Source organism: Bufo gargarizans, chromosome 2 (genome assembly GCF_014858855.1).
Source record: "Bufo gargarizans isolate SCDJY-AF-19 chromosome 2, ASM1485885v1, whole genome shotgun sequence".
NCBI lineage: Eukaryota > Metazoa > Chordata > Amphibia > Anura > Bufonidae > Bufo > Bufo gargarizans.
Genome location: NC_058081.1, coordinates 193,157,143 through 193,702,296, shown reverse-complemented (window position 1 = coordinate 193,702,296; position 545,154 = coordinate 193,157,143). Strand labels below are relative to the sequence as shown.

General features: G+C 44.8%; 2 protein-coding genes across 3 annotated transcripts; one reads left to right on the top strand and one right to left on the bottom strand.

The window, feature by feature from the left end:
* Window positions 1–74,709: 74,709 nt before the first annotated feature.
* NPTN (neuroplastin) lies at window positions 74,710–156,291 on the top strand. Of its 2 annotated transcripts, none has more exons than XM_044279842.1 (9): window positions 74,710–74,989; window positions 100,189–100,536; window positions 113,813–113,993; window positions 137,902–137,996; window positions 139,037–139,170; window positions 142,510–142,783; window positions 148,761–148,770; window positions 151,897–151,966; window positions 154,616–156,291. In XM_044279842.1, exons 1-8 carry the CDS (start codon window positions 74,887–74,889, stop codon window positions 151,955–151,957), a joined length of 1,206 nt encoding a protein of 401 aa, XP_044135777.1. In that variant the 5' UTR covers window positions 74,710–74,886; the 3' UTR covers window positions 151,958–151,966; window positions 154,616–156,291. The 2 variants fall into 2 exon arrangements, with proteins under 2 accessions (XP_044135777.1, XP_044135775.1); XM_044279840.1 differs by having other exon boundaries at window positions 74,714–74,989; window positions 148,749–148,770.
* REC114 (REC114 meiotic recombination protein) lies at window positions 154,887–440,385 on the bottom strand. The gene is made up of 7 exons (XM_044277110.1): window positions 440,233–440,385; window positions 430,625–430,714; window positions 237,922–238,005; window positions 175,456–175,464; window positions 160,012–160,113; window positions 159,851–159,919; window positions 154,887–156,683 (listed from the first exon to the last, which is right to left on the bottom strand). The coding sequence occupies exons 1-7, from the start codon at window positions 440,383–440,385 to the stop codon at window positions 156,339–156,341; spliced, it is 852 nt and encodes a 283-aa protein (XP_044133045.1). The 3' UTR covers window positions 154,887–156,338.
* Between the last annotated feature and the right edge of the window lie 104,769 nt (window positions 440,386–545,154).

Genomic DNA, 545,154 nt, shown 5'->3' with positions numbered 1-545,154 from the left:
CCTTTTACACCTTAGGACCAGGCCATTTTTTGAAAATCTGACCAGTGTCACTTTAAGTGCTGATAACTTTAAAACGCTTTGACTTATCCAGGCCATTCTGAGATAGTTTTTTCGTCACATATTGTACTTCATGACACTGGTAAAATAAAGTTAAAAAAAATATTTTTTTTTGCATAAAAAAAGTCAAATTTACCAAAAATTGGGAAAAATTAGCAAATTTCAAAGTTTCAGTTTCTCTACTTCTGTAATACATAGTAATACCCCCAAAAATTGTGATGACTTAACATTCCCCATATGTCTACTTCATGTTTGAATTATTTTGGGAATGATATTTTATTTTTTGGGGATGTTACAAGGCTTAGAAGTTTAGAAGCAAATCTTGAAATTTTTCAGAAATTTACAAAAACCCAATTTTTAAGGACCACTACAGCTCTGAAGTCACTTTGCGAGGCTTACATAATAGAAACCACCCAAAAATGACCCCATTCTATAAACTACACCCCTCAAGGTATTCAAAACTGATTTTACAAACTTTGTTAACCCTTTAGGTGTTGCACAAGAGTTATTGGCAAATGGGGATGAAATTTGAGAATTTCATTTTATTGCCTAATTTTCCATTTAACCCATTTTTTCCACTAACAAAGCAAGGGTTAACAGCCAAACAAGACTGTATCTTTATTGCCCTGACTCTGCCGTTTACAGAAACACCCCATATGTGGCCGTAAACTACTGTACGGCCACACAGCGGGGCGTAGAGTGAAAGGTGCGCCGTATGGTTTTTGGAAGCCAGATTTTGCTGGACTGGTTTTTTGACACCATGTCCCATTTGAAGCCCCCTGATGCACCCCTAGAGTAGAAACTCCATAAAAGTGACCCCATCTAAGAAACTACACCCCTCAAGGTATTCAAAACTGATTTTACAAACTTTGTTAACCCTTTAGGTGTTGCACAAGAGTTATTGGCAAATGGGGATGAAATTTGAGAATTTCATTTTATTGCCTAATTTTCCATTTTAACCCATTTTTTCCACTAACAAAGCAAGGGTTAACAGCCAAACAAGACTGTATCTTTATTGCCCTGACTGCCGTTTACAGAAACACCCCATATGTGGCCGTAAACTACTGTACGGCCACACAGCGGGGCGTAGAGTGAAAGGTGCGCCGTATGGTTTTTGGAAGCCAGATTTTGCTGGACTGGTTTTTTTGACACCATGTCCCATTTGAAGCCCCCTGATGCACCCCTAGAGTAGAAACTCCATAAAAGTGACCCCATCTAAGAAACTACACCCCTCAAGGTATTCAAAACTGATTTTACAAACTTTGTTAACCCTTTAGGTGTTGCACAAGAGTTATTGGCAAATGGGGATGAAATTTGAGAATTTCATTTTTTTGCCTAATTTTCCATTTTAACCCATTTTTTCCACTAACAAAGCAAGGGTTAACAGCCAAACAAGACTGTATCTTTATTGCCCTGACTCTGCCGTTTACAGAAACACGCCATATGTGGCCGTAAACTACTGTACGGCCACACAGCGGGGCGTAGAGTGAAAGGTGCGCCGTTTGTTTTTTGGAAGGCATGTTTTGCTGGACAGTTTTTTTGACACCATGTCCCATTTGAAGCCCCCTGATGCACCCCTAGAGTAGAAACTCCATAAAAGTGACCCCATCTAAGAAACTACACCCCTCAAGGTATTCAAAACTGATTTTACAAACTTTGTTAACCCTTTAGGTGTTGCACAAGATTTAATAGAAAATAGAGATACAATTTCAAAATTTCACTTTTTTGGCAGATTTTCCATTTTAATATTTTTTTTCCAGTTACAAAGCAAGGGTTAACAGCCAAACAAAACTCATTATTTCTGGCCCTGATTCTGTAGTTTACAGAAACACCTCATATGTGGTCGTAAACCGCTGTACGGTCACACGGCAGGGCGCAGAAGGAAAGGAATGCCATACGGTTTTTGGAAGGCAGATTTTGCTGGACTGGTTTTTTTGACACCATGTCCCATTTGAAGCCCCCCTGATGCACCCCTAGAGTAGAAACTCCATAAAAGTGACCCCATCTAAGAAACTACACCCCTCAAGGTATTCAAAACTGATTTTACAAACTTTGTTAACCCTTTAGGTGTTGCACAAGATTTAATAGAAAATAGAGATACAATTTCAAAATTTCACTTTTTTGGCAGATTTTCCATTTTAATATTTTTTTTCCAGTTACAAAGCAAGGGTTAACAGCCAAACAAAACTCATTATTTCTGGCCCTGATTCTGTAGTTTACAGAAACACCTCATATGTGGTCGTAAACCGCTGTACGGGCACACGGCAGGGCGCAGAAGGAAAGGAATGCCATACGGTTTTTGGAAGGCAGATTTTGCTGGACTGGTTTTTTTGACACCATGTCCCATTTGAAGCCCCCCTGATGCACCCCTAGAGTAGAAACTCCAAAAAAGTGACCACATTTTAGAAACTACGGGATAGGGTGGCAGTTTTGTTGGTACAAGTTTAGGGTACATATGATTTTTGGTTGCTCTATATTACACTTTTTGTGCGGCAAGGTAACAAGAAATTGCTTTTTTGGCACCGTTTTTTTTTTTTGTTATTTACACCATTCATCTGACAGGTTAGATCATGTGGTAATTTTATAGAGCAGGTTGTCACGGACGCAGTGATACCCAATATGTATACAATTCTTTTTATTTATGTACGTTTTACACAATAATTTCATTTTTAAAACAAAAAAAATGTTTTAGTGTCTCCATAGTCTAAGAGCCATAGTTTTTTAAATTTTTGGGCGATTATCTTAAGTAGGGTCTCATTTTTTGTGGGATGAGATGACGGTTTGATTGGCACTATTTTGGGGTGCACATGACTTTTTGATTGCTTGCTATTACACTTTTTGTGACGGAAGATGACAAAAAATGGCTTTTTTTACACCGTTTTTATTTTTATTTTTTTACGGTGGTCATCTGAGGGGTTAGGTCATGTGATATTTTTATAGAGCCGGTGAATACGGACGCGGCGATACCTAATATGTATACTTTTTTTTTATTTATGTAAGTTTTACACAATGATTTCATTTTTGAAACAAAAGAAATCATGTTTTAGTGTTTCCATAGTGTAAGAGCCATAACTTTTTCAGTTTTTGGGCGATTATCTTGGGTAGGGTATGATTTTTGCGGGATGAGATAACGGTTTTATTGTTACAATTTTGGCATAGATGCGACTTTTTTGATCACTTTTATTACCTTTTTTGGGAAGTAAGGTGGGCAAAATTCCAATTTCATCATAGTTTTTAATTTTTAATTTTTATGGCGTTCACCGTTCGGGTAAAGTAACATTACCGTTTTATAGATCAGGTCGTTACGGACGCGGCGATACCAAACATGTGTAGGGAATTTTATTTTTTTCATTTTTAATCAGTGATAAATGTGTTTTTTGATTTTTACTTTATTTTTCACTTTTTTCACTTTTTTTTGACCCAGACCCACTTGGTTCTTGAAGATCCAGTGGGTCTGATGTCTGCATAATACAGTACAGTACAATATATAGTACTATACTGTATTTTACACTTTGAACAGATCTATGCCTTTCAGCACAGATCTGTTCAGCACCATGGACAGCAGGACGCCTGAGAAGGCGTCCTGTTGCCATGGGAACCTTCCCCGTCTGCTCAGTAGTGGCCAGAACTGCGCAGACGGGGAAGGGTAAGGACGGGGCTTGGGGGGGCTGCCTGGAAGCTCTCTCCCTCTCCATTCGGGGGACTGCAAAGGCACAGCAGCCCCCCGATGGGAGAGGGAGGGAGCTCCCTCTTACTGTTAACCTTTTCCATACAGCGGTCCGTACGGACCGCTGTATGGAAAGGGTTAAACGGCTGACATCGCATCACCGATGTCAGCCGTTTATACCAGGGTGCCAGCAATGTGCTGGCACCCTGGTATACCCACTAGAAGCCAACGATTATTCGGCGGGAGGCGGGCGGGGGATCGCGATCCCGCCTGCCGCACCGCCCGCCTCCCGCACCGCCCCCACCGCCCACAACTCCCCCCCCTGCACCACCCGCCGGCCAAAAATCATGCAGGGGTGCAGGGGGGAGGTAAAATCTATATTTGAGGTACACTAAAGTTTCTGATCCCCGCGGTCAGGGACCGCAGGGGTCAGAAACTGCAAAAAGCGCAGCAAACCGCAGGTCTGAATTGACCTGCGGTTTGCCGCGATCGCCGACATGGGGGGGTCACGGGACCCCCCCGCGCATTTAGCCTAGGTGCCTGCTCAATGATTTGAGCAGGCACCGGGTTCCGATCACTGCCAGCCGCACGGCAGTGATCGAAAATGCACAGGGCGTACATGTACGCCCTGTGTCCTTAAGTACCAGGGCACAAGGGCGTACCTGTACGCCCTGTGTCCTTAAGGGGTTAAAGGGGTTCTGCAGTTTTTTTTTAAACTGATCTATCCTCTGGATAGATCATCAGCATCTGATCGGCGGGGGTCCGACACCCGGGACCCCTTCCAATCAGCTGTTAGAGAAGGCAGCAGCGCTGGCAGTAGCGCCGCGGCCTTCTCACTGTTTACCGCAGGCCCAGTGACATCACGACTAGTATCAATGGCCTGGGTCTAAGCCCAGGTGATTGCTCTTCCTCACACAGAATCATTGTTTCTGGGCAGCAGATCATTATTTAGACAGCACGATCTGCTGCCCAGAAACTATGATCGGTGATGCCTGCGTTTCCCTAGTTTATCGGGTGATTGGCAGCACATTTAGATGGGCAGATTGGAGGCAACGAGCGTTTGCAGGAAAGGTCGTTCCCCATAATCTAAGAGGATGAGGGAAGTTAATTATTATTATTATATATATTTTTTTAACCCCTCAAGCCACATTTTACCAAGCATTCTGTATTAAGAATGCTATTATTTTCCCTTATAACCATGGTATAAGGGAAAATAATACAGTGATTAGACTTTAATGGGGTTGCTCATCCCTATCATCTCCTAGCAACCATGCGTGAAAATCACACCGCATCTGCAAGTGCTTGCGGATGCTTGCGATTTTCACCCAGACCCATTCATTTCTGTGTGGCCTGCGTTGCATTAAAAACACAGTATAAAGAACATGCTGCGATTTTCATGCAACACACAAGTAATGCGTGAAAATTATTGCTCATCTGAACAGCCCTATTGAAGTGAATGGGTCCAGATTCAGTGCGGGTGCAATATGTTCACCTCACGCATTGCACCCGTGCAGAATTCTCGCCCGTGTGAAAGGGGCCTTAGGCCTCATGCACACGGCCGTTGTTTTGGTCTGCATCCAAGCCGCAGTTTTGGCGGCTCGGATGCGGACCCATTCACTTCAATGGGGCCGCAAAAGATGTGGATAGCACTCCGTGTGCTGTCCGCATCCGTTGCTCTGTTCTGTGGCCCGCAAAAAAAATATAACCTGTCCTATTCTTGTCCGCGTTTTGCAGACAAGAATAGGCAGTTATATCAATGGCTGTCCGTGCCGTTCCGCAAATTGCAAAATGCACACGGACGCCATCCGTGTTTTGCGGACCGCAAAACACACAACAGTGCCTTACTGTCACTAAATGAATTCTGTCCTTAGCAGCAGAGCTTAGGGCTGGAAGGCTGCCAACTCCTAATTATCTCAGACACTGGAGAGAAGAAATGAACCGATCACTGACATTTAACCCCTTCACGATGTCTGCCGTACTTTAAATATGGTGCCCGATCACGAGGGGGCACCATAGCTGCCAGGTTTCTGCTGTTTTACCCAGCAGAGGTCCTGTGGATAATGTCTTCGAATGCCATTATCGACAATCCCTCATATGTAATTAAAGGCAACCTGTCATCACTTTCTAAGCCTATTTATCCACTCGCTTTTCTAAAAATACTTTTTAATACATTAATAATGATATTAAAATCAATTCTGAACATATCAGTTAAGAGAAAAACCTAAAATAAATGTTCCCGCCATATATGTAAATGAACCTTAGATGAGTCCTGTCTCCTCCATGCTTCAGAGATGAGTTCAGCGTTCTCAGACTCTCTGAGCCCAGCAATGCCCACTGTGAAGGAGCCCAGCACCGCCCGCATCCTCCGAATCTCCTTCCCGCTCCCCCACGTCACAAATCTAGAGCGCTGTAATCTCGCGATGCGCGAGCTAGCACATGCGCAGTTCGTTCCCTGAGTCTGATGCCAGCACAGGGAAGGAACACTATTCCGACACTGCACATGTGCTAGCTTGCGCGATTACGGCGCTCTAGCTTTGTGACGTCGGGGAGCAAGGAGGAGACGATCAGTATGGAGCCTAGCACGGTTGCTAGGAGACGATCGGGATGGAGCCCCGATCATTATTAAATAATACAGAATGCATAGTACAATAGGGCTGGAGGGGTTAAAAAAATAAATAATAATAATAATTTAACTCCCCTTAATCGCGCAGCCCAGCTTCTCTTCTGCCTTCATCTTTGCTGTGCACAGGAATAGGACCATGTGATGAGCGCAGTGAAGTCATCAAAGGTCCTATTCCTGTGCACAGCAAAGATGAAGACAGAAGAGATGCCGGCTGCGCGATCAAGTGGATTAAGGTGAGTTAAATTATTTTGTATTTTATTTTTTAACCCCTCCAGCCCTATTGTACTATGCATTCTGTATTAAGAATGCTATTATTTTCTCTTATAACCATGTTATAAGGTTTTATCTCCGGCAAAAAAACCTGACGACTTCCCTGAATGTCGGATATAAAACTGCATGCTACGGTTTTATATTTTGCCTGATTAGTCAAAATGACTGAACTGAAGACATCCTGATGCATCCTGAACGGATTACTCTCCATTCAGAATGCATGGGGATATGCCTGATCAGTTCTTTTCCGGTATAGAGCCCCTGTGACGGAACTCGGTGCCGGAAAAGAAAAACGCTAGTGTGAAAGTACCCTTAGAGCTTTCATTCCAGAAAAAAGTGAAGTCTAGAGATAGTCATAAGAGGAAAATAAAAGAAGAGTAGTAGAAAGGGGTCGAGATAAAGGGTGATCCTTTCAGTTAGGAAAAAGAAAAGGAAAAATGTTATTGTGTATGTTTTTGTTGTTGCATTTGTTTGTAGGTTCTACAACCGAACATCTACTTCCCTGCTGTAGGTATTTGATTACTAACTCAAAGGAATATAGAGCTAGAGAGGAAGTGCCTTTTAGGGACAACATAAGGGGGCATTATAGTATGTGGGTGGATTACACGCGTATATATGTCTTTATCTCTGCACCTAATAATGCGTATAGTTACTTGGAACATTAAGGGTCTCCTCTCTCCAAAGAAGCGGATGATGGTGTCATGACTGTGACTGATCCAGACAGGTCTGGGAGGAGAAGGTCGCAGCGACTTGCTACTCGCGATAGCTTGTGAGTTTGCTCTGTGGTTCAGGGTATGTCATCAGGGTTTTGCCTTGTGAACCTTTTTGTCCTGACTGGGAGTTTGTAGGCATCCTTCTCAGGTGAGTCCTGTCTGCCACTCCCAGCTACTATATTAGTTTCAGTTTCACTTGCAGTCATTGCCAGATATAGTCCTTATTTCCAGTGCTATTCTGACCTTTGAAGGAGATCGTTTGATGGTATTGCTGTGGAGCTCTCGTCTGGTGTGGACTGTCGTTATTGGGATCACCTTCTCTGCTCGTGACTGGATAAGTCTATCTATGTTTGATTGTTTGTTTGTTGCTGTCTTCCCCTGTTGTTCTCCTAGACGTGAGTGATGGTGACTAGTGCTCCCATCTGCCTTTCCCCAGTCTAGTCTTGTTAGGGTGACTGAGGGTTTAGGCATCCTGCTCGCCGCACGGGTTCACACCCCGTCTAGGGTATCAGGGCAGACAGGTGCCAGCTTAGGGTTAGTCAGGGGTGACCGTTCTATTTCCCATCCGTAGATAAGGGTCCCCCTTCCCCTCCGTCTGGTGCGACACGACTGCTGCTGGGATAGCGGTCGTGACAGATGGTCCTTCGCCATTTAAAAAGATTAAGGGCAGACGTAGCATTTTTGCGGGAAACTCACCTAGGGGAAGGAGAATGGAAATATATGCGTAAACTCTGGGTGGAATCGGTATATGGCTCACCAGCCCAGGGTAGATCTGCTGAAGTGATCACCTTAATTCACAAATCTCTGCCACATAAGATTTTATTTGTAGCACCAGATGATGAAGGCCGTATGCTACACATGACCATTGACACGCCATGCAGCCTACTAGAGGTGTTTAATGTCTACTGCCCGAACAGCGACAATAGAGATTTCTTTCTCAACTTAGAAACTCGAGTGGTCAGTCAGATGACTGGGGTAAAGTTGGTTGGAGGGGATTTTAATTCGGTAATTGATCCTGACATTGACCGGAGCAGAGACCACTGTCATAAAACAGCTGCTAGTCAATTTTTACAGGTGCACCATAGAATCTGTTATCACATACTGCATTACAGTGTGGTACTCTGGCTGCTCTTCTGAGGACAAGAAGACCCTCAAGCGCATCATCAGAATGGCTGGCAGAATTACTGGTGCTCAGTTACCATCACTGGATGACATCTTCACTCCTTGCTGCAGCAACAGACCAAAAATTATCTGCAGGGATCCAACTCACCCCGGCCACAGCCTTTTCATTCCCCTACCCTCTGGTAGGCGTCTTAGAGGCCTACATGCCCGCACCACTAGGCTGAAGAACAGCTTTTACCCAAAAACAATCAGTCTCCTAAATGCTTGGAGATTATTGCCCCTTCCTAGAATAGAAATTACCACAGACTGAAAGTGACTGCTGCATTCATGAACCCATGATGATCTCTTGTCTGCAGTGGTGTCTGAATCTGTGTATATACAGTACAGACCAAAAGTTTGGACACACATTCTCATTCAAAGAGTTTTCGTTATTTTCATGACTATGAAAATTGTAGATTCACACTGAAGGCATCAAAACTATGAATTAACACATGTGGAATTATATACATAACAAAAAAGTGTGAAACAACTGAAAATATGTCATATTCTAGGTTCTTGAAAGTAGCCAGCTTTTGCTTTGATTACTGCTTTGCACACTCTTGGCATTCTCTTGATGAGCTTCAAGAGGTAGTCACCTGAAATGGTCTTCCAACAGTCTTGAAGGAGTTCCCAGAGATGCTTAGCACTTGTTGGCCCTTTTGCCTTCACTCTGCGGTCCAGCTCACCCCAAACCATCTCGATTGGGTTCAGGTCTGGTGACTGTGGAGGCCAGGTCATCTGGCGCAGCATCCCATCACTCTCCTTCATGGTAAAATAGCCCTTACACAGCCTGGAGGTGTGTTTGGGGTCATTGTCCCGTTGAAAAATAAATGATGGTCCAACAAAACGCAAACCGGATGGAATAGCATGCCGCTGCAAGATGCTGTGGTAGCCATGCTGGTTCTGTATGCCTTCAATTTTCAATAAATCCCCAACAGTGTCACCAGCAAAGCACCCCCACACCATCACACCTCCTCCTCCATGCTTCACGGTGGGAACCAGGCATGTAGAGTCCATCCGTTCACCTTTTCTGCGTCGCACAAAGACACGGTGGTTGGAACCAAAGATCTCAAATTTGGATTCATCAGACCAAAGCACAGATTTCCACTGGTCTAATGTCCATTCCTTGTGTTCTTTAGCCCAAACAAGTCTCTTCTGCTTGTTGCCTGTCCTTAGCAGTAGTTTCCTAGCAGATATTCTACCATGAAGGCCTGATTCACACAGTCTCCTCTTAACAGTTGTTCTAGAGATGTGTCTGCTGCTAGAACTCTGTGTGGCATTGACCTGGTCTCTAATCTGAGCTGCTGTTAATCTGCGATTTCTGAGGCTGGTGACTCGGATGAACTTATCCTCCGCAGCAGAGGTGACTCTTGGTCTTCCTTTCCTGGGGCGGTCCGCATGTGAGACAGTTTCTTTGTAGCGCTTGATGGTTTTTGTGACTGCACTTGGGGACACTTTCAAAGTTTTCCCAATTTTTCGGGCTGACTGACCTTCATTTCTTAAAGTAATGATGGCCACTCGTTTTTCTTTACTTAGCTGCTTTTTTCTTGCCATAATACAAATTCTAACAGTCTATTCAGTAGGACTATCAGCTGTGTATCCACCTGACTTCTCCACAACGCAACTGATGGTCCCAACCCCATTTATAAGGCAAGAAATCCTACTTAATAAACCTGACAGGGTTGAGCGAACACCTGGATGTTCGGGTTCGAGAAGTTCGGCCGAACTTCCCGGAAATGTTCGGGTTCGGGATCCGAACCCGACCTGAACTTCGTCCCGAACCCGAACCACATTGAAGTCAATGGGGACCCGAACTTTTCGGCACTAAAAAGGCTGTAAAACCCAGGAAAGAGCTAGAGGGCTGCAAAAGGCAGCAACATGTAGGTAAATCCCCTGCAAACAAATGTGGATAGGGAAATGAATAAAAATAAAATAAATAAAAATTAACCAATATCAATTGGAGAGAGGTCCCATAGCAGAGAATCTGGCTTCACGTCACCCACCACTGTAACAGTCCATTGTCAGATATTTAGGCCCAGGCAGAGGAGAGAGGTCCCGTAACAGAGAATCTGGCTTCATGTCAGCAGAGAATCAGTCTTCATGTCATAGCAGAGAATCAGGCTTCACGTCACCCACCACTGTAACAGTCCATTGTCAGATATTTAGGCCCAGGCACCCAGGCAGAGGAGAGAGGTCCCATAACAGAGAATCTGGCTTCATGTCAGCAGAGAATCAGTCTTCATGTCATAGCAGAGAATCATGCTTCACGTCACCCAACACTGGAACAGTCCATTGTCAGATATTTAGGCCCAGGCACCCAGGCAGAGGAGAGAGGTCCCGTAACAGAGAATCTGGCTTCATGTCAGCAGAGAATCAGTCTTCATGTCATAGCAGAGAATCATGCTTCACGTCACCCAACACTGGAACAGTCCATTGTCAGATATTTAGGCCCAGGCACCCAGGCAGAGGAGAGAGGTCCCTTAACAGACAATCTGGCTTCATGTCAGCAGAGAATCAGTCTTCATGTCATAGCAGAGAATCATGCTTCACGTCACCCAACACTGGAACAGTCCATTGTCAGATATTTAGGCCCAGGCACCAAGGCAGAGGAGAGAGGTCCCATAACAGAGAATCTGGCTTCATGTCAGCAGAGAATCAGTCTTCATGTCATAGCAGAGAATCATGCTTCACGTCACCCAACACTGGAACAGTCCATTGTCAGATATTTAGGCCCAGGCACCAAGGCAAAGGAGAGAGGTCCCATAACAGAGAATCTGGCTTCATGTCAACAGAGAATCTGGCTTCATGTCAGCAGAGAATCAGTCTTCATGTCATAGCAGAGAATCATGCTTCACATCACGTAACATTGGAACAGTCCATTGTCATATATTTAGGCCCTGGCACCCAGACAGAGGAGAGGTTCATTCAACTTTGGGTTGCCCCGCAATATAATGGTAAAATGAAAATAAAAATAGGATTGAATGAGGAAGTGCCCTGGTGTACAATAATATATGGTTAAGGGGAGGTAGTTAATGTCTAATCTGCAGAAGGGATGGACAGGTCCTGTGGGATCCATGCCTGGTTCATTTTTATGAACGTCAGCTTGTCCACATTGGCTGTAGACAGGCGGCTGCGTTTGTCTGTAATGACGCCCCCTGCCGTGCTGAATACACGTTCAGACAAAACGCTGGCCGCCGGGCAGGCCAGCACCTCCAAGGCATAAAAGGCTAGCTCTGGCCACGTGGACAATTTAGAGACCCAGAAGTTGAATGGGGCCGAACCATCAGTCAGTACGTGGAGGGGTGTGCAGACGTACTGTTCCACCATGTTAGTAAAATGTTGCCTCCTGCTAACACGTTCCGTATCAGCTGTGGCGTGTTGACAAAAGTTTTCCACATCTCTGCCATGCTAACCCTGCCCTCAGAGGAGCTGGCCGTGACACAGCTGCCTTGGCGACCTCTTGCTCCTCCTCTGCCTTGGCCTTGGGCTTCCACTTGTTCCCCTGTGACATTTGGGAATGCTCTCAGTAGCGAGTCTACCAACGTGCGCTTGTACTCGCGCATCTTCCTATCACGCTCCAGTGCAGGAAGTAAGGTGGGCACATTGTCTTTGTAGCGTGGATCCAGCAGGGTGGCAACCCAGTAGTCCGCACACGGTTAAAATGTGGGCAACTCTGCTGTCGTTGCGCAGGCACTGCAGCATGTAGTCGCTCATGTGTGCCAGGCTGCCCAGGGGTAAGGACAAGCTGTCCTCTGTGGGAGGCGTATCGTCATCGTCCTGCGTTTCCCCCCAGCCACGCACCAGTGATGGGCCCGAGCTGCGTTGGGTGCCACCCCGCTGTGACCATGCTTCATCCTCATCCTCCTCCACCTCCTCCTCATCCTCCAGTAGTAGTAGGCCCTGGCTGGCCACATTTGTACCTGGCCTCTGCTGTTGCAAAAAACCTCCCTCTGAGTCACTTCGAAGAGACTGGCCTGAAAGTGCTAAAAATGACCCCTCTTCCTCCTCCTCCTGGGCCACCTCCTCTTCCATCATCGCCCTAAGTGTTTTCTCAAGGAGACATAGAAGTGGTATTGTAACGCTGAGAACGGCGTCATCACCACTGGCCATGTTGGTGGAGTACTCGAAACAGCGCAACAGGGCACACAGGTCTCGCATGGAGGCCCAGTCATTGGTGGTGAAGTGGTGCTGTTCCGCAGTGCGACTGACCCGTGCGTGCTGCAGCTGAAACTCCACTATGGCCTGCTGCTGCTCGCACAGTCTGTCCAGCATGTGCAAGGTGGAGTTCCACCTGGTGGGCACATCGCATATGAGGCGGTGAGCGGGAAGGCCGAAGTTACGCTGTAGCGCAGACAGGCGAGCAGCAGCAGGATGTGAACGCCGGAAGCGCGAACAGACGGCCCGCACTTTATGCAGCAGCTCTGACATGTCGGGGTAGTTGTGAATGAACTTCTGCACCACCAAATTCAGCACATGCGCCAAGCAAGGGATGTGCGTCAAACCGGCAGAGCTGCAACGAGATTTCGCCCATTATCGCACACCACCAGGCCGGGCTTGAGGCTCACCGGCAGCAACCACTCGTCGGTCTGTTGTTCTATACCCCGCCACAACTCCTGTGCGGTGTGGGGCCTGTCCCCCAAACATATGAGTATCAGAATGGCCTGCTGACGTTTACCCCGGGCTGTGCTGAGGTTGGTGGTGAAGGTGTGTGGCTGACTGGATGAGCAGGTGGAAGAAGAGGAGGCGGAAGCCGAGTAGGAGTAGGAGGAGGAGGCAACAGGAGGCAAAGAATGTTGCCCTGCGATCCTTGGCGGCGGAAGGACGTGCGCCAAACAGCTCTCCGCCTGGGGCCCAGCCGCCACTACATTTACCCAGTGTGCAGTTAGGGAGATATAGCGTCCCTGGCCGTGCTTACTGGTCCACGTATCTGTGGTTAGGTGGACCTTGCCACAGATGGCGTTGCGCAGTGCACACTTGATTTTATCGGATACTTGGTTGTGCAGGGAAGGCACGGCTCTCTTGGAGAAGTAGTGCCGGCTGGGAACAACATACTGTGGGACAGCAAGCGACATGAGCTGTTTGAAGCTGTCTGTGTCCACCAGCCTAAATGACAGCATTTCATAGGCCAGTAGTTTAGAAATGCTGGCATTCAGGGCCAGGGATCGAGGGTGGCTAGGTGGGAATTTACGCTTTCTCTCAAATGTTTGTGAGATGGAGAGCTGAACGCTGGCGTGTGACATGGTTGAGATGCTTGGTGACGGAGGTGGTGGTGTTGGTGGTACATCCTCTGTTTGCTGGGCGGCAGGTGCCAACGTTCCTCCAGAGGAAGAGGCCGAGGCGGCAGCAGCAGAAGAGGCCGAGGCGGCAGCAGCAGAAGAGGTAGCAGGGGGAGCCTGAGTGACTTCCTTGTTTTTAAGGTGTTTACTCCACTGCAGTTCATGCTTTGCATGCAGGTGTCTGGTCATGCAGGTTGTGCTAAGGTTCAGAACGTTAATGCCTCGCTTCAGGCTCTGATGGCACAGCGTGCAAACCACTCGGGTCTTGTCATCAGCACATTGTTTGAAGAAGTGCCATGCCAGGGAACTCCTTGAAGCTGCCCTTGGGGTGCTCGGTCCCAGATGGCGGCAGTCAGTAGCAAGCGGAGTCTCTTGGCGGCGGGTGTTCTGCTTTTGCCCACTGCTCCCTCTTTTGCTACGCTGTTGGCTCGGTCTCACCACTGCCTCTTCCTCCGAACTGTGAAAGTCAGTGGCACGACCTTCATTCCATGTGGGGTCTAGGACCTCATCGTCCCCTGCATCGTCTTCCACCCAGTCTTGATCCCTGACCTCCTGTTCAGTCTGCACACTGCAGAAAGACGCAGCAGTTGGCACCTGTGTTTCGTCATCATCAGAGACGTGCTGAGGTGGTATTCCCATGTCCTCATCATCAGGAAACATAAGTGGTTGTGCGTCAGTGCATTCTATGTCTTCCACCGCTGGGGAAGGGCTAGGTGGATGCCCTTGAGAAACCCTGCCAGCGGAGTCTTCAAACAGCATAAGAGACTGCTGCATAACTTGAGGCTCAGACAGTTTCCCTGGTATGCATGGGGGTGATGTGACAGACTGATGGGCTTGGTTTTCAGGCGCCATCTGTGCGCTTTCTGCAGAAGACTGGGTGGGAGATAATGTGAACGTGCTGGATCCACTGTCGGCCACCCAATTGACTAATGCCTGTACCTGCTCAGGCCTTACCATCCTTAGAACGGCATTGGGCCCCACCAAATATCGCAGTAAATTCTAGCGGCTACTGGGACCTGAGGTAGTTGGTACACTAGGACGTGTGGCTGTGGCAGAACGGCCACGTCCTCTCCCAGCACCAGAGGGTCCACTAACACCACCACGACCATGTCCGCGTCCCTTACTAGATGTTTTCCTCATTGTTACCGTTCACCACAATAACAAAAATATTATTTGGGCCAATGTATTGAATTCAAATTCAGGCCTTTTTTTACAGACACCTAACACTATCTGGCTATCTATTTAGGTACCGTATTACACTAATAAAGGCACAGCAGTAACGACAGATTTAGCTGAATATAAATTTGAGGCCTAGTATTTAGGCGCTGGATGACAGGTATACGTTTACGGACAGAATTAGACTTGGAATTGCACAGTAGCGTGTGTGTGAAGTTATTGAGAATGACCCTATCTGCACCTTGAATCTAATATACCCTTTTAGGGATAGATTTAAAGTAGGCCTGATACAGCAGAAACCACTAATTTAGAGAATTGCTAAATTGGGAATTGTATTTCAACCCTGAACAAAAATATATCCTTCGCCAGACAGCAGACAGTATTACAATTGGCTGGCCACAGCTGAAACACCAGATTTAGGGTACTGCTATTTTGGTAATTGTATTTCACCCCTCAATAAAATAGCAAGCACAGCCAAGCCCCTGATGTAGGATATAGCCAAAAAATAACCACACTATTGATGGTTAAATGCACTTGGTGACAGCTTGACCATGATGTAGGATATAGCCAAAAAATAACCACACTATTGATGGTTAAATGCACTTGGTGACAGCTTGCCCCATATGTAGGATATAGCCAAAAAATAACCACACTATTGATGGTTAAATGCACTTGGTGACAGCTTGCCCCATATGTAGGATATAGCCAAAAAATAACCACACTATTGATGGTTAAATGCACTTGGTGACAGCTTGACCCTGATGTAGGATATAGCCAAAAAATAACCACACTATTGATGGTTAAATTCACTTGGTGACAGCTTGCCCCATATGTAGGATATAGCCAAAAAACGTGACTCCAGCTTAAATAGAGGCTGGGTCACATGCTGCACTGGCCAATCACAGCCATGCCAATAGTAGGCATGGCTGTGACGGCCTCTTGGGGCAAGTAGCAGGACGCTTGTTGATTGGCTGCTTTGCAGCCTTTCAAAAAGCGCCAAGAAAATGACGAATACCGAACCCAAACCCGGACATTTACTAAAATGTTCGGGTTCGGGTCCGTGTCACGGACACCCCAAAAATAATGACGAGATTACGAATGCTAGAATTTATTGCGAATATTATGCGAAAAATTTGTGGAAACGAATATTGCCTATACCGCTGATCACTATAAATGATCTGAACCCTGCAGTTTCACAATAGGGGCTCAGATTGTAGGACAGAGGGAGCCCCTTTCTGTGTCTATCCTTTCATATCTAATGGTTGCTATTGACTGGTATCTTGGGCGTTAAATGGCCAGGATCAGAGTTATCTCCTATCCTGGTCATTGTGGGAGGGTGTTTGCAGTATAACACAGCTGCATATAATGTACACTTACCTCAGGTGCAAGGAGAGGCTAATATTTATTTGAGGAGTGGACCTGTCCCTCCCAGTGCAGCATATGCCAGATTCACCAACAGTGTGCACAGGAAAAATAGGACAAAATAAGGTGACTCTAAAACCATCACACTTTTTCCATACATTGCCTACGGGGGGAAGTAAGTAGTAGGGGCTTTATAATTTTTTTTTGTTCAGTTGGATTGCCGTATTTTTCTATATATCAATGTACTTGTTACAGCAGTGGGTGTGGTGCCACTGTGTCAACCAACGCGTTTGACTATGGGCTAATTCTAAAAGTGTTATCCTGGCAGTCCCCTGGTTTTCACACTTTAACCCTTATACAGTAATCTGGACTTTGCTGCAGGGGAGCCACCATGCCGCTACCTCCTGGAGTAGTGTCTGAGTGTTTTATAGCTGACCCACCACAGTCAGGAAGAGGCTGAAGGTCAGGGCAGGCTGAGTACTAGCAATCTGATGAACAGTGCAGAGTCAACACGGTAATGAGGCGCAGGTCGGGTCAGACAGTGGAGGGCCAGAGTTAGTAAACTGTCAGGATTCAGTACACGGGCAGACAAGCGGAGACGCACACCTTTGAAGGACTAGCAAGCTAGACAAACCGATTGTTGAGACACCCGCACACTGGGGAAGGTGCTTGAAATACCCCTGAATTGCCAAACATTGGCTGGTGCAGAATAGGACACACACACTGGCCATTTAAAGGGCATCTGGCATTTTGCAGATCCATAGTTTGCGGACCAAAATACGGACATGGCATGAAGCCTTACTCACTTCAGTTGTCAGTGGACATAGATAGATGATAGATAGATCGATAGATAGATATGCAGTGTGCCAGACAAATAATCACACACATACACGGCTTAGTCATTCCTCCGCACAGTCTGCTAAGTGACACATATATTAGTTTTACTCAGGATGCCTATTTCAATGAAATAACTTGAACATATTTCCATGAAATCAGAAATGTCTTTATTATCTTTATACACTAAAGTATAGGATAATTACAGCCAGATAAAGCATTGTGTATATAGAGAACACCCACTGTATAAGTGCAGTGTCCCACAGGCCGTTTTAAAAAGTTCACAATCCTGAGTATATCTGCATATTTTCATGGGGCAGGAAGAGACAGTGACCACATCTGTGAGTCACAGGATGAATTTGCTGAGATCTTGGCTGCAGAAACATGCCCACGCCTTGATTAACCTCAGCACAGCTGGAATATTCTATGTGAACATAGTGCCACAATACAATTAGTGCCTTCATTGAGAGGACCTGTTCTCAATCCATGAAAGGTGGTGCCTGAACAGACGGACTCCTACTGATCAGAGTGATTTACACATTCATTGTTTATACAGGCACAGCATCTTATGGGTGGTTATTAGTGATGAGCGAAGTTTTGAAAAATTTGATTCAGTCGATTAAACGAACTTTGACAAGAAATTTGATTTGTTAATTAGTCACGAATCCCCATAAATCAGTTATACACCACGGGTGCCTGGTGTATAATACAGCATACTCCAAGCCGCATTGGCGGGAATGGCGATTAGGGTGAATAGGACAAGGGATCAATTTGCACCGCAAATAATATGTGTGGAATCAGATTATATTCTTGTAGTAATACCCAAATGATAATGGTAAATCTCGTGGCCATAAAGAAAGGCAATTCCCACATATTTGGTACCAAGTATAATGCATCTGCATCACATACCAAATGTCCACAGTGCTGCTACTACTGAGACCCTTTTAAAAATCTACCACACATCATTTAAATACTGATAATCAAAGTATGGCCTTTAATAAAATCTAAATAACAGGAGGATAAGCCAGTCAACATAACAGTCTCTATGACATAAAGGGGAGGATATGATTATACTTCCCTAAATCCCAGATAAGATGCCAAGCCTGGAAAGGGTACGATAAAGGGATCAATCTGGGTCAGCACAGGACCATTGGTGGTGCACTGGTGGCCATCTTGAAGGAAAGTCTGGTGTCTGTCCATGTCAACATGCAATCAGCGTCGCTCTAAATACTCGCACACCGAAAACCAGAAGGCACATGACCGGAAGTCGGCGGTGGAACGCATATACAGGAAGTAAATCGCAGCTATTACTGATAATACAGAAAAAAGGACAGAGAAACTATTGGGCATAAAAATAATTGTACAGATGAGCAGCCACTATACCCTGTTACTACAAGAAGATAATTTGACTATTGAAAATTAGTATTTTGCCATATAACATTGTTACTTCATATCAGCTTCGCGGACGGGGAATGGGGAGATAAAATGAGAGGGAGGTTACTATCCCTCATATTATAAGATGAATATTAGGTGCAAAATTAAAGTTATAACTAGCACCCTACCTCACCCATAGATACAAATAATAGCAACAGACGGGCCATTCCAAACACATAATTATTTAAATAAAGCACGCAAAATCAATATATTCATTAATAGTGATGAGTGGCAGGGGTCATATTCGAATTCCTGATATTTAGCAAGTTTTTAGTAGAATATTCGTTATATATTCGCGAATTCTAATATTCGTTATATTCTACATTCTTTTTTTTTACTCGAAAATCGGCAAGGTAATGATCGCGTAATATGCGAATATTACGCAATCAATACAGGCGTATGTTAAAAACTAATATATAGCACTATAGAATATAGTGCTATATATTTGTTTTTTAAATATTCGTCATTTGTTTCCATCTGAAGTCATGATTCATGACTTCAGATGGAAAAAAATGACAAATATTCTAAAAAACTAATATATAGCCCTATATTCAACATAGTTCTATATATTCGTATTTTAGAATAGTCGCCATTTTTTTCTATCTGAAATGAACACTGTTTACTTCAAATAGAAAAAAATTACGAATATTCTAAAATATGAATATATAGAACTATGTTGAATATAGTGCTATATATTCGTTTTTTAGAATATTCGTCATTTTTTTCCATCTGAAGTCATGATTCCTCCCTGCTTAAGTTGTTATTGGGCCAATGACTCACAAACAAGAAGCAAGGAGGAATCATGTGTTCAGATGGAAAAAATAACTGAATATATAGCACTATATTAGAAATATTCGCAAATTCTCGAAGTGCTGATATTCGAGATAAAAATTAGCTTTTTGAATATTTGTGCTCAACACTATTCATTAAGACCACAAGGGGTAATGGTGTTCAACCTGTATGTCCATCTAGCTTTGTTCTGTTTCAAAATGGTGTCAGGATCTCCACCTCTAATGCCTGTCCTGATCGTCTCTAACACAAAAGGTCAGAACTCTAACATCACTATTATGTTTCAAAGTCACATGTCTGGAAATATGTCTCTTGAATGCACGGTACCATTACCTACATACATCAAATTGCACGTGCATTTACATAGATATATTACACCCTCAGTATTGCAGTTAGCTAAAGAGGGGGTATAGTATACCCCGTGTCCACCAGAATCTGAAAATTGAGACCCTCTATCAATAAATTGGCAAGCTTTACAGTAGCCACAACAAAAGATACCAGTCTATCTATTGGTCAGCCATGTCTCTTTTTTATCAGTCTCAAAGTGGCTGTGAATCAAGGTATCTCTTAAATTGAGACCATGTCTATAAGTAATTGCTGGAAAATCTGGAATAAATCCAGAAATATCCGGATCGGTTTTCAGGGGTGACCAATATTTACCAAGTACATTTCTCACTTCCTGTGCCAAAGAATCAAAGATTCCAATAAGTATAGTTGTATCCTCTCATTGTCTGCTTTTGGGTGTTAATAACTTAGTTCTATCACATTTCGTGCAAATTCCCATGCCTGATTTAACACTTTTTCAGGTAACCTTTCTCTCGAAATCTCCGATACAGAATGGTACTCTCTTTCTCAAAATCCTCATCCTTTGTACAGTTTCCCTGTATTCTGAGGAACTGTCCCCTTTGGATTCCCTTTAATGGAATAGGATGAAAACTCCCCCATTGCAAAAAACTGTTAGTAGAGGTATCTTTACGATGTAGGGATGTCTGAGTCGTATTACAGTATCTTTTTTCCATATCTAGGAAAGCAATAGAATCTTTCAGTATCTCATGGGCAACAAATAGCCCAATATTATTGTGATTAAGTGCCTCGACAAATAACTGAAATTCTTGTTTCTCACCTGACCACAGTATCAAAATATCATTGATAGATCTTACCCACAATAAAATATGTGAGACCCAGTTGGCATATTGGTCAGAAAAAAACTATTGTATCCTCCCACCAGCCCAGGAGCAAGTTAGCATAGGTTGGGGCACAAGGACTCCCCATAGCGGTGCCCCTGAGCTGTTGGTAGTACTTAGAATCGAATACAAAATAGTTAAATAGTCAAGATGAATTCTAGCAAACGAAGAACAAAACTATTATGGCCCTGATAATGATTGCTTTTGGTATCAAGGAAATACTTGGTGACCCTCAGTCCCACTTCGTGTGTGGTGGATGTATCGAAGTCCACGACATCAATCGAGGCCAGCCACACCTCAGCCTCAACCACTATACTCTCAAGCTTATTGAGCAGATCCATAGTATCACGTATGTACGAATTAAGGGATAGGACAAAGGGATGTAAAATTCTATTGATGTGGATACCAACATTTTGAGTTAGATTTTCAACCCCCAAGACAATTGGCCACCCTTTAAGGGGATGTAACCCCTTATGGACTTTAGGAAGTCCATAAAAGGTAGCAGTTTTTGGATGTTGGGGAATAGAAATTCATACTCATTCCGATGTATCCAATGATAGTCTACTGCCTCCTTTAGTAGAATTGACAATTGCAGTTGATACTGAGTGGTAGGATCCTGCACCAATATTTCATAACTTTTTGTATCTGAAAGGAGTGATAAGCACATCTGTTTGTACTGTTTACAGTTTAATATCACAATTCTAGAATATGCTGCCTGCAGATTGCACAGAATTTTTTGGAGACAGGTTCTCTTTAAGGTACACACACATAGCATGTTCTATTTTTTTACGTCTGTTAATCACTGGCCATAAAAAAACTGCTGTGTGAATAATCCCATAGAGTACAATTGTTCTTAAAATGGTCGTGTGACAGCCGTTAAAAAAAAAAACGTCCGTCGTGTGAATGCAGCCTAATTAGCACTCAGTATCATGGAGGTAGGTACAGGATTCTACAAACCGGATTCCCAAAAAGTTGGGACACTATACAAATCGTGAATAAAAACTGAATGCAATGATGTGGAGGTGCCAACTTCTAATATTTTATTCAGAATAGAACATAAATCACGGACCAAAAGTTTAAACTGAGAAAATGTACCATTTTAAGGGAAAAATATGTTGAATCAGAATTTCATGGTGTCAACAAATCCCCAAAAAGTTGGGACAAGGCCATTTCCACCACTGTGTGGCATCTCCCCTTCTTCTTACAACACTCAACAGACGTCTGGGGACCGAGGAGACCAGTTTCTCAAGTTTAGAAATAGGAATGCTCTCCCATTCTTGTCTAATACAGGCCTCTAACTGTTCAATCGTCTTGGGCCTTCTTTGTTGCACCTTCCTCTTTATGATGTGCCAAATGTTCTCTATAGGTGAAAGATCTGGACTGCAGACTGGCCATTTCAGTACCCGGATCCTTCTCCTACGCAGCCATGATGTTGTGAGTGATGCAGAATGTGGTCTGGCATTATCTTGTTGAAAAATGCAGGGTCTTCCCTGAAAGAGATGACGTCTGGATGGGAGCATATGTTGTTCTAGAACCTGAATATATTTTTCTGCATTGATGGTGCCTTTCCAGACATGCAAGCTGCCCATGCCACATGCACTCATGCAACCCCATACCATCAGAGATGCCGGCTTCTGAACTGAGCGTTGATAACAACTTGGGTTGTCCTTGTCCTCTTTGGTCCGGATGACATGGCGTCCCAGATTTCCAAAAAGAACTTTGAATCGTGACTCGTCTGACCACAGAACAGTCTTCCATTTTGCCACACTCCATTTTAAATGATCCCTGGCCCAGTGAAAACACCTGAGCTTGTGGATCTTGCTTAGAAATGGCTTCTTCTTTGCACTGTAGAGTTTCAGCTGGCAACGGCGGATGGCACGGTGGATTGTGTTCACTGACAATGGTTTCTGGAAGTATTCCTGAGCCCATTCTGTGATTTCCTTTACAGTAGCATTCCTGTTTGTGGTGCAGTGTCGTTTAAGGGCCCGGAGATCACGGGCATCCAGTATGGTTTTACGGCCTTGACCCTTACGCACAGAGATTGTTCCAGATTCTCTGAATCTTCGGATGATGTTATGCACAGTTGATGATGATAGATGCAAAGTCTTTGCAATTTTTCGCTGGGTAACACCTTTCTGATATTGCTCCACTATCTTTCTGCGCAACATTGTGGGAATTGGTGATCCTCTACCCATCTTGGCTTCTGAGAGACACTGCCACTCTGAGAAGCTCTTTTTATACCCAATCATGTTGCCAATTGACCTAATTAGTGTTAATTGGTCTTCCAGTTCTTCGTTATGCTCAAATTTACTTTTTCCAGCCTCTTATTGCTACTTGTCCTAACTTTTGGGGGATTTGTTGACACCGTGAAAATTTGAATCAACATATTTTTCCTTTAAAATGATACATTTACTCGGATTAAACGTTTGATCTGTCATCTACGTTCTATTACAAATAAAATATGGACATTTGCCATCTCCACATCATTGCATTCAGGTTTTTTTCACAATTTGTTTAGTGTCCCAACTTTTTTGGAATCCGGTTTGTATATACCTCAATCTGATTGGGGCAGGCTATCTTGCAGAGTCCAAGAGAGCCTTTGTCTTTTCCCTTAACCACCTCCGGACCGCCTAACGCGCCGATGCGTCCGGAAGGTGGTTGCTTTTCTCCTCCTGGACGCATATACGCGTCATCTCGCGAGACGCGAGATTTCCTGTGAACGCGCGCACACAGGCGCGCGCGCTCACAGGAACGGAAGGTAAGCGAGTGGATCTCCAGCATGCCAGCGGCGATCGTTCGCTGGCAGGCTGGAGATCCGAATTTTTTAACCCCTAACAGGTATATTAGACGCTGTTTTCATAACAGCGTCTAATATACCTCCTACCTGGTCCTCTGGTGGTCCCTTTTGTTAGGATCGACCACCAGAGGACTCAGGTAGGTCAGTACAGTCGCACCAAACACTACACTACACTACACCCCCCCCCCCCGTCACTTATTAACCCCTTATTAACCCCTTATAAACCCCTGATCACCCATGATCACCCCATATAAACTCCCTGATCACCCCCCTGTCATTGATCACCGCCCTGTCATTGATCACCCCCCTGTCAGGCTCCGTTCAGACGTCCGTATGATTTTTACGGATCCACGGATACATGGATCGGATCCGCAAAACGCATACGGACGTCTAAATGGAGCCTTACAGGGGGGTGATCAATGACAGGCGGGTGATCACCCATATACACTCCCTGATCACCCCCTGTCATTGATCACCCCCCTGTCATTGATCACCCCCCTGTAAGGCTCCATTCAGACGTCCGCATGATTTTTACGGATCCATGGATACATGGATCGGATCCGCAAAAACACATGCGGACGTCTGAATGGAGCCTTACAGGGGGGTGATCACCCATATACACTCCCTGATCACCCCCTGTCATTGATCACCCCCCTGTAAGGCTCCATTCAGACGTCCGCATGATTTTTACGGATCCATGGATACATGGATCGGATCCACAAAACACATGCGGACGTCTGAATGGAGCCTTACAGGGGGTGATCAATGACAGGCGGGTGATCACCCATATACACTCCCTGATCACCCCCCTGTCATTGATCACCCCCCTGTAAGGCTCCATTCAGACGTCCGCATGTTTTTTGTGGATCCGATCCATGTATTCATGGATCCGTAAAAAATCATGCGGATGTCTGAATGGAGCCTTACAGGGGGTGTGATCAGTGACAGGGGGGTGATCACCCTGATCACCCCCTGTCATTGATAACCCCCCTGTAAGGCTCCATTCAGACGTCCGCATGTTTTTTGTGGATCCGATCCATGTATCCATGGATCCGTAAAAAATCATGCGGATGTCTGAATGGAGCCTTACAGGGGGTGTGATCAGTGACAGGGGGGTGATCACCCTGATCACCCCCTGTCATTGATAACCCCCCTGTAAGGCTCCATTCAGACTTCCGCATGTTTTTTGTGGATCCGATCCATGTATCCATGGATCCCTAAAAAATCATGCGGATGTCTGAATGGAGCCTTACAGGGGGGGTGATCAGTGACAGGGGGGTGATCACCCCCTGTCATTGATAACCCCCCTGTAAGGCTCCATTCAGACGTCCGCATGTTTTTTGTGGATCCGATCCATGTATCCATGGATCCGTAAAAAATCATGCGGATGTCTGAATGGAGCCTTACAGGGGGTGTGATCAGTGACAGGGGGGTGATCACCCTGATCACCCCCTGTCATTGATAACCCCCCTGTAAGGCTCCATTCAGACGTCCGCATGTTTTTTGTGGATCCGATCCATGGATCCCTAAAAAATCATGCGGATGTCTGAATGGAGCCTTACAGGGGGGGTGATCAGTGACAGGGGGGTGATCACCCTGATCACCCCCTGTCATTGATAACCCCCCTGTAAGGCTCCATTCAGACGTCCGCATGTTTTTTGTGGATCCGATCCATGTATCCATGGATCCGTAAAAAATCATGCGGATGTCTGAATGGAGCCTTACAGGGGGTGTGATCAGTGACAGGGGGGTGATCACCCTGATCACCCCCTGTAAGGCTCCATTCAGACGTCCGCATGTTTTTTGTGGATCCGATCCATGTATCCATGGATCCGTAAAAAATCATGCGGATGTCTGAATGGAGCCTTACAGGGGGTGTGATCAGTGACAGGGGGGTGATCACCCTGATCACCCCCTGTCATTGATAACCCCCCTGTAAGGCTCCATTCAGACGTCCGCATGTTTTTTGTGGATCCGATCCATGTATCCATGGATCCGTAAAAAATCATGCGGATGTCTGAATGGAGCCTTACAGGGGGTGTGATCAGTGACAGGGGGGTGATCACCCTGATCACCCCCTGTCATTGATAACCCCCCTGTAAGGCTCCATTCAGACGTCCGCATGTGTTTTGCGGATCCGATCCATGGATCCGTAAAAATTATACGGACGTCTGAATGGAGCCTTACCAGGGGGGTGATCAATGACAGGGGGGTGATCCGGGAGTCTATATGGGTGATCACCCCCCTGTCATTGATCACCCCCCCTGTCATTGATCACCCCCCCTGTCATTGATCACCCCCCCCCCCCTGTAAGGCTAAATTCAGACATTTTTTTTGGCACAAGTTAGCGGAATTTTTTTTTTGTTTTTGTTTTTTCTTACTAAGTCTCATATTCCACTAACTTGTGTCAAAAAATAAAATCTCCCATGGACGCACCATACCCCTCACGGAATCCAAATGCGTAAACATTTTTAGACATTTATATTCCAGACTTCTTCTCACGCTTTAGGGCCCCTAAAAAGCCAGGGCAGTATAAATACCCCACATGTGACCCCATTTTGGAAAGAAGACACCCCAAGATATTTGCTGAGGGGCATATTGAGTCCATGAAAGATTGAAATTTTTGTCCTAAGTTAGCGGAAAGTGAGACTTTGTGAGAAAAAAACAAAAAAAATCAATTTCCGCTAACTTATGCAAAAAATAAAAAATTTCTAGGAACTCGTCAGGCCCCTCATTGAATACCTTGGGGTGTCTTCTTTCCAAAGTGGGGTCACATGTGGGGTATTTATACTGCCCTGGCTTTTTAGGGGCCCGAAAGTGTGAGAAGAAGTCTGGGATCCAAATGTCTAAAAATGCCCTCCTAAAAGGAATTTGGGCCCCTTTGCGCATCTAGGCTGCAAAAAAGTGTGACACATCTGGTATCGCCGTACTCAGGAGAAGTTGGGGAATGTGTTTTGGGGTGTCATTTTACATATACCCATGCTGGGTGAGAGAAATATCTTGGTCAAATGCCAACTTTGTATAAAAAAATAGGAAAAGTTGTCTTTTGCCAAGATATTTCTCTCACCCAGCATGGGTATATGTAAAATGACATCCCAAAACACATTCCCCAACTTCTCCTGAGTACGGCGATACCAGATGTGTGACACTTTTTTGCAGCCAAGGTGGGCAAAGGGGCACATATTCCAAAGTGCACCTTTCGGATTTCACAGGCCATTTTTTACAGATTTTGATTGCAAGGTACTTCTCACACATTTGGGCCCCTAAATTGCCAGGGCAGTATAACTACGCCACAAGTGACCCCATTTTGGAAAGAAGACACCCCAAGGTATTCCGTGAGGGGCACGGCGAGTTCCTCGAATTTTTTATTTTTTGTCACAAGTTAGCGGAAAATGATGATTTTTCTTTTTTTTTCTTTTTTCCTTACAAAGTCTCATATTCCACTAACATGGCGAGTTCCTAGAATTTTTTATTTTTTGTCGCAAGTTAGTGGAATATGAGACTTTGTAAGGAAAAAAGAGAAAAAAAAAAAATCATCATTTTCCGCTAACTTGTGACAAAAAATAAAAAATTCTAGGAACTCGCCATGCCCCTCACGGAATACCTTGGGGTGTCTTCTTTCCAAAATGGGGTCACTTGTGGCGTAGTTATACTGCCCTGGCAATTTAGGGGCCCAAATGTGTGAGAAGTACCTTGCAATCAAAATGTGTAAAAAATGGCCTGCAAAATCTGAAAGGTGCACTTTGGAATATGTGCCCCTTTGCCCACCTTGGCAGCAAAAAAGTGTGACACATCTGGTATCGCCGTACTCAGGAGAAGTTGGGGAATGTGTTTTGGGGTGTCATTTTACATATACCCATGCTGGATGAGAGAAATATCTTGGCAAAAGACAACTTTTCCCATTTTTTTATACAAAGTTGGCATTTGACCAAGATATTTTTCTCACCCAGCATGGGTATATGTAAAATGACACCCCAAAACACATTCCCCAACTTCTCCTGAGTACGGCGATACCAGATGTGTCACACTTTTTTGCTGCCAAGGTGGGCAAAGGGGCACATATTCCAAAGTGCACCTTTTTTATTTCACCGGTCATTTTTTACACATTTTGATTGCAAAGTTCTTCTCACACATTTGGGCCCCTAAATTGCCAGGGCAGTATAACTACGCCACAAGTGACCCCATTTTGGAAAGAAGACACCCCAAGGTATTCCGTGAGGGGCATGGCGAGTTCCTCGAATTTTTTATTTTTTGTCGCAAGTTAGTGGAATATGAGACTTTGTAAGAAAAATAAAAAAAATAAAAATCATCATCATTTTCCGCTAACTTGTGACAAAAAATAAAAAGTTCTATGAACTCACTATGCCCATCAGCGAATACCTTAGGGTGTCTACTTTCCGAAATGGGGTCATTTGTGGGGGTTTTCTACTGTCTGGGCATTGTAGAACCTCAGGAAACATGACAGGTGCTCAGAAAGTCAGAGCTGTTTCAAAAAGCGGAAATTCACATTTTTGTACCATAGTTTGTAAATGCTATAACTTTTACCCAAACCATTTTTTTTTTATCAAAGACATGTAGAACAATAAATTTGGCGAAAAATTTATATATGGATGTCGTTTTTTTTGCAAAATTTTACAGCTGAAAGTGAAAAATGTCATTTTTTTGCAAAAAAAATCGTTACATTTTGATTAATAACAAAAAAAGTAAAAATGTCAGCAGCAATAAAATACCACCAAATGAAAGCTCCATTAGTGAGAAGAAAAGGAGGTAAAATTCATTTGGGTGGTAAGTTGCATGACCGAGCGATAAACGGTGAAAGGAGTGTAGTGCAGAAGTGTAAAAAGTGCTCTGGTCATGAAGGGGGTTTCACCTAGCGGGGCTGAAGTGGTTAAAGGGGTCATTTTTTCAAAAATTAAAGTAATCTTTAAAGGGATTCTGTCAGCTGGATTTTAGTAACAGAGCTTTTGACATCAGTCTCCTCGATTTATTTTAAAATATACAAGTATTACTGCCATCTGTCATTTAAAAAAAAAAAATCACTTTTAGTAATATGCTAGTTACCTCAGTAATGTGCCCAAGGGGCTGTCCCTCTGGCCGTTGCTGCTCAGCCGCGCCCATTCTCTAGGAGCCCAGCACCTCCCCACTGCTAATTATTCACTCCTCTCATCGCTGATGGTGCAGCATAATCTCGCGCATGCGCCCTGGATCCACTGGTCAGCGTGCGCAAGCGAAGTTCACAGACAGCTGGCGCATGCACGCTTCGTTCGCTGAGGCTGCTGCCAGGACACAGCGCGGGCGCTGACCAGTGGATCCAGGGTGCATGTGCAAGATTACGGCGCACCATCGGCGATGAGAGGAGTGAATAATTAGCAGTGGGGCGGTGCTGGGCTCCTAGAGAATGGGCGCGGTTGGGCACCAATGTCCAGAGGGACAGCCCCTTGGGCACATTACTGAGGTAATTAGCATATTAATAAAATATATTTTTTTAACAAAATGACAAGACAGATGGCAGTAATACTGGTATATTTTAAAACAAATCGAGGAGACTGATGTGGTGATGTCAAAAGCTCTGTTACTAAAATCCAGCTGACACAATCCCTTTAAGTAAGATTACTTGATAAGTTATTGTCTGTAGTTATAATGCCTCTGTAAGCAGGTCTTATGTAACTATATAACCTTGCTCCTTTCATTTATCTCCTGCTTTGTGACATCCCGCCACCCTGAAGTACAGTTTCATGGTGAAACGTTACTTTATCATAGTCAGACAAGAGTCAACTGGCAAGAGTTCAGATTAGCATAAGTAACATGCAAGGAATACAGATACTTTGGCAGACACAGCAGTAATGAAACAAACAGAAATGTGAACAGTCGGTGAGGTAATAAGGAAATCCAGGGAAACAGAGAGAAGGTTCAGTAGAGTCAAGTAAATAACTTGGGAGTAGCAGCGTCCAGATTGTTACTTGAGAAAGAGCAGCGTCCAGACTGTTATTTAAGGAATAGCAGATTCCAGTTTGTCCTTTAGAAAGTAGCAGGGGCACAGCGGTTGAGCTCAAAGGCACAGTCCAGGAGATTCCAGAAGCAGCAGCCAGTTCCAGACCTTGGGCACTACCAGTAGACACTAGAAGCAACAACAAGGAATAGGTTTTGGATGGAACCAGGAGACACCAGAGCAGTGACCAGGAGTAGGGCTTGGGTAGAACTAGGCAACACCAGAAACAGCAACCAACAGTGGGCAGGCCAGGGTCACAACCAGGAAATACCATGAGCAGCATCCGGAGCAGGCCAAGGTCAGAAACAGGAAATATCAGGAGCAACACCCACAGTATGCCAGTTCACAACAGATGATAGAGATCACAGCACAAACAGATGGTGACCAAAGTGGAGACTTAGAACTGTACTACACCAACACATTATTTGACCAATTTTGGTCCAATCAGACCAATAGTCGGTGTGCATGACAAGACATCTGTGTGTGTAAACGGCCATTTGACCAATGATTGGGCAGAAAATCTGTGAGACAATCTGTTGGTGTAATACAGCCCTTACTCTGCAAGTGAGTAGCAGAACACAGTTACAGGACATAAAAGTTGGACAGGAGACACATGAGCTTGAACTTGGAGTGCAGAAACAGAAGCTGGTACTTGGAACAGAGACATAGTGGCCAAATGCAGTAACAGAGGGACAAGGCAAGAGTGTAGTCAGCATACATAGTCAAGAATGTAGCCAATAGTTGTCAACAGGAGAGCAAATCAGAAACCAAACATGATAACCATAGGACAAGGCAAGATGTAGTCATGGATAGCCAAGAGCAGCACAAATACAAGAAATGACTTTGAACAGACTTCTCGGAACAAGTCAAGCGTGAGTCAGAATCCACAAGCGTAGAGGAAGGCTCTATCCAAGAATACACCTGTGAAATAGGCAACCTGAATGGGGGAACTGACTGAATAGTTTTAGCAGATCTTGATTAAGATATTAGAAACAGTATTGTAGCAGAGCCGAGAACAAGAGAGGAGTTTAACTTTTGCATTGCTGGTAAAATTAAACATTGCAGTGCTGAATTTGTAAACAGAATAGAAAGGAAGGAGCAGACTTGAATAGACTTACTGGATCAAATGTCATTCTGCCAGCTACATCAGCAGCAGTATCGAAAGCACAATACATGGAATACAGGACATCATCCATCCTGTCCTCTTGTTTGCCAACTATATCCACTCCTTCCTAGCTCTCTATCCCCCAACGCCACAGAGGTGGTGTTTCCTGTGCTTGGCAGCAGATTGTTCAGTGTCCAGTGAGCAGCAAAAGAGCAGAGAGTTTTCTCAGTAGCAAATACTCCCATCCACAGCAAGCCCTGGCAACATGAAAACAAAAGTGTCGCAGCAGAGCTCTGTAAAACATACATATAGGTACTATTCTGTGTTTTCATTACATTAGAAAAAACATTAAAGTGAATCTGTCACCAGTTTTATGGTGTCCTAAGGGCAACATAAACTAGTAACCGATCCCCTGAGTAAAATGCTGCGTCACTCTGTTTAATTGCCCCAACCATTTTGCTAAAATCTTGTGCTAAACGGTTAGAGTGCATGCCAAATGAGTCCCCATATTCATAAGCTCTCTCCGCCCACCTGCTGCTGATTCATATGGAAAAAAACTGTCATACAGAGGCAGGCGGGTGGGGAGAACCAGGAGCTCTTGAATATCAGGGCTCATTGGCATGTGCTAGAGCGATTAGAACCTAGCAGCATAAAACTGCTGACAGATTCCCTTTAAATGCCTTCAGAGAGGTAAGGTCTTTGCTGCAGGATGAGCGAGTATCTTCTTCCCAAGTATCTTCTCACAAGAAAGAATGTTAACTGTCTTACCTTAGCAAATCAATTATTCCAATTTTAGAAAATTGAAAATTAAATCAACATCACTATCCAGGTAAAAAACAATATTGTAAATTTGGTAGTAGCAGTCTGCAATGAGATTCCATGATGGGGCTAATAGCCATCTTCTGACTACTCCTTTTTTACTCTAAAAATAGCAGCAAGCTTTCTATTTACTATTTGTCTCTAACATGTATTGTAACCTCCTACAAGTTTTTTCCATGTTTGCAGATGAGAAACCCTCCTCGTTAGCTTCCTGTGCCCACATCTACCGAAACCATGTGTGTAAAGTGCTGCAATCCTGCCTCACAACACAAAACACATAACAAGGCCTGGGTGGCCAGGTCTTGCTCCAGCCTGTAAGAATATAAACAGGTTGATGCAGAGGTCAAGCCAAAGGTCACATGGAAGTGGTACCAGGGGCAGACAAGAGGAGAAACCCATAGTGTCAGATATTTACCTGGCCATGATCCGACGGCATCTGTTTCTCCACCCAATCTTATCTGGTCTGTGCAGTGTTGCTTAGGGAGATCATGATCGGCGCATGCACCAGACACACGTTCATTGTTGGAAGGTTGCCATGCCAACTAGCCAATCCCTGGATGAAGCATCCAAAGTCAATTCGCTCATCTCTAGTTGCTATGCAGTGTCTGCTTTGTGATAAGTATATGCTTAAGAATTTGCATTAAAAAAAGAGTTAATAACAGGAGCTAAAAGCAGGAGTCCCTGTAAGTAAATTACTTTCCCATTACTCTTCACTGTTGCTGTAACTGGGATAATTGCTAGCAAGATTGGAGGTTTTCTTTGGTGCACACTTTGCCATATGTATACACAACTGGAGCAGGAGGTCTGCGGTGAACACCGTTGTGACAAATGGGAACATGTTGCCCTTCTTGAAGCTTGCATTAGAGATCTGGAAAAGCAAAATAGAAAACTGAGGGTAATTGACAATCTTGAAAGGAGCATTCTGCTCAACTGAGCAAGCAGATAGTAGGGTAAAAATAGAGGCTGGAGATATGGATCAGCAGGAGCAGGTAAGTTGCTGGGTTAATGTAGTCAGAGAAAGCAGAAAGAGGTCCCAGAAAAAGAAAGCTGCTACTGATAGGTTGGATTTACAAGTGCAGATTATCAGAAACAAGCTTACAGTTGCAAGAAAAAGTATGTGAACCCTTTGGAATGATATGGATTTCTGCACAAATTGGTCACAAAATGTGATCTAATCTTCATCTAAGCCACAACAATAGACAATCACAGTTTGCTTAAACTAATAACACACAAAGAATTAAATGTTACCATGCTTTTATTGAACACACGATGTAAACATTCACAGTGCAGGTGGAAAAAGTATATGAACCCCTAGACTAATGACATCTCCAAGAGCTAACTAGAGTGAGGTGTCAGCCAACTGGAGTCCAATCATTGAGATGAGATTGGAGGTGTTGGTTACAGCTGCCCTGCCCTATAAAAAACACACACCAGTTCTGGGTTTGATTTTCACAAGAAGCATTGCCTGATGTGAATGATGCCTCACACAAAAGAGCTCTCAGAAGACTTACGATTAAGAATTGTTGACTTGCATAAAGCTGGAAAGGGTTATAAAAGTATCTCCAAAAGCCTTGCTGTTCATTAGTCCACGGTAAGACAAATTGTCTATAAATGGAGAAAGTTCTGCACTGCTGCTACTCTCCCTAGGAGTGGCCGTCCTGTAAAGATGACTGCAAGAGCACAGCGCAGACTTCTCAATGAGGTGAAGAAGAATCCTAGAGTGTCAGCTAAAGACTTACAAAAGTCTCTGGCATATGCTAGCGAATCTACGATACGTAAAACACTAAACAAAAATGGATTTCATGGGAGGATACCACAGAGGAAGCCACTGCTGTCCAAAAAAACACTGCTGCACGTTTACAGTTTGCACAAGAGCACCTGGATGTTCCACAGCAGTACTGGCAAAATATTCTGTGGACAGATGAAACCAAAGTTTAGTTGTTTGGAAGAAACACACAACACTATGTGTGGAGAAAAAGAGGCACAGCACACCATCTCCGGAAGTGCAGGGCCGCTCCGTACATAGATATTTCAATGCCACCCATTATAAACATCAGAATAAATAACATTACAGTAAATAAAACTGTTTCACCAAAACGGGCTCCGATACTCCATTATTGACAAAGTCGGATCAAAATGTGACACGCCCACATAGATCAACTGATCAGGTGGAGGTGTGGCAAAGAGCACAAACCCCATGAAAGTAAAACATAAAGCGCCATCTTAAATATGGGCAAATGTCATAGATATACACCTACACTCAGTGCCAAACCAAAGTGCACAAATAAGGAAAAAAAGAAAGTGAAAGAGTGCAAAAAAAGAGTGACACACAGAAAAACACCAAAAATGATTAATTAGTGACATGATTGAAGATTATAACATATAATATGCTAAGTTAACAAATATTTGAAGACTTTTTTTTATATACAGTATGTGTAAGCTGAAAGCAAGTGTGTTGTGAATGAAGAGGATGTGAACTTATAAAGCCATTAGATTATTATTAATATATACATTTTTATTATTTATTTTCAATGCAACCAAATAAATATAATCAAATATTAGTGTACAAAAAAGCTAGTTGAATCAGTATCAAAAAAGTGTAAATTCATTAAATTATAGTGCATGAAAATCCTATATTAATCAATATCATAATCAAATGCAGTGACTATAAAAAAAATGAATGAAATAAAGTCATAATAATTGTAGTGTAATAAATAAATTATAAATGAGAATTCATAAAAAAAAATTGTATATTTCGAGGTGCCATCCTTGAAACAAGATTCTAACTGTGTCTGTAAGATCCAAAGCCAAATACCGTATTTTTCGCCCCATAAGACGCATTCCATCCCCCCCCCCCCAAAAAAAGTGGGGGGGAAATGCCCCTTCATCTTAAGGGGCGAATACTAATCAAGCGGTTCCATTATGGAAGCGTTGATTAGTACCGGTGGACAGGGAAGCGGTGAAAGCGCTATACTCACTTCTTACTGGTCCTCGGCGCTCTGCTGAGAAGGCTGCACACATGTGAGGGCGCGTTGTGACCTCACACTGTGCGCGCCACACACAGCAGACTGAAGAGGGGGATTACCGAGTGCGAGCGGTGAGGAGCGGCGGCGTCCGGAGCAGGAAAGGTATGTGTTTTTTTTATTTTATTTTGGGGCTGATGGAGGCACTGGGGGCTGAAGAGAGGCATTTGGGGGCTGAAGAGAGGCATATGAGTGCTGAAGAGAGGCATGTGGGTGCTAAAGAGATGCATATGGGGGCCTAAAAAGAGGCATATGGGGGGGCTAAAGAGAGGCATATGAGGGGGCTAAAGATATGCATATGGGGGCTAAAGAGAGCCATATGGGGCTAAAGAGAGGCATATGGGGGCTGAAGAGAGGCATATGGGGGCTGAAGAGAGGCACATGGGGGCTGAAGAGAGGCATGGGGCTCTTATTTGAGGGTTATTCACATTTGGGTCTGAGCTGAGGTCTGATTGGGGGTCTGATCTGAGGTCTTACTGGTGTCTCATTAACATTGGGGGTCTGATTGGTGGACTGACCTGAGGTTTAATGAAAAATATTTTTTTCTTATTGTCCCCCTCTAAAACTCAGGTGCGTCTTATGGTCTGGAGCGTCTTATAAGGCGAGAAATACGGTAATCAGATATCCAAAGAGGCCTATAGAGCCAAACAACGAGAACAATAGTCAAAGCCCAAATCCAGTCCTATAATAAAAATATATAGTACTATAATAAAATAAGAGGCCAAATTGACCTCAATCACAGTTCAATCCACATAAATGACACCCTCCACTCCAGGAGGCCAGTCATGTTCAATCCTCTATGATAGTGGATCTGCAGGTAGTGGATGGGGCTACACATTAAAAATAAGGAAAATGCCCCCCCAAAAAGATGTGTTGCTCCAATATGTTGAAACTGGGTCACATCTGTTAAACAACATAAGGCTCAACAGATAAAAGCTTAAAAAATAGGGGCAAAGCCCACAATAGAACCATAAGCAGGACAGCCTTAAAGCTCGTTCACACGACCGTGCCGTTTTTTGCAGTCCGCAAAACACGGATGGCGCCTGTGTGCCTTCCAAAATTTGCGGAACGTAACAGGAGGCCTATTATAGACATGCCTATTCTTGTCCGCAAAACGGACAAGAATAGGACAGGACTCATAATTTTTGCAGGGCCATGGAACGGAGCAACGGATGCGGAGAGCACACAGAGTGCTGTCTGCATCTTTTGCGGACTTATTGAAATAAATGGTTCCGTATACGGACTGTATGCGTAACACAGAAAATCGCCCATATACGGAACGCAAAATACGTTTGTGTGAATTGTATTGAGGGTGTAAATTAATTTAAAGAAAATTGAGAATTGACGTGCTTAATTAAAGAAACTTGATACCTTTATTAATGAATGGGTATGAGCAAGAGTGATCAATACACTCAGATGCTCTTGATATAAAAATGCAAACAGCGAACCTCCTATTAGAGATAGGTGGTACAAGTAAATCACTATAGTGACGGGGATGATAATGGGTAAGTCTGTGGGAAAGTTTCTCTCCCTAGACGACCCTACGGAACTATGTCCTGAAGCACAGGGATGTCCCCTAATGGTGGAGACACCCTGCCCCCGTACCTAAGCCTAGATATGGCCCTAGTGATGCCCTACTTAGCAAAGCTGGATCGAGAAATATTAATCCAGAGAAGCAAAACAAAAAAATAATAAGTCAAATGTAAATGATAGGTTGTCTTTCTATCATTTACATTTGACTTATTATTTTTTTGTTTTGCTTCTCTGGATTAATATTTCTCGATCCAGCTTTGCTAAGTAGGGCATCACTAGGGCCATATCTAGGCTTAGGTACGGGGGCAGGGTGTCTCCACCATTAGGGGACATCCCTGTGCTTCAGGACATAGTTCCGTAGGGTCGTCTAGGGAGAGAAACTTTCCCACAGACTTACCCATTATCATCCCCGTCACTATAGTGATTTACTTGTACCACCTATCTCTAATAGGAGGTTCGCTGTTTGCATTTTTATATCAAGAGCATCTGAGTGTATTGATCACTCTTGCTCATACCCATTCATTAATAAAGGTATCAAGTTTCTTTAATTAAGCACGTCAATTCTCAATTTTCTTTTGACCTATTTCCTACGTGTAACCTATCAATAGATATCTCGTTAAGTGTCTTTAAATGTAAATTAATTTAGTCTATTTTTGTGATAATAGTCTTTTCCAATTGTGCATGTCCAATTTGTTTCTAGCTTGTGGACAAGGATAGGCATTATTACAATGGATCAGCAAAAAAAAGGATGCCATACGGAATGTCATCTGTTTCTTTTATGCAGATCCGCAATTTGCAGACCACAAAACACATATGGTCGTGTGCATGTAGCCTAAGGCTACTTTCACACTAGTGTTTTTACTGGATCCGGCAGAGTTCAGCAAAAACGCTTCCATTACTGATAATACAACCATCTGCATCCGTATTGCCACTATATTACAGATTCCCATCTAGTAGCTAATAGCTGTTCTAGGTCTCTTTTCACATTATGTCCACAGGTTCCAATAGGTGGGAAGTTTTTAGTCTGGAAGGCAAATAAAGGAGTGCTTAAAAGACAGATTGCAAGTTGCATATGCAAATGAACAAATGATATCACAGCATTGCATGACATCACAATGATGGCCCTTGCATAAGAACATCAGATAATATTGGGGCTCCTCAGTTCTTTGCAGGAGAGCGACCTGTGTGGTCAGAGGCTACAGCAGCTATGTACGGAGGTTCTCCAGTACCCTCTATGGTTACAGGAAACACTGTGGGGATTCATTATTGTGGATAGATCGATAGATAGATAGATAGATAGATAGATAGATATGCAGGGGGTTACATATGTTTGTACTGTGAAATGTATAGTTCCTTCTTGAAGGCTGTAAATAGAATGAACAAGCCTATAGTAACAATAGTTAGGTGGTTCAGCTCCACCCTTCTCCTCTAGAGGGGGCTGCTCTATGCTCTTGGGAGTTAGAGTCAAGCGAAGAAGCAAAGCAGCAGCTGGGATATCAGGAGCAGCCAGCTAAAAGTGCTTTCACAAGTGGCAGATTTTGTAGTGGAAGATTCATTTGATCAGGGCAGCAAGCACATGGATTTCTGCAAGCTCCATTAAGATGAATGGAACAGATTTTTAGTCGCCAAATTTTCTGCCACAAAATGTAGACACCCTAGTGATGGCTAACCTCCGGCACTCCAGCTGTGGTGAAACTACGACTCCCAACATGCTCCATACATTTCTATGGAGTTCTGAGAACAGCCAAGCAAGTGTGCATCTTGGGAGTTGTAGTTTTACCACAGCTGGAGTGCCGGAGGTTAGCCATCACAGCAAGGGACCTGAGTAACACCTGTCTCTGAGGAAGCAAAAGAGAACTTAGTATGGATGGTAAAGCAGCCCATTAAGGGAGAGGTGCATGATAAAAATGTGGAGATGATGCATGTCTAAGGCCTAGTCAGGGCCGTCTTTAATATTGATTGGACCCTGGGCAAAAATTTACTTGGGCCCCCTGGATCCCGCCTTCCCACACCTTAGCAGGCAATCACGCCCTCCACCACAACACACACACAAAAAATCCACACATCTGGTAGAGTACAGTGAATGACTGTAAATACTTCCAGTTCTGAAGACTCCAGGATCAGTGCTCTGGGCTCAGGCTGGAAGTGGGCACCACTCTGCAGGAAGGAGACCAGGGCTCGGCTCACCCTAGTGTTACAGTGCACCCCATCACCCCACAGTATGCAGTATAGCACCCTATAGTATACAGCACCACACAGTATGCAGTATAGCACCCCACACTATACAGTACCCCACAGTATATAGTAGAGCAGTATAGCAGCCCACAGTATACAGCACCCCACAGTAGACAACACCTCACAGTATACAACACCTCACTGTATACAGCACCCCAAACTATACACGATACAGCCCCCCACACTATACAGTACAGCAGTATAGCACTCCACACTATACCGCACCCACAGTATACAGACCCCCACAGTATACAGTACAGCAGTATAGCACTCCACAATATACAGCCCCCCCACACTATACAGGCCCCCCCCACACTATACAGGCCCCCGCACACTATACAGCCCCCCCCACACTATACATCCCCCACACAGTATACAGCCTCCCACCAGTATACAGCCCCCCACACAGTATACAGCCCACCACACAGTGTAAGCCCCCCCACAGTATACAAGCCCCCACACAGTATACAGTCCCCACACAGTATACAGCCCCCCACACAGTATACAGCCCACCACACAGTATAAGCCCCCCACACAGTATACAGGCCCCCACACAGTATACAGCCCACCACACAGTATACAGCCCCACAGTATACAGGCCCCCCACAGTATACAGCCCACCACACAGTATACAGCCCCCTGCAGTATACAGGCCCCCACACAGTATACAGCACCCCACTATACAGTAGTTTACAGTATATTAACATAACAGCCCCTGTCACCTTTTTCTGATGTAATCTTCACACAAAAAAGCTCCACAGTTAACTTCTGCAACACTCCTGCTAGGACCTGTGATGACCTCATAGCCATGTGACCAGTAATTGCTAGGTTACTGGTCACATGGTGATGATGTCATCTAAGGTCCTAGATCACAACTTTAACACAGTACGATGCCTGTGTAGCTGACAGCTTGACACCCGGGGCAGTAGCTAGCAGGGCTCAAGAGGCAGCTGCCTTGGGCCCCCAAGGAGCAACTGGGCCCGAGGCATCTGCCCCTTTTGCCCCTTGGTAAAGACAGCCCTGGGCCTAGTTCACACTTCATTGATTTCCATCAGTGATTGGGAGCCAAAACCAGGCATGCAGCCTACACACAGAACAGGTATAATGGAAAGATCTGCACCTGTTCTGTTTTTGATCTGCATCTGGTTTTGGCTCACAATCACTGATGGAAATCACTGAAGCCTAAGGGCTCATGCACGCAAACGTATTTTCAGTTCAGTTTTTTGCGGACCATTCATTTCAATGGGTCCAAAAAAACGGAAGTTCCTCCGTGTGCATTCCGTTTCGTATGTCTTTTCCGCAAAAGAATAGAACTTGTCCTATTATTGTACTGTTCTATTAGGGGCCAGCTGTCCTATTATTGTACTGTTGTACAGCTGTTCAGTTCCGCAAAATATGGAATGCACATGGATGTCATCCGTGTTTTTTGCAGATCTGTTTTTTGCGGACTGCAAAATACATATGGTCGTGTGCATGAGCCCTAAAGGGTATATTAGACAGGCAGATTTTCTGCCTAATAATTACTAACGAGTGTTCCTATGAACGCTTGTTAGGGATCATCTGGCAGTCTAATACTGCCTCCGATTGCTCAATGAAATCTCTTATGGCCTGATCACGTTTCACATCGGCATGACTTGTTCCAGCAGGGGAACAGCCTGCCGAATCTGTAACTACCCCAGGGACTCTTATTTCCCCCTCTTATTTCCCCCTAAATCCAAGTTCTGCCCGTTACACATTCCCCTCTTTCTCAGGTTAGTTATGGCCGGAGTGTGCAATGTTCAAGAACTGTGCCCAGAGATGGACTTTTTGCAAAGACTTCTGTGATTAACTATTGATCTGCAACTTGGATCGCATTGAGTGCTGCACACCAAGCTGGACTGTCTTTCTAGAACAATGCTGCTCTTTAGGCACTGTGGTAAGGTGAACAGAAAAGTGTATGGTAAAGTCCTAGAAGGGGTGTATATCCCACCCATCTTCCTCAACTGGGTCAGGTAAATAAAATCCAGAAGGTTAAAGGAAAGCTGTCACCATGATTTTGCACATAGAGCTGGGGACATGGGCTGCTAGATGGCCACTAGCACATCTGCAGTACCCAGGTCCCATAGCTCTCTGCGCTTTTATTGTGTTAAAAAAACGTTTTGATTGATATGCAAATTACCTGATATGAGTCCTGTAGTCGGAGATGAGTCAAGCGGAAAGGAGCCCAGCACCGCCCCGCGTCCTCCGAATCTCCTCCTTGCTGGCTGAATTCACAGAGCTGGAGCGCCGAAATATCGCGATGTGCGAGCTAGCGCATGCGCAGTGTCGGCATCATGTTCATTCCCTGTACTGGCATCAGCACAGGGAACGAACTACGCATGAGCTAGCTCGCGCATCGCGAGATTTTGGCGCCCCAGCTCTGTGACGTTAGCCAGCAAGGAGGAGATTCGGAGGACGCGGGGCGGTGCTGGGCTCCTTTCCACTTGACTCATCTCCGGCTACAGGACTCATATCAGATAATTTGCATATTAATTAAAATGTTTTTTTTTTAACACAATAAAAGCGCAGAGAGCTATGGGATCTGGGTACTGCAGTGCAGTCCATGTCCCCAGCTCTATGCGCAAAATCATGGTGACAGGTTTCCTTTAAAATGGTCTCAGCAATGTGTAGGTTGCTGAGACAGTGTTGTTAAGTTTATGGGCTGTATTTTATTAGACTGGGAGAAGGTAGGCTTGGTAGAGGAATCTTCCCAGTCCACCCCATTCCAGGGCAGGTTTTCCCCTAGCCTGAGGGATCCCCAGCTGAAGCCAGCTGGGATCATCAAGGGGAAATAACTCCCATCAAAGTGAATGGAGCATGCTGGGAGTTGTAGTTTCACCACATCTGGAGTGCCGAAGGTTGCTGACCGCTGGTCTAGGGAGAGTAATGCCTGGAGAAAGTCTGGGAAGATGGCTGCGCTGCTGGCTAGAGAAGCTGAATTCTCTGTGTGACCTGTGTTCAATAGGTGAGCTAGGATCCTTCACTGTATTAGCCAGAGCCCAGATGGGCAGGTGTTTATTTTGGTTTATGTTTTGCGGTGCTGGACCTTCACCTTACTCAGTGAATTATAACTGGGGTTGCCTGTATTGCCAGTGTTATAAATAAAGCAACATTTGGACTTTAACCCTGTGGTCTGCAAGAGAATCTGTCATAGCCGCCCTGCTTGAGAGTGTAACCCCTTACAGCACATACATTGCATTGTTCCTAATATTGCACTTTAAGGCCTCTTGCACACGACCGTATGCCCTCCGAGATGTACGGTCCGTGAGAGGGCCATATGTCCCGGAGCGGCATTAATCGTGCGCACGGGAGCATACAGCATCATAGATTACAATGATGATGTGGACATCGGGCCGCCCGCGGGGCTATTGTCCCACACTCATATGAACTTATGAGTGCGGGACAATGGTCCCGCGGGCGGCCCGACGTCCACAGCATCATTGTAATCTATGATGCTGTGCGCTCCCGTGTGCACGATCAATGCTGCTCAGGGACATATGGCCCTCTCATGGACCGTATACCTCGGAGGGAATACGGTCCTGTGCAAGAGGCCTTAGGGAGAGAAAATGGACTGTTTACCCAGGTGTAAACGCTGTCCTATGACCTTTGTAATTTGACCACTTTCTTCCCTTTGCTACTTATACTTGGATTATATGAACTGTATGTATATGCTGTACGCATTTTTTATTTTCAAGCTTTGCAAGAAAGAAGAGATCAAGAATGTAATTAGTCTCTTTTGCATGCATGTTCTCCCTGTTTATTTTTAAGATTACAGGAGATTGTTGTGGCAAGAGACGCAGGGGACTGCTTCAGGGGTGTATGCAGTTTACCAGAGCCCACTGCATAGGGGGTTCAAATATGTTTGTACTGTGAAATGTCCCTTCTATAGTGTTAACAAGCCCATGGTTAGGTGAGACTGATACAGAGTTCCCCTCTAGAAGGGGCTGCTCTTGGGAGTTAGAATAAGGGCTGTATTACACCAGATCACAACAGATTATTTGACAGATTTTCTGATCAATCATTGGTCAGATTGCCGTTTACACACACATATCTATTGTTATACACACCAACTATTAGTCTGATTGGACTGATGCTGGTCAGATAATCTGTTGGTGCCCTTAAGGTGCATTCAGATGCACCAATAATCGTCCAGATTATCGGAAATGACCGTTCCTGCGAACGGTCGTCCATGATCATCTGGCCGTCTAAATGTGCCACTGATCACCCGATAAACGAGTGAAATATGGCACCACCAATCATAGTTTCTGGGCAGCAGATTGTGTGGTCTAAATAGCGATCTGGTGATCAGAAACCATGAATCTGTATGAGGACGAGGGATCACTATAGAAATCCCTTGTCCTTATACAGTGAAGGAGATTGCTGCATGTAAATGCACAGTCTCCTTCACTGAATGAGTAGCCGACTGTCGGAAAGAAACGTTGAGATATTTTTACTGATGACCTATCTTCTGGATGGAAACCCACATATGTACACACACTCAAGTGCTGAATCCAAAAGAAAGGACCTACCACCTACATTAAACAATGGCAATCTTTTTGCCTCCCCTGTTGGCACTAAAATTAACTGTATCACTACTCAATCTTTGTCTAGATACTGCGCTCCCGCTATAAATATGTACTACCCTTTAAATACTGCTAGGTATATTGTGGTAAATGTTAACCTATCAGGACATTTGTAAAGTATACAAGAGATCTAAAAAGACCCCACTTCTCAGCAGATATTAAGATCGTACAGATAAGGCTGCACATGGAAACCTAGGAGAGCACAGCAGCAATCGGAACTTGTAAGGACCCTGATGACAATCGAGCATAAGGTTACAATACAGTATTGATTTCTGGTGAGAAGTCGGGATCTATTTAGATTGTATACTTTACAGCTACATAGGTTCACGTTCTGATGGTTTACCATATAGAGATACTTAGGCAGTCCGCAATATAACTAGCAGTATTTAAAGGGTAATACACATTTATAGTGGGAACACAGTCTCTACACAAAGATTGAGTAGTGATACAGTTATCTTCTGGATAGGTCATCCGTATCTGATCATTGTTGGTCCGGCACCCGAGACCGCAACCCTCACCTACTTCAGAAAGCACCGACACTTGAAGTAGCGCTGCGGCCTTCTCTCTGCTCACCAAGCACAGTGCTGTTCATTTGATAGCGGCTGTGCTTTGTACTGCAGCTCAGCCCCATTCACTTCAATGGAGCTGAGCTGCACCTAGGCCATGTGACCAATAAACGTGATGTCACATTCTCCCTGCTGTGACTGTCATCCAGTCCACAACCTCATCCTCTTTGTCCTCAATAATAATGTAGTACCCATCGGAAGCCAGGGAGAACTGTGGCCTACTACTACTACTACTGTCTGGATGGTTGGTGCGGCTACTACTGCTACTAACCACATTCTGACTCTTGGATGATGAGGCATAGGTCTTTCGTTTTTCACACATTTTATTATGAGTTCTATAAATGAACGGGTTTCCTATAAATGAAAAGTCATGGGTTTGGTATACTCAGTCACTCCCATGACAGAGGGGAGAAGATCTGAGCGACTGGCGGCACATGAGGGTAACTGACAGTCTCTCTGTTTTGTCCTTGCAGTGTTGTTGTTTGGTAATGACCACACCCCTTGTCAGGTGCAGCTTGTGTTCATTTCTGAGGTTCTATTTAGTTCTGACTCACACTGCTTACCATGCAGTTGATATTTCCTGTTGGAGTTAGTTGAGCTGGTGTGTTTTGTTTTACATTTTGTTGTTCGCTTATGTTTGTTGTTTTCTAGGCCTCGGGGAGACGCTGGTTCCTTCATCTGGAAGGAGCCAGTAGTCTCATTTCCTGCCACCTCTCCTAGGGATTTCCAGAGTCTCCAGGGCTAAGGTTCCGGTGTATGAGTATTTCAACCTTCAGGGTCTACTTATATTGGCAGGAGTCAGGGAGAGGTCTATGGATTCTTAGGAGGTCACCATCCTCCCTTAGCTTTGAGGCCTAGACTCCAGTCTATTTCCTTCTGTGTGTTATCTGGTGTTTTCCCCTCCCCATTACCTGTGACACAAAGGCACAATGTTAAATGTTCCTCCATTTTTACAAACACGTTGTACACTAATACTGACAATTTGCATTGGTAATAATGGAATATTTGCAGTAAAATGTTTTTGAACTATGTGTTCATGAACACGAGTAAAATAATGCAATTCCTGTAGTAGAATGTCTTTGAACTACGCCAGGTATGCCCAACCTGCGGCCCTCCAGCTTTTACAAAACTACAATTCCCAGTATGCTTGGACAGCCTACAACTATTACGGCATGCTGGGAGTTGTGCAATTGCTCAGTGTGCAACATAATGCTATTAAGGTGCTGGCAATAAGCCTATGAACTATATAAACTTAAGTGTTTTCTTTAAAGCTGTTCATATACAGAAAGGAATGAGTTTATTTTTCTTGCAGGGGTTTTTGTAAAGCAGAACTAGCTGCCAGACAGCAGCTACAGTATATTAAACACACAATTAGGTGACCAGTCCAAAGGGCAAGCCCCCCCCCCCCCCTTCTCCTAGTTTCATGTGTTTTTTTCCATTATTCACAGTAAAATGGTGCATGGATTAATTAGGCAGACACATTTTTGTGAAATTCTTAACAAATCCTATTAGTTTAGAATTGTTTTGCTAATCAACAGCGACTTAAAAAGATTAAAATAGACAAATTACCAGGACCGGATGGCATACACCCCCGTATCCTAAGGGAATTAAGTAATGTCATAGCCAGACCCTTATTTCTGATATTTGCGGACTCTATACTGATAGGGAATGTCCCACAGGATTGGCGCATAGCAAATGTGGTGCCAATATTCAAAAAGGGTCCAAAACAGAGTCTGGAAACTATAGGACGGTAAGTTTAACATCTGTTAAATCTCAACGGAAATAAGCAAATAACGCCATATCAGCATGGCTTCATGAGGGATCGGTCATGCCAAACTAATTTAATCAGTTTCTATGAGGAGGTAAGTTCTAGAATTGACAGCAGCGAATCAATGGATGTCGTATATCTGGACTTCTCCAAAGCATTTGACACTGTACCACATAAAAGGTTAGTAAATAAAATGAGAATGCTCGGACTGGGAGAAAACGTCTGTATGTGGGTAAGTAACTGGCTCAGTGATAGAAAAGCAGAGCGTGGTTATTAACGGTACATACTCAGATTGGGTCACTGTCACTAGTGGGGTACCTCAGGGGTCAGTATTGGGCCCTATACTCTTCAATATATGTATTAATGATCTTGTAGAAGAGTTGCATAGTAAAATATAAATTTTCGCAGATGACACTAAACTGTGTAAAGTAATTAACACTGAAGAGGACAGTATACTACTACAGAGGGATCTGGATAGATTGGAGGCTTGGGCAGATGAGGTTTAACACTGACAAATGTAAAGTTATGTACATGGGAAGGAATAATGCAAGTCACCAGTACATACTAAATGGTAAAACACTGGGTAACACTGACATGGAAAAGGATGCTGCCAAGGCCAATAAGATAATTTTACTAAACCGCAAACTAAGCTGCAAAAACTAGTGTCAGGCAGCTGCCAAGGCCAATAAGATAATGGGTTGCATCAAAATGGGCATAGATGCCCGTGATAAGAACATAGTCCTACCACTTTACAAATCGCTAGTCAGACCACACATGGAGTACGGTGTACAGTTCTGGGCTCCTGTGAACAAGGCAGACATAGCAGAGCTGGAGAGGGTCCAGAGGAGGGCAACTACAGTACCCTGAAAGATTATCAAAATTAGGGTTATTCAGTTTAGAAAAAAGACGGCTGAGGGGAGATCTAATTACTATGTATAAATAGATCAGGGGTCAGTACAGAGATCTATCCCATCATCTATTTATCCCCAGGACTGTGACTGTGACGAGGGGACATCCTCTGTGTCTGGAAGAAAGAAGGTTTGTACACAAACATAGAAAAGGATTCTTTATGGTAAGAGCAGTGAGACTATGGAACTCTCTGCCGGAGGAGGTGGTGATGGTGAGTACAATAAAGGAATTCAAGAGGGGCCTGGATGTATTTCTGGAGTGTAATAATATTACAGGCTATAGCTACTAGAGAGGGGTCGTTGATCCAGGGAGTTATTCTGATTGCCTGATTGGAGTCGGGAAGGAATTTTTTATTCCCGTAAAGTGGGAAAAATAGACTTTTTTTTTTTTGCCTTCCTCTGGATCAACTTGCAGGATGACAGGCCGAACTGGATGGACAAATGTCTTTTTTTGGCCTTATGTACTATGTATGTTACTATCTCTAGAACGTATTTCATTCAATCTTTTAGGTTTTATTGTCTCAAGTCTCACTGTGCAATACACCTCCCTCTGCAACAACTGTCTTCTTGTTTCAGCTTCTGCATTACCTTTTTGCACCCCTCTACTACTTGCAAACTCAGCTCATTTACATTATGCCTATTTAAAAAAAATGTTTAGCAAGGCGTCACCATACAAATATTGGTTTTTCGATTGCTCACTCACTGTGACAAGGGTTGCAGTGTTGCTCATGTTTATGCTCTGGCATACTGGCTACGGTGGATTCCGTGTACGCTGGTTGCCAGGGTACTGTAGTGGCAGCAACTTGTGTGTGTTCTGTCTCTTCCTTGCTTTCTCTTTCTTGTCTCCTGGTTTGTGTTGGGTTAATGTCTTGGTCTGGGAGTGTTCACTCAGTGCTATATTATCCTGTTAGCTATGAGCTTAGGGGTCAGTGTGTCGCCAGCCTCACTGGGTGCAGAAGCTATGCACCTGACCTGGGTTATTCCATCTGCCCTGTGTAGCCACCTAGTAAGACATGTATCGTTCCGTATGGGGTTCAAATTTCTGCCTGTCTGGGCAGCTCTGCCTTTCACCGTCGTGTGTCGTTCCGCATGGGGTCCAGGCATCTGTTTGTATGGTTCCATGTCTTGTCTGTGACTGCTATGTGTCTTCCGGCATCCATGGATCCGTAAAACACATACGGACATCTGAATGGAGCCTAACAGGGCGGTGATCAATGACAGGGGGGTGATCAGGGAGTCTATATGGGGTGATCAGGGGTTAATAAGGGGTTAATAAGTGATGGGGGGGTGTAGTGTGGTGCTTGGTGCTACTTTACTGAGCTGCCTGTGTCCTCTGGTGGTCGATCCAAGCAAAAGGGACCACCAGAGGACCAGGTAGCAGGTATATTAGACGCAACATTTAAAGGAGCTGCAGGAATATCTGGCAAGTAGTGGCTGTGAGGTACATGTGACAACAATCTCCCGTATTCTTCATATGTCTAGGCTATGGGGTAGAGTGGCAAGACGAAAGCTACATTTTGCAAAAACACATCTGAAGTCTCCCAAAAGCATGTGGGAAAAGGTGTTATGGTCTGATGAAACCAAGGTTAAACTTTTTGGCCATAATTCCAAAAGATATGTTTGGCGCAAAAACAACACTGCACATCACCAAAAGAACACCATACCCACAGTGAAGCATGGTGGTGGCAGCATCATGCTTTGGGGCTGTTTTTCTCCAGCTGAAACTGGGGCCTTAGTTAAGCTAAAGGGAATTATGTGAACAGTTCCAAATACCAGCCAATATTGGCACAAAACCTTCAGGCTTCTGCTAGAAAGCTGAACATGAAGAGGAACTTCATCTTTCAGCATGACAACGACCCAAAGCATACATCCAAATCAACAAAGAAATGGCTTCACCAGAAGATTAAAGTTTTGGAATGGCCCAGCCAGGGCCCAGACCCGAATCCGATTAAAAATTTGTCGGGTGATCTGAAGAGGGCTGTGCACAGGAGATGCCCTCGCAATCTGACAGATTTGGAGTGTTTTTGCAAAGAACAGTGGACAAATCTTGCCAAGTCAAAATGTGCCATGCTGATAGACTCATACCCAAAAAGACTGAGTGTTGTAATAAAATCAAAAGGTGCTTCAACAAAGTATTAGTTTAAGGGTCTGCAAACTTATGCATATTATTTTATTTTTATATTTCTTTTCTTCCCTCTACCTAAAATATTTCAGTTTGTTTTTTCAATTGATTGGTACAGTTTATAGGTCACATTAAAGGTGGAAAAAGTTCTGAAATGATTTATCTTTGTCTCATTTTATTTTTTTTACATCACAGAAACCTGACATTTTAATAGGGGTGTGTAGACTTTTTATATCCACTGTATACATGTATCTTGTTATTAAGCATTCTGTTTTGCTCACTGTAATGTCTTTGTCTCTCCTTGCTTTAGTGTGTTTGCCTGAGATGTTCTAGCGGTTGGTAGGACCCTCGCAAGAACATGACAACTTCTCTCCTTTAAGCCTGATTTTTTATTTGGTCCAAATTATGGGTGACATCTTTATCATGTGGCAAGGGAGTGAAGAGCTCAAAGGCTATGTACACCTTTGGGGGAAATACTTTTATGATTGCATTTTACTCATTTTTGTCTCAAAATATTTTTTTCAATTGCTCTTTATTCAAAAATATTGAGCTGTTCTGACACTGAATTTTCTAGCTGTGTGAATCTTACTTATTACTTTCACTTTGTGCCATCATCTAATAAACCTTATCTCTAAATTACTAAAAGGTCAGAAACACTTATTTAATCTTATCAGTGAGATATGAATTGAGCTATAATGAGTGTTTAGGAGATCAGAGATAAGGAGCCATCAGCTGAGCTGCCTGAGAGAACAGAGTAAATACTCACTCTGCTTCTCTCTGTCCCTGTACTAGAGAAACTCAAAGCTGCACAAAGACAGGGGTTCAAAATGTTTATTATTAAAGTGATTTTTTAAAATGATTTTTAGCTCAAAATTGGTATAATGCAATAATTAAAATGCCCCCAAAAGGTGTACATAGCCTTTAACAACTTCAACCCCCCTAGCTGAAACCCCCTTAATGACCAGGCCACTTTTTACACTTCTGCACTACACTACTTTCACCGTTTATTGCTCGGTCATGCAACTTACCACCCAAATGAATTTTACCTCCTTTTCGTCTCACTAATAGAGCTTTCATTTGGTGGTATTTCATTGCTGCTGACAGTTTTACTTTTTTTGTTATTAATCGAAATTTAACTAAATTTTTGCAAAAAAATGTCATTTTTCACTTTCAGTTGTAAAATTTTGCAAAAAAAACTACATCCATATATAAATTTTTCGCTAAATTTATTGTTCTACATGTCTTTGATAAAAAAAAAAATGTTTGGGTAAAAAACAATGGTTTGGGTACAAGTTATAGCGTTTACAAACTATGGTACAAAAATGTGAATTTCCGCTTTTTGAAACAGCTCTGACTTTCTGAGCACCTGTCATGTTTCCTGAGGTTCTACAAACACCCCACAAATGACCCCATTTCGGAAAGTAGACACCCTAAGGTATTCACTGATGGGCATAGTGAGTTCATAGAACTTTTTATTTTTTGTCACAAGTTAGCGGAAAATGATGATTTATTTTTTATTTTTTTCTTACAAAGTCTCATATTCCACTAACTTGTGACAAAAAATAAAAAATTCTAGGAACTCGCCATGCCCCTCACGGAATACCCTGGGGGGTCTTCTTTCGAAAATGGGGTCACTTGTGGCGTAGTTATACTGCCCTGGCATTTTAGGGGCCCATATGCGTGAGAAGTAGTTTGCAATCAAAATTTGTAAAAAAAAAATGACCTGTGAAATCTGAAAGGTGCACTTTGGAATGTGTGCCCCTTTGCCCACCTAGGCTGCAAAAAAGTGTCACACATCTGGTATCGCCGTACTCAGGAGAAGTTGGGGAATGTGTTTTGGGGTGTCATTTTACATATACCCATCCTGGGTGAGAGAAATATCTTGGCAAAAGACAACATTTCCCATTTTTTTATACAAAGTTGGCATTTGACCAAGATATTTATCTCACCCAGCATGGGTATATGTAAAATGACACCCCAAAACACATTCCCCAACTTCTCCTGAGTACGGCGATACCACATGTGTGACACTTTTTTGCAGCCTAGATGCGCAAAGGTGCCCAAATTCCTTTTAGGAGGGCATTTTTAGACATTTGGATCCCAGACTTCTTCTCAAACTTTAGGGCCCCTAAAAAGCCAGGGCAGTATAAATACCCCACATGTGACCCCATTTTGGAAAGAAGACACCCCAAGGTATTCAATGAGGGGCCTGGCGAGTTCATCGAATTTATTTTTTTTTGGGCATAAGTTAGCGGAAATTGATATTTTTTTTGTTTTTTCTCACAAAGTCTCACTTTCCGCTAACTTGGGACAAAAATTTCAATCTTTCATGGACTCAATATGCCCCTCAGCGTGTCTTCTTTCCAAAATGGGGTCATTTGTGGGGTGTTTGTACTGCCCTGGCATTTGAGGGTCTCCGCAATCATTACATGTGTGGCCAGCATTAGGAGTTTCTGCTATTCTCCTTATATTGAGCATACAGGTAATGAGATTTTTTTTTTCCGTTCAGCCTCTGGGCTGAAAGAAAAAAATGAACGGCACAGATTTCTTCATTCGCATCGATCAATGTGGATGAAAAAATCTCAGCCCAAAAAAAAAAGGAGGCAAAGGCGTCTGCCAGGATATAGGAGCTCCGCCCAACATCCATACCCACTTAGCTCGTATGCCCTGGCAAACACGATTTCTCCATTCACATCAATCGATGTGGATGAATAAATCATTGCCGGGATTTTTTTTTTTTATATATACAAAGTGTTTGCCAAAGCATATGAACACCGCCACCTCCTCAGCTCATATGCCTCGGCAAACGTATCTTTTACTGCAGAGGAGAAATCTCGTCTTGCAGCGCCGCATACACCGACTTGTGTGTAATCTGCTTACTGGTGTGTTTTTTTTTTTTTTTACCTTTATAGGACAAACCTCTCCTTCCCCATGGGACAATGTGCAAAGCGCAAATCGCCCAAAGATGTGGCGAAGTACATTATGCACTTTATACCAGGTGAAAGGAGAGGTTTGCAGCAGCTGTGTGTGAATGGGCCCTAATAGCCCTGTGTGCCTGTCCTGGTGAGATGTGATCCCTATGCTAGGTGTACCTGTGTGTGGTACTTCCGGAAACACTCCCCTAAGCCTAGGGCAGGGTGGTCAGGGCAGTCAGGACAGAAATAGCGGGTGTCACGCCTTATTCCACTCCTGCTACAGACACGACATCTTTTTCGGGGTGACGGTTGGTTTGAGGTACCAGCAACGACATTGGGGAAATGTCGCTTGTGTAGACGGCTAACTACACTGGTGGATGGGGCCACGGAACCTCCTGGGTACAGGAGGTTCTCGATGATCTCTTCCTGAAATTTGAGGAAGGATCCTGTTCTCCCAGCCTTACTGTAGAGAACAAAACTATTATACAGAGCTAATTGAATCAAATATACAGACACCTTCTTATACCAGCGTCTGGTGCGTCGGGAAACTAAATACGGAGACAACATCTGGTCATTGAAGTCCACCCCTCCCATGTGAAGGTTATAGTCGTGGACACGGGTTGCTCGCTCAATTTGGATTGTCGTGTCTGCGTGAATGGAGGAGAGCATGTAAACGTCACGCTTGTCTCTCCATTTCACTGCGAGCAGTTCTTCGTTACACAAGGCAGCCCTCTCCCCCCTTGCAAAACGGGTGGTAACGAGCCGTTGGGGGAAGCCCGCGCGACTAGTTCGCGCGGTGCCACAGCAGCCAATCTGTTCTAGAAACAAATGCCTAAAGAGGGCCACACTTGTGTAGAAATTGTCCACATAAAGATGGTACCCCTTGCCAAATAAGGGTGACACCAAGTCCCAGACTGTCTTCCCACTGCTCCCCAGGTAGTCAGGGCAACCGACTGGCTCCAGGGTCTGATCTTTTCCCTCATAGATCCAAAATTTGTGGGTATAGCCTGTGGCCCTTTCACAGAGCTTATACAATTTGACCCCATACCGGGTGCGCTTGCTTGGGATGTATTGTTTGAAGCCAAGGCACCCGGTAAAATGTATAAGGGACTCGTCTACGCAGATGTTTTGCTCAGGGGTATACAGGGAGTGCAGAATTATTAGGCAAGTTGTATTTTTGAGGATTAATTTTATTATTGAACAACAACCATGTTCTCAATGAACCCCAAAAACTCATTAATATCAAAGCTGAATATTTTTGGAAGTAGTTTTAAGTTTTAGCTATTTTAGGGGGATATCTGTGTGTGCAGGTGACTATTACTGTGCATAATTATTAGGCAACTTAACAAAAAACAAATATATACCCATTTCAATTATTTATTTTTACCAGTGAAACCAATATAACATCTCAACATTCACAAATATACATTTCTGACATTCAAAAACAAAACAAAAACAAATCAGTGACCAATATAGCCACCTTTCTTTGCAAGGACACTCAAAAGCCTGCCATCCATGGATTCTGTCAGTGTTTTGATCTGTTCACCATCAACATTGCGTGCAGCAGCAATCACAGCCTCCCAGACACTGTTCAGAGAGGTGTACTGTTTTCCCTCCTTGTAAATCTCACATTTGATGATGGACCACAGGTTCTCAATGGGGTTCAGATCAGGTGAACAAGGAGGCCATGCCATTAGATTTTCTTCTTTTATACCCTTCCTTGCCAGCCACGCTGTGGAGTACTTGGACGCGTGTGATGGAGCATTGTCCTGCATGAAAATCATGTTTTTCTTGAAGGATGCAGACTTCTTCCTGTACCACTGCTTGAAGAAGGTGTCTTCCAGAAACTGGCAGTAGGACTGGGAGTTGAGCTTGACTCCATCCTCAACCCGAAAAGGCCCCACAAGCTCATCTTTGATGATACCAGCCCAAACCAGTACTCCACCTCCACCTTGCTGGCGTCTGAGTCGGACTGGAGCTCTCTGCCCTTTACCAATCCAGCCACGGGCCCATCCATCTGGCCCATCAAGACTCACTCTCATTTCATCAGTCCATAAAACCTTAGAAAAATCAGTCTTGAGATATTTCTTGGCCCAGTCTTGACGTTTCAGCTTGTGTGTCTTGTTCAGTGGTGGTCGTCTTTCAGCCTTTCTTACCTTGGCCATGTCTCTGAGTATTGCACACCTTGTGCTTTTGGGCACTCCAGTGATGTTGCAGCTCTGAAATATGGCCAAACTGGTGGCAAGTGGCATCTTGGCAGCTGCACGCTTGACTTTTCTCAGTTCATGGGCAGTTATTTTGCGCCTTGGTTTTTCCACACGCTTCTTGCGACCCTGTTGACTATTTTGAATGAAACGCTTGATTGTTCGATGATCACGCTTCAGAAGCTTTGCAATTTTAAGAGTGCTGCATCCCTCTGCAAGATATCTCACTATTTTTGACTTTTCTGAGCCTGTCAAGTCCTTCTTTTGACCCATTTTGCCAAAGGAAAGGAAGTTGCCTACTAATTATGCACACCTGATATAGGGTGTTGATGTCATTAGACCACACCCCTTCTCATTACAGAGATGCACATCACCTAATATGCTTAATTGGTAGTAGGCTTTCGAGCCTATACAGCTTGGAGTAAGACAACATGCATAAAGAGGATGATGTGGTCAAAATACTCATTTGCCTAATAATTCTGCACTCCCTGTACAAATCTGCAAATTTCTGATTGAAGTGGTCTATGAGGGGCCGAATTTTGTGGAGCCGGTCAAAAGCTGGGTGGCCTCTGGGACGGGAGGTGGTGTCATCGCTAAAGTGCAGGAAACGCAGGATGGTCTCAAATCGTGTCCTGGACATAGCAGCAGAGAACATGGGCATGTGATGAATTGGGTTCGTGGACCAATATAACCGCAATTCATGCTTTTTGGTTAGACCCATGTTGAGGAGAAGGCCCAGAAAATTTTTAATTTCGGAAACTTGGACTGGTTTCCACTGCAAAGGCTGGGCATAAAAGCTTCCCGGGTACGCCTGGTGGTATCAGGGACATCAACCTCCTCGTCCGAACTTTGAGTCAGACTGCCACTGCTTTCTACAGGTTCATATTCTGACCCGCTAGATTCGTCAGATGAGGGTTCCCATTCCTCATCCGACTGGGTCAGAAGCCTGTAGGCCTCTTCAGAAGAATACCCCCTGTTTGACATTTGGGCAACTAAATTTAGGGGTATTCCCTGAGACTACCCAAGAAAAAAAGCAAGCCTGTCTTACAAATGGGAGGCTAGCGAAGTACCGGAGGCCGCTGCGGTTGATAAAAAATATCAAAACTGATTTTTTTTTATCGCTGCAGCGTGTGTAAAGTGATTGTGCAGTGATAAAAAAAAAAAAAAAATTGTCACTGCGGTGCGGTGGGCGTTGGCGAACGCACGTGTGGGCGACCGATCAGGCAAACACTGCGTTTTGGATGGAGGGCGAACTAAGGTGACACTAATACTATTATAGGTCTAACTGTGATCAGTTTTGATCACTTACAGATACTATAAAAGTACAAATGCCGATTAGCGATACGCTAATCAGCGAATCAGTGACTGCGGTGCGGTGGGCTGGGCGCTAAACAATCGCTAAACTACCTAACCAAGGGGCCTAAACTATCCTAAACCTAACAGTCAATACTAGTGGAAAAAAAAAGTGACAGTTTACACTGATCACTTTTTTCCCTTTTGGTGAGTACAATAAAGGAATTCAAGAGGGGCCTGGAAGTATTTCTGGAGCTTAATAATATTACAGGCTATAGCTGCTAGAGAGGGGTCTTCCTCTGGATCAACTTGCGGGATAACAGGCCGAACTGGATGGACAAATGTCTTTTTTCGGCCTTATGTACTATGTTACTATGTTACTAGGTGATTGACAGGGGGCGATCAAGGGGTTAATTGGGGTGATAGAGGGTGATCTGGGGGCTAAGTGAAGTGTTGGTGGGTACTCACAGTGATGCCTGCTCTTCTGCTGAGACCAACCGACGAAAAGGACCAGCAGAGGAGCAGGGAAGCAATTTAACACATCATATTTACTAATATGATGTGTTAGCTGGCTTCTGATTCGATTTTTTTTAAATCAGCAACCTGCCAGCAACGATCATTGGTTGGCAGGTTGCTGACCGAAATCTCGCGTCTCGCGAGATGACGCACGGATGCGTCCAGGATTAATGAATCAACCACCTTCTGGACGCATCCGTGCGTTAGGCGGTCGGGAGGTGGTTAAAGGTAACCTGTCACCGGGATTTTGGGTATAGAGCTGAGGACATGGGTTGCTAGATAGCCACTAGCACATCCGCAATACCCAGTCCACATAGCTCTGTGTGCTTTTGTGTAAAAAAACTATTTGATACATATGCAAATTAACATAAGAGTCATATCTTACTTGTGTGACCAGAGAAGAGTCATATTTTCAAGCTCTGACTCATCTCAGGTTAATTTGCATATGTATCAAATCAGTTTTTTTACACAATAAAGGCACACAGAGCTATGGGGATTGGGTATTGCGGATGTGCTAGCGGCCATCTAGCAACCCATGTCCTCAGCTCTATACCCAAAATCCCGATGACAGGTTCCCTTTAAGGGATTTGTGGAATACCTAAATGGAGATCATGAAACTATTAGGTTTGATTTGGAATATTATAAGTATGCGATTCATTTTTATAGTGTACAGTTTGCTCTTTTAAATACCTACTGAATAAAATAACATGCTGTCTTATGCTTATGACAGCTTTCATGTTTTACATCAGGGGTGGGGAACCTCCACCATTTCATGTGGCCTCCGGCCCCCTGCCAGAAATTGCTAATGATCGCTTCCATTATGGAAGCGGTCATTAGCATGTGGGAGGCACAGGAAAGGTGAGAACAGCGCATTGCTAGCTGTACTCACCTTCACTGGTCTTCTTCCGGCCCCACGCTGTGTCCTGACACGTACAGTTTCAGGATGTGGTGCATGTAGACGCGCACTGTGACTTGACACTGTGCACTTTCAGGTCACAGTACAGCGCGACAGGAAGAAGACCAAGAGGGGTAAGTGAAGAGGCAGCGTTATACAGAGATGGAGAGGTAAGTTTATTTTATGTCTGATCTGAGGCGGGGGGGGGGGGGGGGGTCTGATCTGAGGCTGGGGGGTCTGCTCTGAGGCTAGGTGTCTGATCTGAAGCTGGGGGGCCTATTGGGGTCTGATCTGAGGCAGGGGGGTTTGATGAGGGTATGATCTGAGGCTGGGGGGGTCTGATCTGAGGCTAGGGAGGGTCTGATGGGCGTCTGATCTGAGGTTTGGAGGTAGGATGGGGGTATGATCTGAGGTTGGGAGGTCTGATGAGGGTGTGAACTGATGCTGGGGGTCTGATCTAAGGCTGGGAAGGGTCTGATCTGAGGCTGATGTCGGCTGGGGGGTCTGATAGGAGGTTGATTTGAGGCGGATAGTGGTGGGGGGCAGATCTGAGGCTGAGAAAGGGACAAAGGTAGGGACAGTTGCGAAGAAAGAGGCAAGGACAGTGGCATGGAGAGAAAAAACATGGTGAAATCCTCTCTGGACCCCTCTGGGATGAGGTTTGCTGCCATTAAAGACTAAAAAAGAACTAAATATATAACATTCTGAACTTAAATAGTAGACAGCTATGTGTGGTCAAAATGGCACCTGTACTCTTTGTAATATATAGTTGCTGGTGCCATTTTGTGCTTGCCCCAGTCCTCAGCAGTCCATTCACCATATTTTCTGCAGAAGATCAATCTGTCCCTGATGTTTTTTTTGGAGAGAAGTGGCTTCTTTGCTGCCCTTCTTGACACCAGGCCATCTTCCAAAAGTCTTCGCCTCACTGTGCGCGCAGATGCGCTCACACCTGCCTGCTGCCATTCCTGAGCAAGCTCTGCACTGGTGGCACTCCGATCCCGCAGCTGAATCCTCTTTAGGAGACGATCCTGGCGCTTGCTGGACTTTCTTGGATGCCCTGAAGCCTTCTTAACAAGAATGGAACCTCTTTCCTTGAAGTTCTTGATGATCCTATAAATTGTTGATTGAGGTGCAATCTTAGTAGCCACAATATCTTTGCCTGTGAAGCCATTTTTATGCAACGCAATGATGGCTGCACGCGTTTCTTTGCAGGTCACCATGGTTAACAATGGAAGAACAATGATTTCAAGCATCACCCTCCTTTTAACAGGTCAAGTCTGCCATTTTAACCCAATCAGCCTGACATAATGATCTCCAGCCTTGTGCTTGTCAACATTCTCACCTGAGTTAACAAGACGATTACTGAAATGATCTCAGCAGGTCCTTTAATGACAGCTATGAAATGCAGTGGAAAGTTTTTTTGGGAATAAGTTAATTTTCATTGCAAAGAAGGACTATGCAATTCATCTGATCACTCTTCATAACATTCTGGAGTATATGCAAATTGCTATTATAAAAACTTAAGCAGCAACTTTTCCAATTTCCAATATTTATGTAATTCTCAAAACTTTTGGCCACGACTGTAGGTTTGCCAGTACATACAAGAAAAGAAAGAAAGAAAATATGTGGTACATAGCAAGTACATTTGCTGATCGGTGGTATTCTAGAAAAATGATAGAGAAATGTAGAAGGTAAGGGGCATGGGAGATGATGGCAAGGGGATACAGATGGAGAAATATAAAGGAAAGGATTGACTGTTTTTTCTACAGTTTATGATCAAAATTCCTCATTAGCTTGCTGCATTCTCAAAGTGCTGCATTTTATAAGTGAATCTGAGATATTCAGGAGATACTCAGGAGGTAACCTGGAGGTGTATACAATCTAAAAATTAAGATTTTTTTGTTTAAAATCTTTACCCTCTTTAAAATGGCAGACCTGGTTCTGTGCAGGAATTGTTATGCTTTTATTTCAGGTTCCACTCTTCGGAGGTTTGGATGATGTCTGATCTGTAGACAGCTCTCCATAATGCAGCAGGAAATCGCATTTTTGAAATCTGAGATTTGAAAATTAACTGTTAAACAAACTCAGGCTGGGAATGTTTGTCACGGAAGGTGTACAGGAAACAAGACAACACAAAATGAATATACGACTCACTGGATCCCAAACTAAGGAAAAAAAAGGGAGACCCCTGCATCAGACCTGGCACTCTCCCTGACTGCTCAGCCTATGCGAAAATCCCAATGGTAGATGATCGGATATCCTCGTACCTCGACTGTGTAACACCTGAACACCCTATAATAGTGAGGGGACACGACCACCGGCTCCCTACACTAGATACGGAGGGAGTCAGGGTCACCTGGGATCCAGCAAACAGAAAATCACAAATGAATGCACAACACTTATCTTGTAGAAGACCGTGAAGTAGGATCAGCATGCACACACACTCCAGGAAGAACTATAAACCGCACACTAATGCACTATGGGAAGGAATTTAAAGGGATGCAATCAGTACAACTACATGACAGCTGAGAGAGGCTAACGAGATGAGGAACTGAAAGCAAAACAAAGGAAGCTCAAGGAGGAGGTTCTGAAAGGCATCTGTCAGAGCTTCTCAGATGTCTGGTGGTGACAGTACCCCTCCTTCTACGAGTGGACTCCGGACACTCAGAGCCCACCTTCTCAGGATGAGACCTATGGAAAGCCCTGATGAGACGAGTGGCCTTAATGTCCGTCACTGGGACCCACATCCTCTCCTCAGGACCATAACCCTCCCAATGAACGAGGTACTGGAGAGAACCGCGGACAACACGAGAATCCACAATCCTAGAGACCTGAAATTCAAAATTACCATAAACCATAATCGGAGGAGGAGGCAAAGACGAGGGTACAATGGGTTGGACATAAGGTTTTAATAAGGACTTATGAAAAACATTATGGATCTTCCAAGTCTGAGGAAGATCAAGACGGTAGGCAACAGGATTGATGACAGACAAGATTTTGTAAGGCCCAATAAATTTAGGACCCAACTTCCAGGAGGGAACCTTCAATTTTATATTCATAGTAGACAACCACACCAGATCACCAACATTCAGGTCCGGACCAGGCACACGTCTCTTATCCGCCACACGCTTATATCTCTCACTCATGCTCTTTAGATTATCCTGAATCTTTTGCCAAATAGATGACAAAGACGAGGAGAATCTGTCCTCATCAGGTAAACCAGAAGACCCCTCTCCCGAGAATGTCCCAAACTGCGGATGAAACCCATATGCACCAAAAAATGGTGACTTATCAGAGGACTCCTGACGACAGTTATTTAAAGCAAACTCAGCAAGGGACAAAAAAGAACACCAATCCTCCTGATTCTCCGCCACAAAACAGTGCAGATATGTCTCCAGATTCTGATTGACGCGCTCTGTCTGGCCATTCGACTGCGGGTGGAAAGCAGAAGAGAATGACAACCGAACCCCCAAGCGAGAACAGAAAGCCTTCCAGAATCTGGACACAAACTGCATGCCCCTATCAGAGACTATGTCTAAAGGAATACCATGCAATTTGACAATGTGATCAATAAATGCCTGCACCAGCGTCTTAGCACTGTGCAAGCCAGGAAAAGGGATGAAATGCACCATTTTGCTAAAACGGTCCACCACCACCAGAATCACAGTCTTCCCCGAGGAACGAGGCAGATCCGTTATGAAGTCCATGGACAGATGTGTCCAAGGACGGGAAGGAATGGGTAAGGGAAGGAGAGGACCTGATGGCCGTGAATGAGGGACTTTGGCACGAGCGCAGGTCTCGCAGGCTGCCACAAAACCCTCAACCGACTTACGAAGCGCAGGCCACTAGAATCTCCGAGCGATGAGATCCACTGTGGCTCTTGCCCCCAGGGTGCCTAGCAAGGACCGTATCATGGTGTTCCTTAAAAATCTTGTGTCTTAAAGTGAGAGGCACAAACAACCTCCCAGGAGGACAAAGATCAGGAGCCTCTGACTGGGCTACCTGCACCTCTGCCTCCAATTCAGGATAAAGAGCAGAGACCACCACACCTTCAGCCAAAATGGGACCCGGGTCTTCAAAATTCCCACCTCCCGGAAAACAACGCGACAGGGCATCTGCCTTCACATTCTTAACCCCAGGGCGGAACGTGACAACAAAATTAAACCTTGAAAAGAACAAAGACCATCTGGCCTGTCTCGGGTTCAGACGCTTGGCTGACTCCAAGTAGGCCAGATTTTTATGGTCAGTAAACACGGTAATAGGGTGTCTGGCTCCCTCTAACCAATGGCGCCATTCCTCAAAAGCCAACTTGATGGCCAACAACTCCCTATCTCCCACATCGTAATTTCTCTCTGCGGAGGAGAGTTTCTTCGAGAAAAAGGCACACGGTCGCCATTTGGCAGGAGAGGAACCCTGAGACAAGACCACACCCACACCCACCTCAGAAGCATCAACCTCAACTATGAAGGGTAGAGAAATATCAGGTTGTACCAAGATGGGAGCGGAAGCAAAACTCTCCTTGATATTAAAAAAAGGCCTTACGCGCCTCTAACGACCAGGAAGAAAAATCTACCCCCTTTCTGGTCATATCAGTGAGTGGTTTAACAACAGAGGAATAATTCAAAATAAACTTCCTGTAATAATTGGCAAAGCCCAAAAAACGCATCAGCGCCTTCTGATTCTCAGGAAGCTCCCACTCAAGCACAGCGCGGACCTTCTAGGGGGCCATGCGAAAACCAGAAGCGGAGAGAAGAACCTCAGAAATTGAATTTCTGGAACCGCAAACACACATTTTTCCAGTTTCGCATACAATTTATTCTCCCGCAGGATGAGCAAGACCTGACGTAAGTGTTCCTTATGAGTTTAGAAATCTGGAGAAAAAAATCAAAATGTCATCCAAATACACTAATACAAATTTCCCCATTAAATGATAAAAAATGCTGTTCACAAAATGCTGAAAAACGGCTGAAGCATTCATCAAACCAAAAGGCATAACCAAATTCTCAAAATGGCCCTCAGGGGTATTGAAGGCCGTCTTCCATTCGTCTCCTTCTCTGACCCTGACCAGGTTGTATGCCCCTCTTAGATTTAATTTGGAAAAGACTTTAGCCCCAACAATCTGGTTAAACAGGTCTGGGATCAGAGGAAGCGGATAAGGGTCACGAATCGTGATACTGTTCAGCTCCCTGAAATCCAGACAAAGAAGAAACCAGCGGCAACAGGTGACTTCAAGGGTCGTATGTGTCCTTTTCTCAGACTCTCAGAGATATAAGCACGCATAGCGACCCTTTCAGGTTGGGAGAGATTGTATAAGCGAGATTTAAGCAGCTTGGCGCCTGGGATGAGATTAATAGGGCAATAGTACTCCCTGTGCGGGGGCAAATCCTGAACTCCACTCTCAGAGAAGACATCCGAAAATTCAGAGAGAAAAGATAGAACAATCTTAGTAGAAACCTCAGAAACAGATGTCGTGAGGCAATTCTCTCTGCAAAAGTCACTCCAACCATTTATTTGCCTCGCTTGCCAATCAATGGTGGGGTTATGTTTAGTGAGCCAGGGTAGCCCCAACACTAGAGGAGTAGGCAATCCGCTAAGGACGAAACATGACACATCCTCAACATGAGCATCACTCACAATTAAACGGATATTGTGAACTATGCCCTTTAATGATTTCTGAGACAGTGGAGCGGAATCAATAGCAAAAACAGGAATATCCTTTCCCAAAGTGCATACCTGGAAACCATGAGTTATCGCAAATTGATTATCAATGAGATTGACAGCTGCTCCACTATCTACAAAAATCTCACACAAAAAATTCTTGCTCTCTAGCGCCACCCTGGCAGGCAGGACAAAACGGGAACTACAAGCAAACGGAAAACCTTCAATTTCCGCCTCAACCCTGCCAATGTTACCAGATGGAACATTTTTAAAGGATTTTTTCCTTTTTGTTTCTTTATTACTTCCAAAAAACTGCCTGAATCTCCTAGAGGGACAAACATTTGCCAAATGATTTATACCTCCACAACAAAAAACAAACCTTCCCATGCGGGCTGAATCTTCTATTGTCAGAGGCAATCAACCCCAGCTGCATGGGCTCCTGCTCAGAAGGGGTTGACAGCGACTGAGACCCCTGCGCACTGAATGAGACCACTGCACTGTCCTGGGATTGAGTATGACAGGAAGGAGTGATCTCTCCTCTCTCTCTAAGACGCCTGTCAATACGAACGGCCCGAGACATGGCAGAGTCCAAGGAGGTAGGCCTCTCATGAAAGGCAAATGCATCTTTTAATCCCTCTGAAAGACCATGGCAAAATTGACTTCGGAGTGCAGCATCATTCCAACCAGTATCAGCTGCCCATCTCCGAAATTCTGAGCAGTATATATCTGCGGATTGTTTACCCTGGCATAACAGACGTAGTCTAGACTCAGCCAAAGCAATACGATCCGGATCATCATATATCTGACCCAGGGCTAAAAAGAATTCATCCACTGAATGGAGGGGCCGTGCCCCCACCGGCAGCGAAAAGGCCCACGACTGAGCGTTACCCCTGAGCAGCGATATAATGATCCCCACCCTCCGTTCCTCATCACCAGAGGAATGGGGAAGAAGGCGAAAATGGACTTTGCAAGCCTCTTTAAAACGCACAAAATTCTCACTACCCCCGGAGAACGTATCCGGGAGCGAGATCTTAGGCTCAGAACAAACTCCATGAACGCAAGCTGAACCGGTCACTTGAAACTGAGAAAGAGTCTTACGGAGATCTGCTACCTCCAATGAAAGACCCTGGAAGCGTTCAGTCAAAAGTGAAACCGGATCCATGCTTGAGACGGTTTTGGCGGTTTATAATGTCACGGAAGGTGTACAGGAAACAGGACAACACAAAATGAATATATACGACTCACTGGATCCAAAACTAAGGAACAAAAGGGAGACCCCTGCATCAGACCTGGCTCTCTCCCTTACTGCTCAGCCTATGCGATAATCCCAATGGTAGATGATCGCATATCCTCGTACCTCGACTGTATAACACCTGAACACCCTATAATAGTGAGGGGACACGACCACCAGCTCCCTACACTAGATACGGAGGGAGTCAGGGTCACCTGGGATCCAGCAAACAGAAAAACACAAATGAATGCACAACACTTATCTTGTAGAAGACTGGGAAGTAGGATCAGCATGCACACACACTCCAGGAAGTAATATAAACTGCACACTGATGCACTATGGGGAGGAATTTAAAGGGATGCAATCAGTCCAACTACATGACAGCTGAGAGAGGCTAACGAGATGAGGAACTGAAAGCAAAACAAAGGAAGCTCAAGGAGGAGGTTCTGAAAGGCATCTGTCAGAGCTTCTCAGATGTCTGGTGGTGACAGTGCAATGCTCCAGTGGTATTCCAGGAGTTGGTGAATGACATCTTCCGGGATCTGCTTTATGTCTGCGTAATAGTGTATCTGGATGATATACTGATCCATTCCCAGGATTTAACAACTCACCAGAAGCATGTACGTTTAGTATTACAGCGGTTAAGAGACAACTTACTTTACGCCAAACTTGAGAGATGCCTTTTTGAAAAATCTACTGTACAATTTCTCGGATACATCATCTCGGATGCCGGGTTGCAGATGGATCCTGAAAAGTTGAAGGCAGTAATGGACTGGCCCTGCCCACAGGGTCTTTGGGCTATACAGCGCTTCCTGGGATTCGCAAATTTTTCATCCCTTACATCTCTGATCTCCGCTCTTACTAGGAAAGGGGTGAATGCCAAGAACTGGACTCCAGAGGCAGGGGCCATCTTTGTCCAATTTAAGAAGTCCTTTGCTTCCGCGCCTGTTCTGCATCATCCGGTCTCCCGTCAATTATTTCTAGAAGTGGATGCCTCCTCCATAGGAGCTGGTGCGGTTCTACTACAGAAAGGTTCCAAGGGAAAGATGTTTACCTGTGGGTTCTCCTCCAAACTCTTCTCACAGGCTAAGAGGAATTACTGTATAGGAGACAGAAAACTTCTAGCCATAAAACTTGCCTTGGAGGAGTGGCGTTATCTGTTGGAGGGGGCCCAGCATCTGATAATATTCACGGATCCCAAGAACCTCACATATCTGCAGACAGCCCAGCGTCTGAACCCTCGTCAAGCCAGGTGGGCTCTCTTCTTTTCTCGTTTTAATTTCGAGTTGCACTTTCACCCGGCTAAGAAAAACATCAAGACGGATGCTGTGTCTAGGTCATTTGACTTCGCAGACCAGCAGGAGTAGCCCCAATACATTGTAGATCCTGCTCGCTTGATCACAGTGGCTCCTGTCCTAGTAAGACATTCCTCCCGGGAGGACATTCGTGCCATCTGCCAAAAGAAAACGTATCCTAACGTGTGGGCACAACTCCAAACTGACTTGTCACCCAGGTATTCGCAAGACCACAGAACTGGTGTCTCGCCACTACTGGTGGCCCACATTGTCCAAGCATGTGCATAATTATGTCTCTGCGTGCACCGTCTGTGCTCAAAATAAAATCTCCAGGAGCAAACCGCCTGGTCTGTTGTTACCGCTACCTGTTCCTGATGCTCCATGGCAACACATTGCCATGGACTTTATTACAGATTTGCCCTCTTCGGCCGAATGTACCGTGATTTGCGTGGTCGTGGACCGCTTCTCCAAGATGGTGCACTTAGTTCCTTTGATTGGCTTGCCCTCAGCTGCGGAACTTAGTAAACTGTTTGTAAAACATAAAACGAAAAGTCTGTGGATCACTACAGCTGATTAATGGATTTAAGGTGACCCACCCAGTCACATAAAACGTATAAAAATATAAGGATTAAACCAGGCACTCAAATATGGATTATAGGTCAAAATTTTAATGAAATATAATATATCGATATACTCATAAAATACAATATAAAATGACATAAAATTCACATAACCGCAGGATAACCATTAATTAATAGCAACAATATATGGCCAATAATTATAGCAGCTTAGGTTTTGAAAGACCACAATCCGAACAAAGGTCTGTATAAAGTTCCAGGCGGTTTTGAGTTAAAAAACCGCACCCTTGGTTGTAGCTTGAAACAGCCTGGGTAGTTTGAGTTCAAACAGCCGCAATCGTTAAATCAGTCTTTAAAGAAAACCGCAATTCCAATTGTATTAGAAGGTCTTGTGAAACATTCACCGATCCTACTCGGTTATGGTAAAGGTGACTGTGCACTAAGGTGGCGTCCCACCTATTCAAGCAACTTTATTGCTTTACCTGGTCGATGTTACCTTGTCCTATGTCCGGGCCTAAAGGAGATGTGCTGTGGATGCCGAGTCAGCCGAGTATCTGCTCACAAAACTGTGTTTGTGGCTATTTCTTCCGGTGCTCGTTCCTCTTGATCACAGCTATTTAAACTTGAAGTCCAGGGGAGCTACTGTCCCAGCATGCCGGTATGAGGTGTTGGACCATACGCGTTTCGGGGTTCTCTGAATAGCCCCATCCTCAGTGGTAACCTCAAAGTGCTTCCCCACATCCTTTTATCTGGAGTCATGGAAAAAGACAAAGTCCGGACAAGGAACTGGTCGCACCGAAAACCTGGAAACTTCAGGTAATCCAATATAGTCTTTGTATGCGACTTTTCACAGACCATTCTTATAATGCGGTTTTTTAAGATGCGTTTTTTAGAAAATTGCGTTTTATGGTGCATTGCTGCTTAAATATGAATTAAAACATATCCCATGCTGTTTTTATTATGATATATTTAAAAAGATAAAAATATTTATAAAAAACAATAAAAGTAATATAAACATTTAGGGTGCAAAAATCATATAGAACAACAGAATATTACTATATCTTTCTGTTCCTACTTCGACAATGGTATTCTGCTCAAAATGTCTCATAATGTTCACTTTAGAATGGAGGGGGGGGGGGGGGTGTCATAGGGTTACAGGAAGCCAAACAGTTCCCAATCCGCATTTAGTCCATTTGGGACTAGGGAACCAAAATCAAATATAAATTTGGATTCCACCCATGACATCTTCTTTATCAGATTCCCCCCCTCCATTCCGGTGTCACTGTTGTTAAGGCTGTATACGTAAGGCCTGTTGGGTCCTTATTGTGACACAATCTAAAATGCCTGGAAACAGTATGATTTTCGTATCCTTTGCGAATATTCGCTATATGTTCTGAGATTCTTGTCTTGAGGCATCTCTTGGTACGACCAACATACTGCTTTCTGCAAGGACAAGTCAGCAAGTAAATTACATTCTTTGTGTTACAGGTCAGAAACATTTTAATTTCATATGAATATTTATTGCTAGTCGAGGATACCTTCATTGTTTTCCTTGGAAAATTGGTTATTTTGCAATTTGAACATGTTCTGCACCTGAAAAAACCCTCAAAGCACAGCCATTGATTATTCTTTTTTGAATTAACCCTAGATGTTTTTATTGTGGGTGCTACGTTTAAACCTAGATTATTCGCACGGGTATAAATTATCTTCGGTTTTGCCGGTATCAGTGGTCCTATAATTTTGTCTTTCTGCAGAAATGACCAGTGCCTGGCAATGATAGTTTCAATCTTCTTATATTCGGTGTTAAAAGGCAGAATCATCTGCAATCCCCCATTTGTCGTAATATCACTGCCAGATGCAGCTGGTTTCTCTGCAAAAAAATCCTGCCGGTCTAAATTCCTCACTTTATTCAATGCTGTTTCAATACATTCATTGGGATAATTCTTCTCAACAAATTGCTGCCTCAAATTCTCGGCCTCATTTTCAAATGTTTCGTTTGTCGTGCAATTCCTTTTGAGGCGTCTGAATTGGCTTGTTGGTACATTCAATAGCCACCTTGGGAGGTGGCAACTTGAATGTAAAATAAAATTATTTCTTGCTGTGGGTTTATAATACATACTACAATTGACCTTATCCCTATCAATATTAATTTTCAGGTCCAAAAATTCAATTTCTGTTTTACTTATATTCGCTGTGAACTGGAGGTTTTGGTCATTCAAATTAATATTGGATAAAAAAGAACTCAATGCCGAGTCTGCACCCCTCCAGATAAAAATCACGTCATCTATGTAACGCTTCCAGAGCACCAGATCCGCACCCAGCACTGGAAGAATATATTCATCCTCCCAGTTTGCCATAAATAAATTTGCGTAGCTGGGTGCGAACCTGGTGCCCATCGCGGTACCAGATTTCTGTAAATAAAATTCTGTATTAAAAGAAAAATAATTATGCTTTAATATAAAATTCACAGCTTCTAAAACATATTCAATTTGTGCCGATTTAAAAAAGCCACTCTTATCTAATTGGGATCTCAAAGCTTCAAGTCCCTGATCATGCCTGATGGATGTGTAAAGAGACCGGACATCAAGAGTTCCTAATGTCCACTCTTCCTCCACTATCAGCTCCTCCAGTATTTTTACTATCTGTGTGGTATCTTTCAGATAGAATCTTGTATTTTTCACTACCGGTTGGAGCTGATAGTCGACATATTGAGAAAGGTTGGCCGTAAGGGAATCAATCCCCGAGATTATAGGACGGCCTGGGGGATTTGTGAGGCATTTGTGTATCTTCGGCAGATAATAGAATACCGGAAGTCTACACTGTGTACTTAGTATAAAATTTGCCTCACTCTCTAATAAAATATTTGCCCTCACACCCTTCTCACATAACTGTGTCAGCTGTGGATAAAAGTCATTAATAGGATCCAACTTCAGTTTAATATATACATCTGTATCCGACAATTGTCTCTGACATTCTTTGTTATAATCGTCGGTACTTAGAATTACTATCGCTCCGCCCTTATCGGCGGGGCGTATAGTAATCCCATCATCCTTCTGCAGCTGTTTGATTGCTGCGATTTCCTGATTTGAAAGGTTAGATTTTTTCTTGTTTCCACCACCTAGGGTTCTAATGTCTTTTTCTATATTTTTCCTGAATGTTTCTATCTCTGGGCTGATTTCATTCCTAGGATATTTAGTCGACCTAGGTTTTAATTCTGTGTGGATAAAGCCAGATGCTTCTTGAGGTTTTGGTACAATAGGGTTCTTCATAAAATACTTCTTGAGACAGATTTTTCTCACAAATTTTTCTATGCCCACATAGGTGTCAAATTTATTCAACCGTGAGCTTGGGGCAAATTTGAGGCCCTTATTTAATAAAGATACTTGGGATGGTGTTAGATCGACTCCACTCAGATTAACAATGGAGCTCTGTGATGATGTGGCTAAATCTAATGTCTGTGTCTTTTTTCTCTTTGCCCTTCGTGTCTTTCTCTTTGTTTTTGATAATCTTGTGTCCAATCTAGTGATCTGTCCGGTGTCCTGTTGTGTCTCCAATGTGAGTTGTAGTTGGGAACTGGACTGTATGGTGTTGCTATGTGATTCCAATTCTGTGTGGTTTGTTTGTTCCGAAGATTGTACGGGTGTTGGGCTGGGGGATCTGAGTGATGTGCTCTCTTGGGGGAGTGTTGGGCTCGTTGTCGTGTGTTCTGAGTTCGATAGTGTGTAAAACATAAGAAATGCAAGATATAGATGTAGGAGGCACTCGGTATCCAGGTTGAATATGTGTGGTTTGTGGAAATATTGATGGGTTGGTGGTAAAGGTGTGGGTTGTGTTCTTGAAGTGGTATATAGCGGTATATAATGACCATACCATAATTGTTGCTATTTAAAAAATGTTGATTTATTGATAAAATTATAAATATATATATAAAAAAATGAAGAAATGAAAAATTAGAACAATATAGAAAAAAATATAGAAAAATATAATGGAGAAAAATATCTTCGGTCCACTTAATGAGTTAGCATATAATGTTCCTTAAAGTCCTTGATTTGTCATTTGTGTCTTGTAGGGGGAGCTACAGATGGTTACAGCTGAGGGTGATTGCAGCCGGGAACAATGCGACAATGCGAGTGCCTGGTTTGCTGGGAGAAAAATGTAAGTGCACATGTAGCAGGATCGACATATGAATAGCCTCTAAAATCGTAGCTTTATATCGATACGGGTTAGGTATGTCGATATAATAAAATACGTTGCAAATATGCGGCTCAAAAAAGAGGAGGAACATGGACAGGCTTAGAGTTTGAAAAAAAGCGTGGGTATCGATGCAAGTCTTCCAATTGATGCGAATCTTTGAAATGATGCGTTCTTTGAAAAGATCGATGAGTGTCTTTTAATCCTATTTTAAGTACTGTGTTTGCAATCTGAAGGGTGGCGATGCTGCAGGGTACCAGATGCGTTTTGAAGCACAATGCTTCTTCCTCAGTGGCCTGCAGCAAAGTGATATGTCCTGGCTTTTAAAGGGAGATGTGCTTCACCCAGGGGGGAGGGGCGTTTTCCAATTAGTAAAAAATAAAGGGGAGTGACCGGGAAAACATGGAGTGGATGCTGCTGTTGTTTGCAGGGTGTGGTTGCCCATGTTTTTGTACATGTGTTACTGGTTTTGTCGTTTTCTCAGTGTGTGGTATGTGCCAATATGGCAGGGGGTGAGCAATTGTGTATTCAACGGATATTCGATGGAATTGTCATATCCATCATAAATGATTTGAGACATGTGCGGTATTGGTGTGTTTTCTGGTGAATGTGCAAATTTTTATATATTTTTTTCTGCGATTTTTGGTAATGTGCGATTTCTTCTTTTCTTCTTGATAAGTGGGGGTACAGGATGGATGGTGGTATTTTCCAGGTGATAAATTAGAAATATGGTGATAAGAGTTTTTGGAAGAATTTCTTGGGATAAAAAAACTTCTTGAAAAATATTCTCAAAATATTTTTTTATATTAAATTCTTGGGTAGAGATGGTGGTGTTGGGGCACTGTTACTTTTCTTATATCTAAGTTAGTATGATCTGTATATATGTTATATGATATGTGTGGAGCCGTGTTGATGATCCTATTCATATATTTTCTCTATTTCGCGCATGTCTTCGTTGAATAACTTCGGTAGTTCATTTTCAAAGTAGAAAACCACTTTAAAACTTGAAACCAAGTCAGAACCGAAGCCAAGTTCGGCCGACTTCGCGAATAACTGACTTCGGGTGTGTGTACCTAACTGGTGTGTGTACCGTAGATGTAGCGGGAGGATCAGGAGTTGGGCCACCGCACTGATAGTGGTTCTGTCAAGCCAGGTACACTAGTAGTGAGCGGAAGTTCTCCCAGCCGGGAGAGCGGTCAGGCTGTGTTCCATAGCCGGGAAAAGCCAGGGGCATCCGGAATAGTAAGTACCGTAGAAAACACTCAGCTAGCTGGGTATGAAAAGGGATCGCGCTGCACTGGGAACTCAATATAAAAAGGATTTTATTAAAGGGGTATTCCCATCAAATACAATGGTGGCATATTGCTAAGATATGCCCCCATTGTCTGATAGCTGTGGGGCCCACCGCTGGGACCTGCACCTACAAAGAGAACGGAGCGGGGTGAGCTGTGGCTGGAGCCGTCCACCTCCAAGCGCTGCTCCCATACAATTTTCGGCGGCCCCATTGAAATGAATGGAGGACGGCTGTGCTCCATTCATTTCCCTGCTCCATTCTTGTTGTAGGATGTCATTTTTACTGGATGGTGAATGCCATAAAAATGAAACCCAAAAAACAATAGCAGGGTACCTGCTTTCTGATATTATTTATTTTTACAGAGCTAAGGCTACTTTCACATTAGCGTTAGGATTGATCTGTACTAACGCTTGCATACGTGTGTTGTCGGAGATCTGCCCTAGCCCCATTCACTATAATGGGGACCGGTGGAGATCCGGCCGCAGCACGTCAAACATGCCGAGAGATAGTCGGACAAATACCGCAGCCTGCTGGACAAACCTAATGCTAGTGTGAAATTAGACCAGATATTTTTAATAGTGCAGGTTGTTACAGATGCAGCAATAACACGTGCAGTTTTTTACATTTAATTTTCAATAATAAAAGGGCTTTTCTTTTCAAAAACAATTTTTTTCACTTTTTATTTTAGCCCCACTAGGAGACTTGAACTTGTGATACCCTCATCGCCGGTACAATGCACTACAATACATACTGTATCCATTGTACTAGTCAGATTTACACTGACACTTTGCCTGTTAGATCAGAGCCTAGTAGGCTTCCGTACATGGCCTCCTGCTGCCTTAGCAACCATGGGCTCTACACAATTGCATTGTGGGGGGAAGCAATAGGGTACCAAGGGAGCCCTCTGTAAAGCACTTATATTTCTAATGGGTTAAGCAGCCAGGATCTGAGTTATCTCTGATCCTGACCATTACGGAAGGAGCTTACTGTCTGTCACGGCCAAGCCCCTGCAGTGATCAGAGAGCTCCTGTGCCCGCCCGATTTCTCCACCTTAGGCTACTTTCACACCTGCGTTAGGTGCGGATCCATCTGGTATCTGCACAGACGGATCCGCACCTATAATGCAAACGCTTGTATCTGTTCAGAACGGATCCGTTTGCATTACCATGAACAAAAAAAAAATAATCAGTTTTCAATTGCACCATATTGTGTCGTCAGGACGGATCAGTTTGGCTCCGCATCGTCAGGTGGACATCAAAGCGCTGCAAGCTGCGTTTAGGTGTCCACCTCCAGAGCAGAATGGAGGCTGAACGGAGGCAAACTGATGCATTCTAAGCGGATCCTTATCCATTCAATATGCATTGGGGCTAAACTGATCCGTTTCGGGCCGCTTGTGAGAGCCCTGAAACGGATCTCACAAATGGACCCAGAAACGCCAGTGAGAAAGTAGCCTTATATGTATGGCTTTATGTGGGGACTGATAATATGGTGGATGTCAGGAAAGGGTTAAAGCAGTGTGCTACTGTATACAAGCCATAACAGCATGTACCTGCACAGTTACGTGTCTGGAAGTGCTGGTCCACTTCGTTTTTTGCAGAGCAGCATTTTTTCTTATTCCAGAAATGCTGCGACCAGCTCAGGGGCGTAGCGTGGGGGGGGGGCGTTGCCCCGGGCGCCAAACTGCAGGGGGCGCTCCGGCGCCGGCTGAAAGATTTTATATTGTAAGTTTTTTTCAGGTTGCGGCATGCAACGCAACGGCCGGCCAGAGTCTGAGGCAGAGAGCTCAGCTGTTTAGTGCGTGCGCCCGCCCGGCCCTGATGCAGATGATTCATTTGTGCGGTCGCGGCGGGCGGGCGCACTACTGGTTAACTGAACAGTTCACTAGCTAGACTAATTAACATACATCATGATTGGCGGCTGGCGCCGCCTCCTTCTCCTCGCCGCCTCCTTCTCCTAGTGCTAGTGGCAATCATTAGGCTGGCCGCTGGCCTGGCTCCCTCCGGCTCTGCCCACTTTCCAGGCGGCAAACACAGTGCGGAGCGCGGGAGCCAGAGCCAGCAGAAGATTGCCAGGAGGCAGGAGCAGGAGGCGGCGCCGCGTTAGAAGAGACTGAGTCAGTCGGAGTCTGTTATATGGACTTGGGGGGCTTTTTGCAGGGGCTGAAGGGAGGAGGAATAATCATTGTACACTGGAGACTGTTAGAGTGGTCTGAAGAGAGGGGGGTGAAGTGATATTATTTACATGGGACTGTATGCTGGAGAGGCTAAAGGCAGAAAGAGTGATGTATTTTACATGGGGACTGTATGCTGGAAGGGCTGAAGGCCGGGGAAGGTTTGTATTTTACATGGGACTGTATTTTGGAGGGGCTGAAGGCGGGGCGAGATGTATTTTACATGGGACTGTATGCTGAAGGAGCTCTAGGCAGGCAGCGAAGAGAGGAAGGGTGATATTATTTACATGGGACTGTATGTTGGAGGGGCTGAAGGCAAGGAGTGATGTATTTTACATGGGACTGTATGCTGGAGGGGTCGAAGAGCGCCATAATTATTACTATTCGGGTCCATTCACACGTCCGTAGTGTTTTGCGGATCCGCAATACACCCGGCCGGCACCCCCATAGAACAGCCTATTTTTGTCCACAGCTGCGGACAAGAATAGCACATGTTCTATTTTTTTCCAGAGCCACGGACCGGAAGTTCGGCAGGCCGCTCCGGAAATGCGGATGCGAAGAGCACACTGTGTGCTTTCCGCACCCATTCCACACAATTGCGGAATGGATGCAGACACATTTTGCGGACGTGTGAATGGAGCCTAATACAGAGGGGGCCATTATAATATTAAAGGGAACCTGTCACCAGGATTTTGTGCATAGAGCTGGGGACATGGGCTGCTAGATGGGCACTAGCACATCTGCAATACCCAGTCCCCATAGCTCTCTGCGCTTTTATTGTGTTAAAAAACAGTTTGATCCATATGCAAATGACCTGATATGAGTCCTGTATCCGGAGATGAGTCAAGCGGAAAGGAGCCCAGCACCGCCCCGCGGCCTCCGAATCTCCTCCTTGCTGGCTGACGTCACAGAGCTGGAGCGCCGAAATCTCGCGATGCGCGAGCTAGCGCATGCGTAGTTCATTCCCTGTGCTGATGCCAGTACAGGGAATGAACATGATGCCGACACTGCGCATGCGCTAGCTCGCGCATCACGCGATTTCGGCGCTCCAGCTCTGTGACGTCAGCCGGCAAGGAGGAGATTCGGAGGACGCGGGGCGGTGCTGGACTCCTTTCCGCTTGACTCATCTCCGGATACAGGACTCATATCCGGTCATTTGCATAAGGATCAAAACAGTTTTTTAACACAATAAAAGTGCAGAGAGCTATGGGGACTGGGTATTGTGGATGTGCTAGTGGCCATCTAGCAGCCCATGTCCCCAGCTCTATGCACAAAATCCTGGCGACAGGTTTCCTTTAAGAATAATAATAACACAGAGGGGCCAGTATATATTATAATTACACAGAGGGCATTATACTTCTGGGCACTACGGGTGGAGGGGAGGTCTGGTATCTGAGGATGATAGTAAAGTGAGAAATCTAACCATTTTTCTGTGAAACTATGCAGAGTCGCGGCTGAAAGAAGGTATCATGGCGGTCTTATGTCCGAATCAAGACGTTGAGGAAGGTCTACATCACAGGAGATGTCACTGGAGGTAACAGGTATGTGCTGCTGTACTCTACTCTACTGTATAGTGTGTACCATTATATGTAATGCCCATCCACATATCTGGCTATAGGATTTGGCCCACACTGCCGCATCCTGGCCCCAGACTTTAGGTCACACTGTACGTGTTCTGAATTCTGGGGCCTCACACCCATCTACTACATTATCTGTACTCAGAGTTACCACTGTGTTATCTGTGGTATTACATAGGACTGCAGGTGACATCTGCTACATTATCTGTACTCAGTTATCCCTCTGTTATCTGTGGCGTTTCATAGGACTGTAGGTGACATGTACTGCATTATTTGTAAAAAGGGGCGTGTTCACAGGTGGGGGGGGGGGGGGCAATACTTGGCTTGCCCCGGGCGCTGGCAACCCATGCTACGCCACTGGACCAGCTTGTCGCCATTAGTCTGTGAGAACGTATGTCTTTCGTTACTTACATGTCTAAGCAGCCAATCACAGTAAAGTTTTCATTTTGCCAAATCATGTGAAGAGATGAAAGCTGATTTCCAAATGGTTGTTATAGGCAACAGGGACAGTCTTTTTTCTGCTACAGGTTTGGGGGGGATAGCCTGTGGTGATTTAAATGCAGTATATTCTGGCTGCGGAATTCTATTTAACATCTTGCTCCATAGATTTGACCAGATGTTTTTTTCATATTAACACATAAAATGACAAAATCCGAAAAAGCAGGCATTTTTATGCCATTTTAAAAATGGAAAATAAACACTCCACCTCCATGTAACCTCTGCCAAGGCTACCCACACATAACCCATGTGTAAACCCCTATGCCCAATGTGTACATTTTCCAGAGCCGGTGTCACATGACCGGAGAACGCCGCAGGGTCACACACACTACAGCGCAGGACGGCAGTGCCACTGCGGGCAGGCGGCGGGGCGGTTCTCTTCCGGCGGCGGTCTGACGCATCGAGCTCCTCCTTTGGCTGTCCACAGACGAGCGGCGGCTCTCGCGAGACTCAGGTGCTCGCTGCGGGAAGAGACCGAGGGGAAGCTGCGGATACCGGACCTCAGGCCCGAGAGACTGGACACCGAGCCCATCGGCTGTGTCTCCCTCTCTGTGCGCACATGGACCGCTGCGACCTTCGCCCTCTGCCTGCAGCCCTCATCTTAGGGCTGATACTAGTTACCTGCGGCCTTCTCCCGGGACTGGCCGACGGCGCTCAGAACGGTAAGCGGAGACTGAGAAGGTCGAGGCTGACAGGGGAAGCGGAGGGCGCGCCGTACACTACATGGTAGCACATAGGCGCTAGAGCGGGCGGAGGCTGCAGGCAGTCAGCTGTCACATCTCTGCTCTCCACCAGGCGACATGACTAGGTGCATGTATGATGTCACTGTGGCTTTCCTGTGCCTGCTCTTGATCTGTATCATGTCTTCATTGTAACATGTTTCATGTAATGCCCAAGTGTAAGAGGTTTACTGTTCTTTGTCAAAACCGAGGGTGTGTTACCATTACACCGCAGTACAAGTGAGGACGCCTTCACATGGACTGTCATAGGGTGTGTGTCTATTGATTCCTAGGCACGGCAATGCTAATCCAGGTGCGGCCAGTAAACGCCTGGCATTTACAGGGTGCCCTGCTCTTGGTAAAATGATCTTTTAGCTCTTCCTTCCTAGGTGGATCACAAGAAATAAAGATCAAATATTAATGTGTTTACAAACCTGATGCATGGCAGGAATTATTTATCACCTCCAGCCCCTGGGTAAACGGGTCACTGGGTTTTTCCATCAGGTGGCTTGCTGAGGCTGTTTGTAGACCTGAAGTATTTATTTCAGAGAAAAGATACAACGATCCATCTGTTTTTCAGCCCCGACTGTATATTGCTTGGCGAGGTCATGTTTAGGGTCCATTCACACGTCTGTAGAATGGGTCTGCGGAACGGATGCGGACCCATTCATTCTTTATGGGGCAGGAATGGATGCGGAAGGCACACAGTGTGCTGTCTGCATCCGCATTTCCGGAGCGCGCTTCCGGTCCGCGGCTCCGGAAAAAAATAGAACGTATCCTATTTTTGTCTGCAATTGCGGACAAGAATAGACAGTTTTATGGGGGTGCCGGCCGGGGGTATTGCAGATCCGCAATACATTACGGACGTGTGAATGGATCCTTATGGGTACAGATTGTTCTGCGACATTTAGATTTGGCATATGAGGTCAAACTTCTACATGTAGCAATTTTTGGTGTCCTTTATCAAACTGGTGTTGCCCATAGCAACCCATCAGATTCCACCTTTCATTTCCCTAAGGAGCTGTCAAAAATGAAAAGTGGAATCTGATTGGTTGCTATGGGCAACTAAGACAGTTTTACTTTACACCAGTTTAATAAATGACCCCAATTGTCCTTTGATAGTGTTTCTGCATTTTCATATACCGGTACATTATTATATTTTTTTTATATTGCGGTGGCATGTATATTGAAAATATCAGACTAGCAACCCTTAATGATAATTATATGGTATCTTTTTGAATGTATAATTAGTTTTGACAATGGATTGTAATAGTTAAAGGGGTTGTCCACCCCTTGGCGGCCTATTTGGCCTACTCTCTGCGTGGCTGGTCCTGCCAAGGGAGTCATATCTGATCTCAACCACTGGCTCGGGCTTCTAGGCCCCATCCCCCGCAGCTCACTGGAGAAGTTATGTTCCCCCTTATGTCATGCCACAGAGTGTTTTGCTGATCCGCAAAACATGGACACTGGCAATATGCGTTCCGCATTTTGGGGACCGCACATTGCCAACACTCTCATAGAAACTTTGTTTTCTTGACTGCAATTGCGGACAGGAATAGGACATGTTCTATTTTTCATGTTTTTATTTTTTCTATTTCCGGATCCGCAAATGTGGATGTGGACAGCACATTCCGGCCCCATTAAAAATGAATGCGGAACGTATGCGAACCCATTTTACAGACGTGTGAATGGACCCTTAAAGGGTTTTTCCGAGATTTTTTTTTAACTGCAGCTGTCATTCAATAGTTAAAATCAGTCAGTCGCGCTACAGAAAGTTGCAGTGTAGCCCTGGCCTTAGGCCCCTTTCAGATGAGCGGCTGCCACGCGGACGCAGTGAATCCAGACCCATTCATTTCTATGGGGCTGTGCACATGAGCGGTGATTTTCACGCATCACTTATGCGTTGCGTGGAAAGCGCAGCATGCTCTATATTGTGTGTTTTTCGCACAACACAGGCCCCATAGAAGTAAATAGGGCTGCGTGAAAATCGCAAGCATCTGAAAGCAAGTTTCACGCATGTTTGCTATGTGACGATCGGGATGGGAACAGGAACCCGATCTTTTACTTTCCTTTAGGCTCCATGCACATGGCCGTGTTTCACGGCCGTGTGCGGGCCGTGGAACCGCGGCCTGGATCCCTCCTGAGAGCAGGAGCGCACGGGCGTCACTGGTTGCTATGACGCCGTGCGCTCCCTGCTGCCGCCGCAATACAGTAATACACTGGTATGATCTATACCAGTGTATTACTGTACTGTGCCGGCAGCAGGGAGCGCACGGCGTCATAGCAACCAGTGACGCCCGTGCGCTCCTGCTCTCAGGAGGGATCCAGGCCGCGGTTCCACGGCCCGCACACGGCCGTGTGCATGGGGCCTAATAACATGGTTATAAGGGAAAATAATAGCATTCTGAATACAGAATGCGAAGTAAATTAGGGGTGAAGGCGTTATAAAATTAAACTCACCTCAACCACTTGTTCGTGCAGTCAGGCTCGTCTTCTTCTTTGATGACCTGCGAGGAAAAGGACCTTGGTGATGGATCATGTGATGAGCGCAGTGACGTCATCAAAGGTCCTTTTCCTTCCAGGTCATCAAAGAAGAAGACAGAAGACGAGCCGGGCTGCGCGAACAAGTGGTTGAGTTGAGTTTTTATTTTATTTTTTTAACCCCTCCACCCCTAATTTATCTAGCATTCTGTATTAAGAATGCTATTATTTTCCCTTATAACCATGTTATATAATAATCTGTGAAGAAGTCCGGGTTCAGGTCTGGGTACCAAACATGCCGATTTTTCTCACACATGTGCAAAACGCATTAAAACGCTTTGAACTCACATTGAAAAATCGCTCATTTTCCCGCAATGCACCTGCATCTTATCCGGCCCTCACACGCGACGCCTGTGTGAAAGAGGCCTTACGGTTCTGGAGTGTATTAGATGACTGTGACATAATGCTGTCATTATCTAATACATTCTAGAACTGTAAGGGTTGCATAGCATCATAAATCAATATAATGCTGTGTGACCCCATCAGTGTGACACCTGCTTGTCTGAAAGGGGCCTTTGGGGGAGTTTACTGTTCTTTTTCCGTTCTTCTGATCCGTTAGAAGAACAGGGGGAAAAAAAACCACTGCATCCTGTTTAAAAAAATAAAAAATAATGATCCCCGGGTCGTTTGCTCACTGGACTCTGTTGCTTGTCTTGAGTCCCTCCCTTGGAATAAAACCTGAAAAAAGTACACGTGTGAATATACCCATATAAGATTGACTTCATTCCACATGATACAGTCAAGGTTGACGGTAGAGAAATGGAGTCTCATAATGAACCCAGGATAAAAATAGCAGCATAATTAATCTTTCCCTCTGCTATCTGCATGGTGAATTGTCAGATTAGAATCATTAACTGCAACAAGAGTATTGAAATACACTGTAGATTGTTCTTTTCTTTTTAATTTAGGTCACGGTATAGTTAGCAGTTAAAATAGCACAGTAAGATCATGCTGGAGATATTCACATGAAATCTAGTGTTGCTTAAGTAGTAATATCCCAGGTCTAGGTTGACCACGAGAGAAACTCCGCTGTGACTGGAATGTGAGGCTTGGGCATCTGTCAGCAGATTTGTACCCATGGCACTGGCTGACCTGTTACATGTGCACTTGGCAGCTGAAGACGTCTGTGTTGGTCCCATGTTCATAGGTGCCCGCTTTGCTGAGAAAAAGGAAGTTTTAATATATGCAAATAAGCCTCTAGGAGCAATGGGGGCGTTGCCGTTACACTTGGAGGCTCAGCACTCACTCTGTAACTGCTGCATCCTCTGTACTTTGACAGAGCCACGTGTGATGACATTTTCACTGCCTGGCCCTGTCTATCAAAGTGCAGAGGGCGCAGAAGTTGCAGAAAGAGCTGAACCTCTAGGAGTTATGGCAACGCCCCCGTTGCTCCTAGAGACTCTTTTGTATATATTAAAAGATACTTTTCCTCATCAATGCGGGCACATATGAACATGGGACCAACACAGATGCCTTCAGCTGCCAAGTGCACATGTAACACGTCAGCCAGTTTCATAGGTACAAATCTGCTGACAGATGTCCATTAAGGACCTTTTACATGGACCGATGTTACAGGCAGTACTCGGGAACGTACAGTTTGTCCCTGATAATTGCCTGATCATATGAGGCGACAGGAGCTGTATTTACATGCAGCAAACATCTCCTCACTATATGGATGGTTTTCTTAGGCAGATCACTGTTTACTGCCCAGAAACAAGAATTTTTTAATGCCAAATCAAAAACACACCCACCAGATGAAGGATCTTGTTGATACCTTTAGGCTGGGTTCACACGGGCGAGATTTCCGCGCGGGTGCAATGCGTGGGGTGAACGCATTGCACCCGCACTGAATCCGGACCCATTCACTTCTATGGGGCTGTGCACATGAGCTGTGATTTTCACTCATCACTTGTGCGCTGCGTGAAAATCGCAGCATGCTCTATACTGTGCGTTTTTCGCGCAACGGAGGCCCCATAGAAGTGAATGGGGCTGCGGGAAAATCACAAGCATCCGCAAGCAAGTGCGGATGTGGTGTGATTTTCACGCATGGTTGCTAAGATGAAAGTGTATTCACTGTATTATTTTACATTGGTTATCTTATATTACATGGTTATAGGGGAAAATAATAGCATTCTTAATACAGAATGCTTAGTAGAAGGTCAATTGAGGGTTAAAGCTGCTGGCTAAAGGACCTGTGGTGACGTCGCGTCACATGGTCCATCACCGTGGTGATGGGCAATGTGATTGGACTATGTGATGAGCTCAGTGACGTCACCACAGGTTTTTTGACAGGTCCTGAAGAAAGAACAGGAGACCGGTAGCTACACAATCAATTGGAGGAGGTGAGTTAATTTTTTTTATTTATTTTTTTAACCCTCAATTGACCTTCTACTAAGCATTCTGTATTAAAGAATGCTATTATTTTCCCTTATAACCATGTTATAAAGGAAAATAATTACATCTACACAACCGAACCCAAACCCGAAATTCAGTGAAGAAGTTTGGGTCTGGGTACCACATTCAGTTTTTTATCACGTGTGTGCAAAACGCATTGCACCCGCGCGATAAAACTGGACGGAACGCAATCGCAGTCAAAACTGACTGAACTTGCGTACCTACTCGCGCGGGTTTGCCGCAATGCACCTGGGACGCATCCTGAGTCACAACGTGACGCCCGTGTGAACCCAGCCTTAGGCTACTTTCACACTGGCGTTTCTGGGTCCGCTTGTGAGATCCGTTTCATGGCTCTCACAAGTGGCCCAAAACGGATCAGTTTAGCCCCAATGCATTCTGAATGGATAAGGATTCCGTTCAGAATGCATCAATTTGGCTGCGTTTGGTCTCCGTTGTGTTTTTTAGACGGTCACTAAGGCTACTTTCACACTCGCGTTTGGTGCGGATACATCTTGTATCTGCACAGACGGATCCGCACCGATAATGCAAACGCTTGTATCCGTTAATAACTGGTCCGTTTGCATTATTCATAAAAAAAGTCTAAGTCAAAACGGATCCATCTTGACTTACATTGAAAGTCAAAGGGGGACGGATCCGTTTTTAATTGCACCATATTGTGTCAGTGAAAAACGGATCCGTCCTCATTGACTTACATTGTAAGTCAGGACGGATCCGTTTGGCTCTGCATCGTCAGACAGACATGTATACCGGCCATGTGCGTTCTGCATTTTGCAAAAAGGAAGGTCTGGCCCGTGATACGAACAGGAGTGGGACATGCTTTATATTTTTGCGGGGCTGGGGAACGGAGGTACAGATGTGGACACACACAGAGTGCTGTCTGCATCTTTTGCGGCCCCTTTGAAGTGAATGTGTATGATGCCTTATACAGAGGTCGTATAGATCTATTTTTTTTCTCATTTTACAGTGCTCAGTGCAAGCAGTTTTTGTGACTTAAACCAGGTTTGTTTGTTTTTCAAAAATGACACAGTTGTCAACTTTTATCTTCCTTATCGGATCAAAAAACGTGCGGGCAGATTTTACATGTTGGCCATAAGGATATGATAAAACGTCCCTCCATCTTTTGTAATGTTGATTTAAGTGGCATATCTTAACATTTTTTTCTACAAATCGCAGCATGCTCGGAGTCTGACTTTTTTTCCCTGGCTGTTTCCCTCAGACTTCTCTATAGGGGAAAAAAAAAAAAAGTCTGAAAAAATGCCAAAACATGTCACAAAAAAAAGGACACCCTCTAAAAAAGCAATCTGTGTGTTTTTTTACAAGCTGAAAGAGTCCCAAATACACTGTCATTGTGAAAGCACCCTTATGAGACTGGACAAAATATAGAATCTGGTACTACTGGTTTTCTGTATGGACAGTGACTTCATTGTCATTATTCTCCTGTTTTTTTTTCTTGCATGCAAACTTGTGAGGCTTGCCTTGGGACTCCCACAGAAGTGAATGGAGCATGCTGGGAGTTGTAGTTTCACAAATCCTGGAGTGTCGGAGGTTGCCGATCCCTGGTATAGAACTATGCTAAAGATTACAAGTTTTTACCCAGCTTGCATTCAAATACTAAATGCGTTGTCTTAAATCAGCAAGTGGCATTTATTATGTAGAGAAAGTTAATAGAAGGCACTTACTAATGTATAGTGATTGTCCATATTGTCTCTTTAGCTGGCTGGATTCATTTTTCCATAAACTGCTCATATTCAGAGGTTACGACCACCCCTACAGTGCAGATATGAGGTGGCTGCGATGGGAGCTGCTGTGCATGCATATGTGCCCTCCTATGGTCCAGGCCACAACATATGTTGTGTAAGCACGAGCACCACTGCTGGATTGCGAGGTGGTCGAAACCCTTGGAAATGAACAGTTCATAATGTGATAGAAAAATTAACCAAGCCAGAAAACTATGGACTATCACAAGGCATTATGGACTATCACAATACAAGTGCCTTGTATTACCTTTCTCTACATGATAAATGCCCTTTGCTGAAGTTAGACAACCCCTTTAAAAGCAGTATTGTGCAGTCCTTTTACCTAGCACATACATATTTATCGCTGATGCTTCTGTTCCAAGGTCTTTCCTCCCAAGGTCATAGTGGATGCTGTGATTTAAGATGCTAGACCTGGGAGGGATGTCCCTGTGCGCAGATGTGTAAAACGTCTTTCATTGTGGAAACCTGTATTCTGCACCACAGAACTCTGGTTAATCATTTGGCTGTGCCACATCTACTAATAATGAATTGTCTAATTCGTATTTGACAGAACAGGATAACATTGGCTACTGTGAGAGTGCAACTGTCCTTATGTAATAGGTGATACTTAATGCAGAGGAGATTCCAGAGGTGTATAGAATATTTGCGAGGTAGGAACAGTTTATAGCTTTTTCTGCTTGTATTTTCCCTTCCTCCCCTTGATCTGTGGAAGGAATCTCATTATCCTCATGGTGGGGGTTGCTTCACTGACAGGATGTGCATTTACTTTGTGACATTAGTAAATCAGATGTTCTTCATATTACTAGCTTTTTGATAGTCCAACAAAAAGAATGTGTGTGTATAATATATATATTAGGGGTGGGCAATATGGCCCAAAATCTATATTGCGATATAATTTGAAGCATGTGCGATATATTATTTTCTTCTGTATGTATACAAAAAATACAAATTACAAAACTGCCATAAGACATGTCCCCCAGAGCCAGTACCATCAGCCCCAAGCCCATGGCATTTGCCATCATCTGCCTGCCATATGTCCCCCAGAGCCAGTGCCATCAGCCCCATGTGGCATTTGCCATCATCTGCCTGCCATATGTCCCCCAGAGCCAGTGCCATCTGCCCCATGTGGCATTTGCCATCATCTGCCTGCCTTGTCCCCCAGAGCCAGTGCCATCAGCCCCATGTGGCATTTGCCATCATCTGCCTGCCATATGTCCCCCAGAAGAGCCGGTGCCATCAGCCCCATGTGGCATTTGCCATCATCTGCCTGCCATATGTCCCCCAGAAGAGCCGGTGCCATCAGCCCACATGTGGCATTTGCCATCATCTGCCTGCCTTATGTCCCTCAGAAGAGCCAATGCCATCAGCCCCCATGTGGCATTTGCCATATGTCCCCTGGATCCAGTGCCATCCTGCAGGGTGTTCGGCAAGTCGGCAGTCCGCAGGTGTCGCGTCTTCTTCCCAGCATGCATTGTAGGTCCTGATGTCACACACAGCCTCAGCTGATGCTGTGTGCACGCCAGGCCCTGGCCACTACAGTTAGCGCGGTGCGGAGTCGAGAGCCGGAGCCACGGAGCGGTGAGAAGGTTCGTCTATTCACTACCGCTGCTGGTCATATCGCGGTCCGGCGATATATGCGATATGGGCAAAATCTGTATCGTTGTACAGATTCATATCGTCCATATCGCCCACCCCTAATATATATAATAAAATCGTATACTCTTAAAGAGGACCTTTCACTAGTTTAAAAACTAGGGTTGTCCCTTGCTGCAGCGCTGGCCAATCGCAGCGCACAGCTCATAGCCTGGGAGTTCCGTTTTATCTGTTACGATAGAAAACTGATCCGTTCCCCATTGACTTTCAATGGTGTTCAAGACAGATCTGTCTTAGCTATGTTAAAGATAATACAAACTGATCTGTTCAGAACTTATATGTAGGTGGTCACTAGAGATAAGTTACTCATTTTGCTTTATTTCATTGGGTTGGGGGGGAGTTTTGAATCTTCAGAAGCACTACACTAGTAGGTATCTCCCCCCCCCCCCACCCTACATGTCTAGGTAGGATAACATGACCTTGGTTATCATTGGGTTCCAGACGTGCATCTTTGTAACAGCGATTTAGAACCTAAATTCCTTATATTCCATTGTCCAGTGGCAGCCCATGCTTTCCTGTGGTAGATGTAAAGGCTTCCTGTCAGCAGGAAGATGGTGCCTGGTTTAAGGACACCATTTAATAGTTGAATGCTGAGTGTGGAGATCTAAAAGCTTTGGGGGACATTTATTAAGACTCATATTACACCAATGATCGTCAGCTCGCCTGTGTAAATTAGTCTTGTTGTAAAGCCACACTGTACTTTGTGCCGCGATAATGAGTCTGATGTATTCATGAGATGCGTTAGTAACTTTTCCCTTGGTCCCACCCCCCAATGTCTGTCGTTGACAGATTTCTCCCTATGGAGCTGAATGCGGATAACCGTCTGGTGGCATGATAGAGGAGTAACCAGTGCAGCTCATACATACACATTGTGTTTGTGTTTTAATGTCCTTAAAGAGTTTTGGCAGGGCTTTAGTATTGGTGAAAATCGTCATCGATATCAGATTTTTGGGGTCTGACACATGGCACTGTGGTGCTGGAAGAAGTGCCATACACTAGTGGCGATTCTGGGTTACTGTGGCTCAGCTCCCATTTATTAGAGTATGTTCATTCCGGTGGCAGCAGCTCTTAGTAGCAGCTGATCGTGGGGGTGCTGGTTGTTGGACACCCAATAGTCTGATATTGATCAACTATCCAAAGGATCTATCCTAGAAAACCCATCACATTTTTGTAGGTTTCTTTTTTTTTTTTTTTTAAAGGGTGTAATTTGCACTGGGTCTATGAACAAGCCAGTCAATCTAGTACATTTGACTGTACCACAGGAATGTGTATCTACTGTACAAAAATATAGAATGCAAATATATATTTGCAGTGTAACACATCTCTACATGATTATGCAACAGTTTTCAAAAAGTGGATTGTTAGTGTTAATTTATGGCTAAGCAGACTATGAGTGGATCCAATTTTACAGGATTGAATAATGATGCCTACTATGAAGGGATATCTGACAACATGGAGGGAGAGATTTATCAAGATTGGCTTTCCCATACCCCAGTCTTGATCTCTTGAGCACCTGAGTGAGATGCCTCTTAAAGGGAATCCATCACCAGTTTTTTGTGCCCTAACTAAGAGCAACATAAACAAGTGCCAGATCCTCTTAGCAAAATGCTGGGTCACTTTCTTTAATTGCCCCAGCCATTCTGCCAAAGTCTTGTATTAAACAGCTCCAGTGCATAATAATGAGTCCTGAATATTAAGACTCATTGGCATGTGCTGGAGATGAACTGCTGACAGATTCCATTTAATAAGTATAGCTCCATAGTACAGTGGTATTCAACTTGAGAAATATTGTGTAGCATTGTATTCAGTTTAGGCAGGGTACTGGAAGTGCTCCATGTTACGGAGACTTATTGGCAATGCTCCATGTTAAAACAATATTGCATTGCTGATAAGTCTCCATGAAATGGCGCACTTCCAGTAAGTCTCCATACAGGGCTGGTCTTTTTAAGGACAGCCAGTACGCTGCCTAAGCTGCATCAAAGGCATTGCATCCAGCCAGTTAGAAACCTACCCCAAAACAGTTGTCTACGGATTGCTATTTGGCTTGGCTATTTTCAGTTACCATATCCCAAACTTGTTAAAGTCAGATTTTCCACAAGGTGGCGCTAGCAAGATGGTTCACTTTCCTTGGGAGATACTTCTTTGCATTTGGCACTCAGTGGAATGGAGCGTGGTTTTTGTTTTCTGAAATCTTTTGTATGTCTATAACTGAAGTAATAGTACTGTAGGACTGTCTAGACCCATAGGGCCAGATTTATCATTAGCTCAGGTCAGAATAATGGAGTGAAAAAGTCCCAAACGCTAAAACTGCGCACAAATTTGCGACTTTTTTCTGCTCTGCACTATGCTCGCCAGTTTTCTGAAAGTGGGCGTGTTTTCTTATGTAAATGAATCTCTAGACAGATTTACTATTGGGACTATTAAAAAAGTCGCAAACATAATCGCAATTTCACTCCAGTGAGGACCATGCTTATCTTATGAGACTTTTTAATAGAACATGCGACTTTTTTCATAAAAACGTGCGACTTTTTCGTAAAGATGTGCGACTTTTGTAAAGCTGCTTACTGACAGATAAACTGCTACCGTCAAACCACATTTATTACAGTCTTAAAGGGCCGATCATAAATCTGACTTGGCTAAAACTGACTTTAGCCATATGTTAAAGTGGAGTGAGCTGTCAGAGTAATGATAAATCTGGCCCATAGACTTCTGTTGATTCCATATTACAGCTCTGTACTTCTTGGAACTTGAATCAAGAGATAATGTGCTTGTTTGCATGAGGCCTAAGGGCTCTTTCACATCTGCGTTCTTTTCTTCCGGCATAGAGTTCCGTCGTCGGGGCTCTATGCCGGAAGAATCCTGATCATTCAGAATGCATTAGGATAAAACTGGAGTGAAATCCGTTCAGGATGTCTTCAGTTCCGGACCTGAACGTTTTTGGGCCTGGGGGAAAATACCGCAGCATGCTGCGCTTTTTGCTCCGGCCAAAAATCCTGAAGACTTGCCGCAAGGCCGGATCCGGAATTAATGCCCATTGAAAGGCATTGATCCGGCCTTAAGCTAAACGTCGTTTCGGCGCATTGCCGGATCCGACGTTTAGCTTTTTTAGAGTGGTTACCATGGCTGCCGGGACGCTAAAGTCCTGGCAGCCATGGTAAAGTGTAGCGGGGAGCGGGGGAGCAGCATACTTACCATCCGTGCGGCTCCCGGGGCGCTCCAGAGTGACGTCAGGGCGCCCCAAGCGCATGGATCACGTGATCGCATGGCACGTCATCCATGCGCATGGGGCGCTCTGACGTCACTCTGGAGCGCCCCGGTAGCCGCGCGGACTGTAAGTATACCGCTCCCCCGCTCCTACTATGGCAACCAGGACTTTAATAGCGTCCTGGCTGCCATAGTAACACTGAAAGCATTTTGAAGACAGATCCGTCTTCAAAATGCTTTCAGTGTTACTGAAGACGGATCCGTCTTCAAATGCTTTCAGTACGCTTGCGTTTTTCCGGATCCGGCGTGTAATTCCGGCAAGTGGAGTACTTGCCGGATCCGGACAACGCAAGTGTGAAAGAGGCCTAAGCAAATTCGGACCACAGAACATAGAGGGACATTTATGAAGACTGGGCTTAAAGAGCATCTGTCAGCAGGTTTGTACCTATGAAACCGGCTGACCTGCTGCATGTGCACTCATTGCTGAGAAAAATGAAGTTTTAATATATGTAAATGAATCTCTAGGGGGAACGAGGGCGCTGCCATTACTCCTAGAGGCTCTGCTTTTTCTGCAACTGCCGTGCCTTCTGCACTTGGGCAAGGCCAGGCAGGCATGATAACATTTCCACTGCCTGGCCCTGTCGATTAAATCCAGAGAGTTCGGCAGTTGCAGAGAGATTTTAGCCCCTAGGTGTAATGGCAACGCCCCCGTTGCTCCTAGAGGTACAGGCGCAGGCAGGGAAGGACGCTCGCCGACTGCTGGCTTCCTCATTGCGCCTGCGCCGAATACTTCGCAATGAGGAAGCGGGCAGCCGGCGAGCGTCCTTCCCTCACTGAGCCTGCGACGAATACTGAACTGGACGGCACAGGCATGAGATTTTCCCGGCAGACAGGGCTGGCAGGAGGAGACCAACGCTGGCCCTGTCAATCAAGAGTAGAAGAGAGTGGAAAGAGTTGGGCGAACTGAGCCTCTAGGAGCTGGTGCAACGACCCCCTTGTTCCTAGAGGCTCATTAGCATGTAATAAAAGTTATAATTGCACAAAAATGGGGGCACACTGAAAAAAAAAAAAGAACAGCAGAGTTAAATTCAGGTGACATTTGCACATGTATAATGTCAGCCTGTTTAATAGTGAAAAGTGTGTTGACAGAAACCCTTTAAAGTATCCGGTCTTTGTTTCTTATTACTTTTTCTCGTGGCTGAGTTTTTGGTGTAGATTCATAAAAAATACTCTTTAGCCATTTATTTGTGGTCAGCCACAGTTTGACCTGGTGTTGGTTGAACGGGTTGACCTGATGAAACAATCCCTTTAAAGCAGTTGTATTTAAAATGTACCTATACGTTGAAAAAATATTTGCTATGTCAATAGCAATATACCAAAGGTTTTGATGGCTTGGGGTCTGAATGCTGAGACCCCCACTGATAGCTAGAACAAGGAGACAGAAGCGCTCACATAGCGTGCACTCTCTTCTGGCTGCAGGAGATGGGCTCAGTAGAGAGTCTATGGTGTCCTCTCTATTCCATTTCCTGTGGAGCTTCTCTCTCATTGTGCTAACAATCAGTGGGTGTCTCGGCACTTGGACCCCCAGTGATCAAAACCTTTTGATATTTTGCTATGACATAAAAAATGTAATTATTTATTCTTTTGCATGCTGCTTTTAGCACGTTTGCTAAATGGCCTAACAAAGCACCTATTCTAAGTATAAGAAAACACTAAGAAACACTAGGAAAAAAAACATTGGTAAAAAATGTATGGCAAACAATATGTGAAGGAAGCCTAAAGGATCTCATTTGCCAGTTTTTTTGTTTTTGTTTTTTGAATACTTTTTGTAAAGGTCCACATACCTGGCTCTGCTGTTGGTTGAATGAGCAGTAAAACTGTATATGGGGACAACACCAGTGGTGCATAAGCCATGCCTCTAAGTCCACCCAATCCACTTTGTGCTCCCCACACAATAATGGTGGCCCCTTATTGCCCCATTAACCACTTAAGGACCACAGGTTTATACCCCCCTAGTGACCAAGCCCTTTTTTTACAAATTGGCACTTCACAACTTTAACGGTTTATTGCTCGGTCATGCAAATTGGCACCCAACTGAATTTTACCTCCTTTTCTTCTCACAAATACAGCTTTCTTTTGGTGGTATTTCATTGATGCTGAGATTTTTCGTTTTTCTGATATTAATCAAAAAAGACAGGAATTTTCTTAAATTTTTTTCTGGTAAAATTGGTCAAATATAATTACATTTCTATACAAGTTTGTGTCAGAATTTATTGTGCTGCATGTCTTTGATTAAAAAAAAAAATCCAATAAGTGTATATTTATTGGTTTGCGCAAAAGTTATAGCGTTTACAAACTATGGTACAAAAATGTGATTTTCCGCATTTTGAAGCAGCTCTGAGTTTGAGGTGCTAGAATGCCAGGATAGTATAAATACCCCCCCAAATAACCTCATTTTAGAAAGAAGACACCCCAAAGTATTTGCGGAGGGGCATGGTGAGTTCATGTATAATTTAAATTTTTTTTCACAAGTTAGCGGAAAATGACACTTTCTGCGGAAAGAAAATAAAGTTTCCATTTCTGCTAACTTCCGAAAAAAAATAAATAAATATCTCCCACGGACTCACCATGCCCCTTAATGAATACCTTGAGGTGTCTACTTTGCGAAGTGGGGTGTGTTTACTGTTCTGGTATTTTGGGGGGGGGGGGGGGGGGGTGTAATAGGCGTCACTGAGAGCGCTGCCGTCCGGACGCCTATCGGGGTTACCGTGAAGGCAAGTGGTTAAAGTAAGAATGTCCTCTTAGTGCCACCTTATAATAGTCATGCCCCTTAGTGCCCCGCAGACAGTAATGAAATCCCTGTAGTGCTCCCATATGGTGTGATGGCCCTTTAAGTGCCCTACAAATAGAATAAGACCCTCTTACATGATCCCCCACACACAAAGGGATGCCCCTCATAGTGATGAATACTCAATTGTGAATACTGACCTACTCCATGTTCTCCCAATGAACGCACTGCCGCAGGTCTGCTTCGCTCTGTGCTGTTGAGATACAACTTAAAGGGAACCTGTCACCGGGATTTTGGGTATAGAGCTGAGGACATAGGTTGCTAGATGGCCGCTAGCACATCCGCAATACCCAGTCCCTATAGCTCTTTGTGCTTTTATTGTGTAAAAGAAACGATTTGATACATATGCAAATTAACCTGAGATGAGTCAGAGCTTGAAAATATGACTCTTCTCTGGTCACACAAGTAAGATATGACTCTTTTATGTTGATTTGCATATGTATCAAATCGTTTTTTTTACACAATAAAAGCACACAGAGCTATGGGGACTGGGTACTGCGGATGTGCTAGCGGCCATCTAGCAACCCATGTCCTCAGCTCTTTACCCAAAATCCCGGTGACAGCTTCCCTTTAAGGCCTCTTTCACACGGGCGTCAGTTTTTTTTGCCTGGATGAGAGGCGGGTGCATTGCGGGAAAATGCACAACATTTGTCATGCGTTGCACTCGCGTGAGAAAAATCGCGTATGTTTGGTACCCAAACCCGAACTTCTTCACAGAAGTTCGGGCTTGGGATTGATGTTCTGAAGATTGTATTATTTTCCCTTATAACATGGTTATAAGGGAAAATAATAGCATTCTGAATACAGAATGCATAGTAAAACAGCGTTGGAGGGGTTAAAAAAAATTAAAAATAATTTAACTCGCCTTAGTCCACTTGATCGCGAAGCCCGGCATCTCCTTGTCTCCTTTGTTGAATAGGACCTGTGGTGAGCATTAAAAACAGGGAAAGGACCTTTGATGACGTCACTACGGTCATCACATGGTCTTTTACCATGGTGAATCACCATGGTAAAAGATCATGTGACGTACCATGTGATGACCGGAGTGACATCATCAAAGGTCCTTTCCCTGTATTTAATGCTCACCCCAGGTCCTGTTCAGCAAAGGAGACACAAGGAGATGCCGGGCTTCGTGATCAAGTGGACTAAGGTGAGTTAAAAAAAATATTAACCCCTCCAGCGCTGTTTTACTATGCATTCTGTTTTCAGAATGCTATTATTTTCCCTTATAACCATGTTATAAGGGAAAATAATAATGATCGGGTCACCATCCCGATCGTCTCCTAGCAACCGTGCGTGAAAATCGCACCGCATCCGTACTTGCTTGCGGATGCTATGCGATTTTCACGCTTCCCATTCACTTCTATGGGGCCTGTGTTGCGTGAAAATCGGACAATATAGAGCATGCTGCGATTTTCACTCAACGCACAAGTGATGCGTGAAAATCACCGCTCATGTGCACAGCCCCATAGAAATGAATGGGTCAGGATTCAGTGCGGGTGCAATACGTTCACCGCACGCATCGCACCCGCACGGAAAACTCACCCGTGTGAAAGGGGCCTAACAGTGTGGTCTCTATTTAATTAGAGCCTGCATGGCCGTGTGGTCATACCCTTACCATCTGTGGCTCTGCACAGCTTGTACAGTAATGTCACTGCATTGTGCCTGCCAGCACTGAACCACCAATGGCAGAGGAATAATGGAGTAGGGAGCTGACTGCTCCAATTGAGTCCCCCTGATATTAACTGTAGAAATTTATTTTGCAAATCATGGATTCAGATCATCTGCAACTACCAAGCTGTGTTAATTTTTGGAAGTGGACAACATAATGAGGAAGATTTTGTACAATCCGTAAGATTTTATCATTTATTCTGGCAGTTTACTTGTCTGCCAGAAGATTGTCTTCTGTTAGGCGTATGTTAAAACTAATTGGTTTAACTCAAATAGCTTTGATATTTTTAGAAAATTCCACTGATTGTCAGCTGTGTCTACAAGACAGAAAAGGACAGGTTGTCGGAGGTCACCATTATATTTTTTTCCCAAGCCCTCCACATTTTATCTGTGAATCACAGGACAGTGGTCAGTGTAATTTTTCTGGCAATATGTGTTCATTGTGATGCACGTAAACTCGGTAGTGTATTTTCAATGAACATGGGTGATATTGAACTATATAATAGCAATTGTTTCATTAAGTTATTTTAAAAGTATATTAGGTTGATGAAGACACACACTTATGATCCTGTTCCTTGGACCTCTTTTGGTGGGTACAGTACTTTCCATGGCATACTAGGAAAACCATGCAAGACCTGCTGTTTTGGAGATAACTCAGATCCAGTCGCCTAGTCATCCAACACCTTTAAGAACTTCTTATGCAGTTGCTGTTTAAAGGGATTATCACCAGTTTTATGGTGTTCTAACTATCGACTATCTAACAATTTTTTTTTGCGGATCCATTGAAATGAATGGTTCTGTATACGGAACATAAACGGGGGGAAAAAAAAACAAAAACGTTTGGGTGCAAGGGGCGTAAACTTGATGACGGATTCCTTTTAACAGCTCCAGAACATGCCAATAAATCCAGATTTTCATGAGCTCCTGGCTCTCCCCACCTTCAGCTGGAAACAAACTGTCAATAAGCAGCAGGTGGGTGGGAAAAGCCAGTGTACCTGTGTCTAAACGGCATTAAAAAAAACAAAAAAACGGGCCCATTTATTTCAGTTGGAAGAAAAAACATCTAGCTCCACATCTAAGCAGGAAACACTTTTTATTGATGTGGTTAAAATCTTCATACAGGATAGTTTTGTCAACGCGTTTCAGACGATATGACAATTTTGGTCCTTCCTCATGACAAAAAAAAACTAAAACGGGCCCATTTATTTCAGTTGGGTCCGTCTGGCTGTGAAAACAGACAGAAAAAGGACATGTCCCTATTTTTTTATGGCTGCTATTCACTGGCCGACATAAAAACAGCCATGTAAATGGCTCCATTGACTTCAGTTAGTTCCAAAAAGGGCTGTCACGTGGCCTTTTTTCATGTTCATGTGAATATAGCCTAAGGTTCTAAAGACTTCTCCCATGTTATCATGCAGGGTTGAAAAGTGTCAATTCCTGTCCTCTGTTCTGCTGTGGAATAACATTCTGCAATGTAAGGCCTCATGCACACGACAGTATTTTTTCACTGTCTGTAAAACGGGGTTCCGTTGGTCCGTGATCCGTGACCGTTTTTTCATCCGTGGGCCTGGCCGTGCGGAGCCAAACGGATCCGTCCTGAATTACAATGCAAGTCAATGGGGACAGATCTGTTTGACGTTGACACAATATGGTGCAATTGCAAACTGATCCGTCCCCATTGACTTTCAATGTAAAGTCTGGAGTCCCCTTTATACCATCGGATCAGAGTTTTCTCCAATCCGATGGTATATTTTAACTTGAAACGTCCCCATCACCATGGGAACGCCTCTATGTTAGAATATACCATCGGATTTGAGTTACATCGTGAAAACTCATATCCGACAGTATATTCTAACACAGAGGCGTTCCCATGGTGATGGGGACGCTTCTAGTTAGAATATACTACAAACTGTGTACATGACTGCCCCCTGCTGCCTGGCAGCACCCGATCTCTTACAGGGGGCCGTGATCAGCACAATTAACCCCATAGGTGCCGCACCTGAAGGGGTTAGTTGTGCGTATCATAGACCCCTGTAAGAGATCAGGGCTGCCAGGCAGCAGGGGGCAGACCCCCCCCTCCCCCTATTGTATTAATAACATTGGTGGCACAGTGTGTGGCCTCCCCCGGCCCCCTTCCCTCCCTCTATTGTAATAAGAACATTGGTGGCCAGTGTGCGGCCTCCCCCGGCCCCCCCTCCATTGTAATAAGAACATTGGTGGCCAGTGTGCGGCCTCCCCCTATTGCATTAATAACATTGGTGGCCAGTGTGCGGCCCCCCCCCCCCCCGATCATTGGTGGCAGCGGAGTTCCGATCGGAGTCCCAGTTTAATCGCTGGGGCTCCGATCGGTAACCATGGCAACTAGGATGCTACTGCAGTCCTGGTTGCCATGGTTACTTAGCAATAGTAGAAGCATCATACTTACCTGCTGGCTGTTGCGATGTCTGTGTCCGGCCGGGAGCTCCTCCTACTGGTAAGTGACAGGTCTGTGCGGCGCATTGGGGGGGGGGAGGCCGCACACTGGCCACCAATGTTATTAATGCAATAGAGGGAGGGAGGGAGGGGGGGGGTGCACACTGTGCCACCAACGTATTAATACAAAAGAGGGAGGAAGGGGGGGCCGGGGGCGCACACTGTGCCACCAATGTTATTAATACAATAGAGGGAGGGAGGGGGGTCTGTCCCCTGCTGCCTGGCAGCCCCGGATCTCTTACAGGGGGCTATGATACGCACAATTAACCCCTTCAGGTGCAGCACCTGAGGGGTTAATTGTATGGATCACAGCCCCCTGTAAGAGATCGGGTGCTGCCAGGCAGCAGTCATGTACACAGTTCGTTGTATATTATAACTAGTAGCGTCCCCATCACAATGGGAACGCCTCTGTGTTAGAATATACTGTCGGATCTGAGTTTTCACTTCTACTCAGCTCTGTAAAAGCTTTTATGCAGACGGATCTTCGGATGAAAGTACACGGATCATGGAGGCGGATGACGAACGGTGCATTTTCCGAGTTTTCAACGGACCCATTGAAAGTCAACGGTCGTGTGCATGAGGCCTAAGGGTGCCTTCACATACTGCAGATTTTTGTTTCTGAATTTTCTGCAACTGAAAATGAGTTGCATTCATTCGAGCACATGGATTTCTGTAGGCCTTATTCAGTTGAATGCAACTGATTTTCAGTCACAAAAAATTCTGCACCAAAATCTGCAATGCGTGAAGGCACCCTAAACGTGTTGCGGCATTTCTGAAGCAGGATGTTTCCATTTTATTGGGGGATATCATTTTCACCGAAATCTGCATCCTAATCTGTGCTAAAATTCTGCACCATTGTTAAAATCCACACCTGCATGTTTTCTGCCGGATTTTTCCGCCAAGTGTGAAGGCACCCTAATATGGTGAGGATTTTCTGCATGCACATCCTTGACTGATAGTCAGTGGGCGGGTGTGCCAGGACTTTGACCATGGTAAATGCACATTTAATGGTGAAACCCACCACTTCACAGCAGAATAGAGCCTGCTATGGATTTGAATACTTGTATCCATGCAGTTTTTCACCACATTGTGCGAATGGAGTTTTACCTCACATAGTTCAGCAAATCGATAATGCTGGGGTACTGTAGAAAGAGCTAAAACAACCACTTGATGACAAATACTGGTTATCAGGTGGATTCTGCAGTTTTGGGTACACATTGTCCTTTACTAATCCTATATAAGGCTACTTTCACACTGGCGTTTTGGCTTTCCGTTTGTGAGATCCGTTCAGGGCACTCACAAGCGGTCCAAAACAGATCAGTTTGCATTCTAATTCATTCTAAATGGAAAAGGATCCGCTCAGTTTGCATCAGTTCAGTCTCCATTCCACTTTGGAGGCGGACACCAAAACGCTGCTTGCAGTGTTTTCGTGTCCGTCTGCTGAAACTGACACAATAGAAAACTGATCCGTCCTCCATTGACTTTCAATGGTGTTCAAGATGGATCCGTCTTGGCTATGTTAAAGATAATACAAACGGTTATATTATCTGAACGGATCCGTCTGTGCAGATCCATGACGGATCCGCAGCAAACACGAGTGTGAAAGTAGCCTTATTTCCAGTAGCTTTGGTGATTATTGTGGTTCAAGTGTGGGCTTATAATTTATCAGCTTTCTGTTGGCATACAGAACACATGAGACATTGAAGACTCGCTGTATTTACAATGAGAAGGTGAAAATATACCAAATTGTGTGTTGGATTTTCAGATTAAACTTGGTAAGCACATAATATTAATAACCCCAGCCCCCTTATCTCAAGGGCAGACAAGGTGCCTTCTTTACTGTTTAGCTGGCTGTGACTCAAGGGCTGGAAAGTGAAATGCAGGGTATTATCCATAGTCCAGCTGGCTGCCAGAAATCCACAATCTTTTATTAACTTTTTGTGCGCTTAGAAAGAGCACGGCTTTGACTCTGAGCCTTGGTAATGAGAATCAAGTCATTTAAGCCATCTGACCAGGGCTTATATTTAACTCTGTGACATAGTTTTTCCTTTATATTTTTAATTTATGGGAGTTTACAATGTATAGGTGGAGATGTTGGGGTGCTGCCATGTTGTGGCTCTGCTTTGCTTTTACTGCGTTTTTTTTCGACAACATACCTGGGATTATGGTGCACAGCATACTTAAATTACCTTATTGTAACTATTTCATAAGGGTTCTATTACACCTACAGATGAAGCGGGCAATTGTCAGGAAGGAAGCATTCCTTGCCGGCAATCACCTCTCGCTATTGTAGGAGATCTCCTCCGCAATGTGGAGAGGAGTGATCGCTAATGCCATCGCTTGTTTGCTGGCAGCAGATCTTGATTAGACAGCATGATCTGCCGCCGACAAACGAGGATGTTTAAAGAGGACCTTTCACCGGATTTTATTAATTGAAATAAGTACCTGTACTTGGGGGGGTACCATCCGCTGATGCTGCCACCCTGCCTGTTTTGTTAAAATAGCGCTCCTACGCTGCGCCCCCTGCTCAGTATGCAAATGCTGAGCATCAGAGCGATGAGGAGGCGATGCAGTCTTTCTCTGTGGGTGCCAGGGAGGTTTTTTCTCAGCACTATTTTCACCCAGGCAGCCACCCTTATATGAACATTTCATGCTCTGATGCTGTCCCTTGCCTGACTGGGCAGAACCGCGCAGGGCAAAGGCTTTTTTAGGAGATCCGGTGCCCTAGCCTGTGGGGAGATGGGAGGCCGCACACTGCCACCAATGTTGTTACTGCTATAGAGGGAGGGGGGGCCGATGGTGGGCGCACACTGTGCCACCAACGATTTATTACAATAGAGGGAGGGAGGGGGGGCGATGGTGGGCGCACACGGTGCCACCAACGATTTATTACAATAGAGGGAGGGAGGGGGGGGGGCGATGGTGGGCGCACACTGTGCCACCAACGATTTATTACAATAGAGGGAGGGGGGGGGGGGCGATGGTGGGCGCACACGGTGCCACCAACGATTTATTACAATAGAGGGAGGGGGGGGCGATGGTGGGCGCACACTGTGCCACCAACGATTTATAACAATAGAGGGAGGAAGGGGGGGCCCGATGGGGGGCGCACACTGTGCCACCAACGATATTCAAACTGGGGAGGGGGGGGGGGGGGTCTGCCCCCTGCTGCCTGGCAGCCCTGATCTCTTACAGGGGGATATGATAGTACAATTAACCCATTCAGGTGCCGCACCTGAAGGGGTTAATTGTGCTATCATATCCCCCTGTAAGAGATCGGGTGCTGCCAGGCAGCAGGGGGCAGTCTTGTACAAAGTTTGTAGTGTATTCTAACTAGAAGCGTCCCCATCACCATGGGAACGCTTCTGTGTTAGAATATACTGTCGGATATGAGTTTTCACGAAGTGAAAACTTAGATCTGAAAAAGCTTTTATGCAGACAGATCTTCGGATCCGTCTGTATGAAAGCAACCTACGGCCACGGATCACGGACATGGATGCCAATCTTGTGTGCATCCGTGTTCTTTCACGGACCCATTGACTTGAATGGGTCCGTGAACCGTTGTCCGTCAAAAAAATAGGACAGGTCCTATTTTTTTGACGGACAGGATACACGGATCACGGCCTCGGCTGCAAAACGGTGCATTTTCCGATTTTTCCACGGACCCATTGAAAGTCAATGGGTCCACGAGAAAATAAAAATAAAAAAAGAAAACGGCACAGCGGCCATGGATGCACACAACGGTCGTGTGCATGAGGCCTAAGGCCGGATCCGGATCAATGCCTTTCAATGGGCATTAATTCCGGATCCGGCCTTGCGGCAAGTGTTCAGGATTTTTGGCCGGAGCAAAAAGCGCAGCATGCTGCAGTATTTTCTCCGGCCAAAAAACGTTTCGGTCCTGAACTGAAGACATCCTGAACGGATTTCTCTCCATTCAGAATGCATTGGGATAATCCTGATCAGGATTTTTCCGGCATAGAGCCCTGACGACGGAACTCTATGCCGGAACAACGCAAGTGTGAAAGAGCCCTAAGGGTACTTTCACACTTTTTCTTTTCCGGCATAGAGTTACGTCACAGGGGCTCTATACCGGAAAAGAACTGATCAGTTTTATCTTCATGCATTCTGAATGGAGACTTCAGTTTGCATCAGGATGTCTTCAGTTCAGTCGTTTTGACTGATCAGGTAAAAGAAAACAGCAGCATGCTACAGTTTTATCTCGAGCGAAAAAAACTGAAGACTTGCCTGAATGCCGGATCCGGCATTTTTTCCCATAGGAATGTATTAGTGCCGGAGCGGCCTTCCGGTCTGCGCATGCGCAGACTGAAAAAAGGTGAAAAAAATAAATGCCGGATCTGTTTTGCCGGATGACACCGGAAAGACGGATCCGGCATTTCAATGCATTTTTTCGACTGATCGGGCATTTTTAAGACTGATCAGGATCCTGATCAGTCTTACTAATGCCATCAGTTAGCATACATTTTGCCTGATCCGGCAGGCAGTTCCGGCGACGGAACTGCTTGCCAGATCTCTCTGCCGCAAGTGTGAAAGTAGCCTAAACGGTGTGGTCCACAATGGCTTAATTAGGGCCGTGCGGTACTTGACCACAGCTCAGCTGCACTGTGACCTCGTAACCTAATGGATCAGTATCATGTGGTTGTGTAACACAACTGTGTGCATGACCGTTTAAGCACAGCTATAAGGAGAAAGCACCTACCTGTATGGGTATCATAATGCATGACCATGTTCATACTTTGTCTTCATACCAAATTAATGATCACATTGTAGTGCTGAATTAAAACTAAATATATTAAAAATGAGGCCACCTTAAGCAATACGAAAGACAGTTGCTAAGGCAACCTGGGGTTTTGACAAGCTAATCATCTTTACAGCAGCCCACAGAAATGCACTAAAAATACAATTTTACATGAAGTAAACAGATACTGTGTGCGTTGGAGGCAGGCCATTCATATATAGATTTTGCCCCTGCTTTTGGACACATGTAGCTGGTTTGAAAATTTGATTTTAATTGTTCCCCCTCTTTTATTATATACAAAAAAAATCACACAAAATAAACTGGAATAAGTCTTAATTTATTTTGTCTTTCTAGACTGGCATCTCTCTAGTTTCAGATCTGGATTTGTATTTGCAGTGTAAGAAATGGCACACCCACTTCTCAATTCGCATTTTCATGATTCCACTTGGCACATTAATCTGTAAAATATTTCTTGTGTGTCTTAGTGTTGTGCAGTTTTAATGTAATTGTTGTTTGTGTGTGTCTTGGGGTTGTTCCTTGCTAAATAAGTGTCGTGCGTGATCATGCTCACTGTGCCAGCCCTTCATTACCAGATTACAGCTCAGCAATCAAAGCATCAGTAAGGTTGTGCGTCAATGTGTAGCTAATCTGAGGAAGCTGGTAGGCAGCTGCAGAGGATGCTGCAATGCAGGGCAGGGTGGAAGATCAGGAATGGGAAGTCTCGTTGAAAGAAGGGGGAGGTTATAGCCCAGGTAACTGTAATAGGGAGAGTCTTTTAATTCATTGCTATCAAGTGTTGCCTTATGATGACTTTACAGTTTTAGCAAAAGGGACAGAAACAAAAAAGTAATAGCCTGACTGGGTACATGTGCCGGCTTCTGCAAGTGTCTTGCCTCCTATGATGATTGATTTTAGTATGTACGTAAATGATTTAAGATTAAGGGATATGTTGTAGGTGTGTTTCCTAGACAATTCTTTAAAGGCTACGAACACCTTCTGGGGCAGTTTTTTATGATCGCCTTACTCATCTTTGGCTAATTATTATTTTTCAATTGGACTTTATTTAAAAAAAGTTATCAGTTTTTTGTTCCGCAGGGTAGAACTTTTTCACACTGAACCCATCAGGTTGCTGCTCTGGCAACTTCATGTATAGGATTTATTTCTGAACTCCTGACAGCTCATAAAGACCCATCATAGCTAAATTTGCATGAAACTGAAATTTATTTATTTTTTAGCCAAAATGAGTAAATGCAATCATTACATATATTGCCCCCCAATTGTGTTCATAGCCTTTAACTTACTGAGCTGTACACCTATAATGTAATGTTAGAGCAGTATTTTTTGCTTGGCAATGGCACGTAAGCCTTTTTTCATTTTTTTTTTTTTTTATTCGACACATTTTATAGTATACATGTCTTTTTACATATATACGTTTTAACGTGCAGTTTATCTTGAATATGAATATTGTACTTGTAAATTGAATTAGGCGTTTTTTATTTATTAAACAAATCAAGGATTCCAGGTGCCACTTTAGGAGCCTAGGGTGTTAATCATGGAGCATTAAGTGTTAAAAAAAAAAAAAGATGGTACATTTACAAGGTTTTTATTCTGACATATATACATAAATATATAGCATCAATTTTTTTTTTCACCTCTTTTTACCCCTTTGAATTGCCAGTCATGCTAAAAGCAATTCTATATAATCTTTTGTTTATCTGCATTCTTATTTGCTTGTTTTATCTTTTCTTTCTTTTTCTTTCTACGCCTTATCCTTTTCTTCCTACTGGCCTATTGCATCCTCTCTGCTAAACCCCTCTAACCATAGCTGGGTTTGTCAAGTCGCCAATGTCAGAAACTAAACTAACAGGGGATGCCTTTGAACTATACTGTGATGTGGCTGGGATCCCCACACCAGAGATCCAATGGTGGTATGCTGAAGTCAACCGGGTTGAGTCTTTCAAACAGCTGTGGGATGGTGCACGGAAGCGCCGAGTCGCCATTAACACAGCCTATGGGACAAATTGTGTGAGTGTGCTGAGAATAACTCGTCTGACACTGGAAGATTCTGGCACCTATGAGTGCCGGGCAAGCAACGACCCCCGAAGAAATGACCTGAGACAAAACCCGGCCATAACATGGATCCGAGCCCAGGCCACCGTAAGCGTCCTACAGAGTGAGTCCACCCTCCTCCCGTATCGTAGTGGATTTGTAGTAGCTAGATGAGCTCTAGTGAAACTGTGTGTGCCCCACTTTCCTCACAAACCCACCTCCAGAGATCCTTGATAAACCATCTTGTTGTCTCGTCTTTTTTGACCCTTTGATTCTTCCACCATACGTAGTCTTTAGAAGCTTCTTTCAACTACTGCTTTCTTATCCTAGGAATCGCAGAAGAGGGGACTCGATGCAGCGATATGCTCCCTTTATTTGTCTTTTTTATTTCTGGCTCCATTCTTAGTATTATCTTGTGTGCTGTCTTTACTTCTGTGTCTAATGATTCTTACTTTAAGATCTAACTTATTTTTCTTTTATCCTGCATTACAACTCTACAAATAATCCAGCGTATCATTTTTCACGTTTTCATTTTTTTGTTTTTGCGTGAACAGTCTTTATAGCATTTAGACTGCTTTGTTCGATCATTATTTTTATTATTATTCTGCCCCATTTGTATTTTGATCTTCCTCTTCCTCTGTGGTGCCATTGGCTCTCTAAACATCTTGTCCGGTTGCTCAGTTTGTCAGAGTAGTACTAGTTTGCTTTTGTTTGTTATCTTGTAATTTATGTAATCCCATTTCTTGACATATTTTCTCAGCATTGTTGTTTTGTTACAGTTTTATTGTCACAGCTTCATATTTTTGGAGATAAGCATAAGGTATTGTAAGTGCCATTTCAGCAGGGTTCTGTGATTTTTTTTTTTTTAAATGAATCATTCATTAAATGAAACTTACTGCCCTCATGAACATTTACTTCTCACACTAGAGTTGCAACTGATTTCTCATAGTACTGTGTTTTTACCTCTTGTTTCCTACAGGCCACTTCTTCCTGCCTGTAAACTGATTGAAGGCCATTCAATCCCCCTCCCCTTGCTATGTTGTAATGCGACAGATTGTGTTCTCTCATCCCAAGCTTTGCAGAAAGGTGAAGGCTAACTCTGAATGGAGTACACTGCAGGAACAAGTGGCCAGAATATTAAGCAGCTTGTTTTATGTTTTGGCAGCTTGTTCAGCTTATGGATCCTGCATCAATATATACCAGACACTGGCCATCACTCCTTGTGTGGTTAAAGCAGCGACTCAGGATTGTGTCTACTACTGTGCATAGACATAGTTTCCCAGCTACGTAACTTTGCATACACATACATGGAGATCCAATTATTCCCTTGTAAGGCAGCTTTTTTGTGTTCTGCTATTGATCCACTTTTGGAGAAGCACCAAATTATACATATGCATGCAAACACAATGGGTATTTTGGATTACATTTTCCTTGTTTTCTCTCCTTTCAAGTTGAAAATAGGTTGTCAGTTGATGATTAAGGGTACTTTCACACTTGCGGATTCCGGCAGGCAGTTCCGTCAAAACGCATGCAAACTGATGGTATTTTTCAGACAGATCAGGATCCTGATCCGTATGACAAATGCATTGAAATGCCGGATCCGTCTATCCGGTGTCAACCGGAAAAACGGATCCGGCATTATTATTTATATTTTTTCACATTTTCTGCGGTCTGAGCATGCGCAGACCGCAATGCCGGATCCGTTTTGCCAGAACGCTCGGGGTCGGATCCAGCATTAATGCATTTCAATGGGGAAAAAAATGCCAGATCCGGCATTCCAGCAAGTGTTCCGGAATTTTGGACGGAGATAAAACCGCACCATGCTGCGGTATTATCTCCGTCCTGAAAAGGCAAAAAGACTGAACTGAAGACATCCTCATGCATCCTGAACACATTTCTCTCCATTCAGAATGCATTAGGATAAAACTGATCAGTTATTTTCCGGTATTATGCCCCTAGGGCAGAATTTAATTGCTGGAAAAGAATAACACTAGTGTGAAAGTACCCTAAGCAGTTTAAAATATGTAAATATACTAAGAAATTAAGATATGGTAACCTAGCCAGTGGCTTAAAAAATGTTCATAAAATCTTTTTTTGATAACCATACTGTGTACTGTTTTAACAAGCAGACTATAACAACTCTTGACATTTAGAGGAGCCTATATTACAAGTAAGCGCTGTATTACACTGCTAGATGTATCAGACGATTGGCAGGAAGTAAGCGTTCCTTCCCGACAATTGCCTACTCGTCAGTGGAGACCACTGCTATTACATGCAGCAATCTCCTACACAGTATTGGGAGAAGCGATTGCTAATACCATCACTTGTCCCCATACAGAATCGTTATTTGCCAGCAGCAGACCATGATTAGACTGCACAATCTGCTGCCGACAAACACAGATTTTTGTGACCGCATAAAAGATGCGGTTGCTCGTTCACCAGCACCACCTTTATACTGGTAGATCATCTCTGATAAGCGTTCTTAAGAACGCTTGTTATTGATGATCTGGCTGATCCTTGGCCAGTGTAACAGGCTTAAGATGATTAACCCCTTCCTGACTGCCCATTGTAAACTTACAGTAGAATTAGTGTATTTATATATGGCGCCTGCTCGCAAGTGCATCAGATGCCATATTTAAAATAAAATAAAAACGCCTTGACTGAGCAACACAGCTTCTTTTAGTGCTAAACCTGGTCCTTAGCTGCATTCCCTATGCTATCAGCAGCTGCCCTTTGCTAGGGAAAATCCCTGTATTCAGAGCTTAGTAAATACTGTCCTACATGACACCTTCGTCGTCTCCCCTTCCTGGTGTGCTCACTAACTAGCCATCCGTGAATGGGGGAGAGTGGAAGTGCCTGTGATCTGTGTTATCAGATGAAAATCAGTCAGTGGCCTGTGTTATAATTGGACACCAGCACAGAACAATACATTATAGAAATACCCAAAGCACTGAAACATTGGATGCACCAGGTTTTTCAGCAGCGCCAGAAGCAGACAGACTAATGCCCCTTTCACACGGGCGAGTATTCCGCGCGGGTGCGATGCGTGAGTTGAACGCATTGCACCCGCACTGAATCTGTACCCATTCATTTCTATGGGGCTGTTCACATGAGCGGTGGTTTTCATGCATCACTTATGCGTTGCGTGAAAATCGCAGCATGTTCTATATTCTGCGTTTTTCATGTAACGCAGGCCCCATAGAAATGAATGGGGTTGCGTGAAAATCGCAAGCATCCACAAGCAAGTTTGGATGCGGTGCGATTTTCACGCATGGGTTCTAGGTGACAGTCTATTCACTGTATTATTTTCCCTTATAACATGGTTATAAGGAAAATAATAGCATTCTGAATACAGAATGCATAGTATAATAGTGCTGGAGGGGTTACACAATAAATAAAAAAGTTAACTCACCTTCTCCTCTTGATCGCGTAGTTCCCGGTCTCTTTACTTCTTTAATGATGAGCTCTGGGCTAAAGGACCTGTGGTGACGTCAGATCACATGCTCCATCACCACGGTGATGGACCATGTGATTGGAGCATGTGATCTGATGTCACCACAGGTCATTTAGCCCAGAGCTCATCATTAAAGAAGTAAAGAGACCGGGAACTACGCGATCAAGAGGAGAAGGTGAGTTAACTTTTTTTTATTTATTTTGTAATCCCTCCAGCACTATTTTACTATGCATTCTGTATTCAGAATGCTATTATTTTCCCTTTATAACCATGTACGGCTCTTTCACACTTGCGTTCTTTTCTTCCGGCATAGAGTTCCATCGTCGGGGCTCTATGCCGGAAGAATCCTGATCAGTTTTATCCTAATGCATTCTGAATGGAGAGAAATCCGTTCAGGATGCATCAGGATGTCTTCAGTTCAGGACCGGAACGTTTTTTTGGCTGGAGAAAATACTGCAGCATGCTGCGCTTTTTGCTCCGGCCAAAAATCCTGAACACTTGCCGCAAGGCCGGATCCGGAATTAATGCCCATTGAAAGGCATTAATCCGGATCCGGCCTTAAGCTAAACGTCGTTTCGGCGCATTGCCGGATCCGACGTTTAGCTTTTTCTTAATGGTTACCATGGCTGCTGGGACGCTAAAGTCCTGTTTGCCATGGTAAAGTGTAGTGGGGAGCGGGGGAGCAGTATACTTACCGTCCGTGCGGCTCCCGGGGCGCTTCAGAGTGACGTCAGGGCGCCCCACGCGCATGGATTACTTGATCGCATGGCACGTCATCCATGCGCATGGGGTGCTCTGACGTCATTCTGGAGCGCCCTGGGAGCCGCACGGACTGTAAGTATACTGCTCCCCTGCTCCCCACTACATGGCGTCCTGGCTGCCATAGTACGGTAACACTGAACGCATTTTGAAGACTGATCCGTCTTCAAATGCTTTCAGTTCACTTGCATTTTTCCGGATCCGGCGTGTAATTCCGGCAAATGGAGTGCATTTGCGGACAACGCAAGTGTGAAAGAGCCCTTATAAGGGAAAATAATACAATCTTCAGAACATCAATCCCAAGCCCGAACTTCTGTGAAGAAGTTCGGGTTTGGGTACCAAACATGCGTGATTTTTCTCATGCGAGTGTACAACGCATTACAATGTTTTGCACTCGCACAGAAAAATCGCGGGTGTTCCCGCAAAGCACCCGCCTCTTATCCAGGCCAAAAATAAGACTCCCGTGTGAAAGAGGCCTAAGGGTACTTTCATACTTGCGTTAAAGTTTTCCGGTATTGAGTTCCGTCCTAGGGGTTCAATGCCTGAAAAAAACTGATCAGTTTAATCCTAATGCATTCTGAATGGAGAGAAATCCGTCCAGGATGCTTTAGGATGTCTTCAGTTCAGTCACTCTTACTGTATTTGGCCGGGGGAAATACCGCAGCATGCTGCAGTATTTTCTCTGTCCAAAATATCGGGACACTTGCCGGAATGCCAGATCCGGCATTATTTTCCATTGAAATGCATTAATGCCGGGACCGGCATCAAGTGTTCCGGCAAAACGGATGCGCAGGCCTTTAAAAATGCAAAAAAAATATAAAATACCAGATCCGTTTATCAGGATGTCACCGGAGAGACTGATCTGGTGTTTCAATGCACTTGTTAGACTGATCTGTCTACAAATACTATCCGTTTGCACACGGATTTCCGGATCCGGCAGGCACTTCCGGCGATGGAACTGCCTTCCGGATCTTCACAACGCAAATGTGAAAGTACTCTAAGAACAAAATGTCCTCTAGCCTGTACAGGAGCCATATTCCGTATCTACTGAGCTCTGAATATGGATTTTTCCTAGCAACTGCCAGTTGGCGATAGCATAGGGCAGGGGTCTGCACGCACTCCCTTAGCAACTCCCCTGTGAAACTATAATTTCTAGCATGCACCATTCACTTTTAGAACAGTTCAGAGAACAGCCAAGTGTGTGTGCTGGGAGTTGTAGTTTTACAACAGCTGGAGTTCTGGAGGTAGCTGAACTCTGGCCCGGAGGCAGCAGTTTAGGACGAGTGGTAGCGCAAAAGGTAATAAAATCACCTGCCTTACACTTTGATGAAAAAAAAAAAAAAAAAGTTAGGCCTCTTCCACATGTCTGTGATGACATCCATGACAACAGGGGTGGCCAACCTTACATACAAAAAGAGCCCCCCCCCAAAAAAAGTATGACTACCAGGAGCTACAAGCTATACATTTACACACTGTCAGTGTATTTTTCACCCTACAAGATGCACCTAGGTTTTAATGCTCAGATCAGACCCACATTCTTAGTTCTATCATTTAAAAAAAAAATCTCTTCCCTCTTATGATCAGGCACTGGGCTTCTGCTTGGGCACCTGCTACTCTGCAGGTCTGACACGCTCTCCACTGTGAGGCTGCCATCTTTAGTAAGGTAGACTCACCCGTCTGGCGATGCACAGGTAAGCCCTTACCTGTGCCACGAGCCGGTCTGAAATCAATTGTAGTCACCCGGAGCAGGCAGTTCCAAGAACAGCCGGATGAGGCCCCCGGCGGCTGTTCTCGGAACTGCCTGCTCCCAGTGACCGCATTTGATTTCAGACCGGCTCCTGGCACAGGCACAGATAAGGGTTTACCTGTGGATTGCTGGACTGGTGAGTCTACTTTACTAAAGATGGCAGCCCGCATGTGTTCACTGGCGAACACTGCGAACTGGCCATCACTGCTGATAAGCACAATGTCAGGTCATAATGCGTGTCTCCATGTACTACGTTCTTACACTGTGTGCATCAGGACATAGTGGAGAGTGAGCTGGAGCTGCAAAGTAGGAAAAGAGATCTGAGCATGGGGTGGAGAGTGCTTCCTGGCTTCACAGCTAGAGCCTCACTTGAAGAAGCAAAGAGCCGCATGTGGCTCAAGAGCCACAGGTTGGCCACCCCTGCATGACAAGATGGTCAAGTGGTTCATCCGTTAGGATTCAATTTTTTGCCCTCCGTGTGTAATCCATATTCCATGTACACTTCTTAGGTGAAAATGTATTTCCAGAACATCTAATAGCAACAATCCGTGACAAGCGAAGGATGGTGTCCATGGTTTTTATGGACTCAGACTGTGTATGAGGAATCTGTAATCGCAGACCAATATAGGGCATGCTTCTCACGGTCCATGGAAAACAACTGATGTTTGCATACACACATTAGAGGAGGGAGTCGAATTAAACCAAAAGTATGTCCCTATAGTACTTCATACCTTCTTTCCATGTTTTTCTTTTTCTTTGTAACTTGTATTATGAATTCATAGAATTTACCTTAATCCATATGCTAAGGAGGCATTAAGGTGCCCAGGTAGGTGTTATTTTCATTCAAAGGTGCCCAGAAATGCCCCCATCGGGGGGCACAGGCCTGCCCCCCTACAGAGCCCAACCACGCCTCTCTCTCCGCTCATACGCTACTCCCCCAGCAGCGCCATTGCCTCCCTCCCCGCTACGTCACTAGCAGCCAATAACCCCACCCACTTTTTCCCTTCAGCATCTTCAACAGATGCAGTGCAGAACACTCTGTGCACCTGCGCTCTTCCAGCTGAACTGAGGACATCAGCTTCAACTGTTTCACTGGGCATGCGCTGAGCCCAGTGATATTTTCGGCACTTGCCCAGTGAAACAGTTGAAGCTGATGCCCTTAGTTGAACTGGAAGAGTGCAGGCAGTCTTTGGCACTGAGTCTGGCTATGCTGAAGGGAAAGGGTAGGCGGGGTAATCGGCTGCCAGTGACATAGCGGGGGTGGGGGGAGGCAACGGCGCTGCTAGGTGAGTAGTGTTTGGTGAGTGGAGAGAGAGAGAGACATGCTTGAGCTCTTTAGGAGGGTGTTCCTGGGCACCTTAATGCCTCATTAGCATGTTGATTTTCTTAAGATATATTACAAGGTATGACGTACTGTAAGGACATACTTTTGGTTTAATATCGATTCTCTAGGTGACAGATTCCCTTTAAAGTCAATGGGTACATATGTTGTCCATGGAGACCACGAACTGTACACGTTTGATTCACTGACGCGTGAAAGAGACCTTACACTGTTAGGGTCCATTCATACGTCCGCAAGTGTTTTGCGGTCCACAAATTGCGGATCCACAAACATTGACACCGGCCAGGTGCGTTCCGCATTTTGCGTACAGCACATGGCCGGCACTATAAATAGAAATGCCTTGACATGTTCTATTTTTTTGCGGAACGGAAATGCGGATGCGGACAGCACACTGTGTGCTGTCCGCATCTTTTGCGGCCCCATTTTAAAATTTTATGTGTTCCGGCAAAACGGATCCGGAATTCCAGTCTACGCATGCGCAGACCTTTAAAAATGCAAAAATAAATAAATACCGGATCAGTTTTTCTGGATGACACCGGAGAGACGGATCTGGTGTTTCACTGCATTTGTTAGACAAATCCGTCTACAAATGCTATTCGTTTCCACATGGATTTCCGGATCCAGCAGGCAGTTTCGGCGACTGAACTGCCTGCCTGATCTTCACAACGTAAGTGTGAAAGTACCCCAAGAACAAAATGTCCTCTAGCCTGTAGACGTGTGCGCACGTGTGAATGGACCCTAAATATGGATGGTGTGGTATACTGGTATGGCTGATGAATACTACAATACCACCACAACTTGATCTCCCTGTGCTGGCGTGAGATTTGCCTTATTTGTTAAGAGGCAGAATCCTCTTAAAGGGGTGGTCCAGGCTTTTACTATTGATGACCTCACTTCAGGATAGGTCATCAATATAAGATTGGCAGGTGTCTGACACCCGGCACCCTGGCCGATCAGCTGTGTGAGGAGATGGCACACGCAGTGCGCACATGCCTTCCCCCTTTTCTCTTCCTGTCTGCTGCTGATGTCGATGGTGAAGGCATTCAAGGACGGAATGCATAAAGGAATGCCTTTAGAGGCATTTTGTTATGCATTCCATCATAATAGAAGTCTATGACCTGCATAACGGAAAGTGGACAGATCCGTTATGCTGGACATAGACTTCTATTATGACAGAATGCCTCTAATGGCATTCCGTTATGCATTCTGTCCTTGAATTGTGTATGGTCCGTGGTATAATGCAATTCTCCATATATCGGAACTCTAACTTCAAAAAGTTAAAGTTTTAGGGGCCACTTCGTGGTCTGTATTATTTATTTTACTGCAGTTACCTGCTTATTACAGGATAAAAATGACATATCACTTCTAAATATCACAGGATTCACCATTCACAATAGGTGATATCACAGTTTATCTACTCCCTCTGCACAGGTCAGTGATCATGCCTAGAAACCTCTCCTATAGAAGTCAATGGGGTCACCTCCTGTCCATTGTGTCCATGACCAATGGTGGCTGCTGTAAAACATATCTCTAAATTCTGTTAACAGCAGCTCAGGCAAGATGGCCGCCCCCATAATCATGTTCAAGAAATAGAAAAAAAATCTGCAATTAGAAAATAAAAACAGATTACAAAAAAAGGTTGTGTGTTGCTAGCTGGTTTTAACTGGCAGAGAAACATTTCAATGACATTCCCTTTAAGATTCTGCCACACAGCACAGGTGTATGCATTTGAAAACTGCATGAAGTTCTAGCATCAACTAACATGTATTCACAAAGCAGTTAAAAAATGTAGCCAATTTAGCCACCTAATTAAACACTGGTGTTCTGCATAGCGGAAATAATCTAGACAATTAAATTATTTGTAACTGGCTAAATTCTTAAGGCTATATGTACACGGCAGCGTAGTTTTTAAGCCATCTCATGTGGATTTCACTCCGTTTCCACACAAAACCTGCATGTTTTGCAGCACATTTTGAAGTGAATTTGCCCCTGATCTCACCCTTTGCATTGCGGTGGGTGAAATCTTCACTGATAATCTGCACAAACAAATGACACGTTTTGTAAATCGACACTGCGGGTCAATTTCAGCACGTAAAAAAAAAAATAATAAACTGAACATGAGGCTGCCAGTTTGGGAGCACCCTAACGGACACCTCATTCCTGCTGATGTTGGGGATTAGTAATACCATAATTTTCCCGAAAATAACGTATCTGCAAAATAAAACCAGCTACTGATTTTTTGAGCACCTAAGGCCTGTTTGCATTCTCTCTTCTTATATTACAGACATTACTTATCACTTCATACATTTCTGTTACCGGTATATCCTCTCTTCATGCATTATATGACTGGCTAGTATGTAATACTGAAGGAGAAATGTATAGCAAGGCTGCTCTTCCCCGCAGTGATACCAGCCAATCGCTTTGTGTTAGGGAACCTAGCCAGACCATTGTCAATCGGGTTACTGCAAAACTGGCTTCTGTTTCACACAGGTTTGCCCTCATGACGCCCATTTTAAGCATATAGCAAATGTCCAATTCATTACTTGAAAAGCACGCCATTGAAGCTTCACCTGACGGATTTTCTAAATGCACTCTGTACATACGGCCTTATGCACATTGCTGTATTCATTTTTTGTGGTCTACAAATCGTGGATCCACAAAACGCAGATACCAGTCATGGGCACCATGCACTTTTCCTTCTGCAGGGCCCGCAGAATGCTTCATCTAAGAGCGCTAAGTAATGTTGGAGCAGGTAGCTTTGTTTTGGTGACTTCATGTACAGCCGAGGAATGGCAGCCATACAGTTATGCTGCCCCTGCCATTATGTATACACAGAGATTCATAGCCGCCTGTTAGTACCTGTTGAGAGCACTCGACTCATGAATACATGGGACTAGGAGTCCACTGCATTAACCTAATAGACAGTTATCCACACCGTGAATAGGTGATTAAATGTCCGATGTGTCACAACCCCTTTAAGTACCTTAAGTGTACAGAACGATTGAAACCTTGCTTTTGGGAGACCAGAATGTAAGATTTAACAGCACAGCTATGTTAAATTACCTTAAAGGGAATCTGTCATTGTGATTATGGACTATTATCTTCAATGGTACATGAGGAGTACTGCACATAGGGAGTCCAGATCACCATTTTTATATTTTTTCATTGTCCCTGTTCCCCTGCTGTCAGCACTCAAAGCTGCACTGAAATACACATTCTGGAAAGCTGTGCTCTTCTAACACAATGGCGACGTCTCCAGTACGCAGGCACAGCAGTTCTGACAATGTATTTCAGTACAGCAAAATAAAATAAAATAGTGATCTGTTTAGGTGCAGCACTACTCGTGTATTACTGCAGATAATAGTCCATGATTGTGGTGGCAGATTCCCTTTAATAGCTCAATTTTGCAAATTACAAAACTTTGCCCAGAGTTTGGGTTCACTTTAAGGGTAGGGCTACACATACGAAATATATGCTGAGAATCGTCCACATCGGAATTTCATACAGAAAACGTGCAGCATACACAGCAGAAAATTGGATGTGATGTAAAAAAATAAAAATTTTCATCCACTCCCCACGCTTTAGAAATTTCCACAACGGCATCTGCACATAACTTCACGTGTGGTGCACATTTCAGATCCACAACATGTTAATTTATGCTGTGGATTTCACCCTTAGCAATGCAGAAGGTGAAATCGGCATCAAATCTGCCCATAACTGGTGCAGGTTTTGAGGCAGATTTTCCACCGCAAAACACATCCTGTATATATTGGGGTGACTTCTTGTTTCAGTGGAAACATCAGAGCAAGACTGTGGGTAGCCACAGTCATTCACCATTCCTCTCTCTGGTAGTCATTAAAGTATAACATGTTAGGGTCAATTCACACGTCCGTGTGTGTTTTGCGGATCCACAAAACACTGACATCAGCAATGTGCGTTCCGCATTCTGCGGACTGCACATCGCCGACACTTTTTTTCGTGATCGGAATTGTGGACCCGGAAGTGTGGGTCCGCAATTCTGTATGTGCTGCCCCATAGAAATGAATGGGTCTGCAATTCCATTCCGCAAAATGCGGAACGAAATTTCAGACGTGTGAATGGACCCTTAGGCTCCTTCACAGAATTGGTTAAAAAAAAAGCTGAGAAAAAAGTCCTGAATGTAGAACTTTTTTCTCTGCTAAAAAAGTGTTCAGCCGAACAGATCCCATTATAGTCGATAGCGGTCTGTTCTGCTCCGTTTGTGTCAGTTATGTGCTAAATTCGGCACTTCCGTTATTTTCGTTGTTCTTCTCCTATAATGGAGCAGAATAACTGAAATAACCAATGCTGATGTGAAAGAGGTTTTAGGGGCATAACCGTAATTTTCATGGCATATCTGGGTTTTAGGATTTGTGTTCTATTTCAATTTTCGAATGTTAGATGGAAAGAGAGTGAAGAAAGAGTTTGATAATGACATTTCATTTATTAAAATGGGAAGTAAGTGGCATTGGGGAGTTTTTTTGTCGAAATAAAAATACAATCCAATTTTATTTACATTACTGTAAATGTCACATATACTGTCTTATTCTGTGACTGTCCAACTCGGGCTGAATACAAAAGTGGCAGTTTTGTTGCAGAATTCTCTTTGACTGTATCATTCCTCTGAATCGGGCATGCAGAAATCCATGTGCTTGCTGCCAGAACAATCCTTTTCAGATCAATGGATCTGGAATTGATTCTCAGTCGCAGAAATCTGACGTTTGAATACCCCCTTAAACAGGAGTTGAGTTGAACTTTGTTCAATTGACTGCTTTCTGACAGCAGAGAAAAATGGGTCCACTGCACTATATCTAGCACTGTGGCCTCTTTATATTTAGGATTGGTGGCGACCCTGACCATATCCAGTTGTGATGGCACACCGCAAATGTGCATGAAGTCTAAAATCATATCCGTACATAACATCTGTGTATTTGGCAGCGGCAGCTTTTAAAAATGTGACAAAACCACATGTAAATAAGCCCTGGGTTGAAGCTCAGCGCAGTTTTCTTGCACCGCTGCAAGGCTGAACAATTATTGTTTTAGTACAGTCCTCCTGTAACATGTCAGTGTGTTTCAGTTGGATTCTGCTGCTTTCACCAAGAGTGAAAACTATCTTTTACATATCAAAACCTTGTGATGAGGCCATGACAGTAAAGGGGTCCATTGACCTGTCAGTTGATGCCATCTCTTGCTTGATCTCTGCTCAGGTAAGCCTATATACACTCTCCCAGAGCCTGTGTTTATAGGTATTATCTGTAGACTGGTTAGGTGTTAGGCTACTTTCACACTAGCGTTTTGGCTTTCTGTTTGTGAGATCCGTTCAGGGCTCTCAAAAGCGGTCCAAAACGGATCCGTTTTGCCCTAATGCATTCTGAATGTAAAAGGATCCGCTCAGAATGCATCAGTTTAATCTCCATTCCGCTCTGGAGGAGGATTTCCGCCTGACGAAGCAGAGCCATACGGATCCGTCCTGGCACACAATGTAAGTCAATGGGGACGGATCCGTTTTCTCTGACTCAATCTGGCACAACAGGAAACTGATTCGTCCCCCATGGACTTTCAATGAAGTTCAAGTCGGATCCATCATGGCTATAGAAGACATAATACAGCCGTATCTGTTCGTGACGAATGAATGCGGTTGTATTATTGTAACGGAAGCGTTTTTGCAGATCCATGACAGATCAGCAAAAAAACGCTAGTGTGAAAGTAGCCTTAAATGTAAAGTTGCATTTTATTACTGCTTTTCGTTATATTTTTTTATCCTGTACCTATGCAGTATTGATGCATATAATTTGAGGTAGCTAATACTTTACCTGCTGCTCTGAGAAAAACAAACCAACCTTGCCTGTTCCATACTGTAATTCAACCTTTGTGTCTTCATCATTTGTCTCAGTGTCTTTGACTTGTGACATTCCCCTCTCCCAGTAATTGAAAATCGTAGTCATATTTTTAACTATAACTTGTATTGATGCAATAATAAAAGTATGTGCTATTATTATTACATCTGATGCAAAGATAATTATAAATGTGGGTGTTTTTAGTAAAAAAAACTTTTAAAAACTGACACTTTGTTCTTTCAGAGCCAAAAATCAATGCCAGCGAGGAAATAACTATAAAGAAAGACATTGGCACTGTTTCGTTGCAGTGCAACCTTACCCAGAATGGCCTAGGCACAGTGCAAAGCACCTTCTGGACCAAAAATGGAGTGGAGATTTCTGAAACTCTGACACTGTCTCCAACCAGCAATAACATGGAGCACAAGTAAGCCACTAATGATCAAATATCTTTTTGTATCCTTCCATTGTGCAGATAAGTGCAGTTTGTCATTTGTTTTGTTACTGGTTTATTTAACCCCTTCTTGACCTCCACTATACATGTACGGAGCAACGAAAAACTGTTATTTTGCCTGATTTCGCAGTGGGCTGGCTAAGGGTACTTTCACAGTAGCGTTTTTCTTTTCCGGCACTGAGTTCCATCCTAGAGGCTCAATACCGGAAAAGAACGGATCAGTTTCATCCCCATTCTGAATGGAGAGAAATCTGTTCAGGATGTCTTCAGTTCAGTCACTGAACGGCGTTTTGGACGGAGGAAATACCGCAGCATGCTGTGGTATTATCTCCGTCCAAAATTCCGGATCTGTTGCATTAATTTACATTGAAATGTATTAGTGCCGGATCTGGACAAAAAATAAAGCAGGAATGCCGGATCCGTAAAAATGAATGAAAATAAATAATATAAACTGATCCCTTTGTCTGTATGACAAACAGACAGACGGATCCGTTCTTAGAATGCATTTGTGAGACGGATCCGCATCCTGATCAGTCTACAAATGCTGTCAGTTTGCATTCAGATTGCCTGATCTGGCAGGCAGTTCCGGCGACTGAACTGCTTGCTGGATCACTCTGCCGCAAGTGTGAAAGTAGCCTTTAGATGGCTGCTCTGCCTGACAGACAGCCATCATAGTTAAGAACCCATTTTGGTTTTACCTCCCCCTGCAGCCCTGATCAGTGATTGACTGGTCAATGCAGACAAGCCAATTGCAGCTTCCTCATTGTAAAACCACCTCTAGAAGGGGTGATTGGAGCTAGAATTGGGCAGCACCAGTTACCCCCAAGGTTTAACAGGGGACGCCAGTGCTGTGATTGGCTGGTATGCCATACATGTCTATGGCAGCACTAGAGGGGCAGAGAGAATAGGAAGAATCTCTCTGCACGCAGCCATTTTGCTTGGTGACTGTGTGCAGAGAGGTTTGTGCCCTTCTGTGCTGTATTGACTAGTTGGAACTTGTGGTGATCTACAGTTAAATAAAAAATAACTTTTTCCCCGGCGCCTCCACAACGACGCCCCCAGGACAGGAACATCGAAGAAGCACAAGATTTAAAAAGGCCTCCCCCCCCTTACCTATTCAGTCGTTGTTTCCTGTCCTAGGGATGTGTGGAAGCCTCTCCTGGAGTGCCAGGAATGATTTCTTCTCGCCGAGCCTTGATTCCTTTCCCCACACTTTGTGGGGGAGGGCTGGAGCAGGGAACGGGAACCCCGGGGACGCACGGCCTCCCTTACCCGTTCCTAGGTGTAAACCCTGCGTGCAGGCTGCCTCGGGCTCGCGATACTCTTGGGCAAGAGAATCTCGCGCTCTAACGTCCACTTTCGGGTTCCGCGGCTGGCGGGAAGTTTAGAAGCTGTGAAGATTATTCTATTCCATCACCGCCATGGACGCAGAATCGGCAAGAAAGCCTAGCGATCCCACTAGCTCTGCCCTCAACCTGGTGGGGGTATTGTTTTTTTCCTCTACTATGTGCCTAATACTTTTGCACTGCGGTTGGCTTTTTTTTCTTGATGTCTCCCAGTCTTCACCCCCTGGAGTAGGTTATGGTCCTTTAAAATTCCTGGCCCTATAGTCCTTTTTATTTTCCCTTTAGGGCCCAGAAACCATGGCACCTAAACCAGCTGGGTGAGATTTGGGACGCAAGAAGTGCGCCATCTGCAGGAAGACTTTTTTTTCCTCTAAAACAAAAAAGTCTATGTCAAAAATGCACCGAGAAGGTGGTCACAGAAGTCGCCATCCTTGATTCCATAAGAGACATAATTAAGGAAGAAGTAAATGTGGCGGTGGAATAAAAAAGGATACCTCAATCCCCCACACCCATCCACGTCTCACTTCTGACTTGGGGCTTTACCTGGATGAAGGAGAGTTAGTATCTGATCCAGACTGTCTCCTCAGATGACGGCTCGGGTAGACCCTTGTTTCCGCCTGAAGAGACAGACTGTCTTTTAAAAACCATAAGAGCCACTATGGACTTTGAGAAAAGAAACCTACTCTGTCCAGGATCAAATGTTCCAGGGGCTGGGAGAAAGAAGAAAAAGGGTCTTCCCCATCCATAACAACATAAAATCCCTGATATCCATAGAATGGAGGGATCCTGAAAGAAGAAGAACTGTGACAAATTCCTTTAACCATCGGCGCGTCATCTCGCGAGAGGCGATATTTCCTGTGAACGCACACAGGAGCGCGCGTTCACAGGATTGGAAGGTAGACCAGTTGCGCTGGCAGGCTGTAGATGCGATTTTTTTTTTTTTTTTTTTTTTTTTTTTTTTTTTTTTTTTTTTTTTTTTACCCTTGAAAGGTATATCGGACGCTGTTTTGTTAACAGCGTCTGATATACCTGCTACCTGGTCCTCTGGTGGTCCCTTTTGCTTGGATCGTCCACCAGAGGACACAGGCAGCTCTGTACTGAGTAGCACCACACCACACTACACTACATCCCTCCCCCCGTCACTTATTAACCCCTGATCACCCCCCTGATATTGATCACCCCCCCTGTAAGGCTCCATTCAGACGTCCGTATGTGTTTTGCGGATCTGCAAAACACGGACACCGATCCGCACATTGCCAGAACTATATAGAAAATGCCTTTTCTTGTCCGCAATTGCGGACAAGAATAGGACATGTTCTATAGGCTCTACAAGAAACAGTGTTCGCCTGATCAGGCCTGATCTTGTGCGCACACTTGCGTTCAGTCTGCCCCACCGCAGACAGGATTTTTTTTTCTTCTGATCACTGCAAAAACACCGTAAAATCGCTGCTGCGCTATAAAGATCACTTTTGAGGGGCATGGCGAGTTTATAGATTTTTTTTTTTTTTGCACACGTTAGCGGAAATTGATTTTTTTCTTACAAAGTCTCATGTTCCACTAACTTGTGACAAAAAATAAAATCTCACATGAACTCGCCATACCCCTCACGGAATCCAAATGCGTAAAATTTTTTAGACATTTATATTCCAGACTTCTCATGCTTTAGGTCCCCTAAAATGCCAGGACAGTATAAATACCCCACAAGTGACCCCATTTGACACCCCAAGGTATTTCGTGAGGTATTTTATTTTTTGTCACAAGTTAGTGGAATATGAGACTTTGTAAGAGGGGGAGAAAAAAAAAAAAAAAAAAAAATAATTTCCGCTAACGTGTGCCAAAAAAAATAATAAAATATTCTAGGAACTCGCCATGCCCCTCACGGAGTACCTTGGGGTGTCTTCTTTCAAAAATGGGGTCACTTGTGGGGTATTTATACTGCCCTGGCATTTTAGGGGCCCTAAAGCGTGAGAAGAAGTCTGGAATCCAAATGTCTAAAAAATGCCCTCCTAAAAGGAATTTGGGCCCTTCTGCGCACCTAGGCTGCAAAAAAGTGTCACACATGTGGTATCGCCGTACTCGGGAGAAGTAGGGCAATGTGTTTTTGGGTGAATTTTTACATATACCCATGCTGGGTGAGATAAATATCTCTGTAAAAGACAATTTTTCCCATTTTCTTATACAAAGTTGTCATTTTACAGAGATATTTCTCTCACCCAGCATGGGAATATGTAAAAATACACCCCAAAACACATTGCCCTACTTCTCCTGAGTACGGCGATACCACATGTGTGACACTTTTTTGCAGCCTAGGTGCGTAAAGGGGCCGAAAGTCCAACGAGTACCTTTTAGGCTTTACAGGGTTGCTCACAATTTAGCCCCGCCCAAAAGGCCAGAACAGTAAACACACCCCACAAATGACCCCATTTTGGAAAGTAGACACCCCAAAGTAATCGCTGAGGGGCATATTGAGTCCATGAAAGATTGAACTTTTTGTCACAAGTTAGCGGAAAGGGAGACTTTGTGAAAAAATAAATAAAATCAATTTCCGCTAACTTGTGCCAAAAAAAACAAAAAAAACTTCTATGAACTTGCCATGCCCCTAACGGAATACTTTGGGGTGTCGTCTTTCAAAAATGGGGTCACATGTGGGGTATTTATACTGCCCTGGCATTTTAGGGCCCCTAAAGCGTGAGAAGAAGTCTGGAATCCAAATGCCTAAAAATGCCCTCCTAAAAGGTACTCATTGGAATTTGGACCCCTTTGCGCACCTAGGCTGCAAAAAAAGTGTCACACATGTGGTATCGCCGTACTCGGGAGAAGTAGGGCAATGTGTTTTGGGGTGTATTTTTACATATACCCATGCTGGGTGAGAGAAATATCTCTGTAAAATGACAACTTTGTATAAAAAAAATGGGAAAAGTAGTCTTTTACAGAGATATTTATCTCACACAGTATGGGTATATGTAAAAATACACCCCAAAACACATTGCCCTACTTCTGAGTACGGCGATACCACATGTGTGACACTTTTTTGCAGCCTAGCTGGGCAAAGGGGCCCAAATTCCAATGAGTATCTTTACGATTTCACAGGGCATTTTTTACGCATTTGGATTCCAAACTACTTCTCACGCTTTAGGTCCCCTAAAATGCCAGGGCAGTATAAATACCCCACAAGTGACCCCATTTTGGAAAGATGACACCCCAAGGTATTCCGTGAGGGGTATGGTGAGTTCATGTAAAATTTTATTTTTTGTCACAAGTTAGTGGAATATGAGACTTTTGTAAAAAAAATAAAAAAATTATTTTCCACTACCTTGTGACAAAAAATAAAAACTTCCATGAACTCGCTATGCCCATCAGCGAATACCTTAGGGTGTCTACTTTCCGAAATGGGGTCAGGAAACATGACAGGTGCTCAGAAAGTCAAAGTGCGTAAATTAAAATTTTTGCACCATAGTTTGTAAAAGCTATAACTTTTACCCAAACCAATAAATATACACTTATTGCATTTTTTTTAAAATCAAAAACATGTAGAACAATAAATTTAGAGAAAAATGTATATACAAATGTAGTTTTATTTAAAAAAAATTACAACAGAAGGTGAAAAATGTCAATTTTGATATAAAAAAAGTAAAAATGTCAGTAGCAATGAAATACCACCAAATGAAAGCTCTATTAGTGAGAAAAAAAAGGAGGTAAAATTAATTTGGGTGGTAAGTTGTATGACCGAACAATAAACCGTGAAAGTAGTGTAGTGCAGAATTGTAAAAAGTGGTCTGGTCATTAAGGGGGTTTAAGCTAGGGGAGCTGAGGTGGTTAAAAGGAAATATCCCTTTGCGGACACAGAATCTAATCTGTGGGACAAAACACCAAAGATCGATGCCCGATTGCCCGCATTTCAAAAAAGACCTCTTTGCCGTTCAAGGACATGGGTCTCTTGCGAGATCCCATGGACGAGAAGTCTAAAAAATTTCTAAAGAAGGCCTGGGAAACAAATACTTCCATACTGTGTCACAGTATTGCTTCTACCTGCACAGCCAAATCTCTATCAGTCTGGCTAAATCAGTTAGAAGAGCACTTAGCAGCTGTTACCCTGAGGGAAGAGATGTTATCTTCATTGCCTGTTTTAAAGAAAGTTTCAAATTTTTTGGCAGATGCATCTGCAATCTGGCTTCGTACATGGTCTGGTGACGCAGGATGAAAAAAGATTATTTGGCTCGGGGTTAGACAATATTCTTGAAAAGACCCCCCCCCCCCCCCCCCCCAGATCAGTTTATTATAAAGAAGTAACTACCTCAAAAAGAAAGTCTTCCCTTGTAAACAAAAAGGTACTCCTTCCCGTTCCGGTTAGATCAGTAAGGCAGAGGTTTCTATTCTCCAATATCTCTAGTACAAAAGCCGAACGGATCCTTCCCTTTAATAATGCATTTAAAATCCCTCAACAGATCCATCATATACAAAAAATTCAAGACTGAAACTATAAAATCCACAATCAATTTACTTCCTCCGGACTGTTTCATGGCGACCATGGACCTCCAGGACGCTTACTATCATGTCCCAATATGTCAGGCCCATCAAAAGAATTTAAGAATCGCTGTCTTCATGGGGGACCAACTACCCCATTTTCAGTTCGGAGCCATCCCATTCGGACTCTCCTCTTCTTCTCTAAGGATTTTTGCAAAGATCATGTCAGATGTCATGAAGTACCTACATCTAAAGTAGATTCTGATTGTACCATATCTCGACGACTTCCTGGTTGCTTCACCCTTTGAGAAAGTTCTACGTACCCACGTCTTTCAATTGAAAAAGTGTTTTACCACCCTGGATTATAAACTTAAAAAAATCTGATCTATCTCCAGACCAAAAGAAGCTCTTCTTGGGAGTACTCTTGGATTTTAATCTTCTAATGGACTTCCTCCATCAGGAACATCATGACCATCTTAGGCCTTCTGAAGGCTACAATCCAGTCAGTAAGATGGGCTCAAAGTCATACGAGGATTGTTCAGGCCTTCCTCTTGTCTTCCTGGGATGGAAAAAATTCCGCCCTAGAAAAGCACATTTTCAGCCCAAATTCCGTAAAAAGATCTTTGATGTGGTGGAGAGTGGGAAAGAACTTGCCTAGTAGTTAGATTTTTATTAGATTTTATTATCACATGGGGTTTATATAGTTTTACTTTTTAGAATTAGTGACTTTTAAAAATACCTTTATTAGTGATCATGTGGGTATAGGTATGTATATACCGACAGAGTGTGCTACAATTTCACAAGAATTTATATATAAATATTTCTTATGACCGGGGAGTAGTGACCCCTACACAAAACATCTAGTGATACGATACGTCAGTAGGTCTAGGAAGTTCGAGGATCCAGTCAACAAAATCAAAATAATAAATAATAATGAGACAGGGTCTGAGGAATAGGGCAGGGCAGACACAATGCTTACCCTACAGGGCCCTCAAAAACTGCTCAGCCCAGGGTGACCCCCTGATGGTGGGGGTTCCCTGTCCCCGAACCTAAGACTAAACAAATCCCTAGGTTGACCCTAGCCAGGGAAAGATATAAAATAAACGATCGCTATAATCACGATAAATCGGGAATGGAGGGTGGTTTAGTATAAATAGGGTCGCCACCTGCCCCTTCCGAAAGATTAGAAATAGGGATGAAATTCACAATTAGGTTAACAGAGTGAGAAAGGTTTCCTGATAATACGGAGATCACCATTCCACTCGTCAGTACAATACACACGTTTTTAAAAATATACACATCTTAATACATATACCACGACGCGTTTCGCCTGTATACAATCAGGCTCATCAGGAGGTAGGTAGAAAAACGGACAGAGTCCAATTAAGATGTAGATGTGATTAGTGATAAATAGATGGTAAAATGAAGCGATACTTAGCTACCGATGTTCAATAGGGAAGGCGTAGATAGGACATTACCAGAGGGCATGATAGTTACAGCCATAAGGGATATACCTAGAAGGATGTAAATATAGGTATAAGGAGGACGCTTAGATCAAGAATCACCACAGCTCTAGGTAAAAACAATTGTAAAAACATTTAGATAACCTATACGAACTTACATGGTAATGGTGCTTGGCAAAGTCTCCCCCAGTAGCCTATTTTGGGCCCAGGTACCGTGTCAATGGAATCGCAGCCCATTTATAGGGACCGATTCTGGCTTCCGGACGCCGGAAGCGCACTTCCGGTTTCTTGGAACGCATGGTGGAACGCATCGGAGCTCCGTGTATTACGTCACTTCCGGCGCCGTGGAACGCATCGTGAGCCGCATATGGCTCGAGGCCGGCGCCGGAGGACGGCTGGGGCCGGTAATCAATGCAGATTAAAGCAAAAAGCGATTACATAGATGGAAATAGGCCAGTAAGGATTTTTTTATATATATAATATTAGGAGCTATTACTATTAATATCCAAGACAAGAAATGTGGCACGGTAACCTGGAGGCATAAAGGACCCTCAGGGTCAGCCCCCCTAAAGATAAAAATGTATCACAAAACGAATAAGAAATAATATTAAGAGATGGGAAAGAACTTGCAAGCAGGAAAAAACCATGGTCGTAACCACATCCCCCCCACACTTTTGGGGATGAAAAATACTCTTTATAGGATGCTCTCTCTAGATATAAAAGTTATGCAACTTTATTTGGAATCTGTTACAAGCCCTGTCATGTGTAAAAGCACAACATACACACCCTGTAAATAAATAAAATTAATACACACTTTATACACCCCATAAAAATTCCCCAAAGACAGTATACAGCTGAGCAGGCATATGCCATTATTGCCTCTGAAACAGCCAATGATTGAGAAGAGGATGCCACATTCCTTTACTTGTCGTCTTCATCATCATGCAGTGATGAGGGAGCCTCAAAAAGGCAGCCCAGGACAACAGCTAAGGTAGCCCCCAAAGTTATCCCATATGAACCCCACCCCTGAGTTTTATCAGCCGCCAATTCCTGAGTTTGTGGCCGCTCAGGAATCCAGGTTGACACTGCGGGTTTCACAGAAATAGATTTGTTTCAAAATCTTTTAAAGAGCAACTAAACTTTTTAATTGTTTTGTAAAATGTCCCTAATGCCTTAATAATACTTTTTATAATATATAGTTTTATTAATGGATTTTGAATATTAAATAGTTTTCCATTGCTAAAGTGCACCTTTCCCTGTGCACTTTAAATTCACTTTTCTCCACACTGCTGACTTCTCAGCAGTGCACGGAGTACATACTCAACACTTTATGAATGGGGACGCAGAAAATCGAGTATGTGCAGGAGCTCATGTAAGTTAAGGGGGTCAGAATATGGTGATGTAAAAAAATAATAATGATTTTTCTCAAAAATTTACTATCTAGACATAAAAAACTTGTACATATGGGATATCGTAATCGTACTTACCCAGAAAATGAAAGGCATGGGTCAATTTTGCCGCAAACGAAACGCTGTGGAAACAAAACCCGTAAAATGGTGGAGGAATTGCGTATGTTTTCCCAATTCCACCCTATTTGGAATTTACCGTCCCCACTACATTTTATGTCATAATAATGGTGGTATTAGAAAGTACAACTTGTCCCGGAAAAGATGAGCCCTTATGCAGCTGTGTGAATGGAAATATAAAAAAAATTATGGCTCAAGGAAGATAGGGAAGAAAAATGAAATGAAAATGCAAAAACGAAAAAAAAAAAAAACCTCTGGTAGTGAAAGGGTTAAAGATAATGTTATTTATACTGCACTGTTAATAACAAAAAACATACAGAAAAAATTACCGGATTTTTTTTCCTATTCACCCCTGCCCCCCAAAAAAAATAAATTTTAAATCCCACGTACCCCCAAAAATGTTATAAATGAAAACTACATCTTGCCCTGCAAAAAAACAAGGCCTCGTACAGCAATAATAGGGCAAAAATGAATGAGTCCTGGCACTTGGAAGCTAGCAACATAACTATACGTGCTACTATTGTTCAAAAGTAGTTAAAAAAAAAAAATACATAAAACTATGGGGGTGATTTATTCAGAAATACACCTATATTAGGTGTATTTTTGGCACAGATTCCGGCGCAACGGTTAGTTACGCTGCAATCTGTGACTTTTCCCAGCTCACACAAAGTTGAAAAACGCATTGCGGGACAGTGGGAGACCATGGAGCGGGAGTAATAGCAAGCTCTTCACCCCCGCTCCGTGGTCACGTGCAGGGCTGTGGAGTCGGAGTCGGCAAAAAATGAACCGACTCCGACTAAATTTAAATTGGAATAAAAAAATAAAAAAGCAAGTTTAAATGTCCGAATTCATAAACAGTTATAATTAATGACTTCTCTACTGTAAGAATAAAGGCCAATGCATGCAGTGCCTCACGTAACCGCAAAACAAACGCGTTCAGTGATGTGAAGAAGCATGCTTTTCATATGCTTCACTATATGGCACGCAATGCACAATTAGGAGTGGCAATACATATACTTTTCATTGTGTTGTGTTCTGATGTTACAGGGAACACAATGCCCATGGTTTACCTAGCCTCTCACTGATAAGGGATTAAGTAAATATGTGTTTCTCGCCCATTTTCCTTGGGGGACACAGACCTTGGGTATAGCTCAGCTCCCTAGGAGGCGTGACACTAAGTAAAACTGTTAAGCCCCTCCTCCATCAGCTATACCCTCAGCCTGGAGATAGAGGCTACCAGTTTTAGCTTAGTGTCCAAGGAGGCAAGACACTCCCTGCTACTGCAGGGCTGTTTTCTCCTTGTTATTTTTACTTTTTCTTCTAATTTTGTTATTTTATTTTTTCCTAGGGATACCAGAGACGCATTTGACCTCTCTGCTCTCCCGGGGTTGAGCTGCGCCAGTGCCAACTTATCTGCACTGCTGCCTCCCCCACAGAAGCAATAGGAGGATCTGGGCAGCAATGGCTCCCCTACATCCCGCCAGCTAGGGGGTCGCCCGCACGCCAAGCCCCTCTTCCAGCTTCCTGCCACTGCGGTGCCAGTGGCTGAAGGGGCGACCCTGCTGGAAAGGACTGAGGGTGAAGACGTCGCACGGTGAGATGGCTATTCCAGCCCATACCCCGTCCCTATCTGCAGCATCTACCCCTCTGGGTAAGGGGGGCACCTGTGGTCGCTCATTCTGAGCGCTCATCTGCAGGACAATGCAGCACAGCAGCATCCTCAGCACCCCCACGCTTTCCCCCCCCACACTGCTATCTTTCTCCCCCCCCCCTCCCCTCATCGGGGCTGACTCCATTTTTCTCTTCTCTCTCTCCCCCTTCCCGCCGAGAACGGGGGGCGGGGCTTAGCGGTCCCGGCAGGGGGCGGGGCTTCCGCGCGTCATTTTGGGGGCGGAGCTACGTTCTCCTTCACAGGAGACATTTCAAGCGCTGGAGGGGGCGGAGCTTGTTCCCCGCACTTTCTGCTGAGGTTTCCCGCGCTTCCTCACTCCTGACAGGAAGCTGGGACACGGTGGGGGACTCTAACCTCCTGTGTACATCGCTCGGCTTCTGTGGGCGCTCTCTGCTGCTCACTGCTGTTCACTGCTTCTCTGCTGCTGCTGATCTGGGCCATCTCCTGACGTTCTTCTGAGGCACTGGTAGGACAGTTAACCCTCTCCTAACCCTCCTGGTCATAGCTGCTATAACCCTTTGTGGTCTCTATATTAGAGTACAACCACACTTCAGCATGTCAGATCCCACAGGTGCCCCCAAACCCTGGTACCATGCCTGTACCGCCTGTAAGGAACTTTTTCCGCGTGGGCAATCTGAGCCGCATTGCCTTGCATGTCAGGCCCCGGTGCAGGGCCCGCTTCCCGCTGCGCCCCCCGGTGCCTCTGAACCCCCTGACTGGGCTAGGTCTCTGTCTCAGGCGGTGGAAAGCCTTACACACGTAGTGGGCCGTCTCGTGGATAGACCGCCTCTCCCGCAGGCTGCCACAATCCCTGTCGCACCCGCTGGGACTACCGTTTCTGCCGCCCCCACTGGTTCCCTGCCTCCCAGCGAATCTTCCAGGGCCCGGCATACTCAGAAACGTTCAAGGGTTGAGCGCACATCTTCTCCAGATGCTTCGCTCTCTCCGCCATGCGTGCGAGCTCAGTCAAGTCTATCCTCTCAAAGGGATACGCTTTCTGAGGGAGAACTGGCGGATTCGGACGTGGACATGGACTCAGAGCTTCCGTCCAAATTGGCGTCCGCGGTGGGGCATCTTGTCACTAGCATCCGTGATACCTTTCACGCAAGTCCCAGCCTGCACGGGCTCCCACAGGCCAGCAGCCCTCTGCCTGAAGGTGCGCCCCCACCCACCCGGGTGGGGGGCCGCCTTCTCCTATTCAGGAACGTATGGCGGGCCCATGTGGAACTCACTCTGGAGACCCTGACGCGGTTCGGTTGGATTATCAACCACCCCAAATCTTCCCTTACCCCCTCCAGACGGCTGATCTTCCTGGGGATGCTCCTGGATACAGAGTTGGCGGAGGTCCGCCTTCCGTCGGACAAGCGTCTGGCCCTTCGCGGGTCGGTTCGCAGTCTCCTCCGTCATCACCGCCCTTCCCTCAGATCCAGCATGCGGTTGTTGGGAAAGATGGTTGCCTGTTTCGAAGCGGTGCCGTTCGCACAATTCCGATCCCGCACCTTTCAGAGGGCAATTCTGTCGGCCTGGGACAAATCACTGAGGAGTCTGGACAGGACCTTTCTTCTGCCTCCCCTGGCTCGAGCTTCCCTCGGCTGGTGGTTGCATATCCCTCTAAGGGGGAAGTCCTTCCTTCCACTGAACTGGCTGGTGATTACCACAGATGCCAGCTTACGGGGGTGGGGGTGGGGTTTTCCCTCCCCGGTCCGTCCAGGGCGTTTGGTCTCTATCGGAGTCCAGACTTCCAATCAATATTCTGGAACTGAGGGCGATTCTTCTGTCCCTCAGACACTGGACCCATCTGCTGAGGGCCACCCTGTTCGGATCCAATCGGACAATGCCACGGCTGTGGCATACATAAACCATCAGGGAGGCACTCGCAGCGCTGCAGCGATGCAAGAGGTGACCCTCATTCTCCTCTGGGCGGAGACGCACGTGCCGGCCTTATCTGCGATTTACATCCCGGGGGTGGACAACTGGGCGGCGGATTTCCTCAGCCGGTCCACCATCGACCCGGGAGAATGGTCCCTGCACCCAGAGGTGTTCGAAGCCCTTTGTCTTCGCTGGGGTCGCCCCGACGTGGACCTCATGGCCTCCAAATTCAACCACAAGGTCCCCCTATACCTGGCCAGGGCACGGGACCCGAAGGCATACGGCGCCGACGCGCTCGTCCTTCCGTGGCGCGAATTCTCCCTTCTGTACGTCTTTCCTCCTTTTCCCCTCCTGCCACGGGTTCTTCGGAGGATCGCGGCAGAGGGCGTCCCCGCGATTCTAATCGCCCCGGATTGGCCCCGCCGGTCTTGGTACGCCGACCTAATGTTGCTGTTGGCAGACGCACCGTGGCCACTGCCCTCCAGGGAAGACCTTCTCTCTCAGGGACCGATCTTCCACGAGCATTTAGGCTCGCTACGTTTGACGGCGTGGCTATTGAGACCGCCGTCTTAACGCGACGGGGTTTCTCCGCGGACGTAGTCCGCACCATGATCCGGGCTCGTAAGCCCGTATCCTCTAGGATCTACTATCGGGTTTGGAGGTCCTATCTGGGGTTCTGTGAGTCCCGGAGCATCCCACCTCTCCGGTTTTCTCTTCCCACAATCCTGTCCTTCCTCCAGTCGGGTCTGGACCTGGGGCTGTGCCTCAGTTCTCTGAAGGGTCAGATTTCGGCGCTGTCTATTCTTCTCCAGCGTCCCCTGGCCCCTCTAGGGCCAATTAAGACCTTTTTACAAGGGGTGGCTCACTCTGTTCCGCCGTACCGCCCTCCAGTTCCTTCCTGGGACCTGAATGTGGTGCTCTCGGCGCTCCAATCAGCCCCCTTCGAGCCTTTACGGGAGGTCTCCCTTCGCCTTCTGTCCTGCAAGGTCATCTTTCTTGTGGCCGTCACGTCTCTCCGACGGGTGTCGGAGTTAGCGGCTCTTTCTTGCTCCGAACCTTTCCTGATCTTCCACCAGGATAAGGTTGTGCTTCGGCCTGTCCCGACTTTCCTGCCAAAGGTGGTCTCCGCCTTTCACATCAATGAGGACATCGTCCTTCCGTCGCTCTGTCCCTCTCCTTCCCACCCCAGAGAACGGGAACTGCACCGTCTGGATGTGGTCAGGGCGTTGAGGATTTACTTGGAGGTCACCGGGTCCTTTCGGCGCACGGACTCCCTGTTTGTGGTTCCGGAGGGTTCGCGCAAAGGGTTGGCGGTCTCCAAGGTGGCTATTGCCCTTTTCATTAAACTGGCGGTGTCTGAGGCTTATCGAGCCAAGGGCAGACCTCCGCCTTTTGGCGTCACTGCTCATTCCACCAGAGCAGTCGGAGCTTCCTGGGCGCAGAGGCATCGGGCCTCGGCTGAACAGTTGTGCAAAGCAGCCACTTGGTCCTCTCTGCACACTTTCACAAAGTTCTATAGGGTGCATACGCATGCATCAGCGGATGCTGCGTTGGGCCGCCTGGTTTTGCAGGCAGCGGTTTCCTGATGCTCTGGTGGTGTTCCGCCTTGGGTTTGTGGTCCCTCCCTTCTTGGACTGCTCTTGAACGTCCCAAGGTCTGTGTCCCCCAAGGAAAATGGGCGAGAAAAGGAGATTTTTGTATAACTTACCAGTTAAATCTCTTTCTCGCTCTTCCTTGGGGGACACAGCACCCACCCTTCTGTGTTTGGTTACAGGGTTATGGTCTGGCGCCCCGTTGGGTTGCTGGCTGGTTGTTTCCGTTATTGGTTGTTATCCTTTCACTACTTGGACACGCAACTGGTAGCCTCTATCTCCAGGCTGAGGGTATAGCTGATGGAGGAGGGGCTTAACAGTTTTACTTAGTGTCACGCCTCCTAGGGAGCTGAGCTATACCCAAGGTCTGTGTCCCCCAAGGAAGAGCGAGAAAGAGATTTAACTGGTAAGTTATACAAAAATCTCCTTTTTGCAGGACTAGAGCCACTTGTATAAGTGAAGGGAATGGAGGGTCAATAGTTCAAGACTGAAGCTGTAAACCATGGATGTCAAACTCATGGCCCTCCAGATGTTGCAAAACTACAACTCCCATCATTCCCTGATAGCTGTAGTATGCCCAGGCATGATGGGAGTTGTAGTTTTGCAACAGCTGGAGGGCCACGAGTTTGACATCCCTGTTGTAAACCATTGGAAAAACTGCTGTCATTCAGCTAAGGCTATAAAACGTGTAAACTCAGAATGTTATCTTAAACTTTAAACATGACTATGGGATTCTTCTAGGGAAATCATGTTTTAAAATAAATGTCCCTTCTTGGATCCTCGCACTGCCCAATCTTCAGCAGAAGATCAGCACACAAAGGAGAAGGCAGCAGCTTCTGCCCAACTGCCTCTCTGTGCTAGAAGAGCTTAGAAGAACTTCTTTCTTTCCTTCAAGGAATGTATAAAATACATTCGCATATTAAATACAGAGGAGTCGGAGTCGGGGAGTCTGAGTCGGAGCATTTATCTACCGACTCCACAGCCCTGGTCACGTGACACAAACGAATCCTCGATGCCTATTTTTTTGTGTCGAATTACTCAATTTAATCGAGTACTCATTGCAGCCCTAATCTGGTCCTTGGCCAAGAAAATGGCTGCAGCACTGAAACAGCTGATTGTGGGGGTGCTGAGAGTCAGACCCCCACCGAATAGATATTGATTGATCTAGAGGTTAGAAAATTAAACTGCAAGCCCTTTAAGTTAGCCATGGGCAGTCTAATTCCTGTATATTATTCTAGTCAGTCTGCGCTTTAGGCTACATGCACACGACCGCTGTGTGTTTTGCAGTCTGCAAATTGCGGATCCGCAAAACACAGATGGCGTCCGTGTGCGTTCTGAAAATTTTGGAACGGCATGGACAGCCAGATATAACTGCCTATTATTGTCCGTTTTGTGGACAAGAATAGGACAGGTTATATATTTTTTGCGGACCACGGAACGGAGCAACGGATGCGGACAGCACACGGAGTGCCCCATTGAAGTGAATGGGTCCGCATCCAAGACGCAAAAACTGCGGCTCGGATGCGGACAAAAACAACGGTCGTGTGCATGAGGCCTAAATATCTGAAACAAGGTATAAACCACTAAATAGGTATATTAAATACTGTATTGTTTCAGTTCTGATTTGGGGCGGATTTACTAATCCTAAGATATAGACAATGTAACGTTAAGCAGCCTAAATATGTGCTGAATTTATCAAAATGGCTCATGTTTAATGCATTTTGTGCATCTTTAAACGGTTTTGTTAAAGTTTAAACCACCTATTGGTATGTGAAGAAAAAAGGGGGAGTGAGCACTCGCCACACTTGGACCATAGGATATTGTGATCAATTAAATATTTATTAGGGCCTTGTTGAATCCAATAATATTCACATAAAATTATGACATACACATCAAATGATACCATTCACAACCACTAAAATACAATTGGTACCAATAAATAAATACTAATCAGGGTTGAAGCACCCGATATTGATGCCACAGTCCTCTGGATATAAATGTTGCAATAGATTGTGCAAAATCCACTCTTGGTACTTATAGTACCACAAACCGCATCCGAGTGTCCAAGCAAGGGCCGCCTTGTATACTTAGATTACCGCAAACCACTGATCAGATACCAGTGTCCCACAAATAGCCCCACCGGGTCACGTTGTATATGCTGGTATAATTAGTGAACTTAAAAGTCCTTCCGTGGGTGTTTGCAGCAGACAATAGGGCCGCTCAAAGTAATAGAGCTGCTACGTGCACAATTCGGTGGTGTAAATTCCTACCTGGTTCTAAACTTTAAATTTCAATATACCACAATCCAGCAATGCAATAGTCACATTGGTAGAATAAACGCAATTGAATTGAAAAACCGCAACCGCATCAAAACCGCAATGGCGGAATTAAACTCAATTAATCCAGGATCCGGAGTTTGTGGAATACCTAATGGACTATAAAAGGTGGAGAGGTATGAGTGGCGCTTTAACCACTGAGGAAGGGGTGCAGACACCGAAACGTGTCTGGTGAGAGGAAGAAAAGCGCCCACCTAACCTATTGGATCTTCATGGCATGGCCATGCGATAAAAAGGAGAAAAACTTTCTAACCTTAACCACTTAAGGACCACAGGTTTATACCCCCCTAGTGACCAGGCCCTTTTTTACAAATCGGCACTTCACAACTTTAGCGGTTTATTGCTCGGTCATGCAACTTACCACCCAAATGAATTTTACCTCCTTTTCTTCTCACTAATAGAGCTTTCATTTGGTGGTATTTCATTGCCGCTGACATTTTTACTTTTTTTGTTATTAATCGAAATTTAACGATTTTTTTGCAAAAAAATGACATTTTTCACTTTCAGCTGTAAAATTTTGCAAAAAAAACGACATCCATATATAAATTTTTCGCCAAATTTATTGTTCTACATGTCTTTGATAAAAAAAAAAAGTTTGGGCAAAAAAAAAAATGGTTTGGGTAAAAGTTATAGCATTTACAAACTATGGTACAAAAATGTGAATTTCCGCTTTTTGAAGCAGCTCTGACTTTCTGAGCACCTGTCATGTTTCCTGAGGTTCTACAATGCCCAGACAGTAGAAAACCCCCACAAATGACCCCATTTCGGAAAGTAGACACCCTAAGGTATTCGCTGATGGGCACAGTGAGTTCATAGAACTTTTTATTTTTTGTCACAAGTTAGCGGAAAATGATGATGATTTTATTTTTTTTATTTTTTCTTACAAAGTCTCATATTCCACTAACTTGCGACAAAAAATAAAAAATTCTAAAAACTTGCCATGCCCCTCACGGAATACCTTGGGGTGTCTTCTTTCCAAAATGGGGTCACTTGTGGGGTAGTTATACTGCCCTGGCAATTTAGGGGCCCAAATGTGTGAGAAGAACTTTGCAATCAAAATGTGTAAAAAATGACCGGTGAAATCCAAAAGGTGCACTTTGGAATATGTGCCCCTTTGCCCACCTTGGCAGCAAAAAAGTGTGACACATCTGGTATCGCCGTACTCAGGAGAAGTTGGGGAATGTGTTTTGGGGTGTCATTTTACATATACCCATGCTGGGTGAGAAAAATATCTTGGTCAAATGCCAACTTTGTATAAAAAAATGGGAAAAGTTGTCTTTTGCCAAGATATTTCTCTCACCCAGCATGGGTATATGTAAAATGACACCCCAAAACACATTCCCCAACTTCTCCTGAGTACAGCGATACCAGATGTGTCACACTTTTTTGCTGCCAAGGTGGGCAAAGGGGCACATATTCCAAAGTGCACCTTTCGGATTTCACCGGCCATTTTTTACACATTTTGATTGCAAGGTACTTCTCACACATTTGGGCCCCTAAATTGCCAGGGCAGTATAACTACGCCACAAGTGACCCCATTTTGGAAAGAAGACACCCCAAGGTATTCCGTGAGGGGCATGGCGAGTTCCTAGAATTTTTTATTTTTTGTCGCAAGTTAGTGGAATATGAGACTTTGTAAGGAAAAAAGAAAAAAAAAGAAAAATCATCATTTTCCGCTAACTTGTGACAAAAAATTAAAAATTCTAGGAACTCGCCATGCCCCTCACGGAATACCTTGGGGTGTCTTCTTTCCAAAATGGGGTCACTTGTGGCGTAGTTATACTGCCCTGGCAATTTAGGGGCCCAAATGTGTGAGAAGTACTTTGCAATCAAAATGTGTAAAAAATGGCCGGTGAAATCCGAAAGGTGCACTTTGGAATGTGTGCCCCTTTGCCCACCTTGGCATCAAAAAAGTGTGACACATCTGGTATCGCCGTACTCAGGAGAAGTTGGGGAATGTGTTTTGGGGTGTCATTTTACATATACCCATGCTGGGTGAGAGAAATATCTTGGCAAAAGACAACTTTTCCCATTTTTTTTTTATACAAAGTTGGCATTTGACCAAGATATTTATCTCACCCAGCATGGGTATATGTAAAATGACACCCCAAAACACATTCCCCAACTTCTCCTGAGTGCGGCGATACCACATGTGTGACACTTTTTTGCAGCCTAGATGCGCAAAGGGGCCCAAATTCCTTTTAGGAGGGCATTTTTAGACATTTGGATCCCAGACTTCTTCTCACACTTTCGGGCCCCTAAAAAGCCAGGGCAGTATAAATACCCCACATGTGACCCCACTTTGGAAAGAAGACACCCCAAGGTATTCAATGAGGGGCCTGGCGAGTTCCTAGAATTTTTTATTTTTTTTGCATAAGTTAGCGGATATTGATTTTTTTTTTGTTTTTTTCTCACAAAGTCTCACTTTCCGCTAACTTAGGACAAAAATTTCAATCTTTCATGGACTCAATATGCCCCTCACGGAATACCTTGGGGTGTCTTCTTTCCGAAATGGGGTCACATGTGGGGTATTTATACTGCCCTGGCTTTTTAGGGGCCCTAAAGCGTGAGAAGAAGTCTGGAATATAAATGTCTAAAAATGTTTACGCATTTGGATTCCGTGAGGGGTATGGTGAGTTCATGTGAGATTTTATTTTTTGACACAAGTTAGTGGAATATGAGACTTTGTAAGAAAAAACAAAAACAAACAAAAAATTTCCGCTAACTTGTGCCAAAAAAAATGTCTGAATGGAGCCTTACCAGGGGGGGGGGGGGGGTGATCAATGACAGGGGGGTGATCAATGACAGGGGGGTGATCAATGACAGGGGGGTGATCACCCATATAGACTCCCTGATCACCCCCCTGTCACTGATCACCCCCCCTGTAAGGCTCCATTCAGACATCCGCATGATTTTTTACGGATCCATGGATACATGTATCGGATCCACAGAACGCATGCGGACGTCTGAATGGAGCCTTACAGGGGGGTTATCAATGACAGGGGGTGATCAGGGTGATCACCCCCCTGTCACTGATCACCCCCCCTGTAAGGCTCCATTCAGACATCCGCATGATTTTTTACGGATCCATGGATACATGTATCGGATCCACAAAACGCATGCGGACGTCTGAATGGAGCCTTACAGGGGGGTTATCAATGACAGGGGGTGATCAGGGTAATCAGGGTGATCACCCCCCTGTCACTGATCACCCCCCCTGTAAGACTCCATTCAGACATCCGCATGATTTTTTACGGATCCATGGATACATGTATCGGATCCACAAAACGCATGCGGACGTCTGAATGGAGCCTTACAGGGGGGTTATCAATGACAGGGGGTGATCAGGGTAATCAGGGTGATCACCCCCCTGTCACTGATCACCCCCCCTGTAAGGCTCCATTCAGACATCCGCATGATTTTTTACGGATCCATGGATACATGGATCGGATCCACAAAACGCATGCGGACGTCTGAATGGAGCCTTACAGGGGGGTTATAAATGACAGGGGTGATCAGGGTAATCAGGGTGATCACCCCCCTGTCACTGATCACCCCCCCTGTAAGGCTCCATTCAGACATCCGCATGATTTTTTACGGATCCATGGATACATGGATCGGATCCACAAAACGCATGCGGACGTCTGAATGGAGCCTTACAGGGGGGTTATCAATGACAGGGGGTGATCAGGGTAATCACCCCCCTGTCACTGATCACCCCCCTGTAAGGCTCCATTCAGACATCCGCATGATTTTTTACGGATCCATGGATACATGGATCAGATCCACAAAACGCATGCTGACGTCTGAATGGAGCCTTACAGGGGGGTTATCAATGACAGGGGGTGATCAGGGTAATCAGGGTGATCACCCCCCTGTCACTGATCACCCCCCCCTGTAAGGCTCCATTCAGACATCCGCATGATTTTTTACGGATCCATGGATACATGGATCGGATCCACAAAACGCATGCGGACGTCTGAATGGAGCCTTACAGGGGGGTTATCAATGACAGGGGGGTGATCAGGGAGTGTATATGGGTGATCACCCGCCTGTCATTGATCACCCCCTGTAAGGCTCCATTCAGACGTCCGCATGTGTTTTGCGGATCCGATCCATGTATCCGTGGATCCGTAAAAATCATACGGACGTCTGAACGGAGCCTGACAGGGGGGTGATCAATGACAGGGCGGTGATCAATGACAGGGGGGTGATCAGGGAGTTTATATGGGGTGATCATGGGTGATCAGGGGTTTATAAGGGGTTAATAAGTGACGGGGGGGGGGGGGGTGTAGTGTAGTGTAGTGTGGTGTTTGGTGCGACTGTACTGACCTACCTGAGTCCTCTGGTGGTCGATCCTAACAAAAGGGACCACCAGAGGACCAGGTAGGAGGTATATTAGACGCTGTTATGAAAACAGCGTCTAATATACCTGTTAGGGGTTAAAAAATTCGGATCTCCAGCCTGCCAGCGAGCGATCGCCGCTGGCAGGCTGGAGATCCACTCGCTTACCTTCCGTTCCTGTGAGCGCGCGCGCCTGTGTGCGCGCGTTCACAGGAAATCTCGCGTCTCGCGAGATGACGCCTATTGGCGTTAGTGTGACCTGGGAGAGCCGCCGCGATGACGCCTTTCGGCGTTAGCGTGGCGGCAAGCGGTTAAGGACCGCTACAATATTGAGCTTTGGACGCTACGAATAAGGTACTATCCCTGCCTGCCTAGTCCCGCGATAGTGTGACGTCACTAGTACGAGACGGTCGACGCGAGACGCCGAAGCAGCCGGCGCAGCTCACCTCTCGTGGAGGATCTTGAGACGCACCAGCGGGAGCTGACAAGAGGAACCAGGTAGGAATTTACACCACCGAATTGTGCACGTAGCAGCTCTATTACTTTGAGCGGCCCTATTGTCTGCTGCAAACACCCACGGAAGGACTTTTAAGTTCACTAATTATACCAGCATATACAACGTGACCCGGTGGGGCTATTTGTGGGACACTGGTATCTGATCAGTGGTTTGCGGTAATCTAAGTATACAAGGCGGCCCTTGCGTGGACACTCTGATGCGGTTTGTGGTACTATAAGTACCAAGAGTGGATTTTGCACAATCTATTGCAACATTTATATCCAGAGGACTGTGGCATCAATATCGGGTGCTTCAACCCGATTAGTATTTATTTATTGGTACCAATTGTATTTTAGTGGTTGTGAATGGTATAATTTGATGTGTATGTCATAATCTTATGTGAATATTATTGGATTCAACTAGGTCCTAATAAATATTTCATTGATCACAATATCCTATGGTCCAAGTGTGGTGAGTGCTCACTCCCCCTTTTTTCTTCATATTGCACATTTTTTTGGGTCGGGCACCCAAGTCAAGTTAGTAGCACCCGGCATGGCCACTAGGTGTGAGCCAACCACTTATTTATATTTCCACCTATTGGTATGTGCATGTTGGGAGGAACCTTGCCCCTTTTCCCATTAAAACCATACTTATTTCCCATTATCCACGCCTCCTTGGCATGTAAGACAAAGAAGTGTACATAACATATAACTGTGGTGCAAATCATGTGTCAGTTTTTTTTTTTTTTTTTGCTCAAATTAAAACAAACTTGGCACATTTCGTTTAGTAAATTTTCCTCCGGTGTGTTTTTCCATTTGTGGCTGAAGGTGCGCTATGACACTTTCTAAGCTGAGGTTTTTAAAGTCATGTCTGAGTAAAGAAGATAATTTGAAATTGCTACTTCATAAGTGAGACTATTCCACTTGGAATACTGTATTTTTCGCTTTATAAGGCTTTCACACTAGCGTTTTCACTGGATCTGGCATGGTTCAGCAAAAACGCTTCCGTTACTGATAATACAATCATCTGCATCTGTTATAAACTGATCCGGTTGTATTATCTTTAACATAGCCAAGACGGATCCGTCATGAACTCCATTGAAAGTCAATGGGGGACGGATCCATTTTCAATTTGTGACAGAGAAAACTAATCAGTCCCCATTGACTTGCATTGGGGGTCATGCTGGATCCGTCTTGCTCCGCATCCCAGGATGGAAAACGAACTACAACATGTTGTGGTTTGGTCTGCGGTATGGGAACGCAACTAAACAAAACGGAATGCATTTTTGTGCATTCCGTTCTGTTCAGTTTTGTCCCCATTGACAATGAATGGGGACAAAACTGAAGCATTTTTTTTTTCTGGTATTGAGCCCCTATGACGGATCTCAATACCGGAAAACTAAAATGTTAGTGTGAAAGTAGCCTTAGACGCACCCCAGGGTTAAGAGGAGGAAAATAAGAAACAAATATTTTTCATCAGGACATCAGATCAGACCCCCATAAATATCAGGACATCAGATCAGACCCCCATGTCAGAATTCCATCAGACCTCAGATCAGCCCACATTGTCAGACCCCATCAGACCTCAGATCAGCCCTCAATGTTAGACCCCATCATACCTCAGATCAGATTAAAATAAAAACCTCCTTTTACCTGTCCTGCGCCACAGCCCCTCTTCACCTCCGGCAGAAGTCACGCTCCCCTGTCTTTCCGGCCTGCACTGCTCTGTCACCTGACTGCGTGCAGCGTCAGGTCATAGTGCGCGCACTACATCCTGACGCTGTACGCAGTCTGGACAGTGAAGTGCCGGCCCCAGGAAGGAAGACCAGAGAGGGTGAGTACCACAAGCGCTTGCGGCGCTTCACTCCCTGCTCCCGGCACCTAATTCGTATTCGCCTTATAAGACGAAGGGCCATTTTCCCCCAATTTTGTGGCAAAAAAAGTGTCTTATAAAGCGAAAAATATGGTATATAAATGTCTAAGACGTTTGTCATTTTTCTACAGCAGTAGCAAATGTGTGTAATGAATCCATTCGCCTGCTACTTTGTCTAACAAGACGTGCTATATGTAGGAAACTAGTATAGGTTTGAAATGTATAAGCTGTTGTCCCAGGAGTTGTAAGTCATAATTTTAGGTCTGTTTGCAATTTGTATTTTTTGCAGACCTATTGACTTCAATGCGTCCACGGTCCGCATTTTGCAGAAAAGTAAAGGATATGTTCTGTCTCTTGCGGAACAAACATATACCGGTAGGTGCAGAAAGCACATGGATGACTTGAAGTCAATGAGTCTGCAAAAACATGTGGACGTCAAATGGACATGTATATAAGGCTTAAATATAAAATGAAGATTTATGTTGCTGAAGAAAATAGTTATAGTTATAGAATCCTATTTAAAATGCTAAAATTAATCTCTTAGTAATTGCTGGATTGACTGTACGGCATAGGATACTAAACAAGTCGGCATGAGACACAATGTAAGTCAATGGTGCTGGATCAGTTTTTTCAGACACATAAAAAACGGATCCGCCACCCATTGACTTACAATGAGTTTAGTGTTCATTTTGTTCATGTTTTAGATAACACAACCAGATCTGTTCTGAACAGATGCAGCTGGTTGTATTATTGAACTGATGCGTTTTTGCTGGTTCCCTAACGGATCCATCAAAAACGCATATGTGAAAGTAGCCTTATTACGTCCTTATATACCTTTATGCTTATTATACTGTGTATTCTAACAGAATTTGTAACACTATTACTCATGTTCTGTTTACAGAATCTTAAAACCAAAAGCTGACGATTCAGGAGAATATCAATGTGTATTTACTTTTGCTGGTTCTCCACCTGTCAACGCTACTATTGAAGTGAAAGGTTAGTATCCATTCAGAGTAAAAACTAGTTGCAATCTGGTATGTTTGAATGTGGAAATTTACCTGTGGTTATCAGTGACTGAAGAAATAGGGTATTAAAGGGGTTGTTCTGCCATATATAGGTGACCTATTGTCAGGATATGTAATCAATATCTGATCAGCTAGGGTCCGGCACGCCCACTGATTGGCTGTTTACAGAGGAGGCGGTGCTACATGCAAGCACTGCTTCCTGTTCATTACACTATGCGTTGTCTCTTCAAGTGAATGGAGCGAGTACTTGTCATTACACTGCACTTCCGAGACAACGTGCAGTGTAATGTAGAGAAAGCAGACCTCTTAAAACAGCTGATTTAGGGGAGGGGGTGGCTTGCTGGGCAGGACAACCCCTTTAATATTGGTCAGTTTATTACAAAAGTACTTTTAAGTGCTTTTTAGGCTATGGCTCATGTGATTGACAGCATAGGATATAAAGGTGCCACTAAGAAGATATTTTTCTGCTTTTAAGATAAGGCTACTTTCACATCTGCGTTCTTGCTAAGCATCTCAGGGCACACTCAAAACTGCTTTTGTGCGTCATGGGAATGCAATGAAACGGAACAGAATGCATTCTGGTGCACTCTGTTCCCTTCAGTTCAGTCCCCATTGACAATGAATGGGGACAAAACTAAAGTGTTTTCCCCCCACTATTGAGATCCTATGACGATCTCAATAGCAGAAGGGGAAAGCGCAGGTGTAAAAGTAGCCTAAGAAATAAACCATAAAATTTTATTCGATGGGGCCAGGGGCTATTTATAGCATAGTATTCGGTATATTGGGCAGACTAGATGGGCCAAATGGTTCTTATCTGCCGACACATTCTATGTTTCTCTGCTGTCTGGACTTGCTGAGAGAGCCTGTAAATGTGGGTTCTCCTACACACACACAGACTGGTTGATAGTTGTTCCTGTACAGGCTATACAGGGGTAATGAGATCACATCAAATACTGTCATATTGCATGATTATATTTGGCTTCTGATTATGTTTCTGATTTTATTTTTCAGCTGCTCCAGAAATCACTGGGCACAAAAAGAGCGAAAACAAGAATGAGGGACAAGAAGCTGTTATGTATTGTAAATGTGTAGGATATCCTCACCCAGAATGGACTTGGCACAAATTGGTTGATGATGTGTTATTAGTAAGTACACGCTTATATTAACATATATTTTATTTTTAGATGTGTTGCATCCAGGAAAAAAATTGCATGTTTTTAACATGTAAATGTTCAGAACACAGTACTCCAGTATTACATTCTGCTTAATTCTCATATTGCTTCAGGTTTCAAAAAGCTGAATTATGGGTATGGCCATAAGGGACGTATACACTACAGATTTGTGTGCTGCGAATCCACAGACTTTTACATGCAAAGTGGATGAGGGTTTAAGAAATCTGTAGCGTATGTTGACGTGTAGTGCAGATTTTTAAACTGTGCGGTATGTCAGTTTATGCTGCGGATATCCACTGCAGATTTCACATTTTGCGAAGCATAGGGTGAAATCTGCAGTGAAATTTCCCCACGGCAAAAAAAACAGCAAAATCTGCTGTGGAAATTCTACTATGTTGTAGCTGAATCGCTGATCAGTCATATGAGTGGGATGTTGGCTGTATCATACAACTGACGCCTACAAGTCATAGCTCCTATGCGCACACAATCACGAAGAAAAATAGTACAGTGGTTTGCAGGAGCAACTCGCACATTATGCCACAGGACAGAAAGGATGGTCTATTAGGGACTTAATAGATTGGAGTCCCCTGTTCATGATTCTTATATTATTTTCAAAAACCTTTCTTGTTCTGCATTACACAGACAGTAAATTATACGGGTTGTCTCACGTCAGCAAATATCATGTAGAGAAAGTTAATACAAGCCACTTACTATTGTATTGTGATTGTCCATATTGTCTCCTTTGCTGGTTTCATTCATTTTTCCTTACACTGCTCGCTTCAGGCAATTTATGGCCTCCATTGCAGTGCTAATACAAGGTGGCCAGGATGGGAGCTGCTGTCCATGCGTGCCTATGCGCACTCCCTTGGTCCCAGCCACCAGATAGACCAGCATTGGCACGACTACCACTGCTGGATTGCAGGGTGGTCATAACCCCTGGATTTAAGCAGTATATAATTCAGTGAAAAAAAAATTAATGAAACCAGCATAGGAGGCAATATGGACAACCACAATACATTAGTAAGTGCCTTGTATTAACTTTCTCTAACATGATAAATGCCATTTGCTGAAGTGACACAACCCCTTTAACTCTAATTGGCATGTAATCCCCTATGGTGGCACTGCCTGAAAACTGAACATTTACTGCAAGATTTCCCCAAGGATTACAGCTGACCACTAGGGTTTTTTTGGACCCTTTTAGTAAGTAGGGATGGTATTATAGTGTTAGTACTTGTAAAAGAAGTAAGAGAGTCTGTGCTGTACAGTTGAGGTTTTCTGACCGACACAATAAAGGGCACAAGCAATCATAAAGACACTGTATTAGGTATTTATCATAAATACAGTATTAGGGAGGAAGTATTTTTTTATACCTTTTAACTTCAGCTTCATGCCAGCGATTGGGGCAGAAAAATGGAATATTGGAACTTTCCTAGCTAACAGCCTTATTGCTCCGGCCAAATTAGTACCAAAGTTGTGCTTTTACAACAATGAAAAAGGAAGGCAAGCATAAGCATTTTTTTTTTATTTTAAACGTGAAAGTGACTGTGTCATTAGTCTATGCTTCCCTATGTAAAGTCAGTATATTATGGGGATAAGTTTGCTCTCCTATTAGCCAGAAAAAAAGGTACTACAAATCCTGCTGTTTGGCCGATAGGAGTGATCAGAGAATACATAGTTCATAGGCTTAAAAAAGACACAGGTCCATCAATTTCAACCATTGATATTGTGATATTGATCAACAATTGATATAGTAATTCTAAACTTCAGTGCCTTTTTGCTATTAAAGGGAACCTGTCATCAACGTTATGCTGCCCATACTAACAGCAGCATAAAGCAGAAAAAGGTGAGTTGATTTCAGCGGGCTGTGATTTAGAAGTAAGTGGTTGCTGAGAACCAACATCACAATCCTTGCAGACTGGGCCTGGAAAAGAGTCCTGGCCACCTGAGGAGTCCTGGTTATCCATGAATTCCTGCTCTCCTGCCCACCTGCTGATGACTGACAGGCTTCTACCTAGTTTTCTCCCTTTTTCTCTAGGAGAGAACTGCCAATCATCAGCAGACGGGTGAGAGAGCAGGAGGTTAGGAATAACCAGGACTCTTCTCAACTAGATTTTACTCCTCTTAAGGCCTGGGCAGCAATGAATATGATGCTAGTTCTCAGAAACCACTTACTATTAGATCATGAGTGACACACCGCTGAAATCAGCATTTCTGTCACTATTTTAAGCTGTCCTAATACATCTGACCATGTTTTAAATACCGACATAGAATCTGCCATTACTACATGTTGTGGTGGGGCATTCCACAGTTTGACTACTCTAATTGTAAACCACCCTTTCCTGCATAAGGAATCTCCTGGTCCTTTGTAAATTCCTTGGAATTAATAAATCATGTGGCAGTTCTTTGTATTTGACCACACATGTATTTATAATATATATTCCCAAATACCTTTAATTAGTTATAATGGCTTGTTTTGTCTATGGAGCAATGATTAGGAGAAACAGAATGGCCGCCGTCCTGTTAGTACACACAAAACCTGTCCTAATCACACAGCCAGACAAGTTATTTCACAACACTTAGAGAAAGAGATCCCGACTACAGTTTAATATGATATTTAGTTGAATCTTTGTGGAAATGGAGTTTATCAGGAGGCATGAAGTACAGAGGATAGAGCGTACAGACTGTGGTAATGGAGACTGCACACAAGTGCTGCTGCTTATTATCCACATCTGCTCATGAACTCCATTCCTACAGCGATTCAGTTTAAGATCTTATCTGTATTCGGGATACTTATCCCTGACAAGTAGAGAGGAGGATGGGGCAGCTCTTTACCTCAGTGTTGTGAAGTAACTTGTCCTGCTGTGTGATTAGGACAGGTTTTATGTGTACTAATGGGGCAGCGGCCATTTTGTTTCTTCTAATGATTGCTCCCTAGACAAAACCAGCCATTATAACTAATATAAGGTATTTGGGAATATATTTATAATGACGTAATATTTAAGAATTTTAATTTTCTTAATTCCTGGGAAACCCCTTAAAGGGGTTAATGAGCTTCTTACAGTTTACTAGTAAGAGGTATTCCATTATTATTGAAAACTCACAGCAGGTTCTGCATATTGCAGGATTAATAAAAGCACTGGTGTGTTCATGCATGTCATTCTCAGCATGGTCACCTTCACTGGTTGCTAGGCAGTGGTCCCATCGGTTTAGGGCACTCCTAAACCATTTCTATAGAGTGTTTCATTGGGGAATACTGGTCTGGTGATATATTTTTATTTGTGGTATCTAAATGCTGCTTTTGTAACTTTGCAGGAAGTAAATAATGAGAGTGGACGAATCTTTATCGCTAACAAAGGTAACTACACTGAATTGAAAATCATTAGCCTGGACATCGTTAAAGACCCTGGAGAATACCAGTGTAATGCTACCAATTCTGTTGGCTCTGTAAAAAGTACCACCATCTTGCGTGTACGCAGTACCTTGGCTCCATTGTGGCCTTTCCTTGGCATTCTGGCAGAGATAATCATCTTGGCGGTCATTATTGTGGTGTATGAAAAGCGCAAAAGACCAGACGAAGTGCCAGACGGTAAGAACAGGATAAGGGATATGTGTACTTATTTTCTATATATCTAAACACCTGATTGAAATCAAATAAATATTTCTCTGTATTAGGTTCCTGACCTTCTGCCTGTATCTTATAGGCTGAACTAAATTTACAATTTGAGATATTGGGGAGATTAATCAAAATGCGACAAAAAAATTGTATACATCACATTTATTAAGTGTTTTAGACCCCCCCACACACACTACTTGTGTGACAAGGGGTATATGTTGTCTACCAATAAGAGGCATGGCTTAAGATATGGCAGATTTACTAATCCAGTAGAGGGTGTAAACTGAAACCAGCTGTCTAGACCACACCACAGGGGCTCAGGCTGGGGATGATAGATGTGGTGCAAGGATATACAGGTCTTTCTCACTTTATGCCAGCTATTGGTTGGCATACTTTGAGACAGAATTTTATGACAGAATTGTGGCACAGTTTTTCGCTCAAAATGTCAATCTTAGGAGTTGTCCTGCATGTATCGTGGATTTTTTTTACTAATTTTTTTGTCAAAAGCAGAGGTTTTCCAAAATGCATGGTATAATGAATGGGTGTTACAAATCCCCATTCACCAAAATCCAAAGTGCAGTAATGTAAAAGGTGACACAGAGACAAAAAATTGTGGACAAGATTAGGCATTTTCTATTATAGTGCCGGCGATGTGCGGTCCGCAAATTGCGGAGTGCACATTGCCAGTGTCCATGTTTTGCGGATCCGCAGAACACTTACGGACGTGTAAATGGACCCTTATTCAATTCTCTTTAGGGCTCATGCACATGACCACACGTATGTATTTTGCGATCCACAAAAAATACGAATGACGTCCATGTACATTCCGTATTTTGCGGAACGGAATAGCTGGCCCCTAATAGAACAGTCCCATCCTTGTCCGTAATGTGGACAATAATAGAAAATGTTCTATTCTTTTGCGGAACGGATATACGGAAACAGAATGCACACTGACCCATTGAAATGAATGGTTCCGCATACGGTCCGCAGAAAAAACGCAACGGACACTGAAGGCAAATACGTTCGTGTGCATGAGCAATTAGACTCACAATATTTTTTTATTGTATGTGGTTTATTAAAGAATCTTTATTTTTTAATAATAACAATGTCACTCAATCTCAATGTCAAATTTCTTCCCCTTCTCCTGGTGTATTTGGTAAGTGTAAGCTGTATATGCATTTAAGTAACAAGTTTCTACATAGATTGCACACCTTTCATGTTGTCTAAGGTTTGTATAAAATGATGTCTGAGCCATGGTGCCGTCTTGCTGTGTGCATGAAATGCACTACTGATGCCTGCATGCTAATATCTTACGATCATCTTAGGATTCGGGCAGTTTGCAAGTTTATAATCAACTCTCTACAGACATGTACAATACAGTCTTTCTGTGCTGCTGTTCAGTAATTCAGCAGTGCATTTCATACACCCCAGCATTTTCTGGCTCGGCTTTGCTTTTTTTTTTTTACCCAGGTTTACATATGGTGCATCTCGTATAGATTATACTTTACTAAGTTTTTAAGCCAAAGCTTATATTACTCAGTATGTAGGATGCAGTGAGCTATGCTGCTCAAATGTGCCTGTTTAGTCCAAGAGCAAACTAGGCCACTGCATGATAGAAGTGTTCAAGGCCAACCATATCCTTGTGTTCTGAATATAAAGGAAAAAAAATCTTAAACTAGAGTACATTAGGTTACAAAATCTATGACTTAATTACCATATTATCTGTTGTATAGACTTATTGGGATGGGAGGCATGCTAAACTGATGAGTTTTTTTTATTGTAAATTACTTTTGGGTGAACTTTATTATCAATATATTTAATCAAACTGTTGACCGTGAAGATAAATACAGAGGACTTTGCTTCTTTGTATGATATACTTTTGCTTTTTTTCACCCCTCTGGTATAGCTAGGTCCACATAATCAAGGGTGGTCATTTACGGAGTCATCATTTTCTGGATGTTAACCAGAGGCCTGAACTCTTCAGCTTTATTATCTATATATAGATAATGTGTGTGCATGGGTGTGAGTGTGTTGGGGATTTACCTTCAAATGGACGTTTCCATCATGATGCACTGTAGTTCGTCCTGTCTAGTGGGAATTCAGTGCATCCTGCTGGTCAGAGTGAGCATTGCCTGTTATAAACCTGCCCTTCCTTTCACCATTGCTTTCTATCCACTTCACATTTTGCTTGCCTCTTCTCTCAGCAGCACAGATCGAACTGGGCACTTTGTCTTTTTATTTTCTATCCAATTTAATTTTCTTTACTTTGTTGGTCGGGAGGGGGAAATCCAGGGAGGCAGCTTCTCTAATTATACTTGTCGGTTACTGTGACTTTTTTTTTCCCCCCTTCAATTGCATCAAACCTTAAATATTATGGTGGTAAGTGCGAGTTCTGCATGCTTTTCCAATTTGTCTAATCTCGCTTCCGTTGTTGGGATTGCTCAAGCCCATGATGTTAACACGGAGTTTTCCCTCATCCACTCTCACGACTAATTTTCAGTTTGTTTTGGTTTCTTGTTTGTTTTTACCTTGCTTTAGTTTGAAGGAAGACCATTTTTTGTTATAATGTTACTTACTCCCACCACTTTCCTAACACATTTTTGAACAGGGTACATTGTACCAAGGTCTGTTCTGCTGTTGGCATGGGTTTTGGGTGTACAATTTCTATCAATACTGTAGCTTCACACAGATAAATCTTGCTCAACCCATCTTGGCAGGTCCTTGGATGTCACTCGTTAAGCTAAAACCTATCCCTTTGTGGCTGAATAATTTCAGATATATCTATATATTGGGTCAGAGCTCAGTTTTTTTTCAATCACCTGATAACCTGCACTCTATCTGCCTCTCTCCTGGGAAACCTATGTACTTTGGGGGAAGTGGGGGGGGGGGGGGGGTAAATAAATGGGGTAACACGTGACTACAGGATTTGCTTATAGTCTGTAACATGAAGACTCATAGGTTGCATAGGAGCTGTATACTGAATGATAAAATATTGTCATCCAGATTATTTGTAAGTTTAAAAAAGTTTTTTTTAGATGCATTGGATCCATAACCTACTGCTTGCAAAAATGCAACCAATTTGGAGTATTATATCGGGAAAAAAAACTCTGACTGTTTTAAATATATAATCTATTTAGATTGGCTGGATGGTAGTGATAAACAGCCTATATCTGCTGTCCGCTGAATATACACAGCAGTGTTAAATGTGGTGTTTTTTTTTTTTGTTTTTTCACTTGAAATATCTTGGAATCATTTTTATTTTATTTTTTTAATCATACTCTACTGTTACACCACACTTTAATATAAAAATCTCTGTATTTTAATACAGAAAATTCAATATAGATATGTTTGCTTTACGTGGAATGGGCATTTTATGTTCCCCACTACCCCCTTGTTTTTGCTTCCTTCCTTAGTGAACAAGGTGGGGAGGGTTCCATAAAGATTAGTGGTTTCATTCACTCCTAATGCAGCTTACGTAAAAAATAATTTTGCATTGTTATCTTATTTAAAGCTTTTTTTTGAAGGTTCCTGATATTGATTACCTATCTTCAGGATAGGTTTCCAATATCCGATTAATGGGGATCTGACACCCTGAACCCCCCATTGTTCAAATGTTGCTGTAGCTACTGACAAAGGAAATACCAGAACAGAGGCAGAAGCGCAACTTCACTTCAGTGGGAGGTGAGTTGCAGTAACCCAGCATGGCCACTTATTTTGAAATGGAACTCTGCTTCTGGCTTTTCAGTAGGTGGGGAACAGCTGATATTTGGGAGTGCAGGGTTACAGACAACCACAGGTGGGATACTGATGACCTATCTTGAGGAAAGTTCATCAGTATCGGGAGCCTGGAAAAACGTTTTAAATGACTGCTGTCAAAGAATATATTGTGACATTCATAAATATTCATATGTAAACGTGCCTACCTTTTTGTTGAAGGACAGTTCCAGTCAAATCTCCCAGTATGAAGTAATGCTTAGCTTTGATTCAGTCCACTATTTTACCCTTGTCCAGTCAGCAGTATTTTTGTGATCAGTGCAAACAAAAAAGTTAAAAATTACAAGGCTCTGTATCTTGAGAATTAGCTTTTCTTTTTAATTACTACCTAGTCAAGATGGATAGCTTTTCTAGTGTAATTTCACTTGGCAGTGCTGTACAGTAAACTGCCTATAATTATATTATATGAAACCTGTTGAATGAGAACACCACCCATATTCTACCCAGTTTAAATGCTGGTAATTTGGATGCACATTTTTGTTGCGTTTATATAAAAAATGCTGCATGTTAAAACTGGAGTTCAAATTTTTCTGGCAGACTGGAAAATACAATTGTGACTGGTTTCTGTAAACACATGCTTTTAATTTTCGTTTTTATTTAATATCCCTATGATGAGGGCAAGGCTGGAGTGCAACCTCATTTCACATTTTTCACTTACACTAAGGGGTCTGCTAAAAAAAACTTTTGATGAGGTGTTGTTTTTTTCAGCATTTTTGCTTTTTAAATGTATATCTATGAATGTTACATATGGTTAGGATATATATATATATATATATATATATATTTTTTTTTTTTTAGTTTTTAGGAACTAAGACACTGCTAGCCTAGAAGCACTAGATGTCGCTAGAGAATGCTTTTAGATATACAGCAAAACTTAGAAGGTGATGCCAAGTAGTGAATAAACATAGCTGGGATTCTAACCCTCTGCTGTCTCTAACATTGATAGAAGAAAATGTTTACTTACTAGTGGATGCACTGGTGTTGCATTAGTGTGTGTGCGTGTGTGTGCCTGTTTTTGTTTAGGGAATTGGTTGCTGTGTCTCAGGCCCTCTGTGTAAATGTAGCTCTTGTGAGTTAATTCAGCACGCTGTAGTCCTATTCAGTCTGACTTTTCTGTCCCATTTCAAAATGCATTTTAACAGTTTACCAGATGTCTGTGGACAAAGGCTTGTCGACTGTTTGTGCACATTTCTTATTTATTTTGCTTTGATATTTTTTTTTCTCCCCCCAGAAGCCTTTTTTTTTTTTTTCTTTTTGACTACCTGTTGACTTGTTCATGTGTTGGCAGCAGGTAGAAAGGAAGTAATATAGGTCATGTGATCATATTACTCCCTGTTTGTGCTCATGCAGGTACCAACACTTGTTTCAGAGATTGTACCTTCTCTCCATCTTTTTGCTTCATGTGCACTAGTCTCCTTGTGGAATCCTGCTGTTCATTTTTTCTTAAAGACTTCAGTGAACACTCCCTTGCTTTTCAATATCCCAGATGTCTGCAGTGTATAGATGGTCACTTGAAATTGATTCTTAAACAAATATTGTAAAATAAATAATAATTCTTAGAAACATCCAAATAATTTGTCAATTGCTGAAGAATGCGTGAAACGGGTCTAAGGGCCTAAAAAAAATAAAAGTAGCTGAAGTCTGACGGGGATTACTTCCAGTTATCTCATCATAGTGTTAGGAAAAGCAGTTTAGCATCTAATAAGTCACTTATTTCTATAAAAATGAATGCCCGGATCAGGGAGGACATACTCATCACTGATCACAGACACACCCATTACCCCCCCCCCCCCCCCCCCCCCCAACTGTAAGAAAACAACCAGCAGGATTTTACAACTGAAATGTTGGGTTTGTCTTCCCATTAAATTTACTCAGTGAACCACTGGAACTAGGGGACAAGATGATTTCAATAAATCACAACAATCTGTCCACTACAGTTGCAGTCCTTCATGGCCTATCAGCCTTAAGCTTCATTGTAAAGAACATATCCAGTCATTTACAATAACAAGACGCCTTAAGATGCAAGTGACTGTGAAGCGTCCGCACAGAATGAACCTCAGTCACTCCACTAACAAATGTGTAAATATGATTGTGCTTTTTACTGATGTAACTTTTTCTTTTTGGTTTCCTTCCCTTCTCACAATGTCTTGGATGTTCTGTGCAGACGATGAACCAGCTGGACCTATGTAAGTAAAAGTTCTGCGTACGTAAAACACCCGGTTCTCACTCCTTTTCATGTTTATCCATTGCATTACTTTTCCTTCCAGTACAGTATGCTTACATGTTAAAATATTATTATGAATAAATGTATAACTGGCTGTTACCAGTTGGGGAGGGGGTGTCCTTTCATATGTGACATCCAATCAATGCTATCAGTGGGCAAGGACGCACCCAATTGAAAGAATAATAGAGAAATGGCACAATGTAGAGTCAAAAGAATAAATGCTCCAGAATTGTCATTTCATGCAGAATATAATTACTAAAACGGACAGGTCAGGACTTCTATAACGTGTTAAATTACTCTATAGAAATCTCTGCTCTCATTGCTTAGACTTCAGCCATCTCATACAAGGTAGGATGTCGATCACTGAGTTGAGACCAACGACTGGACTAAGCATGTGCAGTGATTCCGGTCAATGTGAACAAGCTAACTAAATATTTTTACGCAGTTGTATATCTGCTCAGCTCATCCTACTCTTTAACAAGATACTGGCAAATCAGACTGCATATGTAATGCGACAGGTTCCTATTATAGTCTATAGTTCAATAGAACACACTACATGCAAAGCGTTTTTGGTATTTTTTTTTTACAAAATGAGGCAATACACTGGAATATATGGTGTTATTTATTGCCCTTTTCCCTCTATAGACTTTTCTATAGGTAGGAGTTGCCCAAAAGAGAATTTTTTTTTTCTCGTATGGCTCAACGTTTCTTGGAGGTAAGCGGTGCTCACCTCATTGATTCCCTCCCACTGCTCCGGTTCAGACACTTGGTGGGTCACAGCTGGCCTCTACCTCACTGGCAGACATGGGTCACTGTTGAGGCCAGTGATTCGCTGAGTCATTGCATTTACTGTGTGTCGAGACTAGACTAGGAAATAGAGACCACCAACATGCATCCCGAGTGTCCGAATGGGAGCAGGAGGTAAATATTGCTTCTCTGAGCCCTTTTGGGAGATTTTTTTTTCCATGGTTGATAACCTCTACAATAAGTATTCAGTGGGAGTGTTGTAAATGCTGCTGTCCATAGCAACTTCTGTCTGACTTTTCATATTTAATATTAAAGGATAACTGTCACATTTAGACCCCAATTTCTATTTTCATATATGTAGTTACTAATAACATGATATTCCAGAATCAGTTACTATTAGACTGACTTACCCCATATTTAATAAGCTTCAGCCCTTAGCAACCAGTCTGCATAAAAATGCAATTTCACTATTCAGTTAAGATGGCAGCCACTGCCCTCACCCTGAGGCTAATCCCGCCTGCCCTCACTAGCCAGTAACAATAGCCCCCCAAAAGTGTCAGTAACCACAGCCCTCCCCCTAAAGGGTTAATCTCCTGCAGCACAAAGGGGTCCTTTTACCACATGTTGCTTTCATTTATACACTGAGCAGACGGCAGATCTCCCTTCCCTGCGCTGCTCCAACTCTGCTTTCTCCAGCTCTGCTGAGTGAGGGAACGTCTGCCAAGCGCAGGGACAGGGAGAAGTGCACACAGCCCGGGCACTGTTATCAGCTGCTGGGGAGGACCTGGCTTTAATCATTTACTTACAGTCCCTGGCTGTCAATAATGTGTCCCTGCACGTTGCGTGCTTCTGCGTCCTCCGTCCTTCAACAGATAGACGGACCATGCCTAGCAACCCTATTTTAAGCACAGGTAAAAGTAGGCAGTACAGGGAACAAAAATGTGGAATTAAGGGGTAATTGAACACACAGTGAAAAGTTGAAATAGGGCCACCAAGGAGATAACATGTATAGCTTGGAAGAAAGACGAGACAGAGGGGATATGATAGAAATTTTTAAATACATAAAGGGAATCAACAAGGTAAAAGAGGAGAGAATATTTAAAAGAAGAAAAACTGCTACAAGAGGACATAGTTTTAAATTAGCGGGGCAAAGGTTTAAAAGTAGTATCAGGAAGTATTACTTTACTGAGAGAGTAGTGGATGCATGGAATAGCCTTCCTGCAGAAGTGGCAGCTGCAAATACAGTGGAGGAGTTTAAGCATGCATGGGATAGGCATAAGGCCATCCTTCATATAAGATAGGGCCAGGGGCTATCCATAGTACTTAGTATATTTGGCAGACTAGATTGGCCAAATGGTTCTTATCTGCCGACACATTCTATGTTTCTATATTAATCACCACAATCCAATACTCAAAAAAAAATAAAAAAAAATAAAAATGACAGTTATCCTTTAAAGGGGTTAGCCACTTCAACATATGTTAAGACCAGCCATAAAGATGCAACTTTTTTCAGTAGAGGAAGCTAAAAGACTTATTTGGTTGCATGCTGTACATCTGCAGCCAGGGAACATGGCTGAGCTAGGGAACATGGCATCAGTAATAAAGTAAAATGGTGCTGAACTTAATAAAGAATATATTGGTAAGTTGCAGAAATTCATTTTTCACAAACTTTAAAAAGCTATGTATTTTACTCATTTTGGCTTAAAATAATTTTTTATTTGGTCTTTATTCAAAATATTGCGCCATTCTGTCACAAAGGGTTAACTGTTTTTCTAGTTGTGTGAATCATGACCGCCGAATTGGGTGCATCACATACAGGCGATGGCAAACACAATACTTATTAGACTTTTATAGATTTTACTAAAGCTGTGGCACAACCAAAAGCACAAGCGGACACCCTATGTAGGATTTAAACTGGCCACAGCTTTATTGAATAATAACGCATAACTCCGAAAACGATATGCCTAGATCGACAAATTAGAAAAAATAAATAAAAAAGAATGATTTTTAGCTCAAAATACAATGCACTTGTGGTGGGCTAACATGGGGATCAGTATACAGAGGGGACTGGTGACGTGTGACAACTGTCAGCTCACTTCTGTCCATAGGATAGGACTTCATATAGAAGAGGCTCTGTAAATTGCTGCCTCAGGCCTATTGCCAAAGGTGTACATAGCCTTTAAGATTAGCTATAAAATGGCCAGCCACTTTAAATCTGCTTGTTTATTATGGATGCAACATTTTTGCATGTCATATTTATATACAGATATTGTATACAAGTCCATTTTATATAAATTCTAAATGGTTTATGTTTGACCCTTATGTTTTTTTACACTTTCAGGAAGAGTAACTCTACAAACAACCACAAAGATAAGAACTTGAGGCAACGAAACACAAGCTAAATAAATCTGGTAAGTAAAGGAAGATTTCATGGTAAAAAAAAAAACGATGTTGAGTAACACCACAACCACCACTAGCTATAGATACGGGTGCTTCATCAAGTATACTATAGTGTCTATGTTTTGAGTATTGTCTAGGGCAGTGTTTCCCAACCAGTGTGCCTCCAGCTGTTGCAAAACTACAACTCCCAGCATGCCTTGACAGCCTTTGGCTGTGCGGGCATGCTGGGAGTTGTAGTTTTGCAACAGCTGGAGGCACACTGGTTGGGAAACACTGGTCTAGGGCAAGAACAATGATAGTTTGTAGTCACAGGAAACAAGAGCTCTGCCTGCACGCTAGATTTCAGACAACCATTCCCTGAATCACTTGATGTTCAGAGTTGTTCTTTGCGGGTTCAATAAGTTAAAGAGGACCTTTCATGGGTTTATGTATTACAAACTGGTATGCTTACCAGATACAGCAGCCTCTATAGATGTAAACTTTTTTTTTTTTTTATACCCCTCTGTTCTGCCGCTGTGCAGGTGCTTGATATGCTAATTCAGATTATCAGTACAGGGAGGAGGACACATTCCCCTTCCTCAGTGGGCATCCCCTTCTCTCTCGCAGCGGACTGCTCCACAGCCAGGTAGAAGGTAAGCTGTTTTTATGAGATTACCAAATCTCACAAGAACAGGCTATATAAGCGAGTACAGCAAGTACTTTACATGCATGCATACATACATAACCTGTTCTGGTAAATCTCACGAGAACAGATCACCTTCTATTTGGCTGTGGGGCAGTCCATTGCAGCATCACAGCCAGGGAAAAGGAGATGCCAATGAGGAAAAGTAATGTCTCCTTCTGCCTGTACCGATACCTTGAATTAGCATATCAAGTGCCAAAAATAGCAGTGGCACAGCAGCAGAACAGAGGGGTATTTTTGAAGGGAAAATAGGGTCACACTATATCTGGTAAGCATACCAGTTTGTAATACATAAACCCATGAAAGGTCCTCTTTAAAACAAAAAAAAAAAATGCTGATTGAATTCTGCTTTGGTTTATAACTAGTGTTGATCTAGGCTAGGCTTCTTTTAATAGGATCCACCCTGGTATTTCATGTTACCAAAAAGGCGCTCAGCAGGAATAAGTTCTTGAAATGTGTGGATTTGGACATCAAAAATGACTAGTGCTAGGGCTGTACGATATGGGAATTTTGTGCGATTGCGATTAGGGCCCTAAAAATTGCGATAATGATATGCAATACGATATTTTAAGGGAATTGTGCTAGAGGTCTATTTGCTTGGATTTTCCCATATGAGCCGCTGACGCGGCTGGGTATGACATAGTTATGGGGTGGATCTGTGGAGGACGCGCTGTTATGGGGTGGATCTGTGGAGGACGCGCTGTTATGGGGTGGATCTGTGGAGGACGCGCTGTTATGGGGTGGATCTGTGGAGGACGCGCTGTTATGGGGTGGATCTGTGGAGGACGCGCTGTTATGGGGTGGATCTGTGGAGGACGCGCTGTTATGGGGTGGATCTGTGGAGGACGCGCTGTTATGGGGGATGTGTGCTATGACAAATAGGGCCGTGAGGGGGGCCAGTATAAGACATATAGCATCTTATGCTGGTCCCCCTCATGGCCCTATGTGTCCTAAACTGCGCACATAACTGGATTTGTGTGTAAAGTATTTTACTAGTGTGTAAAACAAGCTCTCTCCTATTGAAAACATGGCCAGCCTCTGTACTCACTGTCACTATGAATGCACTGCAGCAAGCTGGCCGGCGCGTGACTGATGTCACTTAGTAACGCTCCTCCCACTTCAGGAAGCAGGAGCCTTACTAAGTGACCTCAGTCACGCGCCAGCTCGCTGCAGTGCATTCATGGTGACAGTGAGTACAGAGGCTGGACCTGTTATCAATAGGAGAGAGATTGTTTCACACACTAGTAAAATACTTTACACACACAGCCAGTTATGTGCGCGGGGCCCCTTCATATATAATCGCGGCATTTTCGGGTCGGCCAGATCGCCATATTGCATTTGCCGATTATCGCGATTTGATTAATTTTGCGATATTTCGTGCAGCCCTAATTACAGCCATCACAAATTTATGTAATCAGCATGTGTCCACTGATCTCTACAGATGCTCATTGGGATCCCAATAACATTTAACATGCATATTAAAAGAAGGTATCCAACATTCCTAAATATAGGCAGTAATGTTTCATAAAGTGGAAATGAAACTTGGACCATACGGAGGAAAACAAATGAATAATTGGTTACTATGTCCTTTTAATGGTAACCATTGGTATGCTATCCATGTCAGATAGGTGTGGCTCTCACCTTTGGGACCCACTTGCACCTCCACAGTGGGACCCCCAATGTGTCCAAGCGCTATGCCATCAATATCTAAGATGGAAATAACTCTTTAAAAACATGGCTGCTTTCATACAAAAGCAGCACTGTGCCTGTCATGGAGTTGTAGTTGGTATTGCAATTCAGCTGCCTGAAAATGAATAGTGCTGACATGTGATACCATACACAACCTATGGGTAGGTGTGGGGATGTTCTTGGAAGAAAACAGCCATCCTTTTCTAGTCCTGGTAAGCTCAGTAAATGGTCATTGTGTTTTCTATTTGTCTGTCTAATTTTTGTTTTTTCCTCTACTTTTCTTTTTCAGAGATTTGTGGATTTGACCAGACAACAAATTATCCTTTTAAAGAGCTCACATTGCTATGAAAGTCTATCTTAAGACTTCAATATTCCTTTTTTGTGTGTGTTTTTTTTTTTTTCTTCATGTGACTGAGGGTACAAAACTATTTTTTTAAAGCATGCCTTATATAGCCTCCATGGAGACTAAAAACTGATTGGGTATTAAGGAGCTTCAAAAATAGAGTGCATATGCAGCTTTGTGTGCTGTGGCTTTTTTTTTTTAATCACTTAAGATTATATATATATATATATATATATATATATATATATATATATATATATATATATATATATATATATATATATCTTATTACACACATACACAAAATGTAAGCCTTCCAACGGGATAGTAGAGGCTTGGACAGCAGGTTTATTTTATATATTTTTATTAATTTTTTTCCATATTTTTTTTTTTCTGTATATTTGGCATGTATCTTAATTGAGCAGAATGCATCCATTGTAATGAAAGTATCATGTATTTTTTAAAGCTGAGTATTGGATGGCTTGTGAATGTTGTAGCTGCCATATGACAGTCAGATGAAGCATCGTTTCAATGACCCTGAACATTCTAAAAATTATTCAAAAAAGTTTCCTCAAGCATGGAATAGCTTATTTTATAACTCATACGGTGGCGTCCTAGGGCCTAATGTATGTCACAACGATTCTTGATTTTTTTTATATACAATATACATCTGTCTGCTCTGTTTTGTACTGGAATATCATGCGTTGCTTCACCAAATGTCCAGTACTTTGTACTGAAGAAGGCTTAACAGGAATGTTTTGGCTGTATAGTTACAAAGTATCATTATGGCTTTTTCTCTGAGAAGTTAAATATCTAATGTAAATGTTATAAGCAACCATTCACAGAAGTACTTTTAAGGGGTTGTCCAGGTTCAGAGCTGAACCTGGACATAACCTCTTCTTCACCATCTATGAGTGGAGCATCAAAGCACTAATGAGCTGTCTTTAGCGCTGCCCTAGCCTGTAAAACATTGTAGGGCAGCGCTAAAGGCCACCTATTTGTGCCGGTGACATCACCGGGCTCACTTCTAAGTCGAAGTCTCTGCCTAGCATACCCATGTGAAGCCTGGTATGTCACTGGTAGTAAAGAAGAAGCACTTGTACATGGTAAATAAGTGAAGAGGAGGTTATGTCCGGGCTCAGCTCTGAACCAGGACAACCCATTTAAGGCCTAGCGTAACTGGATGACAAACTGATTTGACTTAGTGCAAATATTTAAAATGACCTGCTAAAGATAAGAGACCATATTGAAAAATTAGGTGGGATGCTTTATAAGTGAACATTGGTTCAATCATGTATATTCTTCAATCCTTTTGCACTGTTATGTCAAAATGTACATTCATGCAGGCAGACTTTTTATAAGTTATATATATATTTTTTCTTTGGGGTTTTTGTTTAATTTGGGTTATTTAATGAGATTTTACATTTGTTCTTTAAAGCATGGTTCTATTCTATGCAACTAGATGTAAATGTGTCAGTATATCAAATATGTAATATCTCTTACTGGGCAGAGGGGTGGGGGAATGTTCTAGTTGCATGAGCCCATGGATTGTGCAATTGAAGTGTAATAATGTGTGTGGAAAATACACTTGTTGATACAATATAAACAAACTAAAACAGGAATGTATTCTGGTGTAAAGCTTTTTTTAGTGTTTTTTTTCCCCCAGCACTTAGCTTTTTATAAGTTTGTTCAACTCTTTTTCCACAGCTTCAACAAATCCTGGGAAGTTCTGGTCCAAGAGACATAATTTGAGGAAGGAACACAGCTCCTCATTTAAGGGAGGGCACATATAGGTCGAGGTGGTGTCATTTGCTTGTTTGCTTACCACTATGCCCTGTAAATGCAAAACGTGAATTACTTTGGTACAAATGTTCATCTTATAGGCATTTTCCCAAGCAGAGGACACAAATTTCATACAAAAAATCAGAAACACTTGTACATACACAGCCACATGAGACTTATCATCCATTCGTTTGCCAAAAAAGTATATTTGCCAGATTAGTTTATATTGTCTCTATAAGTGCTTTATATGCTATACTCTCTACTAACCACCTCATCGTAAATACCTATAAATATATTGCAAGTCATTTTTCACACACTTCTGTGAATTCCCTGTGATTCTGTTAGCATAACAGCAGTTTTGTTATTGATGCCTGTTTAAAGAGAATGTGTGATCAGAAAGTGACATATTGTTTAGGCTACTTTAACACTTGCGTTCGGGGTTCCGCTTGTGAGTTCCTTTTGGAGGCTCTCACAAGCGGCCCCGAACGGATCCGTACGGCCCCAATGCATTCTGAGTGGATGCGGATCCACTCAGAATGCATCAGTATGGCTCCGTTTCGCCTCCGTTCCGCTCAGCAGGCGGACACCCGAACGCAGCTTGCAGCATTTTGGTGTCCGCCTGGCCGTGCGGAGCGAAACGTCCCCCATTGACTTTCAATGTAAAGTCAGGAGTCCCTATTAATATACCATTCGGATCTGAGTTTTCTCCAATCCGATGGTATATTTTAACTTGAAGCGTCCCCATCACCATGGGAATGCCTCTGTTAGAATATACTGTCGGATCTGAGTTTTCACGATCTAACTCAAATCTGATGGTATATTCTAACACAGAGGAGTTCCCATGGTGATGGCGACGCTTCAAATTAGGATATACTAACAACTGTGTACATGACTGCCCCCTGCTGCCTGGCAGCACCCGATCTCTTACAGGGGGCTGTGATCTGCACAATTAACCCCTCAGGTGCTGAGGGGTTAATTTTAATACGAGGGGGGGGGGCCCCGCACTGGCCACCAATGAATTTAATACAGGGGGCGCGCGCACTGGCCACCAATGAATTTAATACTGGGGATGGGGGGGGGGGGGGGGGGTCTGGGGTTAATTGTGCTGATCACAGCCCCCTGTAAGAGATCGGGTGCTGCCAGGCAGCAGAGGGCAGTCATGTACACAGTTCTTAGTATATTATAACTTGAAGCGTCCCCATCACCATGGGAACGCCTCTGTGTTAGAATATACTGTCGGATCAGAATTTTCACGATGTGAAAACTCAGATCTGAAAAAGCTGTTATGCAGCCGGATCCGCACCGAATGCAAGTGTGAAAGTAGCCTTAAATTGTCTTTTCATGTTTAAAATATTCTTAATATGTTTTAGTGTTTTTTTATTTTTTATATAAAGGACATAAAATCCTGCTGTTTTTGCACTGGCCACTAAGCCTAATAGGTGCCTTCTCTTGGTCGGTATATATCACCTCTATATAGATAACACAGTATCCACCATTCACAATAGATGAGATCACAGCTTATCTACTCCCTCCTGACCTCTGCATAAGTCAGAGAATGCCTAGAAAACTCTCCCATAGGAGTCACTGAGGTCCCTGTCTGTCCCTTGTGTCTATGGCCCATGGTGGCTGCTGTAAAGCATCTCTCTAAATGTTGTTAACAGCTCACACAAGATTGCAGCCCCCATAATTATGATCAGGAAATTGAATAAAACAAATCTGTAATCGGAAAATAAAAACTGTTTAGAAAAAGGGTATGTGTCACTATCTAGTTTTAAATGGCAGAAAAAATTGTGACACATTCCCTTTAACATGTAACTCCATCAAAGAGCACGTAACCTTTCAATAAACTTTGCACTAATCAATAGTACAGTGTATACATGATAAATAACACTATTTCTGCCCATTATATGACTTGTATCTGGCATTTTGTAGCAGTTTTCCCTAGGTTGCAGTTCTTCCAGATCTGGTGGATGAAGACTAGCTCCCATCCACTTCACACACAAAGTAAAGGAGAATCTACTTCCTAATGTTCTCTCACTCAAATGCAGCCTTGTACCAGAGGTACTGACTGCGATGGTTGAGAATATGGCACTGAAATTTGCTATTTAACTGTACAGTTTCTCTTGCTGTGTGTGCGTGTCTCTAGGGTCATCCTTAATTCCTGCTCACTCCTCTCTCCATAGACTTTTATTGTATGATATAATCTGATACTTCAGTGAGCAGCAGCTGTCTATTTTCAAAGTGATTTTTAGAGAAGGGAGGGGAAGAAACAGCTGATAGCTCTCATGTTTCTTATAGTCGCTTCTACTATTGATTTATGCAAAGTTCTGTGAAAAGTTGGTGGCCATTTAATGTTATTTGCTTGCCATATTCAGTTATACAGATGATTACAATGAGGTGAGGTATCTGCTATATTCATCCAGTGCAGTTTTGTTTTTTAATTTGGAACTAAAACCGGGACTGGATCTCCAAAAAACTGGGACGTCTAGAGCTTTCCATGCACTCACTGTGTAATGCCCACACCGTTTTAATGACATATTTCCCTATAGTAAAGATCAGAAGTACAATTGGGTCTAAAACTTGCATCTAACTGCAAGCCTCAGTTTAATTAATTACTAGCTTGGTCATAGAGGAAGTCCGGGCTGGACAACAACTTGGTCTACCTTGCACACCTATGTGCTTTTAGTGCTAATCTTCGGGCAATTAAGACAAAGCAGGAAGATTCTTGTAATAAGCTGCTCGCAGGATTTTTCCTACCAGCACTGGTCACATTTTAGGAGAGAGTACAGAAGTATACACTACTACATGTGGTCAGTGCAAAAGGAGAGGAGCCTGTTAAGATAACTGACAGAAAAGGCCTTTAGCCTCACACACAGCATCAAATGCGGTTTACCCTTAGCGCTGTTATTCATATACCTCACAACATTAGCGGCACTAGTCTGAAGAAGGACATTCAGCCGAAACGTCATGAAATTACAACTGCAGAATGAATTTAATAAACTACGATTGAACTGCACGGAAACATGTTGTGCTGAAGTCTACTTTATAATTGATAGAAAAGGCAGGCACTTTACAGTCTCCTTGGAGTAGGAAAGGCACTGTTTATACCACTACAATTACAGGGAAACTGAAAAAATGCACTGCTGTTAATATTGTGCCCAGAGTTATACTGGGGGGTGTTGTAGTAAAATCTGCAAGTGTCATAAATGGCTGGATTCACAAAATGACAATATTGATATTTAGACAAATGTTACATTTTCATTTTGTATTAAGTTTTTATACAGAAGAAAATTAACCATGAATTTCTGCTGGGTATAAAACATGGTTTGCTTCTAGACCTAGAAAAAGAATTGTCCAGGTTTTGGTTAGGCATTACAGAAAAAAAAAATAGATATCTACCTGTGCCACCTCTGTCATGGTAATCCGTTGTTCTGGAAAGCTTTGAGGGGACTCTTGAACTGATTCATTCTAAAACAAAACGTAGAAGACAAAGTCTAACATTACCATTTATAATCTTTTGATTATGTAATTACTTTTAAAAAAAAATTTGAACAGCAGACCTGGTCGCACAAGAAATGTTGAAGTCTTTGAAAGCAATTGTCACAGTTTTCCTGGGCTTTATCCTTGGAGTCACCATCAAACTGAACTCTGAACATGCGGACCTCAGTCTACACGAAAAAAAAAAAGTCTGTATGCGTATATATATATATATATATTTTACACTGGATTTCAGTACATAATATACATATAGTTAAGAGCCTTTAGCCAGCTTGGCAGCATTAGCTGTTATGTTTGGAGTGCAAAACATGGCCATTTTCTGGTTTCTATGACATTTTGTCTCTTGTTTAAGATATATAGTCATAAAAAAAATAGCACTCCCTCTTTGAATAATGTGATTTATTTATTTTTATTATAAAGAGGTCTTAAAATTACGGTATGTATATTCAAGCTCATATGAACAACACATGACAAACCATATCATTATTAAGTAATGAGTGCAGCCTTACTGCTTCTATAGCAATTAAGATGGTAAGTAGCAAGGTAATGCTAATCAAATGCCCTTGATTAAATGATCATCGGCAAGTGTGACCACTAGGGATGAGCGAATCGACTTCTGATGTTTCATCCGAAGTCGAGACGCTCATCCCTAGTGACCACCTCTACAAAAGCTGACGTTTTGGCAGTTTGCTTGTCTGGAGCATATAAACTTGTGTTAACACAATGTCAAGGCAGGAAAATCTCAGCAATGGTCTTAAAGAGGACCTTTCACGGATCCTGACATTGTGAACTAAGTATACAGACATGGAGAGCGGCGGGGATCTCACTGCACTTACTATTATCCCTGGGCGCCGCTCCGTTCTCCCGCTATGCCCTCCGGTATCTTCGGTCACTAAGTTATAGTAGGCAGAGATTTCGGTCACTAAGTTATAGTAGGCGGAGTCTGCCCTTGTTCTGCTGTAACGCTGGCCAATTGCAGAGCTCACAGCCTGGGAGAAAATAATCTCCCAGGCTGTGAGCTCTGTGCTGCGATTGGCCAGCGCTACAGCAGAACAAGGGCAGACTCCACCTCCTATAACTTAGTGACCAAAGATACTGGAGGGCATAGCGGGAGAACGAAGCGGCGCCCAGGGATAATAAGTGCAGTGAGATCCCCGGGTGACGCTCTCTATGTCTGTATACTTAGTTCATAATGTCAGGATTGGCGAATGGTCCTCTTTAAGTCAAGACACGTAACGGTTGGTGCCCATCGATCTGGGAAAGATTATATCGCCATTCCTAAACAATTTGAAATCCATCATTCTACAGTGAGGGGTAGTGTTGAGTGAACCGAGCTTCATCTGAAGTTGCTTTGTTCAAAACTTCGGAATAATACTGTACAGAGATTCATCTCTGTATAGTATTAGAACATATGGGCTCTGAAGAGCCAAAGTAAGTTATTCACGAAGTTGCGTGTGACTTCGTTGGATATCTAAGTCCAGCAATAGAAATAACCCTTATGAAGAAATATTTAATTTTAATAATACTTATACAAAAACGACGTACACCGCACAACTATTATAGGTAGTACCACCAGGACCTCTCCCTACACACACCCTAAACTATCCCTCTGCCCAGGGACAGCCCCTAGTGATGGGGACTACCTGTCCTCGAGCCTTGGCTACCACCTCCTACTGTACCCTTGGTTAGTGTCAGTTGGTGGATATTGGCCTCAAGGTGGACTCCTAAATAGACAGACAGAACAAACAAAAAAGTGCCCTTTGTATACAACCCTGATGATGAGTCCATATCAAGAGGTACAAGGTGCACTTAAAGAACAACTAAAAATACTGGGCAATGGGCAGTCCATGTGCCCCTACGTATGCCAACCTCTTTCTGGGCTGGTGGGAGGACACCCACGTCTTTCCCGATCAAGCCGTCTGGTGGTCCAGTAACATTCAGTTCTGGACCCGCTTTATTGACGATGTGTTTGTGGTTTGGAAGGGTGAACCAGCAGATTTTAAGAGGTTTGTCTCAGATCTTAATAAAAATGAGATAGGGCTTCGGTTCACCTCTGAATTTAACGTAGCGAGTATCACCTTCCTAGACGTGAGAATAACGAAGATTGGTGATAAGCTATCCACCAATATTTAAAGGAAGACAACAGCCACAAACTCCTTGCTTCACTGGAGTAGTTACCACCTGGCCCCCCTAAAATGGGGCATCCCAAGAGGTCAGTACCTCCGGGTCAGAAGGAACTGCTCCAGTGATGAGTCCTCCATCAGTAAAGCAAGGGGTTTGCAGGATAGGTTCAGGGCCAGGGGATACCCACAACCGGTACTGAGGGATGCCTTTAAACATGCTTTTGACAAGTGATCGAGCTGACCTACTAGTCCTCAAACGTATGACGGCGGATTGTTCCCAGCCGGCACGCATCATCTCCAATTTCGATTCAGCAAATCAAGATGTCAAACAAGTGCTTAAAAAATACTGGCCGATTCTACGAATGGACCCTGACCTCTTAGAGATAGTCACTGAGCATCCCGCTGTCTCCTATAGATGAGGCAGGAGTCTTAAAGATCGACTAGTATGTAGCCACTTCATACCACCTGTCAAAACGGGCACCTGGTTAGACCGGAAACCTGTTGGTGTCTAAGTGTGGCGGCTGTAAAGCGTGTGACTACCTGTCCACTGCGAAAATAATCACCTGCTCGGTGACGGGTCATATGTTCCATGTCCGGGACTTTATTAATTGTAGGTCGAAAGGTGTTGTGTACCTTTGTCAATGTCCATGTCCCATGGATTATGTTGGAAAGACCGTGAGGGAGGTGAGGAGGAGGATATTGGAACACGTGAATGATGTAAACAAGAAGGAGTTAACACCGGTAGCCACCCACGTGAATGACTTCCACGGGGGTGACCCCAGGTCCCTTCAATTTACAGTCCTAGAGTTGGTACCTCCCTCTCCCGGTGGGGGTCACTGGGACAGGAGGATCCTCCAGAAGGAGAGCGAATGGATCCACAGGTCTGGTCCCAGTCCCCCCTGGTCTTAATGGGAGACTAACTTTCTCGTGCTTCCTCTGATCTTCTTCACGTGGGCCCCCTCCCCTCTTGGACCTCTTTGATATCTTGGTCCGTTCATTTACTTCCTGGGTACCTTACCCCTTAACCTTATCTTAACTAAATATCACTACCCTTGATTGGCCCTCGGGCCTGTCTGTGGGACATCCCTATTCTTTACCCTTCTCTTTCCCCCCGCCCCCCCCCTTTTTTTTTTATCCCCGGCAGCTTGTGAGGCTATGATGACTTGAATGTCCCTTTAACTAGGCCAGGTGCGCAAAGTACCTAATTTGTTAATTATCATAAACAATGAATATGAACAGGTTCATTGTATACCTGTTTGCTCCTCCCTGCTTTATCATGAGGGACTAGCTTATACAAACTGCTTTTGACGATTCTCTCTCCACTATTAGTAGTAATTCCCCCCTTCTACCTTTTGGCTCTCTCCTACTGGGCCCCAGACTTTGGCATTTTGATCACTTTTCTTATATAAGGGAAGTAATCCACCTGAACATAACGATATTGAGGTGCATCTATATTAATTATGGGGAGGTGAACGCTTTGTGCCATGTGTAAAATTAAACCTAATTCATCCCTGTACCCTTCTTCTATTCAGTCCGATACTGCTTAACTCCTTCCTCTATTTCAATGATGGAGCGCAGATTACATGGACTGGAAGGGGTATACGTTCCACGTCCCGGCGCCGAATGACGTTCGCCATTACATCGTGGATCGAAGGCGTCTGCCGGAAGTCGGCGCAGCAGCGTGCGTTCCACAGTGGAACGCACGCATGTACTGAGTAGCTTTACCGGCTAGCGGTAGCTACAATAGTGACTGGGCCATCTGGGACTGATTGGGAGGGGTATTAAAGGATGGGGTTGGACAGTTAGACAGGGTATTGGACTCTAGGAGGATCAACCATGGAGGACTAGCTGCAACAGATACCATCCGTGAGTACTTTCTAGGCATCTTGGCTTCACTGCTAGGACATGCTAGACTAGATGACTTAATGTATGTCTTATGTCATACAGGTGATCTGATTCATCAAGCCATTTCTTTACGGTCTGACTTTGCCCACTGAGTGGCATATCTGAGGTAGCTTTGTGTTTCTCTCCATGGGGTCTTTGAGGTGGTGGTCCCACGAGTTGGTTGTACATTGCCTTTACCAGTAAATCTATATGTCTTCATGTTACAGCTGTAATCGATTTATTGTACTTGGTTTGAAGACCGATTTGCAGGGCACCATAAATGTATGTCAGTCTACGGTCACAGTCAACTACTGTGGCTCTAGTAACTGCATCTTTATACTGCATCCAGGCGTATACCAAGCACTCTGTGGACACAGTGAGTTGTCTCCTTGATCAGGGTGCTTAGTGGTGGCGGGCACGCGTCAGCTATATGGAAAGCGGCTTTGGGTGCAACTGTATAAATACATATTATTATTTTTTTCCACAGAGGCCTGCTTTGAATCTTTGACCGCATGGAAACAACCATCCACACAATCTGGTGGTGTGGTGCCTGATCTGCCGCCTCCTCCTCTTAGTTATATCATTTGGTCCAATTTAAGTATAGAATTGTATTGACCCCATTATAGCAATAACTGTGATCTACACCCACTCTACGTAGGCCTATTTAGGAGTCCACCTTGAGGCCAATATCCACCAACTGACACTAACCAAGGGTACAGTAGGCGGTGGTAGCCAAGGCTCGAGGGAAGGGAGTCCCCACCTTTAGGGGCCATCCCTGGGCAGAGGGATAGCTTAGGGTGTGAGTGTAGGGAGAGTTCTCCCCCCCCCCCCCCCTTCACTGTGCCCTATGTATCCTTATACTTAGTTTATAATGTCTGGACCCATGAAAGGTACTCTTTAACAGGGTGGGACACTAATGCACTTGCACTGCTGCTCTAAGTAGCAGAGCAATAGGAGCAGTCCCTCGCTGCTCAGGTACTCTGATGAATTAACTGATTTGCTCATCTTTCATTCAAGATAGTTGACAATCTGGAGTGGACATCCTACCAAATTCACCCCAAGGTCTGACCGTGCAATGCTTGAATATATTGCAAAAAACCCAAGAGCTACATCTAAGACTCTTCAGGCCACAGTTAGCATGTTAAATGTTCAAGTGCATGACAGTACAATAATAAAAAAAAAAGACTTAAAGGGAACCTGTCACTTGGATTTTGGGTATAAAGCTGAGGACATGGGTTGCTAGATGGCCGATAGCACATCCACAATACCCAGTCCCCATAGCTCTGTGCTTTTATTGTGTAAAAAAAAAACGAATTAATACATATGAAAATTAACCTGAGATGAGTCAGAGCTTGAAAATGGGACTCTTCTCTGGTCACACAAGTAACATATGACTCCTATGTTCATTTGCATAAAATGCGGGAAGTACAAAAATGCATAATACTTATTGAATTTGTCTGCAAATGAAATTAAAAGTGTAATTTATATGTTTAGGGTAACACAATGAACATTTAGAAACGCTCAGAGAGGGGAGCATAGTAGAGGTGACAGGTTCCCTTTAAGTATTTGGAATTGTTTGAAAGGTTTGACAAGAAAAGGCTCTTCTTTCTAAATAGAACATGGCAATGCAGCTTAACTTGCATCTGAACAATCCACAAAAAATGTTCTTTGGACAGACTAAACTAAATTGGACATTTTGGTCATAATGCCATGTCTGACAAAATATAAACGGGGCACCATACAGTCACTGAGTCAACCACAAACTCCGCTGTGTACTAAAACGTTCTAGAGTTTAATGTGAGGTCATCTATTCAACAGCTTAAGTTTGAAACTAGGTCATGCAAGAGGACAATAATCTCAAGCGCACCAGCAACTCTACAATAGAATGGCTGAAAAATAAATGAAACAAAGTGCTAAAGGGGCCTAGTCAAATTCGAGACCTCAACTCAACTTAACTTGCTGTGGATGGAACTTAACCACCTCCCATCTGCCTGGGAGGTGGATCTCTATCTTGGAATGGACGTTTCTGAATGTCTATTGAGAGATGGCAGCTGCACGCCAATTGTGCAGCTGCAGAGCGGGTTGCCCGCTGTCAGTGACAGCAGGGGAACCCAGAGAGAAGACAGGGTGTCCAGATCAGGAAGCACTATGCACTTCTTGACCTGGCGGTCATGTGACTGCCAGGGATGGGAGAGTGCAGGAGCTGTCGGGTCTTTCACAGGCCTCGATCAGCCCTGCACTGAGGCTGTACAGCACTGTATTATGCTATACAGCCTCTCTAGGGCGTGTATTTCCCCTGTAACTGGGGCTACTATGTCAGCCCCAGTTACAGGAGAAATCAATAGTGGAAAAAACAAACAAAAGTGAAGTGAAATGTCCCCCAGAGGTCTTGTATGACCTAATGGGGGACACAAAGTGTAAAATAAAAAAGTGTAAAAATAAAGGTTTCACATGTAAAAAATAAATAAAATTCACTAAGAAATAAAAAGTTAAAAATAGAAAAGAAAAAAAAAAAAAATTGGTATTGCCGCGTCCGTGACTGTCGGCTCTATAAATATATCACATGATCCACCCAGTCCGATAAACAGTATAAAAAAATTAAAAAAAACTGTCCAAAAAAAAAATTTGGCACCTTACATCACAAAAAGTGCAACACCAAGTGATCTAATAAGCGTATGTCCCACAAAATGGTACCAATAAAACAGTCACCTCTTCACACTAATAATGAGACCCTACATAAGAAAATCGCTCAAACAATAAATAAAAAACTATAGCTCTCAGAACATGAACACATTAAAACATAATTTTTTTGTTTCAAAAATACTATTATTGCGTTAAAGTGAAATAAATTTTAAAAAGTATACATATTAGGTATCCCCGTGTCCGTAACAACCAGCTCTATAAAAATATCACATGACCTAACCCCTCAGGTGAACACGGTGAAAAGAAAACTATGGCTCTCAGACTATGGAGACACTAAAACATATTTTTTTTTTGTTTCAAAAATGCTATTATTGTGTAAAACTTAAATAAGAAAAAGTATACATATTAGGTAAAGCTATGACCTAACCCCTCAGCTGAATATTGTAAAAATAAATAAAAACTGTGCTAAAACAACCAATTTTTCTGTCAACTTGTGTGCCCAAAAAATCATATGTACCCAAAAATGGTACCGATAAAAACGTCAACTTTCCCTGCAAAAAACGAGCCCCTGCACCAGACGATCGGCAGAAAAAATAAAAATAAAATATGGCGTTCAGAAAACGGAGACCCAAAAACAATTTTTTTTTCAAAAATTCTTTATTATGTAAAACTGAAACAAAGAAAGTAGACATATTTGATATCATTGCGTCCGTAACGACCTGCTGCATAAAAATAGCACATTATCTACCCTGTCAGATGAATGTTCTAAAAAATAAAAACACTGCCAAAACAGCTATTTTTTGGTTACCTTGCCTAACAAAAAACGTAATATAGAGCAATAAAAAAAATCATATGTACCCCAAAATAGCACCAATCAGGCTACTTTCACACATGCGTTTAGGTGCGGATCAGTCTGGTATCTGCACAGACGGATCCGCATCTATAATGCAAACACTGGTATCCGGTCAGAGCGGATCCGTCTGCATTACTGTGTCAAAAAAAAAGGTCTAAGTGTAAGTCAAACGGATCCGTCCTGACTTACGTTGAAAGTCAATGGGGGACAGATCCGTTTACAATTGCACCATATTGTGTCAATGTAAACCGATCAGTCCCCGTTTACATTGTTAATCCGTAAGTCAGGACGGATTCATTTGGCTCTGCATCGCAAGCAGCATTTTGGTGTCCGCCTCCAGAGCAGAATGGAGGCGGAACGGAGCCAAACTGATGCATTCTGAACGGATCCTTATCCATTCAGAAAGCATTGGGGCTAAACTGATCCATTTTGGGCCGCCTTTAAGAGCCTTGAAATGGATCTCACAGGCGGACCCAGAAACAGCAGTGCGAAAGTAGCCTCAAACTGGCACCTTATCCCCTAGTTTCCAAAATGGGGTCACTTTTGGGAGTTTATACTGTAAGGGTGCATCAGGGGGGCTTCAAATGGGACATGGCATCTAAAAACCATGTGGCGCTCCTTTTCTTCTGCACCCTTGCATCAGTTTACGACCACATGTGGGGTGTTTCTGTAAACCGCAGAATCAGGGTAATGAATAGAGTTTTGTTTAGCTGTTAACGCTCGCTGTGTTAAAGAAAAAAAATGGATTCAAATGGAAAATCTGCCCAAAAAGTGAAATTTAACACCTTAACGCATGTACGGCGGGGGAGTGCATTGCCAGAATGCATTCCGCCGTACATACACTGCGGGATGATCGGGGTCTGGCAGTCCCTAATAGCCGGGCCTCTGCATCGCTGTTTACAGCGATGCCGGCGGATTAATCCCTTCTATGAACGTGGCGCGGCGTAGAAGTGGTTTGCGGCGGGTGAAGCAGCGCATTGAGTCTGTGGGGCAGGAATACAACTAGACAAAGAAATACCATACAATGGCCGCACATCAAAAAAGTAAGCAATTTATTGAAATATCAAGATTAAAAACAACATTTACATGGGGCAAACCCCAAGGATGGTACAATAGAAGTATGGCAATGATTGTATAAGTGTGTGGTAGTGTCCCACAGGGAGAGCAATGCATGAACGGGTGAACCGTCAAATCCCTGCAAAAAATATATATCCCTCATTCCTGTAGTGGAAACACAAACATGGCGGTAACACACAGAGCATACAAAACCCATCCAGGAGGAATGCACTCAAGCCTAACGCGTATCGCTAGTTCCTGGACTAGCTTCCTCAGAGGTCCATGTACATTGTAATCCTAGGAACTCGTCCTATATAGTCAGTATAATCAAATATTTAATTAAGTAAGTATAGATCAGCTGTGGTCATACCTGTTAAAAAGCTATCATTGGGTGGAGGGGCCAGGGGGAAAAAAACAGCCGATGAGTGTCACCTAGATGTGTCCCAGTGCATGGTCCACGCGCACCTGCAGGCGCCAGCGAAGCCGGCCTGTTGACGAAGCAGGTGCGCATGCGCAAGATGGCTCCCGGAACAGACACCAGCGCCACGATGCGTTCCAAACAGCGGAAGCGCAGTGAGGCGTCCAACGTCATATCCACGAGCCACATCGCAACTAAGTCCCAATGGAGCGCAGAATGCAAATGAAGACAAGCGCAGCAAAACTAAATATTGATACAGAGAGTATATACATTATTGAACATGATTAATTCCATGATTGTTGCATGCCATACTAAATACATATATCTACATAATAATACAATTAAAAAACTGTTAAAAAACAGTGCATTTACGGATCCACCTCCAATTCCATGATTATTATATGCCACAATAAAAATATATATGTATAATAGTGCAAGAACAGTACATTTGCAGATATCGTATGACAGTGTCTGTGGGGCAGGGACTGGATGCGTGACGAGGCAGCCCGATGCCGTGCAGAGGCTGCCCAATGTCCTGCCCGGCATCGGGACCTGCCTTCTACGGGTGCTGAGGAGATCCAGCCTCAGGCTGGGTCTCTTAGGCAACCGGTTTGTGTACTACTCACCGTAGTACATGAACAGGCAATGGATTACAATACAGATGTATTGTAATGTATTTCAGAGGGTATCAGACCCCCAAAAGTTGAAGTCCCAGAGTGGGACAGAAATAAAGTTTTAAAAAAAAAAGTTTAAAAAATGTTTTGAATTAAAAAAAATAAGTTTCAAGTTAAAAAATAAAAATAAAAAAATAAACCCCCTTACCCTGATTTTATAATTAAAAAATAATTAACGACTGGCTCTATAAATATATCACATGATCCACCACATCCGATAGACACCATAAAAACTGTGTAAAAATAAGAAATTTTTGTCACCTTACATCACTAAGTGTGCAACAGCCCAAAAATAGTACCAATCTAAATGCTTTTATTGTGTTAAATGTAAAAATAAAAGTATACATATTAGGTATTTTTGCGTCCGTAAAAACCTGCTCTATAAAAATACCACATGACCTAACCCCTTACGTGAACACCGTAAAAAATAAAAAAGTGTCAAAAAAGCCTTTTGTCACCTTACGTCACAAAAAGTGTAATAGCAAGCGATCAAAAAGTCATATGCACCCCAAAATTGTACCAAACTGTCCTCTCATCCTACAAAAATGATACCCTACCTAAGATAATCACCCAAAAAATAAAAAAAAAACTATGGCTCTCAGACTATGGTGACACTAAAACATAATTATTTTTTTTGTTTAAAAAATAAGTGTATAAAACTTTAATTTTTTTTTATACATATTAGGTATCGCCGTGTCCGTAACAACCTTTTCTATAAAGATATCACATGATTTAACCACAGTAAAAAAAAAAAAACTTTAGTGTCAAAAAGCCATTTTGTCACCTTACATCACATAAAGTGTAATAGCAAGCGATCAAAAAGTCATATGCATCCCAAAAATGTACCAATCAAACTGTCATCAACTGAAAAAAATGAGCCCCTACATAACTATGGCTTTCAGACTATGGAGACTTTATTATGTAAAACTGAAACAAAATATTTGATATTGTTGCGTCCATAACAACCTGCTCTATAAAAATAGCTCATGATCTAACCTGTCAGATGAACGTTGTAAATAACAAAAAATAAAAACTGTGGCAAAACAGCTATTTTTTTGTTACCTTGCCTCACAAAAAGTGTAATATAGGGCAACCAGAAATAATCTATACCCTAAAATAGTGCCAACAAAACTGCCACCTTATCCCGTAGTTTCCAAAATGGGGTCACTTTTTTTTTTTTTTTTTTTTTTTTAGTTTCTACACTAGGGGTGCATCAGGGGATCTTCAAATGTGACATGGCAAGTTAAAATTATCCCAGTAAAATCTGCCCTCCAAAAACCTTTCCTTTCCTTCTGCGTCCTGCTGTCTGGTGTGGCCGTACAGCAGTTTTTGACCACACATGGGGTGTTTCTGTAAACTACAGAGTCATTTTTTTTCCGCTAACAAAGCCAGGATTAACAGCCAAAATAAACTCATTATTTATTATATTGAGTTTAGTTCGGCTGTTAGTCCTGGCTTTGTTAGCGGAAAAAAATGATTAGAATAGAAAATCTGCCCAAAAAATTCGAAATTCTAAAATTTCATATCCATTTTCAATTAATTCTTGTGGAACACCTAAAGGATTAGCAAAGTTTGTAAAATTAGTTTTTAATACCTTGAGGGGTGTAGTTTAAAAAATGTGGTCATTTTTGAGTGGTTTATATTATGTAAGCCTCACAAAGTGACTTCAGACCTGAACTGGTCCTTAAAAAGTGGGTTTTGGAAATTTTCTGAAAAATTTCAAGATTCGCTTCTAAACTTATAAGCCTTCTAACGTCCCCCAAAAAATGTAATAGCATTTACAAAATGATACAAACATGAAGTAGATGTCACATTGGTGTCAAGTGGAAACAATCAGTTCATACTGCTCTCTACATGTGCCAAGACAAGCTACTCCTTTGGACACCACATGGTATCTCAATTTTACTACTGTATATTGTAATTTGTTTCACTTCCGTTCAGAGGCTTTTCACTGGTACACTCCATTATGGCGATAGTTGATGATGACCTGAAGAACTGTCTTCTTCTCTACATTCAAAAAAGAAATGTCACCTTCCATGTCATCCTTGTTTTGCTTTTAATTGCTGTACACGCATAATTTTTTGAAAAGCCATTATTAGTGCACAATTGGTGGTACATGAGGGGTAATAAGGGAAATTCAATGGGACAAATTTACTAATACTGTGTAAGTTTTAGGCAGTGTGAACTTAGACTAGAAAAAATCCATCCAAGTTGGATTTCTGTGCGACACCGTTGATTATCATTACAAAAAATGTTGCTCTACATTGGTGTGACACATCGTTGTGTAGCCCTAGCCTAAATGTCAGCCAGATCTATCACAGTGGTTGATGCTGGATAATAACGGAACACCTTTAGACTGTCTAGTCTAAGGTTATACCACCTTTGGGTTAGTCTACTTTGCAGCAGAATTTTTTGGCACATTGTGTCACTTAGGCCTCATGCACACGACCGTTGTTGTATTCAGTTCCACAAAATGGGGTTCAGTTTCCGTGTGTCTTCCTTTATTTTTGGAGGACCACCAGACATAAAGGAAAGTAAAAAAAAAAAAAAGTCTAAGACAGGTTTGCAATGCAAATGATAGGAAAAAAGCAGACGCGGATGACAATCATGTGTGCCTCCGCGTTTTTTAGTGGTCCCATTGACTTGAATGGGTCGGCGAACAGTTTAGGACAGGATATATTTTTTTGACGGACTAGAACAGTGCATTAGCAGAGTTTTTAACGGACCCATTGAAAGTCAATAGGTCCGCAGAAAATCCCGATAAACGGCACAACGGACACTGAATAAAACAACCGTTGTGTGCATGAGGCCTTAAGCCCCCTTTTCATTAAGCTCCCCTGTCAATCACAGTAGAGAAATTTGGTGCAAGGCATATGTGCCAGAATTCTGGCTCATCTGGAGCAAACAATTAAAATAAAATAAAATAAAAAAAGACACCTTAAAAACAAATTCAATGGGAAGGACTTCCATTCCACATATACAAAATGTTCACAAGCAAAGTGTGTTGTTATCACAGAAAATATATTCTTCTGGATCTTATGTTTCTACCCTGTAATCTTTATTGATGGGAATACACCCTAATTGTTGTGTGTGTATTCCCCCTCCTTTGTGCAATCATATTTATTAGATAATAAAGCTTTCCCATTTGTAATAGGGGATCTCAATAATGGATTTGATGAGCGCCTGCATAGGTGGAGACAAGTCTAAAAATAAAAGAAATGGAAATACCCTGTTAACCCTTTCAGGACATGGCGGTTTTCCATTTTTAGTTTAAATTTTTTACTCCCTGCCTTTTTTTTTATTTTTCCATTCATTAAGACGCAGGAGGGCTTGTATTTTAACGGGACAAGTTGCATATTGTAATTTCACCATTTAAAATTGCACATCCAAATAGGGTGGAATTGGAAAAAAAAAATGCAATTGCACTATACTTTTATGGGTTTAATTTTTTTACAGTGTTCACTGTTTAAAGTGTTTGACTATCACTTTTTATTACATTTTCCCCTACGCCCATGACATCACCCTTCAGAGACCGCCTCCATTCAGGACAGGAAACATTAACTTTTGTGGAGAGCTCTTAAGGATGGGCTCTACCCTTCAGCACCAGTTCCTGTCCCATGGGATAGGACATACTGTGGAGAGCTTTGTGTAGGCTGTAGGAGCACCTGACCTGATGATACATATGGGGACACCTGGTGCAGCATAAGTCTACACTAGGAGCTGCTTGCAAAGTCTGGGGCACTCCTGGTTCCTGGACTTATGTTGGGCCCGTGTTCCTGGGCAGTCCCAGCATGGTTGTGCTCCTTGTGGTGTTGAAGAGATCCGGGGCTTTTTCTCTCTCCTATCCTGCCTGCTTGGGATTGCATAGCCAGGGGGCGGGGTGAGTTTCCTGGAGCAACTGTGTGCGCGTATCGGAAGTCGCATGACATGACTTGCAGTATTTGGAAGGCATGTGGTTCTGGGTGGAACACTTTCCGTAAGTGGAGAAGTAATCTCTCCTTCCGGTTTGGCCACATGGGAACGTTGGGTTCAATCCCCACCTTTTTTCCTTCCATTAGAATCTAATTGGGCTTTTTATCTTATTTTATAAAACAAAAGAAGGCCCTAGGAAGGCCACAGCTAAATCTAAGGGAAGAGAGTGTGCAAGAAAAAAAACTTGCTCCTTCCTAGTCCAAATTATTATGTCAGCATTGTGTTAACAAGGTGGTTTAGGAGAAATCCCCATGCCTGCTTCAAAGTATCAAGGACATTGTTACATCTGAAGTCTCTGATTCAATTAAAGTGTTTAACCACCTCAGCTCCCCTAGCTTAAACCCCCTTAATGACCAGACCACTTTTTACAATTCTGCACTACACTACTTTCACCGTTTATTGCTCGGTCATACAACTTACCACCCAAATGAATTTTACCTCCTTTTCTTCTCACTAATAGAGCTTTCATTTGGTGGTATTTCATTGCTGCTGACATTTTTACATTTGTTGTTATTAATCGAAATTTAACGGAATTTTTGCCAAAAAATTGCATTTTTCACTTTTAGTTGTAATTTTTTTAAAAAAAAAGACAAATCTATATAAATTTTTCTCTAAATTTATTGTTCTACATGTCTTTGATAAAAAATAAAAAAAAATGCAATGAATTTCGGCATTTTGAAGCATCTCTGACTTTCTGAGCACCTGTCATGTTTCCTGAGGTTCTACAATGCCCAGACAGTAGAAACACTCCACAAATGACCCCATTTCAGAAAGTAGACACCCTAAGGTATTCGCTGAAGGGCATAGTGAGTTCATAGAAGTTTTTATTTTTTGTCACAAGTTAGCGGAAAATGATTTTTTTTTTCTTAAAAAGTTTCATATTCCACTAACTTGTGACAAAAAATAAAAACTTCCATAAACTCACTATGCCCATCATGAAATACCTTGGGGTGTTTCCTTTCCAAAATGGGGTCACTTGTGGGTTATTTATACTGCCCTGGCATTTTAGGGGCCCTAATGCGTGAGAAGTAGTTTGAAGTCCAAATGTGTAAAAAATGCCCTGTGAAATCCTAAAGGTGCTCTTTAGAATTGCAAAAAAATGTCACACATGTGGTATCGCCGTACTCAGAAGAAGTAGGGCAATGTGTTTTGGGGTGTATTTTTACATATACCCATGCTGGGTGAGAGAAATATATCTCTCTAAAAGTCAACTTTTCCCATTATTTTATACAAAGTTGTCATTTTAGAGAGATATTTCTCTCACCCAACATGGGTATATGTAAAAAGACGCCCCAAAACACATTGCCCAACTTCTCCTGAGTACGGCGATACCACATGTGTGACACTTTTTTGCAGCCTAGGTGCGCAAAGGGGCACTAATTCCTTTTAGGAGGGCATTTTTAGACATTTGGGCTGAAAGAAAAAAATGAACGGCACAGATTTCTTCATTCGCATCGATCAATGTGGATGAAAAAATCTCTGCCAAAAAAAAAAAAAAAAGGAGGGGAAAGGCATCTGCCAGGACATTGGAGCTCCACCCAACATCCAAACCCACTCAGCTCGTATGCCCTGGCAAACCCGATTTCTCCATTCACATCAATCGATGTGGATGAATAAATCATTGGCTTTTTTTTTTTTGCCTCGGCAAACGTATCTTTTTTACTGCAGAGGAGAAATCTCGTCTTGCAGCGCCGCATACACCGACTAATCTGACAGCAGCGCAATGCTTCTGTCAGAATGTACATCAGTGCTGCAGCTGGTTCATCGGTTGGTCCACCTAGAAGGCAAAAAAAAAAAATAGAAAAAAACCAGGCCGCAACGCAATAAATTTATTAACATGAACTTTATAATAACATTTGAACAGAACATTAACTTTTATAAACTTTATTTAACTTTTGGAACAGAACTTTTTTGCTTACCAGTGATTTTTTTTTTGTTTTGCTTTTTTACCTTTTTATATGACAAACCTCTCCTTCCCCATGGGACAATGTGCAAAGCGCAAATCGCCCAGAGATGTGGCGAAGTAAATTATGCACTTTGTCCCAGGTGAAAAGAGAGGTTTGCAGCAGCTCTGTATGCCTGTCCTGTGTGATGCAATCCCTATGCTAATAGTGTACCTGTGTGTGGTACTTCCGGAAACACTCCCCTAAGCATAGGGCAGGGTGGTCAGGGCAGTCAGGACAGAAATAGCGGGTGTCACGCCTTATTCCACTCCTGCTACAGACACAACATCATCTTCGGGGTGGCGCTTGGGTTGAGGTACCAAATGTCGCTCGTGTAGACGGCTCACTACACTGGTGGATAGGGCCACGGAACCTCCTGGATACAGGAGGTTCTCGATGATCTCTTCCTAAAATTTGAGGAAGGATCCTGTTCTCCCAGCCTTACTGTAGAGAACAAAACTATTATACAGAGCCAATTGAATTAAATATACAGACATCTTCTTATACCAGCGTCTGGTGCGGCGGGAGACTGAATAAGGAGCCAACATCTGGTCATTGAAGTCCACCCCTCCCATGAGCAAATTATAGTCGTGTACACAGAGGGGCTTATTAATGACACTGGTTGCTCGTTCAATTTGTATTGTCGTGTCTGCGTGAATGGAGGAGAGCATGTAAACGTCACGCTTGTCTCTCCATTTCACCGCAAGCAGTTCTTCGTTACACAAGGCAGCCCTCTCCCCCCCTTGCAAGACAGGTGGTAACGAGCCGTTGGGGGAAGCCCCGGCGACTAGGTCGCGCAGTGCCACAGCAGCCAATCTGTTCTAAAAACAAATGCCTGAAGAGGGGCACACTTGTGTAAAAGTTGTCCACATAAAGATGGTACCCCTTGTCAAATAAGGGTGACACCAAGTCCCAGACTGTCTTCCCACTGCTCCCCAGGTAGTCAGGGCAACCGACCGTCTCCAGGGTCTGATCTTTACCCTCATAGACACGAAATTTGTGCGTATAGCCTGTGGCCCTTTCACAGAGCTTATACAATTTGACCCCATACCGGGCACGCTTGCTTGGGATGTATTGTTTGAAGCCAAGGCGCCCGGTAAAATGTATAAGGGACTCATCTATGCAGATGTTTTGCTCAGGGGTATACAAATCTGCAAATTTGGTGTTAAGGTGGTCTATGAGTGGACGAATTTTGTGGAGCCGATCAAAAGCTGGGTGGCCTCTGGGACGAGAGGTGCTGTTGTCACTAAAGTGCAGGAAACGCAGGATGGTATCAAATCGTGTCCTGGACATGGCAGCAGAGAACATGGGCATGTGATGAATTGGGTTCGTGGACCAATATGATACATATTTTCAGATGACCCACTAACCCAGGAAGTTAATTCAATTATTCCAATAGTCTACTGACGATAATTTCCCGTTTCTGGTCCTATAATTAAAATATAACTTTTATTTCCTTTTATTAAACTATATTCCACACAGAAAAAACACAGACGGGCCAGAGTAGGAATACATGTACGGCATAAGTAATTGCAGATAGGCAGTGAAGGGCACACAATTAAAGCAGAGCCTAAGACGCAACAATTAGCAATAAAGTGTGGCGTGACCGGTCATATACTCGGTGTCAGGCGACACCCATAGACATCAAAGTGTAACTACACAGGCTAGACACAAGTAGCCTGTATATGATCTGTGTACGAAAGAGCAAGTCCCCCTGAATAATGCAATACAAGTCCTCTTGAATAATAGGTATACTGAGCCCACGGGTTCAAGCCCTCCATATACTTTTTTTTTTAAAAGTGTGTTTTTTTCTGTGTGGAATATAGTTTAATAAAAAGGAAATAAAAGTTATATTTTAATTATAGGACCAGAAACGGGAAATTATAGTCAGTAGACTATTCGAATAATGTGGACCAATATGACCGCAATTCATGCTTTTTGTTAGGCCCATGTTGAGGAGAAGGCCCAGAAAAGTTTTAAATCCGGAAACTTGGACGGGTTTCCACTGAGCATAAAAGCTTCCCGGGTTGGCAGCTATAAATTGAGTGGTATACCGATTTGTTTCTGCCACGAATAAGTCCAAGAGCTCCGCAGTCAAGAACAGCTAAAAAAAAAAAAAACAGTGCCGATCCGATCTGAGCTGTCTCAACCCGAACTCCAGACTGGGCGGTGAAAGGGAGAACTACTGGTGCGGCTGAAGTTAGGGGCTGCCAATCAGGGTTTGCCTGCATATCAGGGACTCTATGGGCCTGTCTGTGCGGTGGCTGCGACGGGGGAACTATTGCACGTGCCACCGTACCAGCTTCAACTGCCCTTCTGGTGCTCGCCACTTCACCATGTTGTACAGCAGTGCTGGTACTAGGTCCAGGATGGGCTGCGCTGCTGGTGTATGCTTCACCACGTAATCCGACAGTGCCAGCTCCACTCTGCTGCCCTTGAAGCGGATCCTGTGCAACCTTTGGTCTAGCAACACGGGGCCGGGTACGCCTGGTGGTATCAGGGACCTCAACCTCATCGTTCGAACTTTGGGTCAGACTGCCATTGCTTTCTACAGGTTAGTCAGATGAGGTTCCCATTCCTTATCCGACTGGGTCAGAAGTCTGTAGGCCTCTTCAGAAGAATATCCCTTATTTGCCATTTCGTCAACAAAATTTAGGGGGTATTCCCTGAGACTACCCAAGAAAAAAAGCAAGCCTGTCTTACAAATGGGAGGCTAGCGAAGTACCGGAAGCAGCTGTGATTGATAAATTTAAAAACTGCTTGTTTTTTTTTATTGCCGCAGCGCTTGTAAAGTGATTGTGCAGTGATAAAAAAAAATAAAAATTTTGTCACTGCGGCGGGGCAGGCGTACGCACGTGTGGGCGTCCAATCAGGCCTGATCGGGCAAACACTGCGTTTTGGGTGGAGGGCGAGCTAAGGTGACACTAATACTATTATAGATCTGACTGTGATCAGTTCTGATCACTTACAGATACTATAAAAGTACCAATGCTGATTAGCGATACGCTAATCAGCCAATCGGTGACTGCGATGCGGTGGGCTGGGCGCTAACCGACGCTAACTACCTAACAAAGGGGCCTAAACTATCCTAAAACCTAACCGTCAATACTAGTGAAAAAAAAAGTGACAGTTTACACTGGTCACTTTTTTCCCTTTCACTAGTAATTGACAGGCGTGATCAAGGGGTTAATTGGGGTGATGATCTGGGGCTAAGTGTGTGGTGTCTTGTGTACTTACAGTGATCTGTGTTCCTCTGCTGGGACCAACTGACGAAAAGGACCAGCAAAGGAGCAGAGAAGCCATTTAACACCTCATATTTATAAATATAAGGTGTTACATGGCTTTTGATTTGTTTTTTTGAAAATCACCAGCCTGCCAGCGATGATCATTGGCTGGCAGGCTGGTGACGGAAAACTCCTTGAACTTTTGCCGGCCCACAATGCGCCGGCTGTGTGCGTAATCTCGCGAGATGATGCACAGATGCGTCGACGAGGAATGAATCGACCGCCTCCGGACCGCGATCCTGCGTTAGGCAGTCTGGAGGCGGTTAAGAAATGCCTCCCTTCCACAGCTATGGGCAAGCAGGGTCACTCTAACGTAATTTCATATTTTGAATCTTGAGAAGAGAATGAGCAAGGTGAAGTCTTGGATGATTCAAGCTCTTCCTCCAATGAAGAATCCACGGGAAGACCTTTATTCTCCCCTGACAATACGGATTCCCTGTTGAAAGCTATTAGAGCCACTATGAAAATGGATGAGGCTAGGGAGCAAAAATCCACTCAAGACATAATGTTTGGGGACCTGGGGCACAAAAGGTCAAGAGTTGTCCCATTAAATGAAAATACAGTCCTGATCAAAAGTTTAAGACCACTTGAAAAATGGCATAAAATATCATATTTAGCATGGCTGGATCTTAACAAGGTTCCAAGTAGAGATTCAACATGCAACAAGAAGAAATGAGAAAAATCACAGAAAAAACCAAGATAAAAATATCCTGCACGATATGATATACAAATGTGCGGATGTCCCTGGCCATATTATTGAAGAAAATCACAGAAATAAGATAATGATGCACTAAGTAAAGTAGATGCAAGCATTATATATGGACAAAGTCCTCACTCTGATATGATAATATCTGAGACACTTAGCCAATATATTTTGATCAAAACACATCTGAGCCCGCCTACCAAGTGCCAAGATGGTCTCAGGTCAGATGGGTCCTACGCTAAACCTACCTAAGCCATTGGGCTTCTATGTTCAGGAGCGCAGACGCCACACATTTGGTGTGCTGCTCCTAGTCACCTCCATGTGCATCAAGCACCGCCTGACCTGAAACCACCTTGGCTCTTGGTAGGCAGGCTCAGATGTGTTTTGATCAAAATATATTGGCTAGGTGTCTCAGATATTATCATATCAGAGTGAGGACTTTGTCCATATATATAATGCTTGCATCTACTTTACTAAGTGCATTACCTTATTTCTGTGATTTTCTTCGAGAAAAAAATTTAACCTTGAGGGTCCTGATGGTTTCCAACGTTACTGGCATGACAAGCAGATCCCACCTAAGATGTTTTCTACGCGCCACAGTGGAGGGGGCGCCATAATGGTCTGGGTGCTATTTCTTTCAGTGGAACAATGGAGCTTCAGGAAGTGCAGGGGCGTCAAACGGCCGCTGGCTATGTCCAGAGAATTCCTCATGACTGAGGGCCCTCGTCTGTGTGGTAACAACTGGGTTTTTAAACAGGACAACGCTACAGTACACAATGCCCGCAGGACAAAGGACTTCTTCCAGGCCCATCCTGCGTGTTCCCCTGATCTAAATCCAATTGAGAACCTTTGGGGATGGATGGCAAGGGAAGTTTATAAAAATGGACAACAGTTCCAGACAGTAGATGGCCTTCGTGCGGCCGTCTTCACCACTTGGAAAAATGTTCCCACTCACCTCATGGAAACGCTTGCATTAAGCATGCCGAAATGAATTTTTGAAGTGATAAACAATAACAGCGGAGCTACTCATTACTGAGTTAATGTTTGGAACTTGGATTTCTGTTTGGGGGGGGTTTAGTTTTTTTTTTGGAGGTGTGGTCCTAAACTTTTGATCAGCTGAAAAACAGCCTGTTTCAGTTTATTCGTTGTTTTCATTAAATTGAATGCTCAAAAAATGTTTTGTCTCACTCCCATTTCTTCTTGTTGCGTGTTGAAGCTCTACTTGGAACCTTGTTAAGATCCAGCCATGCTAAATATGATTTTTTAGCCATTTTTCAAGTGGTCTTAAACTTTTGATCAGAACTGTATCAAATATTTTTTATTCAAAAATAATGGAAGAAACCTGATAAGAATTTTTTTTATCCCTAGAAGTCTTAAGAGAAAATATCCTTTTGTTGAGGGCGAATCATCCTGTTGGGATAGAACACCTAAATTTGCCCCTTTAGTAAAAATTTCAAAAAGAACAGCTTTACCGTTTGAAGATCTAGGAACATTAAAAGATCCAATAGATAGACTGGCGGAAAAAAGTATGGGAAGCCTTTACCTAGGCTTTTAAGCTTATAGCCAGATGTTTAAAGTTATGGTTGCAGGAATTGGAGTCCCATATTCAGAATAAAACTTCCAGAGATCAGCTGCTAACAGTTTTTCCAACAATCTTTAAGGCGGTACAGTTTTTCACTGATGCCTAGGCTGACGAAATAAGATTAAATATCAGATCTGCTCGTCTGTCAAATTCTGCTAGGAGGGCTATTTGGCTTAAAGGTTGGTCTGGTGATACGGGTTCGAAAAATAAGCTTTCTTCTATCCCTTGTCAGGGGGATTTCTCTTTGTGTCAGTCCTGGACGACCTTTTACAGAAGGTCACTGACAGCAAAAAGAGGTTTCCTGTTTCCAAAAAACAGCAGTTTCTTCATAGAAAAAAATAACTGGAGGGAAAATGGAGGTAAAAAAGACAAGGGGTTCCTCTTTACCTCCCAGTCTGCTTCAGGGCCCAAGTCCAGTCAACAATGACGGTAAGCTAATGGCGGAAGTAATGGCCGGAAGTATATGAGAAAAGGACATTTCAATTGTTCCCTATTTGGACAATCTTTTGGTGGTAGCAGAATCAGTAGATCTTCTATCTTATCGTCTTCTAGAAGGAATAGGAATTCTAGAGAATTTTGGTTGGCAGATAAATTGGATAAAGCCAAACCAGTGTTTCTTACTATGATTAATCCTGTATGTGTCCTCCCTCAGCACAAAGCATCTCGCCTGAGGGAAGAGATACAAGCTTGTCGCTTCGAGGAAGCAAACTATCAGGCAGGGAATGTCAGTATTAGGCAGATTGACTTCCACAATCCCGTCTGTAAGTTGGTCAGTTTTTCATTCTAGGATGCTTCAGTGCCAGATTCCGAAGGAGTGGCAGAGTTCATTGTTCCCTCTCGATTCCCCACTTCCTCTCACTCCTCAGGTTATACAGTCCCTAACCTGGTGGCTAAATCCTTCAAATCTGACTCAGGGTTTTCCATGGATGCTGCAAGAACAGATAACTATTACCATGGGTGCCAGTCCTACCTGGTGGGGGGGGGGGGGGGGGTTCTGCAGGGAGTCTGGAATTTAGTGGAAAGTCAGGATTTGAGTGCGTTAAGAGCAGTTTTTCTAGCCTTAAGAGGTTTTCTGCCCAGATTACAGGGAAAGGGGATATAAATATTTTCAGACAATGCTACAGTAGTATCCTACCTAAACAGGCAAGGGGGAGCAAGATCAAAATGTCTAAAGTCCTTAGCCACAGAAATGTTTTCTCTAGTTATACCTCTTATTCCCTTTATCAAGGCGGTGCATTTAAAGGGAACAAAGTGGCAGATTTTCTAAGCAGAAACCCCTTAGATAAGGGGGAGTGGTGTCTAATTAAAGAGGTTTTCAGTCAAATAGTCTAACTTTGGGGCCATCCTCAGGTAGACTTGTTTGCAACCAGACAAAACAGGAAATGCAAGCTTTTCTTTTCCCTAAATACAAAAGACCTTCTGTTAGGGCTAGACGCATTCTCTCTTCCTTGGCCAGATAAACTTCTGTATGCTTTCCCTCCTCTAAGACTTCATCCAAGAGTATTGCAGAAGTTGAGGCAGGAACGGACAATGCTCATTCTAATTGCCCCTTTCCGGCCGAGGAGAACCTGGTTAACTTGGCCACGGAAGCTGTCCCTTTCAGATACCTGTATTCTTCTGGCCAGACAGGACCTTTTATTACAGGGCCCTTTCCTTCATCTAGTGGCTTGGTATTCGAGAGGGAAATCTTAAGCATAGAGGTTTATCGGATGAGACAATTTCTACTCTTCTGTCCTGCAGGAAGACTGTAACCTCCACTATTTATCTTAGGGTCTAGAAAACCTTAAAATTTCCAAAGGTCTTGATTGAACCTCTAAGTCCTCCTCCTATGTCTAGGATTCTTGATTTTCTGCAGGAAGGTCATAATAAGAACGTAAGGCTTAGCACTCTTAAGGTTCGAGTCTCTGCCCTTTGTGTCTTCTTTGACTCCTTTATTGACAATCATCATTGGAAAAGATTTTTCTTTAGGGTAGTTAGAATTAAACCTCTACTTAGGTCTTCAGTTCCCCTATGGGATCTTAATTTGGTCTTGTCTAGGAAGATGGAGTCTCCTTTCGATCCTCTCCAAGATTTATCTATTAAGACCTTGTCTTTTAAACAGCCTTTCTCATTGCTAACACTTCAGCTAGAAGGGTTGGGGGAGATTTTTGCTTTTTCAGCCTCTACTCCTTATACTAAAATTTTGGAGGAATGGAGGAACCGTCTCTTCTACCCAAGGTGGTTTCCCTGTTTCATCGGTCCCAAGATATTGTCCTCCCATCTTTGTGTCAGTCCTCGAAGAATGAGAAGGAAAGGAGGCTCTATTGTCTAGACGACAGAAGATGCCTTTCAAAGTATTTGAAGATTACCAGTCAGTGGATAAAAGGCTTCTAGACTGTGCAGTTTGGCGGGAAGAATAAGGGTGATAAGGTTTCCTCTAGAACTTTGGCCAGATGGATAGTGGGGGCTATTTCTTTAGCCTATTTTTCAGCGGGTGAATCTCCTCCTTTTGGCTTTGCAGCTCACTCAACAAAATCCATCTCAACCTCCTGGACAGAAAGAGTTAATGAGTCGTTAGAGCAGATATGTAGGGCTGCCACCTGAAAGTCTCCATGTACCTTTTTCCAGCACTATAGGTTAGATCTGGACTCTAATGACCGTTTATCCCTTGGAAGAAAGGTTTTACAGGCAGTTGCGCCCCCCCCCCCCCCCCCAGGCTAGTAACTATTCTAGTAGTCTCTCAACGGTGCTGTCATAGGTACAGTGGAAATTCAGGATTACACTTAATGGTAATCGTTTTTCCATTTGCCCATAATAGCAATGGGGATTTTTTTTCCACCCTTTGATTTGTGAAAGTATTAGATAATTAATTATTATATGTAAGACATGTATGTATTTTTTTAATGTATAAAAAATATCTAATATTAAAAAATTATATATAGAGAGAGATATTTGGATTACATAAGATTAGGACAAGTTCTCGCAATTAACTGGTGCTCCTTAAGAGCTCTCCAAAAAAGTTCCTGTTTCCTGTCCTGGATGGAAGTGATTTCTCAAGGGTGCTGTCATGGGCTCATGGAAAAATAATTACCAATAAGCAGGGCTCCAGTTGGTGACCAAAATGGTCGCCAATGCGACTTAGAATTTACAAATGGCGACAAGACCTGCCGTCGCAGCTCTGCAGTTGAATACAGCGGCGGGGCACAGGAGATAGTTCTCTGCCCCACGGCAGTTGTTCTTCTCAGCAGCGCAGTGGAGGAGTCTCTCCCTCTCCCCTGTGCTGCTACCGCCGCCGCCAATAGGAAGAGAGACAGGTGGAGGAGGGGAGGGGCTGTGGCTACTGCACCACCAATGAAGATACCTGACCTGTTAACACAAATACAGGAGGCGGGTGCTGGAATCAAATAGCCTGCACCCGACTTTTATGACAGGGAGCTGCGATCAGGGACGGTTGAGTTAACCCTTCAGGTGCGGTACCTGAGGGGTTAACCGCCGCTGATCGAAGCTCCCTGTCATAGAGGTCGGGTGCCGGTTATTTGATTCCGGCACCCGCCTCCTGTATTTGTACTAACAAGTCAGTTATCTTCATTGGTGGCGCAGTGCGCCCCCCTCCCCCACCCCAGTATAATAAACATTGGTAGTGCAGTGCGCCTCCCCCACCCCAGTATAATAAACATTGGTGGAGCAGTGCGCCCCCCCCAACCCAGAATAATAAACATTGGTGGAGCAGTGCGCCCCCTCCACCCCAGTATAATAAACATTGGTGGTGCAGTGCGCCCCCCCCCCCCCCATCCCAGTATAATAATCATTGGTGACACAGTGCCAATGAGGGTTAAACATTTTTTAACTCACCTCCTCCAATGAATCCCGTAGCTGCCAGTCTCCTGTTCTTTCTTCAGGACCTGTCAAAGGACCTTTGGTGACGTCACTGAGCTCATCACATGGTCCATTACCATGGTGATGGATCATGTGATGAGCACAGTGATGTCACCACAGGTCCTTTGACAGGTCCTGAAGAAAGAACAGGAGACCGGAAGTTAAGCGATCAATTGGAGGAGGCGAGTTAATTTTTATTTATTTTTTAACCCTCAACTGACCTTCAACTAAGCATTCTGCATTAAAGAATGCTATTATTTTCCCTTATAACCATATTAGAAGGGAAAATAACACAGTGAATGGACTTTCATCCTGGGTCCGGATTCAGTGTGGGTGCAACGCGTTCACCTCACGCATTAATCTCGACCATGTGAAAGAGGCCTAAGGGTGAATAGGACAAGGGTTCCAGCCGAAAAGGTGGCTAATAGTAAGAAGAAGAAGAAGAGGGGAAAAAAAAAAAAAAACACAAACACTAAGGCTACTTTTACACTGCCTGCCGGATCCGCCGATCTGGTTGTGACTGAAAGCATTTGTGAGACGCATCCGGATGCGGATCCATCTCACAAATGCATTGCAAGAACGAATCCATCTCTCCGCTTGTCATGCGGACAGACGGATCCGTCTTGTATCTTTTTACACAATTTTACCGGTCTGCGCATGCCGGATCAGGCACCAATACATTCCTATGGGGAAAAATGCCGGCATTCAGGCAAGTCTTCAGTTTTTTTCGCCAGAGATAAAACCGTAGCATGGTAAGGTTTTATCTTTTGCCTGATCAGTCAAAATGACTGAACTGAAGACATCTTGATGCATCCTGAAAGGATTACTCTCCATTCAGAAAGCATTGGGATATGCCTGATCAGTTCTTTCCGCTATAGAGCCCCTGTGACGGAACTCTATGCCGGAAATGAAAAACGCTAGTGTGAATATACCCTAAAATATTAAGTTTAAATATAAAATATATAAACAATAAATAAATAAACATATTACATAGCGCTGCGTCCGAAAAGTCCAAACTATTAAAATATTAAAAAATATCTACTATGCGGTGAGCACCGTAACAGAAATAAATAAAAACCATGCGATTCGCCATTTTTCTGTCACCTTGTCATCTCAAAAAATAGGATAAGACTGTTCTATTATGGGCCGAATGTTTCATGAAATGCATGCAGCTTATTTTTTTATTTTATTTTTTTGCGTGGTATTGAGTATCGCAATACTTTTTTATGGTGACGAAAGCAAATCAAAATTTTGGTATCGAAACAACCCTACGCCAATCTGATCGGCGTAGCGTTGTCACGATTCCAAAATTTGGATTCAGTTTTGATTTGGTGACAAAATTTAATTTGGCTCCTACATTTTTCAGTTCAGGAGACAATGGCTACTAGGTATTTTTTTTTTTAATCTGGAGCACTGATAAGTGTAATCCTGAATTTTTGGGAGGTGAAGCAATGAAAAAACTGTGTATTGAGCATTTTGATTTTTTTTTCCATTACGGTGTTCACTGTAAGGGATAAATATGTTTATATTTTAATAGTTCAGCATTTTAGGCCACAGTGCATATGATGTTTATTTATTTAAAACTTGGAGGAAAATACAAAAGTCACAACATACAAAGTAAGTATGCAATATATTATGCAATCACAAACCGCATACGGAACACCATTGAACTAAACACCAAAGCAGGTTGAAACCTGATTCACATGAAACAATACAGACCATTATATTATTGTAACAAAGGTAGGATCCTTTCAAAGGGAGTCAAGTCCAATAATAACATTTAGGTATTGGGCAAATATGTAAGCAAGTAAACTCCGAAAAGAGCAATATTGCATATGAAGAGTGAATCCACAAATAATTGGCTTTCCTATGAGGGGTGTATGAATTCTGGGGATTGTTGATTGTGTGTAAACAGTCAGGGGGGGGAGTTACACCATACTGTATACCGTCGTGGCCAAAAGTTTTGAGAATGACACAAATATTAGTTTTCACAAAGTTTGCTGCTAAACTGCTTTTAGATCTTTGTTTCAGTTGTTTCTGTGATGTAGTGAAATATAATTACACGCACTTCATACGTCTCAAAGGCTTTTATCGACAATTACATGACATTTATGCAAAGAGTCAGTATTTGCAGCGTTGGCCCTTCTTTTTCAGGACCTCTGCAATTCGACTGGGCATGCTCTAAATCAACTTCTGGGCCAATTCCTGACTGATAGCAACCCATTCTTTCATAATCACTTCTTGGAGTTTGTCAGAATTAGTGGGTTTTTGTTTGTCCACCCGCCTCTTATAAGGATTGACCACAAGTTCTCAATAGGATTAAGATCTGGGGAGTTTCCAGGCCATGGACCCAAAATGTCAATGTTTTGGTCCCGGAGCCACTTAGTTATCACTTTTGCCTTATGGCACGGTGCGCCATCGTGCTGGAAAATGGATTGTTCTTCACCAAACTGTTGTTGGATGAAGTTGCTGTTGGAGGGTGTTTTGGTACCATTCTTTATTCATGGCTGTGTTTTTGGGCAAAATTGTGAGTGAGCCCACTCCCTTGGATGAGAAGCAACCCCACACATGAATGGTCTCAGGATGCTTTACTGTTGGCATGCTAAAAGAGGGCTGTGTACTGGCTAGTACACACTGTGATACCTTTTGGCGCAAAACCACGATAGCACATGTCGTCTTTTTTTAGAAATATTTATTTGTTCAGATGACAACGCGTTTCGGAGTAAAAACACTCCTTTATCAAGTCTAAAAGAAACAGTAGTATGTGAAGTGATGGTATCAGGGGAAAATACATAAGGATAAAACATATCGAAAGAACAAAATATATATATATATATATATATATATATATATATATATGTATATATATGTATGGGTATGTAAATAACAATAAAAGTGGATCATAACAATGATGGATCAGATAGAGGTAAAATTTGCAGTATAAAATATACGGTAAAACTATTTTTTTTAAACGCGAAAGGGAGCCGTGGTTGAAGCGGTGGCCTAGGTACAGAGAGGACGGATGGACTAATACAAAGTAATGCATAATAAATTAAGGATAGAGAATATATTAAGAATAAACTGAAATAAAGCTGTAATATTGGATGTGACTGTGGGTGCAACAACTACAAATGTACTTTTGTTTGAGCGATGATACGTATATATACACGCATATACACACACACACCTGCATGTGAAAATAGGAAGCAAACTAAAACATCTAGATACTTAAATGCACATGTACAGTAGTAGAATATGTGATGGTGTATGTGGGTGGTAAGGGAAGGGGATGGGGGGAAAGAAGATGGAGGCAATTACCTTATGGGCCGGGCAGACACGATTGGCAGGGCTGGTCCAATTGCTAAAGTTAAAATAAGGGGAAAGACATTATTATCCAGGTGGGTTAAATGTTTAGATTGGTCTGGGTGGTTGGTTCAAATGATCAGATTCAGTGGGATACATGGTGTGGTATTGGTCCGCTTGTTACCTGGTGCCTGGTCCTGTCCTTGTGTAGCGCGGCTTGCCATGTGCGTGCCGGCGCGCGCTTTAAGAGCCGAACAGGGGGGGGAGGTGTGGCAGTGTGCCGGCATGTGATTGGAGGATGCGAGGAGGCGGGGGGCGGGGCTGATCACGGACTGCTGCGGTGGAGTTCCTTAGTGTCTGTGCGCTCTGGGGAAGGTGTGGCAGCTTGCTGGCAGTTGATTGGTGAGGGCAGTTACCTGGGGGCGGAGCTATTCTCGGGCTGCTGTGGTGAACTGTGTTGATGTCAGTGCGCTGATGTTGTTGCGCTGATGTCGGGGAATAGGGTGTGTGGCTGTAGGCTGTATGCATGGGATCAGTAGTGTGGGTGGTGGGTGAAAACCTGGGTGGACAAAATTAGGGTGAGATGAGGTTGATTATGGGGGCGACATGAGGTTAATGAGGTGTGGTGGTCAATAGTGGGTGACGATGGTGATGATGATGATGGCACCTCTGATGTAAATGATGATTGTTGTAGTGGTGGTATGGGGGATTGGTTGATGCGACTAGATGGTTGATAATTAATGTGTGATGGTGTAGGTGATGGGGTATGGTGATATTGAGGGTGATGGACCGATTTGCGTACTCACCTGTGTATGTGTATATGTGTGTGTGTACGCACAAACGTGCATGCGGACAATGGTATGAATGGATTGGGTAACTAGATAAAATTATAAAATTGGAAAATTATAATATTAATACTTATATACGCGCATGTTCATATATACACATACACAAGCAACTGCACGCAAATGTTAATGTGAGTGTGATTGGTATTGTTTTTGGAATGTGTGTTTTGACGGAGGGGGGGTTTTTGGCGATTAGAAGCAGTTGCTTTCGAGGGATTCGTTAAGACCATACGGCTCTATTGTCTGTAGTTTGAATATCCAAAACATTTCTTTTCTTCGTAATTTTTGGTACCGGTTGGTACAGGTGGTCGGGATTTGCTCTATTGGTGTTATTGAGAGATCCACAGGATTTTTGTTATGGCAATTGAGAAAATGTCGCGAGACTCCATGTTTTATGAAACCGTTAGTGATATTCCACCGGTGTTTGTTTGTTCTCTCTCTGAGAGTCATGGTAGTGCGGCCTATATATTGTAATCCGCAGGTGCATTCAAGCAAATAGATGACATAGGAGGACGAGCAGTTTAGGATATATTCTATTTTGAATTGTTCTCCGGTGACATTGCTAGTGAAATTGGTGACCCGGGAGGAGATGTTATCGCAGCATTTGCATCGGCAGTGTCCGCACTTAAAGCTTCCAAGGACTTGGGGGAACATGGTTGCCGTGGATGGTTTGTGTGTATTTTGGGACCGTAAACGACTGGGGGCGATGAGATTCTTGAGGGTTTGTGCTCTTCTGAAAGTTATTTGGGGTTTTGATTGGATATGTTTTTTTAGGAACGGATCCGCTTGTAGGATGGGCCAGTGTTTTGAAAAAATATTGCGCAGGACATTATGGTTGGTGTTAAAGGGATTCTGTCACCTCCCCTAAGCCAAAAAACTATTTTAAAGCAGCCATGAAGCACAGCTTACCTGGATTAGGCTGTGCTCTTTTATCTTGAAATCCGTCCAGCAGTTACTGCAAAAAACGACTGATTGATATGTAAATGTGTCCTGAAGGTGCCCAGAGGGGCGTTTTTTTCTTCTTAGAGAGCCCAGTACCGCCCCTCTTTCAGTGCCCAGCCCGCCTTCCTTGTACTGTCTAACCGCCGCCCCCAGCCTGCCACAGCCTCTCCTCCCTCTCCTCCCCCTCCCTCACGCCGAACGAACTTTCGCACAGGCGCAGTACCCACTGAGGGCTGCGCCTGTGCGATCAGCAGGAGACTGAGGGCAGCAGCTTCATCTTCGTCACTGGGCATGCGCCGGGCCCAGTGACGTCCGATGCTCGCTCTTCCCTGCTGACTGAGGCACTCTGGGCACCTTCAGGATACATTTACATATCAATCAAAGTCGTTTTTTGCAGTAACTGCTGGACGGATTTCAAGATAAAAGAGCACAGCCTAATCCAGGTAAGCTGTGCTTCATGGCTGCTTTAAAATCGTTTTTTGGCTTAGGGGAGGTGACAGAATCCCTTTAAATGTGGTGGTGAAGGAGGTTTGATATTTCTTGGTGGTTTTTGAACCGACCTCTTCAGTTTTTGAGGATAAGCAATTTTCTTGTGTGTATCCTTGTGTTCGCTTGAGGGCTGCCTTGATGACTCCACTGGGGTACCCTTTGTTTAAGAATCTCCTTTCAATGATTTGGCTTTGTTGTTTGAAATCTTCGTCATTAGTGCAGTTTCTCCGGATGCGTTTGAACTGACTGAATGGGACGTTGTTCTTCCATTTCTTGTGGTGTGCGCTCTGATAGTCTAAGTAGCTATTTCCATCTACTTTTAAAAAAAAAAAGTTTTAGTTTCAATGTGATTGTTCTTGGACGAGAGGACTAGGTCTAAGTATTCAACGGATGTTTTTGAGTAATTTGCTGTGAAGGTGAGGTTAAAGTCGTTATTGTTCAGGTGATTGGTGAATTTGATGATGTCTTCTGTGCTTCCGTCCCAAATGAGTAGTAAGTCGTCGATATAACGTCTGTAGAAGATTAATTGATTTCGCCAAGGCTGCCCATTGTGGATATATTGTTCCTCGAAGATCCCCATATATAGATTTGCGTAGCTCGGAGCAAAACGCGTTCCCATTGCGGTCCCTTTTGTCTGCTTGTATATTCTGTCCTCAAAGGTGAAGATGTTGTGGTTGAGTATAAACTCTATGGCTTCCAGTACAAACTGGCTTTGTTTGTCTGGAAGGTTTACATCTCTCTGTAGCACCTGCCGTATGGCATTGATTCCTGTGGTGTGTGGAATGTTAGAGTACAGGGATGAAACGTCTAGTGTGGCCCAGGTGTAGGATTCCTTCCATTCGATGTCCTTGAGAAGGGTGATGAGGCTGGCTGAGTCCTTTAGGTATGATGGTAATTGTGTGACGTATTTTTGAAGCAGAATGTCTATATAGTGGGATAGGTTGCATGTTAGAGAGGAAATTCCGGAAATGATAGGTCTTCCTGGTGGATTGGTGATGGATTTGTGAATTTTTGGTAGGTGATAGAATAGTGCTAGATTCGGATGTTCTATTGTAATGTAATCTTTTTCTTTTTTGGATAGTGTTCTTTCTATTTCGGCCGTTTTCAAGAGTGTTGTTAATTTCTTGGCGTCTTCCTTTAGTGGGTTTTCTGTTAGAGTTATATAGTACTCCTTATCGCTCAATATCTTGTAGGCTTCTTCCAGGTAGCATTTCTTATCCTGGATCACAATGCCACCTCCCTTGTCGGCATTCCTGACGACAAGTGACTTATTGGCCGTAAGGTTTTTTAGGGCAGTCTTTTCGTCTTTGTTGAGGTTGTTGGGGATTTTTAGGCCTCTATTTATGGTCCTGAGGTCTTTCGCGACCAGGGCAGAGAAAGCTTCTATTTGGCTCCCCCTGTGGTGTGTGGGGTTGAACGTGGATCTGGGTTTCAATCCAGTGTTGATGGAACCAAAAGACATATAAGCTCAGACGTGGATGGCGAGGAGGAAAAACAAGAACAAACAAGAACACCAACATCTCCAAAAACAGAGACACACAAGGTAAGCCCAAAGAGGAACAAGAGGACACATTAGTCAGAATCTTTAACCTCTCGTCACATGCACTCACCAAGGCAGAAACTAGCCTACTACAGAAAGGCCTATCATTCTGCCCCACCAGCAAATTCGACGAATTCGAACTGTTTGTTGACCTCAACACCTATGTCCGCAAACTGACACTAACCAGACACTTCGAAATCCAAGCATCAAGACCTAAGATTCCACCACAGGTAACAACAGACAATGGAATCTCTCAGTCCGATGGGAGCCCTGAAGCCATCAACACTGGATTGAAACCCAGATCCACGTTCAACCCCACACACCACAGGGGGAGCCAAATAGAAGCATTCTCTGCCCTGGTCGCGAAAGACCTCAGGACCATAAATAGAGGCCTAAAAATCCCCAACAACCTCAACAAAGACGAAAAGACTGCCCTAAAAAACCTTATGGCCAATAAGTCACTTGTCGTCAGGAATGCCGACAAGGGGGGTGGCATTGTGATCCAGGATAAGAAATGCTACCTGGAAGAAGCCTACAAGATTTTGAGCGATAAGGAGTACTATATAACTCTAGCAGAAAACCCACTAAAGGAAGACGCCAAGAAATTAACAACACTCTTGAAAACGGCCGAAATGGAGAGAACACTATCCAAAAAAGAAAAAGATTACATTACAATAGAACATCCGAATCTAGCACTATTCTATCACCTACCAAAAATTCACAAATCCCTCACCAGTCCACCAGGAAGACCTATCATTTCCGGAATTTCCTCTCTAACATGCAACCTATCCCACTATATAGACATTCTGCTTCAAAAATACGTCACACAATTACCATCATACCTAAAGGACTCAGCCAGCCTCATCACCCTTCTCAAGGACATCGAATGGAAGGAATCCTACACCTGGGCCACACTAGACGTTTCATCCCTGTACTCTAACATTCCACACACCACAGGAATCAATGCCATACGGCAGGTGCTACAGAGAGATGTAAACCTTCCAGACAAACAAAGCCAGTTTGTACTGGAAGCCATAGAGTTTATACTCAACCACAACATCTTCACCTTTGAGGACAGAATATACAAGCAGACAAAAGGGACCGCAATGGGGACGCGTTTTGCTCCGAGCTACGCAAATCTATATATGGGGATCTTCGAGGAACAATATATCCACAATGGGCAGCCTTGGCGAAATCAATTAATCTTCTACAGACGTTATATCGACGACTTACTACTCATTTGGGACGGAAGCACAGAAGACATCATCAAATTCACCAGTCACCTGAACAATAACGACTTTAACCTCACCTTCACAGCAAATTACTCAAAAACATCCATTGAATACTTAGACCTAGTCCTCTCGTCCAAGAACAATCACATTGAAACTAAAACTTTTTTTTTTTTTTTAAGTAGATGGAAATAGCTACTTAGACTATCAGAGCGCACACCACAAGAAATGGAAGAACAACGTCCCATTCAGTCAGTTCAAACGCATCCGGAGAAACTGCACTAATGACGAAGATTTCAAACAACAAAGCCAAATCATTGAAAGGAGATTCTTAAACAAAGGGTACCCCAGTGGAGTCATCAAGGCAGCCCTCAAGCGAACACAAGGATACACACAAGAAAATTGCTTATCCTCAAAAACTGAAGAGGTCGGTTCAAAAACCACCAAGAAATATCAAACCTCCTTCACCACCACATTTAACACCAACCATAATGTCCTGCGCAATATTTTTTCAAAACACTGGCCCATCCTACAAGCGGATCCGTTCCTAAAAAAACATATCCAATCAAAACCCCAAATAACTTTCAGAAGAGTACAAACCCTCAAGAATCTCATCGCCCCCAGTCGTTTACGGTCCCAAAAGACACACAAACCATCTACGGCAACCATGTTCCCCCAAGTCCTTGGAAGCTTTAAGTGCGGACACCGCCGATGCAAATGCTGCGATAACATCTCCTCCCGGGTCACCAATTTCACTAGCAATGTCACCGGAGAACAATTCAAAATAGAATATATCCTAAACTGCTCGTCCTCCTATGTCATCTATTTGCTTGAATGCACCTGCGGATTACAATATATAGGCTGCACTACCATGACTCTCAGAGAGAGAACAAACAAACACCGGTGGAATATCACTAACGGCTTCATAAAACATGGAGTCTCGCGACATTTTCTCAATTGCCATAACAAAAATCCTGTGGATCTCTCAATAACACCAATAGAGCAAATCCCGACCACCTGTACCAACCGGTACCAAAAATTACGAAGAAAAGAAATGTTTTGGATATTCAAACTACAGACAATAGAGCCGTATGGTCTAATCCCTCGAAAGCAACTGCTTCTAATAGCCAAAAACCCCCCCTCCGTCAAAACACACATTCCAAAAACAATACCAATCACACTCACATTAACATTTGCGTGCAGTTGCTTGTGTATGTGTATATATGAACATGCGCGTATATAAGTATTAATATTATAATTTTCCAATTTTATAATTTTATCTAGTTACCCAATCCATTCATACCATTGTCCGCATGCACGTTTGTGCGTACACACACACATATACACATACACAGGTGAGTACGCAAATCGGTCCATCACCCTCAATATCACCATCACACATTAATTATCAACCATCTAGTCGCATCAACCAATCCCCCATACCACCACTACAACAATCATCATTTACATCAGAGGTGCCATCATCATCATCACCATCGTCACCCACTATTGACCACCACACCTCATTAACCTCATGTCGCCCCCATAATCAACCTCATCTGTTAAAAGTGTCCTGCCTGACCCAGGAAGAAGTGCAACAGCGACTTAAAAAGATTAAAATAGACAAATCGCCAGGACCGGATGGCATACACCCCCGTATCCTAAGGGAATTAAGTAATGTCATAGCCAGACCCTTATTTCTAATATTTGCAGATTCTATACTGACAGGGAATGTCCCACAGGATTGGCGCATGGCAAATGTGGTGCCAATATTCAAAAAGGGTCCAAAAACAGAGCCTGGAAACTATAGGCCGGTAAGTTTAACATCTGTTGTGGGTAAACTGTTTGAAGGTTTTCTGAGAGATGCTATGTTAGAGCATCTTAACGGAAATAAGAAAATAACGCCATATCAGCATGGCTTCGTGAGGGATCGCTCATGTCAAACAAATTTAATCAGTTTCTATGAGGAGGTAAGTTCTAGACTTGACAGCGGCGAATCAATGGATGTCGTGTATCTGGACTTCTCGAAAGCATTTGACACAGTACCACATAAAAGGTTAGTATATAAAATGAGAATGCTTGGACTGGGAGAAAATGTCTGTAAGTGGGTAAGTAACTGGCTCAATGATAGAAAACAGAGGGTGGTTATTAATGGTAAATACTCAGATTGGGTCACTGTCACTAGTGGAGTACCTCAGGGGTCAGTATTGGGCCCTATTCTCTTCAATATATTTATTAATGATCTTGTAGAAGGCTTGCATAGCAAAATATCAATTTTCGCAGATGACACTAAACTGTGTAAAGTAATTAACACTGATGAGGACAGTATACTACTACAGAGCGATCTGGATAGATTGGAGGCTTGGGCAGATAAGTGGCAGATGAGGTTTAACACTGACAAATGTAAAGTTATGCACATGGGAAGGAATAATGCAAGTCACCCGTACTTATTAAATGGTAAAACACTCGGTAACACTGACATGGAAAAAGATCTAGGAATTTTAATAAACAGCAAACTAAGCTGCAAAAAACAGTGTCAGGCAGCTGCTGCCAAGGCCAATAAGATAATGGGCTGCATCAAAAGGGGCATAGATGCCCGTGATGAGAACATAGTCCTACCACTTTACAAATCATTAGTCAGACCACACATGGAGTACTGTGTACAGTTCTGGGCTCCAGTGAACAAAGCAGACATAGCAGAGCTGGAGAGGGTCCAGAGGAGGGCAACTAAAGTAATAACTGGAATGGGGCAACTACAGTACCCTGAAAGATTATCAAAATTAGGGTTATTCACTTTAGAAAAAAGACGACTGAGAGATCTAATTAATATGTATAAATATATCAGGGGTCAGTACAGAGATCTATCCCATCATCTATTCATTCCCAGGACGGTGACTGTGACGAGGGGACATCCTCTGCGTCTGGAGGAAAGAAGGTTTGTACACAAACATAGAAGAGGATTCTTTACGGTAAGAGCAGTGAGACTATGGAACTCTCTGCCTGAGGAGGTGGTGATGGTGAGTACAATAAAGGAATTTAAGAGGGGCCTGGATGTATTTCTGGAGCGTAATAATATTACAGGCTATAGCTACTAGAGAGAGATCGTTGATCCAGGCATTTATTCTGATTGCCTGATTGGAGTCGGGAAGGAATTTTTATTCCCCTAAAGTGAGGAAAATTGGCTTCTACCTAACAGGGGTTTTTTGCCTTCCTCTGGATCAACTTGCAGGATGACAGGCCGAACTGGATGGACAAATGTCTTTTTTCGGCCTTATGTACTATGTTACTATGTTACTATCTCACCCTAATTTTGTCCACCCAGGTTTTCACCCACCACCCACACTACTGATCCCATGCATACAGCCTACAGCCACACACCCTATTCCCCGACATCAGCACCTAACCGCCGACATCAGCGCAACAACATCAGCGCACTGACATCAACACAGTTCACCACAGCAGCCCAAGAATAGCTCCGCCCCCAGGTAACTGCCCTCACCAATCAACTGCCAGCAAGCTGCCACACCTTCCCCAGAGCGCACAGACACTAAGGAACTCCACCGCAGCAGTCCGTGATCAGCCCCGCCCCCTCGCATCCTCCAATCACATGCCGGCACACTGCCACACCTCCCCCCCCTGTTTGGCTCTTAAAGCGCGCGCCGGCACGCACATGGCAAGCCGCGCTACACAAGGACAGGACCAGGCACCAGGTAACAAGCGGACCAATACCACACCATGTATCCCACTGAATCTGATCATTTGAACCAACCACCCAGACCAATCTAAACATTTAACCCACCTGGATAATAATGTCTTTCCCCTTATTTTAACTTTAGCAATTGGACCAGCCCTGCCAATCGTGTCTGCCCGGCCCATAAGGTAATTGCCTCCATCTTCTTTCCCCCCATCCCCTTCCCCTACCACCCACATACACCATCACATATTCTACTACTGTACATGTGCATTTAAGTATCTAGATGTTTTAGTTTGCTTCCTATTTTCACATGCAGGTGTGTGTGTGTATATGCGTGTATATATACGTATCATCGCTCAAACAAAAGTACATTTGTAGTTGTTGCACCCACAGTCACATCCAATATTACAGCTTTATTTCAGTTTATTCTCAATATATTCTCTATCCTTAATTTATTATGCATTACTTTGTATTAGTCCATCCGTCCTCTCTGTACCTAGGCCACTGCTTCAACCACGGCTCCCTTTCGCGTTTTTAAAAAATTGTTTTACCGTATATTTTATACCGCACATTTTACCTCTATCTGATCCATCATTGTTATGATCCACTTTTATTGTTATTTACATACCCATACATATATATATATATATATATATATATTGTTCTTTCGATATGTTTTATCCTTATGTATTATCCCGATACCATCACTTCACATACTACTGTTTCTTTTAGACTTGATAAAGGAGTGTTTTTACTCCGAAACGCGTTGTCATCTGAACAAATAAATATTTCTAAAAAAAGACGACATGTGCTATCGTGGTTTTGCGCCAAAAGGTATCACAGTGTGTACTAGCCAGTACACAGCCCTCTTTTAGCATTCTACATCACTCCTCTGGAGTACTGGCGACTCCAAGGATTGAGAAAGATACCGGCAGCATACCTCATCCAGATCGGATTTTTATCCCCCGCCTTTGCAAGTGTTGTGCTGACACAAGCACAAACACCATAAGGTGAGTAGAACTACTGATACAATACTCTATCTAACACTATCCACCAGAAACTACTACCCTATGAGCGCCTTGTTTCCCGTTTATCTCGCCAAATTTACTGTTGGCATGACACAGGACTGATGGTAGCGCTCACCTTTTCTTCTCCAGACAAGCCTTTTTCCTGATGCCCCAAACAATCGGAAAGAGGCTTCATCAGAGAATATGACTTTGCCCCAGTCCTCAGCAGTCCATTCACCATATTTTCTGCAGAATATCAATCTGTCCCTGATGTGTTTTTTTTTTGAGACGTGGCTTCTTTGCTGCCCTTCTTGACATCAGGCCATCTTCCAAAAGTCTTCGCCTCACTGTGCGTGCAGATGCGCTCACACCTGCCTGCTGCCATTCCTGAGCAAGCTCTGCACTGGTGGCACTCCGATCCCGCAGCTGAATCCTCTTTAGGAGACGATCCTGGCGCTTGCTGGACTTTCTTGGACGCCCTGAAGCCTTCTTAACCACAGGTTTATACCCCCCTAGTGACCAGGCCCTTTTTTACAAATCGTCACTTTACAATTTTAACGGTATATTGCTCGGTTATGCAACTTGGCACCCAAATTAATTTTACCTCCTTTTCTTCTCACAAATACAGCTTTCTTTTAGTGGTATTTGATTGCTTTTTTTTTTTTTTTTTTTTTAATATATTACTCAAAAAATGACCGCAATTTTCTCAAAAAAGTGTATTTTTAACTTTCTCTAGTTAAATTGTTCAAATATAATTACATTTTTATACAAGTTTGTGTCAGAATTGATTGTGCTATATGTCTTTCATAAAAAAAAAAATCCAATAAGTGTATATTTATTGGTTTGCGCAAAAGTTATAGCGTTTACAAACTATGGTACAAGAATTTCCGCATTTTGAAGCAGCTCTGACTTTCTGAGCACCTGTCATGTTTCTTGAGGTGCTAGAATGCCAGGATAGTATAAATACCCCCCAAATGTCCCCATTTTTAGAAAGAAGACACCCCAAAGTATTCGCAGAGGAGAATGGTGAGTTCATGTATGATTTAATTTTTTTTCACAAGTTAACTTCTGGCATAAAAAAATAAATAAAATCTCCCACGGACTCACTATGCCCCTCAGTGAATACCTTGGGATGTCTACTTTCCGAAATGGGGTCATTTGTGGGGTGTGTTAACTGCTCTGGAATTTTGGGCGGGGCTAAATTGTGAGCAACCCTGTGAAGCCTAAAGGTACTCGTTGGACTTTCGGCCCCTTTGTGCACCTAGGCTGCAAAAAAGTGCCACACATGTGGTATCGCCGTACTCAGAAGAAGTAGGGCAATGTGTTATGGGGTGTATTTTTACATATACTGAAGCTGGGTGGGAGAGAAATATCTCTGTAAATTGACAACCTTGTATACATTTTTTTTTTAAAAGTTGTCGTTTACAGAGATATTTTTTACACACAGTATGGGCATATGTAAAAATACACAAAACACATTGCCCTACTTCCTCTAAGTATGGCGATACCACATGTGTGACACTTTTTTGCAGCCTAGGGACCCAAATTCCAATGAGTACCTTTAGGATTTCACAGGGCATTTTTAGGCATTTGGATTCCAAACTACTTCTCATGCTTTAGGGCCCCTAAAATGCCAGGGCAGTATAAATACCCAACAAGTGACCCCATTTTGGAAAGAAGACACACCAAGGTATTCCGTGAGGGGCATGGCGAGTTCATAGAAGATTATTTTATTTTATTTTTTTGGCACAAGTTAGCAGAATTTTTTTTATTTTTTTCTCACAAAGTATCCCTTTCCGCTAACTTGTAACAAAAAGTTCAATCTTTCATGGACTCAATATGCCCCTCAGCGAATACCCTGGGGTGTCTTCTTTCCAAAATGGGGTCATTTGTGGGGTGTTTGTACTGCCCTGGCATTTGAGGGTCTCCGCAATCATTACATGTATGGCCAGCATTAGGAGTTTCTGCTATTCTCCTTAGGCCTCATGCACACGACCGTTGTTTGGGTCCGCATCCGAGCCGCCGTCTTCATTTCAATGGGGCCACAAAAGATGCGGACAGCACTCCGTGTGCTGTCCACATCCGTGGCTCCGTTCGGCGGCCCCGCTAAAAAAATATAACATGTTCTATTCTTGTCCACGCTTTGCGGACAAGAATAGGCATTTATATTGCTGGCGCCCGTTCCGTTCCGCAAATTGCAAAGGCAATAGGGTCGGACGATAATCAAAAATATTGCCACGATAACGATATTAAGAAATTTATTGCGATAACGATATATATCGCGATAAATGCCCATTTAGAAGAATAAAAAACACTTGGGGCCACAAGGAGACATTATACTGTATGGGGCAGCCACAAGGAGACATTATACTGTATGGGGGCAGCCACAAGGAGACATTATACTGTATGGGGGCAGCCACAAGGAGACGTTACACTGTATGGGGGCAGCCACAAGGAGACATTACACTGTATGGGGGCAGCCACAAGGAGCCGTTACACTGTATGGGGGCAGCCACAAGGAGACGTTATACTGTATGGGGGCAGCCACAAGGAGACGTTATACTGTATGGGGGCAGCCACAAGGAGACGTTATACTGTATGGGAGCAGCCAGACAGCCACAAGGAGACATTATACTGTATGGGGGCAGCCAGGCAGCCACAAGGAGACGTTAATTGTATTAATCATTGGTGGCAGTGGCCACAGGGTCCCCCTCCCATCATTGGTGGCAGTGCTCCCCTCCCTCCCTCCCCAGTATTAATCATTTGCGGCCACAGGGTCGTCCCCCCATCATTGGTGGCAGTGGGCAGTTCTGATCGGAGTCCTAGCAGTGCAATGCTGGGGCTCCGATCGGTTACCATGGTAGCCAGGACACTACTGAAGCCCTGGCTGCCATGGTATGTTAGTAAGCAGCATTATACTCACATGCGCTGTGCGGTAGGTGTGATTTAATTAGAGCATTACACTGATTAAGTGCAATGCTCTTCAGTGGACATCTTTAGGTCTATGAAGAGAAAAATAGAACTTTCATACTTTCATCCCAATTTTATGAATACACTATTTTAGTACCCAATACATTTTTCTTATTACAGCAGTGGAAAACTATAAATGGGTGTTCTCTGTGCTCTGTCTTTCTGTGCTGACCGCTAACAAAGGCAAATATTTTTTGTTTTAATATTCAATGGTACTGTGGCACATATATCATCATTTACAGCAGAAATAATGGCATAAATAATAACTGATATCTACGCCAGCTAAGAGCTTGAGTAGATTTCAATCTGGTGCACAGACTGCCAGGACACATTTAACCCCTTCCTGACACCTCACGTAATAGTACGTCATGGCGGCAGGTGACTTGCCGCAATTATGATGTTCTATTAAGTCATGATCGGGGGCGGGCACTGCAGCGGTGAGCGCCTGATCACTTCAGGGGCCGGCAGTCACTGATAGCCGGGACCCTGCTGTACCTGCCGGCATCGCTGTGAAAGCCGATGGCGGTGGAATAACCCCTTTCTATGCCGCAGTCAACGCTGACCACGGCATAGAAGGGGTTTGCGGTCAGTGAGGGATCCTATCGGGTGCCCACTCTGCGGTGACAGGGACCCGATGGGTGAAAAGGCAGCCCGATGCTTTGCGCAGAGGCTGACAAGGCATCGGGACCTGCCTTCTATGGAGGCAAAGGAGATCCAGCCCCAGGCTGGGTCTCATAGGCAACCTGTTAGTGTATTACTCAGTGTCATGCACTAACAGGCAATGCATTACAATACAGATGTATTGTAATGCATTGCAGAGGGGATCAGACCCCCAAAAGTGGAAGACCCAGAGTGGGACAGAAATATGGTTTGAAAAAAAGTGTTTTTAATAATAAAATTAAATTAAATTAAAAAAACGCCACTTTCCCCTGATTTTATAAGAAAAAAATAGAAGAAAAAAAGAAAAAGCGCACATATTAGGTATCGCGTGTCCATATCGACCTGCTCTATAAATATATCCCATAATATACCCTCTCAGGTGAACCCTGTAAAAAATAAAAAATAAACTGTGGCAAAAAAAGCTATTTTTTGTCACCTTATAACAGAAAAAGTGCAACACCAAGCGATCAAAAAGGCGTATGCCCCCCAAAATAGTACCAATCACAGAGTCACCTCAGCCTGCAAAAAATGAGACCCTATCTAAGACAATCGCACCAAAAATAAAAAATAAACTATAGCTCTCAAAATATGGAGACACTTAACCATTTTATGGGTTTCAAAAATGCTATTATTGTGTCAAAGTGAAATGTAGACATATTAGTTATTGCCACATCCGTAATGACCTGCTCTATAAAAATATTACATGACCTACCCCCACAGGTGAACGTTGTAAAAATAAATACATAAAAACTGTGACAAAACATCCCATTTTTTGGTCACATTGCCCCATAAAGTGTAATAATGAATGATCAAAAAATCATATGTACCCAAAAATGGTACCATTAAAAACGTCAACGATTCCTGCAAAAAACTAGCCCCTTCACAAGACGATCGGCAGAAAATTTTTAAAAAGTATGGTGTTCAGAAAATGGAGACACAATTTGTTTTTCAAAAATGCTTTATTATATAAAATTGAAACAAAGAATGTAGACGGAGGAGAAGACTGCCCTGTTTCTCAATGGGCGTCTCCTTCTTCATGGCTGTAGCGCAGTCCAATCACAGCGGAGAGGGTCAAAGCCTGGGAGAAAAAAAAAAGCTCACCTTCTCCCTGTACTGATGATATTAATTTCCATACCACACGGGAAAAGTAAAAGGGGGGCACAGCGGGGGGAAAGGAGTGCCAGACAGATAAGCTAGTAAGTAATTTTACATGCCTGCACTATGCCCTACACAACTACTCATTCCATAACATCTGGATCCATGAAAAGTCCTCTTTAAATACTCTCTCTTTTCATACATGTTACGGGCAAAGCAGCGATGCTCTGGCCTGTACAGCACTCAGCGCGGCTGCAGAGGAATCCATACTATAGTACAAAGAAGTTTATGGGAGTACGGATTGCAAAGTGCGATAGGCACCCGAACTTCAGTAGGAAAAGTTAAAAAAAAAATATATATATATATATATTATATATATTTATTACAAAAATAATTTCCATCACATTTACTGTACAATAGATTTTAATAAAAGTATATTTAAAGGTTGAATTACACTTTATGGTAGGTGACAAACTAGTTTTGAAGTTTTAGATTTAAATATGCTGCCTTTTAAACATTGTTTATTTAGCATTATAAATGGATGGATTACAATGTTATCTCATGGTTCAAACACTGCAGAAGCATCATTCCCAATCCAGACATTCTTAAAAATACCTGCTCAGTGTCAGAACCACTCTGATTTATCAAGCTTAACTACTATTAAAATGATAAAGGCTTTTAAGTAATGATAAAGACTGTAATCCATGGTATTGTCATGCGTCCAACAGAAAGATGCTCCCTGGGCTACAGATAAGATATATTTGTTCCTGTGTTGTATCCAGGGAATAGTAAAAGCCAGTTGTCAAGGGATTGTTTTAGATTGTTAAATGACATATATGCTAATACAGATAATGTAAAAAGATAAAACGTATCACTGATTGATTATTCTTATAAATAACTAAACCAACTGTTTATGTAAACCATTCTACTTCTAAATGGACACCAATTCATTTCTAGGATATTTTAGATGGGAAGAAATAATTAAGGAAACATAAGAGGGCCTATCAGACGGTGTGATTAGCGTTAGAATTTTCATATAATCGTTTGAATCTAAGCAATTACCATCATATGCAACAACGTACAGCAATCGAACGACGAGCGATTATAAGCATTTGTTTTCTGTAGATCAGACAATTCTGCCTGACTGAATATTGTTAGTCAGTTACATCCCCCTGTCTAAACAGAAATCTGCCAGTGGTTTGCAGTGTAAATGCTCTAGGGGAGAATGAGCAACAATCTTAATAAGAGGCAAATAAATATTTAGAGATTGTTTTGTGTAACTGCATGTCTTTTCAATGCAAACAGCTTGCTAAAACCTGTACTACACTGCCCAATTTTTTGGCAGATATGAACGCTCGTTCGCGACAATCTTGGAGTGTAACACAGCTGCCGATTGTCCATTTACATGATCATTGGGCAATCCAAATCTTTTGACATGTTAAAAAATGATTGTTTGCACGCAGTAGATTGTGGCGTCTAATCACCATCTGCCTCCAGTAAACAACTATACAGCATGGGGACAATCAATGTCATAGCGATCACTCCTCCCCATGCTGCAGAGGAGATCGCTGCATGTAATATCAGCGGTTTCCTCCACTAGCAAGCAGGCGATTGCCAGGAGGGAACACTTCCCTCTCGACAGTCGTCTGCCACATCGGGCTTTGTAAAACAGCATTTAATCATCACTTGCCACTCCTTAATGAAAAATGGTCTGACCCTAATTAGGACCCTAATAAGGAAAAAGCTCTAATCTATATAAAACAACATAGTAGGACTAGTTAACAATGGATCTATGTAAACGCATGAGCATGTGAGCTGGTGCTATTGAAGACAATTCTCAAAAGCAGCCTAAGGATTTCTTCAATATTTCACAGAAAATAAATTAGTATGCTTTGGCTGTTTTTCTTTTTTATTTCAGCAGTTTTATAATATTTAAAATAAAATACAAAATATTGTCCTTCTTTTGCAGTCAGCACAACTGATTAAATCTAAATAGACAGGTAATCCGTTACTGCTGCTGTGTGGGGAAGGTTTTAACCGACGGTAATTCCTCATTATAATAATAGGTGTAAAACTGGGATAACGGTATGACAGCTCTATTGTTCTCCTGCTAGGCCTACGTAAAGATGCTCACAGAAAAGCACTGCATTCTTTAGTGTAATAGGTCATGCTCTAAGTGAGTTACCCTCCCCATTCTGGCAGCAGTGAATGGTTTGACTATGAGTCGTGAGACTATGCCATGCTTAAATTCAAAACAAAGAGGAAGTTAAAGACTGAACAGGAAGTAGAATATATGGAGTGGCTTAGAAATTAATATTAAGAAAAACCCCAGATTTATATGTACAGCCATCTTTTACCTCGTGATGAAGGTTTTTTTTTAACCATTTCTGCCCTATCACCTGATCCAGAATGCACTCACGTAATCTTGTTCGTTCTCCTCTCTCCTACTTCTTCTGACATCATGTCCATTTGCTTGTAGCCAGATCTTCTTGTCTGTATTCCAGAGTGTGAATGTCCATCTAATTATTACAGGTGGGGAGTAGGTCCCTGTAATGAAGCAGGGAAATCCAGTGCATGTGCTGCTGAGCTTATCTCAACAGTACTGTTTCACACAAGCGAGTCCATTGCGAGAACCATGTTCCGTGTGTGAGCGTGATCCTTTGTTCTGGGCTTGCAGGAGCACAGGGTGTTATGATTTAAAATGTTATGTGCCTCTGCTTGACCTTATATCCACAGAATCATATTGACAGCTTTATGTCACTATGGTTCTGTAGAAGTAAGGTCAAGCAGAGGCACATAACATTATGTCATGAGTAAGGATCGCTATTGTCTCTGATCCAAAACATGTAGACTGGACTGTAACTGGCTTTTATCTGCACTGAAAAATAAAGGTAACATTTTAACCGAGCTGGACCTTTTTCTCTTTTTACTATAAATCAGTATAATGCCATGCGCTCGTACAAGTCCAGAAAGGAGGATCACGCTCACATGGAGCATGATTCCCACAATGTCCTTGCTCGTTTGAAAAAGTCCTTAGGACCCCTTTAAGACAAGCAAGTTCCACTCTCCAGACTAGCAGCGCAAGTATGCAGCAGCTCCCGTGCTGACCTCCCAGCACTGATGGGTTGTATAGCATTATATTGATTTATGATGCTATGTAACCCTTAGAGTTCTGGAATGTGTTGGATAACACTGACAGCTTTATGTCAGTGTTATCCAATACATTCCAGAACTCTAAGGGCTGTTTCACACGAGCGGATGCCGTGCGTGACATCCGCTCCGTGAAAAAGTGCCAAGACCCGATGCAGACTGCAGAGGCACGGAGCATTAACATGACTGATAATGCTCCGTGCCTCTCTGTGCCCTCTTTACTACAAAATCACAATGCTGTGATTTCGTAGTAAAGATGTCACAGAGAGGCACGGAGCATTATCAGTCATGTTAATGCTCCGTGCCTCTGCAGTCTGCATGGGGTCTTGGCACTCTTTCATGGAGCGGATGTCACGCACGGCATCCGCTCGTGTGAAACAGCCCTAAGGGTTACATAGCCTCATAAATCAATATAATGCTATGCGACCACGTCAGTGCTGGGAGGGTCAGGACGGGAACTGCTGCATACTCATGCTGCAAGTCTGGAGCGTGCAACTTGCTCTTCTGAAAGGGGCCTTAGAGTGGCTCTGTATTTTCCCTTCTTCACTACTGGAAAACAGTAGGATTAGAGGGTAATGCCTACTCCCCATCCATGCTAATTTGGTAAGCATTCATGCTCTGGAGCATAGCACAGTCAAGAAGACCTTGCTGCAAGCAAATGGACATATCAGAGGAAGTTGGGGAGAAAATGCAAAACAGACAACCAGTTCGATTTTGCCCCCAAGTCTATCCCAAACCAAATAGCACAGAAACCAAGTAACTCCATTATTTGGTAAGTCACAACATATCAATACAAAAGAGTGCAAATACATTACGACAGCTGGCTGTTACTTGCAATGTGGATCTATGGTTTTAACATGAAATTTTACCATTAAATATTATAATGAGAAACTCTTGATTTCTGCTTTATTCAGGTGTTCCACTAAAAAGAACTGCCGTATGTAAGGGTTATTACTGGTGGACTGTGAACAAGGAACGTTCACTTCAATCCAGCAGAATATTTGGGAGATTCTGAATGTCTTCTGTTGCGCGAATTGTGAATATGGGCTACAGAAATCCCCTGGGTCTTCTTAAATTTATTAGCTCAGTCTCTAAATCTTGCCTTGCACAAACTGTTCTTCTTCATAATTTTGTACAAGGCATCCTATACACCGACTCTACCAGAGAGAAATGTATTCATAAAATATACTGGCTCTATTCTCCGTTAAATGGTAGGGATTGATTACTTGTTCAGGCTCAAAGAAAAATATTCACCAGGTAAATAAATAACGAATTGTCTACATGTCACAGAGCTGTCTTTCATGGTCTTTCAGTAAGCAACTGGTTACAATGATAGATCTTAGTCTACTTTCACACTCACGTTTTGGCTTTCTGTTAGTGAGATCCATTCAGGGCTCTCACAAGCGGTCCAAAACGGATCAGTTTGCATTCTAATGCATTCTGAATGGAAAAGGATCCGCTCAGAAATCAGTTTGGCTCCGTTCCGCTTTGGAGACAGACACCGAAACACTGCTTGCAGCGTTTTGGTGTCCGTCTGATGAAACTGAGCCAAACGGATCCGTCCTGGCACACAATGTAAGTCAATGGAGACGGATCCGTTTTCACTGACACAATCTGGCACAATAGAAGACTGATCCGTCCTCCATTGACTTTCAATGGTGTTCAAGACGGATCAGTCTTGGCTATGTTCCAGATAATACAACCGGATCCATCCATGACGGATCCGCACAAAACGCAAGTGTGAAAGTAGCCTAAGTCTATGGGGCAGATTTATGAAAACTTACTAAAAGAAAAAACTGTATTTCTTGCCCACAGAAACCAATCACGACATAGTATACATTTTCCAAAATCAGAATAAGAAATAGAAACTGAACTCTGGTTGCAGTTGAAAACAAAGGCAATTTTACTTTTTGGCATTTTCATAAATCCCCCTTAGTTTGGATGATGTTCACATCTGCCTCACCTTTTATCGTTACATAAACTACTCTTGCATTATACATCTTTTAGGACACATTTGAAATATGAGAATATATATGCATTTCCAATTTCTAGCCTGGCTGGAATCCCCTGCAGTTCTTTGAAAAATGAAACAGTCATTGAAAATCAGCTGGTATTGTTTGATAATGAGAGATGTTATGTGTGAATGGCAGATCCTAGGCACAAAATCTTGTCTGCGCAGAGCATGTACTGTCTCCACTTATATAAAAATTCAAGTCACTCCCTTTCCCCAAAATGAAATTAAAGGGTTTCTACCACCTCATTTGGACCTAATTAGCTCTCAGACACTAGCTATCTGCTAGTGTCTGCTCTACCTAACCATGCTATTCCAGTGTTTCCCAACCAGTGTGCCGCCAGCTATTACAAAACTACAACTCCCAGCATGCCCGCTCAGCCAAATGCTGTCCGGGCATGCTGGGAGTTGTAGTTTTGCAACAGTTGGAGGCACCCTGGTTGGGAAACACTGTGCTATTCTGTGTGCAGCCGTTACACTAAAAAAACAACTTTTATTGCTATGCAAATGAGCCTCTAGGTGCTATGGGGGCATCTTTTCAGCACCTAGAGGCTCTGTCTACTCACCCTGTATTCCGCCCCTCTCGTCCGTCAAGCCGCCTATCTCCTCTAGATTGCCAGCCTCCATCTCATCCAATCGGCCGAATTCTCACGCCTGCGCCGTATGCGTCTGTATTCGGCACAGTGACTGTCTGACCGGCCGGGCGTCGTCTATTCCTCTGACGTAATCGGCGCAGGCGCAGTGGAGATGCCGGCGAAGAGAGCGGTCAGACAGTCACTGCGCCTGTGCTGAATACAGATGCACACGGCGCAAGTGCGAGAATTCGGCCGATGGATGAGATGAAGGCTGGCAATCTAGAGGAGATGGGCGGGCTTGACAGACAAGCGGGGCGGAATACAGGGTGAGTAGACTGAGCCTCTGGGTGCTGAAAAGACGCAGACGCATAGCACCTAGAGGCTCATTTGCATAGCAATAAAAGTTTTTTTTTGTGTAATGGCTGCACACAAAGGTCTTAGAATAGCATGGTTAGGTAGAGCAGACACTAGCAGATCGCTAGTGTCTGACAGCTAATTAGGTCCAAATGAGGTGGTAGAAACCCTTTAAAAAAAAACTTAGAAAATAAAAAAGACAAATCATGACCATTGCCACGTGCAAAAACGCCCGTACTATTAAAATATAAAAACACTTATCCCATACGGAAAACAGAAAAATGGAAAAGAAACTCTAAATGGCTAATTTGCCGTTCTTTTATCGCTTCTCCTCCCACAAAAAAAATTTAATAAAAAGTGACCAAAAAGTCGTACACCGAAAAATATCGATGAAAAATACAGATTGTCATGTGAAAAATGAGCCCTCACACAGCTCCATACATATAACTACAAAAAAGTGATAGGGGTTTGATTATGGCGACGAGAAGAAAAAAATATTTTTTTCAAGGCTTTTTTTTTTTTTTTTAGTATAAAAACACAAGAAAAACTATACATATTTGGTATCGCCGTTACTGACCTGGAGAATATAAGTAACTTGTCAGTTTTACCGTATAGAGAACGCCGTAAAAATAAAACCCACAAAACTTGTTGCAGAATTGAGTTTTTTCCAATTTTACCTCATTTGGATTTTCTTTTACAGCTCCCCACTATATCGTACGCAATATTAAATGGTGGAATTAGAAAGTGAAACTTGTCCTGCAAAAAAAACAAGCAATGTGAACGGAAAAATAAAAAAAGTTAAGGCAGGGAGTGAAATGCGCAAATGAAAAAACCTCCATGGCTAAAAGGGTTAAAGTACTTTCCAGAAAGGAACAAGCCCACCAATGTAAACAGATGAAAGAGGGCATTATCAAAAATCATACAAGTTAGGGCTCATGCACATGCAAATTGCGGTCCACAATGCAATTTGCAAATTGGGCCTCTGCATGCGGATCGCGGATCAATTCACTTGAAAGGGATCTGTGATCCACATCGCAAAAAAGGAGTGCATGCATTCAAGTGCATGCGTCAGCATCCGTGATGCACACGGCCAGTGCCCGTGTATTGCAGACCCCCTGTATGCAGGCCGGGCAACAGCCGTGTGCATGAGCTCTAAGGTTGTGAAAGACATAAAAATATAGAACAAAAGGGAAAAAAAACTGATCAGGAACCCCACATTTGATTGATCTAAATCAGGGATCAGCAACTTTTGGCACTCCAGCTGTGGTGAAACTACGACTCCCAGGATGCAGGCTTGCTTGGCTGTTCTCAGAACTCCCATAAAAGTGAATGGAGCATGCAGGGAGTCGTAGTTTCACCACAGCTGGAGTGTAGGAGGTTCCTGACCCCTGATCTAAATAAGATAAAACACAAACATGAGTAGAATGTAGTCCCCTAGCAATCTTTTATTTGCTCAATTGTGGGGACTGCAGCATGGAATCTCTCTAATATCGAAAAATCAGCCAATTTAATCATCAAGGTAAGGTTGGTCTTCAGCACCAGAGATTTTACTTAACCACTCCAGGACCGCCGTACGCAGGATTGTGTCCTGCCGGCGGCCCTACTCTTCTGGGTGGACGCATATACGCGTCCTCCCGCGAGAGCCGAGATTTCCTGTGAACGCGCGCACACAGGCGCGCGCGCTCACAGGAACGGAAGGTAAGAGAGTGGATCTCCAGCCTGCCAGCGGCGATCGCTCGCTGGCAGGCTGGAGATGTGATTTTTTTAACCCCTAACAGGTATATTAGACGCTGTTTTGATAAGCGTCTAATATACCTGCTACCTGGTCCTCTGGTGGTCTCTTTTGTTTGGATCGACCACCAGAGGACTCAGGCAGCTCACTAAAGTAGCACCAACCACCACTACACCCCCCCCCCCCCCGTCACTTATTAACCCTTTATGAACCACTGATTACCCCATATAGACTCCCTGATCACCCCCCTGTAAGGCTCCATTCAGACGTCCGTATGATTTTTACGGATCCACGGATACATGGATCGGATCCGCAAAACGCATACGGACGTCTGAATGGAGCCTTACAGGGGGGTGATCAATGACAAGGGCGTGATCACCCATATAGACTTCCTGATCACTTCCCTGTCATTGATCACCCCCCTGTAAGGCTCCATTCAGACGTCCGCATGATTTTTACAGATCCATGGATCGGATCCGCAAAACACATGCGGATGTCTGAATGGAGCCTTACAGGGGGGTGAACAATGACAGAGGGGTGATCACCTCATATACACTCCCTGATCACCCCCTGTCATTGATCACCCCACTGTAAGGCTCCATTCAGACGTCCGTATGATTTTTACGGATCCATGGATACATGGATCGGATCCGCAAAACACATGCGGACGTCTGAATGGAGCCTTACAGGGGGGTGATCAATGACAGAGGGGTGATCACCTCATATACACTCCCTGATCACCCCCTGTCATTGATCACCCCACTGTAAGGCTCCATTCAGACGCCCGTATGTGTTTTACGGATCCATGCATCCATGGATCGGATCCGCAAAACGCATACGGACGTCTGAATGGAGCCTTACAGGGGGGTGATCAGGGAGTCTATATGGGATGATCACCCCCCTGTAAGGCTCCATTCAGACGTCTGTATGTGTTTTACGGATCCACGCATCTATGGATCGGATCCGCAAAACACATACGGACGTCTGAATGGAGCCTTACAGTGGGGTGATCAGTGACAGGGGGTGATCAGGGAGTGTATATGAGGTGATCACCCCTCTGTCATTGATCACCCCCCTGTAAGGCTCCATTCAGACGTCCGCATGTGTTTTGCGGATCCAATCCATGTATCTATGTATCCGTAAAAATCATACGGACGTCTGAATGGAGCCTTACAGGGGGGTGATCAATAACAGAGGGGTGATCACCCATATACACTCCCTGATCACCCCCTGTCATTGATCACCCCCCTGTAAGGCTCCATTCAGACGTCCGCATGTGTTTTGCGGATCCGATCCATGTATCCGTAAAAATCATACGGACGTCTGAATGGAGCCTTACAGGGGGGTGATCAATGACAGGGGGTGATCAGGGAGTGTATATGGGTGATCACCCTTCTGTCATTGATCACCCCCCTGTAAGGCTCCATTCAAAAGTCCGCATGTGTTTTGCGGATCCGATCCGTGGATCCGTAAAAATCATACGGACGTCTGAATGGAGCCTTACCAGGGGGGTGATCAATGACAGGGGGGTGATCAGGGAGTCTATATGGGTGATCACCCCCCTGTCATTGATCACACCCTGTCATTGATCACCCCCCCTGTAAGGCTCCATTCAGACATTTTTTTGGCCCAAGAAAGCGGAAATATATATATATTTTTTTTGTTTGTTTTTTCTTACAAAGTCTCATATTCCACTAACTTGTGTCAAAAAATAAAATCTCACATGAACTCACCATACCCCTCACGGAATCCAAATGCGTAAAATTTTTTAGACATTTATATTCCAGACTTCTTCTCACGCTTTAGGGCCCCTAACAAGCCAGGGCAGTATAAATACCCCACATGTGACCCCATTTTGGAAAGAAGACACCCCAAGGTATTCGCTGAGGGGCATATTGAGTCCATGAAATATTGAAATTTTTGTCCTAAGTTAGCGGAAAGGGAGACTTTGTGAGAAAAAAACAAAAAAAAAATCAATTTCCGCTAAGGCTACTTTCACACTAGCGTTCGATCGGATCCGTTCTGAACGGATCCGCTCATATTAATGCAGACGGTGGCTCCGTTCAGAACGGATCCGTTTGCATTACCATGAACAAAAAAAAAAAAAAAAAAAAATTATTATTATTTTTTTTTTTTGTTCATGATAGTGCAAACGGATCAGTTTTGACTTTACATTGAAAGTCAATAGGGGACGGATCCGTTTGAAAATTGAGCCATACTGTGTCAACTTCAAACGGATCCGTCCCCATTGACTTACATTGTAAGTCTGGACGGATCCGTTTGCCTCCGCACAGCCAGGCGGACACCCGAACGCTGTAAGCAGCATTCAGGTGTCCGCCTGCTGAGCGGAGCGGAGAACAAACGCTGCCAGACTGATGCATTCTGAGCGGATCCGTATCCACTCAGAATGCATTAGGGCTGGACGGATCCGTTCGGGGACGCTTGTGAGAGCCTTCAAACGGAACTTACAAGCGGAGCCCCGAACGCAAGTGTGAAAGTAGCCTAACTTATGCAAAAAAAATAAAAATTCTATGAACTCGCCATGCCCCTCATTGAATACCTTGGTGTGTCTTCTTTTCAAAGTGGGGTCACATGTGGGGTATTTATACTGCCCTGGCTTTTTAGGGGCCCTAAAGCGTGAGAAGAAGTCTGGGATCCAAATGTCAAAAAATGCCCTCCTAAAAGGAATATGTGCCCCTTTGCGCATCTAGGCTGCAAAAAAGTGTCACACATGTGGTATCACCGTACTCAGGAGAAGTTGGGGAATGTGTTTTGGGGTGTCATTTTACATATACCCATGCTGGGTGAGAGAAATATCTTGGTCAAATGCCAACTTTGTATAAAAAAAATGGGAAAAGTTGTCTTTTGCCAAGATATTTCTCTCACCCAGCATGGGTATATGTAAAATGACACCCCAAAACACATTCCCCAACTTCTCCTAAGTACGGCAATACCAGATGTGTGACACTTTTTTGCAGCCAAGGTGGGCCAAGGGGCACATATTCCAAAGTGCACCTTTCGGATTTCGCAGGCCATTTTTTACACATTTTGATTGCAAAGTACTTCTCACACATTTGGGCCCCTAAATTGCCAGGGCAGTATAACTACCCCACAAGTGACCCCATTTTGGAAAGAAGACACCCCAAGGTATTCCGTGAGGGGCACGGCGAGTTCCTAGAATTTTTTTATTTTTTGTCACAAGTTAGCGGAAAATGATGATTTTTTATTTTTTCCTTACAAAGTCTCATATTCCACTAACTTGCGACAAAAAATAAAAAATTCTAGGAACTCGCCATGCCCCTCACGGAATACCTTGGGATGTCTTCTTTCCAAAATGGGGTCACTTGTGGCGTAGTTATACTGCCCTGGCAATTTAGGGGCCCAAATGTGTGAGAAGTACTTTGCAATCAAAATGTGTAAAAAATGGCCTGCGAAATCCAAAAGGTGCACTTTGGAATATGTGCCCCTTTGCCCACCTTGGCTGCAAAAAAGTGTCGCACATCTGGTATCGCCGTACTCAGGAGAAGTTGGGGAATGTGTTTTGGGGTGTCATTTTACATATACCCATGCTGGGTGAGAGAAATATCTTGGTCAAATGCCAACTTTGTATAAAAAAATTGGAAACGTTGTCTTTTGCCAAGATATTTCTCTCACCCAGCATGGTTATATGTAAAATGACACCCCAAAACACATTCCCAAACTTCTTCTGAGTACGGCGATACCAGATGTGTGACACTTTTTTGCAGCCAAGGTGGGCAAAGGGGCACATATTCCAAAGTGCATCTTTCGGATTTCGCAGGCCATTTTTTTACACATTTTGATTGCAAAGTACTTCTCACACATTTGGGCCCCTAGAATGCCAGGGCAGTATAACTACCCCACAAGTGACCCCATTTTGGAAAGAAGACACCCCAAGGTATTCCGTGAGGGGCATGGCGAGTTCCTAGAATTTTTTATTTTTTGTCGCAAGTTAGTGGAATATGAGACTTTGTAAGAAAAAAAGAAAAAGAAAAAAAATCATCATTTTCCGCTAACTTGTGACAAAAAATAAAAAGTTCTATGAACTCACTATGCCCATCAGCGAATACCTTAGGGTGTCTACTTTCCGAAATGGGGTCATTTGTGGGGTTTTTCTACTGTTTGGGGATTGTAGAACCTCAGGAAACATGACAGTAGCTCAGAAAGTCAGAGCTGCTTCAAAAAGCGGAAATTCACATTTTTGTACCATAGTTTGTAAACGCTATAACTTTTACCCAAACCATTATTTTTTTGCCCAAACATTTTTTTTTTATCAAAGACATGTAGAACAATAAATTTAGCGAAAAATTCATATATGGATGTCGTTTTTTTTTGTTGCAAAATTTTACAGCTGAAAGTGAAAAATGTCATTTGTTTGCAAAAAAAACGTTAAATTTCGATTAATAACAAAAAAAGTAAAAATGTCAGCAGCAATGAAATACCACCAAATGAAAGCTCTATTAGTGAGAAGAAAAGGAGGTAAAATTCATTTGGGTGATAAGTTGCATGACCGATAAACGGTGAAAGTAGTGTAGTGCAGAAGTGTAAAAAGTGGCCTGGTCATGAAGGGGGTTTCAGCTAGCGGGGTTGAAGTGGTTAATGAAGTGTTCTGGGGAGAATACAAAAAAATAAAAATGGGCAAGACAATGTTAGAAATAACAAATATACTTTACTCACCTCCACTGATCCTCAGTCACTGCTGTTTCAAAGCTGCTCTGGTCCTCCACTGTTCTGCACTTCCTGTTGCAGTGAAACCCACCAGAAAGGCTAGGAAAGGGCCTGCTCGGCCAATCTCCGGCTTCAGTAGTAACTTTAGGATTTTTGGACCCCGGACCCAAAACCGAACATTTCTGTAAAAGTTCGGGTTCGGTGCTTTTTTTATTTTTGGGCGCTATTTGAAAGGCTGCAGAGCAGTCAATCAACAAGCGGTTAACTGTCTGACCTTAGAAGCCATCACAGCCATGCCTACTGATGGCATGGCTGTGATTAGCCAGTGCAGCATGTGACCCAGCCTCTATATAAACTGGAGTCATGTAGCGCTGCACGTCACTGCTGTGCTTAGTGTAGGGAGAGGATGCTGCTACTGTGAGGGAGAGAATAGGACAGAATCTGTGATCAGAACTCCTAATGAACTCAGCGATCTACATAGATTTAGTTGTGTGGGTACAGTGCACAATATTTTTACCCTGCCCTGCGCCTGTTAGTTAGGTGGGCGGTGGTGGCCATTTTATGCAAGCTCACTGCACCAGCACTGCATCTGCACTTTTGTGACATTCAATTCCAAGCTTGAAATACTGCAATAATAATCTGGCTTTGAAAAAACACCAATTTTTGGCAATATCCAACATCTGGTGCCTTTGCAGGATTAGTCAGTGTTCAATTTAAGCTAGAAATACAGCTATAATTTTCTGGGTTTTTAAAAACACCCTTTTTGGGCAAAATACACAATTTTACAGCCCTTGCTGCATCTGCACATGTGAAATACAAGGGTTATATACTGCTGTCATATTCTGTTATTAAACAAACACCCATTTTGGGCAAAAAACTTTTATTGCGGCCTAGTCTACATCTGTAAGTGTGAGATACACACTTTAGATACTGTGGTTAGATTCTGCTATTAATAAAAGCACCCATTTTGGGAAAAAATCTTTAATTGCTGCCTAGTCTGCATCTGTACGTGTGAGATACACCCTTTACATACTGTTGTTCTATTCTGCTATTAATAAAACACCCCTTTAGGGCAAGATCCTAAATTTGAGAAATATGAGGAGAGTGTCAAATAAGGGATGTGGCCTAGGTCGTGGTGCTGCTGGTGAAGCTCCTGTTGCAGGGAGAGGACATGGTCGAACTGTGCCAGCTACACACACAAGTGAAACCCCTTCCTCAGGTCCAAGTAGGCGACAGAACCTGCAGTGGTATTTGGTCGAGCCTAATGCGGCTCTACGAATGGTGAGGCCAGAACAAGTACAGGCGATAGTAGATTGGGATGCTGACAGTGCCTCCAGTTCCTTCACATTGATCGGTTGCAGGTGCCAACTGATCTTTCAGCAGGTGACTGCGTGGGAGACAGTCTTTCACCTCACCCCCTTGCAAATCAGCCAAGCAGTCTGAGCCCCAAGTTATGCAGTAGTCTCTTCTGCTTTTTGATGACTCTGTTAGCAGGGTTTCCCAGGGCCATCCACCTATCCCTGCCCCAGTAGTGGAAGAGATTGAGTGCACCGATGCCCAACCACTTATGTTTCAAGATGATTACATGGGAGGACCATCGCAGGATGTCTCGGATGATGATGAAACACAGGTGCTAACTGCTGGGGCTTTCAAAAGTGTGCAGACTAACAAGGAGAGCATGGGTGAAGACTAGGTGGAAGATGATGTGGAGGACGATGAGGTCCTCGACCCCACATGGAATCTAGGTCATGCGAGTGACCTATGTAGTTCGGAGGAAGAGGTGGTGGTCATACAGAGCCACCAGCACAGCAGAAGAGGGAGTAGGGTGCAAAAAAAAAAAAATCTCCTTTTCTCGTACTTTTATCCATTGGGGGACACAGACCATGGAACGTCCTAAAGCAGTCCATGGGGGTGGGAAAAAAATATCCGCACCGCCAGGAAGAACGTTCAACAGTCAAACAGGAACCACAGCCTGCAAAACCCTGCAGCCAAAGACAGCATCAGCCGAAGCCAGAGAATGCAACTGATAAAAAACTTCGTAAAGGTATGCAAGAACGACCAAGTGGCCGCCTTACACAGCTGATATGCAGAGGCACAATTGCTCCTTGCCCAGGAAGCCCCCACCGCCCTAGTGGAGTGAGCTGTAATCCGAGCCGGGGGAACCCTACCACAAGCGCGATAAGCCGCGGAAATAGCCGAGCGGATCCATCGCGCCACAGTGACCTTGGAGGCCGCCAGACCCTTACGAGGTCCCTCGGGAATCACAAAGAGGGAATCTGAACGGCGGACGGGAGCAGTAGCCGCAAGATACACCTTCAGGGCCCGTACGACATCCAGGGAATGTAGAGCGCACTCCTTGGAGTTTGCCGGAGAAGGACAAAAGGAGGGCAGGACAAGATCCTCGTTAAGGTGGAAGGGAGAGACCACCATGGGCAAAAAGGAAGGAACCGGACGGAGCACAACCTTATCCTGGTGAAAAACCAGAAAAGGCTCCTGGCAGGAAAGAGCTGCTAGCTCCGACACCCATCTGACGGAAGTTATGGCCACAAGGAAGACCACCTTCCAGGTGAGACACGTCAGGGAGAACTCTCTCAGAGGTTCGAAGGGGGCTGACTGCAGAGCACGCAGGACCAAATTGAGATCCCAAGGAGGCAAAGGGGGAACATACGGAGGAACTGAATGAGCCACCCCCTGAAGAAAAGTCTTCACAGGACCCATAGAAGCAAGAGACCTCTAAAAGAAGACGGCCAGCACCGAAACCTGACCTTTCAGGGAACTCAACGACAGTCCCATCTCAAGCCCGGACTGAAGAAACGACAGCACCATCGGGATGGAAAAAATGAAGGGGAGGGGACCCCAAGGGCTCGCAAAAAGTCAGGAAGGCCTTCCAGGTACGATAGTAAATCCTTGAGGAAGCCGGCTTCCTCGCACCGATCATGGTTCTAATCACTGAATCCGAGAACCCCCTCCTCTTCAGAATGGCGGTTTCAACAGCCACGCCGTTAAACAAGGAGGCCGTAAATTCTGGTGGAAGAGCGGGCCCTGAGACAGTAGATCCTCTCTGTCGGGAAGAGGCCATGGGGCGTCCACCAGCATCCGAGCCACGTCTGAGAACCACGCGCGGCGAGGCCACTCTGGGGCGATGAGAACGGTCGGAATCCCTTCCGCCTCGATCTTGCGCAGGACCTTCGGCAGCAGAGGAAGCGGCGGGAAGACAGAGGTGACTGAAGTCCTGCCATAGAGACACCAGCGTGTGTCCCCCCCCCCCCCGCACACCTTCGGATCCCAGGAGCGAGCCAGAAACACCGGGAGCTTGTTGTTGAGTCTGGACGCCATCAAGTCCACATCTGGGCGGCCCCACCGGTGGCAGATGTCTTCGAATACATCCGGATGCAGAGACCATTCGCCTAGATCCACCTTGTTGCAGCTTAGAAAGTCTGCTGTCCAGTTCTCCACTCCTGGAATGTAAACTGCTGACAACACCGGAACATGCGACTCCGCCCACGTCAGAATTCTTGTCACCTCCTGCATCACCATCCAGCTGCGGGTCCCGCCCTGATGGTTGATGTAGGCCACAGCCGTGGCATTGTCCGATTGAATCCTCACCAGGAGACCCGCAAGGAGAGGAGTCCAGTGGGAGAGGGAGTGGAAAATCGCCCTTAGCTCCAGAATGTTGATCGGAAGGCGAGATTCCGCCGCTGACCAAACCCCCTGGACCATGCGAGACTGGAGAACGCCACCCCCACACAGGAGACTGGCATCGGTGGAGGAAGGATCTTCCCGACCTCAGGTTCATCGGGGCCAGCCACCAAGGGAGAGCCGCCCGAACCCGCTGAGACAAGCGGATGCGATCTTCTAGACCCCTAGAGGTCTTGTGCCAGAGGGAAAGGATCTCCTGTTGGAACAAGCGAGTGTGAAACTGGGCATATGGAACAGCCTCGAAAGAGGCTACCATAAGACCCAGAACCCGCATGCACTCCCGTATGGAGGGGCACGGAGAGCGCAGCAGATGCGACACTGCCCCCTGGATCTGGGAGGACTTGGAGACTGGTAGGAATGCTCTGACTGTCGAGGTGTCCAAAACCATCCCCAGGAAGGAGAGCTTCTGGGACGGAAGGAGAGAGGACTTTGGGAAATTTATCAGCCAGCCGAACTGTTCCAGAGTCTGAACAGTGATCCGGACGCTGTCCTCGGCCTGCGGTAGAGGGGGCCTTTATCAGAATATCGTCCAGATAGGGTAGCAAAGGAATGCCCCTGGTATGAAGAAGAGCCATGAGCAGAGCCAAGATCTTGGTAAAGACCCGAGGGGCGGTGGCTAATCCCAAGGTAAGGGCGACAAACTGATAGTGTCGACCACCTATGGCGAAGCGCAGGAATCGTTGGTGAGATTCTGCGATCGGAACATGCAGATAAGCGTCCTGGATGTCCACGGACGCGAGGAATTCCCCTGGAAGAAGAGAAACGATAACGGAGCGGAGGGATTCCATTCGAAACCTCCGCACCCGCAGAAACTTGTTGAGCAGTTTTAGATCCAGGATCAGATGCACCGACCCTTCCTTCTTTGGGACCACGAACAGGTTCGAATAGAAACCTGTGCCGTGTTCCTCTGGGGGAACTGGGGAAATGACACCCCGATCCATAAGAGAGGAAACTGCCGTCAAGAGGTCCGAGGCTCGGGCCGGACCCCCGGAACGCGAGAAGGGAAAAAACGTTCTGGCGGCCTGGATGCAAACTCCATCTTGTACCCCGATGTTAAAAGTTCCAGAGCCCAAGCATCCTGAATATGAGCCCTCTAAACCTGCTGATAAGAGAGCAGGCGGCCCCCCACCACGAGGGGTGGGGGGCGTCCCTTTATGTGGAAGACTGCTTGGGAGCAGCAGGGCGGGCCGACTGCGCCCTCGGATGCCCTGAAGGCTGGGGCTTGAAGGAGGGCTTCTTGCGGGAGTCCTGTGACCCCCCGGCGGAGGAAGCAGACGACGTCCTGTTAGAAGAGAAGCGTCGAAAGGACTGGGGCCGGAAACCGGAAGACCTGGTCCGAAAGGGGCCCTTGGCCCTAGGCTGTGGGAGATGAGTACTCTTGCCCCCAGTAGCGGCAGATATAAACTCATCAAATTGAGCCCCAAAAAGTCTGGAACCTTCAAAGGGGAGGTTAGCCAGAGAACGCTTGGAGGAAGCGTCAGCGTCCCAAACCTTCAACCAGACCTCCCTGCGCTGAATGACAGAGAGGGCTGAAATGCGGGCAAAGAGGGAACCCATGTCCATTAAAGCCTCACAGAGGAACGCAGAAGCCTGAGACATCTGGAGAACCAAATCCAGAGTGTCAGTAGACATACCCTGTTCCGCCAGATCTTGGTGATGGCGCTGCAACCACACCGAAAGAGCTCTGGCCACCCAAGCGGAGGCAAAGGCAGGTCGCAGGGACGTGACCGCCAGGGAGAAAATTTATTTTGACAGAGAATCTAGGCGCCTGTCCACAGCGTCCTGCAGAGAGGACCGGGAGGGCCGTGTTTTTGGCTAACCTGGCCAAACACCTTAGGGGGAGAGGACCACTTATCCACACTGCCAGCCGGAAAAGGATAAAGCATATCCATGCGCTTGGTGGCAGAAAACTTTTGGTTAGGGAAGTCACAGGTCCTGGGGGAAGCCATACTTATCTGCTCCTGCAGTCTTCTCCCTCTGTCCAGTACCAGCAGGGCTCACCTCTTCAGACTTCTGACTCCAGGAGTGCAGTTCTCTGGAATGGAGGGTAGCATAGGTGACCCAGGGGCTGGTGGGATGCCGGAGCTAACAGGTCGAGGCCGGATTCACTTGTCTTCTTGGGGAGTGATGTAGGCGGCCAGGCAACGTCCAAAGGATGACAGCGGGCACTCCACGGGGGACCAGGAAGGCGCCATGCCGACCTGTGTCCCCATCTAGAAGAAAATAACAAAAGGGAGAAGTCAAAAAGGAGTGTCATCCTCCTTCGTCAGACACTAAGCAAAGACTGAGTTCTCCTGGTGGAGTCAGGGGGGGGTATAGCTCAAGGAGGAGGAGCACTTTTGTATTTGCATAGTGTCCCTCCTACTAATACCTCCGACTAAGCTACACCCAATGTCTGTATCCCCCAATGGATAAAAGTAAGAGAAAAGGAGTTCCCTGGCGTGGCAATTCTTCAGACAATGTGCTGACGACAAGACAAGAGTGGTTTGCACGCTGTGCAATCAGAGCCTGAAGTAAGGCATAAACGTTCTCAACCTGAGCACAACCTGCATGACCAGGGGTCACCAAGCATCTCCACAATGTCCCACGGAAGGGTTCAGCTCTCCATCTCCTAAACACTGGAGTGGAAGAGGAAGTACCCCCCTACCCATCCGCGATCCCTGGCCTTGAATGCCAGCATTTCAAAATTACTGGCCTTTTGAAATGCTGTCATTCCGTCTGGTGGTGACAGAGTTTTTAAAAGCCTTATGTCGGTGGCTGTCCCACAGTACATCATGCCCAGCCACTACTACTTTTCCAGGCGTACTATCCCTTCCCTGCACAACCAAGTAGGGGACAAAATCAGGTGTGCGCTGCGCAACTCCATCTGTGGCAAGGTGCACCTCAATACGGATACGTGGACCAGTAAGCACGGTCAGGGACATTGTATCTCCAAAACAGCACACTGGGTAAATGCAGTCCTTCCACCACCGAGGATTGCAGGACGCTTGAGTTTGCCTCCTGTTGCATCCTCATCCTCTACCGGCTCCTCATCCGGTCAGCGTAACACCTTCACCACCAACTTCAGCACAGCCAGGGGTAAACGACAGTAGGCAGTTTTAAAACTTCTGTTTGGGGGACAAACTCCACACCGCGCAGGAGCTATGGACGGGCCTTGAACAATAGACCTATGAGTGTTTGGTGCCTCAAGGCTGACCTGGTGGTGTGCGATAATGGATGAAATCTCGTAGCAGCTCTGGGACTAGCCGGTTTGACGCACATTCCTTGCCTGACTCGTGCTGAATTTGGTGGTGCAGAGATTCCTTAAAAATTACCCCGATATGTCAGAGCTGCTGCATAAAGTGCAGGCCGTCTGTGCGCACTTTCAGCATTTTCACCTTGCTGCTGCTCTCCTGTCAGCGCTGCAGCGTAAATTCGGCCTTCCCGCTCACCGTCTCATATGCGGCGTGCCCACAAGGTTGAGCTCCACCTTGCACATGCTGGCCAGACTGTGCGAGCAGCAGCAGGCAATAGTGGAGTTTCAGCTGCAGCACGCACGGGTGAGTCGCTCTGCGGAACAGCACCACTTCACCACTAATGACTGGGCCTCCATGCGAGAACTGTGTTCCTGTTTCGAGTACTCCACCAACATGGCCAGTGCCAATAACGCCGTTCTCAGCGTTACTATCACACTTTTATGCCTCCTTGAAAAAACGCTGATGGCGATGATGGAAGAGGATGTGGCACAGGAGGAGGAGGAGGAGGAAGAGGGATCATTTTGTATTGTTTCCGGCCAGTCATTCACAAGTGGCTCCAAGGGTGGGTTCCTGCACTCACAAACGCCAGGTACACAATTGTCCAGCCAGGGCACAGTTCTGGAGGATGAGGAGGAGGAACCTTGTTAACAACAGGGTGGCACCCAGACCAGCTCATGGCCATCACTGGTGCGTGGCTGGGGGGATACAGAGGACACAGACTATACACCTCCCACAGAGGACAGCTTTTAGTTGCCTCTGGGCAGCCTGGCACACATGAGTGATTACATGCAGCAGTGTCTCCGCAACGACCGCCAAGTTGACAACATTCTAAGGCCTCTTTCACACTTGCGTTGTCCGGATCCGGCGTGTACTCCACTTGCCGGAATTACACGCCGGATCCGGAAAAACGCAAGTGTACTGAAAGCATTTGAAGACGGATCCGTCTTCAAAATGCTTTCAGTGTTACTATGGCAGCCAGGCCGCTATTAAAGTCCTGGTTGCCATAGTAGGAGCGGGGAGCGGTATACTTACAGTCCGCGCCGCTCCCGGGGCGCTCCAGAGTGACGTCAGAGCGCCCCATGCGCATGGATGACGTGCCATGCGATCACGTGATCCATTCGCTTGGGGCGCCCTGACGTCACTCTGGAGCGCCCCGGGAGCCGCACGGATGGTAAGTATGCTGCTCCCCCGCTACACTTTACCATGGCTGCCAGGACTTTAGCGTCCCGGCAGCCATGGTAACCATTCAGAAAAAGCTAAACGTCGGATCCGGCAATGCGCCAAAACGACATTAATTCCGGATCCGGCCTTGCGGCAAGTCTTCAGGATTTTTGGCCGGAGCAAAAAGCGCAGCATGCTGCAGTATTTTCTCCGGCCAAAAAATGTTCCGTTCCGGAACTGAAGACATCCTGATGCATCCGGAACGGATTTCACTCCATTCAGAATGCATTAGGATAAAACTGATCAGGATTCTTCCGGCATAGAGCCCCGACGACGGAACTCTATGCCGGAACAGAAGAACGCAGGTGTGAAAGAGCCCTAACTTGTGCTAATTACTGGGTGGCCACGCTGCTGGATCCCCATTACAAGGACAACGTACCGTCCTTAATTCCCTCACTGGAGCGTGATCGTAAGATTCGCGAGTACAAGCGCACGCTAGTAAACGCGCTGTTGGTGGCATTCCCCCTGACACTGGGGGCACAGTGGAAACACAAAGCGAAGGCAGATGAGGAGGAAGAGGTCGCCAACGCAGCTGGGGCACCACCACTACCTCAGAAGGCAGGGTTAGCATGGCCGAAATGTGGAAAAGCTTTGTCAGCACGCCACAACAACTAGCACCACCAGCTGATATGGAACGTCTTAGCAGGAGGCAGCATTTCACCAACATGGTGGAGCAGTATGTGTGTACACGCCTACACGTACTGAATGACAGGTCTGCCCCCTTCAACTTCTGGGTCTCCAAATTGGGCACATGGCCTGAGCTTGCCCTTTATGCCTTGGAGGTGCTGGCCTGCCCTGCAGCCAGTGTATTATCTGAACGTGTGTTTAGCACGGCAGGCGGAGTAATAAACAGACAAGCGCAGCCGCTTGTCCATAGCCAACGTGGACAAGCTCACGTTCATTAACCCCTTAAGGACAGCCTTATTACACCTTAGGACCAGACCATTTTTTGCAAATCTGACCAGTGTCACTTTAAGTGGTGATAACTTTAGAACGCTTTGACTTATCCAGGCCATTCTGAGATTGTTTTTTCGTCACATATTGTACTTCATGACACTGGTAAAATAAAGTAAAAAAAAAATTTGGGGGGCATAAAAAATGCCAAATTTACCAAAAATTGGGAAAAATTTGCAAATTTCAAAGTTTCAGTTTCTCTACTTCTGTAATACATAGTAATACCCCTAAAAATTGTGATGACTTTACATTCCCCATATGTCTACTTCATGTTTGAATTATTTTGGGAATGATATTTTATTTTTTGGGGATGTTACAAGGCTTAGAAGTAAATCTTGAAATTTTTCAGAAATTTACAAAAACCCAATTTTTAGGGACCACTACAGTTCTGAAGTCACTTTGCGGGGCTTACATAATAGAAACTGTGCCGGCATACATACATAATTCCTCTGGGTAGCCATCTTATATGCTTCTGGCATATGTAAAAAGAAAAACAGTGAACTCTCATCTTCCTGAAGCCTGGGTCACCTATGATATAGATGGACACTTTTATTACCACTACTCTGTAAGGCCAGCTATAAAAGGTCATAAAGGCTATACCAGGCCCAGCTAATCCTGTCCTATAAGATAAGATCAGCTCGCTGTCAAGCCTGGCTGGAGCGTGACGTCATTAATTTCCAGGTCTGGTTTGAGGAGAGCTAATAGCCGTTAATTAGCTCTGGGCATAAAACCAGTCCACTTTCATATTTCATTTATGATCAACTTATGCCCTTTCTGACACCAGATCCAGGCTCTACAGAGTATTGTGGTTAATTCTGTATCAAATATGACTAGAGGATGTGATTCTGTAGCTGACCTATGGGTGGTAGAAGAACTACAGGTCCCAGCATTACCGTGTGTGGTCTCATTCTGTAGGTAAATAAATAAGGATCGCAAATATGTATTCTGTATAAAAATATGCCGATGTATCAGGGAGATACGGGCTTAAGTATAATCCTCATTGTAGGAACTGAACTTTGATGGGGTCATAAAACACTTGGGGGCCAATCCCTAGGCTTCACAGTCCCTCTGCTGCCATTGGCTGACAGGAGTAAGTCTCCTGAACATGGGAGAGTTCATAAAAATCTGTGCACAAGGACAGAGGAGAGAGACCCATGGAATATCACCAGACACTTAATTGGACATTGACAGCATATCCCTGTATCAGAAGAACTTTGAGGGTCTCCCCTGATACATACTGAAAAGGGGTTTGCAAGGATTCAAATAGGACATATGAACGACCATCTGAAACCCTCCAGAGAAACTAAGTATTCTTTCATCTTTTTCCCTTTCATTTGAACTGTCGTGATTATTTATATTGTTATCATTATTCTGTAGATTTATAGTCATTTTCATTAGACTTGTATGCACTGCTTTTTACCGCTTATTAAAGATTATAAAATCTAAATGGCCAAGTCTTCCATATTCTAAGCTGCTGAACAACGTACCTTGCCTTTGAAGAGACGTTACCAGGTAGTTAGTTAAATTGCATTTAGGAATTGTAGCTGGGGGTGATTGACTGCGGTTGGTCAGTAAGTGATATCCGGTTCATCCACTGATCTGTGTGATAGCGAATTACCCGTATAGTCGGCTCGTGAACCGGGAACCCACGTGGTGGCAGTTACCGAAGTGTAGTGGGGGGGTGTTAGCCGGATGGTAATACCCCAGTCACGTGAGGTCTCTGTGTGTGCGCAGACTCCGTCACAGACCACTACGTCACAGCTGTGGGATCCGGAGCGATCGGATCCATAGTTCGTGACAGAAACCACCCAAAAATGACCCCATTCTATAAACTACACCCCTCAAGGTATTCAAAACTGATTTTACAAACTTTGTTAACCCTTTAGGTGTTGCACAAGAGTTATTGGCAAATGGGGATGAAATTTGAGAATTTCATTTTTTTTGCCTAATTTTCCATTTTAACCCATATTTTCCTACTAACAAAGCAAGGGTTAACAGCCAAACAAGAATGTAACTTTATTGCCCTGACTCTGCCGTTTACAGAAACACCCCATATGTGGCCGTAAACTACTGTACGGCCACACAGCGGGGCGTAGAGTGAAAGGTGCGCCGTTTGGTTTTTGGAAGGCAGGTTTTGCTGGACTGGTTTTTTGACACCATGTCCCATTTGAAGCCCCCCTGATGCACCCCTAGAGTAGAAACTCCATTAAAGTGACCCCATCTAAGAAACTACACCCCTCAAGGTATACAAAACTGATTTTACAAACTTTGTTAACCCTTTAGGTGTTGCACAAGATTTAATGGAAAATAGAGATACAATTTAAAAATTTCACTTTTTTGGCAGATTTTCCATTTTAATATTTTTTTTCCAGTTACAAAGCAAGGGTTAACAGCCAAACAAAACTCATTATTTATGGCCCTGATTCTGTAGTTTACAGAAACACCCCATATGTGGTCGTAAACTGCTGTACGGGCACACGGCAGGGCGCAGAAGGAAAGGAATGCCATACGGTTTTTGGAAGGCAGATTTTGCTGGACTGGTTTTTTTAACACCATGTCCCATTTGAAGCCCCCCTGATGCACCCCTAGAGTAGAAACTCCAAAAAGTGACCCCATTTTAGAAACTACGGGATAGGGTGGCAGTTTTGTTGGTACTAGTTTAGGGTACATGATTTTTGGTTGCTCTATATTACACTTTTTGTGCGGCAAGGTAACAAGAAATTGCTTTTTGGCACCTTTTTTTTTTTGTTATTTACACCATTCATCTGACAGGTTAGATCATGTGGTAATTTTATAGAGCAGGTTGTCACGGACGCGGTGATACCCAATATGTATACAATTTTTTTTATTTATGTAAGTTTTACACAATAATTTCATTTTTAAAACAAAAAAAATGTTTTAGTGTCTCCATAGTCGAAGAGCCATAGTTTTTTCAATTTTTGGGCGATTATCTTAAGTAGGATCTCATTTTTTGTGGGATGAGATGACGGTTTGATTGGCACTATTTTGGGGTGCACATGACTTTTTGATTGCTTGCTATTACACTTTTTGTGACGGAAGATGACAAAAAAATTGCTTTTTTTACACCGTTTTTATTTTTATTTTTTTACGGTGGTCAACTGAGGGGTTAGGTCATGTAATATTTTTAAAGAGTCGGTCAATACGGACGCGGCGATACATAAATAAAAAAAAGTATACATATTAGGTAAGTTTTACACAATGATTTCATTTTTGAAACAAAAGAAATCATGTTTTAGTGTTTCCATAGTCTAAGAGCCATAGTTTTTTCAGTTTTTGGGCGATTATCTTGGGTAGGGTATGATTTTTGCGGGATGAGATAACGGTTTGATTGTTACAATTTTGGCATACATGCAACTTTTTTGATCACTTTTACCACCTTTTTTGGGAAGTAAGGTGGGCAAAATTCCAATTTCATCATAGTTTTTATTTTTATATTTTTATGGCGTTCACCGTTCGGGTAAAGTAACATGACCGTTATATAGATCAGGTCGTTACGGACGCGGCGATACCAAACATGTGTAGGGAATTTTATTTTTTTCATTTTTATTCAGTGATAAATGTGTTTTTTGATTTTTACTTTATTTTCACTTTTTTTTTTTTTTTTTGACCCAGACCCACTTGGTTCTTGAAGATCCAGTGGGTCTGATGTCTGCATAATACAGTACAGTACAATATATATTGTACTGTACTGTATTTTACTTACACTTTGTCTGAACATATCTCTGCCTTCAGCACAGATCTGTTCAGAACCATGGACAGCAGGACGCCTGAGAAGGCGTCCTGTTGCCATGGGAACCTTCCCCGTCTGCTCTGTAGTGGCCAGAACTGCGCAGACGGGGAAGGGTAAGGACGGGGCTTGGGGGGCTGCCTGGGAGCTCTCTCCCTCTCCATTCGGGGGGCTGCAAAGGCACAGCAGCCCCCCGATGGGAGAGGGAGGGAGCTCCCTGAGTTGTTAACCTTTTCCATACAGCGGTCGGTACGGACCGCTGTATGGAAAGGGTTAAACGGCTGACATCGCATCACCGATGTCAGCCGTTTATACCAGGGTGCCAGCAATGTGCTGGCACCCTGGTATACCCACTAAACGCCAACGATTATGCAATGGGAGGCGGGCGGGGGATTGCGATCCCGCCTGCCGCACCGCCCGCAACCCTCCCCCTGCACCTCCCACCGGGCTCAAATAACTCAGGGGTGCAGGGGGAAGGGATACAGGAACGTTTTTTGAATCCTAAAGTTTCTGATCCCCCGCGGTCAGGGACCGCGGGGATCAGAAACTGCAGAAATCCGCAGGTCTGAATTGACCTGCGGTTTGCCGCGATCGCCAACATGGGGGGGTCACGGGACTCCCCCGCGCATTTAGCCTAGGTGCCTGCTCAATGATTTGAGCAGGCACCTGGTTCCAATCACTGCCAGTCGCACGGCAGTGATCGAAAATACACAGGGCGCACATGTACGCCCTGTGTCCTTAAGTACCAGGGCACAAGGGCGTACCTGTACGCCCTGTGTCCTTAAGGGGTTAAAATGAACCAGGCATGGATCCCACAGGACTTGTCCGTGCCTTGTGCAGAATAGACATGTATAACGGCCTTAACCAGCCATTGTTATACTACAGCGCAATTTCTCATTCTTGTATTTTGGATATTTCACACTCTTTTGGAGTGTATCCTAATAAAAAAAAAATGAAAACAAAAAAAGTGTTGGCTACCTCGTCCTCCTCCAACGCTGCTTTCACCTACACCGCTACGTCCACCGTCTCCTCAAACTCCTACTCCATTTGGACCGCCACCTCATAAATAAAACTTTTTTTTTTTTTTATTTGTACGTATTTTTTTTTATGTCATTTCACTACTTTGTTACATTTTCGGGTAAGATTCACCAATTTTTGGGTGTGATATACCACTGCTATATCTAGTAGACAGATATAGGGTTTCTAGGCATGGTCCGTCTATCTGTTGAAGGACAGAGCACGCAGAAGCAGGCTGCGTGCAAGGTTACATTACTGACAGCCAGGGACTGTAAGTAAATGATTGAAGCCAGGTCCTTCCCAGCAGCTTATAACAGTGCCTGGGCTGTGCACTTCTCCCTGTCCCTGCGTTTGGCAGATGCTCCCTCCACTCATCAGAGCTGGAGAAGGCAGAGTTGAAGCAGTGCACAACAGGGAAGGGAGATCTGCCATCTGCTCAGTGTATAAATGAAAGCAACATGTAGTAAGAGGACCCCTTTGTGCTGCAGGAGATTAACACTTTAGGGGGGAGGGCTCTGGTTACTGATACTTTAGGGGGGTTATTGTTAATAGCTAGTGAGGGCAGGCGGGATTAGCCTCAGGGTGAAATTGCATTTTTATGCAAACTGGTTGCTAAGGGATGAATCTTATTAAATATGGGGTAAGTTAGTCTAATAGTAACTGATTCTGGAATATCATGTTATTAGCAACTACATATATGTAAATTGAAATTAGGGTCTAAATGTGACAGTTATCCTTTAATTGATGCGAGCCACCTCCTTTCATTGAATGCTTAAACTTTAACAAGTTGTCCCCCACATTTGCGCTTCAATAATTTGTCCCACATTTGCGCTTCAATAACTTTTCCCATATTTCCGCTCGATCAAAATAAAATTTCATCCATTTATCTCCCTTGGATGAGGTCTCTCTTTCTCACGCTCCCTTCTCCGGCGTGGAACCCTGATTTGCCGATAACCGTGATCAACATGGTAGGCTCAGAAAAGAACAATCAAAAGTTGATAGAGAAGATATCCAAATGGATGGTGGACGGCACAGGGACGTGCGATCAGGCAGAAGTTATCAACAAAGCGTCAGCAGGGCCTCTCCTGGCTAGCGTTTCCAAATCCAAAATACCACAGTGACATTCCCTATAATTTTTTAATAATCATTCCAATAACAGGGCATCTTAAGAGTACTGTATTGTTATTTATCGTTGTAACGGATCTCCCAGCACTCCGACCGGGTACCTCCGTCGATAGAGGCTCCTAGTGCTTTCCGAGGACTCCAAGCACTCCACTTGACACCGTACGCACTGCAGACCCCACGAACCGCCGAAGCTTGGTTGAGGTCTCACTGTCTCCTACCCACCCTGGAACTACAACAAGGCTCCAGGCTCCAGTGGGTGAACCTCTCCTAAAACCAGAGAGCAGGAACAGCTCTTACAAGAGCTAGTAGTCAGGGGAGTATAGCAAATCTTCAGCGTATAGCAATCCCCCAGTTTTGATCAGTTATCCAAACACCAGTCTCAACATGATGAAGGATAAAAGGAGATTTTTGTGAAACTCACCTGTAAAATCTTTTTCTCGTCTTTTCCATTGGGGGACACAGACCATGGGTATAGCTTAGAGGTATTAGTAGGAGGGACACTATGCAAATGAAAGAGCTCCTCCTCCTCGGGCTATACCCCCAGACTCCACCAGGAGGAACTCAGGCGTTGCACAAGCAGTAGGAGAAGGAGCAAGAAAAAATCATGGAAACCATCGGACCAAGCCATAAGGTCCAACCAGAAACAGAAAAACTGAACTAAAGACCCCTCCTGCAACAGGAATAATGGGTGGGAGCTGTGTCCCCCAATGGAAAAGACGAGAAAAAGATTTTACAGGTGAGTTTCACAAAAATCTCCTTTTCTCGTGCTTTTTTCCATTGGGGGACACAGACCATGGGACGTCCAAAAGCAGTCCATGGGGTGGGAAAAAATACCAGCACCGCCAGGAGGAACGCCCCAACGGTCAAACAGGAACCACAGCCTGCAAAACCCTGCGGCCAAAGCCGCATCAGCCGAAGCCAGTGAATGCAACTGACAAAAATTTGCAAAGGTATGCAAGGACGACCAGGTGGCCGCCGTACACAGCTGAGACGCAGAGGCACGACTGCGTCTTGCCCAGGAAGCCCCCTCCGCCCCAATGGAGAGAACGGCAATTCTAGCCGGGGGAACTCCACCACAAGCGTGACAAGCCGCGGAAATAGCCAAGCAGATCCAGAGCGCCAAGAACGGCGGACGGAAGCAGTAGCCGCGAGACACACCTCCAGGACCCGTACAACATCCAGGGAATGCAGAGTGCATTCCTTGGGGTTAGCCGGAGAAGGACAAAAGGAAGGCAGGACAAGATCCTCATCAAGGCGGAAGGGAGAGACCACCCTGGGCAAAAAGAAGGGGACTGGACGGAGCACAACTTAATCCTGGTGGAAAACCAGAAAGGCTCCTGACAGGAAAGAGCGGCCAGCTCCGACACCAGTCTGACTTAAAAGCTCGTGATGGGACGTGAACTCACAGCCACTGCATAATAGCCCAGAACTTTAATCACTACGCTATGTAGCTGTATCAGAAGCTATGGTCACAAGGAAGTCCAGATGAGAACAGTCAGAGAGACCCTCCTCAAAGGCTCGAAGGGGGCCGACTGCAGAGCGCGCAGAACCAAATTGAGATCCCAAGGAGACAAAGGGGGAACATACGGGGAACCGAATGCGCCACCCCCGAAGAAAGGTCACCACCGGACCCTTAAGAGCAAGGGACCTCTGACGGCCCGCGCCGAAACCTGACCTTACAGGGAACTAAGCGACAGTCCCTGCACAAGCCCAGACTGAAGAAAAGACAGTACCATCAAGATGGAAAACCGAAGGGGAGGGAACCCCGAACCCTCAAAAAAGGATAGGAAGGCCATCCAGGTACGATAGTAAATCCGGGAGGAAGAAGACTTCCCCGGACTGATCATGGTCCTAACCACTGAATCCGAGAACCCCATCTTTATCAGGATGGCGGTTTCAACAGTCACGCCGGTAAACGAAGAGACCGCAAATTCCGGTGGAAGAACGGGCCCTGAGACAGTAGGTCCTGTCCGTCGGGAAGAGGCCATGGGGCGTCCGCCAGCAACCGAGCCACGTCCGAAAAACCACGTGCGGCGAGGCCACTCTGGGGTGATGAGAACGGTCGGAGTCCCTTCTGCCTCGAACTGGCGTAGACCCTTTGGTAGGAGAGGAAAACAGAGGAGGCTGAAGTCCTGCCACGGAGACACCTGCGCATCCATCCGTACGCCTCCGGATCTCGGGCGCGAGCCAGGACCACTGGGATCTTGTTGTTGAACCCGGACGCCATTAAGTCCACATCCGGACGGTCCCATCTGTGGCAGATTTCTTCGAACCCTTCTGGATGCAGAGACCACTCGCTTGGATCCACCGTGTTGTGGCTTAGAAAGTCCGCTGTCCAGTTGTCCACTCCTGGAATGCAAACTGCTGACAACACCGGAACGTGCGTCTCCGCCCACGACAGAATTCTCTTCACCTCCTGCATCACCATCCGGCTGCGGGTCCCGCCCTGATGGTCGATATAGGCCACGGCCGCGGCATTGCCCGTTTGAACCCGCACTGGGAGGCCCGCAAGGAGAGAGGTCCAATAGGAGAGAGAGAGCGGAAAAAATCGCCCTCAGTTCCAGAAAGTTGATTGGAAGGCGAGACTCTGCCGCCGACCAAATTCCTTGAACCGTGCGAGACTGGAAAACGCCCCCCCCCCCCCAACCCAGGATGCTGGCATCGGTGGCGGCGATCGTCCAGGAGAATGCGAGAAAGGAACTCCCCGACCTCAGGTTCTTTGGGAACAGCCACCAAGGGAGAGCTGCCCGAACCCGCTGAAAGGTAAAGGATCTCCTGTTGCGCCAGGCGAGTGTGAAACTGGGCATATGGAAGGCCTCGAAAGAGGCTACCATAAGACCCAGGACCTGCAAGTATTCCCGAATGGAGAGGCACGGGGAGCGCAGCAGATGCGACACTGCCCCCTGGACCTGGGAGGACTTGAAGGCTGGTAGAATACTTTGGCAGCCGAGGTGTCCAAAATCACCCTCCGGAAGGAGAGCCTCTGGGACGGGAAGAGGCAGGAGTTTGGGAAAGTTACCAGCCAGCCGAACCGTTCCAGGGTCTGAACAGTGATCCGGACGCTGTCCGTGGTCTGCGGTAGAGAGGGGGGCCTCTATCCGGATATCGTCCCGATAGGGCAGCAAAGGAATGCCCCTGGTACGAAGAAGCGCCATGAGCGGTCCAGGACCGTGGCAAGGACCCGCGGGGTGGTCGCCAACCCGAAGGAAGGGCGACAAACTGACAGTGTCGACCCATAATGGCGAAGCGCAGGAATCGATGGTGGGATTCCGCAATCGGGACATGTGATAGGCCTAGGAGCAGCAGGGCGGGCTGACTGGGCCCTCTAGTGCCGGGAAGGCTGGTGCAAAGGAAGGCCTCTTTGCGGGCGACCTGAGACCCCCGGCGGAGGAAGCAGGCGACGGCCTACCAGATGAGAAACGTCAAAAGGCATGCAGAGATGAACTCGTCCAGCTGATCCCCATAAGGTCTGGAAACCCCAAAGGGGAGATTAGCAAGGGAACGCTTGGTGGAGGCGTCAGCGTCCCACACCTTCAATCAGATCTCTTCGCGCTGAGTGACAGAGATGGCCAACCTGCGGGCAAAGAGGGAAACAATGTCCCTAGAAGCTTCGCAAAGAATCTTAGAAGCCTGAGACATCTGGAGAACCAACTCCATTGTGTTAGTAGCCGCATCTCGTACCGCCAGTTCCTGGTGGTGGTGTTGTAACCACACCGAGAGAGCACTGGCTACCCCTGCTGAGTGAAAGGTAGGTCACAGGGATGCGCTGCCAGCGAAAAAAGGACCTGGAAGAGAGTCTATGCGTCTGTCTACAGCATCCTGGAAAGAGGAACTGACTAAGCCAGGAAGGGCCACATAATTGGCTAATCCGGCCACCGGAGGATCCACCTTAGGGGGAGGAGACACCTCTCCTCGCCGTCAGCAGGGAAAGGAAAGTATATTCATGCGCTGGGTGGTCGAGAACCTTATTAAGACCACCCCAGGCCCTGGACATGACCGCGGAAAAATCCCTCATGGACCGGGAACATGGTAGTCTCCGACTGCCTGGACGGAAAAAGGGGGAACTCCTGACCAGTGGAAGGAGGAGAATCCCCTTGGAGAATAAAGGTGTCTCGGACAGTCACCACTAAGTCAGCCACCCTGGTGGAGAGCTTAGGCGAGGGGTCCCGCTCCATGACCTAATCAGAGCCGGAAATTCTCCTTCAGACTTGCGCTCCCTAAGGGAGGGGAGAGTCGCCCGAACGCGCCTCTAGACGAGGGGGGGGGGGGGGGGGCCCCCAGAGCCAGAGCCATCCGAGGAGGGATGCCGCTGCTCACGCTCCCTGTTAGTAGTCGGGCGTCTTCTGTGGAAAACCACTTAGAGAGGTGGTTGGCGTCACAGGATTTGAAAATGCCCTATAGTCCAAAAAGGACCTGGCTCGTCCGAGCCGGATAATTCTCCTTCGGATTACTCTCCCTAGGGAGGGGGAAGAGCAGTCCGCAAGCGCCACCGGCGAGGTGAGGGGGGTGGAGAGACGGAGACATCCGAGGTGGGATGCTGCCGCTCACGCTGCCTCTTCGTAGTCAGTCACCCACTGTGGGGACCACTGAGAGAGATGGAGTCGTTAGCGCCACAGGATTAAAGGACATGGTTGCCTTGGCGACTAAGACCAATTTAGCGGCCGCGCTGGACATGGCAGATGCCCAAGCGGGGACCGCAGGCCCCCAGGGACGTGGAGGAGGGGGGTAAGGCAGGGATGCAGGTAATACTTATCTGCTCCTGCAGAACTTCTCCTGCAGAACTTCTCCCTCGACTCCAGGACCAGCAGGGATGCACCTCATCAGGCTTCTGACTCCTTGTCCAGGAGTGCAGTGTTCTGGTGGAGGGTGGCAGCAGGAGACCCAGTAGCTGGTGGGATACCGGAGCTGCAGGTCGAGCCCGGATCCACTTGTCTTCTTTGGGGGGCAATGGAGGCAGCCAGGCAGCGTCCAAGGACGGCAGCGGGCATTCCACGGGGGACCAGGAAAGCGCCATGCCGACCTGTGTCCCCATCTAGAATAATATAAACAATTTTTGAAGGCTGAAAGGGGCTTTGAACTCAGAAAGCCTGGACATGGGGCAGCAGCAGCAGTACCACTGAGCTACCAGCTTGCCTGGCACAAAACGGAGTAGAGTGATGAGGAGCTGCACGGCCATGAGCAAACAGAGTCTCCGGTGTAAGGAGAGTCAGAGCGGCATGCCGAGGCTCCGCCTCCCCGAATGCGTCATTATGGCGCGAAAAAAGCGCGCGAAAATAAGCGCGCGCACGAAAAATAAGTGCGCGCGAAAATATGCGCGAAAATAAGCGCACGCGCGAAAATATGCGCGAAAATAAGCGCACGCGCGCGGAAATAAGCGCGCGCGTGATTTAAACAAACACCACGTGGAGGAGCGGCCTGCCGGCGGGCGCTGAGGGAGCGCAGCAGCCAAGGCCCGACGAGAGAAGCGCTGAAGCCCACAGTTTAAGGGGGAAGAGATGCCAGTACTCCAGTGCCAAAATGAAGAAAGTGCCCCATCAGGATCCTTCTTCAAGCTCACCCAGGTAGCCACAGACAAATAGACACAGAGGGAGGGGGAGGGATTGGGCAACACTTATCTGCTCAGCATGCTCCCTCGATGTCCAGACCAGCAGGGATGCGCCTCTTCAGACTTCTGACTCCAATCCAGGAGAACAGTGCTCTGGAGGAGGGTAGGCAGCAGGCGTCCCAGCAGCTGGTGGGATGCCGGAGCTAACAGGTCGAGCCCGGATCCACTTATCTTCTTGGGGGGAAATGGAGGCAGCCAGGCAACGTCCCAAAGACGGCGGCGGGCACTCCACGGGGGACCAGGAAGGCGCCATGCCGACCTGTGTCCCCATCTAGAATAAAAATAACAAAAAGGAGTAGAATCAGAGAGTGTCAACCTCCTTCACCAGACACTAAGCAAAGACTGAGTTCCTCCTGGTGGAGTCTGGGGGTATAGCCCGAGGAGGAGGAGCTCTTTCATTTGCATAGTGTCCCTCCTACTAATACCTCTAAGCTATACCCATGGTCTGTGTCCCCCAATGGAAAAAAGCACGAGAAAACAGGAACACTTTATTGAGGGCTACTCGCCCGTATTTATGCAGGTCCCCATCTGGTGGACACGCCCCTAGGGGACCAGAAGGGAGAATGTGACACAGGACAGATATGCAGCAATTCAGGATACACAGACACAACACATCCCCACAATGCATCATGGTTTCCTCCTCTCTGCCCTGGAACAATCGTCACTACCTCCCCGAGTCGGGAGTGGGTAATTGCCGTGCACCCCCTTCCTTTCCTTCAATTCTTCAGTTCTAATAGCTTTTCCCACATTTCCGCTCGATCACAAATTTCATGCATTGATCTCCCTTGGATGTCGTCTCTCTTTCTCACACTCCCTCTCCGGGGCGGAACCCTTATTCACCGATAACGGTCATAAACATGGTAGGCGCAGAAAAGAACATCAAAAGTTGATAAAGCAGATATCCAATTGGATTGTGAACATCACGGGGACGTGCGACATAGTTGGGCAGTATGTTTTCACATGCCTACACGAACTGACTGATGGTTCTGCCCCCTGCAACTTCTGGGTCTCCAAATTGGGCATATGGCCTGAGCTTGCCCTTTACGCCTTGGAGGTGCTGGCCTGCCCTGCATCCAGTGTATTGTCTGAAAGTGTGTTTAGCACAACTGGAGGGGGTTATCACAGGTTATATTTCCCAATGTTTTTGGGTGTACCCTAATTTAAAAAATAAAAATAAATTGAAAACAAAAAAGCAGTGTAGGCTACCTCCACCTACACCACCACATTCACTGCCTCCTCAACCTCCTACTCCTTATGGACCTTTGTCCTCCTAGATCAAGATTCATATTATTATGTTATTTGAAGTCATTTCCCTATCCACTTTTGTTTGCAGAGCACTTGCCATGTTCTTAACCACATTTTGCTGGCATTTGCAGCCCTCTAGCCCTTTCCGTGACATTTTTAGAACCATTTTAGTGCTCAAATGTTTGGGTCCCCATTGACTTAAATGGGGTTCAGGGTCAAGTTCGGGTCCCAAACTCAAACTTTTTTGTGAAGTTCGGCTGAACCCGAACATCCAGGTGTCCGCTCAACTCTAGTAGTAATCCTAAGCCAGTATTTGGCTTCACGGGCCTTTCTTTAAATTTCTACAGTGTTCATAGTGAAATTATAGTACCTTTATTGCGTCACTTCCCTCACACATCTCCAAAAGTGTGTTGTCACAAATCTTACACTTGTATGCCAAAAACCTGGTACAAGCGTTGATAAATTCCTGCCTATAGAACAGATTTTAAATCGCAGTCATTTCTGCAACAAATCTGTTGTGCAAACCTACCATAATGCTCACTTGAGGGAGATTAAAGGGTTGTCCAGTTTCAAAAGGAAACTTAATAACTCAGGGGATGGACCTAATAAAGAATAGATGATTACTTACCTGGCAATACTTACCTGGCAAATCCCATGCTGCCTCTCCGGTTTTCCCAGGAAGGTTCTGTTTTCCCAGCCGCAGCCAATCACTGGCCTCTTCACTGCATTTTACGTCACACTCTGTCAGGTTTAATTGTCTATTCTTTATTCTAGGTCAATCCCCTGAGTTGTCTCATTTCCTCTTGAAACACCCCTTTAACAATATACTAATTTCAAATAAACGGCTTACCTTTATTTTTGAACCAAAGAGCAGCCAATCCAACTTCTTTCCGACCTTCAGCCACGACTTTGCAGAGATTAGAGAAAAGCCTTCCTGATGCCACAAAGGATAAATAATATAATATAATTTTAAAATAAAGTCATTCTGTTATGCATTTCGTCATGTAATTGCTTTATGGTTCATGGTAACAGAATCCATAACGCAATTCAGTAAATACCACAACCCGAACCTGCACACGAACTTCAAAATATGAAATTCGCTCATCCCTAGATGCTATGGCCAACTAAGCTAGTTTTCCTTCACACCAGTTTTAATTAATCTCCCCAAAATCCCTAGCCTTGTCCAGGCTCTGCCTAAAGCCTCATACAGACATCCGTGGAACACAGTCCGTGAGATACCAATGACGCCGTGCGCTCCTGCAATGCCAGTCCGGTATCTCACGGACCGTGTTCCACGGACATCTGCATGAGGCTTTAAGAGGACCTTTCACCTGGAAAAACATATTGAACTAAGTATCCGGACATATACAGCGGCGTCCAGGGATCTCACTGCACTTACTATTATCCGCTCCGCTCTCCCATTATGTCCTCCGGTATCTTCACTCAGTAGGTCATAGTAGGAGGAGCCTTAGGACTCTTGGTTATAGTAGGCGGAGTCTGCCCTTGTTCTGCTGGGCGTCTCCTCCTCCTAGGCTGTAGAGCTGGCCAATCGCAGCGCAGAGCTCACAGCCTGGGTTTTTTTTTTCTCCCAGGCTGTGAGCTCTGCGCTGCAATTGGCAAGCACTACAGCCTAGGAGGAGGAGACGCCCAGCAGAACAAGGGCAGTCTCCGCCTACTATAACCTACTGAGCGAAGATACCGGAGGACAAAACGGGAGAACGGAGCGTCGCCCAGGGATAATAGTAAGTGCAGTGAGATCCCTGGGCGCCGCTGTATATGTCAGGATACTTAGTTTACAATGTTTTTCCAGGTGAAAGGTCCTCTTTAAACAAAGATCAGTCCCTGACTACTTAGACGAGACAAACAAAACCATAGTCTGCACAGAAACCTGTGATACTTGCAGCTTCCTTGCATATGATTCAGCAGTGTTCTCTCAGAGAGATTTGACTTCTCTTCCTACCCAGGCTGAAAGCCCAATAGAAAGCCTGGTTACATAACACACCTGGCTTAGGGTACTTAGATACCAGCGGTTTTCTTTTCGGTACCGAGTTCCGTCAAAAGGGCTCAATGCCGGAAAAGAACTGATCAGGTATATCCCCATGCATTCTGAATGGAGAGCAATCCGTTCAGGATGCATCACGATGTCTTCCGTTCAGTCATTTTGACTTATCAGGCAAAAAAAAACGGAAGACTTGCCAGAATGCACAGGCGAAAAAAAATAAAACACGAAACGCATCTGGTGTTAAGGAACAGTGAGGAATATACACGCCGGTTTATTGGGAATCACAGCGGTTTATTATTATATTGACTGCCAACCTTTAAAAAAAAAAAAAAAAAAAAAAAAAGCATTTTCCTCGGACACAGTATTTCCGAAAGAGGACCAATCACCAATCCCGGAACGAATGACGTACCGCCCCGCCCAAGTCACGTGGGACGCCACGTGATAAAGACGGAACTGCTTGCCGGATCACTCTGCCGCAAGTGTGAAAGTAGCCTAAGTGCATCTCTTCAAGTCCAGGCTGAGCTAACCTTTTCCAAACAGCATAAGGGCTGTTTCACACGAGCGGATGTCGTGCGTGTCATCCGCAGCGTGAATGACAGCCAAGCCCCGCACTGGACAGCAGTTACACGAAGCAGTAACATGATTAATAATGCTTCGTGCATCTCTGTGACCTTTTTACTACAAAATCACGATGACAACTTTATCTCACTGTGGTATCGTAGTAAAAAGATCACAGAGAGGCAAAGAGCATTATCAATCATGTTACTGCTCCATGTCTCTGCTGTCCAGAGCACGGCTTGGCTCTCATTAACGCTGCGGATGACACGCACGGCATCCGCTCGTGTGAAATAGCCCAAAGGGTGCCTGCACACAATGCGAATTACGTGTTTTTTTCCGTGCAGATTTTTTAAGTGGAAAAACCAGAGCATGATACAGTACCAGCAAAGTGTATGAGAGACAATTCTCTTGTACATTGTGTTTTTTTTAGGTGCAGAAATTGATCTGCTGTGTGCATTTATAAATCTGCAGCGTATTATTAATTTTATATATTTTTTTTAACTGTGAAGTTAAGAAGAAACACACATTTTTTCCATGGAAACACCCCTCCACATATTTGGATAGAGTCACATCACATCATTTATCCTGCATGGTGAATGCTGTAAATAAACGAAAAAATCCAAAATTGCTGTTTATATCTTATTCACCACCAAAAAGATGGAATAAAAAGCTAAAACTTATACTTAAAGGGCTGTCAACCCCCATTCTGCAATTTTCATTAGCCGACATTAGCTATTTGCTAATGTCAGCTGAGTGCAATCATACATGTCCTACCTTTTTTGCGATAGTACACAAGGGCGATACTTCTGCGTTTTGTGTGCAAGGTGTCACGGCTCCGATTAGAGGAGGAGACCGTAGACAAAAATTATACAGTCGCGAAACATACTGGATGTTTAACCTTGGAACATGTATACCTAAAGGATTGAATAGGAAGCATGACCTAACTTTACAATATAAATGAAGTGGTTTTCTGAAGCTGGGAATCACTTCCCCACCTGATTGGAGGTGTTTTCTCCCTGTGATTAACAGGTCAGGAACACCTGACATTGCTCCAGGACATAGAAACTGACCAATCAGATGGGAGAGGTGGTTCTCCACTGTGTATAAGAAGGAGATTTTCAGTTAGTATATTTGATGAAGGGCTAAGATGTAACAGCCCGAAATGCAGCATAATATTCTGCTTTTGATGTCTGTTTTTTAAAGAAGTGGAATAAAGAAGCCTTTTATTTTGAAGAGCTGGAATCTTTGTTCTTTTTCAAATTTTGCCCCAGACTGAGTCCAGGTCTGTACATCCGTGCTCTACCAGGAGGTGAGAGGTGAGAGCTGCAGCAACTTTCATGTCCTACCTTTGTCTGGCTTATTTTGTGTAAAAATCATACTTTTATCATATGCTAATTTTTTCACTACCAGTAAGTTGGGCGTGTACTTGCTGGTAGCCGCCGCATCTGCTAATGCTGGCAGTCTTCTCTTCCAGGTGTAGTGTGACGTAATCAGCGCAGGCGCACTGAGAAAGGAGCTGGCCTGCGCCGATCGAGGAACGTTTTGGCGCAGGCGCGGGAATTCAGCAGCAGACAGGGCCAGCGGGAGGAGGAGAGCGCTCGCTGGCCCTATCAAGAGAAGATAGGGCGTGTCTAGAAGCAGCAGATGCGGCGGCTACCAGCAAGTACACGCCCAACTTGCTAGTAGTGAAGACACTTGCATATGATAAAAGTATGATTTTTACAAGAAATAAGCCACAGACAAAGATAGGACATGTATGATTGCACTCAGCTGACATTAGCAAATAGCTAATGTCGGCTAATGAAAATTGCGCAATGGGGGGGGGGTAACAGAAGCCCTTTAAGTGAAAACAATCAAAACTACAAGATGTCCTGCAAAAATCTTTGAAGAAAGAAAAATAAAAAAGTTATTGGTCTTGAAATTAACCCTTTTTTAAAGGGTTTTTATTGTACAAAAGTAGTAAAACTTAAAGGGCTATTCTATTTATATTAAGTTATCCTCTATCCACACGAAAGGGAATAACTATTAGATCTGTGCAGGTCCTACTACGAGGCCCCCACAAATGACAAGAATGGGGGCCTGTACGCCATGGAACCCCTTGAAAGGAACAGAGAGGCAGTTCGGGCTTGCGCGTGGCCACTCCATTAATTTTCATGGGAGTTCTGGAGATATCACAGCTGATCCGCAAAACACTGATACCGTGTGCGCTCCGCATTTTACAGAACGGAACGGCCAGCCCATAATAGAACAGTTCTATCCTTGTCCGTAATGTGGGCAATAATAAGACATGTTTTATTTTTTTCAGAACGGACATACAGACACGGAACGCACATTTCTGGGGGGTTTCGGCCCCATTGAAGTGAATGGTTCCGCATATGGGCCTCAAAAGAAACAGAATGGACACGGAGAGAAAATACGCTTATGTGCATGAGCCCTTAGTCCTTTTTGATCAAACGTGTGTCAGGCCCATCTACCAGTCGTCAAGTATAAATGTAGCTGGTTCCTACACCGCCCTGAACATTGTAGGCTGAGATCAAGCCCAGGAGAGGCAGTTCTGTTAGTGTTAGGTACCCATCTGCGGAAGCTACCTTGACGCCTAGTAGATGGGCCCAATACACGTTTGATAAAAAATGTGTGCAAAGAGCTTCTATTTTTCCATGTATAGTAGGTATAATACCACGTTAATCCAGGAAAATAGTGCTGCCATACAAATTTTTTTTTGTATGTGTCTGCATGTTAGCTTTATGGATGTGCTAGTCTAAATTTTCTTGTAGAACAATTGTTAGGTGTCATCTTGGCCTCATGATTTTTAAATATGAACAGCATTATGAGTCGGACTCTTTAAATACCAATTCTAACTGAACCAGGAAATTTATAGGGCGATTCATGGATTAAACACCTGTTATGAATTTTGCGGTGAAACTGTAGTACAGAGTTTGCATAATACACATATATACAGGAGATATGTATAAGCCAGGAGGACACAGCTCTGCCCTGAGCACGATGTCTAGCCCTGTCAGTCAAGGGGAGGGGGGCGTGTGCAGAGCACAGGGGGTGCTAACTTAGCAGTGCTCAGAATATTCAGCCCTGCCTGTGAGTGCTCGAATTGGTTATTTGCCTATGAATAAAACACAGATTTCTCTGCAGCCATTTAACATACAGACATGTAGAGCCACTTTAAGCTTCTTATTAGAGAACAGTAAGTTGTGCAAAAAGTACTGAAACACTTGGACATGTGCATTCAAAAGTTTAGAGAAGGTCACATTAAGTTTACCTGTAAAGATTAGAGTGCATTTTAGGTTCATTCTGAAATTTCACCCACAAGCCAAATATTCCTAACTTTTTGTGAGTAGTGTAATGTATATAGAGGGAGAACTGGAGGAGGGTATATAATGTATACAGAGGAAAGACTGGAGAAGGGTATATAATATATACAGAGGTAGAACTCGAGGATATATAATGCATACAGAGGAAGGACTGGAGGAGGGTATATAATATATACAGAGGGAGAACTGGAGGAGGATATATAATGTATACAGAGGAAGGACTGGAGGAGGGTATATAATATATACAGAGGGAGAACTGGAAGAGGATATATAATGTATACAGAGGAAGAACTGGAGGAGGATAAATAATGTACTAACAGAAGGACCCGGCTTCGCTCAGGTATATTTCATCTATTTCATTTAATGTTTCTGCGTGTCGTTAAAAGATAGACAGTATCCCCCATAACAGTGACCTCTACAGAACCCCACCCACTTAACAGTGACCTCCACAGTCCCTCACCCTTTAACACTGACCCCCACACCCCCGCAGTGCCCTGCTTCCTTAAAATGGGACCTTTACAGCAGTCCATCCCCTTAACTTCACAGCAGCCTTCCCCTTTAACAGTGAGTTTCACAGCACACCACCCTCTTGACAGTGACCTCCACAGTGGTCTGCCCCCTTAACAGTGGCCTTTACAGCAATCTGTCCCTTAACAATGACCTCAATAGCAGACCATCCCTATAACTGTGACCTCCACAGCAGCCTGCCCCTATGGTGGCCAGAGGTCCAGTTTTAGGCCGGACAGTCCATCTTTCAGGCTCCCTGTCCTCTGTCTGGCACTGTGCTGTCTGAGCGTGAGCTGCAGGGAGAAAGTCACCATCCCTCCCACCCCTGCAGCTGACAGAAGTTGATTTTTAACTTCATGTTTTCAATCCCTGTTGGCTGAGGAGGGGAAGGAGGCGTGGCATAACTGGATCAGAGGCGTGGCTTAGTGGAACCGGGGGGGGGGGGGGGCGGGGTTTTAAGTCCGTCTCTTGAGCATGGCCTGAATGGCCACCCTACCTGCCCCCTGAACTGTGACCTCCACAGCACTCTGCTCCCTTAACAGTGTCATCCACAGCGCTATGCCCTTTAGAACTAACTTGCAGAGGCAAAGAAAAATGGCTGGGTCGTTATGGAAACCTGGTGTAAAACCGTGCCTATGTGGAGATGAAGGACCTGCGAGCTTCTATTGGCTGATAAGGGACATGTGACCGTGTGTATGGCAGTTGGGATATGAGTGAAAGACTTGCAGGCTTCTATTGGCTAATGCAGGTTATTTTTGGGGAATATCTCAGGAACGGTACATCCACATCTGATCTACCTGGAGGTAGGTATATAATGTATATAGAGGAAGGAGGAGGAGGAAATATAATGTACAGTACAGACCAAAAAATTGGACACACCTTCTCATTCAGTTTTCTTTATTTTCATGACTAAGAAATTCTTAGTCACACTGAAGGCATCAAAACTATGAATTAACACATGTGGAATTCTATACATAACAAAAAAGTGTGAAACAACTGAAAATATGTCATATTCTAGGTTCTTCAAAGTAGCCACCTTTTGCTTTGATTACTGCTTTTCACACTCTTGGCATTCTCTTGATGAGCTTCAAGAGGTAGTCACCTGAAATGGTCTTCCAACAGTCTTGAAGGAGTTCCCAGAGATGCTTAGCACTTGTTGGCCCATTTGCCTTCACTCTGCGGTCCAGCTCACCCCAAACCATCTTGATTGGGTTCAGGTCCGGTGACTGAGGAGGCCAGGTCATCTGGCGCAGCACCCCATCACTCTCCTTCATGGTCAAATAGCCCTTACACAGCCTGGAGGTGTGTTTGGGGTCAGTGTCCTGTTGGAAAATAAATGATGGTCCAACTAAACGCAAACCGGATGGAATAGCATGCCGCTGCAAGTGTCACCACCAGATCTTTGAGAAGATCTGATAGACGCTCTTCAGTACCTCCTGCATGATCTTCTTTTGTTTTGCTTTCGTTTTGACATCTCTCCTCCCTCTCCCAGCTGTCATATATTAGCAGTGTTTGCCTCCCTATATATCTCCTCCCCATACTGCCTGACCTTGCGGTTTATACAACTTCCTGGAGTGGGCTCATGCTGCAAACTGCAACTTATGCTTCTACAGATAAGGCTGTTCATTTATTTATATTTTCCTGTTGCCTTGATCCTAGGTGACCCTGACTCCCTCCGTATTAAGTGTAGGGAGCCGGTGGTCGTGTCCCCTCACTATTATAGGGTGTTCAGGTGTCATACAGTCGAGGCACGAGGGCATGCAATTTTCCATCATAGAGATCTTTGCATGGGCTGAGAAGACAGGGAGAGTTTCAGGGCTTAAATAGGGGTCACCCTTTTGTTTGTTTCAGAGAGGCCTGCAAACTCCATTTTCACCTACTTCCCCATTCCTCTGGTGAGGAGGAGCGGAGGGTGGGGATCATCATCTTATTTATGAAAAAATTCCAAATTTACCAAAAATTTTAAAAAACTCGCAATTATCTAAATTTCTATTTCTCTGCTTTTAAAACAGAAAGTGATACCTCATTAAATATTTATTACTTAACATTCCCCATATGTCTACTTTATGTTGGCATCAATTTGGAAATGTCATTTTATTTTTTTTAGGACGTTAGAAGGCTTAGAAGCAATTCTTCACATTTTTAAGAAAATTGCCAAAACCCACTTTTTAAGGACCAGTTCAGGTCTGAAGTCACTTTGTGGGGCCTACATAGTGGATACCCTCATAAATGACCCCATTGTAGAAACAACACCCCTCAAGTTACTTAAAACCGATTTTACAAACTTTGTTAACCCTTTAGGCGTTCCACAAGAATTAAAGAAAAATGGAGATCAAATTTTTACATTTCACTTTTTGGGCAGATTTTCCATTTTAATCCAATTTCTTCTTTAACACATCGATGGTTAACAGCCAAACAAAACTCAATATTTATTACCCAGATTCTGCGGTTTACAGAGACACCCGACACGTGGTCATAAACTGCTGTATGGGCACAAGGCAGGGCGCAGAAGAAAAGGAACTCCACATGGTTTTTAGATGCCATGTCCCATTTGAAGCCCCCCTGATGCACCCTTACAGTAGAAACTCCCAAGAAGTGACCCCATTTTGGAAACTAGGGGATAAGGTGCCAGTTTTATTGGTACTATTTTTGGGTACATATAATTTTTTGATCATTAATTATAACACTTTATGGGGCAAGGTGACCAAAAAATTGGTTGTTTTAGCACAGTTTTTATTTATTTTTACAGCGTTCACCTGAGGGGTTCAGTCAAGTGACATTTTTATAGAGCAGATTGTTACGGACGTGGCGATACCTAATAGTTCCCAGAGATGCTTAGCACTTGTTGGCCCATTTGCCTTCACTCTGCGGTCCAGCTCACCCCAAACCATCTTGATTGGGTTCAGGTCCGGTGACTGAGGAGGCCAGGTCATCTGGCGCAGCACCCCATCACTCTCCTTCATGGTCAAATAGCCCTTACACAGCCTGGAGGTGTGTTTGGGGTCAGTGTCCTGTTGGAAAATAAATGATGGTCCAACTAAACGCAAACCGGATGGAATAGCATGCCGCTGCAAGTGTCACCACCAGATCTTTGAGAAGATCTGATAGACGCTCTTCAGTACCTCCTGCATGATCTTCTTTTGTTTTGCTTTCGTTTTGACATCTCTCCTCCCTCTCCCAGCTGTCATATATTAGCAGTGTTTGCCTCCCTATATATCTCCTCCCCATACTGCCTGACCTTGCGGTTTATACAACTTCCTGGAGTGGGCTCATGCTGCAAACTGCAACTTATGCTTCTACAGATAAGGCTGTTCATTTATTTATATTTTCCTGTTGCCTTGATCCTAGGTGACCCTGACTCCCTCCGTATTAAGTGTAGGGAGCCGGTGGTCGTGTCCCCTCACTATTATAGGGTGTTCAGGTGTCATACAGTCGAGGCACGAGGGCATGCAATTTTCCATCATAGAGATCTTTGCATGGGCTGAGAAGACAGGGAGAGTTTCAGGGCTTAAATAGGGGTCACCCTTTTGTTTGTTTCAGAGAGGCCTGCAAACTCCATTTTCACCTACTTCCCCATTCCTCTGGTGAGGAGGAGCGGAGGGTGGGGATCATCATCTTATTTATGAAAAAATTCCAAATTTACCAAAAATTTTAAAAAACTCGCAATTATCTAAATTTCTATTTCTCTGCTTTTAAAACAGAAAGTGATACCTCATTAAATATTTATTACTTAACATTCCCCATATGTCTACTTTATGTTGGCATCAATTTGGAAATGTCATTTTATTTTTTTTAGGACGTTAGAAGGCTTAGAAGCAATTCTTCACATTTTTAAGAAAATTGCCAAAACCCACTTTTTAAGGACCAGTTCAGGTCTGAAGTCACTTTGTGGGGCCTACATAGTGGATACCCTCATAAATGACCCCATTGTAGAAACAACACCCCTCAAGTTACTTAAAACCGATTTTACAAACTTTGTTAACCCTTTAGGCGTTCCACAAGAATTAAAGAAAAATGGAGATCAAATTTTTACATTTCACTTTTTGGGCAGATTTTCCATTTTAATCCAATTTCTTCTTTAACACATCGATGGTTAACAGCCAAACAAAACTCAATATTTATTACCCAGATTCTGCGGTTTACAGAGACACCCGACACGTGGTCATAAACTGCTGTATGGGCACAAGGCAGGGCGCAGAAGAAAAGGAACTCCACATGGTTTTTAGATGCCATGTCCCATTTGAAGCCCCCCTGATGCACCCTTACAGTAGAAACTCCCAAGAAGTGACCCCATTTTGGAAACTAGGGGATAAGGTGCCAGTTTTATTGGTACTATTTTTGGGTACATATAATTTTTTGATCATTAATTATAACACTTTATGGGGCAAGGTGACCAAAAAATTGGTTGTTTTAGCACAGTTTTTATTTATTTTTACAGCGTTCACCTGAGGGGTTCAGTCAAGTGACATTTTTATAGAGCAGATTGTTACGGACGTGGCGATACCTAATATGTATACTTTTTTCTATTTATTAAAGTTTTACCCAATAATAGCCTTTTTGAAACAAAAAAATTATGTTTTAATGTGTCCATGTTCTAAGAGCTATAGTTTTTTTATTTTTTGAGAGATTTTCTTATGTAGGGGCTAATTTTTTGCGGGGTAAGGCGACGGTTTTATTGGTACCATTTTGTGGGACATACGCCTTTTTGATAACTTGGTGTTGAACTTTTTGTGATGTAAGGTGACAAAAATTGCTTGTTTTGACACAGTTTAAATTTTTTTATTTTTACGGTGTTCACCCGAGGGTTTAGGTCATGTGATATTTTTATAGAGATGTTTTTTACGGACGCAGCAATACCTAATATGTATACTTTTTTTTATTTATTTCACTTTAACACAATAATAGCATTTTTTGAAACCAAAAAAATTATGTTTTAGTGTTCTAAGAGCTATATTTTTTTTTTCTTTTTTTTAGAGATTTTCTTATGTAGGGGCACATTTTTTGCGGGATGAGGTGACTGTTTTATTGGTACCATTTTGTGGGACATACGCCTTTTTGATCACTTGGTGTTGCACTTTTTGTGATGTAAGGTGACAAAAATTGCTTGTTTTGACACAGTTAAAAAATTTTTATTTTTACGGTGTTCACCCGAGGGTTTAGGTCATGTGATATTTTTATAGAGATGTTTTTTACGGACGCAGCAATACCTAATATGTATACTTGTATATGTATGTTTTTTTTTTTACAGTTATTTATTTTTATTTTTTATGGTGTTTATTGGACTGGGTCGATTATGTGATATATTTATAGAGCCGACCATCACGGACACAGGCAATACCAAATATGTCTATTTTATTTTTTTAAATAATTTTTTTTATTCCTTACTTGGGGGATTTTTTATTTTTTGTTTACATGTGAAAACTTTATTTTTTTAATATTTTTTTTATTTTACACTTTGCGTCCCCCATAAGGTCATACAAGACATCTGGGGGACATTTAACTTCACTTTAGTTTTTTTTTTTCACTGTTGATTTCTCCTGTAACTGGGGCTGACATAGTAGCCCCAGTTACAGGAGAAATGGACCCCCCAGAGAGGCTGTACAGCAGTATACTTTGCTGTACAGCCTCAGTGCAGGGCTGATCAAGGTCTCTGAAAGACCTCGCAGCTCCTTCACTCTCCCGACTCAGGCAGTCACATGTCCTGGAGATCATGCTGATTGTTCTCCAGTGAAAACAGCTGCAGGGGGAGTGTAAATGTTCCGATCTCCCTCTCCTGCCAACACTAATGAGAGGGAGACAGTACAAGCCTTTCTGAGCGCTGTAACTGCAAATTACAGCGCTCAACACATGCTCTGGAGACAATGCTGATTTGTCTCAGCATACAGTGAAAAGAGCTGCTGGGGGATCGCTGCTGGAGTGTGAATGTACCGATCTCCCTCTCCTGCCAGCGCTACAGAGAGGAAGACGGTACAAGCTTTTCAGAGCGCTGTAACTGGAAATTACAGCGCTCACATGCCACGGAGACCATGCTGATCGGTCTCCAGGGCTTACAGTTTAACATTACAATCGCGATGCCTAGTTTAAATACCGATCTCCCTCTCTGACTGGCAGTAATGAGAGGGAGATGGTAGATGCATTTGTGATCGCTCTGACTGCTTGTCAGAGCAATCAAAAGCCCGGAGACCAGCAAAAAAGGTCTCAGGGTAAAGCTCCATGTTCTTGGCTGTCAGGAGGCAGCTGAGTCACAGAGTTTCTATGTAAAGGGGCAGAGCACAGGGGGGAAAGCTGCAGGACGTTTTAAAACGTGCTTTCAGAAAGAGATCCACCTCCTGGACGTTTATAGTCAATGGGCAGACGGGAGGTGGTTAAAAGATGCATTTGCCTTTCATGAGAGACCTACCTCCTTGGATTCTGCCATGTCTCGGGCTGTTCGTATTGACAGGCGTCTTAGAGAGGAGAGATCACTCCTTCCTGTCATACTCAGTCCAAGGACAGTGGGGTGGTCTCATTCAGTGAGCAGGAGCCTCAGTCTCTCTCAATCCTCTCTGAGCAGGAGCCCATGCAGCTGGGTTTGCTTTCCTCTGACAACAGAGGATTCAGCTCTCAGAGGAGGGTTTGTTTTTGAAGTGGAGGTATAAATCATTTGGCAAATGTTTGTCCCTCTAGGAGATTCAGGCAGTTTTTTTAGAGTGATAAAGAAACAAAAAGAAAATAAAGTCCTCTAAAAACGTTCCATCTGTTACTATTGGCAAGGTTGATGTGGAAATTGAAGGTTTTCCGTTTGCTTGTAGTTCCCGTTTTGTCCTACCTGCCAGGGTGGCGCTAGAGAGCAAGAACATTCTTTGTGAGATTTTTGTAGATAGTGGAGCAGCTGTCAATCTCATTGATAATCAATTTTCTATAACACATGGTTTCCAGGTATGCACTTTGGGAAACGATATACCTGTTTTTGCTATTGATTCCGCTCCTCTTTCTCAGAAATCATTAAAGGGCATAGTTCAAAAGATTGTGAGTGATACTCATGTTGAGGATGTGTCATCTTTCGTCCTAAGCGGGTTGCCTACTCCTCTAGTGTTGGGGCTACCCTAGCTCACTAAACATAACCCCACCATTGATTGGCAAGCGAGGCAAATAAATGGTTGGAGTGACTTTTGCAGAGAGAATTGCCTCTCGCTATCTGTTTCAGAGGTTTCTACTAAGACTGGACCATCTTTTCTCTCTGAATTTTTGGATGTGTTTTCTGAGAGTGGTGTTCAGGAGCTGCCCCCTCACAGGGAGTACGATTGCCCTATTAATCTCATCCCAGGCGCCAAGCTGCCTAAATCTCGTTTATACAATCTCCCAACCTGAAAGGGTTGCTATGCGTGCTTATCTCTCTGAGAGCCTGAGAAAGGGACACATACGACCATCGAAGTCACCTGTTGCCGCTGTTTTTTTCTTTGTTAAGAAAAAAGATGGTTCTTTAAGACCATGTCTGGATTTCAGGGAGATGAACAGTATCACAATTTGTGACCCTTATCCGCTTTCTCTGATCCCGGACCTGTTTAACCAGATTGTTGGGGCTAAAGTTTTTCCCAAGTTGGATTTAAGAGGGGCATACAACCTGGTCAGGGTCAGAGAAGGAGAAGAATGGAAGACGGCCTTCAATACCCCTGAAGGCCATTTTGAGAATTTGGTTGTGACTTTTGGTTTGACGAATGCTCCAGCCGTCTTTCAGCATTTTGTGAACAGCATTTTTTATCATTTAATGGGGAAATTTGTACTAGTGTATCTAGATGACATTTAGATTTTTTTCTCCTGATTTCAAAACTCATGAACGCTAAACTGGAAAAATGTGTGTTTGCAGTTCCAGAAATTCAATTTCTGGGGTTTCTACTCTCCGCTTCTGGTTTTCGCATGGACCGCGAGAAGGTCCGCGCTGTGCTTGAGTGGGAGCTTCCTGAGAATCAGAAGGCACTGATGCGCTTTTTGGGTTTTGCCAATTATTACAGGAAGTTAATTTTGAATTATTCCTCTGTTGTTAAACCACTCACTGATATGACTAGAAAGGGGGTAGATTTGTCCTCCTGGTCGGTAGAGGCGCATAGGGCCTTTTCTAGTATCAAGGAGAGTTTTGCTTCCGCTCCCATCTTGGTACAACCCGATATTTCTCTGCCTTTCATAGTTGAGGTGGACGCTTCTAAAGGTGGGTGTGGGTGTGGTCTTGTCTCAGGGTCCCTCTCCTGCCAAATGGCGACCGTGTGCCTTTTTCTCGAAGAAACTCTCCTCCGCAGAGAGAAATTACGATGTGGGGGATAGGGAGTTGTTGGCCATCAAGTTAGCTTTTGAGGAATGGCGCCATTGGCTAGAGGGAGCCAGACACCCTATTACTGTGTTTACCGACCATAAGAATCTGGCCTACTTGGAGTCAGCCAAGCATCTGAACACGAGACAGGCTAGATGGTCTTTGTTCTTTTCAAGGTTTAATTTTGTTGTCACGTTCCGCCCTGGGGTTAAGAATGTGAAGGTGGATGCCCTGTCACGTTTTCCGGGAGGGGGGTACTTTGAAGATCCGGGTCCCATTTTGGCTGAAGGGGTGGTTGTGTCGGCTCTTTATCCTGAATTGGAGGCAGAGGTTCAGGCAGCCCAGGCAGAGGCTCCTGATCTTTGTCCTCCTGGGAGGTTGTTTGTGCCTCTACCTTTACGACACAAGGTTTTTAAAGGAGCACCACGATACTGTCCTTGCTCGGCATCCGGGGGGTAGAGCCACAGTGGATCTCATTGCTCGGAGATTCTGGTGGCCGGCTCTTCGTAAGTCTGTTGAGGGTTTTGTGGCAGCCTGCGAGACCTGCGCTCGTGCCAAAGTCCCTCATTCACGGCCATCAGGTTCTCTCCTTCCATTACCCATTCCTTCCCATCCTTGGACACATCTGTCCATGGATTTCATTACGGACCTGCCTCGTTCCTCGGGGAAGACTGTGATTCTGGTGGTGGTGGACCGTCTTAGCAAAATGGCGCATTTTGTTCCTTTTCCTGGCTTGCCCAATGCTAAAACGCTGGCAGAGGCATTTATTGATCACATTGTCAAACTGCATGGTATCCCTTCAGACATAGTCTCTGATAGGGGCACGCAATTTGTTTCCAGATTCTGGAAGGCCTTCTGTTCTCGCTTGGGGGTTCGGTTGTCATTCTCTTCTGCTTTCCACCCGCAGTCGAATGGCCAGACAGAGCGCGTCAATCAGAAATATCTGTGTTGTTTTGTGGCGGAGAATCAGGAGGATTGGTGTTCTTTTCTCTCCCTTGCTGAGTTTGCTTTAAATAACCGTCCTCAGGAGTCCTCTGATAAGTCACCATGTTTTGGTGCATATGGGTTTCATCCGCAGTTTGGGACATTCTCTGAAGAGGGGGCTTCTGGTTTACCTGATGAGGAGAGATTCTCCTCGTCTTTGTCATCTATTTGGCAAAAGATTCAGGATAATCTAAAGAGTATGAGTGAGAGATATAGGCGTGTGGCGGATAAGAGACGTGTGCCTGGTCCGGACCTGAATGTTGGTGATCTGGTATGGTTGTCTACTAAGAATATCAAATTGAAGGTTTCTTCCTGGAAGTTGGGTCCTAAGTTTATTGGGCCTTACAAAATCTTGTCCGTCATCAATCCCGTTGCCTACCGTCTTGATCTTCCTCAGACTTGGAAGATCCATAATGTTTTTCACAAGTCCCTATTAAAACCTTATGTCCAACCCACTGTACCCTCCTCTTTGCCTCCTCCTCCGATTGTGGTTGATGGTAATCTTGAATTTCAGGTCTCTAGGATTGTGGACTCTCGTATTGTCCGTGGTTCTCTTCAGTACCTCGTTCATTGGGAGGGTTATGGTCCTGAGGAGAGGATGTGGGTTCCAGTGGCCGACATTAAGGCCACTCGTCTTCTCAGCGCATTCCATAGGTCCCATCCTGAGAAGGTGGACTCTGAGTGTCCGGAGTCCACTCGAAGAGGGAGGGGTACTGTCACCACCAGATCTTTGAGAAGTTCTGATAGCCGCTCTTCAGTACCTCCTGCATGATCTTCTTTTGTTTTGCTTTCGTTTTGACATCTCTCCTCCCTCTCCCAGCTGTCATCTATTAGCAGTGATTGCCTCCCTATATATCTCCTCCCTATACTGCCTCACCTTGCGGTTTATACAACTTCCTGGAGTGGGCTCATGCTGCAAACTGCAACTTATGTTTCTACAGATAAGGCTGTTCATTTATTTGTGTTTTCCTGTTGCCTTGATCCTAGGTGACCCTGACTCCCTCCGTATTAAGTGTAGGGAGCCGGTGGTCGTGTCCCCTCACTATTATAGGGTGTTCAGGTGTCATACAGTCGAGGCACGAGGGCATGCAATTTTTTATCATAGAGATCTTTGCATGGGCTGAGAAGACAGGGAGAGTTTCAGGGCTTAAATGGGGTCACCCTTTTGTTCCTTAGATTCGGATCAAGCCAGTCGGATCCTTATTTGTAACTTCTTGTTTTCTGTTACACCATCCGTGACAGCAAGATGCTGTGGTAGCCATGCTGGTTCAGTATGCCTTCAATTTTGAATAAATCCCCAACAGTGTCACCAGCAAAGCACCCCCACACCATCACACCTCCTCCTCCATGCTTCACGGTGGGAACCAGGCATGTATAGTCCATCCGTTAACCTTTTCTTCGTCGCACAAAGACACGGTGGTTGGAATCAAAGATCTCAAATTTGGACTCATCAGACCAAAGCACAAATTTCCACTGGTCTAATGTCCATTCCTTGTGTTCTTTAGCCCAAACAAGTCTCTTCTGCTTGTTGCCTGTCCTTAGCAGTGGTTTCCTAGCAGATATTCTACCATGAAGGCCTGATTCACACAGTCTCCTCTTAACAGTTGTTCTAGAGATGTGTCTGCTGCTAGAACTCTGTGTGGCATTGACCTGGTCTCTAATCTGAGCTGCTGTTAACCTGCGATTTCTGAGGCTGGTGACTCAGATGAACTTATCCTCCGCAGCAGAGGTGACTCTTGGTCTTCCTTTCCTGGGGCGGTCCGCATGTGAGCTAGTTTCTTTGTAGCGCTTGATGGTTTTTGTGACTGCACTTGGGGACACTTTCAAAGTTTTCCCAATTTTTCGGACTGACTGACCTTCATTTCTTAAAGTAATGATGGCCACTCGTTTTTCTTTACTTAGCTGCTTTTCTCTTGCCATAATACACATTCTAACAGTCTATTCAGTAGGACTATCAGCTGTGTATCCACCTGACTTCTCTACAACGCAACTTATGGTCCTAACCCCATTTATAAGGCAAGAAATCCCACTTATTAAACCTGACAGGGCACACCTGTGAAGTGAAAACCATTTCAGGTGACTACTTCTTGAAGCTCATCAAGAGAATGCCAAGAGTGTGCAAAGCAGTAATAAAAGCAAAAGGTGGCTACTTTGAAGAACCTAGAATATGACATATTTTCAGTTGTTTCACAATTTTTTGTTATGTATTTAATTCCACATGTGTTAATTCATAGTTTTGATGCCTTCAGTGTGAATCTACAATTTTCATAGTCATGAAAATAAAGAAAACTCTTTGAATGAGAAGGTGTGTCCAAACTTTTGGTCTGTGCTGTATATAGAGGGAGAACTGGAGGTGGGTATATAATGTATATAGAGGGAGGACTGGAGGAGGGTATATAATGTATATAGCAGGAGAACTAGAGGTAGGTATATAGTGTATATAGAGGAAGATATATAATGTATATAGAGGGAGGACTGGAGGTGGGTATATAATGTATATGGAGGGAGTACTGGAGGAGGGTATATAATGTATGTAGAGGAAGGACTGGAGGAGGATATATAATGTACGGTTGTAGCAGGGTTAACACACATGCTTTATGAGACATGTTATCTAAACTAAATGGGTTAAGCAATTGCTTTTTAATGGCTTCTATTTGAGCTTCTAGGGAGAACTGGAGGTGGGTATTAGAGATGCGCAAATAGACTTCAGATGAAACATTCGAAGTCGATTCCCATAAAACTTTGTTCCAATACTGTACAGAGAAGGCGCTCCATACAGTATTAGAATGTATTGGCTCAAATGAACCGAAGTTATTGCTTAGTGAAGTCCAACGAGACTTAATTTGTATTGTAAAAAACTATTTCCCGAAGTCGATTCGCTCATCCCTAGTGGGTGTATAATGAATATAAAGGGAGGACTGAAAGATGGTATGCAATGTTTATAGAGAGAGGAATGAAGGAGGGTATGTAATGTATATAGAGAGGACTGAAGGAGGGTATGTAACGTATCAAGAGGGAGGACTGGAGGAGTGTATATAGTAAATATTCTTCTCCAGTCCTCCCTCTATATACATTGTATACATTCCTACAGTCCTCTCTCTCATGTATATGTGCACCCCATCTATATACAGTGCACCCAAACAGAAAAATAAAGTTATTGCCAGAAAAAAACATAATTGAGATTATAATCATCCATAAAGTTGAAAACATTGCCCAGCCCTACAGTATAGTACAGTATATGTCACTTTTATATGAAGATTTACACTGTCCAATCAAGAATAGAGCCTTGTAATACTGATGGAATGACAACACAGAATACTTAGAGGTTTTCTTTTTATCACTAATTGTAACTGCACTTGGTAAAGGTCTATAATGAGGTGCAGATGATACACACAAGGCACAGGATGTGAGATAGCATTCCTTGGCATGTGACAAAATTCATCCCACTGCATGATTAAGGCAGTGACGTTCTGCTATTCTGCTGGAGGTGTTGATACATTACAGGATCCCCCACCGCCACTACACCAAGTGATTAAAAGGGATATCATTTTAAAAGTAGTCTTGTCTATGCATGTCTTTTTTGTTTTAATTCAGCAGCTGTGAATACCTCTGGGAATGAAAGTGTCATGTCTGGGAGGAAACTGATAGGATAACCATCCTGAGCTTTAGTGCTTATTAACACATTTTCATTTACTGCAGCCAGACATGTATGGTCAAATGTTGGTATCCTACAAAAAAAATGTAATTAATTTAAGTTTACAATAAACATAACTTTTTATTGCGTTTTATCCATTTCTTGAACATCAGTTATATTAAACACGAAGCATCTGAAAAATGCCAGATGCAGCATTCTGCTCCAAGCTGGATCAGTGTTAGGCCCCTTGCAGACGAGCGTTTGTCACGCTGCAAGTCCGCAGCGCAGCTCCCGGCCTGACCTCCCAGCACTGACGGGGTCACATAGTATTATTTTGATTTATGATATGTAACCCTTAGGCCCCTTTCACACGGGCGAGAATTACGTGCGGGTGCAATGCGTGAGGTGAACGCATTGCACCGATACTGAATCCGGACCTATTGTCACGGAAGGTGTACAGGAAACTAGAAGACACAAAATGAGGATCCGACTGACTGGATCCAAAACTAAGGAACCAAAGGGAGAGCCCTGCAACAGACCTGGCTCTCTCCCTAACTGCTCAGCCTATGCAAAAACCTCAATGGTAGATGATCGCATATCCTCGTTCCTCGACTGTATAACCCCTAAACACCCTATAATAGTGAGGGGACACGACCACCGGCTCCCTACACTTGATACGGAGGGAGTCAGGGTCACCTGGGATCCAGCAAACAGGAAAACACAAATGAATGAACAAAACTTATCTGTAGAAGACTCAGTAGTAGCATCCAGCATGCACACACTCCAGGAAGTTGTATAAACCGCAAAGTGATACAGTATGGGAAGGGATTTAAAGGGATGCAATCAGTGCAACTACATGACAGCTGAGAGAGGCTAACGAGATGAGAAAACGAAAGCAAAACAAAAGGAACCTCAAGGAGGAGGTTCTGAAGAACGTCTGTCAGAGCTTCTCAGATGTCTGGTGGTGACACCCATTCACTTCAATTTGGCTGTGCACATGCGCAGTGATTTTCACGCATCACTTGTGCGTTGCGTGAAGCAAGCTCTATACTGTGCGTTTTTCACGCAATGCAGGCCCCTATAGAAGTGAATGGGGCTGCGTGAAAATCGCAAGCATCTGCAAGAAAGTGTGGATGTGGTGTGATTTTCACGCATGGTTGCTAGGTGACGATCAGGATGGGGACCCGATCTTTATTATTTTCCCTTATAACATGGTTATAAGGGAAAATAATAGCATTCTTAATACAGAATGCAGAATGCTAAGTAAATTAGGGATGGAGGGGTTAAAAAAAAAATATTAAACTCACCACATTCACTTGTTCGCACATCCCAACTTGTCTTCTTTCTTCTTCTTTGAGGACCTGGGAGAAAAGGACCTTTAGTGATGTCACTGCGCTCATATGATGAGCGCAAAGGTCCTTTACTCCCAGTTCCTCAAAGAAGAAGAAAGAAGACAAGCCAGGCTGCACAAACAAGTGGATGAGGTGAGTTTAATTAATTTTTTTCAACCCCTCCATCCCTAAGTTACTTAGCATTCTGTATTAAGAATTCTATTATTTTCCCTTATAACCATGTTATAAGGGAAAATATTAAAATATAAAGAATACCTAACCCAAACAAAGGTTAGTAAAAAATGGACAGGAGATGCAGATCCGAAATGATCTTTAACCCCTTAAGGACATAGGACGTACCAGTACACCCTGTTTCCCGAGTCCTTAAGGACACAGGACGTACCGATACGTCCTAACTTTAAATCGGGATTCCGGCGCCCCAGGGGTTATTCTGAACAGAATGCCGGTCACAACGCCAGGGGACCGGCGCCAGGGGACCGCTGTATGGAAAAGGTTAACTGTCATCGGTCAGGGAGCTCCCTCCCTCTCCCATCGGGGGGCTGCTGTGCCTTTGCAGCCCCCCGATGGAGAGGGAGAGAGCCCCCAGGCAGCCCCCCCCCCCGAAGCCCCGTCCTCACCCTTCCCCGTATGCAAAGTTGTGGCAGACGGGGAAGGTTCCCATGGCAACAGGACGCCTGCTCAGGCGTCCTGCTGTCCATGGTGCTGAACAGATCTATGCTAAAAGCATAGATCTGTTCAGTGTAAGTAAAATACAGTACAGAACCCTATAGGGTTCTGTACTGTATTTTACAGACATCAGACCCACTGGATCTTCAAGAACCAAGTGGGTCTGGGTCAAAAAAAATGTAAAAAAAGAAAAGTGAAAAAAGTTAAGATAAAAAAAAAAATGTATCACTGAATAAAAATTAAAAAAATAAAATACACCACACATATTAGGTATCGCCGCATCCGTAACGACCTGATCTATAAAACGGTCATGTTACTTTCCCCGCACGGTGAACGCCATAAAAATAAAAAAATAAAAACTATGAGAAAATTGAAATTTTGCCCACCTTACTTCCCAAAAAAGGTAATAAAAGTGATCAAAAAAGTCGCATGTACGCAAAAATAGTACCAATCAAACTGTCATCTCATCCCGCAAAAAATGAGACCCTACTAAAGATAATCACCAAAAAACTGAAAAAACTATGGCTCTTAGACTATGGAAACACTAAAACATTATTTTTTTTTGTTTCAAAAATAAAATCATTTTGTAAAACTTACATAAATAAATAAAAAAGTATACATATTAGGTATCGCCGCGTCCGTATCGACCGGCTCTATAAAAATATCACATGACCTAACCCCTCAGGTGACCACCGTAAAAAAAAAAAAGTGTAAAAAAAATCACAAAAAGTCACAAAAAGTGTAATAGCATGCGATAAAAAAGTCATATGCACCCCAAAATAGTGCCACTCAAACAGTCATCTCATCCCGCAAAAAATTAGACCCTACTCAAGATAATTGCCCAAAAACTGAAAAAACTATGGCTCTTCGACTATGGAGACACTAAACAATTTTTGGGTTTTAAAAATGAAGTTATTGTATAAAACTTACATAAATAAAAAAAATTGTATACATATTAGGTATCGCCGCGTCCGTGACAACCTGCTCTATAAAATTACCACATGATCTAACCTGTCAGATGAATGTTGTAAATAAAAAAACGTGCCAAAAAAGCTATTTCTTGTTACCTTGCCGCACAAAAAGTGTAATATAGAGCAACCAAAAATCATATGTACCCTAAACTAGTACCAACAATACTGCCACCCTATTCCGTACTTTCTAAAATGGGGTCACTTTTTTGGAGTTTCTACTCTAGGGGTGCATCAGGGGGGCTTCAAATGGGACATGGTGTCAAAAAAACAGTCCAGCAAAATCTGCCTTCCAAAAACCGTATGGCATTCCTTTCCTTCTGCGCCCTGCCGTGTGCCCGTACAGCAGTTTACGACCACATATGGCGTGTTTCTGTAAACTACGGAATCAGGGCCATAAATAATGAGTTTTGTTTGGCTGTTAACCCTTGCTTTGTAACTGGGAAAAAAAATTAAAATGGAAAATCTGCCAAAAAAGTGAAATTTTGAAATTGTATCTCTATTTTCCATTAAATCTTGTGCAACACCTAAAGGGTTAACAAAGTTTGTAAAATCATTTTTGAATACCTTGAGGGGAGTAGTTTCTTAGATGGGGTCACTTTTATGGAGTTTCTACTCTAGGGTTGCATCAGGGGGCTTCAAATGGGACATGGTGTCAAAAAAAACTGTCCAGCCATACGGCACACCTTTCACTCTACGCCCCGCTGTGTGGCCGTACAGTAGTTTACGGTCACATATGGGGTGTTTCTGTAAACAGCAGAGTCAGGGCAATAAAGATACAGTCTTGTTTGGCTGTTAACCCTTGCTTTGTTAGTGGGAAAAAATGGGTTAAAACGGAAAATTAGGCAAAAAAATGAAATTCTCAAATTTCATCCCCATTTGCCAATAACTCTTGTGCAACACCTAAAGGGTTAACGAAGTTTGTAAAATCAGTTTTGAATACCTTGAGGGGTGTAGTTTATAGAATGGGGTCATTTTTGGGCGGTTTCTATTATGTAAGCCTCGTAAAGTGACTTCAGAGCTGTAGTGGTCCCTAAAAATTGTTTTTTTGTAAATTTCTGAAAAATTTCAAGATTTGCTTCTAAACTTCTAAGCCTTGTAACATCCCCCAAAAATAAAATATCATTCCCAAAATAATTCAAACATAAAGTAGACATATGGGGAATGTTAAGTCATCACAATTTTTGGGGGTATTACTATGTATTACAGAAGTAGAGAAACTGAAACTTTGAAATTTGCACATTTTTCAAAATATTTGGTAAATGAGGTATTTTATTATGCAAAAAAATTATTTTTTTTGACTTTATTTTACCAGTGTCATGAAGTACAATATGTGACGAAAAAACAAACTCAGAATGGCCTGGATAAGTCAAAGTGTTTTAAAGTTATCAGCACTTAAAGTGACACTGGTCAGATTTGCAAAAAATGGCCTGGTCCTTAAGGTGAAATAGGGCCGTGTCCTTAAGGGGTTAAAGGGAATCTGTCACCTGGTTTGAGCATATTATGGTGTTACTACTGCCATGTAAAATAAAATAACTTATTTCTTGCTGTAGTTTACATTTTTTTGTTTCATGGTTTCATTAGCGATAAAATCCACTTTTCAAGTTATGCAAATGAGTGTCCAAGGTGCCCAGTGGGGGACTGCCTGCGCAATGAAGAAGCCCCTGAGGGCAATAGCTTTAAATCTGTCACTGGGCTCGGCGCATGCCTAGTGACACATTTCAAGCTGTTGCCCTCAGGATCTTCTAGATCGCGCAGGAAGTCAACGGTACTGAGCCTGCATGAAATTTCACATAGCGGAGGGGGGCGGCGGCGGCAAAGATTTCGGGTGTGGGCAGTTACTTATGTTGGAAGAGGCGTGCTTGGGCTCTAAAGGAAAGCGGGCTGGGCACTGTACGGGAGAGTTACTGGGCTCCAGATTAGGACAATAACGCCCCTCTGGGCACCTTGGACACTCATTTACATAACATAAAAAGTGGATTTTATCGCTATTGAAACCATGAAACAAAAATTACAGCAAGAAATAAGGTATTTTATTGTAGATGGCAGTAGTAACACCTTAATATGCTCAAACCAGGCGGCAGATTCCCTTTAAAGAAGGCACCCGCTCTGAAGCAGAGCGAGCGCCATAGCTCCCAGGTGAATGCTGCTTCGCACAGGTAACGCCGTTTGCAGACATTTAACCCCTCAGATCTGAGACCTAAAACTTGAAAGCACATAGTTCCCGGGCAGGAATACCTCCCCCAGGCAGAGATGGGGGAAGGTGTTCCATGTCAGTAATGAGCCAGAGCCTGTACTAGGCTTCTAGACTCATTACATGTATATTACAATTAAGGCCAGCAGGTGGCAGCACTGAACTGTAATATAGCAATCTAAGTTGGGTACTGGAAAAAATTCCATTGCTCTATACAAATTGCAATCTAATGATTGCATGTCTGGGTCCATTTGGGGACCTAAAAAAAAAGTGGGGGGGGGGAGAACCACTAAAAAAAAAAAAGTTTAAAAAAATAAAATTAAAATTACCCCCTTTCCCAAAATTTTTAAAAACAATCATGGGCATTAACGTGTGCGAAAAGACCTGTACTATTAAAATATGTAAAAAAATAAATAAATAAAAAAAAAACTATCCCATAGTGAAAGGCATAATGGAAAAAAAATGGCCAATTTGCAGTTTTTTCATCATTTTAACTCCTCCAATATGCCGCCATAAGTGACCCACAGCTTTCCCAGACTGCAGAAAGCCACCCCAGCCGGTTTATCAATTGGTAAATCCCCAGTATTGTAAAACACCTAGCTGGAATTGCTAGCCAGGGGCCTTGAAAAACTAAGTATGAATGCCAGTGACAAAGCTTCCATACTGTAGCATAGCTAGACAGATTCAAGGTCCCGGAAAAGCAGGGTAACAATTTAACATACTAACATAGTATATAAGGCCGAAAAAAGACATTTGTCCATCCAGTTCGGCCTGTTATCCTGCAAGTTGATCCAGTGGAAGGCAAAAAACAAACAAACTGTGAGGTACCAGTGATGATAATGCCTGTAAAGCGCTGTGGAATATGTTGATGCTACAGTGAAGTGAATAAAATCAATAAATTTTATGGACCTGTAGTAGAGACTGCTAAATAATATGTTTCCTTACTCCCAAATAGTGCCATAGTTGAGCTTCAGTCACACGTCCGTGTCAGTGCTCAAATCCGTGAGCAGGTGATCAGTGATGCATCCGTGTTGGGTCCGTGTTTCACTGACACTGAACAGCTGAAAAATTATTTTCAAAGCATCTCTTCTTAATGATCCGTGGGTTTTCACAGACCCATAGACTATAATGGACGTGATAGATCCGTGAACACGGACAAAATAGAGCATGCATCCGTGCTAAAAACACTAACCCACAAACAGTGCTAAAACACTGATGTTTGAATACACACATTAAAATAAATGGGGACGTGTGCTGTCTGGGGAGAACACGTACAACACACATCCCTGAAACACTGACATGTGAAGGAGGCAGGTTTGCCTTTCAGGGTACTGGGTAAGCTGAGTTACAACTATGTGGAACTGTAATATACTGCTGAAAACTAAATCTACCAAGATAAATACCATATTTTTCGTCCCATAAGACGCTCCCACCCCGGGGGTGATCCGGGGTCTTTCACATTGGGGTCTGAGTTGAGGTCTGATTGAGGGTCTTATTAACATTGGGGGTCTGATTGGAGCTCTGAGCTGAGATTTGATCTGAGGTCTAATGAAAAATATTTTCTTTCTTATTCTCCTGCTCTAAAACCTAGGTGCAGGGCAGGTACGTCTTATAGGGCTAAAAATACTGTACCCTCTTTATTCCTACATAGTGCAATAGCTAGGCACATTTGCCTTTCACGGTCCTGGGAAAGCTGGGTAACTAACTACATGTGGAATTGTAATAAACTACAGAATACTAAATCAACCAAGATAAATTCCCCTTCTCACTCCTAAATAGTGCCATAGCTAGGCAGATTTGACTTTCAGGGTCCAAGGAAAGCAGGGTTATTTGCACATGTTATGGGAAACATTATATGGTGAGTGTGTACAGACTAGTAATACAGTTCTCCAGAACTGATGAATGTCATATTTGCCTAGATAGACAGTGAGAAATCAATCATGGTGATATAGGCAAAGTTGACATTCTGGCACCTGTGAAAGCTGGGTAGCACTTTTTGTAGTTTCAATGGTCTGGTACTGTACAGTATACCTGCACATATACACGGGAGGTTTTGTAAGAAGCTTCTAAGTTTTGCAACTTCTACCTCTTTCACACTGCTCTGAATGTGTATTGAGGTGAACGCAGTGTTAAGCTATGGCTATGTCCAGATGTTGCAGAGAGCATTCCTCATGACTGAGGGCCCTCGTCTGTGTGGTAACGACTGGGTTTTTCAACAGGACAACGCTACAGTACACAATGCCCACAGGACAAGGGACTTCTTCCAGGAGAATAACATCACTCTCTTGGCCCATCCTGCATGTTCCTCTGATCTAAATCCAATTGAGAACCTTTGGGGATGGATGGCAAGGGAAGTTTACAAAAATGGACAACAGTTCTAGACAGTAGATGGCCTTCGTACGGCTGTCTTCACCACTTGGAGAAATGTTCCCACTCACCTAATGGAAATGCTTGCATCAAGCATGTCTAAACAAATTTTTAAAAAGTGATAAACAATAACGGCGGAGCTACTCATTACTGGGTTCCTGTTTGGAACTTGGATTTCTGTTTAAGGGGGGTTTAGTTTTTTTTTTTTTGGAGGTGTGGTCCTAAACTTTTGATCAGCTGAAAACCAGCCTGTATCAGTTTATTCGTTGTTTTCATTAAATTGAATTGAATGCTCAAAAAATATTTTGTCTCACTCCCATTTCTTCTTTTTGCATGTTGAAGCTCTACTTGGAACCTCGTTAAGATCCAGCCATGCTAAATATGATTTTTTGCCATTTTTCAAGTGGTCTTAAACTTTTGATCAGGACTGTATCTCATAAGCATTCATTTAAGCCATACAAATTGAGCCATTAAAGCAGATCTGACATTTTTCACTGAGCAGAAGGAATAGTCTACAAATTAGGGCTGCAGTAAATTATTATTTTAGAAATCGAGTATTCTATTGATCATTTTTATGATTAATCAAGTAATCTAATAAGAAAAAATGAATTAATATTAGGGATCGACCGATATAGATTTTTTAGGGCCGATACCGATACTTTGTGAACTTTCAGGCCGATAGCCGATAATCACACATTTGGGCCCCTAAATTGCCAGGGCAGTATAACTACGCCACAAGTGACCCCATTTTGGATAGAAGACACCCCAAGGTATTCCGTGAGGGGCATGGCGAGTTCCTAAAATCTTTTATTTTTTGTCGCAAGTTAGTGGAATATGAGACTTTGTAAGGAAAAAAGAAAAAAAAAGAAAAATCATCATTTTCCACTAACTTGTGACAAAAAATAAAAAATTCTAGGAACTCGCCGTGCCCCTCACGGAATACCTTGGGGTGTCTTCTTTCCAAAATGGGGTCACTTGTGGCGTAGTTATACTGCCCTGGCAATTTAGGGGCCCAAATGTGTGAGAAGTACCTTGCAATCAAAATGTGTAAAAAATGGCCTGCAAAATCCGAAAGGTGCACTTTGGAATATGTGCCCCTTTGCCCACCTTGGCTGCAAAAAAGTGTCACACATCTGGTATCGCCGTACTCAGGAGAAGTTGGGCAATGTGTTTTGTGGTGTCATTTTACATATAACCATACTGGGTGAGAGTAATATCTTGGCAAAAGACAACTTTTCCCATTTTTTTATACAAAGTTGGCATTTGACCAAGATATTTTTCTCACCCAGCATGGGTATATGTAAAATGACACCCCAAAACACATTCCCCAACTTCTCCTGAGTACGGCGATACCAGTTGTGTGACACTTTTTTGCAGCCTAGATGCGCAAAGGTGCCCAAATTCCTTTTAGGAGGGCATTTTTAGACATTTAGATCCCAGACTTCTTCTCACACTTTCGGGCCCCTAAAAAGCCAGGGCAGTATAAATACCCCACATGTGACCCCACTTTGGAAAGAAGACACCCCAAGGTATTCAATGAGGGGCCTGGCGAGTTCATAGAATTTATTTATTTTTTTTTTGCATAATTTAGCGGAAATTGATTTTTTTTTTGTTTTTTTCTGACAAAGTCTCACTTTCCGCTAACTTAGGACAAAAATTTCAATCTTTCATGGACTCAATATGCCCCTCACGGAATACCTTGAGGTGTCTTCTTTCCGAAATGGGGTCACATGTAGGGTATTTATACTGCCCTGGCTTTTTAGGGGCCCTAAAGCGTGAAAAGAAGTCAGGAATATAAATGTCTAAAAATGTTTATGCATTTGGATTCCGTGAGGGGTATGGTGAGTTCATGTGAGATTTTATTTTTTGACACAAGTTAGTGGAATATGAGACTTAGTAAGAAAAAACAAACAAAAAAAATATATATTTCCGCTAACTTGAGCCAAAAAAATGTCTGAATGGAGCCTTACAGGGGGGGGTGATCAATGACAGGGGGGTGATCACCCATATAGATTCCCTGATCACCCCCCTGTCATTGATCACCCCCCTGTCACTGATCACCCCCCCTGTCAGGCTCCATTCAGACGTCCGTATGATTTTTACGGATCCATGGATCGGATCCGCAAAACACATGCGGACGTCTGAATGGAGCCTTACAGGGGGGTGATCAATGACAGGGGGTGATCAGGGAGTGTATATGGGTGATCACCCCCTGTCATTGATCACCCCCCTGGTGAGGCTCCATTCAGACGTTCGCATGATTTTTACGGATCTATGGATACATGGATCGGATCCGCAAAACACATGCGGACGTCTGAATGGAGCCTTACAGGGGGGTGATCAATGACAGGGGGTGATCAGGGAGTGTATATGGGTGATCACCCCCTGTCATTGATCACCCCCTGTAAGGCTCCATTCAGACGTCCGCATGATTTTTACGGATCCATGGATCGGATCCGCAAAACACATGCGGACGTCTGAATGGAGCCTTACAGGGGGGTGATCAATGACAGGGGGTGATCAGGGAGTGTATATGGGTGATAACCCCCTGTCATTGATCACCCCCTGTAAGGCTCCATTCAGACGTCCGCATGATTTTTACGGATCCATGGATACATGGATCGGATCCGCAAAACACATGCGGACGTCTGAATGGAGCCTTACAGGGGGGTGATCAATGACAGGGGGTGATCAGGGAGTGTATATGGGTGATCACCCTCTGTCATTGATCACCCCCTGTAAGGCTCCATTCAGACGTCCGCATGATTTTTACGGATCCATGGATCGGATCCGCAAAACACATGCGGACGTCTGAATGGAGCCTTACAGGGGGGTGATCAATGACAGGGGGTGATCAGGGAGTGTATATGGGATGATCACCCCCCTGTAAGGCTCCATTCAGACGTCCGCATGTGTTTTGCGGATCCGATCCATGTATCCATGGATCCGTAAAAATCATACGGACGTCTGAATGGAGCCTTGCAGGGGGGTGATCAATGACAGGGGGGTGATCAATGACAGGGGGTGATCAGAGAATCTATATGGGTGATCACCCGCCTGTCATTGATCACCCCCCTGTAAGGCTCCATTCAGACGTCCGTATGTGTTTTGCGGATCCGATCCATGTATCTGTGGATCCGTAAAAATCATACGGACGTCTGAACGGAGCCTGACAGGGGGGTGATAAATGACAGGGGGGGTGATCAGGGAGTTTATATGGGGTGATCAGGGGTTTATAAGGGGTTAATAAGTGACAAGGGGGGGTGGGGGGTGGAGTGTAGTGTTTGGTGCGACTTCACTGACCTACCTGTGTCCTCTGGTGGTCGATCCTAACAAAAGGGACCACCAGAGGACCAGGTAGTAGGTATATTAGACGCTGTTATCAAAACAGCGTCTAATATACCTTTAGGGGTTAAAAAAAAGATCACATCTCCAGCCTGCCAGCGAGCGATCGCCGCTGGCAGGCTGGAGATCCACTCGCTTACCTTCTGTTCCTGTGAGCGCGCGCGCCTGCGTGCGTTCACAGGAAATCTCGGGTATCGCGAGATGACGCGCCGATGCGTCCAGGAGGAACAAATCAACCACCTCCCGGACGCATCGGCGCGTTAGGCGGTCGGGAGGTGGTTAAAAGTCCCACAAGGGGACTATAATATACAGTATTTTGATTGCTTTTAAAATGTAATGCATTATCTCTATAAGGCATTACATTTCAATAGCAATGCTATTCAAACCTTGACCAGCAGGCTGCGCCAGAGAGGCACAGCCTGCTGGAGAGAACTGAAGACAGGCTCGGGGCCCTGATCGGAAGCAAGGTAAGCTTCCGAACACATCAGCACCCCGCGATCTTATTTTCGGGGTGCTGATGGGAGACAGAGTCCGCTCCCTCTGTCACCACTTTACATGCAGCACTTCTGCCGGTCCGGGCTGTGAGAGCAGGGCCCCGGCTCTAATGTGAGAGCCGGGTCCGTGTTCCCCGCTGCACGGGGGATCCGTGCAGCACTTAGACCGGGCCGCCGTAAGAACGCGGCGGCCCAGCCTAAGGCCCCTTAGTGACCGCTGTAAAAACACGTATGGGTGGTCACTAAGGGGTTAATGGACGTAGATGTTTAGTTCTGCAACCCAGTTCTGGTGCCAGAGCTACTCCTGAACAGCTAAGGCTACTTTCACACTAGCGTTTGGGTGTCCGCTTATGAGCTCCGTTTGAAGGGGCTCACAAGCGGCCCCGAACGCATCCGTCCAGCCCTAATGCATTCTGAGTGAACGCGGATCCGCTCAGAATGCATCAGTCTGGCAGCGTTCAGCCTCCGCTCAGCAAGCGGACACCTGAATGCTGCTTGCAGCATTCGGGTGTCCGCCTGGCCGTGCGGAGGCAGGCGGATCCGTCCAGACTTACAATGTAAGTCAATGGGGACGGATCCGTTTGAATATGAGACACTATGGCTCAATTTTCAAACGAATCCGTCCCCCATTGACTTTCAATGTAAAGTGTGGACGGATCCGTCTGAGGCTACTTTCACACTTTTTTTTTTACAGAATTTTTTTTACAATATAATGCAGACGGATCCGTTCTGAATAGAGATGAGCGAACTTCTGTTTTAAGTTCGGCGTCTAAAGTTCGGCTTCCGGTTAGCGGAGAATCCAGATATGGTTCCCGATATGGATTCCGACTTCCGTTGTGGTCCGTGGTAGCGGAATCAATAATCGGCCATTATTGATTCCGCTACCACGGACCACAACGGAAGTCGGAATCCATATCGGGAACCATATCGGGATTCTCCGCTAACCGGAAGCCGAACTTTAGACGCCGAACTTAAAACAGAAGTTCTCTCATCACTAGTTCTGAACGGATCCACCGTCTGCATTATATGAGCGGATCCGTCTCAGACGGATCCGCTCTGAACGCAAGTGTGAAAGTAGCCTAACCATCAGGGTGTCAGACTGCCACTAAACAAATATTAATGGTCAATCCCGAGGATAGGCCACTGTGAAAAATGGACAATTCTCATAACTTTTACTATCTGTGTATGTTTATATAACTGTCGTGTGATCCAATACATTTTGATGCCATTCTGTGATAGTACGTGTCGTTCCGTTCGGGCCTGCAGTTGGAATACGCATTGCCCTTGGAGGAAATCAGTTTATCACCTGAATGTTAAAGAATTGGCCCTTTGCAAATGGTAATGAAGATGGTTCCTGGAAATGCAGACACGAAGACCGTATTGGAATCTCCTCAGCGGGGGTTCAGCAGCTTTTCAAATCCAGTAACAGAACAGTGCTCCAGACTAAAAAAAATACCTAGTAGCCATTGGCTCCTGAACTGAAAAATTTAGGAGCCAAATCAAATCGAAACCGAATCAAAATTTTGGTATTGTGACAACGCTACGCCGATCAGATCGGCATAGGGTTGTTTTGATACCAAAATTTTGATTAGCTTTCGTCACCATAAAAAAGTATTGCGATACTAAATACCGCACAGAAAATAAAAAATAAAAAACACCCAAAAAAGCCTTGTGCATTTCGCATTTTATGAAACATTCGGCCCATAATAGAACAGTCCTATCCTATTTTTTGGGGTGACAAGGTGACTAAAAATGGCGAATGCTAACCGCATAGGAGATATTTTTTAATAATGTAATAGTTTGGACAGCGCTATGTAATATGTTTATTTATTTATTGTTTATATATTTTATATGTAAAATTGGGAAAGGGGGGATTTAAAATATTTTAGGGTACTTTCACACTAGCGTTTTTCTTTTCTGGCATAGAGTTCTGTCACACAGGGGCTCTATACCAGAAAATAACTGATCAGGCATATCCCTATGCATTCTGAATGGAGAGTAAGGTTACTTTCACACTTGCATTCGGGGCTCCGCTTGTGAGTTTCGTTTGAAGGCTCTCACAAGCGGTCCCGAACGGATCCGTACTGCCCTAATGCATTCTGAGTGGATGCGGATCCGCTCAGAATGCATCAGTCTGGCACCGTTTGGCCTCCGCTCCGCTCAGCAGGCGGACACCTGAACGCTGCTTGCAGCGTTCGGGTGTCCGCCTGGCCGTGCGGAGGCAAACTGATCCGTCCAGACTTACAATGTAAGTCAATGGGGACGGATCCGTTTGAATATGACACACTATGGCTCAATTTTCAAACGGATCCGTCCCTCATTGACTTTCAATGTAAAGTCAAAACGGATCCGTTTGCACTATCATGAACAAAAAAAAAAAAAAAAATTGTTTATTTTTTGTTCATGGTAATGCAAACGGATCCATTTTGAACGGATCTAAGCGTTTGCATTATAGGTGCGGATCCGTCTGTGCAGATACCAGACGGATCCGCATCTAAACGCAGGTGTGAAAGTAGCCTAATCCGTTCAGGATGCGTCAGGATGTCTTCAGTTCAGTCATTTTGACTGATCAGGCAAAAGATAAAACCGCAGCATGCTACGGTTTTATCTCCGGCGAAAAAAACTGAAGATTTGCCTGAATGCCGGATTCAGCATTTTTTCCCATAGGAATGTATTAGTGCCGAATCTGGCATTCAAAATACCGGAATGCACCCGCACTAAATACGGACCCATTCACTTCTATGGGGCTGTGCACATGAGCGGTGATTTTCACACATCACTTGTGCGTTGCGTGAAAATCGCAGCATGCTCTATGTTGTGCGTTTTTCACGCAACGCAGGCCCCATAGAAGCTAATGGGGCTGTGTGAAAATCGCAAGCATCCGCAAGCAAGTGCGGATGCGGTGCGATTTTCACTCATGGTTGCTAGGATGAAAGTCTAATCAATGCATTATTCTCCCTTATAACATGGTTATAAGGGAAAATAATAGTATTCTTTAATACAGAATGCATAGTAGAAGGTCAATATAATAAACATTGGTGGCGCAGTGCGCCCCCCCCAACACCCCAGTATGATAAACATTGGTGGCGCAGTGTGCCCCCCCTCAATATAATAAACATTGGTGGTGCAGCGCGCGCACCCCCCCAACACCCCAGTATAATAAACATTGGTGGCGCAGCGTGCCCCCCCCCCCCCCTCAATATAATAAACATTGGTGGTGCAGTGTGCCCCCCCTCAATATAATAAACATTGGTGGCGTAGTGCGCCCCCCCCCCCCCAATATAATAAACATTGGTGGTGCAGTGCGCCCCCCCCCCAACACCCCAGTATAATAAACATTGGTGGGGCGAAGTGTGCCCCCCCCCCCCCCAATATAATAAACATTGGTGGCGCAGTGTGCCCCCCCCCCTCAATAAAATAAACATTGGTGGTGCAGTGTTCACCCCCCCCCCCAACACCCCAGTATAATAAACATTGGTGGCGCAGTGTGCCCCCCCCCTCAATATAATAAACATTGGTGGCGTAGTGCGCCCGCGCCCCCCCCCCCCCCCCCCCAATATAATGAACATTGGTGGCGCAGTGGGCAGTGCCAATGAGGGGGAAAAAAAATAAAAATTAACTCACCTCCTCCAATTGATGTCTCCTGTTCTTTCTTCACGACCTGTCAAAGGACCTGTGGTGACATCACTGTGCTCATCACATGATTCATCACCATGGTAATGGACCATGTGATGAGCTCAGTGACATCACCACAGGTCCTGAAGAAAGAACAGGAGACCGGCAGCTACACGATCAACTGGAGGAGGTGAGTTAATTTTTTTTAAATTATTTTTTAACCCTCATTGGCACTTCCCACTGAGCCACCAATGTTTCTTATACTGGGGTGTTGGGGTCGGGGGGGGGCACACTGTACAGGGAGTCTAAGAAAGAATCGAATGAGTCACTAAGTCGGATCTTTAGATTCTTTTAACCTGTGACTCATTCGATTCTTTCTTAGACTCCCTGTACTTGTGTCAGTGACTCAGACTCAGAGCTGCTAAGTGCTTGCCTTGCCTCAGCTCTGATTGGTTGGTGGGCGGGGAGGGGAGGGGCTGGCAGAAGCAGCTTCCACTCTAGGATCAGATTACACTCCTCCCGAGCCCCTCCCCTCCCTGCTGCCGGCGTCTCTGCTATTGTGTGCTGTGACTCACTGACTCAGAATGAGAAGAACATCGGAGGCGGCGGTGCAGAGAACTATCAGCTCCTGTGCCCGCCGCTGTTCTACTGCAGAGCTGCCGCGGAGGGTCTAGTCGCAAATGGCGACAAGACTAAAAAGTCTAGTCGCCATTTGTAAATTCTAAGTCGCATTGGCGACCATTTTGGTCGCCATCTGGAGCCCTGCAGAAGATAAAAAAATATATCATAAGCAATAACGCATCTCTGGTATAACTCACATATTAATAATTAAAATCAATGCATTCCGTGTGACGTGAGCATCGTAGGGAGCCCAAACGTCGCTCCCCTGACCGCCAGCATTCCCAAATAACTAGTATCTGACCTTCTGGGACAACCACATCAGTCATGTGTGGTATTAAAATGATCAGCCGGATATAATATACATTATTAAAACATGGGTCCCAAATATCCATTAGTGTGGATGGGAAGCCATGATATATTAATATTTCATGTCTGCCAGATGAGTAAGAGAGGTGGAGCATGCACAGGTAATGAGGGCCATCCCAGAAGGCTGGGAAAGAATAAAGAGACTCCTCTCAGCTCCACCCTCTGCCGAATAAGGATAAAAATTAACTTTCGGGAACATTTCTTGGACACAATTTGGGGATCCGATCAACATTGGGTTGTGTTCCACTTTCCTCCTGTCGCTTCTTGGCCTTTTGGCTAAGATCAAGTGTAGCCATGGCCTCGACCTCCAAGCCTTCCAGGACCACCAAAGAGGCTGCAGGAGCAGCCAAGAAGCCCCAAACCACCAAGCCTCCTGGATCTTCTGGTGCTGACCCCACCACTTCTGACCAGAAGGTGGGCGGAAAGCCTGGCTAGGTATCTCCTTCCCTGGAGCCCAGGATGCGGCAGACCGTCGCCCTTAAACTGAAAGAGGTGGATGGCAAGGTCCCAGACATGAGCGAGGAGATCTTCTACAAGAAGATGTTGGTGGACCAGGGGTTTTCAAAGCCAGAGAGCCTCAACATCCAAGGATTCGTGACCGGGATCTTCAACGTGACCTTCGCGTCAATAAACATCTGTAGAAGATACTGGAAAACTGTGAAATCAGCGGCACCGGATTCCCAATTTTCTTGCTTTGTTGGGAACTGTGATTATGAGGAACCCGCACACCCCTGGCAAAGACATCACCATATTCCTGAAGCGCTTCTGTACAGTGGTGAGGGAATTCACCCACATCCTGAATGGACTCTGCTTCTGGACCAGGAAATGGTCAGTAATCATCAAACTAAACAAGAACTCGACCTCTGAAAACGGCCTCCAGCACCTGCCCCAGTCATTTTCTCTTGGAAAGTCCCACGGTTTCATCCACTACCCGGATATGAAACAGTTCTTCCCGGAAATGTGAAAAGAAGGGCCACAAGATGTAGAACTAGGAGGAGAATACTTGCCGAATTATCCGGGTCACAGGTCACAAGACAAAGAATTGCCCCAAGAAGATGGCATGCAACCTGTGCGGACTGTCCTCTCATGTCTACAAGGACTGTCAAAAGAGGAATCGCACCTGGGCATACGTTGCAGACAAGGGTCCGGTCAACAGCAAACCCACCCCAGCCTCAGCTCCGGCAGTGACAAAGCCAAAAGAGAAGCCATCTAAGAAGAAGGGTAAGCGGACATCTGCCCCTGGACACGCTCCAAAGTCCACCCCTCCCTGCCCAACCCCTCTCCCCCGTCATCACCACTGAGGCTATCCAAATTCACCTGCCCATCACCTCAGTGGCACCTCCCCTCTCCAAGCCCAACCTGCCCCTTTGCCACTGCTGTAGCAACACTAACCCCATCTACAGCTGCTGCAGTCTCCAGCGGGCAAGACGAAGAGAAGCCGCAGGACGACCGAGGCGGTAACTAAGCTGTATCGTTCCCACTAACCTGTTTCTTTCTCCTTCATGATGGCAAATTTTAACCTTTTTTCCATTAGTGTTAGAAGTATTAGGGATAGGTCTAGGTGCCAGACGGTGCAAGCTTTTCTTGCTTCTCAGGTCGGCGACGTGTACATGTTGCAGGAGTGTGCACTGCCCCCCTCTAGCTCTCACAACCATCTGGCCAGGCAGTGGTCCCATGGCCCGTCCTACCGGTTCAGTGGTGGTGACTAAGTCGACTGGGGTTGCCATCCTACTCAGGGGAAGCACTTTTACACTTGACTCCGTCCAGGAGCTTGTTTGCGGCAGACTTCTTGTCGTAGACGGCTCCTGGGCGGATGAGCCGGTTAGGCTCATCAATGTGTATGCTTCCCCTGACAAGGGTGAGCGACTGGAGCTCTTCCAGGCCCTGTGACTGCAGCTCGCTACCACTAGGACCATAGTGATGGCCGGGGACTTCAAATTCCTGATCGAGGAGGACGGACGCAGCTCTGGCACTTCAAGCAAGTCAGATGTCACTTCCAAACTGCTTATTGAGATGGTGACCGAAGCGTCCTTGCAGGACGTTGTGGGCTCCATGGGGAAAGGCTCCAAAAATTATACATTGAGCCGTCCCGATGGCTCATTCCGTTCTGGGATAGACTTTGTATTTACCTCTCGTGAAGTTGTAACATCCCAGAGTATGTCACTAAACTCTGTTCCCCTGCTACAACATATCAGGTGCATATTTCTTATCATCTTGTGTAATCTAACTTTGCATTTTCCTGTATATGTACTTTCCAGTAGGGCTACACGATATGGGAATTTTGTGCGCTTGCGATTAGGGCCCTAAAAATGTCGATAACGATATGCGTTGCAATATTTTAAAGGAATTGTGCTAGAGGCCTATTTGCTTGGATTTTCCCATATGAGCCGCTGGCGCGGCTGGGTATGACATAGTTATGGGGGATCTGTGGAGGACGCTGTGTTGTGGGGGATCTGTGGAGGACGCTGTGTTGTGGGGGATCTGTGGAGGGCGCCGTGTTGTGGGGGATCTGTGGAGGACGCCGTGTTGTGGGGGATCTGTGGAGGACGCCGTGTTGTGGGGGATCCGTGGAGGACACCGTGTTGTGGGGGATCTGTGGAGGACGCCGTGTTGTGGGGGATCTGTGGAGGACGCCGTGTTGTGGGGGATCTGTGGAGGACGCCGTGTTGTGGGGGATCTGTTGAGGACGTCGTTATATGGGGGATCTGTGGAGGACGCAGTTATATGGGGGATCTGTGGAGGGCGCTGTTATATGGGGGATCTGTGGAGGACGCAGTTATATGGGGGATCTGTGGAGGGCGCTGTTATATGGGGGACCTGTGGAGGACACTTATGGGGGACCTGTAGATGGCACTGTTATAGGGAATGTGTGGAGGACACATAGGGCCATGAGGGGGGCCAGCTTAAGACATATAGCATCTTATTCTGGTCCCCCTCATGTGTCCTAAACTGGGCACATAACTGCCTTTTGCGTGTAAAGTGTTTTACTAGTGTGTGTGTGGGTGAAACAATCTCTCTCCTAACAGGTCCGGCCTCTGTACTCACTATGAATGCAATGCACTGCAGCGAGCGGCAGCGAGGTGACCGGCCGGCGCGTGACTGACGTCACTTAGTAATGCTCCTGCTTCCTGAAGTGGGAGGAGCGGTACTAAGTGACGTCAGTCACGCGCCGGCCATCTCGCTGCCACTCGCTGCAGTGCATTGCATTCATAGTGAGTACAGAGGCCGGACCTGTTAGGAGAGAGATTGTTTCACCCACACACACACTAGTAAAACACTTTAAACGCAAAAGGCAGTTATGTGCGCAGGGCCCCTTTATATATAATCGCATTATTTTCGGGTCGGCCAGATCGCCAGATCGCATTTGGCGAATATCGCGATTCGATTATTTTTTCGATTTATCGTGCAGCCCTACTTTCCAGGCTTGTATCATGTATTTGCTGAAATTTTCCTGTCCGCCAGCAGGTGGCAGCAATATGTAAGCAGACCAAGGTTAGTTAGTATATCTAGTCCAGGGGTGGCCAACCCGTGGCTCTCGAGCCGCATGCGGCTCTTTGCCGCTTCAAGTGCGGCTCTTGCTGTGGAGATGGGAAGCAGCTGCGCAGCCTAATAGAGAACATAGCATGCGCCGCTCTCAGCACCTACCATGTTCTGTTCACTATCACAGTGGAGAAGGAGACACTGCGCCACCAATGGTTAGTATTTATAATACTGGGGGAGGGCGCACTGCACCACCAATGAATGTAATTCATTCAAGTATAGGAGGCAGCGGGGGTGCCGGTATCACATACCCAGCCTCAATAACAGGGCAAGCGATCCTCTGAACCGTGGAAATTAACCCCTCAGGGCAGCCAGGGCGCTACTGAAGCCCTGGCTGCCATGGTACGCTCCCTGCTGCTGTGTGTACTATGCACAGGACAGCAGGGAGAGTGTGAAGTCCTATTCACCCTAATAGAGCTCTATTCGGGTGAAGAGGACAAGGGTTCTAGCCCCTAAGTAAATAGTGAATAAAGTTAAAAAAAGAAAACATCAAAATACTAAAAGTTAAAATCGCTCCCTTTCCCAATTTTACATATAAAATTTACAAACAATAAAAAATAAACATATTACATATTGCCATACCCGAATAAATGTCTGAATTATTAAAATAGAAAAAAATATTTCCTATGCAGGGGACGCCGTAACAGAAAAAAATAATCACAACCGCGCGATGTATAGCTTGTGGCTCCTGGTAGACATACGGTTTTTTTTCTGGCTCTTTGTGTCCGTATTGTTGGCCACCCCTGATCTAGTCATTCCAGTCTAGACTCTCCTGTATGAGCAGAAGTGGGACGTTCCCATGTCCTGTCTCATGAGGAGGAGAAGGAAGTGTAGTCAGTGTACCAGCCACCCCCTGCTGGGGTAGGTTGTGTTGGTAGGATTTCCCAGAACCAGGGATCCCAACCCTGGATCCCGCCTCGGCTGAGGCAAGGATCCATCTTCCCAGCCTAAGTTATCAGCCTCAGCTGGTTGACAAGAAAAGCAGCCACCTCCAGCCTCCAGGAAGAAGCATCCCCTGTGAGCCAAGCTGTGAGTACATATCCAAAGTCCAGGAGAAGCCGAATTCCTCCTCAGCTAGTCAGGCCCATTACAAGCAGAAGACAGACAGAGCAGAAGACTAATACCTGCCAGACTCTTTAGGCATATGATAAGCAGCAGAATAGATATAAATTCCTGCCACATATTGCCAATACCTCCTGGGACCCAAGACTATTGCTGTAACTTGTATGGATTTAAAGCTGCCATTCAGTAAAGACAAGTTGGATCATATTACCTGTTTGGATCTTATTTACTGCTACTAAAGTTCCTAAATTACTCCTATTGACCACACTCAATTTATTGCAAGTGAGCCAGGATCCAGACGTCCAGCCGTACAAAGGTAGGAGACACCGTTGACACTACCATATCTGCTATATAGACACATTATCCCCCTCTGGCATTCCTCACCTGGTACAAGAGCTATAACATCTTAAAGGGCCCTGCTACAGTACCTGCGCAAGCTGCAATTGGCGTCACAAACTATTACACATATACATTGACCCACTGCATAGCTGACCCACTGTACCGGTGTCCTGCTCATTGCACAGTCAGGTGGTGTGGACACTCTATGATCCCTTGCTTCTTCTCAGATCACATTGCCATTCAGGTCCAGTGCGTCCTCCGCGACGACTTCCCCCCTGGCTCTAGATCCTGGAAGCTGAACTGCTCTCTGTTGAATCAGGAGGACGTGCTTGCAGAGCTTAGAGAGATCTACATGGCTTGGTGGAACGACAAATGCTTGTTTGAACGGACTAGTGACTGGTGGGAGTATGCTAAAGACCAGTTTCATTGGTTCTTTCAGGCCAAGAAACAACAGGCGTGTGAGAAGAGGGACTTCAGAGAGCTGCAGCGATCCCTGCAAGACCTTTACCTGTGCGGTTAGAGCATTAGAGAGGAGCTGGAGGAGACCAAAAAGATCCTGAAAAGGCACTTTGAGAAGGAATTCAAGCGAATCATCTTCCATTCCAAAGTGGAGAACCTGGAGAAGGGTATGAAATGCAACTTGTTCTTTTTCACAAAACTCCACGCCGGCCACACGCCCCTGAACAAACTTTAAGACAAGGATGGCAACATGCGATCAGGGAAGGAGGAAGTGATGGGAAAAGTCACGGACTACTACAGCGACCTCTACTCCCTTAAGAACACCAACCCAACAGCCGCCGATAAATTGCGATCAGGTATCACTAACCATCTTGATCCTGCAGGTGCGGAGGCAATGGATGAACCTTTGACGGTGGGGGAGCTGCTCTCTGCCGCTAGATCCTTTAGGTCCGACAGGACGCTGGGCAGTCTTCCAGCGGAGCTCTATGTAACGCTGGGGGATCTGATCTTCTGATCGGTCCGGACCTGCTGGAACTCTATGAGGAGATAGTGGTGGAGGGTAGAATGCCCCCATCATTGAGGGAAGGAATGATCACGATCTTGTATAAGCGGAAGGCTGAGAGATGTGACCTAAAAAACTGGAATGCCATCTCTCTCATAAACGTGGACTACAAGATCCTCGCCTAGGTACTAGCCAACCGGCTGAAGGTTGTCATCAGCTGGATCGTTCACCTGGATCAGACCTGCGGTATTCCTGTCCGCAGGATCGCAGTCTCGCTCTCATAAGATACACGGTACAATACATAAAAGACCGCCGTGTACACGCGGCCCTGGTCAGCCTTGATCAGGAGAAGGCCTTTGACCGAGTCTCCCATGAATTTATGGGCAAGGCTTTGCGCAAGCTGGGTCTGGGCAGGAGGTTCTGTTCATTTGTTAACCTGTTGTTTGCGATGTACCTTGATATTTACAGCATGGTGTTGGTAAACGACTGGAAGACTGACCCCTTACCGGTGCTCTCTGGGGTCAGACAAGGCTGCCCTCTACCACCTCATTTTTGTTTGTGTTCTAGAACTCTTTGCAGAGTCTATCCGGCAGAATATAGAGATCAGAGGGATCACCGAACCAGGACACCACGGGGGTCAAGTGTTCGCTGTACATGGACGATGTGACCGTCTTCTGCGCTGACCGAAATTCGGCGACTGCACTCGTCCAGACCTGCGAGGAGTTCAGACAAGCTTCAGGGGCCAAAGTCAACTGCGGGAAGTTGGAAGCTATGCTCTTCGGGGACTGGCAACTGGCTTGCACTGCCCCCTTCCCATTTACCATCAAATCGGACTTCATCCAGATCCTGGGAGTCTGGTTCGGGATGGAAGGCGCAGCCCTCAAGCCTTGGGAAGAACGTTTGGCAAAGGTTAACCAAAGGATTGAACTGTGGAGCCTCAGACAGCTAACTATTGAGGGCAAAGCACTCCTCCTGCGTAACGAAGTTCTGCCTGTGCTAGAGTACACCACAAAGGCATGACCCTCTCTTGCCACCGTTTCTAGGGCCATCACCAGGACAGTGTTTCGCTTTGTTTGGGGATCCAAATGGACAGAGTGAAGCGAGCCATCATGTACAAAGAGCCCCGCAAGGGTGGAAAGGGCATTCCGGACCTGCCCACCTTACTGTGGATCACCTTTGTTTGTGACAGTGTTCGCTGGACTATGATAACTGCAAACGGCTCTGCGGACAAGGTCATGTCTCGCTTCTTCCTCCTACCCCTCTGGAGGGGTCTAGGCTGGGACAAATCCATTCCTTATAACTGGCACGCTCCCTGGTATTACGGAGAAGTCGTCAGGTTTGTTAGGGAACATCAACTGGAGGGCCTCAAGCCTGACTTGTGGAAACCCAAGACGATCCACAAGCTAATCAGAGCAAGGGACTTGGTGGAGTCAATTCCAGGGCTCCCTGATGACACTACAGAGACAGTATGGACTAATGTGTCTTAGACAGGTTAACCAATGGGCATAAGGACTTGTTATGGATGGCAATCCAAAGAAGCTTACCCATCTGGTCATTCATGTACGGCCGCAACCTGTGAAAAACCCGGTACTGCCCCAGGTGCCCTTTCACGGAGAAAACATCTTATCACCTGTTTTGGGAGTGCCCCTTTGCACGCAGGGCCTGTTGGATGCCCTGGAACATGAACTCAAAGACTCTTGCCCAGGAACAGCCTGCAACAAACCTAGGTGTTGTACAGACTATTTCCTGGAATACAAACAGTTGAGGCCATCCAGGAGGTCTGGCGCCTTATGAACGGTTTTAAGGACGCTAAATTGCTTGCCAGGAACCTGCTAATCATTAGGATAGAGAGCATGTCCTTCTTGGACTTCCGCAGGCTTATCCACAGCCTGTTGCGGGACTACAACATCTTGGATGTCGACGAAGAAGAGGACTAAACCCCTCTCCCCCCATTTGTGTCTGTCCTTTCAATAAAGCTTCGGGCATGTGATTTCCCCTCCCTACCCCCTCCTTCTCATCCCCCACCCGTCATCAGTGTCTAAATGCTTTCTTGGAAGGTTTGTGTTCATTTGTGATTGAATAGGAATGCTAGTATAGCATGCATTGTGATGTATAGTGTAGGTTAGCCTGTGCTTTACATAACAATACCATGCTAGGAAAGACGATTGTAAGTATTTATTAAGTGCTGCCTCGTGGCCCGCGCCGCGTCGCAGTACTAAGTATGTATGTATGACAATTTAATTGTAATAAAGGCGTTTTTAATCAATCCACTTTTCTCCTATCCTCGGAAAAACCAGAATGGACTCTGACCACACAATCCGTTGAGCAAGAACCTTTCTGCTTTTTATCCTTTTATATTTATACTGTTTTGTGCACATGTATGTATGTTATTTCTTGTTACTTTTTTGTAACCAAGTACTGTACCTTTTTAGTACATTAAAGGGAACCTGTCACCTCCCAAAACCATTCCATGCCGCCAGCAGTACCTGCATGTAACCCGCAGTGTGTTTCTGATGATGCCCTTGCTCCTGAAGGCAGATGCAGCAGAAGCACTGAAAACGATGTTTTATCCCCTGTGGCCTCCTTGCTTAAAGTCACGGTAACCACGCCCCCTTCCCTGCCCCTTCGCTGTGACTGACAGCACTTATGTAGAGAGTTCGGGAAAGCAAGACGAACTGCCAGCTGTCAGTCACAAGCAAAGGGGCAGGGAAGCGCGCTGGGAAGGTTATAAAACAACGTTTTCAATACTTTTACTGCATCTGCCTTCAGGAAGAAAGGCATCATCATAAACACACTGTGGGTTACACGCAGGTACTGCTGGCAGCTTGGGAAGGTTTTGGGAGGCGATAGATTCCCTTCAAAGCACATCCTTAGTGGTTTTGCCTTGTGCCCTGAATGAGCCCATTAACCTCCTTTCTTAAGTGTATGTGTGCTGTTTGTGTTACCATGTATTTTATAATTAATTGGTGCATTAATTTAAATGTCATAGATGGTGGCAGCGTGTTGGGTGCATGAGAGGCTGTGTCGGGGTGTGATCTAGGCTCAATCTGAGGCCTGTGGGTAGGGGCGCGAGAGATTGAGTGCATGTAATGGATCGACCCGTGGCAGTTGCACCCGGTTCACGTGACAGGGCGGTTCCCGTCCCTGACAGCCACCTATCCCCAGGATTGAGGAGTGCAGTGGACAAATCCTTTTAACGGCAACCTGTCACATTGAACTTATTTTCTGAGCTACAGGCAGCATGTTGTAGAACAGGAGAAGCTGAGCAGATTGATAAAGTGGGGATAGTTTTGTGGGAAAGGCTGCAGAATAACTTCTAATTTATATATTTAAATTCCTGCTCATTCTGAGCTTTGAAGTCAACGAGGTGGTCCCATTAGTGATTGACAGCCTTCCCTCTATGACTGTGTATATAGAGATAGCTGTCAGTCACTGATAGGACTGTCTCCTTGAAATCAAAGGCTAGAATGAGCAGGAATATACACTCACCTAAAGAATTATTAGGAACACCATACTAATACGGTGTTGGACCCCCTTTTGCCTTCAGAACTGCCTTAATTCTACGTGGCATTGATTCAACAAGGTGCTGATAGCAATCTTTAGAAATGTTGGCCCATATTGATAGGATAGCATCTTGCAGTTGATGGAGATTTGAGGGATGCACATCCAGGCCACGAAGCTCCCGTTCCACCACATCCCAAAGATGCTCTATTGGGTTGAGATCTGGTGACTGTGGGGGCCATTTTAGTACAGTGAACTCATTGTCATGTTCAAGAAACCAATTTGAAATGAATCGAGCTTTGTCACATGGTGCGTTATCCTGCTGGAAGTAGCCATCAGAGGTGGTCATGAAGGGATGGACATGGTCAGAAACAATGCTCAGGTAGCCAGTGACATTTAAACGATGGCCAATTGGCACTAAGGGGCCTAAAGTGTGCCCAGAAAACATCCCCCACACCATTACACCACCACCACCAGCCTGCACAGTGGTAACAAAGCATGATGGATACATGATCCCATTCTGTTTACGCCAAATTCAGACTTTACCATTTGAATGTCTCAACAGAAATCGAGACTTATCAGACCAGGCAACATTTTTCCAGTGTTCAACAAGCTTGTGAGCTCGTGCAAATTGTAGCCTCTTTTTCCTATTTCTAGTGGAGATGAGTGGTACCCGGTGGGGTCTTCTGCTGTTGTAGCTCATCCGCCTCAAGGTTGTGAGTGTTGTGGCTTCACAAATGCTTTGCTGCATACCTCGGTTGTAACGAGTGGTTATTTCAGTCAACGTTGCTCTTCTATCAGCTTGAATCAGTCGGCCCATTCTCCTCTGACCTCTAGCATCAACAAGGCATTTTCGCCCACAGGACTGCCGCATACTGGATGTTTTTCCCTTTTCACACCATTCTTTATAAACCCTAGAAATGGTTGTGCGTGAAAATCCCAGTAACTGAGCAGATTGTGAAATACTCAGACCGGCCCGTCTGGTACCAACAACCATGCCACGCTCAAAATTGCTTAAATCACCTCTCTTTCCCATTCTGACATTCAGTTTGGAGTTCAGGAGATTGTCTTGACCAGGACCACAACCCTACATGCATTGAAGCAACTGCCATGTGATTGGTTGACTAGATAATCGCATTAATGAGAAATAGAACAGGTGTTCCTAATAATTCTTTAGGTGAGTGTAAATGAGTAAATTACAAGTTGCACTGAATCGTTTAAAATAAATCTATACATCATTCTGCTCATCTCCTCCTGCTCTATAACGGAGGCAGATTACATTTTCATGGCGAAAGGTTCCCTTTAAGGACCTTTTGATTTTTCATGTTTTTCATTATAGCATCCCAAAAGCGATAACTGTCTTAACTTTAAAACAAGACCTGGTATCTCTAGCTGCTATATGTCCAGAGAAAGAGCAGATGTAATGTGAAGAGGTTGTGGAACCACTGTATCAACCAACTGGTCTGACTTTGGGCTACAGAAAAGCCACCAAACTACCTCCTGGAATAGTCCTGGTGTGGTTGAGTGCTGACCGATGGTCAGAGACACTGATATGGAGCAGCGAGCTATTAGGCAAACTCACAGTCAGTAACTGGGAGAATTCATATGAAAGCGGAGGAAGCGGTCAGGTCAGGAAGCAGAGGGTCAGACTCAGGAATTCTGCAGGGGTCAGTACATGGGCAGACAAACGAAACAGACATCTCTGCAGGGACTAGCAAGCTAGAAACACCTATTGCTCAGGCACTCTCCCCTAGGGGACGGTGCCTTAAGTACACTGAGGTAGCCAGCCATTGCATGACGTTGAGTTTGTTTTTTTGAGAGTAAATACTATTCTAGATGTATATACTTGTAATATATATGAGTTTTCACTAACAGCTGTACATTATTTTGTGTTTGAATGTGAGTTTTAGGCAGAGTTTGTTTTGATGTATTTTTTAACATGATTCCTATTTGTCACACAATTACATGAAGGTGGGGACATTCCCGTCAACAGCCTGTCATTGCAACTGCCTTCATCATGTTCTGTTTTCAGGAAATATATAGGTTTTGGGGGTATACTTACTTTTAAAGTTGTGTCAGTTGGTACTTTTTAAAAATTCTAGCTAAAAGGGCATCTGTCAGCAGATTTGTACCTATGAAACTGGCTGACCTGTTACATGTGCACTTGGCAGCTGAAGGTATCTGTGTTGGTCCCATGTTAATATGTGCTCGCATTGCAGAAAATAATGAAGTTTTAATATAAGAAAATGAGTCCTTAGGAGCAATGGACTCAGCTAACTCTGCAATGGCAATGCCCCTATTGCTCCTAGAGACTAATTTCAATATATTAACCCCTTATAATGTAACTAAATGGAAAGACAGCACTACTCACTGAATTTCACAAAAATAAGTTCCAATGGTGGTGGTGCCAGCGGTGATGAGCCCAAGCCCGGCGGGTCTCTGATGATTTATAGAGAGAATCGATAACCGCAGCACTCACTGTCTTCAATAGTATGGAGATTTATTCACCAACTGTGCAACATTTCAACTTCACAGAGTCTCTCTCAAGCATGTCAAGTCTCAAGTCTTTCTTGAGACTATGAAGTCGAAACGTCGCACAGTTGATGAATAAATCTCCATACTATTGAAGACAGCGAGTGCTGCGGTCTTCAATTCTCTCTAATAACCCCTTAATGACCATCCATACACCTTTTTACGGCAGTCACTAAGGGCCTTAGGCTGGGCTGCCGCCTTTTCAAGGCAGGCCGGTCTAAGCGCTGCACGGGTCCCTTGCTCTCACATGAGCCTTGTGCTCTTGCTCTAGCAGTCCAGACCGTTAGGAGTGTCCATCCAGGCTGTTTAACCACTTACATGCCACGGGCAATGTTGCACGCTGCATGTAAGCTGTGACAGAGGGAGTGGACTCAGTCTGTCTACCATCGACACCCCGCAAATGCACTTGCGGGGGTGCCTATGTATGGACTGGCTGGGATCTGGTGTAGGCACCAAGCCTGCCTTACCTCTCTAGTGCAGCCAGCTGGTCAATGTCAGTATAGCACTGACATTAACCACCTCAGCTCCCCTAGCTTAAACCCCCTTAATGACCAGAGCACTTTTTACAATTCTGCACTACACTACTTTCACGGTTTAATGCTCGGTCATACAACTTACCACCCAAATGAATTTTACCTCCTTTTCTTCTCACTAATAGAGTTTTCATTTGGTGGTATTTCATTGCTGCTGACATTTTTACTTTTTTTGTTATTATTCGAAATTTACAGATTTTTTTTTTGCAAAAAAATGACATTTTTCACTTTCAGTTGTAAAAATTTTCAAATAAAACTACATTTCTATATAAATTTTTCTCCAAATGTATTGTTCTACATGTCTGATTAAAAAAAAATGCAATACAGATGTAGCAGGGTTAGCACTCCAGCTCTTAACTCAAATTTCTTAACTCATCGTATTATCTCGAGACAAAATCCATTGAAAAGCAATTGAAGGTGTTTGCTTAGATTAGATAACACAACTGAGACATCTCAGAAAACAGGAGTGCTAACTCTACTCCATCTGTAAGTGTATATTTATTGGTTTGTGCAAAAGCTATAGCGTTTACAAACTATGGTACAAAAATGTGAATTTCCGCATTTTTAAGCAGCTCTGACTTTCTGAGCACCTGTCATGTTTCCTGAGGTTCTACAATGCCCAGACAGTAGAAACACCCCAAAAATGACCCCATTTCGGAAAGTAGACACCCTAAGGTATTCGCTGATGGGCATAGTGAGTCACACATGTGGTATCGCCGTACTCAGGAGAAGTTGGGCAATGTGTTTTGGGGTGTCTTTTTACATATACCAATGCTGGGTGAGCGAACTCTCTCTCTAAAAGTCGACATTTTTTTTATACAAAGTTGTCAATTTAGAGAGATATTTCTCTCACCCAGCATTGGTATATGTAAAAAGACACCCCAAAACATATTGCCCAACTTCTCCTGAGTACGGCGATACCACATGTGTGCCACTTTTTTGCAGCCTAGGGGAGCAAAGGGGCAATGTGACCCCATTTTGGAAAGAAGACACCCTAAGGTATTTCGTGATGGGCATAGTGAGTTCATGGAAGTTTTTATTTTTTGTCACAAGTTAGTGGAATATGAGACTTTGTAAGAAAAAAAAACAAAAAAAAATCATCATTTTCCGCTAACTTGTGACAAAAAATAAAAACTTCTATGAACTCACTATGCCCATCAGCGAATACCTTAGGGTGTCTTCTTTCCAAAATGGGGTCATTTGTGGGGTGTTTGTACTGCCCTGGCATTTGAGGGTCTCTGCAATCATTACATGTATGGCCAGCATTAGGAGTTTTTGCTATTCTCCTTATATTGAGCATACGGGTAATGAGATTTTTCTTTTCCGTTCAGCCTCTGGGCTGAAAGAAAAAATGAACGGCACAGATTTCTTCATTCGCATCAATAAATGTGGATGAAAAAATCTCGGCCCCAAAAAAAATAAAAGGGGGGGGAAAGGCGTCTGCCAGGATATAGGAGCTCCGCCCAACATCCATACCGACTCAGCTCGTATGCCCTGGCAAACCCGATTTCTCCATTCACATCAATCGATGTGGATGAATAAATCATTGCAGTTTTTTTTTTTATATATCTATATATACACTCACCTAATGAATTATTAGGAACACCTGTTCTATTTCTCATTAATGCGATTATCTAGTCAACCAATCACATGGCAGTTGCTTCAATGCATGTAGGGATGTGGTCCTGGTCAAGACAATCTCCTGAACTCCAAACTGAATGTCAGAATAGGAAAGAAAGGTGATTTAAGCAATTTTGAGCATGGCATGGTTGTTGGTGCCAGACGGGCCGGTCTGAGTATTTCACAATCTGCTCAGTTACTGGGATTTTCACGCACAACCATTTCTAGGGTTTACAAAGAATGGTGTGAAAAGGAAAAACATCCAGTATGTGGCAGTCCTGTGGGCGAAAATGCCTTGTTGATGCTAGAGGTCAGAGGAGAATGGGCCGACTGATTCAAGCTGATAGAAGAGCAACGTTGACTGAAATAACCACTCGTTACAACCGAGGTATGAAGCAAAGTATTTGTGAAGCCACAACACGCACAACCTTGAGGCGGATGGGCTACAACAGCAGAAGACCCCACCGGGTACCACTCATCTCCACTACAAATAGGAAAAAGAGGCTACAATTTGCACAAGCTCACCAAAATTGGACTGTTGAAGACTGGAAAAATGTTGCCTGGTCTGATGAGTCTCGATTTCTGTTGAGACATTCAAATGGTAGAGTCCGAATTTGGCGTAAACCGAATGAGAACATGTATCCATCATGCCTTGTTACCACTGTGCAGGCTGGTGGTGATGGTGTAATGGTGTGGGGGATGTTTTCTGGGCATACTTTAGGCCCCTTAGTGCCAATAGGCCATCGTTTAAATGCCACAGGCTACCTGAGCATTGTTTCTGACCATGTCCATCCCTTCATGACCACCATGTACCCATCCTCTAATGGCTACTTCCAGCAGGATAATGCACCATGTCACAAAGCTTGAATCATTTCAAATTGGTTTCTTGAACATGACAATGAGTTCACTGTACTAAAATGGCCCCCACAGTCACCAGATCTCAACCCAATAGAGCATCTTTGGGATGTGGTGGAACGGGAGCTTCGTGGCCTGGATGTGCATCCCTCAAATCTCCATCAACTGCAAGATGTTATCCTATTAATATGGGCCAATATTTCTAAAGAATGCTATCAGCACCTTGTTGAATCAATGCCACGTAGAATTAAGGCAGTTCTGAAGGCAAAAGGGGGTCCAACACCGTATTAGTATGGTGTTCCTAATAATTCTTTAGGTGAGTGTATACAAAGTGTTTGCCAAAGCATATGAACACCGCCCCTCAGCTCATAAGCCTCGGCAAACATATATTTTTTTACTGCAGAGGATTTTACTGCAGAGGAGAAATCTCGTCTTGTAGCGCCACATACACCGACTTTTGTGTAATCTGACAACAGCGCAATGCTTCTGTCAGAATGCACATCAGTGCTGCAGCTGGTTCATCGGTTGGTCCACCTAAAAGGTTAAAAAAAAAAAAAAACGGGGTGCAACACAATAAATTTATTAACATGAACTTTATAATAACATTTGAACAGAACATTAACTTTTATCAACTTTTTTGAACTTTTGGAACAAAACATTTTTGCTTACCGGTGATTTTTTGGGGGGGTTTTGCTTTTTTTTTTTTTACCTTTTATAGGACAAACCTCTCCTTCCCCATGGGACAATGTGCAAAGAGCCTGACCCTTTCACAGAGCTTATACAATTTGACCCCATACCGGGCGCGCTTACTTGGGATGTATTGTTTGAAGCCAAGGCGCCCGGTAAAATGTATAAGGGACTCGTCTATGCAGATGTTTTGCTCAGGGGTATACAAATCTGCAAATTTGGTGTTAAAGTGGTCTATGAGGGGCCGAATTTTGTGGAGCCGATCAAAAGCTGGGTGGCCTCTGTGACGAGAGGTGCTGTTGTCACTAAAGTGCAGGAAACGCAGGATGGTATCAAATCGTCTCCTGGACATGGACGCAGAGAACATGGGCATTAGGGATCGACCGATATTGATTTTTTAGGGCCGATACCGATAATTTGTGAACTTTCAGGCCGATAATTTAGACCGATATTCTGGGAATTTTCATTTTTGAAAAAAAAAAAATTCCCACAAATCTGCTGAAAATTAATGTTTATTGTTAACGTGTATTTTTTTAATGTAAATCTTTCTTTTTCATTTATATTTCATATTTTGGTGTTTTTTATTTTTATAACTTTTTTTTTGTAACTAACTTTTAGCCCCCTTAGGGACTAGAACCCTTGTCCTATTCACCCTGATAGAGATCTATCAGGGTGAATAGGAGCTCACACTGTCCCTGCTGCTGTGTGCTTTGTGCACACAGCAGCATGGAGCTTACCATGGCATCCAGGGCTTCAATAGCGTCCTGGCTGCCATGGTATCCAATCGGAGGAGGGGATCCTGTGGGGGGCGCACTGCGACTGGGGTGGGGGGGCCCTATGGGCCACCACTGCTTAATACTGGGGGGGAGGGGGGGCGCACTGCGCCACCAATGCTTAATACTGGGGGGGCTTGGGGGGGGGGGGCACTGCGCCACCAATGCTTAATACTGGGGGGGGGGGGGGTGCACTTTGCCACCAATGTCTAATACTGGGGGGCTTGGGGGGGCGCACTGCGCCACCCATGAAGCTTAATCTCTAATTTATTCATATACAGGAGGCGGGAGCTGGCTGCAGGATCACATAGCCGGCTCCCGACCTCTATGAGCAGTAGCTGCGATCCGCGGCACCTGAGGAGTTAACTACCGCAGATCGCAGCTACAGCTCATAGAGGCCGGGAGCCGGCTATGTGATCCTGCAGCTCCCGCCTCCTGTATATGAATAAATGAGAGATTAAGCTTCATTGGTGGCGCAGTGGCCATAGCTCCTCCCCTTCTCTTGTCCCCTGTACTTTCATTGGCGGCGGCAGCAGCAGCACAGGGGGAGGAGACACTGCTCCTTCTCCCCTGTGCTGCTGCTGAGGGAACACGGAGAGCGCTGAGAGCAGCGCGATCTGTGTTCCCCATACGCTATCGGAATATCGGCAAAATAAATGCCGATACCGATAGCGTTCAAAATCCTGAATATCGGCCGATAATAATCGGTAAATCCGATAATCGGTCGATCCCTAATGGGCATGTGATGAATTGGGTTCGTGGACCAATATGACCGCAATTCATGCTTTTTTGTTAGGCCCATGTTGAGGAGAAGGCCCATAAAAGTTTTAAATTCGGAAACTTGGACAGGTTTCCACCGGAAAGACTGGGCATAAAAGCTTCCCGGGTTGGCGGCTATAAATTGAGTGGCATACTGATTTGTTTCTGCCACAACTAAGTCCAAGAGCTCCGCAGTCAAGAACAACTCAAAAAACCACAGTGCCGATCCGATCTGAGCTGTCTCAACTTAAACTCCAGACTGGGCAGTGAAAGGGGGAACTACTTGTGCGGCTGAAGTTGGGGGCTGCCAATCAGGGTTTGCTAGCACCTCAGGGACTCTAGGGGCCTGTCTGTGCGGTGGCTACGACGGGGGAACTACTGCACGTGCCACCGTACCAGCTTCAACTGCCCTTCTGGTGCTCGCCACTTCACCATGTTGTACGGCAGTGCTGGTACTAGGTCCAGGATGGGCTGCGCTGCTGGTGTATGCCTCACCACGTAATCCGACAGCGCCAGCCCCACTCTGCTGCCCTTGAAGTGGATCCTGCGCAACCTGTGGTCTAGCAACACGGGGCCAGGTACGCCTGGTGGTATCAGGGACCTCAACCTCATCGTCCGAACTTTTGGGATTCGTCAGATGAGGGTTCCCATTCCTCATCCGACTGGGTCAGAAGCCCAGAATACCCCTTATTTGCCATTTGGTCAACTAAATTTAGGGGGTATTCCTTGAGACTACCCAAGAAAAAAAGCAAGCCTGTCTTGTAAAGTGATTGTGCAGTGATCAAAAAATATATATATTTTTTTGTCACTGTGGCGGGGCGGGCGTTGGTGAACGCACGTGTGGGCGACCGATCAGGCCTGATCGGGAAAACACTGCGTTTTGGGTGGAGGGCGAACTAAGGTGACATTAATACTATTATAGATCTGACTCTTATCAGTTCTGATCACTTATAGGTACTATAAAAGTACCGATGCTGATTAGCGATACTCTAATCAGCAAATCAGTGACTGCGGTGCGGTGGGCTGGGCGCTAACCGACGCTAACTACCTAAAAAAGGGGCCTAAACTATCCTAAAACCTAACCGTCAATACTAGTGACAAAAAAAAAAAAGGTGACAGTTTACACTGATCACTTTTTTCCCTTTCACTAGTGATTGACAGGGGTGATCAAGGGGTTAATTGGGGTGATCTGGGGCTAAGTGTAGTGTTTGGTGTGTACTTACAGTAAGCACACAAGCCATTTAACACCTTATATTTATAAATCTAAAAAGTGTTAAATGGCTTCTGATTCAGTTTTTTTGAAAATCACCAGCCTGCCAGCGATGATCATTGGCTGGCAAGCTGGTGACGAAATACTCCTAAGTTTTGTTGGCCCGCAATGCGCATGCGCGGGCCGGCTGTGTACGTAATCTCACGTCTCGCGAGATGACGCACTGCTGCGTCTACGAGGAATGAATCGACCGCCTCCGGACCGCGATCCTGCGTTAGGTCGAAACCTGATCTAATCAAGGTTGTGCCTTTGGGTGACGGGGCATAAATGGGCTGAGATTTTCGAGGTTAAGGTTGGGGTTGTTTTTCTGGGGGGAGGGGGGTAATAAAAAAATAAAAAATAAAAGTGTTGTGACAACATCTGAAGGTGATGATTATAAGTACAAGTAATAATGTACATGTATACTGTCATATTCTGTGTCTACTGTAATTCTGTTATTGGCATGTATATGCTGATAAATCTGGCTCAAGAACAATAAAGATATGTGGGGGGAAAAAAGCGAACTTATCTGGTATAGTCCCCTTGTAGGACTATTAAATGGTTAAAAAAAAAAAAAGTAAAAAAAAAATTTACTAAATAAAAAATTATTCCAATTAAAATTATTTATCCCAAATGATACCAATGAAAGTCGGACGAAAAAAATTAAGTCCTCACACAACTCCATAGAAAGAAAATTAAAAAAGTTATGGGTCTTGGGATGTGACGATGCAAACAGATTTTCTTCTTTTTTTAAAAGAGGTTTTATTGCACAAAAGTAGAAAAACGTAAAAAAACTAAAAACCTATATGTATTTGGGATCGCTGTAATTGTAATCACCCAGAGAATAAAGATATTATGTTATTTATGCCAAAAAATTAACGCTGCAAAATTTATAATGTAAAAGAGTTAATAAAAGTGAATCAGAAAGATATGTATACCCCAAAATTGCACCATTAAAAACTATACCTTGTCCCTCAAAAAACAAGCCCTCATACAGCTACATAGACAGAAATAGGGCTTCAGTAAACGATTATTTCAGTAATCGAGCATTCTACCAATTATTTTTACGATTAATCAAGTACTCTAATAAGAAAAAAATGAATAAACTGTTTTCCTTAATAAAAACACATGAGACCATCATTCCCCAACACCCTTCATTCCCAACTGTGCGATCAGCCCAAGTGCATCAGTTCCCCAAAATTGTGATCAGCTCCGTTACCCCCAGTGCCATCAGCTCCCCCCCCCCCCCCATCCTTGTGCCTTCAGCTTTCCCCCCACTGCAGAGCCATCATGATAACATACTGCATGGGGTCACAAGGTGACATTATACTGTATGAGGCAGCTAGGGACAGGTTGACATTATACTATATGGGGAAGATTATACTGCATGGGGTGGCTGAGGCCAAGGAGACATACTGCATGGGGTGATGGGTGGGCCAAATGGCGACATTATACTGCAAGGGGCAACAATTCAGCGGGCCTCTTATGGCTGCTCTCACATGAGGTGCATATGAGAGAAGCACTGGGATTGGCTGGGAGCAGCTGCCTGAGGGATTGTCATGCTGGTATGGTGTCATGGTCTTACCTTCTTGCTGTTCTCCTTCGTTTGACATGTGCTGGCGGCCATCTTGGTTTCTGGGTTTCTTGTAGCCTCCCACCCTGCGGCTTCTCCTTCCCACTGGGAGGAGCTGGATGCCTAGCTCATATATATAGGAGGTCTGTGGCTTCAGTTCCTTGCTTGGTCCTCCTGTGTTCACATGCTTCTAAGACTGCTGCTGCTTCTGGTTCCTGATCCTGGCTTCGTCTGACTACCCTGCTGGTTCCTGATCCAGGCTTCGTCTGACTACCCTGCTGGTTCCTGATCCAGGCTTCGTCTGACTACCCTTCTGGTTCTTGACCTCTGGCCTCGCAAGACCCTGCTTCGGTTTAGCCATCCGTTTGGACTTTTGCCTTACAGCTTGATTTTCAATAAAGCCTTCATATTTCCACTTATCTCTTGTTGTACGTCTGGTTCATGGTTCCATGACATTAGGACCAAGCCATGAATTCTGACGGTACAGGGCCATCCTCGCTACCTACGCTGGTTGCCAGACTTGATCAGCAGGATCACCTGTTGGGTCGGTTCGCTGTGGCGTTGCAAACCCTGCTTGAACGCACGGCTCATTTAGCTTCCGTTGCCGATGGGTCGGTTGTCGCTCCTGGGCCCGCTCCTACTGCCGCTCCGGTTGTTGCGCCAGAGTCTACCCCGACACCTGTTGCTGCGCCTGCGGTGTTTCGGGGTATGACCGGTTCTGCCCCCCTTCCACAGCGCTTTGGGGGAGAGCCAACTCAGTGCCGAGGTTTCCTTAACCAGGTGGGCATTTATTTTGAGTTGCTGCCACATGCCTTTCCTACTGAGAGATCAAAGGTGGGCTTCTTGATCTCGCTGCTCTCGGACAAGGCCTTGGCCTGGGCCAGCCCTTTATGGGAGAACAACAATCCGGTGGTTGCCGAGTTTTCCGGTTTTGTTGCTTCTCTTCGGAAGGTATTCGATGTGCCGGCTCGTGCTGCCTCTGCTGTGAAGCTCCTTATGTCCATCAGACAGGGTTCACGATCCGTAGCTGAATACGCCATTGAGTTTCGTACCCTGGCAGCAGAGGTGGGCTGGAATAATGAGGCTCTGGTCGCTGCTTTCTCTCATGGTCTCTCGGATGCCTTGAAGGATGAGGTTGCAGCTAAGGACCTACCAGTGGAGCTCGAGTCTCTTATTTCTTTCCTGATTTTGATTGACACCAGACTCAGGGAGAGACCTTCCTTTAAGGAGAGCCTGCGGAGGTCTTCTAACAGATTGGCGCCTACGTTTGCTGTCCCACCCGTGCCTCCCTCTCCTCCCACGCCTCCTGGGGGTGAACCCATGCAGCTGGGGTTTGCTCGCCTGTCCGAGGGGGAGAGGGTACTCCGGAGACGCGAGGGTCGATGCATGTACTGTGGTCTCGGTGGGCATTTTCGGTTGGCATGCCCGAACCGTCCGGGAAACGCTCGCACCTGAGATCCTGTCGGGGGCAGATCTTGGGTGGAGTCTCCTCGTCCCCGGTTTCCCGTGTTGACAAACCACTGATTACTGTTGTCCTCTCCTGGGTCGGGGGCTCGGTGACGACCCAGGCGTTGGTGGACTCTGGTGCTGGTGGTTTGTTCATTGATAGTGTGTTCGCTGCCGCCAATTCCATTCCTCTGCAGCCTCGAGGTTCCCCACTGGCTCTTGAGGCGATAGACGGCAGACCCCTTCTGCCGCCACACGTGACTCAGGAGACCCTTCCAGTGGGGATGGCCATTGGTGCCGTTCACAGAGAGTCGGTCTGTCTCCAGGTTATTTCGTCTCCACACTACTCGGTGGTCTTGGGGTACCCCTGGCTCCAGAAGCATAATCCGACTTTCGATTGGAGATCGGCCGAGATCCTCTCGTGGTCACCGCAGTGTGGGGCTAGTTGCATCCATGGGCCTGTCAAGTTGCTGTGTACTTCCTCGGACTCTCTGTTGCCTCCTGAATACGAGGAGTACCGGGATGTATTCGATAAGGTGCGTGCGGTTGCCCTACCTCCGCACCGCCCATACGATTGTGCCATAGAGTTACAATCTGGTGCCGTTCCTCCTCATGGCAAAGTCTACCCACTGTCGGTAGCGGAGAATGAGGCCATGGAGGAGTACGTGAGGGAGGTGCTTTCACGCGGACACATTCGCAAATCCTCGTCCCCGGCAGGGGCTGGATTTTTCTTTGTGAAAAAGAAGGGCGGTGAGTTGAGGCCTTGCATCGATTACAGGGGTCTCAATCGCATCACGATCAAGAACGCTTACCCGATACCCTTGATTTCCGAGCTGTTCGATCGCCTCAAAGGGGCCACGGTCTTTACCAAACTCGACCTGAGGGCGGCATATAACCTGGTAAGGATCAAGGCGGGCGATGAGTGGAAGACCGCGTTTAACACCAGGACCGGTCATTATGAATCCTTGGTTATGCCCTTTGGGTTGTGCAATGCGCCCGCAGTCTTCCAGGAATTCAACGATGTTTTCCGTGACCTGTTGCAGCAGTGTGGTGTGGTCTATTTGGATGACATCTTGGTATATTCTGAATCCATGGAGGCCCACATTCTGGATGTCAGACGAGTGTTGCAACGGTTACGAGAGAACAAGCTGTTCGGTAAGCTTGAGAAATGCGAATTTCACCGATCCCAGGTAACCTTCTTAGGTTACATCATTTCCGCTGAGGGGTTCTCCATGGATCCTGAGAAGGTTTCGGCTGTCTTACAGTGGCCCCAGCCCAGTGGTCTTCTTGCCCTGCAGCGCTTTTTGGGCTTCGCCAATTATTATCGGAAGTTCATCAGGGACTTTTCCATGCTAGCCAAGCCTCTCACGGATCTGACCAGGAGGGGCAGTAATCCCCAGGTCTGGCCGCTCGAGGCCATCCGAGCTTTTGAGGCTCTAAAATCCGCCTTTGTGTCGGCTCCGATTCTGTCGCATCCCAACCCTGGGTTGCCTTTTGTCCTCGAGGTGGACGCGTCAGACGGGAGTAGGCGCCCTTCTGTCTCAGCGTAGAACACCAGAGGGTCCTCTGCTTCCTTGTGGGTTTTACTCCCGGAAACTGTCTTCCGCGGAGAGCAACTATCAGATTGGTGACAGGGAGTTATTGGCCATCGTGCAGGCCCTTAAAGAATGGAGGCACTTGCTCGAAGGCTCGGTGGTTCCGGTTCTCATCCTGACGGACCACAAGAATCTGACCTACCTCTCTGAGGCCAAGAGATTGATACCACGTCAGGCCAGATGGGCTCTGTTCTTGTCACGTTTTAATTACGTGGTCTCCTACCTACCCGGTTCCAAGAACATCAGAGCGGATGCCTTATCACGGCAGTACTCAGAGCTGTCCGGGGAGGAGTCGATTCCGACTTCGGTCATACCTCCGAATCAGATCCTGGCCGCTATTCGCACCAGCCTGACCTCTCCCCTGGGTGAGCAGATTTTGGCGGCTCAATCTGGTGCTCCCTCTGGGAGACCCAACAGCAGATGTTTTGTGCCTGAGGAGTTGCGCACTCGGTTGTTGCGAACCTACCATAACTCCAAGGCCGCGGGGCATCCTGGAAAGAATCAGCTGTCCTGGGCTGTTTCACGTCTGTTCTGGTGGCCTTCTCTACGTTCCGACATCGCCGCATATGTAGCGGCATGCTCCGTTTGTGCCCAGAGTAAGTCCCCTCGGCACCTTCCGTTGGGCCTTTTGCAACCCATAGCCACCGGGGAGCGTCCATGGTCACACCTGGGGATGGATTTCATTGTGGACCTCCCTGCATCCCGAGGCCATACGGTCAGTCTCATGATTGTGGATCGGTTTTCCAAAATGTGCCACTGTGTTCCTCTCAAGAAGTTACCCTCTGCACAAGAGTTGGCCTCGATTTTTGCCAGGGAGGTCTTCCGGTTGCACGGTTTGCCCAAGGAGATTGTGTCGGATCGGGGGAGTCAGTTTGTGTCCAGGTTATGGCGCGCCTTTTGCTCCCAGTTGGGGATTCATCTCTCTTTCTCCTCGGCCTACCACCCTCAGTCCAATGTGGCCGCAGAACGATCCAATCAGGCCTTGGAGCAATTCCTTCGTTGCTATGTCTCCGATCACCAAGACAATTGGGTTGACCTCCTGCCTTGGGCTGAGTTTGCCAGGAACACGGCGGTGAACTCTTCCTCTGGGACGTCTCCCTTCATGGCCAATTATGGGTTCCAACCTGCCGTGTTACCGGAGGTATTCTCTCCCCAGGATATTCCGGCTGTGGAGGATCACCTTTCCGTCCTACGTGCTTCTTGGGTACAGATCCAGAGGTCCCTTGAGGTCTCTGCGCAGCGCCAGAGACTCCAGGCTGATCGCAGACGAGCGCCCGCTCCTTCCTACCAGGTCGGAGACCGCGTATGGTTGTCCACCCGCAACCTCAACCTTCGAGTGCCCACTCCCAAGCTGGCGCCTCGCTTTGTTGGTCCCTTCCGAGTGCTTCGCAGGGTAAACCCGGTAGCCTATGCCCTTGCGCTTCCTCCTGGCATGCGGATCTCCAACGTGTTTCATGTCTCCCTGTTGAAGCCACTGGTGTGTAATCGTTTCACTTCCTCGGTTCCTCGGCCTCGTCCGGTCCAAGTGGGCAATCGTGAGGAGTATGAGGTGAGCAATATCCTGGACTCACGCCTGGTCCGCGGTCGGATGCAGTTTTTGGTCCATTGGCGTGGTTATGGTCCAGAGGAGCGTTCCTGGGTTCCCTCCGCAGATGTCCATGCTCCTGCCTTGCTCCGAGCCTTCCACGCACGCTTCCCGCAGAAACCGTTCTTTACTCAGCGGAGGAGGGGCCCTTGAGGGGGAGGTACTGTCATGGTCTTACCTTCTTGCTGTTCTCCTTCGTTTGACATGTGCTGGCGGCCATCTTGGTTTCTGGGTTTCTTGTAGCCTCCCACCCTGCGGCTTCTCCTTCCCACTGGGAGGAGCTGGATGCCTAGCTCATATATATAGGAGGTCTGTGGCTTCAGTTCCTTGCTTGGTCCTCCTGTGTTCACATGCTTCTAAGACTGCTGCTGCTTCTGGTTCCTGATCCTGGCTTCGTCTGACTACCCTGCTGGTTCCTGATCCAGGCTTCATCTGACTACCCTGCTGGTTCCTGATCCAGGCTTCGTCTGACTACCCTGCTGGTTCCTGATCCAGGCTTCGTCTGACTACCCTTCTGGTTCCTGACCTCTGGCCTCGCAAGACCCTGCTTCGGTTTAGCCATCCGTTTGGACTTTTGCCTTACAGCTTGATTTTCAATAAAGCCTTCTTATTTCCACTTATCTCTTGTTGTACGTCTGGTTCATGGTTCCATGACATATGGAGAGTGACTGCTCCTGCAATCGCTTCACTCCCGCTCCGTGGTCACGTGACACAAACAAATTCTCGATGCAAAAAATTTGCATTAAGGATTTTTTTGCGCCGAATTACTGGATTTAATCGAGTACTCATTGCAGCCCTAGACAGAAAAATAAAAAAGTTATAGCTCTTCAAATTCGACAATGAAAAAAAGACGGTTGGTCAGTAAAGTCCAAAACAGGCTGGTCACTAAAGTGTTGAAGCAATTTTTCTCAGCAATGCTCGCACATATGAACATAGGACCAACACAGATGCCTTCAGATGCCCAGCGCAGGTCTGCCAATTTCAGAAGAAGCCCTTTAAGGAATTTTTATGAAAAATGACAATTTAAAACAAACTGCATAAAGGTGCCTGTACATATAATGTGGTAAATGTGTCATACTTTTACAAAAAGTATGGGAGAGGAGTTTTAATGATTTTTTAAATTTATGCTTTATCCGTGTTTTTTTTTTGTTTTTTTTAGCTAAAAGAGGTGCAGACAATTCTCTCATTACAACAACAAATGTGTATGAGCTTCCACATATACAGTCTGTCTAAAAATACATTATTTAAAGGATAACTGTCACATTTAGACCCTAATTTCAATTTTCATATACCGTATATACTCGAGTATAAGACAAGTTTTTTGGCACATATTTTTGTGCTCAAAAAGCCCCCTCGTCTTATACTCGAGTCTAGGTCTTGATTGCGAAAATTCGCAAAAAAAAAAATCGCATTCAAATTTTCGCATAAAAATTCCCATGAACTGGTATTTTCCCAAAAATCGAATATTCGCTTTAGTTGGTTTTTGTACTGTTAAAGTTATTGTTGATACCATATTGTTTTTCTTTGAAATAAATATTCAAAAACCTTTAACCTACTGATGCCTCAATTAATGTAATTTTATTGGTACGGTACCTATTTTTATTTTTGAAATTTACCAGTAGTTGCTGCATTTCCCACCCTAGTCTTATACTCGAGCCAATAATTTTTCCCATTTTTTGGGGGTAAAATTAGGGGCCTCGGCTTATATTCGGGTCGGCTTATACTCGAGTATATACGGTATGTAGTTACTAATAACATGATATTCAAGAATCAGTTACTATTAGATTGACTTACCCCATATTTAATAAGATTCAGCCCTTAGCAACCATTCTGCATAAAACTGCAATTTCACTATTCAGTTAAGATGGCCGCTACAGCCCTCACCCTGAGACTAATCCTCCCTGCCCACACTACCCACAATGCATTGAGATCCTCACAAGCCCTAGCCCAGGGATAGCCAACCTGAGGCTCTCCAGATGTTGCAAAACTACAACTCCCAGCATGCCCAGACTGCCAACAGCTATCAGCCTACAGCAGGGCATGGTGGGAATTGTAGTTTTACAACAGCTGGAGAGCCTCAGGTTGGCCATGCCTGCCCTAGCCAGTAACAATACCCCCCCTAAAAGTGTCAGTAACCAGAGCTCTCCCCCCTAAAGGGTTATTCTACTGCAGTAAAAAGGGGTCCTCTTACCACATGTTGCTTTCATTTATACACAGATCTCCCTTCCCTGGTCTGCGCTGCTCCAACTCTGCATTCTCCAGCTCTGCTGAGTGAGGGAGCGTCTGCCAAGCTCCGGGACAGGGAGAAGTGCACACAGCCCAGGCACTGTTATCAGCTGCTGGGGATGACCTGGCTTTAATCATTTACTTACAGTCCCTGGCTGTCAGTAATGTGACCTTGCACACAGCCTGCATGCTGTGTGCTCTGTGCTTCAAAAAATAGATGGACCATGCCTAGCAACCCTATATTAAGCACAGGTAAAAGTAGGCACTACAGGGAACAAAAATGTGGAATTAAGAGGTAATTGAAAACACAGTGAAAAGTTGAAATAGGGCCACCAAGGTGATATTAATCACCACAATCCAATACTCCCCAAAAAATATATACAACAGTTATCCTTTAATAATATCTAAATAGGAATCATATAATAAAAGAAAAACCTGTTTAAAACAAAAGATATTTAGACCATAAAGATAAAGGCATAAATACAATAAACGCACACAAACCGCATACAAACTACACCTATGGTTTCTATAGATTTTTTTAACCTTAAATAATGTCCACTACAATCCCCAGCATAAAACAAGTCTCTAAGCACAATATTTCTCAATATAACATAGCTTAATGTGTTTATTCTACCTCAAAAGATATCTGTGAACTATGACTCAACTCTTACTGAGATTACCTGATAGCCACACTGATTTTATATTTACAATATTTTACCACTGGCAATGAATTTTTACTATTAGCAATAATTTTATTCTTTTTTTTATACCTTTTCTATTAAAGATTTCTTAAAACAATTTTTTCTTATAACCTCTTTGATATCCTGTAATTGGTTACACACATTATTGATGTCTTTCTTATTCATAATTTATATCCAATGACAGACTCTATCAACAAATTTAGACTATGAGTATTAACCTCCATGCATCTAAAATAAATTATCCAGTCCATAATTTGGAAATGACTCAATTTATTCCAGGCAACACCCCCTTTAGTAAAATCATTTAAAAACCCTCACTTATTTCCAGTGTATAAACACTAACCACTGAGGAAGGAGCAGGAATACACTCCGAAACGCGTCTAATATTAACGAACAGTGAGGAATACACAAGCTGGTGAACTGCTGCCATTTATTGCTGTACTGTCACCAGCAGACATCTGAGAAGCTCTGACAGACGTCTAGAACCTCCTCCTTGAGGTTCCTTTGTTTTGCTTTCATTTTCTCATCTTGTTAGCCTCTCTCAGCTGTCATGTAGTTGCACTGATTGCATCCCTTTAAATCCTTTTCCCATAGTGCATCACTTTGCGGTTTATACAACTTCCTGGAGTGTGTGCATGCTGTTCCTACTTCTGAGTCTTCTACAAGATACGTTTTGTTCATTTATTTGTGTTTTGCTGTTTGCTGGATCCCAGGTGACCCTGACTCCCTCCATATCTAGTGTAGGGTGCCGGTGGTCGTGTCCCCTAACTATTATAGGGTGTTCAGGTGTTATACAGTCGAGGTACGAGGATATGCGATCATCTACCATTCGGATTTTCGCATAGGCTGAGCAGTAAGGGAGAGAGCCAGGTCTGATGCAGGGCTCTCCCTTTTTGTTCCTTAGTTTTGGATCCAGTCAGTCGTATATTCATTTTGTGTTTTCTAGTTTCCTGCACACCTTCCGTGACATGTACTAACTGCCAACCTTTCAAAAAAAAAAAAGAAAAAGAACTGCATTTTTCACAGCCTCAGTATCTCCGAAAGAGGACCAATCACCAATCCCGATACGAGTGACGCACCGCCCCGCCCAAGTCACGTGGGATGCCACGTGATATAAGCAAGCGACCATGTGGAGCGGTAATATACTCAGTAATTCTTTTATCTCTATAAAGGCTGAAATTTTAACGGCTAAATATCTAATGGTTAACAATTAACCCAATATGAGAATATTGGAAAGAGGACTTTGCATAGGAGTATACAGTTCATCAAAGTCCGCTTAGTATGCTGTGAGCAAAGTGTGAATTTTAACTACAGCAATCTTCTTATGAAAAATTTCTGGTGCATATATAATAGGCACACATTGTACACTATAGTGCCTATATCTCAATACCTACATATACAATGTATTACTATGTACCCAGCTTACACGTAGCACTTTATGCATTTAGTCTGCACACACCACCTCTATATACAGTTGCGAGAAAAAGTATGTGAACCCTTTGGATTGATATGGATTTCTGCACAACTTGGTCATAAAATGTGATCTGATCTTCATTTAAGTCACAACAATAGACCATCACAGTCTGCTTAAACTAATAACACACAAAGAATTAAATGTTACCATGTTTTTATTGAACACACCATGTAAACATTCACAGTGCAGGTGGAAAAAGTATGTGAACCCCTCGCACAAAAGAGCTCTCAGAAGACCTACGATTAAGAATTGTTGACTTGCATAAAGCTGGAAAGGGTTATAAAAGTATCTCCAAAAGCCTTGCTGTTCATCAGTCCACGATAAGACAAATTGTCTATAAATAGAGAAAGTTCAGCACTGCTGCTACTCTCCCTAAAAGTGGCCGTACTATAAAGATGACTGCAAGAGCTCAGCGCAGACTGCTCAATAAGGTGAAGAAGAATCCTAGAGTGTCAGCTAAAGACTTACAGAAGTCTCTGGCATATGCTAACATCCCTGTTAGCGAATCTACGATACGTAAAACCTTAAACAAGAATGGATTTCATGGGAGGATACCACAGAGGAAGCCCATGCTGCCCAAAAAAACATTGCTGCACAATTACAGTTTGCACAAGAGCACCTGGATGTTCCACAGCAGTACTGGCAAAATATTCTGTGGACAGATGAAACCAAAGTTCAGTTGTTTGAAAGAAACACACAACACTATGTGTGGTGAAAAAGAGGCACAGCACATCAACATCAAAACCTCATCCCAACTGTGAAGTATGGTGGTATGGACATTATGGTTTGGGGCTGCTTTGCTGCGTCAGGGCCTGGACGGATTGCTATTATCGAAGGAAAAATGAATTCCCAAGTTTATCAAGACATTTTGCAGGAGAACTTAAGGCCATCTGTCCACCAGCTGAAGCTCAACAGAAGATGGGTGTTGAGACAGGACAACAACCTAAAAAGTGTAGAAGTAAATCAACAACTGAATGGCTTAAACAGAAGAAAATACGCCTTCTGGAGTGGCCCAGTCAGAGTCCTGACCTCAAGCCGATTGAGATGCTGTGGCATGACCTCAAGAAAGCGATTCACACCAGACATCCCAAGAATATTTCTGAACTGAAACAGTTCTGTAAAGAGGAATGGTCAAAATTACTACTGACCGTTGTGCACGTCTGATCCGCAACTACAGGAAACGTTTAGTTTGAAGTTATTCCTGCCAAAGAAGGTTGAACCAGTTATTAAATCCAAGGGTTCACATACTTTTTCCACCTGCACTGTAAATGTTTACATGGTGTGCAATAAATACACGGTAATATTTAATTCTTTGTGTGTTACTAGTTTAAGCAGCCATATCAGCATGGCTTCGTGAGGGATTGGTCATGTCAAACTAATTTAATCAGTTTCTATGAGGAGGTAAGTTCTAGACTGGACAGCGGCGAATCAATGGATGTCGTATATCTGGACTTCTCCAAAGCATTTGACACTGTACCATATAAAAGATTAGTATATAAAATGAGAATGCTCGGACTGGGAGAAAACGTCTGTATGTGGGTAAGTAACTGGCTCAGTGATAGAAAACAGAGGGCGGTTATTAACGGTACAGACTCAGATTGGGTCACTGTCACTAGTGGGGTACCTCAGGGGTCAGTATTGGGCCCTATTCTCTTCAATATATTTATTAATGATCTAGTAGAAGGCTTGCATAGTAAAGTATCAATTTTCGCAGATGACACTAAACTGTGTAAAGTAATTTACACTGATGAGGACAGTATACTACTACAGAGGGATCTGGATAGATTGGAGGCTTGGGCAGATAAGTGGCAGATGAGGTTTAAGACAAGTTATGCACATGGGAAGAAATAATGCAAGTCACCCGTACATACTAAATGGTAAAACACTCGGTAACACTGACAGGGAAAAGGATCTAGGAATTTTAATAAACAGCAAACTAAGCTGCAAAAACCAGTGTCAGGCAGCTGCTGCCAAGGCCAATAAGATAATGGGTTGCATCAGAAGGGGCGAAGATGCCCGTGATAAGAACATAGTTCTACCACTTTACAAATCGCTAGTCAGACCACACATGGAGTACTGTGTACAGTTCTGGGCTCCTGTAAACAAGGCAGACATAGCAGAGCTGGAGAAGGTCCAGAGGACGGCAACTAAAGTAATAACTGGAATAAGGCAACTACAGTACCCTGAAAGATTATTAAAATTAGGGCTATTCACTTTAGAAAAAAAGACGACTGAGGGGAGATCTAATTAATATGTATAAATATATCAGGGGTCAGTACAGAGATCTATCTCATCAGCTATTTATCCCCAGTACTGTGACGAGGGGACATCCTCTGCGTCTAGAGGAAAGAAGGTTTGTACACAAACATAGAAAAGGATTCTTTACGGTAAGAGCAGTGAGACTATGGAACTCTCTGCCTGAGGAGGTGGTGATGATGAGTACAATAAAGGAATTCAAGAGGGCCCTGGATGTATTTCTGGAGCGTAATAATATTACAGGCTATAGCTACTAGAGAGGGGTCGTTGATCCAGGGAGTTATTCTGATTGCCTGATTGAGTCAGGAAGGAGTTTTTTTATTCCCCTAAAGTGGGGAAAATTGGCTTCTAACTCACAGGTTTTTGTTTTTTTTGCCTTCCTCTGGATCAACTTGCAGGATGACAGGCCGAACTGGATGGACAAATGTCTTTTTTCGGCCTTATGTACTATGTTACTTATTGTTATGACTTAGATGAAGATCAGATCACATTTTATGACCAATTTGTGCAGAAATCCATATCAATCCAAAGGGTTCACATACTTTTTCTTGGAACTGTATGGAAAACTACATTGAAGTACCTGAACGGATAACTTCAGCACATCATGCCCATTCACAATGTACTCAGCTTGCACATAGCACATTTGTGTGCCAAGCTTGTATATTACACTTTGATATACTGGGCTTGCACATAGCACTTTGTATATTCAGCCTTTAATTGACATTTATATGTACTCAACTTGCACAAAGCATCCCAGAAGTCCAAGAATATCTTCCATCTGTGACCATACAGCATACCTTAGATAACACTTTCAACTTTGTAGAAGATTTTAATTTTTTTGTTTTTTATTCTTCTCTTTTGTGTCATTATTAAACATAATTTTATCATAATCAAGATACTCATTATTCCATTTTTTTACCACATGTGAGTGTGCCATCACATCTTTATATATTGAATTATCCTTACTATAAGGTCTCTGGGTGTACCGGGGATAGAGCACCTCTAAACATAATACCTAATCGATGAGCCAGTGAATAACTATATTGCAAATTATATAACACCCTTGCAACAAAAGAGTTAAAGGGGTATTCTCATCTTAATGATCACTGAAAAATCTATACTTAAATGACTGTTGTTTCTATCTCCCCTGGTTACGGCCACCGCTCTTCTCAGGAAACACGGTGGCCGCGCACGCGCGGACGACTTCTCTTCTCCCGGCCGGGCCGCGCGCTGTACTGAACGCACACGCCGAGGCCGCGCATGCGCTCTGGTGATTTCTTCCTGGCCAGTATACAAACCGGATTCCAAAAAAGTTGGGACACTAAACAAATTGTGAATAAAAACTGAATGCAATGATGTGGAGATGGCAAATGTCAATATTTTATTTGTAATAGAACGTAGATGACAGATCAAACGTTTAATCCGAGTAAATGTATCACTTTAAAGGAAAGATACGTTGATTCAAATTTTCACGGTGTCAACAAATCCCCAAAAAGTTGGGACAAGTAGCAATAAGAGGCTAGAAAAAGTAAATTTGAGCATAACGAAGAGCTGGAACACCAATTAACACTAATTAGGTCAATTGGCAACATGATTGGGTATAAAAAGAGCTTCTCAGAGTGGCAGTGTCTCTCAGAAGCCAAGATGGGTAGAGGATCACCAATTCCCACAATGTTGCGCAGAAAGATAGTGGAGCAATATCAGAAAGGTGTTACCCAGCCAAAAATTGCAAAGACTGCATCTATCATCATCAACATCATCCGATGATTCAGAGAATCTGGAACAATCTCTGTGCGTAAGGGTCAAAGCCGTAAAACCATACAGGATGCCCGTGATCTCCGGGCCCTTAAACGACACTGCACCACAAACAGGAATGCTACTGTAAAGGAAATCACAGAACGGGCTCAGGAATACTTCCAGAAACCATTGTCAGTGAACACAATCCACCGTGCCATCCGCCGTTGCCAGCTGAAACTCTACAGTGCAAAGAAGAAGACATTTCTAAGCAAGATCCACAAGTTCAGGTGTTTTCACTGGGCCAGGGATCATTTAAAATGGAGTGTGGCAAAATGGAAGACTGTTCTGTGGTCAGACGAGTCACGATTCGAAATTCTTTGGCTGCGTAGGAGAAGGATCTGGGTACTGAAATGGCCAGTCTGCAGTCCAGATCTTTCACCTATAGAGAACATTTGGCGCATCATAAAGAGGAAGGTGCAACAAAGTAGGCCCAACACGATTGAACAGTTAGAGGCCTGTATTAGACAAGAATGGGAGAGCATTCCTATTTCTAAACGTGAGAAACTGGTCTCCTCGGTCCCCAGACGTCTGTTGAGTGTTGTAAGAAGAAGGGGAGATGCCACACAGTGGTGAAAATGGCCTTGTCCCAACATTTTTGGGATTTGTTGACATGAAATTCTGATTCAACATATTTTTCCCTTAAAATGGTACATTTTCTCAGTTTAAACTTTTGTTCCGTGATTTATGTTCTATTCTGAATAAAATATTAGAAGTTGGCACCTGCACATCATTGCATTCAGTTTTTATTCACGATTTGTATAGTGTCCCAACTTTTTGGGAATCTGGTTTGTAGTATACTTGCCAGGAAGAAGTCACCAGGGCGCATGAGCGGCCTCGGCGTGCGCGTTCAGTAAAGCGCGCAGCCCGGCTGGGAGGAGACTTCAATCAAGGTGGAGCCCGCCCCCTGCCGAAACCAGGAAGTGGACAGCTCGCCAGGAGCAGGTAAGTATGAAACTGCGTGTTGATAATACCCCTTTAAAGTTCCCAAATTATTAGAAGGAGCATCAGAACTAATATGTACTAAGGCATGTTTATTATTCTTACCTTAAAATGCTAAATTCAAGTTATGAGTAAACTTTTTTTTAAACACAAGCCCTATGAGAAAATCCGAGAATTCTCTCCTTTATGGGCTAAACAATGACACTGCCACCCCACCACGTAAATATCACGTCTTCTTAGGCTACTTTCCCATCTGTGTTTTTGCTGGATCCGTCATGGATCAGCAAAAATGCTTCCATCATGATAATACAACCGGCTGCATCCGTTTTAAACGGATCTGGTTGTATTATCTCTAATAGCTATGACGGATCCATCTCTAAAACCACTGTATGTCAATGGGGGACGGGACCATTTTCTTTGTGTCAGAGAAAACGGATCTGTCTTCATTGACTTACATTGTGAGTCATGACGGATCCCATGATGGATCTCAATAGTGGAAAGGGAAAGCGCAGGTGTGAAAGTAGCCTAACACATGAGTTGCTGGCAAAAGTTGTCAGTTCAGGCTCAAATCCACAGCCTACAAATCATATGGTCTATACTACCCTTGATTAGTCGATCTGTAAGGCTAAGTTCACCTCACTGTTAGGCATCTTGAACACGAACGTATTTTCATTCCGCGTCTGTTCCGTATTTTTTATTTTTTTTGCGGACCGTATATGGAACCATTTATTTCAATAGGTCCGCAAAAAAATGGAAAGTACTCCGTGTGCATTCCGTTTCCGTATATCCGTTCCGGGTAAATGAATTCAACTTGCACTACTATTGTCCGCATAACGGACAAGGATAGTACTGTTCAATTAAGGGTCAGCTGCTCCGTTCTGCAAAATACAGAATGCACACGGACATCATCCGTGTTTTTTGCGGACTGCAAAATACATACTGTAGCGTGTGCAAGAGGCCTTAAGCTGATCCTTTAGAAGAACAGGAAAAAAACTAAACACAGATTTGTTATTTAGAGCATCAGTTATGACAGTCAGAAATCAGCTATTTTAACAAGAGAAAAAGTCCTACTTTTTGGCTTGTTTCACACTGCCATTCCAGCAGGCTCTTCCAGCATACAGTCGTGGCCAAAAGTTTTGAGAATTACATAAAATATTGGAAATTGGAAAAGATGCTGCTTAAGTTTTTATAATAGCAATTTGCATATACTCCAGAATGTTATGAAGAGTGATCAGATGAATTGCATAGTCCTTCTTTGCCATGAAAATTAACAATCCCAAAAAAAACTTTCCACTGCATTTCATTGCTGTCATTAAAGGACCTGCTGAGATCATTTCAGTAATCTCAGGAGAGAATGTTGACAAGCACAAGGCTGGAGATCATTATGTCAGGCTGATTTGGTTAAAATGGCAGACTTGACCTGTTAAAAGGAGGTTGATGCTTGAAATCATTGTTCTTCCATTGATAACCATGGTGACCTGCAAAGAAACGCGTGCAGCCATCATTGCGTTGCATAAAAATGGCTTCACAGGCAAGGATATTATGGCTACTAAGATTGCACCTCAATCAACAATTTATAGGATCATCAAGAACTTCAAGAAAGAGGTTCAATTCTTGTTAAGAAGGCTTCAGGGCGTCCAAGAAAGTCCAGAAAGCGCCAGGATCATCTCCTAAAGAGCATTCAGCTGCGGGATCGGAGTGCCACCAGTGCAGAGCTTGCTCAGGAATGGCAGCAGGCAGGTGTAAGCGCATCTCCACGCACAGTGAGGCGAAGACTTTTGAAAGATGGCCTGGTGTCAAGAAGGGCAGCAAAGAAGCCACTTCTCTCAAAAAAATACATCAGGGACAGATTGATCTTCTGCAGAAAATATGGTGAATAGACTGCTGTGGACTGGGGCAAAGTCATATTCTACGATGAAGCCTCTTTCTGATTGTTTGGGGCATCGGGAAAAAGGCTTGTCCGGAGAAGAAAAGGTGAGCGCTACCATCAGTCCTGTGTCATGCCAACAGTAAAGCATCCTGAGACCATTCATGTGTGGGGTTGCTTCTCATCCAAGGGAGTGGGCTCACTCATAATTTTGCCCCAAAACACAGCCATGAATAAAGAATGGTACCAAAACACCCTCCAACAGAAACTTCTTCCAACAATCCAAAAACAGTTTGGTGAAGAACAATGCATTTTCCAGCACAATGGAGCAGCGTGCCATAAGGCAAAAGTGATGACTAAGTGGCTCGGGGACCAAAACGTTGACATTTTGGGTCCATGTCCTAGAAACTCCCCAGATCTTAATCCCATTGAGAACTTGTGGTCAATCCTCAAGAGGCGAGTGGAAAAACAAAAACCCACTAATTCTGAAAAACTCCAAGAAGTGATTATGAAAGAATGAGTTGCTATCAGTCAGGAATTGGCCCAGAAGTTGATTGAGAGCATGCCCAGTCGAATTGCAGAGGTCCTGAAAAAGAAGGGCCAACACTGCAAATACTGACTCTCTGCATAAATGTCATGCAATTGTCGATAAAAGCCTTTGAAACGTATGAAGTGTGTGTAATTATATTTCACTACATCACAGAAACAACTGAAACAAAGATCTAAAAGCAGTTTAGCAGCAAACTATGTGAAAACTAATATTTGTGTCATTCTCAAAACTTTTGGCCACAACTGTACAATGCCAGAAATCGGCTGGACAAAAAGCGCCAATTCTTGGCATAATTGCTGGATTTCCCCCAGACCCCATTATAGTTAATGGGGCTGGACGATTTTCCAACAGTGATGGATCCGGCAGGCAGTTCGTGAATGGAACAGCCTGCAAGATCTGTAAACTAGCCTTTCTATCGTCAAAAATAACTGATTTCTGACGGAAATTACACAAATTGATCATAACCGATGCTCAAAATAAGATGGAGAGGGGCGTGGCTCGCTCATGGCAGAGTAGGACGCAGGGAAGTGAAATTCTCCAGCCATCTCCACATCATTTGCCATTTCTACAAGAATACCTGCTTTTTCGAGATCCCCGATGGGTCACAAAACTGCCAAGGGGCCACAGGAGCCTGCACAGCAGCCGGAGGGTTCCGGAATACAGAAGTTTTTCGGTTCACAGACGAGCGGTGCAGGGTCTACAGAGACGCCCAAGATGGCGACCGGGAGTAATATACCCGCGGCTGTCGGAAGCATGAGCCCGCCGTCTGCAGATAGAGAGCCCAGGAGTCCGGCATCCAGTGTTGCAGATGGAGATTGGAATATCCGCACCTATTTGCAAGCGCTGCCTACTAAAGATGACCTGGCGCAGACTTACCGATCCGAGATGGAGACCCTCAAGGGGGAAATTAAGCACCTGGGAACCAGAGTGAAGGCCTCGGAGAAAGTGCAGGAGGCCTTCCACAACCAGCTGGAGGACCAGCATAAGGTACTGTCGGCGCATTCGCAGCAGATTAACCATCTGTTATCCCATGTGGATGACCTTGAGAACTGCCATCGCAAGAATAACCTGCGGATCCGGGGGGTAGCGGAATCGGTCCCCACGTCTGAGTTGGAAGCGATGATCCAGACCATCTTCGGTTCTCTACTAGGGGACTCTGCACAGTTACCGGTGGAATTGGATCGTCTGCACAGGGCCTTGGGTCCTAAATCTAATGATGCCTCCAGACTGAGGGACATTGTGTGTAGGGTGCAATTCTTTAAAGTGAAGGAAGATAATCTGAGAGCGGCCAGACAGGCGAACACTCTTGAACTTGGAGGGTCTTCAGTCCAGATTCTACCGGACCTTTCCAGGCGCACTCTTCAACTCAGAAGGGCGGTGCGACCCTTACTGACCTTGCTAAAAGAGAAGGAGATCCCATACAGATGGGGTTTTCCGCTTCAGCTGCACGCCAGGAAGGATGGCAGGTCGGCGGTGTTCAAAGATCTGGAGTACCTTCCCAAGTTTCTGGAGACTTTGGCGCTCCCGCGTGTCTCACTGCCGCAGTGGCCGACTGTTTCGGGGCCTGCGCCATTGTCCCAGAGGGAAAGGTGGTCTGTGGTCTCCCCAAGGGCCTCCAGAGGAAATCGCCATGACTCTGGACTCTTTAGTATGGGGGTAACTTCATTTTCACAGAGGCCGATTAGAGGGTTGCTGTAGTGGGTTTCAGTTACAAACCGGATTCCAAAAAAGTTGGGACACTATACAAATCGTGAATAAAAACTGAATGCAATGATGTGGAGGTGCCAAACTCTAATATTTTATTCAGAATAGAACATAAATCCTGGAACAAAAGTTTAAACTGAGAAAATGTACCATTTTAATCGAAAAATATGTTGAATCAGAATTTCATGGTGCCAACAAATCCCAAAAAAGTTGGGACAAGGCCATTTTCACCACTGTGTGGCATCTCCCCTTCTTCTTACAACACTCAACAGACGTCTGGGGACCGAGGAGACCAGTTTCAAGTTCAGAAATAGGAATGCTCTCCCATTCTTGTCTAATACAGGCCTCTAACTGTTCAATCGTCTTGGGTCTTCTTTGTTGCACCTTCCTCTTTATGATGCGCCAATTGTTCTCTATAGGTGAAAGATCTGGACTGCAGACTGGCCATTTCAGTACCCGGATCCTTCTCCTACGCAGCCATGATGTTGTGATTGATGCAAAATGTGGTCTGGCGTTATCTTGTTAAAAAATGTAGGGTCTTACCTGTAAGAGATGACGTCTGGGTGCGAGCATATGTTGTTCTAGAACCTGAATATATTTTTCTGCATTGATGGTGCCTTTCCAGACATGCAAGCTGCCCATGCCACATGCACTCATGCAACCCCATACAATCAGAGATGCAGGCTTCTGAACTGAGCATTGATAATAACTTGGGTTGTCCTTGTCCTCTTTGGTCCGGATGACATGGCGTCCCAGATTTCCAAAAAGAACTTTGAATCGTGACTCGTCTGACCACAGAACAGTCTTCCATTTTGCCACACTCCATTTTAAATGATCCCTGGCCCAGTGAAAACACCTGAGCTTGTGGATCTTGCTTAGAAATGGCTTCTTCTTTGCACTGTAGAGTTTCAGCTGGCAACGGCGGATGGCACGGTGGATTGTGTTCACTGACAATGGTTTCTGGAAGTATTCCTGAGCCCATTCTGTGATTTCCTTTACAGTAGCATTCCTGTTTGTGGTGCAGTGTTTAAGGGCCCGGAGATCACGGGTATCCAGTATGGTTTTACGGCCTTGACCCTTACGCACAGAGATTGTTCCAGATTCTCTGAATCTTCGGATGATGTTATGCACAGTTGATGATGATAGATGCAAAGTCTTTGCAATTTTTGGCTGGGTAAGACCTTTCTGATATTGCTTCACTATCTTTCTGCGCAACATTGTGGGAATTGGTGATCCTTTACCCATCTTGGCTTCTGAGAGACACTGCCACTTTGAGAAGCTCTTTTTATACCCAATCATGTTGCCAATTGACCTAATTAATGTTACTTGGTCTTCCAGCTCTTCGTTATGCTCAAATTTACTTTTTCCAGCCTCTTATTGCCACTTGTCCCAACTTTTCTGGGATTTGTTGACACCGTGAAAATTTGAATCAACGTATTTTTCCTTTAAAATTATACATTTACTCGGATTAAACGTTTGATCTGTCATCTATGTTCTATTAGAAATAAAATATTGACATTTGCCATCTCCACATCATTGCATTCAGTTTTTATTCACAATTTGTTTAGTGTCCCAACTTTTTTGGAATCCGGTTTGTATGTCCCATATAAATGTGGTTACAGCCGGCAGGCTGTCCTGTTATGTTCGCTCATAATGTGTTCCTAATGTTCAGGATTTTGGGAGGAACGAGTGTTATGTTTATGTGGGGTACGCTGCAGCATATCGAGTACTCGACAGGTGGTTAGTAGGGCCACAAGGGTTAAAATAATGTATACTTGAAGCAGGATGTATTTTTATATTCTGGGTTTTTCCTTTTTCGAATAGCATTTTCTTGATTGTCAGTTTGTTCTATCGCATGGAGATGGTGGGGGACCTGCTTTGTCATCTAGGGCCTGCTTTGTCATCTAGGGCTTCCTCTTCTCCCTTAGTTGTGTAGGTAGTGGACAGACGTTATGTTCCACCGCCTAGTGTTACTTATAGGTAATATTACTGCCGTGCATTACGAGGGCTTATTTGTTTTATGTGTTTGTTGTGTGCTTCCCCTGGTGTGGCTTGTCCTCCGTTGGGTAATGGTTTTACCCTTCTATATATGGTATCCATAGTATTATCTGAATATTACTACAAATAGCTATGTCATCCATTAAGGTTTGCTCTTACAATGTCAATGGCCTAAATGAACCGGTCAAGAGGAATCATATAACCTCCATAAGCAGAAAGTGGGTATAGCCTTCTTGCAAGAGACCAACTTTAACCACCTCAGCTCCCCTAGCTTAAACACCCTTAATGACCAGACAAGTTTTTACAATTCTGCACTACACTAATTTCACAGTTTATTGCTCGGCCATACAACTTACCACCCAAATGAATTTTACCTCCTTTTCTTCTCACTAATAGAGCTTTCATTTGGTGGTATTTCATTGCTGCTGACATTTTTACTTTTTTTGTTATTAATCGAAATTTACCGATTTGTTTGCAAAAAATGAAATTTTTCACATTCAGTTGTGAAATTTTTCAAATAAAACTACATTTCTGTATACATTTTTATCTAAATTTATTGTTCTACATGTCTTTGATAAAAAAAATGTTTGGGTAAAAAAAGAAATGGTTTGGGTAAAAGTTATAGCGTTTACAAACTATGGTACAAAAAATGTGAATTTCCGAATTTTGAAGCAGCCCTAACTTTCTGAGCACCTGTCATGTTTCCTGAGGTTCTACAATGCCCAGACAGTAGAAAAACCCCACAAATGACCCCATTTCGGAAAGAAGACACCCCAAGGTATTCACTTATGGGCATAGTGAGTTCATAGAACTTTTTATTTTTTGTCACAAGTTAGCGGAAAATGGTGATTTTTTTATTTATTTTTTTCTTCTTACAAAGTCTCATATTCCACTAACGTGACAAAAAATAAAAACTTCCATGAACTCACTATGCCCAACATAAAATGCCTTGGGGTGTCTTCTTTCCAAAATGGGGTCATTTGTGGGGTAGTTATACTGCTCTGGCATTTTAGGGGCCCTAATGCGTGAGTAGTAGTTTGAAATCAAAATGTGTAAAAAAAAAAAAAAATGCCCAGTGAAATCCTAAAAGGTGCTCTTTGGGATTTGTGCCCCTTTGCCCACCTAGGCTGCAAAAAATTGTCACACATGTGGTATCGCCGTACTCAGGAGAAGTTGGGCAATATGTTTTGGGGTGTCTTTTTACATATACCCATGCTGGGTGAGAGAAATATCTCTCTAAAAGACAACTTTTTGTTATACAAAGTTGGCATTTGACAGAGATATTTATCTCACCCAGCATAGATATATGTAAAAAGACACCCCAAAACACATTGACCAACTTCTCCTGAGTACGGCGATACCACATGTGTGACACTTTTTTGCAGCCTAGGGGCGCAAAGGGGCACAAATTCCTTTTAGGAGGGCATTTTTAGACATTTGGATTCCAGACTTCTTATCACGCTTTAGGGCCCCTAAAATGCCAGGGCAATATAAATACCCCACATGTGACCCCATTTTGGAAAGAAGACACCCCAAGGTATTCCATGAGGGGCATGGCGAGTTCATAGAAGATTTTTTTTTTTTTTGGCACAAGTTAGCGGAAATTGTTTTTTTTTTTTTCTCACAAAGTCTCCCTTTCCGCTAATTTGGGACAAAAATTTTAATCTTTCATGGACTCAATATGCCCCTCAGCGAATACCTTGGGGTGTCTTCTTTCCAAAATGGGGTCATTTGTGGGGTGTTTGTACTGCCCTGGCATTTGAGGGTCTCCGCAATCATTACATGTATGGCCAGCATTAGGAGTTTCTGCTATTCTCCTTATATTGTTTTTTTTTTTTTTTTTCGTTCAGCCTCTGGGCTGAAAGAAAAAAGAAATGAACAGCACAGATTTCTTCATTCGCATGGATCACTGTGGATGAAAAAATCTCTGCCAAAAAAAAAGGAGGGGAAAGGTGTCTGCCAGGACATAGGAGCTCCGTCCAACATCCATACCCACTTAGCTTGTATGCCCTGGCAAAGCCGATTTCTCCATTCACATAAATCGATGTGGATGAATAAATCATTGCTGGGATTTATATATATATATATATATATATATATATATATATATATATATATATATATATTCACAATGCAGGTGGAAAAAGTATGTGAACCCTAGACTAATGACATCTTCAAGAGCTAATTGGAGTGAGATGTCAGCCAACTGGAGTCCAATCAATGAGATGGGATTGGAGGTGTTGGTTACAGCTGCCCTTCCCTATAAAAAACACACCAGTTCAGAGTTTGCTTTTCACAAGAAGTATTGCCTGATGTGAATGATGCCTCGCACAAAAGAGCTCTCAGAAGACCTACGATTAAGAATTGTTGACTTGCATGAAGCTGGAAAGGGTTATAAAAGTATCTCCAAAAGCCTTGCTGATCATCAGTCCACGGTAAGACAAATTGTCTATAAATGGAGAAAGTTCAGCACTGCCGCTACTCTCCCTAAGAGTGACCGTCCTGAAAGATGACTGCAAGAGCACAGCGCAGACTTCTCAATGAGGTGAAGAAGAATCCTAGAGTGTCAGCTAAAGACTTACAAAAGTTTCTGGCATATGCTAACATCCCTGTTACCGAATCTACGATACATAAAACACTAAACAAGAATGGATTTCAGGGGAAGATACCACAGAGAAAGCCACTGCCGTCCAAAAAACAATTGCTGCATGTTTACAGTTTGCACAAGAGCACATGGATGTTCCACAGCAGTACTGGCAAAATATTCTGTGGACAGATGAAACCAAAGTTCAGTTGTTTGGAAGAAACACACAACACTATGTGTGGTGAAAAAGAGGCACAGCTCACCAACATTAAAACCTCATCCCAACAGTAAAGTATGGTGGTGGGGGCATCAAGGGCTGCTTTGCTGCGTCAGGGTCTGGAAGGATTGCTATCATCGAAGGAAAAATGAATTCCCAAGTTTATCAAGACATTTTGCAAGAAAACTTAAGGCCATCTGTCCACCAGCTAAAGCTCAACAGAAGATGGGTGTTGCAACAGGACAACGACCCAAAGCATAGACGTAAATCAGCAACAGAATGGCTTAAACAGAAGAAAATACGCATTCTGGAGAGGCCCAGTCAGAGTCCTGACCTCGACCCGATTGAGATGCTGTGGCATGACCTCAAGTTAGTGATTCACACCAGACATCCCAAGAATATTGCTGAACTGAAACAGTTCTGTAAAGAGGAATGGTCAAGAATTACTCCTGACCTTTGTGCACGTCTGATCTGCAACTACATGAAACGTTTAGTTGAAGTTATTGCTGCCAAAGGAGGTTCAACTAGTTATTAAATCCAAGAGTTCACATACTTTTTCCACCTACACTGTGAATGTTCACACGGGGTGTTCAATAAAAACATGGTAACATTTAATTCTTTGTGTGTTATTAGTTTAAGCAGATTGTGAATATCTATTGTTGTGACTTAGATGAAGATCAGATCACATTTTATGACCAATTTGTGAAGAAATCCATATCATTCCAAAGGGTTCACATACTTTTTCTTGCAAAAAAAATAAAATATATATATATATATATTAGGGATCGACCGATTATCGGATTTACCGATATTATCAGCCGATATTCAGGATTTTGACCGCTATCGGTATCGGCATTTATTTTGCCGATATTCCGATAGCGTATGGGGAACACAGATCACGCTGCTGACAGCGCTCTCCGTGTTCCCTCAGCAGCACAGGGGAGAAGGAAGCAGTGTCTCCCTCCCCCTGTGCTGCTGCTGCCGCCAATTAAAGTACAGAGGACAAGAGGAGGGGAGGAGCTATGGCCACTGCGCCACCAATGAAGATTAATCTCTCATTTATTCATATACAGGAGGCGGGAGCTGCAGGATCACATAGCCGGCTCCCGACCTCTATGAGCGGTAGCTGCGATCTGCGGTAGTTAACCCCTCAGGTGCCGCGGATCGCAGCTACTGCTCATAGAGGTCGGGAGCAGGCTATGTGATTCTGCAGCCAGCTCCCGCCTCCTGTATATGAATAAATTAGAGAGGGGTTGTCCAAGTTATATTTATTGATGACCTATCCCCAGGATAGGTCATCAATATCAGATCGGAGGGGGTCCGACACCCGGCACCTCCTCCGATCAGCTGTTTGAAGAAGAGACTCGCACGGTGTCAGCGCTGCCTCCTCTTCACTGTTTACCTTCTAGCCGTTGCATCTGCAGTGGTGAGCAGGTGTAATTACACCCAAGCCTTCCTATTGAAATGAATGGGACGGCTTGGGTGTAATTACACCTGCTCACCACTGCAGATGCAAAGGCTAGAAGGTAAACAGTGAAGAGGAGGCAGCGCTGACACCGTGCGAGTCTCCTCTTCAAACAGCTGATCGGAGGGGGTGCCGGGTGTCGTACCCCCGCCGATCTGATATTGATGACCTATCCTGCATCAAAACTATGAATTAACACATGTGGAATTATATACATAACAAAAAAGTGTGAAACAACTGAAAATATGTCATATTCTAGGTTCTTCAAAGTAGCTACCTTTTGCTTTGATTACTGCTTTGCACACTCTTGGCATTCTCTTGATGAGCTTCAAGAGGTAGTCACCTGAAATGGTCTTCCAACAGTCTTGAAGGAGTTCCCAGAGACGCTTAGCACTTGTTGGCCCTTTAGCCTTCACTCTGCGGTCCAGCTCACCCCAAAACATCTCGATTCGGTTCAGGTCCGGTGACTGTGGAGGCCAGGTCATTTGGCGCAGCGCCCCATCACTCTCCTTCATGGTCAAATAGCCCTTACACAGCCTGGAGGTGTGTTTGGGGTCATTGTCCTGTTGAAAAATAAATGATGGTCCAACTAAACGCAAACCAGATGGAATAGCATGCCGCTGCAAGATGCTGTGGTAGCCATGCTGGTTCAGTATGCCTTCAATTTTGAATAAATCCCCAACAGTGTCACCAGCAAAGCACCCCCACACCATCACACCTCCTCCTCCATGCTTCACGGTGGGAACCAGGCATGTAGAGTACATCCGTTCACCTTTTCTGCGTCGCTCAGACATGGTGGTTGGAACCAAAGATCTCAAATTTGGACTCATCAGACCAAAGCACAGATTTCCACTGGTCTAATGTCCATTCCTTGTGTTCTTTAGCCCAAACAAGTCTCTTCTGCTTGTTGCCTGTCCTTAGCAGTGGTTTCTTAGCAGATATTCTACCATGAAGGCCTGATTCACACAGTCTCCTCATAACAGTTGTTCTAGAGATGTGTCTGCTGCTAGAACTCTGTGTGGCATTGACCTGGTTTCTAATCTGAGCTGCTGTTAACCTGCAATTTCTGAGGCTGGTGACTCGGATGAACTTATCCTCCGCAGCAGAGGCGACTCTTGGTCTTCCTTTCCTGGGGCGGTCCGCATGTGAGACAGTTTCTTTGTAGCGCTTGATGGTTTTTGTGACCTAGAATATGACATTTTCAGTTGCTTCACACTTTTTTGTTATGTATATAATTCCACGTGTTAATTCATAGTTTTGATGCCTTCAGTGTGAATCTACAATTTTCATAATCATGAAAAGAAAGAAAACTCTTTAAATGAGAAGGTGTGTCCAAACTTTTGGTCTGTACTGTATCTATATACAAAGTGTTTGCCAAAGCATATGAACCCCACCGCCTCCTCAGCTCATAAGCCTCGGCAAACGTATCTTTTACTGCAGAGGAGAAATTGCGTCTTGCAGCGCCGCATACTCCGACTTTTGTGTAATCTGACAGCAGCGCAATGCTTATGTCAGAATGCACATCAGTGCTGCAGCTGGTTCATCGGTTGGTCCACCCAGAAGGTTAAAAAAAAAAAAGAAAAAAAAAAGAAAGAACAGGCCGCAACGCAATACATTTATTAACATTGTAATAACATTTAAACGGAACATTAACTTTTATAAACTTTATTTAACTTTTTGAACAGAACAAAAAGCCCTGTGTGCCTGTCCTGTGAGATGCAATCCCTATGCTAATAGTGTACCTGTGAGTGGTACTTCCGGAAACACTCCCCTAAGCATAGGGCAGGGTGGTCAGGGCAGTCAGGACAAAAATAGCGGGTGTCACGCCTTATTCCACTCCTGCTACAGACACAACATCTTTTTCGGGGTGACGCTTGGGTTTAGGTACCAGAAACGACATTGGGGAAATGTCGCTCGTGTAGACGGCTCACTACACTGGTGGATGGGGCCACGGAACCTCCTGGATACAGGAGGTTCTCGATGATCTCTTCCTGAAATTTGAGGAAGGATCCTGTTCTCCCAGCCTAACTGTAGAGAACAAAACTATTATACAGAGCCAATTGAATTAAATATACAGACATCTTCTTATACCAGCGTCTGGTGCAGCAGGACACTAAATAAGGAGCCAACATCTGGTCATTGAAGTCCACCCCTCCCATGAGCAAATTATAGTCGTGTACACAGAGGGGCTTTTCAATGACACTGGTTGCTCGTTCAATTTGTATTGTCGTGTCTGCGTGAATGGAGGAGAGCATGTAAACGTCACGCTTGTCTCTCCATTCCACAACTAGCAGTTCTTCGTTACACAAGGCAGCCCTCTGCCCCCTTGCAAGACGGGTGGTAACGAGCCGTTGGGGGAAGCCCCGGCGACTAGGTCGCACAGTGCCACAGCAGCCATTCTGTTCTAAAAACAAATGATTGAAGAGGGGCACACTTGTATAAAAATTGTCCACATAAAGATGGTACCCCTTGCCAAATAAGGATGACACCAAGTCCCAAACTGTCTTCCCACTGCTCCCCAGGTAGTCAGGGCAACCGACCAGCTCCCGGGTCTGATCTTTACCCTCATAGACACGAAATTTGTGCGTATAGCCTGTGGCCCTTTCACAGAGCTTATACAATTTGACCCCATACCAGGCGCGCTTGCTTGGGATGTATTGTTTGAAGCCAAGGTGCCCGGTAAAATGTATAAGGGACTCATCTATGCAGATGTTTTGCTCAGGGGTATACAAATCTGGTGTTAAGGTGCTCTATGAGGGGCCGAATTTTGTGGAGCCGATCAAAAGCTGGGTGGCCTCTGGGACGAGAGGTGCTGTTGTCACTAAAGTGCAGGAAACGCAGGATGGTATCAAATCGTGTCCTGGACATGGTTGCAGAGAACATGGGCAAGTGATGAATTGGGTTCGTGGACCAATATTACCGCAATTCATGCTTTTTTGTTAGGCCCATGTTGAGGAGAAGGCCCAGAAAAGAATCACTTTTTCTGTTAGATATATTAGGGACGGTGTAATAATGATTTTATAACAAGACACTGAGGCTCGTATTGCATAACTCCTTTACTCAAATCCACAGCAGCAAAGAATTTACATAAAAAACTAAGGACAACCCCCAAAAGAACCCCTCCCAATAGCCAGTCCATAAATAGGTCCTCCCTGACATCTCTTCCTCTTTCTTTGCTGCTGCCCACAGCAGATAAGTACTATCTTGTCCATTGTGAAGTGTATTAGTTATCGTCTTATATCCTTGTGGGATTTATTATTATCCTAGCTCGGATTATTGTTATTGCTGTTTGATCCATTTTGCATATATATATATATATATATATATATATATATATCTGTTTATTTACTGAGTATGCCTTGTTGTATTTATTATAAGATTTAACTTTTATTCTTATTATTTAAAAATTTGTGAGACAGCTGAGTTTAGTGAAACTGCTGCGCTATTTAATTAGAGAGGGAGGAGGGGGACACTATATATAATGTATATAGGCATTAAAATGATAACTAACAACGAACCTATATACCTATACTTGAAATCATCACTGAAAGCGGAATATAATTATAACAATGTCAATATCAAAATGATGGTAACCAAAATAGCTAAAAATGTAATATAACATGGCAGAGAAGACAGGACTCTACAACCTGTGCCCATTTATAGTCCTGGCCGTTTTTTCAATAAACTTAACCGAACTATAAACAATTTCCAGGCAATAGAAAACCTTGCTATACAGAAAGCCGGCCGGGGACGCGGTTCGAGATCCCCATGACAACTAATCACTCCCACACACCACGTCACTTCCGGACTAGAGCGGAGCATAGCCGGGCTGCCCGACGCAAGACGCGGCATAGGTCTGCGCATGTCTCCAGTGGGGATATCAGATATTTGAGACCACTGAGAATACTTTATAGTGGGTCTATTTTATAGACACCTACTATAAACATATGACATATTTTGCATATATATATTATCATAGATTATTTTTGTATTCATTCGGGGGGGGGGGGTTACGCTCTGATCCGTTTTTCTCTCTTTTAGGCTCTTCTACCGTAGGGCTGTCGCCTTTTTCCTGGCCTCAGTACCTGTTGCGGTCTCTCTCTCTCTCCCCCGCCCCGCGTTTTTCCTTACCCTTACGGCCAGCGCCATCTTCCTGTCTTCTCCTACCCGTTCGCGCGTCTTGCCGGCCGAAGTTTCGCGATTGCGAGATTTTGACGACATTCGCGCACGGTTTCGGCGGCGGGTTCGAGAATCTCGGGCGCCATCTTGTAGTGGACAACAGTGTATGGAATATTGGGCGCCTGAGACCGGAAATCTCGGGCGCCATATTGGTACTCTTTTGTCCGGGGGCGGTTTTCTCTATCTCCACCCCTTCCTGGTTGCTGGCGGCGCCATTTTACTTATCTCGCCGGACATCGGTACCTGGTCTGCCAGCGCTTGCCTCTCAGCTAAGTAACGGCTTGTTCTCAGCTTACCCTGCTTGCTCAGGAGTGACTAACTCCTGCAATCATGTCCCTTCCTAGTGATGCCCCCTCTGCCCCCACCACTAGCTCTACCCCGGTCCCTGCAGCTCACTGTCAGAATGAGCCTCAGGTCGGGGATCTGCAGCTTTCAATTTCGACGGCTATTGCTAATGCCATGGGCAATATGTCATCCATGATTAGTCAATCTATCACCCAGGCACTCAGAGCGCAAAACTCTGTTACTACTCCGGCTACAGCTCCGGTCTCCGATACCTCCAGAATTCTTAGTACTGATAGCTTAGTTCTATCAAAAGACGGTGTGCCAAGGTCACGCAAAAGAGCCTGCCAGCGCCAGGCGGAAAAAGCGCGCTCCTGGAAATCCGCTCGGGCTCAGCCCGAACCCAGGTCTGACTTGGATATGGAGTCTGAGGAGGAGGTTTTTGATGAGGGTCATTATATCTCAGATGTAGATCTGGACGGGGTCCAGGTATCTGATATTTTAGAAGGGGTCTCCCCGCCACTGCAACCCGCTTCTAGTGCGGCTCAGCAAACCAATGCCCCGGGACCTAGCTCCCTTGTTGACCCACAGGGCGACCCCCTGTTTGACCCGGACAGCCTGCACCACCCTAGGTCGGCTGAGTGGCTCCCCATCCCACATGTGGCCCGCTATCTAGAGGACAGGGTCAGGAAACCACTATCTAAAGAGACCCGAAACAAATTGAAGGCGGAATGTCCCCGTCCCTTGGTGCAGAATAAGGTGTGTGAAACACCGAACGTAGACCCCCAAGATGGTCCAATTCCTATCTAAGACGGGCTTTAATCCCCGCAAGGGCCAAGATTCCGCTCTTCGGGCTTGTCAGGACAAGCTCTTAGACAGTCTGGGACCCCTAAAAAAGATTTTTCAGTTGGCTGAGACAGCCAGGACGGAGGGCACGTCCATAGACCCAGAGGAGCTCAGTGGCTGGGCTCAACGCGCCATTTGCTTGATAGGGAACGTCAATTCCTCCCTCTCTATTGAACAGAGGAAAGCGCTTCTCATGAAAATAGAACCCAAACTGTCGAATATGGCGCTTACTGAGACGGGTAAGGAGGCCCAGGGCTCCTTTTTGGTGACAGTTTCATTAAGGATTTAGGCAAATTCGTAGGGGCCTTTACTGCGCTCGATAAGGCCCAGTCCTCTATGCGCAAAGTGTTCCATGGGCGTGTCTCTTCTACGGCCAACAGCTTCAGGGGCCGACTGTCCGGCCGTGTCCAGTTCCAGACTCGTGGAAACGGTCGAGGTCCCTTTAATCAACACTCCTCGTTCCAGGACCAGAGGCAGCAGTCCTCTTTCTTCCCGTCCAGAGGCCCAGCGTATCGCTCCAGAGGATTCAGGGGCAACTCGGGATCTAGACGTCCCCTTGGTAAGTCTCATAAACCCACAGTTTTCTTTCAACCCTTGTATCGGGGGCAGACTCCGACATTTTTTGCCTGCTTGGAACCGTGTCACCTCCGATCCGTGGGTGCTTGCCACGGTTCAAGGCTTCCAGATAGATCTGATAGACACCCGTCTATCTCTTCCAGAATCTCCACCCTTAGTGCTATCAGGGCCAGCCCAGTCGTGTATGAACCAGGAACTCCGTTCCCTTGTGGACAAAGGGGCAATAGAGAGGGTTCCACCCCACTCTGTTGGAGTTGTCAGCAACATTTTCCTGGTGGAAAAGAAAGGAGGCCAATTCCGGCCGGTAATAAATTTAAGGAACCTAAACAGGTTCGTTCGCTACCGCCATTTCAAAATGGAGGGTATTCATTTACTTAGGGACCTTCTGCTCCCGGGGGACTGGATGGTGAAGTTGGACCTGAAGGATGCTTACCTGACGGTTCCTGTGGCTCCCCAGTCCCGGCGTTTCCTTCAGTTTCGCTGGCACTGCCACCTTTGGCAATTCATGTGCCTGCCGTTTGGCCTCTCGTCAGCCCCTTGGTGTTTTACCAAGTTGATGAGGCCTGTGATGGCGTGGCTCCGCTGCCAGGGCATTCGTCTAGTGATCTATCTGGACGATATCCTCTTCATGGCTCGGTCTCCCTCGGAACTTCTGCTTCACCTGCGATCGGCATTGTCCCTTCTTACCGGGCTTGGTTTTGTCATCAACGCCGAGAAGTCGTGTCTTCAGCCTTCGAGATCAATGGAGTTTCTGGGGTTTGTGGTGAACTCCAACGAACAGACCCTGTGCCTTCCGGGTTCCAAGTTCAGGGCCATCCGCAAGGAGTTGCGTCACATACTGAAGCTTCCTCGGATCTCGTTGCGTCATCTTGCACGCATTATCGGTCTCCTCTCTTCCTCCATACAGGCGATTTTTCCGGCACCTCTTCATTATCGGGCGTTGCAGCGGTTAAAGATCGCACACCTTCAAGCGGGAGCGTCCTATGCGGACGAGGTGGCTCTGGATCGCGAAGGAATGGAATGGCAAGGCCATTGTGGGGCCGCAACCGGACCTGATCGTGGAGTCGGATGCCAGCCTTCTCGGTTGGGGTGCTTACTGCGATGGGATTTCCACCGGAGGACCCTGGTCAGGCAGCGAATCTCACCTCCACATAAACGCGCTGGAGTTGATGGCGGGATCCTTCGCCATCCGCAGCTTCACCAACCACAGGATCTCGGCGTGCATCAAGCTCAGGATGGACAACATGTCAGCCGTGTGGTAGGTCAATGCCATGGGGGGCACTCACTCATCGATCCTTTCCCACCTAGCGAAGGAGTTTTGGTCCTTTTGCCTGGACAAGGGTTTCACGGTGATTGCGGAATATATTCCGGGCCTCCGCAATACTTTTGCGGATTGGAGTTCTCGTCATTCATCGGACTTCAGCGATTGGAGATTAGAGCCTGCGGTTTTCTCCTCCATCGTGTCGATCTGGGGACCCCTCTCTATGGATCTCTTCGCCTCACGTTGGAACGCCCAGCTTCCGCGCTTTTACAGTTGGAGGCCGGACCCTCTGTCGGAGGCTGTGGACGCCCTGCTTCAGGATTGGTCGGGTCAGCTGGCTTACGCTTTCCCTCCGTTTGCACTTATTCCTCGGGTACTGTCTCAGGTTCGCCTGCAGGTGGCGGAATTGGTTCTGGTGGTTCCCTTTTGGCAAGCCCAATCATGGTTCCCTCAACTTCTGGAACTCCTGGTGGAGGATCCCAGTCTCCTTCCGACTTTTCCGGATCTCCTCTGCGGACCACTGGGCCAACGTCATCCGCTGGTAACAGACGGCTCGCTCCGCCTCCTGGCGTGCAGACTTTCGGGGAGCGCTGGGATGTCGCAGGTTTATCGGGAACGACTCGTATCCTCTTGGAAAGTGCATGGGCCCCCGGCACCAGGCGAGCATACCTTTCAGCCTGGCGACGTTGGGCTGGCTGGTGCGTGGGGCGGGGTTTGGATCCCCTTTCGGCTCCTGTGAACGACATGCTCGACTTTTTGTCCTCTCTTTTTGATGAGGGCAAGGCTTATAGGTCTATTAATCTTTTTCGGTCGGCTATCTCTTCTCGTCACTTGGGTTTTGCGGGCTGCCCAGCGGGCCAGCACCCCTTGGTGTGTCGGCTTCTCAAGGGGTCGAGTTTGTCTCGACCTCCTAGGCCCCGATTTACTAGCACTTGGGACGTGACGGTTCTTCGATTTTTCTCTGGGTGGCCTCGCAATTCTGATTTGTCTCTGCGCCAACTTTCGGCGAAACTGGTCACCTTACTATGTCTGATCTCCTGCAAGAGGGTTTCGGATGTTCGAGCCTTGGATTTTGATGCACTCTCTTTTACCCCTGGTGGTGTTTCCTTTAACATCTCTCGCCGTACGAAGACTAGTATCCAGTCGGTGTCCTATCCGACTTTCCCGGATAATCTGGCACTTTGTCCGGTAGAATGTTTGAAAGAATATTTGGGCCATACGGCCACTCTGCGTTCCACTTCTGCTCCTCAGTTGTTCATTTCTTTCCGCAGGCCGTTCCTTCCGGTTGCTGCTGTCACCTTGTCCCGTTGGGTGACATGGATTCTGTCCTTGGCCGGTGTGGATACTTCGGTATTCACAGCACATTCGGTTAGGGGAGCTTCTGATACCTCCATGGCCGTCGCAGGGGCCTGCCTGGAAGATGTGCTACGGTTAGCAGATTGGTCTAGGGCCTCCACTTTTAGGGAGTTTTATTTCAGACCTCCTCCGCATGCTTCTTCTGTTATATCGTCACTTTAAACTTGCAATACGAGCCTCCGTGTCTTGTTATAAAATTGGACAAACAAAAATGACCCAGGGTATCCCCAAGGCGGGTAAGAGACAGTGCCCCCCCTGAATAGCCGCAGGGGATACACCTAAAGTGTAACTCGGTAAAAGCTCCCGAGTAGAATAGCAGAAACAAATGAAAAGAGAGCTCATATTACCAAAAATATATAAATTTTATTAAAATAAGTTAAAAATAACAGAAAAAAGAGAGAAGAGTAAATTAGTACATAAGATGCCGTAAAGCAAGGTGATGGGAGCGGAGAAAAAACAGCACCACCCTGGGAGGAAGGAGCACACGGTTATAACAAATAGAAAGATGTAATATACGTGATATCTGACATGGGAGTAAGCGATCTAGGGTACAGTGCCCAGCCCATGCAAAAAGTGAATGGAGAAATGGAACCATACAGTATCAGGTAAAGCACGGTCCGTGCTTTACCTGATACTGTATGGTTCCATTTCTCCATTCACTTTTTGCATGGGCTGGGCACTGTACCCTAGATCGCTTACTCCCATGTCAGATATCACGTATATTACATCTTTCTATTTGTTATAACCGTGTGCTCCTTCCTCCCAGGGTGGTGCTGTTTTTTCTCCGCTCCCATCACCTTGCTTTACGGCATCTTATGTACTAATTTACTCTTCTCTCTTTTTTCTGTTATTTTTAACTTATTTTAATAAAATTTATATATTTTTGGTAATATGAGCTCTCTTTTCATTTGTTTCTGCTTGTTATAAAATTGCATGATTTTCCTATTCTATGACGTAAAGTCATGATTTTATTAAAGACACGGAGGCGAGTATTGCCCTCTCTTTTCCCTCCCTCTTATTATTGACCGGTTCATTGTACTTATGTATATTTTTACTTGATCTATCTTACTTTACGTATTATATGATATTAATGCTTGATGTCTTTATATTTTCAGCTTGATTGACGATTTTCAAATCCGGTACAGTACCCCGTACTCTCCTGTTTTTTCTTCCCATAGGTTGATCCCTAATCCGGTATTCCTGAGTACACTAAATGGTGGATTTTTTCCTCCAAGACGTTCTTAGTTCCGGTTGTCGTCTGTTCCGGTTGAGCTCTGGCTCCAGATTCTCGGTTCGTGGTTCCAGTTTGGAGTTTTTCCGTTCAAGTAGGAGTTCGCTCCGATGTTCGAGTATTGTTCGGCTGGTCACATCAAAGAAAGAGGAAGAGATGTCAGGGGAGGACCTATTTATGGACTGGCTATTGGGAGGGGTTCTTTTGGGGGTTGTCCTTAGTTTTTTATGTAAATTCTTTGCTGCTGTGGATTTGAGTAAAGAAGGAGTTATGCAATACTCGCCTCCGTGTCTTTAATAAAATCATGACTTTACGTCATAGAATAGGAAAATCATGCAATTATGGTCCATAAAAGACATCTTAATGCGGGGATATTGGAGCTTGAGAAATAGAGAAACATGGAGAAATACATCTGATTCAGTCACTAAAGGGTTTATGGCAAGATCTAGCCCCCTGGGATAAAGAATAGGAATCTGTATCACGATAATGTTATTTTATCTCAATGTTATTTCATCTCGGTCGATTTAATCTGCATGAGGGAGGCAGCAACTAGTCATCCAAATCCCTCTGATTAATAGTGAATAGACTAAAACCGCATTGATACCGCAGGAATGTTTTTTTCATTTTTTTTTTTTTTATTTGGCTATGGTGTATATACTAATATAGTGCATTTTAGCTTATTACTCTAGCATATTGAGTATATAGGGGTTTGTGAATATAAAGGTGTGTATAGCTGAGTAATTTTTTTAACGTGGGGAAGTTTTAATGGAAGATTAGGCTTAAATCCACAATGAATGAGTTAAAAATCCGTACCAGCTTTTATGGAGAGTGGGGAGAATCAACACCTGTTTGAGGAACTTGAATCACCAATGGCTCTATAAAAGGAACTGCTTGTGGGGGAATCATTACCACTGAGGAAGGGGCAAAGTACCCCGAAACGCGTTTGGTGAAAGACCCCCTGACCAACCACATAATTTATACTCTGGAACTAAAGGCTTTTTCCACCCAAGAATTTGAGTATTCCATGAGTAACCAAGTCCTGACACGCCGGCGACTAAAGCACACAGCACGAGGATATAAAGTACCGTGGTTCAAGTAAGCTGGCGTGGGAGAAGGCGATCTGAATCTCAGGGAGTACCGGCTCTGAGAAGCTACGGAGCGGTACCCAGAGCACTTCAGAGGCACGGTAGTGGAAGCCTTAGAATGTAACAGCTACGGCACGATCTTTTGGACAGCAAGTACAGCAGCAGGAAAATTATCGCTGCGCAGTGAGTATAGCGGGACGCCGTGTTAATACACTCACTAAGGGTTAACTATCCAAACTGTAGTATCCCAAACCTTTAAGAGGGAACTTGAAGTGGGGGGTCAAAAAGGACTTTTTGAGAAGATTATCTTCAGTTACAAGATCTGTATCAGCAATTAGTCTGGATTCAACCCCATTGTCCACATATTCTTATGGACTTGTCAGTCTCATAGCTATAGTGCGGTATTTTACCATTTAGTGATTTATTGTACAATTTTAGGTAGTATTTTAGAGTTTTATAAGTCTTACTGATGTCCAATTATATTGTTTTATAAGTCATGATTATGCTTCTATATATTTAAATAAACTGTATGATTCTACATAAGGTGAGAGTGCCCAGTATTCTTATCTTTACATTAATCTCCCTCTGGATGCTAAATTGGACACGTCATCAGGTGAGTCTTCAATTTCTCCTGGGGTGGCCCGGGGCTTCAAGAGACACCTACATTCACTTTGTCTAGTGGATGTATGGCGGATTCTTCATCCGTCTGTGAAAGACTTCATGTTTTTCTCCATTGCTCATAATTCATATCACCGCCTAGACTATGTGTTTATCTCTCACAAATTATTAGACCTGCGCCCAACAGCGGCGATAGAGCCTATCCTCTTTTCTGACCATTCGCTGACATGGGTTGCTCTGGACCGGGGAGACCCCACTCGTACAAAGAGCTCTTGGAAGCTAAACGATAACGTGCTGAGGGACAGTGTGTGTGTGGCTGACATTAAAAAGGTTATTGAGGAGTTTATGGAGGCTCATGTAGGAGATCCCTCTAGATCCACTATTAAGTGGGAGGCTCTTAAATGTGTGATTAGGGGTCGCTTGATTTCTCATGCGTCCCGATTAAAGAAGATGCGATCCATCCAGATTGTTGAACTGCTACAAAAAACAGCAGAGTTAGAAGGGCGCCATAAGAAAAGTTTGGATCCGAAGGTGTATCAGGAGCTCTGTGATGTTAGGAATGCCTTGTGGAAACTCATTGACCAGAAATATTTAGGGGCCAGAGACAGACTTAAACGTTTGTTTTATGGCTTAGGTGACAAAAGTGGTAGACTCCTGGCGAGGACGTTGCGAACGCGGACAGCCTCCGGCTACATTCCTTCTCTCAACTGTAGAGTGAGGGGGGAGGTTCATGCTACTGGGGACATTTTGAAGGAGTTTCAAACTTTTTATGAGAAACTATATAGCTTGAACGGTAAATATGCAGATTTGGCACCTGAACTTAAAGTTAAAAAAATAAGTCAGTACTTATCAGGGTTGAAGGGACCTAAACTATCAAGTGTAGATAGTGCAGACTTAGAGGGGGAAGTGACCGAACAGGAGATTAAGGGGGTCGTGAAAAAGCTGGAAGTGGGTAAATGCCCGGGACCAGATGGGTTTACTTCCAGTTTTTATTTAAAAAAAATCCTAGACGAGGTGTCGGGGCCCTTGAAGGATATGTGCAATTCTATAGACCGGGGTGATATGTTTCCGGCGCAGGCGGTTACGGCATACATCTGTGTTATCCCTACACCAGGAAAGGACCCTTTGGTTTGTAGTAATTACCGACCAATTTCTTAGATCAACATTGATGTTAAGATTTATGCTAAAATTTTGGCAAACAGACTGAAGGTTCATATTCCTTCCCTGGTTTATGCAGATCAAGTGGGGTTTGTACCTGGCAGGGAATCGAGAGACAATACTATTAGATCCCTAGCTCATATTGCAAGGGCTACGGCCAATAAGATGCCTCTCTGTCTACTCTCAGCTGATGCGGAAAAGGCGTTTGACCGCGTAGACTGGGATTTCCTTAGAGAGACCTTGCAGGCATTTGGACTTGGCCCTATTATGTTACTTAGGATAATGGCTCTTTACAATAAGCCAAGAGCCCAGGTGAGAGTGAATGGTGCGTTATCTTCCCCGTTTGAGATTCACAACGGGACCCGCCAGGGGTGCCCGTTGTCACCATTACTGTATATTCTGGTCATGGAGTTTCTGGCAAGGGCACTTAGAGCTAATGCGTCCATAAGAGGCCATTATTTTGGAACACTAGAATCTAAAATTGCCATCTATGCAGATGATCTACTGATATATTGCTCCGACCCGGTGGTTAGTTTGCCGAATATTACGAAATAATTCTCTCTATTTTGGGATTTAAGTAACTTCAAAGTGAACTTCCATAGTCACAGTTCCACACACCACTGTGCAATCCTTGAAACATGCTTTTCCGTTCCAATGGAGGACGGGTTACATTTCTTATCTGGGGGTGTCTATCCCAGCCCGTTTAGAGAACCTGTATCAGCTGAATTTTTCTGCAATATTGGCAGAGATTAAATCGGATCTCTCTGCCTGGAAACATCCACCATTGTCGTGGTTTGGAAGAATACATGCGTTGAAAATTAATGTACTCCCTAGGATTTTGTATCTTCTTAGGACCATCCCCATCCTGCTACCGTGTGTGTTCTTCAAAACCATGAGATCTATGTTCATAGATTTCATCTGGGCTGGGGCCTCACCTAGATTGGGGATTAAGTTCCTCTTTAGAGCTAAAGACAGGGGTGAAGTGGGTGTCCCTGATGTTACTTTATATCATAGAGCGGCAATCCTTGCGCACATATTAGACTGGTTCCTTAATGGTTCCACTAAGAGGTGGGTTGGTTTAGAGAGAAGTGAGGTGGGAGTTCCCCCTCAAAATCTTCTTTGGGTACCTAAAGCTTCATGTAGTAGCAGACTCACACTTATCACGGCAGGTGTTCTTCGATTTGCCAGGCCGGGGAGGGAGGGGGGTGTGGATAATGTATAGTGGGTTGAGGAATTTCATCGTATCCTTGGGCCCGTTAGAAGCTCTTTCTAGGGATTTAACACCCTTTGAGGAAGTGTGCTTACAATCATCTCCACCTACGCATTTGGTGTCTCTGGTCTACGGGCTGCTCCAGGAGAGTGTTGGACCTCCCTCTTCCTTATGTTCGGGCATGGGAGAAAGTATTCTCTATTGACCACTGGGTAAAAGCATTTATGCTGTCTCACAAGTCCTCCATATGCTGTGGGGTGCAAGAAATTTTTTTTATAAAGGTCCTTTCTAGGTGGTACAGAACTCCTGCTATCTTGCATTACTTTTATCCGGAATGTTCTAATTTATGTTGCAGATATCTGGAGGAGGTGGGTACAATGTCCCATATATGGTGGCAGTGTGCGAAAATAGTTCCGTTTTGGTCTGCACTAAACGAGTTGTATAATCGCGTTACGGGCTCGACGGCCAAATGGACTCCGGAGGAAGCTCTGCTTTCGATGTTTGCCAGTTCCATTCAGGTAGCTAAGAAGGGCCTCCTGAGATTTTTGGACAGGCGGCACGTTTGGTGGTGCCGAGGCACTGGAAGTCTCAGGATGTCCCAAAGGTGGCTAGAAACGTTCGAAAATATGCGCAGGATGGAAGAATTAATTGCTGAGGATGAGGGAATGGATCAGAAATATCTAAAACTGTGGATGACATGGCTTCTTTTTAAGGGGTCTCAGGAGTTCTATGATTGGCTGGAGCAGGCCAGTACCTCTCTGGCTGCTTCAGGGTGACTGTATATGGTTTCATGGGGGATACCTTGGTTGTTTGTCTTTACCCTTATGTGTCGTGTGTGTGTTGTTTCAGTTTGTCTAACCTGTATGTCTTTTCTACGTGTCTATGCATAGGTTTTAGAGGAAATTATTTTGTGCTAGGGGATTATTCATTTGTGCGGGCTTCTTCAGTCAGGCTGTGTAGTCCACAGTGTACTTGAACATGTTGGTACATACTCAACCTTAATAAAATGATTGAACAACAAAGTAAGATGGATGTTATTTTAAGTGCAAACTGATCAAAACTGATGGGATCTACTCTGTTCTTCTGACAAATCATTAGAACGGAAAGCTAAATGGTGCATTTTTAGACAATTGTACTGTACTATATCTCAAATTGACACTACATCTAACTGGTCTATTAGACAGAGCAATTATTGCTTGAATTCTGATATAGTTGTTAGCAGTGGTGTTCTAGGGGTGAAGGAGCAACGATTGTAACAAGCAAACTGCTAAAAGCTATTTACCGATCATTGTTTCGTGTAATTAAACGTCTTATGACCACAAAAGACTTGATAAAGCATCAATCTGCTCGTTGATGAAAAAAAATGTCGTCCCGTCTTAGGGTGGGTTCACATTTGCGTTCTGGATTCAGTTATGGATTTACGTTATAACCTTGTTATAACGGAAAATAACAGAATCCATAAAACGGAAGGACGGATCCGTTCTGCTGCAAAATAGACTTGTATTATGATGGAATGCAAAACGGAAGCCTTTAAAAGGCATTCCGTCTTAATAGAAGTCTAAGGGCTGTTTCACACGAGCGGATGCCGTGCGTGACATCCGCTCCGTGAATGACAGCCAAGACCCGATGCGGACTGCAGAAGCACGGAGCATTATCAGCCCTAAGGGAATCATAATTGATCTGTCCCGCTTCGGTTATGCAGAACGGAGAAAAAAAGTCCTGTTGACAGGACTTTGTTTTCCGTCTTGCATAACAGGAACCAGACGGATCCGTTAGGATTCCCATAGAGTTCTATGAGGACGAATCAAAACGGAATGCCTCTTAAAGGCTTCCATTTTGACTTCCGTCTCATGGATTGTTATTTTCCATTACAACCATGTTATAACGAAAATCCATAACGGAATCCAGAACGCAGATGTGAACCCAACCCTTAGGCTACTTTCACATTAGCGTTAATATTTTCCGGAATTGAGATCTGTCATATGATCTCAATACCGGAAAAAAAAAAAAACGCTTCCGTTTTGTCCCTATTAATTGTCAATGGGGACAAAACATAACTGAACGGAATGCACCAGAATGCAATTTGTTCCGTTCTCATACCATTGTTCCGTTCTCTGCGGTTTTCTTTCCGTCCTATGATGAGGAACAAGACGGATCTGTCATGACCCACAATGTAAGTCAATGGGGACGGATTTCTCTGACAATCTGCCACAATAGAAAACGGATCCGTACCCCCATTGACTGTCAATAGAGTTCATGACAGATCCATCTTGGCTATATTAAAGATAATACAACCGGATCTGTTCATAACGGATGCAGATGGTTGTATTATCAGTAACAGAAGAGTTTTTACTGAACCCTGCCGGATCCAGCAAAAAAGCTGGAGTGAAAGTAGCCTAATAGGGCTCTTACGCATAGCCCACCCACCATTCCTGCCTAACAGAGATCTGTCAATAGTACACCAACTAGACAAACCATGAATCTCCAATTACTTCTTCCTTCTTACTTATGTTAATAGGGTATTAAGTGTAAAGGAAACTAATTATGTCTTTTTTTTAATGCACAATTTGTTCTGCTTCTTGTGTGCATTGTCTAACTTGACATTCCCTCCTTGCAGCCATCTTCAAAAGGGGAGGAACTACAAAGAAGAACTGTCTGTTCGTTTTTACTCATTTTATGTCATGCCATTCTTGTTCATTTGAAAAATTTGATTTTTTTTTTTTGCTGTGCTAATAAATCTCATTTCCCCATGAACTATGTAGTTGCTCTCAACCACAGTATTTTAACGCAATCCAGTTTACAAATTGAGAGCTCTTCATGTGTGAATACATTTTACTCTCTATCCTTAGGCCTCATTCACATGGGCGAGTTTTCCGCGCGGGTGAAATGCATGAGGTGAACGCATTGCACCCGCACTGAATCCGGACCCATTCATTTCTATGGAGCTGAGCACATGAGCAGTGATTATAACTTTTCTCTGCATTTCATTCCAATTGTTGCAATGCTGGTGTAGCTTTGGATCACCTTAATTAAAAATCAGTTGCCACAGGCTAAACTGGAGCATAGACTAAGGCCTCTTTCACACAGGCGAGATTTCTGTGCGGGTGCAATGCGTGACATGAACGCATTGCACCCGCACTAAATCCGGACCCATTCATTTCTATGGGGCTGTGCACATGAGCGGTGATTTTCACGCATCACTTGTGCGTTGCGTGAAAATCGCAGCATGCTCTATATTGTGCGCTATAACCATGTTGGGAAAATAATAAAATTTACACAACACCGATCCCAAACCCGAACTTCTGTGAAGAAGTCCAGGTTCAGGTCTGGGTACCAAAGATGGCGATTTTTCTCACGCGTGTGCAAAACGCATAAAAAATATTTTTATTTTCCCACAACGCACCCGTATCTTTAACCGCACGTCACCCGCAACGCCCATGTGAAAGAGGCATTATTGTTATGCTTACATGTGCTTGAATTAACCATTTAAGGACCAAGCCATTTTTCACCTTTCTTTCCAGGTCATTTTGAGCAAATTTGACATGTGTAAAACGCTTTTACTTATCCAGGCCATTTCTCGTCACATATTGTACTTCATGACAGTGGTAAAATTGAGTCAAAATATTTAATTTTTATATATATAAAAAAATTTACCAAACTTACCAAAAATTGGGAAAAATTTGCAAATTTCAATTTCTCTACTTTTATAATAAAAAGTAACTCCAAAAATTGTTATTTATTTACATTCCCCATATGTCTATTTTATGTTTGGATCATTTTGTGAATGGCATTTTATTTTTTGGGTACGTTAGAAAGCTTAGAAGCAAATTTTGACATTTTTCAGAAAATTTCCAAAACCCACTTTTTAAGGACCAGTTCTGAAGTCACTTTGTGAGGCTTACATAATAGAAACCACCCCAAAAATTACCCCATTTTAGAAATTAAACCCTCAAGGTATTCAAAACAAATTTTACAAACTTTGTTAACCCTTTAGGTGTTCCACAAGAATTAAAGGAAAATGGAGATGAAATTTCAGAATTTCCCTTTTGGCAGATTTTCCATTTTAATAAAAAAAATTCCACTAACAAAACAAAGGTTAACAGCCAAACAAAACTCAATAATTATTGCCCTGATTCTGTAGTTTACAGAAACACCCCAGATGTGGCCGTAAACTGCTATACAGGAACACAGCAGGGGGCAGAAGGAAAGGAACGCCATATGGTTTTTGGAAGGCAGATTTCACTGAAATAATTTCAAGCTGCCATGTCACATTTGAAGACACCCTGATGCACCCCTAGGAGTAGAAACTCCAAAAAAGTGACCCCATTTTAGAAACTATGCCCCTCAAGGTATTCAAAACTGATTTTACTAACTTTGTTAACCCTTTAGGTGTTCCACAAGAAGTAATGGAAAATGGAGATGAAATATCAGAATTTCACTTTTTGGCATATTTTCAATTTTAATCCATTATTTCCAGTAACAAAGCAAGGGTTAACAGCCAAAAAAAACACAATATTTATTGCCATGATTCTGTAGTTTACAGAAACACCCCATAGGTGGTCGTAAACTTATGTGGTCGTAAACCACTGTACGGGCACACGGCAGGGCACAGAAGGAAAGGAACGCCATATGGTTTTTGGAAGGCAGATTTCACTGGGATAATTTTGAGCTGCCATGTCACATTTAAAGACCCCCTGATGCACCCCTAGAGTAGAAACTCCAAAAAAAGACCCCATTTTGGAAACTACAGGATAAGGTGGCAGTTTTGTTGGTACATATGATTTTTGGTTCCTCCATATTACACTTTTTGTGAGGCAAAGTAACAAAAAATAGCTGTTTTGGTAGTCTTTATTTTTTGTTATTTACAATGTTCCTCTGACAGGTTAGATCATGTGGTATTTCTATAGAGCAGGTTGTTACGGACGCAAAAATACCAAATACTTTGAAAGAACTCTTAAAAGGTGATTTTAATACTTGTCCATATAAGACTGGGACCAAAGAAATTCTGAAAAGTATAGTAAAAAGGTAATTTTAATGACAATACAAAGCACTGTAAGAGAGCAGAACATAACTCTCCTGCTATCTGCCTTGATATAAATGCTGGTCACGTAAGCCTCTATTTCTAAAGCAACATTGCCATGGCAAAGCTTGATCTTTTACAACTAGGGGGAGACAAAGGCGCTGCCTGCTGCTATATGTTTTTTTATCTTCCTCAGAGAACAAAAATCAGTAGAATGCATCTTTACTGGTGACATGGCATAGTTTGTTGAAAAAGTGTGTAGGCAGCATGGGGTAGAGAATAACATGGGCTCCTGCCTGAAGGGTTACTGTAGCAACCATGGCAACTATAGATATAAAATATCTGATTTGGTCAATGGTTAAATACCTCTACACAATTGTCTCAAAGGAAAAAAATCACGTACAGAGATTATTTGTCAGCAATTTCATTGAATCAGATGTAGTCAATTAAAACTGGTGTATAAGGCTACTTTCACACTACAATTATTCTCCGGTATACCGGAAAAAAAACGCTTCCGTTTTGACCCCATTCATTGTCAATGGGGACAAAACTGAACTGAACAGAATGCTCCAAAATGCATTCCGTTCTCATAACGTAACATCATAACATCATGCTGCGGTTTGCTTTCTGTCATGGGATGCGGAGCCAGACGCATCCATCATGACCCACAATGCAAGTCAATAGGGACGGATCCGTCTTGGCTATGTTACAGATAATACAACCGGATGCAGACGGTCGCATTATCAGTAACGGTAGCATTTTTGCTGAACCCTGCCGGATACAGCAGAAATGGTAGTGTGAAAGTAGCTGTAGGCTATCCTCAAAGAATAACAAGTTGAACCCACTGGCATTTCAGCTGAAATAGACAAAACATATGTCCAGACTTACTAAGGCTACTTTCACACTGGAGCTTCTGGGTCCGCTTGTGGGATCCGTTTCAGGGCTCTCACAAGCGGCCAAAACAGATCAGTTCAGCCCCAATGCATTCTGAATGGATAAGGATCCGTTCAGAATGCATCAATTTGGCTTCGTTTGGTCTCCGTAGCATTTTTTGAGGCGGTCACTAAAACACAGCTTGCAGCGTTTTGTTGTCCGCCTGACGATGCGCAGCCAAACGGATCCGTCCTCACTTACAATGTAAGTCAATGTGAACGGATCCGTTTTTCACTGACACAATATGGTGTAATTGAAAACAGATCCATCCCCCATTGACTTTCAAAGTAAGTCAAGAAGGAGCCGTTTTGACTTAAATTTTTTACAATGAATAATGCGAACGGATCCGTTATGAACGGATACAAGCGTTTGCATTATCGGTGCGGATCAGTCTGTGCAGATACTGACGGATCAGTTTAAAATGTGTTGCAAACTGGTGCATCTAGGGAAGGGGTGCAGAACCTGCGGCCCTCGATATCATTCTGTGCGGCCCCCAACTATCTGGTGATAGACCTGTATGTCTATGTCTTGTGGCTGCTCACATTTATTTTCATGTATTCTGCCATCAGATGGGAATCCTGGAGGTATAACCACACATTTATAGTATATACCAGGCATGTTCAACCTGCGGCCCTCCAGCTGTTGTAAAACTACAACTCCCACAATGCCCTGCTGTAGGCTGATAGCTGTAGAGTGTTCGGGCATTCTGGGAGTTGTAGTTTTGCAACAGCTAGAGGGCCGCAGGTTGAGCATGCCTGGTATATACTATACTAGCAGAAGGACAGGGCTTCGCACGGGTATATTTCATCTATTTCATTTAATGTTTTTGTGTGTGCCGTTAAGGCCTCATGCACACGACCGTTATGTGCATCCGTGGTCGTTGTGCCGTTTTCCTTTTTTTTTTTCTTTTTTTCGCGGACCCATTGACTGTCAATGGGTCCGTGGAAAAATTGGAAAATGCACCGTTTTGCAGCCGAGACCGTGATCCGTGTATCCTGTCCGTCAAAAAAATATGACCTGTCCTATTTTTTTGACGGACAATGGTTCACAGACCCATTCAAGTCAATGGGTCCGTGAAAGAACACGGATGCACACAAGATTGGCATCCGTGGCCATAGGTTACTTTCATACAGACGGATCCGAAGATCCGTCTGCATAAAAGCTTTTTCAGAGCTGAGTTTTCACTTCGTGAAAACTCAGATCCGAAAGTATATTCTAACACAGAGGCGTTCCCATGGTGATGGGGACGCTTCTGGTTAGAATATACAACGAACTGTGTACATGACTGCCCCCTGCTGCCTGGCAGCACCCGATCTCTTACAGGGGGCTGTGATCCGTACAATTAACTCCTCAGGTGCTGCACCTGAAGGGGTTAATTGTGCGTATCATAGCCCCCTGTAAGAGATCGGGTGCTGCCAGGCAGCAGGGGGCAGTCATGTACACAGTTCGTTGTATATTCTAACTAGAAGCGTCCCCATCACCATGGGAACGCCTCTGTGTTAGAATATACTTTCGGATCTGAGTTTTCACGAAGTGAAAACTCAGCTCTGAAAAAGCTTTTATGCAGACGGAACTTCGGATCCGTCTGTATGAAAGTAACCTATGGCCACGGATGCCAATCTTGTGTGCATCCGTGTTCTTTCACAGACCCATTGACTTGAATGGGTCTGTGAACCGTTTTCCGTCAAAAAATAGGACAGGTCCTATTTTTTTGACGGACAGGATACACGGATCACGGTCTCGGCTGCAAAACTTTAGCAGTGACCTCCACAGCGGCCTCCCCTCTATTAGTGACCTCCACAGTACCCTGTCTCGCTACGGCCGTGTGCGGGCCGTGGAACCGAGGCCTGGATCCCTCCTGAGAGCAGGAGCGCACGGCGTCACTGGTTGCTATGACGCCATGCGCTCCCTGCTGCCGCCGCAATACAGTAATACACTGGTATGATCTATACCAGTGTATTACTGTATTGTGGCGGCAGCAGGGAGCGCACGGCGTCATAGCAACCAGTGACGCCGTGCGCTCCTGCTCTCAGGAGGGATCCAGGCCACGGTTCCACGGCCCGCAAACGGCCGTGAAACACGGCCGTGTGCATGGGGCCTAACAGTGATATCCACAATAACCCGCCCTTCAACAGTGACCTCCACAGAGCTCCGTTCCCTTAAAATGTGACGTCCACAACACCCCACCACTTTAATAGTGACCTCTAAAGCACCCCGCCCCTTAACACTGACCTCCATAGTGGATCTTTCCCTTAACTGTGACCTTCACCGTTCCCTGCCTGACCCCTTAACAGTGACCTCCACAGCGCCCGCCCCTTTAAAAGTGATCTGCACAGCATCCCGCCCCCTTAACAGTGACCTCAACAGCAACCGCCCCTTTATTAGTGACCTCCACAGTACCCCATCTCCTGAACAGTGAGTTCCACACCACCACATCCTCTTAACAGTGGCCTCTACAGTAATCTGCTCTTTAACACTGACCTCCATAGAGGACCGTCCCCTTAACTGTAACCTTCACAGACTTCTGCCCCTAGGGTGGCCAGAAGTCTGGATTTAGGCCCGACAGTCCGGCTTTCAGAATCCCTATCTTCTGTCTGACACAGGGCCTGGACGGACACAGGGATGTCCTTTTGAACATCTCACTCTGACAGCAGCACTGTGCTGTCCGAGAGTGAGTTGCAGGGAGAAAGTCACCCTCCCTCCCACCTCTGCAGCTGATAGAAGTTGATTTTGACCTTCATTTTTTCAATCCACGTCGGCTGTGGAGTGGGAGGGGGCATGGTCTAACCGGGTCAGGGTGTGGCTTAGGGGGAACTGGGGGCGGGGTTTAAGTTCATCTGTTGAGGGTGGCCTGAACGGGCAAGCCTACCTGCCCCCTTAACTGTGACCTCCACAGGACTCTGCTCCCAGTGTCATCCACAGCACCCTGCCCCTTTAAAGCTGACCTACAGCAGTGAAGAAAAATGGCTGGGTTGTTATGGAAACCTGGTGTAACACTGTGTGTATGTGGAGACTAAGATTCTTTTTATCGTGCGTCTTCCGTGATTTTTGGAAGGATCACCAGACATGAAGGAAAGTAAAAAAAATAAATAATAAAAAAGTTGTTTTGGTGTCCGCCTGGCCGTGCGGAGCAAAACGGATCCATCCTGAGACTTACAATGCAAGTCAATGGGGACGGATCCGTTTGACGTTGACACAATATGGTACAATTGCAAACGGATCCGTCCCCCATTTACTTTCAATGTAAAGTCAGGGTATATTTTAACTTGAAGCGTCCCCATCACCATAGAGGGAACGCCTCTATGTTAGAATATACCATCGGATTTGAGTTGTATCGTGAAAACTCAGATCCGACAGAATACACGGATCACGGACGCGGATGAACAACGGTGCATTTTCCGAGTTTTCAACTGACCCATTGATGTCCGTTTTCACGGACACGGATGCACACACCGGTCGTGTGCATGAGGCCTTATATATTAGACTAGCTGAAGGACCCAGCTTCGCTTGGGTATATTTAATCTAGTTCATGTAATGTTTGTGTGTGTTGTTAAAACCTTTACAGCAGCCTTCCCTTTTAACAGTGAATTTACACAATAATTAGTGATTATGGATTATCATCACAGCAGCAACAACATATGAAAATTTAATTTTGAGTGAAAATATGACAGTTATCCTTTAATGACAGTGATTGTCACTAAATAGGTCCTATAGGCCTCTTCCATCGCTGTCTTTATGGAAATGTTATAGATGCTGTAGATTATGCCAGGTGTACTGAAAGGACATGTCTCACAACTCAGTGACATTACTCACCAAAAAGTCTCTGATACATAGGTACAGTATTTGTGATCGGCAATGTGCTATTCAAAAACAGAATTTTTTTTTAGCTACAACACAAATATCTCTTAGAATTATCAGTGAATCTCACATTATGCTAAGAGAATGTAAAAGAGTCGGAGATGTGCACCATGTGATCTAGTATGTGCAGACTGAATACATAAGCAGAGAATTCCCAAGGTGTCTTATCCGGTAATAGAAACAGACTCAGAGGTCAAACTGCATCACTCAAGAAATAGGCAGCCATATTCTTATCTGCTGCATAAATAAAGGCCTGCTAAAACATGGACACGAGCAATTAAAACACAGAAAAGGAAATAAGAAAAGATTAGGAAATACTGTGATGAAGCCAGAGTAATAATAAGAAAAACAATCAAATGAATTATGTCTCCCCCTGGATTGCTTATTTCATTGTATTTCTCTAAATTTAATGAAATATAAAACAAGCAATAAACTATGTAACACAGTAACATAGTACATAAGGCCGAAAAAAGACATTTGTCCATCCAGTTCGGCCTGTCATCCTGCAAGTTGATCCAGAGGAAGGCAAAAAAAATAAAAAAATAAAAAACGGAGGTAGAAGCCAATTTTCCCCACTTTAGGGGAATAAAAATTCCTTCCCGACTCCAATCAGGCAATCAGAATGACTCCCTGGATCAACGACACCTCTAGTAGCTATAGCCTGTAATATTATTACACTCCAGAAATACATCCATGCCCCACTTGTATTCCTTTATTATACTTACCATCACCACCTCCTCAGGCAGCGAGTTCCATAGTCTCACTGCTCTTACCGTAAAGAATCCTCTTCTATGTTTGTGTACAAACCTTCTTTCCTCCAGACGCAGAGTATGTCCCCTCGTCATAGTCACAGTCCTGGGGATAAATAGATGATGGGATAGATCTCTGTACTGACCCCTGATATATTTATACATAGTAATTAGATCTCCCCTCAGTCATCTTTTTTCTAAAGTGAATACCCCTAATGTTGATAATCTTTCACGGTACTGTAGTTGCCCTATTCCAGTTATTACTTTAGTTGCCCTCCTGTGGACCCTCTCCAGCTCCGCTATGTCTGCCTTGTTCACAGGAGCCCAGAACTGTACACAGTACTCAATGTGTAGTCTGACTAGTGATTTGTAAAGTGGTAGGACTATGTTCTGATCACGGGCATCTATGCCTCTTTTGATACAACCCATTATCTTATTGGCCTTGGCAGCAGCTGCCCGACACAGTTTTTTGCAGCTTAGTTTGCTGTTTATAAAAATTCCTAGATCCTTTTCAATGCCAGTGTTACTGAGTGTTTTACCATTTAGTATGTACGGGTGACTTGCATTATTCCTTCCCATGTGCATAACTTTACATTTGTCAGTGTTAAACCTCATCTACCACTTATCTGCCCAAGCCTCCAATCTATCCAGATCCCTCTGTAGCAGTATATATCCTCTTCAGTGTTAATTGCTTTACACAGTTTAGTGTCATCTGCAAAAATTGATATTTTACTATGCAAGCCTTCTACAAGATCATTAACAAATATATTGAAGAGTATAGGGCCCAATACTGACCCCCGAGGTACCCCACTAATGACAGTGACCCAATCTGAGTGTGTAAGTGCACCGTTAATAACCACCCTCTGTTTTCTATCACTCAGCCAGTTACTTACCCACATACAGACGTTTTATTCCAGTCCAAGCATTCTCATTTTATATACTAATCTTTTATATAGTACAGTGTCAAATGCTTTGGAGAAGTCCAGATACACAACATACATTGATTCTCCGCTGTCAAGTCTAGAACTTACCTCCTCATAGAAACTGAGTAAATTAGTTTGGCATGACCGATACCTCATGAAGCCATGCTGATATGGAGTTATTTGCTTATTTCCATTGAGATGCTCTAAGATAGCATCTCTTAGAAAACCTTCAAACAGTTTACCCACAACAGATGTTAAACTTACTAGCCTCTAGATTCCAGTCTCTGTTTTTGGACCCTTTTTGAATATTGGCATTTTTACATTCGTCATTTCATCTGACATTGCAGTGCTCCAGACAAAACAAAATCTCAAGGAGCCATTGGCTCCTAATCTGAAAAATTTAGGAGCCAAATGAATTTTTTAGTGGCCAAATGTAAAATACATATAAATATAATAAAAAATAAAACACTTGTCTGGCTACAGTGCGGGGAAAGCGGACTGGGGTGAGGTTACGCAGTCCGGCATGCTGCCGAGGTGTGGCATGGCACAGTAGGCCCATCCCTTGCGGCTCTTCAGCATACGGGGCCCCTGTGAACACTGAACAGACGCGTCCACTCTGGGGTTCACCTGAACCCCTACTTCTTTGGTGTAAGAGCGGCTCAGTCAGCCCCAACTCCGGCCCCAGCTGGCTGAGCAAGACTAACAGCGGAGCCCATAACCGGTAGTTATCCAGGCAGTTAAGGGGAAGGGCAGACTTCATGGGCCCCCTTGTAGGGAGGCTTCCAGTAGGGCCCCTTGGGTTTGTAGTAGGGGGGCTGTAGCCGGTAAGTGGGCCCATAGCTATGGAAGGGCGGCTATGGAGGGTGCATGATCAGAGTTCTGCAAGGAGCAGGTGGGCTGCGCGGCTGCCCCTTATATCAGCCTAACATTACTTTAACGACCGTCAGCCCTGCAGCCTTAACACCTTCACTTCCAGCCACTCCTGAGCCTCCCCAGCGTGGTGGCATCTCCGCATCGTAGGCTGTACAAATGGAGGAGTGCCCCCTCATACCGCCGCACATGCGCCAACTGATGGAACTGGTCACAATCACACTTATCAGGCTCACACCAGAAAAGGTCCCCATCCCCCTTCAGCATAAAATAGGAGATGCGCAGAGAAAGTTAGGTAGGTAGGCGGGGGGGATCCTGGGCAGCGGCAGCCATTAGCAAGTGGCGAGGTGATCATCTGTCATCTCACCACTTGCTAATGTTAAGTATGTAAAGGGTTAATAGGAGCCCCGCGCTGGTCAAGACACTAAAAAGCCAGTGAACCATATCTCTTTCAAAAGTCTGTGCTTAGTGGGAGGGGAGGTTATCTCCTCCTACTAAGCACGGATTATTGAAAGAAATATGGTTCACCGGCTTTTTAGTGTCTTGACCAGCGCGGGGCTCCTATTAACCCTTTCATTCCCTTATTAAGAATGTTTGTGAGCCTAGGCAGGGAGCTCACATGGAGCACCAGCAGCGGCCCCCTGAGTGTTATCAGGGTTGTAAAGACAATAAGGATTAGCCTTTATCAGCGGCAGAACAGGGGTGACTGTGACGGTCTGTTTGTGGATTGTTAAGTATTCGCTTCTCAAGCTAACCTCTGTTCTATGGAGCAGTTGGCATGGAGCGGCTCCCTGTCTTCATGACTCTGACTGAAGAGCAAGCTGCTACTGTGTTCAGCGCGGGAGAATTGGGAGGGTGGTGTGAGAGGAGCAGCCAATGGCAGGGCGGCCGGGGGGAATACTATCACCAATCAGCAGCCTCCAGCTCTGTACTGTGCGGAGCTCCGTTATTGGATTGCCGCCTGCCTGCTGTATGAAATCCCGTTCTTAAAAGCGGCAGAGCATTGGAGGGTCTAGGCGCAAATGGCGACAAGACTACAAAGTCTTGTCGACATTTTGCAATTCTAAGTCGCATTTTGGTCGCCATCTGGAGCCCTGCATTGGAGAAAAAAATATTTAACAGCTTTGCTTTCTCCTCGTTGCTCTCTGCGACTGCCCCCTCATTACTCTTTAAAGGGCCGACACCTTCAGATTTATACTTTTTAACATTTATATAATTGAAGAACATTTTAGGGTTAGTTTTACTCTCTTTGGCAATTAATCTCTCGGTCTCTAGTTTGGCTGCTTTTATTTTAGTTTTTTACATGTTCTATTTTTTTTCCTTATAGTTTCAGTGCTTCCTCGTTACCCTCCTGTTTTAGTGAATTAGATGCTTTCTTTTTGTCATTTATTGCTTTCTTTACAGTTCTATTTATCCACATTGGTTTCTTTTTGTTCCTTAACCTTTTATTCCCATACGATATGTACCTCTCACAATTAGATTTTAAGATGCTTTTAAAGAGATCCTATTTTGTGGCTGTATTTTAATTTTTGATGACTTTGTCACAGTTAGTTAGGCCTATGGCTTCTCTTAGTTGGCAAAATTATTTGAAGTTTGGTATTTTTGTTCCTCCCTGTAGAAATGCTCTTTTGAATGATAATTGGAAGGTTATTACTTTGTGATCACTATTTCCCAGGTGTCCCCCAGGTGTCTGTTGTTCTGTCAGGTCTATTGGTTAATACTAAGTCCAGTATGGCCGTCCCTCTAGTCGGGTCCTGAACCAGTTGGGAGAGGTAATTGTCTTTGGTTATTGCCAAGAACCTGTTTCCTTTATGGGATGTACAGCTTTCAGTTTCCCAGTCTATAGCTGGGTAGTTGAAGTCCCCCATAATAACAACCTCATTATGATTTGCCGCCTCGTCTATCTCGTTTAGTAGTAGATTTTCTGTGTACTCCATTATATTAGGTGGTTTATAGTAAACTATTAGTAACTTATTATTGTTTTTTGCTCCATGTATCTCTACCCACAGTGACTCCACATGTTCATGTCCCTCACTTATATCTTCCCGTAGTGTGGGTTTTAGACAGGACTTTACATAAAGGCAGACCTCTCCCCCTCTCCGGTTTTGGCGATCCTTTCTAAACAGACTGTAACCCTGTACATTAATTGCCCAGTCACAGCTATCATCCAGCCATGTTTCCGTTATTCCCACTATGTCATAGTCCTCCACACACATCACTAATTCCAGTTCACCAGTTTTATTAGTCAGGCTTCTTGCATTAGTATACATACATTTGAGAGGTGTATGTATATTTTTTACCCTACACCTTGCCTTCTGAACTGAACTGTTCTAGTCCCTCCTTCCATTCCTCGCCAATCCCACTACCTTGCCCCCGGTCTCTATCTGCACTAGCTTACCCTCCTATAATGTAGTTTCCCTCCCCCCAGTCCCTAGTTTAAACACTCCTCCAAACTTCTAGCCATCTTTCTCCCCAACACAGCTGCCCCTTCCCCATTGAGGTGCAGCCCGTCCCTACGATATAGCCTGTAGCCTATAGAGAAGTCAGCCCAGTTCTCCAGGAACCCAAACCCCTCCTTCATACACCAGTTCTTGAGCCACTTGTTAATCTCCCTAATCTCCCGCTGCCTTTCTTGTGTGGCCAGTGGTACAGGCAATATTTCGGAAAATACTACCTTTGAGGTCCTTGCCCTAAGCTTTTGACTTCAGTCCCTGAAATTTTTAAGGATTTTCTACCTACCTACTTGGTTCCGATATAGACCATGACTGCTGGATCTTCTCCAGCCCCTCCCAGTAATCTGTCAACCCAAATCCGCGATGTGTCGAACTCTAGCGACAGGAAGACAGCACACCGTTCGGCGTTCACGGTCTTTGTGACAGATTGCCCTATCTGTTCCCCTAATAATGGAGTCTCCCACTACCAGTCCCTGTCAGCATTGCCCTGCTCTCCTTGTCCCTTGCTTACTGGAGCTGAAATTCCCCCGACTGGCAGAGGAAGCATCTGGCTGCAGCAGTGCCGTCCCTGAACTGACATCCCCCTCATCTGCCAAATGTGCAAACTTGTTGGGGTGTGTCAGATCAGGGCTAACCTTCCTGGCACTCTTCCCTCTACCCCACTTTTTTTTTTTTTTTTATCAATTTTTTTTTATTGTAACAAATAATGTAAAGTTTTGAAACAATCACATGCCATTGTCTTTTTCCAAGATCTTACAGTTACATTGCAGCGTAAAATTACATGGTAACATAAAGACATAGAAATATTCCTATTACATACATAGTATTTTCCATATAATATAAAAAAGGCGAGCAAGAAAAATCCTGTAAACCACCCCCTCCCCCCCCCCCCCCCCAAACATACAAGTGTCTCAAAAATTAAAGAACTATTGGGCTATGTGCCAGCCAATTGCCCCAAATGTTATCGAACTTTTGAGGGCAGCCTCTCTTTAGTAAAACTCTCTTTGCGGCCATCAACATATCATGAACCTTCGGTGGGTTACTCAATCCAGTGCAGCGCCACTAATTTTCTGGCAACATACAACAGTCTACCTGTAGCTATTTTAGCAGACTCAGTAGCTGCGAGCTCTCAGACATATCCCAATATACATATTTTCGGGTCACTTTGTACCCTTAAAGGGAACCTGTCACCAGTTTTATGGTGTCCTAACTAAGGGCAACATAAATAAGTGACTGATTCTTTTAGCAAAATGCTGGGTCACTTTCTTTAATTGACCCAGTCAATCTGCCAACATCTTGTATTGAAAAGCTCCAGCTGATCATGATGAGCCATGAATATTCATGAGCTCCTGACTCTCCCCGCCCACCTGCTGCTGAATGACAGTTTGTTTCCATAGGAATCAGCAGCAGGTGGGCAGGGGAGTGGCTATAGCTCTGAATTAAATATACGCTGGACTCAATGACATCACGCCGGACTCGATTCAGCTCATTAGCATGCGGCATGAGGCATCTTTGTGTGTACATTATGAGGTAACCATCTGTCACACCAGTAAGTGAATACATCTAAGGTACTTTTTAGTAGTTAATGATTGTATATAATTAGTTAGATTACAATCAAATATCCAAATGACAGGTTCCCTTTAACTCTATATGCTGATGTATCAAGTCTAATATCTCTTCCCAGTAGCGTGCAATAACTGGGCAAGTCCAAAGCATATGCAGTAAGTCCGCAGGTTCTTCCAAACATCTAGGACATCTTGCATCAGCCCTACATCCATCCTTATGCAAAAACACCGGTGTTTTATGTATAATAAAGAGTTGAGACAGCTTGCCCTGCTCACTCAGGGACACCTTTGGCACTGCTTCCAGTATATCAGCCCATTGATCTCTCGGAATCTCTCCTACATCCCGTTCCCATTTAATCATCCTCGACAATGGATGAGCAGCAAGGAATTCCTCCAATAACAGAGCATATACTTGGGATAGCAAACCTCTCTTGTTACTTCCCATCAAAATCAGCTTTTGAACTGCCTCCACTTTCGCTACTAAGCAGTCAGTCCTTATGGTGGTCTCATACGCATGTCTAAGTTGGAGATACTGATAAAAGCAATTACGAGGGATATTAAATTCCTCCTGCATATCCTGGAGCAACTTAAAGACATTTCCCTCAAGTAGGTTCCCTATTCTCCACATCCCTCTGGACTCCCAGTTCTTAGAATTAGAGAAGTGTAAGAACTCCGTCAATATATTGTTATTCCAAATTGGCAAGAGTTCACTTACACCTCCTATTCCTCTCAATTGTTTAATTTTGGCCCACATTTTCTTCATGAGATCTATCAATGGCAATTTCTCTTTCCTTAAAGTAACCCAAGCTCCTTCCAGGATACACATAAGGTCTCTCTTACCTAGCCAATGTTGTAATATTTGGCACGTAGTTTCCTGAAGGTTGCCCTCCATCCATCCCTGATAGTGTTGGCTCTGTGCAGCAAGGTAATAAAGCCATGAGTTGGGCGCCGCAAGTACCCCCTCTGTCTTAGGGTATTGCAGCGTCTCCAGCTTAATCCGTGCCTTACCACCTTTCCATATCAGTTCCCTAAAAATAGTGTTGATCCTCCGGAACCTGTAAATGAACACAACCTATAATAGGAAGCTGGTCACACTTGTATATAATGACGCCCAAAGTATATAAACGTTAATAGAATTATGGATAGTCTTAAAAGATAAGTCTTTAATTAGGTAATATTAAAATGATAGGCTCAACAATTGGATGTGTAATAACACAGACCTCTCGTGGAGGACAAAAAGAAGAAAATTATTCCCTGCCAACTACAGTGAACTGGTCAGGTTTGAAAAAATGTGGAGCCAGGAGGTGTGAACACTGGCCCACTCGGAGGAGTGAGTTGGAGAAAAAACAAAGGTGATAGATATATAGAGAGGGAGACAGATGCTGGGTCTCAAACCCTACATTTATCCCTGTGTTCAATCATATGTACTCCTACCGTCTGACCCTAGATGGCCCTCAGACCTAATGTTTGACTGCCCAGCTTCGTCGGAAGTAAAAAGGACCAGTCACTTCTAGGAGATCAGATGCAATGAAAAGAAAAGAAAAAATGACGACAAAAGAAATTTGTCCCTGTCCAAAGGTATCCAAGTCGGAGCATTGTGTAATATATACAGTAATTGTGGCATCAATACCATTTTCAGTAGATTTACTCTACCCACTACAGAAAGAAATAATCAGCACCATGTCCTGACCTTGAGCCTAAACCTAGCTAAAAGCAGATTCAGGTTAAGCTCCTCAAAATCCAAAATTCTAGGGGTAACATATATTCCAAGATATTTAATTTTAGTCACCCGTGGTACCAGATCAGCACTCGGCACGCTCAATAAGTCTTGACCATCTATAGGCATCAGCACTGACTTCTGCCAGTTAATTGGAAGACCAGAAAACCCCCCAAACTTATCAGTAAGGGACATAACGGCGCTCAGAGAGGAACTAGTATCCCTCAGAAATAACAGGGTGTCATCCGCACATAGAGTGACTTTATTTTGTATAGAGCCATATTGGAATCCCTTGATTTGCTGTGATCTTCGGATCTACGCCGCTAAGGGTTCTATCGCCAGGGCGAATAATAGAGGCGTCAGTGGGCAACCCTGTCTAGTACCTCTTTGCAAGTGAATGTAGTCAGATATTCCTCCATTTGCTCTAATCCGTGCTCGTGGATTGAAACAGAGCACTTGGACCCAACTAATAAATTGAGTACCAAAGCTCATACAATTCAGCACCTTCCAAAGATATTTCCACTCTATACTATCAAACGCCTTAGCAGCGTCAAGCGTCAGCACAGCTCTATCACCACTGTCTTCCCCTGGAATCTGTAAACTGGTGTATAATCTCCGGATATTAATGGCAGTAGATTTGCCGGGCATAAAGCCTATTTGATCCGGATGTATTATGGCAAGAATCAACCTAGACAGCCGTGTCGCCAACACCTTCGCTAGCAGTTTTACATCCGCTGTCAGTGATATTGGCCTATAGGAATCCGGATACTGGAGATCCTTTCCAGGCTTCGGTATGACTACAATTAGTGCTTCTTGCATAGAAGGCAGCAACGACCCAGCACCCAGGGAGAATTCAAACACCTTAAGCAGTTCAGGTAGCAATATCCCTTTAAATACTTCTACTGGGAGTCCTTCCACCCCTGGAGCCTTATCACTTGCCATGTCTCCAAGAGCTTCCTCCAGCTCCTCTATCGCAAATGGTTCATCTAGTTTTTCCATATCTTCGTCCGACAACTTGGGCAGCTCAGCTTCCTCCAGGAAATCAATCATTTCCTACACTGTGCTGGAAGTCATAGACGAGTACAGAGAGGCGTAGAAATCCTTAAGAACTTCTAAAATGCCATGAGTGTCCTGCCTAGACGTCCCCTGACTATCTACCAACTCCTGAATACACGTTGTCCCACGTTGAGCTTTAGAGACGACAGAAAGTAAATGTCCCACCCTTTCTCCTTCCTCACATGTCCTCATTTGATAAAAGCTTCTCTTATGTTCAGCCGCCTGCATTAGGTGACACCTCAGTTGCTTCTGTACAGCATCAAGGGTCCTACTATTTTCTAATGTGGGGGCTAACCTAAACGCCTGCACTGCTTCTGAAACCAATAGGTGAGCCTTAACATCGGCTTCTCGCGATTTAGTTTTAAGACGACTGATATCTTTAATCAGTAGCCCTCTAAGGTATGCCTTCATGGCGTCCCATACTCCATGAGGAGAAGCCGTCCCTCTATTAATTGTGAAAAAAGCCTTTATATCTTCCGCCATACCCGACAGATCTCCCATGATCTGCAGCCAGTAAGGTTTGCATTTCCATAGAGTCAGTCTTTGCCGAATTATTGCAAGGTTTACACACGCACCTGCATAGGCGACTGATCCGACAATGACCGAGGTTGGTACTCAACAGTATGGAGCAACGGCAGCATTGCATCATTAACCAGTGCTAGATCTATTCGCGATAGTGAGTGATGTGTGGCCGATCTCCAGGAGTACTCACGCGAAGTAGGGTGGCGCAGTCTCCAAGCATCTAACAATCCTGTCTCCCTCATAATATTTTTCAGCGCCGAACTGCCTGGTGAACTGCCCCTTCCCTCTATCCTACATCTATCCAAGTGATCGTCAGGTGTACAGTTAAAGTCTCCCAAAAGCAACCAGGGAAGTCCGCCATAAAGTCCATAATCCGTCTCATCAAGGGTGAAGCAAACGGGGAAGGGATATATACCGCTACCAACACTACCTGAACCCCATCAATTTTACAAAGAAGGCATATAAATCTTCCCTCATCATCCACTAATTCCTTAATAGCCTCATAGCGAATACTTCTATGTATTAGCACACTCACGCCCCTAGAGTGAGAGGACATGACAGCATGTCCCACCCATGGCTTATTCATCCACTGTATAGTCTCACCAGTTAAATGCGTCTCTTGCAGACAAAGTATAGCTGGTTGAAATCTCTACAAATAGCGGAAAATACAGTGTCGTTTATGCGCATCTGCCATGCCCCTCACTTCCAGCTAATTATAGTGACCCCGCGCAACATGGTGAAATGTTAAAACAATACAGCACTTTACACCATACCCACTTGGGGATTCCAAAATCCCAGCGTAACCAGGCACATCTTTAAACAGTAAACATACCCCAGAGTCCCTCCCCCCCCCCCTCCCCTCCCCCCAAATGAACAATGCATATAAGTGCACACATAACACTTGGATTTACGAATCCAAATTTGGGGCTTCTACTTAGTAACATGCCCACCATTGGAAAAATAAAAATAAAAAGCACGCAAAGAAACAATATGGTACACACAATCCCTCTTGGGTACAACCGCTTCAACTCAAATCGTTGGCAAATACCCAATCTGCACCTTCTCCCGCCACCAAGGATATCATGCAAGCATGAAAAGTCCCAACAGGAACCAATAACTAGAACACATAGGTATGGGTATACTCAAGTGTCCATCTTCGGCTCTTTCCGCTTCAAGTGTCCTTGACGCAGTCTCTCAACTGCCGCTCATGAATATCCAACCAATGCGCAGCCTCCTCTGGGTCTTCAAAGAATCTCGTAGAGCCCAGCACCACCACTCGCAATCTGGCAGGGAACAGCATAGCATATTGTACTTGCAATCCTCTAAGTCTCTTTTTAATATCCAGGAAACGATTCCTCCGTCATTGGACTTCATTTGAGTAATCCGGAAAGATAGATAATTTAACGCCATTCACGTTCATGTCCGCACAATCTTTAGCGTCCATATCTCTGAAGTGTAAAATCTTTGCAAGTATAGGCCTTGGAGGTCTGCCCGGTGGTAGTTGTCTCATAGGCACCCTGTGCGCCCTTTCCACTGCATATAATGGTGACAGTCCTTGATCATGGAAAAGTTGGTGAAGCCATTTTTCAATAAATTCAGCATCGTTCGCTCCTTCCGTTTTTTCAGGCACTCCCACAATTCGGATATTATTTCTCAGCGATCTATTTTCTGAATCGTCGGTTTTGGCATACAACGCAGCAATATCCTTGTTCACCGCCCTGCTGTATAGCTGAAGGGGCTGAATCTCATCCTCTATTGTGGATACCCTCTTCTCCAATTCAGAAGTGCGCTCCGATATTTTGTGTAAATCATGTTTAATTATAGAAGCATCTGAGCGGAGGCTACCAACTTGAACAGTAAGAGCCTTGAGGGTGGCATTGCAGCTAGAAACAGCCATCAAAATATCTTCCTGAGTAGGTTCTGACACTGGCACATTTTGAGGGCTCTGTCGCTTTAACAGGACTTTTAGCAACTCAGGATGGCTGACCAGGCAGTACTTGCTCTTCCTCGTCAGAGAAACCCTCCTCCTGATCCAAGGTTTCAGGCATCTCAGCTTCTTTATCGCTAGCCCAGTTCCCCTCTGCTGCCACCACTCTAGCATATTTGCTCAGCCGTGCCGCTGCCTGTCTGCTCACAGCATCATTCTGCGCTGCCTCCTCCTTCCGTTAGGTGCCATATTGCTCCGGCTCTCGCTTGTCTTGCTGCGCCGGCTTCTTTAACTTTTTTGGCATGTTCTCAAGCCTGCCACTCACACACTGTATCCTCGTTCACACCCGGTCCCCGGTGGGAGAAATTGAAGTGGCACAGGATCGCTGTGCAGCTTTTTAAAACTAGGATACCGGCTGGAGCTCCGAGCAGTGCGACTGACTCGATGCAGCGGTAGGCCCTCTACCCCGCTTTCTAACTGTAGCTACCTTACTTTCCTCAGCCTCCTCTCTGTCACCCTCCCCCTCCATCTACCCCAAAGAGTGCTTGCTCGGTGAGAAGCAAACTCTTTTGCAAATGCCTCTCAGTGTTGCAACTTGCCTGTTTAGAGACTCGATTTGCGATTCCAAACAGGTAATTTGCTCACATCTTAAACAAAGATATACACCCTCGAACGGCTGTTCCAGGACTGCATACATCATGCAAGATGTGCACTGGACTGCGTTGTCAGTTGTGCAACACATACTAAATGGGAGTGTGGGCATCAAGCATTAATTGTCATCATTAAAATATTGCCAGGTGTTTAAATTTTAGTGAAATGATCTTCCCTTGAACTGAAAAATAAATGTAAAAAAATCACTTTATTGATAATATTCATTAAAACAAAGCACACAATTAGCTTGCCCACAGATCTCGTCCAATCATTCGATGCAGGGGATATCAGTGTGTATGTATTATATCCCCTAAGCATAAGACTCCTATAGTGTCTGTGTGTCTACACAATTATAATGGCTGTTAAAGCGCTCTGATCAGTTACTCTTTTCATGTTCATTTGGCAGTGAAACAATGGATGAATGTACCTCGTCCAAAGGATTATGGATGAGGCTCATTGATGATATCTTCATCCTATGGAATGGTAGCAAGTAGAAATGTATCACCATTCTGATTTAGGCCTTTTTTTTAAAGGGGTTGTCTCAATTCAGACATTGGGGACATATTGCTAGGTCCCCCTTTGGGACCCACAGCTATCTTTACAACAGAACCCACAAATTGAAATAAATGGGAAGCTCACCACGCAAGTGAGGCCACCGCTCTATTCACTTCTATGCGGCTGACGGAAATAGCTAAGCCATCGATCAGCTACTTTCAGCACTCTCATAGGCATGAATGGAGGGCCCCCTTCTTCACATTGTGGGCGCCGTTTTAAAGATAGGTACGGATCCCAGAGGTGGGATATCCCTTTAACACCTTAAATTAAGGTCAAGGATTATATTTCTGGACCTTTTAGACAAAGTGTGGCCCTGGGCAAAATTTTAAGTGGGGCCCTAAATTGAATATTGCACAAACAACACAGTCACACATAGCCTGACTGCTCAGATTGCGGAGTACACATTTTTTTTCACGCAGATTATGGTGCAGACAAAATGCAGCGTAATACAGTACCTGCAAGGTGTATAAGATTAGACAAATCTCATGTAAATTTTGCTTATTTGTTCCTGGTGCAAATTGACCGGCCACGTGGATTTAGAAATCCGCAGAATGTAATGTATAGACAGCAATTATCAAATAACACTACTATACCAGGACCAATAATTAACACTATAAATTCATCGACACTCTTTAATTCTCTGACAACTCCAAGTGCAAACACGACCACACTAGGATGGAATAGATTTTTTTTTTAATTATTGGCAACAATACAAAATAAAAAATAAGAAAAATCTATTCCATCCTATTGTGGTCATATTTGCGTTCAGAGGTGTCAGAACACTGCAGAACAATACACCCCCCTGCTTATACTCATCCTTAGGTTGAGGACATAACGACACTGGCAGCACCAACCAATTGCACCTACATACCTGTCACGGATGTACAAAATACAACAAGAAGGAAGGGAAAATACACTAGGCCTCACCGTTAGGGAAGCAAAAGGGTCACCACCTACAAAACCTAGCTCCTGGCATTAAATCCTATCCGTATGGGCACCTCTCGATGGTAGAGATGCCCATACACAGGTACCTAGAATATCCTGGTGACCCTCGGATGCCTTAACCGTCTCCGGACCGCCTAACGCAGGACCGCGGTCCGGGGGCGGCACGCTGCGCAGAGTCACGCATATACGCGCCATCTCGCGAGATCGCGGGCCGGCAAAAGTTAGAGGGCTGGTAGGCTGGCGATTTTTAAAATCACAAATCACAAGCAATCTAACACATCATATTAGTAAATATAATGTGTTAGGCTACTTTCACACTAGCGTTCTGCTTTCCGCTCGTGAGCTCCGCTTGAAGGAGCTCACGAGCGGAGCAGAACGCTTCCGTCCAGCCCTGATGCAGTCTGAATGGATGCGGATCCGCTCAGACTGCATCAGTCTGGCGGCGTTCAGCCTCCGCTCCGCACGGCCAGGCGGACAGCTGAACGCTGCTTGCAGCGTTCAGCTGTCCGCCTGGCCGTGCGGATCCGTCCAGACTTACAATGTAAGTCAATGGGAACGGATCCGCTTGAAGATGACACCATATGGCTCAATCTTCAAGCGGATCCGTCCCCCATTGACTTTACATTGAAAGTCTGAACGGATCCGCTCAGGCTACTTGCGCACTTAGAAATTTTTCTAAGTTATTAATGCAGACGGATCCGTACTGAACGGAGCCTCCGTCTGTATTAATATGATCGGATCCGTTCAGAACGGATCCGATCAAGCGCAAGTGTGAAAGTAGCCTTAAATGGCTTCCCTGCTCCTCTGCTGGTCCTTTTCGTCGGTTGGTTCCAGCAGAGGAGCAGGCTTCACAGTGAGTAGCACCAAACACTACACATAGCCCCAGACCACCCCCCTGCACCCCAATTAACCCTTTGATCACCCCTTCTTGCCCCTGTCAATCACTAGTGAAAGTGAAAAAAGTGATCAGTGTAAACGGTCACTTTTTTTTTTTCACTGGTATTGACCATTAGGTTTTAGGGATAGTTTAGGCCCCTTGGTTAGGTAGTTTAGCGATCGGTTAGCGCCCAGCCCACCGCACCACAGTCACTTATTAGCTGATTAGCGTATCGCTAATCAGCTTTTGTACTTTTATAGTATCTGTAAGTGATCAAAACTGATCACAGTCAGATCTATAATAGTATTAGTGTCACCTTAGTTCGCCCTCCACCCAAAACTCAGTGTTTGCCCGATCAGGCCTGATCAGTCGCCCACACGTGCGTTCACCCACGCCCGCCCCGCCGCAGTGACAAAAATTATTATTTTTTTGATCACTTTACACACGCTGCGGCGATTAAAAAAAAAATCTGTTTTGATATTTTTTATCAACCGCAGCGGCGTCCGGTACTTCGCTAGCCTCCTATTTGTAAGACAGGCTTGCTTTTTTTCTTGGGTAGTCTCAGGGAATACCCCTAAATTTAGTAGCCCAAATGTCAAACAGGGGGTATTCTTCTGAAGAGGCCTACAGGCTTCTGACCCAGTCGGATGAGGAATGGGAAAACTCATCTGATGAATCCAGCGGGTCAGAATATGAACCTGTAGAAAGCAGTGGCAGTCTGACCCAAAGTTCGGACGAGGAGGTTGAGGTCCCTGATACCACCAGACGTACCCGGCCCCGTGTCGCTAGACCACAGGTTGAGCAGGATCCGCTTCAAGGGCAGCAGAGTGGGGCTGGCGCTGTCGGATTACGTGGTGAGGCATACACCAGCAGCGCAGCCCATCCTGGACCTAGTACCAGCACTGCCGTACAACATGGTGAAGTGGCGGGCACCAGAAGGGCAGTTGAAGCTGGTACGGTGGCACGTGCATTAGTTAACCCCGTTGAAGCCACCGCACAGACGGGCCCGCAGACCCCCTAGAATCCCTGAGGTGCTGGCAAATCCTGATTGGCAGTCCCCAACTTCAGCCGCACCATTAGTTCCCCCTTTCACCGCCCAGTCTGGAGTTGGGGTTGAGACAGCTCAGATCGGTTCGGCCCTGGGATTTTTTGAGCTGTTCTTGACTGCGGAGCTCTTGGACGTAGATGTGGCAGAAACAAACCGGTATGCCACACAATTTACAGACGTGGACAAAATTGTTGGTACCCTTTGGTCAATGAAAGAAAAAGTCACAATGGTCACAGAAATAACTTTAATCTGACAAAAGTAATAATAAATTAAAATTCTATAAATGTTAACCAATGAAAGTCAGACATTGTTTTTCAACCATGCTTCAACAGAATTATGTAAAAAAATAAACTCATGAAACAGGCATGGACAAAAATGATGGTACCCCTAACTTAATATTTTGTTGCGCAACCTTTTGAGGCAATCACTGCAATCAAACGCTTCCTGTAACTGTCAATGAGACATCTGCACCTCTCAGCAGGTATTTTGGCCCACTCCTCATGAGCAAACTGCTCCAGTTGTGTCCGGTTTGAAGGGTGCCTTTTCCAGACTGCATGTTTCAGCTCCTTCCAAAGATGCTCAATAGGATTGAGGTCAGGGCTCATAGAAGGCCACTTTAGAATAGTCCAATTTTTTCCTCTTAGCCATTCTTGGGTGTTTTTAGCGGTGTGTTTTGGGTCATTGTCCTGTTGCAAGACCCATGACCTGCGACTGAGACCAAGCTTTCTGACACTGGCTAGTACATTTCTCTCTAGAATTCCTTGATAGTCTTGAGATTTCATTGTACCCTGCACAGATTCAAGACACCCTGTGCCAGACGCAGCAAAGCAGCCCCAGAACATAACAGAGCCTCCTCCATGTTTCACAGTAGGGACAGTGTTCTTTTCTTGATATGCTTCATTTTTTCGTCTGTGAACATACAGCTGATGTGCCTTGGCAAAAACTTCGATTTTTGTCTCATCTGTCCACAGGACATTCTCCCAGAAGCTTTGTGGCTTGTCAACATGTAGTTTGGCATATTCCAGTCTTGCTTTTTTATGATTCGTTTTCAACAATGGTGTCCTCCTTGGTCGTCTCCCATGTAGTCCACTTTGGCTCAAACAACGACGGATGGTGCGATCTGACACTGATGTTCCTTGAGCATGAAGTTCACCTTGAATCTCTTTAGAAGTCTTTCTAGGCTCTTTTGTTACCATTCGGATTATCCGTCTCTTAGATTTGTCATCAATTTTCCTCCTGCGGCCACGTCCAGGGAGGTTGGCTACAGTCCCATGGATCTTAAACTTATGAATAATATGTGCAACTGTACTCACAGGAACATCTAGTTGCTTGGAGATGGTCTTATAGCCTTTACCTTTAACATGCTTGTCTATAATTTTCTTTCTGATCTCTTGAGACAGCTCTTTCCTTTGCTTCCTCTGGTCCATGTCGAGTGTGGTACACACCATATCACCAAACAACACAGTGATTACCTGGAGCCATATATATAGGCCCAATGGCTGATTACAAGGTTGTAGACACCTGTGATGCTAATTAGTGGACACACCTTGAATTAACATGTCCCTTTGGTCACATTATGTTCTGTGTTTTCTAGGGGTACCATCATTTTTGTCCATGCCTGTTTCATGAGTTTATTTTTTTACATAATTCTGTTGAAGCATGGTTGAAAAACAATGTCTGACTTTCATTGGTTAACATTTATAGAATTTTAATTTATTATTACTTTTGTCAGATTAAAGTTATTTCTGTGACCATTGTGACTTTTTCTTTCATTGACCAAAGGGTACCAACAATTTTGTCCACGTCTGTATATCCGCCAACCCGGGAAGCTATTATTCCCAGCCTTTCCGGTGGAAACCAGACCAAGTTTCCGAAATTAAAATTTTCCTGGGCCTTCTCCTCAACATAGGTCTAACCAAAAAGCATGAATTGCGGTCATATTGGTCCACGAACCCAATTCATCACATGCCCATGTTCTCTGCTGCTATGTTCAGGGCACGATTTGAGGCCATCCTGCGTTTCCTGCACTTTAGTGATAACACCACCTCCCGTCCCAGAGGCCACCCAGCTTTCAACCGACTCCACAAAATTCGGCCCCTCATAGACCACTTCAACCTTATAAATTTTACCGGGCGCCTTGGCTTCAAACAATACATCCCAAGCCTGGTATGGGGTCAAATTGTATAAGCTCTGTGAAAGGGCCACAGGCTATACCCACAAATTTCGGATCTATGAGGGAAAAGATCAGACCCTGGAGCCGGTCGGTTGCCCTGACTACCTGGGGAGCAGTGGGAAGACAGTCTGGGACTTGGTGTCACCCTTATTTGGCAAGGGGTACCATCTTTATGTGGACAATTTCTACACAAGTGTGGCCCTCTTCAGGCATTTGTTTCTAGAACAGATTGGCTGCTGTGGCACCGTGCGAACTAGTCGCGCGGGCGTCCTCCAACGGCTCGTTACCACCCGTCTTGCAAAGGGGGGGGGGGGAGAGGGCTGCCTTGTGTAACGAAGAACTGCTCGCGGTGAAATGGAGAGACAAGCGTGACGTTTACATGCTCTCCTCCATTCACGCAGACACGACAATACAAATTGAGCGAGCAACCCGTGTCATTGAAACGCCCCTCTCAGTCCACGACTATAACCTTCACATGGGAGGGGTGGACTTCAATGACCAGATGTTGTCTCCGTATTTAGTTTCCCGACGCACCAGACGCTGGTGTAAGAAGGTGTCTGTATATTTAATTCAATTGGCTCTGTAGAATAGTTTTGTTCTCTACAGTAAGGCTGGGAGAACAGGATCCTTCCTCAAATTTCAGGAAGAGATCATCGAGAACCTACTGTACCCAGGAGGTTCCGTGGCCCCATCCACCAGTGTAGTTAGCCGTCTACACGAGCGACATTTCCCCAGTGTCGTTCCTGGTACCTCAACCCAACCGTCACCCCAAAAAAGATGTTGTGTCTGTAGCAAGAGTGGAATAAGGCGTGACACCCGCTATTTCTGTCCTGACTGCCCTGACCACCTTGCCCTATGCTTTGGAGAGTGTTTACGGAAGTACCACACACAGGTACACCTAGCATAGGGATTGCATCTCAGAGGACAGGCACACAGGGCTTTTAGGGCCCATTCACACACAGCTGCTGCAAACCTCTGCTTTCACCTGGGACAAAGTGCATAACGCACTTCGCCACATCTTTGGGCGATTTACGCTTTGCACATTGTCCATTGGGGAAGGAGAGGTTTGTCCTATAAAGGTTTAAAAAAAAAAAAAAAAAAACACCAGTAAGCAAAAAAGTTAACGTTCAGTTTCAAAAGTTAAATAAAGTTTATATGTTCTGTTCTAAAGTTATTATAAAGTTAATAAAATTTATTGCCTTGCAGCCTGTTTTTTTCTTTTTTACCTTCCAGGTGGACCAACCGATCGACTAGCTGCAGCACTGATATGCATTCTGACAGAAGCATTGCGCTGCTGTCAGATTACACACAAGTCGGTGTATGCGGCGCTGCAAGACGAGATTTCTCCTCTGCAGTAAAAGATACGTTTGCCGAGGCATATGAGCTGAGGAGGTGACGGTGTTCATATGTTTTGGCAAACACTTTGTATATAAAAAAATTAATAAAAAATCACGGCAATGATTTATTCATCCACATCGATTGATGTGAATGGAGAAAAATCGGGTTTGCCAGGGCATACGAGCTAAGTGCGTATGGATGTTGGGCAGACGCCTTTCCCCTCCTTTTTTTTTTTGGGCAGAGATTTTGTTCATCCACATTGATCGATGCGAATGAAGAAATCTGTGCCGTTCATTTTTTTCTTTCAGCCCAGAGGCTGAACGGGAAAAAAAACATCATTACCTGTATGCTCAATATAAGGAGAATAGCAGAAACTCCTAATGCTGGCCATACATGTAATGATTGCGGAGACCCTCAAATGCCAGGGCAGTACAAACACCCCACAAATGACCCCATTTTGGAAAGAAGACACCCCAAGGTATTCGATGAGGGGCATATTGAGTCCATGAAAGATTGAAATTTTTGTCAAAATATATATATATATATATATATATATATATATATCAATTTCCGCTAACTTATGCCCAAAAAAATAATAATTCTATGAACTCGCCAGGCCGCTCATTGAATACCTTGGGGTGTCTTCTTTCCAAAATGGGGTCACATGTGGGGTATTTATACTGCCCTGGCTTTTTAGGGGCCCTAAAGCGTGAGAAGAAGTCTGGGATCCAAATGTCTAAAAATGCCCTCCTAAAAGGAATTTGGGCACCTTTGCGCATCTAGGCTGCAAAAAAGTGTCACACATGTGGTATCGCCGTACTCAGGATAAGTTGGGGAATGTGTTTTGGGGTGTCATTTTACATATACCCATGCTGGGTGAGATAAATATCTTGGTCAAATGCCAACTTTGTATAAAAAAAAAAAATGGGAAAAGTTGTCTTTTGCCAAGATATTTATCTCACCCAGCATGGGTATATGTAAAATGACACCCCAAAACACATTCCCCAACTTCTCCTGAGTACGGCGATACCAGATGTGTGACACTTTTTTGCAGCCTAGGTGGGCAAAGGGGCCCACATTCCAAAGAGCACCTTTCGGATTTCACAGGCCATTTTTTACACATTTTCATTGCAAACCACTTCTCACGCATATGGGCCCCTAAAATGCCAGGGCAGTATAACTACCCCACAAGTGACCCCATTTTGGAAAGAAGACACCCCAAGGTATTCCGTGAGGGGCATGGCGAGTTCCTAGAATTTTTTATCACAAGTTAGCGGAAAATGATTTATTTTTATTTATTTTTTTCCCTTACAAAGTCTCATATTCCACTAACTTGCGACAAAAAATAAAAAAAAAATCTAGGAACTCGACATGCCCCTCACGGAATACCTTGGGGTGTCTTCTTTCCAAAATGGGGTCACTTGTGGGGTAGTTATACTGCCCTGGCATTTTAGGGGCCCAAATGCATGTGAAGTAGTTTGCAATCAAAATGTGTAAAAAAAATGGCCTGTGAAATCCAAAAGGTGCTCTTTGGAATGTGGGCCCCTTTGCCCACCTAGGCTGCAAAAAAGTGTCACACATGTGGTATCGCCGTACTCAGGAGAAGTTGGGGAATGTGTTTTGGGGTGTCTTTTTACATATACCCATGCTGGGTGAGATAAATATCTTGGTCAAATGCCAACTTTGTATAAAAAAATTGGAAAAGTTGTCTTTTGCCGAAATATTTCTCACCTAGCATGGGTATATGTAAAAAGACACCCCAAAACACATTCCCCAACTTTTCCTGAGTACGGCGATACCAGATGTGTGACACTTTTTTGCAGCCTAGGTGGGCAAAGGGGCCCACATTCCAAAGAGCACCTTTTGGATTTCACAGGCCATTTTTTACAGATTTTGATTTCAAACTACTTCCCACACATTTGGGCCCCTAAAATGCCAGGGCAGTATAACTACCCCACAAGTGACCCCATTTGGGAAGGAAGACACCCCAGAGTATTCCGTGAGGGGCATGGCGAGTTCCTAGAATTTTTTATTTTTTGTCACAAGTTAGTGGAATATGAGACTTTGCAAGAAAAAAAAAAAAAAAAATCATTTTCCGCTAACTTGTGACAAAAAATAAAAAGTTCTATGAACTCACTATGCCCATCAGTGAATACCTTAGGGTGTCTACTTTCCAAAATGGGGTCATTTGTGGGGTGTTTGTACTGTCTGGGCATTGTAGAACCTCAGGAATCATGACAGGTGCTCAGAAAGTCAGAGCTGCTTCAAAAAGCGGAAAGTCACATTTTTGTACCATAGTTTGTAAATGCTATAACTTCTACATATCAAAGACATATAGAACAATAAATTTAGCGAAAAATTTATATATGGATGTCGTTTTGGTTTTTTTTGCAAAATTTTACAACTGAAAGTGAAAAATGTCATTTTTTTGCAAAAAAAATCGTTACATTTCGAATAATAACAAAAAAAAGTAAAAATGTCAGCAGCAATGAAATACCACCAAATGAAAGCTCTATTAGTGAGAAGAAAAGGAGGTAAAATTCATTTGGGTGGTAAGTTGCATGACCGAGCAATAAACTGTGAAAGTAGTGTAGTGCAGAAGTGTAAAAAGTGGCCTGGTCATTAGGAGTGTTTCAGCTAGGGGGGTTGAAGTGGTTAATGGTAATGACAGGGCAGAGACAACCCGCTCCTTCCCTGGTGAAGGGACCAGCGTCTCGCTGAGGCCTAGTAAACAACAAAGTTGGGGGGGGGGAATACAAAATACAAGTGGAACACTTAACTTCTGAGGATGATGGATGAACATGACTTCAACTAGAACCACACTCCAGCTCTTTCAAAAACCAAATTAAGCTATCCAGAGCAAGGAGTGATGGGTAAAGTCAGACTAAATAGGGGGAGTTAAAGGTCACATGATCCACACCTGAACAGACGGTGTGGACATATAAGCAACACACAAAAGTCTGTCAGATCAGTAATGTGCAGATATTCTTTCAGACCTTCTAAAACCTGTCACCGTTGTGACAGTACCCCCCTTCTACGGGTGACCTCCGGGCACCCAGGACCGACCTTATCAGGATGAGCTCTGTGGAATGCTCTCACCAGACGACTAGCATTAACATCAGTCGCTGGAACCCACATCCTCTCCAATGAATGAGATACTGGAGGAATCTCCAGAGAACTTGGGAGTCCACAATCCTGCTGATCTGAAATTCTAAATTGCCGTCCACCATGACAGGAGCGGGAGGAAAGGAGGACAGCTCAACAGGTTCAACACATTTCAACAACGATTTATGAATAACGTTAAGGATTTTCAATGCCTGAGGAAGTTCAATACAGAAGGCTACAGGGTTAACAATGGCAGTGATCTTATATGGACCAATACATCTTGGTCCTAACTTCCAAGAAGGTACCTTAAAGTTTAATGTTTCTTGTAGACAGCCACACAGAATCACCCACTTTAAGGTCCGGACCACTCATACGTTTCCTGTCAGCCGCACGCTTATACCTGTTGCCCATCTTTTCCAGGTTATTTTGGATTTTCCGCCAAATAGAAGACAAAGAAGAAAATCGTTCCTCCTCAGGAATGCCAGAATTATGAGCAGCAGAAAATGTACCAAACTGTGGATGGTACCCATACGCCCCCAAAAAACGGCGACTTATCAGTGGATTCCTGTCTACGGTTATTTATAGCAAACTCAGGGAACGACAAAAATGAAGACCAATCTTCCTGGTTCTCTGAAATAAAACATCTCAAGTAAGTCTCCAGATTCTGATTAGTGCGCTCCGTCTGTCCGTTCGACTGAGGATGAAAAGCCGAAGAGAAGGACAATTGTACACCCAGACGGAGTACAGAACGCTCTCCAGAATCTGGAAACAAACTGTGTCCCTCTATCGGACACCACATCAGAGGGAATGCCATGTAGTTTCACGATGTTGTCGACAAACACCTGCGCAAGAGTTTTAGCATTTGGTAGACTAAGTAATGCAATAAAGTGTGTCATTTTACTAAAACGATCGACAACCACCAGAATCACGGTCTTTCCCAAAGAATTTGGTAAATACGTGATAAAATCCATGGACAAATGGGTCCAAGGTCTGGACAGAATGGGCAATGGAAGCAGAGATCCGGAAGGCCAAGTATGTGTCACGTTAGCACGTGCACAGGCTGACACATAGTCCTCAATACACTTACGCAACCCCGGCCACCAGAATCTGCGAGAGATGAAATCGGCAGTCGATCTACTCCCAGGGTGCCCAGCAAGTACCGTACAGTGATGCTCCTCGAACACCTTGTGACGTTAAAAAACAATGACCATCTGGCCTGCCTTGGGTTCAGTCGCTTAGCCGAATCCAAGTAGGCCAGATTCTTGTGGTCCGTAATTACCGTAATAGGATGAATTGCTCCTTCCAACCAATGCCGCCATTTCTCGAAACGCCAACTTAATGGCCATCAATTCCCTATTCCCCACATCATAATTCTTTTCAGCAGTCGAGAGGTGTTTTTTTTTTGTTGTTGAGAAAAATGCACATGGGCGCCATTTACTGGGTGAAGGACCCTGCGACAATATTGCTCCTACCGCTACCTCAGTCGCATCAACCTCAACAATAAATGTCTGAGACACATCCGGTTGCACCAGAATAGGGGCCGAAGCAAAACATTCTTTCACAGCAGAAAAGGCCTGTAATGCCGCATCAGACCAGATAGAAATATCAGCACCCTTCCTAGTCATGTCTGTTAAAGGTTTAACCACCAATGAATAGTTCAAAATAAATTTACGGTAGTAGGTGTTAAACCCCAAAAACAGCATAAGCGCTTTCAGTTTTTCGGGTCGATCCCAGTCCAACACGGTACGGACCATCTCGGGATCCATACGAAAACCTAAGGATGAGAGCAGGTAACCCAGAAATTGCACTTCCTGTACAGCAAATACACACTTTTCAATCTTAGCATACAACTTATTCTCTCTTAGGATCTGTAAGGCCTCTTTCACACGAGTGACGGATTAGATCCGGATGCGTTCAGCGTGCGTTCAGTGAAACTCGCACTATATTGCAAGCAAGTTCAGTCAGTTTTGTCTGCGATTGCGTTCAGTTGTTCAGTTTTTTCCGCGCGGGTGCAATGCGTTTTGTAGCGTTTTTCACTCACGTGATAAAAAACTGAAAGTTTACAAACAACATCTCTTAGCAACCATCAGTGAAAAACGCATCGCACTCGCTTGTGGATGCAATGCATTTTTCACGCAGCCCCATTCACTTCTATGTGAAAAACGCACAATATAGAACATGCTGCGATTTTCACGCAACGCACAAGTGATGCGTGAAAAGCAACGCTCATGTGCACAGCCCCATAGAAATGAATGGGTCTGGAAAACTCGCCTGTGTGAAAGGGGCCTAACACCTTTCTCACATGATCCTGATGAGTCTCCATATTAGGAGAATAAATTAGTCTGTCATCAAGGTATACAACGACAAACCTCCCCACCAGATGATGAAAGATGTCATTGATAAAGTGTTGAAAACCTGCAGGAGCATTGGTTAACCCAAAGGGCATGACCAGGTTTTCAAAATGACCCTCAGAGGTATTAAATGCGAACTTTCACTCATCCCCCTCCTTGATCTTTACCAGATTATATGCCCCCCTCAGATCCAATTTAGAGAACACCTTGGCACCGACAATCTGGCTAAACAAATCCGGAATCAAAGGAAGGGGGTAAGGATCACGGACAGTAATACGATTGAGCTCACGGAAGTCTAGAGATGGTCTCAGGGTACCATCCTTTTTTTTTTTACAAAGAAAAATCCAGGAGGTGGGCTTGGATGGTCTAATATGTCCCTTTTCCAAACTCTCGGTGATATACTCTCGCAAAGCCTTTCTTTCGGGTTCCGAAAGATTATACAACCGAGATTTGGGCAATTTAGCTCCGGGAATAAGATTGAAGGGCCAGTCATACTCCCGGTGCGGAGGCAACTCCTGATTACCACTCTCAGAAAACACATCAGAAAATTCTGAAATGAACGAGGGTACAGTTTTTGTGGTAACCATAGAGAATGATGCATTAAGACAGTTGCCCATGCAAAAATCACTCCAATCGATAATCTGTCTAGTTTGCCAATCGATGTTGGGCTTACCATGGTTAAGCAAACATAACCCTAACACCAACGGAGCAGGCAGACCCTCCAACACATAACAGGAGATAGATTCCTGATGCAAATCACCCACTCTTAAATCAATGTCATTCACTACCTGCGACAGGCATTTTCCCAACCTACGGTCCGTGGGCCAAATCCGGCCAGCGAAGCTGTGTAATGCGGCCTGTGCAGTGCCGTGACTTACTACTGTGAAGGAGGCACAGAGGGAATTACTACTACAAAATGCCCAGATGTGCCCCTTTCACAGTGGTAATGCCCAGATGTGCCCCTTCACAGATAAAATGCCCAGATATTAGCCCCTTTACAGTAGTAACGCTCATATGTGCCCCCTCACAGTGTTTGCATTTCTTTCTGGCAAAGCTACCTGGCTCTGGCCCACGAAATTTATACCATGTCTAGTGCGGCCCTCAAACGAGAAATGGTTGGGCACCACTGCTCTAAAACATTAGTAGTCAACCCATGAATGCGTACAAACTGTCCATCAATCAAGTTAACTCCTGCCCCGCGGTCGATAAATGCTTTGATTTTCACAGTTTTGGACTCTAGCGCCACCTCGGCAGACAGGACAAAAAGGGTACTACCAGTAAAAGCCAAAAGTAGGTTTTGTTGCTCCCCACCCACACTACCAATAGTAATTTGGGGATTAAACTTTTTTTTTTCTTTTTGTTTACACCTTGATGCTGCAAGTACGGACAAATATTCACAAAATGTCCCTTCTTGCCACAACAAAAGCAGACTCCTTTCACATGACCCAAGCTTTTGCCAGTAGCTCCAGGAGTAGCTCCTCCTAACTGCATAGGCTCATCACAAGGCACAACCACCCATGTCTCTCCACCATAAGTGTCAAAAGACGCAGTACCCTTATTGGACAGTACATCCTAAAAGGTGAGGACCCCTAAATTTCTCCCTCAGGTGTCTATCAAGACGTACAGCAAGGGACATAGCTGCTTCCAATAACTCAGGATTTTCATGAAAAGCCAATGCGTCCTGCAGTCTCTCAGAGAGACCCTGGCAGAATTGGCTACGGAGAGCAGAATCGTTCCACTCTGTATCCGTAGCCCATCTCCTAAATTCAGAGGAATAGGTCTACGCAGAACGTTCTCACTGCCGCAAATCCCGTAACTTGGTCTCAGCCAGAGAGATCCGATCCGGGTTCTTAAGAATTAATCTACCGACCGGAGAGACGGTGATCCGGTCGGCAGAGAAAAAGCCCAAGAATGGGCCTCAACTTTAAGCAATGAAATAATCATACCCACACGTTAAAACTCATCACCAGAAGAGTATGGACACAGCATAAAGTATAATTTACATGACTCCCTGAACGAGATAAAATTGTCACTACCCCCGGAGCTACCTTCGGTTCAGGGCAGGCCTGGAATCCACCACCGGAACCAGCAGCCTGTGGACTCTGAATCTGCAAAACCATCGCACAAAGGTCTGCTACCTCCAAAGTCAGATTCTGCACCTGTTCGACCAGTGCAGTCATAGCATCCATAGCTGCACAGATCAGAACAAAAAAAATGGCGGTATTGGCTCTGGATAATGTCACAGATGTAGTAGGGGAGAACACCAAAAGACAACAAGAAGAAAGGGAAAATACACTAGGCCTCACCGCTAGGGAAGGAAAAGGGTCACCACCCATAAAACCAGCTCCTGGCCTTAACTCCTATCCGTATGGGCACCTCTCAATGTTAGAGATGCCCATACACAGGAACCTAGAAAACCCTGGTGGCCCTCGGATGCCTTAATGGTAATGACAGGGAAGAGACAGCCCGCTCCTTCCCTGGTAAAGGAACCAGTGTCTCACTGAGGCCTAGTAAACAACAAAGGTGGGGGGGAATACAAAATACAACAAGCAGAACACTTAACTTCTGAGGATGATGGATGAACAGGACTTCAACTAGAACCACACTCCAGCTCTTCCAAAAACCAAATGAAGCTATCCAGAGCAAGGAGTGATGGGTAAAGTCAGACTAAATAGGGGGAGGTAAAGGTCACATGATCCACATCTGAACAGGAGGTGTGGACATAGCAACGCACAGACAAAGTGAAAACAAAACCAAAAGAGGCTGTCAGATCACTAAGGTGCAGGTAATCTTACAGACCTTCTAAAACCTGTCACCGATGTGACAATACCTTTCACTAGTGTTGTGCCTATGATTGCACAACACCTAAAGGTGAGCATAATCATCTAGTTTTTATCCTACTATATCATACATATCACCCTATAAGTGCCTTTCTCCTTTTTACTTTGCATTACCACTACTGAGTAACTGAATAATATTACTACACAAAGACCAATATTACCAGCATATAGTGACTATAAAGTGTAGATACTAGTTCTACACAGGAGCTCGGAAGCACATATTAAACATGTTATCTGGGGATTCAATATTGACGGCCTATATTTAGGACAGCTCATCAATATCAGATCAGCTGGCATCCATCTTCCAGGACCCCTGCTAATCAACTGTTGGGAGGCCAGTGAGGTCACTGTATATCAGTCACAAGGCCTTGTTGCAGTTCACTCCCATTCAAGTGAAAGGAGATGAGCTTCAATATCAAACACCACTGCCGTCTGCAGCGTAATACAGTACCTGCAAGGTGTATAAGATTAGACAAATCTCATGTACATTTTGCTTCTTTATTCCTGGCGCAAATTGACCGGCCATGTGGCCACTGTATATCAGTCACAAGGCCTAGTTGCAGTTCAGTCCCATTCAAGTTTGCTTGCGCTGTGCTTGGTAAGCTATAAAGAGACTGCAGTGCTCACCGGAGCTCTGGTGAGCGCAGTGGCCTCTTCAAATAGCTGATCTCACTGATCTGATTCTGAGGACCTATCCCAGTGATGGTAAACCTTTTAGAGACAGAGTGCCCAAACTGAAACCCAAAGCCCACTTATTTTTCACCAAGTGCCAAGCCAGCAATTTAACCTGAATAGCAATATAGTATATTTTCCATGTATCATTTAGCTATAATAGCCTGCCAACATTCAATGCACTGCCTGTGCCATTCATAGTACGCACTGCGTTGATGGACAGGAAAAATCAAAGGCATATTAGTACACCAAAGATTTTTTTCAAGGGTGCGGGTGCCCACAGAGAGGGCTCCGAGTGTCGCCTCAGGCACCCGTGCCAAAGGTTCGCCAACACTGACCTATCCAAAGGATCAACCATCCATATCAAATTCCCAGGTAAACCTTTTAGGTGAACAAACAAGAAGCAGGTTGGAAAGACAAACATCCTCCCCCCACCATCTCTGTCCCGACGCTGCTCTTCATAACTAATAAGGGGCTGAGGTATCTGTGTGTGTGCTGGGGGAGGATGGAGTGTAGGACAGGAGCAGAGGCAGTAAATCAGCTGCTAGCAGACGGAACCTCTGCTAGAAGGAGTTAGCTGCTGCCCGGATAATTGATGGTGCAGACTGATTCCGGTTCACCTCTGCTTCGGACTCCAGAGCCTTATAGCATTGTTTTCTGTAAATATAAGAGGAAGACCACCTGAAGGGGATGGCACCGTTTAGGGGAGGGGGGGGGGATCTGTGGATGGCACCGTTTAGAGGAGGGGGGGGATCTGTGGATGGCACCGTTTAGGGGAGGGGGGGGGGGGGGGATCTGTGGATGGCACCGTTTAGGGGAGGAGGGGATCTGTGGATGGCACCGTTTAGGGGAGGGGGGGGGATCTGTGGATGGCACCGTTTAGGGGAGGGGGGGGGATCTGTGGATGGCACCGTTTAGGGGAGGAGGGGATCTGTGGATGGCACCGTTTAGGGGAGGGGGGGGGGGATCTGTGGATGGCACAGTTTAGGGGAGGGGGGGGGATCTGTGGATGGCACCGTTTAGGGGAGGGGGGGATCTGTGGATGGCACCGTTTAGGGGAGGGGGGGATCTGTGGATGGCACCGTTTAGGGGAGGGGGGGGATCTGTGGATGGCACCGTTTAGGGGAGGGGGGATCTGTGGATGGCACTGTTTAGGGGAGGAGGGATCTGTGGATAGCACCGTTTAGGGGAGGAGGGATCTGTGGATGGCACCGTTTAGGGGAGGGGGGGGGATCTGTGGATGGCACCGTTTAGGGGAGGGGGATCTGTGGATGGCACCGTTTAGGGGAGGGGACTCAGCTCCCTGCTGTTGTGTGCACAAAGCACAGGGCAGCAGGGAGAGTGTAAAGTCCTATTCACCCTAATAGAGCTCTATTAGGGTGAATATGACAAGGGTTCTACGTTCTAGCCCTTAAGGAGGCTAATAGTTATTAAATAAAAAGTAAAAAATAAAATAAAAGTTTAAACACGCCCCCGCAAATATAGAAAACAATATATCGCGATATATATCACACATGCTTAAAATTATATCGCAATATAGATTTTAGGCCATATCGCCCACCCCTATGTGAACCCCTAGACTAATGACATTTCCAAGAGCTAATTCAAGTGAGGTGTCAGTGAACTGGAGTCCTATCAATGAGATTAGATTGGAGTTGTTGGTTACAGCTGCCCTGCCCTATAAAAAACACACACCAGTTCTGGGTTTGCTTTTCACAAGAAGCATTGCCTGATGTGAATGATGCCTCGCACAAAAGAGCTCTCAGAAGACCTACCATTAAGAATTGTTGACTTGCATAAAGCTGGAAATGGTTATAAAAGTATCTCCAAAAGTCTTGCTGTTCATCAGTCCACGGTAAGACAAATTGTCTATAAATGGAGAAAGTTCAGCACTGCTGCTACTCTCCCTAGGAGTGGCCGTCCTGTAAAGATGACTGCAAGAGCACTGCGCAGACTGCTCAATAAGGTGAAAAAGAATCCTAGAGTGTCAGCTAAAGACTTACAAAAGTCTCTGGCATATGCTAACATCCCTGTTAGGGAATCTACGATACGTAAAACACTAAACAAGAATGGAATTCATGGGATGATACCACAGAGGAAGCCACTGCTGTCCCAAAAAAATGTTGCTGCACGTTAACAGTTTGCACAAGAGCATATCGATGTTCCACAGCAGTACTCGCAAAATATTCTGTGGACAGATGAAACCAAAGTTGACTTGTTTGGAAGAAACACACAAAACACTATGTGTGGAGAAAAAGAGGCACAGCACACCAACATCAAAACCTCATCCCAACTGTGAAGTATGGTGGTGAGGGCATCATGGTTTGGGGCTGCTTTGCTGCTTCAGGGCCTGAACGGATTGCTATCATCGACGGAAAAATGAATTCCCAAGTTTATCAAGACATTTTGCAGGAGAACTTAAGGCCATCTGTCCACCAGCTAAAGCTCAACAGAAGATGGGTGTTGCAACAGGACAACGACCCAAAGCATAGAAGTAAATCAACAACAGAATGACTTAAACAGAAGAAAATACGCCTTCTGGAGTGGCCCAGTCAGTGTCCTGACCTCAACCCGATTAAGATGCTGTGGCATGACCTCAAGAAAGCGATTCACACCAGACAGCCCAAGAATATTGCTGAACTGAAACAGTTCTGTAAAGAGAAATGGTAAAGAATTACTCCTGACCGTTGTGCACGTCTGATCTGCAACTACAGGAAACATTTGGTTGAAGTTATTGCTGCCAAAGGAGGTTCAACCAGTTATTAAATCCAAGGGTTCACATACTTTTTCTACCTGCACTGTGAATGTTTACATGGTGTGTTCAATAAAAACATGGTAACATGTAATTCTTTGTGTGTTATTAGTTTAAGCAGACTGTGATTGTCTATTGTTGTGACTTAGATGAAGAAGATCAGATCACATTTTATGACCAATTTGTGCAGAAAGCCATATCATTCCAAAGGGTTAACATACTTTTTCTTGCAACTGTACATCAAAGTACAAATACCATGGGTTTTCCAGAAGTGGTGTCCGGAAAGACAGACCAAAGAGGGGAACATAGGCTTATCCCATAAAGGTGTTTCAGCCATATTTCCCTGAAATGCATGAATCCCCTAAGGGTACTTTCACACTTGCGGCAGGACGGATACGACAGGCTGTTCACCCTGTCGGATCCGTCCTTCCGCTATTTCGCCGTGCCACCGCTCTGTTCCCATTGACTATAATGGGGACGGGGCGGAGCTCCGGCACAGTACGGCAGTTCGCGGTGAGAGGCCGCCGGACTAAAAAGTCGCACATGCAGGACATTTAGTCCGGCGGCTTTTCGCCGCGCACTGCCCCGGATCTCCGCCCCCGTCCCCATTATAGTCAAAGGGGACGGATCAGCGGTCCGGCGGCACGGCCAAATAGCGGATCCGACAGGGTGAACAGCCTGTTGGATCCGTCCTGCCGCAAGTGTGAAAGTAGCCTTACATGCCACCCACACCTGTATAGCCAGTCTATCGATTGGCATAAGCATATGAGGGAATAACTGAGGTTTCTCCAGCACTGGCCACAAGGACCTGAGATTTAAGTACATAGCTAGATGTGCTCCAAAATTGGGAAGCTATAAAGATAGAAATCAGGCAAGCACACTCCACCTCTCGCCTTAGGATGGCTTAAATTGAGTATGGAAAGTTTAGGTCTAGTAAATCCCCAGATGAATGAGGATATTAGGGAGTTAAGTTGCTGAAAGAATGCCTTAGGTACTATGTATGAGGCATGCTCCAGAATATAAAGGCATTTGGGTAATAAGGGTCCATTCACACGTCTGTAGAATGGGTTCGGATCCATTCCGTAACGTTGCAGAACTGATCCGGACCCACTTATTTTCAATGGGGACTGAAAGGATGCGGACAGCTCACAGTGTGCTGTCCGCATCCGCATTTCCGGTCCGCAGCTCTGGAAAAAAATAGAGCATGTCCTATTCTTGTCCGCAGCTGTGGATAAGACTAGGAATGATTAACTATTAAGTGCCGGCGATGTGCCGCGTCAGTATTTTGCGGTCCACAATTTGCGGACTGCAAAACACTACGGACGTGTGAATGGACCCAAATATGGCCAGAGACTGACAGTGGCAAGCAGCTCTATACTAGGGTTGGGCGATATCAAAAATATTCCCACGATAACGGTATTAAGAAATTTATTGCAATAACGATATATATATCTCGATAAATACCCATTGGAGCCACAAGGAGACGTTCTACTGTATGGGGGCAGCCACAAGGAGACGTTCTACTGTATGGGGGCAGCCACAAGGAGACGTTCTACTGTATGGGGGCAGCCACAAGGAGACGTTCTACTGTATGGGGGCAGCCACAAGGAGACGTTCTACTGTATGGGGGCAGCCACAAGGAGACGTTCTACTGTATGGGGGCAGCCACAAGGAGACATTCTACTGTATGGGGGCAGCCACAAGGAGACATTCTACTGTATGGGGGCAGCCACAAGGAGACATTCTACTGTATGGGGGCAGCCACAAGGAGACATTCTACTGTATGGGGGCAGCCACAAGGACACGTTCTACTGTATGGGGGCAGCCACAAGGAGACGTTCTACTGTATGGGGGCAGCCACAAGGAGACGTTCTACTGTATGGGGGCAGCCACAAGGAGACGTTCTACTGTATGGGGGCAGCCACAAGGAGACGTTCTACTGTATGGGGGCAGCCACAAGGAGACGTTCTACTGTATGGGGGAAGCCACAAGGAGACGTTCTACTGTATGGGGGCAGCCACAAGGAGACGTTCTACTGTATGGGCAGGCAGCTGGGCACAAGGAGACATTATACTGTATGGGGGCAGCCACAAGGAGACGTTATACTGTATGGGCAGGCAGCTGGGCACAAGGAGACATATACTGTATGGGCAGGCAGCGGTGCACAAGGAGACATTATATACTTTATGGGCTGGCCGCTCGGCAGGCAGTGGGCCACAAGAGTCACTATACTGCATGGGGCCACCAGGAGTCATTATACTATCTGGACTTAGAACCTATACTGTATATGGGGGCCACAAGGAGATAGTATACTGTATGGGGGACACAAGGAGACATTATATACTGTATGGGCAGGTAGCGGGGCATAAAGAGACATTATATACTGTTTGGGCAGGCAGCTGGCCACAAGGAGACATTTACTATATTGACTGGCCGCTAGGCAGGCAGTGGGCCACAAGAGTCACTATACCGCATGGGGCCACCAAGAGACATTATACTGTCTGGACTTAGGAACTATACTGTAAGGGGGCCACAAGGTGACATTATACTGTATGGGACAACAATTTGTAACCCCTCCGCCATCAGTATAATGTCTTGTGGCCCTCATACAGTAATGTCTTCTTGTTGCTCCTGTATGGGGGCAACAGGGAGACATTATAGTCTATTAAGTGCCATCAGTGCAACTTGCAGGCAGGGCCAGGGCCGCAGAAGACATAGAAAGTACAACCTTTATTTCTGACACCTGGGCCATTCTTCCCCCACCTTTGCTTGGACACGGGACTGCTGACTGACTTTGCGAGCCTCGCTCCTGTGCTCGCCCAGTGGGCGGAGACTTGAATATGGGAGCGAGGAGAAGCCGTGGGTGGCCCCTGCAGGAAGTAATATGTACGGTACGCATATGCATGATGCAGGGGCGGGTTGACACCGATTTAGCAGCGGTCAGCACGCATATGACCACTCGTATGACGTCACCAAATACCACAGTTATTTCGAAACAGCTATATCGCCATATCGCTGTTTCTTAATACCACGGTATATCGTTGACACCGGTTTACCGCTCTACCCTACTCCATACACGAAACTTGTCTCTGCAATAATCCAGGAGAGGTTGAATATTAAAAGTATGGAAAGAGGCGGCATCCTTAGTAATAACTATTCTTAAGTACTTAAAGTGGGAGACTACAGGTAATTCTCCACTAAGGCAGGCCCAATCAGTATCATATAACGGAAATAGAGCAGATTTAGACCAGTTTATCCATAGACCAGAATAATGGCCAAAAGTATCAATTAGAGAAATAGCTTGAGGGAGAGTGTCCTCCACCTCTGTCAAAGAGTACCAGATCGTCAGCATAGAACCCCAGTTTGTCCTCTCTGTCTCCTACTCGAACTCCCTAATGGCTCTATTGCTAGAACGAATAGTAGCGGAGATAGCAGGCACTCCTGCCTAGTCCCCCTTCCCAGAGGGAAATAAGTGGAGCAGATGCCATTCATCAGAATGTTAGATCTTGGATACTTGTACAAAATAAAGACCCATTTAATAAAGTTAAGCGTTGAAGGGTGGCCAACAGATAGGGCCATTCTACAGAGTCAAAAGCTTTAGCTGCATATAATGACACCAATGCCCAATGCTGCTGTTGTCCGAGACCTATTTGAGTCACCACCTGCACTCTTCTTATGTTATCAGTGGTGGATTTCCCTGGCATAAATCCACACTGGTCAGAGTGGACTATAATAAGAACATATCTAGCCAGATGAATTGCCAGTATCTTAGACAATATTTTGTAGTCTAGGTTTAATAGCGATATTGGCCTGTATGATCCACAGTCAGATGGATCCTTGCCTGGCTTCATAAGTATTACGATGGTGGCATCATAAAGAGGTGGTGGCAATGCCCTTTTAACAAAGGCATCCTCATACATTTTGAGTAGGAAAGGCATCTGCATATCAAGCATACACCTCTAATGGCAGGCCATCTGGGCCAGGAGACTTGCCATTCACTAACGAAACGATAGCTTCGGTAAGTTCAGGAGCGGTGATCGGGGCATCTAGCCAGTCCACTGCCTCCTGAGATAGTTTGGTGAACTCCAGTTCCCGAAGACAAACTGTAACCTCTGCTGAGGTGTATTCTACCTGTGCCCTATATAGGTCTTGATAGAACTCCTGAAAACTCTGTGCTATGTCGCTAGATTCCATTAGCATACCACCATCTCCAACTCGCATTCGTTGCACTACAGGTGAGGCCTAATTCTGGTGCACTATATGAGCCAAGAGCCTGCTAGACGGTTTCCCAAATTCAAAATATGATTATTTAACAAAAAACTGTTTGCGTTGGGCTTTCTTTTTCAAGATACTGACATCTCTTCAAGAGCCACTCCTCCCTATTCTGATCTGTAGGGTCAGCCACATATATACACCCTCCAACCTAGTGCATTAATTTGCCAGTTCCACCTCCTGCCTGGCCGTGGCCCATTCAATGAAAGAAATAGAGGACTTCAAGCACCCCCTCAAGTATGCCTTCAGAGTCTCCCACACCAATGAAGCATCATCATGAGCATCATGGTCAGTCAAAAATACCGCTAGTTGATCAGAGATACAGTCAGATGGTGAGAGGAGAGGGAGCCAGAATGGGTGAATTCTCAGTGTCCCACCTGTCTAGTGTTAGCCACAAGGGTTAGAAGCAAAGGAGAGTGATCAGAGACTCCCCACGTCTCATAGTCTATAGTATAACTAAAAGAGCATAAAGCCGGATTGCCAAAGGCATAGTCTATACGGGACATCGTATTATGGCTGGCAGAGTTGCAGGAGCAGACAGTAGCGGTAGAGTGTTTAAGGCACCACAGGTCCATCCATCTCACCCTCCTCTAGAAGTCTGGCCAGTGGCGAAAGGGAATCACCTGGGCCCCTGGGTATACCATTTGGGTTGAATCTATCTAAGGCGGAGCTTAGTGTCATATTACAGTCTGCCATACAAAGCACTTTAGCGGACGGATTTGATGCTGCAAATGCCACTGCCCGGTAAAGAGGATGGATGGGGTACATAGATGTCCATAACCACATACATGGTACAATTAATATAAACGTCAACAAAAACAAAACTCCCCTCAGGGTCAATTAGCAGCTTCTCAACCTCCCGCAAGAATGTTATGCCCATTGGATCCTCTTAGTGAAATCTGGTGTCAAATGTGTCTCGTGCAAACAGAAAATATGGGGGATGAACTGTCTGACTGCTGAAAACAACAGAGCGCTTCCTTGCATTCCCTAGACACCTAGTATTCCAGGACATTATACGAAAATCCGCTATATTGGGCAATCAAGTAAATAATAGTGCATCCACCCAGCCCAGTATGCTCTCTGCATCCAGTAACATATTGTAAGCAATAGTAAACACCAGCATTGATCTAGCCTAGGGATGGAATAACAGTGTATACCATAAAGAACACAAATATTAGATAGATACATGCTGAAAGGCATCCAGCATCTGGGGCTCACTAACTTAAGGAGCCAATTCTGGATACACTAACAATCCAACTTGTAGGTTGATGATAAATCCGTGGCAGTTAACTCACGGGGTGTGCTAATGGTAAAGGTTGCCACGCGCACAAAACAGACTATGCAACAGCATAAGAGGTATAGACCCTATCCTCACAGATATATAATAAACGTGAAAAAGAACAAAGAAGATAGAGTGTAGAACACAGTACCCAATAATCAGGCCGTTATATTGATACAAAATTAGGGATCGACAGTCTCTGAAGAAGTCCCCTGTATGGTATTAATCAGGACCCATAAGGCAGGGCGTTGGTCCGCGGTATAGGCACCTGAAGGAGTCCCATCCAATGTAGCAGGCCTGAGAGGCTCGGAGACCACAATCACAGGTCATAGGAGAGTTGCCATAGAAACACGCACAACCAAAAAGAAAAATTAAGAAAAAGAAAAAAAAACCAATGGGGGGCGGGTAGGAGAATAGTGGAAGAACCTGGATTCTATGCCGTCCTCCGCCAGCAGAAACGTGAATATTCAGGTAGATAATCATATTGGGACTCTCACCGGTCGGGCTCTGCCATCAAGCCAGGTGGTAGCTTCCACCAGTGTAGTGAAGAACTTGGAGGTTTCCCCATCCTCAACCCTCAGCCTGGCAGTATATGCCATGGAATAAGGTAGGTACAAATCGCTGAGCCGCCTCTTTACAACAGTGAATGTTGCTCTTTGCCGAGAAGTCGGGGAATAAAATGCCTAGCAGGAACTTGGTAGGCCCGTTCGATAGCGAAGGCAGAGAAAAAGATGGCATCCGGGAAAGTGTTTTTCAGCCACGTGGCAACAAACTCACACATGTTATTTCTCTCAGCTCTCTCCAGTAACCCAACAATGCGCAGGTTATTTTGGCATAGCAGATTCTCATAATCGTCGCATTTATGTTGCCAGAAGTCCACTTTTTTTCTCTAAAGCAGATAGTTGCACACGGATGGGAGTGGTACAGTCCTCCAGGAGGATTACACGGTCCTCTGTTTCTTTAACCCGTTCCCGGAGGTTCTGCATGTCTTTTTTCAAACAATTGTTTTTAATTGAAAATTTTCAAAGAGATCATATTATACAATAGTGGTATTACAATACCAGCATAAGTTTGTACATTGAACAAAATGAATATACATTAAAAAAAATGGGGAATAAAGAAAAACAAAACATGACCCAGGAAAGGTACATCAGCATATCTATTCTGTGTTAATAAGATGTTGGTATGTGTGAGTGATGCATTTATTGACTTATCTAGTAGCGCAGTATGTAGATTTAGACCAGATGTCCCACCCCCTAGTAAAGCCTCCTATGTATCCATTGTTTATTAAGGTCCTCTTTCCACCAGTCCTATAATTGTTGTACTTGAATTGAAAGAAAGTAGTCAGATATCTCGGGCAGTCCAATACCTCTATAACCCTTTTGTTTGTATAGCAGAGAAGCAGCTATTCTCATTTTTTTTACCCATCCATATGTAGTTATTAATCATACGGGTCACTTTAGTGAAGAAAGTGTTGGGGGCCAGAATTGGGAGGATCTTAAAAATGTACAGAAGTTTTGGTAGTAACATCATTTGAAAGGCAGTTTTTCTACCAAACTAGGAGACCTCTTTCAGGGCCATAGATGAAAGGTCCTTCTTCAAGGTATCTAATAATGGCACATAGTTGGATTTATATAGAGATTTTGAGGTGCAAGTAAGTTTTAAGCCCAGGTAATCTATCTGATTAGTCTGCCAGTCTAAAGAAAATTTAGTTTGAAGGTGTAGTTTCTTTTCTGGTGGTATATTTAAAAGGTAGGATTTTGTTTCGTTAAGCTTGTAGAAGGAGAATATACCGAAGGTCTTTATTAGTTCCATAGCTGTATCTAATGATTATTTGGGTTGAGTGAATGTTAGGATTATGTCATCCGCATACAATAACACGTGGTGTGTGTGGTTGCCTATAGTTACTTCCATTATGTCTGGGTGAGTTCTAATGTTTTGCGCCAACTGTTCGATTGATAGAACAAATATAATAGGGGAGAGGGGTAACCCCTGTCTCGTTCCGTTTGTTATAAGGAACAGATCTGATAGAGTGGAGTTGACTAATACCCGAGTAGAAGAAGTAGAGTACAGTGCCAAGATTACGTTAAGGCACGCTCCTTCGAAGCCTAGGCGCAGCAATACAGAGAAGGCGAAAGACTAGTTCAATCGGTCAAACGCCTTCTCAGCGTCCAGCGTTACCAACACTGCAGGGGATCTCCATTTTTTAAGGGTGTCTAGTATGTTGACAATCCTCCTGGTATTATTTTCAAATATCTGCCGGCCTTTACTAAAGCCTGTTTGGTCAGGGGAGACAAGATGCAGAATCAACACAGCCAATCGATTAGCAAAGATCTTGGCGTATATATCTGAGTTCAGCAGGAAAATTGGCCGAAAATTGTGGAGGAGTGTCAGGGGCTTTACCCGGTTTGGGGATGGCAACAATAGTAGCTTCTAATATTTCTCTCGGGAATTTCCCCTCGTTCATAGCTTGTTGCAGGGTGTGAGTTAAGTGTGGAACTAAAGTGTCTTCGTATGTCTTATAATAAGCGCTTGAGAGCCCGTCCGGGCCCGGGGCCTTGTGCTGAGGTAGGGATCGGATGGTTGATAGGACCTCCTTCTGATTCAACGGTTCATTTAAGGATTCCAGGTGGGGTGTAGTTAGTCTAGGGAGACAAAGGGAGTCCAAATATGTGTTTTTTTTTAGCTGACTGTTGTGGTTGGATGGTGGGAATTGTTCCCCTCTAGATTGTATGATGAGTCGTAATAGGACTTAAATTCATTGGCGATTTTGTCTGGGTCATATATATGGGCTCCAGTAACCTAGTTTTTGAGGAAGGGAATTTTGGATTTTGTAGCTCTTTGTTTTATCTTGTGTGCCAACAGTTTGCCTGCTTTGTTGTCTTGGTATAAGTAAGTAGCCCTAGTTTTCCTAAGGTCATATTTGTAAAGTAAAAGTTCTCTAAGTTGAGTTCTGAGGGATTTTAATTGAGCTGATTGTGTAGGGGAGAGGCTCCTTTTGTTAAGGCATTCCAATGGAGTGATGTTGGACATTATCTCCATGAAATTCCGCTCTTTTTCCTTTTTAGCTTTGCTGCCTACTTTCATGATGATTCCTCTTATGTAGGCTTTGTGTGCGTTCCACAGGGAGAAGGAGCTGGATACTGAACCCCTATTGAATTAAAAGTATTCTTGTAGGGCGGTTTTGATTTCTTCCTTGTATGTATTGTGTTATAACAGGAAAGGGTTTAGTCGCCAAGAGGAGAATTGTTTAGGGTGATATATATCCTGTTGGGTTAGCGTGACAGCTGCATGATCTGACCAGGTGATTTCTTCAACTGACGAGGACACTTCAGCATGGATCAGTGGTCTAGTTACAAGGAATAGGTCTATCCTCGAGTATGGGCTGTAGAAAAGAAGGAATAATCCCTCTCGTTGTCATGGTGTAATCTCTATATATCATAAAGGTCTCTAGTTAAAAGGAAGTTTCTTAACCAGGGTGGCCCTTGTGATGTGGAGGTGCTATCTAGGGCGGGATCTACAATTCCATTAAAGTCTCCAAACCATATGGCTTGACCTTGTCCAACTTTGTCCACTTTTTTGGAATGTCTATTAAGGAATGTAGGCTGGTGTCAATTTGGGGCGTAGAGTGCTACTAATGTGTACATGACGCTGTTCAAGGAGCCCACTACTATAATATATCTCCCGTTGGGGTCAGAGATGACTTCAGAGAGTTGACAAGCTACTGTATCTCTGATACCTGGGATGACACCTCTCAGTTTTTTATGATAGTGGGATTGGTATATAACCAGGAAGGAGCAGTGTTGAATCCGTTTGGAGTTATTCAATGTAAGGTGTGATTCTTGAATGCTGAACACATCACATTGTATACTCATGATCTCTCTCCACATAAATGTGCGCTTATGGGGGCTGTTCAAACCCTTAACATTTAGTGATGCAAATTTAAGCGCCATTGGAGAGGGAGAGTGAACTGCTTAGCATTTTTAAGTGTCTATCTCAGTAACAGAGACGTCCCATGGAGGGTGTAAGTGTCTCCACAGGAGGTTAATGCCTCAGAGGATTCATCCTCATTGCATGTGTATGATTTAGGCAGAAGTATGCTGTACTCGGGTATGTGCATGAACAAGTGAACATTCAATAACAAAGAAATCTGCAGAAAAAAAAAAATATGAAAAAATTTAAAATTCGCTATCAGCATGTTAACCGACACAAAACTCTTGGGGGGTACTAGATAACTCACGGTTTACAACCGGATAGATCAGTTCAGCTTTAAGCTCGCTTCATACAGCTACTCAGGTTTTACGGCTTCTGGATTTGCGTTTGGCAGACACCACTAGCCACTCCTGGCGTAAATGGGTTGGCGTCTGTTTTTGGATCTGTGAGGTTTCTTGGATTGGAATATTCCACTGCTGCATCCGAGTCTTGCCTTCTTCCAAGGAGGATATGGAATGAAGAGTTCCTCTATGTTGAATTAGAATCTTCGTTATGGGAGCCAGGGACCTTTTGGTGCAGGGTAGCTGTGGACAAATCTTCTAAAACCTTGATCTCCTCGTGCCCTTGTTTCTGCGGCTTGGAGTATTGCCTCTTATTTGGAAAAAAAATAATCCTGGCTAGGACATCTCTAGGTGTGGAGAAAGGAAGATGTTTAGGGCGTGCCACTTTATATTCTATTGATGAAAAGGTCGTAATCGTAAAGTGACGGGCTCAAGACTTGCATTAGACCCTGGAGATAAGGTCGCAGATCTTGTGGTTGGATTTCTTCCAGGATCCCTCCGATTTTGAAATTATTCTGACGTGACCCATCTTCAAAGTCAGTGAGCTTGTGCTTTATTCAATTTCGTCTGTGAGGTCATTATGGGCGTCTATGAGGTGGTTGTGTGAAGATGCAAATTCTCCCAATTTTGTTTCAGCATATGACATTCTGGTGTCTAAATCTGTGATGGAAGCTTGCAGAGGGGATATAAGAGAGGATATATTATATTGCATAGATCTATTGAGGGCCATCAGCATATCTTTTAGGAGAGACCCAGAAACTGGCACATCTGAGGCAGGGAAGTCTTTAAGTAATACAGTTGTCTGTCCCAGAGTATGAATAATCGGAGTTAGGGATCCTTTATTAGTGGTGCGCTGCTCATGTTGAGGGAGCTGTTGATTATGGCAGCTATCAGTGAGCTATTAATGCAAGGTAAGCAGCACTCCAGATCCCAGCATGGGAAAAATGCCGTTAATAAGGGTAGTGGTGCTCGCGGGTAGAGATCCTGGCTGGGGGTCCCATCACGTACCAAAAATACATAGAAATCCGCAGCACTCGTGAATTAGTGAAAAAAATCCGGTCTTTTTATTTAACCAGCAGCATAACAATAGCTACGTTTCGACCACCTCTGGTCTTTATCAGGCTTGGTTGAAACGTCGCTATTGTTATGCTGCTGGTTGAAAAAAAGACTGGAATCTTTTTTTCCCCCAAAATTGACTAGTGCTGCGGATGTTTATGTATTTTTGGCTATCAGTGAGCGCCGCGTGCAGTTTGATTGCGTGTTCTGGTGGATGGGGGCTCTCACAGGGGCCGACAGGCAGCAAGGAGGTAGGGGAGATATTTGCTCCAATCTGAGCTCTGTCACGGGGTGTCGGTGAGCGGGAGCGTGTCTCAGTACCTTCTCATAGATCATCTGCAGCGGGCTCCGCTTCTTGCTGGAGGAGCGGGTGCTTCCTCCGCCATCTTGACCACTCTCCCTCTCGAAGAAGCAGCTCAGTTTTCCCTGAGCCTTCATTGATTTCTTACCTCTTGTCATCCTTGCGGTTTGAGACATGGGGGCAGAGGATAGATAACGGGTTACCAGGGCCGGTTGCTTTAGTAGTCGCTGCTGTATTTGCGGATGGAGCATCTGGAGCAGATGATTTGTTACGTGACATTCTCAAGCCTCAGGGTTTTCCCGACCGTCTCCCAGCCAAGGATGAAATGTTTACGGCTAGTTAAGATCAGGATAATGGAGAGGTTAGGGTCTGTGTACCGAAGCTCCGCTAGGCACGTCTGTTCATGTTGGCAGCTGGCCACGCCCCCCCCCCAATAGCAGGCTGCAGTGGTCACGGCTAGGGTACTGGGGACAGGTAAGTACCATCTATAGGAGGGGCCTGGGCATTGGGGGGTATTTGTACTATTGGATAACCCCTTTAATAGTTAATTTGTTAGAGAAGATGACAGACGCTCATAAAGAGGAAAACTATTAGAAGACTATAACAAGCAGTGGATGTGGAACCACTGCGCCAACCAACAAGTTTGACTTTGGGCTAATTCTAAGGGCATTATCCTGGCAGCCCTCTGGTATTTACCCTTTAACCACTATACACGGATCTGGTTTTCACTGCAGTGGAGGTACGAGACAGCTACCTCTCAGAGTAGGCTGGACCAGCAACTGGCACAGGGTGAATGATGAGGTGCACTTGCCACCCAAAGTGGCAGGGCAGCGGAGGGCACAGCCCACCGATGTAACAAAACAGTTGCTTGTAAAGGGTTAATCTGAGTCTCTCGCTACATACACAGTCAGCAGCAGCCATACCATGCTGAGGAGAAAATCGAAGAGATGCTTAGAGAGGATTTACCTGCCTTTTATTTTTAAGACTCTTCGGTTAGTCTAACCATCATGAAGTAATCATTATACACATAATGTACGTTCATTAACTCCCCCCATTTTACCCCACAGTGGGATCTCCCATCTCAGATATATTAAGTCTCACAGAGTTGCCACACAACGTCTTGTGATACTTATATTGCTCAAAGCTGTAGTCCTCTCAGCTCTTAAATGAGTATTCCCATCTCATTCTGCTAGCATATGCCATCACTTTATATTTGCTGGTGGTCTGACCTTTCGGATCCCCCACTGATCTTGGCAATGAAGGCATCATAGTGCATCCACAATACCCATCTTTCCCTTGAGGGTGCCACTAGTGCCGTCTCATCTCTGCCCTTCGCCTCAACTCCAGCGCCACAGATCCCTACCTGCATCTTCTGGAGCAAGCTTTGAGATTGACATTGCAGACAAGCAGTGTAATGATATCAAAGAGCTGCATGCCTGCACAAGCAGGCTCACAATACATTCTATTTACCCAAACCTGAAAACATCCCCCTGCCAAAGTTTGTCGCATTGCCAAAGACCTAATAATAATAATAATAATAATAATAATAATAATAATAATATCAGGCAGGGCTCAGCAGCTGCATAAGATCTGGAACTTGATTCAACACCTTCATGGCTACTGCGCTTACCCTGGAGCTGTCCAACAGAACTGAATGTGGATGCAGAGAGGTGGCCAGGCCGCAAGCTGCCACACATGCACTCCCAAAATCCCAGCCACTAGAATGAAGGACTGAGGACAGCATACTCGACCACAGTGGTGACTATAACCCTTGAGAATGAGCAGTAAACAAAAATCAAACATTTCTGGAGAGACCTGAAAATGGCTTCCCGCTGACAGTACCCATCCAAAATGACAGAGATTTAGAGGATCTGCAGAGAAAAATGGAAGAAAATCTACAAATCCAGGTGTACAAACCTTGTGGCATCATACCCAAGACTCGAGTCTGTAATCGATTACAAAAGGTGCTTCAAATAAGGAGTAATGGGTCCGAATACTTCTGTCAAGGCAATATTTTAGTTTTTCCTTTTCAATAATTTAGTAAACATTCTGTTATCACATTGTCATTATGGGGTATTGAGGGCAGAATGATGGGGGAAAAAAGGAGATTTTTGTGAAACTCACCTGTAAAATCTTTTTCTCGTCTTTTCCATTGGGGGACACAGACCATGGGTATAGCTTAGAGGTATTAGTAGGAGGGACACTATGCAAATGAAAGAGCTCCTCCTCCTCGGGCTATACCCCCAGACTCCACCAGGAGGAACTCAGGCGTTGCACAAGCAGTAGGAGAAGGAGCAAGAAAAAATCATGGAAACCATCGGACCAAGCCATAAGGTCCAACCAGAAACAGAAAAACTGAACTAAAGACCCCTCCTGCAACAGGAATAATGGGTGGGAGCTGTGTCCCCCAATGGAAAAGACGAGAAAAAGATTTTACAGGTGAGTTTCACAAAAATCTCCTTTTCTCGTGCTTTTTTCCATTGGGGGACACAGACCATGGGACGTCCAAAAGCAGTCCATGGGGTGGGAAAAAATACCAGCACCGCCAGGAGGAACGCCCCAACGGTCAAACAGGAACCACAGCCTGCAAAACCCTGCGGCCAAAGCCGCATCAGCCGAAGCCAGTGAATGCAACTGACAAAAATTTGCAAAGGTATGCAAGGACGACCAGGTGGCCGCCGTACACAGCTGAGACGCAGAGGCACGACTGCGTCTTGCCCAGGAAGCCCCCTCCGCCCCAATGGAGAGAACGGCAATTCTAGCCGGGGGAACTCCACCACAAGCGTGACAAGCCGCGGAAATAGCCAAGCAGATCCAGAGCGCCAAGAACGGCGGACGGAAGCAGTAGCCGCGAGACACACCTCCAGGACCCGTACAACATCCAGGGAATGCAGAGTGCATTCCTTGGGGTTAGCCGGAGAAGGACAAAAGGAAGGCAGGACAAGATCCTCATCAAGGCGGAAGGGAGAGACCACCCTGGGCAAAAAGAAGGGGACTGGACGGAGCACAACTTAATCCTGGTGGAAAACCAGAAAGGCTCCTGACAGGAAAGAGCGGCCAGCTCCGACACCAGTCTGACTTAAAAGCTCGTGATGGGACGTGAACTCACAGCCACTGCATAATAGCCCAGAACTTTAATCACTACGCTATGTAGCTGTATCAGAAGCTATGGTCACAAGGAAGTCCAGATGAGAACAGTCAGAGAGACCCTCCTCAAAGGCTCGAAGGGGGCCGACTGCAGAGCGCGCAGAACCAAATTGAGATCCCAAGGAGACAAAGGGGGAACATACGGGGAACCGAATGCGCCACCCCCGAAGAAAGGTCACCACCGGACCCTTAAGAGCAAGGGACCTCTGACGGCCCGCGCCGAAACCTGACCTTACAGGGAACTAAGCGACAGTCCCTGCACAAGCCCAGACTGAAGAAAAGACAGTACCATCAAGATGGAAAACCGAAGGGGAGGGAACCCCGAACCCTCAAAAAAGGATAGGAAGGCCATCCAGGTACGATAGTAAATCCGGGAGGAAGAAGACTTCCCCGGACTGATCATGGTCCTAACCACTGAATCCGAGAACCCCATCTTTATCAGGATGGCGGTTTCAACAGTCACGCCGGTAAACGAAGAGACCGCAAATTCCGGTGGAAGAACGGGCCCTGAGACAGTAGGTCCTGTCCGTCGGGAAGAGGCCATGGGGCGTCCGCCAGCAACCGAGCCACGTCCGAAAAAACCACGCGCGGCGAGGCCACTCTGGGGTGATGAGAACGGTCGGAGTCCCTTCCGCCTCGAACTGGCGTAGACCCTTTGGTAGGAGAGGAAAACAGAGGAGGCTGAAGTCCTGCCACGGAGACACCTGCGCATCCATCCGTACGCCTCCGGATCTCGGGCGCGAGCCAGGACCACTGGGATCTTGTTGTTGAACCCGGACGCCATTAAGTCCACATCCGGACGGTCCCATCTGTGGCAGATTTCCTCGAACCCTTCTGGATGCAGAGACCACCCGCTTGGATCCACCGTGTTGTGGCTTAGAAAGTCCGCTGTCCAGTTGTCCACTCCTGGAATGCAAACTGCTGACAACACCGGAACGTGCGTCTCCGCCCACGTCAGAATTCTCTTCACCTCCTGCATCACCATCCGGCTGCGGGTCCCGCCCTGATGGTCGATATAGGCCACGGCCGCGGCATTGCCCGTTTGAACCCGCACTGGGAGGCCCGCAAGGAGAGAGGTCCAATAGGAGAGAGAGAGCGGAAAAAATCGCCCTCAGTTCCAGAAAGTTGATTGGAAGGCGAGACTCTGCCGCCGACCAAATTCCTTGAACCGTGCGAGACTGGAAAACGCCCCCCCAACCCAGGATGCTGGCATCGGTGGCGGCGATCGTCCAGGAGAATGCGAGAAAGGAACTCCCCGACCTCAGGTTCTTTGGGAACAGCCACCAAGGGAGAGCTGCCCGAACCCGCTGAAAGGTAAAGGATCTCCTGTTGCGCCAGGCGAGTGTGAAACTGGGCATATGGAAGGCCTCGAAAGAGGCTACCATAAGACCCAGGACCTGCAAGTATTCCCGAATGGAGAGGCACGGGGAGCGCAGCAGATGCGACACTGCCCCCTGGACCTGGGAGGACTTGAAGGCTGGTAGAATACTTAGGCAGCCGAGGTGTCCAAAATCACCCTCCGGAAGGAGAGCCTCTGGGACGGGAAGAGGCAGGAGTTTGGGAAAGTTACCAGCCAGCCGAACCGTTCCAGGGTCTGAACAGTGATCCGGACGCTGTCCGTGGTCTGCGGTAGAGAGGGGGGCCTCTATCCGGATATCGTCCCGATAGGGCAGCAAAGGAATGCCCCTGGTACGAAGAAGCGCCATGAGCGGTCCAGGACCGTGGCAAGGACCCGCGGGGTGGTCGCCAACCCGAAGGAAGGGCGACAAACTGACAGTGTCGACCCATAATGGCGAAGCGCAGGAATCGATGGTGGGATTCCGCAATCGGGACATGTGATAGGCCTAGGAGCAGCAGGGCGGGCTGACTGGGCCCTCTAGTGCCGGGAAGGCTGGTGCAAAGGAAGGCCTCTTTGCGGGCGACCTGAGACCCCCGGCGCAGGAAGCAGGCGACGGCCTACCAGATGAGAAACGGCAAAAGGCATGCAGAGATGAACTCGTCCAGCTGATCCCCATAAGGTCTGGAAACCCCAACGGGGAAAATTAGCAAGGGAACGCTTGGTGGAGGCGTCAGCATCCCACACCTTCAATCAAATCTCTTCGCGCTGAGTGACAGAGATGGCCAACCTGCGGGCAAAGAGGGAAACAATGTCCCTAGAAGCTTCGCAAAGAATCTTAGAAGCCTGAGACATCTGGAGAACCAACTCCAGTGTGTTAGTAGCCGCATCTCGTACCGCCAGTTCCTGGTGGTGGTGTTGTAACCACACCGAGAGAGCACTGGCTACCCCTGCTGAGTGAAAGGTAGGTCACAGGGACGCGCTGCCAGCGAAAAAAGGACCTGGAAGAGAGTCTATGCGTCTGTCTACAGCATCCTGGAAAGAGGAACTGACTAAGACAGGAAGGGCCACATAATTGGCTAATCCGGCCACCGGAGGATCCACCTTAGGGGGAGGAGACACCTCTCCTCGCCGTCAGCAGGGAAAGGAAAGTATATTCATGCGCTGGGTGGTCGAGAACCTTATTAAGACCACCCCAGGCCCTGGACATGACCGCGGAAAAATCCCTCATGGACCGGGAACATGGTAGTCTCCGACTGCCTGGACGGAAAAAGGGGGAACTCCTGACCAGTGGAAGGAGGAGAATCCCCTTGGAGAATAAAGGTGTCTCGGACAGTCACCACTAAGTCAGCCACCCTGGTGGAGAGCTTAGGCGAGGGGTCCCGCTCCATGACCTAATCAGAGCCGGAAATTCTCCTTCAGACTTGCGCTCCCTAAGGGAGGGGAGAGTCGCCCGAACGCGCCTCTAGACGAGGGGGGGGGGGGAGAGCCAGAGCCATCCGAGGAGGGATGCTGCTGCTCACGCTCCCTGTTAGTAGTCGGGCGTCTTCTGTGGAAAACCACTTAGAGAGGTGGTTGGCGTCACAGGATTTGAAAATGCCCTATAGTCCAAAAAGGACCTGGCTCGTCCGAGCCGGATAATTCTCCTTCGGATTACTCTCCCTAGGGAGGGGGAAGAGCAGTCCGCAAGCGCCACCGGCGAGGTGAGGGGGGTGGAGAGACGGAGACATCCGAGGTGGGATGCTGCCGCTCACGCTGCCTCTTCGTAGTCAGTCACCCACTGTGGGGACCACTGAGAGAGATGGAGTCGTTAGCGCCACAGGATTAAAGGACATGGTTGCCTTGGCGACTAAGACCAATTTAGCGGCCGCGCTGGACATGGCAGATGCCCAAGCGGGGACCGCAGGCCCCCAGGAACGTGGAGGAGGGGTGGAGGAGGGGGGTAAGGCAGGGATGCAGGTAATACTTATCTGCTCCTGCAGAACTTCTCCTGCAGAACTTCTCCCTCGACTCCAGGACCAGCAGGGATGCACCTCATCAGGCTTCTGACTCCTTGTCCAGGAGTGCAGTGTTCTGGTGGAGGATGGCAGCAGGAGACCCAGTAGCTGGTGGGATACCGGAGCTGCAGGTCGAGCCCGGATCCACTTGTCTTCTTTGGGGGGCAATGGAGGCAGCCAGGCAGCGTCCAAGGACGGCAGCGGGCATTCCACGGGGGACCAGGAAGGCGCCATGCCGACCTGTGTCCCCATCTAGAATAATATAAACAATTTTTGAAGGCTGAAAGGGGCTTTGAACTCAGAAAGCCTGGACATGGGGCAGCAGCAGCAGTACCACTGAGCTACCAGCTTGCCTGGCACAAAACGGAGTAGAGTGATGAGGAGCTGCACGGCCATGAGCAAACAGAGTCTCCGGTGTAAGGAGAGTCAGAGCGGCATGCCGAGGCTCCGCCTCCCCGAACGCGTCATTATGGCGCGAAAAATAAGCGCGCGCGCGAAAATAAGCGCACGCGCGAAAATAAGCGCGAAAATATGCGCGAAAAAGCGCACGCGCGAAAATATGCGCGAAAATAAGCGCACGCGCGAAAATATGCGCGAAAAAAAGCGCACGCGCGAAAATAAGCGCACGCGCGAAAATATGCGCGGAAATAAGCGCGCGCGTGATTTAAACAAACACCACGTGGAGGAGCGGCCTGCCGGCGGGCGCTGAGGGAGCGCAGCAGCCAAGGCCCGACGAGAGAAGCGCTGAAGCCCACAGTTTAAGGGGGAAGAGATGCCAGTACTCCAGTGCCAAAATGAAGAAAGTGCCCCATCAGGATCCTTCTTCAAGTTCACCCAGGTAGCCACAGACAAATAGACACAGAGGGAGGGGGAGGGATTGGGCAACACTTATCTGCTCAGCATGCTCCCTCGATGTCCAGACCAGCAGGGATGCGCCTCTTCAGACTTCTGACTCCAATCCAGGAGAACAGTGCTCTGGAGGAGGGTAGGCAGCAGGCGTCCCAGCAGCTGGTGGGATGCCGGAGCTAACAGGTCGAGCCCGGATCCACTTATCTTCTTGGGGGGAAATGGAGGCAGCCAGGCAACGTCCCAAAGACGGCGGCGGGCACTCCACGGGGGACCAGGAAGGCGCCATGCCGACCTGTGTCCCCATCTAGAATAAAAATAACAAAAAGGAGTAGAATCAGAGAGTGTCAACCTCCTTCACCAGACACTAAGCAAAGACTGAGTTCCTCCTGGTGGAGTCTGGGGGTATAGCCCGAGGAGGAGGAGCTCTTTCATTTGCATAGTGTCCCTCCTACTAATACCTCTAAGCTATACCCATGGTCTGTGTCCCCCAATGGAAAAAAGCACGAGAAACTTTAATTTGTTTTCAGAGTGAGCTTCCTTCGTTCGTCTAACCACTCCGACGCTTAGTCACCATTGACAATGTCATCTGCAGGCTTAAACTGCTGGGATCAGATGTCTCTGATCTAAGTAGCTGGAACAGGAGCACAGCTATGTAATATAGCACCCATCAAGGAACATTAACAAGCAGCCACCCTTGATGGACATTTTCATCATGAGGCATCAAAGAGTTAAAGCCAGACTGCATAATCTGAAGACAGATCTCACTGATTACCTGTTCTCTACTGGTCTCCTACACTTGATTAAAGGGGTACAGCAGTAGAAATAATGTCACCTGACCATGAAATGGTAAAAAAAAAAACCAACAAAAAAAAAACCAACAACGTAGCTTATATTCACTTTGTTGATCCCCCCAACGCTGCCATTTCAACATTGCCCAGGTCCTGGTGCATTGCACTTCTTGCTCCAGTTTCGAAAATGGAGGAAATGGCTTGGATTCACGTTCATCCATTGACACTGGTTGAGGCAAATCATCACTGTAGCAAGTGATTGGATGAGCCATTCACTTCCTGTTGTGTAGAGGCAGGAAAATGAAGTGGTGGTGTACAGCGGGAACCTGGAAACTGTTGAAAAGGCAGCATGGATCAGTAAGCAGTATTTTTGTAACTTAAATATCCCTTTAGCGTTTCTTGTATTAACCACTTCAACCCCGCTAGCTGAAACCCCCTTAATGACCAGGCCACTTTTTACACTTCTGCACTACACTACTTTCACAGTTTATTGCTCGGTCATGCAACTTACCACCCAAATGAATTTTACCTCCTTTTCTTCTCACTAATAGAGCTTTCATTTGGTGGTATTTCATTGCTGCTGACATTTTCACTTTTTTTGTTATTAATCGAAATGTAACGATTTTTTTGCAAAAAAATGACATTTTTCACTTTCAGCTGTAAAATTTTGCAAAAAAAAAACGACATCCATATATAAATTTTTCGCTAAATGTATTGTTCTACATGTCTTTGATAAAAAAAAAAATGTTTGGGCAAAAACAAAATGGTTTGGGTAAAAGTTATAGCGTTTACAAACTATGGTACAAAAATGTGAATTTCCGCTTTTTGAAGCAGCTCTGACTTTCTGAGCACCTGTCATGTTTCCTGAGGTTCTACAATGCCCAGACAGTAGAAAACCCCCACAAATGACCCCATTTCAGAAAGTAGACACCCTAAGGTATTCGCTGATGGGCATAGTGAGTTCATAGAACTTTTTATTTTTGGTCACAAGTTAGCGGAAAATGATTTTTTTAATATTTTTTTTTCTTACAAAGTCTCATATTCCACTAACTTGCGACAAAAAATAAAAAATTCGAGGAACTCGCCATGCCCCTCACGGAATACCTTGGGGTGTCTTCTTTCCAAAATGGGGTCACTTGTGGCGTAGTTATACTGCCCTGTCCATATGTGTGAGAAGTACTTTGCAATCAAAATCTGTAAAAAATGACCGGTGAAATCCGAAAGGTGCACTTTGGAATGTGGGTCCCTTTGCCCACCTAGGCTGCAAAAAAGTGTCACACATCTGGTATCGCCGTACTCAGGAGAAGTTGGGGAATGTGTTTTGGGGTGTCATTTTACATATACCCATGCTGGGTGAGAGATATATCTTGGCAAAAGACAACTTTTCCCATTTTTTTATACAAAGTTGGCATTTGACCAAGATATTTATCTCACCCAGCATGGGTATATGTAAAATGACACCCCAAAACACATTCCCCAACTTCTCCTGAGTACGGCGATACCAAATGTGTGACACTTTTTTGCAGCCTAGATGCGCAAAGGTGCCCAAATTCCTTTTAGGAGGGCATTTTTAGACATTTGGATCCCAGACTTCTTCTCACGCTTTAGGGCCCCTAAAAAGCCAGGGCAGTATAAATACCCCACATGTAACCCCACTTTGGAAAGAAGACACCCCAAGGTATTCAATGAGGGGCCTGGCGAGTTCATAGAAATATATATTTTTTTTTTTGGCATAAGTTAGCGGAAATTGATTATTTTTTTTTTTTTTTCTCACAAAGTCTCACTTTCCGCTAACTTGGGACAAAAATTTAAATCTTTCATGGACTCAATATGCCCCTCAGCGAATACCTTGGGGTGTCTTCTTTCCAAAATGGGGTCATTTGTGGGGTGTTTGTACTGCCCTGGCATTTGAGGGTCTCCGCAATCATTACATGTATGGCCAGCATTAGGAGTTTCTGCTATTCTCCTTATATTGAGCATACAGGTAATGAGATTTTTTTTTCCGATTAGCCTCTGGGCTGAAAGGAAAAAATGAACGGCACAGATTTCTTCATTCGCATCGATCAATGTGGATGGAAAAATCTCTGCCCAAAAAAAAAAAAAAAAAAAGGAGGGGAAAAGGCGTCTGCCAGGACATAGGAGCTCCGCCCAACATCCATACCCACTTAGCTCGTATGCCCTGGCAAACCAGATTTCTCCATTCACATCAATCGATGTGGATGAATAAATCATTGCCGGGATTTTTTTATATATACAAAGTGTTTGCCAAAGCATAGGAACGCCGCCTCCTCCTCAGCTCGTATGCCTTGGCAAACATATCTTTTACTGCAGAGTAGAAATCTCGTCTTGCAGCGCCGCATACACCGACTTGCGTGCAATCTTACAGCAGCGCAATGTTTCTGTCAGAATGCACATCAGTGCTGCAGCTAGTCGATCGGTTGGTCCACCTGGAAGGTAAAAAAAAAAAAAAATGAAAAAAGAAAAAACCAGGCCGCAACGCAATAATTTTATTAACTTTGGAACAGAACATATAAACTTTAACTTTTTGAACTAAACATTTAACCTTTTTTTTTACCTTTATAGAACAAACCTCTCCTTCCCCATGGGTCAATGTGCAAAGTGCAAATCGCCCAAAGATGTGGCGAAGTGCGTTATGCACTTTGTCCCAGGAGGAGAGGTTTTGCAGCAGCTGTATGTGAATTGGCCCTAATAGCCCTGTGTGCCTGTCCTGGTGAGATGTGATCCCTATGCATTTTTTTCGGGGTGGCGGTCGGTTTGAGGTACCAGCAACGACACTGGGGAAATGTCGCTCGTGTAGACGGCTAACTACACTGGTGGATGGGGCCACGGAACCTCCTGGGTACAGGAGGTTCGCTATGATCTCTTCCTGAAATTTGAGGAAGGATCCAGTTCTCCCAGCCTTACTGTAGAGAACAAAACTATTATACAGAGCCAATTGAATTAAATATACAGACACCTTCTTATACCAGCGTCTGGTTCTGCGGAACACTAAATACGGAGCCAACATCTGGTCATTGAAGTCCACCCCTCCCATGTGAAGGTTATAGTCATGGACTGAGAGGGGCTTTTCAATGACACGGGTTGCTCGCTCAATTTGGATTGTCGTGTCTGCGTGAATGGAGGAGAGCATGTAAACGTCATGCTTGTCTCTCCATTTCACCGCAAGCAGTTCTTCGTTACACAATGCAGCCCTCTGCCCCCTTGCAAGACGGGTGGTAACGAGCCGTTGGGGGAAGCCCCGCGCGAACCACAGGCGCCAATCTGTTCTAGAAACAAATGCCTAAAGAGGGCCACACTTGTGTAGAAATTGTCCACATAAAGATGGTACCCCTTGCCAAAAAAGGGTGACACCAAGTCCCAGACTGTCTTCCCACTGCTCCCCAGGTAGTCAGGGCAACTGAGCGGCTCCAGGGTCTGATCTTTTCCCTCATAGATCCAAAATTTGTGGGTATAGCCTGTGGCCCTTTCACAGAGCTTATACAATTTGACCCCATACCGGGCGCGCTTGCTTGGGATGTATTGTTTGAAGCCAAGGCGCCCGGTAAAATGTATAAGGGACTCGTCTACGCAGATGTTTTGCTCAGGGGTATACAAATCTGCAAATTTCTGGTTGAAATGGTCTATGAGGGGCCAAATTTTGTGGAGCCGGTCAAAAGCTGGGTGGCCTCTGGGACGGGAGGTGGTGTTGTTGCTAAAGTGCAGGAAACGCAGGATGGTCTCAAATCGTGTCCTGGACATAGCAGCAGAGAACATGGGCATGTGATGAATTGGGTTAGTGGACCAATATGACCGCAATTCATGCTTTTTAGTTAGACCCATGTTGAGGAGAAGGCCCAGAAAATTTTTAATTTCGGAAACTTGGACTGGTTTCCACCGGAAAGACTGGGCATAAGAGCTTCCCGGGTTGGCGGATATAAATTGTGTGGCATACCGATTTGTTTCGGCCACGACTAAGTCCAAGAGCTCCGCAGTCAAGAACAGCTCAAAAAATCCCAGGGCCGAACCAATCTGAGCTGTCTCAACCCGAATTCCAGACTGGGCGGTGAAAGGGGGAACTACAGGTGCGGCTGAAGTTGGGGACTGCCAATCAGGGTTTACCAGCAACTCAGGGATTCTAGGGGCTCTACGGGCACGTCTGAGGTGGCTGCGACGGGGTAACTACTGCTCGTGCCACCGTACCAGCTTCAACTGCCCTTCTGGTGCTCGCCACTTCACCAGGTTGTACGGCAGTGCTGGTACTAGGTCCAGGAAGGGCTGTGCTGCTGGTGTATGCCTCACCACGTAATCCGACAGCACCAGCCCCACTCTGCTGCTCTTGAAGCGGATCCTGCGCAACCTGTGGTCTAGCGACATGGGGCCGGGTACGCCTGGTGCTATCAGGGACCTCAGCCTCCTCGTCCGAACTTTGGGTCAGAGAGCCACTGCTTTCTACAGGTTCGTATTCTGACCCGCTAGATTCATCAGATGAGGGTTCCCATTCCTCATCCGACTGGGTCAGAAGCCTGTAGGCCTCTTCAGAAGAATACCCCCTGTTTGACATTTGGGCAACTAAATTTAGGGGTATTCCCTGAGACTACCCAAGAAAAAAAAGCAAGCCTGTCTTACAAATGGGAGGCTAGCGAAGTACCGGAGGCCGCTGCGGTTGATAAAAAAAATCTGTTTTGATATTTTTTATCGCCGCAGCGCATGTAAAGTGAATGTGCTGTGATAAAAAAAAAAATAATTTTTTTGTCACTGCGGTGGGGCGGGCGTGGGTGAACGCACGTGAGGGCGACCGATCAGGCCAGATCGGGCAAACACTGCGTTTTGGGTGGAGGGCGAACTAAAGTGACACTAATACTATTATAGATCTGACCGTGATCAGTTTTGATCACTTACAGATACTATAAAAGTACAAATGCTGATTAGCGATACGCTAATCAGCGAATAAGGGACTGCGGTGCGGTGGGCTGGGCGCTAACCGATCGCTAAACTACCTAACCAAGGGACCTAAACTATACTAAAACCTATCAGTCAATACCAGTGGGGGAAAAAAAGTGACAGTTTACACTGATCACTTTTTTCCTTTTCACTAGTGATTGACAGGGGCAAGAAGGGGTGATCAAGGGGTTAATTGGGGTGCTGGGAGGTGATCTGGGGGCTAAGTGTGGTGTTGGTGTGTACTCACAGTGATGTGTGCTCCTCTGCTCCTCTGCTGGAACCAACCGACCAAAAGAAGGAGCAGAGGAGCACAGCAGCCATTTAACCACATCATATTTACTCAATATGATTTGTTAGGTGGCTGCTGATTCGTTTTTTTTTTGAAAATCAACAACCTGCCAGCCATGATCATGCGCGGGCCGGCTTTCCCCGAAATCTCGCGTCTCGCGAGAGGACGCACCGGCGTGTCCACCCAGAGAAACAGGACCGCCGCAAAGACGCAATCCTGCGTACGGCGGTCCTGAGCAGGTTAAAGGGAGTCTTTCACCTAAAATGACCATTATAGAACACGAACCCCATGATCTGCATTATAGTCCCCATATTTGAATGCTACTTACCGTATAGCTGTCTGTCGCTTATTTTCGCTAAAAAACACTTTTATTCAATATGTAAATTAGGTTCTGAAGGTGCCCAGTGGCGGCGTGCAACGGCCGGTACCCAGGCCTCTCATCGCTTTTCTATGAAACCCCTCCCCTTTCACCCCTCTGGCCCGCCCTAGATTCTTTAGAAATCCAGCGCCGTTAACAAGATTTGCCGCCCCTGCGCACTTCATTCCCCATTGCACACTGCCATTTGGCTCTCCTCTATTTAGTCTTAACAATATAACATCTGCAGGTCTTTTGGTTTCTTGACTGACACCATATGTATGCGGTATTTCAACTGTCATCTTCATCATTATTGTACATTATGTGAAATGTACTGTATTTTGTAAGAATTTTTGTACACGTGTTTGTATATATACTGCACTAAATATACAAAATAACAATTTGAACTAAGTTATAGAAAAAAATATGCCCTGTTTTTATAGCAAGTCAAAACTAATCAGCTTTTTTTCTAAACAGATGGTCTGTTGCACAACTGCAGCATTTTCAAATGGACTATGTAATGGGATTTTTTTTATACTGAACCGTTTTAAAGTCTGTCTTCCAACCAGAAAATAAGGCTTAAATCTCCAAATGCACTGCCACTAATTTATAGAAGGAATTAAAATGAGGGACATAATGGGATACAAGTGTCCCAGATAAAACAGTACCACAGCACATTCTCATCCTTATACATCAATCTAGTGTTTTGACTGAGCGGAAAATGTTGTAGATTAAATAAGGAAGGGGGTGCAATCAGGTGACAGTAGTAGTCACAATGTATAGTGCTTTGAGTGCCTAAGTATTCATACACCTTGAACTTTTCTAAATTTTTTCACATTATACCCACAAACTTACATAAATGCATTTTATTGGGATTTAATGTGATAGACCAACACTAAGTAGCAAGTATGTGTGAAGTGAAAAAGAAATGATACAATTATTTAAAAAATGTCAACAATTAAAAATCTGAATAGTGTGGCGTGCATTTCAGCCCCCTGTACTCCGATACCCCTAAATAAAATCCAGTGTTACCAATTGCCTTCAGAAGTCCACTAATTAGCAGAGTCCACCTGTGTGTAATTTATTCTCTGTGTAAGGCCTCATGCACACGACCGTTGTTTTGGTCCGCATCCGAGCACCAGTTTTTGCGGCTCGGATGCGGACCCATTCACTTCAATTGGGCCGCAAAAGATGCTGACAATACTCCGTGTGCTGTTCGCATCCGTTGCTCTGTTCCGTAGTCTGCAAAAAAAAAAAAAAAAACCTGTCCTATTCTTGTCCGTTTTGCGGACAAATATAGGCAGAATTAAAAATTACTGTCCCAAAAATATCCCAAGCTCTGAACATCTCATGGAGCACAGTTCAATCCATCATCCGAAAAATCGACGTTGTATAGCGCAACTACCAAGACATGGCCGTCCACCTAAACAGACAGCCTAAGCAAGGAGAGCACTATTAGAGAAGCATCCAAGAGGCCCGTGGTCACTCTGGAGGAGCAGCAGCTCAGGTGGGAGACTCTGTCCACAGGACAACTATTAGTCGTGTACTCCGCAAATCTGGCCCTTGGAATAGTGGCAAGAAGAAAGCATTTTTGAAAGTAAGCCATAAGTAGTACCATTTGAAGTTAGCCACAAGCCATGTAGGGGACACAGAAAAACATATGGAAGAAGGTGAGCTTTTTGGCCTAAATGCAATGTGATATGTGTGACGGAAAACTAACACTGCACATCACCCTGAACACACCATCCCCACATGAAACATGGTGGTGACAACATCATGTAGTGGGGATGCTTTTCTTTAGCATATACAGTGAGCTGTCCGGAGAAGATGGCAATCCTGGAGCAAAACCTGGCATAGGCTGCAAAAGACGAGACTGGGGCAGAGTTTCAGCTTTCAGCAGGACAACAATCCTAAACATACTCGCCATATAAGACGCACCGGTCATAAGACGCACCTAGGTTTTAGAGGAAGACAATAAAAAAAAATTTTTTTTTTCATTAGACCTCAGATAGCAGCCCCATTCAGACCCCCAATGTTAATAAGACCCCCAACAAGACTTTGGCTCCGACCCCAATATGAATGACCCCCCAATCAGACCAAATTAATTTTTTTTAAGCGTCTTATGGGGTGTAAAATATGGTACTTTTTCACCATACAGGCCACAGCAGGATCAAATTAGAACCAAATGCTAAAGCATAGGACTGAGCATGTGCGTACACCTCAGCGATGTTACTGTGGTGGACAGAGAAAAAAGCAAAACAACAATAAGCATGTAGTGCTGTATTGTACATATGCATTTTTTTAAAATACAGTGGCTATACAAATGTTTTAAATTTACATGCAAATACAAATTTATTCAGATGTACCGTAGGTGCTGGTTTGAGAAATTGGAGGGTCTGAGATGAGAATTGATTAACATTGGGGTTCTGATCTGAGGTTTGATGAAAAATATTGTTTTTTCTTTTGTTCCTCCTCTAAAATCTAGATGTGTCTTATAGGCCGAAAAATACGGTAATAATAAATAGGTATGTGCTCATTGATACAATTTTCAGCATTTTTAATGCTTGTTTAAATATTGTTAAGTCTTTTTTTGGGCATTTTTATTTTGCAACATTTCAAATGTGTTTTTATACAGAGAATTCTATTGGGGAGGGGCAGAAAATATTCAAAATGCATGTTGCATTTGAAGTAAAAGTAATACATAAAGATCCACAGCACTCTTCCATTTGTGCAAAATACAAATTGGTTTATTTCAAATCAGCATCATAGTGACAGCGACGTTTCAACCATCTCTGGTCTTTATCAAGCAGTACTGGAAGAGTGCTGCGGATCTTTACGTATTACTGGTACATACAGGGACCCTCAGTTAGGATCTCTACCCGCGAGCACCACCTATCCTATCAATGGTAGAAACATTTTTTCCAATTGCTGGACTCTGTAGTGCTACTTATCTTTTGTTATTTTGCATTTGAAGTAAAGCCATCCCTGACCACAAGAATGCCATAAAAAGACCACTATTTAACATAGTACATAAGGCCGAAAAAAGACATTTGTCCATCCAGTTCGGCCTGTCATCCTGCAAGTTGATCCAGAGAAAGGCAAAAAAAAAAAAAAAGGTAGAAGCCAATTTTCCTCACTTTAGAATTCTGCATTTCCAATGTCTCTCGTTAGACTTCAAAGTAAAGTCTGTCTGCAATGTTTAACCTAAAAAGTATGCAGGGAAATTTCAGCCTCAGGGTTGTGTCCTGCATAGCTTTTTGGGATCGTTTCTGATGCAGGCATCTGAGCCAAAGCTAGAAGTGGGCCAGAGAAAAATTAAAAATATATAAAAGGAAGGACTTCTAAGTCTCCTTCCTGCTGCACTTCTGGCTTTGGTTAAAAAAACTGCCACAAAAAGCTGGAGTCTGGGTATGTTCATATGATGTGTTGATAAAAGTGATGCAAAGTGTCCCATACTCAGAAACAACCTATATGCATTTGTTCTCAATCCATTTGTATCTTTATTTCTTAACACATTTTATCTTCATGGAAAAAGGAATGAATATATTGCAAAACATTTTGTGAAGATAGCCATGCTTCCATCTAATGACACTTCTGATGTGAATGGTAATTGACTGGTGTAGGAAAAATATAATGTACAGAAAAAGCCACAAGCTATTACAGATTTTAGTCTGGGTACCCTATACGATAACCATTGTCTCATTTGTAGCAGGAAGTTGTATAAGAATTTACAGGGTGGTGAATTACAGTACAAAATAATTGTGTGACTATGGCACATGCTGATTTAATACAGCATAAAGGATAAAGAGGTTGGCCATCAAGTAGCTTAATAAACTCTTTAGCAGATAAAATACACAGCAAGTACAACTGCAATCAGCGCTTCAATCTCAGATGAAGAGAAGGGATTTGAAGGCAAAATGAAATTTTAAGCTCACTTTATTACAATATGTGCAGTCTAATCTTCTAGTATATCTTAACCTACAGTTTCCGAATTCATATTTCTACACTATTCTGTACGGCATTGCTCCCTAACACAAAGAAACGTGTAAGATGACCAAAGTATGAATAATCTGGCTAATTGTTACATAATAATCCCTTAGGGTATGACTACACGGTGTGGTTGTGTTGTGGTTGAGATGCAGCATGCTGTGGTCGAGAACCAAACAGCCGTACGAGCCTCAGCAGGATCTAATTAAGTGAATTAGGACCGCACTGTGTAGTCGTTCTGCATCATCAATAGGTGTGCGGCAATCACAACCGCACAGTGTGGTCACACCCTTAAAGTGGCCAAGGACATTAGATCAATGTCAGCTGAACCACTTATTGTCTACTCCAGGGATGCTCAACCTGCAGCCCTCCAACTGTTGTGAAACTACAACTCCCACCACGCCCTGCTGTAGGCTGATAGCTGTAGACTGCCCGGGCCTGCTGGTAGTTGTAGTTTTGCAACAGCTTGAGGGCTGCAGGTTGAGCATACTTGGTCTACTCCAATGGCATATCTCAGGGGGATTGGGCATTTTAGAATTTAACATGTCCAATCTTTTCTTCCCATGGGAGATCAGCTGCTAAGAGAGGAGTCTGGTAGTGGGTTGTTCCCTCCTCCCTATAAAAGCCCATGCTGAGCCTAGTATGGATATAAGATTTCACTGATGGAAATCACTGATCAAACACTGACTATATGAATAAAACCTAAGCCAGGAGGAAAACATGTTCAGAAGACATGTATCTTAAAAAGCTGTCCCACCACTACATGTCAAAACATATTTTTCATTTACATACGGCAACATGCAGTGAAGAGTTCTAGTATGGCTTCACTTGGTGTTCCACACAATGAGGACATCCATCTATTGAGTATGCTCAGTCGCTCTCTTCACTTCAGGGCAGGCAACAGACACAGACTTCTTCTCTGTGTTCAATGTAGAACATGTGAACCCAGCAGATTTCTTCAATAGATGGACATGCACATGGCTATATACTTTGAACACCAGATGGCATTGTACTACGTAAGGCCTCATGCACACGACCGTTGTGTGCATCCGTGGCCGTTGTGCCGTTTTTTTTCACGGACCCATTGACTTTCGGAAAATGCACCGTTTTGCAGCCGAGGCCGTGATCCGTGTATCCTGTCAGTCAAAAAAATATGACCTGTCCTATTTTTTTGACGGGCAACGGTTCACGGACCCATTCAAGTCAATGGGTCCGTGAAAGAACACGGATGCACACAAGATTGGCATCCGTGTCCGTGATCCGTGGCCGTAGGTTGCTTTCATACAGACGGATCCGAAGATCCGTCTGCATAAAAGCTTTTTCAGATCTAAGTTTTCACTTCGTGAAAACTCATATCCGACAGTATATTCTAACACAGAGGCGTTCCCATGGTGATGGGGACGCTTCTAGTTAGAATACACTACAAACTTTGTACAAGACTGCCCCCTGCTGCCTGGCAGCACCCGATCTCTTACAGGGGGATATGATAGCACAATTAACCCCTTCAGGTGCGGCACCTGAAGGGGTTAATTGTACTATCATATCCCCCTGTAAGAGATCAGGGCTGCCAGGCAGCAGGGGGCAGACCCCCCCCCCTCCCCAGTTTGAATATCGTTGGTGGCACAGTGTGCGCCCCCCATCGGGCCCCCCCCCTTCCTCCCTCTATTGTTATAAATCGTTGGTGGCACAGTGTGCGCCCCCCCCCCATCGGCCCCCCTCCCTCTATAGCAGTAACAACATTGGTGGCAGTGTGCGGCCTCCCATCTCCCCCCCGATCATTGGTGGCAGCGTAGTTCCGATCGGAGTCCCAGTTTAATCGCTGGGGCTCCGATCGGTAACCATGGCAACCAGGAAGCTACTGCAGCCCTGGTTGCCATGGTTACTTAGCAATAGTACAACAGTAGAAGATTCATACTTACCTGCTTGCTGCTGCGATGTCTGTGACCGTCCGGGAGCTCCTCCTACTTGTAAGTGACAGTTCTTTAGCAATGCGCCGCACAGACCTGTCACTTACCAGTAGGTGGAGCTCCCGGCCGGACACAGACATCGCAGCAGCAAGCAGGTAACTATGAATCTTCTACTATTGTACTATTGCTAAGTAACCATGGCAACCAGGACTGCAGTAGCATCCTGGTTGCCATGGTTACCGATCGGAGCCCCAGCGATTAAACTGGGACTCCGATCGGAACTCCACTGCCACCAATGATCGGGGGGGGGGGGTAAGATGGGAGGCCGCACACTGCCACCAATGTTGTTACTGCTATAGAGGGAGGGGGGCTGATGGGGGGTGAACACTGTGCCACCAACGATTTATAACAATAGTGGGAGGAAGGGGGGGCCCGATGGGGGGCGCACACTGTGCCACCAACGATTTATTACACTAGAGGGAGGAAGGGGGGTCCGATGGGGGGCGCACACTGTGCCACCAACGATTTATAACAATAGAGGGAGGGAGGAAGGGGGGGGCCCGATGGGGGGCGCACACTGTGCCACCAACGATTTATAACAATAGAGGGAGGGAGGAAGGGGGGGGCCCGATGGGGGGCACACACTGTGCCACCAACGATTTATTACACTAGAGGGAGGACAGGGGGCCCGATGGGGGGCGCACACTGTGCCACCAACGATATTCAAACTGGGGAGGGGGGGGGGGGTCTGCCCCCTGCTGCCTGGCAGCCCTGATCTCTTACAGGGGGATATGATAGTACAATTAACCCCTTCAGGTGCCACACCTGAAGTGGTTAATTGTGCTATCATATCCCCCTGTAAGAGATCGGGTGCTGCCAGGCAGCAGGGGGCAGTCTTGTACAAAGTTTGTAGTGTATTCTAACTAGAAGCGTCCCCATCACCATGGGAACGCCTCTGTGTTAGAATATACTGTCGGATCTGAGTTTCACGATGTAGCTCATATCCGACAGAATATTCTAACATAGAGGCGTTCCCATGGTGATGGGGACGCTTCAAGTTAAAATATACCATCGGATTGGAGAAAACTCCAATCCGATGGTATAAAAGAACTCCAGACTTTACATTGAAAGTCAATGGGGACGGATCCGTTTGAAATGGCACCATATTGTGCCAACGTCAAACGGATCCGTCCCCATTGACTTGCATTGTAATTCAGGACGGATCCGTTTGGCTCCGCACGGCCAGGCGGACACCAAAACGACTTTTTTTTTCATGTCCGTGGATCCTCCAAAAATCAAGGAAGACCCACGGACGAAAAAACGGTCACGGATCATGGACCTACGGACCCCGTTTTTGCGGACCGTGAAAATAAACTGTCGTGTGCATGAGGCCTAAGTAAATGCCATAACTCTACTAGATCACATATAACAGCATGTAAATTGCTAATATGTTTCCTTTATTATCACTAGGGATGAGCAAACTTCATATTTTGAAGTTCGGGTTGGGGTATATGCTAAATTGCGTTATGGATTCCGTTACCACGGACCATAACGCAATTTCATGAGGGAACGCCTTTATAGAAGTCTATGGGCTGCATAACGGATCAGCATAACGAAAGCTGGACGGATCCATTATGCCCCCCCCCCCCCCCCCCCCCGTGTCAGCAATCGCCGCAAACCGCAGGTCAATTCAGACTCGCAGTTTGCAGCTTTACCTGCAGTTTGCGGCGGCAAACAGCAAGCGATCAAAAAGGCGTTTTCCCACCAAAATAGTACCAATCTAACCTTCACCTCATCCCGCAAAAAATAAGCCCCTACCTCGCCCAAAAAAATAAAAAAACTATGGCTCAGAATATGGAGACACTAAAACATCATTTTTTTTGTTTTAAAAAAGCTGTTATTGTGTAAAACTTACATAAATAAAAATGTATACATATTAGGTATCACAGCGTCCGTAATAACTTGCTCATCACCTAACCCCTCAGTTGAATACCGTAAAAAAAAAAAAAAAAAAAAAGGTGTAAAAAAAAAAGCCATTTTTTGTCACCTTACAACACAAAAAGTGTAATAGCAAGCGATCAAAAAGTCACAGGCACCCAAAATAGTGCCAATAAAACAGTCATCTCATCCGGCAAAAACCATACCCTACCCAAAGTAATTGCCCAAAAACTGAAAAAATTATGGCTCTCGGACTATGGAAACACTAAAACATTTTTTTGTTTAAAAAAAGAAATCATTGTGTAAAACTTAAATAAAAAAAAAGGTATACATATTAGGTATTGCCGCATCCGTGACAAAAAAAAAAAATCACAGGATCTAACCAGTCAGATGAATGTTGTAAATAACAAAAAAATAAAGACGATGCCAAAACAGCTATTTCTTGTTAACTTGCCTGACAAAAAGTGTAATATAAAGCAAACAAAAATCATATGTTCCCTAAACTAGTACCAACAATACTGCCACCCTATCCCTTAGTTTCTAAAATGAGGTCACTTTTTTGGAGATTTCTACTCTAGGGGTGCATCAGGGGGGCTTAAAAAAAAAAAAAAAACAGTCCCGCAAAATCTGCCTTCCAAAAACCATATGGCATTCCTTTCCTTCTGCACCCTGCCGTGTGCCCGTACAGCAGTTTAAGACCACATGTAGGGTGTTTCTGTAAACTACAGAATCAGGGCCATAAATATTGAGTTTGGTTTGGCTGTTAACTCTTGCTTTGTAAAAGTAAAAAAAAAAATATTAAAATGGAAAATCTGCCAAAAAAGTGAAATTTTTGTGGAACACCTTAAGGCCTCTTTCACACGGGCGTCAGTATTTTTGCCCGGATAAGAGGCGGGTGCGTTGCGGGAAAATGCGCAATTTTTCCGCGCGAGTGCAAAACATTGTAATGCGTTTTGCACTCGCGTGAGAAAAATCGTGCATGTTCGGTACCCAAACCCGAACTTCTTCACAGAAGTTCGGGCTTGGGATTGATGTTCTGAAGATTGTATTATTTTCCCTTATAACATGGTTATAAGGGAAAATAATAGCATTCTGAATACAGTATGCTTAGTATAATAGTGCTGGAAGGGTTATAAAAAAAAAAAAAAAAAGTTAACTCACCTTCTCCTCTTGATCGCGTAGTTCCCGGTCGGTCTCTTCTTTAGCTGTGGGCTAAAGGACCTGTGGTGATGTCAGATCACATGCTCCATCACCATGGTGATGGACCATGTGATTGGAGCATGTGATCTGACATCACCACAGGTCATTTAGCCCACAGCTAAAGAAGAGACCGACCAGGAACTACGCGATCAAGAGGAGAAGGTGAGTTAACTTTTTAAAAAAAAAATTTAACCCTTCCAGCACTATTATACTAAGCATACTGTATTCAGAATGCTATTATTTTCCCTTATAACCATGTTATAAGGGAAAATAATACAGTGAATAGACTGTCACCTAGAACTCATGCGTGAAAATCGCACCGCATCCGCACTTGCTTGCGGATGCTTGCGATTTTCACGCAACCCCATTCATTTCTATGGGGCCTGCGTTACGTGAAAAACGCAGAATATAGAGCATGCTGCGATTTTCACGCAACGCATAAGTGATGCGTGAAAATCACCGCTCATGTGAACAGCCCCATAGAAATGAATGGGTCAGGATTCAGTGCAGGTGCAATGCGTTCAACTCACGCATCGCACCCGCGCGGAATACTCGCCCGTGTGAAAGGGGCCTAAGGGTTAACAAAGTTTGTAAAATCAGTTTTGAATACCTGAGGGGTGTAGTTTCTATTATGTAAGCCTCGCAAAGTAACTTCAGACCTGAGCAGGTCCTTAAAAATTGTTTTCTTTTACATTTCGGAAACATTTCAAGATTTGCTTCTAAACTTCTAAGCCTTGTAACGTCCCCAAAAAAATAAAATGTCATTCCAAAAATGATTCAAACAAAGTAGACATATGGGGAATGTAGAGTAATAACTATTTTTGGAGGTATTACCATGTATTATAGAGGTAGAGAAATTAAAACTTGGGAAAAAAATTTAAAAAATGTAGTAAATTTTGTATTTTTTTCATAAATAAGAATGAATTTTAACAGTGTCATGAAGTACAATATGTGCTGAAAAACCCTCTCAGAATGGCCTGGATAAGTAAAAGCGTTTTAAAGTAATTCACACTGGTCACACTGGTCAGATTTGCAAAAAATTGCCTGGTCCTTAAGGTGAAATATGGCCGTGTCCTTAAAGGGGTTGTCCAGGTTCAGAGCTGAACCTGGACAGCCCTCCATTTTCACCCCAGCAGCCCCCCTGACATGAGCATCGGAGCAGTTCATGCTCCGATGCTCTCCTTTGCCCTGCGCTAAATCGCGCAGGGCAAAGGCATTATTGGGAGTTCCGGTGACGTACCGGGCTCTCCATGGGGCTGACAGGAATCCCGGTGACGTCACCGGCACTGATGGGTGGGATTTAGCGCTGCCCTAGCCAGTAAAACGGCTAGGGCAGAGCTAAAGCCCGCCCCTCAGAGCCGGTGACGTCACCGAACACACTGCTGGGCGGAAGTTACCGCCCGGCAGTGTGTTATTAAAAACAAAAGAGCCCGTGCCCTGCGCGATCTAGCGCAGGGCACAGGAGCGCATCGGAGCATGAGATGCTCCGATGCTAGGCTCAGGGGGGCTGCCGGGGTGAAAATAACGGTATGTCCGGGTTCAGCTCTGAACCCGGACAACCCCTTTAAGGGGTTAAAGGACATCTGTCCTGTGAAACTGGCTGACCTGTTACATGTGTTGGTCCCATGTTCATGTGTGCCCACATTTCTGAGAAAAATTAAGTCTTAATATATGCAAATGAGCCTCTAGGAGCAGGGCGTTGCTGTTACTCCTAGAGGCTCTGCTCTCTCTGCAACTGCCACGCCCTCTGCATTTTGATTGACAGGGCCATGCAGTGTAAATATGATCAGGCCTTCAGTTTTCAAACCAGCACCAGGATTTGAATATTTTTGTAATTGCATGGAATTAAAAATTTATTATCGCTACTGAGTTATTCACTGAAATCTATCTTTATAGCACCACCTGCTTTTTTTCTAATTTCTCTGTCCTGCTCGCTGAGATAAAAGCACATGCTCAGTTTCATCCTGTAACTGCCACTCGCTGCTACAAACACGACACACCCTGTGAGAAAGGACACGCACTCCAAGCTGCCAGCTGGAAAAATCTAGCAGAACAATTGGAACTAGGGTTACCATGATACCAGCTCATAATCAAACAGTCTGATCCTATTTTTGGGAGCACCAGGTGACTAAAAAAAATGGCGAATTACACAGTTTTTATTTTTATTTTTTTCTGTTCACCACATAGGAGATATTTTTTTATATCTTAATAGTTTGGACTTCTTCTTCGGAGGTTTATTTATTTATTGTTTATATATTTTATATGTAAAATTGGGAAAGGGGGCGATTTATACTTAACCACTTCAACCCCGCTAGCTGAAACCCCCTTCATGACCAGAGCACTTTTTACACTTCGGCACTACACTACTTTCACCGTTTATCGCTCGGTCATGCAACTTACCACCCAAATGAATTTTACCTCCTTTTCTTCTCACTAATAGAGCTTTCATTTGGTGGTATTTTATTGCTGCTGACATTTTTACTTTTTTTGTTATTAATCAAAATTTAACGATTTTTTTGCAAAAAAATGACATTTTTCACTTTCAGCTGTAAAATTTTGCAAAAAAAAACGACATCCATATATAAATTTTTCGCCAAATTTATTGTTCTACATGTCTTTGATAAAAAAAAAATGTTTGGGCAAAAAAAAAAAAATGGTTTGGGTAAAAGTTATAGCGTTTACACACTATGGTACAAAAATTTGAATTTCCGCTTTTTGAAACAGCTCTGACTTTCTGAGCACCTGTCATGATTCCTGAGGTTCTACAATGCCCAAACAGTAGAAAAACCCCACAAATGACCCCATTTCGGAAAGTAGACACCCTAAGGTATTAGCTGATGGGCATAGTGAGTTCATAGAACTTTTTATTTTTTGTCACAAGTTAGCGGAAAATGATGATTATTTTTTCTTTTTTTTTACAAAGTCTCATATTCCACTAACTTGCGACAAAAAATAACAAATTCTAGGAACTCACCATGCCCCTCACAGAATACCTTGGGGTGTATTCTTTCCAAAATGGGGTCACTTGTGGCGTAGTTATACTGCACTGGCAATTTAGGGGCCCATATGTGTGAGAAGTAGTTTGCAATCAAAATCTGTAAAAAATGACCGGTGAAATCCGAAAGGTGCACTTTGGAATATGTGCCCCTTTGCCCACCTAGGCTGCAAAAAAGTGTGACACATCTGGTATCGCCGTACTCAGGAGAAGTTGGGGAATGTGTTTTGGGGTGTCATTTTACATATACCCATGCTGGGTGAGAGAAATATCTTGGCAAAAGACAACTTTTCCCATTTTTTTATACAAAGTTGGCATTTGACCAAGATATTTTTCTCACCCAGCATGGGTATATGTAAAATGACACCCCAAAACACATTCCCCAACTTCTCCTGAGTACGGCGATACCAGATGTGTCACACTTTTTTGCTGCCAAGGTGGGCAAAGGGGCACATATTCCAAAGAGCACCTTTCGGATTTCACCGGCCATTTTTTTACACATTTTGATTGCAAAGTTCTTCTCACACATTTGGGCCCCTAAATTGCCAGGGCAGTATAACTACCCCACAAGTGACCCCATTTTGGAAAGAAGACACCCCAAGGTATTCCGTGAGGGGCATGGCGAGTTCATAGAAATGTATTTTTTTGGCATAAGTTAGCGGAAATTGATTTTTTTTTGTTTTTTCTCACAAAGTCTCACTTTCTGCTAACTTAGGACAAAAATTTAAATCTTTCATGGACTCAATATGCCCCTCAGCGAATACCTTGGGGTGTCTTCTTTCCAAAATGGGGTCAGTTGTGGGGTGTTTGTACTGCCCTGGCATTTGAGGGTCTCCGCAATCATTACATGTATGGCCAGCATTAGGAGTTTCTGCTATTCTCCTTATATTGTGCATACAGGTAATGAGATTTTTTTTCCGTTCAGCCTCTGGGCAGAAAGAAAAAAAATGAACGGCACAGATTTCTTCATTCGCATCGATCAATGTGGATGAAAAAATCTCTGCCAAAAAAAAAAAAAAGGAGGGGAAAGGCGTCTGCCAGGACATAGGAGCTCCGCCCAACATCCATACCCACTTAGCTCGCATGCCCTGGCAAACCAGATTTCTCCATTCACATCAATCGAATCTGATTTTTTTTATTTTATTTTTTTATATACAAAGTGTTTGCCAAAGCATAGGAACGCTGCCTCCTCCTCAGCTCGTATGCATCGGCAAACGTATCTGTTACTGCAGAGTAGAAATCTCGTCTTGCAGCGCCGCATACACTGACTTGCGTGTAATCTGACAGCAGCGCAATGCTTCTGTCAGAATGCACATCAGTGCTGCAGCTAGTAGATCGGTTGGTCCACCTGGAAGGTAAAAAAAAAAAAAAGAAAAAACCAGGCCACAACGCAATAATTTTATTAACTTTGGAACAGAATACATAAACTTTAACTTTTTGAACTAAACATTAACCTGTTTGCTTACTGGTGTTTTTTTTTTTTTTTTCTTTTTTTACCTTTATAGAACAAACCTCTCCTTCCCCATGGGTCAATGTGAAAAAGCGCAAATCGCCCAAAGATGTGGCGAAGTGCGTTATGCACTTTGTCCCATGTGAAAGGAGACGTTTGCAGCCGCAGTGAGTGAATGGGCCCTAATAGCCCTGTGTGCCTGTCCTGGTGAGATGATCCCTATGCTAATAGTGTACCTGTGAGTGGTACTTCCGGAAACACTCTCCAAAGCATAGGGCAGGGTAGTCAGGACAGAAATAGCGGGTGTCACGCCTTATTCCACTCCTGCTACAGACACTACATTTTTTTCGGGGTGGCGGTCGGTTTGAGGTACCAGGAACGACACTGGGGAAATGTCGCTCGTGTAGACGGCTAACTACACTGGTGGATGGGGCCACGGAACCTCCTGGGTACAGGAGTTTCGCGATGATCTCTTCCTGAAATTTGAGGAAGGATCCAGTTCTCCCAGCCTTACTGTAGAGAACAAAACTATTGTACAGAGCCAATTGAATTAAATATACAGACACCTTCTTATACCAGCGTCTGGTTCTGCGGGACACTAAATACGGAGTCAACATCTGGTCATTGAAGTCCACCCCTCCCATGTGAAGGTTATAGTCGTGGACTGAGAGGGGCTTTTCAATGACACGGGTTGCTCGCTCAATTTGGATTGTCGTGTCTGCGTGAATGGAGGAGAGCATGTAAACGTCACGCTTGTCTCTCCATTTCACAGCGAGCAGTTCTTCGTTACACAGTGCGGCCCTCTGCCCCCTTGCAAGACGGGTGCTAACCAGGGCCGGATTAACGTAGGGGCTGATGGAGCTGCAGCTCCAGGCCCCTACCATAAAATAGGCCCATCCGTGCCAGGCAAAAGGCCGTCGGGAGCGGCCTTTTGCCGATTTGTACACAGCGCATCGCATCCGCATGGTGCAGGAGGGATAATCGCGGGCGCACTGAGTTCATATCTGGTGGGCCGCGTCATTACAGGAACAGCACCAGCTGCTCTCACGTCCTGCCACTGCCACCGGATATACGTCACAGCCGGAGGCAGGACGTCAGAACAGCTGGTGCGGTTCCTATAAATAATGCCCGCCAGATATGAACTCAGTAATGTGCCCGCGATTATTCCTCCTGCACCACAGTTTCGACCAGGCCAGCACAGGACGGCGACGGCCCACAGGCGCTGGGTCACAGGGTCACAGGCAGCCCACACACCACACGGAGAGCCGGAGACAGCAGGCAGCAGCAGGAGCTTCTGGAGGCAGGCTGCAGCAGGTATGAGATGCCCTGCCTTCCAACTAGATGAGTGTATCAGGCAATCATAGTGCTGTTATGATTTATGGACACAGCTCTCAGCAGGCACAGAAACAGCCTGTGGACTGTGACAGCCTGTGGACTGTGACTCTCAAGAAGCACAGCCAGATAGATGGCTGGCTAAGCATGCTGAGAGCTGTGTCCATAAATCATAACAGCACTATGAAAATTACTGACTGGCTAAAAGGCTACTTTCACACTAGCGTTCGGTTCAGAGCGGATCCGTTCTGAACGGATCCGTTCATATAATGCAAATGGTGGCTCCGTTCAGAACGGATCCGTCTGCATTATATTGTCAAAAAAATGTCTGTGAAAGTAGCCTGAACGGATTTGTCCAGACTTTTACATTGAAAGTCAATGGGGGACGGATCCGTTTGAAGATTGAGCCATATTGTGTCATCTTCAAACGGATCCGTCCCCATTGACTGACTTACATTGTAAGTCTGGACGGATCCGCTTGCCTCCGCACGGCCAGGCGGACACCTGAACGCTGCAAGCAGCGTTCAGGTGTCTGCCTGCTGAGCGGAGGACAAACAGTGCCAGACTGATGCATTCTGAGCGGATCCGCGTCCATTCAGACTGCATCAGGGCTGGACGGAAGCGTTCGGGTCCGCTTGTGAGCCCCTTCAAACGGAGCTCACAAGCGGACACCCGAACGCTAGTGTGAAAGTAGCCTAAGTCAATGGGGACGGATCCGTTTGAAGATGACACAATATGGCTCAATCCTCAAACAGATCCGTCCCCCATTGACTTTCAATGTAAAAGTCTGGACGGATCCGTTCAGGCTAATTTCACAGACATTTTTTTTGACAATATAATGCAGATGGATCCGTTCTGAACGGAGCCACCATCTGCATTATATGAGTGGATCCGTTCAGAACGGATCCGCTCTGAACGCTAGTGTGAAAGTAGCCTTACATTGTAAGTCTGGACGGATCCGCTTGCTTCCGCACGGCCAGGCGGACACCCGAACGTTGCAAGCAGCGTTCAGGTGTCCGTCTGCTGAGCGGAGCCTGAACGGTGCCAGACTGATGCATTCTGAGCGCATCCGTGTCCACTCAGAATGTATTAGGGCTGGACGGAAGCGTTCGGGTCCGCTTGTGAGAACCTTCAAACGGAGCTCACAAGCGGACAGCCGAACGCTAGTGTGAAAGTAGCCTAAGCATGCTGAGACTGAGCTCAGTCTAAATAACAACACATAAAGAAATTACTGTTTCTAGCTGCTAGTCCACAGTCCACAGCAGCTAGAAACAGTAATTTCTTTAAAGAGATTCTGTCACCAGGTTTCACCCCTCAGCTAAAAATATGCTGATGTTCAGGGCGTCTTCATGATTCCTAATGTGGGCTTATAAATGTAATCTGTGGGCTTATTTAGCTAAAAAAACTGCTTTTACTAACCTGTCAGTCAAACAAATAAGGTGCCCAAGGGGATGTTAATGGAGCAAGGTGCAGTCTGCACCCGCCGCCATTCGTGCCCAGCGCCGCCTTTCCGGACTTCTGCGCCTCCCTCCCTCCCCCTTCTTCTGCTGTAAGATTTTGCGCACAGGGCTCTGCCTGATGCGCCGTGCGGACTTCTCCATTTGGCTTCTTACAGCAAAGTGCTCATGCGCCGGCACTTCGCTCAACCCTTGTATGCGCGAGATCTTACAGCAGGAGGGGGAGGGCGGGAGGCGGCGCAGAAGTCTGGCACGAACGGCGGCGGGTGCAGACGGCACCTTGCATCCATTAACATCCCCTCGGGCACCTTATTTGTTTGACTGACAGGTTAGTAAAAGCTGTTTTTTAGCTAAATAAGCCCACATATGACATTTATAAGCCCACATTAGGAATCGTGAAGACGCCCTGAACATCAGCATATTTTTAGCTGACAGGGGTGAAACCTGGTGACGGTATCCCTTTAATGTGTTATGTTATTTATGATTTTATATATTATGTATATATTTCCATAAAAAGGCCCAGCAAAATCCTCAGCACCAGGCCCATGATGCTCTTAATCCGGCCCTGGTGCTAACGAGCCGTTGGGGGAAGCCCGCGCGACTAGTTCGCGCGGTACCACAGGCACCAACTTGTTCTAGAAACAAATGCCTAAAGAGGGCCACACTTGTGTAAAAATTGTCCACATAAAGATGGTACCCCTTGCCGAATAAGGGTGACACCAAGTCCCAAACTGTCTTCCCACTGCTCCCCAGGTAGTCAGGGCAACCGACCGGCTCCAGGGTCTGATCTTTTCCCTCATAGAGCCGAAATTTGTGGGTATAGCCTGTGGCCCTTTCACAGAGCTTATACAATTTGACCCCATACCGGGCGCGCTTGCTTGGGATGTATTGTTTGAAGCCAAGGCGCCCGGTAAAATGTATCAGGGACTCGTCTACGCAGATGTTTTGCTCAGGGGTATACAAATCTGCAAATTTCAGGTTGAAATGGTCTATGAGGGGCCGAATTTTGTGGAGCCGCTCAAAAGCAGGGTGGCCTCTGGGACGGGAGGTGCTGTTATCACTAAAGTGCAGGAAACGCAGGATGGTCTCAAATCGTGTCCTGGACATAGCAGCAGAGAACATGGACATGTGATGAATTGGGTTCGTGGACCAATATGACCGCAATTCATGCTTTTTAGTTAGACCCATGTTGAGGAGGAGGCCCAGAAAAGTTTTAATTTCGGAAACTTGGACTGGTTTCCACCGGAAAGACTGGGCATAAGAGCTTCCCGGGTTAGCGGTTATAAATTGTGTGGCATATCTGTTTGTTTCGGCCACAACTAAGTCTAAGAGCTCCGCAGTCAAGAACAGCTCAAAAAATCCCAGGGCCGAACCGATCTGAGCTGTCTCAACCCGAACTCCAGACTGGGCAGTGAAAGGGAAAACTACAGGTGCGGCTGAAGTTGGGGACTGCCAATCAGGGTTTGCCAGCACCTCTGGGATTCTAGGGGCTCTACGGGCACGTCTTTGCGGTGGCTGTGACGGGGTCACTACTGCACGTGCCACCGTACCAGCTTCAACTGCCCTTCTGGTGCTCGCTACTTCACCAGGTTGTACGGCAGTGCTGGTACTAGGTCCAGGAAGGGCTGGGCTGCTGGTGTATGCCTCACCACGTAATCCGACAGCACCAGCCCCACTCTGCTGCTCTTGAAGCGGATCCTGCGCAACCTGCGGTCTAGCGACACGGGGCCGGGTACGCCTGGTGCTATCAGGGACCTCAACCTCCTCGTCCGAACTTTGGGTCAGAGAGCCACTGCTTTCTACAGGTTCGTATTCTGACCCGCTGGATTCATCAGATGAGGGTTCCCACTCCTCATCCGACTGGGTCAGAAGCCTGTAGGCCTCTTCAGAAGAATACCCCCTGTTTGACATTTGGGCAACTAAATTTAGGGGTATTCCCTGAGACTACCCAAGAAAAAAAAAGCAAGCCTGTCTTACAAAGGGGAGGCTAGCGAAGTACCGGAGGCCGCTGCGGTTGATAAAAAATATCAAAACTGATTTTTTTTTTTTTATCGCCGCAGTGCGTGTAAAGTGAATGTGCAGTGATAAAAAAATAATAATTTTTTTTGTCACTGCGGTGGGGCGGGCGTGGGCGAACGCACATGTGGGCGACCGATCAGGCCTGATCGGGCAAACACTGCGTTTTGGGTGGAGGGCGAACTAAAGTGACACTAATACTATTATAGATCTGACCGTGATCAGTTTTGATCACTTTCAGATACTATAAAAGTACAAATGCTGATTAGGGATACGCTAATCAGCGAATAACGGACTGCGGTGCGGTGGGCTAGGCGCTAACCGATCCCTAAACTACCTAACCAAGGGGCCTAAACTATACCTAAAACCTAACGGTCAATACCATTAAAAAAAAAAAAAGTGACAGTTTGCACTGATCACTTTTTTCCTTTTCACTAGTGATTGACAGGGGCAAGAAGGGGTGATCAAAGGGTTAATTGGGTGCTGGGAGGTGATCTGGGGGCTAAGTGTAGTGTAGTGGGTACTCACAGTGATGTGTGCTCCTCTGCTCCTCTGCTGGAACCAACCGACCAAAAGAAGGAGCAGAGGAGCACAGCAGCCATATAACCCCATCATATTTACTAATATGATGGGTTATGTGGCTTCTGATTGGTTTTTTTGAAAATCATCAACCTGCCAGCCAATGATCGTGGCCGGCAGGTTGATGACGAACTTCTTCTTTGAATTTTGCCGTCCCGCGATGCGCATGCGCGGGCCGGCTTACCCGGAAATCTCGCGTCTCGCGAGAGGACGCACCGGCGCGTCCACCCAGAGCTACACGACCGCCGAGAAGACGCAATCCTGCGTACAGCGGTCGTGAGGAGGTTAAAGGGGTTCTGCACTTTGTTTTAACTGATGATCTATCCTCTGGATAGATCATCAGCTTCTGATTGGCGGGGGTCCGACACCCGGGACCCCCCCCAATCAGCTGTTTGAGAAGGCAGCGGCGCTCCTAGAGCACCGCTGCCTTATCAAACAGCTGATCAGCAGGGGTCCTGGGTGTCGGACCCCCGTCGATCAAAAGCTGATGATCTATCCAGAGGATAGATCATCAGTTAAAACAAAGTGCAGAACCCCTTTAATATATATTAGGCCTGCACAATATATCGCCAAAGCAATCGCAATCGCAATTAATCGCCATATCGCAATCGCCAATTGGCCGACCCAAAAATGCTGCAATTATATTGCCATATTTTTCGCTTTATGAGACAAACTTTTTCCCCAAAAAAAGTAGGGGGGAAAATGGCAGTGCGCCTTATAAAGCGATGGTTGACTTTTTACGTTGTTGACACGGATGTATCGCCGGCCACTATGCTGCACAGCGCGGCCGGTGATACATCAGTTACAGTATGGGGAGGGAGGAGGGGCTGGAGGTAAGTCGTTATTTTAATGACCAAATGTTCTTTTATTTATTCTATTTTATTTATCTGTTCTGTGCAGTGCTATTAAGAAAATGGCAAGTTTTGTATTTTGTACTTTTGCAGTAATGCAAATATGTTATTTAATTTAGTAAAAGATGTTTTATTTTGAAAAACACTGTGCATTTCAGTTATTGAGTTAAGCATAACTACATTTCAGCATTATCAGTAATTTGTGTGTGCTTTTGCCTTGAAAATCCAAGCAAATAGACCACTAGCACAATTCCCTTAAAATATTGCATCGCATACCGTTATCACAATTTTTAGGGCCCTAATCGCAATCGCACAAAATTCCCATATCGTGCAGCCCTAACATATATATATATATATATTACATACACAGTTCTACCACATGCCCATTACACAGATAGTTTACTATATACACATTGCGCACACAGCTCTGCTACATGTCCATTACACAGAGAGAACTTTTGTGTGCACGTTACACACAGAAAACTGTACAATAGACTGGTTACACTGACATAGCCCTACTTTATACTAGGGTTGGACGATATCAAAAATATTCAGACGATAACGATATTAAAAAGTTTTATATCGTTATCGAGGGGGCCACAAGGAGAGGTAACACTGTATGGGGGGGGGGGGGGCCACAAGGAGAGGTTATACTGTATGGGGGGGGGGGGCCACAAGGAGAGGTCATACTGTATGGGGGGGGGCCACAAGGAGAGGTCATACTGTGTGGGGGGCCACAAGGAGAGGTCATACTGTGTGGGGGGCCACAAGGAGAGGTCATACTGTGTGGGGGGCCACAAGGAGAGGTCATACTGTGTGGGGGGCCACAAGGAGAGGTCATACTGTATGGGGGGGCCACAAGGAGAGGTCATACTGTATGGGGGGGCCACAAGGAGAGGTCATACTGTATGGGGGGGCCACAAGGAGAGGTCATACTGTATGGGGGGGCCACAAGGAGAGGTCATACTGTATGGGGGGGCCACAAGGAGAGGTCATACTGTATGGGGGGGCCACAAGGAGACGTTACACTGTAGGGGGCAGGGGCCACAAGGAGATGTTATAATAAAGTCTTGTGGCCACAGGCCACCATACATACAATAATACTTTACGATATACTTTTCCCGCGGCTGCCTCGCTTGTGTGCTCCGATTCTGACATCCGATGTCGGTGGGCGGAGATTTGAATATGGGAGCAAGGAGGAGGGAGAGCCGGGGGCGGCCCGCTACGGGAAGTAATACGTTTCTAATTTTGCCATCAGAGCACACACTAGCGAGGCAGCCGCAGGAAAAGTCTCTCCAGAGACACCCAGTACTCACACAGAGTTCGCCACATATACAATAGAACCGGCACAGAGGGGTGACAGGCGGTGATGATGTCAGATGGTGGGTGGAGTCTGGAGACTTGACTGAGGGAGGCGGAGAAAGAAAGAGCCAGGAGCGAGAGGAAGTAATGTTTGTATTCAGTGCTATGCAAGGTGCAGTGGCGGGCAGACGCACGTTTAGAAGCGGTCAGCACACATGACCGCTTTGATGATGTCACAAAATACTGCGGCAATTAGGAAACAACGATATCGCCTTTTTTTAATACCGCAGTATATTGTGATACGGGTATATCGCCCAACCCTACTTTATACACACAAAGTAACTCTGCATTCTCCCCCAGCACAGTCCTAAACAGAGCCTGTGTTCCCGTAACTCCTCCCACACACATGGCTGATCACATGACTGACATCACCACTGGTCCTGTAATCACAATGTAGTCTGGAGCTGCTCCTAGTGAGAGAGATGTCCATGAGGGGCAAGGTTCTCAGAGAGAAGCAGGGCTTCATGTGTGTTGGACATGGCAGCACTGCGCCACCAATGTTTTTAAAACTGGGAAACGGGGGGGGAAGGGGGCGTGGGGTGGGGCGCATTGTGCTACCAATGAAGATAATTAACACTTGATACAGACACAGAAGGCGGGTGCTGGCAGCAGAATCACAGGGAGCTGCCGCACCGGAGGGGTTAACTGCCGCTGATCACAGCACCTTGTCATAGAGGCTGGGTGGCGGCAAAGTGATTCTGCTGCCGGTACCCGCCTCCTTTATCTGTATTAATGGATTACTTATCTTTATTGGTGGCGCAGTGGCCCCTCCTCATCTTCTCCCCTTTCTAATCTCATTGGCGGCAGTGGCAGCATAGAAAGGAGGGAGAGACTGCTTCCTTCTCCACTGTGCTGCTGAGGGAACATGGCGTGCGCTTAGAGCAGCGCGTACCATGTTCCGTGATACTAGGCTGTGTAGCAGCGCAGCCTAGCATCAGTAAAAGGAAAATCCCGGCATCGAATCTATACTGGTACAAAAGCATTGATTGGGTATCGATAATTCAATACCTGGCTCAACCCTAATTGGAGCAATGAATAGGGATATCTCTGGATCCATGTGAGGTAAGAAAGAGGTTGTCATGTAGTAGATTAAGGCCGCTTTCAGACGAGCGAGTTGTACACTCCGGACTCTGAGCGCGAGTGTAAGACAGCTCCCATCCTGAACTTCCAGCACTGCTGGGGTCACATAGTATTATATTGAATTATTAGGCTATGTAACCCTTACAGTTCTGGAATGTATTGGAAAACACTGACAGCATTATGTCACTGTTATCCAATACATTCCAGACCTCTAACCCTGGGTTCAGACCTGAGCGTTCTGAAAGGAGCGCTCTGTATGCGCGATTGTACGGGCGTTTACAATTGTGCATACAGAGACAAGCGAACACACATTGTCGCGCGTTCCCGAAAGTCTATGTACGGGAACGCGCGACAAAACGCGCTGTAAAACGCCCAGGTGAGAACCATTCGGATAGGAAATCATTAGTTTCTCCTTGTTGAGCGTTTTACAGCGCGTAGGAACGCGCTGTAAAACGCTCAGGTCTGAACTTAGGGTAAGGCCCCTTTCACACGAGCGTTACGGATTAGGTCCGGATGCGTTCAGGGTGCGTTCAGTGAAACTCGCACTATTTTGCAAGCAAGTTAAGTCAGTTTTTTCTGCGATTGCGTTCAGTTGTTCAGTTTTTTCCGCGCGGGTGCAATGCATTTTGATGCGTTTTTCACGCGCGTGATAAAAAAAAACTGAAAGGGAACCTGTCACCGGGATTTTGGGTATAGAACTAAGGACATGGGTTGCTAGATGGCCGCTACCACATCCGCAATATCCAGTCCCCATAGATCTGTGTGCTTTTATTGTGTCAAAAAAACAATTTGATACATATGCAAATTAACATAAAAGAGTCATATCTTACTTGTGTGACCAGAGAAGAGTCATATTTTCAAGCTCTGACTCATCTCAGGGTAATTTGCATATGTATCAAATCGCTTTTTATACACAATAAAAGCACACAGAGCTATGGGGACTGGGTATTGCGGATGTGCTAGCGGTCATCTAGCAACCCATGTTCTCAGCTCTATACTCAAAATCCAGGTGACAGGTTCCCTTGAAGGTTTACAAACAACGTCTCCTAGCAACCATCAGTGAAAAACGCATTGCACCCGCACTTGCTAGCGTGAAAACCGCAGAATATAGAACATGCTGCGATTTTCACACAACGCAGAACTGATGCGTGAAAAACAACACTCATGTGCACAGACCCATTGAAATGAATGGGTCAGGATTCAGTGCGGGTGCTATGCGTTCACGTCACGCATTGCACCCGCGCAAAAATCACGCTCGTGTGAAGACCTAAGGGTTACATAGCATCATAAATCAATATAAATCAATATATCACATATGCTATGTGACCCCAGCAGTGCTGGAAGTTCAGGACGGGAGCTGTCTTATACTCATGCTCCAAAGTGTGGAACTCGCTCGTCTGAAAGTGGTCTATGTATGATTTTCATTATTTCCAATAATCATGGGATAACTCCTTTTATTAGTGTCAGAATTGTGATGACACATGCATGCTTTGCTCTGCAATACTTCACAGGGCTTCTTCTGCCTGCCACACAGTTCCCTCTGTAGTAGTCATGCCGTCTGCATTGCCCCTCTTCATGTTAGTTAGGCCTCTTTCACACTTGCGTTGTCCGGATCCGGCATGTACTCCACTTGCCGGAATTACACGCCGGATCCGGAAAAACGCAAGTGTACTGAAAGCATTTGAAGACGGATCCGTCTTCAAAATGCTTTCAGTGTTACTATGGCACCCAGGACGCTATTAAAGTCCTGGTTGCCATAGTAGGAGCAGGGAGCGGGGGAGCGGTATACTTACAGTCCGTGCGGCTCCCGGGGCGCTCCAGAATGACGTCAGAGCGCCCCATGCGCATGGATCATGTGATCCATGCGATCACGTCATCCATGCGCTTGGGGCGCCCTGACGTCACTCTGGAGCGCCCCGGGAGCCGCACGGATGGTAAGTATGCTGCTCCCCGCTGCCCACTACACTTTACCATGGCTGCCAGGACTTTAGCGTCCCGGCAGCCATGGTAACCATTCAGAAAAAGCTAAACGTCGTATCCGGCAATGCGCCGAAACAACATTTAGCTTAAGGCCGGATCCGGATCAATGCCTTTCAATGGGCATTCATTCCGGATCCGGCCTTGCGGCAAGTGTTCCGGATTTTTGGCCGGAGCAAAAAGCGTAGCATGCTGCGCTGTTTGCTGCGCTATTTGCTGCGGCCAAAAAACGTTCCGTTCCGGAACGGAAGACATCCTGATGCATCCTGAAGGACGGACTGTCCATTCAGAATGCATTAGGATAATCCTGATCAGTATTCTTCCGGCATAGAGCCCCGACGACGGAACTCTATGCCGGAAGACAATAACGCAGATGTGAAAGAGCCCTAAGTTAGTAATATTACAGAGCAAACCATGCTGGGTTTAGTTAGCAAATTCACCAGGAAGCTAAGTAAAGCAGCAAATTCTGCATATAGATAGATACGGTATTCTTGCAGCACATGGATTTAAGATGTTCTCCCTGTGATTGCGTGGGTTTCTTCACGGTAACCTCCCACACTACAAAAAACACACTCAAAAGGGAACTTAGATTTTGAGCCCCATAGAGGACAGCGTGATGCTAATGTTTGTAAAGCGCTGTGGAATATGTCAGCACTATATAAGTGCATAAAATAAATAGATAGATTAGATAAATAATGTATTATTATATTTCAAACAACAAAATCTTTTTATAGCTCACAGGCATAGATAAATAAATATCAATAGAAAAGATAGACTGTGTCCTAAATTGCCAGTACTTAGCACAATAAGACAAGCATTTTCGTCCTGCAGTCCGTCCCCTGCCCCCACACGTGCTGTCTTGATCGATGAGAACACTAATGCCAGCATATTAACTCCTCATATGCCGCAGTCAGCGATTACCGCGGCATACAGGAGGTTCGCACTCCCTCTACTTATCCATCGGGTTCCCGTGCCGCAATGGCAACAAGAAAAAAAAGTTTCAAGTAAAAAACAAAAACAAAAAACCGCCCCTTTCCCATAATAAAGATATGTAAAATTGTAATAAATAGAACAAAAAATGAAAAACATATATAATAGGTATCGCTGCATCCCTTTTTTGCAACCTTACATCACAAAAAGTGTAATACCAAGCGTTCAAGAAGTTGTAAGTACCCCAAAATGGTACTATTATAAGTCGCCTCATCCCACAAAAAATGAGCCCCTACATAAGACAATCGCCTGAAGAATACAAAAAAATTATGACTTTCAGAAAATTGAGACACAAAAATGCTTTTATTGTGTTTACTTGCCTCACAAAAATCATTATATAGAGCAATCAAAAATCATATGTACCCAAAAATAGTACCAACAAACCTTATTCCATAGTTTCCAAAATGGGGTCACTTTTTGGGAGTTTCTACCATAGGAGTGCATCAGGGGATCTTTAAATGTGACATGGCAACTTAAAATATTCCAGTGAAATCTGCCCTCCAAAATCCATATGGCATTCCTTGCCTTCTGATGACTGCTGTGTGCCCGAACAGCAGTAATGACCGCATATGGGGCGTTTCTGTAAGGCCTCATGTACACGACAGTATTTTTTCACGGTCCGCAAAAACGGGGTCCGTAGGTCCGTGATCCGTCCCCAAGTCAATGGGGACGGATCCGTTTGACGTTGACACAATATGGTGCAATTGCAAACGGATCCGTCCCCCATTGACTTTTAATGTAAAGTCGGGAGTCCCTTTTATACCATCGGATCAGAGTTTTCTCCAATCCGATGGTATATTTTAACTTGAAGCGTCCCCATCACCATGGGAACGCCTCTATGTTAGAATATACTGTCGGATATGATCGTGAAAACTCAGTCCGACAGTATATTCTAACACAGAGGCGTTCCCATGGTGATGGGGACGCTTCAGGTTAGAGAAAAAAAAAAAAAAACAAAAAAAAAAAAAACTGTGTACATGACTGCCCCCTGCTGCCTGGCAGGTGCTGCCAGGCAGCAGGGAGCAGACACCCCCCCCCCCCCCCTGTTTTTAACTCATTGGTGGCCAGTGCGGCCCCCCCCCCCCCCCTCCCCCCGTGTAGTTAACTTATTGGTGGCCAGTGCGGCCGGCCCCCCCTCCCTCCCCTGTAGTTAACTCATTGGTGGCCAGTGCGGCCGGCCCCCCTCCCTCCCCTGTAGTTAACTCATTGGTGGCCAGTGGGTCCTCTCCCCTCCCTCCCCCTCCTAATTAAAATCTCCCCCCCCCCTATCATTGGTGGCAGTGGAGAGTTCCGATCGGAGTCCCAGTTTAATCGCTGGGGCTCCGATCGGTAACCATGGCAACCAGGACGCTACTGCAGTCCCGGTTACCATGGTTACTTAGCAATTTGTAGAAGCATCATAATTACCTGCGAGCTGCGATGTCTGTGACCGGCCGGCCCTCCTCCTACTGGTAAGTGACAGGTCTGTGCTATAAGCAATGCGCCGCACAGACCTTTCACCTACCAGTAGGAGAAGCGCCCGGCCGGTCACAGACATCGCAGCTCGCAGGTAAGTATAATACTTCTAAAAATTGCTAAGTAACCATGGCAACCAGGACTGCAGTAGCGTCCTGGTTGCCATGGTTACCGATCGGAGCCCCAGCGATTAAACTGGGACTCCGATCGGTAAGCTCCACTGCCACCAATGATAGGGGGGGAGATTTTAATTAGGAGGGGGAGGGAGGGGAGAGGGCCCACTGGCCACCAACGAGTTAACTACAGGGGAGGGAGGGAGGGGGGGGGGGCTGGCCACCAACGAATTAACTACAGTGGAGGGGGGGGGGGGTGGGGGCTGGCCACCAACGAATTAACTACAGTGGAGGGGGGGGGCTGGCCACCAACGAATTAACTACAGGGGAGGGAGGGGGGGCGCTGGCCACCAACGAATTAACTACAGGGGGGGAGGGGGGCCCACTGGCTACCAATGAGTTAACTACAGGGGAGGGAGGGGGGGCCCACTGGCCACCAATGAATTAACTACAGGGGAGGGAGGGGGGGGGCGCTGGCCACCAACTAATTAACTACAGGGGAGGGAGGGAGGGCCCACTGGCTACCAATGAGTTAACTACAGGGGAGGGGGGGCCGGCCGCACTGGCCACCAATGTGTTAACTACAGGGGGGAGGGGGGTCTTCGGATCAGTCTGTATGAAAGTAACCTACGGCCACGGATCATGGACACGGATGCCAATCTTGTGTGCATCCGTGTTCTTTCACGGACCCATTGACTTGAATGGGTCCGTGAACCGTTGTCAGTTAAAAAAATAGGACAGGTCATATTTTTTTGACGGACAGGATACACGGATCATGGTCTCTGCTGCAAAACGGTGCATTTTCCGATTTTTCCACGGACCCATTGAAAGTCAATGGGTCCGCGTAAAAAACGGAAAACGGCACAACGGCCACGGAGGCACACAACGGTCGTGTGCATGTGGCCTAAACTTCAGAATCAGAGTAATAAACACTGAGTTTTGTTTGGCTGTTAACCCTAGATGTGTTACAGGAAACAATGGATTAAAATAAAAAATCTGCCAAAAAAGGGAAATTTAAACATTTAATCTCTTTTTTTCTTAACAAAGGTTAACAAAGTTTATAACAACCAGTTTTGAATAACTTAAGGGGTGTATTTTCTAAAATGCGGTCATTTATGGCTGGTTTATACTATGTTAGGGTACTTTCACACTAGCTTTATTCTTTTCCGGCACCGAGTTCCGTCCTAGGGGCTCAATACCGGAAAATAACTGATCAGTTTTATCCTAATGCATTCTGAATGGAGAGAAATCCATTCAGGATGCCTTCAGTTCAGTCACTCTTGAATTTGGCCGGAGAAAATACTGCAGCATGCTGCGGTTTTATCGCCATCCAAAATTCCGGAACACTTGCCGGAATGCCAGATCCAGCATTTTTTCCCATTGAAATGCATTAATGCTGGACCCGGCCCGAGTGTGAAAAAAATAAATGCCGGATCCGTTTTTCCGGATGACACCGGAGAGGCGGATTCGGCATTTCAATGCATTTGCCATATGGATCAGGATCCTGATCCATCTGATTAACAGGCTGACATTATAGATGTGAAAATGTCACCTGAATTTAATTCTGCATTTCTTTTATTTAAGTATGCCCCCGTTTTCGTGTAATTTTAACTTTTATTATATGCAAATTAGCCTCTAGGAGCAGGGGGGCGTTGCACCTGCTCCTAGAGGCTCAGTTCGCCCACCTCATTTCAACGCCCTTCTGTCTTGATTGACAGGGCCTGGCCAGCGTTGGTACTCCTGCTGGCCCCGTCTGCCGTGTAAATCTCGCGCCTGCGCAGTCCTGTTTAGTATTCGGGGCAGGCGCAGTGAGAAAACTTCTTTATAACATGCATATATTTTCATTAAAAAAAAGTCTGATTTACAAATTTCCCCAAGATAAACCCCCTAGTATTGATGAGCAGGAGGTGGCATATTCGATTTCGCGATATATCACGAACATTTAGTCAAATATTCGTCAAATATTCATGATATATCGTGATTTTGTGATATTCGTTAAATTCTTTTCTATGTCGCTCGCTATTATGTGCGCGTGAACGAACGTGCGCATGTAAGTACGGATTCAATATATTCTATATATTCGAAATTTGACAAAGCAAAACCTATATGAAAATAGCTTGACGCCCCTACGCGATTACAATAATGCGAACATTGTATTCTAAATAATTCTAATTACTGATTTATAATTTTCCTCTGTATGTAAGATAGTAACATGCGAAAAATCGGCAATTAAATATGCGAGTGAATCGCGTCGCATAAGGGCTGTATGCTATTGGGTTGGCTTGGTCGAATAGACGAAGATAGAGAATATAACACTATATTCGCTATAATTGACATTTAACAATTCTACCAAGCCAACCCAACAGCCTATAGTAGCTTAACCACTTCAACCCCAATAGCTGAAACCCCCTTAATGACCAGGCCACTTTTTACACTTCTGCACTACACTACTTTCACCGTTTATTGCTCGGTCATGCAACTTACCACCCAAATGAATTTTACCTCCTTTTCTTCTCACTAATAGAGCTTTCATTTGGTGGTATTTCATTGCTGCTGACATTTTTACTTTTTTTGTTATTAATCGAAATTTAACGGTTTTTTTGCAAAAAAATGACATTTTTCACTTTCAGTTGTAAGATTTTGCAAAAAGAACGACATCCATATATTAATTTTTCGCTAAATTTATTGTTCTACATGTCTTTGATTAAAAAAAAAAAAGTGTTTGGGTAAAAAAAAAAATGGTTTGGGTAAAAGTTATAGCGTTTACAAACTATGGTACAAAAATGTGAATTTCCGCTTTTTGAAGCAGCTCTGACTTTCTGAGCACCTGTCATGTTTCCTTAGGTTCTACAATGCCCAGACAGTACAAACACCCCACAAATGACCCCATTTCGGAAAGTAGACACCCTAAGGTATTCACTGATGGGCATAGTGAGTTCATAGAACTTTTTATTTTTTGTCACAAGTTAGTGGAAAATGATGATTTATTTTTTATTTTATTTTTTTCTTACAGTCTCATATTCCACTAAGGCTACTTTCACACTAGCGTTCGATCGGATCCGTTCTGAACGGATCCGATCATATTAATGCAGACGGAGGCTCCGTTCAGTACGGATCCGTCTGCATTAATAACTTAGAAAAAATTCTAAGTGTGAAAGTAGCCTGAGCGGATCCATTCAGACTTTCAATGTAAAGTCAATGGGGGACAGATCCGCTTGAAGATTGAGCCATATGGTGACATCTTCAAGCGGATCCGTTCCCATTGACTTACATTGTAAGTCTGAACGGATCCGCTCGCCTCCGCACGGCCAGGCGGACAGCTGAACGCTGCAAGCAGCGTTCAGCTGTCCGCCTGTCCGTGCGGAGGCGAGCGGAGCAGAGGCTGAACGCCGCCAGGCTGATGCAGTCTGAGCGGATCCGCTCCATTCAGACTGCATCAGGGCTGGACGGAGGCGTTCGGGTCCGCTCGTGAGCTCCTTCAAACGGAGCTCACGAACGGACCTATGAACGCTAGTGTGAAAGTAGCCTAACTTGTGACAAAAAACAAAAAAGGAACTCGCCATGCCCCTCACGGAATACCCTGAGGTGTCTTTCCAAAATGGGGTCACTTGTGGGGTAGTTATACTGCCCTGGCATTTTAGGGGCCCATATGCGTGAGAAGTAGTTTGCAATCAAAATCTGTAAAAAATGACCGGTGAAATCCGAAAGGTGCACTTTGGAATGTGGGTCCCTTTGCCCACCTAGGCTGCAAAAAAGTGTCACACATCTGGTATCGCCATATTTCTCTCACCCAGCATGGGTATTTGTAAAATGACACCCCAAAACACATTCCCCAACTTATCCTGAGTACGGCGATACCAGATGTGTGACACTTTTTTGCAGCCTAGGTGGGCAAAGGGGCACACATTCCAAAGAGCACCTTTCGGATTTCACCAGTCATTTATTACAGATTTTGATTGCAAACTACTTCTCACGCAATTGGGCCCCTAAAATGCCAGGGCAGTATAACTACCCCAACAAGTGAACCCATTTTGGAAAGAAGACACCCCAGTGTATTCCGTGAGGGGCATGGCGAGTTCCTAGAATTTTTTATTTTTTGTCACAAGTTAGTGGAATATGAGACTTTGTAAGAAAAAAAAAAAAAAAAAAAAAAAAATCATCATTTTCCGCTAACTTGTGACATAAAAAATAAATAAAATTCTAGGAACTCGCCATGCCCCTCACGGAATACCTTGGGGTGTTTTCTTTCCAAAATGGGGTCACTTGTGGGGTAGTTATACTGCCCTGGCATTCTAGGGGCCCTAATGTGTGAGAAGTAGTTTGAAATCAAAATGTGTAAAAAATGACCTGTAAAATCCTAAAGGTGCTCTTTGGAATGTGTGCCCCTTTGCCCACCTAGGCGGCAAAAAAGTGTCACACATGTGGTATCGCCGTACTCAGGAGAAGTTGGGGAATGTGTTTTGGGGTGTCATTTTACATATACCCATGCTGGGTGAGAGAAATATCTTGGCAAAAGACAACTTTTCCCATTTTTTTATACAAAGTTGGCATTTGACCAAGATATTTATCTCACCCAGCATGGGTATATGTAAAATGACACCCCAAAACACATTCCCCAACTTCTTCTGAGTACGGCGATACCACATGTGACACTTTTTTGCACCCTAGATGCGCAAAGCGCCCCAAATTCCTTTTAGGGGGGCATTTTTAGACATTTGGATCCCAGACTTCTTCTCACGCTTTCGGGCCCCTAAAATGCCAGGGCAGTATAAATACCCCACATGTGACCCCATTTTGGAAAGAAGACACCCCAAGGTATTCAATGAGGGGCATGGCGAGTTCATAGAATTATTATTTTTTTGGCACAAGTTAGCGGAAATTGATTTTTTTTTGTATTTTCTCACAAAGTCTCCCTTTCCGCTAACTTGGGACAAAAATTTCAATCTTTCATGGACTCAATATGCCCCTCACGGAATACCTTGGGGTGTCTTCTTTCCGAAATGGGGTCACATGTGGGGTATTTATACTGCCCTGGCATTTTAGGGGCCCTAAAGCGGGAGAAGAAGTCTGGAATATAAATGTCTAATACATTTTACGCATTTGGATTCCGTGAGGGGTATGGTGAGATTTTATTTTTTGACACAAGTTAGTGGAATATGAGACTTTGTAAGAAAAACAAAACAAAAAAAAAACAAAAAAACAATTTCCGCTAACTTGGGCCAAAAGAATGTCTGAATGGAGCCTTACAGGGGGGGTGATCAATGACAGGGGGGTGATCACCCATTTAGACTCCCTGATCCCCCCCCTGTCATTGATCACCCCCCTGTAAGGCTCCATTCAGACGTCCGTATGATTTTTACAGATCCACGGATACATGGATCGGATCCGCAAAACACATACGGACGTCTGAATGGAGCCTTACAGGGGGTTGATCAATGACAGGGGGGTGATCACCCATATAGATTCCCTGATCACCCCCCTGTAAGGCTCCATTCAGACGTCCGTATGTGTTTTGCGTATCCGATCCATGTATCCGTGGATCCGTAAAAATCATACGGACGTCTGAATGGAGCCTTACAGGGGGGTGATCAATGACAGGGGGGTGATCAATGACAGGGGGTGATCAATGACAGGGGGGTGATCAGGGAATCTATATGGGTGATCACCTCCCTATCATTGATCACCCCCCTGTAAGGCTCCATTCAGACGTCTGTACGTGTTTTGCGGATCCGATCCATGTATCCGTGAATCCGTAAAAATCATACGGACGTCTGAATGGAGCCTTACAGGGGGGTGATCAATGACAGGGGGGTGATCAGGGGTTCATAAGGGGTTAATAAGTGACGGGGGGTGTAGTGTAGTGTAGTGGTGTTTGGTGCTACTTTACAGAGCTACCTGTGTCCTCTGGTGGTCGATCCAAACAAAAGGGACCAACAGAGGACCAGGTAGCAGGTATATTAGACGCCGTTATCAAAACAGCGTCTAATATACCTGTTAGGGGTTAAAAAAAAAAATCACATCTCCAGCCTGCCAGCGAACGATCGCCGCTGGCAGGCTGGAGATCCACTCGCTTACCTTCCGATCCTGTGAACGTGCGCACGTTCACAGGAAATCACGGCTCTCGCGAGATGACGCGTATATGCGTGACTATGCGCAGAGCTGCCACCTCCGGAACGCGAATCTGCGTTAGGCGGTCCGGAGGTGGTTAAAGCCCTTATACGACGAGATTCACGCGCATATGTAATTGCCTATTTATTGCATGACATAAACTATCTTACATAAAGAGGAAAATTATAAATCAGTAATGAGAATAATTACTGATTTATAATTTTCCTCTTTATGTAAGATATTTAATGTTATGCGACAAATAGGCAATTACATATGCGCGTGAATCGGGTCGCATAAGGGCTGTATGCTATTGGGTTGGCTTGGTCGAATAGACAAAGATAGAGAATATAGCGCTATATTCGACAATTCTACCAAGCCAACCCGTTAGTGATAGTAGTAATTTTTACTATGACAAAATTTGTGATAGTAAATTACTAGCAATAATTCAGTGATATTAAAGTAAATTACTAATATCACTAATGGGTTCAGATGGGGGGAAAAAAAAGTAATATTCGTTATAACGAATATATCTTAATTATTGAATTTATGAAGTTGTAATATTCATACAAATATTTCGCTATTTGAATATTCGCACTCATCCCTACCCCCTAGGGGATCAACATAAAAAGTCATTTTGAAGGAGCTTCTAATGTTTTGGCGTAGTACAACATCAATTCTGGCAGTACGGTGCCACAGAACCAGCTAGTCCTTTGAAGTCTTGCAGTGGGCCTAGCCAGTAGATAAATTACACAAATAGAATCCATTTTCATGGAACAAACATACAGTAATGGTTTTACAAATATTTGTCTTGAAATGAAAATATATATTTTTTTAAAATTCATAATTTACACAGATTTTCCTTAAATATATTATGTAAATATTATATCTGTCACCTAATGGCACAAAAGAAGATGTCCTTTGTAAAATATCAAATACGTACATTTAGGTTGGCTCAGAAATTAATTAGTTATTTGCAGTTAGATAGGCACATTGCTAAAAAAAATTAGCAAGGTAAGGGGGTTAAAAACTGGTAATAAAGGAGTGTAAAAAAATAAATGTTTTTTTTTGTGTCCATGTTATAGATACAATGCCTGGACCTCCCACAGTTCATCAGAACCAATGGCGCTCTAACTTATTTTCTGATGAACCGTGTGAAGTTTAGATGTGTCCATAATACAGGAACAATAAAGAACCCATGTTTTGTATTACAATTATCGTTCAAATAGGGGGAAGAAAAATGGTATAATATATAATTCCTATTACTTGCAGGCAAAAGTTGGGTGGTGCATTGTTCTGGCTACCAGAGGTGCAAAATGTCCAAACACCCATGGCAATGAGAGGGTTAAGGTTCCGGGTGAAAAAATACTGAATTGTGTTGAGCACTTTAGCTATTGTTCATAATTAATAGCAGGAACTACAATTGGCAGAAGAAAAGGATATACTAAGCAGTAGATAAAAAAAATCATGGCCAGGAAGACCAGAAGTGTTGCTTTCCTTACCAGTAGTACATGTCCTTGAGAGATGAAGAAATGACCAGTAGTTAATATGGTTAGGGTAATAAGACCAGATTCTTCATTTGACTCATATACCTAAAACATTAAAATAAAGATTGATTTTCTTTAAACATCAAAACTAAAGCGGTTATCAACAATTAACATACGTTTAAGGCTACTTTCACACCTGCGTTTAGGTGCGGATCCGTCTATTTTATTTATATTGGGTTTTGTTTTTACGGAGTTCACTATGCGGTTAAACTGACTTGTGCTCGTCATTCTCCAGGTCAGTACGATTACAGCGTACAATAGCCGTTGTTATCTGCTGTGTGAAAAAGCAGGCACCCATTAGCTATAGCGCTCGCTCCACTCCGGAGTGGGAGCCATTTTTAAAGACCTACATCCAATGTACGGCAGATGCTGGAAGGAGTTAAAGCTGACCCACGTTATACGCAATACATCATCCCTTACAAAGTGGTCCCAGTGAGAGATGCATATACCTGTAGCTCTCACAACTGATCCAATATCTAAAGGCTATATCTCAGGCTGTAGGGCAGCTAGTGCTGCAATCCTGGTTTTGTTTCTCTCTCTCTAGATGGTACACAACCTGATATTTTCCAGGTTAAAGTTGTCCCCATTTCAGCCAGCTGTTATCACAGCCAGCATGGAGGATGACAAGGAGCAACTGGGGAGGGAGGCATACTGACAGGTAGCAGGGAGAGAGAGAAAAAAAAACTAGATCCTTCTGTCTTCCTGTGTGACTGTACATGTCCTCAGGGAAGGGTAACATGGACTTTTGTGCATGTTATCAATCCCCCTTCCCTCATAAATCCGGGGGTGTACTTGGTGTCTGATTCTCACATATGGGGGGGGGGGGTATTTTTTTCAGAAATAGAGTGAGTAGATAAGCGCTTCACCATCTAGTACGACTTCTGCTCCTAAATTGTCCATTTACTACCATTCTAATGTCCAAATCACCAAGCCCACCACAAACATCAATAATGTTTGCATTTTACACTGTGCCTATCCTGCCCATATTCAATATTTAGAGTAAAATAAAATATGAATACTGCTACTCTAGCAATACCTTTTACACGCTACAGCAAAGGTCACAATAACCCCTCTACAATCATCACAGATACCGGTACAACTCTCTAAAAAAAAGTGTCATGTATTTAATATGCATGAGACTCCCCATGCTATTAATGTGCTGTGAACGGCACAGGCAGCACAGCAATACTGCTGGTGCCTGAAAGATCCAATAACAAATCTCTGTACAAATCTCTGTTATTTGTAAAACGGCTGCTGTTTGGTCAGTTTGTGCAAGCTGCTGGACCATTCAGCACAACTCTCTTGAGACTGCTCTGGAGGGAGACTCATGTGCAGTGGCATCGAGATGTTTACCAACACTGCAAGCAGCCTGGCACGTCATAAATGCCTGACACAAAGTGCAAGCCTGACACAAATACGCCATATTGGTATTCTGTTCCTACCCACAAATACCCCAATAACAGTGTATGTCTGTCACAAATACCGAAACAAGTGTGAAACAGCTACTGCCATCCCAATCATAAGTACAAGTCCCAAATGTGATTCTAAGTGCCTGTCACATACATCAATAATAGTGTGGTCCTGTCATATATCCATCCATAATAGTCAGAGCCTGTCACATAAGTGATGTGTGTGCTCGCTACATATACATCCATAGCATAGTGTGCTTCCTACGTACACATCCATAGTAGTGTGTGCCTGTCACATATACTGTATATCCATAATAGTGCTTGTCACATATGCATCCATATGGGACTGTATGTTGGAGAGAACTAAGGGCAGGGAAGAGATATTAATTAGACCTGTAATGGTTTCCCTGCATAAATAGCAACCTCTTAACATTACGTATGCCAGCAGATTAGTTATTTAAATTACTGCAAATTTCCTACTCCTGCTTGGCTAAAAATACTCCTCTAAAATACTAAGATGAGTATTTTTACTCTTCCAGAAAAAAAGTAGTGTGACCACTGCACTACAGTAAGTGCTCATGCACACGAATGTATTTTCTTTCCGTGTCCCGTATGTGGAACCATTCATTTCAATGGGTCCACAAAAAAAAAAAAAAAAAAAAAAAAACAACACGAAGTTACTCTGTTAGCATTCCGTTTCCATATGTCCGTTCCGCAAAAGAATAGAACATGTCCTATTATTGTCCGCATTACAGACAAGGATAGTACTGTTCTATCAGGGGCCAGCTGTTCTGTTCCGCAAAATACGGAATGCACAGACGTCATCCGTATTTTTTGCGGATCCGTAATTTGCGGACCGCAAAATACATACGGTCGTGTACATGAGCCCTAATAGTGATAATGATTACTAGGGAGGAATCAGACATTTTTGAGAGATGAAAATAAATTTTCACCTACATTTTCACTTACGGCGCATTGCTAATGCTTATAGCTCACGTGCGCCGTGGCCGCCGTGAGCTCCTTCTCATAGGTCTGTGTGGCGCACAGACAGAAGGAGCGCCCGGTGGCCACCGCGCACGTGAGTATAATGCTGCTCACTGACATACCATGGCAGCTAGGACCTCAGTAGCGTCCTGGCTGCCATGGTAACCGATCGGAGCCCCAGCATTACACTGCTTGGACTCCGATCGGAACTGCTGCTGCCACCAATGATGGGGGGGGGGGGGCCCTGCCACCAATGATCAATACTGGGGAGGGGGGAGGGTTTGAGTTAGCAGAGGGGGGCTACATCAGAGGTTATAAGAGGGAGAGGCTGGGGGGGAGGGGCCTACATCAGAGGCTGGGGGGGAGGGGCCTACATCAGAGGCTGGGGGGAGGGGCCTACATCAGAGGCTGGGGGGAGGGGCCTACATCAGAGGCTGGGGGGGAGGGGCCTACATCAGAGGCTGGGGGGGAGGGGCCTACATCAGAGGCTGGGGGGAGGGGCCTACATCAGAGGCTGGGGGGAGGGGCCTACATCAGAGGCTGGGGGGGAGGGGCCTACATCAGAGGCTGGGGGGAGGGGCCTACATCAGAGGCTGGGGGAGGGGCCTACATCAGAGGCTGGGGGAGGGGCCTACATCAGAGGCTGGGGGAGGGGCCTACATCAGAGGCTGGGGGAGGGGCCTACATCAGAGGCTGGGGGAGGGGCCTACATCAGAGGCTGGGGGAGGGGCCTACATCAGAGGCTGGGGGAGGGGCCTACATCAGAGGCTGGGGGGCACATGAGGCTGATCAGAGGCTAGCTGCCATGGTCAGCTCCCTGCTGTTGTGTGCACAAAGCACAGGGCAGCAGGGAGAGTGTAAAAGTCCTATTCACCCTGATAGAGCTCTATTAGGGTGAATATGACAAGGGTTCTAGCCCTTAAGGGGGCTAATAGTTATTAAATAAAAAGTAAAAAAAAAAAAAAAAAGTTTAACCCCCCCCCCCCCCCCCCCATATAGAAAACAATATATCGCACATGCTTAAAATTATATCGCCATATAGATTTTAGGCCATATCGCCCACCCCTACTATATAGGTTTAAGAATTTATGTTTTTTAATTAGCAATACGGTTTGTATAGGAAGATGGAAAACTATATGCTATATAATTCCAATTGGTTGGGGCATTGGGGTTTTTGCATTTCATTTAATTTCAATTATTTTTATTGAAATTTTTTCAACAGGATTGTATCACAAATACCATCTGTCATTGTAGGAGATCAATAGTTAACATAGTTACAGATGGCGGTACAATGAGTGTAGCATTATTTATACAAATATACAAAAAATATACCAAAGTAACAAAAAAGAAATGTTGCCTTTACAAAATATTACACTTAGAAGGTGTTCAGATAGTTCTACAATGATAGGTCATATGATTGACTTGAGGTCTGGGGCATGGACAGTAACCACGACCCCCACTGGTAGGTAAACTTATCTACTCTATGGTCTTTGTATTCCATCACTTTTTTATAAGTACAATTATTATGAACTCTGGCCAATATTTCGGCCTTAGGGGGGATATTGGCAGTTTTCCAGTATCTGGCGATTGCAATTTTTTTTTTGGGAATCAGATAATTTTTATTAAGTTTTCAAAAGTTTTTATTACAGGTACAACAATATCCCCGTCCATCCCACCCTATCCCTCCCCTACCCACCCAACCTCCAAAAAGCACAAACCATGTCCGGTACTGGTAAATCCAATGAAAGTAGCAAAGTCCTCTTCCTGGCGCATGACATCCCTTCGTTGAAGGACTTCTGTAGCTCGTCATATGTTCACATGTCGTCACGGCGCACACAGCCATTCAGACACCTACAAACACTCTAGCATACTTACGAAAAAACATGACCCACTCATATCACAGTGCTCCATATTTACAAACACACTCTAAGAGAGATTGTAATGGGAGACCCATGTAAACCAGATCGCCTCAATTTTTTTAATCGAGTTTCTCTTTAAGTAAACATACTTTTCCAACTGTACCAACGTGTGTACCCTATTCACTACCTCCTGAACTGTCGGTGCTGATTTATCAATCCAATGGAATGCCATGCATTTCCTTGCCTGATATAATATTCGCATAATAGCCTCCTTTTTTTTCCAACATGCCTCTCGGCACCTTCACATAACCAAGGATACAGGTCAGGGGGGGTAACCTCTAGACGAGACTGAAAAACCCTAATTTATAAGTTCCACTACCTCCACCCAATATCTCCTAAGCTGCGGACAGTTCCACATAAGTGGTGATTGCTAATTTAGTTACCAGTAACAGATGAGCAACTGGGGTTCTGTACCTAGATGGAATGTCTTGGATACCCCTGAAAAAGAGAGCCATATGTACTGTCTTGTTAATAGTGATTCCACAGAATCCGGAAGCTACCTCAAATATGTCTGACCATATTTGTAATATCAAAGGCCACTCCCAAAGGATATGCAATAAGGTGCCAGAGTTTCCACACCCACCCCAACAGAGATGTGACATACTGGGATAGATTTTGCTCAGTCTATCAGGGGTATAGTACCATCTCAGGCATGTCTTAATAGCAGCTTCGTATAGATATGTGCTGCGGAATGTTATGGAAATGAACTTAAACGTTGCTAGCCAATCTGCCACTAGTGTGCTCTCCTGCAGTTATCTATCCCATGCCAGGGGCGGTGTAGTTTTGTAGAAAGTGGATTTCGTGCCTAAGTCTTGATACAACGGTCTGATGCCCACTTTACGATCAGATCGCACTGGAAGGGACCATAATTCAAAGATTTCTTTGTGTGCGACCACATGGTGAGGTGAGTTAGATTGCAAAAGGTGCCAAATCTGCAGGTATTTAAAGGGATTCTGTCACCTCCCCTAAGGCAAAAAACGATTTAAAACCAGCCATGCAGCACAGCTTACCTGGATTAGGCTGTGCTGTTTAATCTTGAAATCCGTCCAGCAGTTAGTTCAAAAAACGAGTTTGATCAATGAGGAAATGCGTCCTGAAGGTGCCCAGAGGGGCGTTTTTTTCTTCTGAGAGAGCCCAGTCCCGCCCCTTTTTCAGTGCCCAGCCCGCCTTCCTTTTACTTCCTAACCGCCGCCCCCAGCCTGCCACAGCCTCTCCTGCCTCTCCTCCCCCTCCCTCTTGCCGAACGAAGTCTCGCACAGGCGCAGTACCCACTGAGGGCTGCGCCTGTGCGATCATCAGGAGACTGAGGGCGGCAGCTTCATCTTCGTCACTGGGCATGCGCCGAGCCCAGTGACGTCCGATGCTCGCTCTTCCCTGCTGACTGAGGGAAGAGCGAGCATCGGACGTCACTGGGCTCGGCGCATGCCCAGTGACGAAGATGAAGCTGCCGCCCTCAGTCTCCTGATGATCGCACAGGCGCAGCCCTCAGTGGGTACTGCGCCTGTGCGAGACTTCGTTCGGCAAGAGGGAGGGGGAGGAGAGGCAGGAGAGGCTGTGGCAGGCTGGGGGCGGCGGTTAGGAAGTAAAAGGAAGGCGGGCTGGGCACTGAAAAAGGGGCGGGACTGGGCTCTCTCAGAAGAAAAAAACGCCCCTCTGGGCACCTTCAGGACGCATTTCCTCATTGATCAAACTCGTTTTTTGAACTAACTGCTGGACGGATTTCAAGATTGAACAGCACAGCCTAATCCAGGTAAGCTGTGCTGCATGGCTGGTTTTAAATCGTTTTTTGCCTTAGGGGAGGTGACAGAATCCCTTTAAAGAAATCTCCTCTGGGTACTATGAATTCTGCCTGGAGCTCATTAAAGGATTTCAAAACATCATTGTTATAGAACTGGCTCAGAGTTTTTATGCCTAAGAAGCGCCAAGAGGATAGATCCATGCCAGGTATGTGTAACTCTAGCAACTGTAATGGAGATACTTCTAGCAAAGAGAAGGGTTGATGGATGCATCTCTGGTGGAACAGACACCAGTAATAGACTGAGGTCTTTAGCACAGTTGGTAGGGGTAGTATTTTAATTTGGGAGACACTCAAGCTGTTTATTAGGAGAGTTTTGAGATGTCCATTAGGCGCCAATGTAGATTCAATCTGTACCCAGGGAGTATGGACATTTGATGTCCACCATTTCTTCAGCACCTGAATTTTTGCATTTCTTTAACCTTTAGGAAAATAAGAAAAAGTATTTTTCATTAAACCTCTGATCAGACCTCAGCTTAGAGCCCCAATCAAACCCCTTAACAGACCTCAGTTCAGACCCCCTAATGTTCATAAGTCCCCCAATGTGAAAAAGACCCCCATTCAGACCTCAGATCAGACCCCCAATGTGAATGACCTCCAATCAGACCTCAGATTAGAGCCCCAATGTAAATAAGACCCCCCAATCAGACCTCAGATCATAGCCCCAATGTGAATAAGACCCCCACTAAGACATCAGATCCCCATATTAATCAGAACTCAGAGCAGCAAAAAAAAAAAAAAAAAAAAATGTCCTCTCCTGCTCCGGCCACCGCCATCTCTCTTAAGATCCAGTGCTCTTCCTGCAGTGTTGTGACCCGACATGGCACAGCGTGAGGGGAGCCCTGCAGGAAAAGACCAAGAGGCAGTGAGAACAGAGCCCACAGAGGTCCTTCTGTACTAATGAGTGCTTCCATAATCCGTCACATGGCCCATTCAAGTGAATAGGGCTGAGCTGCAAAACCAATCACAACCAATGGCTATCCAATGGATGGTACTGTACTAGGTAAGCTGCAAGAAGGCTGCAGTGCTTATTGGTACCACAGTCTCTTCAAACAGCTGACCAGCAGGGGTGACTTGAGTTGGACCTCACAGATCCAATACTGATGACCCTATCCTGAGGATAGGTCATCAATATCAAAAAGCCAGAAAACCCCTTTAAGGGTCCATTCACAAGTCCGCAATTTCGTTCCACATTCTGTGGAACGGAATTGCGGACCCATTCATTTCTATGGGGCAGCACGATGTGCTGCACGGATCCGAAATTGCGGATCCGAAATTCCAATCCCGAAAAATATAGAACATGTCCTATTCTTGTCTGCAATTGCGGACAAGAATAGGCATTTTCTATTAAGTGCCGGCAATGTGCGGTCCGCAAAATGCGGAATTCACATCGCCGATGTCCGTGTTTTGCGGATCCACAAAACACACACGGACGTGTGAATGGACCCTAATAGGAACAGTACTATGGCAGGCCTGGGAGCTTTCAGAAGGCCCCAGGCTGATATAGCAACCATGCAGTTCCTACAATCTTGTCCAGATAAATGACCACTTAGGTACCATAGTCACCTGCTTCTCTATGAGATCACTACACCGGCACTAAGCTACATAACATGTTAGTCCACCGATGAGTTCAGAAGAAGGTGGACCAGAATGTGATGCTATCAGAGTAGAAAATGTAATATACATTTTTTTTTTCTTGCATATATATTGTAATAATACTCGATCTGAAATGCATTTCATGGGGTAACCACTTTGACAGTGAATTTCCTGGTGTCAGATTCCCTGTAAACATCCACAGGATATGCACTAAATGCCCAAAAGATGCGGGTCCCACCACTGGCACCCATACCATAGACTTACCGAGGGTTGCATAACCCCCAAAACTCACCAAAGACTTTTATGGAGAGGACAGGGTACAAAAACAGTGGCTTGCTTGGCTATTTCCATAAGGACTCATGCACACGAACGCGTGCCGGCCGTTGCCATGTTTGCACATCACAGATGTGGACCCATTCACTTGGATGAGTCTGGAATCCAGAAGGTGTGGAACGGAGTCATGGATCCACTACCGAGTTCTTCCGTGGGGTTTCTCTCTGTACCTCTGCACAGCAAAAAAAAAATAGAATGTCTTTTTTGCGGGGCCAATGGATCACAGGCCCATTCAAGTTGAATGGGTCTGGATCCGTCTGCGGCAGCCGTACGGATGGTGCCCGTGCATTGGGGACTGTAAATTGCGGTCCCCAAGGCACTGAACGGCCCTTACTCCCACAATTTAGAGAGTTAGGTACGTGTGTGGCCACCTTCTATTGAATCTCCTCCTGAATGCAGTGAGCAGAAGCTACGGTAATTCGCCTTGTGAAACGCTGGTGCAAAATCCTCCATTCTTCTGGTCAGGGCTCCAAGAGGTAGGACCCCGACTTTTAAGACACATTGGGGGTCATTTATTATAGAGTTTTGTTCCTGTTTTAGTCTAATTTTTCCTATTTTAGACTTTGCATTAAAAAAAAGTAGACCTTACTAATGAAGGTGCGCCTGTTATGGAGGCATTTGTGCCTCAGTCAACAATTTTCAGTTTAAAACCAATTCTGGTGGTGTTGGGTTTTTTGTGCATTTTTTTCGCCCTATCTATATAGCTGAGCCTTTCATGCAAGAATCAGGCGCAAAAACATTCTAATTTTTACTCCACTCCATGGGTGGCTAAGTTGTTTCGGCAGCTTTGTGTGGGGCGGTGCGACTTCTGGTAGATATGCACCATTTCACAGATAAAGTGTGCATTGCTGTGACTTTTTATATCTAAAAAGCGACTTTTTAGCTGCACTTTTACACCTAATTCGTGAGCCGACCAACTAAATGCCTAAATGCAAACGATCCACCGGCGCCCTGACGAATACAAAGACACCTAATTCATCCCCTGCTGTGCCACTCATGTAAAATAGTGGCAGGCTAATCCACTACGCCGGTCTAATCGCACCAGCGATAAATGACCCCCAAAGGGGGGAAAAATGTTAGCATTTTAGTAAGGGTGTCCAAACCACTGTCACATACTGGCAGATTGTGACACTGTCACAGTGGGGACACCCTCTATGGAAGAGCTGACCTGGTATGGACCTGAGGGACACTGCAATGTTTACCACAGGAACAGGGCTTTTTTAAAACGTAATTATTCATTAATAAGAAAAAGAAACACAAAATACCCCTTTTTTATGTCAGTCTTTTGGGAATGACTATTACCTCAGAATATGTGACAGGACTGGGGGGGGTATCCATCCAGAAATACAATGGTGCACCAATTCTGGGAGATGCTAAACTCCATATTTAAGAAGCCCCCATAATTTCTGTGTATCCCTCACCCCTCCTGTGCCTTCTGGAAGAATACAGAGATGATACAAGCACCTACTGCCCTCATGTGCAATACTGATAAACCGTGCTCATCATTATCATTATTCCATGTGTTACCCGTTTTTGTGCCTGGTTCCTATCTTTGTCCCTAGGCCTTCCGACTCTTCCATACTTTTTCATCACCCAGCGTTCTCCTTGTTCTACCATCTGGAGGTGAAGAGGTGACACGTCCATGGACTGGGAGCTACCGGCTCCGGACGCTTCAGCCATGACACCGCAAAGGCGGGAAACGCACGGCGCGGATTGTGAGGAGCACAGATGCGAGGGTATAGCGCCGAGCTCCCCCTGCTGGTAGCTCTGCTGCATAGGAAGCTGTGTGCAGAAAACTGAGGCTGCAGCAGAAAGAAGAGCTGAGGTAAAAGCACAAGATAGTATGCAAAAAAAAAATGACAAAAATTCGTTTTTCAGTCATATCTGTGATATCAAGTGTGTGTAAAATAAATACCAACTTTGCTCTCTGTCATAAGATGCCTGCTGACAGAAGGGCAGAGGATGTCAGGCTGCATTCACATCACCATTTTGTCCCACATTTAGTGTATACATTAAGCTGATGCCTCAGACAAATGCCATACAGCGGCATCCGTCACGTCACCATATGGTTCCACTGAAAAAAAAATATATATCCATGTAGTGTATGCGGTCCACAAAACATGGATCTGCAAAAAATACGGATGACGTCCCTGTTGCATCTTTTTTTAAAGTTATTTTTGTGGATCCATTGTAACAATGCCTATTCTAGGTTCTACTTTTTTTGTGGAACGGATATACGGATACACACGGTGTGCTGTACGCTTTTTTTGTGGCCCCATTGAAATTAATGGGTCCACATCCGGAAGCGGAGCAAACATATGGTAGTGTAAATAGGGCATCCGATCCGCATTTTTTGTGGCTCAGATGCAGACCTATTCATCTCAATGGGGACGCAAAAGATGCAGACAGCGCACCCATCTGTTGTCCGCATCTGTAAGTCCGTTCCAACGGCCCCTGCAAAAAATAGAACATGTACTATTCTTGTCCGTTTTGCAGACAGGGATAGGACATTTCTGGAGGAATTTTTTTTTTTCCGATAGGCTCTCGGCTGGTATTTGTATTTTGCAGGTCTGTCCATTTGCAAACCGCAAAAATGGATACGATCGTATGCAGGAGCCCTAAGAGAGAGGTCACTTACTGAAGTTGTATCCTGGGTATAAACCAGGTTACCACATGCAGCTCAGCTGCAAATCGGGTCAGAAATTTGAGAGTTCATCTTGGACTTGTGCCCCGGATTCCACATCAGATTTTTTTTTACATAACATTTTCCACACAGTTGGATTTTTTGCACTAGTCACAGGGTCACTTGTGATTGTACAACAACTTGTAGGTGACGCCATGGAGCTTTAGCGTGACAAATGAATGCCAGGAGGAACCGAGTCAGGATCCTGATTCATCCAAGTTCCTAAACCTGGGAGTTAGGACTCATGCACACAAACGTATTTTTGTTTTTTGCAGACCATATACGGAACCATTCATTTCAGTGGCTCTGCAAAAAAACGGATGTTACTCCATGTGTATTCCATTTCCATATGTCCGTATTTCCATTCTGCAAAAAAAAATCCTATTATTGTCTGCATTACGGACAAGGATAGTACTGTTCTATTAGGGGCCAGCTGTTCCGTTCCGCATAATACAGAATGCAAACGGACGTCATCAATATTTTTTTGCGGATCCGTTTTTTGTGGACCGCAAAATAGATATGGTCCTGTGCATAATGCCTTCGTTTAAAAATGAGTTTCAGATAAACAGCTGAATCTCACCACCACTGCCTGACACTCCTTATAGACTATAACAAATTAAAGGGGTTTTCTGGGAGTTACATATTAAAGACCTATCTTCAGGATAGGTCATCAGTATCAAATCAGCGGGAGTCTGACTCCCAGGACCTCTGCTGAACAGCTGCACAGAGAAGCCACAGCGCTCCATGAGCGCTTAGGCCTCTTCCTAGGCCATGTGACATCACGATCAGCAGCATGTTCCTAGGCACAGCTCAGCCCCATTCAAGTAAATGGGACTGAGCTGCGATACCAAGCACAGCCGCCATCAAATGTACAGCGCTGTGCTTGGAAAGATGCGAGGAGGAAAGCTCCAGTGAGTGCCGTGGCTTCCTCAAATAACTGATCAGCGGTGGTGCCAGGAGTTGGACCCCTGCCAATCTCATGTTGATGACCTTTCCTGGGGATAGGTCATCAATATGTAAATCCCGGAGAACCCCTTTAATAGCACAGAGTTTCTGTTCAATGTTAGGGTAGGTTCACTATGAGTTTTTTTTTAAAGGTTTTGAGTCAGATTTTTCTGCAGGTTTTTAAGCCAAAACCAGAAGTGGATGCAGCAGGAAGGAGAAGTATACCATATTTTTCGCTTTATAAGACTCACTTTGCTTTATAAGGCTACTTTCAAACTAGCGTTCGGGGCTCCGCTTGTGAGATCCGCATCCGTTCAAAGGCTGTCACAAGCGGCCCCGAACGCTTCCGTACGGCCCTAATGCATTCTGAGTGGATGCGGATCCGCTCAGAATGCATCAGTCTGGCACCGTTCAGCCTCCGCTCCGCTAAGCAGGCGGACACATTCGGGTGTCCGCCTGGCCGTGCGGAGGCAAACGGATCCGTCCAGACTTACAATGTAAGTCAATGGGGACGGATCCGTTTGAATATGACACAATATGGCTCAATTTTCAAACGGATCCGTCCCCCATTGACTTTCAATGTAAAGTCTGGACGGATCCGTCTGAGGCTACTTTGACACTTAGAATTTTTTTTACAATATAAGGCAGACGGATCCGTTCTGAACGGATCCACCGTCTGCATTATATGAGCGGATCCGTCTCAGACGGATCCTCTCTGAACGCAAGTGTGAAAGTAGCCTTAGACTCACAGAAGGAGCTGTGAGATGAGTGCAGCACTGGCTGTACTCTCTGCTCCCTGGTTTTCTGGCAGCACTGCGCTGTGTCCTAACTCCGTCTAGTGTCACAGTACCTAGTGAAAGTAGGCGTGCGCTATGACCTGATGCAGTGCAATGTCAGGTCACGATGCTGTGCAGTGCCACCAGAAGACCAGGGAGCAGTGAGTACAGGAAGAGTGCGCTGGGTCTGCAGAGTGGTGTCGCCATCCAGAGCAGGGGCTGTAAGTTCTTTCATTTACTGTCTGATCTGAGGTCTGACCTTTTTCTCGTCCGTGGGTCTTCCTTGATTTTTGGAGGATCCACGGACATGAAAAAAATGGTTTTGGTGTCCGTCTGGCCGTGCGGAGCCAAACGGATCCGTCCTGAATTACAATGCAAGTCAATGGGGACGGATCCGTTTGACGTTGACACAATATGGTGCAATTGCAAACGGATCCGTTCCCTATTGACTTTCAATGTAAAGTCAGGAGTCCCTTTTATACCATCGGATCAGAGTTTTCTCCAATCCGATGGTATATTTTAACTTGAAGCGTCCCCATCACCATGGGAACGCCTCTATGTTAGAATATACCATCGGATTTGAGTTAGATCGTGAAACTCAGATGCGACAGTATATTCTAACACAGAGGCGTTCCCATGGTGATGGGGACGCTTAAAGTTAGAATATACTAAAAGAACTGTGTACATGACTGCCCCTCCCCCCCCCCTGTATTTAACTCATTGGTGGCCAGTGCGGCCCCCCCTTCCTCTGTAGTTAACACATTGGTGGCCAGTGCGGCCGGCCCCCCCTCCCTCCCCTGTAGTACTGTAGATTCATTGGTGGCCAGTGGGCCTCCCCCTCCTAATTAAAATCTCCCCCCCTATCATTGGTGGCAGCGGAGAGTACCGATCGGAGTTCCAGTTTAATCGCTGGGGCTCCGATCGGTAACCATGACAACCAGGACGCTACTGCAGTCCTGGTTGCCATGGTTACTTAGCAATTTTTATACTTACCTGCGAGCTGCGATGTCTGTGACTGGCCAGGCGCTCCTCCTACTGGTAAGTGAAAGGTCTGTGCGGCGCATTGCTTATAGCACAGACCTGTCACTTACCAGTAGGAGGAGGGCCGGCCGGTCACAGACATCGCAGCTCGCAGGTAAGTATAATGCTTCTAAAAATTGCTAAGTAACCATGGCAACCAGGACTGCAGTAGCGTCCTGGTTGCCATGGTTACCGATCAGAGCCCCAGCGATTAAACTGGGACTCCGATCGGTACTCTCCGCTGCCACCAATGATAGGGGGGGAGATTTTAATTAGGAGGGGGAGGGAGGGGGGGCCCACTGGCCACCAATGAATCTACAGTACTACAGGGGAGGGAGGGGGGGCCGGCCGCACTGGCCACCAATGTGTTAACTACAGGGGAGGGAGGGGGGGGGCCGGCCGCACTGGCCACCAATGTGTTAAATAAAAGGGAGGGAGGGGGGCCCACTGGCCACCAATGTGTTAAATACAAGGGAGGGAGGGGGGGCCCACTGGGCACCAATGAATTTTAAACTGGGGAGGGAGGGGGGGGTGCCCCCTCCTGCCTGGCAGCACATGATCTCTTACAGGGGGCTATGATACACACAATTAACCCCTCAGGTGCAGCAAATGAGGGGTTAATTGTGCGGATCACAGCCCCCTGTAAGAGATCGGGTGCTGCCAGGCAGCAGGGGGCAGTCATGTACACAGTTCAAAGTATATTCTAACTAGAAGCGTCCCCATCACTATGGGAACGCCTCTGTGTTAGAATATACTGTCGGATCTGAGTTTTCATGAAGTGAAAACTCAGCTCTGAAAAAGCTTTTATGCAGACGTATCTGCGAATCCATCTGTGTGAAAGTAGCCCACGGACGCGGATGCCAATCTTGTGTGCATCCGTGTTTTTTCACGGACCCATTGACTCGAATGGGTCCGTGAACCGTTGTCCGTCAAAAAAATAGGACAGGTCATATTTTTTTGACGGACAGGAAACACTGATCACGGATGCGGCTGCAAAACGGTGCATTTTCCGATCTTTCCACGGACCCATTGAAAGTCAATGGGTCCGCGAAAAAAAAAAAGGTACAACGGCCGCGGATGCACACAACGGTCGTGTGCATGAGGCCTTATATTCATCTGTCAATCACATTTCTTTATGCCCAAGGGGGCGTTTTGTTTTCACATTTCTTTATGCCCAAGGGGCGTTTTTTCTCATATCTTTGTTTTTACATGGTTTACAATGCAAACAGGGGGTACTCTTATATCATTGGAATACACTTTAATAGATCTATGACTGCATAGTAATAACTAACTATGTTTATAGGGCCTGTCAGTGTCCCTTTAACCCCTTTGGGACACAGCATTATTTCACTTTAAGGACCAGGCCATTTTTTGCAAATCTGACCAGTGTCACTTTAAGTGGTGATAACTCTAAAACGCTTTGACTTATCCAGGCCATTCTGAGATAGTTTTTTTGTCACATATTGTACTTCATGACACTGGTAAAATTAAGTTAAAAAAAATCATTTTTATTTATAAAAAAAAATACATAATTTAGCAAAAATTTGAAAAAAATTTAAAATTTCCAAGTTTCAATTTCTCTACTTCTATAATACATAGTAATACCTCCAAGAATAGTTATTACTTTACATTCCCCATAATGTCTACTTCATGTTTGGATCATTTTGGGAATGATATTTTATTTTTTGGGGCTGTTACAAGGCTTAGAAGTTTAGAAGCAACCCAATTTTTAGCGACCAGTTCAGGTCTGAAGTCACTTTGCAAGGCTTACATAATAGAAACCACCCAAAAATGACCCTATTCTAGAAACTACACCCCTCAAGCTATTCAAAACTGATTTTACAAATGTCGTTAACCCTTTAGGTGTTTCACAAGAGTTAATGGCAAATGGAGATAATATTTCAGAATTTAGATTTTTGGGCAAATGTTCAATTTTAATCTATTTTTTTCCAGTAACAAAGCAAGGGTTAACAGCCAAACAAGACTGTATCTTTATTACCCTGACTCTGCCGTTTACAGAAACACCCTATATGTGGTCGTACACTGTACGGCCACACAGTAGGGCGTAGAGGGAAAGGTGCGCCATATGGTTTTTGGAAGGCAGATTTTGTTGGACTGTTTTTTTTGACACCATGTCCCATTTGAAGCCCCCCGATGCACCCCTAGAGTAGAAACTCCATAAAAGTGACCCCATCTAAAAGACTACACCCCTCAAGGTATTCAAAACAGATTTTACATACGTTGTTAACCCTTTAGGTGTTGCACAAGAGTTATTGGCAAATGGGGATGAAATTTGAGAATTTCAATTTTAACCCATTTTTTCCACTAACAAAGCAAGGGTTAACAGCCAAACAAGACTGTATCTTTATTGCCCTGACTCTGACGTTTACAGAAACACCACATATGTGGTCGTACACTACTGTTCGGTCACACCTCGCGGCGTAGGGAAAGGAGCGCCGTGTGGTTTTTTGAGGGCTGATTTTTATGGACCGGTTTATTTACACCGTGTCCTGTTTCAACCCCCCTGATGCACCCCTGGAGTAGAACCTCCCTAAAAGTGACCCCATTTTGGAAACTACGGGATAAGGTGGCGGTTTTGTTGGGACTATTTTTAGGGTACATATGATTTTTGGTTGCTCTATATTACATTTTTTGGGGTAAGGTTACCAAAAATTGAAATTCTGAAATTTCATCTCTATTTGCCATTAACTGTTGAGGAACACCTAAAGGGTTAATAAAGTTTGTAAAATCAGTTTTGAATACCTTGAGGGGTGTAGTTCCTTAGATGGGGTCACTTTTAGGGAGTTTCTACTCTAGGGGTGCATCAGGGGGGCTTCAAAAGGGACATGGTGTAAATAAAAAAGGCCATCAAAATCGGCCTTCCAGAAACCATGTCGGTCCTTTCCTTTTGCGCACTGCCTTTTAGTGATACAGCAGTTTACGACCACAAATGTGGCGTTTCTGTAAACTGCAGTATCAGGGTAATGTTATGTTTTTTGCACCGTTTTTATTTTTGTTTGTTTTTTGGACCGTGTTAATCTGGGGGATTAGGTCATGGGGTATTTTTATAGAGGAGATTATTACTGATGCAGAGATACCTAATTTGTATACTTTAGTAAAATTATTTTAGTAAAAAAAATAATAATTGGTGTCTCAAGTCTGAGAACCATAGTTTTTTTATCCGATTGTCAGTGGCTACATTGGAATATAAATTTAGTACCCCATGAAAGTGTGGTACTCCCTGAAGCAACCAATAATGCAGAGGCCCGGATCATCGGGGCACGTGTCGCATAGAGTAGTGGTGTCCTTCCGTATTCCCCTCCTGTGACACACTCTGCACCTTTTTTGGGTCCATCCCTTCTTTCCAGTATGGGGGACCATACCTGGAAAGTGTTGGCCAGGGACGATCCGGGCACCTCCAGTTCCCGAGGTACTCCGGCCTGCTCTTTCCCGGTCCGAAAAGATCAGGGCCTTGAGGACTGCCTCATAGAACTGAAGCAATGTCACTGTGTTGCCAGCGCTCCAGGACAGCACAAAAGAGTTGTACATGGCAACCTGCACCAAGTAGACAGAAACTTTTTTGTACCATGCCCGGGTTTTGCGCATGGCATTATATGGCTTGAGGACTTGATCAGAGAGATCAACTCCTCCTATATACCGATTGTAGTCGACGATACAATCGGGCTTGAGGACCGTTGCCGCGGTACCTCGCACATGCCGTTACCATGAATAGTGGACAGTACAAGGACATCCCTCTTGTCCTTATATCTGACCAGCAACAGGTTTCCAGTGGTAAGGGCACGGGTCTCACCCCTGGGAATAGGTACCTGGAGGGGGTGGGCAGGGAGGCCGCGTTGATTTTTCTGCACGGTCCCACAAGCGGACGTGGATCTGGCGGAGAGGGACTGGAACAAGGGGATACTAGTATAAAAGTTATCCACGTAAAGGTGGTAGCCCTTATCTAGCAATGGGTGCATAAGGTCCCACACAAGTTTCCCGCTAACACCCAGAGTGGGGGGACATTCTGGGGATTGAATACGGGAATCTCGTCCCTCGTACACATGAAACTTGTAAGTGTACCCTGAGGTACTCTCACAAAGTTTGTACAGCTTCACGCCATACCTCGCCCTCTTTGAGGGAATATACTGGCAGAAAATGAGTCTCCCCTTGAACGCAATGAGAGACTCATCAACCGCGACCTCCCTTCCAGGTACATAGGCCTGTACAAATTTGGCCCCAAAGTGATCGATGACCGGCCTGATTTTGTACAGACGGTCATAGGCAGGATCTCCTCGTGGGGGGGGGTTGGGGACATGCTGCATTATCTGAATAATGCAGGCATTTCTGGATAGCCTCAAACCGGGAGCGTGTCATGGCCGTACTGTAAAGTGGGGTCTGGTAGAGGACGTCCCCACTCCAGTAATGCCTGACACTAGGTTTCTTGACTACGCCCATATGCAGCACGAGGCCCCAAAATGTCCTTATCTCGGCTGAACTGACCGGCGTCCAGCCACAGGGCCTAGCCAAAAAGGAGCCCGGGTGTTGAGCAACAAACTGTTGGGCGTACAGGTTTGTCTTCTCCACCATTAGATTTACCAGTTAGTCACTGAAAAAATGACTAAAAAAGTCATATTCAGTGAAGCCCACTGTGGAAATCTGGATTCCTGGTTGGCCTACAAAATCAGGAATCACGGGCTCAAATCACTCTGGGGTATACCAGACAAGATCACCGGCAGGGGGGCTCCGGTGGATTTAACTGGTGTGCCGTAAAACTAGTGCGAGCCCCAGAGCGGCTCGTACTAGGGTGGGCCACAGGGTCTCTAACATGGCGGTCCCCTTGCTCCGCCTGTCGGCGTCTCCGCCGCCTTGGGGGCTCATCATCATCGCTAGATGATGAGGAGGACGCGGATGACAACAGGAAAGTGGGGTCATCCTCGTCCTCACTGGGACTCTCAGACTCGGAGGCAAGCTGGGCGTATGCCTCCTCGGCCAAGAACATACGCCGGGCCATAGGGGAGTGTGTGTCTGCGCGGGCGTGTAAATCTTTATTTGGTGTGCGTGTGTGTGGGGGCATGGGTGTTCACGGATTTATCCCTAAAACTAACAGAAAAAAAAGACTAACTAAAAAAAAAAGGGCAAAAAATGTGAAATACAAAAAGATTATCAAAACCGCTGATCAACCGTCCGAAGTTGATCAGCGGTGGGGTGTGCGATGCGCTAACAGTGGCCGGACACTAAGAGTGACGGCCACAGTCAGCGTACACACACAAAAAAAAAACTGCCTGCGCCCCCAAAAAGTTGGGGGGGGGGCTGGAGGAGCAAGCGGCAGCACCCCTGGGGGGTCTAGGGTCACACAGCTGAGCTGTGGACCCCAGACACCCTACTGAGTGTGATGCAATAAAACTTTTTTTCACACTAGCTTTCCCTTTATTATCCCTGCCTAGCCCAACCTTTCCCTATACTTTCCCTAATTACCTGCTGATCAGATGGGGGGGTGCTGGGGCACAGATCGGGTCCTGGGGGCAAGGATGAGTGCTGGGGCACTGAAGGGGTGATGCTGGCTCAGATCCGATGGCGTGCACCGCAGCGCTCCTCTCTCCTCCGCTCCGGGACACAAAAGGAGGAGGAGAGGAGCGCTGGCAACATTTGAATTCACTGCCCACCCACCTACCAATCAGAGGCGAACCTGACACATGACACATCACCTCTCAGGATCGCAGGATGGTGATTGGTGGGATAAAATCACACCACCGATCACCATCCTGTTCCGGGTTATCTGGTCCTCAGAGACCCGAATAACCCAGAAACGCAGCAAACCGCATGTCTGAATTGACCTGCGGTTTGCTGCGATCGCCAACATGGGGAGGGGTCACAGGACCCCCCGGCGCATCTAGCCAAGATGCCTGCTCAATGATTTGAGCAGGCACCGGGTTCCGATCACCGCTCGCCGGTGATCGGAACTATACATGGCGTACCGGTACGTCATGTGTCCTTAAGTACCAGGACAACATGCCGTATCGGTACGTCATGTGTCCTGAAGACGTTTCTGTGTTTGCCTTGCAATCCTTTTTGTCTCACTCAGGGATCGGTAGCTTCTTCTCCTCAGCTGTTTCTTGTCCGGCACTCCCAACCTCCTTATATTCCCCTCTCCCACTTCTTTTTTGGTTGCCAGATATAGAGCTTCCTGCCTGGACTTCTATACTGACCCACTGGAGCTGTGTAGCTGTTATTCCTGGTTGTCGTACCAGAGCATTACCCTCCGGATCCCTGTTGGTCTTTTGTTGTCTGCTGTTGTCGCCCACCTGGGATTATATGTTTCGTCAGTATTGTCTGTCCTCTCCCTGCTGTTTTCCTTTAGTGTTAGTGGTGCGGACTAGTGTTCACACCGCCCTATTCACTACTCATATTAAGGAAAGCCAGGGTTTAGGCACGTGATCGGCATACGGGTGAGAAACCCGTCTAGGGACATCAGGGCAGTCAGGTACCAGTCTCAAGGTGAGTTAGGGGTCACCATCTTTCCCTCTCCCTTGGATAGGGCCTTCCCTTTTCCCTCCCTTTGCGTCACGTATGTGATCCAGCATGGATCCTATTGCCGCTTTGACAAAGCAACTTCAAGGCCTATCTTTGGAGGTGGCAGGATTGAAGGCATCGGTCCTCCAGCAACAGCAGCAATTGCAGCAGACCGTAAGTCCAGCAGTTGCTATGGGTAATCAGGTTGCTCCGGAACCCAAGGTTGTTCTTCCTGACAGATTTTCTGGGGGAAGGGACAAATATGTGACGTTCCGTGAGGCCTGTAAGTTATATTTTAGGCTGCGCCCCTACTCCTCTGGTAATGAAGAACAGCGGGTGGGGATTGTTATTTCCCTGCTTCAGGGGGACCCACAATCCTGGGCGTTCTCTTTACCCACTGATTCTCCGGTCTGTGGAGGAATTTGGGGGGCCTTGGGTCTCATAAATGATGACCCTGACCGAGTTGCCCTGGCTGAGTCGAAGTTACGGAGACTCCTACAGGGAGATCGGCCAGCAGAGGAGTATTGCTCAGAGTTCCGTAGGTGGGCTACAGATACCCAGTGGAACGGTCCGGCTCTCAGAAGTCAGTTTTACTCTGGGTTATCCGAAAGAGTTAAGGATGCGCCGTCTTCCTGAGGCTCGCCATAGGCGTGGGGTTTGTTTTTTCTGTGGGGGGAGGGGTCATTTCATTAATGTCTGTCCTTCCATACTGAAAAACAAAAGACCGTCGGAAAACTACTAACCCCAGGCTCTGTGAAGGATGTCAGCTGGGGGGTATACGTTTCCTCCATACGAACATCTCAATTTGTTGCCAGCGGTTGTTGTTTTTGGTGTTAAGACGGAGACTATTTCTTTCTTCCTATACAGTGGAGCAGGAGTAAATTTGATAGATGCCTAGTTTGCCCAGACTATGGTTTTGTCTTTCTGTACGCTACAGAGACCTAGCGTGTTTTTCGCCATTCAGGAAATACAGTTCCTGGGATATCTATTATCTGCTTCAGGTTTCCGTATGGATCCTAGGAAAGTCCAGGCAATTTTAGATTGGGATCTTCCTGAGAACCTTAAAGCACTGCAACGGTTCTTGGGTTTCACAAATTTCTATAGAACATTCATTAAAAATTATTCTGTGATTGTCAAACCCCTTATTGACATGACTAGGAAGGGGACTGATTTTTATATATGGTCTGACGCCGCCAAAATTGCATTTTCCTCTCTAAAAGAGAGGTTTACCTCGGCGCCTGTACTAATCCAACCTGATGTCTCCCAGCCTTTTATTGTTGAAGTAGATGCGTCAGAGGTGGGAGTGGGGGCTGTACTGTCTCAGGGTCCGTCTCTTGGCAAATGGCACCCTTGCGCTTTTCTAAAAAACTATCTGCAGCGGAGAAGAACTATGATATTGGCAATAGGGAACTATTAGCTATTAAACTAGCGTTTGAAGAATAGCGTCACTTTTTAGAGGGGGCAATCCACCCCGTCATGGCAATTACGGACCACAAAAACCTTCTGTACCTCGAATCAGCTAAGCGTCTCACCCCTAGACAAGCTAGGTGGTCTCTATTTTTTACCAGGTTTAACTATCGTCCTGGGGCAAAAAATACCAAGGCAGATGCATTATCTCGTAGTTTCCCTGGAGGGGGTAATGTCGGTAATCCGGTACCCATTCTACAAAGAGGAGTGGTTGTCTCTGCAGTACACTCTGTTCTGGAGGGGAAGGTGTTAGAGGCCCAGGGGGACGCCCAGGTCTCTTGTCCCTTAGAGAAATTGTTTGTACCGTTAAACCTGCGTCTCAAATTATTAAAGGAACATCATAATTCGGCACTTGCTGGACACCTGGGTAGTAAAGCAACCTTGGAGCTATTGTCTCGTCGTTTTTGGTGGCCAAGGTTGCGTCAGGATGTAATGGATTTTTTGTCTACTTGTTCTACTTGTGCACCCGCTAAAGTCTCTCATACACGTCCTGCAGGGTTTTTATTGCCACTTGTCATTCCCAATAGGCCATAGACACATCTGTCAGTGGATTTCATCACTGACTTACCTTTTGTCTGTGGGTAAAACAGTTATCTTGGTAGTAGTGGACAGGTTTAGCAAAATGGTACACTTTATTGTGTTACCCGCACTACCTAATGCTAAGACTCTTGCTCAGGTATTCATCAGTGAAATCTTGAAGCTTCACGGGGTCCCTTCTGATGTTGTTTTGGATCGGGGAACCCAGTTTATTTCTAAGTTTTGGAAAGCTTTGTTCCCGTTTGGGGGTACCCTTGTCCTTTTCCTCAGCTTTCCATCCTCAGTCGAATGGACAGACTGAGCGTACCAACCAAAACCTTGACACATACCTAAGGTGTTTTGTGTCTGAAAACCAAGAGGTGTGGTCATCATATTTACCGTTAGCTGAGTTTGCTATAAATAATCGCCGTCAGGAATCCACTGGCAAATCACCATTTCTTGGTGCATATGGTTTTCATCCCTTTCAAAGAGGAAGGGTCATCTGGGGTTCCCGAAGAGGAACGGTTTTCGTCATCTCTTTCATCTGTATGGCAGAAAGTGCAAGCTAACTTGAAAAATATGGGAGGTAAATATAAATGCATGGCTGATAAGAAACGGTCGCCAGGTCCGGACCTAGGAGTGAATGACTGTGTGGTTATCTACTAGGAATATTAAGGTTCACTCTTGGAAACTGGTTCCTAGGTTCATTGGTCCTTACAAAATAGAAGCCATCATTAACCCCGTGGCTTTTCACCTGGAGCTACCTCAAACTCTTAAAATCCATAACGTCTTCCATAAGTCGTTACTCTAAAAGTATGTCCCACCTCTAGAACCGTCACCGCTGCCACCCCCTCCTGTTATTGTTGATGGTAATCTAGAGTTTCAAATATCCAAAATTGTTGATTCTCGTCGGGTCCGCTGCTCTCTTTAATATCTGGTGCATTAGAGGGGTTATGGTCCCGAGGAAAGAATGTGGGTTCCAGCGTCAGAGGTAAACTCCAACAGGTTAGTTCGGGCTTTTCATGCCTCTCATCCTGAGAGACCTGGTCCTGAGTGTCCGGAGCCCCCTCGTGGAAACGGAAGTACTGTCAAGAGCCACGTCTGACTCGTTATACCCGGGGTCAGGAAGTTGCAGCGGGTGGCTGCGCGCTCAATGTCTAAAGATCACGCTGTTACTTAATGGTAGCTTTCTGTGTTTGCCTTGCAATCCTTTTTGTCTCACTCAGGGATCCATAGCTTCTTCTCCTCAGATGTTTCTTGTCCGGCACTCCCAACCTCCTTATATTCCCCTCTCCTACTTCTTTGGTTGCCAGATATAGAGCTTCCTGCCTGGACTTCTATACTGACCCACTAGAGCTGTGTAGCTGTTATTCCTGGTTGTCGTACCAGAGCATTACCCTCCGGATCCCTGTTGGTCTTCTGTTGTCGCCCACCTGGGGTTTCATCAGTATTGTCTGTCCTGCTGTTTTCCTTTAGTGTTAGTGGTGCGGACTAGTGTTCCCACCGCCCTATTCACTACTTAGAGCTGGCGGAGAGGGACTGGAACAAGGGGATACTAGTATAAAAGTTATCCACGTAAAGGTGGTAGCCCTTATCTAGCAATGGGTGCATAAGGTCCCACACAAGTTTCCCGCTAACACCCAGAGTGGGGGGACATTCTGGGGATTGAATACGGGAATCTCGTCCCTCGTACACATGAAACTTGTAAGTGTACCCTGAGGTACTCTCACAAAGTTTGTACAGCTTCACGCCATACCTCGCCCTCTTTGAGGGAATATACTGGCAGAAAATGAGTCTCCCCTTGAACGCAATGAGAGACTCATCAACCGCGACCTCCCTTCCAGGTACATAGGCCTGTACAAATTTGGCCCCAAAGTGATCGATGACCGGCCTGATTTTGTACAGACGGTCATAGGCAGGATCTCCTCGTGGGGGGGGGTTGGGGACATGCTGCATTATCTGAATAATGCAGGCATTTCTGGATAGCCTCAAACCGGGAGCGTGTCATGGCCGTACTGTAAAGTGGGGTCTGGTAGAGGACGTCCCCACTCCAGTAATGCCTGACACTAGGTTTCTTGACTACGCCCATATGCAGCACGAGGCCCCAAAATGTCCTTATCTCGGCTGAACTGACCGGCGTCCAGCCACAGGGCCTAGCCAAAAAGGAGCCCGGGTGTTGAGCAACAAACTGTTGGGCGTACAGGTTTGTCTTCTCCACCATTAGATTTACCAGTTAGTCACTGAAAAAATGACTAAAAAAGTCATATTCAGTGAAGCCCACTGTGGAAATCTGGATTCCTGGTTGGCCTACAAAATCAGGAATCACGGGCTCAAATCACTCTGGGGTATACCAGACAAGATCACCGGCAGGGGGGCTCCGGTGGATTTAACTGGTGTGCCGTAAAACTAGTGCGAGCCCCAGAGCGGCTCGTACTAGGGTGGGCCACAGGGTCTCTAACATGGCGGTCCCCTTGCTCCGCCTGTCGGCGTCTCCGCCGCCTTGGGGGCTCATCATCATCGCTAGATGATGAGGAGGACGCGGATGACAACAGGAAAGTGGGGTCATCCTCGTCCTCACTGGGACTCTCAGACTCGGAGGCAAGCTGGGCGTATGCCTCCTCGGCCAAGAACATACGCCGGGCCATAGGGGAGTGTGTGTCTGCGCGGGCGTGTAAATCTTTATTTGGTGTGCGTGTGTGTGGGGGCATGGGTGTTCACGGATTTATCCCTAAAACTAACAGAAAAAAAAGACTAACTAAAAAAAAAGGGCAAAAAATGTGAAATACAAAAAGATTATCAAAACCGCTGATCAACCGTCCGAAGTTGATCAGCGGTGGGGTGTGCGATGCGCTAACAGTGGCCGGACACTAAGAGTGACGGCCACAGTCAGCGTACACACACAAAAAAAAAACTGCCTGCGCCCCCAAAAAGTTGGGGGGGGGGGGCTGGAGGAGCAAGCGGCAGCACCCCTGGGGGGTCTAGGGTCACACAGCTGAGCTGTGGACCCCAGACACCCTACTGAGTGTGATGCAATAAAACTTTTTTTCACACTAGCTTTCCCTTTATTATCCCTGCCTAGCCCAACCTTTCCCTATACTTTCCCTAATTACCTGCTGATCAGATGGGGGGGTGCTGGGGCACAGATCGGGTCCTGGGGGCAAGGATGAGTGCTGGGGCACTGAAGGGGTGATGCTGGCTCAGATCCGATGGCGTGCACCGCAGCGCTCCTCTCTCCTCCGCTCCGGGACACAAAAGGAGGAGGAGAGGAGCGCTGGCAACATTTGAATTCACTGCCCACCCACCTACCAATCAGAGGCGAACCTGACACATGACACATCACCTCTCAGGATCGCAGGATGGTGATTGGTGGGATAAAATCACACCACCGATCACCATCCTGTTCCGGGTTATCTGGTCCTCAGAGACCCGAATAACCCAGAAACGCAGCAAACCGCATGTCTGAATTGACCTGCGGTTTGCTGCGATCGCCAACATGGGGAGGGGTCACAGGACCCCCCGGCGCATCTAGCCAAGATGCCTGCTCAATGATTTGAGCAGGCACCGGGTTCCGATCACCGCTCGCCGGTGATCGGAACTATACATGGCGTACCGGTACGTCATGTGTCCTTAAGTACCAGGACAACATGCCGTATCGGTACGTCATGTGTCCTGAAGACGTTTCTGTGTTTGCCTTGCAATCCTTTTTGTCTCACTCAGGGATCGGTAGCTTCTTCTCCTCAGCTGTTTCTTGTCCGGCACTCCCAACCTCCTTATATTCCCCTCTCCCACTTCTTTTTTGGTTGCCAGATATAGAGCTTCCTGCCTGGACTTCTATACTGACCCACTGGAGCTGTGTAGCTGTTATTCCTGGTTGTCGTACCAGAGCATTACCCTCCGGATCCCTGTTGGTCTTTTGTTGTCTGCTGTTGTCGCCCACCTGGGATTATATGTTTCGTCAGTATTGTCTGTCCTCTCCCTGCTGTTTTCCTTTAGTGTTAGTGGTGCGGACTAGTGTTCACACCGCCCTATTCACTACTCATATTAAGGAAAGCCAGGGTTTAGGCACGTGATCGGCATACGGGTGAGAAACCCGTCTAGGGACATCAGGGCAGTCAGGTACCAGTCTCAAGGTGAGTTAGGGGTCACCATCTTTCCCTCTCCCTTGGATAGGGCCTTCCCTTTTCCCTCCCTTTGCGTCACGTATGTGATCCAGCATGGATCCTATTGCCGCTTTGACAAAGCAACTTCAAGGCCTATCTTTGGAGGTGGCAGGATTGAAGGCATCGGTCCTCCAGCAACAGCAGCAATTGCAGCAGACCGTAAGTCCAGCAGTTGCTATGGGTAATCAGGTTGCTCCGGAACCCAAGGTTGTTCTTCCTGACAGATTTTCTGGGGGAAGGGACAAATATGTGACGTTCCGTGAGGCCTGTAAGTTATATTTTAGGCTGCGCCCCTACTCCTCTGGTAATGAAGAACAGCGGGTGGGGATTGTTATTTCCCTGCTTCAGGGGGACCCACAATCCTGGGCGTTCTCTTTACCCACTGATTCTCCGGTCTGTGGAGGAATTTGGGGGGCCTTGGGTCTCATAAATGATGACCCTGACCGAGTTGCCCTGGCTGAGTCGAAGTTACGGAGACTCCTACAGGGAGATCGGCCAGCAGAGGAGTATTGCTCAGAGTTCCGTAGGTGGGCTACAGATACCCAGTGGAACGGTCCGGCTCTCAGAAGTCAGTTTTACTCTGGGTTATCCGAAAGAGTTAAGGATGCGCCGTCTTCCTGAGGCTCGCCATAGGCGTGGGGTTTGTTTTTTCTGTGGGGGGAGGGGTCATTTCATTAATGTCTGTCCTTCCATACTGAAAAACAAAAGACCGTCGGAAAACTACTAACCCCAGGCTCTGTGAAGGATGTCAGCTGGGGGGTATACGTTTCCTCCATACGAACATCTCAATTTGTTGCCAGCGGTTGTTGTTTTTGGTGTTAAGACGGAGACTATTTCTTTCTTCCTATACAGTGGAGCAGGAGTAAATTTGATAGATGCCTAGTTTGCCCAGACTATGGTTTTGTCTTTCTGTACGCTACAGAGACCTAGCGTGTTTTTCGCCATTCAGGAAATACAGTTCCTGGGATATCTATTATCTGCTTCAGGTTTCCGTATGGATCCTAGGAAAGTCCAGGCAATTTTAGATTGGGATCTTCCTGAGAACCTTAAAGCACTGCAACGGTTCTTGGGTTTCACAAATTTCTATAGAACATTCATTAAAAATTATTCTGTGATTGTCAAACCCCTTATTGACATGACTAGGAAGGGGACTGATTTTTATATATGGTCTGACGCCGCCAAAATTGCATTTTCCTCTCTAAAAGAGAGGTTTACCTCGGCGCCTGTACTAATCCAACCTGATGTCTCCCAGCCTTTTATTGTTGAAGTAGATGCGTCAGAGGTGGGAGTGGGGGCTGTACTGTCTCAGGGTCCGTCTCTTGGCAAATGGCACCCTTGCGCTTTTCTAAAAAACTATCTGCAGCGGAGAAGAACTATGATATTGGCAATAGGGAACTATTAGCTATTAAACTAGCGTTTGAAGAATAGCGTCACTTTTTAGAGGGGGCAATCCACCCCGTCATGGCAATTACGGACCACAAAAACCTTCTGTACCTCGAATCAGCTAAGCGTCTCACCCCTAGACAAGCTAGGTGGTCTCTATTTTTTACCAGGTTTAACTATCGTCCTGGGGCAAAAAATACCAAGGCAGATGCATTATCTCGTAGTTTCCCTGGAGGGGGTAATGTCGGTAATCCGGTACCCATTCTACAAAGAGGAGTGGTTGTCTCTGCAGTACACTCTGTTCTGGAGGGGAAGGTGTTAGAGGCCCAGGGGGACGCCCAGGTCTCTTGTCCCTTAGAGAAATTGTTTGTACCGTTAAACCTGCGTCTCAAATTATTAAAGGAACATCATAATTCGGCACTTGCTGGACACCTGGGTAGTAAAGCAACCTTGGAGCTATTGTCTCGTCGTTTTTGGTGGCCAAGGTTGCGTCAGGATGTAATGGATTTTTTGTCTACTTGTTCTACTTGTGCACCCGCTAAAGTCTCTCATACACGTCCTGCAGGGTTTTTATTGCCACTTGTCATTCCCAATAGGCCATAGACACATCTGTCAGTGGATTTCATCACTGACTTACCTTTTGTCTGCGGGTAAAACAGTTATCTTGGTAGTAGTGGACAGGTTTAGCAAAATGGTACACTTTATTGTGTTACCCGCACTACCTAATGCTAAGACTCTTGCTCAGGTATTCATCAGTGAAATCTTGAAGCTTCACGGGGTCCCTTCTGATGTTGTTTTGGATCGGGGAACCCAGTTTATTTCTAAGTTTTGGAAAGCTTTGTTCCCGTTTGGGGGTACCCTTGTCCTTTTCCTCAGCTTTCCATCCTCAGTCGAATGGACAGACTGAGCGTACCAACCAAAACCTTGACACATACCTAAGGTGTTTTGTGTCTGAAAACCAAGAGGTGTGGTCATCATATTTACCGTTAGCTGAGTTTGCTATAAATAATCGCCGTCAGGAATCCACTGGCAAATCACCATTTCTTGGTGCATATGGTTTTCATCCCTTTCAAAGAGGAAGGGTCATCTGGGGTTCCCGAAGAGGAACGGTTTTCGTCATCTCTTTCATCTGTATGGCAGAAAGTGCAAGCTAACTTGAAAAATATGGGAGGTAAATATAAATGCATGGCTGATAAGAAACGGTCGCCAGGTCCGGACCTAGGAGTGAATGACTGTGTGGTTATCTACTAGGAATATTAAGGTTCACTCTTGGAAACTGGTTCCTAGGTTCATTGGTCCTTACAAAATAGAAGCCATCATTAACCCCGTGGCTTTTCACCTGGAGCTACCTCAAACTCTTAAAATCCATAACGTCTTCCATAAGTCGTTACTCTAAAAGTATGTCCCACCTCTAGAACCGTCACCGCTGCCACCCCCTCCTGTTATTGTTGATGGTAATCTAGAGTTTCAAATATCCAAAATTGTTGATTCTCGTCGGGTCCGCTGCTCTCTTTAATATCTGGTGCATTAGAGGGGTTATGGTCCCGAGGAAAGAATGTGGGTTCCAGCGTCAGAGGTAAACTCCAACAGGTTAGTTCGGGCTTTTCATGCCTCTCATCCTGAGAGACCTGGTCCTGAGTGTCCGGAGCCCCCTCGTGGAAACGGAAGTACTGTCAAGAGCCACGTCTGACTCGTTATACCCGGGGTCAGGAAGTTGCAGCGGGTGGCTGCGCGCTCAATGTCTAAAGATCACGCTGTTACTTAATGGTAGCTTTCTGTGTTTGCCTTGCAATCCTTTTTGTCTCACTCAGGGATCCATAGCTTCTTCTCCTCAGATGTTTCTTGTCCGGCACTCCCAACCTCCTTATATTCCCCTCTCCTACTTCTTTGGTTGCCAGATATAGAGCTTCCTGCCTGGACTTCTATACTGACCCACTAGAGCTGTGTAGCTGTTATTCCTGGTTGTCGTACCAGAGCATTACCCTCCGGATCCCTGTTGGTCTTCTGTTGTCGCCCACCTGGGGTTTCATCAGTATTGTCTGTCCTGCTGTTTTCCTTTAGTGTTAGTGGTGCGGACTAGTGTTCCCACCGCCCTATTCACTACTTAGAGCTCATCTTAAGGAAAGCCAGGGTTTAGGCACGTGATCGGCGTACGGGTGAGAAACCCGTCTAGGGACGTCAGGTGCCAGTCTCAAGGTGAGTTAGGGGTCACCATCTTTCCCTCTACCTTGGACAGGGCCTTCCCTTTTCCCTCCCTTTGCGTCACGCATGTGATCGGCACGCCGGTCGTAATAGGCATGCTAAGTGGGGGGCAGTCCGCCCCGGGTGCCGGCTCTCAGGGGGTGCCAGAGTCCAGAAGCAATAAGCACTTCTATCCATACTGATGGAAGCACTCATTGCTGTAACGCAGGAAGCTGGGTCCTGTCACTCACCGCTGAGCTCCCCGTGCTCCTCCCCTCCTTCAGGCCAGCGGCGCTCTGAATGGTGAAGTAGGAAGACTTGTCCCTGCTCCACCATTCAGCCTACAGATACAGCTCGCGCTACTGACCTGTGTGGGCGGAGCATGCAGCCTGAAAATTTGCATAAGCTCTGCCCACACGGTGCTGTAGAGCGATCTGTGTCTGCAGGAGAAAGAGACTGAGCTTCAGAATCGTGACAAAGTGAATAGTTACTGTGTTTTGTTTTGTTTTGTTTTTTTAACACAGAGGCAGCACAATGGGCATTTCTACTCTGGAGGGGGCTCAATGGGCATTACTACTCTGGAGGGGGCACATTGGTCATTGCTAATGTGAAGGGGGCACAGTTCACAGAGGGCATTACTACTATTAAGGGGGCACAATGGGGATTTCTACTATGGAGGGGGCACAGAGGGCATTATTACTGTGAAGGAGGCACAATGAGCATTATTACTATTAAGGGGCACAATGGGCATTATTACTATTAAGGGGCACAATGGGCATTATTACTATTAAGGGGCACAATGGGCATTATTACTATTAAGGGGGCACAATGGGCATTGCTAATGTTAAGGGGACACAATGGGCATTTCTTCTATGGAGGGGGCACAATATGCATTTCTACTCTGGAGGGGGCACAGTTTACAGACAGCATTACTACTGTGAAGAGAGCACAATGGGCATTACTAGCACAGAGGGCATTACTACTATTAAGGGGTGACAATGGGGATTTCTACTATGGAGGGGGCACATAGGACATTATTACTGTGAATTACTACTGTGGAGGGGGCACATGATATGATAAGTAAGTTTTTACACCGGAGGCACTACTCTGTGAGGGGGAAGCTACATAACCCTGATTTGGGGGGGGGGGGTCAGTAAAGGAGGCATAACTGTGTGTGGGGGGGGGGGCAGATAAGGTGGCATAATCCTGTGAAGGAGGAAATCTAAGTGTCAATACTGTGAGAGGGGACATAACTCTGTGAGGGGGGCACTTAACTGTGTGTGTGGGGGATGCATCTAACCAGGCATAACTCGGTGGGGGCAACTAAGGTAAATAACTGTTAAGGGGCCACTAAAAGGGGCATAAATTTGTTTGGGGGCCATCTAAGTGGGTCATCATTTATGAGGGTGGCATCACTGTGTTTGGGGGACCACCTAAAGGGGCATCACTGTTTGTGGAGGCACTGGAGTGGGCAGCACTGTAGGGACATAACTTTGTGGAAAGGCGTCTAAAGGTGTAAAACTATGTGGGGATCCACTGAAGGGGGGATTAACTGTGTGTGGGGGCCATCTAGGGGGCATAATTGGGTGGGGAGCTGGGCATAGCTCTGTAAGGAGGATCACCAAAGGGTTCATAAATATTAGGCGGGCATCAATGTTGGGGCATAATCTATGAGGGGGCATCATACTAGATGGGGATAACATAAGGAGGCAGCACTGTGTGGGGGCCACTTAACAGGGCATCATACTGTGTGAAGTCTACTTAAGGGTACATCATACTGTGTGGGGGACATGTAGAGAACATCACTTTGTACTGGGGGCTTTTAAGGCCTCCTGCACACGACCGTTGTGTGCACCCGTGGCCGTTGGCCCGTGTAACGCTTTTTTTGTTACTGCACCGTTTTGTCACCCGCGCCCGTGACCCGTGTTTCCTGCCCGTCAAAAAATATAACCTGTCCTATTTTTTTCATGGCTAACGGGTCGTGGCCCCATTCAAGTGAATGGGGCCTTGAAAAACGCAGTTGCATACCCGTTTGACGTTCGCGCCCGTTTTATTTCATCTTATGGCATGGGCAAATTGTCTGGCCAAACTTGTAGCAATAAAATTGAAAAAAAATATATACAGGAAGTTTTAGGTGACAGGATATGCTAATTTCTAGCCATCTGTGGTAAACAGCTTGTGTGTGGTGAGGCAGCCATTGCAGCAGGTTATTTTCATCCACCATGCCACGATGGAATGTTGAAAAAATAATAACCCTCGTCCAGGAGAGGCCCGAGCTATGGGATACCCGTCAAAATTCCTATAGTGACCGATTAAAAAAGGATGCTTCGTGGGAGCAAGTGGCACGGAGCATGCGCAGAAGTGCATGGGCCAAAGCTGATAGCCGAGGCCGGGCCGAATTAGGTAAGTGTTAGCAATGTAGTTGTGCTGTCCTTGCCCTCTGTGTGGCCCTAAGATGTAGTTTTAAATTAAAGAGGTGACAATAGTGTTTTTTGGGTGGTCCAGCCTCCTTTTGCCTAAAGGCCTGTACATGGTTTTTTAAAGAGACGTCTATTTTTCCCCTTTATTAATTATTTACCTCACAATTGTCTATTATGTCATTTCTAAACAGTTAAACAAACCAAAACCCGCTGGGCGAGTTTCCGGGACCAATTCCGGCGGGAGATGACCAGCAAAGGCCGGAGTGGGGAGGGAACCTCAAGGAAACGGGCCTAAATTTATACAGCCCAGTTGCAGTTTCTAAGGCCAGTAATGGAATTGAGGCCGTAAGTATTTTTAATGTATTTTTCAAAATGTTTAATATTTTCACACTTACGTTTGATTTTTGGCGAGCTAAAGTGTCCAAGAAACTAATGGATACAGTTGTGTTGTTCTATTGAAGACCTATACTTTCTGTAGGGCCACCGCTTATGAGCTGAATGATGAGACGACACGTGTAGTGTGCAGATGGCGCCTCCCCTCTCTGTTTTGTTCGTGTAGAAGCAATTTATTGACCCTCCTGGAACATAGATGTTTCCAATTGGAACAAGAAAAGAGAATAGAGATGACACTTGCGCACTGCACGCATTATTTCCTCATACAGTAGATCATCGTGTTTGTCGGCTCCTAGTCACACACCAATATTTTAAAAAGCTTTCCGAAAGCCTCCCGTTTAAATGGGAGCCCTGAATAGTGTTTTTTGGTAAAATATTTTAGGGCGACATGAGATTTGTACCATAGCGACCTATTATCTAACTTTTGGATGTTTTGGAAATGGTTACCCTTTAGGTATTGGCATTGTCATTTATATTGCTGAAATGGTATTGCACCAAACACAACATGGGTTCCTTACATTGCTCCTATAAAATGACAATAACCAGATCCTATGCAAAAGGGTAAAACTGAGGTTGCAACTACGCTTGACCAGCAGGATTAAAACTACTACTCTCACCATGGTCAAGTGTGGCCTGGTACATGTTGTTTCTCTGTAAATGATGTTCTACTAGGTTCAAACTGCATCTTGTATCTTTGGATGGTGGTAGCGGGGCACATACAGATGAGTTGGCCTGAATTTCAGCACTGGTTTTGGTCCTTGAATGAGGAATCCTCTTCAGAGGCTGGACAGCTCCAAACAGCAAACAATGTTTTCCCATTTCCGGAACATTAGGCCTTTACAAGACTTATCCCATTGATAGATTTAAAATGCGATTCAAATTGGATTTCCACATTTCACATTGAAGCAGTTATTCGTTGTGTAAAATCAAATCTCTGATGTATGCTGCCACTCCGTATATATATTGTATTCACACGGTTGTTTTCGACTAATATAATCTATGTACTTTTGTAATGTTGAAATCAAATTATCTAATAATTTTTTATTTTATTTTTTTAAATACAGTACTGTGGACAGTCTGGATCCGTCCCAAGATTCAGATACGTTGGGCAGTGAAACCCCTGCGGTATTTTCACCCCAAGCAAGTCCTGCTCCAACGCCGGCTGAGGACCCGGAGGACTCCACACTGGCCAAGGCCCCCCTACCACTGGCCAGTCCACCCCGGATTGTCCAGCCCCAGCCCAGACGTCGCCGCCAAGTCCTTCCCTCTACCTCTGGGCAAGAGAGTCGGGAAGTTATTGACGCCCACGTCATCGATTTTCTTGCCCAGAGGAGGAGTGATGGAGTTAAGGAGAAAATATTACGGGGCTTAGGGCCGCTAATGAAGCACGTCACTCCTTTGGAGCATCATGATTGCCTTGCTTCATTAGCGGTCGTTATAAAAATGTTTGCTCTACCGAACCATGGTGACATTCTGGGGAAGCTAAATGGCATGAAAGTCGACATTGAGAATGCCGGACAGCAGCAAAGGCCCGGACCCTTTGAATTTGCGCCCCAAACATTCCAAGGGCCATCATACCAACAACAACCCCAGTATGGACTACCCCAGGGCCCAATGCAACAAGTGGGTCAGCCCCTTTCACATCTGTGGCACTTCAACAGGCCAATGTAAGGCCACGGTCCACGTTTACACCGGCATCATTCACTCAGGACCTTATGAATTTGTAAACATGTTTTAACTTTTTGTTAGGAGCACTTTATATGTTTTTTCCTTAATGTTGGAACCATTGGCTTCCATTTGATTACGTTGATCTCAATCTTCAACATAAATGTTGTTTGGGCCAAAAAGTAGTCGACTGTTTTTTATTTGGCACACTACACAAAACATTTCCTTTTCAATTTTCTATATAAAAAAGAAACACCACACACTTTAACTCACAAAGCAACACTTTATTTGGATGAGCAACATCTTTATTTTGGGATACGGTCATGATGAGGTATTAGAACATTTTTTGCACCAGAAAATACAAATATAAAGATGTTAAAGTCAATTTACATTTTGACCAAAACATCATTTATATTACTTTATATGTGTCACGGCCATGGTCATGGTCGTGACTCCTGTGTCCGCATGCTGTTGCCTGCGGTTTGGGTCTTGTTGTTCAGCCACAGGTGAGGGCCGCTAGTTTGTTGCCTCACTTGTGGTTGCCGCTGGCAACATGTGATTGTACTTGGCAGTATAGCAGCCGGAGCTGGTGCTAGGTAGCTTACTGTCAAGTGCATGCGGTTACACCTGAGTGGTGTGTGTGTATGTATGCACTCTGTTTTATGTTTGGTGTGCACTCTGACATTTTCCTTTCATCTGTGGCTGCCCGTGGCAACGTTTGGTGTTAGTAGTACATGTGGTGGCAGTGTTATATCACCTGCCAGTGGGGGCCACCCTTGTGGTCATAGGTTTTATACTGATGTTCACCTGATGTTTTCCTTTCTTATCTGTTATTGCAACTATGGATGTCCTGGTTACTTGTGTGATATGTGTGCTGTGTCCCTGAGTGTTTTGTGGACATTAGTAGTCATGCATGGGTTACAGTCAGCGTGGCTGTGACAGGTACGTTTGGAACTACTGTAGTTCGCCTATCATATCTGTATGTTGTATCTGTTCCCCATTCCTTGCAGCTTGGCCAGTGAGACTCCTGTTCCTCCGCATCCAGAAGGAACAGGTCGTCTTACCCTCACTCCTAGTTCAGGGACCGGTCAGAGGGTGAGTAGGGATCCGAGGTTCCTGAGCATGGGCCCTCCTACCTTCAAGGTCGGCCCATGCAGCTAGGAGTTAGGGATGTGTTAGGAGGTGACCTGCTCCCTAATTCTCTCGTCCTGGCCGAGCTTCGGTTAACATCTGGCATCGCACGGCTGAGGGTTTTCCTCAGCCGTGACAATATGCAGATTTAAATGTGTGATGTCCAAAAAATCTCAGCCCGCAAGCCCACGTCAAAGGTCCTCATTATCTTGCGGGTCCCTACACTCAACTACCACAATAATATAATTGTTTGTATTCTATCTACAAAATAAAAAAAAAGTTAAAGAGCCCAGAAGATTTAAAAAACTGCCACGAATAGCGTCCCTCTGCCATGGCATGGACCCCTCTGGGCTGTAAAAGTAGTCTGCATATAGTTCCCGAACTGCAATGCCTGCAGTCCCAGGTCGTCTATGCAGGGTCCTTTCCAAACCCAAATCTGAAGACATAGGAAGCTCTTCCATGTCAACAGAAGAGGAAGCCTCGTGAATCCTGGTGAAGTTGTGTAGAACAACACATGCTTTAATCACCAGGGTAGCATTCTCCGGAGCCATCTGTATGGATGACAAAAACGCCCTCCACTTGCTAGAGAGTATCCCGAAAGCGCACTCAACATACCGACGGGCACGAGTCAACCAGTAGTTGAATATACGCCTCCTGACATCCAAACCATGCTTTGGAAAGGGCCGCATAACATGTGGAGTCATGGCAAACCCTTTATCCGCCACGATGACAAATGGAGCCGGCGGACCTGCATATCCGGGCAGTCTTCTGGACTCCGGCAGGGCAAGCTGGTCGGCACGAAGCCGCTCACTCATTCTAGAAGCACTAAAGATGCGAGCATCTGCAGTGCTTCCATAGGCCCCGATATCAACCATTATAAACCGGTAGTTACTGTCAGCAACAGCCATCAGCACTACCGAAAAATATTGTTTATAATTGATAAAAAAACGGCTCCCTGAGTGTGGCGGCTTCTTCACACAGATGTGCTTGCCATCCATTGCCCCGATGCAGTTTGGAAACTGCGCAGAATTTTGGAAGCCCTCTGCGATCCGAACCCAGTCGTCCACCTTGGGCTGCGGCATCACCGTCTCTCGGAGTTGCTGCCACATGACATGGCAAGTGTGTCGTACAATACTCGAGATCATCGAGGTTCCTAAAAGAAACTCAAAATGCAGTGATGCAAAAGAGTTCCCAGTTGCAAGGAATCTGTTGAGAAAAAAAAACTGTAAACTGTAAATATAAGGGAACAACAGATTCAAGTATAATGTTGTATACACACCATGATTGTAAACACCCTATGTCTAGTGGTGGTGAACCTATGGGATGGGTGCCAGAGGCGGCACTCAAGGCCCACTGTGGGCACCCACACCCATTGAAAAGACTATGGTTTACAAATATACACCCTTGAGTTTACAAAGCATTCATCAGCACAGGGCACACTATGCAAACTACCGGCAGCACTGATTTGAAGCCTGAAATTATAGCAAAATGCTAAAATGCAATGACGTTAAACTATATTGTAGTACAGTATTCATGCAAAATTGCTGTGTTGAAAATTTAAAAAAAATGCTACGGATCTGGCTAGAACATTGCCAACTCAGTCTGATAACGTGTCGCCATCACTGCCCTATGTCCTTGGTTGATTAAACAGAAAAAAGAAAAAAAAAGGTGTATATGAGCTAAACACTAACAGCTATTGGGGTGTGGGCTGTACTACCACAACTAAGTTACCTAAACTGTGTTTAGCCCCTTTATAAATGCGGAGAGTGTTGTGCACGTTTGAAAAATATTGTGAACATTAGGCATGATGAAGACGTTAGCTGGAAATCTCAGGGGTTCGCAGCAGCACAATCCTACGAAATAGGGTACAGACCGGTATATAGACTTCTAACAGGGTGGTGCACGCAGATAGAGATCCTGACTGAGGGACCAAATTCTTTTTTTTTTAAAAACCTGCACTCGCCAGTAATTCAAGAAAAATATTTAATTATTCACTCAGACAGGCAGGTTTAAAGCCTGCTGTAACATGGCTGACTGACTGAATCAAACAACATTTTAAACAAACTACTGGCGAGTGCAGAGGCTTCATGGATTGTCTGGAGGCCGTTAGCTAAACACAAGTTTGAAACTTGCACAAAAGCAAACCCAATACAACAATATTGGGATGTTAGGTGCCAGGGATTAACAGGATAAAAAAACAACCACAAACAAATGAAAGAAAAAAAAAAAAGGGGGAAAGAAACGTTACTTCTGCAAACATTAGCACATGTCTAACAGCAGCCATTTTCTAGCACATGTTCCTCCTGACTGAAGCACTGCACATTACTGTTTTAACTATAAAAGTACTATACTGCTTACCTCAACGTGACGATGAGCCTTTCCTCAGGAGTAATGCTGCGCCTCATATTGGTGTCCATGAAGGTAAGGACAGTACGTAGAGACGACAGCAAGCGATCAAATGTAGGCACTGACATCCGACAGAAGGAATAGAACTTCGCAGGATGCAGGCGCAGATCTTCGTAGAGGGAATGAAAGTGTCCTTTCCGGTACCGTTGGGAAACTATCGGATGGACCCAAAATCGTTGCCTTCTACTCGGTTCCTCAGTCAATCAAAGGAGTGCGCAGTCCCCATTGCCGAGAAACGAGCCAATGCAGTAAGACCTCTTCCTCTGAATCAGACATGGTGAAACAGCAAAGAGAAGCAGCCAAATGAATCTCTGTACTCTGTGAAAACTACAGAAAATGGCCACAAATGCATACTCAGGTGCCCTTGATTTATACCAGTATCCTGGGTGGAGTTATTAAAATTACATTTTTTTCACCATGCCAAGTTTTCTGACGGTCGGCAAAAAAAACAGAAACACAGACACACGGAAGCACAACGGAAGAAAAAACGGGCACGGAACCACGTTTTGCGGGCCGTTAAAAAATACTGTCGTGTGCAGGAGGCCTAAGTGGGGCTCATTCTGTGTGAGGGGCAGCTAAGGGATAATCCTACTGTGAGGGGCACTTAGGATATTCATACTCTGTGGGGAGGAGCTAACGAGGCATTGCAATGTGTCAGGGGCACTAAAGAGCATCATAATGTGTGGGGGCACCAAGGGATCACCCTGCTGTGAGGGTGCACTTAGGGGTATCATGCTCTGTGGAGCACTAAAGGGATATCATACTGCCTGAGGGGCATTAAAGCGCCATCATTATTGTTAGGGGGAACTGTAAGGACATTCTTACTGTTTGGTCGGAAGAAGGCAGATTAGGTGGGCTTGGAGGTGTATTGTAAAGAAAAAATAATAATGCAGTGTAGCGTAACAATGGTATTGTCCCTCCTTATATATTTTTGCAGCTCGGACCTTCATCCTACAGCAGACCCTGGTATGTGGACTTTTACAATAAGTACTTGAATACCCCTGCTCTATAACTTAGGGCTCGTTCACATCACCGTTATTGCTTGCCATTATAACATGGTTATAACGGAATCCATAAGACAGAAATAAAAACAGAAACCTTTAGAGGCATTCCGTTTTGATCCGTCATAATAGAAGTCTATGGGCAGCATAACGGATCCGTCTGGTTTAGAAAACAAAGTTCTGTCTTATGGATTCCGTTATTTTCCGTTATAACCATGTTATAATAGAAATCCATAACGGAATACATAACGGTGATGTGAACGAGCCCTAAGTTATAGAGCAGGGGTACTCAAGTAATTTTTGTAAAAGTCCACATACCTGGGTCTGCTGTAGGATGAAGGATGAACAAACCCTTAGGCCTTAATGCACACGACCGTAGTTGTGGTCCACATCCGAGCCGCATTTTTTGCAGCTCGGGTGCGGACCCATTCACTTAAATGGGGCCACAAAAGATGTGGACAGTTGTCCACATCCGTTGCTCCATTCCATAGCCCCGCAAAAAAAATATATCATGTCCTATTCTTGTCCGTTTTGTGGCATTTCTACAATGGGCCGTCCGTTCCGTTCCGCAAATTGCGGAAGGCACATGGGCGGCTTCCATTTTTTGTGGATCCGCGGTTTGAGTCTTTCCTTTCAAGTCCACTTTTAGCTTTGGCAGATAAACCTGCAGGAAAATCTCCTTCAAAACATCCTCCAACGAACTCTGCGTGAAGGAGATAGGTCAAGAAGTTCCATTATGGTTAAAAAAAAAAATCCTGTTTTTCAATTCTGTTTGGTCTGTCCAAAAAATATGAACCATACCCAATTAAGATGATAAAATAATTGATTTCAAACAATGTTGTCTCAAATCTTTTTTTTTTTTTTTTGTTTGTAAAAATAATCAATACTCACTCTCACCGATTCCCCGTGGTTGTACCGACTCTATTCTCTCCACTTCTTGATTCTGGGTTTGACGTGAAAATAGCTTGGACTGACTGCTGATCCTACCACTGGCCAAATCAGTGATCAAACCATCTCCTTTTAGGCGCACCTTAAGCCACGGGTCTTTCTGGTAGACCACTCCCCTTTCCTGCTAAGCCATGCCCCTTTTTTAAAACAATAAATGTGCAAAGCATGTACGCTTGTAAGTCTCCCGCAATGAATACATATAATGGGCCAGATTTAGCACGACTGGTGTTTTCTACGCCATTCTTAGGAGGAATTTATTGACCTGCAGGAAAATCAGCTTCAAAACCTTCTCCAAAAACTCAGTGTGAACCTACCTGAAAAACTGCAGCATATAGGGAGAGACCTAGTGTACTTTCACACTAGCGTTGTTTGAATCCGGCGGGCAATTCCGTCACCGGAACTGCCCGCCGGATCCCAAATAAAGTGTGAAAACGGATTACATTTGAATCCTGATCAGGAATCTGATCACAATGAAAAAATGCATTGGAAAAAATGGATCCGCCATTTATGGACTACACATTTGTCAGGTTTAACATGCAAAAGCCGGATCCGGTTTGACGGAACACACGGCGCCAATGCGAGTCAATGGGGAAAAAGATTTTCTGAAAAGCCTGATCAGTAAAAAAGACTGAACTGAAGACATCCTGATGCATCCTTAACTGATTTCTCTCCATTCAGAATGCATAGGGATGAAACCGATTAGTTCTTTTCCGGATTTGAGCCCCTAGGACGGAACCCAGCGCCGAAAAAATAAAAATAAAAACGCTAGTGTGAAAGTACCCTTAGGCTAGGTCTACACGACGACATTTCGAGATAGATTTTTCTGCGACTGTCATGTTGCAGTCGCAGCATGTTGCAGTGCGACACCATAGACTGCCATTATAAAAATTGTCGTGCGACATTGGTGCAACAAAATGTTGCAGTGTAGTTGTGCCCCATCTGTCGCGCGACAAATGTCGTCGTCTAGACCTAGCCTTAATCAAGCTAAGTGGGGACAAAGCAGAAGGAGAGATGCCCAGTAAACAGTTTTGCCCATACCAGACTTTTTTTTTTAAATGATGGGTTAGGCTTACTATGCTTAAAGGGATTGTCCAAACTTAAAAAAAAAAAGAATTACCATAGGCATTTTTGGCCTACCTATTTTTTTGGGGCGGTTTGTTTATGGTGTTTTTTCTTTTTCTTATTTTTTTTTGTAAAAACAGTATAGCCCAGTAGTGTTTTCTTCATGGCATTATTCCCTATAGAGAAGGTGATGTGAAAAGGCCTGCAAAAACGTCAAGAGTTACAGCATGCTGCATTTTTGGAAAGAAACCAGAAAGAAAAACACCAACTAATTAACAAACTCCACTAGCAAAAAAGGCTTGTGTGTCCTGTCTGAGGGCAGCACAAAGTGGTGCTTTGTGAATAAGGAATGGTCCACTTCATGAGCTGCCAGAGACCACACGTTCCTGACTGATTGATTGTCTTCTATTTATTCACAATAATTCTCACTTCAGTGTTTTGGTAAGTGATTTCCGTCAGTTATTGTGAGCCAAAACCAGGCATGTTCTGGGTTTAGAGCTGCACCTGGTTTTGGCTTAAAATCACTGACCAAAACACTGACATGTGAACGAGGCCTGTAGTGTCCCACTAGGTATGGGTGGGCACTACACAAGGGTCAATTGGTGTGCGCGTTACTCCTACTCACAAGGAACAGAAATGTCATATTTAATTCTGCATTTAATGTATGTTTTAATGTGTTGTTACATGCAATGTACCCCTGTGTGATGCAGTAGCAGGCCTAGTTGGGTGTAGTTAGACATCCCAGACACTAGAGGGAGATAAGGAGCCCCTAGTATAAATGTCCAGGCCCAGACAGGGAGAGTGAGTGCAGAGTCAGGAGTCTGAGAAGACAGAGGCCAGTAAGCCTGCTCCTGACATGCAGCTGGATAGCCCTGGCTGCTAGCGATGTCCAGGAGGCTGTTGAGAAACTCCAGCCTGCCTGAGAACAAGAGAGCCTAAGTTAGCTCTGAAGAGATACCCCAGTTGCAGGATTCAACCTCCTGGGAGAAACCTACAGTTATCCACCTGATAGGAGGAGGCGACCCAGGGTAAGCAAAGTGACCCTGATGGGCAGAGGATTTTAGGAATCACAGCAAGGAGTATAATACCTGAGGAAGAAAGTAACCAAGGATATAAGCCACCCTTTTAGGCATCCGGGCCTTGGGAGATATAAAGCCAGAGCAGGAGTTCTATAAGGGACACTGTACATTGATTCTGAGGAAAGGTACAACCTGCTTCTGAGTGCTTGTGGAATTTACCCTCAGTGTAACTTGCATGACTATTGCCTGCCATACTTGTGAATAAGCCCCTTTTTGTGGAACTGTAATATAGAGACTGTGCTACACCTGCTGTACAAAGTTGGATTGTCCAGTAAAGTTTACGTTTGGTTCACTGCATACTTGTGTACCTTCATCATTCCAACCACCAACCGGCGTGCCACCGTCCAAAGGCACTGGCGTCACGAATACCACAGGGACCTTGCCCCAGGCACACAAAATACCTGTAACATCCAGGGCACCTCAACTACCATCAGGCCTGGTCCCTCTCTACAGAGCGTGCCCCAGAGGAACTGTGTCTACCTCTCCTTCACTGCCACGCGCCTGCCCAGGGTTCTTCAAATATAGTGAGTACCCTCGATTGCCCATAACTGTGACCTCACTTCGTCATACCCTGCAGGTCTGGCGTGTTGCATAAATTGGCGTCACGAACAGGATCCGAATATTCCTGCGCCATAGCGGATTTAAAAACTGTGTGCTGAAAGTTGTCTTAAAGTGACATGCCCCAATTGTTTTATTGAAAATTGCTGGGCCAAAGTGAACTGTAATAATTGCGGTGTGAAGATTGCATTGTATGGACTGTTTTCTGCTTACTTAAGCCACCGCTTGCTGTCAGTGAATAGACAGCTATTTTGCTCAAAGATGGCCGCTTAGCTTGATTGAAATTGTTTGCTGCGTCATCTTCATCTTAAATTGGCGGTAAAAATTGGCGCCTTCTGCTAAAAGTGCAGGAAGGCTGTATGCTGGCGCCACCGCCCTGTCTGGACATTTGCATGTCTGCTGTGATGGACTCCGCCTCCCCCATACTGGAGTACCTGGGGGGCGGCCTCCCAGTGCAATGGGAGGATCTGTCTGAACTTGTTGGCGCCACCCTGTCGCTCTCCAGAGAAGGATCGAGCATGTTGAGGAGTGAGGACTTTCCTGCTGATATGTCCGCGCCTGACTTATTAACTATGAATGTGACTGGTGTTGAGCAAGAGGACGCTCCACCGGCCTACTCTCCGGGACCGGAGAGACCCGCCTGCCCGCCACCGAGGACGCAACCGGAGACCTACTATGGCTCCTGGAGAGACTTCTTCCAGCCCTCGTTCAAGTGGTCAGCTCTAATGGCAGAGATCCGGGAGGCCGCCATAAAGAAGACAACCAAAACCAAAATTTACTACGAAGAACTGGCAAAGACCGTTCACGAGTGCCACACTGACACACAACCCCGCCTGGAAAGGAGGATGGGGTTGGTTGTGGCTTTTGACAAGGACCGAGGCTTCGGTTTTATAAAAGACTACCTGACTGGACGAGACTTATATGTCAACAGGAGGTCCGTCAAGCGGAGCTACCTCCCAGAACGTCTACATAACCTCCGCGAGGGAGAAGAGGTTGAATTTACCCCTGCTGAGGGCCTGCGAGGCCCCTACGCCACTGCCGTGTCCCGTCCTAAGAAGAAGACAGAGGACTGGGACCTTGATGAGGACCACCCTGGCTGCGAGCAAGAACCTATGTGCTCTCCAGAACCGGCCCATCATGCTTTCCAAGAAAGGGGCTCCTTCATTGGCCCGAACGTATTTTGGCAGCCGACAGTGGTGGAAAAGAGGGTTAGCCCATGGCCCTCACCTGAGTTGCCTCGCAGGGAGAAAACTGTCCGTGAGCTTCAGGATGCAGAGAGATTCAGAGCTGCCCTGGAGAATATCCGCAGAGGGAGGAAAGCGGACGCCTCACCTGAGCCTGCAGCGGCTGCGCAGGACGAACCACCCACCTTCCAAGTGCCGACGGCGACAGCGGAGACCAGCGATCCCGACTCCGAAAGCCTGGACGACCAGATCGTGCGGCTGGAGCTAAAGCTACGGGAGCTACGCCAGACTGCCTCCGCCAGGATCCGGACTCCACCTGACCTACAAGAAAGAAGACGTAAGGACTCGGACGTCTCCGGGTCTAAGGTGAGAGTACCTGTCCCTGCCAGTCGTCCCTCCTTAGTACCGGCACCTGCGGTGGGATCCTCATACGCTGTGCACCGGCGCACAGAGCCAGTCGTTCCAGAACCCACCGGACCGCTTGCAGCAGCGGTACCCAGGCCAGTGCAGCAGCCTACGATTGTTACGCCTGCTCCGGTGAGGTCAGCGACTTTGATCACCCCTAGGCCTATGGGGCCTATACCTATTAGGGGTCCATTTATGTTACAGTTGCCCCCCAATACTGTGTTGTGGGCACATCCATCTGTTGAATCGCAATACAGGCCCAATATACAAATGGAGCCAGGGAGCACCACTGAAATGCAAAGTGGATATGACTTGCCCCTGTGAATTGGCCTGCTAGGCCCTTGATGTTTGCTTTATTCTGCCAAGGGATCCTAAAGAAGATTTAACCCTTCCAGGACAGGAGACCTTCGTTGTTTTGGCCCTCTGTTGCTGCTGCCAGTTACCCACGGCTCAGTGGAAGCGGCAAGCCACTGAAGTACCACGTGCAGCAAGGCCATCTTGTTTACAGGACCTCCTGCCTGCTTTCTCAGAGTGAAAACCCAGTTGTGCCTGTTTTCATGTTGCACCTTTTAACCCTTTAACCCCCTTTTCAGGTTGATTAAGGGTATTACAGCACTACTTTGATGTGTATGCCATTTAAATAATGTGGACTATTTTATGTGCTGTCATTTTATTATGCAACTGGAATTTAAAGGAATTGGGCCCAGGGATAGACTCAAATGCACATGAGCCTCTGAGATTTTGCTGCTATTTTAAAGTATTGTGCCCAGAGATGGACTCCACCCCGTGCGAGCCTCTGTGATTCTTGCTATGCTTTCTAAAGGTCCCATATCTCTACTTAGCTGTGGATTGAACAAAAAGAAAAGAACCTGGGTACGGACTCATTTTAAATGCTTTGAGCCTCCAAGAACTGTTATTTAATGTTTTTACATTTTCCATGGACTACAACTGTTCTATCATGGACAATTTGCACTTAAGAGTATTATATGGACTATCCTGGTATTTACTGTTACGCTGTGCCAGGTCAGCGCCCCTGTTCCCATTGTTTTATCCTGAGAGAAGAGAACGACGCCCCTTTTCACCATTACTTGCTCCTAATCCAGTGGAACTGCCTAATATATGTATACATATAATGTATATTTTGCAAATGTAGATGTGTTTTCCTGCTTTGCTTTATCGTCCTCATTATAGGTGCAGTATCCAGCTGTGCAGGGACCCTCCATGTTGCGCCGAGGACGGGCAACGTTATAGCGTGGGGGTATGTAGTGTCCCACTAGGTATGGGTGGGCATTACACAAGGGTCAATTGGTGTGCGCGTTACTCCTACTCACAAGGAACAGAAATGTCATATTTAATTCTGCATTTAATGTATGTTTTAATGTGTTGTTACATGCAATGTACCCCTGTGTGATGCAGTAGCAGGCCTAGTTGGGTGTAGTTAGACATCCCAGACACTAGAGGGAGATAGGGAGCCCCTAGTATAAATGTCCAGGCCCAGACAGGGAGAGTGAGTGCAGAGTCAGGAGTCTGAGAAGACAGAGGCCAGTAAGCCTGCTCCTGACATGCAGCTGGATAGCCCTGGCTGCTAGCGATGTCCAGGAGGCTGTTGAGAAACTCCAGCCTGCCTGAGAACAAGAGAGCCTAAGTTAGCTCTGAAGAGATACCCCAGTTGCAGGATTCAACCTCCTGGGAGAAACCTACAGTTATCCACCTGATAGGAGGAGGCGACCCAGGGTAAGCAAAGTGACCCTGATGGGCAGAGGATTTTAGGAATCACAGCAAGGAGTATAATACCTGAGGAAGAAAGTAACCAAGGATATAAGCCACCCTTTTAGGCATCCGGGCCTTGGGAGATATAAAGCCAGAGCAGGAGTTCTATAAGGGACACTGTACATTGATTCTGAGGAAAGGTACAACCTGCTTCTGAGTGCTTGTGGAATTTACCCTCAGTGTAACTTGCATGACTATTGCCTGCCATACTTGTGAATAAGCCCCTTTTTGTGGAACTGTAATATAGAGACTGTGCTACACCTGCTGTACAAAGTTGGATTGTCCAGTAAAGTTTACGTTTGGTTCACTGCATACTTGTGTACCTTCATCATTCCAACCACCAACCGGCGTGCCACCGTCCAAAGGCACTGGCGTCACGAATACCACAGGGACCTTGCCCCAGGCACACAAAATACCTGTAACATCCAGGGCACCTCAACTACCATCAGGCCTGGTCCCTCTCTACAGAGCGTGCCCCAGAGGAACTGTGTCTACCTCTCCTTCACTGCCACGCGCCTGCCCAGGGTTCTTCAAATATAGTGAGTACCCTCGATTGCCCATAACTGTGACCTCACTTCGTCATACCCTGCAGGTCTGGCGTGTTGCATAAATTGGCGTCACGAACAGGATCCGAATATTCCTGGGCCATAGCGGATTTAAAAACTGTGTGCTGAAAGTTGTCTTAACCCCTTAAGGACCGAGGACGTACCGGTACGCCCTATTTCCCGAGTCCTTAAGGACCGAGGACGTACCGGTACGTCCTGACTTAAAACCGTAACTCCGGCGCCGCGGGGGTTAATCGGAACGGGATTTCGGCTGAAATCATTCAGCCGGCATCCCGTAACAACGCAGGGGGGGGTCATTTGACCCCCCCGTATCGGCGATCGCAGAAAACCGCATGTCAATTCAGACCTGCGGTTTTCTGCGTTTCCGGTCCATTCGGGTGTCCTGTGACCCGATGAACCGGAAAAAGACTGCGATCGGTGGCGTAATTATACACCACCAATCGCAGTCCGAGGATTTGAGGAGGCGGTGCTGGCCCTGGTGCTGAACACTGCTGTCCAGGGTGCTGATTGGTGCAGGGGAGAGAGGCGCGAGATTCAAACTTCCTGCGCTCCTCTCTCCCCTCCTCTTCCTGTTCTGCACGAGCACCCGGCAGCATCGTCCAGCACCAGCTCCTGTGTCCCCCTAATCGGCATCCATCACCCTCCTGCACCCATCGCCACCCAGGTAGGTTAGGGTCAGTGAGGGAGAGGCACCGTTAGGCAGGGAAAGAAGGGAAAAGTAAGTTAGGAAAAAAATAAAATAAATAAACTTATCCAAACTTCCATCTATCCATCTAACCCTAACCCAGACCCCCCCCTGCCACTTGCCCCCCCCCCACCAGCCCCCCCACACCCCACACCAGCCCATGACACGTCACCGGTTTGAGGCCATCCGGAAATGTCTGCATTATTCCGATAATGCAGCATGTCCACCCCGAGGTGATCCTGCCTATGACCGGCTGTATAAGATACGGCCGGTCATCGATCACTTTGGGGCCACATTTCAGCAGGCCTACGTACCTGGAAGGGAGGTCGCGGTTGATGAGTCGCTCATTGCGTTCAAGGGGAGACTCAGTTTCCGCCAATATATTCCCACAAAGCGGGCGAGGTATGGCGTGAAGCTATACAAAATTTGTGAGAGTACCTCAGGGTACACTTACAAATTTCGTGTGTACGAGGGGCGAGATTCCCGTATTCAACCCCCAGAATGTCCCCCCACTCTGGGTGTTAGCGGGAAACTCGTGTGGGACCTTATGTACCCACTGCTGGATAGTGGTTACCACTTGTACGTGGATAACTTTTATACCAGCATTCCCTTGTTCAGGTCCCTTGCCGCCAGATCCACGTTCGCTTGTGGGACCGTGCGGAAAAATCAGCGCGGCCTCCCTGCCTACCCCCTCCAGGTACCTATCCCCAGGGGTGAGACCCGTGCACTTACCAGTGGAAACCTGTTGCTGGTCAGGTATAAGGACAAGAGGGATGTCCTTATGCTGTCCACAATCCACGGTAACGGCACCACCCCAGTCCCTGTGCGAGGTACCGCGGCAACGGTCCTCAAGCCCGATTGTATCGTCGACTACAATCGGTATATGGGAGGAGTTGATCTCTCTGATCAAGTCCTCACGCCATATAACGCCATGCGCAAAACCCGGGCATGGTACAAAAAAGTTGCGGTCTACTTGGTGCAGGTTGCCATGTACAACTCTTTTGTACTATCCCGAAGCGCTGGCAGCACAGGGACATTCCTCCAATTCTATGAGGCAGTCCTCAAGGACCTGATCTTTTCGGACCGGGAAAGAGCAGGCCGGAGTACCTCGGGAACTGGAGGCGCCCGGATCGTCCCTGGCCAACACTTTCCAGGTGTGGTCCCCCATACTGGAAAGAAGGGACGAACCCAAAAAAAGTGCAGAGTGTGTCACAAGAGGGGGATACGGAAGGACACCACAACTCAGTGTGACACGTGCCCCGATCATCCGGGCCTCTGCATTATCAATTGCTTCAGGGAGTATCACACTTCCATGGAGTACTAAATTTTTATAATCCCCAACAGTTCACTAGAGAACATAAAACACTATGGCTCTCAGACTTTGGAGACACGAAAACTATTTTTCTTTCCCCAAAAAATATTAGTTTTAGTGCAGGCATCCTCAAACTGCGGCCCTCCAGATGTTGTAAAACTATAACTCCCAGCATGCCCAGACAACCTACAGCCATCATCAGGGCATAGTGGGAATTGTAGTTTTACAACATCTGGAGGGCCGCAGTTTTAGGATGCCTGCTTAGTGTGTCCAAAGTCTGAGAGCCATACATATTGGGCATCGTCGCGTGCGTAAAAGTCGTCGCTATAAAAATAACTTTTGACCAAACGCCTCGGATGAACGGTGTTAAAAATATAAAATAAAAACTGTGCCAAAACACCTATTTTTGGGCAAAATTTCAATTTAAATCCATTTTGCCGGTAATAAAGCAAGGGTTAACAGCCAAACAAAACTCAATATTTATGGCCCTGATTCTGTAGTTTGCAGAAACACCCCATATGTGGTCGTAAATGGCTATATAGCCGCACGGCAGGGCATAGAACGAAGGGAACGCCATACGGTTTCTGGAAGGCAGATTTTGATGGACAGTTTTTTTTTTGACACCATGTCCCATTAGAAGCCCCCCCTGATGTAGCCTAGACTAGAAACTCCAAAAAAGTGACCCCATCTAAGAAACTACACCCCTCAAGGTATTCAAAAGTTACTTTACAAACTATGTTAACCCTTTAGGTGTTCCACAAAACTAAATAGCGAATGTAGAAACAATTTTAGAATTTAATTTTTTTGTTACATTGCCTCAAAAAAGAGTAATATAGAGCAACCAAAAATCATATTTACCCCTAAAATAGTCCCAAAACAACAACTACCTTATCCCGTAGTTTCCTAGATGGGGTCACTTTTATGGAGTTTCTACTCTAGGGGTGCATCAGGGGGCTTGAAAGGGTACATGGTGTAAATAAACCAGTCCAGCAAAATCTGCCTTCCAAAAACCATATGGCGTTCCCCTTCTTCTATGTCCTGCCGTTTAGCCAAATAGTAGTTTACCACCACATATGGGGTGTTTCTGCAAACTACAGAATCAGGGCAACCCATTTTGAGTGTTGTTTGGCAGTTAACCCTTCTTTTACTCCTGGAAAAAATTGATTATATTGGAAAATTTTCCAAAAAATAGAAATTTCTAAATTGTTTCTCCATCTGCCATTAACTCTTGTGGAACACCTAAAGGGTTAACAAAGTTTGTAAACCCAGTTTTGAATACCTTGAGGGGTGTACTTTCTTAGATGGAGTCACTTTTCTGAAATTTCTATTCTAGGGGTGCAACAGGGGGCTTCAAATGGGACATGGTATAAACAAAACCAGTCCTGCAAAATCTGCCTTCCAAAACCCATATGGTGTTCCCCTCCTTCTATGTGCTACCGTTCGGCCAAACAGTAGTTTACGACCACATATGGGGTGTTTCTGCAAACTACAGAATCAGGGCAACCCATTTTGAGTGTTGTTTGGCAGTTAACCCTTGTTTTACTCCTGGAAAAAATTGATTATATTGGAAAATTTTCCAAAAAATAGAAATTTCTAAATTGTTTCTCCATCTGCCATTAACTCTTGTGGAACACCTAAAGGGTTAACAAAGTTTGTAAACCCAGTTTTGAATACCTTGAGGGGTGTACTTTCTTAGATGGAGTCACTTTTCTGAAATTTCTATTCTAGGGGTGCAACAGGGGGCTTCAAATGGGACATGGTATAAACAAAACCAGTCCTGCAAAATCTGCCTTCCAAAACCCATATGGTGTTCCCCTCCTTCTATGTGCTACCGTTCGGCCAAACAGTAGTTTACCACCACATATGGGGTGTTTCTGCAAACTACAGAATCAGGGCAACCCATTTTGAGTGGTGTTTGGCAGTTAACCCTTGTTTTACTCCTGGAAAAAATTGATTATATTGGAAAATTTTCCAAAAAATAGAAATTTCAAAATTGTTTCTCCATCTGCCATTAACTCTTGTGGAACACCTAAAGGGTTAACAAAGTTTGTAAACCCAGTTTTGAATACCTTGAGGGGTGTACTTTCTTAGATGGAGTCACTTTTCTGAAATTTCTATTCTTGGGGTGCAACAGAGGGCTTCAAATGGGACATGGTATAAACAAAACCAGTCCTGCAAAATCTGCCTTCCAAAACCCATATGGTGTTCCCCTCCTTCTATGTGCTACCGTTCGGCCAAACAGTAGTTTACGACCACATATGGGGTGTTTCTGCAAACTACAGAATCAGGGCAACCCATTTTGAGTGTTGTTTGGCAGTTAACCCTTGTTTTACTCCTGGAAAAAATTGATTATATTGGAAAATTTTCCAAAAAATAGAAATTTCAAAATTGTTTCTCTATCTGCCATTAACTCTTGTGGAAGACCTAAAGGGTTAATAAAGTTTGAAAAAACAGTTTTGAATACCTTGAGGGGTGTAGTTTCTAGAATGGGGTCATTTTTGGGAGGTTTCTATTATCTAAGCCTCACAATATGACTTCAAACCTGAACTGGTCCATAAAAAGTGGGATTTTGAAGATTTCTCAAAAATTTCAAAATTTGCTTCTAAACTTCTAAGCCTTGTAACATCCCCAAAAAATAAAATATCATTCCCAAAATGCTACAAACATGAAGTAGACATATGGGGAATGTAAAGTCATCACAATTTTTGGGGGTATTACTATGTATTACAGAAGTAGAGAAACTGAAACTTTGAAATTTGCTAATTTTTCTAAATTTTTGGTAAAAAATGTATTTTTTTATGCAAAAAAAATAACTTTTTTGACCCAATTTTAGCAGTGTCATGAAGTACAATATGTGACGAAAAAACAATCTCAGAACGGCCTGGGTAAGTCAAAGCGTTTTAAAGTTATGAGCACTTAAAGTGACACTGGTCAGATTTGCAAAAAATGGCCCGGTCCTTAAGGTGAAAATGAGCCCGGTCCTTAAGGGGTTAAAGTGACATGCCCCAATTGTTTTATTGAAAATTGCTGGGCCAAAGTGAACTGTAATAATTGCGGTGTGAAGATTGCATTGTATGGACTGTTTTCTGCTTACTTAAGCCACCGCTTGCTGTCAGTGAATAGACAGCTATTTTGCTCAAAGATGGCCGCTTAGCTTGATTGAAATTGTTTGCTGCGTCATCTTCATCTTAAATTGGCGGTAAAAATTGGCGCCTTCTGCTAAAAGTGCAGGAAGGCTGTATGCTGGCGTATTTTGGCAGCCGACAGTGGTGGAAAAGAGGGTTAGCCCATGGCCCTCACCTGAGTTGCCTCGCAGGGAGAAAACTGTCCGTGAGCTTCAGGATGCAGAGAGATTCAGAGCTGCCCTGGAGAATATCCGCAGAGGGAGGAAAGCGGATGCCTCACCTGAGCCTGCAGCGGCTGCGCAGGACGAACCACCCACCTTCCAAGTGCCGACGGCGACAGCGGAGACCAGCGATCCCGACTCCGAAAGCCTGGACGACCAGATCGTGCGGCTGGAGCTAAAGCTACGGGAGCTACGCCAGACTGCCTCCGCCAGGATCCGGACTCCACCTGACCTACAAGAAAGAAGACGTAAGGACTCGGACGTCTCCGGGTCTAAGGTGAGAGTACCTGTCCCTGCCAGTCGTCCCTCCTTAGTACCGGCACCTGCGGTGGGATCCTCATACGCTGTGCACCGGCGCACAGAGCCAGTCGTTCCAGAACCCACCGGACCGCTTGCAGCAGCGGTACCCAGGCCAGTGCAGCAGCCTACGATTGTTACGCCTGCTCCGGTGAGGTCAGCGACTTTGATCACCCCTAGGCCTATGGGGCCTATACCTATTAGGGGTCCATTTATGTTACAGTTGCCCCCCAATACTGTGTTGTGGGCACATCCATCTGTTGAATCGCAATACAGGCCCAATATACAAATGGAGCCAGGGAGCACCACTGAAATGCAAAGTGGATATGACTTGCCCCTGTGAATTGGCCTGCTAGGCCCTTGATGTTTGCTTTATTCTGCCAAGGGATCCTAAAGAAGATTTAACCCTTCCAGGACAGGAGACCTTCGTTGTTTTGGCCCTCTGTTGCTGCTGCCAGTTACCCACGGCTCAGTGGAAGCGGCAAGCCACTGAAGTACCACGTGCAGCAAGGCCATCTTGTTTACAGGACCTCCTGCCTGCTTTCTCAGAGTGAAAACCCAGTTGTGCCTGTTTTCATGTTGCACCTTTTAACCCTTTAACCCCCTTTTCAGGTTGATTAAGGGTATTACAGCACTACTTTGATGTGTATGCCATTTAACCACCTCAGCCCCGCTAGGTGAAACCCCCTTCATGACCAGGCCACTTTTTACACTTCGGCACTACACTCCTTTCACCGTTTATCGCTCGGTCATGCAACTTACCACCCAAATGAATTTTACCTCCTTTTCTTCTCACTAATAGAGCTTTCATTTGGTGGTATTTTATTGCTGCTGACATTTTTACTTTTTTTGTTATTAATCAAAATGTAACGATTTTTTTTGCAAAAAAATGACATTTTTCACTTTCAGCTGAGAAATTTTGCAAAAAAAAACGACATCCATATATAAATTTTTCGCTAAATTTATAGTTCTACATGTCTTTGATAAAAAAAAAATGTTTGGGCAAAAAAAAAAAATGGTTTGGGTAAAAGTTATAGCATTTACAAACTATGGTACAAAAATGTGAATTTCCGCTTTTTGAAACGGCTCTGATTTTCTGAGCACCTGTCATGTTTCCTGAGGTTCTACAATGCCCAAACAGTATAACTACCCCACAAATGACCCCATTTCGGAAAGTAGACACCCTAAGGTATTCGCTGATGGGCATAGTGAGTTCATAGAACTTTTTATTTTTTGTCACAAGTTAGCGGAAAATGATGATGATTTTTTATTTTTTTATTTTTTCTTACAAAGTCTCATATTGCACTAACTTGCGACAAAAGAAATATCTTGGCAAAAGACAACTTTTCCCATTTTTTTATACAAAGTTGGCATTTGACCAAGATATTTTTATCACCCAGCATGGGTATATGTAAAATGACACCCCAAAACACATTCCCCAACTTCTCCTGAGTACGGCGATACCACATGTGTGACACTTTTTTGATGCCAAGGTGGGCAAAGGGGCGCATATTCCAAAGTGCACCTTTCGGATTTCACCGGTCATTTTTTACAGATTTTGATTGCAAAGTACTTCTCACACATATGGGCCCCTAAATTGCCAGGGCAGTATAACTACGCCACAAGTGACCCCATTTTGGAAAGAAGACATCCCAAGGTATTCCGTGAGGGGCACTGCGAGTTCCTAGAATTTTTTATTTTTTGTCACAAGTTAGCGGAAAATGATGATTTTTTATTTTTCTCTTTTTTCCTTACAAAGTCTCATATTCCACTAACTTGCGACAAAAAATTAAAAATTCTAGGAACTCGCCATGCCCCTCACGGAATACCTTGGGGTGTCTTCTTTCCAAAATGGGGTCACTTGTGGCGTAGTTATACTGCCCTGGCAATTTAGGGGCCCAAATGTGTGAGAAGAACTTTGCAATCAAAATGTGTAAGAAATGACCGGTGAAATCCGAAAGGTGCACTTTGGAATATGCGCCCCTTTGCCCACCTTGGCAGCAAAAAAGTGTCACACATCTGGTATCGCCGTACTCAGGAGAAGTTGGGGAATGTGTTTTGGGGTGTCATTTTACATATACCCATGCTGGGTGAGAGAAATATCTTGGCAAACGACAACTTTTCCCATTTTTTTTATACAAAGTTGGCATTTGACCAAGATATTTTTCTCACCCAGCATGGGTATATGTAAAATGACACCCCAAAACACATTCCCCAACTTCTCCTGAGTACGGCGATACCAGATGTGTCACACTTTTTTGCTGCCAAGGTGGGCAAAGGGGCACATATTCCAAAGTGCACCTTTCGGATTTTGCAGGCCATTTTTTACACATTTTGATTGCAAAGTTCTTCTCACACATATGGGCCCCTAAATTGCCAGGGCAGTATAACTACGCCACAAGTGACCCCATTTTGGAAAGAAGACACCCTAAGGTATTCCGTGAGGGGCACTGCGAGTTCCTAGAATTTTTTTTTTTTTTGTCACAAGTTAGCGGAAAATGATGATGTTTTTTTTTTTTTTTTTTTTTCTTGCAAAGTCTCATATTCCACTAAGGCTGCTTTCACACTAGCGTTCGGGTGTCCGCTCGTGAGCTCCGTTTGAAGGGGCTCACGAGCGGACCCGAACGCAGCCGTCCAGCCCTGATGCAGTCTGAATGGAGCGGATCCGCTCAGACTGCATCAGTCTGGCGGCGTTCAGCCTCCGCTCCGCTCGCCTCCGCACGGACAGGCGGACAGCTGAACGCTGCTTGCAGCGTTCGGGTGTCCGCCTGGCCGTGCGGAGGCGTGCGGATCCGTGCGGATCCGTCCAGACTTACAATGTAAGTCAATGGGGACGGATCCGTTTGAAGATGCCACAATGTGGCTCAATCTTCAAGCGGATCCGTCCCCCATTGACTTTACATTGAAAGTCTGGACGGATCCGTCCCAGGCTATTTTCACACTTAGCTTTTTTTTGCTAATATAATGCAGACGGATCCGTTCTGAACGGAGCCTCCGTCTGCATTATTATGAGCGGATCCGTTCAGAACGGATCCGCCCGAACGCTAGTGTGAAAGTAGCCTAACTTGCGACAAAAAATAAAAAATTCTAGGAACTCACCATGCCCCTCACAGAATACCTTGGGGTGTCTTCTTTCCAAAATGGGGTCACTTGTGGCGTAGTTATACTGCCCTGGCAATTTAGGGGCCCATATGTGTGAGAAGTACTTTGCAATCAAAATGTGTAAAAAATGGCCTGCAAAATCCGAAAGGTGCACTTTGGAATATGTGCCCCTTTGCCCACCTTGGCATCAAAAAAGTGTCACACATCTGGTATCGCCGTACTCAGGAGAAGTTGGGGAATGTGTTTTGGGGTGCCATTTTACATATACCCATGCTGGGTGAGAGAAATATGTTGGCAAAAGACAACTTTTCCCATTTTTTTATACAAAGTTGGCATTTGACCAAGATATTTATCTCACCCAGCATGGGTATATGTAAAATGACACCCCAAAACACATTCCCCAACTTCTTCTGAGTACGGCGATACCAGATGTGTCACACTTTTTTGCAGCCTAGATGCGCAAAGGTGCCCAAATTCCTTTTAGGAGGGCATTTTTAGACATTTGGATCCCAGACTTCTTCTCACGCTTTAGGGCCCCTAAAAAGCCAGGGCAGTATAAATACCCCACATGTGACCCCACTTTGGAAAGAAGACACCCCAAGGTATCCAATGAGGGGCCTGGCAAGTTCATAGAATTTTTTTTTTTTCGCATAAGTTAGCGGAAATTGATTTTTTTTTTGTTTTTTCTCACAAAGTCTCACTTTCCTGCTAACTTAGGACAAAAATTTCAATCTTTCATGGACTCAATATGCCCCTCAGCAAATACCTTGGGGTGTCTTCTTTCCAAAATGGGGTCAGTTGTGGGGTGTTTGTACTGCCCTGGCATTTGAGGGTCTCCGCAATCATTACATGTATGGCCAACATTAGGAGTTTCTGCTATCCTCCTTATATTGAGCATACAGGTAATGAGATTTTTTTTTCCGTTCAGCCTCTGGGCTGAAAGAAAAAAATGAACGGCACAGATTTCTTCATTCGCATCGATCAATGTGGATGAAAAAATCTCTGCCCAAAAAAAAAAATGGAGGGGAAAGGCGTCTGCCAGGACATAGGAGCTCCGCCCTACATCCATACCCACTTAGCTCGTATGCCCTGGCAAACCAGATTTCTCCATTCGCATCAATCGATGTGGATGAATAAATCATTGCTGGGATTTTTTTTTTTATATATATATATATATATATATATACAAAGTGCTTGCCAAAGCATAGGAACGCCGCCTCCTCCTCAGCTCGTATGCCTCGGCAAACGTATCTGTCACTGCAGAGGAGAAAATCCCGTCTTGCAGCGCCGCATACACCGACTTGCGTGTAATCTGACAGCAGTGCAATGCTTCTGTCAGAATGCACATCGGTGCTGCAGCTAGTAGATCGGTTGGTCCACCTGGAAGGTAAAAAAACAAAAAAAAAAAAAAAAAAGAAAAAACCAGGCCACAACGCAATAATTTTATTAACTTTGGAACAGAACATGTAACTTTAACTTTTGGAACTAAACATTAACCTGTTTGCTTACCTGTTTTTTTTTTGTTTTTTTTACCTTTATAGAACAAACCTCTCCTTCCTCATGGGTCAATGTGCAAAGCGCAAATCGCCCAAAGATGTGGCGAAGTGCGTTATGCACTTTGTCCCATGTGAAAGGAGACGTTTGCAGCAGCTGTGAGTGAATGGGCCCTAATAGCCTTGTGTGCCTATCCTGGTGAGATGATCCCTATGCTAGGTGTACCTGTGTGTGGTACTTTCGGAAACACTCCCCTAAGCATAGGGCAGGGTGGTCGGGACAGTCAGGACAGAAATAGCGGATGTCACGCCTTATTCCACTCCTGCTACAGACACGACATTTTTTTCGGGGTGGCGGTCGGTTTGAGGTACCAGCAACGACACTGGGGAAGTGTCGCTTGTGTAGACGGCTAACTACACTGGTGGATGGGGCCACGGAACCTCCTGGATACAGGAGGTTCGCGATGATCTCTTCCTGAAATTTGAGGAAGGATCCAGTTCTCCCAGCCTTACTGTAGAGAACAAAACTATTGTACAGAGCCAATTGAATTAAATATACAGACACCTTCTTATACCAGCGTCTGGTGCGTCGGGAAACTAAATACGGAGCCAACATCTGGTCATTGAAGTCGACCCCTCCCATGTGGAGGTTATAGTCGTGGACTGAGAGGGGCTTTTCAATGACACGGGTTGCTCGCTCAATTTGTATTGTCGTGTCTGCGTGAATGGAGGAGAGCATGTAAACGTCACGCTTGTCTCTCCATTTCACCGCGAGCAGTTCTTCGTTACACAGTGCGGCCCTCTGCCCCCTTGCAAGACGGGTGCTAACGAGCCGTTGGGGGAAGCCCGCGCGACTAGTTCGCGCGGTACCACAGGCGCCAATCCGTTCTAGAAACAAATGCCTAAAGAGGGCCACACTTGTGTAGAAATTGTCCACATAAAGATGGTACCCCTTGCCGAATAAGGGTGACACCAAGTCCCAAACTGTCTTCCCACTGCTCCCCAGGTAGTCAGGGCAACCGACCGGCTCCAGGGTCTGATCTTTTCCCTCATAGACCCGAAATTTGTGGGTATAGCCTGTGGCCCTTTCACAGAGCTTATACAATTTGACCCCATACCGGGCGCGCTTGCTTGGGATGTATTGTTTGAAGCCAAGGCGCCCGGTAAAATGTATCAGGGACTCGTCTATGCAGATGTTTTGCTCAGGGGTATACAAATCTGCAAATTTCTGGTTGAAATGGTCTATGAGGGGCCGAATTTTGTGGAGCCGGTCAAAAGCAGGGTGGCCCCTGGGACGGGAGGCGGTGTTGTCACTAAAGTGCAGGAAACGCAGGATGACCTCAAATCGTGTCCTGGACATAGCAGCAGAGAACATGGGCATGTGATGAATCGGGTTCGTGGACCAATATGACCGCAATTCATGCTTTTTTGTCAGGCCCATGTTGAGGAGGAGGCCCAGAAAAGTTTTAAATTCGGAAACTTGGACTGGTTTCCACCGGAAAGGCTGGGCATAAAAGCTTTCCGGGTTAGCGGTGATAAATTGTGTGGCATACCTGTTTGTCTCTGCCACGACTAAGTCTAAAAGCTCCGCAGTCAAGAACAGCTCAAAAAATCCCAGGGCCGAATCGATCTGAGCTGTCTCAACCCGAACTCCAGACTGGGCGGTGAAAGGGAAAACTACGGGTGCGGCTGAAGTTGGGGACTGCCAATCAGGGTTTGCCAGCACCTCTGGGATTCTAGGGGCTCTACGGGCACGTCTTTGCGGTGGCTGCGACGGGGTCACTACTGCACGTGCCACCGTACCAGCTTCAACTGCCCTTCTGGTGCTCGCTACTTCACCAGGTTGTACGGCAGTGCTGGTACTAGGTCCAGGAAGGGCTGGGCTGCTGGTGTATGCCTCACCACGTAATCCGACAGCACCAGCCCCACTCTGCTGCTCTTGAAGCGGATCCTGCACAACCTGCGGTCTAGCGACACGGGGCCGGGTACGCCTGGTGCTATCAGGGACCTCAGCCTCCTCGTCCGAACTTTGGGTCAGAGAGCCACTGCTTTCTACAGGTTCGTATTCTGACCCGCTGGATTCATCAGATGAGGGTTCCCACTCCTCATCCGACTGGGTCAGAAGCCTGTAGGCCTCTTCAGAAGAATACCCCCTGTTAGACATGTGGGCAACTAAATTTCGGGGTATTCCCTGAGACTACCCAAGAAAAAAAAAGCAAGCCTGTCTTACAAATGGGAGGCTAGCGAAGTACCGGAGGCTGCTGCGGTTGATAAAAAATATCAAAACTGATTTTTTTATCGCCGCAGTGCGTGTAAAGTGAATGTGCAGCGATCAAAAAAAAAAATTTTTTTGGGTCACTGCGGTGGGGCGGGCGTGGGTGTACGCACGTGTGGGCGACCGATCAGGCCTGATCGGGCAAACACTGCGTTTTGGGTGGAGGGCGAACTAAAGTGACACTAGTACAATTATAGATCTGACCGTGATCAGTTTTGATCACTTCCAGATACTATAAAAGTACAAATGCTGATTAGCGATACGCTAATCAGCGAATAACGGACTGCGGTGTGGTGGGCTGGGCGCTAACCGATCCCTAAACTACCTAACCAAGGGGCCTAAACTATACTGAAACCTAACGGTCAATACCAGTGAAAAAGAAAAGTGACAGTTTGCACTGATCACTTTTTTCCTTTCACTAGTGATTGACGGGGGAGATCAAAGGGGTGATCAAAGGGTTAATTGGGGTGATCTGGGGGCTAAGTGTGGTGTAGTGGGTACTCACAGTAATGATGTGCTCCTCTGCTCCTCTGCTGGAACCAACCGACCAAAAGAAGGAGCAGAGGAGCACAGCAGCCATATAACCCATCATATTTACTAATATGTGGGGTTAAATGGCTGCTGATTGTTTTTTTTGAAAATCAGCAACCTGCCAGCCAATGATCGTGGCCGGCAGGCTGCTGACGAAATACTCTGCAGTGAAATGCCGGCCCGCGATGCGCATGCGCAGGCCGGCTGTGACGTAATCTCGCGTCTCGCGAGAAGACGCGCCTATCAGTCCAGGAGGAACAAATCAACCACCTCCCGGACGCATCGGTGCGTACAGCGGTCGGGAGGTGGTTAAATAATGTGGACTATTTTATGTGCTGTCATTTTATTATGCAACTGGAATTTAAAGGAATTGGGCCCAGGGATAGACTCAAATGCACATGAGCCTCTGAGATTTTGCTGCTATTTTAAAGTATTGTGCCCAGAGATGGACTCCACCCCGTGCGAGCCTCTGTGATTCTTGCTATGCTTTCTAAAGGTCCCATATCTCTACTTAGCTGTGGATTGAACAAAAAGAAAAGAACCTGGGTACGGACTCATTTTAAATGCTTTGAGCCTCCAAGAACTGTTATTTAATGTTTTTACATTTTCCATGGACTACAACTGTTCTATCATGGACAATTTGCACTTAAGAGTATTATATGGACTATCCTGGTATTTACTGTTACGCTGTGCCAGGTCAGCGCCCCTGTTCCCATTGTTTTATCCTGAGAGAAGAGAACGACGCCCCTTTTCACCATTACTTGCTCCTAATCCAGTGGAACTGCCTAATATATGTATACATATAATGTATATTTTGCAAATGTAGATGTGTTTTCCTGCATTGCTTTATCGTCCTCATTATAGGTGCAGTATCCAGCTGTGCAGGGACCCTCCATGTTGCGCCGAGGACGGGCAACGTTATAGCGTGGGGGTATGTAGTGTCCCACTAGGTATGGGTGGGCACTACACAAGGGTCAATTGGTGTGCGCGTTACTCCTACTCACAAGGAACAGAAATGTCATATTTAATTCTGCATTTAATGTATGTTTTAATGTGTTGTTACATGCAATGTACCCCTGTGTGATGCAGTAGCAGGCCTAGTTGGGTGTAGTTAGACATCACAGACACTAGAGGGAGATAGGGAGCCCCTAGTATAAATGTCCAGGCCCAGACAGGGAGAGTGAGTGCAGAGTCAGGAGTCTGAGAAGACAGAGGCCAGTAAGCCTGCTCCTGACATGCAGCTGGATAGCCCTGGCTGCTAGCGATGTCCAGGAGGCTGTTGAGAAACTCCAGCCTGCCTGAGAACAAGAGAGCCTAAGTTAGCTCTGAAGAGATACCCCAGTTGCAGGATTCAACCTCCTGGGAGAAACCTACAGTTATCCACCTGATAGGAGGAGGCGACCCAGGGTAAGCAAAGTGACCCTGATGGGCAGAGGATTTTAGGAATCACAGCAAGGAGTATAATACCTGAGGAAGAAAGTAACCAAGGATATAAGCCACCCTTTTAGGCATCCGGGCCTTGGGAGATATAAAGTCAGAGCAGGAGTTCTATAAGGGACACTGTACATTGATTCTGAGGAAAGGTACAACCTGCTTCTGAGTGCTTGTGGAATTTACCCTCAGTGTAACTTGCATGACTATTGCCTGCCATACTTGTGAATAAGCCCCTTTTTGTGGAACTGTAATATAGAGACTGTGCTACACCTGCTGTACAAAGTTGGATTGTCCAGTAAAGTTTACGTTTGGTTCACTGCATACTTGTGTACCTTCATCATTCCAACCACCAACCGGCGTGCCACCGTCCAAAGGCACTGGCGTCACGAATACCACAGGGACCTTGCCCCAGGCACACAAAATACCTGTAACATCCAGGGCACCTCAACTACCATCAGGCCTGGTCCCTATCTACAGAGCGTGCCCCAGAGGAACTGTGTCTACCTCTCCTTCACTGCCACGCGCCTGCCCAGGGTTCTTCAAATATAGTGAGTACCCTCGATTGCCCATAACTGTGACCTCACTTCGTCATACCCTGCAGGTCTGGCGTGTTGCAGGCCTAATAGAGACAACGCTGTCAATCCGCAGTGGGTGGGAGGGCGTAGTTCACTGCGTTAAGCCTGTGTCTAAGGCCTCTTTCACACGGGAGTTGCGGGAAAATGTGCGGGTGCGTTGCGGGAACACGCGCGATTTTTCAGCGCGAGTGCAAAACATTGTAATGCGTTTTGCACTCACGTGAGAAAAATTGCGCATGTTTGGTACTCAAAACCGAACTTCTTCACAGAAGTTCGGGCTTGGGATTGGTGTTCTGCAGATTGTATTATTTTCCCTTATAACATGGTTATAAAGGGAAAATAATAGCATTCTGAATACAGAATGCATAGTAACTCACCTTAGTCCACTTGATCGCGAAGCCGGCATCTCCTTCTGTCTTCATCTTAGCTGTGTGGAGGAACAGGACCTGTGGTGATGGATCATGTGATGACCGGAGTGACGTCACCACAGGTCCTGTACCTCCACACAGCTAAGATGAGGAATAATAATGATCGGGTCTCCATCCCGATCGTCTCCTAGCAACCGTGCATGAAAATCGCACTGCATCCGCACTTTCTTGCGGATGCTTGCGATTTTCACGCAACCTCATTCATTTCTATGGGGCCTACTTTACGTGAAAAACGCACAAAATAGAGCTTACTGCGATTTTCATGCAACACATAAGTGATGCGTGAAAATCATCGCTCATGTGAACAGCCCCATAGAAATGAATGGGTCGGGATTCAGTGCAGGTGCAATGCGTTTAACTCACGCATCGCATCCACGCGGAATACTCGCCCGTCTGAAAGGGGCCTAAGGCTTCTTGCACACGAACGTATTTTCATTCGGTTTCCGTTCCATTATTTTTGCGAACCGTATACGGAACCATTCATTTCAATGGGTCTGCAAAAAAAAAAAAATGATGGTAATCCCCGTGCATTCCGTTTCCATATTTCCATTCTGCAAAAATATAGAACATGTCTTATTACTGTCCGCATTACGGGCAAGGATAGTACTGTTCTATTAGGGGCCAGCTGTTCCGTTCCGCAAAATACGGAATGCACACGGATGTTATCCGTATTTTTTGCGGATCAGTTTTTTTCCGGACCGCAAAATACATGCAGTCGTGTGCAAGAGGCCTGTATTTTCTTTCCGTGACCGCTCCCTTTTTACTCCATGTGCATTCCGTTTCCGTATTTCCGTTCCACAAAAAAATAGAACATGTCCTATTATTGTCCACATTACGGACAAGGATAGTACTGTTCTATTAGGGGCCAGCTGTTCCGTTCCGCAAAATACGGAATGCACACGGACGCCACCCGTATTTTTTGTACACATACGGTCGTGTGCATGAGGCTTAAAACGCATAATAAATTTGGCACACAACAAGTACTCATTTATTGGCAAATTGTGGCAGACATCTGGTGCAAATGCTTGTTAAATCGCCCCCCGACCTCCACATCCAAAAGTTGCAGTGTCACTCCAATAGGGAGTTGCATAAAAAATGCTGTAATAACTTTTCTAGACAACAGTGTTAGGCCCCTTGCAGACGAGCGTGTCCGGATTAGGTCTGGATGCGTCCCGGGTGCATTGTGTTAAACCCGCGCGAGTAGGTACGCAATTGCAGTCAGTTTTGACTGCGATTGTGTTCCGTTCAGTTTTTATCGCGCGGGTGCAATGCGTTTTGCACGTGAGTGATAAAAAACTGAATGTGGTACCCAAACCCAAACTTCTTCACTGAATTTCAGGTTTGGGTTAGGTGTTGTGTAGATGTAATTATTTTCCCTTATAACATGGTTATAAGGGAAAATAATAGCATTCTTTAATACAGAATACTTAGTACAAGGTCAATTGAGGGTTAAAATTGAGGGTTAAAAAATGTATTAATTAATTAACTCACCTCCTCCAATTGATCGCGTAGCTCCCAGTCTCCTGTTCTTTCTTCAGGACCTGTCAAAGGACCTGTGGTGACGTCACTGAACTCATCACATGGCCCAATCACATGGTCCATCACCACGGTGATGGACCATGTGATGTGACGTCACCACAGGTCCTTTAGCCGGCAGCTCATGATTAAAGGGAACCTGTCACCTGGATTTTGGGTATAGAGCTGAGGACATTGGTTGCTAGATGGCCGCTAGCACATCCGCAATACCCAGTCCCCATAGCTCTGTGTGCTTTTATTGTGTAAAAAAAACGATTTGATACATATGCAAATTAACCTGAGATGTGTCAGAGCTTGAAAATACGACTCTTCTCACACAAGTAACATATGACTCTTTTATGTTCATTTGCATAAATGGCGGGAAGTAAGGGTACTTTCACACTTGCGTTTTTCTTTTCCGGCATAGAGTTCCGTCACAGGGGCTCTATACCGGAAAAAAACTGATCAGTTTTATCTCCATGCATTCTGAATGGAGAGTAATCCGTTCAGTTTGCATCAGGATGTCTTCAGTTCAGTCGTTTTGACTGATCAGGCAAAAGAGAAAACCGCAGCATGCTACGGTTTTCTCTCCGGCCAAAAAAACTGAATACATGCCTGAACGCCGGATCCGGCATTTTTTCCCATAGGAATGTATTAGCGCCGGATCCGGCATTCAGAATACCGGAATGCCGGATCCGTCGTTCCGGCATGCGCATGCGCAGATCGGCAAAAATATGAAAAAATGTACAAGACGGATCCGTCTGTCCGCATGACAAGCGGAGAGACGGATCCGTCCTTGCAATGCATTTGTGAGACGGATCCGCATCCGGATCCGTCTCACAAATGCTTTCAGTCAGCGGCAGATCGGCGGATCCGGCGGCCAGTTCCGACGACGGAACTGCCCGCCGGATCACACTGCCGCAAGTGTGAAAGTAGCCTAAGAAGAGAACGGCTGCTACACGATCAAGAGGAGGAGGTGAGTTAATTCAATATTTTTTTTTTTAACCCTCAATTGACCTTCTACTAAGCATTCTGTATTAAAGAATGCTATTCTTTTCCCTTATAACCAAGTTAAAAGGGAAAAAAATACAGTGATTAGACTGTCATCTTAGCAACCATGCGTGAAAATCGCACCACATCCGCACTTGCCTGCGTTGGGGCCTGCGTTGCGTGGAAAACGCACAATATAGAACATGCTGCGATTTTCACACAACGCACAAGTGATGCGTGAAAATCACCACTCATGTGCACAGCCCCATAGAAATTAATGGGTCCGGATTCAGTGCGGGTGCAATGCATTCACCTCACGCTTTGCACCTGCACGGAAATCAAAGGTCCTATTCCTGAAAGAAGAAGACAGAAGAGATGACGGCTGCGTGAACAAGTGGATAGCCCTATTGTACTATGCATTCTGTATTCAGAATGCTATTATTTTCCCTTATAACCATGTTATAATGGGAAATAATACAATCTACACAACACCTAACCCAAACCTGAACTTGTTCGGGTCTGGGTACCACATTCAGTTTTTTAGCACGCGCGTGCAAAACACATTTCACCCGCGCGATAAAAACTGAACAACGAAACGCAATCGCAGTCAAAACTGACGGCAATTGGGTACCTACTCGCGCGGGTTTTCCGCAATGCACCCACAACGCATCCGGACACGCTCGTCTGCAAGGGGCCTTAGGGTGTTGCCATACATCACAACTGTGCTGTGTTTTTAATGCGGCAAAAAAACGCCTTCAGTTCTTGTAACAACATATCTGCATTTTTTCCAGCAAAAAAATAATGCTTTGCTGGAAGTAAACACAGCATAAACGCTGGTATGTTGTTGCAAAACCTACACTTGTTTTTTATGCATTTATTTGCCATATACAAAACCCAGCACAGCTGCGACACACGGCATCATCCTCAGTATTAGGGTTCGTTCACACGTGCTGCCCCTTGCCGTATTGCGGACCGCCGGTCGTGTGAATGAGCCCTTAAAGAGGCACCAATTTAACAAACAGGCACTGTTTGATAAATTTGGCATAAAGTACTCCATCAAGCAAAACTGACTTCAAGTATTAGGGCTCATGCACACGACCGTATGTATTTTGCGGTCTGCAATAAATACGGATGACGTCCGTGTGCATTCCGTATTTTGCGGAACAGAGCAGCTGGCCCTAATAGAACAGTACAATGCTTGTCCATAATGCGGACAATAATAGGACATGTTCTATTTTTTTTCAGAACAGAAATACGGACATAAGGAAACTGAATGCACACGGAGTAAGGCCTCATGCACACGGCCGTTGTTTGGGTCCGCATTTGGCGGCTCGGATGCGGACACATTTACTTCAATCATCCGCATCCGTTGCTCCATTCCGCGGCCCCGCTAAAAAAATATAACATGCCCTATTTGACAAAAATAGGCATTTATATTGACGGCCTTCCGTTCCGCAAATTGCGAAAGGCACACAGGCGGCTTCCGTTTTTTGTGGATCTGCGGTTTGCGGACCGCATATAACGGAACGGTCGTGTGCATGAGGCCTAACTTCCATTTTATTGCGGACAAAACAAATGTAAACGGAAAGAAAATACATTCTTATGCATGAGGCCTTAACCTCAAGATAAATTCCCCACCATGCACCCATAGAGCATTCTGAGACAACATCCTCTTAAGGCATCATGCACACGGCCGTTCCGTACATTGGGAACTGCAATTTGCGGTCCCCAATGCACGGACAGCATCCGTGCGGCGGCCGGGACGGATTGAGTCCCATTCAACTTCAATAGGGGCACAGAGAGAAACACCACGGGAGCACTACGTAGTGCTTCCGTCGGATTCCGTGCCTCTGTTCCGCACCGCAGCTCCATATTGCAGACCCATTCAAGTGAATGGGTCCGCATCTGTGATGCGGGCTGCACGCGGCCAATGCCGTTGTATGCGGGCCCCAATATCGCCACAGCTGAGCAACGGCCGTGTGCATGAGGCCTAAGTGTTTTATTTATCCAGTTTCCAACACTTCAGCTTAGGGCTGGGCGATTAATCTAATGAATTTGATTAATTCGCCATTTCAAATGAGCACAATTCTGAATTTGCCCAATTGTTAAATCGATATAACACCCATCCCCACAGCGAGAGATGAGGAAAAAGTTTCATTAAGAGCTCGTTCACACAAACGCATGCTGCCCGCTGCTGTATTGCGGACCGCATTTGGGGATCCACAATACACGGGCACCGTTCCGTGTGCATTCCGCATTGCAGATGCGGACCCATTTACTTCAATGGGTCGCCAAATCCGGAGATGTGGAACTGAAGCGCAGAATGGAACACTACGGAAGCAATACGGAATGCTTCCTGGAGTTCCGTTCCATGCCTCCGCACCGCAAAAAGATAGAACATGCTCTATCTTTTTGCGGAACGGAGGGATCGCGGACCCATTCAAGTGAATGGGTGCACGATCCCCATGCGGCTGGGCCACGGTCGGTGCCCATGCATTGTGGACCGCAATTTGCGGTCCACAGCATGGGCTTCACACGGTCGTGTGAACGAGACAGACTGTGAACAGTCAGACATTATATTTATATATTTCAGTGGACCGCGCAGTCTCTAACAGTAATCACTTCCTTCCAGAGTCATCCAGCTTTATACACACGGGTAAAACAACCATTCCAACAGACGTCTTCCCACAACTAAGAGCCCTGTGGAATGCCAAAAACACACTGATAGGGAAGTATTGTAGTCACTATTCACACACACTTGCACAGATTATACTCACAAGCGTAGAAGAAAACACAGGCACATCAATCAGTGTATTAGTTTCTCTATTCCTTTGTACTTTGCACCCTTTAGTCACCGCTGCAAAGGACGTGTGCTCCAAATAGTGATGTCCTGTAGGCAATTCTACCGTATAAATATTTATTATACTTACAAGCATAGATGTATAAAAGCATAAAAATCACATAAAACCAGTCAAATGTTCATGCCCGTCCCAGGTTTCGCCCCAAATGCTTCATCAGGGGCGTATACCTCAATCATTAGCTGGTTCTCTACAGGGAGTGCAGAATTATTAGGCAAGTTGTATTTTTGAGGATTAATTTTATTATTGAACAACAACCATGTTCTCAATGAACCCAAAAAACTCATTAATATCAAAGCTGAATATTTTTGGAAGTAGTTTTTAGTTTGTTTTTAGTTTTAGCTATTTTAGGGGGATATCTGTGTGTGCAGGTGACTATTACTGTGCATAATTATTAGGCAACTTAACAAAAAACTAATATATACCCATTTCAATTATTTATTTTTAGCAGTGAAACCAATATAACATCTCAACATTCACAAATATACATTTCTGACATTCAAAAACAAAACAAAAACAAATCAGTGACCAATATAGCCACCTTTCTTTGCAAGGACACTCAAAAGCCTGCCATCCATGGATTCTGTCAGTGTTTTGATCTGTTCACCATCAACATTGCGTGCAGCAGCAACCACAGCCTCCCAGACACTGTTCAGAGAGGTGTACTGTTTTCCCTCCTTGTAAATCTCACATTTGATGATGGACCACAGGTTCTCAATGGGGTTCAGATCAGGTGAACAAGGAGGCCATGTCATTAGATTTTCTTCTTTTATACCCTTTCTTGCCAGCCACGCTGTGGAGTACTTGGACGCGTGTGATGGAGCATTGTCCTGCATGAAAATCATGTTTTTCTTGAAGGATGCAGACTTCTTCCTGTACCACTGCTTGAAGAAGGTGTCTTCCAGAAACTGGCAGTAGGACTGGGAGTTGAGCTTGACTCCATCCTCAACCCGAAAAGGCCCCACAAGCTCATCTTTGATGATACCAGCCCAAACCAGTACTCCACCTCCACCTTGCTGGCGTCTGAGTCGGACTGGAGCTCTCTGCCCTTTACCAATCCAGCCACGGGCCCATCCATCTGGCCCATCAAGACTCACTCTCATTTCATCAGTCCATAAAACCTTAGAAAAATCAGTCTTGAGATATTTCTTGGCCCAGTCTTGACGTTTCAGCTTGTGTGTCTTGTTCAGTGGTGGTCGTCTTTCAGCCTTTCTTACCTTGGCCATGTCTCTGAGTATTGCACACCTTGTGCTTTTGGGCACTCCAGTGATGTTGCAGCTCTGAAATATGGCCAAACTGGTGGCAAGTGGCATCTTGGCAGCTGCACGCTTGACTTTTCTCAGTTCATGGGCAGTTATTTTGCGCCTTGGTTTTTCCACACGCTTCTTGCGACCCTGTTGACTATTTTGAATGAAACGCTTGATTGTTCGATGATCACGCTTCAGAAGCTTTGCAATTTTAAGAGTGCTGCATCCCTCTGCAAGATATCTCACTATTTTTGACTTTTCTGAGCCTGTCAAGTCCTTCTTTTGACCCATTTTGCCAAAGGAAAGGAAGTTGCCTAATAATTATGCACACCTGATATAGGGTGTTGATGTCATTAGACCACACCCCTTCTCATTACAGAGATGCACATCACCTAATATGCTTAATTGGTAGTAGGCTTTCGCGCCTATACAGCTTGGAGTAAGACAACATGCATAAAGAGGATGATGTGGTCAAAATACTCATTTGCCTAATAATTCTGCACTCCCTGTATATATCCATCCCTACTCCTCCTCCCCCTCCCTCACCCTTCCACATTGCAAAGCCCAGATTCTCATATACATTATAAAACCACCAATAAAACATCCAAAAATAACATCTCTATTAAAATCCCATGGTTCTTTCCAACTATATTTTTCTCTTTCTTTACATCAACACGTCCCCAATTATTAACATCCCCGTATGCTCACAGTGATTTCATTGATAAATTGTGTTCATGACATCATGCTTTCTCAGACATCCACGTGGTTCTCACTAACCAATCCTAGGAAGACATTAATTACATGTTTCTCATTCACTCCGTTCCTTATCTCCCAGCAGCGAAGTACAAGAGAACTCAGGGAAGTCACGATTATATATGATTATGTTAGACATGGTTTTAAATCACACTCTACATTTAATCCTTGTGGCTGAATGGTATCCAATTCGTACATCCACCTCACCTCTTGTCAATCTATTTTAGCAACAGTGTCCTCTCCTTGCCAGTTACTCTTCATTAACTCCACTCCAGTGAACTTAAAGGGAACCTGTCATGTGGATATTTGATTATAGTCTAACTAATTATATACAATCATTAACTACTAAAAAGTACCTTAGATGTATTCACTTACTGGTGTGACAGATGGTTACATCATAATATACACACAAAGATGCCTCATGCTAATGAGCTGATTGGAGTCCAGCGTGATGTCATTGAGTCCAGCGTATATTTAATTCAGAGCTATAGCCACTCCCCTGCCCACCTGCTGCTGATTCCTATGGAAAATAATTATCATTCAGCAGCAGGTGGGCGGAGAGAGTCAGGAGCTCATGAATATTCAGGACTCATCATTATCAGCTGGAGCTTTTCAATACAAGATGTTGGCAGATTGACTGGGTCAATTAAAGAAAGTGACCCAGCATTTTGCTAAGAGAACCAGTCACTTATTTATGTTGCCCTTAGTTAGGACACCATAAAACTGGTGACAGGTTCCCTTTAAGTCCCCTCGGGTTCTTCTGATGAGCGATTTTAAAATGCAGCGACACCCCTTGTGTTTCCAGGCCCTTTTTGATATTCCTAATGTGCTCTTGCACCCTCACTTTAAGCTTTCTCATGGTGCGGCCCACATACTGGAGGCCACAAGGGCACTCCAGCATGTAAACCACACCAGAGTTTTTACATGTTATCATGCCTTTAATTTTATAATCTTTATTTCTCTTATTTGAGTATATTATAGGTGTCATTCTCAATTTTTCATCCTTATTTCTGTTTCTGCAAGGAAGACAAAACCCACACCATAGGTATTTGTTCTGCTTTCCCTTCCCACTATCCGTGGGGATGGCACTATGCACTAAAAGGTCACCAAGGTTGGAAGCCTTCCTAAAAATAATATCAGGACCGTCCGGGGTTTCATTCCCCATTTTTCAGCATTGCCCAATTTTTTCTGATTGCATTCTTGATCGGGCTAGAATAGGTGTTATACTGTGTCAGAACGGCAAACCGTAAATCCTTATTTCTCTTTTTCCCTACCTCTTTTCTTGTTGATCTTCCTTCTTTTTCTATATCCTGACCATGGGCTAATAACTCTTCCCTCGAATACCCCTTTTTCATAAACCTATCTTGTATCGCTTTACTTTGTTCCCTTTAGTCTGCCACATCAGTACAATTTCAAAAGATTCTTTTTAACTGCCCCTTGGGTATGTTGTTTAACCATGGCCCATAGTGACAGCTACTCACGTCAATGTACCCATTGATGTCTTTGAAAAAGGTTTTCGTCTTCAAGACCCCCTCATCCACAAATATGGTTAGATCCAAGAAATTCACCGCTGCTTCACTAATACTGCTAGTGAACTTCAGGTTCCAGTCATTTACATTAAGGCCCGCAATTAAATCTTCCAAACCTTGCTTGTCCCCCTCCCAGACAAGCAGACGCCGTCGATGTACCTGCGCCAAACATTTAGTTTGCTGAATCAGGTGGATTTAAGTAAGTGTAGGCTGATCACCTCCCTTTCCCATAGGGACATAAACAGATTGGCGAAACTGGGGGCGAAATCGCCGTTCTGACCATCTGCAGGTAATGGCCTTGATCTAACCAAAAGTAGTTGTGACTTACGCAAAAATCAACACAATCTACGATAAATTTCCCTTGCTGCGCAGACATTGTTGGATCAATGGAAAGTTCTTCTCTAATTGCTTTCAGTCCCAACTCTTTTGGTATGATGGTGTGTAGTGAGGTGACTTCTACCGTAGCCAGCCACATCCAATCTCCAAAGGGTCCAAAATTTGCAATCAACTCAATTACACTCCCTGTATTTTTCAGATAGCATGGAGCTTTAAAGGGGTATTCTCATCTTGCAAATTCATCCTCAATTGCTGCCAGCTAGCTGTTCACTTCCTGGTTTTCTACAGCTAAGGCTGGGCGGGCTTAGGCAGCTAGAGTGAAGGCCGGCCACACCTCCTTATGACATCACACTGAGAGCTCCTGCGTGCTAGTTCATGTGAAAAGTATGAGTCATCAGTCTGGCAGCCTGCAGTGTGTGAGGCCCCTCCCCCCTGCTGGGGAATCATCAGAGAGCTGTGATAAGTGAGCTCAGTGTACAGTAACACATGGCTGTTCTGCACAGTTTTAGGGTCCATTCACACGTCCGTGGTGTGTTGCGGATCCGCAATTGGCCGGCACCCCCTATAGAAATGCCTATTCTTGTCCGCAGCATGTTCTATCTTTTGCGGAGCTGCGGACTGCAGCACTGTGTGCTGTCCGCATCCATTCCATCCCCATAGAGAATGAATGGGTCCGCACCCGTTCCGCAAAATTGCGGAACGGATGTGGACCCGTTTGCGGACGTATGAATGGACCCTACACACAAAATCTCTGTCTGATCTCTTACAAACCCATTTTGTTTATCAAAAAATATAATTCTATATTATACATTAGCTCAAAAGCTTGTCAGCTAGTAGACTTCTAATCTGTGCTTTTGTCTCCCATAAAACACGACCAACCCCCACCAGCACTGATGCAGATTTGTTTCCATTACAGCTGTACTCCAGTTGTGTATAAACCTCACACTATGTATCTGTATAGATGCATATACAGCTCAGCTACATGTGTCTGTTTATCTTTTCAACCAGCACTGTGGCTGAACAGTCTCATATACAGCTCTGCTACATCTGTTTCTCTCTTTCATCATCATTGATGCTGACCCACCACATATACAGCTATGCTACATCTGTCTATTCCCTTCCCCATTAGTACTGTGGCTGAACAGCAGCTTAGTCAGCTCTGCTACATCTAATTCTCTCTTCCACCAGCATTGATTCTAAACCGCCAAATATACAGCTCTACTACATCTGTCTATTCCCTTCCCGATTAGAACTGTATCTGAACAGCAGCGTATTCAGCTCTGCTACATCAGTTTTTCTCTTCCACCAGCATTGATGCCGACCCGCCACATATACAGTACTGCTACATCTGTCTATTCCCTTCCCCACTAGAACTATGGCTGAACAGCAGCATATTCAGCTCTGCTACATCTATCAGCCACCCCCCACAGTGCCTCCATCCAGCCCCCAAAGTGCCTCAATACAGCCCCCACAGTGCCTCAATACAGCCCCCACAGTGCCTCAATACAGCCCCCACAGTGCCTCCATCCAGCCCCCACAGTGCCTCAAACAGCCCCCACAGTGCCTCAAACAGCCCCCACAGTGCCTCCATCCAGCCCCCACAGTGCCTCCATCCAGCCCCCACAGTGCCTCAAACATCCCCCACAGTGCCTCCAAACAGCCCCCACAGTGCCTCCAGATACTTACCAGCGCTGTGGCCGCCCGACGCTCCTTCTTCTTGTAACTCACTGGTCTGTGCGGCGCATTGCTTATGCTTATAGCAATGCGCCGCACAGAGCAGTGACGAGTTACAAGAAGGAGCGCAGGCGGCCACAGCGCAGGTAAGTATATTGCTGTAGAGTAAACGACCATGGCAGCCAGTTCTTCAGTAGCTTAGCAGGAGCCTGATCAGACTTGGATATACCATGGCAAGCCGGATGCCTGTGAAGGCGTCTGGTTGCCATGGTAACCATCAGGGCTGACACAGCAGTGCAGCGCCCGATGGTGGCTTCCGCTCGGCCATCCTGAAATAGAAAGAAAGGGGTGGGGGGACAGTTATACACAGCAGCGCAGCCCCGATCTCCTCACCATTCACTGAGAAGATCCGGGCTGCGCCTCTGAACTTTCAAAGACCGGACAGCTTCCCTCCTCCGCTGATCTATAATTATTTGTGCCGCGTTTAGAATGGAGCTGAGCATGCACGGCTCTGTTTCAGACGCGGCACAAAGGAATATAGATCTGCGCATGCGCGGCCGCCCGGAGCCGTGCTCGTTCTCGTTGGATGCAGTTCTTCTACGCAAGCGCGGCCCATGGATGCGGCTGGCGAGCGGTGGCCGTATCCATGGGCAGCGCAGATCAACAATGAATTTTAATAAGAAGAATTTAAAGAAAACAGTAGTTTTTTTTAATGAAATATATTTTTAAAAAAGCTCACTAGAGGGTATATAATTTATTAAAATAGGATCAATAAGATGAGAATACCCCTTTAATGACATATTTTTGTAAGAAATAGTCAATGTATTCGGTTAATCTACTTGTCAGGGCATTAATCCCCGAGACAATAGGTCTACTTTTGTGGACTTTAGGTAGATGATAGATCACTGGTGTCACTGGATTCTTAATAGATAAATAATCCAACTCTTTTTTACTAATAATACCATTTTCATACCCCCTTTGCAATAGGCCATCTAATTCCATTTTAAATTCTGGTAATGGGTTCTTGTTGAGAGGTAGGTAGGTTTTTGTGTCCACTAGTCTGTCTATGCATTTCTGCATTATATTTCTGGACATCCATTATAACTACCCCTCCCCCTTGTCCGCCGGTTTTATAACAATGTTGCGATTATCTTCCAAGCTTTTCAGCGCTCCCTTCTCTTATTTAGTTAGATTATAGAACCTCAGTTTAGTCTCCATCCTGTCTATTTCTTTTAGTACTCCCCTCTTGAAGGCCTCAATGCACTAATTATTCTTGTTATTCGGGAACAACTTAGATTTTTCATGTAATTGCGTGTGTATTATGCCACTATCTAATCCTGCGTTTTAAATTCGGGCTGCTTGGTTACTTATAAAATATTTCGCTATGTTGATCTTTCTTATGTACTTGTGTAGATCAAGAAACAACTCATACTTATTTAGACCCTTTACGGGTGCAAACTTCAAGCCCCTCCCTAGCACTCTTGTTTCTTGTTCTGTAAGGACATGTGCACTCAAATTAAAAATGCCTGTTTTTCCCCCTTGCTCTTTTTGGGGTTTGGGCCGTGCTTTGCTCTTCCTCTTTTTCCTCTAAATGACCTCTTTTTTGTGGTGTCATCATTCTCTGGATGTTTTTTTCTTTCCCCTCCCGTGTTTGGCCCCTCTGTATTCCCTTTATCGATTGGTGGGGAAAATTTTGTTTGTTTGGTTTTACCCTACTATATATCTGGGGCTGTACCTCTCTGTTCCCGTCATTAACATAATCCTGTTGCTGTTGATATATATTTTCCTTAAGCTACTGCTGTATTTTGATATCCGTATTGTAGCTCATATATTGCACTCGTTTCGACTACTGGGCCTAATTGGTGCCAGTTTGTGTTGTATCTCTGTGTTGTCCTTGGTAAAGATTTCTCATGGAGGCAGACAAGTAACTTCATCAAATAAACCCAAAAATCTGGAGCGCTTCAGTAAAACCCAGAGAATTAACGGGAAAAGGGATCGGTGACCTAATAGACACGTGGAACGCCAGTTTAAATTAGAGACATGAGACACAGATCCAAGCAATGCAGTGCGAATCGGCACATTTAGGGCTGTTTCACACGAGCGGATGCCGTTCTTGACATCTGCTCCGTGAATGACAGCCAAGACCCGATGCAGACTGCAGAAGCACAGAGCATTAACATGATTGATAATGCTCCGTGCCTCTCTGTGATCTCTTTACTACGAAATCACAGCGAGATAAGGTTGTCACTGTGATTTCGTAGTAAAGAGATCACAGAGATGCACGGAGCATTATCAATCATGTTACTGCTCCGTGCTTCTGCAGTCCGCATCGGGTCTTGGCTGTCATTCACGGAGCGGATGTCACGCACGGCATCCGCTCGTGTGAAACAGCCCTTACAATCTACTGAATCGGCATATCCGCTTTCCATCCACCGAAGAACCCCAGAGTCGTTGCAAGATACACTCACTGAAAAGGTCACCGGAGCCTGGACTGCCATCTCTACTTCTGCAACACGTGGGACACCACAGTGGGTGTGCACAGCAGGTTTGGTGAATCCTGCAAAACAGTGAGTAAATCAAACGCTAAGTGATATAAATTTAGTTATCGTCACATATACAGACAATAGTGACAGTAAAGCGGCTGCATCAGTGAGAAAATATAATCAGATGCTGCATATTCTCAAGAGGTATACAAGGACACTTGAGATTAATGTGATAATGCAATAATAGTGCTAAAATCCGGAGAGGAAACAAACAAGGACAACACAGAGATCCAACAAAAACTGGCACCAATCAGGACCAGTAGTCGAAACAAGTGCAATATATGAGCTACAATACGGATATCAAAATACAGCAGTAGCTTAAAGGGAACCTGTCACCGGGATTTTGTGTATAGAGCTGAGGATATGGGTTGCTAGATGGCCGCTAGCACATCCACAATACCCAGTCCCCATAGCTCGGTGTGCTTTTATTGTGGAAAAAAACGATTTGATACATATGCAAATTACCCTGAGATGAGTCCTGTATGTGAGATGAGTCAGGGACAGGACTCATCTCAGGTTAATTTGCATATGTATCAAATCGTGTTTTAATACACAATAAAAGCACACCGAGCTATGGGGACTGGGTATTGTGGATGTGCTAGCGGCCATCTAGCAACCCATGTCCTCAGCTCTATACACAAAATACCGGTGACAGGTTCCCTTTAAGCTCCATTATATTAATATTTAATTGAACATTTATCATTTGCCAACAGTATATTCACCAGTTTGCAACATATTTGTGATATTCTGTAGGCAACATACGTAGAAGAGGTGATCGGCACCAAGTGGCTATCGTGCACAAGGGAACTGCACATTTATTGTTACCACCTTGTTACTCCATCTCTGTATATATATATGTTTGGTGCTGCTACACACTATAGTACCATCCATGCCGGCACAATGGTCTTTTTATTATAATTGAGATTGTCATTTGTGTGCACTCTATTTATGTTTTTCTCGTTATTTAATATATTTTAAGGGGAACTTTTAGTGTTTTTAAATAGTATGTTATATTATAGTTTTAATAAACTTGTATTGTTATTACAGCCTGTCTCAATGTGTAGCCGAATGTAGGTGTGTCCTACTATTACCTGTATATACACAAAGAAAAATATTCGGTAGAGATGTTATTTTTGGATGTTTTATTGGTGGTTTTATAATGTATATGAGAATCTGGGCTTTGCAATGTGGAAGGGTGGGGGAGGGGGAGTAGGGATGGATATATAGAGAACCTGCTAATGATTGAGGTATACGCCCCCTGATGAAGCATTTGGAGCGAAACCTGGGACGGGCATGAACATTTGGCTGGTTTTATGTTATTTATATGCTTTTATACATCTATGCTTGTAAGTATAATAAATATTTATACGGTAGAATTGCCTACAGGACTTCACTATTTGGAGCACACTTCCTTTGCAGCGGTGACTAAAGGGTGCAAAGTACAAAGGAATAGAGAAACTAATACACTGATTGATGTGCCTGCGTTTTCTTTTACGCTTGTGAGTATAATCTGTGCAAGTGTGTGTGAATAGTGACCACAATACTTCACTATCAGTGCGTTTTTTGGCATTCCACAGGGCTCTTAGTTGTGGGAAGACGTCTGTGGGAAATAATGTTTTACCCTTGTGTATAAAGCTGGAGGACTGTTAGAGACTGCGCGGTCCACTGAAATATTTTGGCTGTTTGTGAATAAGACCCACTTCACATTTGGGACTCGCTGCACTTCAGGGTTAAGGCAACGTATTGGAAGAAAAAAATGTTTTTATATTGCATTTTAACAGGCAGACGCACTGCCTCACTGAATGTTGCCTTCCATTATACACAGTAGTACTACAGAGAGCCGGTGACACACGATACTGTTTTGGATGGGCACTAGCTTTCTGTAATGTGGCTGATAAGTCTGTTAAGGCCTCTTTCAGACGAGCGGGTGTCACGCTGCGGGCTCGCAGCGCAGCACCTGTCCTGAACTTCCAGCACTGCTGGGGTCACATAGCATTATATTGATTTATGATGCTATGTAACCCTTACAGTTCTGGAATGTATTGGATAGCACTGGCATAATGCTGCTACTGTAAAGGTTACATAGCATCATAAATCAATATAAGGCTATGTGACCCCGTCAGTGCTGGGAGGTCAGGCCGGGTGCTGCGATGCAGACTCGCTGCTGGAAGAACACTGGTCTGCCAGGGGCCTAAGGGTTACATAGCATCATAAATCAATATAATGTTATGCGACCCCAGCAGAGCTGGAAGGTCTGGCTGGGTGCTGCGCTGCGAGTCCGTCTGAAAGGGGCCTAAGGGTGCTGCTACACATTTAGGTGTCTTGATGCAGTTTTTGAATTTCAAATCAGGTGTGGATCATAAAAGGAGAAAGAATATTAAAGGCAGATACTACTCCTTCTCTTTTCTGAATCTACTCCTGGTTTAACTTCAAAAACTGAATGTGTGGCAGCACCCTCAGACATAAGGCTTTAGTAATAAATGTTGATCATTAAGGTGGGGGCATCTAGAACAGGATTACTTTCAGTTAGGTAGGTGGCCACTCATACCAAAGAAGCAGCATAGAAATGAGATGTGCTGCAAACCACTTTACTGTCACATTCTGATAACAATGTCTATCTGCGAAAGTTGGATGACTGATGATGACAACACATCTTTCTCAAACAATGTGGGCGCTAGGCTGGTGTGTCTCTGTAATTAGCCAGATTTGTCTTTTAGGAGTCTGAGATAGCTGGGCATCAGCTGATATTAGTCTTATTGGTGGTCATTGATCTTTACTTTAAATAGCCAAAACTAAAATAGAGGTGTTCGCGCTGCCAACAATTGTCAAGTCCAATCAGGAATCGGTTCTCCAGGTCAAAGGTTCCTCACAATGCAACCACACAAACAGAATCCAGACATAGAGCGCACTTTCAAACGCCCAAATCCTGGAAAGAAGTTAGGTGCACAATAGTAAAGTTCCACAAGGGATCAATTCCAAAACATGTTTATTATACTTACAAGATGGACAATAAAAACTGTATATAAAAAGTAGCTTTTCTCATGCATCCACCCGACCTAGGTTTCGCCATTCAGCTTCATCAGGGGCGATAATACTACTCCTGGCCTCTTAATCTGCATTTATCGCTGTTCAAATTAAAAACTTTTCCATAAAACCATACTTTTTTTAAAAACCATATGTATATACAACATGAAACAACTTATATTAACCGTCTCTCTTGTATGCACTTTCACGCTGTGATGCTCCTACTAAATGTACCTCTTTTTCATTCATAAAATCCTCACATGACCCCAGTTCCGGTCACCTGATCGATTTATCTCCAGTGGCAAACTACAACTGCTTCATTCATTCATAGACTCAACTCTTCACGTTGTGTAAACAATGATCGCATGGCGTAACTCAACCAATAGCTTTCTACAACAATTAAAACAGGTAATACCGTTACAGCTTACAAAACTTTTGCTCTTTAATCAACCAGACAGGGTTTCACCCTTTAAATAGATTGGTCATTAATTGGAGAGGGCAAGGATATATCTGTATCCATTTTTTTTAGATTTGCACTGACCAAAATACAGCATGGAAAAAAATAGTAATTAATCTGTTCAAGGCTGTGGTTATTTTGCCACTAAAAAGTTTTTTGAGTCCTAACTTTTTTTTACCCAGGCACCAAATAAGCCTAGGTAAGATCAGGTTACTGTTGTAACCTGTGATTGACTACAGCAGTCACTTGTGCCTCCGCCTGTGAGCCCAACTGACTGGATCCAGTGGTGGGGATCAGGTGAGCATCAACCCCACCCTTGGTTGGACAGGACTGGACCACTGTATTAAGGGGTTAAGGAGGTAATGTATGAAATACTTTGTGCTGAGAGAGTAGAATATTATTTACTGTTTTATCAGTGAAGTATGTTTTGCAATAAATGTAGGTTTGCAATCTTTTTAATGTAGTTTGTGTTAGGGTCCATTCACATGTCCGTAGAATGGGTCCGTATCCGTTCCGCAATGTTACGGAACGAATCTGGACCCATTCATTCTCTATGGGGCCAGAAGAGATGCAGACAGCACACAGTGTGCTGTCCGCCTCTGCATTTCCGGAGCGCGGCCCCGATCTTTCGGTCCGCAGCTCCCAAAAAATACACTACGGACGTGTAAATGGACCCTTATTGCCAGCATTTTTTATTTACTAAAGGGTGCACAGATGTTTTTGGGCAGAGTACATTTTTAACCAGATTTATCATTAGTGGCATTTTGAAATGTCACCCAAAAAGTGGTAAGCCCACTCCAGTCTGCTGGTGGAGTAGAAACTGATGGAACCATTATAAATATTGTTTTTTACTACCTGCCTTCCAAGAGAGAAAACGTTATCATTTTTTGTTCACACAGTAGTATAATGGCTTGTTTCTATAGGACAAGTTGTACTTTCTAATAGCAATTTTTTATATTCCATATGATTTTGGTGGAATCTGGCAAAAAAGCTGCCATTTCTTTCATCTTTAACGCGGTTTTCTTATTTTCTGCCCAGCAGGGACAATGTGCTGTACTGTGCATGCGCCAGGGGTGAACTGCACTGGCCAAGCATGAAATTTCAGGGACAGACGAGATACAGATTCAGAAGCCTGGCTCTCTCAATCATCCATGTGATAAAGGGGTGGACTAAGGAGAGTGGCGGAGCTAGGGTACATTGAAGGGCTCAGGCCTCCCTTTGGGCACTTAACTGCTTATTTGCATATGGGTATGCAGTGGGATGCAAAAGTTTAGGCAACCTTGTTAATCGTCATGATTTTCCTGTATAAATCGTTGGTTGTTACGATAAAAAATGTCAGTTAAATATATCATATAGGAGACACACACAGTGATATTTGAGAAGTGAAATGAAGTTTATTGGATTTACAGAAAGTGTGATATAATTGTTTAAACAAAATTAGGCAGGTGCATAAATTTGGGCACCACAAAAAAAGAAATTAAATCAATATTTAGTAGATCCTCGTTTTGCAGAAATTACAGCCTCTAAATGCTTCCTGTAGGTTCCAATGAGAGTCTGGATTCTGGTTGAAGGTATTTTGGACCATTCCTCTTTACAAAACATCTTTAGTTCATTCAGGTTTGGTGGCTTCCGAGCATAGACAGCTCTCTTTAAGTCACACAACAGATTTTCAATTATATTCAGGTCTGGGGACTGAGATGGCCATTCCAGAACGTTGTACTTGTTCCTCTGCATAAATGCCTTAGTGGATTTTGAGCAGTGTTTAGGGTCGTTGTCTTGTTGAAAGATCCAGCCCCGGCGCAGCTTCAGCTTTGTCACTGATTCCTAGACATTGGTCTCCAGAATCTGCTGATACTGAGTGGAATCCATGCATCCCTCAACTTTGACAAGATTACCAGTCCCTGCAGCCCCACAGCATGATGGAACCACCACCATATTTTACTGTAGGTAGCAGGTGTTTTTCTTGGAATGCTGTGTTCTTTTTCCTCCATGCATAACGCCCCTTGTTATGGCCAAATAACTCAATTTTAGTTTCACCAGTCCACAGCACCTTATTCCAAAATGAAGCTGGCTTGTCCAAATGTGCTTTAGCCCACCTCAAGTGGCACTATTTGTGCTGTGGGCGGAGAAAAGGCTTCCTCTGCATCACTCTCGCATACAGCATCTACTTGTGTAAAGTGCGCCGAATGGTTGAACGATGCACAGTGACTCCATCTGCAGCAAGATGATGTTGTAGATCTTTGGTGCTGGTCTGTGGGTTGACTCTGACTGTTCTCACCATTCGTCGCTTCTGTCTATCCGAGATTCTTTTTGGTCTGCCACTTCGAGCCTTAACTTGAACTGAGCCTGTGGTCTTCCATTTCCTCAATATGTTCCTAACTGTGGAAACAGACAGCTGAAATCTCTGAGACAGCTTTCTGTATCCTTCCCCTAAACCATGATGGTGAACAATCTTTGTCTTCAGGTCATTTGAGAGTTGTTTTGAGACCCCCATGTTGCTACTCTTCAGAGAAAATTAAAAGAGGAGTGAAACTTACAATTGACCCCCTTAAATACTCTTTATCATAATTGGATTCACCTGTGTATGTAGGTCAGGGGTCACTGAGCTTACCAAGCCAATTTGAGTTCCAATAATTAGTTCTAAAGGTTTTGGAATCAATAAAATGACAACAGTGCCCAAATTTATGCACCAGCCTAATTTTGTTTAAACAATTATAGCACACTTTCTGTAAATCCAATAAACTTCATTTCACTTCTCAAATATCACTGTGTGTGTCTCCTATATGATATATTTAACTGACATTTTTTATCGTAACAATCCAACGATTTATACAGGAAAATCATGACAATTAACAAGGTTGCCCAAACTTTCACATCCCACTGTACATGTCTTTTTCTCAGAAAATGCAGTAACATAGGGGAAAATAAAAGAGGCTATTACTGTAATATGCTCACCAATGCATACTAGGTATTGTGCTTAATTTCATACTGAAATGCTTGGTGACAAACTCCCTTTAACCCCTTTTGTGGACTTGGGCATAAGTGTATACCCGAGGTGTGTGAGGAGTATATGGTGCGAGCTAATGAGCTGTGCCTGCTCCATACATGGCAAAGTGAGATTTCTTACAGAGCTGACAGCAGCAGCAAACAGGATTGATGATAACTTCGATCACTGCCGTTTATCTTTTCAAATGCTGCAGTCAATAGCGACCCTGGCATCTGAGCAGGGGCTCCTCTTTTCTGACTGCCTCCCCTTGCAGCACAGTGATAAGGTGCTGATAGTTGCAGTGGCAGTCGTGGGCCTTTTGAAGGCCCCAGGCTTTGTATGTTACTGATCCTATTGCACGCCTCCTCTGGCAGGGTGTAATAGAATGTCGGCAACATTACTGTTCACAGCAATACAGAAATATTACCGTGAATACTGCGGGGGACTAAAAAACTGTAAGAAAAATATTTTTTAAATATAAAAAATATATATTTGACATTCGAAAAACCTATATATCTACAATCATGCATATTTGTGCACTGTGACACATACAGTCAGGTCCATAAATATTGGGACATCGACACAATTCTAATATTTTTGGCTCTATACACCACCACAATGGATTTGAAATGAAACAAACAAGATGTACTTTAACTGCAGACTGTCAGCTTTAATTTGAGGGTATTTACATCCAAATCAGGCGAACGGTGTAGAAATTACAACAGTTTGCATATGTGCCTCCCACTTGTAAAGGGACCAAAATTAATGGGGCAATCGGCTTCTCAGCTGTTCGATGGCCAGGTGTGTGTTATTCCCTCATTATCCCAATTACAATGAGCAGATAAAAGGTCCAGAGTTCATTTCAAGTGTGCTATTTGCATTTGGAATCTGTTGCTATCAAATCTCAAGATGAGATCCAAAGAGCTGTCACTATCAGTGAAGCAAGCCATCATTAGGCGGAAAAAACAAAACAAACCCATCAGAGAGATGGCAACAACATTAGGCGTGGCCAAAACAACTGTTTGGACATTCTTAAAAAGAAGGAACGCACCGATGAGCTCAGCAACACCAAAAGACCCGGAAGACCACGGAAAACAACTGTGGTGGATGACCGAATAATTCTTTCCCTGGTGAAGAAAACATCCTTCACAAAACTTGGGCAGCTCAAGGACACTCTCCAGGAGAAAGGTGTATGTGTGTCAAAGTCAACAATTAAGAGAAGACTTCACCAGAGTGAATACAGAGAGTTCGCCACAAGATGTAAACCATTGCTGAGCCTCAAAAACAGAAAGGCCAGATTAGAGTTTGCCAAACAACATCTAAAAAAGCCTTCAAAGTTCTGGAACAACATCCTATGGACAGATCAGACCAAAATCAACTTGTACCAGAGTGATGGGAAGAGAAGAGTATGGAGAAGGAAAGGAACTGCTCATAATCCTAAGCATACCACCTCATCAGTGAAGCATGGTGGTGGTAGCATGTATGGCTGCCAATGGAACTGGCTCTATTGTATTTATTGATAATGTGACTGCTGACAAAAGCAGCAGGATGAATTCTGAAGTGTTTCGGGCAATATTATCTGCTCATATTCAGCCAAATGCTTCAGAGCTCATTGGACGGCGCTTCACAGTTCAGATGGACAATGACCCAAAGCATACTGCAAAAGCAACCAAAGAGTTTTTTTAAGGGAAAGAAGTGGAATGTTATGCAATGGCCAAGTTAATCACCTGACCTGAATACAATTGAGCATGCATTTCACTTGCTGAAGACAAAACTGAAGGGAAAATGCCCCAAGAACAAGCAGGAACTGAAGACAGTTGCAGTAGAGGCCTGGCACAGAATCACCAGGGATGAAACCCAGCGTCTGGTGATGTCTATGCGTTCCAGACTCCAGGCTGTAATTGACTGCAAAGGATTTGCAACCAAGTATTAAAAAGTGAAAGTTTGATTTATTATTATTCTGTCCCATTTCTTTTGGTCCCTTAACAAGTGGGAGGCACATATTCACCTGATTTGGATGGAAATACCCTCAAATTAAAGCTGACAGTCTGCAGTTTAAGCACATCTTGTTTGTTTCATTTCAAATCCATTGTGGTGGTGTATAGAGCCAAAAATGTTAGAATTGTGTCACGCTCTGTACAGGAGGCTTTGCGCTCAGCTATGTCATCTGTACAAGAAACAATTTCCAGGTCTGTCGCTATGGCTATTGTCCAATTGGAACCTTAAAAATCCCCTCAAATTACACCACAAACCCCATCTGAGGTGTTTTGGTCAACAACTGACTCTACGACTAATTTGGCTAAAGGTTTTAAAATATCACATAAACCTGCCCTCCAAACCGGCATTTACTGAGTGACGACCATATTCCCAACAAACAAAGTCTGCCCATACCGGGAAAGGTCAAGCAATATATGATGACTCACGACAATCGTGCAGTACCCATACTGATGCTCATGCTATGCATCCAAGACCCTCTGCCCGTGAGGACGATACATATATAGACGGGCTCGGACTGCCGTTAAAAGACATAATCCAGACTCTTATATCGAGCCTTCGGACAGGTCTTCTCTAGATCAGTCCGATAATTCAGACAATGAGGGTTATTATAACCTGGGAGAAGAATCTGATTATGATGAAAATGTCTCTCAAGATTCTCCTTTGTTAGAGTCCCTAATTTTAGATAGCATGGGGACTCCTTATTTTGACCCCTCCTTAATTAAACATCCCCGTTCCGGAGAGTGGGTTCCTAATCCACAGGTCCAACAGTTTATCTCCCTATGGATCAAAAAAGGGCTAGATCGTACCTCTAGAAATAAATTAAAGGCTGAATGCCCACAACTTACATTACCGGGAAACGCAGCTGCTACTACCGACATAGATGGAATTCTTATAAAATACCTGTAAAATCAGGGGGAAAAAAACAAGAAGGGGATAGGCTGCTCGTTTCGAGTGTGCCAAGATAAGCTCCGGGATGTTTTGGGGCCTCTTACCAAAATACTTAATTTGACTGAAGAGGCAGCAGTGTCTAGAACTGCTATTGATATACCTACCATGAAAGGTTGGGCTCAAATAGCCATGGTACTGTTTGGCAACGCCAATGCCGCTCTCTGTGCGGAAAGACAATGTTCAGTACTAATGCGCTTGGACCCACAGTTGTCCCAATTAGCTACCTCAGAACCAGAACTTCCCACAGACTGCCCTCTCTTCGGAGAACCATTCATAAAAGAGATTAATAAATATGTGGGATTATTTTGCGCTCTTGACCGGGCACAAACCAGCCTGAAGAAGGTATTTCAGAATACGTTTTTTCTCGGGCCGGGAAAGGAAGTAGGGGCAGCTTTCCCAGCCAACCATACCAGAAATATAATAACAGAGGTTCCTACCAACCTGAGAGAACAGCGTTCACCACTCCACGTAACCTACCAACACCGGTCTTCCCCTATCAAGGGCGATCCTGGCGTGGCCTAGGACAATGAGATTTCACACACTCAAGAACACCTGGCGGTAAGTCTACACTCACTCCATTCTTCTTTCATTCCCCTAGGAGGCAGACTCTGACATTTTATCCATCATTGGGCTATGATTTCTACAGACTGCTGGATCCTCAATACGGTCCAGGGCTTCCAAATAGACCTTGTGTCCTATCCAATACAGTCACACCTCCCTCATCCCATACAATTTTCGACCGAAGATCGATTATTAATAGACCTAGAAATCAATGAATTATATTCCAAACAGACAATAGTTCAAATCCCCTTGCATTCCTCTGTGTTTCTGAGCAATCTGTTTCTGGTCAAAAAGAAAGATGGCATGGTAGGTAGGTAAGCAGGGAAATAACCAAACACAGGGAAAACAAACAGAACAATTGACTAGGCCCAAAAGCTAGGGAAACAAGGGTTACCTCCTAGCAATCCCTAAGGCTTTCCCTATACTGCTGTGCACATGTGCATATCCTTATGGTGGATATGCACATGCCCTCGTGCCTAAGTCTATACACCCTGGGAAAACCCTGAGCAGTAGGGAACGGGTAAGAGGCAACCTGCTTCTTCAAACAGGAGGAAGCAAGCGTCTCCCTAGAGGCCTAGATAAGACACCAAGGGAAGAAACAGAGTGGACGATCCACAACACATCCAAAGCCCACAGGAATGAACTATAACCCTCACAGGCCACTGGGAGAAGGAGGAATAAATAGCCTCGCTAACAATCAAGCTAGTACACCTGAGGTGGATCCAGCTCAAAACACCCCGGACCAACTTTATCCAGGTGTGCCCTGTGAAAGGCCCTCACCAGGCGGCTAGCACTAACATCAGAAGCCGGAATCCACATTCTTTCCTCGGGACCGTATCTCTTCCAGTGCACTAGGTATTGGAGGGAACCCTGAAGAACAAGTGAGTCGAGAATCCTTGAGATCTCAAACTCTAAATTGCCATCCACCAGGACGGGGGAGGTGGCAATGGAGATGGTTCCACATATTTCTTCAGTAAGGACCTGTGAAACACATTATGGAACTTCCAGGTCTGCGGAAGAGTCAGACAAAACGCCACCAGGTTCACCACAGCAGAGATTTTGTAAGGGACAATAAATCTTGGACCCAGTTTCCAAGATGGTACCTTGAGCTTAATGTTTTTAGTGGATAACCACACCGAATCACCCAAACACAGGTCCGGACCAGTCATACGTCTCCTGTCAGCCATCCGTTTATATCTTTCACCCATCTTTTCCAAATTAACTTGGATCTTCCGCCAGATAGATGACAAGGCGGAAGAGAATTTCTCCTCTTCTGGCATTCCAGAAGATCCAGTCCCAGAAAAGTAGCAAACTGTGGGTGAAAACCATATGCGCCAAAAAATGGCGACTTATCATTGGACTCCTGTCTATGGTTATTCAAGGCAAATTCGGCTAGAGACAAGAACGAGGACCAGTCATCCTGGCTCTCGGCAACAAAACACCTCAGATAGGTCTCCAGGTTTTGGTTAGTGCGCGCTGTCTGACCATTCAACTGGGGATGAAAAGCCGAAGAGAAAGACAGTTGAATTCCCAGATGAGAGCAAAACGCCCTCTAAAACCTGGAAACAAATTGCGTCTCTATCAGACACTACATCAGAGGGAATGCCATGTAGTTTTACAATTTTATCAATAAAAACCTGAGCGAGAGTTTTGGCATTGGGTAAGCTAGGCAACGGTACAAAGTGGGCCATCTTACTGAAGCGGTCCACTACCACCAAAATCACTGTTTTCCCAGAGAAACTCGGTAAATCGGTAATAAAGTCCATGGACAATGGCGTCCAAGGACGAGACGGGATGGACAAAGGAAGAAGGGATACTGAAGGCCAAGTGTGAGCCACCTTCGCCCGTGCACAAGTCTCACAAGCTGCCACATAACCCTCCACACCCTTGCGCAACCCTGGCCACCAGAATCTCCGGGAAATAAGATCTATGGTGGATTTGCTTCCAGGATGTCCCGCAAGGACTGTATCATGATGTTCTTTGAACACCTTGTATCGCAGTTAAGCAGGAACAAACAACTTATCTGGAGGACAGGAATTAGGAGCCTCCTCCAGGATGCCCAACACCTCCATCTCCAACTCAGGGGTACAGAGCAGAAACCACCACCCCATCAGTCAAAATCAGAGCGAGATCCTCCGAATCACTCCCCCCAGGAAAACTTTGTGACAACGCATCTGCCTTGACGTTTTTACACCAGGGCGAAAGGTGACCACAAAATTGAACCTAGTAAAAAACCGTGACCACCTAGCCTGTCTAGGATTCAGGCGCTTAGCAGACTGCAGGTAAGTCAAATTCTTGTGGTCAGTATATACCGTAATAGGATGAGTAGCCCCTTCCAACCAGTGACGCCATTCTTCAAAGGCCAATTTAATGGCCAGTAATTCTCTATCTCCTACATCATAATTTCTTTCAGCGGCGGAGAGTTTTTTGGAGAAAAAGCATACAGATGCCATTTGCTAGGGGATGGACCCTGCGACAGAACTGCTCCAACCCCCACTTCTGATGCATCAACCTCCACGGCGAATGGTTGAAACACATCAGGTTGCATCAGAATGGGAGCAAATGCAAAACATTTCTTAATAACAGAAAAGGCCTGTAATGTCTCATCCGACCAGACAGAGAAGTCGGCACCTTTTTTAGTTATACAGTGGGATGTGAAAGTTTGGGCAACCGTGTTAATGTCATGATTTACCTGTATAAATCGTTGGTTGTTACAATAAAAAATGTCAGTTAAATATATCATATAGGAGACACACAGTGATATTTGAGAAGTGAAATGAAGTTTATTGGATTTACAGAAAGTGTGCTATAATTGTTTAAACAAAATTAGGCAGGTGCATAAATTTGGGCACTGTTGTCATTTTATTGATTCCAAAACCTTTAGAACTAATTATTGGAACTCAAATTGGCTTTGTAAGCTCAGTGACCCCTGACCTACATACACAGGTGAATCCAATTATGAGAAAGAGTATTTAAGGGGGTCAATTGTAAGTTTCCCTCCTCTTTTAATTTTCTCTGAAGAGTAGCAACATGGGGGTCTCAAAACAACTCTCAAATGACCTGAAGACAAAGATTGTTCCCCATCATGGTTTAGGGGAAGGATACAGAAAGCTGTCTCAGAGATTTCAGCTGTCTGTTTCCACAGTTGGGAACATATTGAGGAAATGGAAGACCACAGGCTCAGTTCAAGTTAAGGCTTGAAGTGGCAGACCAAGAAAAATCTCGGATAGACAGAAGCAACGAATGGTGAGAACAGTCAGAGTCAACCCACAGACCAGCACCAAAGACCTACAACATCATCTTGCTGCAGATGGAGTCACTGTGCATCGTTCAACCATTCGGCGCACTTTACACAAGTAGATGCTGTATGCGAGAATGATGCAGAGGAAGCCTTTTCTCTGCCCACCGCACAAAAAGTGCCACTTGAGGTGGGCTAAAGCACATTTGGACAAGCCAGCTTCATTTTGGAATAAGGTGCTGTGGCCTGATGAAACAAAAATTGAGTTATTTGGCCATAACAAGGGGCGTTATGCATGGAGGAAAAAGAACACAGCATTCCAAGAAAAACACCTGCTACCTACAGTAAAATATGGTGGTGGTTCCATCATGCTGTGGGGCTGTGTGGCCAGTGCAGGGACTGGTAATCTTGTCAAAGTTGAGGGATGCATGGATTCCACTCAGTATCAGCAGATTCTGGAGACCAATGTCCAGGAATCAGTGACAAAGCTGAAGCTGCGCCGGGGCTGGATCTTTCAACAAGACAACGACCCTAAACACTGCTCAAAATCCACTAAGGCATTTATGCAGAGGAACAAGTACAACGTTCTGGAAGGAGGATCTGCTAAATATTGATTTAATTTCTTTTTTGTGGTGCCCAAATTTATGCACCTGCCTAATTTTGTTTAAACAATTATAGCACACTTTCTGTAAATCCAATAAACTTCATTTCACTTCTCAAATATCACTGTGTATGTCTCCTATATGATATATTTAACTGACAGCAAATACACATTTTTCCAATTTTGCATACAATTTATTCTCCCGAAGGATTGACAACACCTGTCGGGTGAGTAAATTAGTATGTCATCAAGATAAATAACAACAAACCTTCCCACTAAATGATGGAAAATATCATTGATAAATCGCTGAAAGACCGCTGGCACATTAGTTAAACCAAAGAGCATGACAAGATTCTCGAAATGACCCTCGGGTGTATTGAAGGCCGTTTTCCACTCATCTCTTTCCTTTATTCTGATCAAATTATAGGCTCCTCTTAAATCCAACTTGGAGAACACCTTTCCTCCGACAATTTGATCAAATAGATCAGAAATCCAAGGAAGGGGATACGGATCACGGACCGTAATAAGATTCAACACTGTCTAAGTGATCCGTCTTTCTTTTTTACGAAAAAGAAGCCGGCGGCCACAGGGGACTTGGATGGACTAATATGTCCCTTTGCCAAACTCTCGGCAATATACTTCTGCATAGCCTCTTTTTTGGGTTGGAAAAGGTTGTATAGCAGAGATTTTGGCTCCACCCTCCGAGAATACATGTTCAAAATCAGAGAGAAACTGAGGTAGGACCGTAGTTTACACCCCTGAGATAGAAGCACAGAGACAGTTGTCCGTACAAAATTCACTCCAGCTACTGATATGTCTTGTTTACCAGTCAATAGTAGGGTTATGCTTTATCAACCATGGTAAACCTAGAACCATCGGAGCAGGCAAGCCTCTCATACTAAAACAAGAAATGGACTCAACATGTGAATCACCCACCCTTAACTGAATGTCATGAACGATATGAGTAAGACACTTTTGTAAGAGAGGGGCGGAATCAATAGCAAACACTGGTATTACCTTTTCTAATGCGCTAGTTCTAAAACCAAGATTTTGGAGAAAATAGAAGTCAATAAGGTTTACCCCCGCAACACTGTCAACAAATACCTAAAAATCTAAATTTCCTGAGTCTAGCGCCACCATGGCAGGCAGGGGGAAACGGGTATTGCAGGGAGATTGCATATTAGCTTGCTCTGACTCCCCATTCACACTACCAAGAGTCAGGGAGGTTTTTTCTTTCTCTTTATGTAAATACCTCAGTGGTTTTTCATTATCGTTTTGAGGTTTAACAAAAGGACACACATAAACAAAATAACCTTCTTTACCACAGTAGTAACATAGCTTATTCAGCTTCCTAAAGTTCCTATCACCTGAGTGAAACGAAACCTGGCCCAACTGCATAGGCTCCTCTCCTGCCCCAGATTCAAATGTCATATTTCCCTGGGGAATAGGTGGGACGGATCCACTTTCAGACGGGACCCCCCACTCGAGAGGAATCTTATACCTCTCTCTAAGACGTCTATCAAGCCGCACTGCCAAAGACATGGCCGTCTCCAATGAATTGGGATATTCATGAAAAGCCAGGGCATCTTTAAACCTCTGACAAAACTGACTCTGGAGTGCAGGATCATTCCACCCCGAATCAGTTGCCCATCTTCTAAATTCTGCACAATACAACTCTGCAGTACGTTCTCCCTGTAACAAACTGCGCAACTTAGATTCAGCCATAGATACCCGGTCAGGGTCATAATAAATCAAGCCCAAGGCTCTGAAAAATTCATCCACCGACCGGAGGGACGGTGAATCGGTCGATAGAGAAAAAGCCCAGGTCTGCGCGTCCCCTTTGAGCAGAGATATAATGATCCCCACTCTTTGGTTCTCGTCACCAGATGAAATTGGCCACAGACGAAAATACAACCTGCAGGACTCCCTGAACCAAATAAAGTCATCACCACCCCCTGAGAACCTATCAGGGAGAGCGATTTTAGGCTCAAAGCAGACCTGATTTCCTCCAACGGCACCAGACGCCATTCTGACACTGTGCAACAGAACTGTGGAGGTCAGCAACCTCCAGCGATAATCCCTGTATGCGATCAGCATCTAAAGCCTCAATTTCGCGAACAGCAGGGAAATTACAGTTTTAAGGCAGGTTATAATGTCACGGTAGGTAGGTAAGCAGGGAAATAACCACAGGGAAAACAAAAAGAACAATTGACTAGGCCCAGAAGCTAGGGAGAAAAGGGTCACCTCCTAGCGATCCCTAAGGCTTTCCCTATACTGCTGTGCACATGTGCATACCCTTATGGTGGATATGCACGTGCCTAAGTCTATACACCCTGGGAAAACGCTGAGCAGTAGGGGAAGAGGAAGAGGCGACCTGCTTCTTCAAACAGGAGGAAGCAAACGTCTCCCTAGAGGCCTAGATAAAAGACACCAAGGGAAGAAACAAAGGACTTATCTTGAGCTGAACTGGAGCAGACGATCCACAACACATCCAAAGCCCACAGGAATTAACTATAACCCGCATAGGCCACTGGGAGAAGGAGGAATAAATAGCCTCACTAACCCAGTACACCTGAGGGAAGGAGGATCCAGCTCAAAACAAAGAGAAGAGTCAGACATGTGCAGCCAGCCTGGCAGATCTCAGCACATTCACAGGGCAAGGCGTGACAGGCAGATTCCGCCCAGTAATGCATTTACGCCTATTAAACAATTTCATACAGTACAGAGACTTCAAAATGGAAGGAATTCACTTACTTCGAGACCTTTTACTAAAAAACGATTGGTTAATAAAAATAGACCTGAAGGATGCCTATCTCACAGTACCAGTCCATCCTTCTTCCCAACCATTTCTCTAATTCATTTGGGAAGGTCAGAGATGGCAGTTTACCTGCCTTCCCTTTCTACCTTTCTTCGGCCCCTTGGTGCTTCATCAAGTTAATGAAACCAGTAGTAGCCTCCCTCCATTCCCTTGGAGTAAGCCTCATTATATATTTGGACGATATTCTGATCCTGGCAGATTCCATATCACTAGCACTTCTTCACATGAATTGGACATTAACTCTTTTGACGGACCTCGGATTTCTCATCAATTACGAGAAGTCAGTGTTAACTCCCTCCCAAGAGGTAGAATTTGGGGGTTTTATGATCAATACCCAATCGGCCATGTTGAGCCTCCCTTCCAAGAAGTTGAAAGTAATCCAGAAAGAGATTCATTAGATTCTCAACAAACATATTATTTCCCTTTGAACCATTGCTCGTATAGTCGGCCTTCTATCAGCTTCCATTCAGGCCATATTTCCAGCCCCTTTACACTACAGGGAGCTTCAATGACTGGAAATTCAAACGGTCTGGGTTACTCAGACGAGGTTCCCCTCTCGTCAGACGCCAAAGAAGAACTTCTTTGGTGGCTTCAACATGTTCAAAAATGGAACGGGAAGACTATCTTCAACTCCATTCCAGACCTCATCATAGAATCAGACGCCAGTCTTTCCGCCTGGGGTGCCAGATGCAGTTCCAATTCCACAGGAGGCAAAGGGTCTTATTCGGAAGCTTCTTTACATATCAACTGCTTAGAACTTCTAGCCGGATTCTTTACATTCAAGAGCTTTGCAACCAACAGATCTCATTGTTGTATACTCCTCCGGATGGACAACATTTCTGCCGTCCAATACATCAATCGCCTGGGCGGCACGAGATCAGAAATATTGGCCAATATCGCCAAAGAATTTTGGCACTTTTGCCTGATCAGACATATTGTCCTCAAAGCGGATTCCATCGCGGATTGGAATTCACAATATCTCATAGATGCGAGCGATTGGCAATTGAATCCGACCATCTTCCACATCCTCAATACTCTTTAGGGACCTATTCGCCTGGATCTATTTGCTTGTCGCCTCAACCGACAAGTACCCAGGTTCTTCAGTTGGCGTCCCGACCCTGAAACCTCAGGAGTGGATGCTTTTCTCCAAATTTGGCCTCCAGACAAAAATTATGCTTTTCCTCTTTTCGCTCCGATTCCCAGAGTTCTTCAGATTTCTATTCAGAAATCAACAACCATCCTCATTACCCCTTGGTGGCCGACCCAGTCGTGGTTTCCCCAAATTCTGGGAATGCTTATAGATTTCCCAAGAATTCTCCCTTATTTTCCAGATCTGCTGTTCAATCCTTCCGGCGAACAACATCCGTTAATACTGTCTCACCAACTACCTCTAGTAGCATGGCTCATTTCCGGCCTTCCGAAAGCCTCCCAAACCTTTCTCAATCAACTAAAGATCTCCTTTTTGAAGCCTGGGCTCCAGGTATTAGAAAGGCTTACAAATCAGCCTGGAAAATTTGGGCTGATTGGTGCAGTCAACAGGACTTGGATCCTGTACATGCCTCTCACCCACATCTTAAAGTTTCTTTCTGCCTCTTTTGAATCCGGTAAAGCTTACTGCACCATAAACCTTTATCGTTCGGCTATATCTGCATCTCATGTTTCTATTCAATCCTTACCCATTGGAAACACCCTCATGTCGGTAGACTACTTAAGGGCATGCGTTTCAGACGCCCCCCCCCCCTTGCCAAAATACCAATCAACTTGGGACATTAACGTTGTCCTGGACCTCATATTATCTTGGGGAGATAACGACTCTTTATCTCTAAAACTCTTGTCTTTCAAACTAACTGTCTTATTATGTCTTATATCCATTAAAAGGGTTTCGGATGTAAAATCACTGGATATCTCTAACAGATCCTTTTCCCCTAACTGTGTACATTTTACTATAGTCAGACAAACTAAAACTAACCTTCATTCCGTCTTCTATCCAGCCTTTCCACACAACAAACACCTTTGTGTGGTCAAATGTTTACATTCTTATGAATCTAGGACTGCTTCACTTCGACATCCCTCTAAACCTCAACTACTGATCTCTTACTGCAAACCACATTTGCCAGTGGGTTAAACAGGTAATTTCCCAGGCTAACATTGATATTTCAGTTTTTGGAGCCCATTCTCTTAGGGGAGCCGTGTCTACCAAACTTATTCAATCAGGTGGTTCCCTAGTTGATCTTCTTAAAGCTGCTAACTGGTCCTCAGAGTCTACTTTCCGAACCTTTTATTTCCATCCTTCTTCTCATGTTTCAACTACTTTTACTAGACTAATTTCATAGTCATTGTAATTCTTTTACTTATATATTTTATGCTATTCATTTGGTTAGGTATTATAATCTTATACATGTGATATATAACAAGCTTTGAACTTGCATAATGTGAGCCTCGTGTGCTGTAATAAGATTGGAGATTTTCCTAGCTATAGTGCTGGAAAATATAGATTTTATTAAGGACACGAGGCGAGCATTATCCCACCCTATTTAACCCATCCCTATACTCTTATCTCATTTTTTTTTTCCAGCTTGCCAACAATAGAAAAGAAGATTCAAGCTTCTGGGAAATATTCGTCGTCTATCTGTCCTCCGAATAAAAGCATTCCATGAGAATCTTCCGAATTCCTGCCATTTACTCTCCATCCCCTGAGTTCTAATATCAACTGGTGCAGAGAAATTCCTGTTCCTCTGACCCTCATTATTTAACTGTTTATCCATGTTATACTACTAAAGAAAGAGGGCGGAGTTTGTCCTCACATTACTTATATGCTTTCTGGTACATCCTTATTGGTTACCATATATCCAATCACACTAGGTTGTACCTAAACAAGTTTTTTCTTTCATGTATTAATGTTTAACTCTTTAGCTGCGGATTTAGTTAAAAGAAAGTAACGCATAATGCTTGCCTCGTGTCCTTAATAAAATGGATATTTTCCAGCACTATAGCTAGGAAAATCTCCAATTTTTTTCCAAAGGTTTTCATTGTTTTTTAAGGTAAGAAAACAATAACTATACAAGTTTGGTATCACTGTAATTGTATTGAGCTGCAGAATAAGCATGTCATGTAATTTTTAGCACACATTGAATGCCATAAGGTCAAACCCCCAAAAACCTTGGCAGAATTGTGTTTTTTGTTTTTCAATCCTACCCCACAAAGAGTTTTTTTCCCACCTTCCAATACAAGACATGGAAATTAAAAGGTGTCATGAAAATAATGCATTTTGTTTCGCAAAAAATAAGCCCTCATATAGCTATGTGAATGGAAAAATAAAAAGGTTAAGGCTATTAGACTATTAGACTATGGGGAGGAAAAACAACAAATCCAAAAATGAAAAAAGACTCCCTCCTTAACCCTTAGGATACTGGAGCTTTTTTCCTTTTTTGTTTTCATTTTTCTTCCCTATCTTCTTTGGGCTTAACTTTTTTATTTCCATTCACAATGCTGTACGCTGGCTTATTTTTTTCTAGAACAAGTTGTACTTTTTAATGCAATGGCATAAAGTGTAGTGGGAAGTGGTAAAAAAATGGCATTCCGCCATTCGCCGTATTGTAAAAAAAAAACATATTAATAGTATGGGCGTTATGGGTGATACCCATGATGTTTATATTTATTGTTATTAAGGTATTTATTTTTTAATTATACGGAAAGGGGGTGATTTCAATTTAGAATTTTTATATTTTTTATACATTTAAATGTTTTTTTTAATGATTTTGAAGCTCATATATGAGACTATAAATTATGTTTTTCATTTTGTACTATCAGGGGTTTTTAAAATGGGTTTTGGACAGAAAATTGCTAATTTCTTATCTTGGCCTGCCATCTAGTAGCCAAAATAAGAATTGCAGCATGAAAACTATCAGCCTCGTCAGGGAGGCTAATAGTGTTCAGTGCAACTACTGATGCCCCCATTGTCCGGAGGGGGTGTCTGCTCGGCGGCTGGCGCTCCTCATACTGGTAAGTGACAGGTCTGTGCGGCGCATCGCACAGACCTGTCACTTACCAGTAGGAGGAGCGCCAGCTGCCGAGCAGACAGCGCATGTAAGTATAAGCTAAGTAACCATGGCAGCCAGGACTGCAGTAGCGTCCTGGCTGCAATGGTAACCGATCAGAGCCCCAGCGATTAAACTGGGACTCCGATCGGAAATGCCGCTCCGCTGCCACCAATGATGGGGGGGAGGGGGGCTGTTAGCCTGTGGCCACTGCCACCAATGCTTATAATACTGGGGAGGGAGGGGGGGGCCACACTGGCCACCAATGCTTTTAATACTGGGGAGGGAGGGAGGGGGGGGCCGCACTGGCCACCAATGCTTTTAATACTTCGAAGGGAGGGGGGTCTGGCCCCTGCTGCCTGGGAACACCCGATCAGGGGGCTGAGATCTGCACAATTAAGCCCTCAGGTGCGGCACCTGAGGGGTTAATTGTGCGGATCACAGCCCCCTGTAAGAGATCGGGTGCTGCCAGGCAGCAGGGGGCAGTTATGTACACAGTTCTTAGTATATTCTAACTTGAAGCGTCCCCATCACTATGGGAACGCCTCTGTGTTAGAATATACTGTCGGATCTGAGTTTTCACGATCTAACTCAAATCAGATGGTATATTCTAACATAGAGGCGTTTCCATGGTGATGGGGACGCTTCAAGTTAAAATATACCATTGGTGAAAACTCTGATCCGATGGTATATTAATAGGGACTCCTGACTTTACATCGAAAGTCAATGGGGGATGGATCCATTTACAATTGCACCAATATTGTGTCAATGTAAACTGATCCGTCCCCATTGACTTACATTGTAAGTCAGGACAGATCCGTTCGGCTCCGTACAGCCAGGCGGACACCAAAACGCAGCGTTTTGGTGTCCGCCTCCAGAGCGGAATGGAGGCGGAACGGAGCCAAACTGATGCATTCTGAACGGATCCGCATCCATTCAGAATGCTTTGGGGCTAAACTGATTCGTTTGGGGCCGCTTGTGAGAGCCTTGAAATGGATCTCACAGGCAGACCCTGAAACGCCAGTGTGAAAGTAGCCTAATGTAAAAAAGAAAGCACTGTAAATCTGATGGTCAGCAATATATATGTAAGCTAAGTAAGTTTTAGGCAAAAAAATATAAATATTTGCTCATGTACCTAGTTCTGTTCTGGCCCTTTGCTGACATGCAGTTGCAGAGCTGTGGGGTGTGTAACAACAATTTCTGAGGTTTTTCTCATAAATATTTTTGGCTGTCAACAAAGACTGCCTTTCCCCTTCCCCTGCTCTTCAAAGGGAGTGAAGAAAAGTGCTGCCATACCTGCTGGGATACTCATGTTGTATGTGTCTCAGCTATACAGTACAGTGACATTGCTGATACACACAGGATCTTCCCCCTACCTGTTCTTGGGCAATGCTCTGCAGACACTTTCTCATAGCCAGAAGAAGAGTACAGAGGAGAGACCTCCTCCAGTCTTTGTCAGTTCTGCCTTTGCAGGAGTGAGGATTGAGGGAGGATCCTGTGCACAACATTTGTCTCTTCAATGTCTGGAGAAGAGCCAACCCTGCAGCTACTCGGTACCTGAGTCAGAGCCTCCAACCCTAAGTCTGTACTGCTGATGGTAGAAGGGGTGAAAGGGGTTGTCTGACTTCAACAAATGGCATTTATCATGTGGAGAAAGTTAATACAAGGCACTTACTAATGTATTGTGATTCTCCATATTGCTTCCTTTGCTGGTTTGATTCATTTTTCCATCACATTATACACTGTTCATATCCATGGTTGCGACCACCCTGTAATTCATCATTGGTGGTTGTATTTACACACTGTAGGAAAAAGCATCAGCCTCTGGTGGCTGGGACAGTGGGAGCACACATAGGCTGGTGATTTTTCCTACAGTGTTCAAGCACGGCCACGTCTGCTGGATTGGAAGGTGGTCATCTCCATGGAAACCGGCAGTGTATAATGTGATGGAAAAATGAATCCAGCCAGCAAAGGAGGCAACATGGATAATAACAATACATTATTAAGTGGCTTGAAAAATCCATTGGGAGGGAAGACACAGGGCAGTTAGCTCCGCCAGAAGATCGGGCAGTGCAAAGGAGGCATGGCTTATCGCTCCAACCAGCACATCCATCACAGTGAATGCCATCAAAGCAGGGAGAGAAGCTGACATCATAGGTCATGTGACACGCAGCTAACTAGGTGAACAGGGCCACTGTAGAAGTGAACTGAAAACCCTTTACAGTTGCTTAGTTAAAAACCCGTTTCAGTTAATATTTTGAAAACTTTGTAGAACTATGTACATCAAGACAGTTAAAATTAATCATGACCCCCAACCATATCTCTAAAATTATTAAGACTCTAGGACAAACCCCTAAACTTAATCAGATGCCAGACCAGAACCTGAATCCTATTCAGACAATGAAACCCATCCTGACACAAAACCATAAATTTAGTTCAGATGCCAAGTCCCCTTTATTAAGTTGAATCATAGACTTCTAAAATTAATTTAGACTCTAGACCAGACCCTTCAATTTATTTTTGATCCCAGGCCAGACCTCTCAGATTTTTTTACATTTAAATAATCTTTATTTAATACAAACAATAAATTAATTATTAAAGATATAAAATACCCATGAACACCTGACACCGCCCAACCCCCCTTTCTAGTAGCTCCAGACATGACAGAAGGGAAGAGGGAAAAAAAGGACACTAAAAGAAATGTAAAAAAAAAGGATAAGACCTATAACCATTGATCCCAGATCTTATAAAATTTCCCCAGTTGATTTGTAGCAGTAAAAAGGATTCTTTCATGTTCAGCAGTCTTTTTAACTGTATTCAACCAGTTCTCCTTTGATGGAACCAATTCCAAAGGCCAAATCCTGAGCATTGCCAGCCGAGCTAAAAACAGACACCTTATCAGAAAGAGCTCTTAAGTTCTGGTTTCATATTAAGCATACAAGTATCACCTAAAGAGTGATGGGTTTGAAGGACGGACCGGCACACTCAATATCAGGGATTCAGTGAAGAAAGAAGAATGAGAGGCGCAGAAAATCTGTGTATTAAGAACTAATTTATTCACCTAAAATGGCATTTACGGATAAAATGCCAGGGGTGGCGATAAGGGTGGGTATATAATTGCGTAATAATAAATATATTGTATAAAAATAGTACAAAAGTCGTACAGAGTAGTACAAAAATGTTGTAAAAATAGTACAAAATTCCGGATATAGATAGTCTTATAGTAGTCCAAAAAATGTAAAGTATTAGTAGTATAAATTAGTACATAATGTCAATAGCAGTTGCTGCATCCAAAATAGGTTGATGCGTTTAAATGGCAAGGATTAATGCATAAGATCGCAGGTGGTGAGAGTTTGTAAAAAAGTTAGTAAAAAAGATTATGTGGCAGGCAGGTCAGGTGTACAGGTTTCTGGTGGCGTCCCACACAGAAGCCTTGCTTTGCCTGCTGTTACCTTTTGGTGCCTTTGCGGTGTCCCGTCAGTGCTGCCGATCCTTGTCTGTGTGCTGTAGGTGGGTTCTCCTTGTATCCGGCTTGCGGGCAGAGTTCACAATGGACTCTGACGCACCAAGTGGTCTGAGATGAACGGCGACCAATGTGATTCAGGACCGTTGTGAGTGAATCCTGTAGTGAGGGATATGCCGGCTGGAAAGATGATAGGGAAGCGCTTCCTAATGATGGTCTGTGTCATCAGACGCATTTCGGAGTCTTAGCTGACCTGCCTGCCACATAACCTTTTTTACTAACTTTTTTACAAACTCTCACCACCTGCGATCTTATGCATTAATCCTTGCCATTTAAACGCATCAACCTATTTTGGATGCAGCAACCGCTATTGACATTATGTACTAATTTATACTACTAATACTATACATTTTTGGGACTACTATAAGACTATCTATATCCGGAATTTTGTACTATTTTTATACGATATATTTATTATTATTATCGCCGCCCCTGGCATTTTATCCGTATATGCCATTTTAGGTGAATAAATTAGTTCTTAATACACTGATTTTCTCCGCCCTTTCATTCTTCTTCCTTCACTGAATCCCAGATATTGAGTGTGCCGGTCCGTCCTTCAAACCCATTACTCTGTAACTCATCCACTGGCTGGGTGAGCCAGTTAGACCTAGAGCACCTTGCATGGTATTAGGATTGGTGAGCACCCACACAACCTATTCTCCTAAGTATCACCTAAAATCCCACGTTTCAGATGAGTTGCATTCCAGAAATGTGAGAAATGTTGCCCTTTTCCAACATCTTTACATTTAAAAAAGTGGTGTATAGTGTAATTTGTGAATAATATTAAATTGAACCATACAAAGATTTTTATTTTTTTTATACAATTTTTTACAATCACAGCCCGATCACCTCATTTGTCCCAAGTACATCATCTAATTTTTTCTACCACTAACTTAAAAAATGATTCTTTTGTCATATACCTGTGCATTTTTTAGTTTTTTTTAACCCCTTAAGGACTCAGCCCTATTTCACCTTAAGGACTTGGCCATTTTTTGCAAATCTGACCAGTGTCCCTTTAAGTGCTGATAACTTTAAAATGCTTTGACTTATCCAGGCCATTCTGAGATAGTTTTTTCGTCAAATATTGTACTTCATGACACTGGTAAAATGAAGTCAAAAACAATTTTTTTTTTTGCATAAAAAATACCTAATTTACAAAAAATTTGGAAAAATGTGCAAATTTCAAAGTTTCAATTTCTCTACTTCTGTAATACATAGTAATACCCCCAAAAATTGTGATGACTTTACATTCCCCATATGTCTACTTCAGGTTTGAATGATTTTGGGAATGATATATTTTTTTTTTGGATGTTACAAGGTTTAGAAGCAAGTATTGAAATTTTCAGAAATTTACAAAAACCCAATTTTTAGGGACCACTACAGCTCTGAAGTCACTTTGCGAGGCTTACATAATAGAAACCACCCAAAAATGACCGCATTCTATAAACTACACCCCTCAAGGTATTCAAAACTGATTTTACTAACTTTGTTAACCCTTTAGGTGTTGCACAAGAGTTATTGGCAAATGGGGATGACATTTGAGAATTTCATTTTTTTGCCTAATTTTCCATTTTAACCCAATTTTTTCCACTAACAAAGCAAGGGTTAACAGCCAAACAAGACTGTATCTTTATTGCCCTGACTCTGCCGTTTATAGAAACACCCCATATGTGGCCGTAAACTAATGTACGGCCACACAGCGGGGCATAGAGTGAAAGGTGCGCCGTTTGGTTTTTGGAAGCCAGATTTTGCTGGACTGGTTTTTTGACACCATGTCCCATGTGAAGCCCCCTGATGCACCCCTAGAGTAGAAACTCCCTAAAAGTGACCCCATCTAAGAAACTACACCCCTCAAGGTATTCAAAACTGATTTTACAAACTTTGTTAACCCTTTAGGTGTTGCACAAGATTTAATGGAAAATAGAGATACAATTTCAAAATTTCACTTATTGGGCAGATTTTCCATTTTAATATCTTTTTTCAAGTAACAAAGCAAGGGTTAACAGCCAAACAAAACTCATTATTTATGGCCCTGATTCTGTATTTTACAGAAACACCCCATATGTGGTCGTAAAAAGCTGTACGGGCACACGACAGGGCGCAGAAGGAAAGGAATGCCATACGGTTTTTGGAAGGCAGATTTTGCTGGACTGGTTTTTTTGACACCATGTCCCATTTGAAGCCCCCCTGATGCACCCCTAGAGTAGAAACTCCAAAAAAGTGACCCCATTTTAGAAACTACGGGATAAGGTGGCAGTTTTGTTGGTACTAGTTTAGGGTACATATGATTTTTGGTTGCTCTATATTACACTTTTTGTGCGGCAAAGTAACAAGAAATTGCTTTTTTGGCACCGTTTTTTTTGTTATTTACAACATTCATCTGAAAGGTTAGATCATGTGGTAATTCTATAGAGCAGGTTGTCACGGACGCGGCGATACCTAATATGTATACTTTTTTTTATTTATGTTAAGTTTTACACAATGATTTCATTTTTAAAACAAAAAAAGTTTTAGTGTCTCCATAGTCTAAGAGCCATAGTTTTTTCAGTTTTTTGGCGATTATCATATGTAGGGTCTCATTTTTTGCGGGATGAGATGGATGTTTTATTGGCACTATTTTGGGGTGCATATGACTTTTTGATCGCTTGCTATTGCACTTTTTGTGACGTAAGATGACAAAAAATTGCTTTTTTTAAACCGTTTTTATTTTTATTTTTTTACGGTGGTCACCTGAGGGGTTAACTCATGTGATATTTTTATAGAGCCGGTCGATACGGACACGGCGATACCTAATATGTATACTTTTTTTTTTATGTAAGTTTTACACAATGATTTCATTTTTGAAACAAAAAAAATCATGTTTTAGTGTTTCCATAGTCTAAGAGCCATAGTTTTTTCAGTTTTTGGGCGATTATCTTGGGTAGGGTCTCATTTTTTGCGGGATGAGATGACGGTTTGATTGACACTATTTTGGCGTACATGCGACTTTTTTTATCACTTTTATTACCTTTTTTGGAAAGTAAGGTGGGCAAAATTTCAATTTTCTCATAGTTTTTTTTTGGGCGTTCACCGTGCGGGGAAAGTAACATGACCGCTTTATAGATCAGGTCGTTACGGACGCGGCAATACCAAACATGTGTAGGGAATTTTATTTTTTTAATTAGTGATAAATGTGTTTTTTGATTTTCACTTTTTTTTCACTTTTTCTTACTTTTTTTTTACCCAGACCCACTTGGTTCTTGAAGATCCAGTTGGTCTGATGTCTGCATAATACAGTACAGAACCCTATAGGGTTCTGTACTGTATTTTACTTACACTGAACAGATCTATGCTTTTAGCATAGATCTGTTCAGCACCATGGACAGCAGGACGCCTGAGCAGGCGTCCTGTTGCCATGGGAACCTTCCCCGTCTGCCACAACTTCGCAGATGGGGAAGGGTAAGGACTGGGGCTTTGGGGGGCTGTCTGGGGGCTCTCTCCCTCTCCCATTGGGGGGCCGCAAAGGCACAGCAGCCCCCCGATGGGAGAGGGAGGGAGCCACATCTTACTGTTAACTCTTTCCATACAGCGGTCCATACGGACCGCTGTATGGAAAGGGTTAAACGGCTGACATCCATTCACAGATGTCAGCCGTTTATACCAGAGTGTCAGCAATGTGCTGACACCCTGGTATACCCACTAGAAGCCAACGATTATTAGGCGGGAGGTGGGCGGGGGAATCGCGATCCCGCCTGCCGCACCGCCCGCCTCCCGCACCCCCCCTGCACCTCCCACCGGGCTAAAATCATGCAGGGGTGCAGGGGGGGTGATAACTATATATTTGAGCCACACTAAAGTTTCTGATCGCTGCAGTCAGGGACCGCGGCGATCAGAAACAGCAGAAATCGCAACAAACCGCAGGTCTGAATTGACCTGCGGTTTGCTGTGATCGCCGATACGGGGGAGGGGGGGGGGGTCATATGACCCCCCCAGGCATTGTGACAGGGTGCCGGCTGAATGATTTCAGTCAGCATCCTGTGCGGATTAACCCCTGGGGTGCCACAATCTCAATTTAAACTCATGATGTACCGGTACGTCATGGGTCCTTAAAGAGGACCTTTCATCAATATAATTTTATTTAAATGACCCCCCTACCTAATAGTCCGGCATCCACTGATGTTCCCCCTTTTTTTTTTTTTTCAAATCGACCCCCGAATCTTGAAATAACAGCCTTTTTCTTCTGCTGCAGCGTCTGTCAATCAGACGCTTTTTTGTAGGGGGCGTTGCTCAAGTCTTTTCTTTGCTATTCTCCTTGGCTGAGAGCGCAGCCAATCGCAGCGCTCTCTCTCAGCCAGGGAGAAGGAGCTCAAGTTCTCGCGAGAATCGCGAGAACTTGAGCTTCCTAACATCCGGTTCCAGCGCCATCTTGGATTCCCCTGACGAGGATCGCGGCGGGTGAGGAAGCAGCGCAACGAGCGGCAGGGTAAGTATTAGAATATACCCCTAGACATCGAGCAAAAGGGGTATATTCTAATACTTACCCTGCCGCTCGTTGCGCTGCTTCCTCACCCGCCGCGATCCTCGTCAGGGGAATCCAAGATGGCGCTGGAACCGGATGTTAGGAAGCTCAAGTTCTCGCGATTCTCGCGAGAACTTGAGCTCCTTCTCCCTGGCTGAGAGAGAGCGCTGCGATTGGCTGCGCTCTCAGCCAAGGAGAATAGCAAAGAAAAGACTTGAGCAACGCCCCCTACAAAAAAGCGTCTGATTGACAGACGCTGCAGCAGAAGAAAAAGGCTGTTATTTCAAGATTCGGGGGTCGATTTAAAAAAAAAAAAAAAGGGGGAACATCAGTGGATGCCGGACTATTAGGTAGGGGGGTCATTTAAATAAAATTATATTGATGAAAGGTCCTCTTTAAGGACTCGGGATCCATGCCGTACCGGTACGTCATAGGTCCCTAAGGGGTTAAATCTTTAATTTCCAATAAAACTATTACAAAACACTATTTTCCACCATTTTCCAATAAGCTTGCAAAACTTAGTAATATCTGGAAAACCCAAAAAAAATCTTTCTTCACCCAAAATTCAACATCAAAATTAATTTTAAAAAAACATTATAATTATAACAAATGAGAATAAGAATTAAGAATCCTCTTATTCCATACATTTTAAAGGGGTTGTGTCATCTAATACATTGGGAGCATATCGCTAGGATATGCCCCCAATGTCTGATAGCTGCAGGTCCCACCTTTGCGACCGGCAGCTATCTCTAAAACCGAGCCCGCAGAATGAAAGAGAGCGGGCGCATGTGCGGCCTCCCTCCATTTATTTCTAGGGGACTGCCAAAAAGAGCAGAGCAGTTTGTTTGGCTATTTTAGGAAGTCCCATAAAAAAAGGAAAATGAAGAGCACTGCAGAAGTGCAGCCACTGCATGCAGCACTTTTGTTTCTGTCTGAAAAACATGATGCAACAGGATCCGTTTTTTAATGGATCCTGTAAAAAAAATGGATTACCACGTGGTGAGCGCGGTGATGTCAGTGCAGGTCCTGCTGAATGAAGATAGAAGATTTCTATCTTCATTCAGCAGGACCTGAGCTGACGTCACCACATGGTGAGCGCGATTACATCATCAAAGGTCCTTTTGCAGGTCCTGAGAGATGAAAAAAGAAGACGATGCCGGCAGTGTGAACAAGTGTATGAGGTGAGTTAATTATTATTTCTTTTTTTAACCCCTCAAGCCACATTTTAGGAAGCATTCTGTATTAAGAATGCTTGTCACGGCGGACAGGATATCAGATACACAGATAAATAAGCCAACAAGTATCTAGGAGAGAAGCTGGTGATAAGGTCACCTCCTAGCAAATCCCTAACAGCTCTCCCTATACTGCTATGCCCACATTCAGACCCTTAAGTTGGGAATAATTTGTCCTCGTGCCTGGGCTGAAAATGCCCTAGAATCCCTGAGATGGTCAAAGGGGAGCCTGTTCTCTCAGAACCTGGAGGGGACAGATGTAACTCAAACAGCCTAGACAGTAAACAACAAGAAATCAGAAACCAACTTATCTTATCTTAGCAGGAACAGCCATTCCTTCCTTGCTTCCAAAGCCAGACAGAAGCTATAACCCGCACGGGACACTGGGAATGAGAGTAATTTAAACCAATGATCCCACCCAGTGTGCCTGAAGGGAGGCGGATCTAGCACGACTCCAAAACAAAAAACTAAACATGCGCTGCTAATCTGGCAGACCTCCGCACATAGTCAGAGAAGGGCATGACAATGCTATTATTTTCCTTTGTAACCATGCTATAAGGGAAAATAATACAGTAAATTGACTTTTACCAACATCCTCTCCTAGCAACCATGCATGACAATCGCATTGCATCCGCACTTGCTTGCAGATGCTATGCGATTTTCACGCATCCCCATATGGGGCCTGCATTGCGTGAAAAACGCAGAATATAGAACATGCTGCGATTTTCACACAACGCACAAGTGATGCGTGAAAATCTCCGCTCATCTGCACAGCCTCATTAAAGTGAATGGGTCCGGATTCAGTGCGGGTGCAATGTGTTCACCTCACGTATTGCACCCGTGCGGAATTTTCGCCCATGTGAAAGAGGCCTTAAAGAGGTTTTCCAGTCCATTTATATTGATGGTCTATCCTCAGTATAGGCCATCAAACTCTGATTGGCGAGGGTCCGTCAACCTGCACTCCCACCAATCAGCTGTTCTACAGTAGCTCTGGCGCTGTAACTACAGCTCCGGCCATTGTGTGTAGTGAACAATGCTGGATATTGCGTCGCTGCTTCCATTAACTTCAGCAGGAACAAAGCTGCAGAACAGCTGATTGGTGGGGGTGGGAGGTGTAGGTTCCAAATATTGATGACCTGTCCTGAGGATAGACCATCAATATAAAAGGACCTGAAAACTGCTTTGGGTACCTTGGCTAATGCAATTAACTTAAATACTGCATGTGGCAATTAACTCCATTCAAGAAACTGAAAAATTTCCTCAAAGCAGCAACTTTTTGTCCACAAAAAATTCACACCATCCAACTTAAAATTGAATTTGGAATGCTATAAAATACAGTTTTATATTTGGCAAAGATAATCCACCTTAAAACATCTCTCGCAAGTTCATGTTCTATGCATTCTCCGGGCCAGGCTTCACTGACAGATCAGCAGGACTCAGCTGTAGGGAGCAGACTGGAGCAAAAGCGGATCCAGCACGGATGTGAACATCGCAAGGAAGAGGATCTGTTCCAACACAGCAGCCATTTATGTGTCCCTAAGCCCCTTGTAATCTACAAATTAGTATCCGACTAAAAGTGGGCATATTGCAGCAAAGCCCCTGTCCCTAGACACTGAACATGCATTGAGATACTGCTATGATACTAGATGCACTTATTGGACAGGGTCAGAGCGATCAACAAGACTCTACTGCCTCATGGAAGAAATTACTGTAGACGCCTCTTTGGGAAACCACAGTCCTACCTCCAATAAAACCAGGGATCATATCTGGGGAACATCTGAAACATAAAAGTGACACGAGTGCATTCATGGGTGTGCATGATTCGAGTGTGTGGTTTACTTTCTGCATACTAACTATTGATCCTCTTTAAACAGAACAATAAGCTTCACAACTTTAAATTATTTAATACCAGCAACACATTTAATAGTCACGGGAAACATGATATGCTACAACAATTGAATATTTTAACGGGATCTGTTGTGGAGACAGACCTTTATTAGGGTATCTATAGTTGCTGTAATAAAGGCACCAAAATACAGTAGGTGTTATTAATATTGCGCCCACTGAAAAGCCCAATCTCTGTGCCACAGGGCAACCCCAGCTTGAAACCAGAAACCAGATGCAATCAGTGGTGAACATAGTGAAGAGGAAGGGTCTCTTTGTTTCACATCAAAAAGGAAACTAGGGATTTCTCAATGATCAAATGATCCAAACCTGCCGTATTTAGTGCGGTTTCATACACAGCGTTTTTTTGTTTGTTTTTTAATTCCACTGCAGTTTTTTACACATTAACTAAAGGCAGGAATTTTCCTCAGCAATGTGGGCACATATGAACCATATGGGACCAACACAGATGCCTTCAGATGTCAAGTGCACATGCAACAGGTCAGCCAGGTATTGGGACAAAATTACGTCTCACTATAGGACTTGACCTCCTTATCTCTTGATTACTTACTGAATACACTGCAGTACTCGGTATAGTAGTGTATTATGTCTGTCAAAGTCTAATAGGCAGACATACATCGCTGACCTGGGAGTGGTTAGTTAGGCTTCTAACTGCCAGGGCAACCCATTGGTGTTTTAGCTGACACCCACTGCTGATGGCATTGGCAGATCTCCTGCTCCCACATCATCCTTGCGTTGCAAATTTATGGCGCTATGCAGGAACTACATCCCACCAGGGCAGTAAATGTTCAGTGTGCTGCTGGATTAAAACAAAAATGTAAACACATTGGGGCAAGTTTTTGGCTAATTTATCAAAGTGGCTGGCACTGGATGAAAATGTTTACACTGTCTTGTCTAAGGCAGATATTTAAAAAGACCTGGGTTTTATTCACAATCAAAAATATTATGCAGCTGATGCCAAAATGTTATATAGGGAAATACCCAGAAATGGAATATGTGAGGGTGGGTGGGGAACAAGCAACCCCATGCGTATCCCTGTTAGGGTGGGTTCACATCTGGGTTCTGGATTCCTTTATGGCTTTCCGTTATAACATGGTTATAACGGAATCCATAAGACGGAAGTCAAAACGGAAACCTTTAGAGGCATTCCGTTTTGATCCGTCTTAATAGAAGTCAATGGGAATTATAACGGATCCATCTCTGTGCCGTTATGCAAGACGGAAAATAAAGTTCTGTCGACAGGACTTTTTTCTCCGTTCTGCATAACGGAAACCAGACGGATCCGTTATGCTTCCCCATAGATTTCTATTAGGACGTCCTTTCGTCTTATGGATTCCGTTATTTTCCGTTATAACCATTTTATAACGGAAAGCCATAACGGAATCCAGAACGCAGATGTGAACCCACCCTTAATACGGCTGCCTCAGGGTAGTACATTTCTAACATTTCATATCCATGCCAAGAAGGGACTTGGCAGATGTCCGCATTCGAATTGGCCCCATTGAATTGCGCTAATCCCCAGTTGGATCCTTGGCGTTCAAACTACAATCCACAGCAGAAATCCGAAGATCAGCTTCGGATATCTGCTACGGATTCCACAGAAAATGCATATCAAAATTTAAAACCATGCGCACATACCCCTAGGATGATAGTAGTTTATTTATAAAGCGGTTAATATTAGAGCGGCAACAGATATTTGCTGAGTTTCCAGGAAGTTATAGACACATTTGGAAACAGTGTCACTTTTTTTTTCCAATCACTATCTTTGATCCCTTTGGAATCATTTTAATTAGAGATGGCACACAGAAACTTGACAAGGAAGAAGTGTAATTAGAAACTTGGCTGGGAAATGGGAGCTGTTTGGGTGCGGGGGAAGTACGGCTGATAAATATGCATGCTGCTGTCATAGCATGCAAATTGAAAGCTCCCTAAAATAGTGTCTGGCTTTGATAATAATCAGCGGTTTTCTTAATGTAATATATGATTTTATGGGCACCCGTTACAGCAGTAGTCTGAGATGGATTGCTAGACTGATAGAATAGAATGTTATACTTTCTTATTTATTTGCAAGGTGCTTTAGATTAATCAGATTTTATTAAAGTTTTCATCAGAATAAATTTTACAAGATAACAAAGAACGCCTATGTAGGAACTCCATATCAATTTATGACAGTACTGGTATAAGATATCATGGCAGCAAGTACATACATAAAGTGCACAACATTGCTGATGCTATTCTGTCCTGTCATAATCTACTGTTCAGTTTGTCAACAGAGCACATAAACCTATCTAAAAGGAGATAGAAACAGAAAGAATGTCAAACAGGAAAGAAAAAAGAAAAGGAAAGAAAAGAGGAGGGTAAAGGGGAGGGGGGGGGGGGGTAGGGAAGGGGAAGGGAACATATCCCTGTCACCAGGGAGATACATAGTATGAGGCTTTCAACACCACCATAAACCAAGGTCATACTATCTCATAATGCCAGAAAAGACAGAAAGTCTGGGGATTCTATTGCAGTAGCCCATCCAGCCCAAGTCTTGCTATATTTAGCCGATAAATCGGACGCCTCAGCCGAAATCTCCTCCATTCTAGCTATTTGTTGCATTTCTTGAAACCAATCCCTCATGGTGGGAACCTGTGTTGAGCGCCAGTATCTAGGGATCACTGTTCTAGCAGCTGTAATAAAAAATCTTAGTAAGGACCCCTTTTGAGACGACATAGATCCCGGAAGGATGGAGAGGAGCGCCACCTGAGGAGAATTATTGACTGGTTTTGGAGAAATTTTATTAAAGGCTTGGAATACTGAGTCCCAAAAGGGTTTAATCAAGTCACAACCCCACCACACATGAAGCATCGTACCTCTTTCTTTGCAGCATCTCCAGCATAACTCTGATACTGAAGGGAAAATTCTATGGAGTCTGACCGGGTACCTATACCAACGGGATAATATTTTGTAGTTCTTCTCTTGAGCGGCACACGCCATAGAAAGCTTATGAGAGTACAGGAAAGCTTTTTGACAATCAGCTTCTGCTATGGTAGTACCTAAATCTGATTCCCAGCCCCTTATGAAATTCGGGCTGCCTTTATGTGAGTCTGTTAGAAGAATCTGATACAGGTAGGAAACAAGGTGAGTCAGTGGAGAAGATAATATAAACAGTTTTTCAAACTCTGTGAGTGTGGCCCCGAAGGAACACTGCGCTCCCCTGGACAAGACGAAGGATTTAATTTGCTCATATTCCAGCCAAGGTATCCTCTTGTCCGGACATTTAGTGAATAAAACTGATAGAGAAGGGAATGCACTTCCTTGCATCAAGTGATGAAAGCGAGGGTCGTCCGAGGTCCTAAAGCCCAAAAATGAATCCCTACCCATTCCAGCGGGGAATGCTGGGTTATGAAAAATAGGAGTGAGCGGGCTGAGTCCTCTGATACCCATCCCCTTATGGGTTAATGAGTCCCAAAGTTTGATGGCATGTTGCAATAAGGAGGGATGATTAGAAGACCGTGGGCGATCCACAGGTGAAAACCATATCCCTATATTTGAGAGGGAGGGAGCATAAAGTTTGCTCTAAACCAACCCATTGTTTCGTGACTGCATTGTGATGCCAAGCTAACACTCTAATGAGTACTGCAGCTGAATGGTACAACTTAAGGTCTGGTAGACCTACGCCCCCCTTGAGGTTTAGATCTGACCAAGGTGGAATGACCTATCCGCGGACTACCCTGTCCCCATATGAAACGAGAAAATGCAGTTTTGGCTTTCCGGAAAAAGGAGGATGGTGGAGAGAGTGGGACTGCTTGAAATACATATAGAAATTTCGGTAAGATGTCCATTTTTAAGGCATTAATCCGCCCAAACCACGATAGCTCCTTTTTGTTGAAAGTCTCAAGATCTTTCACTATCCTATCCAGTAAGGGGTAATAGTTTAGTTTTAATAGCTGCTTGCTATCAGCTGGTATGTATACACCCAAATATTTAATGTCAGAAGGTTGATGTTTGAATCTAAAGGCTGACAGAAGACTCGCAAAATCACCATGCGGAACAGTTATGTTGAGGATTTCGGATTTCGTGTAATTGACCTTAAAGTTACTCAAGTGGCCGAACTGCTCGAATTCTTTTAGGATAGAAGGGATAGAAATACGCGGCTGGGTGATATATAGTAAAAGATCATCAGCATATAATGCCGTCTTATATTGCCTGCTCTCAACTGTAAGACCATGGATGGATGGGTTCTTACGAAGGGCCGTGGCCAAGTGTTCCATCACTAATACATATAAAAGTGGGGAAAGTGGGCAGCCCTGCCTAGTCCCAGTCCGAATCGGTATGGGTGAGGATAATAACCCATTAACCCTTACCTTTGCAGTGGGGTCCGAATACAGGGCGCGTATACAATTTAAAAATTTGGGGCCCATCCCAATTTGTCGTAGCGTTAAGTCAAGGAAAGACCAATGGACCCTATCGAAGGCCTTCTCAGCGTCTATTGAGAGCAGACATAAAGGCGAGGCACTATTTCTGGCTATGTCCGTAAGTAGTACAGTTTTAATAGTGTTATCATTTGCAAGGTGCTTTGTATTTGTCCTTCATATATGTTCAGTATGTATTGTTGGGTTTTGTTCCTGCTTTTGTACTTTTTCCCGCTCAAATATTGTCCATGTTTTTCATAGGCTTCATTCCGATGACTATATTGCATTTTAGTGTCCACATTACCGCTACAGATGTGTAATATGTGTGGCTGTAATATAGACAATAAAATGAGGTTGTATTTTGCTATTTACATATTATTGGACCTTTTTTTTGTCAGGTGATAAATGTGGACAGACACAGCAGTGACATGATTGGTTAATAGAGGGGACTCTCCCGTTCAGATCCCTCATCTACAGTATTAGCCAGAAAGCAGCTATGAAGAGCATCTCCCACCCTGAAGGATCCTTCGCCAGTTGGTACCATGCAATGCTTCATTTTCCCTGTTGGGACTGCAGAGGAATTGAATGCTTGCATCTCCTGTGATCAACCTATTGTCAAGGCACAATTAGGTTTATCCAAAGTGGACATACTCTTAGGCCTCTTTCACACTTGCGTTGTCTGGATCCGGCGTGTACTCCACTTGCCGGAATTACACGCCGGATCCGGAAAAACGCAAGTGAACTGAAAGCATTTGAAAGCGTCTTCAAAATGCGTTCAGTGTTACTATGGCCATAGTAAGTCCTGGTTGCCATAGTAATAGTGGGGAGCGGGGGAGCGGTATACTTACAGTTCGTGCGGCTCCCGGGGCGCTCCAGAATGACGTCAGAGCGCCCCATGCGCATGGATGACGTGCCATGCGATCACGTCATCCATGTGCGTGGGGCGCCCTGACGTCACTCTGGAGCGCCCTGGGAGCCGCACGGACGGTAAGTATACTGCTACCCCGCTCCCCACTAGACTTTACCATGGCTGCCGGGACTTTAGCGTCCCGGCAGCCATGGTAACCATTCAGAAAAAGCTAAGCGTTGGATCCGGCAATGCGCCGAAACGGACTTAAGGCCTGATCCGGATCAGTGCCTTTCAATGGGCATTCATTCCGGATCCGGCCTTGCGGCAAGTGTTCGGGATTTTTGGCCGGCGCAAAAAGCGCAGCATGCTGCGGTATTTTCTCCGGCCAAAAAACGTTCCGGTCCTGAACTGAAGACATCCTGATGCATCCTGAACGGATTTCTCTCCATTCAGAATGCATGGGGATAATCCTGATCAGGATTCTTCCGGCATAGAGCCCCGACGACGGAACTCTATGGCGGAAGAAAAGAACGCAAGTGTGAAAGAGCCCTTACTTTAACCACTTCAGCCCCGCTAGCTGAAACCCCCTTCATGACCAGGCCACTTTTTACACTTCGGCACTACACTACTTTCATCGTTTATCGCTCGGTCATGCAACTTACCACCCAAATGAATTTTACCTCCTTTTCTTCTCACTAATGGAGCTTTCATTTGGTGGTATTTTATTGCTGGTGACATTTTTACTTTTTTTGTTATTAATCAAAATGTAACGATTTTTTTGCAAAAAAATGACATTTTTCACTTTCAGCTGTAAAATTTTGCAAAAAAAACGACATCCATATATAAATTTTTCACCAAATTTATTGTTCTACATGTCTTTGATAAAAAAAAAATGTTTGGGCAAAAAAAAAAAATGGTTTGGGTAAAAGTTATAGCGTTTACAAACTATGGTACAAAAATGTGAATTTCCGCTTTTTGAAACAGCTCTGATTTTCTGAGCACCAGTCATGATTCCTGAGGTTCTGCAATGCCCAAACAGTAGAAAAACCCCACAAATGACCCCATTTCGGAAAGTAGACACCCTAAGGTATTCGCTGATGGGCATAGTGAGTTCATAGAACTTTTTATTTTTTGTCACAAGTTAGCGGAAAATGATGATGATTTTTTATTTTTATTTTTTTCTTACAAAGTCTCATATTCCACTAACTTGCGACAAAAAATAAAAAATTCTAGGAACTTACCATGCCCCTCACAGAATACCTTGGGGTGTCTTCTTTCCAAAATGGGGTCACTTGTGGCGTAGTTATACTGCCCTGGCAATTTAGGGGTCCAAATGTGTGAGAAGAACTTTGCAATCAAAATGTGTAAAAAATGACCGGTGAAATCCGAAAGGTGCACTTTGGAATATGTGCCCCTTTGCCCACCTTGGCAGCAAAAAAGTGTCACACATCTGGTATCGCCGTACTCAGGAGAAGTTGGGGAATGTGTTTTGGGGTGTCATTTTACAGAAATATCTTGGCAAAAGACAACTTTTCCCATTTTTTTATCCAAAGTTGGCATTTGACCAAGATATTTATCTCACCCAGCATGGGTATATGTAAAATGACACCCCAAAACACATTCCCCAACTTCTCCTGAGTACGGCGATACCAGATGTGTCACACTTTTTTGCAGCCTAGATGTGCAAAGGTGCCCAAATTCCTTTTAGGAGGGCATTTTTAGACATTTGGATCCCAGACTTCTATTGGGTCTTTAGGGCCCCTAAAAAGCCAGGGCAGTATAAATACCCCACATGTGACCCCACTTTGGAAAGAAGACACCCCAAGGTATCCAATGAGGGGCCTGGCAAGTTCATAGAAATTTATTTTTTTTCGCAAAAGTTAGCGGAAATTGATTTTTTTTTGTTTTTTCTCACAAAGTCTCACTTTCCGCTAACTTAGGACAAAAATTTCAATCTTTCATGGACTCAATATGCCCCTCAGAAAATACCTTGGGGTGTCTTCTTTCCAAAATGGGGTCAGTTGTGGGGTGTTTGTACTGCCCTGGCATTTGAGGGTCTCCGCAATCATTACATGTATGGCCAGCATTAGGAGTTTCTGCTATTCTCCTTATATTGAGCATACAGGTAATGAGATTTTTTTTTCCGTTCAGCCTCTGGGCTGAAAGAAAAAAATGAACGGCACAGATTTCTTCATTCGCATCGATCAATGTGGATGAAAAAATC

Bases quoted from the DNA above. Each gene is read 5' to 3' on its own strand.
- REC114 (XM_044277110.1), bottom strand. From the start codon at position 440,385: ATGGCTGAAGCGTCCGGAGCCGGTAGCTCCCAGTCCATGGACGTGTCA. The intron at 430,715-440,232 runs GTAACACATGGA...TTAATGTTTTAG, and splicing joins GGAACCAGGCACAAAAACGG to GTATATGAGTCAAATGAAGA. The intron at 156,684-159,850 runs GTAGATATCTAT...AAGCACTTATAG, and splicing joins CCATGACAGAGGTGGCACAG to AGACAATATAAACTAATCTG.
- NPTN (XM_044279840.1), top strand. From the start codon at position 74,887: ATGGACCGCTGCGACCTTCGCCCTCTGCCTGCAGCCCTCATCTTAGGG. The intron at 113,994-137,901 runs GTAAGCCACTAA...TTCTGTTTACAG, and splicing joins AGCAATAACATGGAGCACAA to AATCTTAAAACCAAAAGCTG. The intron at 148,771-151,896 runs GTAAGTAAAAGT...TTACACTTTCAG, and splicing joins GATGAACCAGCTGGACCTAT to GAAGAGTAACTCTACAAACA.